General features: G+C 38.9%; 6 protein-coding genes and 4 long non-coding RNA genes across 21 annotated transcripts in view; 3 read left to right on the forward strand and 7 right to left on the reverse strand.

Moving 5' to 3' along the window:
• Positions 1 to 3,081: 3,081 nt before the first annotated feature.
• LOC137477925 (uncharacterized) lies at positions 3,082 to 223,409 on the reverse strand. Of its 6 annotated transcripts, none has more exons than XR_011001279.1 (5): positions 223,335 to 223,409; positions 151,948 to 152,036; positions 29,627 to 29,696; positions 4,323 to 4,420; positions 3,082 to 3,530 (listed from the first exon to the last, which is right to left on the reverse strand). It is a non-coding gene; the product is annotated as an uncharacterized lncRNA (long non-coding RNA). The 6 variants fall into 6 exon arrangements; XR_011001278.1 differs by lacking the exon at positions 223,335 to 223,409 and adding an exon at positions 223,170 to 223,322; XR_011001274.1 differs by lacking the exon at positions 29,627 to 29,696.
• RASGEF1A (RasGEF domain family member 1A) lies at positions 66,751 to 218,965 on the forward strand. 3 transcript variants are annotated; one of them, XM_068197318.1, is made up of 14 exons: positions 66,751 to 66,947; positions 166,818 to 166,932; positions 194,453 to 194,632; positions 200,891 to 201,019; positions 206,440 to 206,577; positions 209,880 to 210,101; positions 210,385 to 210,459; positions 210,701 to 210,793; positions 212,452 to 212,554; positions 212,844 to 212,923; positions 213,559 to 213,750; positions 214,855 to 214,978; positions 215,200 to 215,272; positions 216,291 to 218,965. In XM_068197318.1, exons 2-14 carry the CDS (start codon positions 166,891 to 166,893, stop codon positions 216,313 to 216,315), a joined length of 1,476 nt encoding a protein of 491 aa, XP_068053419.1. In that variant the 5' UTR covers positions 66,751 to 66,947; positions 166,818 to 166,890; the 3' UTR covers positions 216,316 to 218,965. The 3 variants fall into 3 exon arrangements, with proteins under 3 accessions (XP_068053419.1, XP_068053421.1, XP_068053420.1); XM_068197320.1 differs by lacking the exon at positions 166,818 to 166,932; XM_068197319.1 differs by lacking the exons at positions 66,751 to 66,947; positions 166,818 to 166,932 and adding an exon at positions 191,864 to 192,014.
• Positions 223,410 to 226,296: 2,887 nt separating the features above from the next.
• CSGALNACT2 (chondroitin sulfate N-acetylgalactosaminyltransferase 2) lies at positions 226,297 to 258,991 on the reverse strand. 2 transcript variants are annotated; one of them, XM_068197322.1, is made up of 8 exons: positions 258,869 to 258,991; positions 242,053 to 243,299; positions 234,706 to 234,922; positions 234,072 to 234,173; positions 232,329 to 232,507; positions 230,647 to 230,741; positions 229,489 to 229,570; positions 226,297 to 228,320 (listed from the first exon to the last, which is right to left on the reverse strand). In XM_068197322.1, the coding sequence occupies exons 2-8, from the start codon at positions 242,714 to 242,716 to the stop codon at positions 228,028 to 228,030; spliced, it is 1,632 nt and encodes a 543-aa protein (XP_068053423.1). In that variant the 5' UTR covers positions 242,717 to 243,299; positions 258,869 to 258,991; the 3' UTR covers positions 226,297 to 228,027. The 2 variants fall into 2 exon arrangements, with proteins under 2 accessions (XP_068053423.1, XP_068053424.1); XM_068197323.1 differs by lacking the exons at positions 226,297 to 228,320; positions 229,489 to 229,570; positions 230,647 to 230,741; positions 232,329 to 232,507 and adding an exon at positions 233,509 to 233,901.
• Positions 258,992 to 273,058: 14,067 nt separating this feature from the next.
• On the reverse strand, positions 273,059 to 347,694 carry RET (ret proto-oncogene). Of its 2 annotated transcripts, XM_068197324.1 has the most exons (20): positions 347,307 to 347,694; positions 306,593 to 306,844; positions 304,727 to 305,017; positions 304,006 to 304,247; positions 302,812 to 303,013; positions 302,154 to 302,353; positions 297,619 to 297,877; positions 296,341 to 296,466; positions 295,448 to 295,558; positions 292,805 to 292,924; positions 291,930 to 292,186; positions 290,654 to 290,801; positions 287,427 to 287,534; positions 285,753 to 285,967; positions 285,530 to 285,652; positions 283,775 to 283,845; positions 279,914 to 280,051; positions 277,936 to 278,035; positions 276,850 to 276,997; positions 273,059 to 274,965 (listed from the first exon to the last, which is right to left on the reverse strand). In XM_068197324.1, the coding sequence occupies exons 1-20, from the start codon at positions 347,350 to 347,352 to the stop codon at positions 274,808 to 274,810; spliced, it is 3,315 nt and encodes a 1,104-aa protein (XP_068053425.1). In that variant the 5' UTR covers positions 347,353 to 347,694; the 3' UTR covers positions 273,059 to 274,807. The 2 variants fall into 2 exon arrangements, with proteins under 2 accessions (XP_068053425.1, XP_068053426.1); XM_068197325.1 differs by lacking the exon at positions 273,059 to 274,965 and having other exon boundaries at positions 276,004 to 276,997; positions 347,307 to 347,691.
• Positions 347,507 to 348,453, forward strand: LOC137477928 (uncharacterized). Its single transcript, XR_011001280.1, has 3 exons — positions 347,507 to 347,609; positions 347,994 to 348,193; positions 348,310 to 348,453. It is a non-coding gene; the product is annotated as an uncharacterized lncRNA (long non-coding RNA).
• Positions 348,454 to 349,730: 1,277 nt separating this feature from the next.
• LOC137477929 (uncharacterized) lies at positions 349,731 to 401,215 on the reverse strand. 3 transcript variants are annotated; one of them, XR_011001281.1, is made up of 8 exons: positions 401,104 to 401,215; positions 399,462 to 399,536; positions 393,407 to 393,476; positions 391,314 to 391,391; positions 363,156 to 363,233; positions 361,812 to 361,998; positions 359,845 to 359,905; positions 349,737 to 349,858 (listed from the first exon to the last, which is right to left on the reverse strand). It is a non-coding gene; the product is annotated as an uncharacterized lncRNA (long non-coding RNA). The 3 variants fall into 3 exon arrangements; XR_011001282.1 differs by lacking the exon at positions 359,845 to 359,905 and having other exon boundaries at positions 349,731 to 349,858; XR_011001283.1 differs by lacking the exon at positions 393,407 to 393,476.
• Positions 401,216 to 532,817: 131,602 nt separating this feature from the next.
• BMS1 (BMS1 ribosome biogenesis factor) lies at positions 532,818 to 554,663 on the reverse strand. Its single transcript, XM_068197326.1, has 22 exons — positions 554,439 to 554,663; positions 553,862 to 554,052; positions 553,410 to 553,489; positions 551,782 to 551,970; positions 551,160 to 551,302; positions 550,018 to 550,139; positions 549,217 to 549,413; positions 548,371 to 548,507; positions 547,048 to 547,886; positions 546,084 to 546,185; positions 544,973 to 545,130; positions 544,362 to 544,443; positions 543,347 to 543,423; positions 542,103 to 542,288; positions 540,517 to 540,705; positions 539,719 to 539,899; positions 539,183 to 539,241; positions 536,972 to 537,094; positions 535,791 to 535,938; positions 534,735 to 534,910; positions 534,043 to 534,204; positions 532,818 to 533,345 (listed from the first exon to the last, which is right to left on the reverse strand). Exons 1-22 carry the CDS (start codon positions 554,612 to 554,614, stop codon positions 533,109 to 533,111), a joined length of 3,954 nt encoding a protein of 1,317 aa, XP_068053427.1. The 5' UTR covers positions 554,615 to 554,663; the 3' UTR covers positions 532,818 to 533,108.
• Positions 554,664 to 557,309: 2,646 nt separating this feature from the next.
• LOC137478525 (uncharacterized) lies at positions 557,310 to 559,627 on the reverse strand (the record flags this gene model as incomplete). Its single annotated transcript, XM_068198556.1, has 2 exons — positions 557,310 to 558,962; positions 559,052 to 559,627. Coding segments are annotated over 2 exons (1,515 nt in total), but the record flags the coding sequence as incomplete, so codon positions are not given.
• Positions 559,628 to 562,041: 2,414 nt separating this feature from the next.
• Positions 562,042 to 567,743, reverse strand: LOC137477931 (uncharacterized). The gene is made up of 2 exons (XR_011001284.1): positions 562,697 to 567,743; positions 562,042 to 562,216 (listed from the first exon to the last, which is right to left on the reverse strand). It is a non-coding gene; the product is annotated as an uncharacterized lncRNA (long non-coding RNA).
• A 4,050-nt stretch (positions 567,744 to 571,793) lies between these two features.
• The window catches only part of TMEM254 (transmembrane protein 254), a 6,620-nt gene continuing 1,697 nt past the window's right edge, over positions 571,794 to 576,716 (forward strand). The window contains exons 1-3 of the mRNA XM_068197328.1: positions 571,794 to 571,915; positions 573,463 to 573,566; positions 574,752 to 574,811. Coding sequence (XP_068053429.1) covers positions 571,820 to 571,915; positions 573,463 to 573,566; positions 574,752 to 574,811 — 260 coding nt within the window. The 5' untranslated portion in view covers positions 571,794 to 571,819. The remainder of the gene's footprint in view (positions 571,916 to 573,462; positions 573,567 to 574,751; positions 574,812 to 576,716) is intronic.

Below are 576,716 nucleotides of genomic sequence, written 5' to 3' on the forward strand. Positions count from 1 at the left end.
TGTACATGCTTCGTTCATGGTTTATTTGATTCTTCATTGATCTAAAATAATGTCTCCATCCTTTGTTCACTTCATTTATCTCTTGTTACGGATATCCCATTCGCCTTCCAGGAGCCAATTCTTTTATGCCTTGTCCATTTGTCCTTGGCAAGTTTGGAATTGAATTCTTTCATCCACAACTGGTTACAGTTCAGCACAAGTGATACCTATCTAGTCATACTTTGTCTTCCTTTTATGAGGCCTAACACCATCATAATTTGTAATATCTGCTTTTCTACTCCCCTCTCCCTTGCATTTCAGGGACACAGTCTGATATCAGAACAGGCCATTGAAAAGCTACTTTTTGATTCTACCTTAGCAGCCAGCCACTATTTCCAAAACAAGTAAAAATAGAGTTATAAATCTGCTACTACTTTTAAAAGCCTGCCTTTACATTTATGTACAGAAAAATTGCATTTCTTATTTTTTCAGAAAACACTGATATTTCAGAAGGTTACAAAGAAATAATCTGGTGTGTTTACCACAAAAAGCCTGAGTCCACCTCAAAACTCCAAACCAAATATTCGTAATCAAATTTTCACATTTCAGCAAATAATTATCAATCAGGCTATTAATGTAGAGGATCTAAAGCTACAAATTTGAGACAGATTATAATATGTGGCACTCAATGCATTATGAATAGACCCAAAGTCATGATAAAGGAAAAAGACACTATTGTACTTTAATAAAGGAAAAAAGGCCAAAAAATTGTAGATTTTTAAATTTGTAGATTCTGTAGATTTGTAAATTTGTAGATTCTGTAAACTATTTTATATTGGCATAATTTTTTTGTGCTTGCATAGGTTATAAGTTCTTAACTTTTCAGCTGTAAGACTTCATTCATATAAGTTTGCATTGCCTCATCCCTTTCAGAGAGAATGCAATGAGCATAACGAAGCTGGAACTGACAGAGGCATAATCTGCATTTGGTCTCTTCTGAATGACCCATAGTTCTGCTGTGGTTCAATTCCTCTTATCTCTTAGACCATATTAATTGGAAATAAAAATCTGAAATATTAAATTGATAACGGATGGCTTTTAATTTCCTTCAGACATTATCATCCTACATCAATGTGCACAGCTCTGAGGATCTAAGAATCTCTGTCTGAATTAATGATGCATCTCCATATCTGCATGATAAAGATGGACGGCTCTGACAACATTTACATCTGATACTATTAGAGCCTCTCCAATGATAATCATTAACAAGTCCATTAATGAGAACATATTTCCCTGAGGCCATCCGACATTGTAATCTAAATCTATACTCTCCAGAAACTCTATTAGAAAGCAATGAAGTAAGTCCCTGAACTATACAAAGGTTATCAGCCACATTATCTCATGAGCAAAAAAGATGAGGGAGACTTCCTTCAGTACTGGCAGTATAGAACATTAAAATGTACGATAGTATTTTCTCTTAACAAGTAACTATATTACAAATACATTGGCTGAAAGCCACATTGCAGTGGCTTCAGGAAACTCACACTCAAACTCTTAACTTTCATAAGATTGTATTCAACTGGAATAACACAGTCCAGAAACTCACCATACCGATAAATATAATAATCTAATAATAAAGTTAAACCCCCACTCCTGTTGGCTTGAAGTCTGTATCCCAACTTACACAGATTTGATTGAAATAAGAGCTACTGCAATATGCAATTCCTTGCTTGCCAGTACATAAAATTGTAATTCAAGAAACAGAAGAATTACTTTCATTTCAAAATGATTCTATTATAAAAATATACTCATCAATCTATTTTCTGTGAAACTGGTTTCACCTCAGGCCTAACAGTGATAATTATTCACCATGCAACAGGCATCTGAGGTGGCAGCTTCAGAACAGCAAATATCGCAGACAAAAATAGACAGTTGCTCCCAAGTTCTGATTCTTACGACAAGAATGAAATGAGAGGGCATCACTGCTCCAATCTCTTCCTGATCTAATCGAGAAGTAAGCACAATTTCAGACCCCTGGAACATGGACTTGGTATCCTTCATCTGTGTTAAATCAAAAGTTTGCTGGAATCAACAAAATATTAAGTCCTAATGCAAATGTGCTTTTGAGGAGGAATATTTTATTTCTCAAAGTGCCAAAAGCCCATAGTTAACTAATCATTATTATCATTTAAAGGCAAAAATTCCCAGAATGTCAGCAATATGTAGAGCAAAATAAATTATACCCAAAATAAAAAGGAGAAGTATGGATCAGTGTATTGAAGCAATGGGTAAACACTGATGAGAAACATCCCTATAGCCTTCAAGTTCATTACTAAACTGGCCTCATTTCACTACAAATCTGCCCTGGCCATGATGGATTTTGGTTTTGCAGAAAAGCATGCATTTGTCTTAAGGCATTACAGAAGCTGAAAGACAACTCTCTATAAATTACTTGATTATGTTGCAATGCAAATATAAACACCCCAAGAGTTATGACTGATCAATGTTTTTAACATTATGTCTTTTTCAGTCCCAGCAATAAAAATCTATTGATATTTAGAAGCTATTTATGTTGTTCACTTTATGCACCATGAGAAAATCTGACAGGGGACTGTTAGCAGAGGTATTGAATACTAATACCTCTTCATATTAATGTCGTATTCACAACAAAGTCTGTGTTTTCTTAGCTAATTGAGATTAGAAATGCAATAATGTAAGATTCTTTGATTTTTTTTCTATGTAGCCTCTGTTAGAAACAGAAGAGTGACTTAGGTGAACCTTCAGTTCAACACCATATAGGAATTTCTATCTCTATAAATAATATCTAATTTAGAAGATCTTTAAACCACTTCTGTTTCCTCTTAAGTGTCGTTTAGATGACCTGGGAGATTACACACAATACTTGTATCTCTACTTAGTTTCCTTAGCCATGTTAAAATTTCAAAATTTCTTAAAGGGGAAAATATACTTTAAAAATCCACTCATTAAATACTGCTCTAAGCTGAAAAAAAGCCCATTTTGTAAACAGTCATGTTAAGAGTATCTTAACTTGTGAGCTATTATTATTTTTTAGAATTTAACATTTAGGAACAGAACTTGAAATTTCACATAATATGTTATAATTTACTCAGCAATCATCAAGGTCACTCCTAAGCAACTGCTCAAGAAATATTATATACAGAAATATAAAGCAAGTTCTGTGTTCTAAAATACAATGAAGCATTTTAAAATCCAAATCCCTTCCCTCCCTCCAAAGGAACAAATTATTTTTTCCTGGAAACCAGCATGCTGCTAGATTCAGACCCTGTCTGCCAAATCTGAGTCTGAGTGAATGTTTCACAGTGAAGCCATAATACCTTGGAAAGAGAAAACACACATAACGAACCTGACAAGAACAGCAGTGCACACAGGGTTTAGCCATGGGAACAAGTGCTGTGCCAGAATTAATCACATCCAGAAAAGTACAGCTCCTTCATGTTCATCTTTAGTGCTTGCCAATGGTGCTGACAACTTCTAACATGAAGCAGTATATTAAGAGCTTTTCTGAAAACCTGCAAAAAGATTAAAGGATGGTGGTAAGTCTCCTCAGACTCAGCTCAAGCAATAAATGGCGATGAATTTTCAGAAACACACTGAAAACCCTGTATCAGCACACTAAGGTACCTGATCTATATTTGTGATAGTTCACATGAAAGCCTGAATTCCAGGTTCTCAGTGAAATGTATATTTCCTGGTATATTCAACCACCTGCAGAGTTCTAACAGTGCCAGCTCATCCTTTATTGCACTGGCTGAGCAAAACGTCAGGCAGAGCTCTGCACCAACATTTCTGCAAACCCAGCTGAATTCAAACTCTTAAGAAAAGCATTTTAAAAAACCCAGAAAAAAAAAAAAAAACAGAAAAAAGCCCAGTGTACTCCATTTTACTATGCATAGCATCCAATTTTTTCTCATAGACTGAGTGGTATTTGCTTCTTTTGGAAAATCAACTTTTTTTTTTTTAGTGACTTAGAGGAGCCTCTGGAAACTGCCTGAAGCACATTTTTCCTATGTATAGGCATCAGTTTAGGATCTTCAAATCGAAAGAGATGAATTGAATCATCATTGCAAGATCATTTCTCTAGTATTTTACATGCACAAAGGATCACTGCCTTCCAGTTCTATTTCAGGAAAGGCATTACCTAGTGTCTGTTTTCAGGATCCATTACATTCTGCTCAGCAGTCTACTAATGCATGACTTGTACAACTAAACCATCTCCTTGAGACTTGGCATCTTCTTAACAAGACAGTCCTTGGCAGGAACTTGGCTCTTATGGTAATAAAATAACAGAGGTTTTTAATTACCTCTAGACAGTTAACCTGCATTGATTGTTCCGTGACTCCATCACGTCAGTGTTTCTGGAAATCACTCATCACAAACAAGCTCTCCAAACAGCCTGACTCTGCAAGACAAGAAAGAAGCCCTTTTTAGTGACTTAGCAATAATAATGAGAATTATACAAAGTGATGAAATGAAAGAGAAGGGAAAACAACATATAATTATATAAAGATTTGAAAGAAGGAAAATAGGAGAGAACAGAGAAAGTTAAAGGGAAAGGTAAAACCAGGTAGAAAGCAGCAGAATGGGAAGAAAGCTCAGGGGCAAATGTAGGAATAACAGTTCCTCTTGCTTCTCCATAAGCAGAACAGTAGCCTGCCAAATGTCTAAAACCAGATATATACACAAGGAAGTTCTGTACACTATCCTGTTCTCTAGTCTTTGAGGTCACTTCAGCAGTCAGGATCAGGCTTTTCCAGACTGTAAACTGGAGAGTAAACTAGTTCCACAGACAATTGTTCCCTCAAGTATGTAGATTTTACCAGAAAAGAAAAAAACCCAAACCCAAAATACTTAGATGCAAGTCTCTAGATTGGTCTTTCTGGAGCTTCACACGCTTTGTGTAAATCACTTGGCAATCTGTTTTGGCTACAGGAGTTAGCTGGTTTTGGCAGCTCACAGTCTCAAAAAAGCTTTCAGTAACTTTTGTTAACTTCCTTGTATGTGGTTATAAATGAACCTTTTCTCCTCTTCTAAAGTCCCATCAGTATGGGGGGCACACAGAGCTTCAGACAGGATTATATTTATCAAGGCTGTTGCTACAAATACTACTTTTCCAGTCTCAAATGTCATCTTAAAATCTAAACACCTGCAAGTCTCTGATATGGTTACATCAATTGCAATTCGTTCAGACAATGATAAACTGTCAAATCTGTTTGGTTTGTGCTGTTTTCCCCTTATCTTTTGCTTTTTCAGAATCTGTGACAGCTTTATGGGAATGCATTATTCCTTGGGAAATGTAAGATCTGCACAGCCTTTTCAGTGAAAGACAGTATTCTCGAGTTCTATAAGCAGTAAAAAAAAGCTGTAAATGGACTGGGCAATTTTCTTCCTGGTTTCAATGTAAATAACAGGTAACAGGAGACGTGCAGAACTCGCTGCATATCCCCACATGGTTTTGCTTCTGGCACACGCTGCTTTGTGCTGGGGAAATGAAAGTTGCATCATCTTGAGTGCCTGATGAAATCACTGGGAAAGAATGATTTTCTCTTTCATGCTGGGTTTATTGTGATATCTTCCATCTCAGTGGTGGTCTGAAGCCACAGTTTCTGATAACCCCATGGCCACCAGAGTACATATAAAATTTTTAATCTCAGAGTTGCTGCTATATTTAAGCAAATATTCCAGTTAAAATATTTATCTTCACAATTCTTTTCACAGTAATTTTCCAGGGAATTTCAGACACTATGAGTGTGCACCTTTCCAAGTCTGACAAAGAGAGAAGTCAGACAGCAGAAACCCCTTGCAGATAGTGAGGTATGAAAACTTATAACAATCATTACTTCTGAACCAAGAACTAAGCTGAGGTTTACTTTTGTCCAAAATTCAAGCTTCATGAAACTCTAGGACTAAATGAAGTACAAAGCCTATGTCTCCGGAGATTGCCCTGCAATTCTGAAAACTGTAATGCAAGAGAGCTTCAGAGAGGGATTAGGGCACTAATCTGGACCTCAGAAATGCACTCCAAATACAAAGTAAATTATTTCCCTGCAGGCAGATGGCCAATTTTTCCATTTTCTTCCCATTTGTAATTATACAACTGATGCAAGAGCTGACTCTCAAACAGGACATAAGTGTAGTCCTATGGAAAAATTTATTTTCTAAAACCACTTCTACCTTTTTTGATGGAATTGGAATTTCAGAGGATTTCTAAGATGAGAACTACTTTTTAAAAATGAGGGTTTTTTTTTATTCAACATATGTCTAGAATTACTTGAAAATTAATCTTTACTCTAGCGACCAATTGCATCCCAAAAATACCTTCCTAGATAGGTAGCTTCTAATATTTCAAAAGAAACTACAATGTGGCATAATTGCAAGGGATAGTTTGATAGTATACAGAATATAATTACATGGTATTTTATATCTGAGTCATCCTAGGAATAGAAATGGAAGGAAGCAATAAAAATTACTCAATTACAAGCTTAAAATATTCTAGCCAATAAATTTAAACACCCAACAACACACTTAACATATATGTGGCACAGGCAGCTCCCAGTAAATTATGAAGCACCTGGCAAATACTGTTAATTCCCTTGAACCTAGTTAATTGCAGATTCCAGAAAGCAATCAGATATGATTAAATTACATTTTTGGAAACTACCACATGGTTCAGGCTGAAGGAAGACAGCTTAAAATAGACCTTTGAAAAGTAGCACTAATTAGGCAAAGTCTTAATTCTACTCCTCTCAGCTTCAAAATTGCAGGGACAAATTCTCCTTTCAGAACACTGTGTGAAAAGCAGCTGTAATCACCAGCTCTGTACAGGTATATGGAACACAGGATTTTAACCTCCCATGAAAAATGTCTTTTTACCTCATTTATTCTCCAGAAAGAAATAGTCCATAAACAAGAAATGAAGATTTTTTTTTCTTTTTTTTTATTTTTAAACTGGGTTTTCCCAGTGCCTCAGAGCACCGATCCTAATTAATTCAAAAGGCACTGACAAAGTTAGGGAATACTGGAATATTCTGAAAGAAAGAGGTCTAAGAAAACAGCTAAGCAAGCAGCATTACTTGAGATAACAAGAAGGGAGAGTAAGAAGATGGGAGGTCAGGAATCATTTGGGAAGCCGTGTTCTATAAATCAAAACGCATGATGCTCTATATAACTCATATCATAAATTACTTAATCTCTCTCTCTCTCTGACATCCCCTCTAACCCAGGCCCATTTTCCATTTTGATTGGATTAACCTGCTCCTCACTGACTTTCTTAACACCCATCTCATTCTTACTTAGTCGTGGAGGTGGCACACTTAGAATTTTCCATTGTACCAAAACATGCCTCCCTTGGTCACCTCAGACCTCCTTTCTATCTCCCATTTCCATTTCTAATCACGTCAGAGACTCCAGTAAGCTACTAAGCTCAGAAAAGGTCAGTTTTCACCACCCGAACCTAGCACACAGCAAAGCCTATCCTGAACTCGAAGGATCTCTTCCTTCTCCTGCCATAAACAACCTCAAGCTTCTGTACATACAGCACCAGGAAACTGACTGGAAAGGAATCATAAAACAGACAAAGTGGGTTTTATATCACTGAAAATCACAGAAGACAGCTTTGTAAACCCCAGGTACATGGCATAACCACACTGTAATTATCGCTATTAATAACAACAACCACATTTTCTCCTGACTGGTGCTGTAGGTCGCTGCACACTACCTAAAGACTAATGGCATGCCCCTGAGGCAGAGAGAAATCTCAGTTCACACTCAGAACCCATCTAATGCCATGGGGTCTTTCAGGCTTTTGCAATTGCCAAGAAAATAAAAAGTATATTTTAAGCCTTCAAAAAATTTACAAACCTATGTTATGATTAGCAGTACTGTGTACATGGTGAACATTGAAGAGTTCTAGAAAAAGCCAGGTGTGTTTGTATTTTTAATAATATGCTGGTAATACCTTTCCCATTTTTCTCCTTCAATGGAATAAAAGAGTTCATGTAGTTTAACATAAAGACCTGGGAAATGTTAAAAGAAAACTGAAAATATCTGGTTTTATGAGTTGTTCTAAGAGCTCAGGCACTTAGAAAGCAGCAGCAACCAACTCATTTACTTCCTATTATATTTTCCCTCTTGCAGCATATTGTTTGTTCATCAAACTTGTATTACTGAGCCCCAGTGTGGAATATTTCAGATGAAGACAGAAAGGACAAAGTGTGGGTGGATAGACACCGAGTGCTTGTACATGCCAGACTGCCTGATCAGTGAAAAGGAATTACTCATAAATGGGACTTCTGAGACAAATATTAGGCACAACTGTGCTTCCAAGTCCTGTAAAAAGAGAGACAGCTTCCACTCCATTCCAGGTAGAAGTATCCTAAGTAGCACATTAATTTTTTCTGATTTCCATGACTCATCTAGCACTAGTAGAGGGCCTGATCTTGCAAAATATATCTTTAGCAGCTGGGAACATCATCCTGACAGGTCACATGAAAAAGCACTGTTACCTCTACATTAAGCAAGATCAGTTACTTAATGTAATTGATATGCTGGAGGGGGATCTAGAGGAATTCCCACAGGTCCCTCATGAAAATTCATCCATCAGACATGGATGGTGTCCTTCACTTTGGGTGAATCAATTTCCTTTAGACACTCCTGAATCTTTTCAGTATGAAGAATTTGTAAGTCCCATGGGCAAAAAAGTATGTGTGAAGACCTTACTATTTGGGTTTTTTAATGGGCTGATGTCATCAAATGCCAGTATTTAGAAGCCAGTTGCCAGGAAAGAAAGATCTAGAATCCCACAGGAAAATATTTCACCCTATACCTGCCTTATCTGCTAGAGGTTTAAATTCTGATTAGACCAAATTTGGATACTAATGAAGAGCTTCCCTACTCGAGCATAAACATCTGCATTAGTATAAATATATATTGATAGTGTCAATATACATTGATATATATGCTAATTGCCCTTCTTTAAAGGATATATAAATACAGACACACAAGAAATGGTTACACACATGCAAAGATACAAATAAATAGAAGTAAATAGAGGGTCTCCTACAGTGACATCATCTCTCTCACTCTCTGAACCATTCTCACTTAACTCGTTGGCTAAACACTGGGGAAGTATTTTGAGCTTTGAAAGGTGTCCTGATTAGAGCAGCAACAGCAGTAGATGTGCAGTGGCATGAACACCACCACCAAAGAGAAATCAATCAAAGAGTCTGAGGAATAAAATTGATGAAGATATTTATTCAAATGACATCCTCTCTTTTTTCAAGTATCTTCTTTCTACCTTTGTAAGAAATACAGCATGCATCCATCTGCACATGCAGAAGGGTGGAAGGATAAAGCATTCACATTTTTTTCTTGTTTTGAAGCCAAAGTTCCCACATTTGTTTTAAAGAGCACTACATATCAAAGTATTACATAACTTGACTGTGATATCCTCCAGAAACAGCACTTGCTGTCAGTTTACACACACAAAACACTATGGAAACTCAAAGAGAAACAGAGAACACTGCAGCTGTCCCGTGAGCAGGCATGGGTGATGTGTGTGCCCTTTGTCTCAATGAACGACAGCCATGGGAACATTACCATAGAGAGAGGCAGAAATTATAGAAAGCAATGGTAATCTCCAAGAAAGTCTCCTGCTCTTTGAAGTGAAAGTGATGGTACAAGCACAAGATGCCTCTTGCTTTACCACAGTGGCTTTTGAACCATTCATTGATAGCTAAACTTTAAATTATGTGTCCAAGTCAGTGAATTCCCTTTAATGAACAAACCAGACCAAACCAGCATTGTCTCCAACAGACATGTGGTAAGACACATAACTGCAACAGCAGCTTTGCAGATTCTAGAGGTACAAAAGGAACAGATTTTTAAAAACACACATACATGTATATATAAATTATTCATCTTGTCATTCTATACCATGGACTTAGTGTTTGCTCTACTGCAACTTCCTACATATTCCATAATAACCTTATGTCACTCTGACTAATACTTCTCCAGAAAGTGTGCTTTTGAATGGGAAGTGCTTACTCTTCTTAAGCAAGAGTTTCTTCAAGGGACTAAAGAGACTGGAAAGTTTTACAGCTGAACCATCAGTACAAATTTAGATGACATTGACTAATGGAATTTGGTCACCAGGACATTAAGGAAGCTGTGAGTTGGATCAATCACACACACATGCACACATACCTGCAGACTGGAAGTATTTGTACCTGAAATCAGTGTGTTTGCATTGCCAGAAAGGCCAATAATGGGATAGCAGTGAGAAACAGCTATTCTCATACTTGAGTCTTTCCTTCTACTTGATTTACAAAGAACACAGGCACAACAAAGAGGAGAAACTTGAAAGGTTGGCTCCTAATTTAAACCAGGTTGTGCAACAAAGCCTGTAGAATTGCTATTCCAGTGACTTTCCTGAACACTGAATCGTTGCTTTGAAAGTTAAGATCAGTATCTATAGCTTGTTGCTTTTTTTTGCAATTTGTATTCAATAGAGCTACCAGAAACCACTCCCTTGAACAATACCTCGTCTTTAAAAAGAGGATAATCCATTTGACACTGGGCTATTCTTCAACAATATTTCAATCACAGGGTTAGTCCACCTTATTTATAGGACACTATACATGAATGATAAATTAGGTTATACTAATTAGAAAAAACCTATTTAAAACTAATGTCTAAAAAGAAAATGTAACAAAGTTGGACTTTAATCAAACATACATTGTCTAGTCAAATAAACCTCAGCTCAGCAATTATTTTATTTACATTGGCTTAATACCATTTATTATGGACAAAATAGCAAATATCACAAAACTGAAAGTAATTATTTGATTAAAATCATGGCAAAGAGAATTCTAAATGCTCCTTGCATGGTTTAATTTAGAAGCACGTTATCCCTATAACAAAGGGGAATATTATCAGTAGAGCTCTTTGTTTAGGTAAGTACCATTAGTTTCCTTGAAGGTCATTCAGGAACACCCCTGAATATGGTGCACAGGGTTACAGAAAGGCTTTTAAGTAAACACGAGTGTAGGAAAGGACTGACTGGTGTCCCATAGCAGAAAGGTGTTTTAACCCACAGAACACACCTACAGAGCACACTTCAGTTCCTTGATATGTGACACTGAAAAATGGCTTGTCTTAACAAAACCAAGTTTCTTACCTCTTAAAGAAAAAAAAATTAACAAAATTACTTCATCTCTACTCCACCAAGCTAAAAAATTAGACTGCTGGAGAGTTCTAGATTTTTTTTTAAATTCCCTTTAAAAAAACCCCACTCCAAGGCACCCCTTAGAAAACTGCCATCTGTGGCTGCTTTGTCAGAGTATGGCAAGAGACGAGTAAAAATATTAATCAGTATCAGACATTGATTTATTTATGTAGCATCATACAAAAAAGGAATGTATCCCCTAATATACCCAAGTACTGCTTTCTGAATTCACCCTTATTTGTACTACCAAAGAACAGATAAAACCAGCTGTTTGAATCTGTGCCATGGCATAGGGACCTAGGTTTAAATCTGTGTTTTCCCTCTAAAAGATAGGCATTTTTGTCCTAGAGTCCTTCTGTATGCTATCCAATTAATCAACAACAATATACCAGCCACCAGAAACTGATGCTGAGAAAAAGAACTTCACATTCAGAATAAGCCCTTGAGTTAAAACATTTGCTAGCTAGATAGTACAATGACATGACAACCCACACCAAAATTGTGTGCATTTTTAAACTCAAAAACTTAATTTAAGAGCAATGGAAACTTCTATGATGAAGGACATTACAAAAAGCAGAAAGTCCTGAATGGTTGGTTTAAATCCCAAAATACTTATCTTGCCTAGAATTAAAGCTAAACAAAAGATTTCTTGCCATATCCCACCATCCAGAATTTGCCTCCTCCACTCGACAGCCCCAAACTCAGGGCAAAAAATTCAACATAAATGTGGTTAGCAAATCACCTAGGAGGTGATTTGGGAGCCTGTGAAGCACACACACTGCCAGGTTTGACATCAGGAAGGTGAGAATCCATCCAGCCCCCAAGGCAGCAGCAGGCTCTGACCCAGACTCAAAGGTCTGGCAGTGCCGAGCGTGGCCAGGCCACGCAGGGCTGACACGAGCCCCAGGAAGGGCAGGCACCCTGGCACCTGATGGTGGCCTGGGCTTTTAACCTGGCCATCTGGCAGATTTCCCAGGTGAAAGCAGTCTGCTCTCTCCACCAGCTCAGCTGCTATCTATGAATATTTTAACTCTCATAAAAAATTCATTACCTTTACCCTGCACTTCTGACTTTGTGGGGCTGCCAGAGGAATGTGGACAAGCTACCTAATTTCTGTAAAGAATTGCAAGAAACGCTGACTTAGAACTTACCTGTTTGGGTCATTTAGTAAGTATTTTCTGCATGTACTTGGTTATCCACAGAACAATAATGATAAACTATGTCTTCCTGTAAATTTTGTGTGATGGCATCCCTTTCTGGTGCCTTGCCATCTTTTTCTTCTGGAGAAGGCATATCAAGACTAAGATTCTTCTTCAATTCCTGTTTCAGAACCAACCACCTCAGCCTTTCAAAATACTTAGGAAAAAGGAAACCAATTTAATCTCTGACCTCGGACAAAAGTTCTTTAAAGCATTTTTCATTCTCCACATCATCATCACTTTCATTCACTCCAATGCATCTCCTACATTATCACTGGTTCCCAAGGCTGGCTCCTGGATTTATCAAACCTTAAGGTTCTTTCCTTACCCACCTTGTATATTCACTTCCTGACACAGTATCTTTATTCCTGCCCCTTGGTTCAAAGGTTCTTGGGCTCTTTGCCTAGAAAACTTCTATATATAGAACTGTCATTTTTATGCAATCTATACATCCTGAACTATCAGAAAGGAAAAATTTGATGTACACTATAGTATATTAATGGCAGTTGCACTGTGTATTAAGTTACTTATAATGGGGTTCTTCAGAGATGAAAACTAAATGCATAAATTAACATAAGTAAAAATTTAGTAGTGAACAGTATCAAAAAGATATCTTATACTGCATTAAAAAGATGACACATACCCTCTAAATTTAATGTATTAATTTTAAAATGCTGTTGATTGTATAAGACTTATTGCACAGTTCAACAGTTGGAACATGCTGTTAACATGGGAAAATTCCAATAAGAAAGTAAATCAGAATCTTCAATAATAGATGTGTATGATACCACTTTTTTCTGTTCCTTCACTTTCACCTTAGCATCTACCCAATCGTTTCACCTCACAAGACAGATAGCAGGTCAGATATTGTACAAGTGACAGCAATCAAATTTCAAAAGTGTCTGCTATTCCCTTAAGATTTGTAATTTCACTTTTAGTCATCTGGGCAGATTATTAAAAACAACTTCATGCAAAAAATTGGCAGTCACCATGTACAACCAAAGATAAATCACCTTTTTTAGATCCTAACATGTTATAAAGCCACGACTAGTATGGAAATATACCAAAGCCATGGCGTAGAAACAATTGGCTGGCTGAAATCTACCCAGCTCTTCAGCTGATTTTTTTTATCCAAGAATACACTTTACATTATTAAGCCATCCTAGTCCTTTCTTTAGAGGTTCAATGCTTGTTCTTAAGCAGCCTCACATGGAATGAGTTCTTGACTTTTCATTAACTTTAGTTCACAACCCCTACTTTCTAGGACTGATAAATTCAATTTGTACTGCAGAGACTGTTTCAGTCCGACCTGTGTAATAGCTCTATTTTCCCCCCACAGCTAGTTTGTCTTTTTTTTTCTACTTCTGGAAGAGCACATGTTTTTCTAAAAATAACTTGTAAAAATCATCAAACCAGAAATCATTTTAATTTGACAATTTCTGCTTTGCAAGCCAAACAGTGAAAAGAACTAGCTGTTATAACTGGTTGTATCTAAAATATTTTAAAAATACAAAAGTGGGGAAATCCTAATAAAAACTGCAACTTGTCAAGTGGAAAAGGAATGTGCCAAAGAAACACTTGCTTGAGTTGACTTACTAATAACAGGAAAAGATTTTTGTCCTTCCCCTCCCCACACCCCTTCAAACACATTGCTGTCCTTCCCAGTTTTGTTCTCTCCTTAAATGATTTCCTCCTTCATTGTGACCTTCATTATGGACTGCTAGAGGAGAGTTGTTTCATTTCTTCACTGAGATCAGCAGGCTACAGAGGAAAATGAAGAGAACCCCTCTCTTGAAAATGGTGAGGAATAAGTTCTCTCTGGCAGCAAGTCAAGGAAACAAAGCAGGTAAATTTAGGATGTACTTCCAGCAAGGTCCCAGCTGCTAATATCAAACTGTAAAGGTAGGACCACTGAGGGAGCTGTGATCATCCCAAATTATGGAAGTGGAGAAGAAAGGGATAAGAATTTCACAGGCAATACAGAAAATGGCTTCCCAGGAAGAAGAAACAACATTCATAACATATTGACCTCTTCTCCTTCAGCCCAGAGAAGGTGTTTACCCAGTTAAATGCCAACAGCCCAGGACTCACTTGCTTCGTGATTCAGTGAAGCTCTGATGTCAATAGCTGGATTCCAAGTGTGAGAGAAATGTGTGTTCCTTAACAAGCCTGACTTTTTACAGCTGACCTGCTGCAAGGTCCCAGAGTGCTGTGCCCATTAGTCTGGAGACAACACGTTCAAAACACCTCTGCTGCCAGCAGAGCGCTCACAAATTTCCATCTAATTTCAAAAGCAAAACATTTACTCCTTGACGCCAGCTGACAACATCTAATGCTTTGACCTCCAGAAAGCATGCAGCAAAAATTACCCCAAAACCATGGTATAACAAGAAAGATGTAGCTAGAAAACTGATGTCTGGACTGTGGGGACAGAATGACCCCTGTCCCTCATGGAACTGCCTCTGCTGTCCCTCTGCCCTCAGATGGCAAAGTGACAACTACATGTCTGCTTGCTCAAAACTGCAGTTCCTGTGGCAACCATTGCTTCCTATTGTATCACAGAAAAATCATAAAAACTATGATAAGTAGAAAAGGCAAGCAGGTTAAAAAGGTTACAGTGTTTTCAACAAAACAGCTTCATACTGTAGCATAAATACATATACTAGAGTGTAAATAACACAATGAATAATGGAAGATGTACTGCAGAGCAGTAGCAAGGAAAAGGCTATTAGACACTTAGGAATGACTAACATACCTCATGGTTTATTCATGCTTTTTGCCCCGGTGTCAAATGGGCAGGCATCCACATCCCCAAATTTTTAACAACTGTTACTCAAATGCCTCCTCCTGGGCAGACTTAGGAATACAGCCAAAAAACAGATGAGCAGGAGGAAAAAACGCTACATTTCTACTGCCAGAGGGGATCCACAGAAGCACAAGGGTGATTTGGGTACTCGGGCGAGCCGAGCAGGTGCTGCTCTGCACACCAGCTGACAGTCACCCCCCTCCAGGCTCTCTGCCTGGCACCTCCACAAACACCAAAGTCTCTGCTCAGAAATAACAATCACTGGACCATGGGGCCTCTCCAGCATGCTGAAGCCCTTTTCCATGGTAGCCATTCCCAATAAGGGCAGCTAGGACTGCCTCAGGCTCCCAGCCTTGGTGATGGCAGCCCTGGATTCCCTGCCTGCTTCCTTCACATAAAGGTTTTTGAGAAATACTGATGAGTAATGCCAAGAGAAGTTTCATGGACATCTACCACATTAGCCTTTTGTTGTATACATTGAGTGCTGGAAAAAAGAGGAAATACAAAGTTCCAAAGACTTTTTTTATGCAAATCTAATTTTTTGTAACTTTAAATGAGTTTCAAATAAACTTGTTATCAACAAGAATATTATACATGAATAATGCAGAGCATTAGAATTAAATGCAAAATGTGTTTGAAAAGATTAAACAGGGCAGCACTATTGGATGTCACTTGTTTCTCTGAAATACTGCACTCCTTCTACAGTACCATCAAAGCTCATCTTCTCAATACCTTTTATTTGCTTTACTTCCCTATAATACATTTACATAAAGAATAAAATGTCATAACTTCACACATTGTGAATGGGCTCCGGATAATGAGGCAGGGAGAGTACCTTTGCACTTCATAAAGAAGAGCTCAAAAAAGATTTCTTTGAAGAGGGAAGTTTATTGTTGCATAAATTTATCAAATACAGTGAAAACAGTATCACATCTCACAGATGTGGGCAGTTCTGGAACGTTTGGTAGGCTCTGGGCTAGATTTTATCTTGGTCACTCTGATGAAATCCACAGCAAATCTATTTAACTAATTTTGTGTCACCATACCCACAATCAAAATTTTGTTTAGAAGTGCAAGTTCCCCATCAAAATATGTTGACTTCTTTCCTCTGGAATGTGACATACCAAAGATGACACTAGATACAGCTGTCAAGTCCAGTACAATGCTTAGGCATGTCACCAAACTAGCATCCAATTCAAATTCCTTCTCAAATGAAGATCCTCTCTCCTTCTTAAAAATTTACTGACCTACCAGAATGAGGTGCAATACACTAAGTACACAGAATTTTAGAACTTAATTATCAACAGTTTTAAATAACACCACAGAGCATCACTCATATCTTCATTTGTAATTTTACAAGACAGTGAAAATAACAGTGCCACCAGTATCAATTCAAGACTAGATTTGCAAAGTGAACTGGCCAATCCTCAGGTAGCAATCAGTATCTTGGTTTGACACTGCACATGAAATACAGTGGAACAAGTGGTCAGAACCTGGTTTATGGATCAGTAATTCAGTTATTCATTGAACAAAAAAAAAGTATATCCACCTGAATCATTCAACTTCCTTCCTGTAGGACAAGGATATGCATTCTGGAAGATGGGAAGCCAAATGCTTCTTTTACAGTCTCAGCCACAAGGAAATAAATAAACACTGATAAGTTTTATTTCACAACAGCATAAATCCTTAAAAACTCCACTGCCTCCAGCTGTAGAAAAGCAACTTGATAACAGAATCTTTTTTCAGCTTTTTACAGAGCATCAGTGACAGAGATCTTCAAAGATTAAAAGGGTTGAATTTTGTCACTACTTAGCTTGCACCATTTCTGTGCACAGCACTGCCCTCTGCATCAGAAGGGATCTTGAGAAAAGCCTCCTCTCTTTGAAGAGTTGTGTGTAGTAGATAAATTACACACTAATTAACATGATGACAGATGCGACACACGTGAGGTTTGTTTGGTTTTTTCCACTTGTTCCTAAAAGCCACAATTGGCCACATGTCAAAACAGACCAGTACTAGACTGTACAGTGCAATCGATGTGCAGATACCAGCTCTCACCTCTGTTTCTAGATTTGACACTTCAGGCACAGCTGCTTGGATTCCCTTTTTCCCTTTGGGGAGATCAAAGTAGTAAACCATTTTCAGTTTGGATTAGTAGCTATTGACTTACAAGATTATATCCATACTTTCTACATATGCTAGAAGATCATTTGCATTCATATACTTTGAGGACAAAATACTCTTTTTCTACCTGTGAAACTATTCATTTCCTGAGCTGAGCTGCAAACAGGAAAAATTTCCCAGAACCTGCAAATTTTTTTGCTTCTTCTTCCTTTGGATGGTCAAGCTGTGTTGACTGCCTTGTCAGACAATGAGCAATGGCTGTAGATCTGAAGAGAAGAATTATTTTGACCCAAGTTTACAGAAGTCAGCAGCCTAAGCTGACAATACAGAAAAATGAATACTCTCATAAATGTGGTGGGCTTCAAAACCTTCCCCATTCACAAGATACAGTGTGGGCTGGCAAATATACATACACCTACATCATATGTCAACTTTTGTGTTTTAATTGATTTGGGGCCACAACTCCATAGACTCATTTGGCAAAATAAATTAAAAACAAATGCTACTTTAGACAAAATTCCATTATGCAAGTACAATTTTGCTTCTGTCATAGCGTAGAGGTAATAAATGTCAGAAGACTAAAGGTTCTGCAAAACAACTGTCTTCAGGCCAATATACGTGTCTATGCTACCAAATTCAAGAGAAGATGAGCTTAGAATAGTTCTAACCTTGATTAGCCAAACTGCAGGAAAATGAGCTGGCATGACTGGTGTCTTAAGAACGTCATTAAAAGCATCTTCCTGAACAAACACATTTGTAATTTTCAAGGCCACATTCTCAGAAGCTTTGCTCATTTTCTTCTACTCTTGCTCCTTTAATTTCCATCTGGTTACAAAATAGACATTTTGTACCTACCACAATGCCAAGGTTCAATTCACTAATGAGAACTCAGCTTTAATGCATTACCCTTTGTGCTCCATTGATGGGATTTAAATCCCAGCTGCATGTCCATATTCATGATGAGATTGCAATTTCTGGATCTCTGCTGCCCTAACATGAGAACTTCACTTTTAGCAATAAGCAAAGAGTTTGAAAATTCTCTCTGTGAGCATCTGAGATAGTGAGGCTCCAAAAGAATCGTAATTGCTTGTCATCCCTATCATCAAGAACTCTGCATTCAATTCTAAAAGATGTATTTCAAGAACTTACACAGGATTTCTCAGGGCTTTTATAATTAATAGAAATATTCAGGTGAAGAACTTTTCTATATACGACTCACTGTATGAAATACTTTGTATGAGTATTGCTTTCCAGTGAAATTTCTACCAAAGATGCTCTCAAAGTCTTGGTAAATCCTACAGATTTAATCTTATAGATTTACCATTACATTTTCCATAAGGAGAGCTGATATGCTACAGTTACTCTGGCTGATGGCTTTTAAGTTACCAATGTATCAAAGATGAGTTGTGTTTTAATTTTCAGACCTCTCAAATAAAATTGTAACTTTAAATTATAATCGGTAAATATTGATATTTGGATGATTTATTAGACAGATTCTCAGGCTGAAAAACTGAGCTTAGAGTTCTGTGTCTAAATTATGTTAGTGCTATGCCCTTCCTGAAAAAGCTAAAGAAGCCTAAAGTTAATTATTATGTGAACAAACTTCTCAAATACCAAGTATTTGTAATCAACTTGCATAAACTGAAGTCTGTAAAGTATCTGCCTTAATTATGCATCCAGCAGTCACTGGTAAGTAGCTTTTAATCAGTGATCCGATTGCCATTTTTTTGGTACCTGATCCCTAATGAGTTACCCTATTATGTGTCATTGCCCTACCCAGTTAATACATCAAATTTACATTTTCATTTTGAGGATATAACACACTTTATACCAAGTATCTTTATGCCTCATTTTACAGAGAGAATCACAGACTGGATATGCTCCATGTGATGAAAAATCGTGACATTTATGTTTCATTATAATATCCTTGCCAGAAAAGCAGATCTGGGAGCAGAAGTAGCCCAGCTATAAAAACACAGAGTAAATTCAGAGAGGGCAGCAGCAATTACTATGCATAACACAAGAGCCAGTATCTTGTCAGAGCCATGGATGTAGGTGATAAATTACATTAGCAAAGGGTTGAAAAATTGCCTTTTTAAAATACAGTAGTAGCTAAAAAGGGAACTGATCCTAACTAGATTAGATTCAAACACAACATTCTTCCTCAAATTAATGATTATGGCACAACACAACATTACACTGCACATGTGGACCTTACTAGAAATTAAAATTTTCTGTCTTCTTGCTCTTTAAAATCAACAGCTACAAAAAATATTTGAAATATTTGATTTTCTCTGCCTAATATTTGTCTGGGTGACAGCCTCTTCAATATACTAGGGAGCTGAAAGGTTGTATCTGAGCTTGTTTCATCTTCCTCATCCAAAAACTTCAGTTACAGAACACCCCATTTTCTCCTTGTCTTGTACATACTTTAGATGCCACTGGAGCCTGCTGGGTTAGATAGGTTGGTTTTCCTTCTTGTTAGAGTAACACCTGCCCTTCTGTCCTGGCTTTTTGATGGGTTTTGTTTTTTGTTGGGTTTTTTGTTTTTTGGTTGGTTTTTTTTTTGCAGAACTGTGATTTGCACTTGAGCTGGTAACCAGGGTGATTCAGCAGAACATTTCTGCAGAATGTCCCTTGCAGAGCCCCTTACAGAGACAGACAGGTCCAAGCCAGAGTCCCAAAGTGCCTGGTGGAAAACACTGTAGAACTGCAGTGTGTGACCATTCCAAGCTCAAACATGATTTTAGCAAGTGCATAATTTTCTGACCAAGGAAATCTGCAACTGATTTCCAAAAAGCTGCTTGCAGCCTTTCAGGAATACTAGTTCAGTACCACTGTCACTCTATAAATAATAGGCAAAGGATAACATTGATTTCTTTAAAAATTATTTTTACCACTGCAGGCTTAGTGCAAAGCCTGAATTTTCTTGGCAAATACAGAGTATTAGCATTACAGGGAAACAGTACTGGTAAATTATCAAAGAGAAAAAATGTTTCCCAAATTCTGCTAAGCCATCAAATTCCATCCACTAGGTATCTAAACAAACTAAGGGTTAAAAAATAGCATGTTCACATATGTTCACATGGCTGCAGAGCCTCTTTTCCTCCTCTGCCATCCACAGGTAATATAAATCTGCCTGATGATGTGAAATTTCATTATCATTTCATTTGCTGAAAGCAAATCAAAGTAACAGCCAAACTATTTCCTTTATGATGTGGGTAGGGAGGTTCCTTTCGACACTGAACTACAAATTAGAATACACTTCTAAAATACTGTGTTTTTTTCCTGGTCTTTTGGAGTTCTATTTCTGTGTTCTGCACACTGACTCAACTTTCTACCCTCAAAACTTTAGCAAAGCAATTGAATAATATAGCATATTAAAGGGACATTCCCCAGCTTAAAATACTTACACAGTGCAAAATGTCCTGAAAATAGCAATGGTCATAACTTCTTTCCTTCTCAATTTTCATTAGGAAGGTCAGCTATTCCTAAAGAAAACTCTCCCATGTACTGCTGTCTGAAATGGGTGTAGAGCGTTGTGACCCTAATACAGTGAACAAAGTTCACAGAGACAGTTGTGATAAATTACATGGATTATAGCAGACATAGGGAGCAATGAATCATTCAGTATATTGGATCTTAGTTTCACTGTAGTCCTCTTTGCTACACACTTGTGAGATCCCAGTCCAGAAAATAATGTGGACAGTCCTAATGCTCCAATAAAACCTTTTTTCAGTAGCCATCACTTCCTCTTCCTGCTGCTCAGTCAATTATACTTAAAAACTGTATTAAAACAGAGAGCATTGACAATCTTGACAACATGTGGTTTAGCTACAGCATGGTTAGACCAGCAAAATCCAAACTATTTTAGTCACACTAAAGCATGCAAACTAGTTTTAAAGAGAACAATCTTAATTACCTACTAAACCAAACTAACATATCAGTGCTTAAATGGCACAGAGAGTAAACAAATCAGACTCCAGTGTAAGATGAAGCATATTCTAACAAAAAAAACATGGTATAAAAAATAAATAAGGTCACTCAAATAACTCTGACACCCCCTCCCTACCACAGGGAGTGAAGGAGACCCACAAAAGAGCTGCATTGGTTCTTTAAACTCGTGCCATCCTAAAAATATCAGGGAGCTGAGACAGAGTTTGGCAAAAGAAAGGGCATATTTGGGACTTGCAGACCCCCATGAGTGCAGAGCAATACAAGTGGTTCTGGGAAAAAAAACCAGCTACTTCCAAGTCCCAAGGTCCATGAGCTGATGACCCACTTGTGGCTGGGGTGCACCTTTTAGCTCAGCTTCATCCCAAAGAAATACTGGTTTGGGGTTTGTGACTTCTCTGTAGTATGACTTAAAGTATGGGGAGGGGAAATTCACCTTCAAATCCTCAATATTCATCTCAATTACTGATGCTGACACCCACAGTGGTATAAAGAGGAAAATCCTTTGCGGTTGTGATGGAATCAAACAACAGCAAGCTCTCCTGCTGTAGAGCTTCCTTCTCCCTTTACAGTTTGGCAATAAATGTGCCCAGATAAATTGTACCCAAAGATGTAGTTTTCCCAAAGGACGAGAGACACCTACCTGATTTTCTTTTACAGTGGACAGCTATTGAGAATTGGCTAACAAGTAAGTGCAAAGAATTAAAATATAACAACTATGTGAAAGAAAACCAATTACTCTTAATGCAAATTGAAACAATAACAAGGAGCTTACGCACAAATATTATAGATATTTTGGCTGTGAACAGATATATGCAAAGAGAGGAAAAAGAGAAATTTTCCAATGTAGATAACCTCAAATAACTTTGCATTTCCTTAATATTTTTGAGTTTGGGAGGGGGAGAGTAAACTCTGAATGCCTCCAATTTTGTCATGAATATTTCACACATTTTTAAGACTAACAACACTTACAGATATCAGAGGGGTGCTATGAAACTTAATGTTTGCAAATCACTGTGAGACACGGATGAAAGGTGCTACAAAACAGCAATATTTGGTTGGCAAAACTTTCAAGCACAAATCTTCAGCTGGTGTTAATTGTCTGTTCCACTATAAAGTCACTGAAGCTATCTAATTTAACCTGCTCCTAAAATCAAATGAGCTTTGTAAGAGAACAAATACCATCCTGATTAGAAAGATATCTGCAGAATAAAAGACCAGTTTATCAATATTAATGTAGTACTGACTCCGAATTCTACAATACACTTTACTTCTGAGAGGTGACTTTCTTAAACTGCAGTCAAGGTCTTCATGTTTGTTTTTTGGCAAGTGCCTGACAACCTTTAAAATGCAATACTGGAGTTACTGACAGGCTCTGTCTTGTTTTCCTATATACCAAGTACAGACATAGTGATCACCCCCTAGGACAGTGCAAGTGCAGTGAAGGAGGTGAACCCTTTGTCGGTGCACTGGCACCCTGCACAGGGACATGGACATGGGGAGCAGGTGCCCCTGGTCATGCCCACCCAGCAGCTGAGACAGAGAACAAAGCTCTTCTCTATTCTCTGTGGCTTTGCCAATGAAGAATTTCTGATGCTCAGAAGACTACCAAAAAATCACCCTCCGATTCCTCAGCTCATGACTCACTCCTGCAGGTGCAAGCGGTTTCCAGGGTGACACATTCACAGGCTCCAGGCTCAGAATCCTGTGTGATTTCTTACCACTTCTTGTGACAAGCTGCTGCACCAGAAGCCAGGATTCCTTCTGTGAGAGCTCAAGCAATTAACCCAGGAGACATGCACTGAGAGAGCTTGTAATGGGAGTAAAGTATCAAAACCATGTTGTTTCCCTGCCTGTGTGTTTAATACCATCTGTCAGGATTGGCTATTATGGCTGCTTTCGGAGGACAGAGTGCTTTCAAAAAGTTGCAATTTTCTGAACAACAGGGAGCACTTCTTGCTAAGCTAATATGAGGATTTTTGTAATGACCAGCTTTGCAGCACCTCACAAGTATTTACTGAAGACAGTTTTTATGTTTAGCCTCCCTCTCTCACCTGCCCCTCCACAAGCCAACAAAAACACAAGCTTTCTTTCAAGTAGTTACTTTTCAAGCTAAAAAATCAAATATAACCCAAAGTGCATCTGAGACTAAAATACCAATCCTTGCACATTAAAAGATCAAAGAACAAATGTAAGAAACCAGGTGAACAAAGCAGACCAGCTTGTCATATTCATTCTAAAGCTCTTTGAAGACCCTGTACATCTCTCCTTGGGGACTATATTTGAAATTCTGTCACAGATATTCTGTGATAGATATCATTACACCTGCAACCCTAAATTTTTCCCAATTTCCTTAGAACTGCAGATTCAAAACATCATTAATACTGCTATTTAGAAAAATTGTATCTGTAATTTTACTGTATCTAAATGCCTCTAAACTGACAGAATTTAGCAACACTCATGCACTTCAAAAGATTAAAATGATGGAAAAAAAAATCACATTTATACACACCCTTCCTTTAGGGATCCCCAAGCACTTAGGGAAAGTATGATTCAACCATTGTGCCTCTCTGCAGTCACATTATTCTTATTTTTTCAAAGGGGAAAATGTGTAAGAAGAATAAGGGCATTCCTAAAGTTGTTCAACTAGTCAGCTGCAGCACAGGGAGTTTAATTTATATCTGAATTCTAGTCAACAGTTCTGTTCCCCAAAATAACTAAACTCTCCAAGTTACACAGCACTATATGTTCCTACACCGCCTTGTACTTTTCGCTTTTGTGCCATTTGGGAAAATACCATATATACATTTTGACTCATTGCAGCACTGTTCTCAACTTCAAAGAATTTTGAGCATAATTAAGAGGTTTTCTTATAATGGAGGTGATTGCAATAAAATGCAATGCAGCTAAGAGCCACTGGACACAATTCTGATACCATTCAGTGGAGATTTTGCAGGTTAAGAGACACACACAAAATCATGATCATAAATGCAACTAATTGAAAGAGCAGTACATTTACATTTGTCTCACAAGACCATTATGGTAGAGGGACTGTCCTCTTGTGGAAGCCGTGTTATCACGTGATTCTTTTTCCCTTAAGACGCAAATTATAAAAACCCCACTCATTTCATAGATTAAAAGAGCACAAGATGTAAAATACATAATCAATAATCTCAATTATCACCAAAATAAATGCCTCCCCACTCTCTAATTTACTAGCAGGAAGCATGCTGTAAAAGACTAGGACAAAAAAAAAAAAAAGCCAAGATAAGATAGCTGCATTTTAATTTAGACTTTGACAAGCCTTAGCACAGATTGCTTGAATGATTCCTTCTGTTGAACAAGGACATATGCTGGCCAAGAGTCAGAGTGCCAAAATACAGCCCTAAGAGGAGCAGACTTAGACATTCTTGCTCTGCCTCATTCAAACCTGCAGTCTGTTTCTTTTCCTTGTAATCTTAAATTCCTGTTTGCAATCCTGGTTTCTTACAAGAAGTGAAAAATCAGTGCTGTTGTTGTGACACACTGGGCTGAGGAGAATGGGAAGGCTTCAGAGAATCCATTCTACTTTGCCATATGAACAGTTAGAAAGGTTTAGACACACCTAACACCACAAATAATGTCCCATTTGGAGAGGGGAAACTAATAAACCTTACCTAATGAATTCCAGATCAGCAAGGCTGCTTGAATTCACCTTTCAGCACAAAAAGATGGAAGTCAAGACAGTAAGATGGACATGGGAGCACCTTTAAGAAAATCAGGGCAGATTTCCTGAAAAGCTTTTTTTTTTTTGAAGCCTGGAACAAATCTCAGCCAAATTTTGAGCACCCTGGAGCCAACCTGCAGCCTAGGATTGAAAAAGCACAGTACTGTAGAATTAGGTAAACTACTACTAGGAAAGGTTTCTCTGAGGAAGTAAAAGCATCATCAGAATGCAATTTTTTTTCTGTACAGCTCCCATACACTTGATCCATATTATAAGAAGCCACAAGAACAAGGTCAGAGTTTAAGGCAAACAGATGTAAACTTTTGAATTATAAATTTCTTAGCATGTTCCAGTTTTGCTGTACTCCTGCAAGATAATCTTTCAGCCTACAATAAGGTTTAGACTTTCCTTTAAGCTTCATTACCCTCTTAAAAATAGTCTGCAGATCTGGAAGGAAACTGCACTTTAAGATCAAAAATGCCACTAAGGGAATTTAACGAACTCTTGTCTCCTGAGAAGGTAACAAAGCAACTCAAAGCAAAAACATGAAGAGAAGGATTTGGTCTTAGAATTGAAAAGAGGACTCAATTGGGGTACTTTGTAGTGTGGCTCAACAGGGCAGAGATTTCACCTTGTGCACACAAAATTTTGCAGAACACTAACCAGTAAGGAACTTCTAAATGGGTGCCAACCTCCTAAACAGGGCAACATTGATTACTCATGTACACAATATAACTGGCATATAAGACATAAGCCACCCCCCCCCAACAGAACAGAAGTTAAATCCCTAATAACAAATCAGTTCAGAACATCTCTAATATGGCCTTGATTTTGCAAATCACCTCGTTCACATACCTAACTTTAAATCCGGAAATTAAAAAATTAAATTAACATATCAAAACCAGTGAGATCTTGACTTGCTGAAGCCCTTTGGTAGACTTAGGGCTTTATTGTGATTTACACTGGCCTTTTCATTTTTGTTTTTCATAAATATATTTAGTATCACTGTTAGGGAAAAATACCCCAAAACCCAAATCCACAAACCAGAAGAAATTTGCAGAAGAAATCTAGTGAGATCTACCACATAGTTTGTAGATAAATGTTCTACCAGAATACATTCTGTATTTCTTGTCAAAATATGAAGTCAAGTTTTTCCACAGTAAATACTTTATCTATAAACAAATAGTTTGACATGTTTTGGAAAGAAACTCAATTTTTTAAAATTCTGCTTTTGTTAAAAAACAGATCACTGTTGGAGGTAAATCTTGCATAATTTCAACATCTGCTGTTACTGATAACTTTTGAAGGGCTTGTTTAACATCCTTGTTGCCAGTGTAGCATGACCTCCCTGTTTGTTCTGTGTTCAGATTGCTGTTTACTGGAACTAAAAGCTAAAAGTTAGAGCTAATATTCTAAATCTTCAAGGAAAGCTGGGCCTCCTCCACAAATTCTGGAGCTTTATTCCTTTTCAAATGAAAAGGGAATAAAGACTGTCCTTTTTAAACACCATGTCCACACACTACTCACTGACTTTACACAACTTGTTTTCTAAATCTATATGATGGCGGTAGTGTGCCACTCTTTAAAAATGAGAGAAAAAAAGACTTTTGTTACTCTGATCTTTCAGGTTACTCTTACATCTTTCAGGTTTGATTTTCCTTGTTGCCGTAGCAGCCATTTTAATTATTTTTACAAGTATAGAGACCAAAGCAGGGGCTTTCCAGGTATACCTTAAGCACTGTGGGGACAGCCCCCCTACACCAAGTTCTCCTGTTTATACACTACAACATTGCAGTTCATGGCTCTATCCACTCATACAGTCAAGTTCAATTTGATGTTCACCCTAAACTTCATCTTCCCCTCCATCAATTCTTTATTTCCATCTCCTAATCAGCACTCTCTGAGTTTATATTCATACATTTGATTAACTGCTCCCAAAGGGACCACTATGGCATTTACTCTTTTTCAGCCTCACTCTTCTGATTTGCCTACTACTCTCTACTTTTCTTTGTCCACCTCAAAATTAAATATGCTTCCCATTATTTGTGTCATCAGTATATTTCAGCAGATTCCCGTGGAAAACTGCATGACATTGGAATAAGACCCATCAAGCTGGAGTTAGAATTTTGCTTATCACAAACTTTCATATTTGAAGGTTTTTATTTAAGGTTTTCATTTTTGCTCTCAACCAAAGAGAATTCCTCTGTCAGAGGAAGCCAGACATAAAAATTTGGCTAACTTCTTTTATGTGCAAAAAGATTTGCATGGTCTCTTCCTTCTTCCCAAAGAAGAGGAAGCTCCTTTTTCCATTATGAAACCACAACTCATGAGAAATTATTCCCCATGAATAATACAGGACTATTAAAAACATCAAATGGCCACTTAAGAGGGCAGTATTTTTCCCAGAAGGATCCCTTTTCATAAGAGAAAACTGTTTACTTCCTTGTTACTGAAAGTACTTGTTTCTGTACACATTGTCCTAAATCTTCAACAATTCAGGATATACTGCAAATGTAAATAAGCTTATAGAGGGATCTTTGGTTTGTCAGTAATATTTACCCCAATTAGACATTGCTTTTTGTTTTTCAATAGCAAAGCTACCGGACTTTTCAATTAAAATTGATCCATCTCCTTCTGCCTATCTGCTGCTATTGCTTTTTTCCCTCCTGCCTACAGACAGGAAATGGATACAGTTACAGTTAATCATAATATCTTGCACCATTAGACAGATTACAGAGCATGCCAATTTAGTCAGTTTTACTACTCCCCTGTGAGTTACCCACCTCTATCATCCACAGCTAGCTGTACCTGAATTTTTCATGGCAGAAGTTTGAAATTCAGTAGCAAGCTGTATAGAACAGCATGTACTCTTCCCAGAATCAAGATTAAAGATGTTTTGATGCCTAAAATCTGCCTTGGAATGTTCTCAACATAAAGACACCAGCTAAGAGAATATGCAAACCATGTAAAACTCTACTGCTTGGCTCTGCCTGAGAAGGAAAGCAGAATTTTGTGATTATATGTCCATTTGACATATAATCTCTCAAAGAAGGAGCAATAGTAATCACAGAGGTGAAGCATATCCTACCATTTCCACCCAGTGCTCCCCCTTCCTACCTAAAGAGGACATGGGCTTCCTCATCAAACCTTAATGGCGCAGAAATTTCCCCAACTCCAGCAGTCCAGAGCACACTTTAATTTATTGCATTTAGGACTATAAACCCATGTTTTACTACTGAAATTAATTGCGCCTGACACTTCCATCACATTAACACACATTAGGCACCATGACCTTTGGATGATCAAGGAAGACCTAATTTAATAATTTAGAAACAGTGTGATGTCTGAGTAGGCCCCAAAGGGGAAAGAAAAGTGCTATGAAAAATGATCCTATTTCACTAGTGCGGATATTTGCTTACTAAACCCCCCCCGATGAACTTTGGCTGCTATTTTACCATTTTCTCTATGGGTCACACACAGCACTCCACATTTTCACAGTGCTGTATGTTCCTTCTGATGCTGGTCACGTAATCCTCCATCAAATATCCTCTGAATTCTTAGAGGAACAATGCACTTTTGCCTGCAAGACCATAAACTCAGAACAGAAGTTTTTTAAACAGCAGCTGGAATAGCAAACAGGCTAACAACTGCAATTAAACACAGGCAGCTATAATTCACTTCAGGCTTAAAATACAAATTTGGCATCTTTAAAGAAATAGTTTTGTACTAAACAGCTAAATCAAACGTGGTCATCAATTATAGATGATTGATTCTTATCAGTGTAACTCAATTTTCATGTGAAGGCAGATATAATTCAGTATGAATAGGCAAGCTGACAGAAAGCATGAGGGACTATGAGATGAGCAGAGAAGACAGACAATGTGTCCAATCCCATTCAATTTCAAAATCTTGAGGCCCCAAAAGGCATTATCCTACAGCAAATACTCATTTTCCACAGGGCACAGGGAGATAAAGGGTCAGAACATAAACTCATGGAGGTTTACACACAACATTTGAAGCAAAATGCTCTGCAGTATTAGAGTTTGAGCTATCTGCAAAAATAGATTGCCAGTGCCTTGCAACAGAAACTGGAAATCTACCTGCCTTCACTTCTACCTGCCACATTTATTTTTTAACAATTTCATTATTATTTCCTGATATACTGGCTTTTAAAACTTCTATATTCAAGCATTATTTAAAATGGAGTATGACAATTATAGTGTGGTAAACTCTTAATCGGTTTTTTACTGAAGATTTAACAAGCACCTAATAGAGTGCAGAATTTAATCTGAATGGCTAGCAAAAGAAAAAGAAAACAGCCACAAAATAATTTGCTGCAATAAAATTTAATACTTGAAAACATGTGTTAGATTAAATGGAAAATGAGGTCTTATTTATAAACCTGAGATCTGAGGCCACACAACTGTCATCAGATTGCATTGGCAAAATAGTTCTTCCTTGTTTCTTAATTCTGTTTAGCTTTTCTTTTTCATACCTGGACAATACTTTTTAAAAATCTCATCACAGCACAAATGTTAAGTGTCACTTGTACTCAACTAGTCAGCCCTTGGGGTCTGAGGAACTGCAGCTCTTACCTGTGGCCCAAGAGGGAAGAGCTCCTCTTGCCAAAAGAGCAGCTGGGTTGCATTGCTCCTGCCCTGCCTGCTGAGACCAGAATTTTAAACAGTGTAAATTGGTGCCTCAGCTCCTCCTACCACCAGCTCATTTTCACAGCTGTTAATTGCCAAGCAGACACCAAAAAGGAATCTTAGATCTGGAAGTGTGAGAGTAGTTTTCCTTTGTCTGAAATCAGTTCCTAACTCTTTTTTTCATGAGGATTTTAAATGCGAAATTAGTAAAGTCCTGAGCAAAATAATTTTCACAGTATATAACAAAGAGATCTTTTAGTGATTTATATGAAAACTAGTACAGGGGACCAACATTAAAAACAGTCTATTTTCTCCCTTTGCAGTGAAGGCAACACTTGTGGGCTGCAATAAGGAAAACAAGCTTCAAAAAAATCCATCTAAAAGGTAAGATTGCAGCTCCTCAGCTGGCATTGTCTGCTATTAATCCACTTCATCTGGGTTGGGACAAGAAGATGAAAATGCACAAACAGGTAAAACACAAGGTTAATTTAGCTTCTGACTACCTTAATGGAGTTAATGAACCACAAACATCTGGATAAATATATATAGCCTGCGAACAGTAACTTGCTGACACAAGATATAATTTACCATATAAAATGAGCAGCAACCACAGACAGATTAATTTTCTTTATTTTCGAAAGAATAAAGTTTCATTCTCAGGTACTAACAGCCATGTATTTGCTTTCTGCCACAGCTGCAACATCAAGGCTCCTCTAAAGCAATTAGCAAAGCGACAAGAAAGCACTCATATTCACTTTACAAGTAGTGGACAGCACTTGTGTCATTTTCACACCTTTGAGCAGAGTATCCCAGTTTTCCAATTTTCTTGTCTCTCCACACTATTTACAATTATGTCATGCTTCTCCCTCTTCAATGCAGCAATTTTGGTTTTGACACAGATTTACAGCCCTCGGCATTTAGAATACTTTCATGAGCAATTCCTGTGCTGGTTAGACTCAAATTCCATGCAATTTCCTTGTAAACAGGTCATCTTTGCACGTGGTGTTTACTGAAACAGAGTTGCTAAGAAATCTTTATCCCTAAGCAGTAGTGTGCAACACTATGAGGTGACCCAGGACACATTGCCTGTCATTCCGAGCCCACCACAGGCCTGGAGAGTGCACCATGCACCCACAGAGGGTTTATTTGTTACACATCATCGTGGACATGTCATGTCCATGCTCCGCCCATTTCCCTTCCCTCATTCTGCCTTTTCCTGACTGGGTAGGCACTATTGGACTATTTTTGCATACACTTATACTTTCTAGAAAGAAAACAAGTCTAAATTAAGATTTCTACTCTATGAAATTCTGTCTATTTTCTTTCATGCTATGTCCACGACCCCCCTGTTTTGAGACCCTCTAATATACAAAGGCTGCTGGGGAAGAAGCATGGATGTGCAGCATCCCTCCTTTGCACAGCATTTCCCATTTCTGTTCATATTAACTATTCCTGTTTTGACCCATCAGAGGGCAAGGGAAAGACTGCACTTAGTGACTTGCTTCTACAACTGCAGACACTGCAGCAGTTTATTTTTGTGCATCCACATCCTTGGCTTGCATGGTGAAACATGATACTGTGGAATGATATAAATACAGACAAAATAGCAATTTACTTCTGTTACAAAAGTTTAGTAAAGGATTTCATTTAAAAACCCATTCTTTTGTCCTTCTTTCCTGCTGTTCTGCTGGGAACATATCATCAATCAATATATATCAAAGTGAAGCATAAGGTTTCTCTGTGATACAAACTTCTGTTGTAGGCATCTTTTTTGGTGCCTCTGCTCAGTTTTTTCTAACTGATACCAAATAGGAAAGGTGACAAAAGCCTTATTCTCATCTTCGTTATTCATCCCACTAGAGGTGCTTCTATTAATTTTTGCATCTAGGAACTCATCTTTACTGATCAAAAATTCATAATTCAATCAGCTGTACTGAATTATGAGCTGTATCCCAACACACCTTGTGATGAGTTTCAGAAAGCACATTAACATGATAAAACCGAAGTCAAAGGGGATGCTCCACTTTCAGATGGTTAACTTGATTGTTTTCAATGTAACAATACAACAGTTAAATCCTTTCAAAAACGTAGCAAAATTCCAAAAGCACCTGATGTGGTTTAACAGGCAGCACTTGCTGTTATATCACTGGCGTTGATTAGTGAAAGCACAGCAGCTGTCCCAGTGTCTGCTCCACTGTCTGCTTCTCTTTTGGGTTTAGATCTTCCCAATGTGGGGCCTTTCCTTTGTCAGAGGGGAAATGATAAGACAGGGTGCACAGTTTGAATCTGTGCAAAGTGCCCTTTGCTGCACAAGCACTCCCTGCCCCTGGATACCAAGGGATTACAAAATGTGTTGCTAAAATTACGGGGCTTGCCAAGACCAAAACAAAATTTTCATATATTTCATTGAAAAGTCTTTTTGTCTTAGGCAGAAATTATCAATATATAGCCATTACTATTGGAGAGAAAAGAGGAAATAATTTATAACCTAAAATTTCAAGACCTGCCTCTGTCTCTTGAAGGGAAAATTTAATCTGTAATTTAGACAAGCCACTGAACAGAACAGAATCCTTCCTTGAAATTATTTTCATGTGCTCTAGTGCCTCACCTGCTTTTGATGTGGTAACTCAGCTGAAAAGTGCTGACTATCCATCTAGAGAGCAATAAAAGAAAGTTTGATTCTGCATATGTTATACATAACAATTTGAAGAGAAGAGCAAAACTGAGTGTGACATTTTGGACCATTTTGTATATTTGCAATAGCAGACAAAAATATCTCAAGGAAATTCTTATATATAAAATTGTGCAACATGAATTCTGGCTACATTCACCAAACACTGATTAACTGGGTTCTAAAAATGCTGGTATCAAGCACTTGGGGGAGGAATCAGGGAGAGGGAGAAAAGTGTAGGGGATCAGAAAGGAAGGGCAAGAAACTTTGGAAGCAAAACCGTTTCCATAAATTCATCATTTTGGATTATTCCTTAAGATTTAATACAGCTAAAAATAGACCAGAAAGCAATTCTGTCCTGCAGTACTACACAGCTCTTACAACACAAAGGCACCCTGTCTTGAAAAGATGCCAGCCAGCACAAAGCCCTGAAAAGCCACATAAAACCAAACATGAGCAGCGCTATGCCTTTCATCCATTCCTCTCATAAACACTTTTGTCTTCCAGGAGTACTGGCAAGACAGTTTCTGCAAGACAGTGAACCTTGACTACATCAAGTGTTTTCAGAAATTCCTTACCACTGGTATATACAGATTTAAATTTATTTCACATTGCAATCTTGTGATATGGGTAATAATGAAAATTCTACATAGAGCATTAAGATTAGACTCTGGAGATTTGGAAACAAAAAAAAAAGCTGTTTAATTTTCCAACCTCACTTCTTCAGAATTTTCATATGGCAAAAATTTATACACAGCTGTCTTGGAACAAAGAAATGTTGCAAATTTTCATGTCATCTATTGTAATAATATAGAAAAATAAAAAAAGTGGCATTCATGCAAATTTTTTCATTTTCCTCCCAACTCTGAAAAGCATCTCCAGAAGATAAAAGCATTATGCTTGTCCTTCTTGGGAAACAGGAATAAAGAAGGGTCAGTCATGAAACAAGTATAAGCCCTTATGGTTTCCTTGATTTCAGCATGCAGGATCAGGGCTGTTGGATGTCTGTAGACAGGAGGGATTCCTCCCATCTTGGGAAAAATTTCTTTATCAAATAAAACCTGAGGCTGAAGAAATTATCTTACCCATAAGAGAAATCCCATGGGATTTCCTGCTCTGGATTCCTTGGTGTCTTATCGACACACAACACCAGTTCTAATCAAATATGGAGTCACTAAATAGTGAGGTTTTTATTGAGTGAGGTGGAAAATCAGAAAGTTCAGCAGCTTGAGGCAGAGCCAAGGCTTGCCATGATTGGAAAAAGTTGCCTAAGAAACCATCATGACCAGTTTTTGGAGACACTTGTTTGAAACAGTTTTTCATTGGAGGCTCCTGGGCCTCCCAAACAACTTCATATCAGATATAGTCACACAGAAAACATCTGAATTTCACAGAAGAGATAATGCTTTGTCTAAATATAAAATCATATTGAAGACAAGAAAGCCCTTTTTCCAGAATGAAAGCAATGCAGGTGCATGAAATATGCTGTCAAGGAAATACAGTATGCCACAAACCACCAGAGCTGCACTGTGTATACTAGAAGTCAAAAAGAGTACATGACAAAATTTAGATTCCAGTGTGAAATTCTTGAATCTAAGTCAGATGTACACCTAGCTCCTCCCCCTTTCTTACTACCCTGTACAGATCCTCCCCTGTCCTGTCTCACTTTTTTCCTGTCTTTGATTTTTTAATGTATTTGATTCAATTTGCAAAAGAATTCCAAAGACTCGTTTTAAACAATTACACTTCCTCTTTCGATGCTACTAGTTTTTTGGTAGCTTTCCAAGATGTTATTTCCAAGTGTTCTAGTCATGTATCAGAGAGAAATGAAAGGAAAACAAAATAGAGGAAAGAGGTTTTCTTTTAACAGATGTTTGGAATGACAGACAAATGCTGGTGAAGATAAAGCAAGGCTGAACAGGGAGAGGAAAGATCAGGGAGAGGGAAGACTCTTCCTGGGAAATATCTGAGAGTGGTGGCAAGGGCCACCACCAAAGCCAGCCCAGCATGAACATGGACAGGTTTTCCCCACTTAAGTATTTTAAAGTAATGCTTTGCTGCAGAACTGCTCTTATACAAACATACTCATGTAATCCTGTTTATCTTGGGTACCCTCAGGAGCCTGAAGCTCACAATAATTTTCTGAAAGTTTCTGCAGTTTCTCAAGTGGCTTTTATCACCAACCACATGCCTGAACTATTGTCCCTTCAGAGACAAACTGGTTTTGAGCTGGATCTGCTGCACTTCAGTCACTGCATCCTGGACCAGCCCCAAGAAACCTCCCTGTGCAGAGCATGTGGAACACTTCAGGGCTCTCTGTCAACTCACACAGCTTTGCTCTCACAAGCTGCTTCACTGGACTAAGCCATGTGCTAGAACTGTAAATATTTCCACTGAAATAGATCTGTTAAAAAAGTCCTACAAATTAAAGGAAAGTTAAAGGAGTTCATATCAAATCAACTTCATTATCTTCCAAGTCCTTCAGCAACTGAAAGATAAGGAACCAGAGAGTGACATCTGCATACACCAGAAACATAAAAAATACACCAAAATAAGAACTAAGGACCTAAGAACTAATACACCAAAATAAGAACTTTACCTGTTGCCTTTTTTTTTTTTTTTGGGGGGGGGGTTGTTTGTTTGTTTTCTTTTTAAAATTTTAACAGAAATTGTCAGTTTGTTGAAATCTTGAACTTCTAATAAGGCATGAATTTGGAAGGGAAAAAAAGGCTTTCATCGGAGAAACTTCTCAGGACTCAGCTCCTGGGAGTTTGCACTGCAGTTTGCTGAACTGCTTTCATGTTCCAAGTATTTCTCAAGCTGGAACTCCTAGATTTCACTAAGAAACTTACAGGCTTTATTCTGGGAAAATTTGATACTCTGAAGACATCTGGAAATACAAAATCTTCTCTGACTCAGAAATGTTGGTCCATTTATGATTCCCAGAATATTTTGAGAAAATTTTTCTTCATGTTAGCTCTCATACCATTTGAACAGTTTCATTTCTGCCATGAAATTAAAGAATCTATTTGTTCAGTTAAACTAATTAAAAGCCTAAAATGAAAAATACTGAAGGCCTTAGCAGTCTTAAAATCCCTGACATGAATTTATGCTGAACCAAAGCATATAAGCTCTTCAAAATTTGGCTAGTTATTACTATTATGGAAGACTTGCAAAACAAATATGTAGGAACAATTCCTAAAAGTTTATTCCATGTTCCACACCACCAAGAAAACAAGAACACCACCAGAAAAACTACAACCTTGAAAAGCCTGAAGGCTGAAAAAGTTAATAAATATCCCATTTAGAAATAAATACCTACCAAGGAGCTCACATAATGACCATGTTTAAAAGGATGTGATTGACCTTGTTCAGTACTAAAAGTTTTGCAAAACCAGACCCCAAAGATGTTTCTGCTCTGAGGAAGGTCAGCAGTGTTTATGAAGTGTGCTATATTTTGGTATTGGCATAAAATGCATTATTGGACTTGAAGATGTTTTAAGGGAAATTCAGCTCATGGCACAGAGTCCAGGCTTAAAGTATTACTAATTGTCATGGGAAGGCCTTTTATGAGATAAACAGCCATTTGAATTTTTTTTTTTCTTGGCTGGAATACACACCCTCTGGTTTCCTTTGCTTTCCATTTCACATACGTGGCTTTGTTTGCTTTGGTGCTGCATATAATAAGAATTTCCCAGTTTGCTTCCTAGTGTAGTCAAGAGCATCAGCAGCCCAAGTGACAGAGAAGACAGCTCACACACACTACCACACTCTCAAAACTAAGCAAGAAAAAAAAAAAAAAAAAAAAACCACAACCATCAAGTTTTGTGGGACATTGTTTTTAGACACTCTGAACTGCTCCTGATACTTTAATGGAAAATTGTGGCAATCTGCTTTGACTAGAATCTGCTATTCAGATTTTGCCTGACAAAGTCTGAAACCCAGAGGTGCATGCAGTGTGCTCAGGAGAAGACCCTGCTCTTATCAGAGCCACAGCAGAGTGCAGGTCCCTGTGTGCCCTGTACAGATGTGTCAGCCCTGCCTGTGAGCAGCAAGCCTGTGCTTTCCTGTCAGGATCAAATTTACTTCTGGGCTCTTTGGCAAGCCCTGAGAAAGCCTTACCGTGTTTTACAGAACCGTATCTTTTCATGCTCCACATTAAGAAAAACGATTTAGAAAGTAGCTCTAACCACAGAGCCTTGAAAATGTTTAGAAGCTGCCAGTTCATTGCATGAATTCCCTGCCATCCAAGGAGCAGTGCACAGCTCTCTCCTGCTCAGTGCCTCAGCAGCTTGTCCCAAGCACAGTGAGAGAAGAGAGGCTGATCCACATGGGGCTGCAGGAGCAGCGTGGGCATGCACCAGACTGCACACAGGAGTTTGTGCCCACGAGGAAAACATGAGCAAAAGCACACATATCTGTGGCTTTTCAATCAGAAAATGATCAGTTTATTTGCTATGAAGAAACCTGAAGGAACAAAGAATATCAAGCTCAGTTTTGAAACAGGAAAAAGGAATGTCAAGACATAAATTAAAATCTGTATTACTGGCAATTACCCACCAAGAGAAAAATCCCTGAGGCTTCCCTTTGGTGTTAATGTAACTATTAAAATTATTCATTGTTCTTTTCATATACAGCATGTTTTCTTTTGTACTTTTCTTCAAGAGAGTCACTGAGATAATTACTTAATTACATAAGCATGAACTTTAAATTCATAAGGGCTCTATTCTTGTAATGCTAATGTGAGAGATAATCTCCATTCTTTTGTCATAATATGTCAGTATTTACTTACAAGTAGCTATTTTTTAATCAATTAATTAATTGTATTTTAATCTGTCACATCATTGGCTTGCACTGGTTAATAAAATTCCCCATCACAGATCAACTAGTAACAGAGCTCAAATGAGGAATCACAGCAACAAAACTTAATCCATCTGTATATTCAGCAAAGCTAGAAATGTTATTAATGTAATCATAAGCAGAAAGTAAAATCCTAGAAAGGACTGCATTATAGTCACTCACTTGAAGAAATTCCATTTATTCAAACAGACTCAAAAAAATCCGGTTGTTATCTTTGATGGGAAAAAATTTACATTTTCGCCAGTAAAGCAGTTTGCAAAATAAAATTAAATTTTAACATTGCTAAAATTTTGAACATTTACCAGATAAAGGACTTTTCCTAATACTTATTCATGTAAGACCAATCCAATTAAAATTTTAAATAAAACCCAATTGCTGCAATGTGATTGATTTGGACTATGAAGTTCTTCAAAAGATGCACAGCAGGACGGCAGAAAATGTGCACCATCTTTACTGCAACATTTTGCACAATAAAAACAAGTCTGCTTTCCCCTCCATATCTATCCCGAGTAATGGTTGTCTCAATCCAAACAGCACACCACAAACACCTCTGTGTCTCAGTGAGGTTCATCAGTATGCACCATCTTATTACCCTACAAATCCAGCAAGCACAGAATGCATCACCAAACTGCAGTACATTGCAAGCCTAGTAATTGAATGTCTACTTAGAGGAGATTTACTTTGTCCTAATATATCCTGGTAATGGGACAGAGAAGAGTCAAATAAGGGCAGGTTAGAACAGAATGATCTTTGAATTCAGTAATAAGGTCCCTGGTTTTTACATGCACACTCCAGAAGCTGTCTTTAGTTCACTGACAGACAATGTGGCTGGATGGCAAAGATGGTACAATTACCAGCTGCAAATCATCCAACCTCAAAAGAGGGTTCTTTTCAGTTTATTCAACTCTGCAGAATGATGGTGGCTACCAACACAACCAGGTCACACCCGATGGGCTCTTCCATCTCACGCCCCCTCTGACAAGTTGTTTTGAGAGTGAATATTACTTATTTATTGCAGTTTGATTGCTACAGCACCAAGCCAATCCAACCAGCACCAGGCTGCTCTTCCTGCTCTTGAAATACTAACTGATGAGATGCAGACATTTCACTAACTTCAGTAACTCTGTTAGATATCCTATATTTTATATCTCTTGCTTTATTAAAGTTGCACAACCGAGATAAAAGTAACTGCAAGGCAACATCAGCTTCATTTAAAAGTGGGAGTAGTGATAAGGAAAAGCATGTTCCAAGGAAAAACTAGAGAATGCCCAGAGCAAAGCTAACAGGTGCTAAGAAGGAATGACAAGAAAACCCTAAAGTTTCATAATTGTAGATTATTTTCAAGATGTCTGATGATATCTGTGTGAGAGATTTTTTGTCATACTCTCTGATAAAAAAAAAAAAAAAATTTAAGGCGGATCATCCCCTTTATCCTGAGGTAACGGAAACACTCGGAGAGGAGAGGGAAGGGGAAAAAAGCAAACCCTGAAGTGTTGCAACACTGGCAAATATTACACTAACAAAAATAATACACAATTTGTTGCCAGCGAAAGAGCACTATCTTCTCAAACTTCACTTCCTTTCTTTTTTTTTTCTTTTTTTTTCAGGGTGAGATATTTATGAGGCAATAAGAAAAATGTGCAAATCAGACAGGCATGGAATGACATATTAACATCTAGATACATGGAGTAGGTTGAGAAGAAGAGATTTAGTGGTGGAACTCACTGGCAGCAAAAGACGGCCAAAAAAATAGAAGCAAACCAATCAGGGGAAAATATTTAAATAGACCTTATTTGCAAAATCAGGCCTTGAGTCATGGATCCCAATCCAACACAGGCAGTACTGGAATGCTGTCTTGAAAAGAGGTTTTCTTCAAAATATGTTGTGCAAAAACAGCCCTTTTCATGTCTTCCACCCTTATTTCCAGAGGTGGCAGTGCACATAGCATTTCCCAGTGACACTACTGACCTGGCAGCAACGTCATGCTAGTAAATGCAAGGTCACCAAATTACTTCCCTGTACAGAGAAGAAGTGAAGAAAGATAAAATGTAGATTTGAACAGGCATAAAAAATTGGCGAGGATGAATGGATTAAGCAAGAACAGAATATGTTCTCTGCTCCATTAAAGCACACCAATCCATAGATGATTATTTTAAGCTGAAATATTCAAATAGCAGTTGGAAGCCATGGTAATATCAAGATTTTAGTATCAGCTACTGATTAAATTTCAGGAATATTGCACTATTTAGAAAGACTGGAAGATCTAACAATCAAAAGAGACAATGCTTCAATTCTTCTCACCCTAGCAGTCCAAGGGCAACTGATTTTATCATGGGAAGGAGGAATGTGACAATATGCCCTGAGGGAATGGTCCAAGATAGAACAGCATATTTATTTCAGAATCATATGAGCTAAAGAGGAACAGAAGATAGGATATTTTACCTTAAACAGATAACTACAAATTAGTGAACTGAATTTAATGTAGCTTAAAGTGCTGTTAGAGTTACAAAGATAAAGCCACCATAGAGTGATGTATTCTGTATTTCTGATCTCCCCAGGATAGAAGTCAGACACAAGCATACATATATGTTGATTTTTCGTATTCAAACACTGGCTCAGTATTGGAGCAGAATGCCAAAATGGATTATAATTTCTTTCAGTATCAATAGCAGCGTCTGAAAACCAAATTATTGTTCTAAGTTTTAACTCTCCAGAAAAGCTGCCCTTAGTGTGTACCTTGCTGTTGCAATGGTATATTCTGCTGGCAGCAAACTGCCACAGCATTACTAAGCATGTAATTTGAAGCCATTACAGTTCATCAAGCCTTGTATTGAAACATTATTAACACCTGAACAGGTAAATTGTTAATACCAAGGCCTCTCTAGTTCACCTAACTCAAGGTCTGTTTATGCAGGGCTGGCAGTCATACATTTCATTTTAATGACCATTAGGGTGGATAATAATAATAGACTGAGGGGACAAGCACACAAGCTGAATTCACAGGCATTCAGGAGGATTCTCCCCTTTCAAGATGAAAAAAGATGAAAAGATTCATCTTTTCTCTCACAATGCCTGTACCTAATGATAAGAAAAACATTCCATCTTTCATCAGGCCACAGAGCAAAATTTTTTTTTGAGTTCTTATGGCAAACCTTAAAAATGCAGTTCTCCTTTTAAGAGTAATGCTTCTGCTGTGTGGACTATTTTAAAACACTACATTCTTGAAAATAAGTTTGCTGCTTGTTACAATAGTCCAGATTTAGTGAACTACCAGACCTCATCCTTTTACACCATAACTGCTTGTAAGTGCTCAGAAGACATAAAGCAGTGAAAATCTGGTACATAAAATGTTCTATTTGTATCTGATGGGATGTTATTTAATTACTAGAAATATAAGAGAATTATGATTAAATTAGAAAATTCTTCAGGGTGGGACTATCATATCATAGGGGAGATCATGTTTTACATCACAGTAAATCAGGATGTATTCTGTCATTTTGAATTAAAATTGATAATCCTTTTATTAATTCCTATATTTCTCATACCTCCAAGAATTATTGCTGGTGTATCAATCTAGAAGTTTTATTAAGGGTGAAAGTGTGTGAATATTATAAATCTGAAATCTGTTTTTTATTTCCAAAACATAATTAACTCGTTCCCCTGCTAAAAAATTTATCAGAGAACTGCATGTAGGGAAAATAAATTATACTGATAAAAAACAGATTCTTCTTTCATATCATATCAGTGTACAAAGCAGTTTCATTTCAATACATTTCAGTCAGCAACAAACTCCTCTCTAAATTTTTATAAAGCTCCTTTAAAATTTGTTAGTATTTACAGGGTGGGGGGTGGGGGGTAGGGGAAGCCCTCCATAGATGAGGCATTACTTCTTCCTTACAAAATTGTGAAAGGCAAGGTAAACCACTATTGTTCCATGTCTGACTTCACTATTCCAATTCTTTTCTGTCTCCTAAGTGGTCACAGTCCTGGTCTACTGATCAGGAAGGGGTTTATTGCAGTTATTTGCTTTGGCCTGCATCCTTGGGCACAACGTCTCCATCATCACATTAATGTATGTGTAGATTTCATTGCAGAAGAGATAATGCAAAAAACATAGAGCAATCTAGATGGTTAATGACTTCTCCTTAATATGCAGGCTGTGCATCTCTAGTGACAAACACTGATAATTCACTTTGGAGAAATGTGACAAGGTGTAGGGTGATTTAAGTCCAGTACAACAACACAAATTGTCCTTGCTGTTAATCATCCAGCATCCTAATGCCTTACCCATTTTCACACCGGTATTCCAGTGAGATTGGCTGCAGGCAACCAACATTTGCAGTCAGCTCAAATATCCTTCCCACTGCTACAAATCTGTCTGAACACCCTCAACAAGAGATGTGCCTCCTCTTATTAAAATATTTCAGCATTTCATTGATCTGATGTTTTAGATCATGAGGAACAAAACCATGATGGACCAGAATATCACTAAAGCAAACTCCACAGCGAGTTTTTCTGCCTAGTGTTTCAAGGAAAATGTTCACAGCAAAACTAGCTTTCAACACCACTGACCATCTTTTGTTTTGAAGTGTTAACTGAACAGACTTTTTAAAAATTAACACAGATTATCACTAATCTCAAAAGACCCTCCACAGTAAAATTACAACAGCTAGAGGTGTAAAACCAGCCTGCCACTTTAAATTCAGACCAGACTCCCTCCCTTTTCACAGGAACTTCACTTAGTACAAAAAAATAACCAGACACATCTATTTTGAAAAACCAGTTTGAGTCTCTGCAAGGAGCAAAGAAAATGCAGCACTTTCTGAAAACTTAGTTTTTTAAAACATTCATTTCTATGACACGTGATATGAAAGCAATCATGTTCACTGAACACCTTTTTAATTCTTGCCCTAGAACCTACAAAGACTCAGTACCATGAAAATTCTTCTGCAGTCACAATCCAAACTAAAATCCTGGTAGTACAAGGGATGTTTACAGCCTGCAGGACCATCTGTGCTGAGATGATGAAGCTACTGCCTTGGTCAGTTTGCTCTGGTGGAGTCTGGTCCAATGCCTAGTGAAGGCCATGTCTGTTGGCAGGACTTTACTCAGCAATATACAGGGGACTTCCCAAGATGTGCACAGCATCCCACTGAAAACTGCAAAGCTTAGTCCTGCTGGATTCAGGTCTTCTATCTCAGAGCTCAGCAACATAAACAAGACCATGTAGGAGGGTCTTGTAATTGAATATTGTTCTTGAATAAATGCACATTATTTCATTTCCATTACCACAGACCTTATATTTTTTATGAGGTAGAACGTTTAAAAAAAGAGAAAAAAAGAGGCCTCTGCCCTGTCTGAGCAAAGAGGAATTACTCAAAGAGATTGGCATAGTATATTGATAAGATTATTTTCTTCTGAGACTTTTTAAATTCATCTGAACTACATCATAGTGTCTTCAAAGTTTCTCCACTTCTTTTTAGAACTTCATCCATTCTAAAGCATATTTGCCCTGTAACCTGATATGTGCCCTCAAGCTAAGGAGTCAGAAAGTATTTCATCTAAAATATTGTAATCAGTCATTTTTTCCTGCCAAATTGCAGAATGTCTGGCTTTAGCATGACTCACATGCCCAGCACTCTGCAGTCTGGGTTGTACTGCTGCTGCTAAGACAATTACAGAGCTGCAATATTTTGGATGGGACCATGCTAAAATCAGGAAAGCAAACTTCTCTAGTGTTACACTCTAAGACACTCTTTTCAATGGCCCAAAGATTCCTATACCAAAAAAAAAAAGCTCTTTTCTAACAAAGTAGATAAGAAATGAAAGTGTTTTTGTGTTACAGGATTGTTGTCTTCAGGATGAAGAGATATTGACTGCATAACCCTTACATCTCTCTCATGGAGATTATTTGATTTGGGGCATTTCCTGCTCCAAGCATCACCTCTCAATATTGCAAAACAATTTGCTACTTCTCAGACTCCACTACTGTATAGGAAATGAACAGATCTGGGAGGTTAGGACATTAAAAATCTGAATATAAAGATTCGTGTAATGTAAAATACTGATTTAAATGGCTTAATTTAAACAGCCTAGTCAAAAAGAGGCTAAAAGAGATCAATCACCAGCTGGATAGCAAAAACTTATTAATCAGCTCATGTTATTAAACTAATGGTGGATCACAAAAGGCTTTGTCACCTAGGGTTGTTTTTGTGTTCCTCCCCCATCCTATGGTGGGAAAACAACTTATCCCAGTAACATGACATTAATTCCCCTATTTCAATTTGGGCTTCACTACATCTGTCCAAACGCTGGTTCTGCAGCACTTTTAAAATGGTTTTCAAATTGCCCACTGGTTTAATAGAACTCATCATCAGAAACCACAGAAACTCTTCTTATAACAGCTGTGCTGAGAAAGATGGGACAAGTTTTGAACTTACAGAAAAATGGCAGAAGAGGAACTGAAGGTGACCATTGGTTTGGTCTTGTCACTTGTGGCCAATACATTTATGCAGCAATTAGCAGTAACCTGGCTGCATGAATGCTGGTTTTTGAGTTATGTGGAGAGTTCAAGGGTTTTTTTCCCAAAACATTCCCTCATGTCCCCATAAAGGATAATTTAATTCTATATTGAAGGACAAACAACCTGTTTAGTTTAAAACCCTCCCATTTCCCTCAACTACTACCATCCTATATATTTGCAAGCAATAAAGAAATGAATAGCTTCTTAATTTGAAGAATCTAGGATGGAAGAGATCTAATCTCTGCACATCGAAATTAGGGAGAGTGTTTGGACTTGTGTCATCTGAGGACCAAAACGTCTCTGGAAATTCTCAAGCTGAGTACTGCTACCCTCAGGTTCCACACACAAAACCAGGGAGCCACAACTGGCTTCCAAAAGATGATAAAGGCAATAACCATTAATAAATAAATGGCAATGTACAATGTAGCAATAAATCTACCAAATGTGAAAGCTTAAGACTTGCATGTTTTGTTTGAAAAGTAGGGATATCTAAAAAATACTTAAGAGCTAAATTGCAAAGTCATTATTTACATGAAAGGCAACAGATTCTCCTTTTCCACCCAATGCCTAAGCCAAGAAACCCCCGACACTCTAGGGCATATCCTCAGCTGCAGTAAGTTAAAATAGCTAGGGGGGCACAGACACAGATTTAACATCATGTTCCTTTTCCCCAATGATAATTCTGAATCCTTAAAACTCATCCCTCTGTACCCATTACTAAGAGGTTTCCCACCAGTGCTCTCTGGAGCACGCACAGCACAAAATACGCGTCTAACATTTGATTCCTGAAGTTCTTTCCTGTAGGTGACTTCTACAAAGGAAGCAGGAGCGTGCAGGCTTTTTTGAGTCTTGAGGTCTTTGAAAGAGCTTTCAGTCAACTGAGAAAGCAAAACTGGTCTAAGTTAATGACAAGAAGACCCTGATGGAACTGATACAGCATAAAGGATCCCTCCCTGACTGGGTAAGAAGAACATCTGCACAAAGAGTGTCTAAACCCATACAAACATGACTTTTTGAGAGACCAAAGCACTGAGATCTGCAGACAGCAAAGCGAGGCTCCTGAGGGTCACAGAGAGAGCAGAAATTAATGTACATGCAAGTCTCTTCTGCTCTGGACCAGACAAACATCAGAGATCCTCTCACCCCTCTCACAGCTTAGTGGAAAATGATACTGCTTCTAAATGAGCAACAATTCTTTCCTCTTTTTAATTGTTGACATTTGTTAGCATGGTTGTGAGAGTTATATTTGACCACAAGGTTTTAAATCACTACGATTTTTCATTTGAAAAATAGCACTGTAATGTTTCCCAAGAGCTGCAAAAAATAGAGCTCAAATTTTAAACCAAAGTCGACTTCATGGATTTCTTCAGTATTCCCCTCCCATAACAATTAAAGCAAAGCAGAAAGCTGCTTGCGTCTTTAAGCAAACTGCTGCGGGGGAGGAAGGGAAGAGGAAATCATGTAAACACTCTTTAAATGTTAATTCCAGAGTTTAATTGTAGCTCACTGCAAGCCTATTAAACCCTGACTAAGTGCACCTGACAGACTGACAACAGCATAATGCTAATGCATGCCAGTGAAGAGCAGTAATTAGCTTCTTTAAAAGGGTGAGGTTTGGGGGAAACTGCTCACAGAACAAAAGAAAATGGGGGGAGGGAGAAGGAAAGGAATGATAAGTTTTTTCCCTGTTATACCTTTCTACATCTTATGTAAATCTCTGCAGAACTCAGGCAACTCTCAGAACTGTGCTCTGAAAGCTTATGAAATGGCAAAAAAGATCTCAAGACTATTGGGCACAAGACAAGGGCTGCTTAGTTTTTATACCATGATTTTTTGCATGGACTGTGTGAAGAAACTAAGGTAACAGTGAAAGTGATGTTTAAAAAAGACACAGAAAGAGGATGACTGGCTAGTCTGATCCTTCTGCCAACTCCAGAACACTGGAAACTTACTTATAATCTTCTAGAGAGTAGTCTTTCTTTCTTGCCAGCTCTCCTGCATAAATATCAAGACATAACTCCTTCAGCAGAATGGGAGGGAAGCAGAACTGCTTCATGTCAATCAATTAATATCTCATAGCAGGTCATCTCCTTTCTCTGAGTAGTTACATTACATTTAATTGGACATTCAAATTAAAAGCCAGTAACTGTGCTTTACAGTACAAGCTGATTTGTTTCATTCTAACCAAAGATCAGATCCCTGCTCCAAGAAAAGGCTTCAGAGGATTAGAGTACCAAAAAATTTAGAGGGTTCAAGTGTAGCTTTTTAAAACTATACAGAAGTATCTCTTCTTACCTGTACCTTGCATCCAGCCTACTGTAACATTTAAAACATGGGAAATTCTAGGAGTCTGAACTAATATTGTAAAAATTTACATTTTATTAAAAATTTTCACTCTATGTTTTTATTTCAAAATGTGAATGGAGAATTTTACGTTATGTGTATGTTATTTCAGACTGGCCATTGCAGCCTCCTTCCTATTGGATACACTCTCAAGATGTTTAACAATAACTAAAAAATAATCCTATAAAAATTCACGCCACTCCCAAAATTCCAAATGCAAGAAGTATTCTTGGTCCTGAGACTGTTTAAGACTACAACATCTCTTTCTCAAATCAGTACATGAGTGTAACAAAGGCATCATCCTATTTTGACAAAAAGCTGTGACAGAAATCTGTGCAGTGAAGAAACTCCAAAAAGTTAACAAGCTGAGACCAATGAGAACATAACTTACCTGCCATTTACAGCAAACATTTCGTTAAGACCTGGGAGCACATTTTTGAAAGCAGTTCCAATATCTTAAACCACAGTAGATTGATTTCCCACTGCAGGAAATTTTTTGTGCATTTGCTTCCTTATTTAGCTACCTTAGTGGAATAAACTTAAACCACAGTTAAACTAAAGAAATTAGAGTTCAGGAACATTTTTACTTTTATTAATCTTGTTCTGAATTCTTGCACATATCAAAGCAAACTGTCAAGGATACTTTTGTATCTCAGGTTATTGCTCTTCTAGACCATTGTCTTTTCCCTGGCCCTGAGGTACAGAAGCAGAATGAAAGCAATTAGCTTGCATTTCCTTGGAAGAGTATTTTCTGCACCTGGTGGGAGACCTGTCTCTTAAATGGCTGCCCCAGGAAAGGAGGCAAGTCCAAGAATTAAAGTGCCTCAGTAGCAATAAATGCACAAGCTGTTCCATTGGCTCCTTGCTTGCTCTTTGTTAGATAGGACCTTGCAAAAGAACAGAAGGCAGCAGAACCCTAAGAGATTAAAAATAGTAAGGAAATAAAGACCTAGATTGTGTTCTACAAGAGGGGATACTGAAATCTCATGAACAGGGTTTTCTGGGTTTTTTCAATATCCCACTCTACCTGTTTCAATTTTTTCAATTCACCGTAGGACACAAATTCCACATTGGAACACCAGTTTCTTAATCTGAGAATTCTTATACCAGTGGATAATACATTTGTAGTTTTCTATGAGATATACTGCACACTGAAAGACACAGATTTTGTGGATCCATATGCCTCTCACTCTGGTTGGTGGTAAAGCACATCTGTAAGCAGGAATCAGAGGACTTAGCCTGCCTTCAGTTCTTGTGAGAAAATTTCCTCTAAAACTGATCCTTTTACTGCTGGACTCATTTTGTGTCTTTAATGACAAACTAAAAATTGGAAGATTTTGTTCACAGCTGCCTCTGTCTCTGAATCTGGATCTCTTCCACCATCTCAGATATCTTGCAGGGGGCTGCAGTAATTCATTTGATCATGCCAACTTCCTCACTGTGTTACCATGTGTCCATGGCAGAGCAGTCACTTTGCAGGCCTGGGGTTTCTCTCTCAGCTTTCTCAGTTATCACTTGAGCCACGTGGCAAACTGGCAGAAAGGTGAGACATTTAGCCTTAGGAGAATCTCTCAGTGTCAGCTGCTCTTTGGCATCGGTCACCTTGCTAACAAAAGTGTGTGCAGCTGCCCTCAAGGAACTGAGAAACTCCCTAGAAACAGGTAGAGAAATTTCAAGTGGGATGGCAAGGCTGCCCACTGCTCCTTTTGTCCCTTACTATTATTCCTAGGCATGATTGCCATAATCTTCTCCAGATAGCAGCATTCAGTGCCCCATCCAAAGAGCCAGGAACCAGCTTCTATTTGTCACAGCAAGAGGGTCTGATCAGCAGGGGCACCTAATACATCCAAATAGGATCTCTGCAGTAAATTACAGATCACCACAGTAGACACAACCATCCTGCCAGATCTGTGAACAGAACTCCTGATCAAGTCAGCTGACTTTCACCCACCATGTGCTGTACTCTCACTCAAAGCACCAAGCTGAGATGTCTCACAATCTCTCATTTTCCATTTTATTTACCCATGACACCTGGGAGGACAGCCAGGGAAATCTAGCCAAATTACCAGAACTGTACAGGAATAGCACTGAGGAGTACTGCAGTTTTCCAAAACATGTCTAAGGACAACATGTTACATTTTTCTGAGCATGAAGTACTTAGGAAGTTTTGTCTTTTCTCTTCCTCTTGAAGACTTCCCCCATTTACTTTTAAATAAGGTCACCCCTTTAAATAAGCTCTGACTTCTAGCCTTAGTCTTGTAATGAGACAAATCTCTTGCCAGGTTTTCCTATGTACACCACATATTTATTCAACTTTCTACTTTAGAGACCAAGGAAGAATACCATTAAGAAGAAAAAAAATGTACCAATCTGAAAATGAAGGCTATTGTCCTTTTAAAGCATGAGATTTGATTTCTGATATCACAAAGTATGATATCCTCTGGGGACAACAGACAAGGTGGTTGATGAGAACATAGCAAGTTTGGGGAAAAACGTCTTCTATAATTTTTTTAATGAGCTCTGCCTTTTTAAAAAATACCTTTATAATGCTCTGGTGCAATTTGCAGACAATACTAAATCAAAAAGAGTTGTGAATATCAGTCAGAGCTGAGAAATATTAGTGACAGAGCCAGAGGCACTAGTGGGCAGAATATGACAGCATGAGTTTCAATTTGGAAAAATGCACATAAAAAACACCTAGGGACATAAAAATCAACGTGTAGCTGGCTATTCACTGAATGGAAGAAATCTAGAAAATACAAAAGAGAAGTGTAGGTGACAGAAACTCCCATGTTGCAGAAATACCAAAAAACAATGCAGAATTAGTGCAGCTGCAGACTAAAATCCATGCAGACAATGTATTGCAGAAATTATAACTGCCTGACCTTTGGCCCAGTTTTGGCATGAACACACTACAAAGAATTAATTCGGTGCAGGAAATAATGTTAGCTGTAAGACTGACAAATTGCAGTGTGTTAAGAAAAGACCAGCAGAACAGATTAAAGCATGGAAGAAATGATTTATGACAGAAAATGTATATAATTAAGTATTTATCTACCTGGGTAGCTGAAAATGGAGACAGGATGGGAAGACATAACAGTATGAAAGGGTATTAACAAAGAAAAGAGAAGATGAATTACACACTCCCATGTCTGCAGTATGCTGGCATGCAGGACTGGGTTCTAGCATAAGTTTTAAATACTGAGCCCTAGGGCCGTTACTTAGGGAGGGAAAGAATCCCTCATTCCTTGAGCTCCCATCATTCTTTTCCCATCTCATTCTTCAAACATCATCTAACACATTGAGCCCTGTTATGACTCATTTTACTCTCCCTCAGCTCCTTTGCTCCCAAATTCCCACAGCTTGACACAATCTCTATGGTCTGAGATGGGACGGCCACTCAAATTTTCCCACTCAAACTTTGTTCTAACTGCAGAGCAAAACTCCTGTAAGGGCACTTCAGTCCTGTCCAGGTGGGATAAGTCTCTCCATAACCAAATGCAAGAAGGACATGAAGGTTTTCCTGTCTCCCAGAGATGGCCCATCAGAGCAGAGGGTCTGATTGGCCCACCTGTAGATGAGAGAAGGCAGCAGTGCCCAGTGTCATGGGAAGCCCCTGTCACAGGATGACTTACAGCAGATTATTCAGTGCTGTGCAAACACAGCACAACTACATACTTCTACCTCCTCTGTTAAACCTTTAACCAACTGATGGAAAAACTAGGAAAGTTAACCAAGCTAAACCTTCAGCAGACATGTCATTAAATGTATCAAGGCTGCTTGACTTGAATGTTTCTGACATTACACTCCAATATTTCAAATTTTCAATCATTCTCACACTTGGTACTTTTCTGTGTTAATTCAGATGTACATTCTCAACGTATGAGATATATGACACTAACTTTCTAGGCTTCAGCTGAGAATCCCCTGCATTTACATTGCATATCCTGGAGATGTCCTAAAAGAATTAGGTTTATTGAAGAATCTATCCAGGGCTGATAATATTTGCTCAAGATTTATAAAAATTTCTGGAAAAATTGTATTCTATATCTGAGAAAACTAATGAGTGATGAAGCTGTCTTCAGAAGTACAAGAGATTTCTTTTTCATATAAGAATTACAAAAACCCTTGCACTACTACTAGAATTCTCATTGTGTTCACAATTGCAAATAACAAGTCCTCTAATGATGTATAAAGTACTTCTGATTATCTTGCTCACCATATATGGGATAAATAATGTCCCAGATTGTCTTTCCCATTTTTAAGGCTCCCCACAGACATATTCCTTGGCCATCTGTTCTCTGGACCTGCTGTAAATGGATGTCTGCACCATGCCCAGCCTGCTGAGACAGCTACCCCTGGCTTCATGGCACTGTACTTGCCTCCCAAGGTGGGCGTTTTTCGAGGAATTAATGACTGGGGACTGTCACTGAAAGCCATACAATTATAAGACCAAGAAACCAAATGGGAAATAAATATTTCCTACTTCCCATCATACAAGCCATAGGCAAATCAGTGTTATTGTGAGACAGCTCTCTAAAACAAGCTAAAGAGTGTACAAAACAAGAACATTTTGAAGCTCCTTGTTCAGATAGCACTGAGACCCAAAATGCACATTGACCCAAAACAGAAGGAGAATAACTAATGGAAAACACATCCGACAACATCCATAAAAAATTATTCATGTGCAGCTTCTGATTTGAGATATCCCAAAAGTACTTCCCAGAAGCAAGAAAAAATATCCTAAAGACAGGTTTTATGTGTGTAATGTTTCTTACCTTCACAGGTTACTGTCACAAACAGGATGCTGAGCAAGGAGAACTTTCAATCAAACTCAGGATCCCAGCAATTACATTTCATTTGTTTTCAAAATTCTATACTTCAGAATGAAATACATAAACTTATCATTCCATAACCTCTCAAAAAAACCCTCCTCTATCCTAGGAGTTAAATTGCTTTACTGTATAGTTACGAAAGTACCAATCACTAAACAGAACCATTGTATTTAGCCTTTTTTTGAACAGTTTTACTGATAGTATTTGACTGATTTTGTCCCTTTTCAAGCATAACACCAAGGAGCTCTTAGTCAGACAGGCCACATGAATTACAATGTCCACACCTGAATTCACAGCTGAATCCAATTCAGAACTATATTACTATTTCCAGACCTTCTCTACCTCTTGTTGTTTTTTAGACTTTGAGTGTACCTTAGTCCTCTCTTGATGCACCAGTCCCCTCTTTTCTTTAGCATCTGAACCCTTTCCACATTTAAGAATTTGTCTTCTGTTTAAGTTGAATACCTTGAAATTACCCATTTCCAAGTTCAATCATATCCTCCCTTATGCTTTCAGCCTACTGTTCCTATGCTTTAAGGAAATTTAGCCACCAGACAAATCAGACGACTGAGGCTAAGAAGGGAAAAGAATATGAATTCACCAGAAAATATCATCCTATAAATCTAGTTGTCACTTGATAAAAATCATCTGGGTTAAAAAAGACTGAAAACACCTTACTTTTTCTGGCAATACAAAGATTAATCCAAAAGATAATACCTACTGAAAATTTACGAATTAGTATTATGTCAATCTACAGTCAGAAATTATTTTTGAAGAATACCATTTTTATTTATAATCTTTAAAAAATTACTATACATGTGCTAATTATTAATTACTGTGCATGACTAAATTATATTAAAATGACAACACAATCTCTAAAATGAAGGTCAAATTCAATTTCTTGCCTACTACTAAAATTATATTTTGCTTCACACATGGAGCTGTAAGAAAAAATTCTAAATTATGTGTTCCTATTAGCTGCAGATGCTGATAGATTAGCACTATCAAAACAAGAAATAAAGATGTCAGTGTTGCTAGACAACCACTTCTCTTTTTAACCCTACCAATGACGCAAGCTGTAAGAGCAGAGAGAAAAATTTGCTGTCATGCTTTAGGAACCTCTGCACTTATATTTATGATGAGACTATTTCCTCTAGTTTTTTAAAATATAAAAACAAATTTTCATGGTCAGCTTAAGTGATGTCTCAGATTTGGCACTTACTGATGAAAATGCTCTACAGAAGGTTTCTATGGTATAACAATTTAATTATGGTATTAAATTGATGCAATACCAATTAAAAAGTATGGGGCTTAAAAGTCAGTTAAAATCTATTTTTATTAAAACATATGTGTGGGACTTGAAAACATGTATTCTATATCTACCTGTATTATTTCTGATTATCTAGCTGACAGTAAACTACTGATTTTGCTAATAGCTTCTCTGAGTAGATAAGGAAGAGTGATGAATTCATAGGTAAACAGAAATCCTGATGCTCTCCTAGGTCATATCTATTTCTAGCTCCCCTAATAAAAACCCTGTTAATGGAGAAACCAAATATTCAAGAGCTCAGGAATGTTAAAATTCCATTATAATAATTATTTTAACTCATCCCTGCTTGGGCAAAATTGCTACTGGTACTATATACTATGTAATCATTTAAACAGTGATAAATATATTGAGTAAACAGAGGATCAGCTCTGGAGAAAATGATGTATGTGATATATTACCACAAAAGATTCAAGTGGAGGTATTTTTTTCTGTAGTATAGCTTTTTATTCATCACAAAAAATTGTCTAGACTTTTCCATTTTTGCTCCAGTCTCTATCAGAAGAGACATGTCCAAAAAAGGTGTCCTACATCACTAAACTTGTTTCCCTACCCCTCCTCCAGATTTACATTGATCAATAACTGTAGGTATTGGAAAAAAATGCACTAACACTCCTTCTCTCCCACACGGACACACAATAAAAATAATTATTTAGGTAACTCAAATGCTAATGTGGCCCAAACAAACTTTTAGAAGCAGATTAAGCAAAGCATTCAAAATCAAGTGATGCAGCAAATGTCTCACCAAGCTTGAAAAATTCTCTATTTCAGCCATTTATGATGGGAATAGAAAATGTTTGACACCCTTTAATAAACGTAAGGGCAGAAAATATTGCAAAAAATGGATTGAAAGTCAGACAACCTTTACAGCCTTTGCAATACATCTTTAAGTAATAATAGGAAAATACTATTCAAATCCCCAATTATTGTAGATTCTCTTGCTGGTTGGAGCAATCTAGTTAGAAGGAGGCCCCAAAGCAAACGGATGATGAGATCAGTTTCAGAGGAGGTTCTGATGTCTCAGATGAGCAGCTGAAGAGCCCAGCACCCAGCCATGCTCAGGTGAGTCCTACACAGTCAAGTTTGGCTTTTTCAGCTGCATTAGGTCTCTGTGCAGCTGAAGGGTGAGCAACACAGAGGGACTCAGAGCAGCACTAAAAAGGTGGAAGAAAAAAACTCCTAAAGGTTCTTACTTTCCTCCGCCCCAACATTTGGTGGCAGTACAATGCACATTCCAGAATAATGGGCAAAAGGGAAGATGAAAGACAGTGTTAAATGGAGCCTATGAAAAATTTTAGATTCTTGTTCTTGTGTTTTGTCTTGCATGTATTTTTATCCCAGTCTCATTTTTGCATTGAGATTTGATAAATTTGGTACAGGCCAAGTCACTCAAGCAAGATTTTATTCTCTTCCTGCTCATCTATCTCATGAAAATACTGAACATTTACCTCTCCTGCTGCAGTATGTGAAATGACCTCAATAAACACTTTAGAAAATGAGATGAAAGTACATTTTCATCTTGAAACTGGCCAAGCAAAATCAATTCTGCATAGATCATGTTTATTAGACAGAGGGAAACTGATAGCCTGTGGGTTTACTCTATGAAATTATACACACTCAAACATGCACTCTGATGGGAAAGCAACTCGGCCAGGGCTCACAAGGAGATTTGCAAGTGAAGATTTTAAAGATCTGTGTTAGTATCTTCTTTCATAATATCAATGAAAAAAAAAAGTTTTAGAATTATAATCCAAAAACCTGTCAGTTTTGTTGCAGTTTCCAGCCCATATTCCAAAGCTGTGGAAGCTTTTTCACAAGATCAGCTAGTTGGGTTGCAGCTTTCCTTTTGTGAAGAGCTACATGCTCGGTACTAATGAGCATATAAAGACTCAAAAATTTCATCCAGCTGAGACAGGCATACTAAAAAGAGAGGTAAGGAGAATTTTGTAATAAAATACTTCAGCTGTTGAACTTCCATGGTTATTTTTCCTTGTGGAAATAGAAGTGAAGTTTTTATTACTCAGATTGTAATTCTGAGATGTTTGTTCTACACCCATATTCTGGTTCTGTGAGGTCACCTGAAGCATTGCCAACACCTTTAATAAAAGTAGGTTGTCACCTTTCATGTTTAAACCGGTGCAATAGTGATAGGTAATAAGGGTCATTTATTCGACTGCATGACTGGAAAAATGAACATTGTAGCCTGTCGAAGGCTTAATCTCCTAAACATCAAATACAATTTTCTCACATATAAATTGCCCTTTCAGTTGGAAGAAAGGGTTTAGATGTTGATTACTTACCTCAATATTTTTCATACATCACAAAACAAAAATCATTACAAAAACAAATTCCCAAATAACAGGAAGATTTAATGCATTTTATATATATATATATGTATATATATATATATTAACATCATATGTGAAAAAAGCATATTTTCTTTAAGACTCTTTGACAGTTTTTAAAATCCATATTCAGATGTTTTATGCTGTTTTGCTGATGAAATGGGAGATATACATTGTTGTGAAACAACAAAAAAAAATGGTAGCTGACCCTTAGATCTTTCACAAAAATCTCTTTTATTCATAAAACAGACTTTCAAACAAAATGAAATTGATAAATAAGCAAACCAAAACTATTGTTATTTGCTGATATTATTCAAAATGAATTGGGCATTCAGGTATTTGAAAAGAAGCAGACACCAAAAAGAAATAGTGCGATGGGGATTCTTGAAACCTCTGATTCAAACAGAGAAAGAACATTGAAGCAGAAAAAAAATGACACAAACCTCCCAGCCAAACTTGCTAATCAGTTAATTGAGAAATACTCACAGAGGAAACAAATTATTCCTTCTAATCAAACATCATTTGCAGAAGAAATGAAATCACATTTAACTGAAAAACAGCACAAAACCAGGTGAACAAAAAGATAAATTTGAGATAATTGAAAAGATAACTGCAAAGTCAGGGAACTGAACATAGATTTGAGGTCTAATCAGTTTCTTGGACGCTTTGAAGCATGGAAGAGTTGGTTCAAAAAATTAACTTGCTGAGGTGAGGTACATGGAAACTAAGATTGGCAAATTTTATGTCAATGTATTTTAAAGTTTCACATATTTTAAATTCATACAGGTCTTATTTAAAAAAATAGCAATATTTCTTGCACTGGCAAATATGACCATATTCCCTCCTTTTCTTTACAAAGATTGTGTCTTTGAAGTCTCAAATGCTGATATTGTAAAATAAATATTAATGACATGTTTCATTTACAAAACAAATTTTCTTTTAAGTAAACAGATTAAAAGTTTCACTGTATGCTGGAGAAATCTTAGCCAGTTGGGAAATAAAAAAATACTAATGATTAAAAAACCCAAACCAAACAAACAAAATTACAAAAGAAAAATAAAGAACCCAATCAACACCTCAAACCCAGTTTGTTTGGGCTTTTTGAGAAAGCCCTGAATCAAAGAACCTCTCCTTATTTATACTTTCTAACTTCAAAGCCTCTCCTAATGTACACTTTCTGACCAGAAATTGTGAAATAATTTTTAATGCAGATGGACTGAATCTGGAATTCAATGAAACAAAGTATCAGTCAAAGAAAAGCAATGAAAGGGAAAAGCAATAAATTTTCCAAAAGCCTACACTGAAAGAGATTACCCATGCAAGATGTTTAATTAACTTCTTTTATTAAGTAAATTTACTTAATAAAGTAAACTGTTCGCAGCTACTGCGTGTCCTGTTCCCATGGGATATTCATTCCTGAGCACAGAGCAAGCACAAGCAGGACAGCCTGTCTGACTGTCTGTCCCTGGAGAGCAGCACAGCCAAAATTCATCAGGACTGCTACAGCCCAGTCCTACAAACTGGGACGTGTTCAGCAGCTCTAAGCACAGATATTTTTGGTGGCAAAGTTAAAAGCAGTGCTAATAAAGGCTTCTTAGCAGCCATGTGTTTTGTCTATGGCTAATAAAAGATGGTTTGGTTCTAGTGGTTCCCTGGGTGCAGCTCTTCCTATACCTCTGTTCTCCTGAGCATCTGCTGTCCCTTCCCTGCAAATAAAAGGCCTGCTGACAGCTGATCTTACGATCTTGGATAGAAAGATATCTTTTTAGCCATAAACCAGAGAAATTAATAACTATTATTACTGAGTTATGTGCAAAATCAAAAATATTACAAATGGACCTGTTGCAACGAGTCTAGAGGAGGCCACAGGGTTGATCAGAGGCTGGAGCACCTCCCCTATGAAGACAGGCTGAGAGAGCTGGGGGTTGTCAGCATGGAGAGAAGGAGGCTCCAAGGAGACCTTATTGCAGCCTTCCAGTACCTAACAGCAGCTTACAATAAAAGAGGGAGAGGAACTTTTTACAAGTGCAGATGGTGATAGGACAAGGGGAAATGGTTTAAAACTTAAAAGGCGAGGGATTTAGATTAGAAGGAAGAATTTCTATATTCATATGGTGGTGAGGCACTGATGAGGCCCCAACTCTAACTCTAAGAGGGTTCAAGACCAGGTTGGATATGACTCTGAGAGGAACCTGGCCTAGTGGAAGGTGTCCGTGCCCGTGGCTGAGGGGCTGGAAGTAGATTATAACTTTAAGGTCCCTTCCAACCCAAAACATTCTATGATTCTATTGTTCTATGGTCTGGAAGGAGCTCTGGGCTGGCCAGACAAAAGGACTCCTCATGTAGTTCCCAAAGCTGGATGGAAGTCCAAAGTTACTCAGTTTTAGTTATTGCTTCTTCCTGACCAGAATAATCAGAGGAAATGGGAAATATATGCCTCCACTGCAAGCCTTGGATGTAAGAATAGCTCCACTTAATATTATGATTATTTTTCCACTACTTGAACTATTTTGGAAAGAAATACAATGTTGTTGCAGAAATAGCAGACAGATGTTTGGGTTAAACTTCTAAGACATTGAGGCTTATATAAGTTACCAGCATTTAATTTTACAATTTATTTTTCTGTATTTGCATGGTCACCTCAGTGTATGAAGGACAAGGACAAGACAGAATTCTAGCTGCTGGATGCCACACCTGAGAAAAGTTAATAACTGCTTTGTTCAGTTTTAACTGTTATATCAATACCAATGAAAATATGCATTTTAAAAATTTTATCAACAACATCCTGAGCATGGATATTCAGATTCCAAGTTCTGCTGATATCAAAATTAGCACATGATCTGACAAAACTCTTCAGGTTTCTCCTTTTAGGAAAATTACCCAGATTATGTATTTTTAAACTTTAAAATCTTACCATACTTACTAAAACACTGATTGCAACTTCTGCATTAAAAAAAAATAGATGCAAACCTACTCAGCAGTCAGGGGAAAATATTTCTCTCTAGCACTCAAATATGCATGACAGGAATACAGTTGCACTTAAATATCTCTCACCTTTCAATTAGGTAACTAAAAGAAACAGCCATAGCTTGTCTAACATATATACAAGTCTGGTCTTGATGAGGTTGGAAAGACTCACACTACCACTTCTGGGTGAAATTTGTGAAAATTAAAAATGGCATCCAAATGTCATAATTGGGCAAGGCTAAGAAACAGCACACTCAGAACTGTCACCATTAATCCAGCTGTCATCCTCTTTCCACCTCTCTCCATTTCTGCCATTATATAGAATTATATTCCTGGTACTACAAACCATTTCTGACCATATATGTAACAGTAAAGCATGAAACCTTTCAAAAACATTTCCCAATTCATCGTAAAAATAGATGCATTGCACTTGGTTTACAGTTAATTGCATGAACTATTATCAATTTTTGCTGTTACTAATATTTTAGTATGAGACTACTACAGTACGTTTTAGAGGAAAAATATTAGAAAGACAGAATAAAGCTTTCCTCCAAATTCCCCATTATAAGACTCTTTTTTGACTCTACCAAATTCTAATCAACTTGACCATGATTTTCTAGGTTGAACTCTTTTCTGATACAGAATTAGATTTGTGTGTATTCATGTATGTTGATGTGCAAGGGGGGTAAAAGGGAAAACACAGTTTTCCCTTTTAAAAAGTTATAACTTTGACACAAACCTAGTCTAGCAGACCCATCATGTGCATTACAGAGTAGTGTTCTTACTTTGATTAATAACTCCATAAAAATTAACCTTCTCTGAACCTTACAGCTTTTCACTTAACACGGCTCAGTTTAGGTTTGCAAGTGAACTTCCCTGAAGAAGTTTTCTTCATATTTATTAGTTTCAGATAGGATTTACTACTATATAAATAAAATTTAGAAGAAAGCGAACTATTCTAGTTAGATAATTCATTAATCTGTTTAGATTGTTCTTGAAAGATATTTCAGAGGCATGTGCAAGTAAGTTTTCTCCTTACATACAAGTGTATTCAAGCTTAGAAATAAACTGGTGAATTTGCAATTAATAAAATATGAAATTATTTTGACATAAATATCAATATAGAAAAATAAACTATGTAAAATATAACAAATATAATTTGATTTACAAAAATATTAAGAAAGAGGCAGCATTTCTGCTCCTAAAACCACACTATGGATAAACCTGAGTCAATTTATATAATTGGCCCTTAGAGAATGACTGTATAGAGGTGCTTCTGGAGGAAAATTGAGACAGCTTTACATATCATCAGAACAGAATATAAGCACCTAGATATCTCTGTACTATAACTAGAGGCACAAAAAGAACCAAGATTTGTGTTCTAGAATAATAATTTTCCAGGTGGAAATGAAATGAAAGAGAGTAGAAGTGGAGGTAAAAATTTACAATGATAACCCAGATTTTTTTTTTTTTTTTTTTTTTTGAAACTGACAAACTTTACTTTTTTGTTAGAGTGGCTTTGGTAAAAGCAGTCTTAGGCTGGAAAATATTATTAGCTGGAGTAACAGCAAGTTGGTTTGGAAAAAAAGGAACAATAGTATACTTTGTCAAAAAAGTACAGACAAATACCATGTATTTTTAAAATTGCTATAGGAAAGATAATTGTTGAAAGTCAAGCTAGTAGAAGTCTGGAAATGATACTGAAACAAATATCAGTAGTCACACATTTGGAAGATGACCAGGAAAAGTTAAATAAATCCTTTGCCTTTTTCCATGCAAGACTGGTGAAACAGAAACTGAAGCATCTGTGTACTGAAATGGAACCATCCACATGGATGTGGAAGCAAAACTTAGAAAAGAAGCACAAGGGTAACAGTCCTGGATGACCCCTGGCCCAGATTGCAAAGGAACTAATATGTGAAATTATAAATGCACAAACAAGGTTTGCAAATAACATTAACTAACCTGCTCTGCAGGTCTCTAGCGGGACTAGAGAAGAGAAAAATCACATACTTAACAAAGAACATGTTAAGAAAATGAGATTACATAGTCTGGCTTCAATAATATGTAATCTTCAGGGGAAAGCAGATAGACTTAGGAGTAAATCTATAATTTAAAAGGGTGGATTATTTCAAAATAGTATTTTACCCTAAAACCAAAAAACCTCCTATCAGTGTGACTTCAATACATCTATTCAGCAAGCTTGAAAAAAACTCACTCCTTTAATGAATGCATTAAACAAATTCTAAGATATCCCACACTCCAAGCAGATCTTCCTCAGTCCTGTGTTTCCTGCTCAAAAATCACATTTTAAGCAAGTAAAGCCAGAATCATCTGGCACTAAAATTTTTCCCAGAAATTTTACTTGAATTGCAAAGAGCCTGATGCCATGGTGACTGAGCTATGCTGTCACTATGATGCCTAATGTATCCAAATCTTTAAAGGGCTGAGCTACTGGGAGGGATGGAGGAAGGGGCAGAGAGAGCCAACAGAAAATAAATGAAGGGCAGACAAGAAAACCAATGTGAACTTTGCTAGGATTTTAAAATAAAGTCACAGATAAGTTTCTTTATCATTACAAAGGGTGGGTTTACTCAGAAGTAACAGCAAGCTCTAAACCACTGCTAGTGTTGTAAAAATAGAATATCTCTTTCCGCTGGTTGCCCTATTTCTGGATTTTTTTTTTTTTAACCAAACCCAATTGTTCTGTATCGCTGTGACCTGAGAGGCCAAACTTCAGTCAAATCAGGCATCCCTGTGTGATCGCTCCAGCTCTCCTCAAGTCTCATGCAATTAAAAGCATCAATACTGACACACATTAATGACAAAAGTTAATGCAAGGGCTAATTGAGACCATCTCCCTCACAGGCCATTTCACAGCATTAATAGCATGGAAAGCAGCCATTAATATGTAATTAAATTTCCAGGATGCATGGGCTATCAAAACCAGGTAGCCGGAACCCTTCTTCACACCTTTTAACCTCTCATTACCTCTGAAGCCCAAAATAGCCACTGTGCTTGGCAATTCTGTGTTAATACCTTCCCCTACAAAAGCAAACTGGCTGGCACCAAGGGCCAATTCTGCAGCAGCAAAAGCCAGCTCAGTGAAGCAAGCACTTTTCTAAGCTTTACTTGTCAGGAAAAGACCAAACAACATATTACTAACTACCCTTTCAGGGGTAAAGGTATGTAAATGTTTTCCTAACAGCAGATACCAACCCCTCAGAATTTCTGGGCTCTAAGCAACTAATTCTAATATATAATTATATTCCTCTAACAGAAATTAACTGATTTCATTAACAGAACAAAACATTGACATTTTAATTCCTTCTGAATCTGATCCCACAATCAAAAATGATTCAAAGTGAAAATTGCTAGTGTGGGGTTGAGAGAGATGCTTCCACAGTGTTTTAGGGAGAACACTAAGATTTTGAGACAGGTCCTCATGTATATTACCGTTACATAAAAAGGAAATCAGAGGTGCATTTTCCCATTTTGGGCACACAATTTGAGCTACCTCAAGTTTCTGGAACAGTTAGCACTACCCAAATATCAGCCTGAGTACTCGGCAGTAGGAGTGCACTCGCCACAGGGCACTTCTGATGCTTTTGAACAAACAGCAGACAATCACCCATGCTAGCCTCTGATAAGAGCAAAGCCAAAGTGTACTGCTGAGAAAAGGCATCCAATTTATCCCTGAACCCACATAAATACTCCTTATTGAGATATCTGTTACCCTGACAGCAGACTCCTTGGGCTTTTGGGGTTATTTTAAACTTAAAATTGATTTGGGTTATATGGCAATCTATGAAAACTTCTAACATTCTGGAACAACAATTGACATGGCAGACTTCCCAACTCCTTTGAGTCAGGGATGCACCCTTGATCATTCAATTTAAGGTAGAAATTTAAAGTTTCCAGGAAGGATCTTAACTCCAAATACTGGCTGCATCTGAATCCATCATTTAGCTGAGGCAAATTTTCATTCATTTGGATGAACTATTTCAACCATTTCCAAACTGGACAAATTTCTGGTGAGAAAGGAGGAGGAAAGAAGTGCTAGCCTAGCATTTGAACGGACTGTCAATTATTCAGTGTTAAAAAATATTTGTTAAAGAATTTTCAGCCTTAGAGATTTGCATCTTTCTGAGTTCCAGGTAAATGTTGAGAGTTTTGGTTTTATAACCACATATTAATTAGTCTTCTAAAAGCACCAATGGCCAAAATATTTTTTTGTCCCAATTTAATAGAGAAAGAAAAAATAAAATTAAGGCTCAGGTCCTTAAAAATGACCAGACCAAAGGGATTTTTTTCAGGAAGGCTTCAGACACCAAAATACTGTTTCACAATGGAAACTGCAACCGAACTAAGCTACACTATTAAAAACACTTCATAAAATCTGTTTTCAAGGGCTCGGCATCCTTGTAAAATCAGGTAGTGTACATTATATGTCAAGGCTATTGCTTGAGAAACCTGAGATCATCTCCTTGATGTGCAGGGAGATTGAGTCACTGGTACAGCACTGAAGAATTAAGTTCACTTGAACACTCTGTAGGAAGAAGCATCCCTCTGTTTTCTAAAGTATCCTCTCATGTGAGACAGAGCGAGAGGCAAATGTTTTCGGAGATGGGTTGCCCACCTCTTAAACTTAGATGTGGGCAGACACAACAATTGCTTAAAAAGCTGCTGCAGGAACAGAAAAGAATTAATCAGCTCCCCTTATCCATGATGAGGACAAACAGAAGCAATCAATGTATTTTGTCAGGACTATTTTGATGAGGCAATGTGTTAGACATCAGGCAAAGAAAACAACAAACCCCAAACTTCCTAATAACAAAAATATTACACTACTCCAATAGGATGATGGCAGCAACTCAGAAATCCATAGCATTGGAGCATTCAGAGAGTGCAGTTAAAACCAAAAAAAACCCAGAGGTTGAGCTACATTGTGGAATATGAATTAAATCAATCCAGTTCAGTACCTTTTTTCTAGACTGTGATTTAAAATATCTTAATCTTTTCACAAAATGGAATTGGAAAAAAGTACCATTTTCAGCTTTTCCACCAGCTTCAGCAACCACGAAACATTCTCCCCAGTAAATATTACAGCTTATTTATCTACAGACAAAAAGCCCTTTTTCTTTTTCTTTAACATGATCTTGTGTTCTGTTTCCATATGGTACTTCACATTTCAAAAGTAAACAGAAACACAAATATCTACACACAGCTAAAGGCAGCTGTGTGCAGCCACCTCTTCAGCCAAAGTAATCATTCATACCATCTATTTAATTGGTTTTGAAAACATAATTTTTCATATTTACAGACATAGGGACATAATAATTCTCATTCAAAAAACCCCACTAGTGTAGTAAGTTCAGATTCTTGAATATAAATACATTTCTAACATCAAATGCAATATTTTAGGCTGCAAACTGAAGAAAGAAAAGATACAACTTTTGTTGGGGCTTTGCATTCTGGAATTGTTCTTTTTAAGCCAATGATTTCTGTACACAGCAGATCACTATTGCAGTGGGTTTGCCCTTACCAGTCAAGGTTAAAATTACTCTCAAGTCTACTTTACTTTCCATAACTCAAATTTCATTACTTTAACCTCAAAATAATGCTTGAGAGAGAAGATATAGCAGGTCTAACGCTTGGAATTTGTTACTGGAGTTTAAAATAATAAAATTTTTAGCACCTAAATTGAAGTGCAAAATTTTGAGTTAAGTGTGGAGGTTCAACAGTGGCTAAGCACAGAAGCATATGTCTGTAAAAGAAAAAGCCAAAACAATAATAAAAAACGCTTTGTTCTCTCTCTATTTGTAACAAAATACAAGGAGGTGTGAGAGGATGAAATTTAGCAGGATATGGGAGGATGAGAAATAAGTACATGGGTTACATTGCTTCAGAAGAGCTCGGGAAAATCACTAAATCACTGCTTTCCACAGACTTTGGTCATTTCTTGGAAGGCGCCCAGCCACTCAACAGATAAAACTGACCAGTCTAAAGTATGATTCTGCAATGATGTGATTTTCACAGAATCACACAATTAACTAGGTTGGAAAAGACCTTTGAGATCATCAAGTCCATTTTGTTGCATTTGATGATAAGTCAAGGAAAAGGACCAGCTCTGATCTCGTTCCATTTGTATATTCAGTGACTATTTAGCATGTGGGGAAAAAAGAAAACCACACTAACCATATTATAAGTAAAAATACTTTTTTTTTTTTTCCTGGATGCCCTCTTGTGTTGTGTTTGTCTGAGATTTCGAATACTGCATTGGTAGAGATGTCACAGCTTCCTCAGGCAGCCTGGGCTTTATGGCAGCTCCAGGCAAGTATAGTTGCACTACAAGTTTTTGTATGCAACACTGCCAACTTCTGACTTAAAATTCAATTTGATTCTTGACCTGCTCGCTATCTCTGCACCAAAGACTCCCAATTATTTTGGCAATAAGTAACCTAAGGACTACTCTGGCATATGCAACTCTTCACTATCTGATCTGAAGAAGGTTGTGAATCAACCGCTCCAGAAAATAACGCTCCTGTCATCAGCTAGAACTTCTAAATAAATAGACATCTGAGAGAGTTTTACTCATGCAGCTGCTGTAACATGTAGCTTTACAAGTTTAATTGGAATTGGAATTTACTCCATATTTACTCTGACAAAACAGTAATTGACAAAACAATAGCAGCAATCCTCCCAGCCAAACTTGGTCTATTCTTCCCTAACCTCTTGCATTGGGTCAAATTTCAATGGAGAATAGAATTTGCAAAGAATTAATAAAGCATCCCCTTAAGAATTTAAAGGACAAGGCTATAGAAAGAGAGAGTTCAAGGGAGTCCTTCCTATTTTTAAACTTTTTTCATGATCGCTTTGATAATAATGTTAATGTCTTATTGATATGATCATGAGTGGGTGATTTAGTGACATTTCTGTCAATGTGAAAGGTAGAAAGAACTGTTCTAAAGAGTGAGCTACCGGATCTGTGGTTCTGAATGTACAAGAATGTCAGCCACAGTCACTTTAGTTGCTCTACTCACTCCTATCCTGCTGTGGAGGACACCCAGCTTCAGCCACTGCCATCTGTCACCTCAGAGAAATGTGTTTTAAAATTTGGTTATATCCTCTGCCATTGATACCTGTCCCTGCCCTGTCTCCCTCCACTGAATATCCCCAGTGATGCAGGACCTTAAGGGACAATTCCAGTCCCACACAGAGTGGCTGAAGTACAGCCTTTGTTACAGCAAGTGTCCTCCATAGAGCAAAATCTTTTTTATTCTCCTACCCAACCATTTTCCACTTGAGGGCTGTTGCACCTTGAATACACTTAAAATTATGGTTGACTTCTAAGAGACCTGAATGAACCCTGTTTAGAAATCTTAAACACAGCTGATTATCCAGAATGATGCTCTTCTCCATGGCCACTACCCAGCAGTACCAAAGATTATTTCTCCTGATTAATTTAGGTCCACAGAGAGTTCAGATTAAATACTCTCATGGCTATACTGAATGCTGTTCACTCACAGGCTGAAGAAGCCTCCTTATACTTGACAGCAGCACATGGTTCACAAGTATTTATTATTCATGCTACCATGCATAGTTAGATATGGAAATTAATGGGGTTAAAAGAAGGTTGCCCCGTTGATTCAAATTTTCAGAGGAAAAAAAAACCCAAAGCATGATTTTGCCTGCAATCAGCCTAAGGAAACATTTCCTAAGCTCTTGGATATGGGCTGCAGTTCTGCTTCATTATGAATTAGAGTCCAGTAAATCCCTAGTACCTTTAGCACAGTCAAAATTATATATATAATTAAATCAAATGTAAAAAAAAAATAAATCTGAAGAACTCATATCTCACTCTCATAGGACCATCCTTATCCAATAAGACCAGAATAAAAAAAAAACCCCAATCATTTTGTACTCTGCAGAGGGAAACACAGGCAGAACACCTAATGGATATTTAACTGGTACAATCATTTGGACTATCCTATATTCAGTTTTCTAATCGAGAATGTATACCTATCTTAGCTCTTTCACCTTTTTCTGTAATTATTTTCCTAGTTTTCTTGAGGATTTTTGTGCCAACTAGTCAGGATTAAGATCTTCCACACACAGTCACATTGCAGGAATATAAAATATCAAACACCACAACCCTTTTCAGACACAGATAAATTTGACAAATATTCAGAGCATCTGAGCATAGCTTGACACAAAGGTAGTAGTACAAATAATTTCATAAAGGCCATTCAAAAGCCCACAAAATCCTTTCCTGATTTAGCAAACTAATTAGCCAACAGTGAGAATCTAAACATTTCTTCCACTTTTCTAGTGACACTAAAGTATTTACAGCCCTCAGCAACTTCTGTGAAGCTGTCCTCTGTTAACATCCTAAGAAAATATTTGTATAAACAAACTTATGCATACAAGGAGTGTGAGTGTAATGAAATTATTAAACCACACTTTGGAGATTTACAGTGATTAGAAACAAGCTGTGTTTGCCCAGAGAAATCTTTGCCATTTAGTGCAAGTAACCCATTCTAACAGCTTCATTTTTCCTCTTAAAAAATATTTTGGGAATGCCCAGGAGGGGTTCTGTCTCTAGCACCAATTTCTGATCTGCAGAAACATGTCCTGAGATGATAAACCAGAGACTCAGAAATTATCCCAACCTTGTTCTGTTAGGAGTAACCTAGAAATGTTTCTCTTTCTCACTTATCTTGTGTACAGTTTTGTGGCTCCAAACATCTTTTCCCATTTCTTTTCCCTGTGATGCCAGAATTACCGCCCTTGCCCTTGATTTCCCACTCCCAGATAGACAGCCTATAAAATTGCTGCAAGAAGCCAAGTGCTGCTTTTCACATAGCCACAGACAGACTTGACAGCATATTCTGCATAGAGCATCCGCGCCAGCCTCCAAAGGAGAGAGAGGATAATGTAATCGCCGAAATGCCGAGAAGTTCTTCCGAGCACGGACGAGAGAGGAGACGGGAGCAGGGAGGCTCTGTGATCGGAGAGTGCATCCCATATTAAGAAGTAACTTTCGGGCAGCGCGTTGCGGGGCTGGGCAGCAGGCAGGGAAGGGACCCGCAGGCACATGGTACATTCCTGCCTCCGCCGCTCTCCCCGCTCTCTGTCGGTCCTTCTCCCCGGCTCTGTCTCCCACCGCCCCTCGCCGGCGCTGCCTTCCCCTCTCCCCCTGCCGCAGGCTGCAGAATGGGACACGCTCGCTCCCCAGCCAGCCGGCAGCTGTCACACAGCGCAGGCAGCCAGCAGCCGGTGCGAGCAGTGAGCCCACTCTGCCATTTAGGATGACTCACTGGAATCTGGCATTAATTTCTCTTTTTCTGATAGTGGACGGAGAACAACCAAAAAGCTACACTGGACTAGACCAAGGTAAGAGATTTAAGTGTCTTTTTTACCCTACAGCCACCCAAGACTTCGAGGGTGCCAGGCTGTGTGGGAAAGCTGGCACCGACACTAACTAATTCGGTGGGTGTCTGAACACCTGACATTACATGCCATCAGTGTGTCTTTCTGGTGTTAACCCTGTGCGCACCACCCAGCTGCCCCCGGGGGGAGAGACGGCAGGTCAAAATACAACCTAGTGACTGCATTCTCTCCCCTTAATGCAACTTTTGCGGCTGCACCACCACCTGCTCCCATGGATACAAGAAGCTTCTCAATACTGCTAAATGATGAGGCTTTTGTGTTGTGCTGCTGGGAATGGAGCGTACCAGGCGTCTGTCATGGACTCCGTGTGGATTCATTCCCACAGCAGTTGTTTCATCACTTTAATGAGTTGAAATTCCACAGTCCACAGAAACGCTTCCCTGTTATTCCCCCTCTCTCCGAGGGCTTCTCATATAGATGTGATCCATTTTCGGGCTTTTCAAAAGTAGTGCTCACTGAAAGCAGAACAAGTCTGCTGAAGCACAGGCAGTGCCGCACTACATATTCTGTCTGCATTCCTCTCTGCTGTTTCTGCTGTGACTCAAAAATTCAGCCTTGCAGGAGGGTTTTTGCAAGGACAGTAAATGTCTCTGGTACAACAATTTAAAGTAAAGGGAGAAGCTGTTTCTCCCCATTCTGAAATCCTGGCAAAATATTCTTCTTCCATTTTCCAAGGAGGTACAGTATTTCTAGCAGAGTTATCTAAGCAGATTTCTGCTGGGGCTGATTGACAGTTTTTAGTTGCGATTTTAATGGAAATCTTTCACTGAATATCTACAGCTTCATTTATGTCAATCCAATGCTTTTTAGCAAATGGCTTTCTTTGGAGGGTGACACCTTTAAAATTAGCCCAGGAACATATTTTTCTAGACCTATAAACAATGTATCAGACCAGCTAGTGCACATTGCAGAACCCTAGAATCTCACCTTTGGATTTTAATGGTATAACTGCAGTGGAAGATATTTGAGTTGGTTTACAGGTTTAGTGTACTGTGTAAAGAGCCACAATTGCAACTGAATTTATCTGTGTTTCCAATATATTATTATGGTGTTTCTCTGCAAAATCCTACACATTCCATTTGTTCAGACCTTTTGTGTACTGGCAATAGGTTTATTAAGAGTTGACTTTCAAATCCTTTTTTAAAAACTGCCCTGACATTACTGCTGTGAAAAGGACTCTCTGCTCAAGGAAGACAACGCATCCCACACTGATCACACCCATGGAGGTGACCAAACAGGTATCAGCAATTAAAAAAAACCCCACCACTCACTCAGCTTCCCAGTAGCTACCAAGACCCACAATCCGTTGAACCAGCATGAATATTTTTGGAATGAACTCAAACGTGGCACCAATAAATACTCCCCTTAGCTACTACCCTCTCCATGCACTCTTTAAAATAGATTAGGGGAGAAAAGGTTCTTCTTTCAGAGAATATTCAGGAATTTAATACAGAGCTTTGGGAAGAGCTAGGACAACATCTTGATGTGTCAGCTTGGACCCTATGTCATTTTCCATCAGAATATGGCACAATTTTCTACTTGCAAAAGTGGAAAGCATTAACTGACATTATGTTTTAAGATTATTTCTAGTCATTTAGAAAAGTGCAGAGACTTTGAAACTTTTTTAAAATTTACTTCTTTTTCCTAGCATTTAGATATGGTAAGGGTATCAGATTGCAAGGGTATCAGATTATTTCCAGGGAAAGTGATTCTAAAGTACAATTCAGACAAGAGATCATTGTGATTCCATTAAAAGTTGATAATAGTAATGTAACTTATTTTTAAATTAGTACCAGTAATTTTTAAATTATTGTATACCAGCTCTTAGTCACTTGCTAGTGAAGTACATGTCATAGTCTCTGGGGTCTGAGCAGCTATTTTTGAGTCTGTCTGGCTAATGTCTAGAATACAAAATTATCCTTTCACAAGTTGGGCTTTTCTGTGTTATTTTCCTTTCTTCTGAGAAATCAGCATATTATCAACTCTCATCTGGGTGGCTCCTTTCAGGTGGAATCTTAGTCCATTTCACTGCAGACAATTTACTGTGATAACAGTTTATTGTAACTTAGCAACAAGAGCTAAAAAAATCAAGTTACAGCCATAACATATGCAAACCTTGTATTGTGCTGCCCTGTACTCAGCAAATTAAACCCTTGAGATAAATGACATTCTAGACCAGCCAGTTTAATATTATTAGCTGGGCTGGCCAGTTGCTCTAATTACAGAAGTCAAAGAGTGCAGGAAGCAGCTGCAAAGTCAGCACACGTGCAAGGAGCTGTTTGTAAAGCAGAAACACATGCTTTAACTTGAGTCTTTTTGTTGCAAGATGAATTATTAAGGAAACGTATGGCATGTAGTATCACTGAAAGAAAAATGGTCTGGCTGTGGTCCAGGTGGCAAGACTTGTATGAGTGGCATGGGGTTATCACTGGTCTTTCTGTGAAGCTTCATTTCTGGCATAATATTTTCACCAAAATAAACAAACAAACCCTTCCAATGCTATTTCTCTATGGTCAGACTCTTGGGTCATTCATTACTGGTGAGCTGGGAGGACAGTACAAGGAAAATCAGCATAATGCTACCTATTGTCCTACCTATTTTACTCGAAATAGAGAATCCACTATCAATGAAACACGTTCAGGGAGCAATAAGATGCAGAGCTGGTACCCTGGAACTGGGAAGAAACATCCCTTAGACACAGGCATGTTCAACACTTGGCTCTGCTTGAGCCCAGAAGACTAAACCAGCCACAAACGAGCTGAAAGTAGAGTCAGGCAGCTGCTCTGATGGGTGGCCAGGGATCCCCTCGGCTCTGAGTTTTACATCCCTCTTGGCATTTCACCTCCAGAAACGGAATTCAGGCGAGGCAGTAGTTTTGCTGCGGTTAGTTAAGATTCAGTATTATAACTGATTTCATTTAGAAAAGAAAAATGTTCAGCCAAGTTCTTCCCCTCAAAAAATCACCTTGAATAGAAGGTTCTTCAGTTCTCTGGTAGTTCTGTATAGCTCGTTTGAACATAAAAGCTCCACCCAAAATGAAGAGCTCTAAACAAATCAACAAGGTTTGACACATTAGGAATGAAAAAGTTCTTGATAACAACCTCTAGAAAGGCATCAAATCCATCCCAACTACTTGATAAAGCATATTCTGCACAGAGGTCTGCAAAAATGGATGGTGTTTCATCTCCTTTGAAACAACCATACTTAGCCACTTCCATAGCTCTCTATTAATGTCACTGTAGATCCAGCAGCTGTAGATCTATTCCCTGCACCGAGTTAAGGTTACCTCCTCCCCACTGCATAGTACTTTGTTGTAAGGTAAGCCAACTGCATCTACAAGTAACACTTTGAAAAGTTCTATTAATCAGAATTAAGATGGTATTTCAAGTTGAAATACCATAGCACAAGCCCTATGTTTAGGAGAGGGAACACTTTGAACGCTTGCTTTATTGCTTTCTACAATTTTCTTGTAGCACGCTCTCATCAATTAAGATCAAATCTAATCTCAGTCTGAGGACGTTTATCGGGGTTAAAGTAAGGCACATAAGTGATGCAAAACAGGCATCCAACCCTCATGTTTAGGCATTACCTTTTGAAGAGAGCCTTTTTCTTTAAGTACAGAAGTCTTAGAATTATAAGTTAATAGAATATTCTGAATTGGAAGGGATCCATCAGGATCATCAAGTCCAACTCCTGGCCCTGCACAGCACCATCCCCTAGAGTCACACCACATGTGCCTGAGAGTTATTCAAACACTTGTTGAACTCAGCCAGCCTTGGAGCTGTGCCCACTGCCCTGGGGAGGCTGTTCCAGTGCCCAACCATCCTCTGGGTGAAATATTCTTTGCTGGCATCTTTCAAACACTCTGTAAGCAAGTGATGAATGTACTTGGTGGATAAGAGCTATTGCTTTCTTTGCCTTCAATTCTTGCATTTTCCAACAAACTTTATCACAATCTTTTAGCATTTTCAGACCAATACAATCAAACCTTTGACCACCTACACTGGTGAAGAGTACATCCAACTGAAACATAAAGGAGTAATGTAAGAAATGTGTAGTGTATCTCAGCATATATGTATGGAAATAGTGTCAGAATCTAATATAAATACACGGTAATATGTCCAATTGTAATCACAACTGACTTTGAACAGATTTCTTCAAAATAAAATCAGGAATTTCAGGTTTCTCTTTAATTATTTTGTTAGGACTAAATATTTTTCCATTAAAATCTATATTATTTCTGTATTTATTTAATCCAGTGGTCTGCATTTTCTCTACAATTAAATACAGATGATGCAGAATCCAAGGCACCATTTTAGTTCTTTCTTCCTCAAACAAAATAAAAACAATATTGTGTTCATCACAAAGTAGCTTTTTACATACTCAAGCTTTGTCAAATAATCTGGATTTTTGAAAACTGAAGTCTTTAAAATCTGAACCAATAGGAAAATACCTTTTTTCTTCTCTTTCAGTTCATTAACATGTGGAAAGTCATTTCACTCAATATCAGCTTGCTTGTTTGTATCCCTTTGATTGTAATTCAAATCTCAAAAATTATAAGGAAGCTAAGTATGCTAGACATGTATTCTCTTTAGGTTTTGAGGCAATCTCATTACTGAGTTGTTGGCTAGTTTAGGAATGTTGTGTTAAAGACAATCTGTGTGAATAAACTAACTGTCCAATGGGAAACACTTCTGAGAGCAAGGAGTACACTCTCTAGAGCAGTTCTGCATGACACTTCCGAAATAGATGTTAGACAATCTGAATTTTCAGTTATACTCAACAAAGTCTGTATGGCTTTTCCTTCCCATTTCTTCTCATGTCTTTCCTAACCTTTTCGTGTTAATGGTGTATATTTCAGAAAAATGTTCTTATTCCTTGGGGTACCAGCAATGTTGGGTAACGTTTAGTGAAACATGCATCATGCAAGTGATCTGTAGGTTATGCAGAGGACAATAGCAGGATCCACACAGTGAAGCAAACAGAGTAAAAGCCAAATAAATGATTCATTTATAAGGAAGCTTGGAGCCCGGAACCACATGGTACTCAAAATCATGTAGCAAACTATTTTTTGTGTTGTAATGATACTGAAGGTTTATGGGACAAGATCAATGCATCAAGATGTACAAGAGGACAAAGTGTGTGGTGGTAACAGAAAATGAGATACATAACTCTCTGTTAAAGACTTCTTTCCAACTTTAGCAAGGAAAAAACTTGAGTATTTTCATAAGTTGCAAACATTACAGATTCTGTCATGAAACTCAAAACACTCAAAAATCCTATGAAACTGTGTGCTGTATACACATACCTGCATGTGTGACACCATATGGTTCCAGATCCTAAAGAAGCCAAAACCCACCGTCAAAACAGAAATACAACCACAGCTTTACTAATCACATTTGAGGCAAGGTTCTAAGAGAATAACAAATTTAAATAGGCATCCTCACATAAATAGAAAAGAACACAGAATCTTTGAGCTGAGTAGCCTTTCTTCAGTTCCTAAACACCTACAAACACTGCCTTCCTCACAACTTTACAGTCACTACTGTGTCATGTCTAACTAATAAATAAGAAATTATCCCATAAAACTCCAGGATACAGTTCAGGTCACAAAACACATAGGTCCCTGCCATGCCAGGACATGGTTCAGGCTTCCTTCCTGGGGATACCACCGGGGTGTGTGCAGCAGAAAATGCCCTACCCTGCCAGGAGCCACCTGGAACTGTGCATATCCCACTTACTGCTCTTGGAGAGCAAAACAGAACAGAACTGGGCCAGGACAGAACTAAAATAGACAACCTCCATGTTACCAGGAGCTTCAGAAAGCACCTACTATGTTACAGTTGTTAACTTTATAGCTGGTGACTGATTTGAGAGGAAAGGACCAATACAGAAAGCCCTGCACTTCTAAGAAAGCCAAATATTGCTACAGCTAGTTTCTTCAGGAGGGAAATGAAAGAAAGAGTTAATTAAGCCTACTGTCTGTGGTGTGAAATATTAACCTGACATTGGTGTTTATCCCATGTGAAACAATTTTAATGATTTTATTTACGCCTTTACATTTCTCTCATTGTTTTGCTTACTGTCCTCCGTTGCCACTAGTATTATTACACTTTCAGTAGTAGTAATAAAACAATTACTGAGCCTCTCTGCTGTTTAATGGTTTTGAAACCTCAGGAGCTGTAAATAATTAAATTGGATTTTTGTACTTGCAATGAAGTTTGATATTTGATAAAAAAAAAAATAAAAACTAAAACTAGCAGATAGATCCATGGATATTAAAGTCAAATGGGACCATTGAATAAGTGTGACTTCCAGCATACCACAGCAACCCAGTCATTTAATCTAATTTTATCTGTGTCAAACCTAGTATCTTATATATGTAAGTCCATTATTATAAAAATAGTTTCAGATCTCAAAAATGATAATACAAGCTGCAAGTGCAGGACCTTACAGCTGCTGATCACAACAGAGTGGGATCATTCCTGTCTCTTCACAGCAGCCAACCTAAAGCCCCCTGCCTTGCAGCACATTCATTCTGTCTTAACATGGCAATTTAATCTCAAAATTCATTTCTCACAGAAAGCTGAGAGAAACTTTAAAAATAAAGGGAAACTGGGTAGAAGACCTGAACTTGAATTCAAAAGAGATGACAGGTGCTTCTACCACTTGGTATTAAGAAAAACCCCAAAACTTATCATTTCAGAAGCCTCAGGAAAATTGCAGTCACATCACATTACTAATTTTGGCAGTTTGCTGCCTGAATAATGTTCTTTTTCCTCAGCATTGTTTCTTGGATAACTTAATGGGGAAAGAGGTATAACTGCTAGGTTTAACATAAATCACAAGATTATCAGTGCTGCACCTCAAAAGGTAAACGTAAATGTTAACTCTGTGCAATTTCTTGCAAAGAGAATGTATAAAGTTGTCTGTAGCCGAATGCATGCATAACATAAAGGATTTTAAAAATGGAAGGATGGCTTTTATAGTTGGAAAGAACAGGACAAAGAGAGACAACCCTGTTCAGCATTACAGTGGGATTTACAGAGGAAACTCCTCAGTTCCCTCAGCACTCACTACAGCTGCCTGAAAAATCTGTTTGCAGGATTGGTTCTGCTAATGAATAAAATGAACACAGCAGAGGCAAGAAAGGGAGCAGTAGAGCACATGTGAAAATGAAGGAAAGAAATAAGGGAAGGGAAAGGGAAATAGAAAAGAAACAGGTATTTTCCCCATCATTATTCTCAACACTTCTGACATTTATAGTGGATTTAGAGACTAATCAATAAAGAAATAAAGATTAAGATACAAATGAATACAAAAGAAAACAAATACAAATTATTGAATCATTAAGGCTGGAAAAGACCTGCAAGATCATCAGTTCAACCTTTGGCCAAACACTACCTTGTCAAATAAACCATGGCACTGAGTGCCACATTCGGTCATTTCTTGAACACTTCCAGGGATAGTGGCTCTACCACCCCCCTGGGCAGCCCATTCCAGTGCCTCACCACCCTTTCAGTGAGTGAAGAAATTCTTCCTGATGTCCAACTTGCCCTGGTGTAGCTTGGGAACATTCCCCCTCATCCTGTCACTGGTTGTCTGGTAGAAGAGACTGACCCCCTGGCTACACCCTCCTTTCAGGCAGTTGTACAGAGTGATGAGATCTCCCCCAAGGTTCCTTTTCTCCAGGCTAAACACCCCCAGCTCCCTCAGCTGCTCCTCACAGGACTCATGCTCCAGGACTCTTCACCATCTCCCTTCTCCTTCTCTGGAAGCACTCCAGCACATCAATGTCCTTCTTGTAGCGAGGGGCCCAGAACTGGACACAAATGGAATGAAGCAAAGTTCCAAATACAACATTTAGGTGATGTAACAGATGTCCCCTCCCCGAAATCCAGGGCTGTCTTATGGTCCATTACTGTGGGCAGGAACAGGAATGTCTTTAAATCCAAACCTTCTGCCAAAGCATCTGCCCGTTCAGCTCCCAGCCCTCGTGCAATGGGAGCAGGGATAATGGCTGCTGGAGCTGAACTGGGCTAGGGATGGAGGCTGATACTGTTGGAGTCCAGATACCACAGCAAAACATGCTTGTCACTCTGACATTAGTTTATGGCACACTACAAAATCAATTCAACACCTTTCATCGTCCTGCCAATCACATTCTGAAGCACTGCGGGACAAATGGATTTCCTCTGTGACAGTGGGATAGGGATCATGAATTCTGATCCTTCTGCTAGATAGTTCAGCACCCATAAATTGTCAGGACAGCAGAAGCCACATGGCATTTTAGTCTCCCACTGCCAGTGCGCAAGGGTGTCCATCCAGAAGGAACAGATTACAGCTTTGTACTGAAGTTGTACAGAACTGTAGTCTGCTGAAGAAAGAAATACTGAAGAGAAGAAATGTGGGTGCCAGTATATCACTAGTATAAAAGTGGAAAGCTGTAGAACTAAGTGGGGATTTGATTTTCACCTGTTGTGACTCAGTGCCATGCTAAATCAATTACAACCCCTTTTCACTGAACATCTTAGATTGCCAGAGCCAAGCTTTCTATGCCAGTTAACCTGCTGGGGATGAGAACTTCCATGATACTAGCTGAGCATTTCAAGAAAGGAAAACTAGAAGAAAAATCAACAGAAAAGCAACACAATACGTATTATTTAATCTATCATGAATGTACAGTCGCTAAATAACAGCACTGTTTTTATCTCCAGATCTGTACTGTTAATTCACAGTGACTAATATCCCATTAATATAATACTTCCTGATATGTTTTGACAGCCAGAAAATCACTCTTCTTCCTGAACTTAGGAAACAATTTATTTTCTGAGGTGAAAATATAAATACAAGGCACAGCAGAAATAGCCCAGTCATCCTTTGGTAAATATGAAAATTATTCTCACATACATATACCCCTCATTAGGAAACCTACAATCATGCATGTTTGTGAGTACTAAACTGCTTAGAAAGTAGAGCTTAATGTTCCTAAAATGTCACTACTGTTAAGACAGCACAAGTGGGACAGGCACAGAAGAGAAGAATAGACTAAACTTTTTCAAATCACAGATGGTATGGGAATTGTCCCAGAAATAGGGTAGAAGTAGTAATGAAATTAGGCTTAAGGTCCCCACTCTGGAATATAGACTGATGTCCTGTAAGTGGTATCTCAGCCGTCTGTATTGAGTCTTGTGTAATTCTGTGTTCGTAAATCCTGTGCTTCCATCACCCACCCCTCAGTGCCCAGGCTCTGACTCCAAACTGCCAGCTCTCACCTCTGTGAATATAAACAACCAAATGTCTCCAATAGGCCAGGCAGCAGCTGACTTCAGGGTTTTAAAGGTCAATAATTTCTTCTTAAAAATCAATATATTTGTAACAGGTGTAAAAGCCTCCAGCCTAAAAATGTGCTCAAATGGACAATCCAAGAGGGCTTTATTCCAAGCCACATGAATTTTAATAATGCTCACACTTGTCAGTTTTCAGATGGTCAGAAGGCCTTTTATAAGGAATGGGGATTTCTGAAGATTAATTCTGCTCCTTTCCACGAAACCACCACTTCATCATCCCCTATTCACTGTTTATCACAGACAATGGATACTATTCAACTGTGATGATGTAGGTACATTGAAACAGGAAAAGTGTGTAAGCAATAACCAAACAACGGCATTTTGCTGTGTCAAAGGGAAGCGGGCACGGTGTGCTTAGCTTCCCTGAAAGGAGCACTTTCTTTTAGCTCACTCTGTTCTCCAGCCATTCCTGTAAGAGTCATCACTGTTTCAAAAAGAGAAGGGATTGTCTGTAATCCAAAAGAAATGGTTCAATCTAATGCCCTCCTCCCACTTGTATAAATGCTTGTGCAATAAATAAGTACCTAAGTGAGTGGAATCACTTGCTCTTCTCCTAGAAACTATTTGTTTGGTAAGCTATGAGACATTTAATTTATTATTTATAGTCCTGAGCTTTCACATCATAATGAGCCATATCAAGTAGACTTGAATACTAGCATTTGAAATAAACTGAGAAATGTATCGAGTTGAAAAGAATTCAGATAATTTGATTTCCCTTTGTGCCCCATCTTTTACTGCACAAGAGCAGGAATAAATCAGAACTGCTAGCTAAAGAAAGCCTTAAAAGAAAGGTTATGGCAGGGTACAGCTCATGCAAGCAACAAGTGCCCACATGAAAATAGCTCTGAGTGTTGCCTTTGGTCAAGATTTTTAGACTCCAAGACAAGCCTCATGATTCCCTTGTAAGAGGGGCTCACAGAAAACAGGCTAGGGAGTAACACAGGACCCACCGGAGCTCAGTTTCCTAAAATTAGGTCAGCACTGGTCTAAAATTAGATTCAATGTTCTGCTGACCGAACTGAAAAGAGGAGGAGTAATTTTTAATCACAAATTCTTGAGGGTAATGATCTATCTTGCTGGAAGTCACCAAGTACAGGCCGTAAACTTGCACAGTGGTTAGCTCCTTCCTCTTCCCAACACTGCTAAAACTCACTGGAAGCCTGAACACAACCAAAACTTATAAATTAACAAGGAGGGACAAATTGCTTCAAGTCAAAACATGTGGCACTATTTAGACAAACGATTACACTCTACAGTTACACAGCATTCACTATGAGACTTATTTATCTGCTATAATTGATTCCTCAATTAAATTGTCTGATGAAATTTCTTTTGTTGGGGTGCATGGTGGGCTGTGAAACTAAAAACAGAAAAAAGAACAATACATGCAACCATAGCATACTTCAATTCAAATCACCCAAATGTTACAAATAAGTTGGTGGAGATTGTAATTACAAAAAAGCATGAAGTAGCAACCTTGGAACATACTGAACATTGATCTTGAACAATAACTTTCTAAAATCCATTCTAACCATCTATTGTCTTACAATGCAGCAGATCTGAGGTTTAGAAATTAAGCTCTGAGGAGAAACAAAAGCTGCATTCTAGTAATGAACAAACTGACCTTGTACTACAGAATCACCTGAGCAAAACATCTAGACTCAAGCAATTAGAAAGAAGGCAACAAAAAAACCACCAATGCCCACTTCTTACCAGTATTGCAGGACTATTTCAAAATATTTTATTATAAACTTGTTTGACCTACAACAATAGTCTGATCTGCAGCAAATTGCATTCCCACCCACTCCACTGTTCAGTCCCACTGAGGTCACATCCCCTGTGGATCCCTCTGCAGAGGTGCATGGATTGACTCAGGGGGATCCTGCTGAGTGCAGCCAGCAAATGCAGAAATCCAGAATGATTTCCAGAGCAGCACCTACTGCACTAAAGTCCAGAAAAGCCATTTTGTGCATTACCATAATGTGTGAGGATATTGGAAACTGCCAAGGTTGTAAAGCAAACCTTGGCAACTCTGGGACAGGATTTCCCTGTGTACCTGGGGAATAGGCTAACTAGTGAAATGCAGGATTTTGTTGGTTTGCAGACATAGTTACTACAGAAGCTCAGCATGAAATAATGTAACCTGAATGTATCAAAGACTTGGACGACAAGAATTGACCAATTCTTCCAGCACCACCGTATGGCAAAAGAAAGGCCCACTCAGTATAAAAGTCTAAATATTACCTTCTCTGAGTCATCTAACATTGATGCTAGTTCATGGTTAATAAATGACAGGTTAGGAAATAAGATCCTGGGCTACTGGCCTGGATCAGCCTGGAATGGAGATTCTTAATACTATTGTAAGAACTGTTTAGCTGGAACTGTAAATTGCAAGGAGTGTGACTCCTCATTCTGCAGAGCTCGTACAGCACATCAGAAGAAGGTTAATGAATGCCAGGGTGAGAAGCACTAATGAGATAGCAAACCGTGCTTTGAAGAGATCTGGCTTTTGGCAGCTAGAGAAACACATACCTTCTTTTCATATGATCACTGACTAGGAACTGAATTCCCAGCCAGGTCTCTACTGAGGTGCTGAGTTATGGGGGAACTCCTCTAGCCTGTGCTGCCATAGCTTTTGAGGCTTTACCACACAACTTCAGATCCAAATGAATAATCACATTATTTCCCTTAGCGTTCTCCAGGGTAAATATAATGGGTACTTGCAATGCTGATGCCTTTAAGCTTTCACAGCAAACCTCCCCGTGCAGGCTTATCCCCTGCTGTGTTCCAAATAGCTTATGTGAAACCAGGAACAAGCAACTGCTTAGGGAAGGGACAGTCAGTGACAATGGATGCCATACCAATCCTGCAATGAAGCAGCATGCCAGGAACAGCACTATGTGTATGTGCATTTATTGCAGGTGTGACAGCTTCAACGAGCAATGAAGTGCTAAAATGCATGCTGGTTTATCACAAACTGCTGGGGATCTGAAGTGCCAGTTGTGCTTATTTTCTAAAACTTCTTGGGTGAAGAGCTTGGCAATCTGCATGGGGTATTTTGTGGCTGATTAATTTTATAGACAGTGCTAGGTAAGAACTCTCTAACTCACTGAATCCAATAGCAATTTTAATCAAACTCTAGTTGCTTGCTGATTTGGAAACATAGGGTGCCACTTTATTGGCTTCTATAGACTGCTTGTTCTCCCTATATATAAGTAGTTTAGAGAAACCTTCTGGCATACCTGTTTCTTTCCAGAAGAATGGACCTACACAAGGGCTTGACTTCAAACCTCAAGGCTTCATACAAAAAGCAATTTAAGAACAGTGCAGCTAATAGATTTATATTTCCTTTTTTGGTAAGTTTCTAACATGATAACAACTACAAAAACAAACTTCAAATTTGAAAACAATTTGAAAACTGAAACACAAAATCCCAGAATGACAAAAATATTACTTGTCATGTAGTCTACTGACCAGGTTGTGGAACATTACAAACAATCCTATCCCATAAGCAGCCAGCTAATATTGCAAAATATGCATAAACCTGTGCCTATTCCTTCAAGAAAATGTGGAACTGAATGAGGATTTGTAGAAAATTCTGTTTCAGCATGATGATCAACAAATAATACTGTGTGGGCTCCTGGGTCTGCTCCCTTTCTATAATCTCATTTTGTAAATTAACAAAAGCACCTTCTGAGCCCCTGTTCACAGTATGACAACAGTAACTACAAGAATCCAATGAATCTCTGAGAGTCATTCTCCAGAGGGGAATTTCCTTTTGTCATCTGATGCAGCATCTTTGTGCCCAGACTCATTTGAAGGTATCTATGCTTCAAATCTTACAAAAAACTTCACAATTAATAAGTTTTCTTAATTCCAGGTTTAGATTCAGTATACTTTTCCCTATATGGTTTGCATAAGCCCATAGATTCTTTCAAAATCAGGGGTTTATCCTCTTGAGTTTGAAAGTTTTGGGCAGGTATCTTTGTGCTAATTTTTCCTACATGGCATATTATATGTCAGAGACAAAGAATTAGCTTTTCTGAAGATTTTTTTAAATTGGTTTTAAGTTACATTGTCCACTGAGGACACACACATTATGGAGGTGCTGAAGTAGGAAAAAAATGTTTGAAACCAGGATAATGGAGATTTTTGACAACACAACACATAAATGGGTACTCAAATAGCAGCCTTGAAATAAAACTTAAAAACTCAGAAAAACCTACAAACAGCTAAGGACTTACTTTGTTGATCAGCTCTATAGAAAGAAATGGGAAAAAACCTTGTGCTCACTAAAACGGATAGATATAGGTCAATAACTACACTATACGACCTCTAACAAAATTACAATTTTCTGAATTCCATGCCTTTCCCTAAACTAGAGTATATGATTCCATGGATATTGTACAGATCACGTCATTGCTTTAGACACATTGGCTGATCTTTCCTTACAACTCCCAGAGCAGAGGCAGCATGGAAATTCCCATGCAAACGCACAGGTTGTGCCAGCCTGCAACATCCATTACAGATGTTTTTAGTAATTTGTAGTACAGCTCTAGCAAAGGACTGCAGGCTCCAAGAGGCTCAAATCCAGCTCTCTCAAATGGACTCATACTGTCTTAGCTGTATTTTACTTTAAAAGCCCAGGTACAAAATCAAGTCATCAAGTTGAAGGTGTATTTGCTGGCATTATCTAAGCCCTGGTTACAGGTGCATTGCCTATGAAAAGCCCATTAGGCTCTTTTGAGACCTGATACCATCTGTTGGAACCACTGGCAGCCCAGCAGGCAGTAGAGTCAGTCCCTCCGTGGGTTTCCCATTTTACCACTCAGAACTCCCAATCATCCTCCCCAGCACCAGAATGAAAGAGACAAGAGAAAAGCTTTAGTCCTTTTCTACTGTGAAATGAGGAATAAGAGACAAAGCACGCATTTGTGTGTGTGTAAAGTCAGTTCTTGCATTTCCACACTCACCGCACTTCTGATTTTACCTTGAAGAGATGAAGGTTTTCTGTTGCCATGGCAACCATGTTAACAAATAGCAGCATGGCTTTTACACAAATGATGTGATTGTCAGGAGTTGGAGGTAGTCTAACAGGCTGTTTATTAGATCTCCCCAAAATACACACCTTTTAGCTAAAACAAATACTTTTTTTTCCATATTGTATATTTCTCATTTCACAACAGCAAAGGTTTCTCTTTATATAGGATATACCTTTACCAAGAGCTTCTAAATTTCATATACCTTATCTTTCATGCCTTAGGAAGGCATCACATGATTGCAGCATTCTTTAGGAGGCATAAACTGATTTGCATTAATGCTTCTCTCAGTGAGCTAACTGGGGGCTATAAATACAGCTCCTGTCTTCCGATTACTTGGCAATTTTGCTGCTCTGAAGGGGAAAAATAAAAGCAGAGGAAGGGATAATCTTCACCATCAGATGGAAAGGGGGAGAGATTGCTCTGTACATCATCCAAAAATTAATGATGAATCTGTTGCTCCTTTAAAAAGCAAAGATCTAGAAAAGCTAAATTCTGCAGTCTTCAACACTTGAACATTTCCATTGCATGAGTTTAGAATAAATTACTGATAGTCCACTACAACAATTATTAACTTTGGCAGATTTTACTTCAAGAGAGAGCATATTTTGGTTTTAGCTGAAGTATAATAGGAACAACACTTTGCACTTCTTCTTTGGTCCCTTCCATCTTCATACTTTCCTTCAAAGCCCTTCAAATATCAAGTATTAATTGGAAATATGGCCACATTTTAAGGATGGATAAATTAAGATTCCACTTCAAGGGGATGGGAAAAATCTGGAGCATAACAAACCATAGGCCATGGTAAACAAGAAGAAGTGATTAGCTATTCTGAACACCTAAGCACTTGCTCAGCCTTTTATAAGCTGAAGAAGACAGATAAAGTTCCCCAAACAATGTCATATTTAAAAATTTATGGATCTATTTAAACACAACCACAGTGTATGTGTACAGACACTTGCTTAAAAAACAGCCACAATATTTAGCTGGCTGAAGTATCTTTTTTGAATTCACATCTCATCTCCTCAGCCAAAGCAATGACTTAGCTCCTGCATTAAATTTACTTTCCACTTCACACAGCTATTATACTAGCTCTAAAAATGGCTTTCTTCCAAACTCTGAACTAACACCATGTCAAAAACTGTTCAATAAAATTGCTCTCTCCTGACACCTAGCAGGCAGCATTTTAGACTCTAGTTACACATTTCCACTTCACTGTCCATTCCTACCTGAGGGAGATACTACAGTCCCGAGATACAATTATACAGCAGATAGAGTAGGTAAATTAAATTAAATCCTGTTTTTACTTATTTTGTATTAAACAAATACAGAGGGGAAGGGTCTACTCTTCTTACATACAATTTCTTTTCACCCCTAAAATAAATCCTGTTTCTAATGGGCACCTTTCATCCATATCTGGTTGTTTTGGTAAAACAAACAAGCCAAAGATAAACTTCTGTTCAGCTGTTTAAGTTCATTCTCCTCTTTCTTACACACATACTACAAATCCAAGATGAAATAGGTGTTGCTAGGAAGACTAATTTCTGAGTTTTCTCATTCCCTCCCATATTAGCCTCCCAAGTCTCTGTAAAGGGTTACAAAGATCAGCTTCAATGCTTTGAAAATTTTAGCAGCAAATGTTCCTTGCCAACACATAGTAAAGGAGCCACCAGAGCAAATTTCCTTTTTTTACATCTTTGCAAGCTGTATCACCTTGCTCGGATAAGCAGATTCTTATTTCACTTGGCTTTAAAGCTGACTGAACTCTTTATATGTTTTATGTGTCTCTGGTAGGCAGCACCTTGGAGAGCCTGCACGAGCCAATCACACTCTGTGCTTATTTCCATTGGGATTTCTCTCCCAGTATATTCTAATTATGGCTAAAACATTTAAAGAACAACTTCCATTTTAAAAAAGAGCTCATTAGCCTAATATACCGTAGAGCAGATTCATTTCACCTACACCAGGCACACCAAGCAGTTTGACAGCTTTCAATTCTACCACTACGTGCATTTTGAGGATTTCTGTGAACAAAGGAAAAATATGCCCACCTAACACTTCAGAGAGAATTTAGATAGATATATATTAGGCTATAACTGTATAATATGGGGTGATATTTTGACTAGAAGAACTAAAAAATACCAAGGGTGTAAAAACTGTCAAATGGATGTTAAATGTCCATCAGCTTAAACAGTATTGATTTTACATCTTATCAACAGTAGCTTTCACAGAGTAGCATTTTTCACCAGTTTTGCTATAAGGTTTGGGGTTTTTTTATTTTCTTTGTTTAAAGAAATTGGAACTTCTCATTTATTTGAAAAAGGTTGAACTTTTTCCAGTCAAGAATGAACATTTTGATTTATAATGAAACATGTTCCACAATAATTAGTAGATCGGGGTACACAAGTGAGACAGGCAAGTCTCTGTTTCAAAACTCTAAAAAATATCTCTTGAAACCACATTGCCTGCTTTCAGGAAAGTTCCCTTCCTAATATGACAAGTGAGAGAGGTTTACTGCCAGTGCCCCTGAGCTGCATGGTTGGGGTTTAACTGTGGTATGCACTAGATGCAGCACTTTCCCTGGGTTTCCTAGGAGTTCCAGATGGTACACAGATTGGATTGGAGGAGAGCTGGGATAAGTTTGGAGAGATATGGCTCAAGGTTTTCACATCTATTTACTTTATGCATATATTGGAATGGCAAGGCAAGTGTCTGAAATAAAAGCTTACAAGGGCAGGGAAACCAGACCTATTCAACATATGCAATAAAAAGGTTTTTCTGCAGCTGCTTTTTCTTCCATACATGACTGGTCACAGGCAATCTCAAGCCAGAGTTGCAAGCAAGACCTAAATATTCAGATTTTCGAAGTTCAAGCAGAATATCATATATTGAGTAACTTAGAGACCTTGGCAGTGGAACATCAAAATTAACCACAGGAGGACTAGAAGTGTGGCTTGACAAAAAGTTATTCTTTAGATGTACCACGCTCTTTCTACATTTCCATTACCATATAGTGTAATGCTATGCAGAGACACCCAAACCTAACCTAAGCATCCCAGCTAATAAATTAGCTGAAGTGCCTTAATTACTTGCCCATCCAAGTTCATGAATTCTGAAATGATAGGTATAGGCATCTCTGCATGACACTAAATTATGTCCCAAAGATTTAGAGCAGTAGGAAGCTTTGGCAGATTTCAGATTTTAAGAATAATTAAGAAAAAAAATAAGCCCTTTGACTTTTGTAACTAACTGCCTGCCTACTGCATCAAATCACACACTGTATGAGAAGTCAGTATTGGATTTTTTATTTATTTGAGAAACACTGTTTTGGTAATTAAGTAAAAGTCCACATGTGGCATGTTCAAGGAATTTTTATTGTGCTTGAGAAAGAAGCCAGGCTAATACAGCCATGGAAATTGAACCACTCCATTAAAACAGAGACAAGCATAGCATGGATAGTAGAAGTGCAAGCTGCCTCCACAGCTCTGACAGCCAAATCACATCAATCATGGCCACGAGGGGGTGGATTTAAGCATAGCACTGCTGCACCTCTCTAGCCATACAAAACTTGGCCTTACTGAGTGCTCGTCAGGGAGTGCCAGCTGCATGGCGAGGGCAGCTGCCCACAAGCCATCAAGTAGACCCATCAGTTTACTGAACACAAAGAGCCAAGCAGATGACAGATAGTAACAAATTTTTATCATGATTACCAGAGGAAAAAAGATTCTCCATGCCATTACTAATCTTGTGAGCCCTTTTGTTTTGTTATTTTAGCAGACTCCCATAAGAGAGATGCTGGCCCCCAGTTTCATAGTTTGCTGATGATATGTGGAAAGCAGAACTTTATTCTACCATGTACAGTCCCAACCTTTGCTGCTTTAGTTTTCTGCTGAGAACCTTTAAAAGACATTACCCCAGTTCAATACTGCTACTGCCCTATTTTTGTTGTTATCATTTCTGTGCCAAGAAAAAGGAAATCACCATCAATGTTGCATATCTTCCTGCTATGTCCACATGCACAGAATGCAAGACCTTTTGCAGAGGGCAGCAATAATATGACAACAGAGAGAAATTAGAAATACTAGATTCTTTGCCATTCTAGCTCATTTTTCATACAACAGATATTCCTTAGTTTTGTAAACAGTGATATTAAGGCCCTTCCTGGAAGCCATGAAATTGCAGTCATTTTGCTGGATTCAGAAGTGGAAGTTGAAAGGAGAAGACACTACAACACCCCACTGGTCTCAACCTCTCTCACACAGGCAAAATTCTGCTGACAGTAGCACCCTAAAACACATTCTGATGCTCACCCGCAAGAAGCAGCCTGGATAGAGGGGCTGGAGGGGCTTGGTGGGGAAGGGTAGAGGAACAAGATGGAACAGCTGCAGTGTTGGCATCACTCTTGCAACACCTGGGTTCAGGTCCCACCCTCGTGACCTTGGGCAAAATATGGCTAAGCTGGGCCTGACATGCACTGAAATTCTGCTCTTTAAGCTAAAACCAGTCACTACTGTATAAGCATCAACATAGCCAGATTGAGCCACTGGTCAGAAAGGAAGACAGTGCAGATAGAAGGGCAGACTAGAAATTATTGCAAGACCTTTTTTCAGGCTGCAACATTTTGGGAGTTTTCTAGTGTGTACAAAGTGCCAGAAACTCCAGAATAGTTTATAAAGAGTAAGCATGAGGCAGGAAAGCTGATCGTTTTAATTTAAGACTCTTGCTTACTAAAAGTAACAAACAGTGGAGAAGTCATTGCTCAACACAGGAGACAGATGTAACAGCTGTAACCTTGGGGTAGATGAGAAAAGCCCTGGTTGCTGGATTTTGTTTTTTTTTTTTTTTTAATCTGGAGGAGAAAAAGACAGTATTAAGATAAAGAATAATCCTTTAGAAGGTTATCAAGAAGGTGAAGCCAGGCTCTTTACTGTGGTACTGGATGTGAGACAATGGATATAGTTTGGAAAAACATAAAAGAGCTTCAGACTGAGTATAAAGAACATTTTTTGTCAAGAAGGTGGCCAAGCAATGGAATATGCTGCCCAAAGAGGTTTTGTCATTGCCCTCCTTCCAAATTTTCAAAACCAGACCAAATTAAGTTCTGAACAACCTGGTTTGTTCTCACAGCTGACCCTGAGTTGAGCTGGAGTTTGAACTACAGACCTTGTGAGGTTCCTTCCAATGTGATTTATCCTATGATCCTAGGATCTGCCAGAAATAACCCAGAGATAATTATAGAATAGCAATCCATGCATAGGAAAGATCAATGAATTATTCAGTCAAAGGGGATAAAGCATGCATAAAACAGAGAGGAAAGCCTTACATGTAACTCTTTCAGATGCATATGGAGGCACATTAACTTTGCTTTTGCAATGTATAAAAGTTTCTATTTGGAGAAGAAATGCTACCACACTTGTTAAGAAAACAAAATTAAAGTACTTTCTCACCAAAACTGCCCCACTACAATAATCTCCTTACAGTAGAGTGTTAATGATTACTATTTTTTACCAAGATAATTTTTACTTCTTTCACAAGAAAGCAGCATTTATTTATTTTTTTCAGGGAAAATTTACTAAACCAAATGGACAGTAGAAGTCTTCACCCTATGTTGGCGAGGAGTAAAATCTAGGAAAACTCTTATTTTCATTCCTTAAAAATTCAGCAGCTATTCTCCTGTCCTTACAATATTCACCTGCTTTCTTTTTCTCCTTTTATCTCTCTCAGTCAGTGGGTAAAAGGCAAATTGAACATTGTTGTCCTGTGATTCATCCTGAATGCAAAACCACCCTTTCAGTATGACATGTGGTGTTAATCACCATTTTCCTGTCACTTGATGTCAGAGTTGGCAATTTTCTAGCATCTTCACTGGGTGGTCATGTGTACATCATTTCCCATTTCTTTGCTGCATCCAAGTTTGGGTAGCAAATGCAATTAAGTCCATCTATTTCAAGAGGGTTTTTTTTTCTATTTTACATATTCAGAACCGGCCTCATGTTTAGACAGTGTTAGATTAAACTACTCTCAATCCCAGTGGATGTAAATCAACACATCTTTTAATACATGGGGTTTTTTGTTTTACTTCATCCATGCCAGTGTACTCTCCTAAGATATTTATTTGGATGAGGGGAAGGCCAAGTACATTTTTCCACCCCTGCCAGTAAGCTGATTGCTCTTTGGCTCAAGCTGTTCAATATATTCCAGACTAGAGAAGGGAAGTTACTTGTCCTCAACAGCTTGGCAGTGTTCTGGTATGTTAAACAGATGCTTGTGTTTTACACCCAATTCATAACTACTTATCCCTGGTGGACTTAAAGATCTTATGCATTAGCTCTTCTTGACTCCCAGGGGTCAATATGTGCATTAAAACACCTCATTTGTTTCTCTTCTGTGTTTGTGCTTTGTGTTAATTCTATTGGAAAACTTTGTTTAGCTCAATTTGCAGCATTAGGATTTGCATGTGATTCTTGGAGCAGGTCCTTTTGAGTACCCAAGGTTTCTCAGACAATGTCACTGCCAAACTCCTTGTGACAGTTCTCACCAGGAAGCAAACTCAAGCAGAGCTGTGAAAACTGCAAACAAGTAACAGCAATATAAAATGAGTTTGTAAAGGAAATGCTCAGTCTCACAAAAGTGTTTAGTTCTTGGACAACTGTCTATGAAATTAACAGTTCAACATTCCCTTTTGTAATTCTACAGCTAACACATATCAGTCTCCCTGTAGCACCAAGGGGTAAATGGAAAATCTGTTTTTAGTTCATAAATACTTTTTTAAAATAAACCCTAACTTCTAGAAATGTGTGATGTTAGGAATTACCTTTTTGCCATCCATTCACTCATTCCCTCACAACACAACTTCTCAACCAACTCATTGAACCCCCCACACCTACACCATGCATTTTAATCAATTTACATACCATTCACTCAAAATGAATAATAAGTAAAATAGCTTAAAATACCACCCCATACTACAACATTTCAGCCTAGAAAGTGATACATTTACACAACACAGAACAATATGAACATGGAAAAGATTTGTATAAACACTAATGCACAGCTACTGTAGTAAAGTATCCAGCATAACACACAATAGAAAGGATGTTTCCATAATCAGGGTTTGGTCACAATCCCAATTGTTACAAAGTTACCTCATATACAGAAGCTAACATGGGAACTTTAGATTGTGGATATTGTTGATAATCAAGGAGCAGGACAAAAAGATAATACGGAGGAGACTGAGGAGAAAAAGGAAGGCACTAATAAAAGATGGTATAGCACAACCAGAAGAAACAGATCATAAGCATTATTTGAATAGCATAAAAAATGTATGCTTGGTAGCAAAAAATCACTAATTTCTAACAAAATAGCTCTAGTTAAAAAATAAATATGATTCTGTAGGAAAAAAAATTAAACTTAGTGATAATAATGTATAGTATTATCCCTAGTAATAAAAATTGTGATTTTAATAAGAACCAAAATGAAAGAGTAGTCTCAGATAAACGTGGATTTTTTTCCCATGCTGTTACACTAAACCTACTCTGCAAAATGAATCACAGAAGAACAATGTACAAAGGCATGAATAACTTAGGTCAAAAATTTTAATTATAATATCCAATGAAAATACATCATCACAAATAACAGAAAAATATTCACTGTTCTGGAAATATAATTGCATTCAATGGCACCCAGACAAAAGTTATAGTAGGAACCTAAATAATAATCAAGGGCATAAAGCACTGATGCATGAAACAAAATTTTAGCAGACAAGTAGCTTGTCACTTTAGAATTGAACAACGTAGGTTATGATGTAAAATGGTTGCCGGCAATATTCTTGGTTTGAAACTCAAGCATAGTTTGTGCACTGAGGTTGCTGCATCACAAGAATCTGCCCAGTTTCTGTGTGGATTGGTGTGTGAGATTGTTTCCATAGGCGACAAAGGAAAAATACATAACACGGATTATAAATTACATAACTCTGTGAAGGGCCGATTGCTCAGAAGGAGGCCAAGACAGCAGGGCAGAGAGCAGGAATTGATGTAGCCCTCAATCACCTGTTCTCTGCACCAACAAGCACCTCTGCTCTGAGTAGTTCTGCAAGCATTCAATTATTAAGGAAAAGAAAAAATTCTCTAAATGCATTCTGGAACCACCAGAAGGTAAAGAGTATTTTTCATTTGGACACCTAAGAAGACTAGGATTGCACCATCTGGTTTAGATATATATGGTATGGTCAAAGAATGATTTTACATGGGTCTATAAAAATTTAAGCAACACAAAGAAAGAGGTCACCAGTGCTATTCTCTATGTAAAAATAGGAGTAGAGTGTATCACTTGAAATTATTAGTTAGTGAGTTAAAAGAAAGAGAGGTTTTTCCTTCAGCCTGTCTAGACCCTAGAATTCAGTGACACAGGATGGGGCAATCAGGAGGAAAAATAATTTTAAACTGGCTGACCACACTTGGCACATTTTTTACCCCCTGCATCCTGACCTTAGTGAACAAGTAGAAAAACAATATTTGTGAAGAGAGATGCAAAAGCCCTGTTACTGCTACATGAACAATTTGGGTTTGAGGTCACAGCCACCATTTTTATTGTTCAGCTATGCACCACAAAACAGCCTATCATGTTCCTTTTGTGCTTGCACTCAATCCAGCAGCCTTAACACCCATGCACACAAGATATTCTAACACAAAATGTTCTAAGTGTTGATTTATTGAAGACATATTAGCCTTGTGACTAATACTGGGTTTTTAAAACATGTAATTCTGCTATCCATTAGGCCTTTTGAAAAGCCACTGCTAGCTTTTCATTACTGCTATTTTAATGTCTTTCCATAGATCTCCTGTTTTATAGCTGTCCAGTGAGTTGGGAAAATTAGTAAAAATCTTGTTCATACACATTGATCTCTACATTTCAGCGTAGGCAGTGTGTTCCAACAAGATACACTGGACAAGGTATATATTCATTATGGTTTTTGGGGGCTTCATTCATATGACACCTCTTTTAAAATGTATCTGCATACTGTTAATTGTACATTGAAGAAAAACATGTTGAACACATACATTTACAGAGAAGTAGCAAACCAAATATTAAATCCAAAACCAAAGGGCCTGCACAAGATTTTGTATGCCAATGGCTTCAAACCTTCATATTTGCTGTTCCAAAAGTATTATTTATGATGTCAGAAAAGATTGTGTGAATCCAACACTCTAAAACTTGCATTAGCACTTGAATTTAGTCACAATTAAATTCAGCAAAGTGAATAATGCAATTTGTGTAATTCCAAAAATCTAAACTTATTATATAGGATTTATACTTTTATTTAGCTCTCTAATTTACTTGCCTCTGCCTGCAACTAACCCATACCTCACTTTCACTTATCTCACTTTCAACATAGCCAGGGAAAATTGCCTCAGGATTAAGAAGCAGAAAACCAATTTCTACATTCAAGGAAATTGTAATTTGGAAAGATAATGAATCAGGGGTATCCTTGTTATCAAAATCCCTGAATAATTTCACAACTGTAGGTCACGAGTAGATCAGGCAGTGTCCTGGCTGGACTGCAGTTTAGCTACCTCTGGCTTTCCCCTTTGGCAGTTTTGTCTAAATTGGATACTTCCCCAGGTGAAGCCATACTTGTTTTTTAAGCTGTCCTTGGTGTCTCTCTGCTGCCAATTGCTTCCTGACCTATGTCATGCCCTGTAATTCCTCACCAATATTTAAATCACCTGGTACTCCACCAGAAACAGCAATATTGGGAATGCTGACCCGTGAAGAACACCATATGGCTGCAGATGTTCCTGAGTGCCATGATGTCTAACCCACCTTACAGTGAACCAGATGCCATGGTAATTAAAAGCTGGATACCATCCAGAGGCTACTGTATAGCATACTTCCAAAATTCTTCAATATGTAGAGATACAATAATTTTATCAATAATTAACTTCAGGCAAAAAGATTTAATGAGAGTTACAGCAACAGAAACAAATATAACCTGGGATGTGCATTTACAGAGAGAACTAGGCTCATCCCCCCACACGCGTTGTTGATTTCATTCATGTTTAAATATTCTCTAACCAACTATAGTGCAGTGAACAGTCATGAAGGTGCATTTATTTTCACCCATCTTTTACTCATTTAATTCTATCTTTTTTGCCAATAAGGAAGCTTAAAAATAATTTTCACCACTGGTATGAACATTTATCCTTCATTGCACAAACATTTGTGCTAAACAAACCTCAAAGTGGTATGTTCTTTACCAAAGAAATCTCATTAAAAATTTAAAATAATATTCAAAGGAGAACCTTCCCTAGTATCTCTCCCTTAGCTCGGGGAACAAAGAAGATACGTTATCCAGAACTTTCAGCAAATCTATAGAGTATATTTACATTAAACATCATTAGCTAACTGTGCCCATCCTTCGTCAAATACCAACATTAGAGCCAGGCTTTTTATACCATTCTAGGTTATGTATTTGGACACAGCCACAGCAAAAGAAACATGACCATGATCGTTGGACTAGTTTTGATTTCACTGCTTATTTCACCTCTATTCATTGCATAAACATTATAGCGAGAGGAACCTTCATATGAAATTATCACCTAATTATCTCAGTAAGTAATCAAACTTTGATCTCTTTTACTGATTTCTAGAGAAATATAAAGTGACTCTTGTAAACTAAAAGTTATTTGTTTAAGGAAACAAGAGGGAAAAGGGTAAGAAAGAAATGCATAGGACCTACAGGCAAGCCTGTCTTGCAAGTTTTGGGAGGCCCACTTGTTCTAAGTACCTACCATAACTGGGAACAGATGAAATGGCTGTTCATAAGCCTTTGTCTTAACCTGATTTAATCACTGTGCATTCCTCTGAGCTCACAGGCACTGTTTCATTCTTTGCAAAGTTTCTTTGTCTGGTCTGGGAATTTGGAGCCTGTCCAATCTGATTAGTTCATCTATAAAGGTATAGAGGACAAAAGTACTCTTCTACAAAGGAGTTTGCTTTTCATTCAGCAGCTTCATTTATGTTACTATCCTGGACACCTTCATGCAGATCTCCCTTAGGACCGATTTACTGTTTTTACTTCTGAGAGTATGAAAAAGAAATAAAATCAGGCATGCACCAGTAATATCAATTACAAATAAAAACAACAGGTCCCACAATGGCCATAGGCTACTCAGAAAAGATATGGGCAGGGATAACTGAGTGTTGTACTGTCAGTTTTCTAAAGAAGGAAACATCCCACTGGCCTTCTGGCCTTCTGGAGCCAACACCTGCCACTGCCATTTCTCCATGACTCAGGGCAAAGGCATAAGCACAGAGGAGATAAGTGCAGTTGTGATATGAACTGCTCAGATACTGCGGGAATAGAAACCAGGTAATTGTCCTAGGCAGAGACATTTGCCTGGACAGAAAATATCTTCCCTAATACGTAGTAGGATCTATTAAAGAGAATATTAACTAAATATAAAAATAATTAATATCCCTTTGGACTAAATGAAAGATTTAACAATTCAGTAAGGGGCATAAATCTGCTCAGAAAGAATAAAATGACAGAGCACCAACTTTCCAATGTTAACACTGAAATTTGGCTATGCACAATTCACACTACAATCAAAAACTGCAGTCATAAGAATAAAGAACGGCCTTTGAGCACTCTTTGGATCACAATTCACATGTGCAGATGAGGTCATGCCAGCCCTATGGTTCGTGGCAAGAGCATGACAGTAACCAAGACAACAGCACAAATGCTTCCTGCAAATTCCTCTTGTCAGAGTGTAGAGAACATGGTGACCAGTGTATTATTTGCTCCAGATAAAGCCCAGTCATCTGTCTTAACACAAGATCTCATTAAAACTGAAGCTTGTCTCAGCTAATCAACATTAATTCTTGCTTTATCATGCCCAGTTTTAGACAGCTGGTGCATAGTTAGGGGCTCAAATTGGGGAGTAAAGAATCCATAAGTTGTACCTCAAAACTCAACAGAAGCAAATCTTAAATTCCTTGTGGGAAATTGCACAGGGTAGACATATTTCCATGAGAATGGGTCCTACAAATATGTTGCCCTACCACTGATACTCTTCTGCTGCATTACACTGTATTAACAGAACACTTAAGCATATATCTTTATTCCTCTTTACTTCTCTTAGATCTAAATGCAGTTAAATCCTCCAAGTCTGTGGATTAGCATTGCATTTGAAATGTGATGCCTTCTTTAGGAAAGGATGAACAACTCCTTCATATTAACTATTCTTGAACTCTAGCAACTCCAGCACAACCTGAATACATTTCTGAACTTTGAAATAGTTCTCATTAAATTTAAGTGCACCTCTGCTCTTATTGCTTTCTAGGCAGTTGAATGCTTATTTGTACAAAACCTTCTGAGTTATGCTCATCATTACTTTCAGGTTCATGGCTGCTTTAGTTTCCCTGACAGCAACAGAATGAGTTCATTCTTCACATTCATTTGTTTTCCCACTAATAAATTTCTCAGGTCACATAAGTTCATTTCACAGAGGTGTCTTCTTTGCTAAGTGCCATAATGTGTCAGTCATCCAGACGTGTGATGGTCTTCAGTTTCCTAATTCTCCTTGGACTGTCTCAGAACACACTTTCCCTTGGCACTGGCCCAAGGCCCAATCCAAAGCTACTGATACCTTTTCTCTTTACAGCACCCTTTAGATGAGCTGTATTTTCTAACCTGCAGTTCTTGGTACAAAAAATTACATTCAAGAAAACATGTTTCTGTCTATTCTGGTAACCAGTCATTATCAAATGCAAACTAATTCCTCCCTTTTGAAGACAGAGGTACCATTTGGAGTCACTATGAAAATAATTGTAATATTTTTTTTTAATACTGTTGCTGTTATCTCTTGCTTAATAAACTCCAAAGTCGCAGTAACTTCTTTTAAGCAGAAGGGCTGCAAAATCCACCCACACCAAATTTGCCACAGGTATGTGCACTAAAAAGACACCATAAATTTAGGAGTCAGTTCTTACTAGGATTCCTATATTTTTTCAAGTCACTGAGATAGTGCAGATAGAGTGAACAAAATATCAAACTTCAATTTCTTCTATAAAATCAGTTCCCTTCATATTGATTAAATTTTTCTACCAACAGCTAATTATTTCATAGTACAAAATCTCACAACTGAACTTACAAACTTTTTTCTGAGAATTCACATTTTCTTGTGTGCTAGGCTACATCTAAGTTACTTCAGTATTTTTTGGCCCATGTTTTTGAGAACTTTTCAAACTTCCTCAAAAATGTCTATGTTCCCATGGTAGGTTTTGTGGAAGAAATCTTATTAACATTTTATAATATGGTGAAGAGAGAGAAATTTGAGGCTAAGAGACATAGGGCATCCTCTGGGGAATCTTATTGCTGCCATTAAAACTGCAGAACTGTACTTTTCTGCTTTTTTATTTAAAGATCAAATAAACTTTTAAATAAAAAGAAGTTATGGGTATGGAGCACTGCAAGCTTGCCAGCTATTAGATAATTGTATCTTGGCACTTTCCACCCTAATAGTGGATTTGGAGGGATGCTACTCAGTTATGGACAATCACAGAAGTTGATTGGATGTTAAAGCAGAAATAGAGTGGACTTGTTCCTATTTATCCAAGAAAGCTGTTGCTCATTTTAATGTTGCAGTTTTTGCTCATATTCTTCAGCTGCATTGTGATTAAATCAAAAGGCCCAACAGGCAGATAAAATGGGGGAAGTTATTGCACTGATATAACTTATTCTGGGAATTTAAAAAGACTAAGATTTTCTTAGCATGCTCCCAGCTTTTATAAGAAAATAATCTACAGTTCCATCTGAAATGACAATTAGCAAATCAAATACTCATTAGTGGTGGGAAAGTGTTTACAACAGGTCAAATCCATATCCTCTTTCACAACCAATAAAAAATAATCATAAAATACTTAGAATTCAAAAGCATTTTAACAAAGTATACTTTATTGCTACTTTTAACTATTTACCAAATTTATCAAAGAATCTTAGGTTTAAATGTGTGATTTTCAGCTTTTCCATAGATTTCATGCAGATTAAGAACCACACATCTATACATATTCAAGACTACAAAAATAATCAAATGTCAGAAAGGATTTGAAGAAATTTAAATTTTAGAAGTTAAATATATTGGGAATTTTCAAAGAAAATGAAATTTTCTAATAGGCATGGAACAACTTAGACAATCAACTGTTTCCTCCTCTCTCTTTTCAACACACATAATGTATTCAAATTGTACCATTTCTAACTTATATCAGCTTAATAATCTTATGCTGCACTGCATAAGTCTGTATGCAAATTCTTCTATTATGATCTTTTAAAAGTTCCAACATTGTCAACTGTTTAACTAAGCTAAATTAAATTAAAGAGCATAGATAAAACAGCCTGCCTCCACTAATGTTTTTAAGGATACTCAAGCTATTAACAAATTTGCAAAAATTTTAAACTAACAAGGGCATTAGTCATTAAAATTAGTCATTAATCTTTCTTTTCTTTCATTAAAGATTAAATCATTAGACACCTAACAGTCACACAATTTCCTTCTGTTTATTCCTTAAACGGGCTCTCTAGTTACTGCTGAAAGGCTCTGCTAATAATACTTAATACTGTCAGCCTTTAGATTTCATAATGGAAAGTTATAATGTTTAGACTCTGAAATGTAAAGATGCACCAAATATAAGATCTTTTCTATGCACAGGTTCAAAATGTGATTTATTAACACCTGTGTAAAAAGATGGAGTAGACGGACAATTATAAATAAAACTAACTCATATATTTTACATGCACCTAATCTTCACTTGGCAACTGGTGTACTAAGAAATGTGTGCATTAATATTTTACCTCCATAACACAGGACCTTGTGGCACTAGCTGGATGCAGGCTTTCTCCAGATCATGCATTGGCCATCACTGCCAGTAGTCAAAACTACAGTTAACACAAATGAGTTTCTTGTCACTAAAACTACTATAAATTCACTGTTTATCCTTTACCTGAGGCACTGAACAAATTACAGGGAGAGGGCAATAAGCAATCTCTGAAGGCAGCCAGCAGCCAGTGCAGCATGTCACCCACAACAGGAAATCATCATTGCTCATCACGTGTGTACACCCAGCCACAACTCCAGCTCTAAAGCACAGCTGGGACCTTTAAGAGTCCCACACTTTAATAGTACAACATTTGGTACAACCTTTAAGAGTCCCACACTTTAATAGTACAACATTTGGTACAACCTTTAAGAGTCCCACACTTTAATAGTACAACATTTGGTACAACCCTTAAGAGTCCCACACTTTAATGGTACAACATTTGGTACAACCCTTAAGAGTCCCACACTTTAATGGTACAACATTTGGTACAACCTTTAAGAGTCCCACACTTTAATGGTACAACATTTGGTACAACCTTTAAGAGTCCCACACTTTAATGGTACAACATTTGGTACAACCTTTAAGAGTCCCACACTTTAATGGTACAACATTTGGTACAACCTTTAAGAGTCCCACACTTTAATGGCTTTCTGAAGGGATCACTGGAGACAGCCTGAGCTAGATTTGTCAGAGTAATGTCACAGAATCTAAACGTGCCAGAGCCAAGCTCAGCACCCCTCATTCCTCCTGACAGTGGATTCTGTAGATTTATGCTGGTTCCTTTTATTCCTTCCTTTGCAGACCCCATGTTGTAGAGATGCCTGTGTGCAAAAAGCTCACAAGACTTTAAAGACCCTCCCACATGCTCCTTGCTATCCCCTACTTTTCAGCAAAACAGAGAAACAGACATTTCACTAAGTGATGAATTCCTTGCTAATGGAGTGGTAAAGGGGAGATAAAGATGGTTTCTAAATTATACCACTAGTGTGCAAAGACTGACTCAGAATATTCTCCGCTTCTGAAACAACACATTCAGCAATACATCTATCGGAATGGTTTCAAAACCTCTTTGCTTTAGTCTTATTTTCTCCCAGGTAGCACAGGCATGTCAGGTGTTTTGCAGTCTGGGACAACTGCAGTTCACTTCAGTGATCCCCTACCAGTACACCATTGCACAGGTTAATTGCTGTGACAGAGATTTTGGCAATAGCAAGTAGAACTTTCAACAAGAATTCTCCAGTAAAATAATCTCATTTTACAACTGTCATTAATTAACCCCAGCTAGCAGCCAAGCCCCACGGAGTGAGTGACTCACTCCCCCACCAGTGGGATCAGGGAGAGAATTGGAAGGCTAAAAGCCAGTGGATTGAGTTTAATAGAGAAAACAAAATCTGCACACACAAGCAAAGCAAAACAAGGAATTAATTCACCGCTCCCCATGGGTAGACAAGTGTTCAGCCATCTCCAGGAGGGCAGGGCCCAATCATACAAAACAGGTGCTTGGGAAGACAAATGCCAGCACTTCAAATGTTTCCTCCTTCCTCCTCCTTCCCCTCAGCTTTATCTACTGAACATGATGTCACATGGACTGGAATATTCCTTTGGTCACTTTGGGTCACCTGCCCTGGCTGTATTTCCTCACACCCTCCCAAGCACCCCCAGGTTCCTCACCAGTGTGTGAGTATGAAAAGCAGAAAAGGCCTTGGCTCTGTGCAAGCCCTGCTCAGCAACAACAAAAACATCTCTCTATTATCATCACTGTGTTCAGCACAAATCCAAAACACAGCCCCATACCAGCCACTGTGAAGTAAATTAACTCTACCCCAGCCAAAACCAGAAGAACATAGCTTGAAGTCCTCAAAAGTCTGTGAACCCATGATAATTATTTATTCAATAATTTAGCAACCATTTTGCAGTTCTATGTCATTTTCCCCATATAACAGTGTTCTGAATCAATATGCCATTAGAGCGTCAAAAATAGTTTAAGGATCAATGAGCTATAAAACTCACATTGCTGCAAAATCTTTATTTTGCAGTGAACTGTAAAAGCTGGTCCTTTGCTTCACTTGTTTTATTTCTTTTCCTGCTACCTTAGGCCTTCCTCTGATATGCCAGTCACTCATGGTTCACAACAGACAGGAGTCTCTATGACAGGTATAACAGATGAACTTGATAATCATTTGCTCTTCTCTGCTTGCCAGTTATTTACATCCCCACCCTGATTCTTCCCCCAGCTTTTTAAATACCGCCATTAGTTAATATTCAAAAAATCATCTTGCTTCCAAGCCCAGGCCTTACCAACAGCCTGTACCTCAAAAAAAGGGGGAAAAGGGTCTTTAACACCAAGTGCTTCTGTCATTTCAGATGGTTTTACCAGGGCTGACAGAGCTACCTGTTCATTGCCACAGGCTCTGCCTTTCTAAAGAACACTATGCACTGCTGCAAGAGATGAATAAGAGTTGTGGAGGAGAATATTGCCATGGAAATACTTACAAATGCCTTCATTTCTGAGTCACACTACCACAGGGAGTTTCTGGCTTGCTGGGAATGACTCAAGTGTTTACTGCCCAGTTGCAAATTATATCCCAATTATGTCTGGATTCTGAAAGTATCCCCTTTTCTCATAATTTTCTCCCAAGCTGAGCTCTACAGCTCCTTCTCATGAAGCTGCTGTGTTTATTAGTTTTGCTTTTCTGTTCTCTTCTCTAAATACATCCCATGGATGTCACAGGTCTGAATATAGACTGTTAGATTAAAACCCTTTGCCCAAGCATCTTTTGATGCTAAAAGGTATCTAAACAAAGATAATTTTTTTCAGAAATTTTCTGTGTTCTTCAGTTCCAACACAGACATTTATAATCAGACCTTCATGAGAAACTATCATCTACTTTCAATATATGTTCCATCTGCAGGGCAGCTCCACTTACTTCCATCATCCCCCCAGTGCAAATTCATCCTTTGTTAGGACATAAGTTACTAGGTGGTATTTGAGAGTTATTTGTGCTCCTGTGCAGAAAGATTCTCCAAAACTAATGCACACTTTTTGTATTTCCTCATCTAATATGCTGCCAATTTCTTGGTCTTTCTGAATGGTTCAAGCTCAGTGGGTATGAAGTATTAAATTTTAGTCTTATAATATGGATGTCTGTTTTCAAGTCTGTGAAATCTAGAACTTCTAATAGCTGTTGCATGCTCAAAATGTAATAGTTATCAAAAAAACTTTAACCCCACTTACTAAGTGCTTTCACTAGCAAATGCAACAGAGGTCAGTATCTTACTCTTAGCCTTTCCAAATATTTTGTCTTTATCTGCATAGTTTCATGATTTTTATTAAATTAGGTGCGGATTCTTTTCACTTTGTAAGATAGACAATTGGCAAATAACCTCTTATATAATGAAACAAGAATGACAATATAAAGGCAAATCATTTGCAGATAGTTGTCATACAAATTTGCAATTTAACTGTGCCTGTCAAGAGATAATCAGAACTACATCATGAGTTGCCAAGCAGAGCCTACTCAGTCTGTCCCTTGGTCAAGCTCTAATAACTTACATAACTTATAATAATTTCTCTAAGCAACAAAAATTGTCAAGTCAAAATACAGCCATCACCTTCCCAAGATTATTGTGGAAAGCCTGCATCTCAATTTATCTTTGCACACTTCACTTCAACTTAGATTCCCTGGATGCTGTCAAAGCAACTGTAATTGGAAGCACAATAGTTGTCATTAGGAAAGGCAGAACTGCATGTTATCGATCCACCCATGCCTTTGTCCTCTCCCCTCACTGCCAACCTGTCCCCTTCCCTCAGGATGCTGTTGGTGATAAAATACTTGTTCACTTAATTACTTTCATTAATGATGAACTTCAAGCTTCAAAACGTGCAACAAAGACAAGACACTAATTAGGTATTGAATTGCCTTTATCAGATTAAGTTCAGTTAAGCCATGATTGTTCCCATTTAATTATTTCATAGAGTACATATTTTCTTCTTAGAACTACCATCCACTGAAAACAGTAATCTTTTAGCCCCTGTATAGTCAGCCATTTTATGATGACATCTTTGGGATATGTATAGAAGATATAAAACTGAAATATTTTCAAGCCAATTCAGAAGGGCAACAAGAAATCTCAAGAAATCTCAAGAAATCTGAATCTCCTTCTGATAAAAGGGAAAAATAAAAGCTATAAAGAAAAATGCTATTTCTTTTAAAATTTAGTACTTTATTATCTGTCTTATAAAATTATTTGGCACCTACTGATTTATTTTCTAACCTCTGTAGCACCACATAAGCCTGTTGGTCTTAATCATACTGCACAACTGTGAAACCCTGATGTGCAGATCTCACTGCTATGAAGCTGCTGTCTCCCTTCTTTCCCTTTTTATTCAGAGCTGCAAAGTTATCTGTGGCCCATATCCTCCTCATAGCACTTTTAATACAACCAAAATGTTGATACTGTCAGAGCAAAGATACTCAGGTTCCAGAAAAACTAATCTTTCTGAATAGCAGCATAGCCTTGTAAGAATGGATAAAATGTCTGCCATGACATGAGTAAAAACATTCCCACTTAGTCCCTGAGCTCAGAAATATGTTTCCTCTAATAGTTACCTGCTCGCAGAATTCCCACTACTTCACAGATAATGCTCTCCCTTGAAGGGTAATTCACGGCACAAGTGCTCCCAGTGGGACGCACAGGCCAGACCAGGCCAGCTTATCCATTTTTCAAACCTATATTGTCCTCCAGATGCATCCTTTAAGCCTTGCACAGTTTAGAACAACCTTGTGTCCTGAGGCATAAAATGCATACCCCTAAAAACGGTGACAAAATCAGCACTCTGGCAAGCCCAGAGCTCTCTCATTTAAACACTTGGAGTTTAAATAAAATTGTGATGATGAAGTCAGAAGCACCACAGAGTACCCACTAGAAAGCTAGACTGAGGGCTTTAGATCAGTCTAAGGGAACCAGATCTAAGCAGTGTGTGGAGGAGCCTCCTGTACCTTCTGGCTACAAGATCACTCCTTGAAGGAGGGTCAGGGGTTTTGTTCCTACAACTGCTTGGTGCTCTCCTTCACTTGAGGTTTTTCATCTAATAGCAGCAGAGGAGTTATGACCTGACTATGAAGAAGGAATTAGATTAATGGTTCTTCACCATACAGAGATTTATGAATTAGCTGCAAGCCTGTCACCTGTTTTACCACTATTTCCCATCAAATACACAGCATCAGTTGCAAAACACCAGTTTTATAAGACTCTGCACAAGTGATATACAATTAATAATCTTGTCCTTACATTAAGGAATTGGAGTGGTTCATAATACTACATAAATATATTATGTGTAATCAAAATCTTAAAAGGAGAAATGTAATCCCCCTTTAAAACCAACAGATCTATGCTTCTGATATAATAGTCTCTACACCAGTAGGAAATAAGTCCCTTCATATAAGAATAGGGTCCTAAATTACAATGGAAAGAGTTAATAAGGAAAAAAACTTGTAATGTCTGACTACAAAAGAGCTTTCACAATTAAAGATGAAAACACAAGGAAGGTATCAATGAGGAAGACTAAAATTCTTGGAATGACAGAAGTGTTTGAAAATAACCATTATCTTTTTTCTCTGGTAAAAGAGCAGCCCAAGTAACTGAGAGCTCTGGCAGGAAGGAGTTACCCCCAGCCACAACACTTGTGAGCAGCAGTGCTCTCTGTGAGTGCTCTCAGTTCGACTACCACCACCCAGAGGAGATAAACCACTAGGAAAAACAAAGTTAGTTTCACTTTAATTTCTTAATTTTCCTTGGATTAACAACTAATACATGACCAACTATCAGTCATCAGCTCACTTCAGACCTTTATTTGCATGTCTGCACTTTATCCCACTGAATTACATAGATGAAAAGCCCCTCAATGTGATAGAGGCAAAAAGACTTCTGTAGAAGAAAGAAAAGGTTAATCAGTTGAAAATGCAGCATGGTTCCTATCATAGACTCATTTAAATGTGGTAAGTGCAGTGCAGTGAAATGAGGCAGATAGAACTTCAATTCCTTACATTGTAATTTTCTTCTTATTAAATGTTTTAGGTGCTCCGATCATGGAAATCATTCTCTTTTTAGAGGCTGCCCTACTTTAGGCATAATATACATATGTGGCTCTCTTGAAAACCAATACCACTTCCTGTACCTAAATTTGTCGCTATAAACCAACACATCATGCAGTGGCTGAAATTTTTTATGAGTTAGGAGTCTTTTGGGGTTTATTTGTACAATATCCTTTTGTACCTATCCTGTTTTATAGTCATATTGGCAATAATTAATGCATCCTTTTGGCCTGACAATAGTGATTCATTAGCATTCATAAAATGCAGCAAAAAATCACCTCTCATCCACAAACATTTTAGAAAGCTTAATGGATATTTTAATGGAAACAAAAAGATAAGGTTTGTCAGTAAATAACAGACATGTTAGAGGGTATGCCTTAAAAAGGCTGCCTACAACAGTCTGAGTAAAGCTCCAGAGAGTTAAAGAACCAAACAAAACCAGCTCCATACAAAAAAACAACCCTCTAAGAAATTGCTCATAATAAATAAAGGCAGCAAATCAAAAAATGAAAAAAGGATACAAATTAATTTTGTGTCTCACGACCAAAGCTGCAGGGAACAGTTTACCAGAAATTCAAAGTCTGGTGAATAAGCCCCTAAAGGCTCTCTTGGAAAAGCTTGAAAACTGACTGGCATTTTCCCATCAGGCATAGGATGAAAAGCAAACCTGAGAGCTGCCAATATTTATCTCTCTGCATTTGGAGACTGTGTATTTTATCTGTGGAGGAAACCAGCTGGGGAGGGGAGAGGCAGAAAGGCTTTATGAAACCAGAACAAACACTTTCCATTTTTTTCCCCTCACAGAGATTTCCCTGCTGACATTAATTAAAATTTCTTTAAGGTTATGCACTTGGAGAGTTTGGGAATTTTTTTTCTGAAATAGCTTATTAACCACATGACAGGTTTTGTTCTGCACAGTGCACTAAATGCTACAGGACCCAGCACCAGCTCCATCGCCTTCAGAGCTTGCTCCTACAAAGGAAAGGCTCTAAGACACCAGCTGCAGCACATCCTGCTGGAATCAGTTAAAACACCACTACCACAGATATTTTTCATGTGTCTTTGCCCCCTCGCACAGCAGCGTTACGAGAACAGTACTTGCATAAATAACCGTGTCCTTCATTCACACCAAGTCAGTCACTACTCACAGTCAGTTCTGCAGGCTGCTCTCCACTGCCCCTGCAGCACCATCAAGACTACTTTTCTAGATTCTGTGCACGAAATATTGCTGCTTATACAACAGAATTGATACTGATTTAAAAGATGCGCACTCTCACCATAGATGGCAAAGTTTGTTATCTGCCTACTGGCTGGGATTTCTGGTTAGACAAGCTGGATGACTTTGGGTGTGTGCAAAGGATCAAGAGTTTAGACTGGTAGCTGGAGCATCTTGAACAGATCATGAGCCCAGGGATGTTTGGAATAAATATTAAAAAAAATCCAACAAGAAACCAATGTGATGTTACTCCAAGTTTGCCAAGATTGCAGAACTTGGCAGCAAATCTTGTGAGAAAACATTAATGTTGCTACTGTATACATTAATTTTTGCTTAGTAAAAAGAGATCCATGAAATAAATTCTTGTTCTGCTGCAAATTGGAACCACACACAACTTTCTTAAAAGTGTCACCATTGCACACCACCACGTGTGATACAATAATTAAGGTTCTCTGTATTAATCATTAAAATATACTTTAATCAAACCAAGACAGGTGACAGACAAGTGTTACTCTGTCCTAATTTACAACATGTCAACTGAAAAGGCAATTTTCTGCTTATTGTTAATTGTGTCTGAACAGAGCTCACCAAAAACTGTCTCAAGACAGAGGCCTCTTTTGAAGGCAGAAGTTTCCATGGCTAATTAATTAAATATCAACACACACACCTTGGAAGGGGTGTGACTGAACCCTCCAGCAGCTGGCTGCTGAAAGGCATGATGAGGTTTTGACAGACCAAATCATAATCCATTGTAGCTCATGGAGTTAAATCTCAATTTCCCAGATATTTTGCTAAGCAAAACTCCATTATTCTTAATGTTTTTACAAATAATTCCCAGATTTCTCAAATAAAAGGTATCAGCTATAAACTCTGTAATTTTAATCACATTTAATCTGCAACTTTTCAGATATGCAAAAACTATCACTGAAAGACACTGAAAGAAAATACTTTTAAGTCCTAACTGAGAGTACAACCCCAAGATTTCGTAGGAAGACTTTAAGGCTGAATAATAGGTAAGGGGAATTTGGAGTTGAGAGAGGAGAAGGAAAAAACATCCACAATTTACTTGACTTCTAGTGATGTGTCAATGATCTGTGAATTAACTGCATAGCTTTACCTTGAGGATTTTTTATTTTGGTTAAGGAGCTAACAAAATAACAAACAAAAAAAAACCTTAAAAAACTATTGTTACCTAAGACAGTTACCAAATTATGTTACATTCTTTCTAAGTGGAAACCAACTTAGCCTGTAGAGATCAATTTTGGCTTTGAAAAATTTCACCATGTACTTTTGTACGTGACTTCCCCCTTCACAATCTAGTCACATTGACATGCCACAAAGTACTCAGGAATTAATTGCTGGGTATTAACATCTTCAGTGGGCAAAAAATTGTCAAAAAAGGGAAATTAATATATTTTTTGATGACATACATGCAACTTCAATAGCAACAACTTGCTTCTATCCAGCACAGAGCACTAAGCTTCTCACTGAGATGAGTTCATTATTGTAATCATAACACAAATTGGCTAAAAGTGGTAAATATTGGGAATAAAACTATTTTGCGATATCGGAATATATGGTAAAGAAGTATGGGTTTACTTGTTTCTAGGCATTTAGTGGAGAAACTGCTTCAGAATTTGATGCAGGAGGAATCCTTTCCAGAGAGAAGTCAACTAGTATACACTTATAAAAAGAACAGAAGAAGAAAAGATGAAAACAAATGAATTTTAAAAAGGGGCCTAAAAGAAGTTCTAATCTTTCAGTTTGTACAGATGAATACTGAGAAGATTAAATAAATATATATTTTTAAAAGCCCTAAATTCAGAAATGTTCCCAAAGCACTTGTCTTTGACCAGCTGTTCTCCACGTTTCACAATAGCATGGTTTATAATTCATGTTGAAAGGGCATTTAATTATGAGAAGTGTTCTGTGGGTTTGCTTCACAGTTGTCAGTGAAAAAAGCTGTTGAGTAAATTAAGCAATCTCCTGGTTGTAATCAATCATGAACATGGGTTACACAAGCTGTCAGGCACAGAAAGCAATTATTGAGACCCCACATGATTGAAGTTGATTAGACACAAATGTTTTCAGTACATTCAATGGAAGTTTTGAACACTCAGCAACTCAAAGGGTCAAGCCTCAGCTTTATGTAGAACTGGCTTTTCCATGTACATCACACCAACAGAAGAGCTGCACTGCAATTAGTGCAATCACTACAGACAAAAGGATATAACTAAGATTAAGCAACACACAGGTTTTGTATAATTTTTTTTTTTTTTTGTAATAATCTGCACCTGTTTGCTTTATTCTTATTCTTCAAGAACAGCTCTCAGTGGGAGTGGAAGAAAACATCTCTTTAGTGAAGGCCTCAATCAAATATAACTCCATGTGCAAGACCCTTAGTACTGCCTTCACTGGTTCTGAGGTTTGTCATGCTCCACTCCAGCAGTAAAAAGCCAAGTCTCATTAATGCAGAAAAAATAACGATATCATTGATCAAACTGAGATCTGTTTCCTCCTGATCTGTGAAACTGATATTCTCACTACTTTTATTTTCAATCTTAACCCCACACTTGCTTGAACCCTTGATAGCTGTTCTGTTCCCTTCTCTTGCCCTTATCCCAGACACCTTTTTGCACAGCATATACAAAAAAAAAATTAAGTGAGGTAGTGTTAGTTATTCATCAATATATCATACCCGTGGGTAATTAATTTCATGACTCTCTATAATGGCAGCAAATTGCACTACTGCTTTGTATTAAATGTCAGTTTTACTTTGGAAATGCTTTTATTTACAGGTTACTGTAAAATTAGTTTGTCGTTCCTTATGTTCCTACAGCACATTTGAAAGTTAATTATAAGAAGAAACTAAAGCTAGTGAAACAATAATTCAGTGCTGTTGAACAAGGACAGGCCATTTGAGAAAAGGCATTTTACAGCAAACTGTGATCCATTAACATAATAGGAGCCAAAAAGCCAAGGCAGCATTTGTCAACGCAGATAAATCATATATTTACATTGGGAGATAATTCAAGTATGATGAGGACAAACCACAGTGAGTTTCTCAGCTAGGTTTAGAAAAGGTGTGAGATTTGTGAAATAATACACATTCACCTAATATTAGCTTTTAACATAAATCACACAAACACCAGAGAACCATTTCCTCCAATATCCCACCTGCAGACCTACATCCTTATGTCCAGATTGTAATGATGCAAAATAGGCTGCTTCAGGATGAAAGTATAAAATATGAATATGCTAAATGAAATATTCTAGGGACCTGACAGTCTTGAGATCCTAAATATTTATCTGAGATTTAAAAGGCATCAACTAAATTCCAAGCTTTTCTCTCTTTTCCAATACCACCTGTAGGAAGAATATAAACCTATTTTCGGCTTAGATTATTGAATTTTTCTCTTGAGGGATTGTCTCTTCCTACAGTATTAAATCTCCCAAGTATAGAAGATAAAAACTGAAATCAAGACAACTCAAGATAGCAATGTAATTAATGTACATCCTCAGTCTATCGATCTTGGGGTATTTGCAGAGTATCTCACTGCTTAGACAAAAAAACTGGAAAAAAAACTTTTCTAGTCAGGAGAGGAGATAGATCTACCTCTAGGTGTTCAAGTGGCAAGCACCAGGAGAGTTTTTTCAGTTCTTTTTGCTCCTGCTTTACCTGCTTTAAAATGATATGGTGATGGTAATTCAAACGTACTCCCGCCTGGGGTACACGCTGCCACCTGAAGACAACAATGAGGAATCAGGTTGGTGGCAGCAGCCCAACGATTCCACATGAGTCTTTGCAGACCCTGAACTGCAAAGAGCTTGTCAAAGGCTGAGCAGATAAATCAGGCTCACTTCATCCTTATTTAACTAAAATTAAAAAATCATTTGCATTCATAAATATGCTTGCATGCATGCTTACTTATGAGGGCATAGTTTAGAAGTTTGATCCCCAAGGTCAGATTAACATGGTAGAATGTTATTGTGGAAGGACAGAACAAAACCATGTTGCACTGTATTCAAAAAACACATTCAATACTACTTCCACAACAAAAATCATGAATGTACATGAACAAATGTGAAATCTGGTGTGTTTTGAGAAATGAAACTTCCAAAGGAAATTTGCTGGTCTACTGTAAAATTTTAATCTTGATTCACACTTCAAAACTAGAAAAACTGTGGAGTGCGGTTCCTTTTTGGGTACCTCTTACCTCAAGACTGATGGCAAGAAGTGGGCCAAAAAAGCTACTACCAGCACTTCTTTGGCATGATGTGTACATAAAACATTGACAGTGTCTTCTTTGCAAGATTAATGTGTCAGGAAAGGGCAGAGGCACTTAATTTGCTAACCTCTTCATGCCTACAGTTCAAGAGACTCAGCAATCCAGGTCATTCACCCTGCATGCTTGGTTTTCAGCAAATGCTTGCTGGTTTTACACCGTTAAGGGATTAATATACTATAGCTGTGGCAATGACATGACACAAGCCACTTAGCTTTATTCTTATCAGCTGAATACAATGGTATATTCTTCACAGCTAGATGATTTCTCCCTTCTGACACTTTATAGGGATTTATTTCATAGGGTATAATTTGTTGTTGTGCATCTATCATGGGAAATGAGATCCACTAAAAATAAATCTTTCCAGAATTCTTTTTAATACTGCTGGAAGAGAAAAGAGGGGGGAAACAAACTCCAAGAATTGACAGCTCAGAACTTTTAGCAAAATTAATTTATGGCAAGAAGTTGCTGCCTACACCAAAAACCACTTTTTAAAATCACTGCATACTACAGTGGTGCACACCAATTATCTGTTTTCAAAGAGCAACACGTCTCAAACATCTTCTAGCCTTTATTCACTGCTCATTCTGACATGCAAGCACATGGTTTAGTAACAGGATTATATTTATATCAATCCTATTACATGATGGGATTACTCTTCTTGATCCCAGGAATGCTTTTCAGCCCTAACAGGAATTTTACATCATGTAGCTTTAAGGACCAGCAGTTTCTGTCAGTGAGCATCTTAGCTTAGAAATATTTGCAGGTACAAGTCGGTACTGAATAAGGCAGCAGAGATGCATAGAGCTTGCACCTAAGATAATTGTACTAATTTCATGAATTCTGCTAATGCAACTTGTTTCTTTTATATTGTTGTTCTGTTCTAATTAGTCAATTTAGGAAAATAAAAGCGACATTTGGTGGGCTATGTTTCAAGAATAACAGACATGGCACTTGAGAGACAAAGCCTACAGTATCTTTTCCAAGACCCTTCAATTTTGATAAAGAAAAAATTACCCCTTCTTCCTATATTTCAGTCTCCATCTTGCCAACTTGGAGTTTATGTTATGTTGAGGAGTTATCTTTTATCATGTCAAAATATGATCCTTTTATGGCATTTAAACAGATTTATTTCTCAGAGCTATTTGTCAGTTCATGGAGTGAAGAGTGTTAAGAAAGGCCTTCACTATTTTAGACTGTACTTGAACAGATAATAAACACTCACTTTCATTAAATTTTAAAACCTCAGTGCTATCAGGACGGTGTTGTCAAGATAGAACATGTATAACAACCTTAATGTCTTACTGCTGCTTGCTCTGGCCCATCTCAAAGGCGCCACTTTACTATAAGCATCCTATTAATCTTTCTGGAGAATTAATTTTTACAGTGCTACAGTAGCATTCAGTCATCTGTTTACCTTCCACTGACAAGGGTTAAGGGAGCAATTCAGCATGATTACCAGGGTGGCTTTTCTTTTACAAACTAGTATTTCATTGCATTTACAGTTAAGAGAATGTACTCTGATGGTAAGAACAGGAAAGGATGTAGGCTGGTGATAAATCTCAGTGTTAGCCCATTCTGAGTCAGTATCAAAAATAGCTCTGAATTGAGGACAAAGCTCTCGTTATGTGTCATGAAAAGACTCACAATTAATTACAAGCACTCATATTGACATCATGCCCATCCTTCCCTCCATGGCTCAGAGAGAAAGGTGCTACAAATCCTTTTCTCTTTAACTCCAAGTCAACTTAGGCATTGAAAAAGACCTAACATAATCTGCCAGACTCAGTCCTAACATAAAGAGGCATCAAGCACAATCTTCAGCCTCAAAACAACAGGACTCCCGTGGCAATCTGTAACATATTCAGTTGCACTTTGCAGGAATTTCTATCTCCAGTGAGAAAACAACCTGTAGTATTTCAAAGTGACATCCATCAAGCAAGCTGAAAGATTTATGGACAAGTATCTCTTTAAGAACCAGAATTTAAGTCTTGTGGAGCCTGTGATCAAATTTTGATGCATTTAGTCTTTGATTTGGAGTTTCATGAGATTCTTTACTTAGTAAGCTCAGAGAAAATTATAATACAAAAATAAGCATCATGCAACTGCCTTTCAGGTATGCATTATGAAAATATTTTTAATGCTAGTCACTTATATTCCTAGTTTTGCCCTAGTGTAGATGTGGAAAGGACACAAAAAGAAATTCAAAAAGCAGTGCATATTTTTCTTCATTTAGGTGGATTTTTGTTTGTGTATATTTTTTAAGAAATGAACAAGAGCTGGTTTTATTTCATACACAGAGATAAATGGTTCACACATCATAAGTGTGGAAGATCCTCACAAGAAGAGCTTGATTGAAAGTCTAGTGAAATACAAGGAAGATGAATCCAGGAAAGGATCACTTGCCTATGAATGCACCTAACCTCTCCAAGCCGAGAAAAAAAATGGGACCACATTTTCCCTGAAAACAGTGTTCTGGCACCCCAGTTCATTGAATTAATGTAGTCAACTTTTTCCTTAAATATTTAATCACAAAGATCAGAATCCAGACTCTTCCAAATTCAGAATCATTTGTTTAAAAATAATGACACTGCTGATTAGATGTGGACAAAATTTGCAGTCATTGACAAATTTGCACATCTGATACTTAAAACATCTTGCTTAGGGGAAAAAACCAACAAAAAGTTGGAGAGGGAAGAGATGTAATTGCCTGCCTAGCAGTCTCAGCTTGTGTCTGCATCCCAGAGTCACAAACTGAGAGTTGGATGTATGATGTACATTGCAAGGTAGCAACCATAACTTCAGAGTTTGACAGCAGAGAATTGGGTCAACACATTTTGGGGGTAAGAACTGCTTACAGTGCAGAGCAGTGAGCAGCCATGATGACTTGTCAGATGTGATCCCGCTTGCTGTAATACATTCCACATATCAGCACTTATTATTAATCAAACATTATAGGAAGCTGCCTGCAACAGCATTCTGCAACCATGATTAATTAACCAGTAGGTTTCAAAGGGGAAACAAGTCACTTCTTCAGAGCCAAGGATCTCTGGATTAAAAACTTGTAAGTACAAATGTTGGACTGCAGCATGTCAGCTTCTCAGCTGATTTTGTCCATCTTGAGTGGCAGAGGCGCATGTCAGGCAAATTAAATGTTGTCTCACTTCACTTCCAGAAGTATGGTAGGAAAGCAGCACTACATGGTGCTGAATTACCTCTGAAGAGTCAAACAATGATAGTGCCCGGCTTTCTGCAAAGCACCGGCTCTCTAGTGAGAAGAAGAACCCAAACATTAGCTAGTAGCAAATGTCTGTACTTCAGACCAAGCTTTTAACTAAATTGCTCATCAGAAAAAAAAATCTTAGGCTGACATAAATGACAATTCTCTCTCCCTGACACGTGCATGAAAAACCAACAAGCATTCCACCTCAATATATTGCTGAATAGCAACACCCTAATGGAAAAAAATGTTAACTTGGATTTAAGTAACACACATACATTCTAAAAGCCATTCTTATTGATGCAGAAAAAAATGTATGCCATGTACTTTTAACAATTAGCCATTCTAGTTCCACAAGCCAAACACATATCTAGCTTCACAAAAAATAATGGCATAGCTACAAAATGACAGGGTTTTTTCAGTGAATGTTATTGTTACATTCACAAATGGGAGGTCCTGGTTTCTAGATTGGCAGGTTCACCAAATGCAGGAGAAGACAACTCCTGGGGCTCTTTCATTCCACTGTAGCATGGGAATATTAAGGGTGACTTGCTCCCAAAGCAGGATTACCTTTGACACCTTTAGCAGCCACTGCCTAATCCCCAATGAGGCATTATCACATCTCCTTAGGCAGCATCTGAGAAGAACAAGAGCCACATTCAAGTTGTGGCTCATAAGCCACAGGTCTCCCCAATCCATTATTACAGTTAAGAGAACTGTGGGCACTGGACTGCTAAATTTGGTACACATGTAATTCCTATGTCTGTGAAATACTTTCCAAGATGTTTCTCAGTTTCCCTCCTACAAATGCCTTCTTTCCCATCTTCTAATTTTTCTTATCCTGTTTCATCCATCCCTGTAATACGTCATCCCTTAAAGATTTTAATATCCATACACCAACATTTGGCCAAGCCCGGGGTCCTAGATCATGCTTAGGGTTTCCAGGACTAGTTTGCCTGCACGTAATACTAGTGTATTTCTCCAGGAGAAGGGAAAAACACCCATCAATAATCATATACAGATACCTGTTTGTGAAAGTAACAAAAACATTCATTTGGGCAGCTATCCTCTACTGCAGAAAATGGAATCACTCTCACAGTGCACATGAATGCAAAGGCTGAATGTTAGCAGCCTTTCTACCCCTGGGCAATACCTAACACAGTAACCAACCTCACTGGCCTTGGTGGCAGTGTCACACTGATTGCTCAAGGCATTTGAAAAATCAAACCAATTAAGATTTGCAGCCAATAAGAACTCAGAATTTCCATTTTTTTTTTTTAAGAAATTCTGATAATTTAGGACTACTTTTTTGGTCACATGGAAGCACATCAAAAGTCTCAGAAACCTTTCCTTACCACGCAGTCAAAATACCTTTCCCTTCTTCTTTTTTTAAAAGAAAAATACTTTCAAATGTTATTGTGACTCTGTTACCTTGCACCATAGCAAGGTCTTGTGACATGTCAGGAAGGACATCAGTTGCCATGGTATGGACACTGAATATATTTCATCTTTCTTTCATTTTCTAATTAAAAACTAATGACATAGTACATATAGATTATATTTTCATTATTCAAGTGTTTTATTTTGCACATACATAAAAGAATTCAGCAATGAAAAACTGACAATAATATTGGTGCTGACTAGCCCTTGATTAGAAAGCTAGTTCTATTAATAGTACATTTTCCAGACAGGAAAAAAACCAAAACGCCAGCATAAGAGAAACACAGCAGGCTAGAAGTTTTCCTTTTTGTCTGTTAATTTTTCATGCTTGTGGTATTTTTGTACCCTCTCCAAAGTTCCCTTAGCTTCGTGTTACCATTAGTGTGTGCTTTACAGTCAAGATAGGTGTGTTTAGGACAGGACAAAGTTGCAGGAGCAGAGCTTTTGGGAGATGGTTTTTACAGAGACTGCTTAGCATGGGCTCTTCCAAGCTCTGCCCAAGCAGCCAAGAGAGTTAGTATAGCTCCTAATAAATAATTAAAATAGAGATGCTACAATACATGCAAACCTGAATACAGTAACACCTATTGTGACACTGCCTGACAAAAAACCCAAATCTATATACTGAAGTCCCACCTTCCATCCAATATGCCCCCAGCTGGTTTCCAGGCAACCAAAAAAATATCGCTGTGCCTGTGAATTAGGGTAAAGAAAACACAAACGTGCAAAAGAAATGGTTCCTAGGACTTAGGTGGCCCGAGCTCCACTTGCTCGGTGGTCCTGGGCAGGTGACAGCACTGGCATGCAGCAGCCTATGGGCCTGAGTCCCCACCAGTCCTGCTGCAAATCCTGCACAAGGAGCTCATTTAAAGACAACACAGATCAGGCTGCCCAGTTCAGCCGTGTGACCAAGCTACCAACCATGATTAAGGGGCTGTGCCAGTGCTTTCCAGAGGAAAAGAGCAACCACAGGAAGTCAGACACAATTTGGTTGCTTTCACTCCAGCAACCAGCACTTGTAATTTCTCTGCTCTGGAATGGATAAATCTATTGAAAATGAGTGTTGGTGAACTTGGAACACTAAGTCAGGATCTGTGTTACGCCCAGCAACTAATGTCACACGGGTACTACACACATACATGTGCATATCCCATATTTTCACCAAAGGAAATTCTCCACTGTGGAAAAAACTGCCTGCCAATCCTTTAAGTGATGACAGTTCAGAACTGAATTTCAGCATGCAGGTAGAAAGGATTCCACAGCAGCAGCAAGCTGAAAATGTGGCTCCTGACAGAGACATATAGGGGAGAAAATGGCAGTGAGAGCAGAATACCAGAATGTCATCACTGTCATGATGGGGGAGACACAGAGGCAGAAATAACTTCTTGTCTCTTCTGTAACAGGACAAGCTCTGCAGTCAAGTTATTCCAAGATGTCCATCACATAAATGTAACACCTTGGAATAGCAAGTTTTACCACAAAAAAATAAAAGCATTATTTGGAAGAGACTGCTGGTGGTCATCAAATCCAACCTCCTGGTCAATTTGGGGCTGTAGATTACATCAGCCACAGCTCTGAGGCTTGCATACTTGCAGGGATGAGAGTCCAGAGCCCCAGCAGGCAGCCAGCCTGTTTTCGTGCTGAACCATCCATTCAAGAAAGAAACATATCTCCTGTTAAAGCCTTGCAGGAAGGGGACTGCATGGCCCCATGCTGGGGTTGAACCAGACTTATAAAGACAGCCCTGGTATCCTATTGCTTGTCTCCAGAGACACTGATTTTCCTTTATTTGATACAATGCTGTTATTATATAATACTTTATAGCTGGTGATTAAAAAAGGTTGACTTACAAAAAAATCTCTCACTTGACAGCAATACTTCAGAAACTGACACTATTTGTTATGATTGAGGTATTTAAGAATATCACTGAAATTGGCTTAATTTCCAGTTAGACTGAAGAGAGTTTTATTTTCATCTCTTAGTCACCTTTTCCTACAAATATGTTGAGTCTGAAGATGAATTCTGATGATATAGAACTCAAACATGCATTTCTGTAAGATGAAAATGGATTTGCATTTTGAAACAAGCCAGGCAAAATCAGTTCTTTATAAATCATGTTTTTAGGCACACAAAAGTGAAAGCCTGTGGGTTTAATTTGTGAAATTCTGCACCCTTGGACGTGCACGTCACATAGTAAAATAACGCTGCAGAGCAGCAATTTTGATTTGAAAGCATTCATCCACTGTTCTTAGCACGTAGTTGAAAAAGGGAGAGAGAGGAATGATAAAGTTACCACTCAATGGTCAGTGCTTCAAGGACAGCACTTGTTTCATTCCTGAGCATGAGAGAAACAGAATAAAGAAATAAAGTACTACATAGATTTCCCTGCATTGATCTTCATTGATCTTCACCTTCAGACTTGCATTCTTTTTGTCTTTGTGTGACTCCATTAAGCGAGGCATCAGCTCAATATTTTCACAGATTTATTCCCTGAGAGCTACAAAATTATTACAGTCCCCTATAAATCATCCATAAGCAACACAGGGCTCCCACAGTCTGTGAGGAATTGCATTCCTATCTTTCAAACCCAAAACTAGCAGACCTCTACAGATGCCTTCAAATAAAAGTCAACTCCATGAAGATCTAACCAATCATCCATGTTATATCCTTGTCCACCAAAAAAAAAAAAAAGGAAAACTGTAGCAATTTAAAAAATAATAACAATATTTAGAGTCTCTACATGTTAAATACATGTGGATCCCAGAAAATCCGTGGGTTTGGGGCCTACTTTTGGGCTTTTTTGGGGCTGGGAGTTTTTTCCCCTTAAGAGGAATCATGGCACTATAGGAGAAAAAACTGCAGATTTTCCCAGGAGGTTAGAATCATGAGTACAGAAGATTATGTGGAAAGATAATTACTTCCCATAGACAAAAGCCCTTGCATGACTTCCCTAAAATGTGGTGTGGTAAACACTTAACACCTATTAGATGCACTTCAGTTCTACCAGAAACCTAATACCTACAACTGCTTTGCTTAACCACTAATTAGCCTGACAAAAGGCACTGTTGCCCCAGCCTTGCTACTCCATATTCCAGTGATTTGTCACACCAGATGCAAATATCCAACATCTACTTCCCATGTGAATGTCTCCACCCGACACCTGTAACAACTACATGGAAAATGTCCTCTTTCCCAGGTACATAGATTTCCTGACAGCATTAATTGCCAACTCCTCTCTTTTCACAGAATTTCCACTGGGGTTATTAAAAATATGTGGCATTACCACCAGGCTCAAATCCATTTCAAGGGATTGGTTTAACAAATCTGAACTGCGTCCAAAGAACAGCAATGAAGTGTAAAGGGTCTAGAGGACAAAACTTGTGAGGAGCAGCTAAAGAAAGTGCAAAGTTTAGTCTGGAGGAAAGGAGGCTCAGGAAGATCTTCTAGCTCTCTACAATTACCTGAAAGGAGGTGGTGGTGGTGAGGACAGGGGGTCATTGGTCTCTTCTCCCAAGTAACCAGCAACAGGACAGCAGTTGCACCAGAGGAGGTTTAGGTTGTATACCAGGAAAAACTTCTCCTTGGAAAGATTTATCAATAATTGGAACAGGCTGCCCAGGGAAGTGGTTGAGCCACCAAGTGTAGCTGTGACCCTCAGAGACAGGGTTTAGTGGTAGACTTGGCTGTGCTGGGTTAACAACTGGCCTCTGTGATCTCCAAGGTCTTTTCCAAGCTAAACACCACATTCATCCTCAAATCAGAAGACACATTCCAGCTGAGGACATTGCCACCCCAAGCCCGCCAGTCTTCAGTCTAGTCAGCTTCCAACACAGGCAGCAGCTTCTACTTCCAGACCTGAATAAATGACTAAAATAAAAGGGCCTGTGGCTGTTGTACACTCATGAGATATAAAGAGTACTTGTTAATTTCCTAAATATTTCCCAAATAATTTTCACTAAGAAATTCTTCCTCCCACAACTGCAACATCTCTCAGCATTCACCACCAGTAGCCTATTCTGGGTTTTGAACCTCTCCCCTGGAGCAAGCCTGCAGTCAGTTTTCACCCTTTTCCACAAGAATCCCCTCCTCAACTCTGTCATCAGTCTATTCTACTGCCAACAGCACCTTTAGTGTTTTCAAGGTAATCTACACAAGAGAAAAGTAAGTTTCCATGCACACTGACTGACATTTAGCTCTCACCACACAGGCAAGAAAATCATCAAGACAAAAACATGTCTGATGTAGAACAGATAAAATAAAGCACGTCAAGAGATGAATAAATTGTATGCCAAAATGCTGAGAGAGACAGACATGTTTTTTCTTTCTAAGACATCTGCAAAGGAAACCTGGTATCAACTGAATCAAACTGCCCAGATTAGGACATAATAAGGAAATGAACTTATATATAGCACAGTGCTCTCCATGTACCAGAATTGTCCATGTGCTAAACAAGCCTAGAAAGCCTCATTTGCTTTTTTTGCTACCACACAGAGATAGAAGTCTGAAAGGAATAATAGAAGAGAGCTTTCCTCCAGAGTCTGCTTTGCAGATTAATTTGCATTTAGTATTTATCTAATAAAATAGGTGTGCCAGTTAGTAACATGACCAAGGGTTTATGTATAAGAAATAACTTCCAGAATGGCATCGTCTCTTTCAGGACTGTGTTGTTTGCTCTGACAGGAAAGACCTTTCCTCAGAAGTACAGAGGCACGTTTCAATACATCTTGACAACTTTTGTTTGTGTTATTCCAGGAATTTGTTGGCAAATTAATAATTTTAAAAGTTACTATTTTACTTAGCAAGAAATAACAAACTATTTTCCCCACATAACACAAACAGCGCGGGGGAAATAGGACAAGAGTACCCTCTTCCAGAAGGAATTGCAAACCCCTATCAGTAGTGACTGCATCATACAAACAGATTGCCAAATGTGTTTGTGGATTCACCAATCTGCAATGAATCACTTGAGAGTTAGTGAGAGTAGGAGAAAGGGCCACTTCTGCTCGGCAAGTGTGAGACAGCCCCTCTTTCGAAGAGCAAGCAGTGGGTAGGGAAATAGCCTATCAGTCTAAGAAAACTATTATGTGCTATAAATCTTCTTAAAAATTAAAGCAAACATCTGTCTTCTTAAATAAGTCTACCTTGAAAAAAGTGAATTAAAACTAACCTAGAGTTCATAAGGCCTTTTAAAACCTACAGAGCAGTAACATTTTAAATCCTACTAATCTGGTATTTTTACCAGTATAAATAGCTTCCATATCCCTGTTCATGCACAGGCATGATTCATTTTACTTCTTGTACTCCCCTTCCTTTTTCCTCTCCCTGCAGGCATCTACTCTATTTCTAAGTGTAAGTGTAAAGAAATAAGAAAAAAGCCTGAGAAAATTTAGAACTAAAATACTAGTTATGCAACAGAAAATGCAAACAAAAGGTGGAAAAATCCCAGGATAAGAATAAAACTGTAGGCTTTGACCTAGGTTAGAATTCAATCCTTCAACAGTATTGCAAAGTCTGAGGACTATAAAACTGTAGTACTTTATTTGCAGGATTGGCAAGAGCTGCTTCCAATACACATGTTCTACTCAATTTCTTAAAGTATGAGTTCGGCAAAGCATCTGAACATGCAATTAACATTAAGTGTATGCTTAAGTCTCAATGATTTTAAAGCAGTTTAGACAGTGAGTATTTGCAGAATCAGAGGTGTCAGAGCCTGACTGCCAGCTGCCTGCACTGCTTCAAGTGAGGCACTACATACTTCAGATGGAGATCTGCATTTCAGAGAGAGAGAGAGAGAGAGAGAGAACAATTAACTGGATTTCTGCTAGTGTTACAACTGAAGGGATTTATTACAGGAGATAGAGAATAAGGGACAAATAATACCCTTGCAAATTTGGTTAGGAAATCACTCCAGTCACAAAACTTAGAGAAAGGGCGAAAAAGTACCAGAATACATGGGGTAAATATTTTTTCAAGTTTCTTACACCAGGACAAACTGAACCTGAAATAAACCTCTAAAAGTTGCCAATCTTGTCAAACATTTGTTCCCAGGCATCTCATTAGCTTTCAAGACACACTGTCAGTACCCTTGCTGAGAGCACTATCGGTGGAGGCTGCAATGCCAAGGCAAGGTTCTGGGTTAAGTGGCTGCTAAAGGGAAGTTATTAATAGAGCACTCATTCTGTATATTATCGCTGCCATATCAATTACATCACTTGGATGTCACAAAAAGCAGGGCAAGCCGACATATCCTAACCTGAACCAAGTCCAGAATCTGCCCCTACTTTTATCACTTCAGAGACATGATGCTGAATACTGAGCTTCCCCAGCTGTGCCACACATTTGAAACATCTTTGCAGAGAGGATCAATTTACATCCGAAAAGCAAAAATGTGCTGCCTTTAATACTTGGGGTTTCTGCATGGCATTACAGTTGTCAGCATTACTGCAGCACAAAAACCGAGGAAAGGCTTCCTTACTCCTGAAGAAATGCTGCACAGTTAATCCGTGATGAAGTGAAAACCCCCAGCCAGCCAGGGGAATTGCTGTGTCCTGGAAGAGCCCGAGGAGCAAGGACAATCTCCCCTTGCAAAGCCCAGGAAGAAGGGATGGTGATGCAGCAGGGAGGTGCTGCAGGGTTTGGACAGCTCTGCCTTCAGGCACTCAGGAGATGGCGATTTTCCAACAGAGGCCGCTGCAGCCTGTGGCACAGCCCGGAAAATCGGAGGTGGACGGGCAAAACCTGGGGATGTTTGCGTGGTGCTCACCATGGTGTGTTCCCAGGAACAGCAGCTGGGTTGTCTGAAGCAAGCATGCCTCACTAGTCAGGGACTCCAAGAGAAATTCAAAGTTTCTTAGTCTCTGCAGAGGACTGCCTCAATGCAGCTATTCCCTGCATGACAACCTTGCACTGTCCTCTGCCATCTACATATGGCAATACTGACTAAATATGTCCTGTGTGCTACATTTTTTCTTTTAGATATATTTGCCCTTAACTTTCCAGGCAATGTGGATTTTTACTGATGTGTAAAGCTCTTATATGTTCATCATCATCCAGAAAAGTAATTTTAAATCCTACTATATTAGTAGTCATTCCCAGGTGCGTAATCATGACTAAATGTGAGCATTCAGAAACATTCTTGATGACTGCTGCAAAAAGTAAATCAACTACAAATGCAGCTAATATGTTCACAGCCAAATACATGTCACTAATAGAAAAACAAGAGACAATTTTGTAAAATGCAGATCGGTGAACAGAATAGCCACATATATTCACTCTTTTCAGTCACATTGAAGCACATTTTGTCATAGCAACTGGCACATCTTTCTCATTTAGTCAAAGCTATAGCTGTGTTTTGTGATCCAATGCTTGTGTAGAGCAGAGTTCTGCTCTTTTCAGCATAACAGAAACTTCTGTGGGGTTGATACTGACTTCACTGAGGTTGTCCCCAATGGAAATGCAATAAAACTAGATTTTAACTGAAAATGCAGGAAAGGACTTCTACATAAGACCCTTCGTAATCAGTGAAGACATTCCCTAAACACAATGGGTGGAAATCCTTGCTTCCCTTGCTCCCCAGTATCTGAGCACAGATGTGGCTGCTCGGGAGGGCGAGCACAACCGAGGCCCCGTTTCCTCTCCACATGTTCCTTCCTCCAAAGGACAATGACAGGCATATCAGCAAGCCGGGTTATACTGGCAGAGCACGCAGAAAACCCATTCCCTCAAGCAGAGATGGGAAGAAAATCCCAAAGAGCCTCAGCCCAGCTGCAGCCAGGCTTCCACAGAGCTCGTCTGGGTGTGCGCCAGCACTGCCACAGGGGAGAAAAACACCTACATGGAGGTCTCTTCACATATTTTACAGCAAACAACACTGATTTGAGAGAAAGCCAGTAAGGATATGCTTTTTTCCACCATGCAAAGGAATTACTTTGGTGCAGAATACTGCAGGTTATCTTATTGCAGTGTTTTGGGGCTTGGGATGAGGGAGGAAGATCTTTTGATTAATATTAACTATCTCACTAAACACTCTAATTTCAAGCAACACGTGAAATGAGATTAAAGTGCACTCCACACAGAAATTTTCTCTAAGCTTTTTTTGACATTTTGTTCAACAATTTACACCAAATTAAAACTACTTTGAATTGTAATGGTGATACTAAACAACAGTGAGACTAAAATGAATCAAAACAACAGTCAGAATTCTAAAAGTGAACCTAATATGCCCTAACAATAAAACTTCAAAATACAGTCCAAGTGTATTAAAACATTGTAAAATCCATTTTTGCCCTTGCAAATATCACTTGCTAATAACACTTGGTAAATGAGACATGGACACCATATTTTGAATCTTATTCATCAGTCAGTACATGCAAAGTCTAAGATATGAACCTGGAATCATCAATGGTGATTGAACATTTTCCCTTAACCTGATTGCAGAGAATTCATAGGGAGAAATATCCATAACTTTGACACTCCCACTCTTGCGTTGTAGGACAAAGCTAGAAATTAAATTGGAGAAAGAATGGAATAAACTGGGAAATGAGCAAACCTATTTGTCAAGTCTTCGATACACACACAGAATGCGCAATAGAAACAGTTCTACACTTGCCTGTTTCATGAAAGCATGCATATTGAGATGTGTTTCTAAAACTTCATTGATGGATCATTAATAGTTTTATTAATGCTAAATCATGCCCAGAAGGATTTCATTTGCTTGCCTGATCATAGCCTTTTCTTCACCTACTCACAGAAGGGTATATTATACCAGGGCCCACAGTCTCAAAAGACTGGGGTTGGTCTATGTCAACTATTTCAGCTAAAAAAGACATTTTAGAGAACAACTGGAGTTGTTTCGAGTTCAATTGAGTAGCAATTTCTAATATAAGTGATGGGGTAGAATCTGAAGAATAGCATTGAGAGGCCAGGATCTGAAGGAGAATGTCTGAAGGCACACCAGATACCCCCTGGATTCTGTTCTTCTAATTTTTTGTTATTCTAATTATTTTGTTACTAAAGGACAAACTTTTAAATTCTAATTAAGAGAAACCCTATCTTTCAACAATTTATCAATATATATTGAAAGCTTAGACTGCACTGTTATCTGGGTAATTTTGTTAGAAATACTTGAAAACACCCATTTTTTTTCCCTGATTGAGGTTCAAAAGGCAAGTTTTTCAGGAAATGAAGTTACATGCTGACTGTTCTTGGCACCATAACTCTGTCAGTGTTTCCAAGGGGTTAAGTTTGAAAATGAGTGATTATGAAACTAAATGTATGTCTTGCACATGAAAACATTAATTATGATTTCTCAGATGGATACAGAAAAAGCCACACATCTTTTAAAGATCCATATGCTTCTGCTTTTAAAATGAAAACAAATTAAAATATCCACAGGAGCTTTTATAGTGATTAAAATCTGCCAACCAACAGAGCTAAGTAAGTTAATTAGTACCAAAGAAGCCTCAAGTGATCTGCAGTTTTAGTCGCAATTCCTTTGTCTTAAATTTAGATGACTAAGGTTACTTTGTACATGGAAAATACTTATGTAGCATGGTACAAAAGACAAAGAGCAAACTTGGAATGATTTTCAACTAATTTCTTTTCTACCAACTTTCCTATGCTTGTCTGGAGCACAGAGCTATCAGATAATAGCAGTGATTTTACAATCAGATAATAGATGATTTTACAATCATCACTTTACCCAATGCAAATGCCGATGATGTTACTATGTAATCAAAATCAAAAGGAAAGATCGGATAGAGTTAATTCCCAATCATAGACAAATTTTAAATTAACACAAAAAAGTGCCCTTTTTGGTACCTTTTGGGCCTCAAACTGTTTGAAGCTCTTCATACAGTTTAAAACTATCTTCTGAAATAGTTAGTATTGCAACTTTTCCCCCAAAAACTAGTAAGCTTTACTGAAAATAAACCTGACATTTGCTAGGTGCTCTCTTACAGTGACCAAGAGCATATGCACAACAGCCATTGCACCCAGTCATATCATCACAAACAGGGAAAATAATTTTTATTTTACTACTGCAAATAGCTCTGCAAAAATACTGAAAACAATTTCCTATGAATACTAGCAGAAATTTTAAATTAATCTCCATTGTATGTATGAGCATCTGTGTTTATTTTCCCTGAATAGTCTATTTACTGGCAGAATTTCTAAATGAATAAAGTTACTGGCAGCACAATTCACATAAACAGAATTCACTTCTTGCAAGCATTCAGACCAATCCAAATTGAGCAAGGAGCTCTTCCAGCAAAGTAACAAAAATAATAAATGCAAAGAAATAAACCGTATTGGAAGTTAGTGAAACACCTCCTATGTGAAAACAGGATCTAGGACCATGCATCTGGGACAGAACATTTAGCCAGTTTTCCTATCCCAAATATTCACAATTGTTTGTTAACGACCTCCTGAAATTATTTGATAAATTCTCTGTAAAATACATTTGGGAAAAATTTCATCCATCAGTGCTAGTTTGAAGTCATGAAAAAAAAAGAGAATAAATTAGTCAAATAATTACTACCACATTACAAATAGAGAATGAATTTAGACAAGTGCTTCAAATGACCAGTGGGCACAAATAAAGAACATTAATAACAGTGGTAGAAATGCAGTTTCTGTGCATTCTACAGGTGCAGAGAACCAAATGGTTTCTTTGCACACAGATCTTGATTTCTTCTTGTAATTCAGGAAAAATGTGTTTTCATGTACACCTTCCACCCACCAAAGAAACAGGGGTGAAAGTGCCACTGCAGCCCAGTGCCCTCAGAGCTGTCTCAGAGCTGAAGCAGGTGAGGATGAAACCACCAACCTGCCAGGCAAGGCAGGAGGTGCTCAAGGTGTCTTACTTAATACCAGGTTCTGCAGGCTGATATTCTCATCTCACACAAGAATCAAAATACTCTGGGAAACTGTCATGTAAAATTTCAACAATTTTTGTCATTTTTCCTGCCTCCAAAATTCATCAACAACCTCCTTCAACACCCTGACACAAACCCCCTTTTGCTTAACAAAATGGTATTTTACCAGCACACTCCAATTGGTAGAACAAGCTGTTTTTTCACTCACATTACTCTAACACCATGAGGGAAGAACATATTTCTAATTTTACCAGTATCATTAAACTCCTTTTGCAGGGTTGCTTTTGCATTTATACAAGATTACCCTCTACTTTATTGCAAGTCAAGTGTTACCTGAGCAGTGTAACATCTCATAGTTCAGATAAAACACCAGAGCAAGAGTCATGATTATAAACTCGGTCAGGAGAATTGCAGTCTCACAATTATGTCATTAAATCTGGGGGGAACGTGCCAAACTTATTGCTTGACTAACTCCTAGGCATTACTGATGGCCCATTTGCTTTCAGCAAGAAAGCCTCAACAGCCCTTTGTGAGAAAGGCTTCGTCTTCACTAACTGTGATCTAAAGCTGGGAAGCTCTAAAACTCTTCCACAATCCTTAGTGTGTTGCAAACTGGGTGAATCTTGCACTTTTCATGGGCTACTATGAATATTATTTACTGAAAAAATCTGAGGCATATAATTATGGAAGCACAGAGCATGGAAGAAAGGGTATAGCTAATGCAGAGTCTCCTTTTCCTAAACCAAGCCTGAGATGTTGGCTCTGAGAGAGGCACCTCCCTGTGAGAGTGTGCCAAGTCCTCTAACCCCTGAGAATTAAGGATTTTAGTGTGGTTATCCCCAAAAGGAAATGATAATGCATTTGGAAAACCTGACTGTAATGGGAGTTTCCTTCATTTCAGGGAGATTAGGGTAAAGTAAACAGTCTGCTACTGTACTAGAAGTCATTAGTGTGCTTACAACTGACAGAATTCAGGTTGGTGCAATAAGTAAAAATCTCTATTGATGAAAGGCTGTCTCATTTAAGTTTTCCTGCCCCAGTAGTTTGTGCAATGAAATTATTACTTTATTTTAAATTAGACCATCTGATATTTCTTGGGAAAACAGAAAAGTTTTGTGAAGCAGTAACTTTAAGTACCAGCTGCATTTAATTATACTTTTAGTTTCACTTGATTTTGTCAAACCACTGATTTGATAAAGAGTAGGGAGAAACACAGGGATATAGCATTTGCAACCTACTACATTTGATGCTTATTTGAACAGGGTACAGCAGGGCAGACAAAGCTTTCCCAAGCACAGCAAAACAGCAAAACCTTGTAAAGACAAAGCTTCCAGCTTATGCATTACTAGTAAATTTAAAAGAAAGTATTCATGAGCATTAATTTGCAGTACCATTCTATAAAATACTGCTGTACTTTCAGGTCTCAAAATAATGCTTTACAACCACCTGTGAATCACACACATCTAAACTATTTTCCTGTATTGCCTTCAGCCATCAACATGAGCTAACCAGCAACAATATTCCTATTAGATTCCAAATTAATAGACATTGATGGGATTTTTCTGCTAATAACTAAGACTTTTGCTGACATTGGATACAATAGATAAAAGAAAGGGGTCCTGATGCATCCTTTCCCAAAATGAGTGTTACATTTTTTTTTTTTAATTTTTCCTTCATAAATATGCCTCACTTTTCTAATTAAGTAAAAGTTCATACCTGTGTGCTGCAATATGTCTGTGCTGCAAAGGTTTAAATCTTAAGCAGGCACAATCCTGTGTACCAAACTCTAAATTTAATAGGAAATATAAAACAAGTTGCAGGTATATTTAGTTAACAGTTGGTGTAAGGTTCATCTGCAAGAACATGTAATAATGAGAGGATAGAAAACTAGAGTTGCTAACAAGAGGGTAACATCATTAAACTTTACTGAAATAAATAATGTTTTTCTGAACCGCCACTGTAAATTATCAAAGAAAACTGTTGTCTACAAGTTTCATTTTTGGATGCCACAAACTTTCACTATTTTATTCAGAAAATAGCAAAGTAATGTATTTGCACAATTCCCTCCTCTGTTCTGGTCCAAATTCAAGAACTGATACCCAATAAAGACCAATAGCTATATATATGCATATATATATATATATACACACATATGTAAATATAATTTTATGATACATTCCATCCATCCATTCCCAAAGCCAAGAAATTATTTTTTCTTTCTTTGGTGTTATTGGGCACTGCATACTCTTTTAGCAGATTTTTCAGTTGTAAATACTTTTTCAGTAGAAAAAGTGAGGAGTAATTAATCTTACTAACAGTTTGAGTTTCTTTAGTATTCACAAGACATTGGCAAGTAACTTGGTCCTTTACAATATTGACTTCCCAAGGACTTTTTGCTATAATTTAATTGCCAAAAAATAAAATCAACTGCTGCGTGTCAATTAGAAGAGCAGTCCAAAATGCAATGTCAGGTACCTTCTTTTGGACACATGGAAGAGAGCCATTCCTATCAGAATAAATAATGCAGTGAATTTCTTGTAAAGATCACAGAGATGTAGCGAGGCACAGCTGGAAGGGAAAGGTGAAGAGGGGATCTAAGTTAACTGTTGCTTTGAATTAGCATCCTTGCAGATATCCATCTAATCCATTTTTAAACACTTCCAAGGAAAGTTATTTTGCAGTCTCCTAAGGAGACAGCAATACAGTTTACTTCTTGATCTACAAAACTTGCATTCTTAATTTGTTGCTTAAATTTCCCTTGCTGCAATTAAGCAACTTAGCTTTTGTCCTGCCCTTGGTAAGAATACTTCTCTCCTTATGACACTACTTTTCAGATTTTTGAAACTCTGTTCTTGTCTCTAAATTCAACCAAACAGCTCCTTAAACCTGCATAAATCACATTTTCTAAACATTTCTATCATTCTCTTGCCATTCTTGGACTCTTTTCTCTTGTTCTGCATTCCTTCAGAGGCAGTGCCCATAGTCAGGCCAGCCTTGCCAGCTGCACACCCTGGCAGACCAGAGAGAGAAGATTGCTGTCCATGATTTACACACTGACCTTGCTAATTCCATACTCTTTTCTTCTGCATTGCTGTCTAGCCAGTTGCTCCCTTTTTTTTTTTTTTTTTTAATTGTGGTTTTTAGTCTTACTGGAGAACTTTGCTGTTGCCTTCCTTGGTGTTGTCTTGGCCTGAGGCCACCTCATCAGTTACCAAACTCTGGTCGCCACCCTGCCAGCTCCCCTCCCTCAGCTAGGTATCACCTGCAGGGTTTTTCTAGTCCCTCTTAAAATGTCTGAAATTTATGGGGAGTACAAATAGACCTGTAAACCTATTAATTCCTTCTGGGAAAACAGATAATATTTTCTTCCCTTTGATGAATTTTATTGGTAACTATTTTGAAGTACTTCACAACCATTTGTTAACTCCCTTCATGCCAAGTTTGCTGATCCTATTGCTCTTCAAACTACAGACCACTATCCTGAATAACATAATAAACCACTTTCTGCCCAGCCACAAGTAATTCCACTTAGTATATGAGATGAAGCTCAGAAAGAATCACAGTTAGGCAAGAGACAAGTAGAGCTCTGGTTTACTTTTTCTTCCTGTTCATATGCCCAAGTGCTGCATTTGCACTGTGGTTGGTTGGGGTGCCCTCCCCCATCTGCAACAGAAATGATCACCAACATTCAGCAATACTGTCATAGCTCTCTATTTGATCTGGAATTTACTAACTCAGAAGGCTTTCATTGCATAACACCACTGATTGTTTTATTTCTTGCTCTTTGTAATGGGCTACTTGCAGTGTGTTGTCTTCCCCACTACCCCCAGTACACGCAGTACCTGATCACTTTTTAGTAGAAAGAAGAAGCCATTAGACGTTTCAGCCTCAGAAAGTGCAATGAGACTGAGCGGAGCTTTCACAAAGACAGACGTGGAACAAGGATTTGTGAGATTTTTAACAACTCTTCAGACTTAAGTTGCTTGTACATATTAACCTTAACCATCTAGACCAAGTCTAAAATCTGTAAATCAAATTTAAAAGCAGGTTTTATCTTATTATTTTAATCTGGTTTTTGTTCTTACAACATACAATTCCAAATACTCATTATTGTAGTAGCCTACATTTTCCCCAAAAGATTCAATTTTATAGAGTAGACAATAACATCCATTCACAAGCACACCTCAAGCTGAGACTTTTAAAGTTTCCTACTATAGAAAGTCATATTTGTATTTAACATTTGTCAAAAAATTAATTTCTTCAGAGAGAGACCCCAAGGAAACCACACATACTGTTATGCTTTAATTTTAATCTGAAGTTATATCGGAATATAATATTGAACAATTTTGGCAGAGCTGTGTCATGGCTGAGTTATTTATTGCAAACAATCCAGCAAATACAGACCTATTTCCCTGTCTGCCCTCCATTCACACTGAAGATGTGGTTACATGATTATGGGAGCAGAGGAGGAACATGACCAACATGACAATAAGTTATTTAACTGCTATCTTTGTGGTGCTCTAAGCCTTCCCCAAATAATAAATAATGAACAAGAAAATGTTAGAACATATATAACAGTAACTCTAATATTTAGCTATTTTAAATGCTGGAATCAGAATTAGGGTTCAAGCAACAGCTTTTTCATAAATCCAGTAGAAGTGTTGCATTTTATTCAGATAATTTTATTTCAAATGTGCTTTTTACTAGATCAATCAGATTTTACTTTTGGTTCACAGAAGAGAGCATTGTGAGAGAGTTTGTGGTTTTTTTGCTGTGCTCCTGTTTTGCTTTAGGATTTTTTCTTACTCATTCCAAAAATTATGAAGGTACTGAGGATGGAAAGCAAGATACAAGCAGACAATATTATTTTAGAATGTGTCTTTGCACATGCAGTCACTGCTATAAGCACCAATTTGATAGGTATCATTAATGATAAGGAAAAGACACTTCTAGCAAACATTTTGTCCCAGATACCACCCTTTCCAAAAGATATAGTTTTGTGTAGGTACTTAGCCAGAAACTAATTGGATTGTACTTGTTGTGTTCAAAATAAATGCTATAAGCAAGGCAGTCCATGTCACCCCACTAACTGAGTTGACTGAAATGCAGTAAGGTGGAGGGCATTGGAGTTAATTTCTTTGCCCAGCCAGGCTGTAGATCATTGCAGTGGGTGGCAAATGATGGTGTCACTGTGGGGTACAACAGAAGGAGGCAGAAACCCGTGTGCTCTGCATACCTCATGGAAGAGATTTCTCCAAATCAGAAATTAGTTCTCTGCAATTCATCTGTTAAATTTGTAGCCAAGAAGAATTTTCCTTGTGGAAAACCAAAAGCAAAGAAAGCGGAAGCATAACTGTGATAGAATATTTGCTCCTGTAAGTATCTTCTTTTGGTAGATATTTCTGGAATTTAGTAACAGAATCAAAATTGCTTCTGGGCAAATGCAGAAGGCAAATTCTAATAAAGGAACTGAATCTACAGCTCTTCAATTTTACACAATCATAATCACTCACAAGGACAAATAAGGCCTATACCTCACCATTAACAGTCTATTGACTGATAGAAAGGTTCAGTTTTTGTTCAGTGGGTATAATCTCTGTTTAGAAGTGAGTGCTTTAGATAGGAAGTCAGAAATACAGCTTTGGAAATGGCATTTTGAGTGGCAGAGAAGAAAAAAAACCAGCAGAATCAATCATGAATAGTAGCAGGGAGATCTGCACTATCCAGCCTGAGGCTTTCCATCATTAGCTTCTCACACTGGAGGGTGGCACATTTCAAACACAGCATGCATACAGAATTAGAGAGACACCAGAGAAAGAGTAAGAAACTCTTGCATATGAGCCTTGGTATATACTTTAAAAGAAAACACACAAACACACAATAGATAACATAATTTGATAAAACTCAGCATGCTCCAAAATAATTGTTTTTTCAGTAATATATTTATGAAACAAAAATAACAGATTCTGGGAAAAGAATGGAGTGACAATATCAAGCTCTAAAAAGAATGGACTGAAAATGTAGATGGAGTGCACTAGAGTTGAGAATTAACTTCCTTACTTTTCCTCAGTAGCAAAGCACCTAATATGCTCCATTAACTGACACATCTAATGGTGTCACCATGTCACCAAAAACACATCCCAAAGTTTTCATCACTTTAGCAGATCTAAGAGCTCTAAACCAAGAACTTCAAAGTACTTCCCATGCTGCTTTGGATCTCACTATCATACAAAAACATTGAAGCATGTTTATATCTGGGAATTTGAGTTTGTCTGTCTTCCCACCAACGAGAACTTATTTGGAGAGATTCTGACCGTGACTCATTTCTCAAATGTACATGATGGGTCAGTTTGAGGTAAGAGCTGGGGCATCCTGTTCCTGATTACAAAAATAAAGGGGCCAATTTAAGTCCCTCCCCCCACTTTTTTTTTTTCTTTAAAGTCATTGCTGTACAAGTGAAAGATGTCAAAATGACGGGTCCATAAGATAAACTTCACCATTAATCACAGGGTGGAAACAGTTCAGCACAAAAGTCAGCAGAGCAGGCTACAGAAGCAGTTGTGGTAGTTCATTTGCTACTGTTCAGCCACTGCATCCGAGCCAGCAGTAATTCCCCAAGCAATTGCTTTCCTTGCTTTGTCTTCTCAGCTGATATTCCAGCACATGCAAACCGTGGTTGGGTTTGGTTGTGAGCTGTTTTGCTTTGTTTCCCAAAGGTGGAAAGACATTTCAGTAATGCAAATATATTGTAGCCCCAAAATGATAAACCATTTCATGTAGCTCAATCAGGTAACAACCCACGTTATTTGATTGATTTTGCAGTGAATCCTTATTGCACACCTATTTTCAGCTCTTGAACTGATTTCAAGGCAGTGTTTCTAGGGTAGTGTGCCAAACCAGCTTGCAATCAGTAAGAGATTCATAAACTAAACTTTAACAATGCTCATGTTATTAAAATGGGTTTGTGATGGAAAGAGGAGTTTGCTGAATTATTCACCTTTCATGGATTTCTCTGTAACAAATTAGTATTGCAATTTCAACCTACTTTTTAGCATCCCAACTGACAGAAGTTTGGAGACCTACTGAAGGACTCAGAGCTCAGAAAGAAGTCTTGTGATCTGATAACAGACAGGAAATCTACAACTAAATGGGATGCAAAACAGCAATAATTCCACTGAAGAAAATACATGAAGTAAAATGTTAAATCATAATCCATAGCAAATTTGTCTAAATGATGAGCAGTTCCAGACCAATAGCCTTAGGCTTCAAAATTCTTTCTGCTCAAAAACTTGAAAAGAGACAAAAATTGAAAGAAAGAAAACCTGCAAAAATTGAAAGAAACATACAATTAAAAGCATCTGAGTGTTAATGCCTTTTAATGCCTCCTAAAAACAGAATGTCTAGAAAACTAGATAGATGATATTAATGAAGAATAATGAAAGAGGAGCTGAAAAGCAATAGAATTTCTCTGTCTGGACCCAATAGTTACCCTAAACAAAAAATTTGCTTTCCCTGAATTGGAATGTGTTTGCAAATCTTTGGCCAGATTCGCAGGTAACAGCAAAAGTCTTAATTCCTTAATATTAGAAGAGAGAAACACAGAAACCTAAAGTAACTTGCCTGATACTGAAAGTACAAGATAATGGATGATGTTATTTAGATTTCAAGAAAGACAGCACCTTGGCTGTGTTTTAAACCCAAATCACAGGCAGGTGGGATACAGGAGCTGCTTATTTGTGATGTGGGAGTTGTCAAGGCCAGTGAGAGAGGCAGTCAGAGCTCACCAGAGAGGGCAGCTCCTATCAGTGCAGAGAGCTGGAACCTCGGGCACACAGGGTGAACACGGCTTGGAGAGAAGGGCATTCAGAATTGCAACACACCTGCAAAGCCTGCAGAAGGACCAGAGGTTTGTAACATTCCCCAAGAACACAGCAGCAATAACAATAATTTAGCTGAACTTCACTGGTCTGCTCAAATGGTGCCCTGACAATATTGTCTATTCATCTGCTTTCCCTCACCATCTAAAAGGCACCTTGCTCACCTGAACATAGAAAGGGGGAGTTTCAGCCAGACTTTCTCTCTGTTACAGATAAAGGGATCCCTGCCAGCATTAGCCCCAGCTCCTCTTTCATACTCTCCCATCCCTCTTGCAAATCATGCCATACTGTCTTGTCTACTCACTTTTCATTTTTACCAAATAACAGCTGCATTTCAAGGATGCTTCACAAATACATTCTTGGCCTGTAAAGCCCTTTGAACAAAATTCCCTGTATAGATGTACAATATGCCAAAATTATTGTCAAGGCAACACAGGTTCAGAGAAACACAGCAGTTGCTAGGAAACACCAGAGCAAAGAGAAATGGAGAGTTGTTTACTGACACATATTTGAAACATTAATTATTATTATTTGGGGTTTTGAATCTCAAACGATATCTGCTTCTAGTTAATAATTCTAATTTGAATTCTATTACTGAAAGGATCCACGTGTATCTCAGCATCGCTGAATTACATTCCCTAAGCTCTGAGCTTAAACCGTCTAAAAATCCTGGACATGTGTAGAATCTGTGGAACATTTTTTAGGAGACAGGACTCTACCATGCTTGTCACAGATCACCACCATCCCAGAAAATTGACTAAGCTGCAGGAATTTATTTCCATTTTTCATGGGCTCCAGCAGAATTTTTATCAAGCCATTAGAGACAGATGTTTAAAAACAACACAAAAAACTTTTAATTTACTTTCAGTCAGGGGAATTATTTGCATAGTTGTTTGAACAAAGCATGTAGAGGAAATCAACATTCCTGAAACTTTTGGAAGCAATAAGCAGCACAAAAAATAAGCCATACAGTATTAAGTAAGCTAGTCAGGTTAACAAAGAAATAATGTCAGAGAGAAAACTTTCATTCTCTGAATTTATTGTAAAATGGAAAGAATGTCCTCAACGTAACTGAGGCAAACAGTAAATGAGATTTTAGTGGTAACAACAGAAAAAAAGAAGAAAGAAATACAAATTTTTATATGTGCAGTCATTCAGTGATACATTATAGGCAACAACAGGAAAAAGCATGTTTGAAAAACTTTGCTAAGGTTGCCAAGTCAAACAGTTGGAAGGTGGAACATTATACAAAACAAAACAAAATCCGACAGCCTTTCCATCTAATTTTTTTAGCACACATATACCATGATAGTATCTGCATGGGATAAAGACTGAGGAAACCCATTTTTCCAAGAGAGCATTCAACAACTTAAGACCTTGCATTTCTTCATTAATTTCTTTCTTCTAAAAAGTAACAATCCAAAATTTCACAGTTATGCTTACAAAGAAGAACTATCCTGCACCTAAATGAATCAAAGTACCCAGAGAAAAAAGGGCTACAGTAACTAGAAAATATTAACAATATACATGTAAAAGAAACTGAAGTTGTAAAAGCTATTAAGCCATAAAAGTAACATTAAAATGGAAGGTCTCAATTTATCAACACTTGACACTGCAAATGTAATAATACGTATAATACAGCCTTCACACTTGGAACAAACAGAAAAAGCCCCAGAAATTTTAACATGTCACACCATATTGAAATCAGTGGCAGCAGCAGTGAACTAGTTTGTTAAAAATTTTGATAACTTACATTGTAAAATTCTATAGAAACAAATCAATTTCAACAACCTCACATTCAATACAAAATAATAATTAAAAAAAAGATAAAATCCACAGGAGGCATTTCAGCCAGAAGAAATTTCTTTCTCCAAAGTTCATTTTTAGACTCCAATTTATATTGAAGAAAGCAACCACCCAACTGTGAATAAACCTTTCGGGTTTTGATTAAGAACAGAGCATTTTGTCTGACACAGGCAGCTGTAGCTGCTGTCATTCTTTCTAGGGGATAAAAATATCATTTAGCTGGACTCAGATGGCCCCTAATAGGTTGGAATAGTGTAAGGCTCATTTGGAGTTTCACAAGCCCAACACACATTTATTTTCCCCATTCCAGAGCCTCAGGGTTTCCTGGGCTCACTGAGCACAGGGTGTGAAGCCCAGGCACCTGTACTTCCACCTGGAAAATCCTCCAGAAATAGAAAGTCAACCCTTTTCTAACCACAATATGGAGACCTGCTAAAAGTACACTGACACCACTCTAGGAAACAGCCACTTGAATGTATTATCACAAGAAAGATCCTGTATTTCTGCTGCTGAATTTCTTATCAGAAATAGCTGAAATTAAAACAAAACTATGTACAAATATATTCATAACAATCCTCAGAAGCTGAGAAATTGTCCATCAATAAGTATACAGAGAACCAATTTAAAAAACTCTTCTTGCCAAGTTTCGAGTTTTTGATGTCATCATGAGTAGAATTACATTAAAAGAATTGTCAAGAGCACAATTATTATTCCAATCCATGTGCATTTTCAACAGCAAATTAAAATGAAAAAAATCATCCATTTTTACAGGCTCGATTCTTCTCATTATTTTGTGATTATCTGTGTATAGAAATTGTACACTGAAAATGTTGCTTTTAGTATGACTGGTCACAAAAGTGGGTACAAATAATAGGATCCTGAATAGCAGTAGAATGATTCATTATATCTGTTGGGGACAGATAAGCATTCATGAACAGACTTGTGAAGTGCAGATGAGTTCCAAGGAGCATGATCTGTCAATCACCCTGGTGGTTTGGGAGACAAGTCTGCTGAATCATCCAAATAACTAATTTACAAAAGTAAGTGCTCTTAATCCAGCAGTGTTCTATTAGAGTTCATAGGGTAAAACCAGGATAATTTTAATGCCACACAAGGATCTATAAAGGAAAAATAAAAATAGAGATCTATAAGATTTACTTCTTCCTCTTATAGTCATTACCCAGACAAAAAACTGGCACATCAGTTAAAAACAAATGTGTCCTACTGTGAACCAGTTCAGATTTCCACACCAGAGCACAAGCCAAACTTGGGGAAATAAATGAGTGATTTTGGTCTGCTCTCAAATAGCAAAAGTGCCTGCTCAAGGCAGGAACATGGAGAGTCTTCCAGTCAAGAATGCAGCTGAAAGCCTAGTGTAAAGCTTAGGAAAGTACCTGCATTTTGGAACTCTTTCCCAAATAAATGTGCATACTTATTAAAAAATTTGAACACCTGAAAATTTTCATCATTACTTGCCTTTTTAGTAAAAGGATATAAATCAAGGAGATTTCAGAGTTTAAAATGTGCCAAGGAGGTAACCGTTTTTAGATAACAACTTTCTCCTTTTGCCTCAGAAGCGATTTGTAACTATTCTAGTAGTCTTGATTTGAATCTTAAACTCCATAAGAATATGGTATGTTTTCATCAGAGACTGAAAATAGGACATTGACGTAATTTATGAGAGTATGATGGGCAGTAGGTGGGAAATAAAACACACCAATAGAAAAGTAATAATTAAATACAGAAGGAACTGAACTCATGAGCTATGCATTAGAGGATGTTGTACTCCAAAAGTTAAGGTGACATGCTATTCAAAGACCACTTACTGATACCTAACAGTACTCAAGCAGAAATATTTTTCCCTTTTGTGTATTTATCTTTGTATCACCCAGCAAAAGCGAATATACCAAGATAGATGGTACAGCAGCTGTCAGTTTAGTGACATCTGCTTCAAAAATATGAATCTTTCAGTGTCCAATATTATCTCCCTAGCAACTTTGTTACAGCTATAATTTACTGACAGGAGCTATATGGAAGCAATATATTATCATGTCTCCATCAGTGGTGTAGCTTTAAAAATATTTCCTTCCTGAGATCATCAAGAGGATTTCAGCTTCCCCCAAACATTTCACAGCAGGCAGAGCTATAAAATGTGTACTATATATCACCTGCAATTTGATCATCTGATCATTTTTGTCAGCCAGCATCAACTCTGCTCCAGTTCTCACTCCTGCAATGCAGCTCCTGTCTGTGCTGCAGCTGCCTGAGGTGGCCAGGATTGATGGAGATCCCCCAGGAATTCATTGCATAATAACTGCCCTACAGGTCAGAGAGCTGATAAACAAGTCAATGAAACCCATGGCTGCTCACAGATCACCTGTGCGTTCCTTACAAGTTCAACATTCATTGCAACCTTACCAGAGCTCAGCATTTCTCAAGTCAGATAAAAATATCTTAACCAAATGTAGAAATGTCAATAGCAAGGCTAGATCAGAAATGCAAACTTCACAGACAGAAATATGTGCTTTGTATTTATGAATATTATGTTTGAGCTCTTAACTACTACAGTTCTTGAACTGCAATCATCATTGGAACTGTGATGGACCACTTGAGTCAGAATTCTGATTTTGCCAGAAACTGCAGTCATTGCCATGCAGGCTTACAGAAATTGTTTCCAACCACTCAGCTAATTGTTTGGTGCCAAATATGGTTTATATAGATGAATAATAGTGTGCATATTTAAAGAAATATTGCTTATCTTGGCTCTCACAGGGATTCATAGAGTTGCCCACCATTCCGATTATGCATTTGGTACTCTTATATTAGTGCTCTGTTGAAACAGAAAGGCAAGCACAGAAAATCTGAGCTGGCTACCTGAAACCAGACTAGAATTCTAGCAAAGCAAAAAAATAAAACAAGTGCACAGAAGGGAAGACTATTTGGTTATCTGAGGTTCTTTTTATCATGAGTATCCAATAATCATTCATTCCTTCTGCCCTCTGGCCCTCTGTACTTGTCCTGTGCACAACACCATTATAGGAAATCTAGCTGCTGATTTCTGAAAAAATCCAGATACTGAGCTCTACAGTCACATACTGTATTGGACTAATACTGAATTCAATCTCAAAATTAGAACAAAATTTGAGAGATTAGCTTCAATGGTTACACTTCCTACCCTTATATTTCATGGCAGTCACCTCTCCTGGAGTGGTTTTCTTCCATCTCACTGCAGCACTAACTTAGGCTACTTGAGGCTAAAGCTTGCTAACTCACAAAGGTAAAAAAACTCAACAAACAAATGGTATCTGCAGAGGGATTTGCTGAGCAGAAGATGCAGAAAAAGATGATTTATAATTTCTATTTTGTAAATGTGCTAATTCTGAGAGCAAGTGACATTGAAGCATCAACCTCTTCTAGGTCTGACAAGTCCACAACAAAGAGCATCTCCCACACTCTGTTCTGCTAGCAAGTGATTCTCACTCTTTTCCTCATTAAGGCTCTTCAAATAGAATAATCTCTGGCTTCTTAAACTCACAGTGGTCAGAATGAACATAATGTCTGTCACCAATCTTGGCTTTCAGGCTTTATTAGTCACACGTTTAATCTGCTGTCCAAGGCTTCAGCTAGTGACTTTGTTCTATCATTTTATGTGTCAGACATGATATGTACAGATATGATGTGTAGCTATGAAGAATGATTACTGTAGCTATTTTTCAGGAGGCTCTTTACTTAATATACAACTAAATTCTCAGTTCAACATCTAAACGAGGTGTATGTTTGCAGGATGAACTAACAGCTCAGGAAGGAGCATTATGCACTGCTACACAAATAAATTCATGCTCCAAGTCATCTGTTTATTTATTCAAATTATTGAGGCATTTCAGGTCAATGCAAGTATAACCATGCCCTAAAACATTTTGAGAAGACAAACATTTTGAGAAGAAAACTCATCTTGGCAAAATAACCAACTTAGAAAAATCCTAACAAAGATTAAATATAAAATCTTTCTTAAGTAGACCAAGCTAAAGCCCTAAGATGTGCAAACACCACATGCATTTGTAAAGTTCTGTTTCACTTACACAGTGAGCAATTCCTTGTACATTTAGTATCTTGAGCTGCTACTCAGGGGCAGGAAGGGCAGGAAGTGTTTGCAGAACAGCTGTGGGGGAACAATCAGAGGAAGAAGTGGCGTGCGGGTGTCAACCCTGCGGGACATCCCTATTGTGACACACCTTCCTTGGGGTCCAAAGGACATGGGAGGAGGCAAGGGAAGGACTCTGAATGCAAGGACAAGTTGTGCATTCCTTCAAAGATCATTATGCCTTACAGACTTGGGCAAATGAGCAGTGGGTCTCCACCCTGGCCTTTGCCTGAGCCCAATCTGAACCTGCATGGAAAAGGTTTCAGATGCGAAACCTTCAGTTTTGTCTCCTAGGGAGGGAGGAGGAAATACAGCAATTAGATTGAACCAGTTTGTTTGATGGCTTGTATTGGCCTAAGCCTTCTGTCAGCTCAGGGAAAAAGCTTTCTTCAGTGTGTACTGCTGTTGCCTCCAAGTCTATTGGAGACAATTTTCTATCATGCTCAGAAACAGGCCCTTTTCCATGCAGATGACCAGTACAGGTACATGGGACAGTGTGAGCAATGGAAGTTTTAGATGACAAGAAGCTTTGCTTGTCACAATAAGCAGAGAGGGATCAGAACCTGCACAACACTATCTTAACTACCAACAAGCAATAATATACAAACAGGTATTTTCATCTGTGGCCTTCAGAATGTTTTGTAATATTTTTAGTCATCATGATTCCTAGGTGACAGATGCTTAAACAATCTTAGAAAAGTTACCTGGCATTTTGCAGATAGCTGCCATGCCTTTAGCATTGCTTTCATATGCATTTTGGAGGTACCCATGAAAGAAAAATTGGGGTGAGATGAAGCTAAGTAAGCTGTTTGATGACATCCTCACACATTTTACTTTATGGTAGCAATATTCAAGCAAAAAGGCAGCTCTCCACTTATTTTAGCAGCTAATGACTTCTTAGATCCTAAAATTGTTCTTGATGGAAATAAATGATAGTGCAAAGACAGGAAATGTTTTAGACATAAGTGCAGACAGCCACCGAAATCACTGAAGAGTAAAAATTAATTCCATTTGCTAAGAAAAAGCAAACCCTTCGAAAATATTAGACTGGGTTATTCTATTAGAACTCTGATGAAGTTTCAAGCTCTGCAGTGGCATTCAGATTAGGCCTATGAAGAGCTCATTCTGACAGAAACATGCTGACTAAGAAAAATCCCCTTCTATATTTAAAAATTGTAGCAGATGGTGCTAGCAGTAGGATGCTGCATCAAGTCGCTATGACTGTGGGCACTGTCATCTATCAGTGAAAGTCTCAAAATGCCATCACTCTACTGCAGGTCTCAACCTGAACTCTGCAAAATGCTGCAAGCACTAACATGATTTATTTGGTACCAGTGCTCCTGGGTCAGGCTTCTCTGGAAAAGCTTCAAAACTTACATTTGTATGGCTTAGGAGAACTTGGGATGCTTTTAAAGTAGTCAGGATATTGGAGATCTGTACTCTGAATTCAAAATAAGGTATTCAAATACCTTAAGCAAGAATGTTGTCCCAGTTCCAGCATAAATCCCAGACCTTTTTAAAATCTTGTGTACTTGTACACAGCATAACACAGGGATATTCAGGCCCACTAGGATGGCAGAAGGGGGGTGAGCTGGAACCTGGCACAGAGGGGACAGCTCATGTCTGTGAAAGATGGTGACTGAGAGGTGACATCTTCCGCCTTCCTGGAAGCCACCAGGTGTGTGGGCTCGGGGACCCTTCTCTGAATAGGAGGCTGTCAAAAAACTCATCCTCAAGCTGAAAAATGTGCTGCACCCATCTCTCTTCCTCCTCCATGCAGAGGAGGCACAGGGGAGCAGCTGCCCTCTCCTCCCATGGCTCTCCCAGTGCTGGAGCAGCACTGATCCATCCCAGCTGCCTGCATGGCCAGGGGAGCAGCCTCTGCTCTCATGAGGGTCTCAACATGCTCAGACCCATGGCAAAGCCAAAAATCAACCATCACCAACTACCCCCTCACCAGAGGGAGTCACCAATGCCCCTTGGCAGCGCGTGCAATCAGCTGAACAGGACGAGGCAGAGAAGTGGAGAAATTCCCTTGCAGCCTTCTGAAAAATCCACAGTATTTTTTATGAGTTATTAAGCACACAGCCCTGCTGAGCGATGATTATGGAATTATAAAGGTATTCGCTACAGGAATTTTTTATTCTTTTTCTCTCTTGCCATGGCAACCAGGGTATGGAAGTACTTCAGAGGAAGACAGCGCCTCACAGTATACAATGTGTTTGCAGCACTTCTTTATAACGAGTTTTTAACATTTTTAAAGCTGTCTTGGAAAAATTGGTTGAATAAAACAAAAGCTACCCAGCACGATATTTTCCTGCCTGCTTTAATAAAAGGATGGGGATATAGTCTGCACTTCACAGAATTGGGAGTCCAGAATTCTAACAAATGGCAAGGGCTGCTAAAGGGGACCTAGTTTGTTTCTTTACAGTTAGAAGGCACATCTAAAAGAATGATAAAAATACCGGCGGCGGGGGGGGAAGCAAAAGCAATTTGTGTTTCAAAGACTGATCTGTAAGGATTTGTGGAAACGCATTAATCTAGATTTCTTTTTTTTTTCTTTGTCAGTTCTCAAAATTCAGGATCCTGCTTCTGCATATCTTATATGCATGTCAGTAGCTGATGTCTTTTGTCAGTTGTAAAAGACAGCAAAGATATAGAGGGGAAAATTAACATAACTAAAATAATACATGTTTATAGAGGGAAGGCATTGATAGCTGAAGAACTCCTTTATCCCAAGACAATAGCATTTATCCCAATCACAATGAGGCAATATATTTTCTCATTCCTAAAATACTTAGAATTATTACTGTGCCACTAGGAATTTGATATGCCTGTTGGGATCATGACACAATCAGTAGACATGCAATAGTAATGATGAACTTCAATTAAACAACAATTCTTTAAAAGAGTTGTCAGAAACCAGACTGACTTCCATGTAAAAACAGCACTTCATTAGCAAGAACTGTCTCGCCTTCCTCTTGTTATCCTTGTTGAGTCAACCAGAATTGTTTCCCTAATACTTATTCAAACACAGATAAATTACTTGCCTTAGGTAATATCCGATGACAGCAATTTCAGCCAGTTAGCTAGAGCAACACAATTATTTATGCATACTGGATTTTTTAGCCATTTATTCTCATACAGTAGAGCATAGAAAACAGGAAGAATCAAACATCTTTCCCCACTTTCTGAAGTCCAAAACTCACTGCAGTCAACAAACAAACTCCCAAGTGTCTTCAGCAAACAGGAGAATACCATTGAGTACATCTCCGTTCTCATCCTTCTTTCAGTATTCTTAACATGAAAAAAACCAGACAGTGAAACAAAGAAAACTCTTAAGAACTGTCTGAAAACAGCTTTTAGGCTTTCTAAGTAGTGTGACAGAAAATCAGGGAAAGAATTTTATTCTCAGATATTAGTAAATGGAATTCCCAAGAATAAAAAATAATGAATGCTTCCACTAATGAACACTTCCCAAACACTTGTATTGATTCTGGTAACCATTTACTGAAGAACAACAGCCATCTACTTTTACCCACATTAAAAATCAGAAGGAAGAAAACAAATATCTCAACTACACAAATTATTACAGAATTTTTAGCTACCATTAGTTACTTATTGTTTAGTTGGTGTGTAATATCCAAAAGTTATTATATTATCCTATTGGATAACATATACACAATTTTTTAACATACTTTATTAGTAGTCCATAATGCACAGTAGGAAGAAGGCTCATTTCTTCTGAAGAACAGTATTTCCATGGCAATACACATCACACACAGCAACCATCTCTTATCTTTTCCCAACACCTACGACTGCTGGAGCTTAGCTTAATGTTATATGATAAAACAGTACAAAGAACACAATCTCAGTGGAGACTTTAGTGCTTCCCTCATGTATCTTAGATATTCTTGGTTTTATAAGAGCCTTTAGGTCATAATGTTCCTTAAGCAACTAGGAGCTCTAATTAGAAGCAGGTGCATGCAATTTTGGCTCACATTTCCCAAGACAAACTCACCTGGGTAGACTCTTAATGAAGTAACAGAGTGGATGACAACAGCTACAAGACCAGATGTTCACTCTTGCTTCTTTTGCAAAAAATTCTGATGCAAAAATTTTACTGTTGCAAGACCATTAAAATTACTGGATTTGATTTTTTGCTCTGTTTGAGGCAGTGGGGGATTGTTTGATTTGATTTTGGGTGGGTCTTCTTAAAATTCACAGTGGTTGCAAAGTAAAGGCACATTGTGGGACATACAGTAGCACTATTTTCTGGTACCTTTGTAAGTGTTATTACATCAATACAGATAATGTCAACAAACCCATCTTCAATCTGACATACCAAGCAGACTTGCTGATCTGTCTCCAAAACATACTACTGTCCAAGTCAATTAAACCTATTGCATCTGAGCATCCAAAGTTAACACTGAAATAATAATTCTGGTCAAACTCCATAGATGTAGATGAGAAGAAGGTGTAGATGGTTCACATGTGAATGTTACTCTGAAAAAATGAAGATAAATACGAATGGAATTTACATCATGATTAGTCTCTCTTTTAGTGGGGTGTGCTTAAAATTTATACCAATGCAAACCTTTCAGCCTTAATACCAGCACAGCAGCCATAGCTGGCAATATTTGTTCTAATTCCATGGTCCACAAGGGAAAAAAAAACAATTGCTAGGGAGGGGTTGAATTTTGTTCATTGTGCCGTTGCTGTTAAACTCAAAGCCAGTTTCCACTGTACCAGAAAGACAGCATGACTGACATAAAAATGAAGATATTTTGACATGCAAACTGATTATTTTATTTCTAACCCTCACTGATAATTATCCAACTTTCAATCTGATCCAGCTAAGTGGGAACACAAAAGCCTATTATAAACTCAAGCATATGGCACTGATCAAAGGAATTCAACTTTCTTTTCCAGGCTAAAATTATTTTCTTTAGTAAAACCAAAAACCAACATTGATCTGCTGCTTTCTTCTTCATGTTTCACTTCAGCAACATAATAGGAACTCAACTGCATTGTCAACAATGGACATTATCTTCAAGAGGAGTGACTTCAGTCCTGCTACTCATTTAATAACAATACCATTCCTTTAGTAGGAAGAAGGCTGGATGATTGCTTATGTGCAAGCAACAATTAAATCTGAGAAAAAGACTGCTTTTGTAATAATAATCTGGAATGGCATTATATCATTCCCTGAAAAATGAGTAGTTAATGGATAGAGTGCCTCAAGAAAGGGCTGGCATCGACAAGACTAGAATTTAAATTGCGTAAAGTGAAACTAAAATTCCAATTCACTCTAAATAACATCTCCTACAAAAGAAACATCTGGTACAAAGGAAAATTCAGTGATCTGGCATTGCAGTACTGCATTAAATGTTGATATGGTGTTGAAATGACCATGCTGCCTAACGCAAGAACATCATGTGTTGGGATCATTCTAAATGGCACCACACTGAAAAGTGGCTCAGCCTTGCTGCTGAATTGTCATTTCAAGCTTTGCAGTGGCTTTCAGGAGCAGTCGTGGCTCCAAGTGAAGCCTTCCTGAGAAAATATGGTAACTGTTTAGTGAGTGAGGAATGGAAGGAGAGGATATAGATTCAGTCTAAATCAGGCAGCAATAACTACTTTATGCAATACCATTCTGCACATACTGATCAGCACTAGTGGAGAGATTTCTCAGCTTCTTTGCATAAATACATGACTATACATCAAATACTTCTTGCTGCTTCCACATCAGTGGTAACTGTAGCTTTTAATATATTCATAGATCTTCAAGTCTTTTGATCTGGAAAATATTCTGACTGCAACACTACGTAGTAAGAGCTAGAAACTTTTCTAATCCTTTTCTTCACTCTGGATTTTTCAAGAGCGTAACACACTATTTTCCTGTCCTTTCTTAAAAGAAGCTTCTTTGCAGTGATGTTTGTCAACAGCCCAACAGCAGTAGCCAGTGAAGAAAGGTTGCAAGTGCATTTTTGCACTTACCTCCTCTCATATGTTTGCTTGGTTCCACACAGAATGCAGAGCTAAGAGGAGAAATATATATTCATTGCAGCACATAGCAGCTCCAAAGAAAGACTCATCTATTATTTCTCCCCAGAAAAATTACCTTTCCAGAACATCATGCAGGCAAATGAGTCCCTTTACTCCTACACAACTGCATCTGAAATAATTTCCTGCTATTGGTCAATATGAACCTCCAATCCAGTTATCAGAAATTAAAGGAAATAGAAAGGCTAAGCTCACAATCTTACTTACAAATTACAATTCTTTAGCATAACATCAACCCAGTCTTCAAGCTGCTCAGAGAGCTGTTTCCATAGCAGATTTTGTGCAGCATTTGGTTTAGTGTTAGAAGTCTCTATGTTAAATTGCTGGAAGAGAAGCACTGCATCACTAAGTAGGGTTATCATGCATTTCTATTTTTTGTGGACAATGCCAAACAAAATAAACCATTAAACAAACAGCAGCACTGGGGAAGATGAAGACATCACACAGACTGATGGTGCATGCCAAAAACTCTCCTCCCCTGAAAAATGTGGGGAATTTGCATTGGTAGCTCCAAGAGTTTACATATGGTTCAGTGATATTTTTCATTCCATAGTGATCAAAAACTGTTGGGTGGAGGGGAAGAAGAGAGAAGGGAAAAGACAAATATCTAAATAGAAAAAAAAAAACCCTGAAATAATAAATATTAAAGAAGTCATTTTCTTTATAACTTATGCATGCAAACACTTTCATGAATCAAAGAAAAAAGAAAATATATACAAATAGTTTGAGTCTTCTATTCATGTAATGTGGGTCATGGTTCCCAGATTGGTTTTTTTTTTCTCATTTAATTAGACTGTGGAATCTGAACAAACTGCCACTCAGCAAAAACCCATCTCTTCCTGCGTGAAGAGGAGATAAAATATAAAATCATTATTAAATGAGTATGCTAAAGAGAGGGTTATTAAGGCTGCAAAAGGATTGTAGCAATAATTGCACATACAAGTAAAGCATTCCAAAGCTAGGGAAGGCCATGATTAGAGAGGTCTATATAATCTTAACTTCACCCTCTGTAGTGTTTTGATCCAGCCTTAAAGTGACATAAATCACACCATGCTCTCTACGTGTTCACAACAGGCAGTGCTCAGTAAACCAGAGAGCAACAAAAAATTTGGTTTAGTCTCTCTGTTCAGTGTAAACTACCATGGGCTGGCCAAAGGCATAATGACAAACCAGATACTAACCAAAAACTGCTTTAGGACAGGTCTGGCTGCCAAAACTTCCCCTCAATGCCAAGTGCTTCACTCAGAGTCTTTACTACACACCTTATGGAGGAGGAACCATTCTCTCCTCTCCTCAGCTCTCGAGTTTCTTACTCAGCATTGAACTTTGGAGTGCAACTTCGAAATCCAGTGTAGAAAATCTCTTAAGCCCATTTCTATTAGACCAGTAGCAACCACCTAAAACACCTTCAAAACAAAAAGTATGTTTCTAGTTGAAGCTGTCCTATTCCAAAGCCAGGCAGCTTCACCCCAAACTTTTTAAAGAGCCCTCGGAGAATCAGAGACATTGAAGCAAATCTGAACTTGCATGATGCAAAAAAAGCCTCTGATTCTCTCAAAATCTTCCTCAGTCGTTTTTTTCAAAGTTGGTTTTTCTTTTACTGGGCTGGAGTCAAAAGGTTTCTCTTAATTTCCCCATAGGTTTTGACCAGCTTTTATTCTCTCCTATTCTGAACGTTTTGGTGATATTCATCTATTTTTAACACTGCTTTTAATGCCGTGAGAATCAAGGGGAAAAGAGAAGACATTGGGCCATTCAGTAAGCTTCTGAAGGTACTATTTAAAATTCCTTATTTTGCCAAATATTTCAATTAAATGGTTTTGACTTACTTTTCTAATATAAATAACTTCGCCCTGTGACCAAATGGGAAAAAAATATTTTACAAGCATTCCTAGATTAAAGAAACTGAATTTGAACTGCATAAGATGAATATCATAGCCATTTTACAAAACTAAGCTGTGTGGCCCCAAACATTGAACTAACTGCTGAGAGATTAAGCAGAATGCAACAGCTCACTCAGAAGTTAGGGTCAGTTATAGGGAAGATACAGGGATTCTTACTCAGCACACCTTTTTTCAGTGTTTTGTTACACAAACTTTTGAATTATTTTTATAAAATGAAAAAGAACAAGGAATATCTTTATGAAAAAGTGAAAGGTAGCATCCTTAAGAAACACAAAACTCCCTCTTTATGACATCTATCCTTGCTTTTCAAAGACAAAAAATGTGCCTTAGCTTCTCTAAGAGATTAAAAGAACTGCAAAAAATAACTTGTCTATGTAGTCATGTATTTTTAAAGGAAAAATGTCATATTTCCAAGTGAATAGTACAAAAAATAATTTTAAACAGGTTTAAAACAGATTTTTATCCAAATCTGTATTTCTCAGTGAGAAAATATTTGGGCAGGACTCTTCTAGAAACTTAGTCTGATGCTTTTTCAATGATGAGGTAGGGCTGCCATATTTTTAACCAGATGACGAGTTCAAATAATTATGTTTTAGTACTGCATAGTAACCAGGCCATTTAGCTGACATGGCTACCTGAATTAAGTAGCATTGGCTTCTCTTTGTTAAGTTCACATTATAGCAGCTTAATTTTGATGTATCTGTCTTGAACTCAAGACAACAACAGCAGCAGGCCGTTTTCCTAAACTAGGTTTTCTCAGCTCTTGGAGGAGCTCCTGCAAAGGTAGACTTCTCTCTTGGGGATGATTGGACACATGAAGAGGCATATTTCTCTGGCATGCACTGACTAAAGAGAGAATAAAACCAGACCAGCTAGCTAGCACAGCAAAAATAACTGTAATGTAAGGGGGAAAACCAAGCATCTAAAATAAGTAGTTAAGACACAAACTCAGAGTCTGAGCCCTCAGACTGGAAGGATTCTTTGGAGGTCTCAGTCCAGGCCTACAATGCTTCTATTGCTTTTGAAGGCAGCACTTTTTACATCTTTCCTTGTTACAATCGCACAACTTCTTTAGAAATATTTAGATATTGGAAGCTAAGGGAAGATATGCTTACATAGCTGAAGTTGTGGAAGGATAGGGATTTCTCTGGTGTAAAATGATCTGAGATGTTATTCCTTAGGCATTAGGAAATACCATTAATCTAAGACAAATCATGGTTCACTAATGGAGACAGACACTGAAGAGGACAAACCAAAAGAGTATAACACAAAAGTCACTGAGGCTGATATAATTGACCATGTAACTTTTGGACAACATGGTATTTCAAGGAAAAGAAAGCAATAAGATTACACCCATTTTAGGACCAGTTTTCAAAGTGATTTAAGCAGCAAATTTAATCAAGTGGTTGGCTGCTAATGAACACATTCACCTCAGCAATAGCCTATAAACCTCCAAAATTTTTGAAAACCTATTAGCCCTTTTTTCCCTGCAATTCCAATGAAGCAGAAGTTGTGTACATTAGAAATTAAGAAATGAAAGAGAAAATAAAGAAGGACATTGCTTGTACTTTTGCTACTAATAAATCAATTTCCTAAAGAAAGCAAAAGGTCAGACATACTTGAGCAGCAACTGAGATACATACGAGGTACTTTGTTAAACAAACATGGCTGAGCTTAAATGGATCAACTTTGTAAAGGATGACAGAACTCAGTTTCAAGGTCAATATAATCCTTGCCTCTTCCACCTAATCCCATGATAAGGATGCGGGTTTTGGCAACCTGTGGAACTCCTGGTCTTTCAAACTGAGTTGAAGCAACCATGGACATACTTTACAACACTAAGACTTTGTTTTTATGCTTGGCCTACAGGCAAGTGCTGTGCACATGGAAAAACGTCATTCCTCAGCCATAACTGGTTCTTCACAGCAACCTGGCTGACCTCATATTCACTTGTATCTTTGCCTTGAACACCAACAGAGACAGCTGCATTTGTTTTACCACACAGCTGAAAATTGACCACTTGAGGGTTAGTTCTTAAAAGTGGTTTCCGATGGAAGACTAGCATGTACCACTAGATGCATCTTTAATGTCTGGATTTTGCCAAGGATAACTGGAATGTGGACAGCACCACAAAAGTAAAGCCACTGGATTAAAGGAGAGAACACTGGGGTTTTTTTATCATGGAGGAGGAGAACTTGTCAGCCTACACTGCAGCACTGCTGAAAACTACCAGAGTGCTGATATGAATCATAGTTGAGTCAATTATGTAACACTGCAGAAAAAATAAAAGCGATCCTGGTGGGTAATGACAGGAATACTACATGCAAGATTGGAGAGGCAATCAACCCTTTCCTGTCAATGCATTCAAAGGGGATCCTGGGCTCAAGCTGTAGTTCTGCACAGCAGAAAGGACACAGACCACACACAGTGCCCAGGAGAGAAGCAGAAATTAAAACCCTTTTTTGGGGGGGAAGTGTACATAGATGACTTAATTTAAAGAGCACCAAATTTTATTTTCCAATAAGGAAAATTTTTCTAAAAAAGGACAACATGAGTTGTTCTGAATGGCCATGTGTATGTTGAGGGTTAGGAAGGGAGGGGAAAAGGAGGCTGCAAAGAAAATATCTCTTTTGCAGCAAGAGTTGATATTATTATATTGTTAAAGTGTTGACCTGTTCTTGAATTGATGTAGTCTTGGTCTGACAAAACAATGCTAACTTTGCAAAATACAGAAGTGGACTCACCAGTGGACATTAAAAAGCAGAAAAAGGCTATGGAAGGGGAAGAGGCTCCTTACAGAAAATACACACTAGTTACATGACAATGGTAGACAAATTTCTTAGAAAAAGTCTTTCTTGATATTCGTTAAAAAAACCAAAAAACCAAAACAACAACAACAGCACCAGAAAACATTGCAGGCAAATTTGATGTTCCTCGGTATAGGGTGCTAATCTAATTAATATGTTGAAAAGAAAGAAGCCTTCCTTCTTATTCTTCTATTATTAGATACAGTGACAAAAAATAATTTTTGAGAGTAAATTATAGGATCTACAGCACAGCTTTAACTGAGATTATTAGGAAGAGAGGAATGAGGCTCAATTTCTAATGAAACTTGCTATAAGACAGACACTTTAAGTTGGTTTGTTTTCTTCTGAAACATAATTTAAATGTATTTCAGTGATAACACATTAAAGCTGCAACTACAGTCAATATATGTGCCTTTTCATATGACCTAAGCTTTACTCCTTACCTTGAACAAAAATGATCAGCTAAAGATTTTAAACCAAAAGGAAGAAAATTTATTAGCTCAGTCTGGGCTTGAAGGAAAATTTAGGGTGCTTCCAAATTCCCAATAATTTCTTAGTACAGAAATATTGAAAGATGTCAAAGAGATGTCAATTAAGTTGTTTTCCAGTAGGTGTGTTTCCTAAGGACTGTCTTACGCTGTGCAGCATTTCTTAGCCACTGCAATCAAATCCCATTATAATTGTTACAGTAATGCATTGCCTGTAAGCCATGACCATATCACCTTACCAAAGTGCTGGACAGTATTTCAGTGGTCCTTGATGTCTTCCTGTCTAACATCTTTAAGAGCTTGGACAACTGGAGAAGCAGAGCACTTGCTTGTGGTAATGCATGTTGCGTATTTCGCTTTCTAAATGAACTGGTTACGCCTCTGATACTTCACAATGTCTCTACGGTGTGAATCTGGAAGTGGTGCCACCCTTCATTTCCTGTGCAGGAACCCTAGGTGGTAAATTAGCTATCACTGTCTCTCATATCTTCCTGAGATGGTTCTTTATCATTCCAATGAATGAATGGGTGGCATCCCTTCTATTTATTTTTCTGAAAAACACTTTTGCAATGATTTGATGAAGCTCTGAGAGGAATAAGTGTGCCAGGAATAATGCTACTATTTGATTTACCTGAGAGTACTTATTATGTGCAGTCTTGTGCAACTTTCAGCAACTCATCACTGATGAGTTGCTCAACATTCTTCTGTGGGTGTTTGAAATAGTTTTCTAATACACTCTGACACTAAAAGCTATAACAACTGCACGTAACACTGTCAGTTCTCTCACCATATCTTTTAGAACATGAAGTTTCAAACACTGTGTGTTATTGTACATATTATACTCTGCAGCAGCTATTTTTAAACAGATCACAGCAGAAAGTTTCTGTCTTTCAAGCTTTAATATAGTTACTTGGAGAAAGAGTATTAGATTTGACACCTTTTACACCTTTCAGTTTTGGTTTTCTTTTCAAAAGAACAAACTACATGAGAGACAACAAGAGAAGCCTGAAAGACAGGCACAGGGGTTTTTATGTATATATTTAGCTGCTGTTTATGCTTTTGAGACTTATGATTTCCACACTATCTCTGATTTCCAATTACAGCTGTGTGTGCAACTTGCACAGTCCTTGTTATGCTTTATCACTGCCACATGGTTCAGAGTTCAATGAGTTAATCTATAAGGTTCCCAGTCAAAGCACTGGTGTTGGGAATAACAGGGAAGATTCAGTTATAGATTTTTAAGAAGCTCCCACATCGCATTAATTCACATAACCTTTATTTACCACAGAGTGCCCTGCATGTAGATGGGAAATGCTTTGTGGGGAAAAAGCATTTACTAGTCCACAGCAAATTCGTGTCATTAGAGAGGCATTTATAAGGGGATTTGACTTAATGGAGATGGAGGCCTACAGACACTGTGTTAATGCTTTACAGCAGTAAGCTTGTAGCAAGCTTTTAGCACAACATAATGATTCACCAGGCTAAAATTATACACTGAGCAGTGCTTGGTTGAACCAGCACATTATGTTTTCAGTACATACTCGCACAACTTGGCAAAACACAGCTCCTTCAAATTGCAAACATGATTTATAATAATTGGCACTATCTCCCAATTGTGCTCACACTAAAAGTTCTGGAAGAGAAAAGGGTTAAACTTTCCACACATCATCACTGGGCAACTAGTTTTATGGCTCCCTTCACAGAGCTTAATATTAAAACCCGTGATACTGTTGTTTATGGGAAATTCATAATGAATAAAAGCAAATTATAATGTTGTTTTCAGCAAGAGATTTTACAGAATAGGTTCTTATCAGCCATGTATGAAATCCTTTTATATGACCTTGTGGAATGCCTATGCAGAGTACTGAACACCAAAAATTATCATAAGATTTTTGGCAGAATCTACTCTGCATTAGCTAGAAATTTTCATTAAATGCAGTACATAAAATTATCCAAAGGGTACTATGATGAATTAGATGTTCTTGCATTTTTCTTTTTCACCTCTGGGTTTTTCCAGAGCTAAAAAGAACAGCTCTTTATTTATATTTCAAGGTGAATTTTAATATGTATGAGGAGCAAGAAAGTGATGGCTACTGTGAAAAAAGCCATGTGTTTATCCAAATGATAGACATGTCACAGGCATTCTGAGGACAAGCTTCCCCTAACAAATGCTGCCCTCCTGATCTGAACCTTTGAAAGAGTATCCTACTCCACATAGAATTACTCCTTGACCTCTCTGCTAAGACTATGAGCAAAAGTCTTCTCCTTCTACTGCAATGGGGACAGCTCTCCACCTGCAGATGACTGAATCCAGTACTCTTTAACCCTGGCTGCTCAGACAGAAAAGGTGGATAGAAACGTGTGAGATGACAAACAGTCTGTTCAACACAGGATGTAAAACCACATCTCTGTGAATTGTAACTGGGAGTAGCTAGGAAAACTAGCTACTAAATGGAACATTAGGAAAGAATTAGAAAAATACCAATATTCATTAACCACATTTCCATACTATGGTCTTACTGCACCAAAAGTTACATCTAGATGAGCACATACAGGGATGGTACTGAAGGCAAGTTAGAGATTGGAATATATCATTAAATCCCAGCACTATTTTAATCACAGGCAGTGACAGATGACCAAAAACATAAAATCTGTGAGAGACCCTCAAATATGTTTGGTTATCAGACACATATAAAACTGAAAATTTGATACAAAACCTTTCATCAGGCTTTGCAATATTAACTTTGTCAAAAAGCATTTTTATGCAAGATGCTTCATTGCTAGCATATTCATTAATAAAACTTCTAGAATACTTGTTTGCTAGCTGAAGACAAAAAAAATCTCATCTAGAAACAAAAGAAAACTGGAAGAGATTGCTTCTAGATGTCTGGACATTTGTAAATAGGAGCAAAACCAGCAATAAAACCACAGCAGCTCTCTTGCAGCCTGCAGATGGGCTTCTGGCCACATTCACTGTCCAGATTTTCAGTACAACTTAATTGAGTATCCTGGGCCAAAACAAGCAGTGAATTTAAGTGACAACCAACCTCTGAATCTAAGTGACAAGAACAAAAGGTGATTTTTCCATTTTAGAAACCAAACCTCAGAAATTAATACCTGGGGCAACTGCTGAGGCTGCAGTTTCACAGCAAACCAACCCTGTCTGATTGCCATCCCCTCCAGACCAGCTTCTGCACCCACTCACTCCTGGCCACATATTTCAAGCTTCCTTTCACATCGATTCCCACCACTGATCACACTTTTCACAAAGCTATTTTAACATACAAAGTCAGTGGGAAACTCATCAAACTACCAAAAGCAAACATCTCTGACAACGTTCTGTGATGGCAACAAATGCTGAGTAGATGGCAATAATGCCTGAAATTTTCCTGGGGTTTCCCCCCTGACCACCCCACAGCAGCAGCAACCAGAGGAAAGAGGCAGAAATTGTACTTACTGTTGGGAGCAGATCTAACTGGAGGCTTCTGAGGACTGAAGGCAAGTTCAGAGTGAAGGTTTGTCCTTTGGTGTTGTCCAGAATATGAACTGTAAGAAAAAGCCAAATTGTTTTTTAGCAATTTTATCTCTTGAATCAGCAACCTAGAGCAAGTCAATGGACATTTAGCAACATCTACATTTGTTTTTTGCCACAAAATATTAAAATACACACTGTAGCAATACATTTTCAAGAACCAAAGCACTCTCACACCAGAAAGAAGTTTTTCTTTTCATGTTACAAGAAAAAAGCACGTTTCTTAGCTTTACTACAGAAATACAGGGACTAACAAATCAAATTGACTGAGTTTCTTCTCTATATGCCTAATGCAAGGAGTATCAGTTTTGCTTTGGACGACAGGGAAAGAACACGCAAGGACAACCACCATTCCAGAAACAAACCCCATATTTTTGGAAGAGGAGTTTATCAAGTCAGCCAGGAACAGTTAAAGAAAAAAATTAGCCCTTCTTTATTACTGTAGCTAAAACTGTAGATGCAGATTTTTTCCCCTATACCATTTGAAGAATTCAATAATTCTTTCTGTTGCTATATGTGGCAGAGAATATTTCCTGTGTTCAGTTTCATGTCTATATGGCAGAAATCTTACAGAGACTGCTAACAGCACAACAGTATGGCAGTACTCAAAAGACAAGATCAGCTTCAAAGGCACTTATCTTTCCTAGCTCTGTAAATTTTATACTCCCTGGCCTGCACAAGGCTGCACTTCTTCCCACAGATCATCTGTGACCAAATGATAGGGCTGCAGACTGTCCTCCCTAACACCAAAGGGGGAAAAGCAAGTCCACAAAAAAGTGGTGTTTATTTCAGTGCTCAACAGAATATAAGATTGGCTTACTGCTAAATATTTCTACAACTGTTATGATGTTTGTCTCAAGTTATATTTCTGAGTGACTATGGGACTAACAACTTATTTTTGGTAGCTATTGCTTCTCACTCTTTTCTTTACCTATTATTGTGATCATCATTAGTATTTCACAAGTAAACCCACTCATGAACAACCAATTAATCCAAGTAGGTTTACAGCAATCACCATGCCGTTTTTCAAATTATGCAATAATGTGTGCCTGTTTATATATACACAAACAAAAAAAAAAAAAAAATCAATAACCCTGGAGTCTTAACAAAGCAGTTAAACTTTTTACACCAGCCCATAGCACACAATGTATTGAACCTATCCGATGGCCTGGTGAGCCTCTGGATAAAGAGTAAAGCTGGGATGAAGACATTCCTTTTGTTTTCTTCTGCAGGTTATGAACAATGAGAAAGTAAAATTGCTGAGTGACCAAAGAAAATCCTACTCTGCACATGTTAAAAACAAAACCAAAATAAACAAAAATTAAACAAACAATAAAAACCAAAAGAACACAAAATCCAAACCCAGCCCAAGGAACTCAAAGCCGTCTTGATGAGCTAATTAATTTTACCTTTAAAGATCATCATTACTACAGCACTGAGAAAGGTTTACAGCTGATTTAAAAACTGAGAACTTAATTTTCAAATAAAATTTTCTGAAACAGAATATAAAGGCAATTGCCAGCAAGAATAACATTTAAATGAATGGAGGCAAAAGAGATGGCAAATCTGTCCAAATGAAGAATGCTTCTTTTAAAGATGATATAAAAATTAAAAAAAAAAAAAAAAGAGAAGATACATTTAACTACATAGTTACAGAAAACTATTACACAATGAAATACATATAGGACTGAAGGTATGAAAAAGTATGTTCAGAATTGATTAGGTGTGAGTTAAAGCAATGCTCCAAAAGGTCACAGAATATGAATTTGCACTCTAAAAGACAAAGCTTGTTTTTAATAGCAAGCAGATAATTCCTCTCTTTACACACAATATTTTAATTAGTAGCTCTGCAAGTTCAGCAAGTTTCTGTAGGCTGCCCTACCTTGAGCATTTCTCAAAGGACCTTCACAGAACTGAGAATAGCACACAGTGATATTTTTACTATTATATTTTTATTCATGCTGCTCTGGAAATAATTTTTTCTCTTAACACTGCAAAATAAATTCATAGCCTAGTAAGCTTCCCTGTGATTCTCTGCTTTCCAGAAATTGGCGTAACGTTATAAAATCTCTGCTCACAAGTCATCACAGATGTTATTACTGGTTCTGTTCATTAGCCTTGCTGATCAACAGAAGTTGTCTGTGATTAAAGCACAGGAGCAGCCCCATTTATTCTAGACTGAGAACACTTAGATGATCTTTAGCCCATGACATCTCCCAAAAGATCTGACTGATTTTCCCCTGATATCAACAGAAATCCCCCTTCCAACTTTGAAAGGAGATCAAATCCAGGAAAACCAAATCCAAACCCAAGAGACAAAAGCTCAGAATAACTCCCTAACACTTCTGAGTTATATGCTTCACTTTTATGATTTGTAGTATGCAGCTCTGGAAACAAGAGGCTTGGGGTCCTTGGCTGACAGAGAATCCCTAAAGATGCAAGTTCTGTATTATAACTTTTACTTCTCTTGATCTGGGTCAAGCTCTTTCCATAGCAGGCTTATGAGATATCAGGAAGAAAGCTGATAGCAACTGTCTAAAAAATCAATTCTAAAACAGAGTTGACATTAAATGACACAAATTAATTCTTTCTACTAATGTAACCCAAACAATTGGTTTCTAAAGAATATCTTGATGTTTTGAGTAGCACTAATACAGTCAGAGGGTCAGTTATCCTAATCTGTAGTCCTTAAGAAAATCAACACTGCCATTTTTGAGGGTTAAAAAGTGCAGGTGAGAATTACAAGAGGGAACACGAGGACCCACCAGTTCATGAAACAGGATATCATGGATGAGTGTAAAAGGACTCATAGGATTTTACTCTTTTAAATGCTGTCAGTTGAATCTGTGATAACAGTCACAAGAGATGTAGCAGATTTCCTGGAAGCACATTCCTGCAACTCCTTGTATGTTTATTGCTCAGCTTGGGAATAATCTCTCCAATGTGAATGAAACAACAACAAATGTTAAGTGGTTATATGCATTCTTTAGAAATAATGACGGGAGATAGGAGACAGAACACAGAAATGTGTGCTTTGATGCAAATGGTGCAAATATGGAAAAGGACTAAACCCCTGGATTATGACATTTTAAGTTACAGCCCTATTTGACTCTACTTTTCACGGATATTTAGGCCTCAGAAACACAAATTGATTAGCATCAGTTTTTGTTGTTAGACACCTTTGCCAAAGGCACTTGGACTTTTTGAGCAATGGCTGTTCAGGCAAGCAATTGCAGACATGCTTCTTCCAGGAGCTCGTGAACAGGCTGAAGGGTGTACGTGGAACAGGGCAGCTCAGCATGGGAGTGAGTCAGTATGTAGGGGCAAACCTAGCACAAGCTGTCCTGGAAACCAGCTGTTGCATGCCCAGGATTTGTTCTTGTTGGAGTTTCTGTGCAAAAGTCACAGCAAATTTAGCATAATAGTATTGTCCATGGTGTAAATCTGAAATTTAGTTAGCTGTAAACATTTGATGTGTGTTCAGCTAATTAATCCTCTAATAGCTGCAGCATTCAGATGAGAAGCTCATGAGAATAGATATGTAATTAGTTTTCCAATACTGCATTTGTGCTGATTCCATAAGACTGATCTGCAACCAGCAAAAAGCATAGAAGGGGAGATCCTAGATGGCTGGAAAAAGATGAGCAGAGCATTTTCCTTAGTAGAAGCAGGAAGGGTTCACTGCATTACATCCAGGGATGGCAACTGCAATGCTCAGGAGGACACAGGAAGAAAAACTATTTATTTATAAACTCTTAGAGCAAAATGAAGCGATAAGAAAGAGCCAATACAAGCTTGCTGAGGGCAGACCATATCACAGCAGTCTAAGTGGCCTCACATTGAGGATACAGCAGCAGAAGGATACATCTTAAGTGTCCTCAAGCCATTTGCTTTGTCACATTCTCAAATGGACTCTGGGACAGCGTCCCCTGCAGGGAAACTGCCTAAGCAGGACCACAATCAGCCAAAGAATCATAATGAGCCAGTTATCAATGACCTGCTCCTGTGTCAGCCAGCTGTCTCCAGTGGGGTTATAAGGTGGCTACACTGCATTCTGCCCAGTCTATTCAGTAGTTTAACATCATCAAAAACTGCATAAATTACACATGAGAATTTTAAAAGTATTACTAAAGCGGGAGGAGATGTATTTAGGAAGACAGCATTTAAATTCAAACTGGCAGTTCCTGGAAAACTAGAATTTAAAAACAACAGGACAAAGTTCAAGGTAGACACATGCAAGGTGAGCCCAGAGAACTGCTAACAAATCCACTCGCACAGAGAGGAACTCAGTAAGCAGGAGGTGCAGCAGATCACAGTACGAGCCAACAATGTAACTCAGTGTGATTGCTAAAACAAGATTTTAAGAGATGAAAGGAATTCTGTATGCAAGCAGTAGTGCTAACTAATCCACTCTTTTTAATGCTAGTGCCTCTCAGCTGGAATACAGTACCCAAATTTGAGCTTCAAACTATAAAAACCCATGCAGCATCCAGAGAACAGCAAGAGAGGTGAAAAATATCAGGAAATATCCCACAAAGAGACTGTATTGGTTTGCAACACACACACAAAAAAAAAATCTTTTATTGAAACTTTTCAAGGGCCACTTCAAATCCATGTTCCATGAATACTGTGTACCTTATCTTGGGTGGATTTCAAGTGGTACCTCAGGTCACTTCCTGGCCCCCATTTCTATTATGCTTTTTCTGAAATATTTCCAACAAGGCAAACCAAATTCCAGCACTGCTTTCATTGTATAAAATAGATGCAAAAGAAGAAAGGCTTAGACTTGGAAAACTGGATTACATAACCTCTGTAATTCAAAAGTAAAAAAAATTAAAAACCTACTTACTCTATAACTAATCTAAAATTAAAGTTTGTTACAATCTTGTCAAGAGGAGCATGCCAAGTCAAAGAACTTAAGAAAGCAACCACTCCTAGTATCCATACATGCTACAGGAATCAGAGAAATTAAAGATGATGGTGAAGGAATGCTACTTTTAATTCAGATTTAACAACCAGTAATTAGGGAAAAACTCCTTTTACACTCGCAGAAAAACATGAAATTAATAATAATACCTGCCTTCCAAATGAACCAAGATGCACAGTATCACATAATTATAATGAAGGACTTAAGATTCAGAAAAAAAATTCAAAATATTTTGAAACTTTGGCACTAACCTCAGCAGAAGGAATTGCACTAGGCTTATTAAATGCCAGCTAAATCAGGCTTTCCACAGGAGACCATGTGCTTACACTAACTATCTGTAAGAAATTGAAACTTACTTTCATAGTGCTATGATTAACTAGGAATAAACTACAATGCAATTTTAAATGAAATCTCTTTTCAGTTCAGTGAAAGCGAGGAGATGCTTGAAGTGACTTTGCTTGTACAAACAATATATTATCTCTACTGTAAAACTGCATGAAAAAGAGTTTTCCTCCATGTATCTACAAAAGAGCGATGAAAGGTCAAAGACACAATATTGCTATGGGTTTCTTTGGCGGTTTTGTACCAATAAATGAGCTGAGTGGGTCACAGCCCCGGATGCTGTGAGGGCTGGATGGTTTGCCTGGCTTTGCCATTAACTCAGAACAGCATCAGACAAAAAAATCACTGAACAGTGTGATCACAAGAACAACCCTTTCTTTGAAAAACAAAGTTAGTGGCATTTCTTATGTTTTCTGAATCCTTCTTTATCTATGAAGGAAAAGTACTATTTTTAAGTAACTTATTTTAAGCAATTCAACATCCCCTAGCCAACAAACTTAGTTGCTCAAAAATAATCAAATGAAGTCCAGTTCTCCCAGGAAAGATGAATTTATTACTGTTTGGAGCATGCTTTAGAGTCCTGAGACAAAAGATGCCTCACAAATGGCAAGCATTGATTTCAGGAGCAAAACATTAACACAAAGCCTTTGCTTCAGCACATCAGAGCAAAAGGGAACCCCTGCAAATGAAAGGATGGGTAAAGCCCCTGGTGATATGATTGAAGGGTGGGGTAAAAGTAGCCTCAATCTGTGTGAGCAGGGCCAAGGGTCTCTCAGCCAGTTGGGTGTTGGCAGCTGCCACCTGCAATGTGCAAAGCAGAGGCGTTAGAGTGAGATGGCACCTGGCCTGCACCATCTGTCCCTCTGTGGCCTCAGCAGCACAGCGGAGCTCTTCCAGTGCTCTCAGACTGGACCTGCATCATCTTGTATGGCACTGAGCTTCATCCTCAGCCAGTGTGGGGATTTTAACAGAATTAAGGATTGTTTTGGCTGAGAATCTCGTATATTGTCACTATCTTGAACACCAAAGTAAAAATAAAACGTGACTAATGATGACTCTGCGGTTTATTATTGAAAGTTGGCATTTAGATATGCTTTAGGCCTGATACACTCCAGGAACCACTGCAGTAGCCAGAACTACATTATACACTTGGTACACCAGCTCATGCATTAATAAATCAGTTGGACAATGCATTTTTGGTGGCCAGGTCATTGTGACCATCAAAATCAGCTGATCAGGTTTAATTTCAGCAAAACTGGTTTTTTGAAGCAGTGTGAGCAAATCCGACTCCAAATATTCTGTGATTCTGTAAAGAACACACATACTTCTGTCATAAACCAACACATGGACTGACAAAAATAAACACCTAAAATAATCTAATGGGAGAGAAATGGTTTTTCTAACCTTTACTGCTGATCAGTTCAGCATGTATTTGCCCATGCCACACTTATGTACTCCTGAAGCACAGATGAGTGCATGACAGAGTGGATATTACGCTCTGCTAAGCAAGCTCAATGACACCTATCAGGGTGCCTGGTCACCTCTGAACTTCACCATGTCTGTCAGATTGAGGCTGATTCTCTTGACATCAACTATAAAACAGAAGGATGGAAGAGCAGGAAAGGCATAGCTGCATGGAGGCACCACACAGGGCTGCAGAGAGCACATCAGCTCCTGACCATGCCCTGGCAAGCCTTTTCCTTGTGTTGCTGTTCTTGGAAAAACCATTCCTGGGTACCCATGTGCTCATCATGCTTCACCTGCACCTCCCATGTAATGTGGGCAAGAGGGAAAAAATGCCCAAAAAGAAAAAAAAAAGGGCAAAAAATCCACCCCAAAAACAAATTAAAAAACAGCCCAATCTTGCAACCAAAAAAACCCAAGAAGATTTCACCTGGCATAGTGAGAAAAGCTAAATGCAAAGAACTACTAGTAGGTGCTGGTGACAGATGCATAAAGTAATTGCTAAAACAGAGGAGAAACTTGGAAATATAGGTCTTCATCATGTTCAGCATGCAGTAGTGATTTTCTTTTATTTTTTTCCTGTGTCTCTTTGTGATGATCACTGTCTCATTTCTGGAATTACCAAAGGTGTCTTCCTTAGTCATGTTTTTCTCATCACAGCAAGGGTGTAGTGCTAATGAGTTTTTCTAAGAAACATAAATATACACTGGTAGCTTTTCAAACTGTAAACTGGAATGAAGCATTTCTTTTGTGAGGAAATCTCAGCACCAAATCAATCTCTCCTGTCTCACTGGTTATGAGAAAATGAGTTTAGAGAGATGCAGAGTTACTTGAAGGAAAGGTTATTGTTGGTTTTTTTTAGTTTTTCTTTAGATAACTTTTCTAAATTATTTCATTCAATTTGTCAAAAAAGTCCCTGAGATGGTTATAGTAGTTTGTGACAGTATCCATTACACTGTAGACAAGACAGAAAAAAAAAACATTCATGAAACTAATTTAGAAGCAAGCCATTAATTAAAACAAAAGAAAGATTATTAATTGGTAACTTTTCAAAACCTTGAATCTGCAACACATTATCAATGAGTCCACGGCATGTGACACAGTTCTCATAAGCTGCAGGCTATGATCAGCACAGCATTAGTTTCCAGTACTTATCCCACTCTTTTATCCAGCCTGATCTGGGGTGTAAAATGGTGGAACACAGAATTTCTAATTCTCTCTAGTTTTTTGCTTTGTGTGATATTTTGCTACCAAAATGATAGAGCACAGCCTAATATACTCATGGTTTGAAACAAATAAATAGGTAAAAGCACTGCAATGCAGTGTGGGAGACTAAAACAACCCAAAGAAGGAGACAGCAAAGAAAACTTCATCCAGAAAGAAACTGTAAGAAGCAGGGAATGCTTCTTCCTGAATTTCACGACAAAGAAATGCCAAAGTATACACATATACAATATGCTCAAACAAATTCTCAATAAGGGAAGGATATCCCAAAAAAATCAACTCTTTAGTATTTTGGTGCTACACACCTTGCTTTTTCTCATGCCACCTTATCCTGATGGATGAGACTTGTGCTCTCTCCTGTACATGGCACATAGCCACAAGGTAAGAATCCACTGCCTGAGCTGAGGTTTTCTTTAGAGTGTGTAGAATGGCAATCAACTTGTGGCACCTTTTTTTCCCCCCAGACTCATTTGTCACAACAACCTTTATTTTTTTCTTCCAATTCAATCTTCCACAGAGTAGCCCTTTGTATTTACAGGAAAACAATGTGTCACTGAGACAACAACATCGTGATTCAGGCTAGAAGCAGAGTTCACTGTCTGCTGGCCCTCAGCCCAGATCCTGAAGAGCCTACTCTTATTTTGTAGCCTATGTTACCATAACACCAATATTTTATTAGCAGAGGATTTCAAACTCCTAATGTATGTCCTGCTTTTTATGGCTTCATAATGTGTGCAAAATTCAAGTTTTTCTTCACTTCCTTTTCACTTAAACCAATGAAACACATCCTGGCTGCAACAACAGCACCTCTTCTTCCCAGAAGTATTCTGGCACCCTCTTTGATATTGTTTTTTTTCTTGGAATAAGGCCTGCTTCTCAAACCTGTTCAGATTCTTCCACACTATCACTTTCAAACACCTTTAATAACAATTTTCATATAGTGACTGTATAAACCATTTTGAGATCAAAGAGTTTTGAGTTGTCTGTAAACAACAAAAATGCTGAAGTTTTATGTGGGAAATTTCTGGTGCTTTCCAACCTGGATTTTTTTCTTTAGTTGCTGGGTATTTCCTTTCAGAATTAGGGACAGTTGCTTTTTCCACAGCTTCTGCTTTGGTCAAATGAGGTGGCAGCCTGAGGCATCACGCTCTTAGGAAGATCCTCATTCTATTCTGGGACACCAGAAAAGACAAGGCTGTGGCCACAGAGAACAGCTGAAAGCACCAGCTCATACACTGAGCTTTCACTGAATAGTGAAGCTATAGAGAGTCACCTGAATATAAATAAAGCAAAACACAGCCCACAAAACATGATAAAACTACTGACTCTTCTCTATGATTTGCAACTTTTCAGATTGTATTAAGAGACAAATAATTGTTCATCATTAATGCAAATACCGAGTGAATCGCCACATGACAATTTTTTTAATAAGAAATTAATGTTCCTTTGTGATGTGACCCCACATATTTGTGTTTAAAAAAAAAGATTAAAAGTGGATAAAGGACCCAGGAATGAAGATAGGACAAGGAAAACAGCTTAAGACTTGCAAACACTGAGCCCATACTCATGGTAACCAAGGAAAACCCCAGTAAATAGCCTGCTTCCTGAAAAGTGTACAACAGTTATACAGTCAGAAGTTCCCCTTCTGACTTGCAAATTGAAACACTTTTTAACAAAAAACAAAAACAAAAAGAAAAGGAGCAGACTTAGTGCAAGTAATTTGAGTTTGTTATTCAGCATCACCAAGAGTTCTACATAGTGACACAGTAAGGCATTGGATAGCCCTGACAAATAGTTGTCATTTTACAGTTTTTAATACTGAAATAAGAATGCTCACGGTTGGAGGTGATTGGTCATGAATGGAAATGATTAAGAAATAGACAAATATATTTTCCATCTTCCACTTCCATGCTGCAGAAAAATAAGAAGAATCAAAGCCAGTACCAGCTATTTATCGAATTAGGAACAAGGCAGATAAAATACATCTCAGAAAGGAATCTGCAGCAGAACCAGCAAATGGACTTGGTCCCAGATTGTGTCTTCAGACACTCCCAAGAGTAACAGATTTTAATCAGATTTATAGTAATGTAACACAGCTAAACTGTCAAGAGTTCACACATGCCATACTGTTCCATAATTACTATGGGTAGGCAAAACATTGCATTTCTTAGTAAAGGACCAACTTTGTGCCGTGATCTGTTACACCTGAAGAACATGGGATTGTAGTCTTTGCAGCGCTGCCAACATGGGCAAAAATCAGGTGACCAAAACCTTTACTGCCACTCTGCCAGGTTTCCACAAATGGCCATGCTTGGCTCTTGCCTGATGAGTCCTGGCAGAGGTAGGATCATGTGGTCTGAGGTCTGCATCTTTATTTTACATGTAGTACTTCTGAGAAGCATTAAAAAGTATAATGTAATGGAGACAATATTTAATACAATCTAGTTCAGTATGTCAAGAACAAATTGCAGAAAAAACTATGGAAATCACTTAATCCACAGTGCCTGCTTAACAATAAAAGAGGTCACAGGGAAACCACTGTAGAGGAAAACATTTTATTTCTTTCTGTGTCTCTTCATGCTTTTAAAAATTTGAGTACATAATTGCACAGGTGCCACAGGGAGGAGCAAGTGTTTGAAGTCCAAGAGCAGCTTTTTGCATGAAACAAGCTATAGATAAAGCCTGAGGTTAAAACACAGCATCCCAGGGTTGCTTTCCAAAGCACCATCCAAAAAAACACCATCCAAAACAGCACCATCCATCTTTCATGTGCCCATAAATTAACCACGGAAGTGAGTTTTGCCCAGTATGTTTCGTCCATTTTTAAAGGGTCTAAATGCTGCAATCAGCTCTAAACCCAAGTCCCACTCTGTGGTGTAAAGCCCTGGGCTAATGCTCTGCACCACTTCCATAACTCAGCGAGTGCCTCTGACAGTGTCGACCTGCACCGCACACGGGCAGGACTCAGAGCAGCACAGCCAGGGGCACCTGCAGCACAGGGAAGGTGTGCTCTTACACGCTCGTGAGCAATTACCAAAGTTCACTTCCTCTGCTCGACATTAACCTGTGGTCATAGTACCAGGGATAGCCAAAGGGAAATTTATCTCCATTTTAAAGGAAAAAAATAAGTTTGTATCAGTCATAATCTGCATGTTTCTCTGACACATTTCCACATTTGTCATATTTTCAAAATTTAACTGACAAACAATCAAATCTGTTTTCAATTCTAATGTCATTGTCAAAAAAAAAGCCTATTTTTTTAAATAGGAAGGATGATTTCAAGCAGTTTCTCTTTCTCACCAGCACTCTCTTAAACAAGTTGCATTGAGCAATCAAAGATAATCTTCTGAAAGCCACAAATCAGACAGCACGAAATTATATTCTGGGTTATTTTCTAGAGTGTTTCCTCTTTCCTACTTAAAATAAAACTGAAAGGGAAGAAGAGAGTTTTATTCACCCAAGAACTATTTCCTCAAAATTTTCACTACTTGCTAAAAGATTTTAAATAAAAAAATTAAAAATTCCCTTGTATTCAAAAACCATTCACTTTTGTTTTAACTATTCCAAGTGCATATTAAAAATAAAAGTTTCAACAAGAAATAATGCTTAATTCCCACAACCCTTGCAAATCCCCTTCTAGAGTAATAGTATTACTAACCACCTTTCCAAGGCCAGATTACTGCCCATCTTGTATCAGACCATGCCACTTGGTACTTATTTTCTCGCGACAAGCACCTGCTCCCTTTTGGTAAAAAATAATTAAAATCCTGTAAGAGTTCCCTGTTCTAGGTCAGAATCAATGGCACTGACAAGTGATAGTAACAAACCAATGCCAAGCAAGAGGAGACACCAAGATAACTTTTAGCACTACAATGAAGTGCAAGTCAAAATACAGCCACTATTCAGATAAAAAAAAAATTAAATCCATATTCATGTGTTGCAGCAGCCTTGCCAAAGCTTCGAGATAATGCACAGCAAAACTGAACTGCAGTAGTGACATTGAGAAATTGAATCCATTGCTAACATTTGGAGCCAACCTTTCCTTTTCAAAATGGAGGTAAAACAAGTGACTCCTTCCAAAGTCAGTGACTTCCAATGGCAAAAGAAGCCCACGTGTGTTTTTACAAAATTAGAAGTATGAATTACAATCTAACCACATGAGACCCATCTTTTGTTCTTACTGCTTTTGAGGGAAGTGTAGTGCTTCTAATTCAAAGCCTGCAGCATAGAAGGGTTTTTTCATTAGGAAGAAACAAAACCACTCGAGCTCACCAATAAACAGCTCTCAAACAGTGAAAAAATAAATTTGGAGCATCATTAGTATTATCATAATAACAAGGAATATGCAGAAGAAACCTAAGTGTTATATCCCCTAATACCAAGATTTGCAAAAATGTCCTCAAATTCTGTGGTTTCTATGGGATTTTATTAGCTTTTTTCTCTTCCCTTCCACATCATTGTATACAAGTAACTGGGTGAATGATGAAAAGACCCCATGAGAAGTTTTTTACTCCCACAGTAGTTTCCCACTTTGCCAAAAATAAACATACCATTATGTTTTTACATTTGCTGTAGATTCCACTACGCAACATTGTGAGAGGGGTGGGGGTTTCCACTCTGCAGACTTTCTGCAGTATCAGTGCTTGCAGGAAGCTGCTCTCTTTACAAAAAAGGGGAAGCTGCCAGTGTGCAGTGTTTTGAAGTCACAGCCTACTTTAACCCTATATGGGCACATCCACCGCCCTCCAAAGTCAAGTGTGATATAGCAAGAAGCTGAACGAGGACAGAGAGTAAGCATTGATTGCAACCATACCTGCGCCTAACGCAACTGAAAGCACATCCTGCTAGTGTTGGAAGGCAAGACAAACTTTGCCTTAGAATGCTTTTGGCATTTAAAGCACATGCACTACTTCACTAGAAAAAAAAACAGTCTTGATGTAGAAGCTACATAAATGTAGTGGCCTCCTGGTAACCATGTTTATTAAAAGCCACAACTAATCACAACTCCTGCTGCTTTAGGTTCTGATGGCATCTGCAGCAGAGCTTGGAAGGCCTGACAGAAGGTTTCCTAGTATTTATAGAGAAGCCATGTTCATCCTCATAACTGTTGGAGAGGCTTTCCTGAATCTGGAACACATGTACGGTTTAAAAAGAACCACAAACAAACACAAAACCAGAAAAACCCCAACATTTTCACTTCAGTTCCCATAGGAAGGGGAGCGGAATTTCTTCAATGATATTATCAAAACGTAAAAATCTTGCAGTACGTGAAAGTAACAGAAAAATGTACATCCAACTCAAAAATGCCCTCTTGATACTTCTTGCTTACTTCCTATCTTTTCTTCTGTTTTGATGACGAAAATCTAATAGATTTTTCAAAGTAAAATAAAAGTTTGCTTTGAAAATTTTTATTTTGAATTAAAATTAACTTAGAGTTTAACTTATTTTGAATTAAAATTAACTTAAAGTTCAACTAAGACCACAAGGATCCTAAAATTCATTTAAAAGTTGGTTTAAGCTAAGAGTTTGATCAAGTACTAATTGAAAACAAATTTCATTGACAATATTGAAACACTCGATAATTCAGGCTTGAAAGTACAAGTATATGAAGATTATTCCTTAATTCCTTATGGCCATAAATCCATAATCATGCTCATAAATGACACCTACCCTACTTGGTGTAAATATTTATACATTCAGCCACATGCTATGCTTTTGGGCAAGTAAGTGTCATATCTTAGTCTAATTTTCAAGGGAAGTGAGTTTTGTGTGCTTATTCTGCTTGTCTGTCAAATTCCCTCTATATTTAATTCCAGCAAGTAATTCAGATTTGTAAAAGGTATAGGTCTCAGTGATAAACAAGTATCTGCTCAGAGAGCAGCTCAGGTTAGTGCCACGGCTGAAGTCAAAGAGCTTCATCTGTAACAGCCCCATGTGGCTGGTGCCAGCCAGGATGCTCACAGCTCCAGTTTAATTTCATATTCAGAAAAAAAGAAAACAGAAGCTTTGAAATGTCAAACTGCACCCAAACCAACAGTATTAATCACAACATAAAGTTCAGCTTAGTAATGCAGCAACAGTGAATTTCCTGCAGAAAGAAAAAGAAAAAAAAGGAAAAAAATGCAGATCCTATTAAAAATCTACAAGATGGTTTTCAAGTTGCTCTGTGGTGAATAATCTCTGTGTTTACAATAACTACTGTGTGTCTTTGAACAGCTCAAACCTGGATTCTCTTCAATCCATTCTACCTTAGGTGTCAATGGAGTAGCTGCCAGTTTCTCCATATTCTTTATTTTTATGTCACATTTAAACATATATAGTTAAGGATGTATCCATCATCCTGATGAGATATGATTGTGCTGTCATTTTTCTTTATGCTGTGATAGTACTTTTCAAGAAGGAAAAAAGATTTAATCTTCTTCTATGATCATAACTGCACTAAGGAATAAAATTCTAAATTCCAAGTTTTTTGTGAAACAGTTTAATGACTAGTCGATTTAGCAACATAAATATTGGTATTTTGCTAGAAATAACTTCTTAATAACAATTTAAAAATTTCTGTCACTATTAAAAAATGTGACTTAAAAATTGCTGGTGGATTTTAGTTGGGATGGTTTAACCCCTCCAACTCTTCCTATATTGCCTTTCTATTGGCACCTAGTATTTAAAATTCTGCCTTTTTCCCTTTTTTGTATACCTTAATTTGTCCTATTTCCTTCTTGTGATACTCCTCTCTCTGAAAATATGTATGTCAAATTTTATTCTGATGCTACAATGCATTTTCAGTGCAAATTAGCAGTGTGTTCTAATAGTAATCCATTGCACCCCTCATTTTAAGGGGAAGGAGGCAAGACACATGACAAAAATCATAGAGTGAAATAGCTGGAAGTCCACCCACTGGGAAAGGCTGGATGGCAGAACCACTGTGCAAAGCTGCTGTAAAGAAATGCAAAGTAAGTATTATTTTACTTTATATGAGTGTTACATAAAAGATATTTTTTTAAAAATTTGAAAGCACCAGTGTAGGATAATTTATAGTTAGAGAATTATATTGCTCAGAAATCACATTGGGCAGTCTTTAGACTTGAATAAAATTTAGTTCAGACATTAGAGAGCAGAAGAATGTCTCTTGGAACTATCTGAAGCCAAACTGTGCACTAGGAAATGCGGGCAAACACACTGCACTGACAGTTCATTGTAAAATTCCATATTGTTGATATTTGCTGTCAAAACACACGCCCCTGTCCTCCCATCCTTCCTTTCTGTAGCTTCAGACAAATCTCTGATTATGGGACTCATTCTGTGCTCCTCAGCCATCCACTCCTCAGATCTCATCTAAACACACGCCTCACTTGATAAAGTCAAACCATTCTTAGCCATCGCTAGTGTCCGTTGCAGAAACCTCATCCTCAGCAAGCCTAAATAAGTGTATTCTACTAAACTCTTCCAAAATATCTTACAAGCGTATAATCACATCCCTTTCTTCTTACCGTCCCATTCTAAACCATTCCTTCACATTTCCCATATAGAAATGTCAGTTCCATTTCCATAAAGTTATGTCATTGTCTTTTGCCATCACCTCTGCTTTCTTCTCATTCTTTACCAACTGTTCTGTTTCCCCAGTCTACTTATTCCTACATCTTTATTAGAATTTCTCTACCTCTACACAGAACAAAACCCACCTCACCACTAACATGAAGTAAGTACAAAATAAATTACCTACAGAATATTACTTTCACTATTTACTGATTTGCCTCTGTTTGGAAGAGGCAAATCAGTAAATAGTGAAATATCTACACTCTAGACATAAATGGAATGGAGAGAATCTCTCATTTCTTATTATGACTGATTCAGGTCTCCAAACAGCATACATCTACAATTCTTCCTGTACGATTTAAGTGAGCTTCTGAAGAATTTCTAGTATGCATTGGACATTACTATGCAGAAATCAAGTACAAAAAATGGTCAACCAAAAATTGATTTCAAAAAAAATAAAGCCAACAAGTTTAATTCTAGAGTGTTAGTTTCCAGCTGTCAGATTTCCATTAGAATACATTGCAAACAGTTTCTAGGTAGCTTTGTAGGAATTTTATAATAAAAAGAAAATCAAAGCAAAACTGCTAAAAAACCTGAACCAACAGAAACCCCCAGAAAACAATAAATTAACTCATACTACACCACAACAAGATTTTTTTAGCAATATTAATAGCAATGATACAAGAAATCAGCCAGTTAGTAATGCCCAAAATCGTCTTCCTTTCGTTCACAACATCTGCACACTGCTCTGAACCAGCATGCCAATTCCTGTAAGCCCAAAGGCAGAGCAAGCCGCGGAGCAGCCCTGGCTGCACTGCGGCTCAAGGAGGGCACGGATGGAAGTTCCCAGTCAGTGCCCAGCACATGACACCTACGTAATGGAGGGCTGAGACTCAGAATTTCCTCTCGTGCAGCACCTTCCGCTGCACTTTGGTTTTCTCTGGCTATAATGGTGACGGGGAGCAGGGAGCCCTCAGTCCGCGCACGCTTTGCCGGAGCGCGGCCGGGGGAGCGGCACGGCGGCTCCCGGCTCCTGCGGGAGCAGCGGCGCCGAGCGGGAACGGGCTCCGGGCTGGGAGAGGACATGCTCCTGGAGAGCCAGGTAAGTCTGCACAGCGCCATGGGCCCCCCTCTCTGCTCCTCATTCTGCTGGAGCCACGTACAGCTCCAGGAAAACTGCAGTGACAGTAACTCTGTGCTGGGTATGGCAGAGCTCAGCCACCCACAGGCGCACAGCCGCGCGTGAAAAAGTGACTGAATGTTATGCTACAGTTTAAAATTGTGATGCAGGTTATAAATTCACTGATATTCTGTGCATTAGGTCGCGATTAGATCACTTGTAAGGAACTGCTACCACCCAGAAGGAAGATTACGTGGTGGTAGCTTTATGCAATGCTGGTGCTGAGAAATGGAAAAAGAGGTTAATCTTTCATGTTACTGTGGTACGCAAACTTTCTTGTTCTTTGAAGGGGAGTAAGGGAAGAGGCAGAAACATAGACTTGAATGAATAGTCAACATCTCACCAAGTGAGAAGGTTTCAGTATTGTTTAGGCAGGTTTAAAGTGATGCAGCACACCGCATCATAAGTACAGAATCAAAGTTCCCTTGCAGGGATGTTTGAATTTGTCTTTTGGAGTCAACCCATCCCAAACTCAAGTGATGCCTTCCAGAACATCAGTAATCAAGTTTCACATTTGCAGCAAAGAATGGGTACTTTTTCCCCAAAGATTTCTCTTGGTTCCTCTTTTTCCAAGTTAAGCCGCAACGATAAAATTTCAAGAGTAACAGGACATTTGCATTGTAACATGGACCTTCTGTTACCTTATGCAACAGAATAAAAAATATTTTCCCTAAGATGAAAAAAATAGGTTTTATTTTCAAAAAATTGCAAAGGGATGTTTTCATTTTAACTTCTGCTACATCAAAAATACTCTCATGGTACTTTACAGGGAAGTAAAGGTTTCTGCTGCAACAAATAAGATTCAGTTCTGGGCTAAGTTTCTCTGGTGCATTTAAGCTTTAAGTGGATTGATAGGGACCTGATGTACATAAGTCATGCAATCCCTTGAGAAACGATTCTCAAATTAACTAATAAGATATTGCACTGCATACAGCTTATTAGAAAGAAACATTGAGCAGCAACAGCACACAGCTGCTGTGCCTGGGATTTAAAAGCTGGATTTAGCTGTCATGTCCATAATTCTTGGTGCATTGGTTATGTAAAGGAGTAGGTGAGAGGAGGGTTTAGTTTCATATTAAGGAGAGTAAAAAGGCTCTACAGAATGTAATTGCAGGATTAGTAAAAAGTATAAGGCAGCTTTGCCCCACTATTTACATATTAAGGCAGTTTATGGAAATCCTCATATAGGAAACTTTAATAATTGAAAATGAGATTGAGAAACACTTGGTCTTATATTAAAGGATAAAACATATGTTTTCATATTAAAAAAATCATATGTATAGGGAATAATTTGGTGAATTTTCACAGGAAACTTTAAAGGTTAGCTCCCCAATGAGACGAAATAATATTCAAGAACTTTTGTCCAACACCGATAGTTACTTTGGTAATATCTCTGCAGCTTTCCAGATATTCAAGAGATTTACATGTCATAGGATTTCTATGCATGAGAACATTTTGACAATAATTGCCATTCATCTTGAGGGGGAAAGTTAAAGGTAAAGAGACAAAGAAAGTATGCCTTGAGAATAACTTTTTAGAAAGCATCACAGTATTGGGCCAACACTTAAGAACAGAGAAACTATAAAGGCAACAGATGAGGCAAGTAGTTGAACCGAGCTGGGCAGAGAAAGAGGAATTGTAAGAATTAAGGGTGCAAACTTGTCAGTTTTGGTAATAGGTACAATCCTGATCACAGAAAATGAAGTTATCACAAAAGCAATTTTTAGCGAAGCTGCTGTTCCAAAACTAGGACGACACTAAAATTTGAGGTTGCACACCAGAATGCATCAGTGAAGTCCACCAAGGCAGCACAGCACTTACGGTAAAGAATTGCTAAGGGAGGAAATCCCAGGAAAAAAGTAATCATTGACTTCAGCCTCATGCAAAAGTCACACACAGGGGGACAAATGATCTTATAGTATGTGACTGCAAAAAGGGGCAGTTAACTATAAAATAAACATTACAGAGAACTGCAGTGAAAGTGCTTTGCTTGGAATACATATACAGACAGTGAGCACTGCTTTCTAATTTGTGAAACCAGCTTCAGAACATTCCCATTGAAACAGAACAAGTTACTGTTTTGTAACGCAAATGACACATTAGAGGAACTGAAAATATAATGAATGCCTGAATGGTTCATTTGAAAATGAAGGTGATTAAAATAGCTATTTAATGCTTTAACTTGTAAGGACCTCTAGTTTCAACTTTTAGCTGCAATTTTCATGGACTTAGATTACCCTTTGTCACGCAGCCATCCTTGTACTAGCCCTTGCACAACTTCTGTCCTGTCCTAAGGAGACACAGATCAGCCTTGCTGTCACATCCCATTAGGAGCAAAGCTGATAAAACCTACTGGGATTCCAAGGTGACATCGTTTCTTTCATTACGTTTGTCACAATATTGATTAGATTAGGTCTGAAGCCCATCTTTGGCCTGCTGCTGACCCATCACATCTCCTGGGAAATTCTGCAGAGTAGGAAACAAAATTGAAAACGACTGGAACAATAGAGATGTTCAAGATGGTTGTAGCTCCTGGGACTCGCCCAGATGTGACAAGTGCCAATTTTTACTAACTATGCATCCTAATACATTAATCCCAAACTTGACAACTACATATTACATTATCTCCTTCACAGTAGTCAGCCTTCAGGAGCTTAATGGCATAAAAATAACCCACCAAATATTTTCATTTATTTCACTGGAGTAAATAACAACATGGTCAAAGTGCTGCCTAGCTAATTTTCTCTATCAAAATTTTAAAGAGTAAATAAAGAGTAGGTTGGCTTGCTGTCTGTGCAGCAAACCTTGTATCAGTTGTCTCCCATGCCATGTTTAGTTGTAGATGTTTCACTCATGCGGGACAGCTGAAGATTCAGTTCAGAGAACAGCACAGCTGAGCCATATGGCACCCATGTAATCGTAGCAGTTAATAGCTAAAGACCCCTACACCTGTTCTTATGTTTTCAACAGGCTTTACTTACTGACATTAAATGCTTCTAATATAATACATGCTCTGTGTTGATATAGGTTTTGTATGTGACAGATTTGATAGTTCCAAAGGAAAAAAGGACTACTCTGAACTGCCAAATGTATTTTTAGATTTAGACAGAATGAAAGATGGAGATTTCTACCTTTTTTTTCCCTAACCTTTTTTCAGTACTAGGTCAGTTTTTCCTCTTTCACATGTGGGCTGCTTTACAAATACCATCAGTAGGCACAGCTGAACTACAAGGAGCCTGAGCAATAAGTTCAGTAAATGTCACTCCTTGTACCTACACCTTTACCTCCCACATATAACACCCACTCCCTCTGACAGCACCAAACCTATGGTTTGAATTTGCCTTTCTTCTAAATGTTCCCCCTCCTTCTCCATATCTTCACACAGCTTTTCAAAACAGAACAGCTCAGCAATTGGTATCCCATAAGTAAAATAAACATTCCTATTTGCAGTAGGGAAGCTGGAGCACATCTGTCTCACTCAGTAACACCCATGGCAGAAAATGGCACACTGTGGTAACCTGTAAACCTCAGGAACTCACAAAAGAGCTTCCAAATTTGATTGTTGTATGCTTTGAAGGATAAAGCAAAATGAAGTAGAACAAGAACTGTGTACTTCATTCCAGTTTAGCATGCCAGGACACTGCATCTAGATGTTTATTTCCCTGGGAGTAGAAGAAACATATCAAGAGGAAAAAAAAATCTAAGACTTTCTTCTATATAAAATGTTATTTCTTAAACATACATATGAAAATACATATTCCAGGCTGCTGTTTTGATCCTATTCACAACTGCTAAGATTCCTTTAGGTCCTAGAAATCTTCTCACTCGGTCCTTAAACTAGTCATTCTTTTTTTCGCTCAGAAAAAAAAAGGAGCAGAGTTTCTCTTAATACAATCCCAGGTATTTTTATAATAGATTTTTTTTGTATATTAGTGAAAGATTTGACAAGCAATTAATATTCCATTGAAAAATACTTTAAGAATGCGCAGAGAAAGAACAATACTTGATTATGGATTTATTTTAAATAAACTTGCTTTAAGTACACTCTAGGATATTTAAATTGAATGAGATTTGTCTATCTATACCCATAAATATTACTCCAAGCCCCAATAAATTCACACAATATATCTTCATGCTCTGCAAAATCTTACCTGTAGGTTATTGCTGTGCAGACTTTGATTAAGATGTAATAACAGCTTTTACATCGAAAAACTATGGTTTGCACCTTGAGGATGTAAAAAAAGCAATATTCTGAGAATTTTCCAGAAACAGTGGATCAATTTTTTAATGCTTTAAGGGCTGAAAACTGTGGGAGGAGGTTTCAGCCAGGACTAGAAGGTTTTTCCTTTGGAAGGGTACAGTTCATCGCCCAAATAAAAATGTTCAGAAGATCCCTTGCTGCATTATCAAACAATATCCTTGAATTATGTTACACTTATGCCCTTGCTTAAACCATTAACCAAGTGGTACAACAGCTGTACTCTTCACACGTTATAAAATAATGAAACTCTGAGCACAAACCAAAAGGAAAAAGTAAGCATTCCTCAACACCATGATACAGAATTTAAATAAAAATAAATTAAACAGATATTTTTTTGAACACACATATTTTTGTTTACAAAACCGCACAGCCATTTATTTTTGCTGACACTATATATGACACAAATCTAAGAAGACATTTGCATTGAAACCTTTCATTCATATTAACATGGGAAGAACCTTTTCTTCCTCAAAGAAAGTAATGTGCAGTACACGTGTGTGGGGAAAACAACTTTTCAGGAGTTTTAAATAGCTTTAGTGTCAAATGGACCTTGTCCCACTTCTGTGTTCCTACTTCTTCACCCTCTTTTCTGCATTCCCTCCTTACATGCACTACTTTCCTGGCACATCCGCCCCTCCTGCTGTTGCCCCAGCAGGTACATGTGCCCTGCCTTGATCCCTTCTCCATCTTAATCCAATATGTGCCCCAGCTGCCTTTGGCAGCAGTAATTACATTCCTCTCCTGTCCTATCAATTGCTGGCCTCTTATTACCACTGCTGGCTTTGATTAGCAGGAAGAGAACTTTATTTCCATTGTCCAGTTCTCTTCCCTCCAAATCATCTTCTGGTCTAACCACGAGATGCGCTGGAGTCCTGCACACAAGCCTAGGCCAGTTTCCAGCTCTGCCACCTGGTACTTTGCAACACAGAAAGAAGAAACTTTAGCTGAAGGCTGAGAGTTCTTGCTCTGTGTAGATCACAGACTGACAGAAATGGACTTGACACTGCTGGTTTTGTTTGATGGTTTCTAATGTGTCTTCCCACTGGAGGAACAGAAAACCAAGACATCCTAAAGCTGGCTCACAGCTGTATGAGTTTGATACTTGGCAAACTTCAGAAGGAAGAGGGTGAAGATGCAAAATTTTTGTCAGTCATTTGGACTGTGCACAGCTGTCTTGTGTCAAGGTGCTTTCCTCTCCCTGGTGATTGTTTTATCCAGAGTCTAAGGTATAAATGTGTCTCCTACCCATACGGCCTCTCATCTGCAGAGAAAGAGCTCCCAAGCCAAGTTTGAAAAGTATTACAGAGCATGTCAGAAGAAGTGTACAGGAACTCACTTCTTTGAAACAGCTGACATTTTGGAGGATGAAAGAAACTTCAATTCTCCAGGGCTCCAGCTTTACAGGCATTGAGAAAAAATAAATCGCTTAAAAATAAAAGAAACAGAAGGAGAGAAACTGCTTATCTCTGTACTTATAAGTTAATATATTTAAATCTCTTGAGGAAGGAAATAGTTTGGGAAACTGACAGTGAAAACTAGAAAACTGAAAATAAGTCTGATTTTTCTGATATGTTTTAATTTTATTTGTTAACAAGAAGCCAGTTTTAAAATAAATATAATCTGCAAAAGCAATACAATTTATCCACCAAAAGGCAAGAAGTTAGGAAAATACCATCTAGAAATAGTCTGGCCAAAATTTAATTTGTTTTCAGGGACTGTACATGTTTGTCATCAGCAATAGGCATCCCATTACTGCTTTTGCCACCAACCAATAACAGAAATGCATGTTGCTTTTTTTTTTTTTATTATTATTCAAGTAATAGCCTTCCTTACAAGGCAGAGTAACTGAATCCTAGAACCGGTACTGTAAATCTCAGTAATCCATGCAACCATTTCAGTCAAACTGGATGTTTGAAAATAAACTAGAATAGTCCTACCACACTGAGGGTAGCTTTATTTCACCTGCTGGTGTCTGCAAACACAAAGCTGGACAACATCTATCACTGGCTTTGATGCACACTTCAAATGAGAAGAATAATGCTGCATTATCCTTCTTGGAGTAGACAGGCAAGCTAAGACAGCAAAGCTGCAGGAAACACACTTAGCTGGGGTGAGGTATTACCAGACCCAAGTTACCTCTGCAGTGTGCCCAGGTCTATGGACAGGGACTGGGGACAAATTAAAGCAATTGCCAGGTTTCTCTGCCTTGTGCCATGAGGCAGCCATACATATTTTAGGACTAAAACCAGGCAGCAGTACTAAATGCTTTCAAATTATAACCAGAATCTAGTTTAGACACATAATTTTTTATTATCTTCTGACCTTGCTTTTGCCACAGGAAAAAAAACTCTGAAAACCACATTTGCATAGTTAAATGAGAAAAGAAACTGCTATCCCCTTGTATTTTTCATTTCTGAAGGTCTTAAGGGAGGAGCGAGAACACACAGTAAATAAATAGCATAAGAGACTGTAAACAACTGAAGCTTCACCTCTTGCAAAACTGTGATTAATGTCCCAGAAATTATATTAAAGTGCAATAACTTTCCCTGTAGACTGGTGATACCCAGGAGAAAACATTCTCTGCCTGGAATAACACCATGAAATTTGCTTTGTGTATTCTAAAGAAAGAAATAACAACCGGTTAATTTAGATAGATTTCTTAAAAAAGCAGCATCTTCCTGTTTTGATCACAAATTAAACAATAAAAATGAAGTCAGGCTGCCTGACTGCATGAACGAAAGGGAGAATCTGCATTAAATAGTCCTCTCTTGTAATTAATAACAAAAAATTGACAGGCATTACATCTACTCTGCACCTTCCAGTATCGTGACTCCAAAGTGTACTGTAAAAGCTGTATACGCTGCTCCTTTCTTTAAGGGTTGTTTGTGCTAATGAAAACTTATGAACTGAGTAAAGAAGAATTTAGGGCATCAGTCACCACTGGATTAAGATAATAGCTCAGAAACTTCAGGGGTTGTGGAGTTTGCCCTTACTCTCTGGTACTTTCTCACCACTCAGACCAATAATCAGGTATGTGATGACTGACATTAATTTTTAGGGAACAGACTCCAGCAGACTTGTTAAAGGATAGAGGAAAATCCATAATTTGAGCTTATATGCAGCATGCCCACACGCACAGATGTAATCAGCGCTTCAGGCAGAGGTGCCCTTACCCAGCTCTCCCCCTGGCAGGGTGAGGCTGACTCTTCCCAAATGCTGCCTTCCCCACTCTGTTCCCATGAGAGCAAGCTCAAATTTCACCACAAGTTTAGCAACTCTGTTCTGCACCATAGTCACTGATTAATGCCATGACCCTTGACTCGTTAACCTCAGCAGTAACAAAACAGAAGGCTTACAGCCCTAAATTTTAAATTGGTTTAAGGATGGTCCTTCCTGTGGGGCAAGAGAGGGACTTGCAGAGATGTTTTGTATGAATAAACAAAGATAATTTTTACCCCACCTAGCCTTTTTGGAAATTTAGTAGCAATAGAAAAGTAAACAGGTAACTGTTCTGGCACAGCCTTAAATAATTCAAAGGATCACACTCTTTGCCTACCTGAAAAAATCAGAGCAGGCCCTGTAACAGTAAAGAAATTTTTAATCAATTCTAAAATCATAAGAATACAGAAGATAGATGACACTAAAACTTAATTTATTTTCTATTTGGCAGAATTTAATAGAGCCTGAATGCTCCTCTCAGAAAACTGAAATAGGAACACAGGTTTTAAATAAACTTCTTCTGGGCACATCTGCAGGCAACAGTCACATCAAGCAGTCCTTGAAATTTCTCATGCCATTTGCTGTTACTGCAATGCACACATTTTAATCACTGCAAGGAGCTTCAGCTGTGCCTAGGAGTTTTGTTCTTCCTAGTGATCCTAACTGGAAAAATCCTGAAAAAAGCAAGTCATTGCACCACGGGGAATCAAACAATCCCTGTGCTTCCAGAGGGGTGAGGCCAAGCAATGGTGCAAAGTGGAAGTCAAATGTTCAGATGGCCCTTGGCAAGGAAGAAACTAGAGAAAGGTGCGGGCCAGCCAGGCTGTCCTTACAGCCCACAATTCACCAAGTGCACGATCCAGGACAGCTGCTTCCACCTCTGCCTTCCCCAGGCTCCCCACAGGCAGCACCGAGAGCTCAGGGGCTGCAGCCAGGACCCCCCTCTCTGGCTTTGGCACAGTGGGGCTCCAAGGCACTCCTGAAGCACAGGGACACACACCAATCCCTCGGGACAGATCTGCTGGGAGAGCCAACCCAGAGCCTCAGTGGCCTCTTTGAAGTACAAGGGAATACCGGCCACATTTCAAAGCAGTACTAGCACCAAGCAATGACAGAGGAGAAGTCTTATACTTTAAAACTTTGATTTCTTAATTTTGCAAAGGGCAGAGAGTAGCAGGTAGGACTGTGAGGTGGCAGAGCCATCTGGGCAGCACTGGACCGTGGGGCTGGGCAGGGAGGCTGAGCTGCCCAGGCAGGTGAGGGAGGCCAGAGGCCACCCTGGGGCTGGGTCACAGGGGCACTCGGAGGCCACAGCCCGAGCATGGCACTTGCCAGCAGGCAGCAGCACTCTTCTCTGCCTTGAGATGATGGCAAGGAGAGAAAAGCCTGCTGGTGTAAAAGCAAGCCTGGAGAGCAGAAGCAAACTCTACCCTTCCACTATGCAGGCTGCTCAGGATCCTGCAGCAGGCACTGCCACCCAGCAGCTGGAAGAGCAGGAACAGGCAGGAGCACAGCCACGGAGCCTTAGGGACATTCACCGCTGGCACCAGGAACAACTGCTGGCTGCTCGCGTGCCAGCGGCTGAGTCACAGCAAGCTGACACTGTTTGCCACGTCTCACAGCCACTTGCTGCAGTGATGGCCTTTGGATGCATCAGCAGCTTAACTCTGCTACAGCACTGCTGCTGCCCTTGACACTGTTCTAACCCAATTATTGTCAATTTTCTATTAAGTTACTTAAGGCATGGAAAAAAACCCCAATAACCAAGTGGAAGGGGAGCAGAGAGAAACATAGTTGTTTTGTCCATAATCTTAGAGCTACATCTCTAATTCTAATCAAAAATTATTCTTTTATATGATTTTCAGGCAGAGAAAGCTACTGCCAGCATTTCATACCCTGGTTCCAAGCACTCACAATATCTGTTTAAATTAGCAAGCAATCAGCACCCACAGAAATTAACATCCCATAGACAGCATTCCAGTTGTACATTCTCTCCTCGTTCTTTTCTGCCATGGAAATCTTTATCACACAGGGCTTGTTTTGACAAGATAGCTCTTTTTTATTCAAGAATTCTGTGTACTTTTCGCTCAGATTTTTGGACTCAGTCTGTCACTATATTCTCAAGCTGTGTGTGGCATCAACATAAAATAACAAACAGAATTCAACAATCAAAACTATTTTCTCTGTCTTAGTAGAAAAAGTCATACTGCATGGTTCCACCAAGGAGATTAACAGAAAAAATGTTCACTATCAGTTATGCATTAATAGAAAGTTAAAATTCTTGAAGTGGAAAGGATCTAAAGACCCAAAAAAGTATGAATCTGGCTATTCAGTCTGAAGTTTGAGCATAACTCTTTCCAAATAAGAATGAGAACTGAAACTTACCTCATGTCAAAGGCACTATCAAAACCTAAACCAATGCTCAGCAACACTGCATCTATAAAACACCCATTCCTAGATAAAATATATCCTCCCCCACATCTGTAACAAGAAAAGTAATTTATATTTACCTATGTGATCATAGCAGGGGTGCTACCAACACATTTTTCTCCAGACCAAAGTATTAAGACCATTCACAGAATAGCAACTGGATACATGCTCTGTGCCTCTCCCAGAAACCATGTATAAAGGATTTATTCCCTCATTGACAGTAACTATAACTTTCACATTATGAACAGCATAGATACAGACACAGCAAAAAAAAAAAAAAAAAAAAAAAAAGACAAAGAATGCCTCTCTATTTCTGAAAACATGTGAAATGAAATTACATCATTCCTGATGTGGTACATATTCATATTTGTGGTATAGAATTAGTTTTAAAATGAGCCAATAAATAAGCTAATAAAATGTTCCCAAACCAAACAGGTACCATGGTAGGTTTATGAGGTTTTCACCAAACCTGAGGTAATTTTCAGGAGGTAAGGATGATTTTAGCATCTTAGGTGGTAATGTAGTTTGGACCAAAAGAAAGGACAGTAGCTGTTTGAGCTGAGCTCTGCATTTGAATTTCCAGGGTTTGTTGTAACCCCTATAAACTCAAGACAAAACTCAGCTGGTGTGAACTGAAACAAGATGTTTGAGTGAAAAAACTGCCAGTGGAAACCACAGAGCCTGAGAATCAAAACCAGGGTTTGGACCTGCACTGCACAGATGTCTGGCAAGCCTGATGCAAATGTTGTGTTTTCTTGCACATAATTCTAAACCCGACTGTTTTTTTTTTTTTTTTTTTCATTGAAACCAAGGGTTTAGGATCCAGGGAAAGAAATTAATGTGAAATGGCATCTCGTAATGAGCAAAGAAAGATCACGGACCCAGCAAGAGCAGGGAAATTACCTTTGCATATTTAGCTTTCAAGAGATGGAGAAGAGAATGAGAGAAATGCAACTGTGGTCACAGTGGGGAAGTTTACGCGAAATGCAAGTTGTGTGGCTCAGGCAGCTCGAGGGAGTGCTGGAAGATTTCAGAAGGTGAACAGATTCCTTTCTCATTAATGAAGGGGCCCTGACTCCAGATCCGCTGAAGTCGCTCTGAGTGCAAGGCTATTCAGCTCTGCCCTTTGATTGAAAGCATGAGTCTGTTACTTATGAGCTCTCAGAAGCTTTCCTTTTAATAGGAAGTGGGGGAAGGGGCAAGAAGATGGCTGGAGGAGGGGAAGGAAAAGATGGGTAGCAGAAAACGCTGGTAGCTGAACATGAGACTTCAAGGGATTTGCAGGACAGGCCTTTGGGGAAAGGTTAAAAGCTTACAAGGTGAGTGATGCCTTTCCTGGGCTGATTTTTCTCTCATTATTCACCAACATGTTAACAAGTAAACTGCATCTTCAATCCACCCTTACCCTCTTATTTTCTAATAATCTTACCAAATTATTTATTCTGCTAGCATGGAACTAAAAAAAAAATGATGGTTTTCAATTTTTTTTTCAGGTAGATATCAACTGTATTTTAATAATACTAAAAAAAAACCCTAAATAAACCTAATCCTGACCATCTTCCCTGCTGCAACAGGGAACATGCAGCCTGCTGTTCCAAATTGTAGACAGTCACGAGCTCTTGTCAGACTTTGTGTGGGCTTGAAATGTTCTTTTAGTCCTTTGCAGCTGAAAACTGAGCACAAATTATCACTAAAAGGATATGAAAACTTATGCTGGGACATTTGCCATAGTGGTACAAGAATGCTCCTCAAAGCGATCAGAAAAGTGAGCAGATTAATTAGCTCAGGTTTGAGGACTGTATTGACAGCTAGCTGTTTCTAAAAAATGTTGCTTTTTCATGTGGAGAAAAAGACAAAAAACTCACTGATCAAACTGTATTTTGCTAGTTTATATATGTTGCCAATGAAGAGATATCAACCACTCTGGTCTGTAAAAACTTTGCTTATCTTCTAAACTGTACAGAGATCTTGGCAGGAAACTGAACGGGCAACTTGAAGATAAATCTAAGTACTTCCTATGTGTATCAACCTGTAACTTCAGTGCTGTAACATTTGGAGTGCTGTGCTTGATTCAGTGGAGCTCCTAGTTGTGTAGATTATTAGTAGTCACTTTTACAGAGATAGCATATCCAGAGTTTAAAACAAAAAAAAAATAGCAAAATCTTTACATTTTTGCTCCTGGTGAGGTAATTTTTATCTGCATCTAAAACACAAAATATATGCAAAATCAGACTTTCAACCAAGTTTGTCAACACAACATAGAGGAAGGAAAATAAGGAAAAATAGTAATAATAAAAAGATCATTTTGCTCAGTAATGAAAATAGGGACTTGTGATCACAAGCAGTGCCAAAGGGAAAGGAGGGATTAAGTAACACTAAACATCAACCTTTACTTGGGGTCACTTAGATGAGTTCTGTTGCCTCTAATAAGTTCTGTGCTAATACTCAGATCTGTTGCATTGGACATGGTAACCTATCGCACCCCTTCCATAAGATTATGAATGTATTATAATTTATTTTTGAAAGCAGAAAGTGTAATATCCCAATATCATTAACCAAACAATATTTCCTCACTCTTTAAAGCACACACATACATAAACCACCAGAACAATGCTAACTCCTGAATTGATGCTCTTTGATGTGTGAACATATGAGACAATTGGAGACATTCCAATTATCTCCAGTTCAAAGTTAGGCCAAAATTAGAAGCAGTTATGAATAATGGATTAGGCTTTAGTAGAGATGGCAATGCTGCACAGAATAAAGAAAAGAGTTTAGCTTAGCTGTGAATATGTGAACCAGGTAAGCCACACTGCTTCCTTAAACAGACACATTGGAATTGCACATCCTCAGGAGTTCAATTAACAAAACACATGTCAAAGCAGAGTTTTGTGACAGATTATAAACTGTTTTCAGATTTAATTCTGATACTTTCAGAATAAAATTAGAAGCCAAAGTTCCTTATGAAATTTTTTTGGGAGGGTTTTTTAAGAACTAACCATGCCAAAATCTTGTTATTTACCCTAGCACCCTAGAAGTCAATACCCAGGCAAAACACATATCTTGAAAGCATCATCAGCCAACACAGAGATAAACACCAGCTCAGATCAAAGGGTGCCTAAGCAGGCTATTTCCATTCATTGGGAAATTTTCCTGACAATCTAGCATTTTAATTAAAGAATAATAATCTGCCACGTAGTACTGCTTCTGCAGTTGGATAAGCTATTTTTGCTTGGATGTCTACGCTACATTACAGAAAAAGATATGGGGTGAGCATTCCACTGTTGCCTTATATTGCTGTAATTCTACTTTATTTTGTGTTTTCTGTGAAGATTGGAGCTCAGATGATCATCATGATTGTGCAGATTGTAGGAATGGGGAGATATATGTGGCCACTTCTTTGGCTTTTGCACTCTTATCAGAGACCTGTTTTCCTTGACTGACTTTGCTGTCTCCAGAGTCGTGTGTTAAGTGTGGGCAGTGCCAAGTTAGGCAGTGGTTGGCACTCGGGCTCAGTGCCTTGTTATTCACAGTTTTGACAAGGGTAGCAGACAACAGGCCAGAGATGATCTTTTATGGTTTGTGCTCTGGTTTCTGTATGGTAATTTACAGATGCCCTTGTTGAAATCCTGTGTTGCCTTCCTTCACCAAACTCAGTTTAAGTCTGCCAGTATTTTACAAACCATAAAAATGAAGTGATTACATACAACAACGTTCTCTAGATTTTTAGTAGCAGTAAACAAGATTTAGCAACAAAAACACAAAAATTATTTCGCTTAATAGACTCACTGGGAACTGCAAAACAAAGCAGCCATTTCACCAAATTCATAGAATATTCATTACAAAAGTTAATTAATTTAATAGCTAATATGAATTATCATGTATCATGCAATGCTAGGGCCATTCAAGACTTTCATTTACTTTAGAAAATAACTACCAATAAAAAGCACTACCATATTCAATGTTTTTCATCTTTTGCTTTAAAATTAAAATTCCATTTCTAGAAGCAACTGCTTCACTTGAACAAACCCTTCTTTACTTCAATAGACGTAGGTGTGAGTGGGGGTAGGTGTTTTAACTTCACCTAGCAAGGACATGCAGCAAAACCGTGCTCAACTTGCAACACAGGTGTTTAAAATGCCAACACTTGAGTGCCTCTCCAGTCTCAAATTTCTCCAGCATCACTGAATTTTTATACCAAAGAAGCAGCAGATCCAATAAGGAACATGGTAGTAGTTACAATGTGATACATGCCCTTTTCTGGACTGCACACAGTATAATATGACAAGAAATTGCTCAGTCTTCTTATCAAAGGGATTTGATGCAGGCTGGTGGGTAATCATGGGAGAATTTTGTATATGATATTTTATATTATGGTCCTAATTATTCTTAGAACAACATAAAATGATAGAATATAATATCTCAGGAAGAAAACGTTGTGATATGTAAATCTGTAAAACATTTATGCTGTAAACAGACAGTAGAGCATTTTAGATCTCCCTAATTGAAATTGGGCTAGATTTTATTAGAGAATTTGCAAAGATAACTGTTTAAATAACTTAATGCATTTGCAACACTTCATGTGAAACAAGCTGTATTTTTACTTTGGTATTATTAGGTCTGAACGAACTCCCAGTGGGATGTCTTGTAAGTTGAGGATTTCTAGCTTGTCTTTGCCATGCATATATTCTGTGGGAGCCACAAGTGAGAAAAGAGGAAATTATAAAATACTCATAGGGAACTAGTCTCCTACACAAGAAAAGCAATGTGATTTTCAGTGAACATTCCCAAATTAACAATCAGTACTGCAACACTGTTAAGCCATTATGCTTAAGCAGCTTCATTTGGGGGCAAGGTACTTTGAAGCTTTTTTCACTTGTACAGATTTTAAAGAAGTGTAAGAGTACTACCTGGTCAAAAATCTCATATAATTAGGAAAGTTAAAGGCATTATGAATAGGCTAGCCAGGAAATCTGCCAAGACATGGAAAGCTTTTACTTTTAAACCTCCAGCTCAAATATCAGTCAAACAGTAGGTAACTATCAGGATACACAGAAGCTCCAGGGAGGGACAGGATAGCAGGGAAATTAAATAAATGTTTTAAATTGTTTTCATTCTTACTATACAAAATAATTGAAATATTTTACATATTTTAGTTTTTAGGCAATGTGTGCATATATGAGCTTTACATAACATTTTACTGTTTGTATGTAGAGTGCTGTTTGTTTCAAGACTTTACAGAGAGAAAACTAAATAACAGAGTTGACTATATTTTCCTGGGCAAGTGGAGACCACACTCCTGAACACCACTTAGTGCTTTATTACATTTACTGCAGCCATGTCTTAGGGACAGCTATTCATTCCACAAACCCAGCATACATCTCTGCAGCTTCTCTCCTCAGCTATATTGACAATCTGCATCTGTTTCTACCTTGTCTAGCTCCGGAGATAAAAGGTAGTTAGGAAAGTAGGAAATGCAGGGAAAATAGCATCAACCACTACAGCACTTTGCAGTTTCTACAGAGATCACAGACTTCCGAGATCTAGTCTAAAAAAATCTTTTACTAACGTGACCTTGGATTTTAGGGAGCTTTGGTATCCCTGCACAAATGAAAATAGGAAGTCAAACAAACAAACAAACCCCTAAAACAAACAACTTGAAACAGAGAAATCCACCCACAGACAACCTTACCACAAGTCTCTAAACCTGAACTAAACCAGGCTGTGCCCATGGTATGCACAGCTTTTGCAGACCTGAGAACAGAGCCTAATGGGGAACACAAGTGAGCAACAGAAGGAACAAGCTTCCCCAGGGGAAATAGGATCAGTTTTAAGTTTCCCACATGCTCATGCCTAGGGAATCCCCTTTGAAGTTGCTGGCTGACACAACATCTGTTTCATGCCACAGCAGCAGCTGTAGGGTTGAAATCCAGACTCATCAAAACGTACGTGGCTCTTGAAATCACTCTATTTGTTTTATACCAGCTGATTCTTCCTCCCGTAAGAAGGCAGAAGAATATCAATTGTAAAATTTAAGTAAAATAATAAAACTACCTCCCTAAATGATTTTTAATTCTGGCACAATGAACTTGAAAAAGGCAGAGAAAAGGGTGAAAAATCCAATATCCTCATGATAAAAATATAAGTGCTCCCCCTGCCCCTAAAAAATATACAACTAGAAGTTATTGAAACTTGTTATCCCATGACCTAGCCAACTTTCAGGTGTGTGTCAGCCCTAAATGACAAAGCAAACAGTTTCAATGAGCACACTGTTTTTTCATCATCAGCTATTTGAATTGTGGCTTGACCGGTACAGACCACAGGGAAAATAAAAGCTCCAGGAAGACAGTAAATCTTGTATTTGTAGTACACTTACATTTATGTCCTAATAAAGGTACTATCATAAAGATTTGGGCAGAGTACCTTAGTCATGTGAATTCTTTGACTGATTCATGTCAAGATGCTTTAGCAAAACAGAAGATTAAGTGATTGTTCACTTAATATCACCAGCACACAGATAATTGAATATTTTTATTTTTTTTACTTTCAACATTTACATATCTACAGCAGGGAGTTTGTTCACCTGCAGAACAGTCCTCAGCTTAACCCAGTGCAAATTTGACCACATAGAGCCATTCTGCTTTAGAGCTTCACATTCATCAGTTTGCGCTTGAATAGCCTGAGACTGTGTCCTAGGATATGTAAAAAAAGGATAAACATACATATATATGAAACAATAACCTCTGTTCTGTACTACCCAGCAGCAATTCAATACACAGGTTGTGATGTGATAGTGTCAGTCCTTCCCAAACTATGCTGAAAGTCACTGTAGGTGATAGAAAAATGCTTATAGATTAAACTAAGGAAGCTTGGGAGCTCATCCATTTGTTCACTGGCTCTTGTTAGTCATCAAAATGCTGCCTTAGAAATTAATTTTGAATGCTTAATTTGATGGAGTCTCATGCTAAAATTATGCCTGCCATATTTAACTATTTTCACAATACTTCTCCAGATATATTCCTCAAGATATTGTCACTACTACCACACCTTGATTCTATTCCAAACAAAGGCATTAGAATTAGACCAACAGCAGTTAAAAGTCCTGCAAAATGAGTAGACTTCAGACTACTATAAAACTCCCCCAAAAACTTCTGATGAACTTCTTGTAAGTGTCAGCAATAGGAGTCAAAGCAATAGATGTTCATGGGAACTGAATTACTTGCAGTAATTCAGGTAAGACAAGACACATCACATGTTTAATAGAATGCTTTTAAACTAGAAAAGCTGCGGGTGAGTTACTGCAAATGAGCTCATCAACCCAGAACTTCTCTCTATCAGCTCAAAAAATAAAATCTGTTGAAGCAAAAGAGAATGAAAACTGGGGGGGTGGGGAGGAGAAATGGATCCCATAACTGATTGTAATGAATCATCCAAAATACCTATGGGAATGCTAACAATGTCACTGTCATAGTTTCTGCTAAAGCAAACAGAAGGTTGACTAATCAAACTGGCAATTTTGATCTGTTAATTGTGATGCCCTGAAGCTTATAACACTAAAAATAAACTTATTTTTTGTTGAGCTAGTTAAAATGAAATAGCAACCCACGTGCACTTACAAAAATACCATATCAGGAAGATTGACATCAGCAGACATGCAGATTTTTCTTCCCCTGGGCACCAAATTGCTGAAGAATGTACATGCTTCCTCCTTGGCATAATTGATTTTCCCTTTCTGCTCAGTGGCACAGCCTTGGAATTGCTGGTGTCACAGCAAGCATGAATATGCAAGTAAAGGACATGCTAGCTAGGATAAGTCCAGAACTCCTTCATCTTGAACCCAAACTTGAGCCCAATTTAAAATAGAATATCAGTAGTTTTTAAATAGTCAATTTAAAAAGGTCTGAGATAAAATTAATATAAAGAGTGTATATTACATTAACATGCCTCTGTTATTCCTTGCTGGAGTCAAAATCAGACTGAATCACAAACATAAAAAGCATTTAAATAGGGTTTTTTGTGCCTTTTCTGCCCTTTCTTAAAAAAAAGTGAGAAGGCTCCCTCAGCTCCTGAAAACACACAAATTGCCATTTATGTATGACAAGTTCTAGCAGCTCCTTTAAGCAGAGCAGGCCCACATCTTTCTCTGAGATATTTTCCTTTAGTTCACTCTCTGACTAAATCTCCTCTGCCTTTAAATGAGCTGAGGTCCTCAGACTCCTGTAAGGGATCTCTTGTTACAACCTTGATGCAAAGCAGAAGTATCAACCCTTTATATTTCTATTTTATTTAATCAAAGCTGATTGATCCAGTTGTTTCCCAGCTGAATGTACCTTAAATCTTAATCAGCAGGCAAGATAATTCCTAAAAACTACAGATTTCTGTGACTAGAGTATCTATGAAGACCAGGAATCAGACTACTAGTGAAATTCTTTTGGCAGCAGTGCCAAAATAGCCATTAAAATCTCAGTCATTAATTAACAGCCACACACCAGTATCACAGGCAACTCATGTCAGGTTATGTTAAATGCATTATTTTGGCAGAGACACAAAAATACCTGGGGATTGGCACCATGTCTGCTCTAAATCCTGCGGAAGACCTTTCCTTTCAAATCCAAGGGGGAGCTACAGAACCGAGCATCAGCAAAAAATGTTTCACACTGGCCAGCAAACAATTATTCTCAGTGGTGTCACAGAGCTGCCCTTATGCCAGTGAAAAGGCAGTTTGCAGCACAGATACAGAACAGAATTTTCACAAGCAGTTTCCCCTTTCAGATAGAACTAAAAACAGACATAGCAACAAACCACATCTTATGTTGCTCCTATATTTTCATCTTGGTTTTCTCTTAAAATTGCTGCATACCTAAGGGATAGAGCTGGTCAGGACCTCTTCAGCAAAATATTTCCAAACTGGAAAATGCCATTTTTAAACTACAATACCCATGGGCTCAGACAAAACAATTATGTGGAAAGATTCCTCATGCCCCAGGTCAGAGAGAGGGAGACAAAGGCATGGTCAGTAATAACCACAGACTGCTGGCTAGCATGCTGCACCTTGCTTCAAGCTTATAAAGCTTTGCTCAGTTCAGAACCACAATTTGAAACTCTTTCCTCCCACTCCCATCTGCTGCCAAGTTATTAATGTGCCATCAAGTTATTCTGCAGCATGAATCTCTGAAATGTAGAAGTCTTCAAATTCATCTAAAAGTGGTTTGAGAACAGCTTCTAAATCTTAAAATTTGTGTACAACAAGGAAACCTTGAACACTTGTGCAGCTCTGTGAACCAGACCAGAACCCAAATGTTCCTTGAAGACAGCCTCCTGAGGCTTTGAAGCTCTAACTACATTCTTCTCCTTAAATTATTAAGTCTTACGAATGATCCATACAAACACGTGTCCATGTAAAAGCCCTAAGGCCATTGCTGTGGAGTTTAATAGCATTTCCTGGACAAATTCTTTATCTCAAGTCCAGATAAAAGGGTTCAGCCTGCAACCAAGGCCATCAATCCATAAAACCCATGAATTTAATACATATTTTTAACACAGCATTTTTTTAAAATTCCAAATGACAGTATCTGGCTGTATATGCCTTAAAGCCTTCCACAAAGGCAAGAAGCAGAACACTGCTGTAACCTGTAAAGGTGGGGGGCATGCATACAGCAGGGTTTCTGTACTGCTCTGTGGGTATAATGCACCAGTGGAAGAGGATGTAACATGCACACACAGTCACCCTCCATACCCTGGCCACTTGCAGGAGCTCTGGGGAGCTCTGGGGAACAGTTCAGACTGCTCCTCCAAGTAAGAAACAAGGCTAAGCATAAACCCAGCAGTGCTTCAAAGACCTAAGCAATGTGCTGTATTCATGCTACAGTGTGTGCATAAAAGGGTGGGAATGGACAGGTGAAGACTCGACCCTGTGCTGATATTTAATCAACACTATGAACAATGCCATACGCAATTAGGTTCATTTTCAATGCCAATTTCTGTGGCTTTGTCCCTCTATGTTTCCTTCAATGAAGGTGCTGGGGCTTTAAAGCATGTTGACATACTCTGTTAAACGAAACCAAATGTTTATAATTAACAGACTTGTGTGGAAGGTGACCAAGTGAGTGACTCGAGTAGCTTGACAAAGCTCCAAGGACAGCATTTCTAGGAGAGTCGTTTTATAATCAACTTTATAGCCTCAGATCAGCATTAATGGCATTTGTAATTACTGACTTTTCTTAAGTACAATTACATTTTAAAGATACACACAGTCACATTTTAATAAGTTATTTCCAAAATGTTATTATCTAAGATGAGTAGAAAAAATTCAAATTTCTTCTTCCCTGACTCTCTTTATTGATCTTTCCTTCATTTTCATCCATTTTTCTCTGCTAAAATTCCTTGTTTTTACCAAGCTATTGACCAGTAATTTTCCACTGAAGCCGAGATGTAACAGTAGTGGGAAACTGTATTCCAACACAATAAAGCAAAAGCTTACTGCCCAAATATAAAAACGTACAAAGCAAGTGCAACAGCGTGAAAATACCTTGTCAGCATCTCACAGATTAAATACTGAGGGCACAGTGGGATTAAAAAAACACTTGTCAGTCAAGTGTCCACAGCAAAAGCAGGAATAGAACCCAAATACTGCAAGTGTCAATCCAGGTAGTTAATCACAAGGTAATGGAACATGTTAGGGTGATGTTAGCCAGTGTGAGAGAGGCTGAAGCAACCTTGAAGGCTGAGGCAGTCACGGTGTGGCTGCTGCTGACTCACTCTGCAGCAAGACGCTGCTCTGACCAGCTCAAGTAACCACAGCGGTGTGGCCTCAGAAGCAAGCTACAGAACGAGTACGGCTCTGCTGATTAAACTTGCTCTGGGGCCCACCCACCAGCAACGTGAGGCAATGCCTGATGGAAACATCTTCAAAATGCAAGCAATTTGCTGAGGAACAGAACTTACATAACTACGAAAACAATTAGACCTCAGAGTTTCTGTATCAACAGATTTCAACACTCAGAATATAGATAGCTAAAGGTCATCATCCACACTTTACAGAAGGGGAAATGAAATAAAATGATAACATGATTCATCTGCTGCATGCTGTACAAGCTGAATTTAGGCCTTCAGCTCCTCTGATTTGTAAAAACTACCTTTCCAACAAGACTACACAACACAGTGTCCCCAAAACCAAGCCTCAAGTATCATAGGAAAGGAAAAGATATTTTACTGAACTTCTATCCTAATACACCCCCCAACATTTGTATACACACACCTAGGTATGTATATGAACAAGAAATATACATACATACTCTCCTTAACATATACATACAAAAAAGTCTAAACAGACTCTGCTGGACTACTGAATGGAGAAATATGGAAAAACACCACAGAACAGATAGATATCTCAGAGAAGAGAGAGCATGCCTAGCTAGCATAGTTTTCCTTCATTCTATTGGAATGTTTCTTAATTCCTACATTTCTTAGTTCCAGTGACAAGACAGATCTAATTTCTGATGTCACTGAAACCAACAAAACCCCAAACAAACAAAAAGATCAAGGGTTGTTTTTACAACAGATTGAATCTGTGACTAGAGCTCAATTAACTAGGTATGTTTTGCTAAGATTAATGGACATATTCTTCTGAAAGTCTCAGCAAATGTTTGAGTAAGGCTGGAAAACAGATTAGCACAGAAACAGAGTGAAATCCAATACCTGTTTTTCATGCATACTTATTTGCAGGCTTGCTGGTGTTGTTCTTAGCTGTAAATACTAGGTGAGGTATTGAAAGGCAGTCATAGCATTCAGAAAGAAATACCATGTTATACAGTGATAGCCTAAAAATTCTTACCTTCTGCTTTCAATAACTTTTTATAAAGAACTTCAGGATGTTTGAACAAGACCTAACAAAACTTGTCCCTCACCTTCCTGTGTGTTGCCATTACATTTACCTGACCATTACACAGTAAGGTCCTAACGTGGCGGGGCAGCAGGTCAGACACCACTCACTGGATTCCAGCTTGGGACTGCTGCCTGGAGCTTGCTCCATGTCCAAGGCAGGCAGGGGGCTGTAACTGAGAAAAGCCTCAGCATAAACAGGCATCAGATCTGCTACAGCACCTGCACACTCTAAAGGTTGTGGAGTACAGCTAAGAGACAGGATTGAGACCAACAGCAAAGCAAACTTGGCACGAGGGGGAAAAAATGTTACTTTTCTAGTAGTTGTTTAAAAGAAAAACCTCATTTTAAATAAGGAAAGTAATCTCTATAGCAGAACTCTTAGAATTTGGAAACCGAAAAGGAATTTAGTAAGCAAGCAGTAAAGATGGTGAGTAGCTACATATCCTTCTAAAATTAATGTGTGTTTAGGATGGATGACTGTGCTTGTCCTCAAATTGTCATCAATCATGAATCTATTCCCCGCCCTCCTGAGTATGTGCATGTGCCCAAATTCATTTGCCATGCCCACCTACCTAGAGTGACGTACCTACTTCCAAAAAGGCATTTCCTACATTAATCACCATGGAAACTAGAGAAGCCTTCTGCTACATATTTAAACACTGAAAATAAATAAATAATTTTAATAACAAAAATAAATGTAATTAAAGACTGGAGACAACGTAGCAAGCACTAAACCATCCCAATTCAGGTAAAACAAAGAACAGGACGAGGAAGATTTGCTTGTGTGGGAAAAGGCTGAAAAGGTGGGAGCCCTCAACTGCTCCTGGGTACAGGTGAGGGACTCTGTAGGGCGGCTAGATGCACCTCGGAGCCCTTCCATGGGAGATCAGATTCTAGACAGGACCCGTGCCCTTGTGTGATACAACAGGGGCTGGTCCCGCGTCAGCCCTACGGCTTGGATCAAGCCCAGGGCTATCAGATGACTGGCTCGGGCAACTAGAAGAGAGAAACAACTCCAACCAAGAGAGGAATAAAAGCAATTATCAGCGGGGAGGGCTGGGCGGCCGCGATTCCGGAGCAGCGCGCCCCGCGGCCCTGCCGCCCCGGGAGCTCCCCGCGCACCCGCACCCGCGGGGGCAGCGCGGAAAGACGGGCGGGCTGGTGGCCAGAGAACGTGTATCGGGGAAAAAAAACACAGAAAGGGGAAAAACCAACCAACTAAACCAAAAAACAGCAGCGGGGAGAGGGAACCGAGCCTCCCACCCAAAACCACGCAGAAAGATCAAACGTTCAGAGAAGGAAGGAAGGAAGGAAGGGTGCCCCGGCTCCCCCCGGGAGCCCCGGCCGGGCGCGCCCGCCCCGCGCGGCCCCGTTTGAACGGGCCCCGCGGCCGCTCAGCCAACGGGGCGCCGCGGCGGCCGTGACGTCAGGCGCGGCGGGAGCGGCGGCGCGGGCGGCCGGAGCTGTCAGAGCCGCGGGGCCCGGTGCCCGCGCCGCCGGGGGAGCGCGGCGCCAGGAAGATGAGGGTAAGCGCCGCGCCGGGGCCGCAGCCGCCCCGCCCGCCACCTGCGGGCTCCGGGGGGACAGAGCGCCGGGGTGCCGCCGAGCGGGAACCCCTCTAAGCGCGGAAGGCACGGGTGGGTTCGGCGCGGAGGTGCCCCTGCGGCGGAGCCGGCGGTCCCGCCGCGCGGAGGACGCCAGCGAGCGGCTTCCGGGGCGGGCGGCAGGTGCTGCCGGGGCCGTGCCGCAGCGCTCCCCGCCCGAGGAGCGCGGCTGGGAGCGCGGGCAGCGCGGCGAGCGCCCCAGGATCGCGGGGTGGCGGCGGCGGAGCGCGCCCGGCCCCGGAGCGCCCGGCCCCGGAGCGCCCGGCCCCGGAGCGCCCGGCCCCGGAGCGCCCGGCCCCGGAGCGCCCGGCCCCGGAGCGCCCGGCCCCGGAGCGCGCCCGGCCCCGGAGCGCCCGGCCCCGGAGCGCCCGGCCCCGGAGCGGCGTGCCGCCGCAGATGCGGCAGCTAGCCCCGGCAGGACAGCCAGGGCGGCGGGGAGCGGTACAGGCTGCGCCCCAGAGGGGTCTTTAAAAACCAAACTGAAGCAATAGTGAACGCCTTAAAGGAGTTTAAAGGCTTGATGGCATAAGCGGGCTACGTTTCCCGCTGAAGCACCGTTTCGGTGGGGATTGGTTTGATGGTTAGCTTCGCTTAAAAGCCCTGTGCAACTTCAAGTTGTTAGCAAGAAGTGCTCATCATAGCCAGACCATCCTGAGAAGTAGCTTGGGGCTGTATTGCTATGGACCTTAAAAGGCAAAAAAGCAAATTACTGGCGAGTTACATAGTACAGACAGCAAAGCCGTTAGCTTCAGCCGTTCCTCGGTGTTATGTACTGCAGAGCTCGGGCCTAACAGATAAATCTGTAATATGCCGAGTAACCTCAATGCACTTTTGTGCAGAACTGTCATTTTTCATTTCTTTCGATATGACATGAGATCCTGCATTTTCTGTTTTATTGGACTCTGTGTCCTGAACTTCTGAAACTGAACTCCATTCCTCATTGTGGTCTCCCTGGTTGCTGTTAAACAGCTACTGTATTTATCTTGCAGGGAATTACACTTCCCTTATGTCTCTTATCACGTATGTACGCAATGGTCTTTTGGTAAAAGCCACGAAACAGTTCTACTTATCAGCTTCACACAAGTAAATCTGTCACTTTGATAAACAAGTTCTGTTACTACTGGTATTTTTTCCTCACAATGCACCTAGCATTTATCAGTGCCTAAGAGGAGAAAAATGTTCTGTATTCCAGTTGTAAACATGAATGATTGACTTTGGAGAGTTTGAGAGGAAAAATATACCTTGCATTAAAAAATTGCTCAGGAGAAGACGTAAGTGCAAGAGTTGAGCGCAGTTAGAAACAGCTGTCAGGTTAAAGGTGCCGATAATGGCCTAATCCTTTTCATCTACATAAGTGCTTTTCATCTATGTCAATATCTTGTCTCTTTCAGAGACAGTGAGACAGCAGCTCAAGAGTTAATGCTGCCTTCTTTGCACTTGATCTCCTAAACAGTCTTGACTATTTCAGCAGCCAGGGGGAACTGTTTTGATGCTGAATAGCATTTTCAACCTTTACATAGAGTAGCAGGATGTTTTGTTTAGCCTTCTGCATAGATTTAAGCTGTAGCCAATTTAAAACAAACAAGAAACCCCCTACAGTTTACTCAAAGCCTGCAGTACAGTGATACAACAGTGGCCAAGGGAAGGAAGGTGCAAACCCTAAACCTTCATGTGGTTTTTGTGTTGCGACAACAGGTTTGTATCCTAAGCAAAGATCTCCAAAGAGACTGTTGAAATTAGACTTGTATACGACAGTATATGTCACAGTTCCACCTAGTTCCTGGTTTCACATACATGTTAAAAAAAAACCCGGCAAGTTTGACCAGACAGGATATCCCCTGCTGTTTCCAGTGATATCTACATGCAGAAGATGCACTTGTGCTGAGACCTAGATTACATCTAGCTAGAAGTGGTGAAGGATTTATCATCGCAAGTGAAGTATTTTGGCCAAAGATCTGACTTCAAAATGAGTAGAAATGGGAACATTAAGGCTTAGTATTTGTTTGTTTGTTCAGTAAGGCACCACTTCAGTATCTTGGAAATTCAGAAAGCATTCTGTATTTTCATCTCTATCTAGTTTATGCATAAAAGACTGGGGAGAAGGAAGAAATCGAGTGCAGTGAGGAAAATTCTTGCAGCTTGTGCATCTACAGCCTTAGGGACACAGTTCAAAGTGCATTTCAAATGCCAAAGCCAGCTTGCAGATGTGTGACTGCTTGGATTCGGGACTCAGCTTGAACGCTGAGGCTGCCTTCAGTCAAATATGTAATTGTATTTAATGTATGCCTCTGTAAAACCCACACATAAGACATCCTGGAAAAAAGCTTAACCCTCTCTCCCTTTCTTTGCCGCTTCTGCAGGAAACTATGCCCCAGACGCCAATATTTTCCAGCATGCTTGGTTCCAGTTGTAGTGGGCAAGTGCAGCCAGACATGGGAGAGAGATGTGTGGACCCTGTTTATCAGGATGGGAACCTTGTTTCTGGATCACTGGAGGCCTTGATAGAGCGCCTGGTGCCCACCATGGACTATTACCCAGATGTAAGTAGCCACTGAAAGTATTTTTTTTTTTAACTCCCATACTGCATTAGTATCTGGATTGGTGCTCTCTCATGAAATTCTACCTCTGTCTGATTCAAGACTGAGATGTAAGCTAAAGATGCATTTATTTTACTGGCAATATTCATTCACTAAAGATGTTGCTCAATAGGGATATTCTCTGTTTCTAGATGAGAGCACTTGTTAGAAAGATAAAGCCATCTTGAACTCAAATGGGTGCCTTAAGAACCAATTAAAAGCAGCATTAGCCACAGAATCTTCATACTTCTAAGCTGCTTTAGCTCTAATGCAGCCAAGATTAGCTACTAACCAGGTCCTACCTAGGGAAGCAGACCTGAAAACACCTCTAGTATTTTTTCCCCTTAATTTTCTATGCATATTCTAGTTAGGCCATCAGAAAAGAAAATCACAACCCAAAATAGATTTTAATTAAAATACTCTCTTTCTAAAGACATTTTAATGGGCCAGTGCTGTAATAATGTATGTTCTTGAGCCTGAAAATGATTTTGCAACTGGCTGAACATCCTCAGTGCTGTCCTCAAAGTGAATACTACCTATATATAACTCTAGGGTATGCAGTAAGAATTTGAACCTAGACTATTAAGATACCACTTTATCACTTAAAATTATTCTTTGTGCCCATTAATGAAAGATACTAATGAAACAAGTGGCCAAAGGTCAGAGAGTCTATATAACTTATATTCTATTTGAGCTCTGAAAAAGCAGCAGCTATTACAGAAGTATCCCAGCACTTTGAAAAAGTGAGCAGGAGCAGGAAGGGAGCAGGAAACTGCAGTCACTATTAACTTGTATATCAAACTTAATGTTTATTGTATTGGGTCATGCTATATCTTGTATGTTTCTCAGTCTAATTTGTGTAGAACCTTTTATTGTGGTCTCATTTAAATCACAAAGTCCCTCCAAGGTCCCACAAATAACACCACACATCTTCACAATCATCATCCACAAAAAGGGACTCTCCATGTGAGAGTTCAGTGGAAATGTGCAGAATTGCCATCGATCATCAGTACAGGATTAAAAAAGCAAAACAATCATGGTTTACTATTCCAGTTCAAAAGTAATCCTAAACCTTATATTTAAATATGGCTAACATACAATTGTGCTGCCAGTACCAAATCCTTTCTAAGACTCAGAGGGATAACCATTGTTAGACATTAAATCTCCATTCCACACCCCCAAATACATATTGTAGAACAGATGCACAGAAGAAACTAGTGGGTAGAGCTGGTGTGGTACAACAGTGGAATGAATAGCTTTAGGCTAATCCAAGGAGTCATTCCTTGTCTTTCCTGTGGTACAGGAATCTTGTTACTTGGATTTTGGGAATGTAGCGAAGTTTTTTTTAGTAGCTGCTAATGTAAATCTCTTATTGTAACTTGCAACATAAAATGTTGCAAATGTTACACAGCTACTCTGAAAATGGCTCCATAAAGTGAGTATTACTTAAGGGGTCTACAACTTACTCTGGAATGCTGCTAGTTTCCATGGTGCTATCCCTTCATATCTCATGCAGGAGTGCATTACCAACCGGGCAGCCATGGACCCCATCCTGCAAGCTGCAGTTTAAATAGACAGCAAGCTCACAGCTGAACATCCCACAGAAGCTGTCAAGGGTAACTCAGGGAAAGAGAGATGGACAACAGCATTAAACCAAATTCATCTCCTCTACAGCACAACACATACCTTTAGTTAAACCAGATCACCCAATTTAGCTTAAAGGGTTAATTAAAAAATAAGTAGATAAATAAGCTCTGAACAACATAAAGAAGAAGCTGTATATGAGTTATCTTCAAACCCAAGTTTTCTATTTCCCTTCAGTTGCATGTTTATATTTCATTTCATGCTCATTTGTGGTTTTAGGGGAGTTGCCACAGAGGGTTAGTGGTAGTCATTTAAGCTGATATCCTGTCAGAAGAGTAGCCAGTCCTGTACGTTCGAGAGAGAAGTATCAAAACCTTAGTCTTAACTCTCTGGTTACTCATCCAAAGAAAGGCAGCAAGGTATCACCAAGAGAAGCTAGTGGCAATATTAGAGCAGAGGTTACCTTAGTTGCAGAGTGACACAATTGTAAGATGCAGTACTCATCCAAGTTTTCTGATCACTACATTTGAGCACAATGCTCAGAAGGCATTGCTGCCTGTGTGCACATTGATCACAGTAACCTTCTGGACAGAGAAAAAGGGAGTGGGGGAGAGAGCAAACACACAGTATCTTTCTGTGCTGGTTACAGAGGCAGAACAAAACTGTGTTTGCCATGTTGGCAGAGCACGAGGCAGGCAAGGGAGGACAGGAAAGATAAGTGCCTGCATTAGTGTGCTGCTCTTTTGAGTCTTGTTTGTGTGTGGGGACTTGCTCTGCACATAGGGAAATGTATGCTCATGAGACAGAGGAGTTCAGGAGGTTAGGAATGGAATGTACCAGTCTGCAACCCTTGTGCCCAGGCAAGAAAATATTTGAAGAAAATATTTCACAAACACAAAGTTCCAGAATGAGCAGTGAGTGCACACAGAGAAATTTTATTTTTTTTCCCCTCCTCAAGAAGTCATCAGTGCATTCTTGGGTCAGAGAGTAACAATTCCTTCTTTAGTCTTGTGCACTCACACTCTTCTTTTTTTTAATATAATTCAGCTCATCTCCTAGCAACAACTTTAGGCACTAAAGGAATCTGGCTTCTTATTCTCTTGCAAAGCACAAGCCCCTTTTGTGTCTACTTGCATTCTCCCAACTGCAGAAGGGATTTTTTTTTTTTGCCTCTCCTCCAACATACCTGTCACTTTTAGGATAAATGGAGCTTAACTTTCACTCTTGTAGCTTATGGAAGCATTTTTTAATCATTCTTTATCAAACTAGCTAGCTTCAGAGCTAAATTTCCTTCTCTAAACCATCCTCTTCAGGGCTAGAGGACTGCCTGAGAAGCTGTAGGTTTTTACACTGTTATAACATTTAGACTGTGTACAGTAGTGCAGATGCAGCAAATCACATAAATCCTTGATCTAGGTAAGGCATATGACATTAGTATGAAATCTTTACTATCCAAAACAACTTTGTTCTAGCCCCTGAGACCTACCACTAAGCTGAAATGCATGGCTTAGTGTTCAGTCTGAAATTTCTTTATTGGATAAGGAGTGGCTACTAGCAGAGAGGCAAGGAAATGGGGGTCTCAGTACTGCTGTCATTTTTAATTTGTGTCTTAATTGTAGTCCTTGTCTGTGTCAGTAACAAAAGTATCAAAAAAAACCCCTCAATTTGATACCAGTATGGTGTAAACCAGCATATCTTGATTGACCACAATGTAACAATTTTATTTTTCCAAAGTAATGAACCTAGTTCCAGTTAAATGACTTTAAAAATGGAGTAAAAATAGAGCAGATGGATTCCAGAAGGAATGATAACTTGTTTCTAAAACCTAAAGTTGTCTGAAAAAGCATTGCATGGGTCCAGTACAGCTATTACTGACTACAGAGACACATCAGCAAGCCTAAAATGGAAAGTACACACTGTCATGGCCTGCATCTTCCTGCATTTTGCCAGTTCAGAGCTTTATGAACATCCTATAAAACATTATCAAAGAAACCAAATAAAAGCACAAGTCATGTGACACTTTTCTTGCTGTGTGACAGCAGGGAAATGATGCTGTGAGTGGCCCTTTCTCAGAGTCACTCTGGATAAACACAGTGCCACATCACACACGTTTCCACCAAGGAAACCAACTCTAGAATTACTGTGAGAAGCAAAATTACATCTTTGCTCAAAAGAATGTGTTCCAGCTTATCAGAGCAAAGGTCACTGGCAGGGCAGTGTGGCTGAAGTTGTGGTTCCCTGCTCCTGACACGCACAGACATCTTTCAGTCAGACCCTCTCAACTCCCTGAGCAAGAATGTGGGGAAAGGATCAAAATGTCACGTCCTTTTTTTGATTCCTCTCCACCCATCTCCTCTCTCAAATGGAAGATACAGTAAAAAGTGAGGGCTGCTTCAGGTCTTCAGTGCAAAAAAAATTTCACACAACCCAGTGACAGCTGACTCACCCAACAGCTAAATTCCTGTTTCACAGTTTTAAGTTCAGGGACAACAGTGATAGCAATGAACACATAAGATAGGTAGAAAGTGTAACAGAGGATAACTAGGCATAGTTAGACACAAACACACACCCCAAATCTCACAACCCCAACACAGCTCTTTCTGTTGCTTTCATTCCAAGTAGGGAACATGTCAGTTTAGGAATCATTCTCGCACACACAGGAATAGAAGATCTGATATGTTGTCCCATAACACAACCAAGTGAACCAGGTTAGCTTTTCAGCCTAATTTTAGTGCCCATTACATATCACATGCACTACCACAAGTTTTTATAAAATTGATCTTCAAGTTTTTGTCACCATAAATGTAAAAATAAACTCTGACATTCTGGAGAGACATGAAATATCAAACCAAAGCCTAATTTCTTAGATTTTCAGACATACACTTTGGGGGATGTTTGCAACCGTGCCATTAAGGAGGGAGGCCTTGCTGTCAGTGTCCTGTCACTGCCCTGCCCACCCGCTCAGGGTCACCAAGAGCTCGATTGTGAGATGGCCCCACGGGCATCTTCTGTAGGCATCAGTGGAAGCACTCAGGAACCTGACCCAAACTGTCCATCCAGCTAGCCCTTCACCTCCTCTGTTCCTCCATCCATAAACAACAGACAAGGCATAGGCTATAACTGAACTCTGGTTTTAATTGTACAGGATTAATGCTGTTCCTAATGGAATACATGAACCCCAGAACTAATAAGATCTTCAAATCAGAATGAGCATTTTAAATGCCTCTGCTGTATCACACTCCATTCTGTACTTTCATTCAGGACAGAGTTGTATGTTTAGATACATCTTTATCTATAATACTTCTCACTCACTCCCAGAACACAGTGACTTTTGATTAGTGTTATTTATTTTGTTTCAAAAAAAACCCATTTTCCCTGATATCTGGGGATTAGTGCTAAATTTGTATTATAGGGCACGCTGAGTACTAGATAAGTGAAAATATTTTTCATTAATAGCACATTTTACTCTGATTAAAGAGAGAAACCACATAACTTCTTTGACATCATAAAGACCATTTGTGTTTAATTATAAGCTTGTTTCAGCAACTGCAAGCAGCAGAATTTGGTAGCACATAGTAGAGATACCATATTTTAGACAGCTGGTCGTAAGATTTTAACTGTCTTAATTTACTTGCCCAGCCCAAGGTGATACAAGCTCACATTGACTATTTAAATGCACTTGGCTGTGTCCTGCAAAGTCACATTACTAAAACATGGTAAAAGTGCACATTTCAAACATAACAAAGGTTAATTGAAATACAATGTCAAGGAGATCCCCTATAATTTCCCAACTCCAAATTTTACCAGAAAGCCTAAGGGAAAAATGGAAGTACTTATGAGATGCTACTGTCATTAGTCAGGCAATTACAGTCCAATGCAGAAGCCCAGCTTCAAAGACTGAACCAAGATTAGGACAAAAAAAATCACCCTCACTTCAATTAAACGATCCAGAATATGGTACAATGGATGTATGTCCAGAGTACCATACAGTGCATCACAGCTTTCAAATTACAAATGGAGAGGCTGTTTCTAATGAGACATCATCATTGTTGGTATTTATTAGCAGTGCTCATATTCAAAAGACTCTGAAATAAGCCTCAAATAAATAAGTCAAGCTTATAACTAAATTATTGTCCTGTGCCCCCCAAACTAAGTGAAAACTTTTGTCAGTGATTGTAGGGAGAAAGGAGTGAAAATCCCCATACATGAAGAAATTACAGCTGTGGTTTGGAATATACATGAAGCAGTTTTCTGCAGCTCAGTGAGAAACCATCACTCTTAAAGAAATAAAGCAGCATTAAATAGTGGTGCTTAAGAGTCATAACACCCTTCATTAGATGTATTTCGTTTGTGGCTTTGGTAAGCAATGACTAATTAGGCACACTGAGTCTGGCATTTTTAAAGGAAATAATTTGATAATTGGAAAAGCCCACAGTTAACAGCCTTGAAGCCTATAGCATTTCCTTTCAACAGAGCTAGAAAGGACCTGCATTCTCTGGAGACAGGAAAAATGATAGAAATTTTAAATGAAGGAAAATTACATTCATAGTTTACAGATTCGTTTTTCCAAGGAAGACACATTAGTTTTGCTAAAGCTTTTCAACTTGTTGTTTTTCTTTCTTTTTTCTCCTTCCACAGAGAACTTACATCTTCACTTTCCTACTGAGCTCACGAGTCTTCATTCACCCACACGAGCTCCTGGCTAAAGTGGGGCAGATCTGCATTAAACAGAAGCAGCAGCTGGAAGTGGGGACTGAGGCAGAAAAGGTAAATGGACCATTATGTCCCTCAGTTACTTGTGGTGCTGTCATTTATTTTCCCCTCTCTCCTTCTCACTGTAAAGCTAAATAGACTGATAAAGAATAATATGAAATTGTAATAGGCATTTGTTGCTGGATGCACTCGTATTCGGGTCTTTTTCTTTCAAGTATCTTTACTTCATTTGCTGGCCACATTTGCTGGAGGTTATGTCCTGCCTTACCAGTCAGCTGCAGGTCAGTGGAGCAGTGACTAGAACAGTGTGTGCGTGCCATGAAAGCTGCCCAGCAGCTGGTTTGCACTTTTGAGCTTTCACCAAGTAAGGAAAATCAGATTCAAGAAAATCCCTTCCTCCACTCAGGCTCACCATCCTTTTAGAGTCAACAATAACCTCTGCTGCAGGTTATTGTAGGGGTGTTTTAACTCAGTATAACAGTAAATTAGAGTTACCTCTCACAAGAATTAAGAGATGCATTTATTTTAAATGGTAGCCTGTACTAACATGTTTTATTACAATCACTTAAACCAAACTTACATCCATTTAAGTGTCACCATTTGTAAAGTGTGTATTGAAAGACTTGTTCAGTTATTTGAAATTGAAGTTCCAGAAAAGTCCAAGCTGGACAACAAATAAGAGTGACAGAAACAGGATGGTACCAACAAGTAAAGACCTAAATTTTTCAAATCCCGGGCATGTTTTGGTACCTTTCTTCTCTGATGGGACATTACATGCTCACATTCCTAATCTTCAGCATGTTAGTAGTCCCGTTTTGTTTTCTCCTTGGTGTATCAGCACTCTGAGCGAGGAGCACAGAAGGTAACTCTGGTTTGTCAATGAAGAGTTTTTAACAGCAATACTGATCTAAGGGCTTTTTCTCCCATACTGTTCCTGATGTGCATCCTCTTATTAGTATCACAAATTTGCTGCACAGGACAAACTAACTATGGTGCAAAATTACTTTCATCCAGGTCAGTCCCCTGATCTACTCTCCAAATATCTGCATAGCTCATCCTGTAGGTGCTGGGGAAACCAAGGGTCAGGGATGTCAGGTGCCAGAACCACTGCATCCCATTTTGTACTCAGAGGTGATAATTGTCCCTAGCACCACTGCCAAACTTAATTTGTGACTGAGCAAACCCTGCTCTGTAAATTGTAATGGTTCCTCAGCAGTATGTAACTCAGCAACAGAGATGAGAACCTCTAAAAGGTGCCAGGACCATCTGAAATATGGAATGAGTCAATCTGAGCTGTAGACTTATGTAAGGAAAGACTGCTGTGAGTAGAAGGTGTCCAAATACATCTGTGAAATACTTGGATTTAAAATGAATGGGATGTAAGATGCAACATTTGTGAATAACAATGCACTTCAGAGATTTTCAAATGAAAGCCATCTCTGGGGACTAAATCAGCTGGCTGTTTAGAGATAGAATGCTAATTGTAAAGTACTATTAGTGTGGCTTCTCAGCAGACCTCCTGATAGAAATGAAATAGCATTTAATCCTAATGTCAAACAGAGCAGCTCATATTGCAAACACCCCCACGCTTACACCTTCTGCTGGCACCTTGGACATGGGCCTACAGGAAAACCAGCAAAGAGCAGGGTGACAATAAATCACTTCTGGGAGGTGGCTTTAGTTTACATGCTTTTCTGGTTGCTCATTCTGTTATGCCCTTGATCCCTTCCTACCTCATTAATATAAACTGCAAATTTCTCCTGCATTCTAAACACAAACTTCTTGGCAAACACTACATGAACTTCTGACATTCCTCTCAAATGACTGCTTTATTGCCCTCTACTGCAAGCACCTGTATGTTTTACAAAATAGTTTGGCCACAAGCACTTGCAAACACTTGGTTTTCTACATGGCAACAAATAAAACCTCATTTCACATACAGCATACAAACGCTTCACTCAAGATACTCTCAAGTATTCACAGTCATAATCCATTAAGGTATCATCAGCTACCAGCACCTTCTAATTAAGTGGCTGCAAAGCAGGAAATAGCTGACAAAAGCAGTTAAAGCATCTCATCGAGTTTGCTTATGCAAATCTCTTAAGATAAGCTGGGCAGCTTGGTGCCTGGATAGCATGTGAGCTGAAAAAGTGGCAGGAAACCAGGTTTTGAGGTTACACACCACAATATTTATCATTCTGTTAGTTTTGACATTACCGACTAGCCAAAGACTTCTACAGAAATACAACCCAGAAAAAGTGGACTGCAAAGAAAAACACTCTGGGATGTCTTGGAGTCTGCTTAGAGTCCTTTTAACTACTCATAAAAGCAAGAATTTCACAGTTTAAGACATCAATTATAACATACAAGTCAGTAGTCAATGATAACATACAAGTCAGTAGTTAAGATTGACCATAAAGGAAAAAAATTAACTCTCTCTAAGTGCATTAGCAATTGGAAAGCCTCAAACAAGATTATCAGGGGAAAATCACTTGTATAGTATTATTAAATAAAAAAAAAACCCTTTTCTTATACCTGTGTTGCATTTTTTCTGCAGCTTGAGCTTTTATATATCTCAAATTAAAAAAATAAGAAATAAAAAAAGAGAACATAGGAGTTATTTTCTACTAAGTTCATTTTGCCTGTCTTGGAATATATAAGTCCTTTAAAAATTACTATTTCCTCTGGGGTTTTTTTGCCAGCAAGTCCTCATTTTTAAAATCAAAAAATGAAAAAACATCATAACCAGGTCATTGCCATTAAATCTTTCCTATTGCCCTCCTTTCTAATTGGGAGTTGTTTTTCAGTCCTGTCTTGTCTCGTGCAGAACAGGGTCAATCCAGAGAACACTTAAATTAATAGAGTTATTTCTCTTCTCAAAGAAATATTTGTGGGAGAAGTATTCCCATGGACTCCAGAGAACTCTGTCAGGCCTCACAAGGGGAGGCTCATGTCTGGAGCAGGACTGGAGAAAAAGTGGGTTGGTAGGTTTACTGCACCCATGACAGAAAGGAAACTGCTGCTACCCACAGACGTGTGAGGCTCCATCTGCACCAAGCCTGTCACGCTGCTTTGGGCTCCATCAGAGTGCACATGAAACAGAAATCCCCTGTTCTGCTGCACTGAGGTCTTTTAGCAGTGTTCTCAGAAAGTGTACACCATATTTTCATGAGTGTTAAAAAGCATCTGAAGCAAACATTAAGCTTTTTTAAACCTGAAGACAGTTTGCATTTTGTCTTGCAACGTGCCTGGCTTGCCATATGAAGAAGGCAAACCATAACAACTCAAAAATAGATACAAGAGATGTGAAGTCAGTGTTCATAAATCACTGTGTTTTAAGCTGTACATGGAGTATAATTTGGGGTAATTTGGCTGAGTACTACAAGCACAAAACTTCATTTTTCTCCTTCAAACCTTTTCCTTCTATATCAGTGCCTAAAAATACTGATGAAATACAGCCTGGTGTTGTGCTGCACCTACTTCAAATCATGACAGCTAATGCTACCTCTTCAGTGTGCTCCTGGTCTTTAAGGAGCAATCTTGCACACACCAGCATTAAAAACGCATCAGCTATGACTGATTTAGTCTCTTCAGCTGCTGGGGTCAGTCTAGACAACCCATAAATTCTTTATGAACTGAGCGTTCATATGGAGATGCTTGCTGTGGCCTAAGGTGAGATTTTTAAACCTTTCTGCCTTCACCACTCCTTTTTCAGTTCCAAAAATTAAAAAGAAAGGATAGTCGAGATGATTAATACTAAAAAACAGTTTTGTAGCAGCTTTTGGTAAACCAAAGTGGAGTTGGCACATTCACTTTAATTGGATGGAAGTGCACTCCCTGCCTAATTAATTGTCCTTCACCACCTACAGATTATTCTTTTAATAATGTCAGGCTCCATGCATTTCCTGGCAAATAAGTATAAATTGTCTTTTCCCCAAGGCAGAGGACAGTGGGAGTTTGGAGGACAGGCAGCTATAATCTGGAACTCTGTCCCACACTCTTGAGCAATAGCTTGAAGCTCCACACAAGGGGCACTGACAGACACTGCTTTGCAGGAATGTCCACTGCTGGCAAAAAGAATGGGGGTGTTTTGGTTTTGCCCTCCCTCTGCAGCTATTCTGTGTTTATCTCATTAGCAGCATCAATTAAATGCTGTCAATAAAAACAGGTAGGAAATGCATGCTAGCAGATAGCAGTTTGCAGGTCTTTAAAAAACCAAAACAACCCAAGAAACTTCCCTCTAGACTTACAAGGAGGCACTGGCTAATTGTCAGATTGAGGATTCAAGGGTGCATGGTTTAACTTCAAAGTTCTTATCAATGATTATTAATATAATTGACTATACAATGGTGAGATATTAAAAAAATCAAAACAAAACCAGCTTAATTTTGTTGACCTTTGGTTTTGATGAGATAAACTGGGACATACCCTGATGAGATGCTGTTTTAGCAGGAGCTGCTACCAGCATTTGGAGACACTCTCTCTTTGACTTACACCAGTTTCCTGTGGTGACACTGCCATGCTGAGTGCCCTCCTGCCCCTGAAGGGCTGTGCTGTGCCTGGGGAGAGGCAGCTGCTGCCTTCAGGGACCTCTGCACTTACACAGCTGGGGAGGGAACACAAACAAAGCTTCCTCTTTTTCCCCAGTGCATCACAAGTGGGGTAGGAGGATAAATAGAACCTGAATTAAGGTTTGATTCTTCTTGTTCATTACAAGTGTTCTTAGCACTCACACTCCCAATTTTACAAGACTGCTCCCTTGGATGTACTGATGCTGCTGTCCATTGATGCAATGGAGAGGGGAATAGTTGGCACCCAATTCAGGTCTAACTGATGAAAAACCTTAGAAGATTCACAGGTAACAAAAAAAAATACTCTCTGCCCTTTCTGTGGTTGATAGCTTTTTGAACAAAAGCCAATAACTTTTATTGTCAAAGTCTGTTTTGATTTAGACATCATGGAGAGAACACACACATCTTTCCTGTCATTCATTTATTTAATATACAGCTCAGTCTGGATGGTCTGATAAATTCTGTAGAACAGAAATGGCTTTGTGACTGTTTCTCATGGAACATGGTTGGCAGAGTACTGCGGTTTGTACACATTTGAATTCAAACACTGCAGTACTGCTGCCTCAGATGGCATGAGTCAGCTTAAACCCCATGGACTTCAGTTAAATAAGTCACTTGAACTGTTCTGTCATCTTCCTGGTTTTATACAACTCACCTTGAAAATGTCTTCACAGTGTTTGGGTAAGAGACATCACCAAGCTATCATGAAAGGAGGCTAAATGATACTATTTAGGAATCTAGTGCACAGTTAAATATGTTCTTTTTTTTTTTTTGTCCCTATCACCTACTATTAATGCAAAGTATTTTCAAGCATGTCTCTAGATTTCTGTGAACCTTTATCAGCCAATTAATCTGCAGTCAAACAGGTCTACAGTCGGTAATCAACTCATTGTTTCTTTCTAGGCAAAATTAAAATCCTTTGCTGCCAAAATCATTCAGCTCCTGAAGGAATGGACTGAAACTTTCCCCTATGATTTCCAAGATGAAAAATCCATGAAAGAGCTGAAGGAGATTGCTCACAGGATCACACAATGTGATGAGGTAGGGCTGGGAAGGAAAAGAAAGTGCTAAAGCAGTATTTGTCAACTGTTACATGAACTGTGCCATGTTCTGTACAATCCTGCAGGCAGTACTTCCTAAATGAACTACAGCAGCAGTTGCTAAGTTGTCAGGGTAACCACAGGACACAGGCTGCCTGATGGACTTAATGGTCCATTAGCAGGAACTGTCTACATCTAATCACCACATGTAAGAAGAAAAGAGAAAATAGTCATGGCAATATGAAAAATGACTGTGGTGCAGAAGGAGAAAGAACAGTAACTAGAATGGCTCAAGAGGATTTAATAATGAATTGCATACCATCCTTTGTACATTGTCACTACTCTGTATGTCTAAGCTCTGCAATACACACCAGCTATTTGTATCACATGTACTCTTGGCCAAGGTGAAGGTGTTTATTATTTAGCAGCTCATTCCCAGCTTCTAACAATAAAAAGCAGCTGGTTTATTGCAATGTTTCAGGTGACAGGCACAGTATTTCCACAAAGCAAGTTATCTTTGAGCTCTGCTAGCTAGTCCATCACCAGTCTTAACAGCTCTGAGTTTCTAGAGTGTGAAGAAAACTAGGCCTTGAAAAAACCTTCTAAAGCAAACAGATAAAGTGAATTGGAATAAAACAAGGGGTGTTAATTTTTTGGAGGGGAGCAAGGGGGGCAGGTGGGGGTTGAGGTTTTTTTTTTGTTGGTTCTGGCTCTTTCCCAACATTCACAAAGCCTACACTTTTTCTTCCTTGAGTCACTGTTAACAGCAATTGACAGAAGGAAGACTGAAATCAAGAACTGCAAGATAATTAGTTGCAAAGTGTTTGTACAAATGTGAAGTCTTACTTGTGTACAAGCAGAAGCTTCTTATTTTTTTAAAACCCACAACTTCAAGATATTTTTGAGAACAATTAGGAGGAACCAGGAAGACAGTTGTATTACGTGCTTTTGTTGATTCAAGTAGAGAGAATGAAGAACAACAGGCTTGACAGCACAGCATGAATCAGGGATAGCACAGCAGAGTGAGGTGAAGGAAGCACTCGGTTTTGTTGCATCAGCAAAGATGTTTACGTGGGTGCCAGATGAGAATGTCAGTGCCTCAGGAGGAGGGGAAGAAGAAATAGGACTATAACCTTCTCTTCTCTTTGCAGACAAGGGCCAAGGGGTGGATGCTGGCAGAGATAGCACTGTGAAAGGGATCTTGGCAGAGGTTATTTAGCATCTCTATCTTAGTATTTAATTTGTCCTGTTACTTTGTACTAGAAAAAAAGTTGTGCCCTTTCTTTCTCCCTCTTTCTTCCCACTCTTATATATGAATAATGGTCATTTGAGAAAAAAACATCTTCATGGAATGGCTCCGTGCTGTGGTGTCTGAGGCATCTGATGGCATCCATTAATTACAGCACCACCTCATTTACCCCTTCACAAGGCCACCAATCAGGGTACATCAATGGAGAGCTATGCTTCATCTGACCCTTAGGAAATAATAATTTGACACTGACAAAAAGCAGCTCTCATTCCAAGTTTTTGTTAGCACATCAAATTATGCTTCAGCATGGAATTATGGTAAAGGTTGGGGGTTTACTTTGTATTTCAAAGCTTTTCCAATCCCCTCAGGATGCTATTCTTCCTACATAAAGGTAGAAAGTCAACTAAGAACTCGCACAAAGCAGTCAGGTGTTGTCCTGGTGATAGCAGCATGCCAAACAGGTAAAGCTACAGCCAGGATTGCACCCCAAAGTTAGTAAAAATGAACTCAAACAAGTACAAATCATTGTACAGTCATTGACTTATCTTCCAAAGTTGTAGGGAAAATTAGGATAAAACTAGTAATGAAAGGAAACTGCTAAAACTCTTAAGGACATTTGTCTAAGCATTGGAATGCTAATAAATTCATAATAGCTTAAGTAAGCCATAGCTTTTCACGTCTCTGTTTCTTTCCTCACTTTTACATAATATTTGCAATACTCTCAAGTGTCATTTTCTGCAATCCTATCAGCAAGTCTGCTTCCTCCCAGACACGTGGGCAAGTCAGGCACAGTGGCTGATGGCAAACCATTCACAGTGGAAAGCTCAGCATAAGAGAGGAGAATTCTGCTTTGTTTTAGTCCCCTCCACCAGGCTCCCTTGGCATTTCTGAACACTTGTAGCACAGTATCAGAAATGACTCCAGACAGCTGCTGTTCAGCAGTAATCCAGCCTCAAGATGAGCTACACTGCCTTCAGCTTTTCATTTGATTTCACTTGGGAGTCAGATTATTGCCTTGTAAAGCACCAATCTGACACCATTATTGCTTAATTATAACATGCAGTATACAAGTATTTGGTAGTCATCTCTCACATCTGCTGCATAATTTCAGTCATCACTGCACAGTAGTGGCTCCTTTGAATGGTCACAGATTCATTGCAGTTCTGTCTAGTGTGGACTGGCAGAAGTGAACCTTGTGGTTAACTTCAAGAAAAGTAATTTGCATGAAAGCAAGAGAATGATTCTATGAGGAAAAGGACTGTCTGGTTGAATTAATTTTCCTAGCAGCAGAAAAACCTGGGTCACTTAAAGCAGTAGCAGATAGGATGGAGGAGTAGGAAAGCAATCAAGTTAGCTCTTTGGGGGTGATCTCAGAAATGTCTATAGGACACAATGGCAGAAAAATAATCATCTCAGTTGTCAAAACACTGAGCAGATGGATTGTGTTCCTGTGGCTTCACCTTTCAATGAATCCTCACAAATCTTACATTTGAAATCTGCACATGATAAACAGGAAAGGCATTTTAGTTATCCAAGAACATGATGTATATTGTGCTCTTATATAAATATTTGGATGCCGTAGCTGTTCAAAGCTAAGTTAGGATATTTTAAGGGTATATTCCTGGACATTATGTGAATTCCCTGGATTATGCTTGGGCTAGACAGACTGGATTCATCGGTGGGTCTGATTAGAATGAGAACTTTTAGCACTTGGTGCACAGAGGTTCCAGGAAGCCTTGTGCAAGCAACTCCAGCACCTTTCACATGCCCACTCCAGCTGCTGACACAGATGCCTTTGAAATAGGGCACTACCCAAAGGAGCAGACCAGCCAGCCAAGCAAAGCAGAGCTGGGAAGACAGGCAGGCAGAACAGTGTCATTACAGAGTTGTGTGGGTATTTAGGACAAGGTCATTTGTCACAGAATGATCAGCTCAGAAAAGATGAAAGAAAATGGATAATAGGCATTTATTTTTCCCAGGCAGAAATTCTCTGGTGATCCGTGTCTGCAAGAGCTAAAGGTTTTCAGCAGTTGTTGTTTCTCCCTTCTGCTTAGGAAAATGGAACAGTGAAAAAGATCATTAGCCAGATGACACAGAATCTCCTGATGGCCCTCTCTGCACGGAGCCAATACCAGGAAATCAGAGAGAAATTTCGTCAGCCTGTCACTGACAAGGGCACCATCCTCAAAACCAAGCCTCAGTCAACTCAAAAGGACATCCTGAGTGTGTGCTGTGACCCTCTGATCCTGGCACAGCAGCTGACCTACATCGAACTGGTGAGACTGATTGGGGTGGAGCCTTCTGTTTTCTATTTACTAAATATTAATATATTCATCAAGATGAATTTGGCTATAGCTTCACTGAGAGCCTCCAGTGTTTTAATAAAAAAATACCAAGTCAAGTAATGAACAAGACCAGTTAGGTACACTGATAAAAAGCACCTTGCACACCTACGCTCTAGGAAGATGAAGTTACCAAAATGTTCTCCTAACTTTGATTTTTTTTACAGAACACTCTGTTTGTCTGTACAATGACAATCTCTCCTCTCTCCAAACACAGGAAAGGGTGAGCAACATTTATCCAGAGGATCTGATGCAGATTGTCAGCCACATGGACTCCCTGGATAATCACAAGGTACAAAAAGGTGTACAGAGGGAAAAAGAAACATACATGAACCAGAGTAAAGAATAATACTCCATAATTTGAGTATACCCTGTGCAAGAAAGACTGACATTTCCTAAGCTGCTTTAAGTTCATGCCTTAAAACATGTGCAAAAAGATTTTGTCAAGATATGAAAAGGAAGGTTATCCTTTGGTAAACTTTGACTTCGTTATGATACAGGAGAAGTTTAACACATGACCTGTTCTCTTACAGTGCCGAAGTGACGTGACCAAAACCTATAATTTGGAGGCCTATGACAATTGGTTCAATTGTCTCAGCATGCTGGTGGCTACAGAGATTTGTCGGGTAGGTATGCATAGAAAACAAGATAGCAAAGGGATCCTGGCCCTAAGGACAAGAGGCAAGCAGTGGTCTGAATGAGATTTAAGCATTAGCAGTGCAATTAAAGATAATAGCATTATTCAAGCATTAAATTATTTGCATGCTCATATGATTAAGAGTTCAAGGCTAAGTTTGACTTGGCATATATTCCTTAATTTTGTGCAGCTGCATTAGTCATGCAGTGAAATGGAACTTGTGTGCACTGAGTTGGGAGCTCTTTCAGATTTATCTTTTTTTAAAATACAGCAAAAGATTCTTATAAATACTCCTCTTTAAATGCAGATTTACCAATAAACAGCTGTCCTTCCACTGCATTTAGATAACATTAGCATTGTGATATATTAATTTTTTAATTTATATTCATTCATTTTATTCATACAATATTCATTGTAGAAAAATCAAGAACAAGCTTTCTTTAAAGTCTGGAAAGAAAGTGGACTACTGGAAAGTTAAAAAAAAAAAGTAAAAGAGGAGGAATAACTAGAGGTTAATGTAACTTCTGTCATGTAATAGACAAAGAAATTGAAAGTGTACTGCCCCAGAAACCTTTTTTTTTTTTTTTTGGTATGTGTGTTCTCTCTTTAGCTTATTATTCTTTTTAGATTTCTATTAATTCCAGCTCCAGCAAATTGGAATTTTTCCCCCCTATTCCTGCTTGGTCAGTAGCCCTTCCATGGAAATCCTAATGCCTGCTGCATTTTCATGAAGTACAATGTACTGATCCTCATCTCTTAAGATTTCCTGCTCTCAGAAATGTATTGCAGAGGCACACCAAGACACTTCCAGAGCTGGCTGGTAGGGCTCATACATTTAGGAAACCATCAAAGAAAGGTTTTAGCACACTGAGGGCTAAGCCAGGCCTTTGACTACTGAACCATTTTCTTTTGATATGACAGAAACTAAAGTACTTAGGTCAGAGAGCCTGCAGTCACTGCTTAGGGGTCATTTCTATGTAAGCCAGAGAGAACTTTTAGGTTTAAACAGGGAAAATATTTTCATGAATGAATGCATCCAGGCAATAATTATTTTTGCTTTGCAGTTTATAAAAGAATTTGCAGATGAGATGGTCAGCATCAGTTGCTTGATCCTGTGCACATTTTTGTGGGTGGGAGTTTGTATTTGCTCATCATCACTGCCTGCTCTCAACAGGTCATTTAGGAGTACATGAAGAAGAACCAGACAAGCAGGATGTGGCAGTTGCTTTCTCTCACATTTAGGTTCCATGCCCCTGATCTTAAGTCTGTCCAAAGCTTTTCCCCCTTCTTGAGAGTTTTAAACGTTTTGCATATATTCTGATAGCAGCGTCGTGTTATCTTCCTTTTCCCGTAACAGGAAATTGCTGAAAGTGTCCAGCTTATTTTTGCAGAATTGCCCAAGAGGTGGACTTTTTTGTATAAACAAAGATGTGCACTCCCCCAGAACTACACAAGCAATTGGTAGTCATCCCAAATATTTCTGCTGTTTTATTAAAAATTAATCTTAACAAAAAATCCTGAGGCCTATATTAAGATTTAGCTGGACAAAGTCTTGAAATGTCTATTCACTGATCCTGCTTCCATGCCTTTGGCTAGACATCCTATCCAACATTCAGACTAACCCTTCCTTCTTGGGTTTTTCTCCAGGTTGTAAAGAAAAAGCAGCGTACAAGAATGGTGGAATTTTTCATTGATGTGGCAAGAGAATGCTTCAACATTGGAAACTTCAACTCAATGATGGCCATTATCTGTGAGTATCCTTAACACAGATGGCAAAAGGCACTCCATTTTAAACCCGACTGGCAGGACTAGGCTCACACTTGCCCTGAACTGGCTGACCACATTGGCATGCACACTTCCCCAGGGACAGTGTCTTCCAGTGACAGATTCATGTGTGGGTGGGCGAGCTTTAGCTGCAGCTTCTGCTTGTCAGGCTGAGACGCCTTGCAGAATGAGTGGTGTTGATACATGAGCCCAGTTCTATTAGCCCTGTATTTTTTCAACTCAGTTGTTTGTTTGTCTCCTCTCCCCGCATTCAGCTGGCATGAACTTGAGCCCTGTGGCACGGTTAAAGAAAACCTGGTCCAAGGTCAAAACAGCCAAATTTGATGTTTTAGAGGTATGTATAATGTTTTGACTTTATATAGAAACCCACCAAATAGTGTCATCCAAACCTCTGCTAATTACTGTGTCGGAGAGCAGGCACCTGTGTCAGTGGACACCAGCACATAAACATTATGAGAGTGTTTCCTCCATTTCAAACTCTCTACTTGTCTGCAATGAAAAGTGGATGCCAGCTCTCTTTAGATTATTTCTTTCTAGCATTATTTTTGCCGATTTAACATCAAGATAGTTTCCACTCCAGTGAATGCTGTCCTTAAAACTAATTAGAGGACTCCACCTAGTGGAGATACTGCATGGAAACAAAGTTTAGTTGAAACCGTCACCAGAAACAGAGGTGACAGTGAAGGAGAATTTTGTTTTTTTCCCCCCAGAGAGTAATTTTTGGTTTCCTTTCAGTCTGCTTTGTTCATGGAATAGAGGGAAAGCCAGTACAGAGCCCTCTTTTCAAGCAAGGTAGAAGTTAGAAAAACCTGCATCCAGACCTGATCAGTATAAAGATACCCTACCTTGGTAATTTAAAAAGGGACAATATGAAGTTACAAAGAATAAACTCTGATGGTTAGATCAAAGCTTTTAATTTTTAGAAACATGTATTACTTGTCTGCCTTTTCCCCCACTCTATAAAAACAGCACCACATGGACCCATCCAGCAACTTCTGCAATTACCGCACAGCCCTGCAAGGAGCGGCGCAGCGCTCGCAGACCGCCAACAGCAACCGCGAGAAGATCGTCATCCCGGTGTTCAACCTCTTCATCAAAGACATCTACTTCCTGCACAAGATCCACACCAACCGCCTGCCCAACGGGCAGATCAACTTCAAGGTAGGCCTCTGCTGCTGCCACTGAAACCCGCTGCACTGCAAGCGTTTGGCTTCTAGCTCAGTACATTACCCGTTCCCTCAGTGCCCACGTGATCCAGAGCAAGAGGTGTCGTATCCAGAGGAGTTGATTTGAATCAAATTCTGGGAAAGCCAGCAGTTGCTTTTCTGTGGCAGCAAGCCATCATATCTGATCAAATTTAATAGGTCACTTCAGCCTGAGTCATCAGCCTTAGCTGATTTCACCTCACCAGTTTTGCTGGCTGTAATGGTATTTATCAAGTCTGCAAGGGAGGTTCTGCAGCTTCTGAGTTCTCTGTCCCCAGTTAATAAACATGCATGTCCAAGCAACCACAGTCTGTAAAAAGTACTTCTTGACAAAAAATTTTTGTCATCATTAAGGCTGTGTAAGTGAAGAACACAGAAGATAGAGAGCAAACCCTAAGTAATGACAGATTTCTTACTATCATAGGAAGGAAAGGATATCTAAATGTTTCTATGTGTTACTGTGATTTCCCAAATTTAACAAGTGCTTTATGAAAAGATCAGATATGTCATATTTCATTTAAATTGAAGTTTGGAAATGTAAAAAGTAAAGCAAATAAAATATTTACTGTCCAGTTCCAGTCACAGGAATTTAGACACTCAACACAGAAAATAGGCAGAATATAGGAAGGAAGGGTTGATGATGAAAAAAATTGAAGGCAAAAGATCAGATGGTGGGCTGAGATACACTGTTCTGGACTTGAGGCTGGCAGCATATGAGGAACTGGCAGCAAGAGGGGGAAATGAAAGGAGCCATAAGAAGAAAGGATAACAAGGAACCACAGAATATGCACAACTGGAAGGGACCCACAAGGATCACCAAGCCCAACTCCCAGCCCTGCACAGCACCACCCCAAGAGTCACACCAGATGCCTGAGAGCATTGTCCAAATGCTTCTTGAATTCTGTCAGGCTGGTGCTGTGACCAACTCCATCTAAGTCTGAGTAAGGGACAATAAGAAAAGCAGCATAAAGAATAAGACTGAGAGGCTCTGAAATAGAAATTAATATTTCAAAGAAAACAAATACTACTTTAATAATACTCTTTTATTTACTTCATGCAGAAGTTCTGGGAAATTTCAAGACAGATTCATGATTTCCTGACATGGAAGCAGGTTGAGTGTCCTTTTGAAAAAGACAAGAAAATCCAGACTTATCTACTCACAGCACCTATTTATAGTGAAGAAGGTAAAATCCTTTGCTGAACATTATAGTGAGTCTTTCTAAAATACGCAGATGAAAAATACAGACATGCAAAACCATATTTTATTAGTAATTTTCTAAGTGTTATCACTTTCCTATTGGATTATGATGAAAATAAATTTCAACAACAAGGACTGCCAAGTTACATCTGCTATACTGTAACCCTTAGTTTTGTTTTTTGTTTTTTTTTTTTTTTTTTTTACCAGCTCTGTTCATTGCATCCTTTGAAAGTGAAGGTCCAGAAAACCACATGGAAAAAGACAGCTGGAAAACACTCAGGTATGAAGCTTCCCCAAAACATGAGTCTTTCTGCAGATATGCAGGGGCTTCATCAGCTTCCTCTGTCCTATTTGCATACCCAGCTTAAAACCATACAGTTCTTTTTCCTTCAAAATTTAAATCTGAAAAAATTTCAGTGGGGCTTGGATTTTGATACAGCTTTTTGAGCCAGATCTGTTGAGGCTGCAAGATCACTGCTGGGGCTGTGAAAGAGAATATCCTTTGTTTAGGTTGTCAAATACTGTAAAATAGTCTGCATTTGTAGTAGTGTTCAGACATGATTTTCTCAGGGGGAGAAACCTATAGAGATACTAAGAAAGTGCTCTCATCACAGCTGTACTCTTACAAGTCATATAAAAGGATGAAATTTTCTAGGAATACAGTAATACTGTCAGCCTACCCTAAGGGATAAAGTCTCAAAGACTCCTCCTCCTTCTGAGAATGGGAAGCACCACTCCTGTGTACATGATGAGACTAATTAATTAGAATTTTTTTCAATACTGAGGCCAAGGCAGAGAGATTTGTCAATCATGGTAAACATGAAGATCTAACACATCTGTACCACCAGGGGATGAACACAGCCTGCATGCCCTGAGCTCTGACGAGGCACATTAGGACTACATTGTCCTAGACAAGACCCAGTTTCCCACTGATCCCAGTGTTTCCTAGGATGTCCATGTGAGCTTTTCACTTACAGCCCCCATGCAATGCACCTTGCATTAAATCCAGCACTGCTCAGCCTGCAGTAGTTTAGGATGACAGACATAGAACATACGTTACATGCCTGAACTGATCCTAAGGGCCTGAGGTAATGTTATGCAAGTTAAATTTTCATCTCATTTAACATCAGCATCTTTATTGAAATGCACAGATTTATTCCAGTTTCTAGCAGTTGAAAATCTATCCCTTGAAGAGAGGCTGTCAGCTAATGATGCCAGATTGATCTATTGCCAAAAATGAAAAGCTTTTTGTTATGATAGAAAAGATAATTTTATTTTTTCACTGCTATGTCTTTCAGGACAACTCTGCTTAATAGAGCCTGAGAAAGTTGGATCAGATTTGCAGACTTCGAAGCACATCTAATGGACATGTTTTTACAACCTGAATGAAAGACTTGGACTGAGCTAAGAAAGACCTCACTGGATGAGGTCTGTTTTGTACATACAGTAACTTTTATGAAATAAAATGTGGTAAATATTTCACATGTCAACCTTAAGGCACTTACTGAAGGGTTTTGGTTTTTTATTTTAAATATAAGGGCAGGGCCCTGTTCTCAGAGATGAAATGTATCATGGGAGATGGTATCTTATTCTATCAGCGTCCAAATTTTTATTTTTTATTACTTCCACCAAAACAAATACAAATTAAGACACACATCCTAACTGAAGACAGTGTTCAGGTTAAGTACCCCAATGGACCAGTATCCTACAGAGCACTCAGTATGTCTCCCTAGCTTTGAAATGAAGGGTCTCCTTCAAATCAGCAGAATTGTTCACAGAATTATTCACAAGTGTTTGTTCCTCTTCTCCATCAGAAAATAGTGCCTTACAAGGTACTGAGCTTGTGTAGTTGTACCTTCTGACTGGGCTGGAAGTAAGGGAAATAAAAATATGGATGTCTCGAAACCAGCTAAAATGTACTTTTTACATAAAGTGGAGAATTATGGCACATGAAGTAGAGTATACCTGCCTGTGACACTGATGGTGCAGCAAACCTATTTTTGTTACGTGATTTCAAGAGATGAGAGGGGGTAACTGCTGGGGTCTGTGCGTTTGTGTGCGAGTCTGTGTGTGTGCACATGTGGTGATGCACACATGTCTAAGTTTTAATACTTCTGGGAACTATCCTTTACATTCTGGCTGTCAGAATAGTTTGTCTTTTCCTTTTGAAAATCAGGGAATTTTTTTTTTTTTTTTGTTATGTTTGAAGAGAAGAATGTCTAACCTAGATTATAATCTCTGCAAAACAGGCCTAATATGCTTTTCTAAAAAGAATCTTTGGAAAACAAAAAATCAGCTTGGGCCAGGGAAAGGGAAGTAAACTCATATGCCCAATTTGAAGTTAAGGCTAAAGTTTCCAAAAAACTTAAGAGGAGTTCATCGCTGTGAATTGGTTGTTTAACTCCATTGGTTCTTTGGAAAAGTCCAGTCTGCACTTACAGACAATTAAAACAAAGATCCACTTTGAATGTAAGTTTTTCTAGTCTTTTGCAAGCCATGATTAACTGTCTGGGACAGCACCCACTGAAATCTAAGGGCAAACACTCTTAAGTAATTAGTCAAACCTTTGAACAGGTCAGTACCAAAATTAGCGATGATCTGCCAACCCACTGATGCTTGCCATTTCTAATTTCTCCTTTTAGTCTTGAGTTTACACCTAATTTGACTATCTGAGTACCTGAAGAGCTTCTGTTAAGTTCAAGGTATTCATTTCCAAGGAGAAAAAAAATATATAGTTACGACTTTTGTCAACTGAGCTCTGAGTTAAGAAAGAAAAACAAACAGGCTCAGATTAAAAACAATTTTGTCTAATGAACAAATTATTACCCACAAATACCTACTTTTCTTTTCCAGTAATTTTTTCTCTGAAGGCTTGAGGGCTGAATATAAGATAAGATCATAACTTGAGCCAGATAATTCGACTGGATTGTTTTTTCTTTTTTGTTTATTAAAAAAAAACAAAACAAAAAACCAACAAAAACAGTCCCTCTAAAGCTGACAGTGGTTACAGCTTCCCTGACAGAGCCTTGCAGAGGACCTCTGCAAGGGCTTCTTTAAAAATGACCAGCTCTAGGTAGATGGTGTTTATCCTGCCTTCTGTTGAAGAAGGGGCAAGACTTGCTGGACTGAGGGTGTGGTTTATTCCAGTCTAGCAGACTCTCCTTGCCTGAGTGCCTACAGCCAAGGGCAGTGCCACTGTTTGATGCAGCATCTGCAAGCACTTAGAAGAAATTTGCTTTATTGGCCCTGGAGCATGGTGAAAAATTAAAATGCTTTCCCTCTTCCACTTCCCCCTTGACAAATACTTAAAACTTGAGGAGTAAGTTGATGTAAGGAAGGGAGACAAATCAACATTTTGCTATTCCTATAGCACTGGCATCAAAGAGAAACAAAAGCAAGTTACACCATGAGGAAGGAAGAAGTAGAGTACTAACTGTTAACAAGAACAGCCCGGGAAAGGGGAAGGGATAATTCTTATGACCTGCTGCTATTTTTCCTGTGCTGAAGTACTGGCCTTCAGCCCTGGATTCCAGTAAGAGTATTTATACTGTATTATTACAGTGTTTTGCACTTTCAGAGATGTTCTAGCTAGTAACATTGTCAGACACTATATGAGGGATTGTATATCAGCTTTGTTTATGTAATTGAAGTTTAAAAGGGATGCTTAAAATTTAAGAAAAAAAATATATATTTGAAATTCAATTTTAGAACACTTTCTGTAAATGTATGAAAGAGCTTTCACATGAATGTGCACTTCGCCGGTCAATCAGTCCAAGCATATACTTGAAATCCATGCAGTATCTACATTGGTTCCCTTTTATTTTTCCTCCCTACGTTTGATACATTCCTTAAATACCGTGTTTTGCTATTCTGAGCTGAAATGCTAAATATAAAGCTGTACCATAAAGCAGGATATTCTGTGTTTGACTGGATGTGCTTGCATTAATAAAAAAAGAAATTGCTTCAACCATGATTTACTTTTTCCATAGTTATTTTTCACTTGCAAATGTTTCAAACCACAACCCAGAAGCTGAATGAGGTGTGGAAGGCAGTATGGTCACAATGAACCAACTGGTTACCATCTGACTTGAAAAGCTATAGTATGAAATATTTAAATTTCTTTCAACAAAGGCAAAAACAACACTAAGCCAAAATTATGCTGCCACCTCTAGCGTCCTTTCTGTAGCAGTATTTTATGGATTTGATAGGGTCTGTGCTACAGAATATTTTTGTTCTCTCAATGGAAATCTTTAACAGTTCCACTGTGTAAAAACCTATTGTGTCATAAGAGCTGAATTTCATTTTCCCCCTATATTTTTCGTTTGAACAGCAGAGCACAGCAACATTTGCTGGCTGCAGCAGGCTGCAGGGTTTCCTGTGGCAAGGTTCTGTTGGCATTTCAACACCCCAGCACCTCTGCTTGCAACCACCGCCCTTTCTCGTGCCCTACTGTACAGAAGCAAAGCCACCTCTGCAAGGTCACGCAGAGAACAGACAAGCACAGAGCTGTGAGCAAAATCCAGCTTTTCTGCCCCAGTGCCACTCCTCTCTCAGGGATATAAGCCTTGGAATAAGAAAACCAAATTACATCTTGGAAATGCAGGAGCTCTGGAAGTCCCCATAAGCATTTCTGATCTGTTGCAAACTCTCTAGGGAAATGGTTTTGGTGACCAGACACCCACACCACACTTGCAGAGCTGAACAGTGCTGTGCTCAGTCATCGCAGCTCATTAGAAAAGATAATGATGTTTATTAGCATTTAGAGGATCGAGCAGATAAGAGTCTTCCTGATGGCCAGTTCACACTCATAATTAATATGAATATTGCATCCTTGAAAACTCACTTCCAATTAGGTCCCATCCAGTCATTAGGATAAATTAGCTATTTACACAGGCAGAAGAGTAAACAATAAAATTGCTTTCCAGGCCCTTCACTGCCATTAGAGCACAACACAGTGTGACAGCAGTAGCTCAATGCCAGTAAGGTATCCTTAGTTATGTTAGCAGTAATTTGATTTATCAAGTTAATAATTCCTAAGAAACAACTTTATTTTAGCAAATGGCTCACAGGGCAAAATTCAGCTGAGCAGTTAGCTGCCAACTGATACTAGTACATCTTTTGGGGAGAAATCAGTAATTCTTCTGAAGATGTGCTGACAGATCTTCTCTCTTCAGCCTTCAATGTATGTAATTTTATCAGGACAGCCCCAGTTTCCCAGCTAACCAGAACAGCCTACAAGCAGTGTGTAGAAGCACAGTTTTGACCTTGTTCTCTGCAGCAATTGAATAGGGCTGTGTGGACAGCAAGATACTTAGATAATTTTAAAAAATCAAATTGCAGAAAGAATTCATCTGCAGCTGATAATGCATGTTATCAAGGAAGTTTCCAGACCAGTAAGCATGCAAATAAATATTAGCAATAGCTTCTTTCATGCTTGTCCCTGGCAAGGCAGGGATAACTGGGAATGTTTTGAGGTTCCAGCACATTCCTATGGGCTCTGGCAGAGGTTTGCTGTCCTTCAGTGCTTCCCAAGGTGGACCTTGGGATTTGGGAGAGAGAGAAACCACATTTGGGGGTGTAGTTCTGCAGTAACATGGAGGTACAACAAAAATTATAACCATCTCTCTAACATGGTAACAATAAATAACTGAAGCATTTCTAGTATTTCCAATGTTATAAGCAATTTTTGTCATCAGTGTTTTTATGGCTTCCTAACAGCACCTTGTGCACAAAAAACGGATGCAGTTGATTGCTGTAAGGTAACTTTGTAAGCTAACTTAGGGATATTGGTTTACTTCTGTAAAGAAATATCAGAAGCAATCAAGTTCTATGTCAAGCAGGGAGTGCTGGACATTCTGAGGCATATTCTGCCCTCTCCTTCAGACATGCGATGCAAAAGATATTCAAACCACCAGGAAATGCAACAGCCAATAAATACAGTTTCTGATCTATTAGGAAGCATAGTTCACAGTACTGGTTACTCAGGCTCCTGACAACCACTAATAAAAAGCACTGAAATAGAGAAGTCCTGTCAGAAACAGTGTTTGGCAAAAAAAGTGCACAGTTACTTGAAACTATCAGTAGCACCTACCAGGAAAGCAAACCTCCCAAACAAACCAAAACTAAATACACACACAAACAGAAAAGCCAAAACCCAGTTCTGTGGCCACACAGAGGAGTCCTGTTTGCAAACCTACTTCAGCACTAGGCCTGGAGACCATTTTACAGGATTGAAAGGAAGCTGAACGTGAACACAAACCAAAGCACTGGCTTCAAACATCCTCACCTAATCCAGGACAGAAAAGAAGAAACTTGAAATATAGTGGAAATTTGCTTCTAATATGCCTAATCTTATCTAGCTGCTTCAGATTAAGCAGCAATCTTAAAAGTAATGTAATTCTGTTTGGGGGCAGAAGTCAAATGAGTTCCAACAGAATCTCATTACAGAGAAAACTACTTAACATCTTTTTAATCCCTGTCACATGAGCACACTCTGGCCTCATCTGATTCTGTGCCATACTAAATTAAATATAGCATCCTTCTATCCATCAGTGTCAACACTGTAAGTTTCCTTTAAAATATATAGACAACATTGTTTACATTCAGCTCAAAGAAGATACTGCTAACAACACTCCACCTCCACAAATATCTATTAAATCAAACTACAACATATCCTCAGTAATAGCAACAGAGCACTGAGGAAATCAGCAAACACAGCTGTAAGTGATGGACTTGACTGAAGTCTTGGATATTTATGACAATACCAGAACTTAATGAAACAGTGAATTATTCTTGTCTGGGGACATAATAGCTCACCATTGATGACCTGATCTCAGTTTGGAAAAAAAAAAAACACTTCTAAAACATTTCAAAAACATAAAATACAAGCAAGTAATGAATAATTTGACAGATGCAAGCAAATCCATTTTATTTTTCTATACACCTCTTACTTCACTTTATGACTTAGAAATTTTGAGTATCCAAGTATTCCAAAAAGAATTTCACAATAATGCAGCAGCCAAGAAAACCACTTTGACAAGATTTTCAAAAGCACACAAACACAACCCCCAACATCTGTTCCATGGATGCGTCTACAGGTCAAAACACCATCCCAGCTGCTCCCCAGGAAAAGCTGTGACTCGCAACCTGAGAGCAGCCAAAGCTCTCTCAGAGCTGCTCTCCAGAGCCTTCCTGATCACCAAGCAATCTCAAAGGGTTTTATTTTTGCTTCAGACTATCCCTTTAACACAATCATTTTCCCCATGGATTGTAATGAAGTCAGCAAGAAGCCACTTAAGCTTGCATAAGGCTGCAGGAAATCTGCAAAGAGCTGAGGCTCTCACAGGGCCAAAGCCATGCTGTGCCTGTTAGCTCATGTTTCTACAGCTCTGTTCAGCTTCACCTCCTGTCTCCTCCACATCCGTCACACTGGGAGAATCTCAATTTTCCCCCTTTTCCTCACAGGAGAGGCTTCCCTGTTGTTTCACAGCTATGACTTTGCTGCTGGGGCAGACTGGCCACTGCCTTCAGCAGGACCCAGGTCAGACAGCACAGCCATGAAGGCTGTTCCATAGCCTCTGCCTTAAATTCCACTTCACTCCACAGATACAGACTTTTTTAAAAACAGCACTTCTGCTCAAAGTCTGAGAACTCACTGGTGCTGGCAAAGAGCACATGTTACCACCGTGGACATGCAAATGGCAGAACAGTCGACAAAGAAACCCCAAAACAACCTCCCTCCATAAATGAAAGAGCAATGAGTTAATGTTCTCTTTCACCTGCAAGTCAAGTACAAATGCAAAGTGTTCTACCTAAGAAAGAAAATTCTAAAGCCCTTTGCTAAGTTAGCTTGCACCAGCAAAGAGTTTTTACACCATTTATAGAGAAAGCTGAGAGGCCATAGGTTAAAACACTTTAGGGATATGCTACATACAAGCCCTGTAGCTACAAGGCAACCTTGAAGATGTAAGAAGTGAAAATGCTCCAGAAAAACTCACCACATAACAAACACATTTAGAGCAGCTCAAATAAACCAGTTAAATGACCACAAACTTCAAGTTCAGGGGAACTTCTTTACCTTACCCTGGAAGAGACTAAGCTAACCAAGACAAAGCTGTCTTAAAACTTTATGCAAACACTTAGGCTTAAATATAAAAGGGATTTATTTAACATTCTACCTGCAGGTCAGAAGTACTTTTGCTGCACAGCACTTCCATGGAGATGCCAGCTACCACCCCTACTCTTTAGGCCAACCTCTACAGAAGCAAATAAGGTCTCCTAACAAAAATATAAAAGCTACTCGCTTTCTAGTGCAAACTCAAAAACAACAATAGAACACTCACCTTACTCAAACCCAGGAGAGAGACGCATTTCTTGGAAAAGAAGGAGAAGAACCTTTCTCTGCCAGCTTCAGGTCCCAAGTGAGGGGAGGCAGTCCTTGCCCAGGGCTAATTAACCCCAAAGCCACGGTTATTGCCAGCACCTGGGGCAGGGGCAGCCCCTCAGGGGCCCAGCAGGTCTCTGCTGCTGGCTCAGGGGCACTGCTCTGCCACCTCCCAAAGTAGGGCTGGCCCATCCCCAGCTGGTACCAGCTCCCCAGGCAGTCATGATGCTGAAACTCCCATCAGCTGGAGCCTGGGCCATGGGAAGCCCAGGGCACTGGGGCTCTGTGGGTGCTTGCATGGTTCCCAGGTGTGTCTCTACACAGCCCAAATGCACTGCTCAGCGCCAGGCTTTCAGAAAATTGTGCTGTACCACAAAGGCAGGGCTCTGCAGAGCCACTGCAATCACAGAAATGTAAAAACCCTATTTTGTCAAAGTTTCCTTTCCTGTGAAGCTTTTCCAGTCAGAACAGGTGGAGTCCTTTAGTTTGCAATCAGGCCTAACAAGGAAAAGGTGAGCATCATTGGGGCATGAACTAAACACTGCTTAAGCTCATTATCCTCATTTTCCTTCACAGCTGAGTAAAATTTGAATGATTTATCTCCTTAAGATGTATTTGGAAGTCGCACTCAGCAAGAACGCCTCAGGCAAATGAAAGCTACACTCACCTTTGACACACAGAAAGCTTTTATCATTACACTGATGCATCAATAAGTTACTAATTTATGCTGAAACACCATTTTAAAGGATATTTGAAGATTTATTACTTTCATTCATGGATCTGACAAGGCAAAAATTTTGTCCTATATTGTTTATATTTTGGCAGGAACTAAAACCATTTAAATGTCTGCATTCAGATACAAGTGGTTAGGACTCACCTACCATTTATCTTTCCCTCCTGATGCCATTCTCTTCTTGAACAGAGTTTACAAATAAGTTTTGATTTTCATAGCTGTGTGCATCTCAGAGTCCAAAGGCTTTGATGGAACTAAAAAAAACCAGTATTTTCTTCTGTATGCAGGAGACCCAGAACTATCCCTAAGTTTTTTTTTTTTTCCAGCTTTCCATCTGTATTTGCTGATTCTCTTATTGAATAACATATTTTTAAACAATTTCAAAAGCACAACTCACATTTGTTCCTGCAAGGGTCTACAGTAAAAGTCCACCCTGAGCTCATCTCATCTTGACTTCCTTTAATGAAGAACACTTCTCTCTAGGGAAGACTACAGCTTGCAAATTCCTTGGAAAAGGTTACAATTTATGTGAATAGCATGCAACAGAATCAAAAGTTACTTCACAATTCAGTGGAGCATGTTCCTATTTAAATAAGTGTTACTATATATACTACTCTACCACTAAAACACAGTGACTCCTCCAGGAAATCACTTGGACCACAGCTCAAAAAAAGTGTGTTATGTAAACAGCATCTGTCAGAACAGGAGGACGAGGCCCAGCACTCGGCCATGTAACCCAAGCACTGACCCTAGGCACACAGATTGTGACTGAAGCCTGAGTCACTCTTCTTTGCAGTGCCCCAGCAGCACCCCAAGCTAAATAAACCCCCCCCAGTGTGGGGCTTATTCTTCCTCTGCAGACAGAGCACACCTTGGGAAAGCCAAGAGCAAGGTCTTGCTCCCAAGCAAGTGATTTTTGTATTTGAAGCAACTAACTTGCTCCCTTTCTTGAATGAAGTTAGGAAACACATCCAAGGAAGAGTTACCCATCTTCCTGGGAAAGAGCATCCCCGCCCTGGGTCACAGCTCACAGCAGCAACCAGGACAGAGCGACACTGCTGCTCACAAACACGTGCTGGTAGCCCAGTGTGGCTGTGCCCAAAGGCAGTCAGAAGGTGAACACACTCAGGTAACTGACATCACTTTGTTTTTAATAAAGGCATATCCCACTATTTCTGTTCTGGTTCCACTACAGAGTAAAAGCAATGGTGTGCATTCAAACACTGGCTGCACAGAGCTGCTGAGCTGGTGTGTGCCACAGCAACATCTCACACAGGTGGGTATTGCAGGGAGCTGAGCTAAGACAAGGGAAACCCCGGGTCTGCAAGGGCTCCTTTAAGTTCAGAAATCCTCAAATCATCAACCATTTGGAATACTTGTGTATATTGCCCAACACACATATTAAATATTTCCAAGTGTTCTGACTTCCTTTTAACTCCAACGCATTTGCTTCCCTTTTTGGGACACTGAATGGAAAAAAGTTTCCTAAGTGTTTCCTGGTGACTACATTCATCTCCAGACCTCCCCCATCACCTTCCAGCATCGACACCATGCCTCGGTTTTCATCACCCAGATGGGGACAGCTGACACCAATCTCCCTCCTGCTGCTGATAAGCACAACCACGCACTGGAAAACAGCAGAACCTGAGACACCTGGATATCAGCACTCTGCCGTGTTTCCAAAACATGAGAACTGGGACAACTGGATCCTCCTGAGGCAGTGTCTGAGTGCCGAGAGCTGAGGTGCAGCGATGCTGGGCCTATGCCCTACCTCTGTGTCCATTCCAGGGCGTGTCAAGCAGTGGTGGTGTCAGCGAGAGGCATTTTTGGATGCTTATTCTTGTGCAACCAAGACAGCAGCAGCTGTCCTGAAGTTTTAAAGGCTGGAGTCTCAGGAGAGTGCCCCACTTGTATCTTCACCCCAAGTCATAATACCAATGTATTTCATCTTGTCCTCACCAGTACCTTACAATTTTTGTTAGCAACAACCAAGATATCCAGGTGAGGTAAATCTGGTGTAAATTTAAGTTGTTCGAGGAACAAACTCTCATATCTGGTCTGGGTAGATACCTGAGATGCAAAATTGAGCTGGCTGAATTTCTCACTGCAAATATTATTTGAATCCAGTGTGTTATGCTCTGTACAATATTATTGTAAAAACATATTTCAGAGAAACAGCTTAAAACAATTTCTAAAATGCAGAAATTCCATTTATTATATTGAGAATATCAATTGCAAGAAGTCCTGCAATGCATTCTCTTCACTCTAAGTACAATACAGTACACTGTTCTCCACAATAAGTTACATAAAGGCGAATTTTATATACATATAAAAAAAGGATCAGTGCCCAGAAGTATTTGCACAGCATATCTGCTATTCAGAAATCAATTATTTAAATCTTTAGTTGCCTTCAGAATTCTTGAGCAAAATAAATCCATAAACAGATCTTAATTACCTGGTTTGAGAAAGGTTTTGAACTAATATCTAAATTCAGCAGAAACCATGCAAATGGTTTAACCACTGAATTAGCATTCTCTGCATTCATTCTATAAACAAATGTATTAAAAAACGAGGCATGCCACTTGGTATCATATAAGACAACATGGAGAAAAATGACCTGCCTGCATTTGAACTGTTTATGCATCCCAAAACACTCAAAAGGTAAGTACCAAAGTAGTAGTGCCATTGTACAAGGCACTCATGAGACCACAGCATAATTCTACTTAAACATGCTCAAAAATACCAATAAGCAAAAAAAAAAAAAACAAAACCAAAAAAAACAAACCACAAAGGAAAAACCCAGAGGAAAAAGAACCAAAACCCTAAAACATCTGCAAACTAAAAAAGTGAAGAAATAAGGCTGCTAGGATGATCAGTGTAATGTAGACCATTGTATAAAGAAAGACTGTAATAGCACTTGCTTTTTCAGTCACTGAATCAACTATGAGTATATGACATTACAAACACATGTCAGGAAAATGCCAAAAGAAAAAGAATGCACAAGGAAAATACTGGCACAATAGCAAACAGGCCTCTAATAAATTTGTATGGGAATGAAAATGTGGTTCCTCAACTTAAAGGATGAGATACATAGGCAGGGCCTTGGAATAAGAAGGAGTGGGGCCAAAAATATTTAAGCAAACAAGTTTAATAGCACAGCTCAGTTTCTAGAAGGGATATGGCATCTGCTGTGGGAAAAGAGCAGGCACAGAAACACCCAGCTGCCATGTTCCCAACTTGTCTGATCTATCACTGAAATAAGAAGGTGGGCATTTCCTTTGCAGTGTGAACTTCCATTATATGCTCTAAAATTCCACTTAAAAGGATTTTCATTCCCACCTCCCCAAATTATTCTCTATTCAACCATGTCAATGTCTGTTAATACAGCAAATGTGGCACCAAGCCCTTGCTGTGCAATCAGCACCCTCCACAGCTGCTGAACTGGTCAGCATGTCCATATACCTTTCATGGCGGGATTATTTTCCCACACCTTTCTCTTGTTTCTACAATGGAGTCTAAGTATAAAGTCACAGTGCAGTGAGCCATACAGACTGAAAATACTCAAGACACAAAAGATTATTTCATTTAATTCTCAAAAGAATGCCAATATAAGAACAGAAATGTACCACATGGAAAAGAGTTGAACTGTACATTCCACAGATTTTTCCAGTTGATACTGAGGACACTTTCCTTGAACTACATATGCCGTCCAAATTAGCTGAGGTGCTTGAACTCACAAGATATGTAGGTAGGAGCCTATCAGTCAAAGGATTACTCGGAAAACAAACACAAAAACCAAAAACCCTCTAAACTCTTCTTCACTGAAAAAGAGAGGCACTGCATTTGTAAGCTGAATTAAGGCTGTAAAATGATGCTGGTTCACTGTGAATTGAAGTCACCAAGCGGCCCGGGGAGCCCCTCACCCCACGGCCTCGCTGTTAGTCCTGTAGGCCTGCTTCCGGAGGTGCGCCTCGATCTCGTCGCGGAACACCAGCATGCCCAGGTGCGAGTGCGACGCCTCGTTCATGGCTTTGGACTGGATGCACATGCGGTACTGCTCCGGGGTCAGCTCGTCCGCGCAGTGCTTCTCGTGCCACAGGTGGAACAGCCCAGGCACTGGCGTCCTGATCACCATCAGGTCACCGTGCAAGTACTTCCTGTAGAGGTGAACGTCCTCGCCGCCCCAGCCTTTCACTTCCAAGTCAAAACCCCCTACAAAAACAGCGTCACAAATCGTCAGCTGGGCACACAGGCAAGAAGAGCAGCACTTTATACCTAATGTGTTACCAGATCTGGCGTGACATTCCAGAAATTCTGTAGCAATTAACTAAGTTTCCCATGCCATGGCATGCCAATTTGAGGGACAGGAGCTTCAAGGATACCACATCATTTGTGGTGGAAACTGCCCAGGACACAGATCTGCTGACTTCAGAAAGTGTCTTAGAGCAGTGTCTCCAAATTGCATTATGCATGACATCTCAAGTGACAGCTGCAGAAATCTGTAGGCAAACCTCACTTGCTATGCTTTTAGAGTATTTTTAGGAAGCATAATGGATTTTAGCAGCTGGGAAATGAAGCACCCTATGAGAAATCCTCTCTAACAATGCCAGCAATTACTCCACAGGTCACAATTCAAAAGGCTGTATTAAAGAAAGGAACATGGTTCACCATTTTCCGTTATTTTGTTTTTCTAGGAAGGACCACAGTGAAGAGCAACCCAGGCTCTTGTACAATTTCAAAACTCCAGAATTACGAAGTCCTCATTTAGCACTGCCATACAGATGGCAATATGACTGCTATTAGCAATCAGCCTGCATTCAAGCCACCAGACAGCAAGCAGGGCTGTGTCATTACATCTTCTGGCAGATTTACATTTTCTGACAGACAATGCTCACCACCATCTTCCACATTTAAGCACACCAAGCTGCTCTCAGTTTTAAGAACATGCCACAAGGGGGGGCAAAGCACATTGCTAAAGACTCCAACAACTGTATTCAACTTCTCTTGGTTATTTAAAATACAGGATTTGAATGCTTCTTGTCTATGTGAATGGCTTATTTGAGCGACATGTTTCTTAATCTTGATTCATTTGCTTCAGATAGACACAAAGTACCAAAAAAAAAAAAAAAGGCAGTATTTTAAAAAATTCTAGAATGAAATGTTTCTACTAAAACTACAGTGTCTTTTAATACACTCAACAGATGGGACATCAAAATCCAGAAAAGCTAATTTATCTCATTGGTCAAACTTGTCAAGCAAGTCTGACTGCTGGGCTTGGGGAAATAATACAAGAAATAAATGTATTACTTTCCTGTAATTAGCTAAAGACCAGAGAATCACTTTTTAAACACACAATTTTTTTTCTTTAGTCTCATCTTACCAACAGTCAGAAAGTCTGTCCGATATTGACAAGTCATCCCAAAGCCAAAATCCCTCCAGAAACCAGAATCCTTCTTGTGTACCTGCAATTTTAAACCAGTATAATTTTGAAATGTACAGTACAACCAAGGAGGTACATTGCACTTGGTTTTGCAGAAAGCCAAGCTCTTCCAATCATTTGTTCAGTGCAGGATAGAGCATAATAACACTTCTAGTATTTCTGTGTCATGCACTCATGTGGGGCTTCCCAGTGACCTGCTGCTCAATTCATCCTCTGCCTTCCTATTCCACTCACCCTCACTGCAGTTTCCACAGCAGTTTCTGCTGCACCACCTTTATTTTCCAGGTATCTGCCCGGACTAAGCAGTAAATTAGTTCATGGCTAAATCATCTGTTCCCAACACTCCATTTCCTACCCATCTTCTAAGGCCACATTTGTCTCTTGATCTGATATGACATGAAAAGTAAGCTTTGTGATTGAAGTTAAAAACCATAATACTGTTACGTTTAAAACAGTGAACAGAACAGCTGTCAAGCAGGGGCTCACTCCTCTCTCAGCTGTGATTATCCAAGACTGTATGCAAAACCTTCCCTCTGGCTTTCAGTAGGATCCTTGCAAACAACGTAGGGAATGAGGGCTATTATGTTCTTCTTTTAATACAGCTCTTCTTCGTACTCCTCTCTTCTTTTCCTCCTCTAAACCTGTCCATCCCAGAAGTCTCAGCTGCAAAACCCAACTTCACCCATGCAGTCCCTCAAAAGAGAGTCAGACTGGACATATCATTCAGAGGTTTTTGCCTTTCACCAATGCTTTGTTTGCTGGAACATAAGATGAAAGTTGCTGCCATGCAATTCCACCATCCTCCTAAAATACTGGCTTGTTAAGCCAGAATAAGCAGCAGATCAGAACTACCAACTTCATTTGGTTAACTGCAATTACTTCTTTTAAACGAGGTGGAACTCCTAAGTTTATCTAAGAATGAGTTTTGTAATGTTTGACAAGGTTTTTTCCACGTCCTTTGCCCATAATGGAGAAAACTGTTTACATATGCAGTGCCAAAAGGTCATAAGATATCCCAAACAGACTATTAAGTTACACTTAATTTTGTTTTAATACAAAGCTCACCTAATTCTATCTAGAATAAATCAGGCTGCTTACCAATTGCTGCTCCACAGGAGGTGGTATATCTTGATTGGCATAGACAATAGCAGGATTGTAAAGGCTGAATACCACAGGATAGAAAACTTTCTTCCCTGGAAGTCAAAAGATAATTGTTACTCACTGTGGGCATGCTTTCTGAAGGCAAAAAGAAACCAGAAACACTATTTTTATGTAAAATATTACCTATTAGGCATCAAGTGGAAACAAATAAAAACAAGTTCTAGCAGCTAAGATTTCCCACCTAGGAAGCCCGTAACATCAAGCAGGGCAGAGCCCTTAGGATTAAAGAAATACACATGTATGCCTATTATACATATTACACTTGATTTACAATTATATATAGTTATACATACTTATATAAAATGTTAGATATCTCAGTATCCTTCTAGGTGACTGAAAAATTCCTGCAATAATGATACGCAGTAAAACTAAAAAATAATCAAATCCAAGTAACACCTTGCATTGTTGAGTTTTATGAATTTATCTCTGTCCACAAACACATAAAAGCAGGTACCTTCCAGGATATCCTGCAAGGGCATCAAGCATCATGAGAATCCTGACTATGCTGAAAACACCAGTTCTGTGTCTCTTATAGAAGCCAGGTAAATATTTTTCCACTATGTCTTGCATCGCCAATGCTGCAAAGGTACCGACAACAGTCCGCAAGAATATTCACTATCCTGACTTGGGCATGAACTCTGAAGGAGTGAGCAGCGTTTTCAGATCTCATTTGAAACAAAGATGACAAACTGCAAGTATGAATTTCAAGCAGTCTCTTGATTTCTCTTTCTTGTTACAGCTCACAAAATACTCCTCTCCAAAATTTTGCCAATTATTTGTACAACTTGTTCCATGAAGTACAGAGACAGACAGAAATGAAAGAAAAAGCAAGAAACAGAACCCAATTATCTGGCTTCTGAAGAATTTTCTTGCCTGCTTGTTAGGTGAAGAAAAAACATCTGTTGATTCCAAACTGATATTTGGAGAAAATGGTTTCTGACTGCAACAAATTTGAAACAAGAGTAAGCATTAAAAAAAGAACCCAAACAGTTTGACAGGAGGAGGTCTTCAGCAGCATGCTTGTTAACTCAAGAAAGCTTTACCCTTCTTGGCAAAAGCTTGTAAAACAAGCAAGTGTCGTACAAACTTCAGAAAAACAATATTTCAGAGCTTGGGATAGAACAGTGGAACATGAGCTCAGTCTCCATAAGGAGCATGCTGTAGCTCTACTGAAAACCATACCTTTGTGACATGTCTTGGCCATACACATGTGAGAAGAGATAAAACAAACTTGTTAGAGATTTCAGCATAACAAAAATCATCTTCCACTGTGGAGCGTTACACTGAGTTTTGTTATATAGATTTATATGAAGTCTAATTGTTAAAGCAATTAAATTGTCCAGCTTTCTTGCAGATAACTAAATCTGGAAAAAACATGAAAACTGTACGTTGTACAAAAAAGACAATGTGTTCTTAAAACAAGCTACACTAAGGCAGAGAAATCTCAGTCTAAATATTATCGCCTCTTGTGCAGTGTGACTTGTTTTCCAGGGTGTGTGATACTGAGTAAGCTCCACCATGCTTGTTGAGTTCTCCTTGTTTTCTATATGCTCAGCACAGGTCAGCTGAAGTCAAGCAGGGTGACAAGGCTCTGTTCCAGCAACAGTAAGGGAACATACCAGGCTCAGCGTTTAAGCGACAGCTGTTGAGGAATTCGGCTGTGAAATAAACATCAACATCACAGAAGAACATCAGGACCTCGCCTTTTTCCCAGGCTCTGGCACCCATGTCAAGTCCTCGGCCTCGGTTGAATTCCTCATTCAGAGAGACAAGCGTGTAATTGTGGAAGTCAGTTTCTCTACAAGAAAAAGAGAGCCAAACCCAAAAAAAATCTGTGGGGAGGGGTATTTATATTTTTTTAGCATTGTACAGGAATTTCATTCCAGAGATTTAAAAATAAAAACAGTTATATGATCAGAATGAAAAAAAAGATGTTACACTTAGTTGTCTATTTTAAACCTTGTATAATAATAGAAATCAGTCTTACTTTATAAGTTCACTTCATGCTTAATCATTCAGACAGATTAAAATGCCTTTTGTTAACTGACATGAATTAAAATGCTCTCCTGAATTAAAACGGCATCTAAAATTTGTCCCCACAAACCAAGAAGTCCTGACCAACAGAAATATCTGTCTTTACCAGTTCAGAGAAGAGGGCAAACAGGAAGCCAGAGTCCTGGCATCACCAGAATCATGGGGCAAAGGCCATCTGTGTGGCGGTGCCACCAATAACCCAGGCACCTTCTCCTCGCTGTTTACCACTAGCACACATGCCTGTACTCACAGCAGAAGAGGGAAGGAGCAGCCAAAAGTGACTGGAAACAGAGAACATCTTCAAGCATAGTTAAGTGTCTACTCCAGAGACAATTCAGAGGACAATGCTTGAAGAGAACAGAGTGAAGATATTCAACACTAGCACCACTAAAAAGATAAAGAAGCAGGTAAATGCCCAGTGAGCCTGCAGCACTGACTCAGTGCTCTGAGGGACACCTCGCAGGGAGCAGGGCAGGCAGCAGAGGCCTCAAAAATGGAGGGGTACAGCACACAGCAGGTGCTAGGGAAACTGCAGCAAAAAATGCAAATTCTATCCTCCCTTCCTACAAGGTACCCTTACATGTCAGGCCAGCTCTCCATCAGATGCTTCAAGCTGGTGACAAAGTAGCCTGTGTGTAGCCTATATCATGGAGAGGAGCTTGGCCAGCACAGCGAGATAGGGGTCATAGGAGAGCTCAAGGAAAACAGGCTCCCAGCTCAGGGATGAGTGCCAGAGCTCAGGTGGTGAAGGAGCCCCTTGGCTATAGGGTAAAGGATGCTGACACTTGTCCCATCTCTCTGGAACAAAAACCATAAATGACACATTCATGAATTTTACATCCATACTGATGTAATGCTGAGACAGCCATGATGAACTGTGCTTAAAGTTATTGTACAGCTGAGAGTAAGTACAGGCCTACTTTGACTACTGCATTTCTCTTCCTTATCATTAAATAAAATTGTTTCTCCAGTGAGGTAACTATTAAAATGTACATCCCTGTTCCAAAGAACTTAAACTCTAATCAATCTGTTAGCATGACTGAATATCCACTGCAAAACCCACCCTGTTGTTTTCTGGACTGTCAGATGGAAACCTCAAAGTCTTTTCTGGCTATAACTTGATTTTTAGTAGTCTTCAAGAAACTTTTGCAACCTAAGCTGTAAAATGGCAACCATAAATAGCATACAGCAAATAAATAATAAATTTCCTAGTAACCTGTAATGGAGTAAAAACTTTATTTGGTTTATTTCTTCATTCTTTTTAAAAAGCTGTTTAAAATGCCAATCAATATTGGTTTTACTGACTGATGTTGGATTGATATACTTACCTAGCTACAGATTCTAGGATGCTTTTTACTTCTGACAGACCATCTTGTCCAAAGTACACCACTGTGAGGTGAACACGCTTATCCTGATGAATACACACATCCCTATAAGCAGAAAGATAAGCTGATATTAGTAATTACTTGCAACACAACAAAAAACTTCAGGTACTTAAAAGCTACCGCATTAAAAAGAATTAGCAGATTGAAGTATTCTGGTTAGTCATCAAATGGCTTCAAAGAAAACAACAAAAGATGCTTTCCCCTCTTTTTTCCCCATCTTGCCCATTTACATCAGAAGGTTCCAATACTGTGTGTCACATTCCAATACCTTATTTTATAAACAGGCACTCTACAACTGATGTAAATACAAAAATTACATTCAAGATCATCTGTGTCCAGGTTCACAATGACCCTGACATTTGGTCATTTTGCTGCAATTCAAGAATCCCTTAAGCCCTTTTAGAAGGAATGTTTTCTCCATACAGTAGGTTCAATTACAAACATCCCAAGGCAGTCGCACACAATGTTGGAATCATTAGCTCTGTTGCAACTCAACCAGAACAGGAATTCATTTTGAAAAGAAAACAAAACACTGAAAATAAGGAACATAGCTCACTATATAATCTCATGCACCTACCTAAAGTTTTGTATAAATTGTGCAAATGCCTCAGTTCTTCCAGCAAGAGGAACAATAACGTTAATGATCGATCTAGAAATATCGACTGTTTCACTCTTCACTTTCATGAGGGGTCCAAAAGGTCGGAACAAGGTGACATGCCTGTACTCCATGCCATCCATCTTCTTATAAAAGAGCTCATACTGTGTCCCCTTATCTCTTTCTGTACGATAGTAACCTGAAGAATAAGTCACACAAGTAATATGTAAAGTCAAAGATCCCAGCAGTTTTATTTCAGACACACTGGTTTTCCTTAGAACTAAAGAAGTGAGGGCAAAGCTTCTGGGTTTCTTCTAAAACTATATGAAACTTCCACAAGCTGTTATTGATCACAGTCACCATTCTACCATTTTAGGTCAGACCTGAGAAACAATCCCAAATGAACTCCAGTTTCCCTTGCTTCTTAGAGACAACAGATCTCACGGTCCTATGCCAATTTCTCAATTGGAGTTGGGTCTTCCCAACAAAAAGGGAATTCAGCTATTTGCTAAGGGAAAGAATGGCTGAAATCTAATATTGCCTGCTCCTAAGGCCTTCAGTGCGAATCTAGCCCTGAGCTAGCCCACAGTAAAATCTGAGATCATCTGGCCAGTAATCACCACAAGAAAAGCACAATTTGTTCTGTGAGCAGAACAAATGACAGTAACTTGCTTGACAAAGTCTGCAAAATCTGACATGTGGCATCTAACCAACACAACTGCATGATAATGCTGGAATGCTTTTAAATCGTTTTCACGATGACCAGTAGTTAATGCTTTCTATCTGATAAATAAGTGGAATTTTACTACACCCATAGTCTTGTAAGGATGTAGGCAGAAGTTTTCTATGTGGCTTTTGTCCCACTTTAGGACAAAAGTCCTAGTCACTCCAGAAACAGGACTATCTGTTGAGAGATATTTTACTCCTAATGGGTAGAAAAAAATCTGCCCCTTTCAGAACATGGTCCTTTAACTTAAGGACCATCAAAGAAGGAAGTTAAACCAACAGACTCTAATTTTACACCACATAGGAAAGGACTGAGGCTCATCTGTGGTTTGACGCTATTAAGCTCTGTGTTGCTAATTCCATATCTATGCTAACCTGAGAGTAAGAAATGATGACAGAAAAAATCCTCCAACAAAAATGCCTTATGTTCATCCCATCTCTGCTTTCCTCTTACCAGCAAGGAAAAGATGTATTATCCAGAAGAACCAAAAGCTATACCATGAACTGGCATTATATTCCAGTTAAGTGGCCACCCAGACCACAGAGAAAGTTACAAAGAGCTGCATATTCCCAAATGTGATGCATACCCCTGCCCTAACACAATGCCCTTCCTTTCACCTGGCTGCCCTGAACTGCCCCTTCTCCAAGCCAGTCTCCTCAGCAGCTGAAATCCCTCCCAGACCTCCCACCCAGAGAGCAGCTGGTTGCAAGCCACAGAGCAGACAAGCCATACTGGTGACACAAAAGGTCCTCTTTTGTACCCAGCATTGATATTGTCCTTTTGGTTGTCTTTTTTTTGCAACTGAAATCAGCACCAGACAAAGTATGCAAAGGAAGCAGCTCTCAGCCCTAGAGCAACTCGGGTTTGACTGTCACAGGAACCAGAAAGAAGGGATGATAGAACTTTGTGTCTCGCCCTATGCCCAGGCAAGTATTCTCCATGTTCCCTTCCCTTTCAATACAAGAAGCAAAGGAATGTGCACACCACCTTGACCTAACTTCTTTCTCTATATCCTGGATTCCATTTACACAGAAAGAATCTTTTCCCTAAATCTGCCTCTGTGTTCCTCTGCTCCAGCCTCCATCCCCCAGTTTCATTCACTGATGTTCCCTCCTTCTGCCCAGCAGTCTGTCTTTTACAGCAAGCTCCTTACGCCCTTCCCATGCTCAGCTCTGTAATCCATCCTGTCTTGTGGACAAGCACATGCACTGGCACACCCAATGGGAGATGTGGATAACCACCACAGAGGGGCTGTGGGACACATGGTGTAGAAGAACAAGCTGGTTCATCACACTGGAACTCAGTGATGACTGAACCTCTCAACTGAGAGGCTTTTACCCTCTGAACAAAGTTCTGCAATGCTCTCCTTGAAAAGACTGAAATTCACATTTATGCTTTTGTCAGCACAGAGGTACATAAGTATGCACCACATCTTAATGCTTATTTTCAAATCATTATTTATTACAAGCACTGAAAATGGTGTTTCAAACAATGAAAGCCCACAATGCTGACTGCCAGAAGCAGCACAAGATTTTAAATCCCTCTCAACCCTTTTTGCTGCACAGTCCAGCACTGTAGCTTGAAAACAGCATCTTGGTTAATGAAGTAGCTGATGCACCACGGTGCTAGTACAATAGACAGCAAATACTTTGTACCAGGACTCCTGGGGAAATTAACATTCAGTATTATGTATTTTATTATTTTGTCTGCTATCCAATAGTTGTTTACAGATTTAAAAAAAAAAAAAACATTTACAACATAGTTGAAGTTTTTAAAAACCATACCAGCTGCCAATAGCTTATCTTAAGTCAAACGAGAAGCTTAGATGTCAATCTACAACAGAATGCTGAGGTACAGAGTAAAAATTTCTAGACTATTTTAAAAAAATTAAACTAAAGTAAAAACCACTGCAGCAACTTCATAAAGACCTTAATATGAAAATTCAAATCCAAATAGTGCCTAGCCAACATTCAATTGCTGAAATACAAGATTCCAAACTTTTGAATCTCATCATGTTACTAGCGGCACATTTCTTTTAAATAGTATGTACTCCTAGAGTTATTCTCCTTGCTATGAGCTAGCTTCTGTGGCTAATCTACTAATTTGAATACTTTTATGGGACTAAAGTTTCTATGCACAGAAGCCAGATTTGAGAACAGCCAGAAAAAGAACCCATATCTGGTTTGCTTTTTAGCATATTCAAGTTTTTAACACTTTGAACTGACTCATTTAATAAAACCTGTTATCTCACCTTCCAACTAGCATACACTGTCTGACATCCAAAAGAGAACTCCACAAGCAAAGAGGTAAAAAGCAGCAAAAATAATTTAACAGCTGCTATTCCTGGTCCATGAAGCTTTACTCCCTTTGCAGAAGTTCTGCTTCTCACCAAACAAATGAAACATATGAATCCTGGGGATCAGTTATTATCAAAGCCAAAAAGCTGTTCTTCTATTGCCTTGAATATTACTTGCTTTACAACTACCAGGAAGTGTTTTGTCTGTGGATTGAAGATGTAGGGTCTGGTTTTTTGTGTGCATTAGAGTTCTCCACTGAAGTTCCAAGGACAGTGGCCAGTTGCTGGCCTTAAGCAGCACACACAGCAGGGACTGTTGGCATGACAAACGGCCCTCACTGTTCTATGGATGGCAAGCACTTGGAAGCCTGCAGCATGGGAATAAAGGATTTTTACATTCCAAGGATGGGTGGGGAGTCTTCCTTTTTCGATGACTTTCTAGACTTTGCCCAGTTCCAATTGGAAGCGCAGAAGCAAGAGAAATGGACCCAAACAGCACTGCTAGACATTCAATAACAAGACCTTTATTAGCGATCAGCTAATTGCTAATTAGCTTCTGAAAACATGCTAGTGCTTCTATTTTCCAACCGGTTATTTTATATGTTTGTGCAATGGAAGAGCTTGTATTGTAATCTCTTGAATAAAAAAGCCAATTACACGGATAAATAAACTCAAATAAGCCAGTTACACTGATGGTGAAGTGTGTCTATGAAGGCTCCTCAAGGCTTCTCTATCACCATTCAAGACTCAATGTCACACACTTCTGGAGAAAGGGAACAGACAGAGGTAATACTATTCTCTCCTCTGACTCTCCATTTCTCAGTATTATCAAATACTGATCTCAAAGAAATCTATTTTTAATGGAGGACTATCTTAAAACATGCAGTTCAGCAATTAGGTCCATTGCTCATAATCCTAAATCCATTCACTTGTCAAAAATATGTAAAATTGCATCTTTTATCCTCTCTAGAGATATTCTTCATCCATGGGGAATAAGATACTGATATGTTTCTCATACACTTAGATCTAATGTAAACACTAAGAAAAAAAAAAACTTCAAAGGGTTTCTCAAACAGTAACTGCACAATAAGACTTTTTTCAGGTCAGATTTTTGTTCTGTTAATATTAGAATTCTGGAAATTTCATTATGTGTTGCTACAAAGGAAAACAGGTACAGCCAACAGAGCTGAGAAATTTGCTGGTTTTCTCTTCATCAGCAGAACAAGTCAACTGAGCTTTGTGAAAAGTAATTTGAAGTTTTCAGGAAGTATCTTTATAGTTGTAATATACACTTAGAAATCTATTTTTTTTTTTTTTTTTTTTTTTACTTAGTGTTATTGCTCAAAGCCTGCACATAACCATGACGTGGCTGTGACAGATCTGCCTTATCAGAATTCCAAAGCAGGTCTGGATCATCACTTTGTCTTGCAACACTAAAAAAATAGCATGAGTTCAGGAAACACTTGTCCAGAGTGCTCCCTGTTGTGGGTACAGCTTCCTTGCACCACTGGTAGAAGACAGAACATCTTCATGCAGAGCCCACAGAGGCTGAGCATGCAGCAAGGCAGCTGCATGAACAGTTAAACTGAGGATAGAGAGCAAAAATGTAGAGTGGTAACAAGAAAGTTGGCATCTATCAGCATGCATTTGGAACTTTTTGGGCCTGCCCAGAATTAAGAGTAATAAAAATCAGTAGATTCAGACTACCATGAGTATTATCGGCTAATTAAGTACACTTTTTCAGAAAAGTTTATTTAGGAAATTCCTGTTTTTGAAATAGAAAGCAGACCAATTTTAAATTCAAATTATTAGTATTAGTTGTCTCAAATTGCTCCAATATAGATAAATCCTAAAATATAGTAAGAAAAAAAAATCTTGATTTATTTTCAAACGAAGACGATACTTAACTGACTGAGTATCAGAGGCAACATAAATGCTGGGAAAGAACTTCAGACATATTCAGCAGACATTAAAAGACACCATTAAGTTAAACTGTCTATAAGAAATTATATTCTAAATTTACTTAAGCAGTCATCAAATTCTCTAAGGAGAGAGTACCTGAAAGTACGTATCACAGAAAATTACATGGCTCAAAGTTTAGTCTACTATTTCACAAGTCTAGGAAAAGAGCAGATTTAATTCCCAGAACCAAATACTGACCTATATTAAAATAGTCTGTTGAGCAAACAGGCTAGAAGACTTCAGAATAAAAATTTCTTGTAGCACAGTTTTGTGGGTAAGATTTTGTATATAGATATGCAGTAGTTTTGAGAAAAAAAATCCTGCAAGTCAGAAGATAAAATCAGCTTATCTATACTGAGCATAAAACGTGATAGTTATTTATTAACTAATGCAGTACCATGTTTTCTCTTTTGTCCCAGAAGTGAAAAAAAAAATAATACACATACCAAGTTTCTCGGCCTCCAGTTTCAAATTGCACAATACTCTAGTTTTAGTCACAAACCACTTATTACAAAATAATTACCAACTGAAGAGGATGTAGAACTCAAATTACTTGCTTCAACTGAAGTCAGCTTAAAAAAATTCTGTTTCTCTAAATGAGCAACACTAGTCCACCAATTTTGACGTTCTCTTAGGACAGTCACAGGACCTGTTCTGACTTCAGCTGATACACCAAATCTGCTATGCAATTTGATCCTACAAGTTTAGGACAGCTTAAGGGAGTAGTATTTTATAAATAGAATGGCATCAGCTTTCCAACTGACTTCCATCAAAAGGAGGTACACAGGCAGTGGAGGCAGAGTGCTAAAGCCTGCTTACAGGGCTGCAGGGCAAGGGACCTGTGTATACCAACACTGGCTGGGTCTGCTACCTCTCACTTCTGAAAAAACAGGGGTGGGGAAAGCTATGCTAACATTCAGAAGATGCCTTTTTTACTGGCTGAATTAGCCAGTAGTATTTGCGCATAAAAAACCCACAGAATACCCACACAACCCACAACTTCTGTCTGAAGATACTAATAGATGTAGATAATGCTACAGCTGGTCGCTAACACACCCATATGCAGCATAAAGACTTGCCTTTCCCTATAGTTCCTGTAACCCTGTGTTTGAAATTACTGTCTTTACAGCAAAAGGATATTAGTTTTATTTCCAAAAACAAATACTGGTGTGAACAGAGGCAGAGGTATGAAGAGGTATGAATTTTAATGTCCTAAACTACTTGTTCTCTTGAACGTCTGTCATTAAAGGCAGTATAGTAAAAAGTTAAAAGCTATTTATGTCATGGTAAAATAAAAATCCATGTGAGTACAAGCAATATCTAAAACAGCAATGGAAAAGCAGCTGAATACTTAATGTAGAAATAAAGCCCAAGAATGATAACCCCTGGAAAAAATAATAGGGTTTTAAGTGAGAACTGCACTAAGAGCCTAACACAGGCTGTGTTGCATTGACCCAGTTAAGTGGATTCCATGGCCTGTACCACCTTCTGGAATGAAGAAGAGTACTTGCATCAAACTTTAAACATAGTAGCTGTCAAAAGCAGAGACTTTTTGCACTTCAGACCAATTACAACATCTGAGACTGAAAGAACCCATTATTTCAAGGCCAATGGTACCTTTCTCCAGCATGTTTGCTTAATAATACAGACATCAGTACTTACTTCAGAATCCCTTCTACAGTAATGGTCTTATAACACGGTCCACCTTTTGGTCTTTAATGGCAGCATGAACTGTATTTATAACTGTTAGTATGAAAAAAAGGTACTAGGGCAGTTTTTGATAATGACCATGAAAGGTCTATTCAGGACACCAAGTTCTTCAGCTGACAGGCTCAGAACATAGCCTACCTCTCCCTCCAGTATGACTGTACCAACTCTAAGAGAGTCAAATGCCTGACTATTAACTAAAAGTGGCATAGAGATGAGTGAAGAAAAACCATGTATCTTCATACTGGATTGCTTAAAAAGTTGGAACAAGAGAGATGAATCAATTTCTCCCTCCCATTGTCATCAGTTTCACTGAAAGTCTTTCAATTATTTAGTACCAAAAGCAGCTGTGTCACACTGACTTTGGCTACAATCAATTATGAACGCATCCATATTTTAAGCAGATACAGCTTCCCCCATACACCTCTTGTGGTGAGTCCTTTTGACATGCATTTGTTACTCCACAAAAAACACAAGATAATGAAGCAGTACTATCCTCATCATCAGAAACAAAGGCTCCTATTGTGCAATTACTCTTCAAGACTCTATTCAAGTAGATAAAACACCTAAAAGTAAAAACCCCATTAAATGACTGTTATGACATTCTACTAAGGGGCTGGGAAGCATGTAAACGTACCTTCTATAAAATCATTTTCACTATACAGCTGCCTGTCGCCTACTCCATCATCTTCATCTTGCCCATCTTCTTCATCTGGATTATTGATAACTTCTAGGCCAGCCTCAATAACTTCCACCAGTTCATCTCGCTTATCCTTTCTAACGGGTTTCTCTTCTGGATGCCGAGTGAGCCCCATCTCCAACTGGAACACTTTCATGGATGTAAAACTTTCAAAAGGAATGACTCCATATTCACTAGGCAGTTTGGCCCCCACGCTCACCTCAGCTTTGTCAATCTGGGAATGAAGAAACTCTAGGAGATCATTGGATGTTTGTTCTTTGGTGCCCTGGTAGTTCATACCATTGACCTTTGGGGTTTTTTTTTCCTGCAGGGACTTCAATTTGTCACTCATTTCCTGAAGCTCTTGCTTTAGCTGGGCAATCTGACGTTTCAGACTGGTAGCTCGGTTCTGATAATGCTCTTCTTGCTCCTGCAAGAGAGCTTGATAGTATTCTTTACCCATGCTTTCACCTACGACACCAGGCAGAGATCCATTGCCATCTGTTTGTGGAGCACACTCCAGCAAATACATGAGCAAAACTAAACTGAATAGTAAAGCAAGGCCCACCAATAGCCAACGAGTCCTGGCTTGAATTACTAAGCCTCTTCTGGGCATTCTCATATTATTTCTGTTTCCAATCCTAAAAGATGACTTATATGCTTTTGCTTTCCAGGGGACATCACCCCAGATTTCAAATCTTAGAGAGAAAACACAACTGTAATAGCTACTACAAGTTCTGGTAACATAGCAGATGAGCAGTTTTCAAGCTTTGCTTTAATCAGGTGTCATTGCAGAGATGTAAATCTGAAGTTCCTGTGTCATCCATAACCATCAACTGTAAGTCTGGCTGACGCCATACAATTTGTTCAGGATTTCCTACCCCAAACAAAAAAAACCTGCAAAGGCAGAGGAAGATGGAAGACACCAGCAAGGAATCATATTTCCATTTCCTAATTCAGCCCTAGTTGAAGGGGCCTAGCTTATTTGAAGTTTTGTGAAGGAAATCTGCAAAAGTAATTTTGTAAGCTTTGAACAGACAGCAATTTTTCCCCCCCACTATGTGTGAGAGCAATCTACAGTTTAGTAATAGTAATTTTCATTGGCTAGTCTTGCTTTTCTTTTCCTCTGGCACTTGAGTATTTTATTCCACTTCCCCTCCTTCCCTTGGAATCTGTGGTTTGAGTCAGCAAACTGAAGACAGAACCTAAAATGAAAAGAAAGGTGCATATTAGAACTACAAAGCAGACAGTCATTTGAGAAACACATGAGCAAAGTTTAACACATGCATGCAAAAGACTGCTGGTGGAAGGAGTGATAAATGGAGAAAGAAAAAGCATTTCTTTCTTTTGCACTACCCATCAGCAACTCCCTCTGACACAGCACCTGGAAAACAGTAATATGGACAGTCCAATAAAATGGATTTGTCACACAGCTAGCCAAAGCAGTAACGTTTCTTCTAGTCTCACCATGTTTTATTTCCCAATTGTTTTAACTCCCCCATTCCTTCTTGGGTTTTTTGTTTTGTTTTACTCTGTGGGAGGGGAAAAAGATATCAACAAACCCCATGCCTTTCCTACTCCTCTAAACTAAAAAAAAATTATTAAAAAAATCCATGAACTATGTTGAGGCAGCAAAAGCTTGCAATTTTATTTGCTTTAAGTAAATACCTTTCAGGGCATAACTGTTCACTCATGAATAAAGTATTATGGATTTAAATATCAAAGTTTACAGAAACTGCATTTCAGATCAAGTCTGATTCAAAAGAAATTAAAATTCAGACGTCAATCCCTGATTGATGAAAGGGATCCTGAGATTAGGCATCTGCTAATATTTCCATCTTCTGGTGTGGTTAGGCTAGCATGAAGAGGCAGTGACCATTTGCATGGGTCACACTCTTACTTGACTGACCAAACCAGCTAGAGGGAAAGACCAGAGAAACAGCCACAGTTATGCAAGAGGGGGATACCAGAAGTCCTACTTAGCACTGAGAGTCAGCTAATGTTTTATGGGACTCTTCAGTGACAGCATAAAATACTAAGAAGTAAGCTCAATGCATGTTAGTCTACTTTCAACATTAATAAAATACTTTCATTTAAAATTTGCTTGTATAAAATAAGTGAAGCTCATTAAAATTTATCCAGGGACCTATTAGCTCTACATCCACTTTGACTGCGTTATGCAATTATGGTTTTGGAGGAAGTTCTGAGACTCCCAGTTTAGTTCCACTATCCTTAGGAGACTAAAAAAAAAGGCTCACTCCCATACTGCTTCTACATGGGTTAGACAGATACTGCCAGCTGCCACCCAGCCCATCTTGGGCTGACCCTGCGAGTCAGTCAGGGTGCCACGATGCTCCCCATGTGTTTACACCAAACACCTGGCACTGTGTCTCCCCAGTTGTGTCTTCGTGACACTCCTCCCTTCCCACTCAGCTTCCAGCAGCAGGACACTGCTCCAGTGTGAATCAGGTACCCCTGAACAGTGGTGGTATCATATTCAGCATCTTCACTTGCAAGAAAGCTCCAACTGCAAGGCCTGAAAGACTAAGTGACTTATTCATACCACCAGCAGCAATGCCTGCCACAGCCACACAAAGTTGGCAGGTGTATCATCCACACCAAGTCTGGCAAGAGCTGCACACCTTAGAGTTGTCCAGCTGAAGTCTATAGGAGTGCTCAAAGCAGTTTTTAGAATTTGTAGTGGTAAAGTCCCTGTGAATAAATAATTTACACAGATTATGTAGAAATTCTTAATTCAGCAGATTAAAGGCAATTACTCATCTGAAACTGAAGCTTCTGGAACTCATGGAAAGCTACTGGAGACTTTGGTACAAAATAAGTAACAGTTTTATCAACTGAATACTAGATAATATCCTTTCAAGTTCAGACAAGCCAGAATTTAGTCACTCCTTACTGCACAAACACAATATTATATAAATGCAAGTTGAATGCCTATAAAGAGTGATCAACTCCAGATGTATCCTCAGACTACTGACCAGTGTCCAGATGTGATGAATCAAGGGAGACAGAAGAAAAATTCTACATGATAAAACCAGCTCACAGAAATGATACAATATCATCCCAAGCTTTCTTCAGTACAAAGATGACCATATGACGGTTTTTTACATTTCTTACTGAATTCTTGTTCTGTTAGACTGCAAGAGGTGAAGCCACAATTAATAGCATAAAGAACCATAAGTTTCTTTAAACCTCAGTAAAGCTACTCCATGCAGAAGCTGACACATCTTCAATCAGTAAAGGCATGTTGAAAAATGATCAAACTACCTAACTTGCATAAAATATCAGTAAATCAAGCCCCAACTATTCCAATTGCTGTTAACTGACAAATCGATACCCCCGAAGATGGAGCATTAGTTCTAGTAGGCTTTTGTAGTCAATTCTTGCTGCACCAATAAACTGCCCTGTGCTCAACTTTGATGAGTCACTAAGTTTCTTCAGGTCTCATTCATGTCTTAGAAGCAAGGGAGAACAGATCTCCTGATGTGGTGTCAAGAGGACACAATGTACCAGGAGATTAAGATCCCCTCCGAGAATAGTGGGGGGCAGTGGGAGAACTCTTGCTCTGCCTACCTTTCCTCACTGTGGCCAAACAGACATCATTATGGTAAACATGGATCAGGGAAGTCACCACACCCCACGGGGACTCGCTGCTGGACGTCTGCAGATTCCTGGCCCTTCCCACCAGCCCTTCACCTATTCACAGCACAGAGCTATCTGGGGAGCACTGTCTTGAGGGGTGCTTTGGGAAGAGATACAATAACCCACTCCTGAAGCAATGAGAACTACACTCATAGTTACACACAAGCTCACTCGTACTTTTCCTTCTAGGCTCTAATTATTCCTTCATTAGCTGAAACCCTTTAATCTCATTAACAAGACAGCCCTTTACAGAGACAGGCATTGCCTATTTATGTTTGACCATTTTTTCACCATAAAGAACAGGCGTTTTTCCCACTAGAGCTTCACTGCGGCCTTTAAAGGCCGGGAATGTTTGTGCACCCACTTATGTCGAACATTAAAATTTTAAATTGCACATGGAGAGCTGAATGGGTAAGTTAGTTTGCTAAAGCAGTGGGAACTGAGCCAATTGACATCTTTTTTTTTTCTTCTTTCAGTACTACTTCTGCTGAGGGAAGTTATCGTAAAAGAGTAAGACACATTTCATCTTCAAACTTCACAGTGAGTGAAAGCAGTAAGAATCTCCCTATTTTTCCCATTGGAAAAGGAGGACTTATGAACGCTCTATTTCACTATTCTCTCTTTTCAGAGAACTGGGAAAAAAAAAGCACCCTGATTTTGCATATTTACAACCCAAATTTGATATGAATTTGGTCTGGCACAGCCATACTTTAGGAATTCCAGTAACTAGGCTGTAGAACATGATGACAAGAGAAAACAGGCTGTGAAACCCAAGAACAAGCAAAAGCACATGGGATCCCAAAAATCACAATAGGGAAACTAATTGGGTTACATGGAACCTTCTGAGGTTTATAAAAATGGACAATAAGATTATCTAATAATTAGTAATCACACAGAAATTCATGGAATTTCAGTGCTTAAAGATTAAGTTCCAAAACTTTAAATTGCACCTGATATTGCATACTGGTATTTAACTGCCTATCAGTTCTTCAGAACTAGTCTATTTGCAGTAGTCTGTAGGATCTCCAAAGAATGATACATCTGAGGCTTATACAAGTCTTAGAAAGATCTGCAGGTTTTCCAGAGGCTCTTGGTTGTTAATTCCTTCTGCATTTTCAGGGCCTTCTGTATATTCAACAATGGAAATGTTTCTGTTCCTTACAAAAAAGTTCATTGATTCTCTAAGCACAAGGGAATAGACCAGCATGCTAATTGAAAATGCTTTACATTTTTTAAAATTATATTAGCATTCTCTTTTTGTTTCTTATTGCAAAGGATGAGTGCATCTTTCTGAAGTGGGGAAACATTCACACTTAAGGCAGTGACCTAATTCAGTATGCACCTGGCTTCATGCCAGACTGTGGGGACTTTCCTTGTGTGAGCATGTTTTACTTTAGACATGCCCTTTTCAATCAGCATGCCCTAGACAGACACTGTTTAGCTGCTCATGAAATTCCAGCTGAGAGTTATTCTATTGTTCATAATTTCACCCAGATGCCACAGATATTCACCATCTTAAGCCTCCTCCACACACGTATTTCTCTTCTTGGCAAGTTATACAATGAAAACATAAGGTCCAATCTCATCCCTTGCATATTCTCTTCCTATTCTGAAGAACAGTGCCACAGGGAACAGAATAGCTTGGAATGTTAGAGAAACACTGGGCACACCTTTATCTTCTCACTTGCTGCAACCAAACACAAAGCAAGCTGGGAATCTGCTGTTGCAGACAATCTTTGCATGAACCCCAGAGTGAAAAACCTCAAACCATACCTTAAGTACACATCACTTCATCTCTGCTTAGACAGTCTGAGGTATAGCCCCAGAACAGACAAAAGAATTTGTCCAGGGTTTTCTTACACAGTTCTAGTTGAGCCAGTACCTAAGTCAGACTTGTCAGCTATTAGGAAGAAAGGAAGAGGGAAAAAAAAAATCACAAGAATTAACTGCTGAAATTCTCGTTTTCCATGGAAAACTATTCAAGAATCTCACCCTCTTTACTGACCAAAAACACCCCATCTTTTTATTATAATTCTGCCATCTGATATGCTTTCAGCTATGGCTCTGCCTCCCAAGCACACACACATATGCACTGCTGGATGGGAGGGAAATTAAAAGGCACCATCAATTTATGGAGAGAAAACCCGCATTCAATAAAACCAATAGGAAAGAGAAAATAATCACAAAGTATTTTAGACCTTACCAGTTTCACACTGAATTCTGAAAAACCTGAAAGTTTTGCTTGTACACATTGCAACCACTGCCCAGGGTAAATCAATCACATTGAGAACACACAGCAGCTTATTTTCAACTTTTTTAAAGTTTAGAGTATGACACACTGTTCCAATTCGTCCCAACGCCCCCCTTTAGTTGGTCAGCACTGAACTTCAGCTTTGCTGCTCACCTTACCCGGTTGACACCAAAAGGAATTTTTCAAGCTACCTCTTGATTTTCATCAGTTCCCTTTCCTCTGCCAAAGCCAGCGTCCCATGGGGGAAACAGGAACAATGATGACTGTACACTGATCACTGAGCATCTCACTTCATTTTTAATGAAAGACATGGGAAAAAAATGAACAATGGTGAACTGTCCACATTATGAACAGCCTGTAATGAATTTTAACGTGCCCAAGCATATCTGCAATAGGTAATGTGAGATATTTCTTTCATTACTAAATGGGGAAAAAAAATCATGCCTTTGGCATGAGGACCATTCTAGAACTCACAGTACACCAGGAATAAGTAGTTGAGGCATGGGAACCTAGGAAAAAGTTACTTCAGTGAAGGGTGCAACTATCACAGGATTTATTACTCAAAAATAATATTCTCCATGCAAATGGTTTCTCTTACAAAAAGCAAAATAGTTGTTTTGCCAGCAGAAATTCTGTGCTCCAAAATAAAATTAAGACCAAACCTCCACAAATTTCCACTGCCACATTAGAGGCTGCAGTATACAGGGAAGATATATCAGGTTTCTTATCTCCCTTGTTTCATGTGATAGATCAATTCACTCTCAACACCAGGGAGAGATAAAATCAACAAAAAACCCTGCCTTTTCCAAGGACCAGATCCTGCTTATTAATTACATCTTTTCAGGATATGCAACTGAAGCAACACACTTTGTACTAACTTTTAAAACACAGAAATACAGAAAAGAGTAGGGTTTCATTTTAATAGCGGTGTTCAATCATAGAAATCAAGAACAATCAAGCAGGTCAAGCTCTCTACAGCTTGCCCAATCTCTCTCCTGCAATTTCTGTCTCAGTTTCAAGTTCCCAGGAATGTGTTTTTACAACAGCAACACAGGCCTTGGGGCCTGCAGGAAGGACCCATCCTGCTCATGCAGCACACACCCCTTCACTGCCCCATGTACATGGCCAAAAAATAAATCAGCTTGCCAAGATGACAGAATAGGAAATACTGTGGGGTTTATTGCCTCTGTTCTCAGAAAAAGAAAGCAGAAGGTGATATCCAACAACCTAGAAATTGTGGTACTTTTGCTATGACAATGCCTGGAAAAAGCAGTCATGCTGTCATGCTTGAAGGAAATATTAACCGGACTATAGCGGTTTAAATGCAATTCTTTCATAATTAATGTGAAATAACAAGGAAAAAGAGCAACCTTTTGTTGAAGCAGTTTTATCTCCTATAAGTGAGAGAAATGAGCAAGTTATCTCTTGTCCTGGCACTGGTTGTTCCTAAACAAAACTAAGTCCATTACATAGTTAAGTGTACAAATGAAAGAACAGTATTATTCGAATTATTTACTTTATAACTAATCCAAAGTAAGCAATGAGCTTATGAATAGAAGACCTGCTTTGGCTCCAGTGATTCCAAAGCAAGTCCAGTTGTCTGGAAAATGCTGAATTAAAATTGAAACCCAACCAGCTACACCTTAACCACACTGGTCAGTATTATTCCATTTCAGGAAACAAAAGTCAACTCTCAGTCACTTTATTATTTTTACGAAGAGAGACATCTGCTTAGCAAGAAACACTAGGTAAAATGTCCTAGGTAGGACCAGCTGAAGGATTTTCATTTGCTTGACTGCTTGTTTTAAAACTATTATTGAACAGTTATCATGAAAGGCTCTTCAACCTTCAGCTTTCACAAGACAGTAGCTTTTCTGTATGACACAGCTTTTCCTATCGCTTACACTATTTAGTTTGTGGGTTTCTGCACTGCTGTTGGTGCTATTCCTCTTTTTAAATTTGGCAAGAAAACCACAAACTCCGAGTTTGGTAAAGCATGTCTTCTTCCTCTTATTGTCAGGGAATTAAAGGAACAGCAGTTTTATATGACTACACTTATTGCAACTATTTTGCTGGTTGCTAGAGCTCAACCTAGAAACAAGAACAGAAGCACAAGACCTATCTTAGCACAGTTATCAGGGAAGATCTTTCTCCTGGTACTCCCAACATCTTTAAAGTAATGCTGTTTTTCACATTAGCATTAGGCAAGAATTTAGCCTACTTTTACAAGAGGCTTTGTTAAACCCTTATTAAGGGCACAGTCCCCATAAGGGGCTGCATAAATTATAGCACAGCAGCATTTGGGTTCCTGGGCACAACACCTGAGAAGCCATACCCAGCAGTCTGTCCACTGAAAGGTGGCAGAGCCTCCCAACAGCCTGTGTAACACTGCACACCCCATCAAGGGAAAAAAATCTGTGGAGGACAGCTTAAGCAAACTAAATCCCACTTCTTACAGCAACTGCAGCTTATCTTCAAGGATGCACAGTAGTCTCTGTTGGGCCACGTGCTGGGAGATGTTTATACTTCTTTCTGTAGGACAGAGCGACAGCTGCAGCAAGAGGCAGAAATTAAACTTAAGATGCCCAGAGGTCTTCAAAAATGTAATGCTGTAAGTAGGGTTTTTTTGCACAGAAAACAGCCTGCTTCAGAAGGACAGAAAACCAGTTACACTTAGAAACACAGCATCACCTTGAACCAAAGTGAATGAGGAAAGGTGAAATATTCTTTAGGCACCTTAAGTGCCTAAACAACTTAAAAGGCCCCAGCTAAATATTTCCCCCACGCAAGATGAGCCTGCTCCCTCAAATGCAACAGTGCAGTAAAAGGTAACTGGTGATCCCAGCTCACATGCATAGCATTTGCACAGCATATCTACATTTTCACTGATGCCATGTTCTATTTATTAAAACCAACCACTGAGAATGACTTCAGTCTTCCACTGTGGAATGGTAGCTGGCAAAACCCAAAGAGTTGGGAATAACATGTTTTTCCTGCAATTGCTTCACCCGAGTTCCACATCTAACTACATTCCCAGAATCAAGTTGTCTTCTGTTTTCTCAGATCTGTCATCTACTTCCCTATATATGGAGATCAAGATAACATAGCTACTGTAACCTATGCATAGTGAAAATATAAATGCCAACCTATGTAAACTCTTGAGCTGTTTTTAAAGGGTAATTGTCATTCAAGTTCATACCTGGAGCCATTGAAGACTTCTCACTGTGGGAGGTAAGAACAAAGGTCATGCATGCATGCATTTCCTTGTACTGTGAAGCAAATCTGAAAATGCTGTAGAGCAAAACAGATCCTTTGAGGCACTCACAGGTGGTTCTCACATGGAGATTTCTTTCTCTTATGAAATGAAGGGATGGAAAATGACAGTCCATAACCAGAGTGGTCTTTCTAACAGTTGCACAGTAAATTGGCCAGCGTTTAACAAAAAAGTTAGAGACTTAATAATGTGGAGGAGTTAAATTTTGTCCTTTTTTTGAATTTTTTCTATAAGAGTGACACTGTTTTCAAGGATGTAATATTCCAGACTATGATGCAGCTGTAGCAGTTGAAGTGGAAAGAAAGAAAGAAGTTAAATTCTCAAGTGTATCCAACTTTCTTAAAAATACTTTCAAACTTCTATTAATATCCATCTTAAAACCAGAAATGTTTACAGGAAATTGATTTAAATTTAATAAAAAAGTTTTGTGGGACAACTATGCACCACAGGAATATTCTCACCCAAGTTGTGATTTATTGACAAATTTTTTGAGGGCTACCTGGACCAGGGAATATTTGTACATAAGTCTCCTCAGTGCATGTTTGAAGACTCCTGAAGTGACCACTGGAAGACATTTCTGTGCATTTTGTCCAAGTGGTAGTTTGGCCTGAGAGTTTTAAAATAAGGAAAACCAGCTTAAAATACTACTTGATCCAGAAATCCTGAGAAAATGCTGCTTTGAAAATCAAACACCCTCAAATTTTTCTTAAATAAAACTGAATCAGCTAGCTTAAATTCACATGTGGTTTTCAAAACTGTGCTCACTTTGCTATTCTTCAGTCCTCACTCAAAGATGGAAGGAGGAACACAAACTACAAATGTTTTTGGAAAGGCTAAAATTCAGTGTAATAGCTCAGGTTCTGCTTTCAGCACAACAATCAGCCACAAATATGTCACCAGCCATGAAAGCTGGATGACAAACAATGGAGAAACATCTGGTGCATTCCAGAAGCACGGCTAATGTCATCTGTAATTTTTCAGTTTGACATTATAACTAAGCATTAACTTACTCTTAAAGGACTAGCAATACCAAACTTCACCAAAAGCAGAAAAGCCAGCAGCTTGTAACTATCTATCTTGATATTTTCCTTGTATTGAAAAAGTTGCCAGTACGAACAACTAGAAACATCAAACATTGAACACTTTGCATTATGCTGCTTCACCTCTCTTGCTTTGTTTTTCAAGTCCCTGAAGTCAGTCTTTGGACCACTTGAACTGCCTTTCCTCCCCTTTTCTTCAGGAAGAGATCATTGTGGTTTGAAGAGGAGAGAAGCCAAGAGTTTTTGCAGGTTCCTTGCACTCTTCTTTTGTTGTGTTCCTAATTCACTACTTTTTTTTTTCTAACTTTTTTTGCTTATTTTGCTTCACAGCAGGGACACCACAAGTTGTTACCACAGACACTTGTCACAAGTGCCATATTTAACACACAGTTCTACTGGCAACAACTTCTACAACACTGTTTGAACACTGGTTTAGAGTTGGTTTTTTTCCTTCCCTTCTTGTCCCCTCACACAGTTGATTTAAATCTCTATCATTCCCACCTGTCCATCTAATAAAAGCTTAGGATCTTCAACTAAGGAGGAATTCTGAAGAGTTAAATTCAAAAGAATTCAAAAACACTGGATTCTGTCCAAAATCTAATTTTAAAAATCCAACAGAAAGAAACACGCATAGCAGCATTTCATAGCAGAATCTAATACAGTATTTTGTACGTTAACACCCAGTCCTTTGCCAAACACTGGGGGAACTGGGGCAAAGTTTGCCCTGCAGAGACATCTTACTGTAGCAATGTTTGACTGTACTGGGAAGAAACCTGCCAGCCTCTGTCCAGCCAGCACTGACTGGAAACAATACTCATCCTCCTACTTCACAAATTGTATGTCTCTTCTTCAGAAGACTTCTACGTGTGTCAGGAACTCACAGAACACATGAAAGATGGACTATACTACCATCACTCAGCAGTCTTAATTTTCACTCTACCAGAGCACAAGACAGGCAAGGCATGTTCTGCCCCTGGGGCAGTGAGCAACATCAACAGTGCTGTCAAGTGCCATCCTTTTTGACACCACTGCTTGGGGAAACATTTAAGAGACAGCAGAAGTGCTACCACAAGTCATCTGAAAGCTGTCACCCAAAACACTCTTACAGGACAGATTTTATTTCACAGAAACTTACGACTTAGCCTCAGAATTGTGGGTTTACTCTGAACAGTGCTCAAGACTAGCACTTGGTGTTTTCACAGTGTGCTTCAAAACACAAGCTCATTTACATCATTTCCTCTGCTTTAATTCAGCAGTGCTCCCAACAAGCTTCAACTGCTTCCTGTGCATCGCTGCTCAACACCTGCCCCTGCAGCAGCAACACAAACTCCACCCAGAACTCTTTAAGTATTATTTCTGCCGTTTCTGCGGAGAAGATGCAAACACCACACACCAGCACTGAGGGAGCAGAAAATCTGCCTGGCTACCGATCTGGCTGCAACTATCACACACAACACACTACAAGGAAACCACCTACGCAGAATTAGCTCAGAACCTCTGTACAGCAGCACCTCTGCCATCAGCTTTAAATTTTCATGTCTTCCTGCAATTACACACCTGAAAGCCAGAAACTGTCCTTCCATGTCTCTGGCAACTGGCATCGGAAAAACTATTAGGGTCCTTTTCTTTACACAATTAACTGGGACTAGTTAATACAAAACTGCTGTAGGTTCATATACAACTTTTTGGAAAACTCAGGTGTCCTATAATTTTGGTCTTCTATGAAAACATTCATCTATTGTCCTGACAAAATCACAATTAACAGTGCAGACATACTAACCTCATTTTGTGGTTGATGTTAATTTGTCAGAGTTAAATATAAGAAGCACATGTCTATATAAAAGAACCTGATCTGTTTAGCAATTTTACTTGGAAATACAATAACTGCAAGTACTGTATTTCTAAGCTACTTTTAATCCCTACCTGTTCTGCATTGTATTATTTTAACTCTGAACACGTGAGAACCGGCCTGGAGCTACACTCAGCAAAAGGAGATGATTGCTGCCGGTGACAGCCATTAAAAGTACATAGGTAGGACCCATCTCCAGAGGATATGTTAGCCATGAGAGAATTTTACTTCTGCTCTACAGCTGGCACATTGATTTCCTTGAACAGAAATTCCCTCCAGTATGCCAGAGAACAGTAAAATTACTTTCCCTAGTTTTTGGGAGAACAAGTACCAAAAGTATCTGCCCACCAAACCGTCCCCCAGCATCAGCCCAGCCATGCCTATGCTGCTGAGACAGCTACAGCACTTCCATTCTGCACTTTTTCTGTAGTTGCCAAGTGTGTACTTGTACTCAGACTCCCACAGGTAAACATTCTTACCCCTCCACCTATTGAAGCAATGCACTGATGGACATTTTAGGTTATTTCTGGCCATGGTAGAGGAACTGCTGGGAAGCCTCACTTTTGACAGCAGGATGCATATGGTGGCTGTTGGGTGCCAATCTGTGCTTTCCAGACAGCTGCCCTAAGTAACATCCCTACTACAGAGCCCAGTACCAAAAGAGAAGGATCCTCTGCCAGGAGCCGCTTCACCAGTGAAACACTACCATTTAGTACAGGGAGGAGGACAGGTAAGAACAAAAGCCAGACAGACCTGCCCTTCACCACCCACTCACTCTACCAGTGAAAGAATTAAAGGGGGGAAAAGGCTGAAGTAAAACAGAGGCAGCTCTGCCCCTGCTGTCACCCACCAACACAGCTGCTAACACTCTCCTCAAATGCACCTCCCTAAGGTGACATGGGCACCCTCCACTGCAGGCTGAGCAGGGAGATGGGCTCCAGACCAAAACCTTTCCAGGAGCACAGGAAGGGCTACAGGAAGCAATCAGACCCAAGAGCACCGTGCTGGAAAGCACCTACACTGCAGGCAGCCACAAATCAGTAAACAGGCCAATCCCCACAGTCACTTTTTATTACAGCTGGAGATGGTTGTCAGGAAATAATTTAAAAAGTACATACAAGATTTCTTTACAAGATAGTTTCCTCACATCATCTGATTTGGATTCTCTGAACTTCACTCTTGAACATCAACTGTGTTGATGCTCTTTCCAGAGCTCACGTTTACACTTTTACACTTACAGCTTGAAATAACTTGCCAGTTTTATCAACTGACTTTTAGAGGATTTGGTGTGTGAATGGAAAGAGCCTTTAAAACAAGTAAGATAAAGCAGAGATTGTTTCAAGATATTATTCCACCACACCCCATTCAGAAATAATTGTGAAGCAAGTGGCCCCTGCCAGCCTTACCATAACCCAGAGCTGCAGCATAGACAGCCCCGAGCCAGCAGAGAGAGTGCGAGCCTCTCACAAGTATTTTAGTGTGCCATGTTTCCACAGGCAGCACCTTCAACGATTAGGGAAAAAAAGCCATCTTCCTTTTTCCTTGAATGTCCCATCTTTAGTGACTACATATAGTCACTGCAATGATTATTTTGTTACTCTCTTTAAAACAAAATTTCTCAGCTAGCAGTGACCATCAAAATCACCAATCTTGACTATACACACCGCAACATATTACTTACCTAAGAAATTTTAAGTTGAATAACTTGCCTGTCTACATTTTTAAGTACGCACAAAATACCTGCAGCCTTACAATAAAATTTTTTAAAAGGCCTGGATAAAAGCAGAAGCTAGCTGCACCCAAAATGGGCCTCTAAACCAGGGTCTAAAACAGTACCCTATTCAACTACTTTTGCACTGAAAGGCACTCATGACTGGAGGGCTGTAACTTGCAGAATTTTTCCTGCCCTCAAAACCAGAATTTTAAAGAGCTTAATAAAAAAGAAATTAAAGATATTAAAGTAATTGCACACTTTCAATTTTTTTTTTCATGAGCTATAACATTAATGGATGTGCTGGGCTTTTCTAATCATCATTCAGAATGAAGCTGTTCTGACAGACAGTAAAAAGTGCCCTTCCACAAAAATTTCTTCTTACAAGCTGTGGTTCCAACTCAGAAATAAAACTATATTCCCATTCCCTTCAAAAGGCATTATATTTCTTTTATAAACACCTTGTGAGTTCTGGTCTCATTTCCCCATTTCCAGCACTAAGCATAAAAGAACATAATTAGATACATAGATAAAGCACAGTTATTTGTGGTTTGGTCTTTTTTTCTAAAAACAATATGCTCCTGAAAATATTTTCTTCCCAATGTGTCCTTCGAGAATGATTTTTTTTGAAGTCTTGTACTCTTGAAACCCCTGCCTATTTTCTACATTATTTTTTCCAGAAGCAAAATTACTATGGCCTTTTTCCACACATTTATTCTGAATGGCTGATCCCTTAGAGGGCAGATGAGCTAACAAAAAGTCAAGGACATTATCAGTTCCAGCACTTATCCAAAGCCTGACTTTCATCCCACCTCTGTGATCCTGTTTCCGCATTGTTTAAGGAGAAAATACTGCAAGTCATGAAGCTTGCTTCATAATGACAGGCTGATTCAGAGACAAGAAAAATATTGTGCAATTTGTTTTTTGCAGAGAAAAAAAACTGACCTCATATTTCTCATACCCGCCCTCCTGGGAGTTTAGTTCTATCTCTTTGAAAAGTTCAGGTGATTCTGATGGATTCTTTTTATAAAGAGGTCCACAGAACACTTCTGGCAAGCAAGAAGTAGCAGATTGTGATGCAGGGGTTGAAATTCTTGTGCCAAATATGCTTGTGGGTTTTCTTGGTAAGAGACCACAGCTACTTACTATTTAACCATGCCCTCAGATGATGTTTCTCACTGACTTGGGAAGACCCATATCCTGGGGTTGGAACATAAAAGCAAAGAAGTTACATTCAAGAGTAATTTGGTGCAACTTCTACCACAATATATCAGCTGTACCAACAGGTTTGGGGGTTTCTTTCTCTCCTTTATTCCTTCTTTCCTTAAGCCTGAGAAAGACGCTGAAACAAAGTCATGGGATCAAGATGGAAAAGAACTATTCAAGATCAACTAATCTTAATCACACTGAAGTTCTCACATGTTTTCTCCAGCAACACACAAGCTAAAGAATGTCTATTTGGACCATACATGTACTTCAACAACCACTGCTCCTCCTCCCACGTTCAGCTGCTGATGGTTTAGGACGCTGGTTTTGTAGCAATGCTCAGTGCAGGTCTCCTGATATTTTTGATAAGGACGCACTGGTAGAGTCTTCCACGAAAGCCTCAGGGTGTAATTGAGGCTCATAGCTAACACCTCTCTGCAAAACACATTACCTCCACTGACAGCTACTGGGAATATTTCCATTCTGCTGTCTTTGGTGGTCCTTGGGGACCCTCTATCTAGCTAATAAATAAAGGGAAGCCAGAAGTTTCCTTCAAACACACTAAAGCAATATAGGAACTTGCAGCTAGTGCATGCTGGAACAGAAGAAACTGTCCTACAAGGCCTAGTGTTACAGCCTCTAAGGAAAATAAAAAGGGAAAAAAAAAAGGTATTTCTACTGTATGACCTTAAACTGAGAAATTCTAACTCAGTGTTGAAACGACCTCTCTTTTCTGCAGTTCTTCTGAGTTACAAGTGAGAAGACAATGAAGTTAGTCCTTATCCATCATCTACAAGTTTAGCAGAAGAGATCAGCGTCTCAATTTCCACCTGACAGGGGGACTTGAAGAGAAAAAAGCACAAACAAACAACAAAAGCACATAATAAAGTAAACACTGATTACATTTCACTGAAAACATGGACTACCAAGTTTAAATTTCTACCTACTTAGGTTTAAAAAAGGCCTTGCAAATTGCAACATCCTCCGTTTCTGCTTTAGCATTGCTGAATTAACTGACCAGTGACAATTACACAATTTATTTTTATGCTAAATACCAAACTCTCACAGTTTGTCAGAGCACAGAATTCACCGAGCAAGAACACACGTCTGACAAAAACGGAGATGTACAGCATAGTTTAAACAATGCTCAACATTCCACTGAGGATAATTAAGCACCCTCATCATCATTTCACTTATTTTGGGGGGTGGTGGTGGAAGGAATGGGGGTTTCTCGCGGCCCCAGCAAGCCCAAAGGCCCCTCCGCAGCCCGGCACAGTCCGGCCGGGCGCTGCCACCATGCCCGCTCCAGCGTTGCGCTGTCGCGGGGGGGCCGCCTGCTGCATCCCGCTGCCTGCGGCGGCACGAACGCGCTCCCAGCCCGCCTACGGCCAGCTAACACAATGGAAACGCAGCCGTGAGGGACAGATTCATTTTATTGTCGAGACTGCGCTAGGGTACAACCGAGTGGCCCGGTGTGCCGGCCGCCGCTCCAGGGCGGTCGGGGCAGCCCCCGGCGGTCCCGGCTGCGAGGACCCACGGCCGCCCGGGGCGCTCGGTGCGGGCCGGCCGCTCCGGGCCGGGACATGGGGCCAGGACATGGGGCCGAGCCCGCCGCGGTGCCGCTGCCCGCGGCCGGGAGGGCTCCGGGGCGCTGCGCGGCACCTCCTGCCGGCAGCGGCGAGGGGCGGCGGGCCGGCCGGGGGCGGCGGGCCGGTGAGGGGCGCGGGGCCGGGGAGGCGCGGGGCAGCGGGAGGGCGGAGGGGCGCGGTGCCGCCGTACTCACCGCGCGGGCCGGCGCGGAGCCCGCCTGCACTTCCTGCGTGCTCGGAAATGAGCGGGCGGGACCCTCCGCCGCGCCGCTTAAAGGGGACGGGCCGGCCGCCCCCGGGGCGGGACCGCGTCCCCGCGCAGTCCCGCGGGGGACGCGAAGCCGCCGCCGCACGGCAGCAGGGAGGGGCCGCGGGAGCTCCCTCCTTCCCTCCCTCCGCCCTGCGGCGCCTTCGCTCCCCTGAGGCGGGGCCGCACCGCGCTCCGATGCGTCCCGGGAGCGGCGAGAAGCTCTCGTCTGCGGGTGAGGGCTGCGAGCGTATCACTGCACCCTCCGCGGGCCGGGCGGGCCCCTCAGCGCCGCGGCCACACCGAGCGCGCCGTGTACCGGAGGCGCCCGGCCCCGCGGCTCCCGCGGCCCCTGCGCTGCCCGCTCGCACCGCTGCCCACCCGGACAGTGACCCTGCCCCGCCCTGGGAACGGCCGCGGCACCGCCCGGCCACCGCTGCTCTGCCAGCCCTGGAGCTCCGCGGCTCGCAGAGGTCCAGCAGCGGCACAGTGATGTTGATTTCTCACGTTAGCAAAACCCTGAAACTGTCATGTAGCCTTTATGGTGGAAACAACAAGAAGAATTTACCAATAATAATGTTTTACTTATCAAGTATTTATGTACAGTTCTGTATTTCCAGAAGAACATTTCATACATTTCATTACACTATATATTTTTTTTTACTTATTAGTTTTCTGCAGGGCTTGACCTGAAAAGAAGCCAAGCTTGGGAACTCATGCCGCTTCCAGGCACGTGCATGAATGGTGGCTTGTAGCAGTTTAAAAGGGTAAAGTTCCAGAAGCAGGTAAGGTAGGAATGGACTTCCACAACTATGTACCAAACGTTTTTGGTCCTGCTCATCAAAAACAAGAGTCAGAGAAAGCAGTAAAGGCTTATTAGATACAGACCTGCACCGCCTAACTTGACATCACTCTGCTGGGTTGCCTGGGACTGCTCACCTGCCTCAAAGGCAGGCACTGAGGCTTTCCAGCACAGAGCCCAAAGGTCTGAGCAGCAGAAGCTGCATCCTTTGTCACGTTACTGCTCTGTTGAGAGCTGTACCCCATTTAGCACAGAGGAGCCCTTTGTCTTCAGGCAGGCATAAACCCATTTGTTCATAAATAGCTACACTACAAAGCATGGGAAGGGACTGGGTGTCCAAGGACCAGACCTGTTCAGTCTAGATTTCAAGCCCCCAGACAGCAAAGGTCTTTCCAGGGAATACCTGAAATGAACAGGGAAAAGACACTTGGCTGGTGTTACCATCCATCAATCCAGACACTTTCCTATCCATTAAAACTTGTCACAATGCTAGATCATCATTTTAGGTGTCCCAGTATATAAATTTACTATTTTAAACCTGACCTCATGCAAAATTTCAGTATTGCATGTTACGGATGACTGTTGAGCATCCTGCTTGTCATCTTTGTTGTGGATAATGAGTAGGAGTTTAGTAGACACTGACACACTGGAGACTGCAGTGTTCTGTAGACATAATATTTGTGAGTACAAGAAGATAACAGAATGGAGATAACTGAATTTACTGATTTTGTTAACTAACCCTTCATTCTGACAATGCTGCAAACTGGTTAGCCTACAGAGAGCAACCAGACGGAATATTGTACTTCAGGTTTTTCAGGTACCACCTTTCTGCACATGAGCTTGTTGCTGCTATGTGGGGAGAGCTATACAGGGCCTTCCAGGGGATTATACACAGAATACTTTTTCTTCTTTTCTAAGTGCCAGTTTCTGCTGCTTACCAGAATTTCTTCTCTACTAGAAAGGATTTTTTTCCAGATTGAGAGAAGGAAAAAATAGATTTCTTAACCTCTTGGAGGAGCAACATGGGTATTCATAGTCATCTCTGTATGAAAGGTCTACCATGTCAGGAAAAATGATGGGTTTGCAGTGATGTTGCATATAGTTTCCTGATTCTTCTATCAGAACAAGCTGTTCTAAGATTAGATATTCCTTCATAACTCAGACCTATATTTATGCAGACTGATATTATAGTTCCTATTTGGTGTTAATCTTACAGGCGTACAGAGGAATTCCCATGTTGTTTGTGAATAAAGCAGGCAATAAAACATTTAGGAAGTGTCTGTGTTTTAAGATACAATTCATTTCAGCCTCAGGATTTTTCTTAGACAGGTAGTTGCAGACCACCTAGCATCTGAGAGCAATAGTATATATATTTATATATTTATAACTTACGTGGCTCAGCTTTGAATTTTCCTAAAATATTACGATAGGATGGTTATTTAGGAGACAGACTTTAAAAATGTTTCCCTAAACTTTACTAAACCATGTTCTTAAATTGGTACAGTTGGGGGAAAGGAAGTGGCTGGCTGGCAATAGCTTATTCAAAAAAGAAGCGTTTTCCAGAACAGCATTAGCTCCAGCCTCTAGTGGTTTTGGTTTTCTTTCTCGTGCCTTTTTTTTTTTTTTTTTTTAAAGCATATGTGTGGGCTGGAGGGGAAGAAACAAAAGAAAAAGAGAGAGAAGAGCTGATCTGAGAACACGATACCAAAGTGAAGGAGTAATGTAAATGAGGCCAAAGGAGAAAAGAAAAAAAGCAATCCTTCAACAAAGGATATTTTTGTTCTGTTAACCTCTTGAGCCAAAGTGAAACATGCATGTAGAATAAGAAAAATGGTCCATTATTTTGCCTGAAAATTCTGAGCTTTAATTGTCAAACAATAGTCATTAGTTTGCCTTGACACAAGACTTTTTGTCAAATACCACAGCTCAGCTTTACTGATGGCACAATTCCAACATGGTCCCATGTGAAACCACTTTCTTTTTCCTTAAGTATTGCAAATTATTTATTACAGATACTGAACAAAGCAAGCAAAATGAAGAAATTTTAATAGCCCAAAATCAACCCTCCTACAATATTTTATTCATTGTGATTTATATCCCTCAAAATCCTCAATCTGAGCTTCTCACTAAGTTACACTCTGTAACCCTTTGTCACTGCTCCTGTCCAAACGCATCCTGTTGCTCCGGGCAGTGAAACGGGGTCTTGGGAGAGGCCGTGGCTTCAGCAGAATTAACTCACGCCTGCCTGGGGCAATGCCAAGCTCCACCTCAGGCTCTGCTGGCAGTGCTGCAGTGTCAGCACCAGCTGGGACACTGAAAGCCCAGTCCAGGGCTTGCTCTGGAGCTCTGAAAGGACACAGTCTTATTGTCATCGTGGGGCATCAACGACATGAGTTACAGGCGCTTGGAATGCCAGGATATTTCACCTCGCTGCTTTCAGACGCTGGAATAATCCCTTGATTTACCATAGCTTTATGAGAGACAGTGCATCTGTACCAACATACCACACAAAAATCTTCCTGTATTTATTGTTACTGCGCCCTTTATTTTGCACTGAGCAACATTTCCTTTTTCTCACTGCTTAGGGTTTTGGTCTCTACGTCTTTGAGTGCTGAAGGACTACATTTTTTCATGTAGTGTGTGTTTTGGGATCAAATAAATAGTAATTCTTTGATATTATAATGTACTGAATTTTGGACTCAGAAGCATGTAATTTATATAATGTTTGGTAAATGAACTGCTATGGGTTCCTCATTTCCTCTTGTTTTGGGATCACAGTTGCTAAATTACTTCCTTTCAAAAATTCTCATTAGAAAACAGTATCAACTGACTTAAAATTTATATAGAGTCCTTTCATACATTAAAGCAGACTCAATAATTATGTTACTAATTCATGAAAGTAGAAGACATTCCTTATCATAAAAACAAAATCAATACAATCACAGCTGTAAGTGAATGTAAATAAGATTTAGTTTTATCTACTATCTGAAAATGCTTTCTTCTGATAATAGAAGTGCTTACTGTAGTCCACTTGCTTTTTTCTTTGAATAGTGATAGTTTAGCATCTGGAAAAGTGTATGGAAGGATAAATCTGAATTTTTTGGATACAATCTCTTCAAATAACTTTTTCTCTTTGAAACCAACATATAGTTGCTGTTAGCAACACATGTTTGCCAAGCTCTGTGACAGCAGCAAATGGATTGTGGAAACATTCCTGTACCACCAGTACAGTGTCGCTCTGGCTGGTGCCATGGGGGAAAAGGCATACAGAAGGGGACCAGCAGGGATCTGCATGAAACGCCTGGGCTCTGCTGCTGCTACAGCTGAGAGTAGCAGGGAATATTCTGCAGTGGTGGCTGAGCATTTTTCCTGGCCACATGGCCTTATTTTTCCTGGCCGGAACAATGGGTTGTGTGCCCACGGTTCCACTGCTCACTCGCTGCTGCACCAGGGTATCACATCAGAGGCAGCAGTAACAACATATATGGAAAGTCATCCATGTAGGTAGTGCTGGAATTCTATACTGGTTTATTTCTGACTATTCCAAAACATCTTTACTATATAGCTTCTGTCTAATAGCACCGAGAAGTGCTGTAGGCATTTTTCTAAAAGGAGAAGAAAATTTTGTCACGAATACATTGACTGCAAAGCAGTTGTGAAACAAAGCCAAGCAACCATATTCTGTGCCCAGAATGGAAAACAAATAGGAGGGTTTTGACTGGAAGATTTGGTGTTATGCAAAACATACTAAAAAATTACACATTCCTTTTTTTTTTTCATCCTTCAGTACTGCAGAACAGTAACTTATGAATACCATAAAGTAAGGGATTTAAAATCAATTCTATTAAATTACTTTTTAAATTGTAGACTTGACTACCCAGGATGCAGCAAAAGAAGTAAGTTAGAACATTCTATATATGAGATTTAAGCCAGAAAATCTTTCATGGACACTCCTTGTCTGATAACAATATAAATTATCAAGGTCTTTTGGTTGGTTTTCTGGCTGGGTTTTTTTTCTGTGCTTGAATGCCACATGCACCAAAGCTCATGTTATTCAGATAAATATCGACAGTAAACGTAATCTCTTTAGCAATAAATATTTGGGCATTCTTAATCGGACGTGCTTCATGTTTTACACAAAATACTCAGTATTTAACATGCATTACTGCATGATCAGGTGTACCCACTGAGCCTGCCCAACAGTCAATAAAACCACCACCACCTTCCACACAAAAACAAAACTGTAGAAAGGCACAGTACAGAGATGATCATCCATGCTGATAGTTTAGTAAACAGCTAGTACAAAGCCAGTGTTCATTTCTTTGTTCACTAAACAGGACTAGATACTAAGTAACTTATACTGTTCATTGTCTGTACTGTGCTACTCCATTGTTTGCAATATTTATCTACTCCAGCTCAGGGTTTGGGTTTTTTTGCTAGTGTTAAGACTTGTCTGTCACTGCCCAACAAAGATCTCCCTCCATTTGAGTAAAAACTCCAGCCAGTTCATAAAACAAATGATTTGTTTCTCTTGTTTCTGGTATCATTCATTGTTGCATATACGTCATTAAAATGTTTTTAAGAGCAACATTTTTCATGTTTTTAAACTCTTCCCTTCCATAAAATGGCATGACAGTAATAATAAAATCACCTAACTACTTTGATTTTATTAGCAGTACTTTACCAATGACTGAAAAACTGCCACAGGGCTGTAACAGTGTTAAGACAGGGCAAAAGGAAGGTTCCCTTGTCAAGAGAGAACCCTCCTGGGTACCACAGAGTATCAACAGACAACCAGAAAAAAATACCATACCTCAGTTGAGCAGTTGCAAATACTTGTTTAGATTTTCATGGAAATTGTCATCCGTTCCTGTGGTGCATAAAGGCAGTGGTTGATTTTGGAAAAGTGTTAAAGTATGCTGTTGAGACTTCACTATCATTATCATTATAAAACTAATGGGTAAGGATGAACTGATTTGCAAAGTCAGGATCAAATGTCACTGCATTCCTAGCGGCCTCACAAGCTTCTCTTTAATTGCTGACTTGTTTTATCTTTGTTAGGAAAAAGTTTTGCTAATGAGCATCTTACAATGACTCACATCTGTTGGTAAAATGAAACTCCAAATCAAATTAATTCAAAGCAAGATTTTACATTAGAAATGCAACTACAGGAGAGCTGAACATTTTGAAAATCACTTGAATTTCTTCCCCCTCCTTCTCAAGAGCAAGGAAAATGTGTTCATTTCTTTTCCTGTCCCTATTTTTAGAACTAGAATGAGAAAGACCTGATCTGGCAGCCTGCACCCCATTTAAATTATGGAATATCAAGTTCAGAAGTATTTACTAGATGGAATTGAATAGTTATAAATGACATTTCTATTTCAGTTCCATTCTCTTTTTAATTTAAAGAATGTCAGTTATCAGTTCTGGCACTATGCTAGAGAAGCAAGGATTTGCACTATTTTAAAAAACAAATCATATTTATGACAGGATAAGCACAGAGATAAAAGTTTTTTTCAAACTGACTTTTTCTGCAACTTAAGCATCTTAGAAGCTGTCTGCAAGCTGTGTTTAAATTACTGATGTACACTCACAACATGAAGAGGTTCATTACAAGTGCAGGCAAATGCAAACCATAAAATTTGGCCATGTGTAGGAGGTGAAAAAACATAGCTTAACTTGTGAATGCTAAAATGCTGCTGATAATTTTATGTATGTTTTCTGCTCCCCTTGAGCTATGCTTAAATCTTGTATGACAAGGTCTTTAGTGTAGACTTGATGCTATTCATAGCAATAAAGTTACTATGTGCTACTCATATCACTGTGTTTCAAGGTTTAATACCCTTGAATAGAGTTCTGCTATGTATTGCCTAGGAAATATAATTCTCATTGGAAATCATAACAATTAGAAGCAATCTCTAGTTTAAGGTCTAGCATTTCTAAGCTTGCATTTCACATTTTCCAACACGAGGAAACCATAATGGAGACTCAGTAAGCAAATAGAATTGATTCCATAAACATTACTTCTCTTTGGTTACAAAGTTGTCTCTGAGGGCAACTTGTTGTAACCTAAACTGATTTCTTACTTTTCTTTGTGCATGTAAAAATGGGGATCAATATTTTGCAGTATAAATTAAAGTATTCTTTGTAGTATTTCTACAAAAACTCACATCATCTGTTTTTCCTTGGTATTTCACAAACTGTCACCGTTCATTTTAACAAATGATCCTGGAAGAACAACACTGGGTTAGACCTCCAACAGCAATGTTTTAAAATAAAAATCCCTACAGGCAGCATAAACTTTATGCCTTTCTGTTTACTGGCTAGACCAGGCCACTGTTCAGAAAGCCTCTGCACAGGAAGAACAGTGAAGTATGCAGTTAAATGATTTCCTGACTCGATGCTAAAATCTCCCTCAGTTATTTATACCCTGTACCAGAAAGAATAATTCTTGTCTTCTGCTGACACTCTTGACCACACAAAAACTATCTTAGAGAACAGTTAACCCTGTTTATTTCTTACTGGCTGGTTCTCAAAGCTCTGTAGACATTTAAAAAAAATATACTATGGCTCTGGTATTGATCTCCTGGATCTTTTCATACACTTTTCCCATATTTCAGTCTTGACAATGCTCTTCCAAGATTTTTAATCATTTGACAATTAATCCTTACTAGCTTTCTCAAGGAATGAGATCAACCCTCTCAGCCTCCTCAACTGTCCCATCAGCCACCCTGTATTGGGGTTCCACCCTTTTGACATGTGCTTTTCCAACAGACAAGAATTTATTCAGAATCTCTTCCTTTTTTTGTGAAATACTTTTCAATAAAGGGATACTATTCTTGTTATTGGCAGCAGTTTGGCAAAAAAAGTAGGATGAGTGTATCCTATTGGTTTATTGATTTCACTGGGCTGTAGCTTACACCACATTACATTCTCTGAAAGACTAAGTGAAGTTTTCAGGGGTTCTTTCCCCCAAAATAACTTTCAAATATACCTAGATACGGGCAAGCAAGATTCTTTGCAAACCAAATACTTAAAATACATATTAATTGGATTTAGTTTTATTAAAAATTTTAAAATACTTCCATCGTTAAGCACAGTAAATTCAGAAAGGAAATTGCATTGGCAGGAAGCTATGAAAATGGCACATGTTCCAAACAAAAATCAGGGTTCACTTCAAACTCTTTTAATCATGATCATGTCAGGAAGGAATGCCCTGAACAGCTGAAAAATTATATAAGGGCTTAAACAATAATTTATGTGACATGCTGAGAGAAGAAAAATCAGACTAGGAACTGCAATGCTCTTAAACTGTTCTCACTATTTAGATTACTCTGTAATGAAAATGAAATCATATGAAAATGATTTCCATATGAAAATGCTTTCAGTTGAGATAAAGTTGCATTTTTATGAATTGTACCTTTTTGACCCAAATAAGGAGCTAATTATTTCTGATGAGCTTAAGGGAAGGTGTACTCATCTATCCTCAAACAGGCAAAATGCTTTTACTTAACTTCAGAACATCATCTTTGATAATGGCTCAAAGAAAGAGGTTTCAGCAAGACATTTGTTGGTTTATGATACATATAACCCTTTAAAAGACCAGGTAAAGCCAAAAAAACACTATAAAAAGAGATAAACTTTTAATTTTCTCAGAATGCATTAGGAGTAGTTAACTATTGTAACTGGAAGACACAGGTTGCTGTCCCAAAGTTTAGAAATGAGAAATACAATCCAGAGCTTAAACTGACGACTCAACTTTACTGGAGAACTTGATAAATACAAAAAAAATATTTCATTTATTGTCTCTTCTAGGTATGAATTAGAAATTTATTTGTGCTTACCTGTCCTCTAGTGTCTAGTACCTAATTCTACAGACTCCTTCCCAACAGGCAAGTTAAAATGTTGTACCAAGGATGGGTACACCAAGGCTATTGATACTTGGTCCACATTTTGATAATGCCCTTTGTACTTCTGCTAGTTGAATCTTGGGATATTGGACTTTAGACCAGCATATGTCTGTGAATAATGTATTTATGAATGATCCCACTAACTTCAGAGGGACTACTTAAATTTTATGAAGTTAGATGGAGAGGACGTGAACAGCTAAGGTTTTCTTATTAAGATTTTAAGTACTTGCATAATTTTTTAGGGAATGATTAGCTTCTTTTTCAGGAAGTTTGCTTGGGCTGAAAAGATCAGATCATTCATCACATTATGGCCCATCTGCACTCTGTTCATGAGGAATATTGCTGGTGCTTTTGAATATTATCACCAGTATCTTGTAAATTTACCACTGTAGCCACAGTGAGAAACAACACTTTCAGGTAAGCTGAGTTTTGAAACAAAATACTTCAAAATTATAAGCAATTTTTTGGACTTTCAAAAAATATAGAGTAGAAATATTCTTTTTATATGTATTTTGAAGCTTGTATTATTCATATCAGACTAATGCTAAATCAATAAGGAATATAAGCTTGCTCTTACTGTATGTTTTTGAGAATTGCTAAGGTCCAGTTGAGGGTACCAGAGAGATTCATGCATATTTTGCATGATGAGTTGTAGATAAAATCCCCATGATTTAAATATGTACCTCATATCCATGGGATAATATTTTTAAGAACTACTACTATATGAAAAAGGCTAATGTAAGAAAATTAAAATTTGCAAGTTAACAGTAGATCTTCTGAGTACCCTACCTGTGGAAGTTCGTGGAAACCAATATTGCAACGATTTCCTTGTGCTGCTCCAAGGACTGTACTGACATGTGAGAGTCATGCTCTCCCCCATCTGTCACAACTCAAAGCACAGATCAGGTAAACCATGTAATTTCTGCAGATATTTAGAAAAGGTTGGCAGAAATTTTTAGAAAGTTATTCCCTCCACCCTGTATATTTAGGTGATTCATTTGTTCCCTCTGAATTCACTTTCCTCAGGGCAGCCAAGTGCATAAGTATTTCTGGCACTGATGGAAATAATCATCTGCTGTATCAATTTTTTCCCATGTGGGAAGTACATTTACTCTCCAAAGAGGAACTGAAACAAAATTGTCACCATTTTGAATAGTAGCAACACAGAACAAACAGGAAACACTTCAAGGGAAATATTTACAAAAATAGCATACACAGAAGACATAAGAAGCCTTATGAATGAATACTTAAAAGCAATAATCTATTTCTTGCCAGCATTCATGAGCAGGAAAGGAGTCAAAATTAATTGGATTAGGAAACACATAATTTTTCATTAAACTGCACTTAATGCAGGTAATGGAGCATGGAAACTGTAATTATGGGCCATGTATGTATTTTATATGCAGGACCTATGTCCAGTAGGATAGGTAGCAATACCTATTAGTGAAATTTTCACACAAATTAATGGTTGAAACAACACTGACTTATGCTGAAAGTCAAAAGTACACAGTACTCCCTGCCTCCACTGGTTATTTCAGCATCACTTACTGTCCCACTCACCTACCGTACAGCAACGTTGTCACAGGGCTGTTGGATTAGAAACTGGGTGTTTCACATCTCTCAGTTGCATACCCTTGCTGAACATACTGGATAAAGTTACATTTTTCATTTAAGGAAGAAAAAACCCCAAACAAAACCAAGAATCTTGATACCTTAGTTGCTCATGGCAACTGAAGAATTCCCATTTACAGACATAAACTATAGAAATAAAACTAGACAAAGCATAAAGTTACCACAAGTGTAATTTTTGTCTCCTTTTTTGTAGAGCTCTCAATAGAAAAAACAGCCCATATCAAGAGTTTAATTTTCAGTGCTCTTTGTTTTCCAAGTATGCGCTCTGACAGTCGTGTCATGCCAATGAAGATCACCGTGGTGTCACAGCAGAGCCCCTCCTGCATTCAGAGCTGTGTGTCTGCTATGCCATAAGCATTACTCAACATGGCAAATTCTGTGCAAAGGAAAAGCTGCTGTGCCTACTGCTTGTTCGAAACCAGGACAGGATCGATCCAACAGGGAAGCTCTTTCAATTCCAACACACATCTTCATATCCCACTTTTTGCAAAATGAAAATCTGTGTTCAGGTTTTGGCAGTCTGACTCAAGACCATGCTTCTGAAATCACAGACTTTAATGGAAACATAAAGTTGATACACAAAACAACATCTGAAAACAGATCTGAAACATCTAAATTGGACTGTGACAGGAGCAAGCTTTGGTAGAATTGGATTATTTAGAATAACCATCACAACGCTAACAACGAGTCACTCGGGATTTACATCCCAACATTTGTAGCAAATGAAAGGTTACCCTTGACCATGGTAGATTACAAATAAAGACAAAAGTAGTGGTGATCATTTACTCTTCCACACAGAACATGACTTACGGTCTGATTGTTCTCCCAAGTATCAAGTAACTTTTGTAAGGACTTTTTTATATTCCACCTTAACAAATTCCAGTGACATTTGCCTTGGGTAGTTTCAACAGCAGAGTTTTAAACCAATTTTGCCATGCAAATGTTTTTTTATTTGTTACTTTCAAGGTAATAGGTTTATTTGGAATTATGTTATGGTAGTGTCCTGTGCATGGCAGTATATGCAATTTGGAGCTGAGAGGAGGTCTCCAACCCACTTAACAAGACTGCAAACAAAATCTCTGTACTTGAGTATCTGCAAAAGATGTGCTGAGGCAGAGGACATCCTGTGGCAGAGCTGCAGGAGGGGTGAGAAGGCTACATAACTTCAGGCTGTGAAGGAGTTTGCCAAAGAGGCAAAAACTCCCCCACCATGCAGACACAGAAGGGAGGAGGGGTGTCAGTAAGGCAGAAGAACAGACACTTGAAATGACATGGACCTGCTGGAGAAAGAGACTTCCCTAAAGCCTGGGGTGACCCTGCAGACCCACTCCAGCACTCTGTAGGCTGGAGAGGGAGGACCCATCACATCAGGAGTGAGGCTGGAGCCGAGTCAGGCAGCCCCATCTGCTCCCTGTGTAACAACCAGCACAACTAGCAAAGGTGACAGGTGAGAATAGCAGGGGACTCTCCTCTGAGCGGCACGGAGAGACGCACTCATCAACCTGACTGATTGCCAGAGAGCTGCAGCTGGGATGTCACCCAGAGCCTCCTACAGTATCCTGACCATTATCTGCTGCTGTTGTTTCACATGCACACCAGGGATACAGCCAGGAGTGCTCTGAGGAGGACCAAGGACATTACAGATCCCTGGGAGTGGCACTGAGGGACTCAAGTGCTGGCAGCTTTTTCATCAGTCCTCCCTGTCAAAGGGAAAGGCCAGGTGAATCTGGCAAATCAGCAAATGGTTAGGGGTCTAGTGCCACAGCCAGGGGTCTGGCTGCTCCTGGAGACTCATGTTGAAGCCTCCTGGGCTGGTGGAGTCTGATGGGGGCCCACCTGCCAGGAATGGCCAGAGCAGCTCTGGTCACAGGCTTGCCAAGCTGATGAAGAAGCCTTACATTGAAGCTGCTGAGAGAGGGAATCCTCAATCCATTCCACTCCCACTCGTTTGATGCCAGCATCAGCAAGGGATGTCCAGAGCCTGGAGAGGGATTGCAAATCAGCAAGAGAGAAGCTGAAGTGCTGTGCAAGGGAACTCTAGCCATTCCTGCCAGTAAGTCTGCTCCATCAGAGGCCCAACTTAAATGCCTTTATGCAAATGCACGTAGCATGGGGGGGATAAACAAGAGCAGCAGGAGACTGTGCACACCTGCAGGGCTGTGAACTTACTGGCATCAGGTATGTGGTAGGATGGCTCCTATGACTGGAGTGTTGGAGTGGAAGGATACAGGCCCTTTAGGAAGGACAGGCAGGGAACAGGAGAGAGGGGTGTTGCTCCCTATGTCCATGACCACATGGGGTGTTTGGAGCTGTACTGGGGTTGGATGAGGAGTTTATGGGTGCGGATTAAAGAGAGGGCAAGGACAAGCGACATTATAGTGGGAGTCTAAGGCCACCCAAGCAGGAGATGACAGCCAAGCAGATGAGACCCTCTACAGATAGAGGCACTGCCTCATATTCACAAGCCCTGGTCCTCATGAGGGACTTCAACTACCCCAATATCCATTGGAGGGACAGCACAGCCGGGCATGAGATCCTTGGAACACATGGATAACTTACTTCTCCAAGTGACAGAGGAGTAAATGAGGAGAGTTGCTATGCTGGACCTTGTTCTTTCCAATAAGGAGAGGCTGGTGGGGAATGTGAATCTCAAGGGCAGCCTTGGCTGCAGTGACCATGAAATGGTGGACTTCAATATCCTCAGGCCAGCAAGGTGGCACACTGCAAGCTCACTAACCTGGACATCAGGAAGGCACACCTTGGCCTCTTCAGGAATCTTCTGGGTAGAGTACCATGGGATAAAGCCATGAAAGGAAGAGTGACCCAAGAAAGCTGGTTAATATTCAAGGATCACCTCTTGCAAGGGTAGGACCGATGCAACAAAGAGGAAGTCAGGCAAGAATGTCAGGAGACCTGCATGGATGAACAAACACAAGCACAAAAAGGAAGCCTATGCTTCCCCCACTGAAAAAGGGTGAAAGCAAGGGCAGATAGTCCGAGAGGAATACAGAGCAATTGTCCAAGCAGACAGGGATCAGGTTAGGAAGTTAAAGCCCTGACAGAGTTCTATCTGGCCAGGGACATCAAAGGCAACAAAAAAAGGCTTCTACAGGTACATCAGTGAAAATGTGAGCGCTCCCCAGAATGAAAAGTGCGACTTGGTTACCTGGGACACGGAGAAGGCTGAGGTACTCAATGTCATTGAGTACATTTTTGCCTTGGTCTTCACCAGCCAGTTGCTCAGCCACTGAGGCCCAAGTGCCAGTGCCCAAGGCACAAGCCCCTTTGCTGAGGTGGCAAAGGCAGGGACTGTGAGAATAAAGAACCACCCACCATAGGGGAAGATCAGGTTCTGAACCAGCTAAGGAACCTGAGGGTCCACAAGTCCATGGAACCTGATGACAGAATATGAAAAATAAGGTGATTGGTGACAGCCCACATGGCATCACTAAGGGCAAACCCTACAAACATCCTTCTGTGACAGAATTACAGTGCTGGTGGGTAAGAGAAGAGTGATTGATGCCATCTACCTGGACTTGTGCAGATCATTCAACACTGTCTTACATATCTTACATCCTTTTCTTGAAACTGGAGAGGCATGGATTTGATGAATGGACCATGTGGTGGATAAGGAATTGGCTGGATGGACACACTCAAGAGTTGCTGTCAACAGTTCAATGTCCAAGTGGAGACCAGTGATTGAGTGCTGTTCCACGGGGATCAGTATTGGGACTGGCACTGTTTGACACCTTAGCCAGCGACATCGACAGCAGATCGAGGGCACCCTCACCCTCAGCAAGTTTTTCAATGACACCAAGCTGTGTGGTGCAGTTGACACAATGAGAGAAGGGATGCCATCCACAGGGACCTTGAAAGGCTTGAGAGTGGGCCCGCACAAACCTCAGCAAGTTCAAGAAGGCAAGACAAGGTCCTGCACCTGGGTCATGGCAATCCCAAGCACAAAGACAGGATGGCTGGAGAATGGATTGAGAGCAGCCCTGGGGAAAACGACTTGGGGGTGTTGATTGATGAGATGCTCAATATGACCAGGGAATATATTTTTACAGCCCAACAAGCCAACTGTATCCCAGGCTACATCAAAAGCAGTGTGGGGAGCAGGTCAAGGAGGGCTTTCTCCTCCTCTCCTCTATTCTTGTGAGACTCAACCTGGAGTGCTGCATCAGCTCTGGCATCCCCAGCATAAAGGACTTCATGGACCTGTTGGAGCGGGTACAGACAAGGGTCACAAAGACTGTCAGAGGGCTGAGCACCTCTCTGATAAAGACAGGCTGAGAGAGTTTTGGCTGTTCAGCCTGGAGAAAAGAAGGCTCTGGGGAGACCTTAAAGCAGCCTTTCAGTACCTAAAGGGAGCTACAGGAAAGCTGGTCAGGGAGTTTTTTATCGGGGCATGTAACATTAGGATAGGGAAATGGCTTTAAACTGCAGAAGGCAGGTTTAGGTTAGATATTAAAAAGAAGTTCTTTACTGTGAAGGTGGTGAGGTACTGGAACAGGCTCCCCAGAGAAGCTGTGGATGCCACATCCCTGGCAGTGTTAAAGTCCAGGTTGGATGGGAATTTGAGCAACCTGGTTTAGTGGAAGGTGTCCCTCCCCACAGCTGAGGAGTGGGCAGAGGAGCAGGGAGCTGGAACTAGATGACCTCCAAGTTCCTTTCCAACACAAACCATTCTATGATGTTACTATTCTATTCTATGAATTCAGTCTAAAAATCCTGTATAGCCTATTTTTAACTCATAAAAGAAACTATGATTGTATAAGACTGTATGTTTTAACATTACTAATATGGAAAGTAATGGAAAGTAAATGTGTCAGATGAACATTCTTGATTGCCATCAGTCTATACAGCTTATCTTGTATCAAATTTGTCTCCATTGTGCTAAAGGTAAGAGAAGTTAAGACTAATAAAACAAATTCTCTTCTCATTAAGACAAGACAATACATTTTACAAGACTTCAAATGTTGAATCTCAAGTCCTCTATTGAGTTACTAAATGTTTGCTTCCAAACCAAGATATTGGCTTTGTTAGTACCAACATCATTCTAACACTTGTCATCTGACAGCAAGTTCAGTCATCTGGGAGCCTGTTGCCCTCCTCCCTTCTATATATTTTTTGTGCTTCCTGCTTAGATTGAGTGGTTGTATGCTAACAGCCACTATAAAAGTAGCAGTTCAAGTACGTTTTACCATCCCAGAATGCTGTAACACAGGATGGTTAGTCTAGAAACCACTGAGGATGAAGTGCAAGGCCATTTGCACTAAGAAGTTGCCAAATGGAACCAATATGCAAACTGGCAACTTAGAAAAAAGTACCAGAACTACAACTCTTATCCAGCTTGATATGTTTTCTGAAAGGGGAGAGTACCAATTATTGTCTTCAGCATAAATAACACACTTGAAAAACTACCAATAAAGGGATTTGCCAATTTGAAAGTTGTTGACTGTACAAAGAACATGTCAATGGACTTCCCACTCTTTGCCTCCTTGCTTTCCTCAGGAGTCCATTACCTTTCACAAAGAAAATTTTAGCTATCAAACTTGTCCATAAATTTTGCCGCTGAGTGTGAAACCATCCAGTTAGCATATACACTATCATTTGCATATCTTGAAAACACAGAGTTAGTGCCATCGAATCTTGTGAGTGGAACGGGGCTCTCCTCAGGCCAGTTCGGGTATGACATGCCTAAAAATGAAAACAGATAATTTTTTCTGCACTGAAGAACCATAACTTCATGTGCAGACAGTAAGGCCCTTGGCAAAACTCCCTTCAATACTTTAAGCCAGTCCACTGGATTTTGTCCCAAATCAATTCATATAAACAATGTTTTGAAATCCCTGAAGCAGAAATTCAGATGCAGGCAAAAAACCTGGATAAATTAAAGTGCTTACTCAATAAAAAATTGTGTGCATGCATGCACATGTGCATAATAAAAAGCTAAGAATTATTCTTCTCATAAGCCTCCAACTTTCCATAATTTTGTATTTTAACAATCATGTAGCACTATATTGCTTTGCAAGAGAAAGTTCTTGCTGTACAGGAAATGCTCTGAGAATTAATAAACCTATTTGGGACAGGATCCAAAGTCCATTTCAATGACAGAATATTTCCATATACTTAATGGATGCTTTTTCTTTGGCTTCGGTGAGGTTCTGGGGACATTTTCACACCCCCACCAGGGATCCCCTGCTTAATTTCAGGAAATCCCAGGAGCGCAACTGAGTAAAGTCCAACAAAGTGCTGAGCACGCCTGTCTTGATTCAGCATTTAAAGTTGTATTTCAGGCCTGTAATTATTTGCATTGAGTGCAGTAACTGTTTCTGTGTTTAGGCACAAGTGGACAACCAAAATGGATGCAGAGTGCTTAGCACCATGTTGATTCAGCTGTGCAAGCACAGAACCATAGCAGGGTTGAGATATTCAAAAACAGAAATCTGATTCTGTTGCTTATTAAGCATTCAGCATCTGCCATCAACCTTGTGGCAACTTTTTTCTGCTACTTCACTAAGTGCCCCAGAATCAACATGAGTTGAGAAAACCTAATGAAGAAAATAATAGCTAAGGTACAGATCAAAAATAGACCCAAAGCCATGTATTAATGGCAACTTTTAAACTAAAAGATCCAACTTTTCAAAAGTCATACTGCTTGAAGAATGAAAAAAGTATCTGTGATGTTAGAAAGTATCTAAAACCATGTAGAATATTTAATCAGAAGACAAAATATAGGAGTTTTGGCAAGAACCATTTTTACTGTCCATCTCACCATCACAATATGAAAGCGTATGTTCTTTTTAAAAACACTTGCTACATCATTGAGTCAAGGTTTAGTACTAACATGTTCATAACAAATCAAAGGACGTGAAAACAGCTGATATTTTCAAAATGCCCATTGTTAATTAAGTTTTCAAAGGATTTTACATGTCAGTTTAGTCTGTATATAATATTTATATACAGTACTTCTACTTTCTGTATATAATAATCTGTTTTCATACTATGATACATTAAATACATTTCAGCTTATAGATCCAAAATGTACTAATAGCAGCTGAAATTTAGACAGCCTTCTGAATAAATGAAAAATGTTGCAGATGAGTCTTATCACTGAGTTACGGCAAAAAACAGTATAAAAAAAAGTCTATTGCTTAAATTAGAGGTGCAGAATCTAACATATTTGAAATGTTGTAGCCTCCCCCAACAGGATAGTTGAATTAGATACTCATTAGTATTTTATATTTCCCCTGAGAATACTTCCCTGATCTTTTTTTTTGCTTTTACTGTATGATATCTAGTCATTTTACTTATTTTCACATCCTTTTAAAATGTTTATTTTAGACACAGCTGCAAAATGACTAAAGGATGATCCTGATGCAAACTTTGACATTTACCAAAAGAAAAAACAAACAAACAAACAAACAAAAAACCCCAAAAAAAGCTTCCAAGCAAATTTTGATTGGCTTCATTCAGACAAGGAACACTGTAATGGGGTTACAGAGTCTGAGAACAGTGCAGAAGAAAAATCAACTTTTTTTGTGTGTTGCTAGAATCTAGTAAATGCATGTGAAATTCTACCATAGAGTTTGTTTTCAATCCATGTGGAAGGGAGGGTTCGAGGGAGGGGAGCATTATTACAGTCCACGAGAGGTGTCTCCTCTTCTGAGAGCCCATCATCGTACAGTAAGGAATCGGAGGGTGTGGAAGCTGCAAGGTCTAAGTAGTCCTGAGAAATGAATACACAAAAAGCTGCATTAATGCACATGACAGTGTTGCTGTTTGGGTAAAAACCATAAATGTGCACCTGCTTTCTTTACAGCAAGGAACTACACACAAACTGCATTAACCTTTCTCTAGAACCTCTGGCACCTGAGGAGGCTCTGCTTTCCAGCAGCCACAACAGCTCTGGAAGCATCTGATTTGCCTGAACACTGCCCCTGCTAGAGACATATGAATACTTTCCCTACTTAATTCTGCACATCAGCAAAACACTCAACAAACTGAAAAGCTGTCCTAACTGCTTTGTTTGACCTTCAGTTGCTGCTACACCTGATCCATATGTATGCCTGAAATATATATATGGAGATACATATGCATGCCTAAAGGACAAGGTACTCAGATCTCATAATCATTTTACAAAAGCTATTGCATAACAATGCATAAAATAACTATGTAAATATTGCCAAATAAAGCTTTCATTGCTGTTATAAAACTAAATATTTAGGTCACCAATAAGAATTCATTGGTTTTTATTTGTGTTGCTGCATTGCTTTGATGCAAGGAAAAAAAAAGAATGTGAAGCATTTTCAACTAATTTAAAATTCATGAAATACCACTGGCTCTCTAACGTTATTTATTCAGGAGTGAAATTTAGGAATAACTTTTCATAATAGTTTTTAAATTATTACTGTTATTTAAAGAAAATAGACAAGTTAAGAATATTTCATCCACATTTTGAGAGTTGAAGTCACCAAAGTTATTAGTAGAGGTAATACTGCTTTCCAAAAGCTGCATGCACATAGAAGGAACTAGATATGTAAATGCTTCAAGATTTGATGAAGAATAAGTTACTTTGCTTTAAAACAAAATTAGAAGTAATTATTTCTGTACATTCAAACTCAGAAGACCACAAAAACTTTCAAATTCCATGCTTTTCATACTTACCCTACTCTTCACCATCATTTTCTCTAGTTCCTTGCTGATCTCAGTAAATGTTGGTCTTTTATCAGCTTCTTGCTTCCAACAGCGCAACATGAGGCTGTACCTGGGACCCATCACAGGGTGAAAAAACCCAAACTGTTAGAAATGGGTCATGCTTCTGCTCTAATGATTTACAGCACTGAAATGAACTGTGGCATGAAGGCCATCCAGAAGTACATCAGTCTCTGTGGTGAGTACTGTTAAATGTTCCCTGGAATTAACAACTGACACTCACAACAATGGGCTTTTATTTTCAAGAGTCTCCATGAGTTTAAATGATGATGCACTTGGCTGTCCTTGAAGGACTTGTAGTCTCAGGTTTCACTTTCTCAAAGGACCACCTCAAATGTAGGGCAGCATGCTAGGTTGCTAGTTCACTTTGTGTATGACACTGAAGAAATTTGTGTATCAAATTGAAAAACTCTGCTGTTATAGCAATAAGCAGAATTTTGGTTTTCATTTGTTCGAATTCTTAAGTTTCTGTAAACTTTTCTTCAAAGCGAAGCCTAGCCTAAGACTATTTGTAGAAACTAATGTTCTTTAGATTGCTTCTATTATTGTTCTTTTGATTAAACCTGTATTTGTTCTCTCTTTAACTGCCTTCTATAGCATAGCATGAGGAAAGGAAACAGAACAGAATTAAAGTTTTTTAGTTGAGTGACTATCAGATGGACACTGGAAAGTCCTGGAACCTGTGCCATTCATGTCATTTTTCTAGCTCAGCCGTTCTCAGGACTGAGTGATCTGTCCACATAAGTGCTCTAATGGTGGAAACAGTGGGTTATGAGAACTATAGGAAGCTACTGAAAAGCACTGCCTTTTATGCCTTCATCCACGATCCCTCTCATACTTGATTGCGCATAGGAGAGAATGCAATTTGAGAAAAATGGTCCTTAAAGTGGGCTTTCACAAGCTGTCAGAAAAATTTCTGAGTAAAACAGAAGTAAATCTGAAAAAAGTCAGAAAACCATGATTTAGCTTCAATTAAAAAAATCTCAGAAACTCAGATGTGGTCAGCTTGCCTAAACTAGTAATTATCAATGACATAACATGTCTGTGGAATGAATATTCCTCACTGAGCTGAAACAAATAAAGAATTAGTATTATACATTTCTTAGACTATATTTGCCAATCATTCTTGTAAGCTTCTACACTGCCTTACATTGGGAAATACTTAATGTTTTTCTCTGTATGTTTAAAAAAAAACATTATTTATTTTAATTTTTTTTTTCTCAGCCCAGATGTGGTCAAAGCAGCCTTCCAACTGAAACTCAGTCAAGAGTAGTCACAATGATTAAAGCTTGGAAACTTTCAAAAAACCACAACCACAATCAAATCTGCAGGCTGAACATAAAATCATGCCTCATTTCCAAATGCCATGGAAGATCACAGAAAAAAAGGTATTTCACATTGAACGTGTTTTAATAAATCAGCCAACAAATTATGAACTGTCTCCAAAGCCATGGGCTTATCAAGTCACAGAATATTTTTATCTTCAAGGGTGTAGATTTCTGGGCCAAGGTATCGTTTTTCCTCTGGAATGCCATGACAACTAATGGACAATGACTGTGGATGGAATATCTGTTTCATTTGCAGAAAGTACTATGACATTTTCTTGACTATTTCAGCTACCACTGGGTTTTATGGAAGTTTCCTCCTTCCCCCACCCTCAGAAGTTTTGAATGTACAAACTCTTTTAATTGTTTGGCAAGCATGTTATTCAATACCCTACAAATGGTTTGGATGTAGCTGTAGGCATTCTGTGGGCAATCTTTCCCCCTCACTTTACTGTTCACTAATTTCAAACAATCTTTAAAGCTCGACATATTTTGACTATATCTCTAAGAAATACAGAATAGTATTTATGAGGTATTTATTTAATTTTTTTTTCAAGTATATTTATTAATGTTTTCTGAATCTAATCAGATCAAGAGTTACTTACATTTCTTCACTGCAGTTTTCTGGTCTCTCCATTCTATAGCCTGTTTTGAGGAGGTTAAAGAGTCTTTCAGGAGCAATACCTGGGTAAGGATTGCCTCCTAAAGTAACAATCTCCCATAGCAGAACTCCAAATGACCATCTGAAAAAGACAAAATGAGCTTTTATACAGAGTGGTAGGTTACACAAGCTTAGTGTGCCAATTACACATCAAAACCTCTTCCTAGTATTTTCAGAAATCAACAAAATTCAAGGCACCTCACGCCAGAGCAGTTGTTCAGATGCAAGCAGGGCCATCCTTGTTCCCAAATACTGTTCATTGAAAATGTTAGCAACCAAGACAGTAGAGAGAACAGATACCCTTATTTTACCCATTGACAAAAGCTAATTATACCCTGGGAAGATCCATCTTCTCTAGAAAGCAGAAAGAGGAAGTCCTTCCTCTGCTGGCCCAGCCCAAAGACTTGTTCCTCTGCTGCACAGGGCTCCTGCATCAGTCTAACCTCCCTAATTAGCTCCTGTATTCAGAAGAACTCTAAATTAAATTTACAGAGTTACCACAGGGCTGGTTTGCTGTCTTGACTATGAGACAACACAAGGTGTTTATTTCAATCATAAGTAACACCTTTGACTTCAGCTGGTCTGTTGGGCCATTACAGTAATTCAGGACTTAATTTTCTTCTTGGAGTTGATGAAAGAAGAGGAAAGAATTTCCTCTGGAAATACCAAATGCCTAAAATGAAATCTGACACAGAGCAGAAGAAACCATTTTCTGAAATGAACAGAAGAAATAGTGAATGTCTGTTGAGCGCAAACAAAAAGACCTCGCACAATGGGTGAGAAATATTTAGATAATTTAGTCCATTTCTGGAGAGCAAACCAGGAGAAATGAGGCAAAATCTTTTCTTAGTGAAAGGCTTTTTGAGACATAAAGAAGCTACAAATGACTCAATCTGCTCAACTGACAACTGACAAAATCTGGATGTTCAAATGGAATGAAACCAGCCAACACTGGGGCTGCTCAGTGGGATGCATCTGGAAGCAAAATTGCATACAATTTATGAAAATGCTAGCTTTGGGCAATTTCTCTGTAAACTGCACTTTAAAGAAAATTTTAGGAAGTGTCAGACACCTACTGCCAAACCAAACAGCCATGTCTAATTCCCTATGAAAATTCCATCTCAAAATGTTAGCCAAATACCTCACCTCCTGTCTGACTCTCTTCCACCTGCGCTTCTCACGTTTTAAAGAACAAAAGTAACCCCAAAGGTACAGCAATAAAACTTCCCAAATTGTCAGAGAAGTCAAAGTGACTCTCACATAGTCCCAAGTGCTATGCTGCCATTCCTCAGCCTAATGCCATTCACTGAATTAATTTTTAATCACTCTGCACATTCTTGAAAGCTTATGAATATTTATAGCATTTTCATATACTTTATTAATATTTCTCCTCATACCCTTTTTGAAGCCAATCACGCTCTGCCATCAGGTTACAATTCTGTCCATGATTAATTCAAATAAACTTTGGAGCATGGAAGTTTTATTTCTAAAATCCACTTCTGCTTAGGAGGAATTTTACAGAATATGGAAGGAGGGATCAGATGAACAATTTCTTAACTGAAGTTGTTCAGTAAGTGAACATATTAGAATAGAATGCATTAGAATGCTGCAGTACTTTCAGACTGTTATACAAATTAAGTAGTATGGGAGAAGAAATGAAAGATGAAGAATTTCCCACTGTGTTATGTTTATTGTTGAATAAAAATATGATCACAAAAAGCCAGGAAAGAAAAGTATGTGAAGAAGAAGACAGTAAGTTAGCTTTCCACTGATGTCATCAACCTCTGAAGCAAAAATGGGGTTTTTGTAAATGCTGGCAAGTGGTACTGTTATTAAGCTCTGCTGACCACTAACTATACAGAACATCTTGAGAAGGAAGACGGTGGAAAACAGAAACAGAATATCAGAAAAAGGGCATATTGGAATGGTTGTAGAGTAATATATTCACCTAAAATATAACTGCATCACCACAAACAACAAAGAATACCCATAAAATAATACTTTCAGTGAGTGCTATTATCTATAACATCAATCTGCAGGAACCTGGCTAAATTAGGAGCTGCTATACAGCACTCCTGGATTATTTCATGTACAATGACACAGCAAAGGTGAGCCAGCAGTGAGACAAAGGCACACCTGGACCCTTTCTGGCACTGCATGGGAGCAGACGTGCACGGCACAATGCCGTGCTCCTGAGGCACCTCCAGGAGAGCTGGGCAACCAGCACAGCTCTGCATGGAGAGCCTAAGCCAGCCCTGTGAAGCACAGAAGCCACACAGCACATTGTGCTGCCCAGGGCTCTGAGCTGGCTTGCTTGATGCCAGCTGGGCAATCGCTGCATGGTGCTTGATCCCACTGACAGGAAACACACTCCTGGGCTTACTTAATAGCATCCCATCAGGAAAACAGAATGGGAGGAATGCTACTGGATCCAGATGATCAATCAGCAATCAAAGAAGAGGCAGTTATATGACAACACAATCTGTTCTGGCCCCAAACCATAGTGACAATACTGAAGAAATTAAAAATATGTTTAGAAGTTTTTAAAGGAATTTTAACGATTCTTTGGGAAAAATAATTTTAGAGAAGCAAGTCAGCACAACGGGTGCTCTGAGGAGGATAAAAAGAGACCCAGAAAAACTTGCACACTGACCTAAGTAAAAGTGACATTCTCTCAAGAATTATCCCTATTTTTTCCTTTTCTTACTCCAACGGATAAAAGTAAACGAAAATACTTTGGAAATTCATTTTGTAAGGAATTTCCAAGGCGTGCAAAATGTTTTATTTCACTAAAACTGCTCTGATTGGCAGAGAGAATAGTAAAAAGTAAACGGTAATAATTTCAGAAGTACAAATCTAAAGGTGCATATTTTGACATCCTGCTATGATCAAAGTGTTTTTCCCCTCCAAGCGCAATGCCACCCAAATTGGCATTTTACTCCATTTGAGTGTAACAAAAAACATTACTTTAGTCAGATGCTCTCTTTCAAGGCAAACTTAGAAGGTATCAAGATGCTACCTAGCATAAAATCAGGCCTATGTACTGCTGCTTTTACAGTCCTTTAGAGGTTTTTCTCCTAAATAAATAATTGTTAGCTTTAGAGTCTGCCTGGTGACTAGTTACAAGCATCGTTCACCCCAGAGAGAAAGAAATGAAAAGCATCTGATCCTGAATTAAAAATGTCTACGAACACTTTTCTGCCTGGCCCCATGCTTATAAGACATGGGGATAATTTAGCTGTGGTTGCTTTGCCTCCTCTTCATCACAGGTGGAGATTCCAGCATATCCATCTTCAGGGCCTCTGTTTCCCTAATCATGAAAATAAGGTTTTACCTTGGCACTGAAACTTGACTGAGCTGACTGGAGTTCTGTCATTGATTTCAACAGGAGAGAGGTCAGGCATTAAATTCCCTGTCCTTTCTTCCACTCCATCCCTCACCAGCCACTCAGTGTTGCAGACAGATGATGAACAGAACAGAGAAGTTCAGGTATGACCATTATCTGTAGCAAACTCTACTAACCCGTGTCTACATATTCAAAGTCAACCATGTCACATGAACAGATCCAACCCTTGCTGATTTCAACAAGAATTATGTACATAAATACCTCTGATAATCTTTTATTCAGATTTAATTCAACAGCAAAAATCTTGGGCATCGTTGCCAGTTGATGGTGCCGTCCAAACTTCCTTCACATTTCTTTGCAAGAGTAATGGCTTTGGCTCCTGCACACCTTGCTGTGTTTCCTCCCCCAGCTCCGTAAACTAGCACAAAAACCAGAAAGTATTCAAGAATTTACACTTACACATCACTTTGTGTTGTGTAGATATGGTCAAATAGTGACTCTATGGCCATCCATTTCACAGGGATTCGACCCTAGGGGGTAAAAAAGCAGTAATGGTCAGAAAAACAAGTTTCCAAAAGTAAAAACAAGATATTTATCTTCAAAATAGTAAAACAGTCTCTCCATACTACAGCATTTGCCAATGCACATATGATTTGGCATTTCATAAGAAAAACAGTGAGGAGAATAATTTTAAGAGTTTTTTTAAAAAACTAGGTCATGTCTTCTCACACACTTCAGCAATCTAATTATGTGCAATAAGCTGGTGGGGCTTTTTGCACGTGGTCACCAGTTTAATTCAGATAAACTCAACTCTTAACAAAGAGCTTTGAAAATGTGCAGATGCAAAAATGATGAGGAATGATGATTAAAGAGGAAGAACTATCTAATTTATACTAGGGATGATGCATAAATAGAAGCACCTGGATGTTACAGATACCTTTGGTTTCAGAACTGAACCTGGACAATCATATTTGGTTACTAGTTTCTAAGTAGAATCTACAAATTGCTATTTTTCACTGGCAGAAATTCACTGAGAAAATCTGAGTAATCCACCCCAAATATTCATGAAAGTATAGGTATGCAAAATTTCCAAGATGTTTCATAATCTTCACAGTATGATTAGCATTCATATGCCTTACTTCTCATTCTCATGAAATCCATATATAGCGATGCAAAAAGTATTTCAGTAGCATTTCAAACTTCCTCTTCCTTCTCAAATTCTTCTTTTCCCTGTCTCCCCATCCAAGCAGACAGATGCTTATTAGGCTCTGAATAATACTACAGTGATGAGTGTCTCAGAAGTAAAGAGCAAATATCCACTCAATACATCATGCCCCACCAAACGAAACTAAACTGCCAAACTGCCTTTATGTAAATGCATTACTCTTAAAATAGAGAGCAACTGTTATAAATCAATGTAAAGACACATCCATCAGAAGTTAACTAAATGAACATGGCAATGCCCTTTTACTAAGATCATGTCTTCTAGAAGTTTTTTCTTCACAACTCGTTTTGATTTATGCAACATTCACACAAACTGGCCCTTAAAAACAGAGAAAGCTAAACTAAAAATTCACAGTATTTATGGAAATCTTCTCATAAAATCTTAACATTTTCACACGCAAGAAAATTCTGCTGGCAGCTCCTTCATATTAAGCCACAGAAGGAACTGAACCACCACTGCTCATTTGACACAGTCAGTGGGACGCTGTGCTCACGAACATCACAGTCTAGCCCAGGACTGACTTGTGGAAGTTGTGTGGAACTTGATCTAAATTGTCTATATATTTTTCAGCTCTTTGGTATTTTTAGTTGATATTTTGAATTATAAATAGGAAGAGAGAAAGAAAAAAAGATGGGTTTTTTTGTTTGTGTTCTCATGTAGTTTGATGAGGAACTGGATAAATAAGGAGTGGAATGAGAGGACTGGATAAATGAGGAGTGGAAGAGGTAATAGTTACTTAAAGATGATACATATTATACATATTTATTTATTTATATATATATATATCTATATATATATATATATATATTTCTATCCCACTGGTTAAGCACATGCTTTTGCTTCATTGTCATTTTTATTTCCTTAAAATAATTATCTTAAGTTAATAAAAATAGCCACTCTCCTTTTCATCCATGCTCAAGTCCCACAGTATAAATTAATTTCCTTGATCAGGCAATAATTTCCACTACTGCTTTTAACACACACTGTACCTTGCTCCTCTTAACATACGAATCTTCTTCATATACATCACGTGAGAGGCCAAAATCAGAAATCTTCATTTTGCGCCCTTCTGCCACCAACACGTTCCTGGCTGCTAAATCCCGATGCACAAGCTTTTGGAAGGAAACAACAGGAGTGTTTATGCTTCTTGTGGAGGAACCAGCTGCTTGCTCCACGTCTATCACACACTGAGATCACCCCTGCCTGCCCTACCTTCATTTCTGCCAGGTACTGCATCCCTCGGGATATCTGCCATGCAAACGAGATCAGGTCTCCCATCGTTAAGGCCCTCTCATCAGGGTTATCCAAATAACTGGAATTTCTGTTGCCATCACTGCCCACGTAGCTCGGGCCTACTTTTCGACTTTCCCTGAGGAAACTGCGCAAGGAGCCGTACTTGGCGTATTCCACAATTAAATACAGTGGGCCTGAAATAAACAAACACACAGCTCAGTAAACAATTCAAAGATAACCATTTTAGGGGTCTTTTTCAAACAAGTCTCTTCTAATCAGCATATTGTTTTGAACAGTCAGAGGCTCCAGACACCTCTGCCCTTCATGTAAAAAGCACTGAACTAAGAGTATTTTTAGCTTAGATCCTCTATGCAAAGAGAATGAGTTTCAGGCTAAATCAAAGCAGAATGCTGGCTCGTGCCTATAATCCCTCATCTAGATAATCTGAGACCAAAAAACCAGACAACCTTCATACAAATTGGATCTGTGAAGCAGCCTAACTTAGAGAAACTTTAAAATTAAAATAATCATCTTGATTGAGCTTGTGATACTGAGCTCAAATCATCTGCTAATTCCAGCACTGTGTTTAAGGTGCCTTTTGATAGCACTTAGAAACATTCTGGCATTACAACCCATTAATTTCTCCTCCTCATTACCAACATGAATAATATCTACTCAATAATACCTACCTAATGATAAATACATTTGTGAGCTGTATTAAAGCCCTCCTACCTCATACACTAATGAATTAACTTGATATTTATTAAAAGCCTGTGACTCAGAAACATTTCACTTCCTTTGGGATGAAAAATACATTGTACTGAGAAGAAAAAAAAAATGAACCCACCCCACTGGCTCATTACCTTACTAAGACTCAGAGATGACTCACTCCTGAATTACATTCTCTGTCTACAACTAAAAAGTGACATTTGCAACAGAACTGGGTGGGCAAAGAAGGCAGGCTTGTGCCCGAGTTTGCAGAATCCATGCTGTGATTTTAGGCTGCAGATGCAAAAGGAAGAAAAGTGCCATGCCACTTCATTTAAAATGAGCAACTCCTATGCAGAACAAAATTTGTTTCATTGGCAATTTATAATACACGTGTCTGCAGATTTTTCTCCTTGAAACATGCTTGTTGATGACTGTGGCTTTTAGAAACCATTTCATAACCAGAGGGAGACAATAGTTTTATGACAGTGGAGGCAAACTGAATATCACCCTAACTATCCAGCTATATTTGTCTATATATGGCTGTAGTTGTCTATTTACATTGTTTTAGTATAAATTATAACAACAATAATGAAAACTTAATTAAACTTGAAATATAACTCATATTTGAAAACACTGATTATTAACATAATATACAAATATATATTGATTGGAAGAGAATTTGTAGGAGGCTTGTAATTTAAAATAGCTTCAGAATCAAAATGTGCATTGAGGAAATCCACAGGAAGAATGCTTAGTTAAACTGAATTAGTATTTCCCTGTCCTTTCAAGTACTGTTTTTTTAATATATTCCTCTTTTTTCAGTCAACAGCAAATTTAAAGGATGCTCAGCAATCACTAAGCAGTTGTTGAAATCCATCAACAAACTGCCTTATATTTCCTTTCTGGATGGTTTCATCTTAGTAACAAGCTTTTAGTATTTACCATCTTGACTGCAGGCTCCATAAAGTTTGATGACATGAGGATGGTTGACTTGTTTCAGAAGGTTGAACTCTGACAGGAGATCTCGCAGCTCACTCTGGGAGGCATTTTCTGCAGAAAGTGAACAAACACACAGTTTTGATTAGGAAAGCATCACTCAAGAGTTCTCTATTGTAAAGTGTGAAACATGAGATCTACCATCTCTCCCAGAGTTAGCAAGAGGTCCGTACTTCCCCACAGGAGAGAAATTTTCCCATCTCCGGTGTCCTGCAGCCATTCACATCAGAAGCAAGTGAATGTGACTGCTGTTGCTCTGGCTTGCTAGCAGCCTGCTCTAAGCACTGCTCTGCCCTGATACTAATGACTGCAGAACAAGGAGGTCAGGCAAGAATCAGGAGCAGAGTTTGTAATGTATTAAAGATGCCATGAAATTATTACAGACCTTTTCTGGTGTTCTAAAGCAACTTCTTAGGGTGAATCAGTGCAATAAAAGCTTCAGAAGCATATGAAAGCCAAGCTTTCACACTGATCAAACAAAAATAGACTCACTCATTCCTTCTCCTTAATACATTTTCCAACCGAGTAAAAATCCACTAATCTACTGGCTTACTCTTGCAGCATACATCCAGATTTAGAGTTCAGAAGTTAAATGTACAGTTCAAAGTGATTTTACCAGGGGGCATGTATGCAGACTTCACTGATGTCAGTGAGAATCATGTGGCAACATATGGCCCCAAAAGGCTTAGCCTTTCAAGTGTTTTGCCTTTCTGCAGAATTCTTCAGACTGACAAGCCTCCTCTTTAAGTGCACTGGGGCTTGAAGGAGATCCCTAGTCATAAAAACACCATAGGTCAGAGATAACCCTTCTTCTTCCTCATCCTTAATCTCTCTGACACGCAGAACCAGCCTGGACAGTTCCTCCAGTGTCCTTAGTGGGCATTGACAAGGATGTGTTCATCCTGATTTATGGATAATAAAAACAAGTTTGGCTTCAGCTCTTTGGTACTGTACAATGTGTTTTTTCATAAAGGCTGTTAGCACCAAAGGATTTATTTGCCCATTCATGTGTGACCAGTTTGCCCTTCTTATAAAAATAGTTATTCTGTACTACTGTTATGTTTGTATCAGAACTGCATGTTTGTATCTGCTTTATATTATCTTGTAGTCTGAATCTGCACTCACAGTAGAGAATCTTCCACCACAGGGAGGACAGTATCAGCTGGTCTCTCACTACTGATAAAGACTACACAAAGCACTTATTTATGCAAAACAAAAATCAAAAATGTCAACTTGTAGGAAAAGTCCTATTTTTGTAGATCTGGAGCTGTGTGATGTGAACAAACAGAACAGACCAAAGTTAACCGTGTATCATGCTTGTTTGTCTGCCGAAAAAAACAAACTTTAAATGGAGACATTCAGCTTTAAAGCTTTAGGCCACTCATTTTAACAAACTGTGAATAATTTGTATTTATGTATTGGTTGGTGTTCTCCCCTTTAATTTTATTGTAGTGAGAGCATTCATATCAAGCAGGAGGTCAAATTTAATTCATATGAGAACAGTGGTAATAATGGGCCGAGAAAGAATTATCCACCTGTTCCTTTAAGCCTCCATCCATAGCTTCAAGACTATTTTGGTTCAACTCATTGCTCCCTCTTCCCTCCAGAGTACCTAACACCAAGTTGTCACAGTAGGGAGAGTCCCGCCCTGGTCTGTTCTTACCCAGATTGTGCCCATCTACCCAGCTCAGGCAGAAGATCTCTTTCATGCAATAAGAGGCAATAACGTACTGGTGTGCCTATCACTGCCCTTTAAAGATCACTCAGTGTATAACAGTCCTGAACACGTGGACAAATGACCTGCTCTGCATCTGGTGCAGGGAAAGAATGGGTGGTCCTGGCCCGATCCAAAATAACTGCCCTTTGTGCTTCCTGGCAGCATTGCAAAGGCCACTGAAGCTAATGCACTGGACCTTATGCTTCAATTGTCGTGTGTGAACAGTAAAGTTAAACCAATAATAGCACATAAATATTTGCAGAATGACAAATGCTTCCCACAGTCAAGCTGGAAAATGGAATTTCAGGTGACTATCTGCAATTTAATTTACATTACAGAGGGATTCATTAGAGCCTGAAGCATTACTGTAAATGTCAGATCAATTTATTAAAATAAGGTGCTTAAAATAAAGGTTTACTCCTTTGCATTGTCAATTTGGTCAATTCTTTCCTCCATAATAGATAGGAAAAACTGAATGTCAAACCATCTGCAAGTAAAAGCAACATTTATACCACTATATCTTAGAATATGAACTCAGTCACATGTTGATGAAAATCTGCTAGAAAAAGCAATGTCACTAAGTGCACAAATAAACATGAGACGAAATAGTGACAACGTAATACAACACAGGTCATTACTTGAGTATTACAAGTAATAGTTAATTAAAATCTTAGTTGCTAGACTTCCTCCATGTGACCTGAACCTCCTGCAATGAAGACATGCACTGCATAATGCATTGACTTCTTAGGTAAAAGGGTGGGATATGCAGCATCTTTCCTCTCAAGGAGTAGCAAATGTGCTTTGAACAGAACAGAAATGGTAAAAAGAAGTATAACATTTTCCTGTAATGACATGCTTTTACTCGTGAGCAGCAGTGAATGGTTCAGTGCAAGCTCTCATATTATCTTAACATTATCTAGGCATACTTTGTTCCCCACAGGTTTAAAGTCCTAGGGTAAACTGAAGACAGCGGGAGACAGCACTGTGTTATTCAAGCCATTCTGGTAGAGCTCCTAGTGATTGAAAAGCAGATCAGAAAGTATAAAACTAGACAGAATTCTCAATCAGGAGAGTAAGTTAACAGGTCTGTTCTGTCTCTTCATATGATTATCACATGATTTATTTAAAAAGCTTTGTCCAAGAAAACTGGATCAGAATCAGAAAGCTTTAGCAAACCCTTGCAATATTTCCATCAATGCTAAACAGAATTGAATACATTTGCTTTGTTAAGACAGGCGCTTCTTGTGCATCGTGATTTAGAATTACTTACTTGGATCAATGTGATGCTAACTGCTAAAGTCACAGATCTGCAGATTGTGACTGTCAGAATGCATCAGAATGCTGGAAGGCTGTGACACTGCTGGGTTTTTAGCTGACCTTTTGCTTTCACACAAGCCCCTCTTAAAATCTATTCAGAGGTTACCACAAATAGTTTGCAAATCATTTCAAAAGGTACCTTTCAACATTTTCACTGCCACAGTGGTATAGCCAGCCCTTCCCTTAAGTCGGAATGCTGTTGCCTTGACGACCTTTCCAAATTCTCCTTCTCCAAGAGTCTTGCCCAGAACTAAGTTCTTCCGAGGGAATTCCCACTTTGGATCTTCCTGCAGGAGAGAAAAGAAACCCTGTGAGATAAAGCAAGGAAAGGAGTGGCTATTCCTAGGAATAGGTGCACTTCAGTGTGCAGTGTTTGGTTGCTCTTTTTATCAGTATCAGTGAGTTCTTATAAAAGCTTCTGGGTATTGAGGTATTTTGCAAATGTATTTTCCCTTACCTGAAAACAACTCCTTCAAAACAGGCTGTACAGGTAGTCTATGGACAATGGACTATATTTACAGGTCTGGGAAACTGGGTACAAATGAAAAATGAAGTGATACAGGATAAATACTTGCTTTCAGAATAACTATGAACATGTGACTTTCATGGACAAGTTTTACTCACAGAATAAGGTTTTCCCTTAAGAACTGATGAGAGACAACAATCATCCTCTTATAAAATTAGTGCTAATAAGCCTTAAGGTTGCAAAATGATAACAGATATACAAACTAGACAAGAAACTAAAGCAAACGGAGCACAAGGTCTGTGAAGACCTCTCTGCCTAACATTCAAATAGATCTGTTGTTGCCATATAAAGCGGCAGTGTTTCTCTACCACGTTGGTTCATGAAAACGTTCCATCTGGCAGGAATCCTGGGTAGTGTGTGATTCAAAGCAGGAAGAAGTAAAGGTATGACAGCATGACTGGGCGAAAGTCCTTAAATGTGGGTAAAACTCCCACACCAACTGATACCTACAATGTATATATCAGAAATCAGGAACAGATCTCAGGAGGGATTTTTTTGTCATGTTTGAAACTTATGCTTGTTGTAGTACTTTGGCACATCATAGAGAGTACAAACCTGCTGATCATTAGCGCTTAACTGGACAATGTTAAAAGTAAAACCACAGTACTGTCAGATGCAATTACATCAGTAAAAATCACTGGCTTAAATTAACCAAAAATGGTACAATGTATTAAAGCATAATAAAAAAGGAAAAAGATACTGGCCTTATAGAGCAAATTAAAATGTTTATGCAATTACTCATGAAGTATCTTCAGTGCACATGATTTCCAGTGCTGCTATTTGAAGGTAATGGTTGTTTCCATGAATGGACTGCACTCCTGTAACATCGTCTGCATGCATAAACAAGGCTGACATCAAAACAGAGCATGCAAAATGGTATCAGGCTTACTGGTATTTTGAAGGTGTCCACAGACACCTGGTTCTCCATGGAATCCAGGGAAGGCCGGCGGACGTTGCTGGAAGAGTAGCTGATGGGGTAGGACTGCACCGGGCGCCGGAACGTCATTTCCGCGGAGGCGATGGGCGGCTTCGGGGAGTTCTTGTGGTAACGGTGGATGCAGTAGAAAGAAACCAGCACGGAGATGACGAAACACAGCACCACTGCCCCTGTGATCACAGTCTTGCACAAGTCATCACACAGTTGCTCTGTGGACCAAGAAGAGTTTCTTACAACTTTCCTTGTGGGCTCTTACTTCTGAATAATAATTCAGTTTTAAAGATGCAAACTATTTCAAGCTATTTTTATTATTAACCAAAATAAAAACAATTTAAAATATCCATTACCTGTTTCAAACAACTGCACAAAGCTTTTCTGTTTAAACAAAGGTCAAGGAAAAAAGTAATGCACTCCTCTGCCTAACCCCATGAGTGACGGTTATCTCTGACATTTTGAAGCTGAGATTTTTCAGAAATTATCAGAAAGCTGGAATTACTTGAAAGTAATAGAAATCATTATTCTAATTCTCCTAGCTGCCTCTGCAAATATCAAATAAGTCTCAATGAAATGTAAATGCTGCTGGAAATCAAAGGATGACCAACTTGTTTATCAAGTAGTAATAAGTAAAAAATAATCTTTAGCCAAGGCTATAAATAACCCATTCTGGAAATTTTCAGGCTCCCTAGTGGATGTCAAGGTAGTTCTGTATTAGCAGTCTCTGACCAAAGACATGGCTTATTAACATGGCCACAAGTGTAGACAGTTCTATATGTACACATGATGCATACAGAGAAAAAGATTACTTTGAGAACAGCATATAGACTTACCTTTGATATCATCTTTCTCACAATAACAGTTCTGTCTTGGGAAGCAGTAACAAATCCCATGTCCTGACTTAATTCCAAGATTTCCAATGCCCTTGCCATGGCCACCAATAATGTTTCCACCTAATCAAATACAGACAACAGGCTAAGATTCTTACATGTAGGTAAAGGGAAAAGAAAAGGCTCAGTTTTCCATGGGTTTACCCCAGTATGAATCTGAAATGTAACCAAGGAGCACAGTACAGGGATAATGACAGGAACTCCTGAGGGAGACGAAAGACTCTAAATTCTGAAATTTCTGAGATCCTGAAATGTGGGGACCTTGGACTGTTTAAACATTAGTCCTCATTAGTCCTCTATGTTACTGAGTTCTGTTCCTGCTTCTGATGCCAATTTCCCCTTACCTTGGAAAAGTCAGCCTACTGTTCTAGGTTATCATTGGTTCCACTATCAAATGGAGATCACACTTAACCACCTCTGCAAAATGCCACAGAACAGTCTAGTCAAAGCACTAAGCGAAAATGCCAAGGGCCAAGTGATAAAAAATCACACTATCTAAAAATGCATTATTTAATATTAGTAAAAGAATTGCAGAAACTCGTACTTTTGACTTCAAGTAGTTCTTCATGCAGAGTAACAGCAACTGCATTTCCAAGTAAATATTTTTTTTCTGCATATGTTATAAAATTACCATTAGTAGTGACATTTTTATCTCTAAACTGCTTTAATCACAAACAGCCTTTTACAAGAGCTCAGGTGGTTACTTTTGGAAGGGACTCTGCTGAGTCACCACCCTCTGAGCTGACACTAAAAAGCACTGGTGTTCCAAACAATTCCTCATTATCCTCCCTGCCTCTCCCCAGCCAACCTTCTCTATCATGAAGAGATGATGAAATAAAGTTTCCATTTACCACAGAAAATCATATGCATTTATCTATATCTGCCTATGTTTGAAAACCTGGAAGAAGGAGGAAGCAGGGAATGAGCCAGTCCTACCTAACCCATTCTTGAGCAGTTGCTTACTACATCAGTCTCTTGCTAAGAATGCAATTAGGTTGCCTCTATTTGACAGGCATAGCCACAGCACCAGCTGCTTCAGCCGAGTGCCCTTGAATGTAATATTCATAGCATTACTGTGAGAAAGCAATTTTGGGACTCAAGGACATAGCCATCATAATGACAAATAAATTACAGAAATAAGTATTTTCACAACTTTTTGTACCTAAAGAGTATCCTTGATCTTAACACATCTTGGCGTACTTATTGTTTGCCATTTCCAAAGGAATGCACCCTGCCAGTTAAAACTGATAAAATGGTACTCTTGCAGCTTGAGCTCCCAGAAGACACTAATTTTTTTGTCTGCAAGTATACTGTTTTTGGGCACCAGCCCAGGTCCTCAATTGTGTCAAGTCATGTACATAATTATTCAACTTAAGCGTTAAAAGGGCTTGCATAACATCCTGAAAACTTGTCTTACTTGCCTGCTTATTATCCAGAAAGACAATATTTCTTTTGAGCAAAACATTTGATGTTGCATATGCTGTACACATTTTAGCACTGCAGCCCCTGGCACAAATATTTCCACTTTCAAAATGACAAATTATTGCAATAATTACCAAGAAAGAATTCTTTTCTGATGATTAGAGAAGTTACTTGCATTTCCTTCAAGCATTTGTGCCACTTAAGGGATTGTTTTTATGCACTCTGATGAAATAATTATCTTTCTGTATAACACTAATTAACAATACACAATCCATTCTTGCATGTAAGAAATACTAAGAAGCCTCTTTAGTAATTAATTTTATAGAACATTAAGTCCCAGCCTTTAAGAAAATGTTAGTTCCTCTAAGACTCCATTTTAAAATCTAAACTTGAAGTATATGCTGTCAGAGTCAGAAGAAGCATTCAAGAAACAAGTGCCTTTATTCCTGAATTAGACTGTCAGATATAAAGATCCACTTAAAAATTATCATCTCTCAGAAAATGGAAATTGCTCAAGAGAATTACAATGCTTTTTCTAGCCTGTATATCTACAGAGTGAGTTGCAAACTTGCAGGTATTCACAGGTATATGAGTGGAGTGTAGAAATAGATGCTCAAGCAAAAAGATCCAACGCAAATGCATTTCAATTCTTCCTTCATAAATTCTGCTCATATGAGCCTCTGCCTGGATCTTCAAACAGGTAAGGCATTGGATCATTCTGATGGCCACCTGTCAAAAAAGGGCAGGTACATTTCCCCAGATGATATTTTGTAAACATATTTATTTTAACTGGAAATTTGTTTCTTCTCACTTCTTTACCCAGGAGCTCAAATAGGCCTGGCTCATGCTGTACCTGGGCTAGGAAGTGGGGCATTAACGTGCCTAGAACCTATACCTCTTCAGCAAGTACCTGGGAATGAACAGGGAGCAGAATGGGAATCGCTGACAACACCTTATCCCTCCATCAGTCAGCCAATGGGTTTCATCTGCCTGGCTCAAAAAAGGTCAAGATTAATCCCCATAACCTTAACTCGACTGAATGATTCAAATGCAAGTGTGACAATGCAGAGATGTTGAGCTTGTAAAAGTATCTGCACTTGGGAAGTGACATTTGAGAAGCAATCAGAGGTGTAACAGAAAAGCCCGTTCTAAAACATTCCCTACTTGTGCAGTCTTGGGGACACACAGCTGGGTCTTTGCCCTCCACCACATCACAGATGCCATCCGGACAAGTCTTGATGCTCGGGGTGCACGTGGAGTAGTTTGTGGTGATCCCTGTTAACAAAGAAACAGCTGCACTAATACCACGAGGAAGGAAAGTTCATTGCATCTTCTCAGGGCACACTAACACTCCAAAGCACAGGCTATGGTGCCTTTTAATATGAACATCTATGACTACAAACATCTGCTAAAGTAACAGGCAAGACAACAAATAAAGGCAAATGGAAGAAATTTTTTCCTATCTTTTCTGCTTTTGACAGCCCTCTGGTCATGTCACTTGCAGTTACTGTGAATACTGCTTGAAAAGGAGCTGGCTGATCACTTTGAGACTGAAGAGCCGCTTTCACATCTGAGGATTTCTCTACACAATTTCACCCACTTGAATACAAGGGCTACAAGTGGTTGTAGAGACGCAGTTGGAAGGGATCAAGCACCGACACAGAATCGTTGTTCTAGAAGAGGCAAGTGCTGTCACCCGTCAGATCTGTGCTCCAGACCACAGAAAGAGACACTGCTTTGTGCTGTCTGCTGGGTGCACCTGCTCAGCACCTGCTCCAGTCACACTGCTGCAAGCTCAGTTCACTTCCTGCTGGTTTATATATCACGTTCAGCATCACCAGGGACAAGATGAAGAATGGCCCTTCCAACTTCACCTCATTTTCCTTTATAGTGCATATTTCATATGGGTATTATGATTATATTTTTTAGCCTCAGCTGCTGTGTAGTTTATTTACTATACCATTTTTTCCAGTCAGAAAAAATCAGTTTGTATCTATGGAACTCAAATGCACAAATACAACTAAACAGAAGTTTGACTTTACACAACAAATATGTACCTTTCCCACTCCCCTGTCTCCACTGGCATCTTCCTGTTAGCACTCCCAGGCCACCACACTCTTCACATTCAGCACGGTGCTTACTTATAGCACACGAGTCAGGGCAGTCCTCTTCTTTTTTTAAAACTGTTGGGAAAAATTCAGGACAAGGGAAATGAACACAAAAGCAGGTCAGCTCAAAACAGGAAAACTTTTTAGGGACAGATAGGAAGGAAAGAAAGATGAAGAAAGCAGTGAAAGACTGAAAACTGACTGACCCAATTACCAGTAAACTTAGGGAACAATTAAAGGTGTTCCTTCTCTGTGAAATAAAAGATGAACATCAAGATCATGAAGGCATGGTTATGTCTGCTTGACAGCACACTGTCACTGCCTAGAACTATAGATATGTGCAAACATACTGATAACAGAAGAATGGAGAGCACAAATACTTACACATTCATAGAGAATGTTTAATTAGGGGAAAATACTTAGTTCTTGGGCTAATTCAGTAGTAATCCAAAGAGCACCAGCTAGAAATGTGTGTTTTCAGACAATATGATGCTTGTACAAAAAGAAAAGTCCACTGCATGTTTTTTTTTATATTTTTCTTCAACCCATTTGCTCTTGGTATAGGAGTTCTGATCTGATAAAATGCAACAGAGGTGTTTACCAGGTACAGTTGTACAGTTTTGCATAAAATGCAATATAGTTTGCAGAGAAATGAGTATGTTTCCAGTGAAATCCTTCTCTGTGGGTGTTACAGGATATTTCTAACTTCCTTCCCCATAAGGGTAGGTCGTCACACCTTAAGAACTTGAATTCAGTGTGATTGTTACATGAATACTAAGAAAACTATTAAAAATTGTAGAGACAAGGGAGGAGAAAAATCAGTGAACAAACATACTTAGGCCATATAGTTCTTTCTTCAAATAGACAGATATACACACACACACACCCTATAGACACTTTTTCTTCTTCCATAGGAATATGTGAAATACAAAATAAAGGTCACACATAGACAGACACACACTAAAGATTCTTCTAAATCAAAGGTCATCATGAACATTATGAATTGCATATAATATCCCACCTTTCTGTGCATTGGTTCTTCAAACAAATAGCTACTACAGGAAGGCACAAATCAAAATTCAAAATCCAAACTCTGTGATCCATTATCTGTCAGCTCAGACTAATTTTCATGGTTAATGCTATCATTTTACAGATCACCCTGCTACTGGATCACCTCATACCAGTAACACTTGCTAATAAATAAAGAGTTCTGACTGGGGTACTTACGAGTCCCTTCCAGGACAACAGTGAGGAGGGTTTTGGTGTGTTTCCTGCTCTGCTTGTCTGTAGCTTGAACAGTGTATTGTATTTCCTTGCATTCAGGTCTGCGCAGCACAGAGGAATCGTTCACATAGAGGCTCCCAAATTTGTCCTCTCGGCCTTGCAGAATGCTGACAGGATAGCAGCTCGAGTTGGGGGACAACAACCTGTAGGTGATGTTTACACCACGGAATTTCATGCAGTTTTCAATGCAGATCTTTCCTACCTAGGCTCAAACACCAACAAAGAAATCACAGACAGGAACAAAACTCTAGACAAAAAATATTTAGTGCTTCTCAAAAATACCTGAAATAAAGTAGAGCATACTACACCTTGCCAAATTCAAGTGTTTATTTGGGGTTTACAGATTTGTTATTTTCCTACAAATGCAGTGTGTAAATGCTTTAAATGTGATTTATTCTCCGTAAAAATGAGATGTAAAGCATCAACTGTTTTCTTCATACTAGCACTGAAAATGCAAAAAGCCTTGACACAGACTCAGTGGTATTTGGTGCCTACTGCTGATGGGCATCACTGTTCAGTGAGAACAAGACCCTGAGATTTGAGAAATTGTGAGTTCAATCTCTGCTCTGGCCCAGGCCGACCATTGAAAAAAACTTTTGTCAGTCTTGAGAAATCAAAGAGCTCAGCAGGAACAAAGCTGAGACACTCTTCAAATAACATAGAAATTGCTATTACATAATTTTTATAATATTACAGTCAAAAACTTTCTGGCCAGAAGAGCTCTCTGAATGCCTTAAAAGGAATAAGAACCTCGTTGTTTCCCATTTGCAATTTTAAAACATTTTAATCTAAAAATGAAAATATGTTGGTTTGCCGTATTTGAACTTCTGTGTGCCAGAGTATCTAAGCTAGAACACTCCTCAGTCTAAAACACATCATCTAAGAAGCACAGGAATGTAAAGCCCCATCTCCTGCAGGAACTGATCCAAAGCTCACTTTGGTTTTTGCATTTACAAGAGTGGGATTTCGATCAGGCCCAGAGGCATTGGCTTTCTTCGCAGGGAAAACCACAATGTAAAGGGTGGGGTGTTATTGAAAGGAAATTGGTAATGGATTATTTTCAAATGCTGCAGTTAAGAAATGTTTTCAAGAAACACCACTGCTGGTATAAGCATATCTGTACATCTTGGTTTCAGCATTCTTACTAAAGAATGTTATAAAACAAAGAAGTTTTTGTGTACTAAGACCTCCTCCCATGAACCTGGACTATTTAAAGTCAGAGAAGAAGCCTTTGCCGTTCTAGAAGCATACTTTGTTATAGGATAATCCCACTTCATCTAACTTATTCCCATTCACATCACTGATGGGTCATTTGGCACCATTCCTGTTGGGATTTTAGGTGGCAGAATAACTTAGAAAGACTATTAAAACCATCAAAAGCAAGGACATTTCTTTCTGGCCGTCTCCTCTGCAAACATGCTGGGACTGGCAGGAAGAAGAAGACAAGATTTCCACTCTGTTCATAAACTCTGTCTAGACACAAGGTCTAGACATGTCCCTTCCAGAAGCACGTCAGCGCAGCTTTGGTGCCACACTGCAACTGGCAGTGCGCTGCTACTGCTCAGATGGTGCTGCTTCGAGGAGGAGAACACAGTGATGATCCATGGCATTAACCTTTACACAGGCCACATTAAACTGCCCTTTCTGCCTACTCTGTCATAATTGCTCTTTCCAGGCACCTTTTTGATCACAGCAATTTCCTTCAGTGGGGTTGAAGAAGACCTCATACATTCAGATGACCCCATAAAATCTGAAGAGCAGATCAGCCAGTTTATTCCTTATAATAGCACATTGGCCAATTTTGCTTTCTCCATATAATTAGAGAAGAAGCTATGAAGGCCTCCCTCAAGAAATTTCTATGAGAAAGATAGACTTTCTCTTTTTGCCTGATTCCGCTGAGGAAAGCCCAACCTCGTAACTTTGCTCTGCTCCACAAGTTCTGGAGCCAGCTCAGCTCTCAGATGTAGCAGAGCACAACTCCAGAGGAGAAAGGTAAAAGCAGCTACTTCCTCCTTCTCATGAGGGTGAAAAAACAAATAATTAGGGTAAAGGGTAGTCAGGTATAACATCAGCTTACAGGGGAGGAACCTACAAATTTGCAAGACTCTCAACAGTTAACACAGAAATACCATTATTTGAAATAAGAACAGAAAAATCCACCTTTCAAGTTCCAATGTTTAATAAAGTCTGGATAATGATACTGTTCCTCTTCACTGAATTCCAGGAACATTTGGACATAAAACCTCTCTAAAAATCTCAGCCAATGTTATTCATCATTTGTCTCAGTAAATGTCAATAGAGCTTTAAGTCCTTTGATAAGTTAAATGCCACTGGGCAAGCCTGCACTGTCAGGCTGTGCTTCTGTTATTCAATTCATTTAGCTGCTCAAATAGACAAATGGCATCAGCCCAGCAGTTAATAATTTCTTCATGCTGCTGTGTTTTCCTTAGGGTAAGAGACAGTTCAGCCTTCATAATGATTTGGCCCAGTACTTTCCCTGACTACTCTGGCACATCAAGGCTAATTATGCAGCCAACTTTAATAATGTGAAGTGCTGGGGACTAAGCTGCTTACACTGACTTGTGCTCCAAGCTGAGCACACTGTAAATTCAAACCCAGTTTCAGAAGTAAGTGGATGACACTTTAACTAACTGAGAACACCATATCCAGAGCCAGGATGAGTTTTGCACTTCGCTGCTCAAGAATCAGAACAAAATCTCTTTGTGAATTTGTGTTTAGGCAGCACAAAGAAAAAGATCTCCTCCCAGAGACTTGGAGCTCTTGCCAGGAACAGTTTCCCCTGCTACTACTGCCACCCAGTGAAACTGCACAATTAGAGGGAAATGCCACTGTTTTCGAAGATCCTAAAATTCCTTTTCAGATGTTTGACTCTCAAGACAATATTCCACATCAGTAGCTTTAAATTCAACTGGCTTTTTTTTAGTTTTGCACACTAAAACTTTAAAAAAACACATACTCCCTGATTTTAAAACGGAAGTGTTCAAGCAATCCAGGTTATGCATAGATAACCATGATTGTCCAAATTTAATTGGGAACTCATTCATTCGTAACAATATTGTATGCATACACCTATATATAAAAACACGCACACAGAAAACAACTCAACCAATTCATTAATCTAAATTCATACATACCTGACAGATAAGTGTCCACATTTGTTTCAATTACAGTCATCTTGTGACACAGATACAAGACTTCTGGATGCAAGGGTTAGACTATGAGTATCTTACATACCTGTGCTATTATTTCTTTTTGGGGGAAAACCCAGATTTCACCCTATCCCCAGGCAACAGGCAAGGGTAAAGCTTTTACAGTCTGGTGCTACAAAAGCCTCAAAGCTAACATCAAAAATAATTTGATCTGCACATAAAGAACAGAATATCCTCTGAAGTTTCTAACAGACTGCAAACTGAAAAATTTTAGGCACAAGGAATCATGAAATGTCATAAAGGAGTAGCTTTTGTAGTGAGGCTGCTACATGAGCACACTTCGTACCTTCTTCTTATTTAGGATATTCAGTGCAGACTATGGACAAAATGTCCCTTGTCAGAGCAGTAGAATTTTTACTGGTCACATATAGCCTGTTCTGTACTCTAAAGAGCTATCAAGCTGCAACACATTTCATCAGATTATGAATGCAAACCATTTCATCAGATTAGATATAATAACCTGCAATATATCTAACTTACCATTTTCTTTCTTTTTAAAATTAGCCAGAGGCTTAGAGATTAATAAAACTTAATTCTTCCTTACAATTCTTCTAATGAATTGGTTTTCTCTGCAATTGGGATGTCTATATTTTAATCTCACTCCTCCTCTCTGCTACAATACTTACAAGGCATGCTTTCCAGCAGCTCTCCCAAAAGGGTTCATCACTGATGTTTTTAATAATCACTTTCATAATATTAATTGCATTGAACTAGTTCCTTATTAATGTACATGTTTCATAGGAATTACATGGTAATTTTCACCTGACTAATGTCAATCTGTTAGAAAGTGTCTCTGGAAAGCTTTATTAATGGCAATGGGGGTGATTAAGCTAAAACAAGGATTAAATTAGGAAACACACGAATTACTAACTAGCCATTACCTAAAGAAAAGCCATTAATATACTGAGAATCCAATAGCTGGACAAATTCCTTTTTTTTGCCCTTGTCATTGTTGCAGTTATTCATGCCTAAACCACTCATGGTTGCAAGTCCCCCTGTCCACAACACGTTGTTTCTCTCCATCAATACTTCCATGTGTGGCCCCTCCTCTGTTATTATGTGGTGGGAGAGGTAGTGCCCAGCCTACCTGCTACCTCCTACATCCAGCAACAATCACAAGGGCAACACATTTTTCAGTGATTCTGCTTAAAACTGTTAAAACCATTGAGCACTGTAAGGCATCTGGCCCCAGTGATCCAGCTCTTAAGCTCCATCAGAAAGGGGAAATACAATTAACATGGTTCTTACTTGTGCAAAACGTTCAGCATTTCTGTTCACTGTGAACTGGTAAGTTATGTTTGAAAATTGAATGCTGACAGGGAGGATGGAGACATTGAAATGAAGCATCACCGATCTTTCTGGGCCATGAAATTCTGTGTCATTCACCAAAACATCCAGCTGGAAGGAACGATGCTCTGTGACTGAAATGCTTTTATTCAGTACCAGTTCTGTGAAGGAAAAGATTCATCTATTAGCCACCCACATTATCTGCAAATGCATCTTTTAATACTGCAAGCCCAACAAAAATAGATGTACCAAATTTAATTATACGCATCCAAGTTTCCTAATAGGGAATAGAAGGCAAGTTAAATATGAAGTATGTTCTTATGCTCTCTGTCATTCAGGATGTTTAGGAGGCCTTCTTCCCTTCTACCTACCAAGCCGATAATCCTACAATCAAAACCTCTTGCTTATCAGTTTATACATCATCATCCCATACACTCCCTATTGCAGAGATGCACAAGCTCCATTTTTCAGTACACATTTAAAACTCAGTCTTTTATTTTACATGAAATTTCTCAGCTTTCTTTGGCTCAGTACTTACAAAATGCTCAAAAAAATTCAAGAGCTTATTGGTCAACTACTAAAAGGCAATTTCTCCTTTATTTGAAGAAAGAGTCCTTACTGTACTCGTGCCGAGTTCCCCTCACTTGGCTGCCATTTGGGCTGAAGTGGACTTCATCAAAGATGTGCTCTACACGAAATGTTTCACTTATCCAGGGATCGTCAGTAATGATGGTTCCTGTGTATTTCTTTCTGCTGCTTTCAAGGGGATAAATGGGTGTGGTGTCTGCATCGTACACAGTCAGCGTGGAAAGAACAGTGCCCTGGCAGGAAACAATAAATGGCACTGCTGAAGGACCTGAAGCTTTCTTCTTCTGATAACTGTTTTGGAGATTGAAATACTGGTCAAACAAAACCTTACAACTTTCACTGAAACCCAGGCAAAGGTATTCATAAGTGTCTTGTCAAGACTTGATCTAGTCAGGAGATGGCAGCAAACTCCTAAAATCAGTCTTTTCCCTTCCAGACACATATAGAATCAAAATGTCTTGGAAGGGAAAATACTTTGAAGGGAAAATTGACTACCAAGAGATCTTGTTGTTAGGAAACGGAAGTTCTCTCATGAAATACACATCATTAATGCCCCCCCCCCCCAAAGTCTTCTCTATACCATTGACTTAAAAAGGGTCATTGCTCCTCAGAAGAGCTGAAGAGCCCACATGTGTACTTCTCCACTGAAGCAAGGGCTGTGTGTGTGCAGGGGCACCAAAGACACCCAGGGATTCAGGCCATTAACAGCCTGGAAACTTCACAGGTGCAGTGGTTTGTAGAAGTCAACCACTACTTCTACAGCATCCTAATATGTTCTGGACATAGTCCTGATATGTTACACAGATTTGCATGTATGGGACAGGCATGCACATATACTAGCTCTAACAACACAATTTTAATCCCCTGGGGGAAAGTAACCCCATAACAAACAGAGCAGAGCTCAGTATGGAGAGACCCAGAGTGATCCTGACCACAGACTCAGCAAATGTCCATCCCGACCTTGGAAACTGCTCAAATTTCTTCACACTCTTTAATCACTAACCCAAACTCCTCTTTCTTTGGGATCTGAGTAAGACATAACTTGGGGCAGAGGAATCCTAAAAACAGCATTTCACAATTGCAGATCCGCAGAGCATGGTATGGTGATGGGCTTGTTGCCAAGATCCATTATCCAGGCAGAACATGATGCTTCCCAGGAGTCCTGCCTCCCACTGCTGTGCTCATACTTCAGGGACTAGGTAAAGAGGAACATTACCAATATTACCTCTTTCCTGTTGAACTCCACGACAGCATCTGCAGTATCAGTGCCATTGGGAAGGAAGGGAGGAGAGTCATCTTCATCTAACACGTTCACCAGGAAAGGCACCTCAACCTGCATTTCCCTGAGTCCCTCTCTGACAGTGCACTTGGCAATGAGCTCATATCTCTCCCTCTCCTCCCGATCCAGGCGTTGTGTCACCCGCACACTGGTGGTGTTCTCGTTGTACCGAAAGGGAACTCCTTCAGCTGCAAAACAGCCACAACATACACAGCCACAATCACTTCCCAGTAGAGGGCTCTGATGGCTTTAATACTTTTCTGCAGTTCAGTAAATCCATTTGGACATCATGACTCCACAATAAAAGACAGATTCAGAAGTGAAACAGAAGGAACTTGTGTGGTTATATTAGAGTAGGGAGAAAGCACAGAATGTATGGGAAGATTCTACAGTTTAGAAGCAGCACAATTTAAAGCTCAGGATATTCTCAGTCTACTTTTAGCAGATATAGAATTCTAAAACTGATCTTTTCTTTAGGGAAGGATATTGTTCTCCTTCCCATTTTCTCTATATATCTCAAAGGCAAAATTTTCAGGCTTAGTTTAGGTTTGTAAAGGAGCTTCCTCTACAGAATCAAATCTAGAGGATCCACGACAAAAGAGATCTTTTAACAGTGCAGCTGTTTGAATCTATTGCTAGTACGTGAGCGGCTCAGATCGAGTTTTACCTGCAAGCAATTTGTAGGAAATGCTGAGATTCTGACACAGATGATGAACTGAGGGTAACTGGAGCTGATGAAATGTACCAGGTGGTTTATTCTCCTTGATGTGAAAGGAGAGATCCATTTCTGTGAAGCAAAGCTGCCTTGCTGTCAGGGAACTGCAAGCTGGTGCAGTGGCATTGATCAAAGAGAGGAAAACCGTGGTGCGTGTAGCGGAGTCACAATCCTTCTCTTGGAAAGGGTGGGATACACATACATACAGCATCACCTTGGATAATGGCATCCAATTTCCTACAGCTTCAGGAGGAAGAAATCACCATAAGAAATATTTTACAGAAGACAAGCCAACATTTCCTTATATTCTACCCTAGTCCATTATTCCACAAGTGATTGTTTAATCATATTATGTAGCAAAGCAACTCTTCAATATGCCAGATGCTCATGGGAAGACCTTAAACCTTAACAATCCAAATAAGCCTAAAACTATATGGCTTAGCACCAATTTTACATCATAGAATCTCAAAACCAGTATTGGTATTCTGTGTCTGTAAGACACTGAAATAAAAACAAGTCACTGGCAGTAACCAGCTCTTTGATAGGACTGCTTTTTGAAGAGACTAGAGCAGGGTGGAAAACAAGAAAAATAATGCATGAGATGGCAACAGATACTCAGGACAAATCCATACCAGGACTAACATTTCAGTCACAGCATTCCTACAGTATGGACCAAATAGTCTGGGTTCAGAGAACAGATTGCATCATCATTTTGAAATATGAAGAGGTGGACAAAAGATAAAACCGAAGTTAAAATCAACCTGTGGCATCTACTAATACACCTTCAAGCCTTGTTTTGATTCGCTTGGCTTGACTACAGACAGCACAGTACTATCTCTGTAATAGATCTAACTTACTTGAAAAAAAGTTCTAGGTCACTTTGATCTGTATGAAAAAAACAAGGCTCTCTGGTGTTAAGTAGCTATTCCTCCTCTGTTGAGCACAAATATTTGATATACATGAATGCCGAGTACCAAAAATGGATGAAATATCAAACACGCAGCACTTCAAAAATAAAGCATTAAGTGTCTGAAGTTGAAAATTTCAACATCAAGGCACCTAAGTCTGAAGGCAGTGTTGATAAATGGATCTTACAAACTGAAGACAGTTACTACAGACTCCCTTCAACAGTAAAATTTCTGCAACTGATCACAGTGGTATGCCATTAACTCCTCATCCATCTCCTCCTCCACTATCTAATGATAACTAATTTCCTCATAGATCACAATCACCAAAACCAATTTACTGCTAAAATATAAAAGAAGAGAAAAAAACCCTGAGATAATGAATTTCTGTAGTTCAACAGTAAGCTTCTCTAACAAAACCAAATCTCTAGAGAGGTACAATTAACCATTTCTTCTAAGAGCTCTTTGGTGTTACATGCAAATGTAATTTGTGAATCCATGTCACCAGAATTCAAGGATGTAGGAATTTGAACCACTATCATAGCATTTGTCTGGGAATCCCTAACATAATAGAACTGGTCTAACTTTCATCAGCAGATGAAAAAACTGCAAATTTCGGTGTAAAGTTGTGACCTATACAGCTATAAAATGCAGAAAAAATATTTCCAGTAATGCAACTGTCTCACCCTACTGGAGTTCCCAGTGTGAGCAACAGGATCTGTCCCAGGTCAGCATCTGCTTTGGCATACTGCTGTGGATTTCACTGGGTTTCACACTGCCCTCATTTTAAGAGGGCAGATGTGTTTTTTTTCAAATTTGATGCTCATCTTCCAATGGAGAAATCTCATTGTCTGAACATATTTTTTTTAAGAACCGATACCTCAAGAAGAAAAGCTGGTCTTCTCATACTTACACAGCATATTAAAGTCCTCTCTATCCAGACTTTTGCTGAGGTAGAGAAGTCCTGTTTTTTCTCTGATTTGGAACCAATTATTTTCTTGTGGTCTTGCTCGAGGAACTATGAGATTCTGGCACAGATGGAAGTGGGCCACTTCCTCATGTGAATCCCTCAAGGCATGGATGCGCAGGAGCGGCATTCCCGCTGGCTCGTCAATGTAGACGTTCTCCAAGTACTCCTTCCTGGGGAAGTAGAGGCCCAAGGCCACTGCAAAGGAAGGCACACGAGAGAAGAGGTAGGCCCAGTTAAATGATTTTTGCACTGGTGTTTTCTTAATAGATGTGTTTCCAAAGAAACAAAGGTTTCATTCTCTAAGAAGTAAAGAAGCATTAAAAAAAATATATGGAAAAAGGCAGATCCTCATGTGGTGTAAATAAATACAGTTTTACTTCACTGAGGCCAAGGACATGGCCACCAAAAATATGCCCTATTGTTTATGTTCAGTTACAATATTAACTGCTTTTTGAAAGTAAAACTGCTTTGCTGTAGGCAAGGCCCCCTGATTTAAGATGAACACTTAAGGAAGCTCTGCTTGCCAAATTTTACTTAAGTTCCTATCTGGTGCTCTCAGTTGTAATTCCATCACCACACAGATGATATTCAAAGAAGGAAAAAAAAAAACCTTAGATGAAATCAGACACTTTAAAAGCCTTTAAATATGCTCTCTGTTGAAAGAAAACACAAAAATTCATCAATGGCTTGCATACTTTTCCTCAGGTTACATAACACCTCTCTTGTAGAGCCTTTTTGGGTCCCCCCTTTCTAAACAGGCCAGCATGGTACTTTTGTACAGAAAATGGTAGATGTTTAAAAAATACTTGAAGCGTTTTAAGTATTTTAAATATGACAGATGGGAAAGCTGAGAAGTGAGCGAGAAGGGGAACGTACATTTCTTTTTTAGTACAATGACTGTGACTGACCCGATCATTTGCCACCCTGGCAATGAAGGCATTTACATTTAGTAGGGCTCAACTGCCCCTTGGTGCTGGTCTCTTCAGCTGATCCAACCTCCCCAGGTCACTGTGCAATGGCCTCTCTACCTGTTTGCAGCGCTTCCCTTCCAATTTCACTTCTTGCAAATGTGAATACAAGGGAATGCTGGATTTGCAAGGAGGGGACAAAACTAGGCTCACACAGACTGAAATATTGGAACTGTCACTCCTGGACTTTACATGCACTGACAATCACTACTTGTTCTCATCCAACCTGAATACTGCAGAATTATGCATAATTTAATCCAACTGATAAGAAGTCGGGCACATAAAAAGGTTACACATCTACTGAACAAATGTAAAAAATAACAACATCCATATGTTACTAATACAAAGCTCTGTCAACTTAAATCAAACCAGATACACCTGGAAATTATGGCAATGCAGAAGTAAAATTAGGGATATAAAAACATCTTCAAAAAAGCATCAGGCTATAGCATATATTTATTCTGCATTAGTATTGGATCCATACACTGTTCTACTGAATGGAGTGCACCACAAACAAACTGTAAACAAGAGACCTCTAATTTCATTTAGAAATACCACAGAAACCATTGTACCTTGCAATGATTCAGACATCATCTGTATCCCTGGATGCAATTACATCCATCAGGTTTTCAGAGGCCCATTTTTTTTTTCTACATATATTTTGCAATATATGAATAAAGTGGTAAAGTAATATGTTAGGTGAATTTGTTCCAAAGGAATTAATTCAAAGAGAACCCAACCAGAGTCTTTTTGAGAGTTTTAGAAAAGCATGAATTCTTGACATTCTCTGTCCAGAAAAAAGTTATTACTTTTGATTCTGGGGCTATCACCCTCTCCTCTTGGTAAGTAAGATTCCTGAATATTTGTATTAAATTACAAATTTTTTTTTCATACCCTCTGTCTTTTTTGAAGTGCAAGAAAACCTGGAGCATATGTGCTGCTAGAATTCCTAACAAATGGGTTCAGTAACAAGAGGAATAAAGTGATATCCAAATACAAAGCGCAGTCCCAAGTAAAGTAAATAAGTAAATAAGATTCAAGTAAATAAGACTCCCTTGAGGTATTTGTGTAAAGACTTGATTTTAAAACAATGAAAATTTCTTCACAAAAAATTCAACACTGAAAATTCACTACTCAAGACTAAAAAATTACTTTCAACTCATAAATGCATACAAATGAGGCTTACACAACAGTAGCTGTTATTTACTTATTTCCAAGAGTGGGGTGAACAGTCCTGTGTGCTCACGTCATACAGTACAGGAACCAGCACCACTGCAGAGATAGGAAATCACCTCCAGCAGAAGGAGCATATACGGAGTACACATAAACAATATCAATGAGTAACATGGGAAGTGGGAAGGGAGAAAAATGGAGTATTTTGAGTTGCAATTATTTGCTTCCTTATCTTAAACAAGTGAGCTAATCTTTATATGCTTTGCTCTACAAATGAGGGCTCACACTGCACACAGGTACAGTTGTGTTCAACCAAGCACATAAATAATTATGACAGACATGGCCACTTAAATGCCTGAAACCTGGCACACAACTACATCTCAGCAGAGTCAGCATCACCGCTGCTCTGCATTTGAAAGAAAAGGCTAATATTGATGCTGCAGACTCTGAAGTTCTTTGGCATCAATTCACAGGAGGAGTCTTCTCCACTGTCAGAAAGAAAGGGTAAACATCCTGCAATATTAAACATCTGATTTCTCTGTAAATAACAGAAATGCAAAACAATGCTTTGTATTTTGATGAGAGGGGGATTCCTTAACAAAATAATTTAGCATTTACACACTAATTAGCAGGAAATGTATTTCACAAGTTTCAAAGTCACTTCAAGAAATTAGAAAAAGCTGCTGTACGAGATTTAAATACACAAGTGCTCCTTTTCTACTCAATTCAAACCTAAAACTGATTAAAACTAAATTCTGTCCATTGAAAGTATTCGTTTTTAGTACAGAGCAGACTTCCATATTGAGAACAATATCCAAGGATAGTTTTAAGTGACACCAGTGAATGTGTCAAATTTCCACATTTTACTTAGAAAACAAGTATTTGAAGTGAAGAGACTTTACAACACTGCAAAATAAATAATTATATATATATAAAAATTTGATTAAGCCATGTAGCAAGATTTACCCAGTGTTGTGAAATTACTGGGATTTTGTAAAGTGGTTTGTGTCACTCTGACTCAGCACTGACAGAGATGAGAGATATGCAACAGACTGCCCAGGTCATAACCACTCTGTGCATATAAATCTTAGGGGGGTAATTTCAAAGGAGAGCTTTGAAGCAGAAATGCAGCACCCACTTCTCAGAGGTGTGGTCATTCCTTTAAGCCCTAGTGAGTTAAAACCAGATTCAATAAACTTGCCATCTGGCAAGTATGCTGCAGGAGGAAGAGGTTCTAATCCTGGCCACAGTTCCTTGTGTCCTGAAAAAAAAAAATTCATTTCCAACAACTTATGCAAGCTTCCTATGGAAGCCAGATGGAGTTTTTAATGAATCTGCCATTTAAATAAAGAGGAATTGAGATGATTACATTCAAAACTGATGGTTAAAGTGCTTTTGCTTAGAAATTGAAAGCAGAGAAAAATTTTGCTTTACAAGCTTCAAATGCATCACAAGAAGGTTGTGCTCTCTAACACCACGGAACCATTAAAATATTCTGGCATCTCTGAACATTTTTTTAGAGGACACTTCAGCTCTCCATACTACAATCAGCACAGGAAACATGGCAAGCTCTGATGGATGAGCAATATTATGGGATAATAATAGCATATCAGTAACACACAGAAGAGAAAAGCGATCACGTTTAAGCGGATGTAATGCTACTAACTAATAGCTCCTACAGGAAATAGATACAGTTATGACAGCAGTTTTCCAGTTCAGGGAGAGAAAGCAGGTAAAATGAGAGTAGAGAAATGAGATTATATGTACTTTGAAGCCTTCATGATTGCCTTTTGAAATAAGGCAATTTTTCATGTGGCTTTTTTCCAGTCATGAATGATTAGGTAAATAATGCCTTTTTTGATACAAATTGATTTTTTCTGAACACAATTTGCTCTACAAAACTTTAGATGTTTTGTGCTTGCCACTATCATCTTGAAAATACAACTTAACATTTTAGTCACAAAATGAAGGAGCAGGAAATTTTTATTAGATTTAGAAGAAGACTTGACTGTAAGGCATTCTCCCAGACAATGTCTGTAACCATCTTTCAAGGTACAACTATAGACTTCAAACAAATAGTTTTGAACTAGCAGATTTCTTATGGAGTTCATAGTCAAACTTCAAAGTTTGAATGACCACTGCTTGGTTTAGGTTACACTATACATTTGAACAAAAAGTTTAATCTTGATTTTAAAAATTCAAATGGCTGAAATATAACATTACTCACTAAAGTTATTTTGGGTTTCATTACGGATGCAACTGAAAACTGTCTCTCGAGCCTGAGTGTCTGTTAACTTCAAACTTCTTGTAACTAGTTCATGTTAGTACACTTTTGTCCAGTAAACTAAAATCTTCACAGATCTCAAGGTGCCTGCTGGATGAATATGCATTTAAAAACAATAGGACCAGTTTGCTTTTTTAAAAAAGAAAAAAGGAAAAAAATATCAGTAAAATGGAAATGATAGTTGTTTTTCGTTCAGCAAGTAGTATACACCTATATAACCCACATCTGACAAAACTTACTCAGAGCTGCTCAGCATTTTGGAAGACAGCAAAACAAGTTATTTAGAACAGAACAGCCCCAGGCAATCAAAATCTTTAATCCAGAATTGACATGCATCTCCAAGAAGAGGGAGATGCTTTTAATGCAATGACAGCCCAGCCAATGTAACATACAGGATTTAATGATATAACAGATGAATACGGGAGTATGTTGTTAATAATCCTCCATTTGTTGCATAGCATCAGATTTCAACAGGCAATTATCTGTCAAGGTTAGTTTTGTGTTCCTGAAATAATTATCTTTACTTCTGACAAGTAGCCATTATGTTCCATTACTAGTATTAATATACCTAATGTTCGATTCATCAGAGAACAAGGCCAGTAATACACTTTCTTATTTTAAATTAAAGGACTTGCCCACTTAATTCCCTTCTAGTCTGTACACAATTAGGAAATAAACTTGTCCTCATAAACCAAAAAGTCTGTAATTTAGGAAAAACACTTGACAGAAGGGTAGTATGGACCAGCAGAGCTAGAAACACCACTGTGGATTCAATCGCCAGCGGAGCAGGTGGTCAGGCAGAGCCAGCCCGCGCCCGCTGGGGACACGGCAGCGGTGGCACAGGGACCCTGAGCTGCCTTCAGTGCCCACCCGGGCTGGCACCAGGGTGAGCCAGGCTCCCAGGCACCACGCAGGGCATGCTGCCTCTTGCACAAGCAGAAGTCACAGAACTTCTCCTAGTCTTATACAAAAATTTCCGTCAAATTCCGCCACCAGCTTGTTGAGGCTGCAGAGTTGCTGCCTGGCTGTAACTCCTGATGGGTCTGAGAGTCACTGCCACAGTGACAAAGAGAACAAGTGGCATTCTCCTAATTGACTAGCAAGCCATTTACACAGCTCAGCAGTGTGACGTTATTTACTTTTAGATGTGTCATTTTTAACCTGATCACTACAGAAATTGTAACAGATGCGGTATGAACCCAAGAAAATAAGAAACTCTATTAAAGTAAAAATTAATTTTTTTCCTTTTTTTCACAAAGCTTCCCCTCTGGAGCCTAGGTTAGAGTGGACTGGGGAAAGATCACTCACTGTAGGGATTCATACCAGAATTTTCTTACAGAGGTTGTAGTCAAACTTATGGAGCTGGATAATTGCTAAATGTCACCTGTTGTGTACATTTACACGTAGCACAGTTGTTGGAGAACAACAGAATAAATTTCAGTACCAGCAGCCTCAGTGAAATACGTGTGCATTACAGAACACAGTACCTCCAGGGAAAACAGGTCTGTACGAAGTGATGGTAAGCAGAAACACTCCTTAACTGGAATATACTCCAGACCTGTTGAACTGCTCTGCTTTAACTTAATTGCCTCTCTTGTGATTTTCCTCCACAGATTCCCACACTCATATTGAAAATAACCCTGAATTTTAGACTGAAAATTTAGAAATTAATTAGAAATAAGTATTATATCAGATATTCTATTAAATATAGTATTATATAACATATAATTATATAAGATACAAATATATAATTAGATATTGTAGTAAATATTCTGCTAGTCAGCAAAACGAGAAAGATTTTCTAGTATAGGAAAATAATACAGACATGTTGAAGCAGAAAGATGGATCTGACAAAAACAAAGTTTGTTTCCTATTTCAGGCATATTGAACATAAATATAAAAAATGTGCAGATCAAAGACAGACCCTAAATTTATCAAAAAGAAATAAATTTTGATTTGTGAGAGCTGCCAAGGTTTTCATTTGCGTCTCAATTCAAGACTGGGAAATCTGTGCAGCTCAGGATCTACCAGAGAACATGACAGCAACTCCACTGAAGCTTCACTTGTGAGTTCAGATAGAGGTCAAACCTATGCCTACAGTTTCCTTCCAGAGCCTGTACCTCTACATAAGTTTCAGAAAATTCCTCTTTAAGTGCCACAGTGGCTAGAATCTTCCTTCCTCTTGCATTCTTACAATTTGTTGTTTGTTTTGGGGTTTTTTATTACTTTATCAAAAAGACAAAATTTTGATGCTCCACTGTTCTAAATACCAGTGTTAGCAGAACTTAAACTATCCATTGTAGAAATTAATATGCATGGAAACCTTCTAGTGAGAGATTGCAGGGGTTTCTGAAAATTCTTCAGATCCTGATTCTGCCACTTCTCCTTACTTGTGTGACTGAATACTTCTTTAAAATGTGGCCTAATTGTTAGAGAATACCTGGCTGTAATTTTGCTCTGTAGGAGTATATAGCTGAAATGTAAGACAAGGAAATAATTGTATTGCAGCACAAATTATATTAATGAATACTTAATAGAATTTATTTACTCTGTGTATGATCTTATGTGCCTTCTCGAATATGTTTATGCATTATGTGTATGTAAACATTGCTATAATGAGAAGCTAGAGAAGACCAGTGACATGTGTCTCACTGTTCTGTGCTAAAACTGACACACTACTTGTATCAAAATCATAAAATCCTCAATTAATAATGTAGTGACATACAAGTGCTCTAAATCCTTGTTACACTTTAATTAGCTTTCACGTGTATTTACTCTAACAGTGCTGAGCTAACACAGAAGGTAAACATTATAGTAGTAATTTGGAGAACAAAGTACTGACAACCAAATATATTTGTTTCATAAAAACATAAAAATAAATCACAGGACACTTATCTGCAGAAATTGTTCAGCATACTTAATAAGATGAAAAGATCCTTAAAGGCAATGACAAATAAGTTTAAATTAATTATCTTAGTTAAAAGGATATCAGCCTCACAAAACATTTCCTACATTAAGATACACATCAAGATCACTGTGCTGATTCCTTAATAAATGTAGAGTATGAGATTTTCACAATCCCAAGTCATGAAAATGAATGAAAACCGATTAACTGCTGATTTATGACAAAGATTTATATATGCACAAACTCCTGCATTCCATTACTACTTAAGCTCAAATTTCCCCATTTCTCTTCCTCCAGCTGTGCTTGATTCTGCATCACCAAAATGAACACAAGTCTTCCTGTCAATTATAAATAGATGAGGTCAGACATAAGGGATCACTTTCTGACACCACAGTGCAGATTCACACAGTTCACAAACACCTCCATCCATTTCCTCTGCCTAAGCCACCTTCAGAGAGAAAACACGCTCAGGTGAAGTAAGTACCAATATTTCTTACAAATAGCTTCTTTCCCCTCAGCATCCTTGGACTGCAACAATGAACAGAACCTTGGCCAAATGTAGCAGGACCAATTTGGGGCAACTGCACAATGTTTAATTGTTCTTGATCAACACCAGTGAACCTGTACCTGGGGTGGTGGCGAGAGGAGTCTGATTTTCAGAGAAAAGTTGCAGGCAATACCTTTTCATTTTCTAGGCATTGGATGACTTTACAGCATCTGGATTGAATTTTTACTTTGGATTCTCCACCGTTGCACTGGAAAACCTATTTTCTATATTTAGTGCAGATGTGTAAAAATTAGCCTGCTTGACCCCATGCAGTAAAATAGGAAATAGCTCAGCCTGAATTACGTTTTATCCATAGCTAATATCTCTAGCTTCCCTTATTTTCTCCAATTCCTGCAGCTCATGAAAGAGAGACAGAGCAGTATAATTACTGCCTTACAGCACGAGGCAATCAATGAAAACTTTTGCTGCTGGTGGTTGAAAAGTTGCCAGAAAAATGGTAACGACATGAACCCCTCACAGCAAAGTGCTCTGTTACTAAGAGCTGCTATTCTCTTTCCAAACACTCAAGGGAGCTATGAGCCCACAGTTCAAATTTTCAGTCCAGGAAGTGAAATCTCACTGCAACTGCAAGTTTATTTGTTTATTGATTTATTTAAAGTTTTGTCTTGAATTAACAGAGCATTTTGGCTTAATCACTGTATTTTAGGTTAAGATTACTATATTTTAGGTGATCTATGAAATCAAATGTAGAACAGAAGCTCTTATGCTATTGGGTTTTTTTTAATACTTTATTATCTCATTCTAATGTATATACACATAAGAACTAAAATACTGTTAAGACACACCTTCACTTGAATCTCTAATTCCTTAAGACATTCTGCAAATACATTTTCTTAAGTGCTCTTACAAGGCAGACTGCTTCTAAGTTTCATAAAAAATCTATATTACACTTGCCATCATATATTACACTTGCCATAATAAAAAACAAAACAAACAAACAAAAAAAAACAAAAAAACAAAACAAAAAAAAAAAACACCCACCAAAAAAACCTGATAAGAACTTCCACTACCCCAACTGTGAACATCCCTGTTTAATAAAACAGAACTTTTCCTTTGGGGACTTTCAGTCATTACTGCACAGTAGCTACTCATTATGCTGTTGTCTTAAAGCATAAATGTTGTCAGCAGAAGGGCAGAATTGTATTGACAAGGCTTGGAAAGGGGCCGACAGACCACTAATGATATGAGCTGGGCACTGCTGCCTGTTCTAGACAGCTCTTCTCTGCTGGCTTCGAGACAGTCACGAACTACATCGCAGCATTGACAAGGGCAGGAATGAACTAGGGAAGTCTAAAAGAAACAATAGTAAAAGCAGCAATAAAATCTGGAACAGCAGGGACCTTTACAAAATTTTACAAGAGCTTTATTTTCCTATAAGTGAACTTCTGGGCTCCAGCCCAGTCCCTTGCTAGAGGGCATGCCAAACCCCATGGACTGTCAAGCGAGTGCATGCACAGAACAATCCTCATCTGATTATTGAAGACTGAATTTGCTTAATATATTTTGTAACTATTTCAATGCCTTTTTTACTTTACAAACATTTTTACTGTAACAGCTAAAACTTTGCCCCATGCCTCTACTGCCAACAGAAAGAAACCAATTCTTTATATCTGTGATACATACAGTCACTTTTGGCAATGATTTTGCTAATGCTGCTAGGCTGCAGTTTCTCTGTTGGGTAACTTCTTATTGTCTTTAATTATTAGCTACTTCTTCTACATCAAGGTCTGCACCAAGTCCTGGCTTGCACTGATGCATACAGATAGTCCTTGATGCTGACATTTATTCTGAACTCAGACTACCAGAGCAGTCATTCTGATTACACGTTTTTGATGTACAAACAAATTGTAAGTGACAGACCCAGAGTCAAAGGAAGGGCTATCATCCTTCAGCGATTAGCTCCTGGGCAGCCCGACCCAAAAAGAATATTGAAACACAAAGTTTATACATTTACACTTTTCTCAGATGGTGAAACTGATGCTTCCTGCTCTCTCCATGAGCTGAAAACACCTCCAGTGGCTTCTCCTGTCACTAACAAGTAATCAGGTTTCGTTACAGCACAGTATCTCCATGCACACTTTATCAAGGCATTTTGATTTTTCAACTCCTCTGCAAAGGTGCTTGTTGCGCTATTTCATCAAGAGCTTACGTTTTAAATTTAAGTGTCAGTAAAAACACTCATTTCCTCTGCTTCCCCTCTATCCTGATCCAGGCAGCAATATTCACAGGTAGTAGACTGTAACATATAATGAAAATACAAGTTCAGATTTCAACTGAATACCACAGAAATGCAAATTAAAAACTTGGGTGAGTCCCTTAAAAAGTGCCTTTCTGTACCTCTGCCTTAAACAAGCCCCACACAACCAGAAACACTGTTATCAACAAACCAAGTTGGGTTTTAAAGTCATGGTACGTGACTCAAATGCACTGACTTTTCTGTGAATGCTTCTCATGAAACAGTTTCCCTGCATGAGGAATAAAAAGCTGCCTGGCTTGATGCTTTTTATTATAAAAACTTAACAAAGCTTAAGTTTACAGAATACACTTATCTATTCCCATTTTATCATTAGTGACACCTGTTATGTTTCTTGCCAAAAGGAGATGACAATATAAAAATCTTTACAACTTCCAGATTTCTTTCTATGCCACAGTTACTATGAATATGCTCACGGAAAAGTGGACCCTTCCTTTCATAAATCTCCTTTGCCAACAGGTTCAGGATTCAAGGCTGAAGCTAAACGTTCCTAGAATTTGTCAAGTCAGTATGACAAAAAGACAAGAAATGGAAAAAAAACCCCAAAACAACCTGCTGGACTAAACTGGGATTCTCAAACTGCATGGGATTAAAAAGAGCTGTCTTAGGAAATTTCAGATCGAAGTTCCAACTTGCTGGTGCAATTAGAAAAACTGAGATCTATAATATAATTAAATGTCCATAACAAAACATTACCTGTGTAAATCTTTGTATTCAAAAACTCAGTTTCAGTTTTAACATGGATCCACATTGATTCTAGACTCTACCACTACATATATGATGCAAAATGCACACCACAGCCAAGCCAGATACCTAGGAAATTTTGGGAATATTTTCAGGCTACAGAGTAAAAGGTCCTCAGGGCATAAATCAACCTTCAGGTCACAGAGGGCCCTGATGAGCATTAAGCCACTTCCCAGAGCATTACCCAACCACAGGTGTATGTTTTTATATTTGTGGGGCACATTTCTTTTGCTGATGTGCTAATATTTTTCTGAGGACAGTAAAATCCACTGGGTAACTGGCCACTTTGGTAACCAGACTTCAGTGTGAGAAAAGTGGGGACAGAGTTGCTTAAAAGTATTTTGTGGCTTTCCACCGGCTCTGCTCTGAAATGAACATGGACAAGTTCTGCTGTCCCTCCCCGGGAGTTCCCATATACCGGCTGGCAGAGATGAAAGCAATCAGAAGGAAAATAAATGTCATTCCTTTCCATATTTCTCTAATTTAAGGAAATTATCAATTTAATAAACACTGGTTTCAAGGAAAGAGAAGATTCTGGCTTTTGGCTTGCATGAATCATTTTGAAGGCAATGCTATTCCTAGTGACTAGTTTTTGATTGTTATTAGAAAGGGCTTGACCTCCCATATTTTTCCATGCACTGGAGAAGACTTTTCTCAGCTAGCTAACCCAATTGCTTGTGCATTTGGAGCACAATGTAGAATTTAAAACCAAAAAATCCAAAAAAACAAAACAAACAAACAAAAACAAAACTACTCCAACTGTGTATCTGGTACCAAAGGACTTCTAGTGAAGCCTGGCCCCCACATGCAACTTTGAACATTCCTTGGGAGGTTCTTTGCATAGATCTGCCTCCAAGTACCTCAACATATCAGTTAGAAACAGACATACTATTTTCCAGCACTTCTGACCAACTTTCAAGCTCATCCACTGACTGGTCCTTCTGAAACAGAAGAATCTTAAAAACCATGACTGACAACTATGTCTCACTTAAAAATACACGGAGGACTCAAAAGTTTCCTTAAATGGTTCAAAGTTTTATGGACCAGGTGTTTTTCATCAGCAGTCTTGTCTCTTAGATTGAAAACATGTTGGGAAGACCTGGGCTGGAGATACAGGTAAAATGGCTGGAAGTTTCACCTCAACATGAGGAAGAGATTCTTTCCATTGAGCACTGGAGCAGGCAGCCCGGGGGCATCACAGAGTCTCCCTCTCTGGAGACATTCCAAACCCACCTGGACATGTCCCTGTGTCACCTGCTCCAGGTGACCCTGCCTTGGCAGGAGGGTGGGACTGGATGATGGCCAGAGGTCCCTTTCAGCCCTACCAGCTCTGTGATACCACAGCTGGCACCACTGAGCCAAGCCTGTCCACACTCACAGAGGAGCACCTGGACGTGCAGCACTCCAACTCTCCCCAGAGAGCACATGTTCAGAGCACATGAACCACATGCTTTAATGTGGTTCATGGTCCTGAACAGTATCTCATGCTACTGCCTAAGTAGTGCTGAGCCTGCACCAGGCTACAGGCTCAGAACAGCGGACAGCTGCAAGCACATCTCACAAAAATGCCTATTTTTAATACAATCACTGCCTCACCCAAACTTGCTGAGGTCAAGAACCCTCTAAGACTTTACCAGCTTTGAGACTACAGGCAACGTTTTGCAAATACTTGCTGACAGGATAAGAAGACAAATTTTATCATACCCACAGTGACATAAATACATGAGAGTATGGGTTACACCTAAGGAGAGAAAGATGCATGCTAGGGGACTAGTGCATAAAAATGTTTAGTCAAAAATAATGAGAAAGTGCTACATTTTAAGAATTTAGGCTAAGAAAACACATTTAAAAGTCTATGCTACAATTCCCTGGGTAATGGTGTATGTTGTTTTAAACTTCTTTGTCCAGAATTTAGGTTCAAAATTGTATTTGGACAATTAGCACTATTCTAAGAGTTTAATGTGGTTTTCTGTAGCTTTAATTCAGCAATATTTTGTTTTTAAGGTTAGACAGTATTTCCTTTCAAACCAAAATTAATGTAGCACAGCAACTGTAATTTTTCAATGATTCCCATCCATTTGAATGAATGCTACTTTACCAAAAAGCCCAGTGGAGTCAGTCAGTCTATATATCATTAAGCCCACTATTTTTTATTGGAGGCCATAAGGACTTTGTGGACCTACTCAAAGCTTTTTGGCTGACCCAATTTTTGCTGGAATACGACTTTTTACGAAGATCACATTGCTCTGACTCTGCAAATGGGAATGCCTAGCTGAAGATACATTATTTTGTCTTTGCACATTTGATTGACAAACCTCAGAAAGGATCTCACATGTTGCTGCAGTGAAGATCAACAATGTAATTTTAAAATTAGATTTATTCATTATGGGTTTAATCCACTTTTCTCTGAAAAAAGGCAGAGCAAATCAACTTATACAGCTGTATGAGCAAAATATAACTCTCTTCTGGAGCAGGAGATAGAGAGTAGAGTTATACATCAGGCCTCTATGTTTGTAAGGCTGAAGTCCAGAATAGACTGGGCAACCTCATGGCGGTATGTCTTGGCTCCATTGTAAATTGGATTCACCTGCTCACCTGCAGACAGCATTTCCATTTTCTCAGCACTACCCTAATTATGGGAGGTTAGTTTATTTTCGAGACACCATGGCCATCTCTCAAGCATATACAGTTACCAGTACCTTTTCCACTTCTAAAGGAAATTTGAGAAGGCACAAACAGATAGTATTTGATTAGAAACAGTGGTCTTGTGCTATAGATTTCTTAAAAACAAGATATCATAGAATTGCAGAATGTTTGAGGTTGGCAGGGACCTCTTGTGATCATCTGGTCCAACGCTCCTACTCAAGCAACACCACCTAAAGCCACTTGTCCTACTACTCAAGATAACCTCTTTTATGCCAAGCCCAGAAGTATGCCAGGCAAAAGACATTTTGACCACAAGACATTAACAGTCCCAACAGTACTTCATACACTTCACCTTTAATTCAAGAAAATTAAGCTGTACGCAAGTGAAAGATGACCTTCCTGGAAATGTTTCCTTTTACAGAATAAGAGCCATCTGCCAAGGATTTAGCACAATGATAAAAGATTAAAAGCAGCTGCATTAAAAAGTTGCTATGGATTTGATATTTATAAAAGCAAACAAAATCAATATACATATTATCCACACTTAATAAATATGTATGCTAATATAAAGTGCACTGCCTAGATCTTAATTATAATAATGAAAAAAAAATCATGTTTTTTTCTGGTGCAATTTGGATTAAATCTGTCTCTTCTTAAGTATGGAGAAAACCCTGTTTTCTAGAACAATTAATTTACCCTAGGAAGCTCATAAATGAAGCTGTTAGCTAACATTCAGCATATCCTCATTACACAGTCCAATATTACAAATACAGAAACAAAGCAAGAACAAAATTAATACTGCTCATATTTCTCTTCTGATTTAAACAAATTAAGTATCAACACTTAAATTTCATATTGGTGATGTACAAACGACACCGTGTACTAATATGTGCTCATTCATAAGCAGAAATACACATCTGTGAAAATCTAATGAAAGTAGTAATACAGATACACACACACACACGTGTTGAATCTAATCTTTTAACATAATCCTTATGTTCAGCATAAATGTTCATACGATCTTCTAGACAGGCTATTGTGTACGAATTTTATATCTCAATACATTACTACTTCCAGTAGACCTTACAGAATTGTAATGAGTTTTTTCAGTGTTAAATTACAGAAGCCTGTTTGTTCTTATAGTTTCATACCCCTCCTAACCTCCTCCACAGCTCTATTTCCCAAGTTCTCCTTCAATCATCACATGACTGGCACCCACAGCCCTCCAGAGCTCCAGCAAACTGAAAGCCTTCTATTATCAGCTTCTAGGTATAGACATAGAGAAGTGACTGAAATTGGATTGTTTCCTAAAATAGTGCATGACAATGAAGTTTCCAGTCCTGGAAATTTAGTTCCTGTGGCTGTATAAGCACACAAGTGGCTCCTCTGAAGCAAAGGTACCCATGCAGTCAGTGTTGAGCTTGTGCCTGTGCCTCAAGGCTCTGGGACCTTCGTGCCACAACCTTTGCTGTTATTGGCAAGGCCAGCAGAAGCTGTTCTCACCCACATTTTGTCTCCTCCTTTCCAACGCTATTCCCTCAGATGTGTCTCCCAGCGTGGAACTGTGTGTGACTAAAGGAACAAACTGGGCTTAAACCAACTTTGCCCAGAAGGAAGGATGCACAGACAACCCAGTGCATGGGGCCTTGCTCGTCCAAGGGCTCTCGGGAGCAAAGGAGAAGAGTGGTTCCCTTTCCTCCTCTCTTCCCCTCTGACAGAGTTGTCAGCCAAAGCAAGCAAGACTTAACTGCTCTTTAAAAGCTGCTGTTTACAATCCAGTCAATTACAATTATTCAAAATATCTTCACTTGAAGATGATAATGCTTCAGAGGGATTTTCCAGCATTTTTTCACTTGCCCTCAAGGTGCCACACGTTCCCTGGGGGAGGAAGGGCTGGCAGCCAGGGGACACAGGGACAACACTAAGAAGCATTGTCAACTGAGAGTTAAAGCTTTAGGTTTCACTAGATCAAACTCTGTGGGTAGTACCTCACCGAGACTGCAACCATTTCACTGGCATGACCGACAGGATTTGTGAGATAGTGGCACTGAATTATTTGTTTGGGAGACACGTGTGACTTGTCCATCTGCATGAAAAACGTATGCTAAGGTCTTTTAATGAGGACTACATGCAATGTCTGATAAGAGAACAGATTGCTGCATTACTTCTTCCACCATAATCCAGACAGATTGTCAAGCAGACTGGGTCAATCACCATGTGTTTTTATTTATTCTTTTTTTTTTTGCAATTCCTCGGAAAACTGACAAAAGAAACACAGCAAAACCCCAATGAAAGAGTTGACGGCTTTTGTATTTTGGCATTACTTTACTCTGCCTTTGGGATGATGAACTTTCTCACACATTTGATTGATGTAACTAGCTTCACTGATTAATCACTTTGCCTCCTAGCAGTTCCTTCCTGCTTATATCCAAGGAAACAGTCAATTAGGAGTATAATTAATTCTTCCTTTCATGATGGGGTAAATTTGGAAGGTTGTGACCACATGAATACAGGCAGTGCAGCTGGTTAATCTGCAACCCTGAACCTCATGCTCCTAATGAACAAACTACAGCTCTTATACTTCAAACCACAGACAAAACACCCAAGTCCTCTACAGTGCATTTGGATACCTACAAAATCGCGCATGGAGGAAATACATTTAACCAGGCTGTTGCACTGGAAAAAATCTATGAATGTGCTTTTATGTCAAACACATAAAGAAAACCATCCAAAACTACAAGACAAAACAAAATATTAAAAACTAGTAAACCAAGGTTAAGCACATTCAACAACTGGGTGGGCACAATTAGTAAAACAGATTTTTAGCAGAAACAATGGAAAACATCATCTGGATATAATGGATAAAGACTTCTCCATTATGTTTTAACAACTGAAGTAGTTGCTCTTTGAAAATGAACTCCACCATGACAAGAGACCTTGAGAGGCAGAAATTGAATCAGTGAAAGTGCATCTACAGGCTGTTGAAATGTCAGTCTACACAGCTACCTCACACCTTTGTCACCTTAAGGAAGCAGTTTTCAGCAAACATCTAAGGATGAATTTGGACTATTTTAGTAGCTGACTGCACTTCTACAAGTTTCATCCCTTTATAGGCATTATATTTTAGTAACATTGACTCCAGAAAATACAGAGATCTCCTTCTCAAAGGTAGCATGAGTTTGGAGATTGTTAGATTATTTTTATGAAGTACTTTTGGAAAACATGTTTTAAGTATCTAAAAAAACATTCTGGCTGGTCAGACCATGTGAATTCTATAACAATTTAAATGATTTAATGTATCTTTATATTGAGCATAATTGGCTACATAAATCTGGTAAAAGCAAGATACAGAGGCAGATGAGCAAACTAGTGGAAATAAGCTTCTGAAATTACAAGTGAGCCAAAAAAGATGCCTTAAATTTTTTTTGAATGAGTGAAGAGGTGATATCGAGTTCCACGTTCATAAATTTGCTCTCAGAGTTACAGATCCGGATTAGACTTCAGTCTGACAAGTTTGGTTTCCTGCCCAGATTAGCTGCAGAGTAATTTCATGAAATTATCACAATTCAATAGAGAGACATGAAAAAAAAAATTTAACTTCTGTTTTGCTTCAGCCTTGAAAACTGCTGAATTCACATACAGTTTAATTTGGATTTGTACTTTGCTCTTTTGAGCATTCCAAATGGAAATACCATTATTAACTTGATCTAAATCAGCATTACCTTCAGACTCAGTTCAAAAGGAAAAATTGCTAATGAACATGCTAAGTAATGTAGCAGTTTCCTACTGGTCATCATTATTTAGATGGAAACAGAAAATGGGTACTTAATAATAGTTGGTAATTTGACCACAGATTCCAGATGATTTCCAATCTTTAAGACATTAAACACAATAAAGTTTATTATTACATTTTCTCTACTTATTCTTCCATGAATGGAATAAAACTGTGTCAGAAAAGAGCAGCTAAATAAGACAATGACTTTTATTTCTCTGCATGTATATAAACATGTACACCCAGAAAAGCACTGGGTATACCTTTAAATAAAATCCAAAATATTTATTTTCAACCACATAATATTTGAAATAACCACTCTGAAAAAGTCAAGCTAACATCATGCCAATTTTTTTTTTAATAACCAAACAGATGTCCCAATGAAATTTGCCATTATTCTTTCCAGGAGGAGAGCCTCCATGACTTTTCCAGTAACTTTAACAGAATTCACTCCAATTCTGTTTTCCTGGACAGCATATCAGGAAAAAATGGGAAACTGGTGTTCTGAACTCTTCTTATGAGGAAAATACCATTAAATCAATCTTCATTGATACCAAAACACCAGTTTGAGCAGGAAAATGCTACATTCTCCACACTATTCTACTCAACTGGGTTTTATTTTTCTTAAAACTTGTGGGTAATTGCAAAGAGTACAGTGTATAATCCAAAAGATACTGATGTATAGTTAGGTGGCCACATACAAAAAATCATCAATGACTGTCTTAGCAGTATACACTACTTGGGTATAATTTGTCCCTGATTCTTCTGTCTGTATCATTCTATACATTCTTAAAACATGGGAAGCATACTGCTGAACTCCTCCCTTTTATTAGAGGTTGCCCTCTGAACTATTTGTAATGACTACAAATTTGCCTGTTTTCCATGTAAAGACAGCTACTGCAAATGTTCAAAGAACTAGAGGGGAAAACTTCAAAACAAGAGCAACCAACCAACCATGAAACTGAAGTATTAAGACAATTTGTTGGTATTGGCTTGGTATTACTCATGAATAAAAAAAGAGGGACAAAGTAAATGAGTAGCTCATTAGATCTGTTGTCAGTTCAAATATGTGAGGTGCACTGGGGATGTCTAGTATCAATCTACACACCTTAGAAAACAAAGGTATTCTGCTAATACACAGCTGACACGGATGTAGACTGGGAGCCGCGTAACTGAGTTCTGATTTTATCAACTCTTAGAAATAAAAGAAGTCTACCTCCTGTCAGGAAACCATGCAAAATGAGAAACCTGCTGCACTGATCACTGTTCCAAGTCACTGATTTGACAGAGAAGGCTTCAATGGCTCAGGAAGCAAAGCCTAGATTGGGAGATCTAACAAGTGGTTGAAAAAGAAGCCATTTAGAGTGGCCTCCTGGATCACACATCACACCACTGTCAGCTACATCAGTTCTGTGTACACTGTCAAGGGGTTGGAAAAAAGGCAAACCTGATCTTCAGTGTCATTCCATCCCCTGTAAGTACCCAGTGTTTTAGCTCTGTTCTCAAAGTAACATCCATTGAAAGATGATTAAGGTTACTGGAAAAGTAAGGCTGTTGAGAAGTGTCTAAAAGGGACTGCCGCTTTGAGGAGCAAAATATCCACAAAGAATCTCAAAGTCCAAAGTCTCCCAGTCCACATCTCCTCCTGCCCAAACCAAAACAGCACAAATCATGGAATGCTTTTTGTACTGAGTGGGTAAGTATTCATTTGGTTTAAAATCACATCAACAGGGAGAAAAAAAGAAGTCATGTTTGTTTACCTACTCCTGGTTGTTTGCTGGTAGAAACAAAGTTTTTGAATCACCAGCATATTTCTTTCATCACTTCAACAGACCTTATACTCTTTTCACGGTACCTGACTTAGGACAAGAAAATGAAGTTCCAGCACTAGGGTGAGAAATATTTACTGGCCCAAACAGAAAAGCACAGGACATCTTGAATGTGCAGGTCTACAACAGCTCTAAGCTATTCTAAGATGCAAAAGATTCCCTCTTTGCAGCAGGTTTTCACAGAATAATGGACACAAATCTGCAGTATAGTTTCTGTGTGGATAAGCATTGTCAAGCCCTTAAAAACATAAATGTAAAATCTTATCTCCTCATTAGAGAATTCTTCCCCATCACTGTAGTACTAAGTGGTCTCACAATGTTTAATGTATTTCCACTTCTCTTAGTTACCAAGAATCTTATCCCTGTTTTACACCTGGGGAACTGGGTCACAGAAGGGTTAAGGATATATCTAAATGGCAAAACTATGTCCATCAGGTAAAGTCTCTAACACAGGTATGTCTTCAGTACAGACCTAATTCACCTATAATCTGCTTTTAAGGACACAATTTCCTTTGCAAAGAGAAACTGGAACTACTAAGGTGGTTATGTCCAAATAGAAAGTTCCTCTCTAAGAGTGCTTTGCACTGACAGTTCTGATACCAAGGGACCCAGGGGACTTAACCAAAACCATGCACCCTGCTTTGTCACAGGCACCTCATTTAATTGAGGTCTAATAAATAATAGATTAAAGCCCTGGCCATGATATAATCTCTTTTCTTACTGTGATTCTTGCAAAATTGTACCAAAAGGACTTTCAAAAACAACTTTAGAAGAGCCAGAAAGTCTCTTTAGGAAGAAGAGACAGCTACGGAGATTTTAAAATGACAACAAGAAATCAAAGTGTTAGCGTAGGACTCTGCTCAGATGGTATCTGCTGATGGCCAAGGCACGCTCCGCATCCAGTGCTGCAGGCATGTCCTGAGCAGCTGGAGATGTGAGCACCCGACACCCACGCAGTGCATGGAGCTAAGCCAGGTCTGCAGGGTGCTGTGGGACTCCAGAGGCTCCTCTGGGCTGAGTGGCATGAGACCAGGGCTGCAGCAGGGGATACTCAAGGACAAGGACTGCAGCGAATACTGCCACAAACTCCCTGAGAGAACATCATTCAACGTCGGCTTCAATTTACCGGATTAAGGCAATGCAACAATGGTGTTACTGAAGGGGCTTTGATTTTGGCTCTTAGGTATCCTTGAGTTCCAAGATTTTAACTAATTATTTTGAGGCTTATCCACCAAAATAAGAAGGGCCTGATAGGAAATGATCACAAACATCAGCAGCTGCTATGCATAGATGCTACTGATACAGAGACAGCTGGGTACACATTTCTGCGGTCATTTCCTTGATGAATAGAGTGCACTGTTGCACATAAAAATGGCATTGTCAGCCTCTCTCAAAACACTATAGGTTCAGTCCTGATCTGAATGACTAAGACTTGTCTTTAAGCGACAGGAAGACTCCAAAATCTGTCAGTCCATGTCCTCCATGCCATGAAGACAATAGCTTTCACCAACAACCCTCAAACCTGCAAGGCAAGCATCTGATTCTGCAAAAGATTACAACAGACATGTCCCTTAAGTGCACAGAGAACAGAGGTTTTAAAAAGGATACTCATTCAGCCAGCTAGGTTCATGCTCCAGCAGGAAAACATGTCACAAGGCCTCTGGGGAAACACAACTCAATGCTCCAGGCGGGCAACCCAGGACAGTTGGCAAAACAATGTACAAGAGAAAGAGGAAATTGCCTCTTCAAAGGCTAACAGGGGAAGGGGCAAAACATGGGCATGTTGAAGCCTGCTCTTAAATGTCATTATTCAAGGGGAAGTTAATGACTCTTCCCCTCATACACAGGATGTGCTCTTCCCCCACAAGCTATCATTCAAAGAATCAACTAGTACTAACTAAGCACGCTATTAGCTGTTGATATTTAATAATACAAGAACAGAAGCCACAGCTCTGGCCTTGCCAGGCCTCTTGATTAAGGGCAGCATCGTAACTAACAGTGCCTTTGGCATTTTGACACGTTCAGGAGGTTAGTGCAAATTTTTGACAGGATTCACACATCAGTGCTTTACTGAATCGCTCACTGACCAACCTTTCTGGACAAAAAAAAAAAAAAAAAAAGAAGAAAAAAAACCACCTTGTGGCCTTAGGAAAAAAAAAACAGGAAAATTATGACATTTTCTCACAGGGTATAGTTTCAGATGCGGTAAAAGGAAGAGCAGCATCTGCAAATCTCAGACTGAATTTCTCCATTGTATCAGCAAAACAATTACTCAGTAACTGATATACTGGTGCCCCAGTAAACAAAACTGCCCAAGAGTTACTGATATGCCAGTACCTCAGGGCATGAAGAAGGAAATTTTCAGTAATACAGAGAGTTGATGAAGAAAACCTCTGAGGTGCTTCTATATTAAACCAAGTTAGGTCAGTAAATAGAAGAATCTCAGAGCAGGGACACAGCACTTTATTTCTGTAGAATCCACATTTGCACCCTGAACACTTGAATCAGTCATGGATGTCTTGACCCCCAGAGAATAACTCAAAACACAAAAAACCCAAACAACCAACCAAAAAAATTTCACGAAAATCCCCCCAAAAACCCAAATACAAACAAACAAAGAAACAAATAAACAAACAATAAAAGATAAAATAAAAATAAAAATAAAAACTAAACGTACAAAAAAAAAACCCATGCTATTAAACCATTTCCTCACAAGTAACAATCCAAGCTAAACACATTTTGGAAGAAGATATTATCTGCATTAACTGACTACAAAGCTTTAAAAGGCTATAAAAATACAAGAGCCAATATACAAGGAAACATATAAGCAAATGCAAAAACAAGACCAAAACCTTGGAAAATCATTTTCCAAGCTTCCTTCTCCTGAGATGAATTAGGCCATGGAACAGTCTCCCTTGCTCAGGCTGAAGTTGGACAGAACACTGGAAATGCATACTGCAGGGAAACTTGGAAACCAGACACTTCCAAAAGTCCTTTCCACCTTTAGCCTCTCTTATTCTACAACTAACAGGTCTAAACTTTTACAGAGTTCTCAGGTTTTTGCTAAAACAAGGATGAGACATCTGTCATTGCAAAGCAGCCTCTTACAGGCAAGCCAGAGTGGCTCAAAGGAGGGAGATGAAACAGAGAGATGTCAGAGCTCTCCCGCTGAGTGCTTTAGTCCAAGAGCTCAGTTTAGCAACATGAAGATGTTTATGCTGCCTGCAAGAGGACTTCAAATGGCTTGTCTACAGAAATTACTTTAGAGGAATATTTTACATGACATCATCCAACTACATTAAGTCAGTCCAATTACTGGTAATCAACTTAGAATATATCTGTGTAGTTATTTTTAGAGGTTTTACTGAGGTTTATTAGGAGAACATATTCTAGCACTCCCTTTATCAAGAAGCCGTAACGCTCAGCTATTTTGGAAAAGGACAATTTTATTTTTGTGCCTTTTGTGTAACATTTAACGTTCTGAACAGTTTTATTCTTTCTTACATTCCCATGAGCTAGTTACTTCTGAGGACAAACGTCCATTGATTAACAATGAAAACACACAGGTTCCAGAGAATTTAATTAAGGGACAGACTGCAGAGCGCTGGGTCTAACTATCCAGGAATTTGCTTCTCCCTTCTCAGTGAAGCTCAAGGAAAACACTCCAAGTCTGACAGCCTCCAAAGAAGTTATGTTTCTTGTTTTCAGAGTTCAAAATAACACAGAGCAAGAAAAGGACAGTAGAGTTCCCAATAAACACACTGGGATAGCCAGTTTCACACTTTTGATGCTGGATGCTGCAGGGATGCACTAATTCAGTGGCAGGGGGCTCTGCAGCCCTGCCCTTGCTGCAGGGGCAACGCTACAATTTCCTGCATCATAAAAAAGAGTTTCAGAAGCACATAGGGCAGGCTCTTCTGTGGTACCACCACTACACAGAGAAACTTCTCACTCTTCTGGAAGCTGGGAAAGGGAGTAAATATGTTTTTAAATCTTCTTCTGATTACCTACTTCACATTAATGTTGCCTTACCCCTCATGCCATAATAGATCAGGATGGAATCCATAAAAAGACATTAAGCTAACTTGAGTGGGATGAGGATGATTTAAAGACAATGCAAATTGAAAAAAGAAAAAAAGTCTCCCTCCCACTCTGTACTTTCACCCTTTCTTTAGACTGGCTTTTATTACTTGACCAACATTTTTAAGGGGTCTGTTTTGCTTTCTATACACATGTAACTCCCATTACTGTCAATGGAAATTATGTATGCACATCAGTAGCAAACCAGATTGCAGGATATTTAGCTCTCTAAGGTATCCATGTCCCTGTTACAGTCATGATTCAGGAGAAAAGCCAACAAATATATTTGGAATCCTGCCTTTAAACAAACACTCTATTACACCAGGCAAAAGTACTGCCTGATTCTTCCAAATGGAGTCAATACACACCAGAGAATCCTACTTAAACCAACAAAAGACTGGATTAACAGCATTTCTTTTTCCACCATTCCATCAATGTTGCAGTATCTCACATGATAAAATTGATCAGAAATATCTCTTTAAAGAAACAAAGATAGGATTTTTCGCTAACCTTTATAATTATACAGTTAAAAAATTACAGCAATACTTGAGAATAGCAAATAAGATGACTGTAATATTTAGTTACTAGAACTAAGAGTACTTTTCCATTCACAGACCACAAAGAGCTTTTACAATACTGGATCTCCGCTGCCATAAATTGGAGAAGGAAATAACGGGTAAAGTAGAAGAAATTTGGCCAAGAACTGAAATGAAAAGGAAACCATTTTTCCTAACTCCTCATCTGACATTTTGTCCTCTGCAGCCTGTCAAGCTCTTCTTGACAAGCCAGTGTGTTGCCCTCTCAGAAGCCAAAATCCCATGAGATTATGGAGGTTATTCTTTTCCACATAAAGAATCCTCAAATGCAGAAGCTCTGACAATAACCTGTTCACTCAACTTATCATTATTCTCTCAAGTATGAACAAACCTCCCTTCAGATACCTACACCAGTTTAGTTCCTCAGGCTTTTATATTCATGCCTCTTCAGTGTTCCTCAGCTTCTAAGGCTAAGAGTGAAAAACACACATTAGCAGCAGCATATCCATCACTGTGTGCTTTAAAATCAGAGGAAGGCACTTGAATTCCAGTAAAAGCATGTCTTTTCCTTCCACCACTAATCATCTCACTGCAACGTTTTCCCTAAACCACACTTAATGTTTTTAGTTAGAAATTAAATCTAATCATCAATGCAAGAATATGAACTACAGTGTCTCTGGGCACCGACACTTGTCCTGCCAGGCTACACAACATGAGGCTGTAAAAGCAATCATGCTTTTTAAAACTCTTTATTTCTTCAATGAACTCACTGCTCTCTCTGTGCCAAATGCAATTCTGACAGGGTCTCAAAACCAACACAAAAGGTGAAATGAAACTTAATGAGAGTTTTGCAGCTGAAATCCACAAAGCTTGATCCTACCCAAAGTTATTTCACTTCTGTCACAGGAGGAAAACTCATAATAGACCTTAAGCTCCCTCTGAACACCTCTGTTTGAAAAAACAGACCCATATTAGCAGTGCATTAGCAGTCACAAATGCTAGTCTAGACATTACAGCTACAGCCTCCTTCTTTAATCCTCTCTGGCTCATATATATCTGCATGCACTAGGTTGTGCTCATCCACATGGTTTTCTTGGCAATTTGGATCTCTCAAGGAACCTGGCCTGAATATTTTTCTAGAAATACCCAGCACAGTTTTACTTATAAAAGTGATTAATTGAAGACTCTAAGCTGTTACTACCTTGAATAGGAAATAAAATGTCACTCAACAAGCCATAAATCATGAAAGCTGCCAATAAAAGCACCTGAACCGTACAAGTCAGAATCACGCAAGCCTACTATCTGAGAAAAAAGTGCATCCTTGCAACAAAATAATACCAATTACTTGTTTTATTAAACAGCTATAAACTTTTCAGACAATAGCTGGCTTTGTGCAAAATATCCTTCCCTGATTTATCATGGATAATAAGCTTGTGAACATTTAGATATTTCAAATTTTATTCTCTTTTTCTTAAGGGTGTGAGTCATAAGGACTGATCCAAGCCTCTGAAGGCAGCAGTGCTTGTCAATGTTTGGACAAAATTTCAACTCTTTTTAGTGGATACCTATCTTATCTCTTACTATGTATTTATTTACTTCACCCCCCTTAAGAATTTAAGACACTGACAGCAAAGAACTGCTTAATTCTCCAGTAACATATTGACTTTTTAAGGAGTAAATGAAACAAATTAATTCATTTAGTAAAACTTACTTATAATGACAATACATCTATCATAACAAGATTATTTTATCAAGCACACTGTCTATTAGCTTGTAAAGAAATACGGTAAAATAAAAGCAGTCTTGCTGGCACATTGTATTGTCTTCCATAAGGTGTTTGCTAAACAGTGTATCTATATTGTGATAGTGGATTTCACTGTAAATCTGTTTCTCTCATCAGTGTTGTTTCCCCTATTTTCCATAAATCTCTTTTGCATGTGGCAGCGTAGGAAGAAACAGCACTTCAGTAAGGCAACTCCTACTATCCTTTACCATGACTGTGGAGGGATAGCACTGAATATGTGTTTTATGTCTGACAGACCATATATAGAAATACATAATGTATGTAGCATGTTAAAATGTGCATCAATTTAACACATGCAAGCTACCATGCTTCCACTTTTTCACAGCAGGAATGGTACACAACAATCACTAGCAGATCCTGCACTACATGGATCTTGCAGTTTTCTAATAAATCAAATGGCCCGGTGAAGAAAGATATCTTAAGTTACATTGTTCTCAGGAAATTAAAAATGCTTCACAGTACATGACACCTATCAAGAGCTGTGAATAAGTATAATCATAGTCTAACAAAACCAATCTACTTCTTAATTTTTTACAGTGCTTTTGACTGCCATACCTAAATGCTGCCTAAGTAAATTATTTCTACACTCAAGAGTGGCTGTAACAGAAGAATCTGGTCTTTTTCCTCCATCTCCAGAGCTCCCCAGAGCACAGTCTTAAAAACTGTCTTGGACACAGAGTTTCCTAAGGTTTTTTAGAACATTTAAAAAGTGGGTTGCTCCTGTTTCCACCCAGTCTTTTCACTGTCCATGTTCCCTCATGAGCAAACAGTCTGATCCAGAATTTTCATGTGTTTTGCTCAAGGTCTTACAAGATGCCTTGCTCCAGAAGAACATAGTAAATGAAAAGGTAATGTTCTTGACTTAGCAGGAAACTTGATCCCACTCCTCCAGCTGCAGAAAACACTATCATTTCTTTGAAGCAGCTAATGACAGGAGCAACAATCTGGCTGCCAACTACAACAGCAGGATTTTACTTAGCAGAAGCAACCCCAGGTAACGAACAGGAAGCATGGATGGAACTGCCATGTGAAGAGAGCCAGAGAGATACAGTTTGTTTCTGAAAAAAGTAACTACCTGAAATATCCTTCCATGGCTTGTTATTACATTAGATTTTTCTTGCTCCCTTGCTGCAGCTGTCTTTAACAAGAAAAATTTAAAAAAGCAAACACAGGTGTTTACCCAAGGATCAATTCACCTGCTGTTCCTCTGCTCCACCTGGCCCTGTCGCTCACTACCTGGCCCAGCCGTACATCTGGGATGACTCATCTCTACACAAGAACATTTTTAATGATCTATTTTCAGGGCTTTGGTGCTGCAAAAGGAGAAGCAAGGATAAAGACCTTTCTTTAATACCACATCATTTATCTACTTTGCATCACGCTTTTACCTCTTTTGAAACAGCACAAGCATAGTGGCTAAAACCTCCAGGCTTCTGAATGCCAGGCTAATGTGCAATTCACCCCCTTGTAATGAAAGGCATCATAATTCACAGACATCTGCACCATCCTCCCCCAAATAACAATTTACTGAAGCAATGAAAAGGAAAGAGATTTCCAAGTTTGTTGCAAAATTTCAGATCTCTGTTTGAATGGAGTTGATGGATTTCCAGAAGCAGAGTGGAGTGCTCTGCTTTGAATTAGCCATTATCTTTTACATCCCTCCATGTTTCCTGTCATCACAAAAGAAGATGAGTTACCCTTTAACTTACTGCAGAATAATCTCTGACTACCAGCAAAAGGGTAGTTAATGCTACTGGCAAGGATGATTTAGGAGCCAATTTCAAAGTTCAGCTAACTATAAAAACAGAAGTCATACTAAAACAGCCTCATTCATTCTGCATACCGAGTGTGACGGAAGCAGGGCTTAATACCACAAGTGCTGGGAGATGTGACAGTGTGATGCAAAACGGCAGTTTCTCACTTTCTCCCTTGACAAATGCATCCAGCTCTGCTGACAGGAATTGGTGTTCATCATCCACTGCTAAAATATAATGTATTACGTATGACATCAGTGCCCAGACCAGATCTGACAGGACTAAGTGTAAAAAGAGGAAATCCTTACCTTACAGATCCAGCAGAATAATCCTGACTTCACAACTTCCATATTTAAACATAGTAAGTAACCTAACAGCTGCAGACAGGATATATTCTGACAAAGGTTTGATTCTAAACTTATTTTTGAATGTATTTTTAAGCCCCCTGTAATGAAAATATCCACTGTTTCAGAAAGTTATAAGTCCTTTCGGGTGCTTAAAGAATGCAAATGTCCCCAAGCTACTGGACAGTCAGAAGCTTTTTTGCTTTTATGTTTTTCTTCAACTTGTTATTTTTAAACATGCACATATACATATAAATATATAATTGAGTATTTTCTACAAAAAATTAAAATCATCTCAAAAAAAAAAAAAGGAAGGAGCAGTTACATTTTCAAAATCATTTAACAAAAATTTTGCTATGAAATATTGTCACAAAAGGGATTCCCAGCATTTTGTATTACTGTGTGTCTCTCAATCCTCATCCCCTTCTTATGACCAAGTAAATGTTTATCATCGAGGCTTTAATTGCAAGCAATACTGAAACAGTTGTTTAATAAGGCATCTCAGATCTTTACCATGGCTGACAGTCCATCAGAAACCTACAGTTCAAAAACCAGTGATCAAAAGGTAACACATTTTCCCATGGATATTCAGCTGCCAAAGGCACAATACAGAAACACTGACACAGAGACAAAGACCACCACCATATGTCAACCACATATTGAAGGAAACCAAAGTTTGAGAAGTACCACTCCAGAAAGAGTAAACCCAAATAAACTTGTGCATATTTATCTGGGTACTTGACAGTAAGTAGGCTCTTAATTTCATAATGAGAAACACAGATTCCAGAAAATGCAAAGTGCCTTAAATGTACCTGATTCTCCACCAGCATTTGCAAAATAACAGGAACATTATTTAGGGAGATAAAAATCAGCAAAACAGTCCATGTGGCTTATTTAATATCCAGGGTACTCATTTTATATCACTCTGCAACTTCACACTTCATTTATCACCACATCAACATCTTGTTATAAAAAAATACCCATGGATACTTAAAACAGGGAGCCCATGCAAAATTTCTGTGTGATACTCCATTGGTAGGATTGCTAGGTGATTTCTGATTAGGGCTTGAAGACCTTGTTAAATATTGACCTAACTCTGGCAGAGATCACTATGCCTATCACTGGCCATTTGTTCCCACAACAATCCAAAATCGTTTACCCAGACAGCTCTACAAAAACATCAGCAGTGAGAAAGCTGCCAATGACCACACTTAAATAACTTTAAGATTTCAGTGTTAATGTCTCATTGAGATAAATGGAACAATCCCTTACTCCTAGAGTTTTTCTTCCAAAGTGATTTGCAAACTCTGGAAGTTGTCACCTAATGTGTTTTTCATGACTTGATGCTGGGAAAAGTCACCATGGCAAAACGAATAGAAACTAAGTCCCACTGACTGTGCTCTCCATAAGCATGTATGGCATCTTTAAATGAAAAAAAAAAACACTATTAATAATAGTGACAATTGCATTCTTGTTTTAATTATTTTACAGTCTTCAAGTTATCTCAAATCTAGGTGAGAAATCCACTAAGTAATGCTAGAAAAAACTATGGCTGCATTAAACACAGAAGCGAACCATTATCTGAAAATCTTGCCCATTCTGCTTTTGACGGTACTTTTGTGTTAACAGTTTCCTGGTTTTTCCTAAGCTTCAGTCTGTTTTCCCTCATCCAGTAAAACTGGCACAGGAACAGAAAAGAAACAAGCATTTTAACACTCACTCTGCTGAAATTTCCCCAGGCAAATAAAACAGGTACAGAAGCTGGAATGTAGCAGCTGAATTAATTTCATTGTGGTTTTTCATTATTTTAATTTATTATCTCATTGACAATTTTTTAAAGCTCATTCTTTCTAAATAGGGCTATATTTTGGATCTCTGGTCAATCCTAAATCCATGAGGACATTTAACAAAAAAAGGTACAGGCAGGCCTTTACACAAAAGGCTCCAGTGTTGTTACCATTTTGGCAATACACTCCCTAATCCAGGGGTATATCTACACCCAATATCTGTCAGTATCTAAGAGCAGTCATAATTAAAGCTGTTAGAAAGGGGTGTCTGGTGTGGACAGGCAAAAATGAGGTTCTGCAGTTTCTCTGAATCACCTCTGCCATGATAATGCTCCTATCTTCTTAATGAATGCAGAAAGAGCTGAGGCTTAATGTTTTCATTCTATTGCGAGACAGATTGGACTCACAAGCTATTCAAAAGTTAAATGTGGAAAAAAATCCAAATAAAACATTCCTCCCAGACAAAATCACATGCCTAAACAAACACAGATGCTGTGACAGTGTCTACACTCTCTATCAGGACATTTGGAAAGGTAATCACGCACCCAGTGGAATTTCATTTTCAATGGCAGTTCCACACATTCGTAGCTTTCTGTCCAAAAGCCAGAAAAAGTGGCAAGGTAACAATTCTGCTTCAAATCAAGACTAGCTAGGATTGAGTTTAGTTCTTGGGAAGGAGGAACAACAGTCTTTTTCTTCTTCATAGCAATTTCCTCTTTCTCCTCTTTATCGCGTGGGATAATGTCACGCTGGCATGTATAGCGCAAACAAAAATCTTCTAAGAATGGGAAATATGATGACATTATAGGATTGCACCACATTCCCCTGGAGTTTTGTAAAACACCTTATCATCAGCTCCTTCCATGAGACCAGTGCTGCCAACCAACAGAAGTTAAGTAGCTCATGTCCCAAACCCCATATTAAATTGAGCATATTTAAACACAAACAGGTGAAACTATAATGAAAGCAGGGGAAGATGCTAACTGTGAAACAGAAGCAACAGCAGAAAAACATAAGCTGCAGTTTTTCAAAGATCAAAATCTAACAAAGCATTACATTGATAAAAGAGTGAGTTGGTAGCAGCTGATGTCAAAGACAGATAAATGGTCCTGGCAATGGCAATTTAGGCTTCAGGGTGGAAAATATTGACAGTAAAGTTATATTCCCAGTGCTAATTTTTTTCATGGTCTCTCTGCTATCATTAAATTCTCATTCAACAAGAACTGCCTACAAAATCATAAATCCTGTTTAACTCTTGAGAAAATGGATCCTCAAATCCTGTGGCTACTTCAACAAACATCATCACTTCAATGCATTTCATTTTTTATCTGAAGAAAACAGCACTCTTTACTCTTCTCAGTGACAAGGTTAGGCCATATGTATACAGACTTTTCCAAGACCTTAATTGGAAATGTTCAGTGGCAGTGAGAGGTCCCCAACTCACTGGTGGGATTTGAGAATGCTGAGCATGCAATTAGAAATTGATTTTTGAGAAGACAAAGACGACCACATATCAAATATATCCCTGGGGATATTCTGAAAACCAGAAACTCCAGAAGTTCGTCTTGACATCAAAGGTATCTAACTCCTGTCTATTCAGCTGTTGATGATTAACAATATAAGTATTTTGATATTAACTCTCAAGTTACATTAACTGCAGACTAAGTTATCATGATCTCATAAGGAGCCCTCATTGACCAAACACCAGACATTAGCTTCAGCAGACAAACAAAGGCTGCATTTGTCCTGTTTTTAACACCCCGAGCACGAAACCATAAGAAGATGAAGTCAAAAGTTTCCAAGAGAGGTCATCTAACTCATCTAAGGTAGGATTGATTATATATAACCAACATGAATACATTGCTGTCCCACCTGTTCTTAAGATATTCCCAATTAAAAGAAACCCCACAATGCAGACAACAATCCTCACAGTTCTCTGATACCAAAATGTTTCCTTTGTATCACTTGCTATCTCCCAAGTGTTTGTTTCCACCATTACTCAATTTCCACCAGTACATCCACCTTTGTAATACTTCAGCTTAAACTGAAAATTCTTTCAGTGCTTTCTCAGTTGTCTTTGTAAATAAATGTTGCCACTCATTTATATTTTTCTTCAAAAACAGCATTTTCTAAATTTCTTGTTGTTATCCTTTGCATTTCAAGAACTATGAAGCCCAAAATGCACCATTCAAAACTGGATATTGCCAGGCATCATCCAGAAATAAACTATTGTGTCAGGTATTACTCTATGTAGTAATTCTTACATTATCTAAATACCATTACCAAGGTTTTCCAGGGAAAGGAGAAAAAATCTTTTATCATAAGGACTCTTTAACAACAGAACATTTTATAAAATAAGTAAAAGTCCTTGCCACCATTCTTATTACACTGACAAATATAACTACTGCAATCAATCTAAACTGAGTTTCTGATGACCAATCTAAATATTTAAATAATGTACATTTCCTTTATTGTCTCCTGGAAGTTGTGTTGTGGACAAACATATTCCAAAAGGCCAAAGTAGAGACTTGCTGAGATTCATCCCCTTTGCTTTCTAATTGCCAGGTATTAAGGATGGCTCTGCCATGATACCAAAATTGCCTGTGCAAAGACAGAGGACAAATTTTTTCCGATAAACTAAAAAATTGACACACAACTTCATGATGCCAAGAAAAGGAGGATTCAAGAAATTATTGGAAGTATAAAAACACAAATAAAAATAGTCTATGGTGGCAAGATTGAAAAAAAAGAGGTGGAGGGGCAACATCAAAAAGATAAGTAAAACCTTAGGCTATTATTGCTTTTTTTTAAAACATTTACTGCCCTGAAACTTTTGGTCCAACTTTCATTTCAAATTTTATTAGACTAGAATCTAAGAAGATAGTTAAAAAAGACCCTTTTCCCAACAACAGGCTCACTTCAATGCCTCGCTAAGAAAAAACAACGTTATAAATGCTTCTGGTTTTCACTGAGCTTTTAAGGGTTATGATGATCCTGTTTGTTGTTAAATCTACAGGTTTGGTGTTTGTCTCCTTTTTTAAATTAAGAAATCTGGAAAATACATGTTATGAACTCTCTCACTAGCCAGAAAGTCCTCAGCAAAGCAATTTAAGACAACTTTTCTAATCTTCACAAAGGCAAAAGTTTACCAAAGCAATAAAATTGTTTAAAATGCCTTCTCATCTAGAGCATGTCAGCAATGCTGAATTGAAATGTGCAATAAAATTTATAGTACAGTCATATTGTTTCCCCTTCATTACTTTAAAACGTGTATGTTCAAACCCAAAATCTAAACACTCTCATCGCTTTCTTTGTTTTATAATAGCAATTGGGATGAGCCATTTTACAGAAATCATCTTCTTCAGTCCTCTTTACTTCATTGGCATCCAAGAGCTCAGCTAGAGAAAGCTCTATCCAGAATTGCTGAAAAACAGTAACAATCATCATTGTTTTTAAATATTTGTTTCTGTATTTTTCTGCAAACACACTGTGACTACCAAAATACAAATGAGGCACCCAATACATAACTCACAGTTCAAAGGTAGCAGAAGCAAGCCAAGGTAGCCCCAGAAATTATTGCCAAAAATCTACAGCCCAGGTAAACAACAGCCCTACAGAAAGGCTTAAGGGCATCTCCCCTGGTCTAAGGAAAGTTAGACTATTAAGGCTACTCATTAAAACTATCCAAAGAGTCACTCTTGCTATAATATACACAGACACACAGAACTTGGTTCATGCTGTCAGTGAAAAGACTCTCAGATGTGTATCTTAGCCTAGCCATACTGACCAAGTGATGAGGAACACTGTACCTAAACCTCAGGCGACAAGGGAGGACAAAGGCATCCAAACCAGCTCTAAATAAACTAGCCCTGATATTGTAAACCAAGGCAAAACAGAGTTCTGTGCAAGCCAACCTCACCCGCATGCCTGAACAATAACACATGCAGCAGTCTCCAAACTAGAAGAATCTTTCTATTCTCCATGCAGCAAAAGAATTGGAGATGTTATTTTGACTGTTGGGGCGTTGGTCCCACAACAGGAAATCCTGCACCTCAGAGCCATTTCAATGGTTAGACAGCACACACCATGAAAGGGGAACCTGACATCAAATGGGAGCAAAGAGAAATCAGCTGGCCCCTGAACGTACTGCCAGAGAGTTCTAACTTTGGGAACCGTGCAGTTCTTTACAGGGCTTTGATGCAGCAGTCCCACTCTAAAATGCTTTGCTGATGCAGGATAAAACTAAGCATATGCCTAAGCACTTCAGAGATGTGAGAAGGCTCCACTCAAGTGTTCTACAAAATTATGACTTCTCACTGCAGGGGCCAAAGCAGCAGTCTGTTTTGTTAAAAATCAGCATTGGATATTTTCTCCAAAGGTCCTGTCAGAACTTCCCAGTCATCACAGTGCAAATTTTACATGGCAACCAATGCCCTCTACCCAAATCCACTCTCTTCCACAACTCCCAATTTCAATTTTTGTGGGTTTTTTCCCTGTGGAAAATAAAATTTTCCTATTAAAATAAAAACTTTAGGCCTTTTCTTGATGAGAATTCTTTGGATTCTTTCCTTTTCCCTCACCGTTATTCAGATTTCATGAACAGTACACTTTTGACTTACAGTCTTGCACACCACAATCTGGCAATATAAATGTGTTCATATAATTTTCTAGTATCTGCTTTTATGCTGTGTAAAAGAAAGCCTGATTGTTGCCCTAGAGTACATATGCGTTTCAAACCCCCTGGTCTTCTGAGATGACTGACTGCCATAAGCATATGTATTAATCATGCTATATTGGCTATTCCCATCCAAATAGACATAATTAATCTAATTTTTTTTAATCAGCTTTTTAAAGTCATAGATTGTTATGGGCTAAATTTCAGTAAACAATAGCTTTTCCTTGATGTTATGTTACAATTTATTTGTGTTAATGCAAATTATTACTCCCCTTCTTGACCAAACAGCCGGGACACTGGCGGTCAGAACCTTCCTTCCAAACGGACAGCAGCAACACAGAGAGGTACTTTTAACACAAGGGACAAGTTTTAAGCATCACAGTGGCAGGGGTGGAAAGAGAATAAAATCCATTCTCAACGTCTTGTGAACCACTGATATTTTTTACATCCTTACTTCTCTTTGCAAATAAATACTATTCAGTGTCTAACAGGGTATGGAAGGGCACCTCATCAACAAAGACAAAAAATCTCCAGAAGCCAACCAGTGTAGAAGTATCACCTCTCAAGGGAGTCAAAGGAAGCTGCTCTGTATTGTCTTTGTTAGGGGCCAAAATGAAAGTATCTGCTCTTCATGCAGGAATGGTAAAGAACTACCCACAGTAATGCTTCCACTCCTCCCAAATCCAGAGAAACCATTACTTTTGTCTTTAAGCCACTGGGAGATTTAAGTCTCATCTCCAAGACACCCTCAGAATAGCACTGACAGGACCACAGGATGCCTGCTCTTATTCAGTGGCAAAACTAGCCTTTAAGGGGCTTTGGAGATACATGAAATTCTGGTCTACTCACGTCAAAATTAGTCTTTCCATTTCACAAGTGAAAAGAACAGATAATGGAATTGTCCATATCAGAAAACTTGGTGCCTCTGAATTAGGAGAAAAAGCTAGATTTAATTTTATTATCTGAGATTGAAATTTGTCTCACTTAGAAAAAAGCCATAATGGACATTTAAAAAAAAAAAAAAAACCAAAACCCAACCACCCATTACAGCAACACAAGCAACTTTGTTATATCAGTTAAATATATTGTTTAATTAGTTTTCTAAATGCATAGACTGAAAAGCCATTAGACAGCCATTAGGAGTAATACATCCATTTTCTTTTTACAATCACCTGATTTACAATCAGCCAAATTTCTAAACTAATTCAGTCAAACAACATTTCTGGCACTATTACCCCAGCAAAGTTTCCAATTCCCTTTTTTGACTGCGATCAGTGTAATTTTCCCTTAGGCTCTAAAGCACTGATGATCATCTTCGTTTCAGCAGATTTACAGAGCATCTCTTAGGTTAAAATGTTCCGAGTATGTTTATGGTCTCATTTCAAGATCCAGAAATCTGAAACTATTTAGCCATTTTTATGAAGTAATCTTTAAGAAAACCAGCTTTGTGTTCTCCTTACATGGGGAAAAAAGAGACGGCTTTAGACAAATTTTTAAAAAATCTTGAGCTCCCAAAGGATCAAAATCCATCTGGTTATTTACAACTCAGCTGACTTACTATTTTGTTAACAAAAACTTTCTTAATATCTTTATTAATTAGCAATATATCTACATGAAAACTTTTTAAAAGGCTCATAATGACTTTGCCTAAATATTGAGAAATATCTCAGTATATTTCACTGATAAAAAAACCACATTGTAAAAATAAAGCTTTTGAACAGATTTTATTCTATAGCTTCTCCAATGCTGTTTTTCATTGATGCATTATCACTCTAGAGATTCTGTAAGGTTTCCCACTTTGCATAGGCTCCAGTATCACCCAGTTTGGAACTGCATTAGTCAATCAACAATGCACACGATATTCTAAGGATAAAGTAACTGGTGGTGGTACTTTACAGAAAACTGAGAGAGAATGTGAGACAACTGAGCAAATGTGTAGCACAGCTGTCAATTGAATGTGAACCCTGATCTAACCAAACTAATATGCAAACCTCAAATCTGTCCTTCTCCTGCAGTAATTGCTGTATTTATCCTTGCAATGCTTCAGTTGCTTGCTTTCCAAAATATAAGACCGCTACAAAAAAAAAAAAATCATCTGGAGAATAAACAATTCCAAAGTTTCTTTAGAATATTTTGGTGAATTTTTAAGCTTTGCTTCTGCCAAACCAAACAAAAGTAAGAGCTAAGAACAGACCGCAGCATGAACATGCCTCAATCCTGGAAGATGGTCTTAACATCCACCCTGCTCCCATAGGGAACCGCCACCTGTGTTCAGGTAAGTTTTTCAACGTTCCTGAAACAAACACCCATGCTCAATAAGCACTGTCCGGCAATTTTTAAATTTCAAAACCAAGAGATAATTGCAGTCCATCACCAGCTGGCACCACTTCCAGCTCTGCCGGAAAGCTGAAGGATGCCAATGTCTGAACAGAGCAAATGCTCTCCCCACCGCAGACAGGCTCTACATGACCTTTGCACAACAAGGCTCTCCCGAAAACACCAAGCTTCTATAGTATGGATTTCTTCCAACCCATGGCATATCTGTGTTTGCTAGGTTGCTTTATGGAAGAGAAAGCAGCCTGGAGGAGTGGGACCAACCGTGCCAAGCCAAACATGAAAGCACACCAACAAGTGAACAAATCGTCTCCCTCCTGCCAGGGGCCAACCTGGGGAAAATGGAAGAAATGAAAATTAACAAAATACATGTGTTTTCACCAGCCATGTCTGTAATTTCAGTAAAAAAACCAAAAATGTAAGAGACTATGACATGACATAACAGATGAAAAACTGATGGTGGGCATGCTACTGAATGTGCATCTTGCATTCAGGTGCTGAACCCACACTGTCATTCGGACTGACTGCTGATGTTAATGCTATGAGAAATCTCGTCTGTTAATCAAAGACTAACAAATGAGCTTTAAGCATTAAAATGCTGGCTTTTTGTTATCGTCATATTCATTTCCTTTATACTGTCTCTATGATAGTAACAAAACCCTTGAATGAAGCCAAAGACCAAGAATGCAACTAACTGACTAGCAGAAATAATCAAGCCAATAGCACATATTGCCCTGACACCTTGAGAAGGCAGCACATAACAATGAGAAGGGAACTAAATGTAACACAAATATGGATCCAATTAGCATGAATTTTAAAACAAACCAACACTGTAAATTACTTTCTATTAAAGGGAAAACGCTGCAGGAGGTGAACTCCGCTGCAAAATTTCATTTGGGAAGAAACTAGAAGGTGAAGGACCTGACACTGGGAGTAAAATGAGGGGAGACTGAGGCCTAGAGGGCCATAGCCCATGCTCCTTCCGTGGTAGGAGCTCTGGGATGAACCCTGGTGAGTGCTGTGTGAGTGAAGCAACACTTTCCCAGACCAATGCAGGCAGCAGCAGGTGACCAGACAGAGGACAGGTGCTACCTGGGGAAGAGCCAGAAAGCAAGATGATGAACCTCTGAGCAGAGAAAAACAACAAAGTAGGAAGGAACCAAAGCATCATGATTAATACTCCTTTTCCTATCAAAAAAAGCAGCAAGGTTTGAAATTCCCACATAATGCTTTGCTATTTCCTGATTAAGACAGAAGATCTAATGAAGTGCCCCTCGTGGTCCTCCACAGATTCCCTTTGCCCACAGTCAGGGTTATAATAAAACAGAAGAATTTTTAGTTTACAATGTAAAATACTGATCACATTGTTGAAGTAGGAACCCTATTATTTCCATGAGGAAATTTCCCTTCGAATTTTTAAAAATTTGCATAGTGTAATGCTTACAAACTGTGTTTTATTCACTGAAAAGAAATTATCTCATCAAAAGTACTCCCTTTAATTACAAAAATTATTTCCCAGACAAGACAATCCTACCAAGTCTTTCCCACTGGCACTCTTTTCTAAATTTAACGGAACAAGGTCCCCCATCTGATTCCAATGAGCTTTCAGAATCAAAACTCCAGCACCAAACAGCCAGGCAGCATGAGAGGCAAGTAAACACCCTGAAGTCCTACAACTGACAAGATGCAAAACTTTTGAAAAAGACATGTGGACGCTCCATAATAAAACCCTGCATATTTCTTTTAATTGGTAAAAGAGACAGAAGCCTTAATTTGGGAAGAAACATTCCTTTTATTTTTGCTATTTCTAGGCTACTGCGCGTTAAGGACAGTGCCTGCAGGAGACTCACACGTTGCCTGTGGTGCAGAAGCGCCATGGCTGTGCCTTTCTGCTTCAGAACAAATGGGCCATTGTGCTTTTTGAAGCCTGCCAATACAAAATAACCAAATCTAATCCTTTCCACTAACAGCACGCTCACCAGATTGACTACGCCAGCTCACTCAGTAAAATGCCTTTGGGTTTGTTGTGAGCACACGTTTTATGAACTACAGCAGTTTTAAGCTTTCCAAAACCTTTCTATAAACCAAAGATGTACCAATAGCAATTGAGTGCAAGGGTGTCCCTGCAGGTTAACTTGGGGCAGCAATCCTCTATGACGAGGTCTTGCCCAGCTGAAAGAGATTCCTTCACAACACCTGGCAAGAGCATGTCAGTTACCGCTGAAGAATCCCTGGCTTTCCCCCAGGATGGAGCCCACTGAAGTTTCACTGTGCTCCCCACGATGAGAATGCATCATTCACTCCTAAGACAGCTGTGTTCCTAAACTGGAACTCTATGCATGCAGGGGTTTTGCTAGTACCTCCAAGACATAATGCTGTAAACTCAGCTCTTACTGCAGAAAAGCTAATTAGTGTCACACACCTAAACAATGTGAAGAAATGTTTCTCTATCAACAGACACTCATAGAACACCGCTAATATGCTGGACTTCCTGAAATAACTATGAATACAATGACCCTAAAGTCTGGGCATAAATGTACACAACTTTCCTTCCCCACAGTTTTAGTAGAAACTAAGGGGAATAAAGTATTAAGCCTTAGTAGTCAAAGCTGAGAGCATAAGCAAACATTTGCAAGTTTAAGTATAAGCAAGCAGTATACAAAAAAAATCTACTTGGCAGCCTACTCTACTCAAATAAATTAGCTCCTGTAATATTGCTCCAAATATATTTCTGGCAGATCCAAAAGTTAACAATTTATGGCTACATTTAATAATAAAAAGTCTTTGAAACTATTTCCAACTGCTGAGGTCTGATATTTAGGAAGGTTTAGATAACTGTCTTCAGTAGAGAGAACCCCTTTCCCATCTGAGAGCTCCAGAATGAAATTCATATAAAGTTGTACAACTAAAAGTCAAATCAAATGGTGGTCCCACTGAAAGGGAAATGCTGCAAGGAAGAAAAAAAAAAAAGCCATTTGAGAAAGCAGCTCCGGAGTTCCTAACACCAGCTAGATCAGGATGTGCAATAATCTGGGGTATCACAGCATGAGTTGAAGAAAGCTCATCTGTCCAGCTTAAACAGAAATCACTGAAAATCATCTTCAAGCAAATGCATGTGAATCATTTTGGCTAATGAAAAGATACCCCTCAAGCTGAGGAACTTACGTAAATTACATTTCTCCTAATTCTGCCAAAAACATTAAAGAAAATGGATTTGCCAAAGATAAAAGCAAAGTAGGCATGATAGATCATCCATTAGCAATACAAGTACAGCTAATTCTTCCTGACAGTGAAATGTCTTGGGATGCAACCCACTTTATTTTTTTTTCAATAAATGTGTGTGTTTAGATGTCGTATATCCTACACATTTTATCCCCTTATATCCTAGACTTCACTACTAGTGAGATTTTACAAAAATCAGGCCTTAACAACAACATATTAAGAAGAGAAAACATAGGGGCAACTTAAAGTATTTTAGCATAGCAAAAAAAAATTTTAAAATTAATTAGGAGCTTTATAATATCTGCATGTACTGAGAGTAGTTTAAAATGGTGCAAATTAATACAGTTAATCTGAATTAATAACAAGAAGGAAAGAGTCACACGCTTATGGGGAATCACAAGGGCAGAATTAGTATTGCACTCACTGTTAGAACAACTAGTGAACTAGTTTGGGCTTTACTTTTTTTCATAAATGCATTTTTGATGTGCAAGGTTGTACTGCGTTCTCTAGCATACAACTTTGGTTTATTCATGTAAACGTCAGAAATCCATCAGCAAACAAAGCCATATGGAAGAAAGAGATATAATGGATTTTCTGTTTGTTTTAGAAACTTGACATCTGCGGAGAGCATCATCTAAGTTACAATCCAATCACTATTTATATTCTGGTCATTTTCATTTACCAATCCAAAACGCATTTTATCTAATGATTCAAAAAGCTCTGGGAGTGGGATAGCAGAGAAGAAATCATGTTTCAAAAAGTTAAAATAGGAATATAATATTTTCCCTTTCACATCATAAATTCAGAGAAAAGCAAACACACATCTGTTCTAACTTAGCTTTTAAAAAACGAAGAAAACGCATCAGGATTATTTATATCTTGTCTGAGCTTGTGGCAAGATTTTCGGTGCCGGACCGAGCCGCTGGTGCCACCTGAGCCCCGCAAAGTTCCCGGGGGGCCGGGCTCGGCGGTACTTACCCCCGCAGAGCAGGAGGAACCCGGCTGTCCGCGCCGCCGAGCGCATCTTCCCCGCGCTGCTGCGGCCCCGCCTCGGCGCTCGGGGCAGCACCGGCCGGGCTGCCGGACGGTCCGCGGGCTCTCAGTCGGGCCGGCCCATGGCCCGGGCCGGCGGCTGCGGGCCGCGATGGGACGCACGGAGCCGGGCAGGGACGGGACAGCCCGCGCCGGGATGCTTCTCCGCCGGTCCTTCCCTCGGTCCTCCTGGGTCCGGTACCGCCCCGCCGCCACCGGCCGGGAAGAAAGCGCCTCGTTCCCTCAGCGGTGCCGGCGCCTCTCGGGCTCTGCGGGGAGAAGCGAAGTCAGGAGCGAAGCCCCCGCTCCGCCGCCGAGCCCCCCGCGCTGCCCGGGCGGCGGCACCGCCCGGCTCCGGCCAGCCCCCGGCCCCTCCTCCGCGGCCGCCGGGCCCCTGTGCCCGGGCCGCCCCGCCCGGCCGGCAGCCCCCGCCCCGCCCCGCCCCGCCCGCGGAGCCTCCGCCGAGGGGCGCAGCGGCGGCCCCGCCCCGCGCATCCCCGCGGCCGAGGTGCGGGGCCGGGCGGCGGCACCGCGGCGTCCCGGGGCACCGGCCCGCGTCCGCCGGCCTTGCGGGCAGCAGCGGGGCGCGGGCGGGAGGAGCGGGAGGCGGCGGCTTGCGGGGGAAGAAGACAGGCGAGCCGCGCAAACACACCAGGTGCGAGACAAAGCGGGGACAGGCGCTGCGGCACCAGGATGTACCCGAGTGGCCGTCTTCCCCGTCAGCCGAAACACATTAAACGTGTTGAATAATTAATCCTTAGAAGAGGAGACAATTTTTGCTTGATGGTAGGAGGATGCTGTAGAAGATGTGCGCTACCTGGCAGGCAACCAAAGTAACCCGGAACGCACGCGTCCCGCTGAGCGGCGAAACGCCACTTTTAAACCGCAAGCGGGAGGGGCTGGGGGGTGGGAAACCTAACCGAGCCAAAGCTGAAATACGCTTTAACAGGTCGGGCTCGCCGAGAAAAGCACTCCGAAAAAGCCGCCGCTCACAAACACCGCCCAGAGCCCCCGCTGCGCCGCTGCCGGCGCTGCCTCCGCCCGGCGGCCCCGCTGCAGCGGCCGGCCCGCCCGCGCCCTGCCCCGGCTGCCGCAGCCGCACCGGACCCGCGGGAAGCCCCGCGATGGGGCGGGCACAGCCTCCCGACACCCGCGGGCACCGCGCCCGCGCAGGCTCTGGAGGGGCCACAGCGACTGCCAGCTGATACAAACCTACCCCTCTCCCAGCACCTCGCCTGTCAGGGCATCTTCAGCCGGCCGAGGAGATATTTATTTTCTGTTCCTCTCCCGAAAGCTGCTGCTGCTTCCACACAGCCGCGCTGCTCCAGAGATCTGGTCGTCAGGATTCAGAAACAGATCAGCAGCTACAGCATTCGGCTTCCCCAGCCTTCACACTTTGAAACGCCCAAGCAAGGTCAAGTAGACACACAGGGTAGATTGATCCTCCGTGCCGTTGCACCTAGCAAGAAATGCTATAGATTATTTAAATAGAAGTCAAATAGGAATTCTCTCTCTAGGTTAGTAAGGACACTGCTTACAATACCTAGCACTTTAAGAGGCAAAATACGAGAAATTACCCTATAGGAATAGTAAGAGAACTTACCTATTTTAACTTTTCTGCTAGATCTTCATCAAGTTAAATCTTCCATGGCCTTCTTAAGGCTTGGAAAAACAATAAGCCAAGTCGAAGCAACTAGAAGGGTAATAATGAATTTGAGAGGAGCAATAATGACCACCATTAATTAATTGCTTTTGAAGCTGCCTGTCACATAGTATAAATTAAACTTTTGAGTACTTACTCACATGTCAAGTGTTTGTGAGGCTTTTGCAAGTGCCTGAAAGAGGAAACTGAGAAGGTTACTTGGGAAGTCTCTGTGAACCAAAGGAAAGCCTATAGCAAAGAAAGCAAAACATAAAACATTAACATTAAATCAATGCTTTGTGAAGAAATGTCTTACGTTAAGCTAAGCTTTATCTTAAATCATATTTAAAAGCTCGTGCAGTATACAAATCAATATTGATGCCATCTAAAATACACCACTATCATCTACACTGATAAATGCCAGTTTTCATCCAGGACAAAGTGACTTCTTGGAAGAATTTCAAGGACTTACAATCTCTTCTGGCATCTCAGCAACTGAAGCCAAAGCTGTACTCTTCTGCCAGCTTCAGGCTCTGCTCCAGCACACTAAAACTGGTTTTAGATGCCATCATGTTCATCATGCAAGGAACAGAAGTAAGGTCACCAGAATAATTTTTTCATTTGATTTCCAGGCTTTTAAGCTAAGCAGTTTTATGTGTTTTCAGAGGACTGTAGCTTACATACAACACACCTGGAAAAGACTGGCCAACTTGGATGAAATATGGGTGGTCTTCTGTGTTCCAGCTACTGTGATCTTGTCTCTCATGTTAATGTAGTCACCATTTCTCCTGAAGCTGTTGTCCTTTATGTCAGCAATGGTATATTGAGGAAACACAGTTCATCCAGGAAACATAGCCTGCCATTCAGAAGACAAAAATGACATAACTGCAGCATCTTTCAAACCCTGCAAAAGACTATCAAAATGGAGGCATTTTAAATTTTCCACTTGAAATTCAAACTTCAGGAGAAAAATCTTAAACCCTTCCTGCCCAGCCTGATTTCCACATCCCTGAAGAGGCCCAACACAGGCTGTGAACCATCTGCCCTTGAGTTTACATGAGCCATACAAGCCTATAGCAACTATCTCTTTCCAACAACTAACTTCTGCTGCACTGTGCATAAAATACACTTTCACGTCATTCACTTAGTTTCTTTGTCTGAAGGCCTTTTGAAAACTGAATGAAAATCTGTGCTTGTAAATAGGGAATAAAAAAGCAAGGTGTCCTTAATTTCCCAGAAAAGCTCAAGCTTTGCAGTGACATCTCCCATCATTCTCCTAGCAGAAATACTTTGGAAGTAAATCAACACTTTCCTACAGGCTAGTGCAATTGTGAAACTATGGCTCATACTCCTTCTCTTCCCCCCCCACCCCCCTGCTTTGACTCATTTATTTGGCACAGCAGGCTGAGCTATTAAATTATTGTAGATTTTTCTTTTATAAAGGCACCATGAGATGTCTCGATACAATAATGCTTCCTGAAACTGATGCTGATTGATAACTGTTTCTTGGTTTCATCACAAGTCTTAGATCATGTTCATTTAGCATCAGGGCAGGACACTTCAGGACTGTTCCACCTTTCCATGTTTTCCAAACACTCATGCATGAACACTGAAATATTTTCAGGTAAAACCCTTCCTAGAATATTGTATTTAAAATCCAATTCTTGATCAGTTAAGGGCTTAAATACTATTTTCCCCCATGCTATGAAGTTGGTTACTGTAGAAACTCAGTCTGAGGTGCTTCTGTTGATCATGTAGGAAAAAACTATTTTAAACCTACAAAAACGGGTTATTAACATTCAACACTCTTTTGTGATCAAACTGTCAAGTCTTTCATACAGTTACAACTACGGTTGCACTGAACAGATATTCTTCCTGAGGTAGATCTAATAGTAAAAGGACAGATTAAACTTTGATCCTGACAGTGACAAAGAATTTATCTGCATGTCATAATTAATTAAACTTCTTATATACATGTTTTTCCACAATCCCTGGGCTTTATTTTCCTATCCTTCTGTCAATTTCTTTATTTTCTATTTGTTAGATATTGCTAAAATATAAACTGCACAGCATCCACATTATCTATTTAATTTTTGTCCACTTGAGAGCATTGAAAAAGCTAAAAGCAGTGTGTTTTCCCAAAATACTCATCCAAAAGTGCTGACTACCATGAAGAAGCAGCAAACCTGTGCTAGGAGATGTCTCCATCCTGGCACCCAGAGAAAGGAACCAAGAAGCTATTTCTTTCAAGTGAGGAGGAAAGAAGTCATACTTGTGGAGAAAGTGCTACAGACTGTCCTGATAACAAGAAGTTTAAGCAAGAGCTTAGGATTGTCCAATACATAGATTTCAAGGCAAAACCCGGATTCTTGTGAAAACAGTTACAAGAGACTGGCATAAGTGAAGATGCGGCATGAGGGAAAGCAGAACAGACCATGAGTCTGGGCCAAGACCATGACCAGGAAGTACCAGTTTCCTTTGATGACCTGACAAAGCTGTCCCTCCTGGGAGCTGGCTGCACCAGCACTGCCCTCATCTGACCTGACCTCACTGCTGCTTCTTGGCAATAAAATTCTTAAGTTCCTCCAACAACAGTAGTTTGTGTCACTGTAAATATAATATAAAGCCTTTTTGAAAACACATTGATCTTCAAAAATTGCCTGATTTCTGGCCATCAGATTGTTTCACTGAAAACATAAACTTAAACCATCATGAAATCATAAATCACAATGTCTGGTGCCATCAGAAGTCAGTACCAAAATAGGTCTCTAACCATTTATCTGAAATTTTCAAATGCTTGCCTTTATTGCTGCAGGTTTCCATGAAGCAGAGGATGACTATGCTGGAGCAGTTCCATGCAGAGAGGAAATAAATTCTCCCAATATTTGCAAACAACAGGTGCTTTTTTGTTTGAATTCTGTTCAGAATCTCATGTCATATTGCATCTATCTTCTTACAAAACCCCTCTAATACTGACAGGAAATAAAAGCTCAGTTTTCATGTCATTGTTCTAAGGATTGTCCTGGAAGTGCCATGGATGCACCTATTATGTCAGAAAAAGGCATTTGGAGTGAAGGTCACTGTGATACACACTGGCGCTCGACTGCTGTACTTTTGGTAATGTAAACTCCAAACTCAGTGAAATCCAAAGTTCTGATTTCTGTACTGTCGGGGAGCAGCAGGATTACGGGAGTGTGAGTGCATGAGGATGTAAACCTCTTGCTGTGATGACGAGCACTGCCTCGTCTGAGAGAGCCTGCAAGCCTGGTGTGCCTGTAGCGGGGCATCCAGCAGAGCTGTGCCAGCAGCTGTCGTTCCACTGCCGCAGGAGTATCCCCAGCTAGCATCAGGGACAGCAGCAGGGCTGATGACTCATGGCTATCTCATTTGCAGAGACAATCCTTTTTGCCTGAAACCATACTATAACATAAACCCAACAGTTGTAACCCACAGGCACCTTGGCATTGAGGCTCAACATTTATCCCATTACTCAAGAGGCATTAATTTCCCCGAGATATTAACAGATATTGGCATGATAAATCTCTTTGCATCAGTATGAGCAGTAAAGTTCTTCTGAACTTTGAAGGCTGGATTTTTGTAGCTTTTAAACAAACATTTGGGATCTGCCTGGAAATGTTATGAACACGCACAAGGATATTCACACATCCCTCATCAGAATCTGAATGGTAGGGGGTAGATACTTTTCCAACAACTAGTTAGAGAAATACATTGAAACTGGCAGCTGATAAATTAAAACCAGCTAACAAAATAGAAAACATCCTTTGTTGACTCTTCTCCGGGTCCATTTCCAGCGGATAGTACACTACTATGATCATAACAATAAAATATTCTTTTCATCCTAGTTTCTTAAAATTTGGTGTCAATATAACAGCCCACATGAGAGATGTGTAACCTCAATTCCATATTTGTTCATAAAGTTCATGAAGAATTTCCAGCCTGGGTTATGACCAAGGCAAGCTTCCTGCTCCCTGCCAGCTGCAGTACCCCTAGAGTGACCTGGGGGAGGTGAATGTGTTGGAGAGTGATTCTGTCCAGGGTACAGTCAGATTTACCCACTACAACTATTTCTGAAGTTTCTAGGTGATCTTAAAAGAGACTCCATTACCGACTTAATTAAAAATTGTAATAGCCAGATAAAGCTGCAATACATCCTAAATGACCAGTAAGTATTTGTGAAGCTGAGCTTTCACTTGATTTTTTTCATTCCTTATTACTCTTGGCTGCAGAGAACTTGAAAACATAACCACACTATACCCTAGAGGTTTCAAACCTGAAAAGCAAATGTAGTTTGCAAATCTAGAAAAGACATTTCAAATATCATAATTTTAGAAATAACTAATAAGGTAGAGAAACTAACTGAAAATATATAAATATTTGGGTTTCAGTATGAAAAGCAGTTAAATTGGACTGAAGATGTATATCTTTCTTGAGCAGTATCACATCTCCTGTGCTTTAAGTTCAACAACTAAGCTCCAAAGTCTTGTCAGGTCTAATATTGTCTCAGTGTTCCTTAGAAGAGGCACAGCCAGCTTTGCATGAGGGAGCCAGGAGACACTTCCCAGCAGTGCTACTCTTCCTGCCACCCACAGCAAGGTTCAGTACATGCCATAGGGACAACGAGAGAGCCTCGCATTTTTCAAACTTTCATAGGTTCAAAATAGAGGCACTATAACTAATGTTACTGGTGGGTTAGCCCCAGTGCCATCAGGGGAAATGGTGACCTGAGAGTCTTCAGTCTCCAAAATTATCAGGTCAAATTCTGCCAGAGAAGAACTGATAAAATCATGACCATTATTCAGTTATGAATATAAGCATGAAGACACACCAAAGTTAATGAAGAGAAGATCACATTCAATGGAATAACAATTAATTTTGTCATTATAGGAATTAGTATAAAAATATCAAAATCAGGACTTATAAGGGACTTCACCTCTAAGTTAACCTGTATTGGGTTAAATGATCTACGTAATCTGATTTACTTTCAGCACCATATGTTACTAAATCGTAATCACTAGAAACCAGGAAATATGATCCTAGGGCAATTCCAGAGATCTGGATTCCCACTGTACTGTAACTTTAAATATATGGTACCATGGCCATAAAAGAGAGCACTCAGATAGTCAGGTCACACATCTTCATTTACGCCATGGTTTATAGAGGCACGTTTGCCCCTGTATTCTATCGATCTAACAGGATGTGTTTTTCTATTACACATGCACACGGTCTCTACATTTAAAAAGCATTACATTAAAAATGAAATCAAGAGCTTGCCTGTGAGGAAATGTTAGGACTGAGATTGCCCCATGCATTTTTTATTTGCTCACTGACATGCCTTAGAAGTCTCATTCAGGTACAGCTAGGAATGTGTCAGAACTAGTGCTTGAACTTGTAAATTCCTAGGATTCAACCCAAAGATATAACCTTAAAATAACATACCTGAGACTCATGAGGAATTCTTGTTTTTCCTGTGCATTGAGTAAGCCCAGAGTCCAGTAAATGCAAGAATGTACAATTACATGTACAAACACTCTGAACAAAGGGGGTGAATTCAGATTGAAAAGGTAAACCTTGTTCATGTTTTGAGTGCCTAATACTATGACACTGTTCTTTAATGTAGGCTTTTCCAGTATGTTATTTCCTAAAACTTTTTAAAATTAAAATTTCAGAATTGTACCACATGGAGCCACACTGAGTGCTGCATAAGTTACAACAAGATTTTAAATGGCAAAAACAACTATTTAAAAGGAAAAGAGTCTTTTGTGCTCATTACAATAGGTAACTATGACCAAGATGCCAAGCATATTAGTACAACCTGGTTTTCCTAAAAAAGCAAAAAACAAATGACAAGCCTCAAAACAAGAATAAAGTACAGCAACAAAATGCCATAACTCATATCTGTTCTTTGGAATTTGATCAAAATTTGAACTTTAAAAGGATTAGAGATTTCTCAAAATCATCATGGCAAACAAAAAGCAAAATGAGCGTTGCTAACTCTTGGCCAGCCCAGTAGGGTTTCACCCTGTAGCACGAGGTCCCTGACCCTCTAACATCCTGCATGGCCCTGAGGCTCTGTACAGTGGAGAACACTTTGGTCAAACAGGCCACTCTGGAGATTTAGCAGAAAGTCTTCAGAAAGTGCTGAGGGTGCAAGTTCTTTTAGTTAGAGGCTTAATGCACAGGCAGATCTGGATTGATTTTTCTAAGGAATGGGAACAAACCTCTCTTCCCTGAGGCCCCTGTTCAAAATGACAGCCCATGACAGCTTTCCATAGTGTACACTGACACCATTTCTTTTCTACAAGATACACTTACCTATATGAAAGTGAAAAATCTTACATAAGGTTTATTTAAGGAGAAGAGACAGGGTCTCTGCCCAGTTACCCATTACATAGCACAAGGCTCTGACTTGCACTTTCCCTAGTAAAAACAGCAACAACAGTATGAGACAACAGTAAAACTCTTACCACTGTAAAACATGTATTTAAAATGTTATAAAAGTAATTTTTTTTAGTGTTGCAATCAAATCACTGAGTACACTTTATTTTTCTCATTTTCAGATAGAAGGAATGATAGATTTCTGTTTTAATGAAATTATGCCTACCTTTACACACATGCATAGAAATAATATAAACCCTTAGAAGTTCATTCTATTATTCCTTTGTGCCTTGACTTCCATGAACTTAAAAAGCAGGAATCAGAGCCCAGGGGAGAAAGACAAGAGAAACTTTAAGTACCTAAAGCAGCTAATGAAAAGTAGGTTACCATCATATTTTTAATTTATGCGTATTACGAGATGAGCTGACAGTCATATATGTCTCCTATTATCAACAGCTAGGCAATTTCTTTTTGAAGTCATCATGGTCAGTTCAGCTACTGGGAGTCTGTTTCTATTTGTTTGGGCTGTGGAGCATCCTGCATTCTAGCTCAGAGATATTTGTCTTTCTTGGAGTTTCATATATGATGGAAACAGTTATTGTTTCTAACCACTGCAACTCTGAGCAATTTAACACAGCTGTTTCAGTTTTGTTAGCACATGCAGCAACATTTAACTAAACTAAGAGCTCAGTGAGTACAAGCAGGGCTGCACAAAGTGGTGTTTGATGCAGGGCAATAGTTGTGGAGGAGGCTCACAGTAATTGGAAGAGAAAACTTGGAAATATTTGCCTTTGTCCCTTAGATTCTGACAAACAAAATTCATGAAATGACAACTTGAAATGGTCTTTTTTTTCCATTACACTTTTTACACTGAAACACTGGTCAGTTGACACCTGGGAGAAACTGGTTTGACTGATCCAGGTAAACAGAAATCAGGTAAATCAGTGCTCTATCAACCTGCAGTCATCAATTTTACAGCTCCAATATTTCTAAGTTAAACCAGACCTTTTCAGGCCTCCTATATCACAGTTCATGTAAACTAGGCACAGCTGGTCTCTCCACCAATAAATCAACCATTGAAGGAGTAACAAAATATATACAACTAAGGCACAGACAGGACAAAAGATTGTGATTGAAAGAGAAACTGTGCAGTCAACCTAAGAAGTCAATTTAGAGAGTCTTGACATATTTCATCAACATGTACTGAGGAAGTGCTCCCATGGGGAAGATGGTTTTGTCTTGAGTTTTTTATACTGCTTCTGCAGCAAATGCTTTGCATAAGGCATCTCTGAATGAAAGGGATGTCTGGTATATTAAAAAGCAGCAATGTCTCTAACTAACAATAATGGAGACTGTAAGAAGTAAGGTCCTAGAGCAGAGTTTTAAGGGTGTGGACATAAAAGGTGTTGGCATGTGCAGCCAGTGTAGTCCCCAGCCACACTGGCAGGCTGAATCTCCTGAAGGTGCCCTGACAACTTGTGGGGGTATCACAGAAACAGCCTAAAGTGATAATGTATAATACAGTTTGTCCCCTCTATGTAATAGTAACTACTTACACATTATTTTGTAGGGAATTTGTCTTTACTCTGCTGACCACAATCCCAGCTCTATTAGGATCTGTTGTAGAGGTGTTGTGTGCACATTTTTCAGAGGCTGCTGTATATCTACATGGAAAAGATGCTTAATGTCAAATCAAATTAAACAAAAAAATTGCCTGTTTGAAACAAAGCATACATAGCTTTCTATGCCACTGGCCAGGAAACAAGAGAAAAGTAAAAAATTACAGCCAGTCTCAGGTTTTAAGTCTCAGGTTAACAGTACCCGAGACTGGCTCAATAGAGTCTTCCAAGAAGCTAAGCGGGTACTGCCTTCGGTGAATCTACTTTATTTTGCACGCCTAACACAATAATTCTTAACAAGATTCCACAGATTAGAGGATGAAATTAAGCAGTCTACATTGAAGTACAATGTCAGACATTAAGCTGACAGTCCTCAATACCCACTGCCTAAGATGCTAGTGGGAAACTGTCAGAATAGCAAGACATTCACAAGAAAGGGCCATGGATTAAGTCCTTTGAACCTTGTTAACTATATTAAGGAAGCACTGGTTGTCACCTGCTGACATCTTGTTCTGTATAAGACTGGAAACAAGAATGCCTGTTCTGTCAGAACTGATTTTCAAGTCACTGGGAACTTAAAGTTTAAATAGACAGAGAATGACAGGAAGCTCTAGCACAAACCAACTGGAACCACATTATCAGAGCGTGAAGTTAAGAGTAATAGCTTCTTCTAAGCTATTAAACAAAAAATCTCAAATCACAACCCAGAAGTAATCTTAAAGCACCTACTGCCTTCAACATCTTCCATTTTGGATGTCAAAGATTTACTCAAGTGTCCCACAGATCCCAAATTTGTGGCTGTTAGTGTAGGAGTCTTGCTCTACAGTATTAATCAAACTATTTTTGCTGGATGTTTTCAGACAAAGTTAATTTGCTCTGTGCACTCATTGTGAATCTAATCCTGCCTTTTTTAATGCATCCTGAAATGCCATTGTACCTGTGTCAGCAATTCACCTATCCTCTTCAAACTTCCTGTCATTACCCATGAGAGAGAACTCCTGAAAATAGTTTTCCCTCCAGAAAATGCTTGAAATAAGACTGTAAAGAAGTTTTTATTGATTATTTCCATAAGAAACCTGCAGTGACTTCATAAAGATGACTCAGAACTTGACTTAAGCAGGGTGACTTAATGTCACTACACAATCCTACATGAGTCGGAATTCAAAATATTTCCACTGAGATCACACTAAAGATCTGTCCTCTGAAGTTTTTTTTGTTTGTACTTCCAACTTCCTCCTTGAACTTTGAGGTTCATGTTCTTCTTGTCTACATCTTGTTGTACTTCTCTGTGTAATTTCTGTCTGCTAATGAGCCTTTTGCAACCAAGTGTTCCAGTGCTTCCCTGAAGACTGTGTAATACAGACGTAAAAACACAAGGGCTTGCATGAGGCACAGTGAAGGGACCTGAACTAAGGACATGCATCACTGCATGGGAGCAGTGAATGCTCTTCAGGAGGATACCCTCAGGGCAGGACAAGCTCAGTCCTTGTCAGTGTCCTGTCCAACAGCCACCTTTCCACCACAAATGTTCAGTGAAATTGGATTGACTTAAGATGTCTTACCTGTATAGGGCTGATCTGCTTCCTGAAGAAATTAGGGTTCCAGGCCCACATTATTTCTAGACTTTGGTACTGGCTGCTACAGACTGGCTACAAGTCACAGAGCAGAGTGGCAGACAGAGTGGCCCAGAGCTGCTGTTGATAGAGCCACAGGAGTGGCCTTATTGCTCCAAGCTGGGCAATGAACCTGGGAAAGTTGCTTTGCTGCCATGCATGACCCAGTACAAATCAGCAAGCAGCTCACTCATGGCTCAACCTGCAATCTCCTTAGTCAGCAACTAAAGCCAGTCCCAGGTGTCAGAGCTTGCAACATTTGGGACAGGACTCTTGACCGAGTTTAAAGGCAAAGGCAACAGAGTAAATTTTTTTTCCCCAAATAGAATGTGCCTCCTCTTCAACGTTTTTCCCCTCTACATAGTATAAAAATGCTGACTCCACAACTAGTAGTAGAGTGTTTCATCAGCTGCTCCAGTGAATAAAGCCAGTGATTTTGTCACCAGCCAGTTTAGCTCAGAGCCTGGCTGAGGCAGCTGCTCAGTGTCTCCAGGGTGTGAGTGGACATGCTCTGAAACACAGGATCTGGCAGTGACAGTTTTCCCTTTTGCACATCACCTGCTTCACTGCTTTTGCATAAGGGTGATCTAAAGCTTAGCAAAGACTCGTAGCTGGAAATATTGCATGAGTATCAGAATTACCGTAATGCTCTCCCTTTGCAGAAAGCAATTCATTAGCTACTGGCTCAAGAACCTTTGGCTAACAAGAGGCATTTAAACCATCAGGTACCAAAAAGCAGAGGTATGATATCTTAGCAGGCATGGAGTATTTCTTATTTGCATAGTTGCTGCAGCAAAAGTGCTTCAACTACTTTCTATCTAGTTGCCAGAAAAAAAGTTCACTGCAAGTACTAGAAGAACATAGTTTGCTTTTGTTGCTCCAGTGCAAAATAAGCTTGTGATTTATCTTTCTGTAGTAGAAATACAGAGTTGTGAATGGATATGACTCATGTCTGTTTCTCTTAGTGTTACATGAACATTAACCACATGCTCTCCATTATTATTATTATTGTTATTCATCTCAAAAGGGAGTCACTGAAAAACACATTTGCAATTAGAGACCCCAAAGGTGGTCTGTGATACAAAGTGAGTTGTTCAGAGTCACCAGTTGGGAACAGAGTTCAGAGTCAGTACATACAGACCAGGACCACCAGAGTCAGTACATACAAACAGGACCACATTTGACAGGCAGGAGGAGACAAAGGAAAGTTTTACCTGTCTGCTGGAAGTTGTCATGGAGCCCCAGGTAAGCTTAGCTATGTACATTCCTCATTCCCTGCAGTGTACAGTCATCACTAAACACCCACTGCATGACCTGGTTGAAAATCAGTTACCAGGCTGCTACATCTTAAGTCAGTTTGATGGTTTCTCATTAAATCTCCATTCTCTGAAAACCATAAATGTGTAATTCACTCTGATCCTGCAGGTGTTAGTCAGACTTCTAGGCCTGCGGATGTACCCACAATAGTCATTGGAGAACTTCAGTCACATTACAGTCTTGGTGCTGTGGGTCACTAGTCTAATAAAATTTTTTCCTCAAGACAGAAACAAGCAAGCAGGATCATTTTCTCAATCAAGAGAAACAGCCAACATGGTCAATGACAGACACTGGACCATAAAGTTATTCAATGCTAGAACAGTATAAAGCCACTGAGATGAAGAGAAATAAAACTAGATCCTGGTCCATATGCCAGGAGAAATTGTTTTGCCTGGACTCTTATTCAAGGCTCACACTTTCCAGCTTAGCATTCCAAAGTCCTACAACCCAACATGTACTATACAACTCAGTCCATTTTTCCTGGAAGTCTTGGTCAACTTCCTCAAGATGCTCTTCCGGTGTTTCCAGACAGTCTACAAAATTATTCCTGTGACACATACAGTGTATTTACCACTCCAGAGACACTATCACGAGCTATAATGAGGTACATGTGTGGATTAGGATTTTGTGAGCCAAGTCAATGCCACCACTTGTTTACTGTGATGGGGTCTGCTAACCACAGCAAAGCTTGCCTCAGGCTCATGATGAGCAAATTCATATGTACATAACTACCCACGATAACAGTTTGCTTTTTCAAGAGTTCAAGGAGCATTTGGTTGATGCTCTCAGGCACATGGTGTGACTCGTAGGGATGGTCCTGTGTAGGGCTAAGAGTGGGTTCCTTCCAATTAAGAATAGTCTCTTACTCTATGATGTATGTGTGTGTGTGTGTATATATATATATATATATATATATATATATATATATATATATATATATATATAAAACTGTGTTGGAGTTGAGGTGTTAAGAAAAATGTAAACAAGCATTAGATTTATTGTTTAGTAAATATAAGAGTATTTACAGATTATGCAATCAACATTATCACAAAGCATAGGAGAAGTGTTAAAATATTTATAATATTAAACCAAATCCCTTTCATCATTGAAAAAGGTTGATTTTTTGCAAGTAGCAGTAGACTTCAAAAAATGTGGGGACCCTCACAACTATTTCACAGAGCCTTCAAATATTTTTTATCAGACTAACACTGATCAGCAGTACCTTTAATATCTTTTTTCCAGACAGATGTCAGTATTCCTTCCCCTCTGCACACTTTTACTCCTCCACTCCCTAAGAAGTGATAAAAACATTCTGCACTTTGATAATAAAGTATTTATTTCAAATGAAAAATCACCTCGTAATAAAGCAAGTGTAAGCCAGATCAGAAAAAAAAAATCAATTTATCAGGGAGGGGTTTTATTAGTCAATTATGTAACTAATTAAAGCCATTAATTGATAAACATAACACAGCAACAAAGTTACCTTACTCCTAACCCAGCAAATTGGTCTGCCTGCTGCACATGCAGATAGTATGGGATGACCTGCTTACAGATAAGTCTGCAACTGCTGACCAATCTATTTTTACTTAGTGGTAGTATTTCCCCAGCTCAGCAGTTCTGACAGATCACAGCTTTGAGTCTGAGACATTTGTGAACCATCTCTTTGTTAGTGACAAATAGCAAAGTGCACATCGATAAATCACACCCTTTGTCTCTTTCTTTTCCCTCCCCCCACACAGTTGATGCTTTTTCTTGTGAAACCAGCCCAGGCTGAACACTATTAACCTGGAAGAAATTCTAAAGAACAGATCCTATATAATAGAAAATGACCTCAAATAATTAACATTTTTGAAGTGGTTTTTACCTGAATTTTGTCCAAGGTACATAAATCATCATTCAACTTTCCTCTTCCTGGCAGTGCACTTAGACATAGCCAGCCTTAAAATTATGACATCACCATCCCATGATCCTTCATTATAAGTAATTAAAGCAGTAATGTGGCTTCTCTCATCAAGCAGACTCACTCATATGAAATCTCAGGCATAGTGCACCTGAGGTGAAACAAAAGAGCACAGGACTCAATGTTTTTGGTGAACTGCTGGTACCTTTGTGTGAATTTATTGCTGCTGAGAGAGTAGTGCATGTTAACATGCAGGGAGATTAAATTCTGCTATTAATCCATAAGACAGGCACTGCAGAGGTAATAACAGGTTTCCTACTCACATACAGTATCAAGGCCATAACAAGGAAGGAAGGAAGGAAGGACTTAGTTTAGTCTGTGCCTCTTCAGATTTTGGCCTCTCTCATAAACACACTGGCAAAGCTATTAACATTAATGTCTGGATAATATGTTCAATGACAGGGACAGTACCCAACAGGAACTCTGTTAGACACTCAAACACCTTTCTGCAAAGACTAATGATGATGAAAACTTTCTTATGCTTTGGTCCAAAATCAGCTACCCAACAGCAGTTTACCCATCTAACCATGTAGGCATTAGAGGGTTTTAAGCTGTTGTTGCATGAATTCCAGACTGTTATTTTAACTCAGTATAAAGTTTCAAAATATGTCTTGCTATTTTCTACATGGCAAAAAATAAAGCATTTGTCTTCCATGGGAAATTACAACACACCGTAGCACATTATATGTAAATTCACATCCCACTCTTCTATGTCTTTTTCCTTAATAGATTATTGCAAACTATGATCCTGTTTAGGGGACTACTTGCAAAGCCCCATTCCAGACTTAGTTGCTTCCATGTAAAAAGCAGTTGACAATCTCCATTACGGCTGTTCTGTGTATCTCCTTTTTCTGTCCCATTCTGGACAGAAAAAAGACACTGTCCTGGCATAATCAACACTATTTATGCTGCTGAGCTTAGTCAGACGACTATCATGCAAAGAACAAAACTTTTTTGCAAGTATACCAACCTACAATGATCATGCAATAAGCATGATAGATATGCAACAAAAAAAAGGCATTTAGGAAAGGAGAAGAGCGCTTACAAAGAATTCTTCTTAATCTATAATTTTGCTTGTGACAAATTCTGGATTACAATTATGTATTTTTATTACTTCTACAGTTTAACCAGATTGAATGATGCTCACTATTCAAGAAATAGTGGAGGGCTGGCTATTCAGAACCTGATAATCTAGAATAACACTGTCATTTCTTTGGCTGTGGTGATTCAAACTACCTGCACACTCACCCAACACCTGCTTTTGACTTTCAAGCCAGTTTTCTGCCTCCACCCATCCTGAATCCACACGATGGCACTACACCACACCTGTGTCAAAAAAACACCAAAAAAAACCCAGAGCTTAGAGCTGAGCATATAAAAGAGGAGAAGCCTTGCCAAAACAAGATGTCTGTTAGAATTAACCTCGCATTACTAAGTATAAATCTTCTTTCGAACATTATCTCCAGATGAACAATGCAAATAGAGGCAAATCTGAGAGCACAGGGAGGATCCAGAGGATGTGGTCATGGTTCTGCAGGCATGATCAACTTTGACAACATCCATAGAATGATAGAATCTAGGAAACCCTGTTCCATTTCATTTGGAAACAATAAAAGAAAGAAAAAAAAAAAGGCAGAAACCATTTCATACAGTGAAAAATGATGAAGTGCATACTGACTTTCTCATCAGTCTTTTTAGATAGGTGATGCATGATTCCTTCCACACTCATTCTTCTACAAAGGTTACACAGTCGATCTCCAGTTCCAGAGAAAGATCAGACATGACTGTCATTCCTAAAATTTGTCTTACCAGTTCTTGAAAAAAAAAAAAAAAATTACAAGGTCTGGCTAGGCTTTCTGTTCCAATGCTTCACCTCCTCCATATTAAAGAGTAGATGTCTTTTTCCTTATACTAAATGTAAATTTTCCTCACTACAATTTAATCCATCTTGTTTTATTAACTGTATTTCCACCTATCTGCAGTGTACAAAATGTATAGCTTTCCTGTCTTCCAATCTACTTTTCAGTGATTAGGAGATATGTCATTATATTAACCTTATTTTACAGGAAAGCAAGCCCAAAGAAAATTTATTACAGCATTTTAAAAATAATGAGAGAAGTGTTGTAAGAAGAGCAAGCAAACAAACTGGCTTGTCAGCTTCGTTTTCATATGATTTCAAAAATAACGTTCATAAAAGACCAACACACATAAACCTCCTCCAGCCCCTTCTAGAATAGTCTCGTGGGAATTATACTAACTGGAAAGATAATTAGTTATATCTAGTATAGAATTCAGGATACAATAGTGGGATCTTTTAAGACCAGTCACCATTTAGTCTCATCATCCAGTACTCAGAAAAATATATTTCCATGGATAACTGTATTTCACCACTACCTGCAAGAAAAGGTTGGTTAAAGAGCATTTTATATTTCTGACCAAAAGTGTAAATGATTGGATTTTTGCTTTATACAAAACATTATCATCCTCTCTCTCCTGTCATTACCATCTCTCAATTAATCCTATACCAAGCATTACTTAATTAGTTAATTCTTCTATTTATTTAATCTGTTTACGAAGAAAAAATTTTCATTAAAAAAGGAGTACTGCAGGCCTAAAACATGATCATCTCTTTAAGATTAATATGTAATGTATATTCAGTTGTGTTATGAAATTTATAGACAATATTTCTAAAATAAACATTTTCTAAGTAGAGTTCTAATCCATTTTCTCTCTGTGCGAAGGACATTAATAAAAAAAGGGTTTCTATTTCTTTGTTTGAATGAACACTCGGTTACAATTCTGGTTTATTTGTTCAGACTGCTGACATTTTCATGGTCTTTTATTAAAGACCTGATTAACCTGCAGAAAGAGCACGGTGTTTGTACAGAGCTTATGTTCTCTAAGCCCACTTCACACCCACATATTGCCTTCTGTTAGGGGAGCACTGGTAATGTCAGCATCCCCTATCGTGTGACAGCACCTTCAGGGGACTCAACCCTCTGTCAATGCAATGGGATTTATAAAGCCAGCAACCAGAATATGGGTGACATCAGAGTGTTCACCTGAGCCTTTGCCCAGCAGCAGTGCTGCTCCTGCACCCTGGGAATGGAGAAAATACCTGGCCAATGCTGCTCTGCTAACACCTTTATCCACATTGCTGTCCACTGGTGTCGACTTCCCATAATTATCAACTTCCTCACAGTAGGTTTACTACTTGTAGACAAAACTATGGGCTTAAAATAACTGAGGCCTTCTGCATGTGACTCCCTCAGATATGCTGAGGATATTATTCTCCACAAGATGATCATTCCTTCCCTGGTTTAAGAGGAAAGGTAAAGCACTGACTGCATGGATATGGGGAAAATGAATATGACTAAGAAAAATTACCTATGTGCAGTTTAAATTAGGTCATCTGAAGGTCTTGCATCAAATAAAAAAATCCATGTGATATCTTAGATATTTAATGAAACTAAATTCTTTATAGCCTCAGTATGTTCCCCTGTTACATGTTACTTGGGTTCTGACCTTCATAAACAACCAACAGATCAGAAATGCCACTTTTATGTATCAAACAGGTGGAGATTCTAAATTTGAAGGGAATTTATTAACATTACACAGTATCATGCGGTCCACACTAGAGATGTAAAATAGGAAACAGGTTATAAAATGCAAGATATGACCCTAGCAAAGTCATTATCAACTAATTTAAGATACGACGTTGTGACACTAAGGGATATAAAATAATTATCAGAGAATGTGACAGGTAGAAAGGATCCAGAGTTATGTAATTACTGAGTCAAAGATAATTGCAAACCTGAACTGATCAAGCTTTTGCTGCACAACGGCTTTTCAATTTATTGATCTGTTTTGCACAGGCTGAACCACTACAAATATCTTACAAATTTAAAAAGGTCTCACAGTCTGGAGTTTCATTTTTCTGGACTGGCTGCATACTGTCTGCTTTTCCTTAGTTTATGATGCTTATATTATTTTCCAACTTCCTGTATTTTCTATAAAAATAAAGCAGACTACTGTCTCAATACCAAAGAAAAAATTGCAGATGCAAAAGATACACACCTAGGTTTATGTGTCTCTGCATCTTCTCTCAGTGCTTATATGTACACACATGATTTAATATTCAGTAACTCAGCTAGGTATACAATGAAGCCATGGACTTGCATACCTTGTGCAAGACTTTCCTGTGTTAGGAATCTCTGCTGAATGCAATAAAATCTCTATGAAAGTCTCTCTTATGCAATGGGAATTTAAACAAGCAATTCTTGTATATCCATGCTTATCCTTTCAGGTACACTGCAAATTCACGCTCCACTAAACTGGCTCTTTGACTCAGACAAATTGACATTGTGCCTCTCCTCTTGCCAGAGACCTCTAGGTTCCACTAAACGGCCTGCCAAATCTGTGCAGAAAAGGCTCCACATGACACAAGTATATGACTTGGAGGGTAATATTTTCATGCATTTTCTGTCTCTCCATTTCCTCTTTCATCTCCTTGCCTTGTATTTCCTCTGTGTCTGTGAGTGCTTCAGCTCAGCTTGCTTCCTGAGCATTAGCAGTCCCAGGAGCCTGGAGACAGCATTTTCCAACCAGCAAGGTACATATTGACAATCTGAACCTCCAGAGTGTTCCGAGTGTGAAGCTCATACACACAGAAAATACCAGGGTATAAGGAGAAGGTTTGTCTTTCAGGATCAGCAGAATAGCAAGCTGTGATACCCTGCAACTGTTTACAGGCTAGTGAATGTTGGGGTTGTTTGGTGTTGTAAGAGTTTTCAACTTACAGTCACAACATAGACCCAACTACCTCTCAAAAGCTGGTGCCCAACTCTTCAAGAGTACACAGCACAAAAAAAGTTACTGAAAATTACATACCATTTTTTTTTAAAGCTTTAACCTAGAAAATGCTAAATGTAAGATAAATCAGATATTAAACCAGAGCTAAATTCGATCTTAGCCAAAAGGGCATTTGCTTGTGTTCAGTTTTGAGTAACATCTATATCAGATTGGCACTCGTAGCCCAAACAATGACCTTTTTAAAATTCATTTTTAACATTTGGTTTTATATAAGCAGGAGAAAACTTTGTCCCAGATGCTGCCTTTAAAGGAGTGCATCTGTACTACTGAAGGGAGGAAGATGGGAGGAAGCACCTCACAAGACTGTAGTAGTTATTCCAAAGAAAACAGAGCATCTATGTTATTCAAAAGGTATAAAAGTCTCTCTAGGATATCAAAAGCTAGTTCTGTTCACAGAGAATTAACCTCAGAGAAACAGCTGGATGAAAACTAGGGCATCATGGTATGTTGCCTAAATGTGGAATTTGGGATAAAAATGTAGTTTCTAATAGAGTTATTTACTGAAATGTTTCTAATTTTATTACAGAAAGAACATGTGTTCCTAGTCCTGGCTGGCAACTGAAAAGTATAGAAATAGCAGAGTATCTATCACTGATGTCTAGAAAAGGGCAGAATATTTTGTGGCTTGTTGAAAATGCTTTACTTGCCCAGCTGGTTTTAAATGATACCAGCTACAAAGTCCTCTGGACTTTAATCATTCCAGCAAAGGAGAGAGGGTTGGAAGAGCTTAATACCTAACTCTTAATCTGGTTGCTCTCTGTTCTAAGGATGCAGGGAAATGTCTGTTTCAATCTAATAACTTTTTCATTTCAGAATTCTGCCTCTCAGAGGAACAGAACAACAGCATTGTTCGGTCAGTCACACAGTGAAACTTTAAGAAATGCAATAACAGATCTTGGAGGGTGAATATTAAAGCTACCATCTTCTCTGTTCAGCCAGAGCTGCAGTAAATACATGAGTTCTGCTGACAGCGCCTTCATGCTGGCTCTAAGTGACAGCAAGCAAAGTAACAGAAAAAATATCTGTAGGCTTGTCATGTACTAATATCCTTTTGATAATGCAGACTGTTAATCCTAACCCAGGTAAAGAGAAGAAAAGAAATTGGGTTCTTATCTTAAAGAGTCCACATTGGCCAGATGAACACTTCAAGGTCATTCAGTATCGCTATAAACAAAACAAATGTATCGGCTCTATTATGTTGCTAAAATCCCATCTGACTGACAACGTTTTCACCAAACATAACCAATTTATTTCTGTTTAAAGCTTTAATTAAGTATCATAGATTGGAGTGAAGTAATTAATAACTTTAAAATACACTGACCCACAGAGAGCAAATACCTCAATCAGGTGAAGCCTGGGGAAAGGAAATGCATGAACTAATATAAAACAATTCTGTCCCTTCAGTATCTCCTAGTAAATCAAAGAAAGGAATTTTTATATTAATTGGCAATGAGTCTATGTCTAGTCTGACTGCTGACACAGTTAGTCATAATAATAAAAAACATGTCTGTGGGATGTGAAAATGCAGTTTGAATGTTAATAATGTCTTCATTTTCTATTCTGATTGATTAGTTTGAATAAAATTTAAGCAGCAATGTTCCTGCCCCAATTTCTTATCTTGGGAAAAATAACAAAAATCATGTAACATGAGTTAGTAATGCATATAAATGACTGCCTGTATAGAGAGTTCCATTTCAGAGACAGTTCTGAAAAAAACATAATAATGATTAGGTGGGAAATCAGTGCAGAACAAGTTTCAAATTCTGAATATTTTTCCATCCCTCACTGCTTACATTTACCACAGGTAGAATTTGCTTAGCAAACGCAGTATGGAAAACACTACTGAGAACAATGTGGATGATAAAATTAAAATTATTTGCCCTATGTCCTACAAAATTTAAGTACTCAGACCACATTTAAAAAGAATATTGTTACTCTTTTCCCAAAACCAACCCTCAAAATCTCAAGAGAATAAGCATAAATTTAAATGTCTCCAAAATCTGACTCGGCTTACTGATAGATAAAAAAAGCCAGTGCTGGTGAACCAAGCCTATGCATTAGGTTTGCATTTCATCATAATACATTGGCATCACATCTTTTAAATATGTTTAGCGTATTTACATGTCCATTTTCCAAACTGCTGAGGAGATATTGTGTTATCAGAAGCATTATTTTTAATCTTCTGCCATTGGAACCCTCAATTTCAATGTTTTTGTCATATGTTAATTGTGAATGACTGCTCCTCATGAAGTTCAGGGAACTAAACTTATGCTTATACATTTGTTAAAGGTCTCATTGGTCATTTTATTTTTTATTAATACAAAGAGCTTAACATCATTCATAACTCATTAATAATTCCAGTTACATTACCTGAGTCATTGTTTTCAGATAACAAATATCTTCAAACACTGAAGCTGAAGAGGCAAAATAAATCATTGGCTATTTGCCTGTTTATTCTCCTCTGTATGAAGAAGTAGTTCTTCAAAATAAAACTGCATCTGAGATAGATGTACCCAGTAGGTTTGGAAAGAGGAACTGAACGTGTAAACTTTGGAAATTTCATTTCCTAGTGAAAAGGGAAGTAGATGCCCCAAAATGACAATATTCATAACTTAAAACTATGAAAATCAAGCACATTACTCTTTCATGGGATTAAATAATACTGCATATGCAAACCTAATAGATGAAAAATCTGGAAGAAAAAATCTTTAGAAGTGGAAACATGAAAGGATGGCATGCAGCAATATGCAGAAAAAGCCCTATTTCCCATACAGGAAAAGAGGAATAAAGAGGGAAGCAGTCCTTGTTGTGAAAGATATAAAAGCTCACAGTTTATTTACTTTTTCCTTTGCTGAAGCCAGTCCTGGAAATCAGATTCACATATTTTGCCCACCCCCTCTCTTGGAGCTGAGCATCAACAGCACGCTGCTGTGTACTCAGAATGTTGAATTATAACCTACTGCAGGAACAGCACATTTGGCATCACAGCTTCATAAACTGCAAATTGATATCCATGAAGTAGAACTTTTCCAAATGTGCCCAGAGATTTTGAAGTAAGCAGAAATGATGATCAGAAATGATCCCTGATTTCCCTTGGAAATATACACCCTATTTTCTGAGTGGTTCATGTTAGTAAGCACTTAAGATGCATCAGAGAACAGTCTTTTCACTTATTTGGATGATGAACAGGGCCTCATTCACACAGCAGTTACTTCTCAGTAAGACAGACTGTTTTGGGAACAAGCTTACAGTCCTCACTGCTGAGCAGCTCCTGCACAATTCCTTTACTTCAGCAGCTGAGTAATGATTTAGTTCCAATGTCCTCTCTGAGATAAATGGAAGACTGGCCTCTCTGCCAGTTCTTCAAATCAACATCACATAACATTACTCTCAGAAGGACAGAAAAGAAACAAATCACTGTAGTCACAGAGGGCAGAGATGTGACAAATAAAAAATCCCCATCAGACAGAGTGGAGCATGTTGAAAGTCACATTTAGATTTACACCTCCCACTAGAGGAGAGAAAAGTGCAGGAAACAATCAAAGTGCACAGTAGCAATATCTTGGTTCATTGTCATTGAAAAGACTTGAAAAATGCATGGAAGTGGATTTTTGAGCAGCACAGCATTGCTGCAGTTGGGCAAATAGAGTTGTGTGGCTTTCCCACTGGGTAAGAAATTTTCCTTGGAGCTGAGTGCTTCACCTTTAGGGAAAAAGTATACAGTCATCTTTAACCTGTGCCATTAACAAAGATGAGTGAGGCAAATATAAGTACCAAGATTCAGGTAGCTAGCTGGAAAAACTATTCTGAGGCAAGAGAAGTTAGACATTTTCCATGCTAACAGGGACAGCATGAGCTAAAATATTCATACAACTTTACTAGAAGCAGAAATACTAAAATATTTTTAAATTCTCTTAAATTATGTAATTCAGATCCCCAAAAGAAAGTGATCTAAAGGGTTCCAAACATGTTGCAAAAAGCTTCTTGCCTGTTTTAGTGTGTATTTCAACCATACCAGCTCTTTCAGCTCTTGGTAAGTCCATGATTTTAAAAACACTTACAATAAAACAAATATAACAGTAAAAATTTCAGTGTATTAAAGTTTGGATAGACTTTTAAGTATCCAGCAAAGACAGAAGGGCAACAAGAACAGTTTGATTCTTCCTGACTGTCATGTAGGATTAATGTGTTTGACTCAGCGGTATCACAGCATTGGAAAGACAGAGCTGAAATTGTAGCTGGCCATTTTGTAATACCATCATCCTAGTTTAAAGATCTTATAATAAACTGTTCTGAACAATAAATTTAAAAAAAAACCAAAACCAAACAGAAAGAACAAACCACCTCAACAAATAAACAAATCTAACCAAAAACCTCCAGCATTCTGAGTTGGGGTTTGCATAATAAAAGTGCTCTGGACACAGAAAAACTTTTGAGTGACATTTGGGAGACATCAGGCCAGAAAAACTGACCTGAGGTCATGGTGCAATAATTGACCTGCAAGGATTGAAAAAGATACCAAGGTGTGTTCCTGGATCTGATCTCAGGCATCTTATATCACCATAGCCTTTTTTTTTTCCTTTGTATACTGAAGGCTGCTTGATAAACGTTTTTTTCTTTCTGGGTCAAGATCAATGTATGACATCATGCAATCTATTGAAAGTTACAGTTATCTAAAAATGAGATATTAAAACTGTTCTGAACATTTAAATGAGAGTAGCTGAAATTGCTTATGTTGCAATGAAGTGTCAATTTTCATTATATTTTTAATTAAAATTACATTCGGTTCCACTTTTTCCCACTACTGAGATATTCATAGTTATAAAATGTAGAAATAGGGAAAGAGCAAAAATATTTAGCAGTTGCATTTTCATAAAAGTGAACATATTTACTTTTTTCACTTATAATTCATCTAGTTAACAGTCAGAAGGTTCTGCTGGGATGTACTTCTCTAGGAATCAAAAGATGCATACTCTTGAGATCACTGCTTCCCATACTTATATTGTTTGGGTTTTTACCCTAATTATATTATTTTTCCTTAGATTTTCTAGCTATGCATTTTAAATTTAAATGTTGACATTACCAGAACAACCAGGATTTCCTTCAATGAAAATTAATTATTGGTATTATAATCAGAGGTTGATTTCTCATCTGATTTTGCCAGTGGACTTGAGGAGTAAGAAAGCAAGGTCAGGGAAAAACAATTGTCCACCCAATTGCCACCCAACAACATACATGCATTCCAAGTTACAGAGAAGGCAGCAGCAGCTATGAGGACTCTAAAAGCTTTCTAAAGCCAGTTTCTAGCTACTAGTTCAGGAACCAGTGATTATTTTAACAATTTGTTTGTCCGACCCAAACCAGCCAGACTCCAGCACTGTATTAATCCTCTATATACATACTAAAAGACAGGAAAAACTCTGTAAGAAAAACTGTGAGGTGCTCCCCAGAAATAAAAAACCAGGAGTTTGGCAGAGCATTAGTTATACCTTCCAGACACAGGTGTGAGGACAAAGTTGAAGTTCTCCAAAGGGTTGCCCAAGAACTTCCTAGAAGCCAGCGTTCCCAGCAAACCCAGATATTTGACAGAAGTATTTGTCTTTTACATCTGGAATTACTATTTCAGCCCCACTCAGTGTTCGGAAAGTCTGAAGGCTATATCCTTGTCACTACTGCATTTTAGAAAGCTGAATGAATAGCCAGGTATGCAATGGATTATTTTTTGAGGCATAAAGAGTAGGTACTTAAAACTCTTAGACTCACCACATCCTTTCTTTAGTGTAACCAATAACTTAAACATGCCTTCACCACTCATAAGTGTAATGCAGTTATCCAGGACACATGCCAATATAATCCTTGTAGCATACACTTAAGAAGCTATGATTCACAAAATACTTCTAATCTTTTATACTGAAATATTTACAACATGTGAAATACTTGTGTACAGACATTTCAATTCTGCACAATTAAAAAAAAACTCCAGAAAACTATTATCTGAATGAATACACCTTGTGGAAATGAAGCCTTTCTAAACATATCAGTTTTGTAGTGGTGGAAGGCTGCATTTCACACAAATAGGCCACATCAGTTCCATGCCTTTTTTCTGAAGCAGTTATTGCTAAGAATTGGTTTGCAAAGTATTTGAACACAGTAAATTACTCAAGCAGGCTCTTGTCAACATGCATTAACACCATTTACAGCTCTGTTTATAAGAAGCATTTCTCCACTCTCCCTCCACAGCATTTGTATTGAAGTTCATTGTTCTACAAGTTGTATTGATGTTGCTGTGCAAAGTTCAGACTTAGCAAAGCTGCTTATCTGCATACTGCAATACTCTAAGTAGCTGCCTATTGATTTTTCCTTCTCCTGTAAAACCATCATGCCTTCTTCCAATATTTTACTTGAATACCAAGTGTGAAGGACTGGAAAATAGTACATGGATATTTCAAAGAAACTCATAAAGTCTAAAGAATAGTTAATTCTCAATCAAGAGAAATACATTTCCTTGTGTTTTAGGAAAAGTATAAAATAAATGTCTTAGATTAAATGCCCTTTATTCATTAAAGGAATAAAAATTCAGAAGGACACTGTGAATGAATATATCATGCTATAATCAATATCACATTAAAATAGTTGATTTTTTTTTTCACATGTAAGAAACTTCTAGAACTATAGTAGCCTTACTACAATTTCTGGGCATAAGCATTTTAAAAGGCACATATTAGAGCCATTCAATTATGAAGACAGACAGCAGTATTTTTAGCAAGACCTTTCTAGGAAGTCATTTAAGATATATTACACATAGGTGCCCAGAGTCCTGTCATATATCTTGAGCATGGACAATATGTCTGCAAGAATGCTGCAGTTTCATGACAATTTCTCAAATTCTATTCATGGTTTTAATAATCTCCCCATTTTTAAATGATATCAGCTATTTTGGCCTTCAGAGTCCTGTCATTTTCCTAAAAAGTTAATTTTAAAAAATGGCAGCATAGCTCTTAACAGAGAGAAGTCTTTAGAATTATTATTTCTTTAATGCTCCTCTCAATACCGATCAAAAAGCCATGAACGTTTGGACAGAGGAGTTCCAGCCTTTATGGCTTCTGCTAATTCTATATGAGGCAGTCCTCCAACACATGACATTAGCCTGCTATCTTCTTTAGGTTCACAGACAGCTGCCCCTGGTTTGATAGCTTATGGTGCATTTACTACCTTCTCGTGGACTTTTTTACAGTATAAGATCGGTGCTGTGTTTGGTTAACTTTCTGAAAGTTTTTAGTCTAGCTGCCAAAATCCTAATCTTGAGCACCACTAAATGACTTGTTTTGTCCAAAGAAGAAGACCAGTGGTGAATATTACTAGCATTTTGTTCCATTATCAGTAGAAAAATATTCATGTCCTTCTTCTGGTGACAGCATGACTCAGTTGTGATTGGTCTTTTGGCCGGTTGCTCATGCATGCTTTTGTAAAAAGAACTGTTCAAATTGTTTGTAATGAAATCCAAACCTGCTGACAGCTTAATTATGAAACCTCCATTTGGGCCCTTTAAAATTTTCTCCATGATCCTAGACTGAGTGACTGTGAGCAGATTTATGATTTCAGGTTGAAATTATGCCGAACGCAGAGGTTTTGTATCATTTAATGTGAAACCAAGCAAATCTTAGCAATTTGGGATGAATTTTATTATGTACTCTTCCAAAGGTTCAAATATTAAAGTCAAAGAAAAGCCAGTAAAAAGAGACAAGATCACATCTCTGGAGACATAGTGGTGGTATTTTTGACAAACAAGTAGAAATATTCACAAAACTGTAATATTCAAGAGTTGCCAACACTGTGTGGTTCACAATTTTAACAGCATTTACTCTTGATTATGGTTAAAGGGTTTTTTTGCCCATGATCTGTTCATCTGCTTCAAATAACCAAAATACTCACTGCATTCTTCTTATTATTGATGTGATGCCTGGAGTCCTTTTGCCAAAGTGCTGCATGCTTACAGCCTAGGCAAGCACACAGAAGGATTTTACTATTTCACATGGCTACAGACCACTAAAGGTGTACTTTTCTCAGGAAGGATGATGGCCCCTTCACCACTGATATATAACCAGCTAGGGAATTAAAAATCCTGACACAGGAGATGAGATTTTTGAAGGCAGAAAGAAAATGTGATCACACAGTGCAAAGGGAAACACTGAAGAGAAAGGATATAGGGCATAAAATACAGAGGAGTCAGAAGACAGCCATAAAGAGTATGAGAGTCAGGAAAATTCTAGGAGTGGAAAAAGGAGTCTACCTGGGTGGTGAGGACACTCAAAAATGGTGTCTGTAAAGAGATAAGTGCTGCTAGAAAAGGCACATTAGAGAACTCAAATAGTGGTCTTAGCTTCTCTTCAGAGGAGTCTGCACATGTTGTGTCATTTACTTCATCTTGGAAGGTATTACTCTGACCAAGGTCTTAATCTGCTGCCTAATGAGATGCTAACCCTCATGGATGAGCAATGATTTAAAATATTTTCTGCTTCTCACTAATTATTTTTCTCACTGATATTCACTGCACTGATTCTTGAAATTTTTCTTAGCTATGATCTAGCTTCTGCTGGGATAACAGAAGACTAACTCAGCAGACTAATATTATTTTTTGAAGTGGGAGCAATTTATTATTTCTTTCCAATCAAACAGCAAGTAATGAACACAATAAAGAAATCTTTGAATAAGTTTTTTTTCTCTATAAGCTTCTCCTGTGGTTTAGTGTAAAAAATTGAATCTGTAAACGTGTCTAACAGACAACATTTTGATTTGTTCACAAAATGTCTCAACATTATTTTGTCTCATGTAAGTAAAGATAAATAAAACTTTGCTACTTCTCTCTTCTGCTGGTTAGGGCCAATATTATATTTCCTACCATTGCTTCATTAACCAGATCATGTCCAGTTTGATGAAGACATCTCAGTTGACTACTACTGGGAAAAGAACATTAATAATAAAGTAATAACAATATAATGCTTGTTACTGACCAAGGGATAGCATTGAGACTATTTTTAAATGCGGATTCGTTAGACTTGTGATGGATTAACTTGTTGTCTGTGAACTGCTTGATCTCCCAGGTTCAGACATGTTTCTCTAATTAAAAAGTGGATATGAAAGTCAAACACTCTTCATTTGACAAAAGGGGATGATTTTTTGTTAGCTTCTTATTAATGTTGAGAGAAACCATATGGAGATCAGACTTCTGGTTGAGAAGCATTTCATTTTCACTTCCTAGACAAACCACAGCTCAGTCTGGAAGTGGTGATAGTTTTCAAGTTGAACATTAACAGGAAGAAGAAAAGGAATAAGTAAAACTGACAAAAAATTTAAACACAGCCCTGAAGGAATCTGCCAAACATGATATGTTCATAAGAATCAACACCTCATTCAAAAATAGTAGAGAAAATTTCTGGCTAAACATAGTATTTTCTACTATATTTCACCATAACTACCAACTCACACGTTACTGCTCCAGATGTGGAAGCACTTTGCAGAGATTTCTTTTACAAGGACAAAGCCTTGATTTTACATGTACTCAGCTAGGGCAGCCTAAATAATCCCCTCAGTGAGAGGAACCAGGACATGGGTCCATGACAAGCAATATCTCCTGTAGAAATCACAGAAAGTAAAGAGTGCAATGGAGGAAGGCAGCAGCATCCATGCCAAGCCGTTTGTATTGATTGGAGAACCAAAAGGTGAATTGCTCAATAAAAACAGCAGTTAATCTGTGCAGTAGTGACAGAGAACCAGCTCTGATTTTACACATAGGTCTGTTGCAACATGAGAATTACACTGTTGGTAGGGGAAGGGGGAAGAAGAATTTTATTAACTCAGATAAACTATACTGATGGAGAAAACAAATCTGATTTGACTGTGACACAAACACCCACTTTTAGCTGTAGACACAAGGTAAAAAATAATTAGAAATGGATATTATTACAAAAATATATTTTCAGTGTAATTTATTTGTAGCTCATGATTCTGCACTACTGAACATGCTGTGCTCTTTCCTGCCTCTCATCTCTACTTTTTGATTAATAAACTTCCAAAAAGTCTAAGTGAGTCATTATCTCAATGGCATTCTCAGGTTGTAATTACCCTGATCATCTCTGAAATTAAGATATAGTTCCTACATTGTTTGGACTCTTTTTTCAAACTGCCACATGATGAATACTTTTATGCTTATCTAACACAAGAAACAACAGGGTTGTTCCTCAATTTTATTTGCTGCATGTTGCTTTAAGTCATAGGGTCACAATCCTAATTCTAGCATTGTGGAAACAAGCCTAGTTTCTGTAACAATCCTGTTCCCTTTGTACTGATTTTATCCAATATTTTGAAATTAGAACAGCCAAGAGAACTTCGAAGCTTTTTAGATGAAGCACATTCTTTTTAACTGAGCTTTTGTTTTACAGTTTTGCGACGAGCGAAAAACCATTTTATTTCTGCGGTGTCCTTCCATAGAAATAATCTATGTTCTTAGTAAGTATTCATTTATAGGAAATTAAACCAGCAAAATACAGTTTAAAAGGTTGAATATTTCTCAGGACTATGAAAAACAAAGCAAGACAAATAAAAATGATACACATCTCTAGCTTCATAAAGCATCTTCAAAAAAGATGCCCAGACCATTCTCTGTACACATTGTAATAAATATCCAGTCCCTTTTTGATCATCTTCACTCTCTTCCACCAAAAATAATTTATTTTTTTCCTTATATTTCCTATGAGAATAATTGAATTCTTATAGCTCATAACTGCAGCATGATCAATACTACAAAATAAGTGTTACAAATGTAGATATTTTGCATTGACTCAGTTAAACCATTCTTGGTATTTTTCTGGGTTTTACTCAGCACAGCATAGCTCTTGCCGTCATTCAAAAAGAGCACTGGAGAAATATTAAGACAAAAAAAATTGAAACTGTGACTTCCTCTGGTTTCTCAGAGTTGCGTCCACCCAGCCAAGAAGTGTAATTAAACAAGAAGTGTAATTAAACCTGTTTCTCACTCCCATGCACACACACACAGAGATATAAATGTATACCAGAGAATATTTAATTAGGAATACTTCTGTTCTATTATCTCACCTATGTGATATGAAGTTTTTCAGCACAGAGATCATGACTTCAGACATCATGGCTTCCTGAGTCTGCATACAGCTGTTGCCAAAGCCTGTGCCCTGATTTCCCCATATCTGCATTAGATAATAGCATTTTATAAGCCTACTAAGAATATTGAAGCCATCATGGGGAAAAGTCCCTTATTTTTGCAACCAGCATGTCACCAAATCACAACTGTGGATTTATAATGCTACAGATTTTCTGTTAGCACCTATAGATTTCATTGTTGTACAGAAACAAAGTAAAAGAGTGCAGTCTATGACATTTCAAGAATATATCCAAGAAGGGTATTAAAGAAACATATCTTAAAATTGTTATCACTCCAAGGATCCACCTGGCCCCAGGTGCCTCTGTTCTTCTACTTGAAAGATTGTGCATATTCAGGAGTCACTAGGGATATACCAGAGTGATATTTATTGGTGGAGAGACTATATGGATGTTTTAACTCTAACATCACAGCACAAGATTCAAGTTGCCATCTCTGCTCCATGGCAGCACCGTTAGTGAAGCAGCTTTAGGTCCAACCAGCTATTTTGAACTCTCCTTTGCCGGCAGCTTGAAAAGCACAAGGAAGGACACAGTGAGGCAGAGGGTATTCAAAATAAATCTTGGCTGGTGTGGCGGCTGAGGAAAGAGTTACACCACTTTATCACATACCCTTTGTACAATGTTAAATCTAAATTAATTAAATAAATCAGTTGATGAAATCACCCTATAAATGTGACGGCACATCATAATTCAATGCAGCTGCAAGATCAGGGAGCAGATGGAAGACGTTAGATTTTTCTTTGAGCTGAAGTGGCATATAGCTGGTCCCATTCTATTTCTTTTAACATTACTACAAGTGCATGTGTACAAAGGGCCTGATTCTGCAGCTGCTTCTCGTATAATACTTCACTGTCAGGAAACTTTCCACAGAAACAAAGCAGCTGCAGAACTATACCTTTCATATTTTCTTCAGTCATAGGAGGAGAATCCTGGCCTGTGTTACACTGGTGAAAATAAGGACAAAAGTTTGCTTTAAGTTTAATTGTAGTCCATTAAGTAGTGAAATGATCCTCCCTGTTGTCCTCTCATTACACACTGTACATTAAACAGAGTTCTTTTAAGAAGGGTAATTGTTTCTTCTGAAGTTCAAGCTTCAGTACTAACAAGCAGTCTGGATTTCTCTCATGACAAGCAGAAAACAACATGCAATTTCCTCAAACAGAAAACAACATGCAATTTTTGCTGGCTAGAGCTTTATATATTCTTAATTCACATTTACACCTTTCAAAGGGATAAAGGAGGAAGGGAAAATACGAAATAAAAATATTTTCAAATAGTCAATATGTCCTAAATGAAAACAAAAGTGACTTAGAAATTGCTTTTGGAACAATTTACAGCTGTGTGTAAGGTGGAGCTCCCAGAGCAGGCTGACCACTTCAGCCATGGGCCCACGCAAGTGGATTTAGTTCCTGGGGATCTGCCTGCTGCAAACTGCCAGACTTTGCTCTGCACTTTATTCTCTGTGTCACAAGACAGTGACATGGGAGAACAGGAGGGTGCTATGCAGCTCATGGTCTTCATTTTCATCTTCAGGTTCTCAGGTTAAAAAGAGACAGTGCGAAGCAATGGACTTGCCTCATCAAAGGAGATAAGCATGAGTGTCATTCCCTGCCCTGGCAGGGGACAGCAAGGCTCAAGAATCAAATAGGATTCCCCTGCAGTGACTTACAGTCTCACCCAAAGGCATACCAAACACAGTGCAAATCTTTCCATATTGCTGGATTTGATTGTCTCTTAAAATTGTATGAAGGTTTCATGAATAGCATAGGTAATCTTGAAAACATGAATTAGATGGGAGAGGAAGACAAGGGAATCTGAAAAATGCCTATGTACTGTGCTCCAAACAATGGGAAGGATTCCTGTGGAGTACAGGCTAAAACCACTACAAGATTGGGATTAATCTCCTCACTCAAAACTGGCTTTAGAAATGAGGATTACCAGTGGTTAATATATTAAACATGCTCATGAGCATCTGCCCAAACAGTGACTACTAAAGGCAGAGAAAACTCCCTGTTTTACTGAGAGCACTGCTTGCTGGTGCTGATGAGCATGGGTGCAGTTTAAGCTGCAGGGGGAAGAGATGGGTGTATCTTTCCCCACTGAGGTGCCTGGGCACAGGGACTACATAGTGCTTCCCAGTTTCCCAGCCTACAATCACAATGTTCATGTAGACAGAAGCCTGCAAAGAGAGGTAATGCATCTATCCTGAGGTGAACACTTATGATCAGAATCAGGCTGAAAATTTAAGGGTTTCCAGAAGACAGTCTAATGGAACAGGGCCGGTACAGACCTGAACAAGCTACATCATGTTACTCTACCTTCACATGTCCTCTTCTATCATACTCTTAAAGTTTATGCTGAAAGTTTTATGGCTCTGTAGACCATTATGCCATTTGTATTACCATTCTGTCTTCCTACTCAGTTATTAAGCATATTTGAAAGCTTGAACTTAGAAAACCAACCCTTAAACAGTTAAAGATCAAGAATGACTTTTAATGAACACTATCATTACAACTCCAGAACTATAAACCACAGATCCAGAACATTTTCTTTAGTATAAACTTTCAGATCTCAGACTTACTAGGTAATTACTGCTTCCATTAGAAGCTAAACAGTTATTTTGTTTGTCTTAATTGTGGTAATTAACAGCCTGTTTGACAAGAAGATAGTACATTGAAGAGAAAATGAAACTGCTTAACAAGAGCACCTTTTTCATGGCCTAGATAAAATGTCTTGATGGTTGCTTCTATAAGAGAATTCTAAACTTTTTGAGTACCAGAAAAAAAACAATAAAAATTTTCCTTCCTAGATTTTTTTCTTTTCTTTTCTATAGAGGGTTGAGACTAATGCTAGTTTTTGTTTGCAGCAATAACCTGAAAACAAGAATGGGTTGGGACTGAAATAGTTAATTCTGACCTGTGAAAAGGATGACCTTTCACTTTTGATAATGGCTACAAAGGTTTCGAAATCCAACCTTAGGCTGAGGTACAACAGAGAGAAAGAGTGGAAATGCTGTAATCAGAGAATGAACAGAAGCAATTGCTTCCAACAGCTCGTTTCAGGCACAAACTCCAAATGAGAAGAAGCACAAGAATGAAATACAGAGGTGGCTAATTAAATGAAGATGAAAAATTAGGGGCTTTGAAACTGTCGAGTTGATAATCGGTGGTTTTTTTGGGTAGTGAGGGGCTTGTTGATTTGTAGGTGCTTTTCTTGGTTTGTTTGCTTGCTTGCTTGTTTGTTGGAGATTTGCTTGCCTTTTTGTGTGTGTGTTGGCTGTCTGTCAGCTGATCTATTTATGTGCCAAAACATTCCATATTAGGGTCAGAAGTATAGATAATAAGCAAAAAACCAAAATGAACCATAAATAATACTACATAGAATCAAAAAAGTCATCCTATTCAAGAGGAAAAAATAGCCAAAAGGGATCTGTTTCCACTAGAAAATAATCCAAGCAGCCTAATTTAGGTTTAAGTTCAAAACCAGTCCTCAATAAGCACCAGTGAAAGAACAGGGAGATTCATATTTGATTTGATTATATTATCTGAAGTGCTTAATGCTAACAACAACTGTCATGCAGCACGTGAGAGCAAGTTTTACACAGAAAAAGCAAGTCTTTCCCATGTGGATTAATCCCTGAAAAGAAGAAAAGTTGATAGCCAGTTGTGATTGTCGGATCATGGGGGAGAGGCTACTCATTTTTAACTTTCTGTCCCTCTCTATACTATAACATAGTAATTCAACCATTGATGATAGGAGATTTCAGAAATTAATAAACTACCTTGAGAACTGAGGGATAAATTCCCTTTCTCACATTTCAATGATGATTTTATCAAAGGGGATATGACATCTTTCTCTTTAAACCTTTCATATGCTTGTGTTGCCATTCTGACACATGGTAATCATAGAGCTCTCTGTCTTTCTTTTACAAAAGTACTGAAAAAATAACTGAAGGGAACTGATAAATCCTGTGCATGATTTTAGTTCCAGAGCTGTCCTCCTACTCTGGTGTAGAAAGCTTTATAGTAGGCTTCCTTCATGATTCAAAATATTGATTTTAGGTTTTTAAATATCTAATCCACGAGTTTCAAATTAAGCAAAGAACACTCCACCTGATTTGTGAACTATCTTAATATGATGAATAGCTAGAAATCTCTCTCTTGGCCCATACATAGAAACGCCAAGCTTTACACAATACAGTTTGAACTCTTTCTCCCCTATCACTGCTAGAAAGGCTATCTTATTAACATTACATACATCTACTCATCATTGTGACAGAAAAACAACATGATCATATTTACAGCAAGAGTCACAGCTGTGGGTGTCCCTTACAAAATGAAATTAGTTTTGATTTTGTGTCATGCCAATGTTCATTAATGACATGGACTCTAGGAGGGCAAGATCAGACAGAATGATGAATCATTGTAACAACAATAAATTAATATCTTAGCCAAGGTCCACATACCTCTCTCTTCTATCTGACATATATTAGATGGTCTTCCTGTAAGTCTGTTGGGATTTGACTCTCTGTCCTTCAAAGAGGAAACTCATGGATTATAAAGATGAAGCAATAAATATATATATATATAAAAGCATCAAAAAAGGCTCAACAGGCCCTGCCGACCACCTGAATGGAAGTGCTATGCCAATGGATAATATGATGACAACAAGCAAACCCAAAAAAACTGCATATGGCCCTGTGCATCGCCATTTTGGTTTGAACTCATGTTAGAAATAACCTTACTATCAGAACTCAACTAGCTCTGAGAAAGTCTTTAGCTAAATTTATGAAACAAATGTTTTATTTTGGAAAAATTACTTCAATATTTTCTGAGAAGCTTAAAACTGAAAATAATGGAGCCTAAGTTATAAAGTATTTGAGGCAAGGAGCAGTTTTGCTCTGCATCTGCAAAATGTCTGATATGTTATTGGAAAAGGGATAAATAATAGAAATTAGTATTACCGCTTAACTTCTCAGGCAAAACTGAACATTTTAAAATCCAAGCAAATCTGCTTATTTATATGAGGCTAATAATAAAAATTATGTAATTTATGAAGAACATAATTTGCCACATGAACCAGCAATACTGGAGACACTGAGATAGTATTAAAGTTAATATTTATAGAAGCAATGAAGACTGTGGGGTAGAGATGTGCACAAACAAGCTTCAGCTTGGCTGCATATATAAAAAAAGCTAGAATATAAAGTTTAAATAAAATTACAAGGAACTCCATTGGTGCCTTGTTGATTTTCTATTTAGATTATAATTGCAGTAAATATCTTTATGTTTGGAAGCACAGCTTTTCTCCCTCCATGGGCTAAGGAGTATGAGTACTGCTGGTACACAATGAAGGAAATGTCAAAATTTTCTCACCAAAGGTTCTTTCTCCTACTATTTATCCTTGATTTAATATCTATTAGAAGTTCACTATTTGAATGAATAAGTGTATTTAGAGGCTATCTCATTGACATTTTTCTTCTCTTATTTTAATAAATTTACTAACTTTAATTAAACAGTAATATTTGCTCTTCAGAGCAAACTTTAGACACAAATTGGATCGGTCTAATTCTTGTGAAACTGGTTTTAATGTGCTTTGGATAAGCAATAAAGTGGGACATTAGGTCATAAATTTCTATATTTTTCTACTTAATTAGAACACAGAATATTTACAGGACTACCAGTTAAAAAACATTTGCCATCAGCGACCAAAAGTAGGGAAACTCATAAGAGATGGTAGGAAAAACTCTATACACTCGTGATCTGATTCACTTTTTAATTCTTACCAAAATAGCAGCACAGATCATTAGTTTCATTTTACATTGGCCAACTCTTTAAACTACCAGGTGACTTAGAACTCTAGTTTGTTTCTCCTCTCAGAGACAAATGGAAGGTCTTTAATTGTACTTTGTTCTCAAATCTGTGTAAAAGGTAACGGGCCCTACAGGAATGATCTGCTTACTCTTTTGTGAGGGTCATGGAAAATCCTTCATTTTAAAAATCCTGTGCAATTGCCATTACTGACACTAAACATGTAATAAAGGTGATGGGGTTTTTTCCTTAAGAGAGAGAGATATAGTTTGTGAAACATTGCTTCACATTTATTTCATACCTATCATAAAGAAACACTTCTCAAATTGTGTATAGCTTTAAAAAGAAAATTATAGGTAGAGGTCATCATCTGAGTTTTAAGCTGAGAAAGAATAAAATTGCTAAATTTTGTATGCTGAAGGGCTTTGGCAGAAGACTGGCACACAGCACAAAAGAATCTCTCAAACTTGAAGAGGCTTGCAAACATTAAAATGAAGTCAATGCCCAAACAGCATTCACTTCTCTTCCTCCACAGGTAGAGATGGCAATATTCCATTTTCTGAATAGCTAATGTTCTCATCATACCTAGTAAGACAAAAAGGTTCATGAAAGAGGTGATTGCTACTGCTCAGTAGGAGTGGATGGGCTAATCAAGGGAGTAGCTGTGCTGAAAGGTGCAGTCCCAGCTGAGCCACCTTATTTCATGTCTTCCTTTGGCAAATGAGACAGAAAAATCCATTCACAGAATGAGAAACTACTTCAAGCAGGCATGCTGCTGATTCCAACTTTTCACAGCCACTAGGAAAACTCTTTTAGGAATTACTGAACTGGTGCAGTAATAATCCTTCAAAAAGAGGGAAAACTGACAGAAGAGGAAGATATGATAACCTCTAGGATGGTTTCACATACATGCTAATCAGAAATAATTCCACTGAAGCCAAGAGATACTTGCAAGCATAGGTAAGAAAGTAAGTCAGAAGATATTAGACTTCTCCTAAGGGTGCAGTTACACATTTATTTATCTTGGTGACATTGCAAGTTAAATAGGTCTCAGCAGTCTTTCTTGTCCTGCCAATGACAAGGTCTTTGTTTCTACCATCCCAAAGTATAATGCAAAATGCTTCTTAGTGCTGGCCTCTGAAAACCACTTATGTAAACAACTATGTATGTATATGTTCTCACACGAAGCTATGTGATATGAAAGAGAAGCTGGTCTACTTAAATGATTTTGAAAGGAAATCATACAATCATTACCTATAGAAAATAATTCTAAAAACCAAAACAACCAACAAAAACCCCCACCAAACAAACAATCCCTCCAAACAACAACAACCAACCAAAACTCCCCTCAAAACAGTCTTTAGAAAAAAGAAACAAAGAAACAAACTCAATTCTACCAAGAAATGGTTAAGGGTACTGTTTTTTTAAGATAATCTAAAAATATATGGCTTGCTTCTTCTGACAGGCTACATTTCCAATTTCACACATTATATGGGCTTGTGGATCAATGGCTCAGAAATTTCCTTGTTCACTGCAGTCAATTGTGCCCCGTGGCCTTGTTATGCTATGGCTGGGCAGGCACCCAATTCCCAGCTTGCCATCTCCCTGACAGATGTTATTTCCAGGGATGTTGATAGCTTCTAAAGAAAATGTCAAATTAAAAGCACTCAGTAGTGGTCATCTTGCCCAAGAGAAATTTGAAGGAGACAGAAACTGAAGTGATCTAGCAGTGACCCCACAACCAAGAAAGCCCATGAGAGCAGGGAGAAGCTTTCCTGGCAGCCAGGGTGGGTGAGAGACATCCTAGAGAGCCCTTATCCTACAGGGTGCTCCTCACTGCTCTTGGGAGCCATGGATCACTCCCCAGTCCAAGGACTATTTTAAAGGGAGAGGACCTCCAGGCAAAATTAGAGCTTCCTTCTTGCTCCAGACAGCTGTGACAAGGCAGGAAGCCTCCTTCAGCCTGGGGCCCTCAAAGCACATGAGGCTCTCAGGTAAAAGATGAGTACTTATGACATGTATGACAGAATCTTGGAAGGTTGAGCCATTCAGGGGAACTTCAGAACCTTTTACCACTGTGCTTGTAAATCAATGATGAATGGAGGCAATAAGGATACGATTTTCTGAAGAAAAAAATAACTAATTCATATAAAGAACAAAACACAACTTAATCATAAACAGTAACTTAAACTGTACCCATGGGCCAAACAGGTTTAGGATTTTTATTCCTTATTGTTAAATTCACCAAGAATTAGGCTTTGACTTTAAAGTAACCAAGACTGTTATAGCAAATGATCGGCATTCAGCTGATTTTTCAAAATTGATACATCGATTAGTTGGGTGCCCTTTCACTAAATTACCTGAAAAGCATTGTCATCTACCTCATAAATCATCTCAAGTTCAGGAGGAAAAGCTTCTTAAAAGTATGTCTTCTCTCTGACACCAGTGAAGGAAGGAAAGTCAATTTTTCAACAAGGAGGTAGTGCAGAATCTCTAGCATGGCAGTGAAAGCATGCAGTCATAGTGGATCACGTACTGAGGAGGAGCCACATGCTGTAATTTTAAATCCAAGATCAGAAGCCCACACTCTGAGACACTTTCTGATACTACTGTAAACCTCACTGCATTAATCAAACTATTGCTGGCAAGTCACTTCAAACACAGTACAAAAATGCAGCAAAGACCTGAATGGTGGCAGCAGAGACAATACAACAGCTGGTTTTGGAGACACAGCCAGAGTTACAGGCTCTTCAAAACTTCTTTCAGGTCCTGTCCAGCTCTTTATAAAGGCATACCATGTGTGCCAGTTGGGTCTTTTTTTTTTTTTTTTTTTCCTGCAGAGGTGACTCCTACATTTGCCAGCTTGCAAAGATGCAGTGAAATTGATTTTAGTTTCATGCTTAATGGCTGTGATGCAAGTGGCACCTGCACGCTGAGGAGCAGAGCTCCCCCAGCACTGACCTTTGGCCGCAGCACTCACGGATCTTGGCAACCTACTATTTTGTGGAACAGATTATTACGTGATTACTATGGAAATACAGGACACCAGCAGAATATTAGCAAAATAAAATATAAGCCAATAAATACAGCAGTTGCTTGTTGAAATATAATTTCCAGTCAGGGAAATATATGGCAGTGCAAACAAAACAAAACCTAGGCAGTTTCTATTCCCTTTTAAATATTTAGACTTTGAATCTTCTGGAAAATTACATTAGTGCTTTTGGATTTAGGCTTTTTGGTACTTTTTTTCCCCTAGAATATTGCCAGCTCCTTTCTCCCCCTGCACCACTCCAAGCTCAAAGCTCTTATTTCTCCCTGACAGACTACTAGCTGAAATCAAACAATCAGTGTTGATTAAGTTTATAAAAATGGAGTTCCTCATCTTTTAATCAATATTTTTGTTGAATTGCAACACTATAAATTTTCTTGGCCATTTACTTTAGCCCCCTTCCCATAAGTAGTAACCCTTCCCAACTAGTAGTTAGGGATGTAACCTATTCATACATTAAAATGATCTATTACCCAAGTCCCCAGGGTGCTGTTTTCTGTAATAGATGTTTAAGTACCATACCTTATATGCACACACACACGTGTGTATGGATAGATAAATCACTGGTATCTTTTTGAGGTTCATTCCATGGAAACTGCACGTACCCCTTAATCCCTCCCAAAATATTGACCTTTAATTAACCCAAGCCACAAATAAACATGCAAATCTGTATTTAAATTGCTTCTGAAATAAAGATGCACCTAAAATCACCTCAGCATCTGAAAGCCTGGAAGGAAAAAAATGCAGAAGCAAAGGAATGGGAAAATTGTCAACCTTTCTCTGATTAACATTCATTTTTATCTCTACTTTTTTGTAGTATTTTATTTTGTTTACAATGCAGAATGAAATTTTATAAAACTTCACCTTGCCATGATTTTATTCAGCTGTGATATGAATGGGAATGCTGCACAAGTCACTGTGTGGCTATTTTCCCAGAAAGATGCATCACATGAAATGCTAAAATGTTAATTACTCTTTCTACTCCTCCCTTCACCATGTAAATGAACTCCAGTCCATATTCCTTATCATCAACCTTCCTTACAAATGCAGGATTTCAGTTGCTCTCACAGGAGCATGTCTGTGCACTGTGAAGTGCAAGACAGCAAATGACATGTCTAGTCTTGAATACTGTGACAAGTACATCAACAGGCCACCAGTTTTACCACATGGTTCACTGGACAAAGATTGATTCACCACACGCCTTTTGTCCTATGCCAAACCTATACTTCAAAGGTCCTTATATTGCTGTCTTCATTGTCACATCTGCCCAGTGCCATGACCTCTTTGTAAGTTCATCAGTCAGAAAAAGTTATATTAACTCTTCTTCTGAATGTGCTTTAAGATCCATATACCAAAAATTATTTTTTTAAAAAATCAAGTATTTATCTTGCACAGCTACAATACTCACGAAAAAAAGTTTTACTCAGTGAGCAAATACTGTTTTTTGTGTTGACTCCATTTGATTCAGTCACTCAGACAACATGTACTAAGGAACCCCCTAATGGAGAGCCAAGAGTCAGAGGGATCAGCTATTGCAGAAACCACCACCGGCCACCAGTGGCAAAACACTTTTTTTGAGCTACAAGTGAAGTGCTACTCTCCTAGGCTATCACTACAGAGAAGACTCTGGTTTTACACTTATCAGAAGCCTCATAGGTTCCCTCTGTCACATAAGTCACCTCACATATCCCATCAGCAGAGTAAAGGGAGAAATAAGAGGGAAGGAGCCCACGTCTATGCAACAACTGAAATCAGGACTAAAAGGCTACACTTGGAACACTCTGGCACTCATTTTATCTTTAACTATTCAGACTATAGACTATACTCTCTCCATCCTCACAGAGCCCTCCTCCCTCCCCCCCTCCCCAATATTTTGGAAGGATTTTGATGTCTTGTGATCAGTTTTGGTGTGTATACAATATAACAACAACAGCTCAGTTAAATATACTGGACAGTGTAAGGAATATGTTTGGAATATGCAAAATAGGTGTTTAAACAGGTTAGACAAAATCATTAATCAAATTTTACAGGGAAAGTGTTTCACTTAGCACTCTTGATTGTCCTGGTTTTAGAGTATTGAATGTTAAGATTAATTCACACACAAGTAAGTATAATTTTCTAAATTACAGAGCACAATCAGACGAGAAAGTGCCATATTTCATGTCTATGGATGAAGAAAGTACTCTAAAATACATACAACACTAAAATTCTTATCACAGGACTCAATCCTTAACAAACACCTGTAACAACTGTCATAGCAGAGTAACTGTAGGCACTGGAGAAGTTATTATTGCAAGGAAAGTTTTATACCACTTAGGAAAGCATTCTTAAGAACTTTATAAATCCTTTAAAACATTCCACAAAAGGAGGTGGTGGGAGGCACAGGTACAGGTGCTTTCAAATATATTTCCATACATTTTCCTTCTTGAGATCTGCCTAATTTAGCCTGTATGTTAGACTGTACACTAACCTAAGAAGAAAGAGAATGGAGAAACTTTGTGAAAAAGGAACTGACTGTGCCTTGAAGCTCCTTTGCACTCCACACACATATACTGACCACACATATGACTGACATAGAAGTAAGCATAATAACATTGTGATATAGTTACTTGCACTTCTGTTCCCATTAGGGTAATGGTCACTTTGGGTTTATGTTTTTAAGTTCCCTTATGATAGAGCATTACTGAAAACTGCATCTGCCTTCAGAATATGCATTTGAGAAAATATGAAACTCAAAACTGACAAAATAGCCTGTCAAAGTGAAAAAAAACAGAAACTGCATATTTAAGAAATGGCATACACAAGTGTCATCAGGAGATCAGAGCCAAGGAGTTAGATTGTTCTGAATTTGTACATTTGCTACTAAGAGGGATGTTTGGATGACCAGCTACAATACCTAAGTAAAAGAGTCAAGGATTATAATTATATTTAAATACAAAGCATGGCCTTAGAACCACATCAATTAAACTACAACAGAATTATTTGGAAAGATGTAGTACTGAGTGTACCCTTGTGGACCTCACTGTTCAGGTTGACTTCCATACACTGGCAATAGGATTAGGCTTCTCCCAGTCATCTCTCCATTGGCCACTAAAGAAAGGCTTCTGATTTTTATATACAAACACTCACATGCATAAACAAGAGTGCAAACACCCATCCACACACATGTGTTTATGAAAAACAAAATGAAGGTAAGACTTCCCTTGCTGCTGTAATTAGCACAGACACCCAGACATTGAATACTTCCAAGGCATGAATGCTTGAACTAGAACCACATTATCATCCTGGAAAGTACATCTTGTGGAAACTGATAATGCATGATTAACTAGTGTCTAAATCCCTGCAGGGAAGCAAAACAATTATTCTCAAACATAGCACAGTTACTGTATTTGTAATAATGGAAGGGAAGAATAGGACAATCCACAGAGCCTTCTAATGGGCAGCCACAATAAAAAAATACCCCAAAAAATTAATTAAGTGCATTTTTGTTGCTCTCTCAAAAGCTGTAAAATTCCTGCTCTGGACATTGCAAGACACGAAAGCAAGACTAACTCCAAATTTGCTTTTAGCACTGCATTCACAAAGCAGCAATACCAAACTGAGGGAAATCAGGGCACTGAGGCACACACAGCTGGGTAGCTGAAGGAGCAGAGCAGATATTTGCAGGATGAAAAGAAACTACCAAGGAATGATATTTGTACTGTTTGTATCCATGTCCATAAATGGTTAGTTTACAAGCCAAAAGGAGCCAGTGAAAACCATGGCCCAGAGCACTGGTCCTCAGTCTCTCTGGGTTGTGACTGGAAAATTCAATGGCAGTTTCAGAGCTATATAAAGCATATAGTCCATACAAATAAAAGACAAATAACATTTCAGCATAGCAGGTGGTCCACTATCAACTCTGATGTATAGCTGTTTCAACACAGCTGCTTATTGCTTATGTGTAAGGAAATACCTTATTAATAAAGAGAGAATGAAAATAATGGATAAAGATATGCATATAAATTTAGCCTACATGAAGTTAGGTAGCTACAATTTAAAACCACATTTGATGTAATTTAATTAGAAATATTGATTGAAATGAAACCAGCTCACTGGAAGGATGATGATAATAGGCTAATAATAACAATTGATTTGGTTTGATAAATGAACCAAAAAGCTAACTGAATGTACTTAGATTTTGACCTATTTAAGGCCCACATTCCCTTTTCTTCTTTGCTTTACTGAATTTCTGAGATTTGTTCAAGATATTATTTAGAATAATACATCTGAAAAACACAAAATTCACAGAAAGATTTGACAACTGGTGCTTCTGATGGCCCATTTTGAAATGCAGAGTTGTTGGGTCCCCCCCTCACTCCTCTCCAGCTTTACTGAATTACATGTGGTGTGTGAGCAGCAGCAATAGTAATTAAAAATAATGAGGCCTGCTAGGTCTCCTAATTCTATTATCTTTATAGCATCAGGCTTCAAGCAACTCACCAGCAAAACAGCCCAGATGAGAAATCTCTTCTGAAGGTTCAGTGGTTGTTTACAATGCAACAGGAGAAGCTTTTCAGCCTGGAAATAAATAAATAAAATCAGAAGTCTAAAGCAGACATTAGTACACATTATTCAAGAAAAAGTAAGGGTTAACTAATTGATAATTGGAATAAAAGTATTGGTTTTTTTCCACACAAGAAGATCTGAGGTAACTGAGTAAAGTGCTGTATTTTATTTATTTATTTTCTTATTTCCTTGCAGAAAATCTTATTTCTTCATGGAATAAAATGAAGACTGCAATGTTGCAGATGCTGGCTTTCTGTGCGCCCTATTAATTCCATGTAAAAGCCAAAAAAGCTACCTTCAGCTTCAGTGGAACTGACAACATTATTCTAACTCACAGGGTGCTAAAAAGTGGAACTTCAACATAGGTCTAAACTAGGACTGTAACACAGTAGGTCCTTTGTCTCTCCAAAACTATTAAGCACAGAATTCAATTTTATTGCTGTTACACTCTCATACTGTCTCTGAGCAGTAGATGTTTTTGCAGCTCACTAGCACTTCATTCCTTACACGACAAATGAAGCAGCAGAATTTTGGTTCCTAGGTTTAACATTTGCAAAACAACTTTCAGAACATGATTAAATATTGTGCAATCTTCCTGTTTCTGAAGGCAAACAAAATCAGAAGCCTCCTGGAAAACTGGGAATAGGTACCCTCCAACTTGAGAGCCTCATTCAACAGCTTGTTTGTGTTCACTCCATCACCAGCTCTCAAGTCACATCTTTCTCCTCTGAGACTGGGGGCACATTTACAGAATTAGAGGTGAAATACTCACTTGAGTGTGCACACAGGGGCCTGGGGTGAAGAGCTTAAAGTATCAATATTTTCTGTATCCTCTAGCTCTTGACCTCACTACAAGCATCCTCAAATCTCCTTCGAATCACAAAGGTGACCGATGTCACTAAGACACTAAAAAAGGAGCTATTTAAGTTGATGATCACAGTGAGTCACAGTTTAAGCCCATGGAAACCACTCATTATTTCCCTAAATGTTTCCCAAAAACTTGATTCTGTTGCAGCAGAGTTTAGAAGGTAATCCAAACTGGCAGGCACTGTTGTAGCAGATATTACTTGCAGACTTAGCGCAAATAATAAGATTTAAATTAAAAACACTGAAGAAACAGAACCTGTATTTTGCGTAAAAATCTAAGTCTAAATTTTTTTTTAACTTTTTTCAAATGGAATTGAGAATAGAAATACAAAAAGTTCATTTCTCTCATGTATATATTCATGTTTTGGATCATTATATAAAATTATGCCATTGATACTAGATACCATTTATTTTTGGAATTTAAATGGCAAAATCAAAACCCCAAAATGTACTCCAAAATAGGTGGGTTTTTTTTCTAATTTTTTGACAACCCTCTTATTTATTTGGAATATTTCAACCAGCTTCAGGTCTTTCCACAACTTCCTCTAAAAATATTTTAGGATTTGGGTTTTTTAAAAGATTTATTAACAAGAAGGTGTTTGTAGGTTTACTCTTTTTATTGCATTTTTTTCTTCTAGGGATTTTTTACAATAATAGCAGAGCATACCTAACAATTCTGAAAATCATGCTCTTACTTCAACAGCCAAAAATACAGAGAACTTGTTTTTCAGGAGCACATTTGTATTCCTGGATGAAGAAGATATGCAGCTAAATTGAGTATGAGGTTGCTTAATTAAGGGATTAGTAACAACTAAATGACTGCAACACTCTCCATTTCAATACAATAAAAAGGGAAAAAGAAACCAAAATAAGATCAAAATGTAAAGCTTTGCATGAGAAATAAAAAGAAAAAAAAAAAAGAAAAGCACACACTTTATGGTTCAATATACTTCTCCCACATTTTTCATTTTTTTTTCTGTATTTCCCACAGCAACAGAAATATCCAAATAATAATACAAATCATATTTATTTCAATAAACAGTGTTCTTTTCATTACTTATTTTCTCCATAATTTACTACTATTCTGTCAATATGTATACCTTATAATTCCAGTATTTCTATGAAATCAGCAAATTCTATACCCCATCTGTTTGGTACACAGTATATGCACAATCTCTTCAGAAAATATGCCTATTTACCTCTGTTGTGTTGCCTTCCACCAGTCTGCTCCTCATGAGAAGGTAACAGCAAGAGCAAAGGTCAGAGACCAACAAAAGAAATTGATAAATCTTTCTTACGTATTTCTATTAAATAGATAAGCAAAACTGTAAAATTCAGCACAAATGGAAGCAAGAAGGAGTATTGACTATCTGAGATTGATAATTAATCCTCGGGGATCTGCCCATCCCTTGCTAGAAACAGCTGGAGCTGAGGGGGACCTGCAGGAAATGCTCCCAAATAACTTTGGCATCCAGCAAACGCAGTATCATGAGACAGCCAACTACCCAGAGTCTTGACCCCCTTCTTAAGAAGTGCATAACTATGTTTTCCTGGGGCCTTGGCAAAAATCCATCACCCCTTGTATCTTATATCCCCAGTTATCAAATGTGGATGTTATTTAGGACATACTCACACATAACCTTCCTATGGTTCTCCACACATCTTTATATAAACGTGGACCTTGTTTCCATCTGTTGGGGAAAAACCCAGGCTGGCCCTGGTTGTCACATGCAGAAGAGCAAAGGCAACTCAGAACTATGTGTTTCAAATATCTTAGCAGAGTGGGCCAAGTTCAAACACAGACTTAATAACTAAAAAATAAAGATCAAAGCATTGGACATGCAAGCAGAATCTTCAATGATTTTAATGGCAGTTTTGAAGAGAGTCTAAGTTGAGATTTGGTATGCATTTGGCTTAGTAGTGGTTGTTGTTTACCATCTCAATTTTATCCTCAATACCCTCTTCCAGCTGTCTCATATATCACACTCATAATTGCTGTGGATTGGAGAACACCTTTCTGTGGTCTGAGTGGAAATGGAAAGCTTAGGAGGAAAGTCACAGATAATTACACTGGTTAGCATTAGTCAGAGTCCAGGGTAGTGCTGGCAGAGAAATACAAGGAAATATGAAATTGTTTTTCATCTGAATGCTGGAGAGCTCTGTATGGAATCACAGGGAAGGCACTCAGGGAAAAACATATTAAAAAACAATCAGTATGTTCCGAATAGAGGCAGCCCATCCCTGCTTCCTTTCTGGGATTCACAACAGAGCACTGGAACTCATAAAGGAAAAATTCAGTAACTTCAGATATAACCACTGAATAAACACATAAACAACCTCAGTGGAATTAAAAAAAAAAAAAAAGCAGGGGGAAGCAATAGACCCATCTGAATATGTGGATTTAAGCATCAGAAGGAATCAAATCTCACTAATGCAAGAAAAGAGCATGAAGGAAATGTATGACTCCAGTGAAACAATCATATATCCACTCTTATTGGGAACTTTCATAGCAATCACCTGCATAATTTTTACTTTTAATTAAATGCACGTTAACACAAAGATAATAAAAGGTTTTTATGAGACAGAAGCAAAATGACAAGAGTACTCAACATGGTTAGTATTTAAGGAAAGTGTAAAAGTAATCATTAGGAAGTTGATTATGAAGTTATCTTAATCAAACACCACTATAAGCTGCCATGCAGAATGTGGCCTTACCATCTGTTCCCAGTTCTTTGCTCCTGCCTTGGGCTGACACTGATGACCACACCACCATAACATGGCTGGATCAGGAGCCTGATTCAACCACAAATGGCCCAGGTAAGAAGGGTTAGTTCTCAGGCTGGATGAGGTCCCCTGTTCTATGTTCAGGCCATGATCACCCAGACACTTACCCAGAGCACAGGAGGAACAGGGTGAGCAGCTGGCAGTGACAGACTGTGCATGGAGTTTGGGACTACAGAGCTACACCAGATGGAGCTGGCTGTGCAAGCTCAGCCTGGGCACCTGGTCTTCCCCAAGGTGCAGCCGGACAAACAGCACTCTGGGACAGGTCCTGACAAACAGAACATGCTGCAACATACATGCATCAACTGTACATCCTAAAGCACTTCTCAAACCCACAGGGACAACTATGTCTGTCTCTATTAGTACAAAAGGCAAAACCAGTCTTTTCAAATTTGTGATAGAATTATAGACAGAGGAAATGGCTAGGCATTTCTCAATTATGCCTTGATAGAAGTTCATTCCCTCCACACACTATCTACTAACTTTCCAGATGGAAATAGATTAAATTAATTGGGTTAAGCATGTGTTGCTAATGGTGCTACAAAAAGGGTATCCAAAGACCTACAGTGAGCAGGTACAACAGCAATGCAAGTGAACCACCTTGGCAAAGAACTACAGGAAGGCGCATTTTTATAGATACTGATTACTTACAGCTCTTCATGTAAAGAACAGAAAGGGAATATTTTTCTAAATGGCAACAGCTTCTCATAATCTCCTGTCACACTATAGCCAGACTTTTTCCACTATTATCAGCCTTACAAAGTCACAATTTGCCTCTTTGATATGGAGAGTTTCAGCTTTGTAAAAAGACTGCAATAATACTTGTTTTCTGGCTCTTATTAGTGGAAATTTTAATTTGCCGAGATTACATATACCAGAAATGGTCATTCTTGTAAAAGTAATTATATAGATATTGCCCAAATCCTATACTAATAGACAGGTCAGAAATATATGCAGTTATGGGAGTCATTCTGAAGATAAAAATAGAAAAGCCAAATTCCAGTTTAGTCTCCAGCATTGCCCGAATACTTAGCAAGGATCCTTTCAAGTGAGCTATGAGGAGGCATTCATAAAGTGGAAAATAAATTCAAAATGTCATTGACAAGTGTTTCCTATTGGCTCTAAGACTAGGAGAGGGATTTCTCTGAACATGTGCTTAAAATCTTTTCTTTTGATGCTGAGGAGATTGGAATTGTCTTCTTTGCATCTGATGGGTGTATCTGCATGACTTGGAGTTTGAGGTCTGTTTAACAGAATTAAAGCTTATTTGTTTAATATAAATGACTGTCATGTTGAAATAGCACTGTCACTGAGAAAAGCAGATGCTGAAGCTGACCTTTCTAAACTCAAGGCAAAGTTTGCCATGAAATGTAATAATGACTATTTTGTCTTGACTTTGTATCCTGGTGTCCTAAATCTATACTATTTGCAAAAAAAATTAGTATCACAAATGTATTTGCTATACTACTTGATAAAAATTACCTGCTGTATCTCAAACTGAAGAGTTTAATTTGTCTTCAGCATAAACATGGAAGTCATAAAAAACTCTACTCGTGTCCTTTGCCTTAGCACACTTTTCAGATCTTACAGAATCTTACAAGATTCCAAATCTGAACAAGCAGACGGAACACTGCCATTAATGTATAGTGCACTACTGGAAGACGGGAGATGAAAGCGCTGCCGAAGGTCACCTGCGCAAATGACAGCAAAATTCCACTGACCACCCCGGTGAGTCTGCGCTGCTGAGGGCACCATTCTGGCCCTGGCTTGGTGTGACTGGGTCCTGACTATGCCAGTCATTTCCTCCTCCCTCCTACTTTTCCCATTTGCTGCCACTGGCACACACACATAACCTTGCCAAGAATTTGATTCAGCTGAAAATATTGCTGTGCTGTGGAGGAAGGGAAGCAGGGACAATGCGGGTCAACAGGAGCTGCCTGCAATTAGATTGGCTTAAACTAATCTTGAAACAACACCCTTAGAACCCAAAGAGGCTATTCCTCTTTGTATCTATCAAGATGTGCAGAGAGTCAGCTACCTCATTTAATTGCATAGGCGTAGCTAAAAGCTATGAATGAGAAAGGAAGGAGATAGCCTCGTCTGAAACTTTATAATGCAACCTGGTGCACTGTAGACATAATAAAATTATTTGCTAAGCCAGTCCACACATTAGAAGACCAGCTGCCTAGTGTCTAACTATGAAATTATTCTGCAAATGAAAAGCAGGAATAAAGAGTAGCCAAATGGAAAAATACTTCCTGACCCAGCCAAAGAAAATAATTTACAAGAGTTTCTCAGCACAGAGAAAGTAAAAAGGGTATATGCAGAGCACTAGGATGTAGAAACCGAACTTCAGGGTAGTCAGCAAATATTGAGATATTTAAATGGGTGTTTCAAAGACCCACCCAAAGTTATCTGGGGGAAATAGAGCTAGACCTGTTACATAGTTTAAAGACAAAGGATATTCAGTTTCTAAAGTCTGACATGTGAGAACAAGAGAACAAGCAATTGACATGATATCAATATTTATATCAAAGTAAAATCATCTGCCTCTCTATATAACTTTTCATTCAGTGATCCTCAAGTTCTTCACATATTATGTATAATGGTTGCAAACCAAGACGATTTCTCCAAAACTGGTAAAAGGACTGTTCCATAATGTTAGTCCGCTCCTAACAGAACTTAGAGCACTTTATAGTCATGGAAATAGCCACAAATCTGCCCCATTTCCGATCAAAGACAGACCCCAAGGTTTCATTCCTTCCCCAGTGAAATGAATCACACAAAAACATGTTTGCCTTCCCTCATGTTTTTCACCATAGGAGTTACATTCTCAGCAAGTTTAAATTACCTTAACTTCAATTAACTTAATGGATCTATATCAATTTATTCCCACAAATAATGTGTCGTGAGTATTCTCATATACCATTTAGCTGTAACTAAGGGAATCAAATTCTAAGTATTACACTCCTTTTTTCCCCCCCCAAAAAACCCAGCTTTACACATTTGCCCAAAAAAGCTGTGGGACTATGGTAAGTAAAAAGAAGTGCCTGCCTTCTTAATCTTGTCATCACACAGCTAATTAAAAACATATATCCTTTTTGGAGGCCCAGGCCCTGGAAAAACACAAGTTTTGGCAGCCTTGTCCTGGTTGCTAGTATATGTCTTTTTCATGTTATGCAGTTTTGGATCGAAAGTGTTCTGCACACAAGAGCACCAAGAGACATGTTTTCTTCAGATACACAGAGAGAGCTGAGAGCATAATTTGCACTGTACTGCTTGCACTGTGCTTCTAATAAGAAAAATGCTGTTAATATAAAAATGTTATACCCAGCTACTGTTGGGTCTTCCGTGTTTTTTCCAAAATTCTAAGAATTTAATGGAAGCTTCCTTCTTTCAGATGCACCCTAAATATATATAGATTGACATAAACAGATTAGGGACCACAGATGTCTGGTGACCCACTGGCTCCCTTGGATACTGCACCTGAAATAAGCATTACTGAGCATTGTCCCAGAGTCACTGCGGGAAATCAAGAAAAACTCCAATATTTTAAGATCTCAGCAGAATTCAGAATGGAAGACAATTCCCCCAAACTTCTATTCTATGCCTCAAACTTTGGAGAGAGCTGTGCATTTTTCAGAAGAGAGGTGGAGTTTCAAAGGAACTGCTACATTGGAATTGGTGATGGCTGCTTCAGTTACTCGATTTGTCGGGCTTTTTCATCACTTAAGTATCACCAGATATGTAAAAGCTCAAGCCTTGGCTTCTAATATGAACACTGAAAACCTTATACCTTAAGAGCAAGGTGATTTCAGTCACTTGGTAGGTGGTAATCTTTCATCTGGTACAATTCATGAAGAATTTCATTCACAGGAATAAAAATAGAAGCATTTCCTACATTTTAAATGTGATAAAGAAAAATGCAAGCATGCTAAAGTATTAAACTCATTCTTACTTGTGCTTTTTTTGTTGGAATTACAGCATTAAGCCCTCTTATCTACACAAATTATAGGATTGTAGAATTTGCTTGTGACAGTTACGTGCCACCTATCATTTTGCAACATAAACCAATTCAGCAGGTTATTTGGATTTTCCATGTAACAAAAAATTTATGTCAGAGCACTCTCAGTAATGAAATAGTTGGTATTATCAAAGACTAGGACAGTACATAAGAAGGCACAGCAGACAGAACAGAATACTGAGAAGCAATAAAAGAGCTATTTAGAAGGCAGTGATAAAAATTGCTTTATATTTGCTAATACAAGCAGGTGATATCCATTTCCTATGGCATATAGTGTTGTTTTCCCTCTTCCAATTACAAGCCAGAGAAAACACAGACCAAAAAAAAAGCCATATTACAAAAAATGCACCTGTACACAGGAAAAAATACATTCTTACACATGTATATGTACAAATAGAGAAATTCACCTTTTGACTACTTGAGACACCATCCTGAACATTTGGTAACTACATCTACTGTGAAGCAGGAAACAGAGGGAAAATCTTTTCCTACAAAGTGAAATGGAATGAAAATGAGCTCTCTAAGCTTAGTTGCAGGTTGCATAATCCAAAACTGATTCAATTTACTTCTACATTTAACAAATTTAATTAACACCCTGTCACCAACTGACTTTTTAAAAGGACTTCTGAGATTTAATGAGCTCAACTTGAAGATGTCATTGGACAATATGGATATGGGAATTAGTCAAGACTTCTGCAAAACAAAAAATTGCAGAAAATGGTGTTTGGTAAAAAATGAACTCAAATTTATCTTAGAATATGATTCTGTTTGAATAGAAAGCAATAAAGAAAGCATTAAAATTTGCCAGTACTACTGAAAATTCACCAAGTACAGATATTAATGTAAATAATTTATAAGTTTTAAAAGAAATGAAATCTATATGAATTTATTCCTTAATGTCTATTTATATTCTCTAAAATTCTAGAGAACACAAACTTGCAGACAAAAAAGGACATTTTATCCCACAAGATTAGAGAATAGGTGGAGGGAATTTCACAAACAAATTTATAACTGTCTCCTTAGGAACATATTTTAATACACCAGAAATGTTCTTCTTCACTTGTTAAAGAACTCAAAAATTAAACTTTTCTGAAATGCTTCCAACTACATCAGATTTTTTTGCAATGTTGATTCAAGATAATAAAGAACTCTTGCTATTTTTATTCAGAGAAAAGACAATATCACATTTGAGAAGATTCTATTCTTAACAAACTAAAAAAATTAAAAGTGTAACAAGAGGATATTCCACCAATAATTTTTTTACTGGGATAGAAATTATTATGGACCTTCAACAGGAAGAGAATTAATCTTATAAATTCTAGAGAAATTTAAAGAAAAGAACCTGCAAAACTAAAGCATATTGAAATAAGGATGACTGGTACAGAATATAATATCCAATTTCCAAGTTAAAAAATAAGAAATATGACCATATTAAGAGATGCCTGTTTGAGTTACCACAGAATGTGGGAATCCAATCATGAAACCAGCCCTGCTATAAACTGAGGAACCTCTAAGCAGGGAGTCACCCAGCCAGTGTGTTTAGTGTCAGCAGAAGAGGATGGAAACAGGAGAACCAATATAGAGCTTTAAGGTGTTTCAGTACTCTCAGGCTTTATAGAAGAGATGATTACAGTGATGTTTGGTTGTTCTGTGAATATTATTGAATGAAATGTTGCGGTACTCAGCTAATTTTTACTCATCTGAGCTGCCAACTGCCTGTATGGCAGTCATTCAGTATTAATGCAGTTTTGGCCCAGGGCTTTCATTTCTGAATTTCTGTTTGGATAGTCTCAGATGTGGTGAGAATGTCAGTATGCTAAAGCTTCTGTTGAAAGGCTTTTTATACACATATATGGGAGTTTGAGTGTTTGTGACTTCAAGCTGAGTATAATTCAGTGCCACACTGACATAGATAAAATGCATAACTTGAAAAGTTCAGAATTTTTTTTTTTTCCTTCTTATCTGTTAGCAATGCAAAACATTAATAAGAGAATTCATATTTCTGGCAAAACTTACATTAAAGCCTACCAGGCAGAACTACAGCATCACTCACATGTGTCCAGCATGCAGTGTCCTGGCTCTTGTCACTCCCACCATGCATGTTTGTCACTCTGACACATGGAGCACGTGCACCAGTTTGTCACTCTGTACTGGGCTCCTCCACATCACCAGGTAGTAGGAGCCTTTTGGCACTCTGTGAAACTTTAGAGGAATCAATACAGCTGTTAGGCACTGTTTAATAGGCTTTTTAGTACAAGTGTGCTGAATGACAGTTTTCAGCCTGCTTTCACCTCCTCTCCCCTGCTTTCCTCATCTCCTAGAAAAAAGAACCAGAAGAAAAAGAGGAAAACAGTAAGGTTCAGCACATGGTAGCTGATATTCCACCACTGACAGTAAACTGGGACTTCAAAATAGCACCTCTGTTTTTTACCTACAAGGTCCCTACAAAACCCCCAAGGCATGAAATTAATGCCAACCTGAAAAGCAACATTTTCCCCCTCCTTCTCTAAATCTAAACAACTACTAAACCAAGCTGTGTGTGGAATTATTCGATCAAAAGTGTGCAAATTGTATTTGTGTGTTAAGGAGTTTGCACTGTCAGAATATGGGCATGAAAATACAAGATTTGGGCAAACACCTGAAAGTCTCCTATAATAACCAAAGGCTTTTTATCCAGCTATGTATCATCCCCACACATACACCTACAAGACCAGATTTTGTTTAGAAAGGTTCTTTTTTAACACAAATGATCACTTTCTTGAATGCATTCTAAGCTTTGCAATATCTTTGAGAGATTAATTATAGATGAATTATCCTGACCCCTTTAAAGCACACATTCCCAAATACTGCCAACAAACATTACAAAAATTTGACTCAGGAGGACAAAACCTGTATATGCCAAAACGGATCCTTCCAAGAAAATGAAAGGAAGAGGCAGCTTTGCTTTAAACAGTAGGAAACTCTCCTGCAGGCTCTTTTCTGCAGACATTAGGTAACAGATTTTCCATTTCCATACAGCTTATGATAATTTTTGTTTCATTGACATTGTAAAGGGAAAATCACCACAAAATCAAATCCCCAGAAATGGACAGCAAGAAGAGACTGTTTTAATCCTCTCTAGGTTTGTTTTTCCATTGCTCTACAGTTTCCATGCACCCTCCATGTAACACTGAAGGAAAACATGCAATTTCTAGTGAGGGCATTAACTGTTTTCCATCTTCAAGGTGAACACATTGGTTGAGAACAATTGGGAGGAATTAAAGACTTGCTCTAAACTGCAGAACAGGTGAAGGGCTAGTGGCCAGAAGCTGATACAAACTCAGCAAGCTGGGCAGGAGCAGGCTCAGCTCAGAAATCTGGGAAGTAACTTAAATTACAGGGACATGGCTCCTGCTTCTGAGTCTTTAGAAGACTTGTGCTTTTCCAGGGAGGTTGTTCACAATACCCCAAACACAGGGTAAGTTTTCCAAGTGCATCTTTTCAAATACTGTGTGTTTGCAATGTAAATGACTGATGTTTCTTCCTTGCATCAATAAAGAGACCATGCATTGTTTTCACAAAAATAGTAATCAGACACAAAAAGACCACAGTGAGAACAAAAATGTGAACAAATATGTACTATGTACAGGCTCGACGTTCATGATGACTCAAAGACTTCAGATGACTGAGGTTTTAACAGAGGAATTAATACCTTCCTAAAACTCTAATAAGAGACCTTGTCAATGTATCTGGTACAGATGGAATGGAAAACAGAGCCAGTCACAATGCCTAGCAAGCAAGTCGAAAACCAGTCAGAAATAAAATAAGTACACGGTGAAATTACTTTAGGAGAAAGCTTAATAGATTTATTATTTAGTCACGCAACATGAGGCTTAGCACTGTCCAAGAGAAACAAGGCAGAGGCATAAACTGCTGCTTCAATTTAAGTGGAAATTCTAACCACCCCTCTGCCTAATGCTTTACACATATGTTGATGTCAATAACAAATTTCAAAACAAATCATCTATTGGGTTACAAAAATGCTGTGAAGACAGTAGACAATCAGCTGTTCTTCCTACTGGGGCACCAAATCAGTAACAGTGACTGAACTAATCTAAAATCTCTGTCAACACTATAGTGCTCATATATATAACCAAATACATTTGGATTTTTTTTTAATCAACTGTGACTAAACAAGGTAATATTAAAAGATATTGGAACAGGGAATCCTTTCTCAAAAATGGAGCCACAAAATAATTTGAAATCACATTAGTATTAGTTTGTAAAATGTAATTAAATTAATTTAAAATTCAGTGTTATGCAATTAAAACTTTAAGCCAATTGGCCAAATCATTGGCAAGGAGTAAGTTAAATCAAAACAAGTGTTGCAGAAACAGTTCAGAATGGTAAAGATACGTGAATAATTAAAATATTTACCATGAAAAGTAACACAGTTAAAGAGGAAGCTACTTGAATAAACAAACAAGATTAGGAACAAAAAGCTGAAATATACATTTCTTTAAAAAGTGAAACAGCAACACTGCAGGCTTTTATACTCTGAAGGAAGGAAAACAGTTTTTCTATTCACAGGTTTTAGGATAAGTTATTTTGCTTTCTCAAATGAAAGAGATGGGCAAAACAAAAGACTTAGCACTTTGGAGCTAATTCATCTCCTTGTTAGAGCTATACTGAAAGTTCTGAAATGTTTTCATTCAAATCAAAGTAAAAACCACCCTTCTACTGGAATTCAAAGTATGAACTATTCAGAGTGTGGACAAACACCTCTGCATAACTTACAACTGCATTGCCCGAAAAAGTGCTACTGCACGAGTGCAATGTTTAATAAAAGCAGTAGAAGAAACAGATTTCTCAATAAATTATTTTAACATTCTCAGAAATCTATGGCATATCTGTGTCCTAATGATGTCAAAATGTGCAGCTTAGGGACTCTCATCAGACTCTGTTTTTCCAAATGGAGCAGACACGCATAAATCAATCATGTCCACCCCAAAACAGGAGCATTCTTCCTTGTGTCCTCTACTAAAATCAGTACTGTACTACTAATGGCTACGAACAATGCTTAGAAGCATCTGCAGTAGGGTGTAAAGGTGTAAAGTCAGTTTTAAATGTCTGTCTCTGGTCCTTTATCAGTAAGTTGCAGAAGGCAAATGGTGCATAATGTCTCATCTCCCAATAACAGCTCAGCCTGAGCAGTATCAGAGCCACTGCTAAACTGTTTATCATTAAACCATTGTGCTCCAGTCTCAGCTTACAAAATAGAAATGTTCTTCCATAGAGGGAGCAGGAAAACAGAAAAATACTGACAACAATGGCAGGTCCTTCAACACATCAATGAGAGAAAACACTCATTTAAAATAAATTCTAAAGACTTAATCCACATGGCTGAAGATATAACACCAAAAAAGAAACAGATTGTAGTGAGTAGACACACTGCCACTAGAGCAAGCTCTGGATAACCTTGCTTTAATGCTGATTTCTCCAAATAATCTTAAACTAAGCTTTGTCTTGCTGGTTAGTGTAAATGCTAAAGCACTGGGAAGTAGCATGAAGCCTTAAATAAGTAAGTGATATTTAACCAATAAGACTTGTCACACAAATAATTTCTGGACCATTAATGAATGTCTCAGGTGTATTGTAAAGCATGGGGCCAAAGGTCTGGATTATCTTATCTTTCTCATAAAACAGGAATCATGAAAAATGTGGGAGGAGGACATCAGGGAAGAGTCAGACTCTTGTGTTTCCAGATGGATGCCATGGTCAAAATATCTCTCACAGCCAAGATGAGAGCTGCATTTTTGGTCAAAGACTAATTAATTTCTACAATAGGAAAGGTGACTGTATTTTGGTTTAAATGTAAAGATTTACCTTTCACCAATCGCTAAATTAATTTATAACTTTTACACTCTGGCACAGGAATTTGAAAGCTTTGCACTCTCAAATTTACCAACAAATCAGGAAGCCTAAACTATTTAGAGAGACATCTATGGGAATTAGGAGTTGACAATCTTTTAAAAGCTGTGCCAAGTTTCTTGGGATAAAAAAGGAGCAGGAATAGGCTCCTTGTTATCCCAAGATAGTTCCCCAATAGCAGAACTTTCTGGAGCCCCATGAAGCATTTTGAGTAACTATACAGTCACTATCTGCATCTTTTTTTCAATAGTCATCTGTCACTAGGTTTTGTGAGCTGCTCTTTTTTTGTTCTTGTATTTTTCAGAAGTGTGTCCCCTCTGCATGCTCACTACGGGCAGGGACAACATTCACAGCTCCCCCTTGGAGTTAAAGCACAAAGGCAGGGTGTTTGCATCACATCATTACAGCAGTTTGAAGCTTCAACATTACAATCAAAAGCTAAAAGAGACCTTAAAGCTATCCTCCAGTTTCCAAAACCTCAGTCAGATTGACTCATTTCAGTGGTGCAAATTAAAAGTTCAGGGAGAAAAAAAATTGTCCCTTTATTTGAGCAACATAATAGTTTCCCCATTTCAATGTCAATATTACAAAGTAACTATGTTACACAATTTTTATTTACCATTCTACTATGGATAATGATTAGATATAGCACACAATCAGAATTATCAATTTCCCTTTAAAAAAAAGAGTAATTACAGCTTATACTAATTTTTTTCACTAAAAAAGTAGCAACCTTTACATATAATTCAGCCCTCAGAGCATTCACATTCCTGAGATGCTCTCTTAGTCAGAGCACTACCATGTACATTTTATATAGAAGGTAATTTAGTTTGACAGCAATAATGTTTAATTTCTGCTAAGTGACTTGTTTCTCCTAACTGTGTAGCAGCAAAAAGCTGTGAGAAAACCCTTAAAGTAAAAAATATTCTTATGTGTTTTTCTTTAGCTTCAGGTAAAACAAACTACCCAAAGGATTTTATCAGGCACTTTAATCTCAATATTGATTAGGGGATGAAGGAATTTGTTGAACTTGTTGTTTTTAATTGATTTTCTACAACATGGACATTATGACTTCCCATTTGCTGGCTGTCACTGATACTGATCAACAAAGGAATACTTAGATGTAAAGAACCAACCAACCTCCACAGGCACAGGGAAAAATCCACAAAGCTAGCCTCAGTCCTCAGACAATTCTCAGGATAACTTGTAAGCATTATTAAATAGCTGACTGAAAGAAGAGGTGAACAATCCTTATGCTGATCTTTTTGGAGGTAGCAAGCCTTGTATTATCAAAACATACACATTCCAGAAGAGTAGAAAACAAAAATGCTACATCCAGTGAAGAACTGTGTTCTTGCAGTTCCAAGTTTCCTTCAACTTCCCATTGAAGCAGTAGTTTGCTACTAACCAGTAACTCAGATTCACATAAAATACTGCTGGAGTATCTTGGGGAGTATCACACTGGTAAAGCAGCCTGGAAAAATGTTACATTCATCAGAGGTTTCTTCATCTAATAAATCAATATTTCATATTTCTAAACATTTGCTAGTTTTTAAAGCAACAAAATAGTTAAAAGTGCAGTGTTGAAACGAAGCTGGACTGAAAAGTTTCCCAGCAAATGACCCAGCAGTGGTGTGCAGGGATTTGTAGCACACCATGATGTCACACCCAGCAGCTGTACAGAAGGGAGCTCTGCTGAAAGGCCACTGACAACACACGAGACACACTGGGGAGAAGGTTCTTTCTGACTTGCTAATCCTCCTCCTCACAGCTGACAGCCCTGACACCTCAGACAAGGCTGAAAATTAACTGTCCTTCTAAAAAGAATGAACAAGAGTCTCGTAAAGTTGAACAGGCTTTGAGCTTATGAATTCTGCTGGCTGGCAACTCATCTTTGAGTAAGGGTCTCAAGAACTCTTAAAACAGCTTTTCTAAGAGTTTGTGTCCTTTTCCTGAATTTTTCAACAGAGGTCACAGGTCTTTTGTTTCCCATTCTCAGGAAACAAGTCATCTGCTAAACAGCTTTGCTCTTAAAATGCCTGAAAGCAGAATGAACACACACATTTTTCTTCTAAAAGTTCCAACTCATTTTATGATTATTTTAATTAAGGTTGAATTTTCCTGTTTTGACAAAGAAAAAAATATTTCCAACCAGTGTTCACAGACTGAAAGTAACTGCATCATTGCCAGAGCCTTTTAAAATAATTTTTAAAAAGCAGAAACAGCAGAACTCTGGGTAGACAAGTGACCTCATAAGAAGGGTTGCTGGTGAGTATTCTGCCACAGAACAAAAGCTACACATGTTTTTTAAGGAATGGTTTTTACAAATTGTCCTGGATGTACCAGAGGGCAAAGGAAAGAGGTTGCTGGCTAATGAACCATGGAATTACAAAAGGTGAAAATGAAAGAGGCATATCAGGTTAATAATGAACTGTGCAATACCTGTATAGACTTACCATTTTTCTCACTGTTTTAAATGTCTGACCCTAGTGGGTTCCTATGTCTTCCCTTCCCCACTGTCTAATAAAACTTCTGTCAGGAAATTTTTCATGATGTTCAGCCTAAATTTCTCTTTCCTCAACAACAATACATTATTCCATGTTATAAGCTCTTCTTCTGCAAAAAGATAAATTATTCTTAATTTTAATGTTTATCCTTCACAAAAAGCTATTAACCATTATTTTCTTGACTCTCTGTCAGTCGACCAAGCTTTAAACATACAGATCCCATTAATCAGCAATAATGCTAGATTGTTTTCTCTGCAGTCCCTGAAATTACATTACATTATTTAATGCTGAGATTCCCATACTAAGGGGAAGGTAAGCAGGTGGCTTGTAGACTACTTTTACCCCAAATAATATTATTTATTCCTTAAGCAAAAATTGGTATTTGGCCAGAAAAAAAATCCACAGCTGCTCTGTCAGGATTCTGGTTTCTCAATTCTGCTTTAAACCTAAGAAATACTCAACTTTCTCCTAGCTTATAGCAATAATTAAATAACAATGGCCCTTCCACTGGATGACATAAATAGCACTTTCCAGGGGTTGCTGGCATAACTGGAATACAAATACCTGTAGCATGTTGCACGTGTGCACACTGCATAAACACTGAAAACAACTCTTATTACTGTATTAAGTATATATACAAATCTTGGCAGGGGCTAAAAATCCAGCACACAAACACAGGCTTAATGGAAAATCTTTCAGAACTGATCCACCACTGCCAGTGAACTTTTCACAGGACTAGATTTCTGTATTTTTGTATGTTCTTCCCCAATATTCATACAAATTACATTCGATCACAATATTTAAGCACCTAGTTCCTGACATAATTTGGGCCCAGGTTAAGATAGATCATTTTGAAGCAGCAAATAAAAATATGTTTAATTTGAAAAGCAAATTTTCTTCACAGTTTCATTAATACCTTTAAAAGTGACCAACAGATACCTTGCTTTTTTATGATTTTCTTCTCATATATCTGGTGAGAGTCAAGATAAAGTATGAGGGAGGAAAAAACACTAGCAAAAACTGTATGCATTTATTATTGCTCAGTAATAGCCACACAGAAGACCAATGGACATAAATTTGGAATGAGTTTGACCCAGCTGCAAAGGGACAGGATCTTTGCTCTACAGGCCAGGTACATCACAGGCTGGCTGTGGGATTTTTTTTTTTTTTTTTTATGCTGCAAACAGGATTCTTGACCATCAGTATTTTTCAGTATAGCTCTTTCTATGACTGTTTTCCAAATCTTTACCTTATTTCCCAGTAGACTTCCAGTATTACATAGCAATTTCATATTGTATCCAGGACTGGGAAGTAATGAAAGCAAAAGCATCACTGTGATTATCTAAAAAAGGGTTATGAATAGGAGCAACAATGAGAAATGTAATAGCTTCCTTCACCTGCCATGAAAACTAACTTGACTCTACCTAAAACACCTTCAGGGTTAAAAGGCTCTGCAGTTCTAGTCAGTTCTCACAATGAGGAAGAAAAAAAAATCACATTGCTTGCATTAAGTCAAAACAACAATGAATTTGCAGTTGAAATCTGAAACAATGACAGAAGAAGACATTAGGAAATACTTAGTTTGGTCACTTTTACAAGTGAAATCTGTATACAGACTTCAAATGAAGATTATTCAATGGAAAATGGAAGATTATTTAAGGAAGATTAAATAAGGTCCCTTGTTTAAAATGGAAGATTATTTAAGGTCCCTTTCTGACAACACCATTGCCTCAATATCTACTTTCCTTTTTCTTCACTCTTCTATCTCATAGAGATTTCACTACTTTATTGGGACACAAACACATTCTAATTTACATTTAGCTAATATTAACTATCTTTCTAGTTGGAAGCATTTATGCAGTAGAGAGGAAACAGAAAGCATATGTAAGCATCTGAACAGTTTCCAGTTCTTTTACCTTCTGTACTTCATGAACACATATTTAAATATCAACTTACCTTCTGCACTTCCTGCACTCTCTGCACACACATTTATCAACTTTTTACAATTAATAAGCTGTGGTTTAAAGCTGTCATGTCATTACAAATGCCAAATTATTACAGCGGTAGCTAGAGCCAATTTGGATCAGGTTTAGGTGAATTTAGAATAGACTAGTTTTAATGATAGGTGAAAATGCCTCAGAGTCTGAATACATATTATCTAGTGATGTCCATATGTGTGATGGAGAAATGCATACAATAATATAAATATATTTTAAATTTTAAGTTCAATCTTTAACTGAATGTGGGAGAAAATGTGCCACTATTGTTATATTTCATGGATAGGATTGTTTGCTTACCAGATTAGATGTGCATGATGAAATTGTGAAAATCACCAGTGGAATACCAAGGCCATACTTACCATATTTGTTCAACAGGTCTGTAGAGACCCATTTCTTGCCCTGTCTCTGGAAGAGCTCAGCCCAAGGCTGAATGCTGGCCATCCTATAGCTGCACCCTCAGAAGCAAGGCAAGCTGGCAGCCAGCAAGAGCTCATAAACTTGCAGGACATACACAGGCCAAATTTCTCCCTCTCAGGATAAGTAAGCTCATTGCTGTTGTTGGTTTTTAGTGTACTAGTGACTACCACTCCCCCTTTTAAATAAGACATTCACAATAATTATCTCAGACAAATGTCTGAAGAGCAAAGCAGGGGCAAGAAAAATAATTCTAACCACACTTAACCCTAAATCAAATAGTAATTAAGACCTAACTCTGGGGTTTCTTCCTTTTTTTTGACACAGTCTATTGACCAATATTCATCTTCATGGCTCACTGAAAGAGCTCAGAAGGCTGCTGAGTAAAGCTGGAAGACCATTCTTTGCTCCCAGTCTTGCAGTACTGAAAGTGTCATTGTACACAGCTAAAAGTTATACACTGTTATTTTTTGCTTTGGAGAACACAATGCAGAATACCAAGGCCTGCTCCAAGAACCATTGTACTTTCTGGATTTGTATTCATTGGACATTATGCTACTTTGTAATCAGGCTTTACCTTTGTAAATACCAGAAAGCACTGCTGAAGAAGTAATGCATGTCAAGTGGCCGGCAATCCTTGAACAAAGCAGACCTTGCTCTCCCCATCATCATTATTCACCAGACATGGCAGAATGAAAGGCTGAAAGGATCAAAGAGCAGAGCACCAGCAGTATCTACTAATAACTGACAGTGTAAGCAACACCACCAATCAAGGCCAAAACACAGGACATCATAAAGGACAGACATTCAGGTTCTCTGGCTTAGCTGACATCATTCAAACTGGGACCAGTTGAGTAAAATGAAAAAAGGTACTTTAAATATAAGGAAAGTTTTAAGTAAAATAAGCACAAGCACAGTTGCACCTGATAAAATTAAAAATAAAACTAAACATGAATTGATTACAGCTAACATCAGTCTCTACTGAAATTTTCTGATCCTTCTTACATAGCAGATAACTGTTATACATACATAGAAATATGTAGTTTGAGAAAATTAATAAATTAATACTGCCTTTCGAGTTTTAGATTTTACATTTTAGACTTTTGCATTCCTTTATGTTTCCTTTAGGTATGATGTGACAAAGTAGCAGCCCCAAAAAGCTAGGAAGAAAATGAAAGAAATCCACTGATACTGCTGTAAATTGTCAAAAGAAAATCGTTGAGAGAAAAAGCTCTGGTGGCTCTCCCAACCAGTACTGACTTTCATATCCTCTTTTTCTAGAACCTGTGTGTTTGTCAGTACAACCATTTCTACAGAAGCAAAATCTCACTACATTTTACCTTCTAATTACTTTATACTCTAAGACAAAAATTCATTTACTTTCATTGTAGTCAACATTCATTGCCTGTAATGTTAAACAAAGAAAATAGCTGAGTGACCACAACTGTCTGGTAATAAATAGTAAAAGTTAGGCAACTATGAAAAATTGTGTTCTCTTTTTCCAAGAAACAAGCAAGTCATTTAGATATCCTAACATTCTATGAACTTGACCCAGAAAGTTTAACTCTAGTGCAGAAGTAATTTAGTTTCACCAGCTCATTCAAGCACTGACTTCTCCGCCTGAAGTGCCAAGGTTTCCCAGAAATGGGCGCTAGGCGGGCTGGTTACACAGTTAGAACCTTGTGCTTCTTGCCTACCAGCTAATACATAGATGTTAGCAAAAACCTGTATACTGAGTAAAGCCTTTAACCATCATCAAAATACCCACTTTTTGTAGTAAACCTTCTGAATAATACAGTCCATTTTCCATGACTACAGCCAGTGTCCCCAAAGTCAGTTCTCACAACTGCAAAGAACTTGCAGATACAATTTAAATATTTTTATTAAATCAAGTACAGTGGGTTAGTTTGCTGTTTTGAACAGCACCTCAAAGGAATTTCAGCTGAATGAACTAAAAAAAATATTCCACAGTCTCAGTTTCAACAATATTCGAGTATTTAACTATTTTGAACAAATAAAATATAACTGAAGTTGCAAATATCGGAAGTCTTTAGACTACTATTTTTCATAGCCAGGGACAAAGGGCAGAGAATAATCTGTCATTTTCATGGCTGAGTTGAAGACTTGGTAGGAAGCCATGTTTAGAGTCTCAAACTTAGTTGAGACCAATAATTCTTTATAATTATTCTATGCAAGATTGTGGAAGATACTCCGATACAAAAAAAAAATCAGTGTAAAACAGAATACAATGAAAAATGTGTAGATAAAAGTCAAATTGCCTGTTTCAAATGAACCTGGCAGAAATGCTTTGACCTGTAGCAATAGGAAGTATAAACCCTCAAGGACTGTCTTACAATTAAATATTTAGAATGATAAATGAATTATCATAATAAACACTTAGCATTCAGGTAGAAAATGACTAAGAAAACCATTTTTGCCCATTTGTGGTTTTTTAAAAGAAGGTCAGCTTCTCTTTCAATGTAAGGCAAAACTCATTCTTTGTATAATTCATTATCCATTGACAACGACATTGATTGCATCAGGAATAAAGGTGACCCATTTCCTTCAGAATCCCTTCAACTCCATTGCTTTTTTATTCAGAATACAACAAAATAGCTTTCCAAACAGAAAAATGGAAGCAGTAGCGTTGCAATTTTACTAATTAGGGATCTATGTCAAAGGAAAGGATTGTCACAAAAGTACACATTTCTCTGACGAAACATCACAGCATTAATAAGACAAATATTTTTGTGTTTCTACTTCTTCAATTGGATCTGTGAAATCAAAGACAATTTAAACCCTTTCCTTACAATTCTAAGGCTATCCAAGTCATTGACGCATAATCAGTGCTAATTGTAGCAGTTAACATTATATCCTCTAATTACTTTCCTGACAGGACTTAGCCAAGTGAATCCCTAGTGCTCTGTTTTCTCTGCCAGACTGTAGTTTAAAATAAAATACTACACTTTATTATATCTAAAGTTTTTAACGTGATTTAGGGAAAACTATATTCTACATGACAGCAGCTTTGGTTCAAATGAAACAGAAGGAAGTCTACCTCCTCTATGCAGTTTTGTGGTCCTTGTACTATTTCTTTTGCAAAATATGCAAATATGAGAAGTTAATACTTTCATATTCTATTGCTGTTTCTTTGTGATAGTGTGCCTGGCACATGTGGTAAATGACCTAAGAAGTTTAGCTATAACAACAGGTTCTTTTTTAAAAATTGGAGGCAAGATAAATCACATCTTGTAATGCTCACAGTCAGATAATCCGTTCTACAACCAGCTGTCCTTCATGCAAGGCAGTGGTTGATACTGTCACCTGCAACCTGCTGCTTCTGCACAATTCACGTATTTTCCATCATCCCTTCCCATCCTGGGTAACTTCTGTACAAATCAAACTAAATTAATTTCACAAGTTCCAGTCCTTAACCTATTTTGTTACATCATGACATTGATATTTCAGCAGGAAAGAATTAAATAGAATAAGCAGCTTTGTTTGCCATTCATGTTACTACTTAATAGTAATACATTACTATTTCGTGCAATACCCAGCCTGATGATAAAAGAATCAGAAAAAATCCTTTGTTTTGTTATGTTTGATCTTCCACTCCAACTGAATTTAATTTAAAAGTATAATAAGCCAACAGAAAATATTTTTCCCTAATTGAGATGTACCATCTGCTCTAGTAATCAGCAAAACACATCTCATTTGGATGTTGGATGCACTGCTTTTGTACAACTGAAAACAGGAAATATGAACATGATTAGAATACAAAGTAATGTTTTGTCCTAGCAATACTTGTTTTACACATGCACTCAGTGGACCTACTTCTGTGAAAACTAGTTGGTCCTCCTATTCTTCTACCCTAAATCATTTTTTTAAGTATTTCATTCTCACAGAGTCTAAAATAGTGATTTTATTTGCTAGACACTGACAAAAAATGAATTTAAACACATTTTATACTGGGTAATATCTGAAAACAGTTATTTTTTACACATACTTGGCACACAGATTATCTCTGCTGATGACTCACAGAAAACTGCATTCTCTACTACCCCTCTGTAGTTTAAAACTTCTTCCAATTTTTATAAACTCAAATCCTATGATTCAATAAAATATTTAAAATTTGGAAGTGAATTTGATAATTTGATATGGGATTCATGACATGTACTAAACCAAATGTGTGTGAGTTTGAAGTCCATGCTATTTTAGCTTATATTATCCTGTCAATATTGAGAGTATTTGGGTCCATGTGGAGCACAGGACTTGTTCCAGAAAGATGTCTGCACCCTGGTAAGTGTGTTAATTCTAAGAGGACTAAGTCTACAGAACAAGCTGCATTTAGGATAGACAGGAGCTTCTCTACCAGAGAAACATTTTTAAACTTAAGGCAAACCAACTGAAAGAATAACATTAAAGAAGCAACTGAATCCAAATAAATCTTCCTTTGTAGGAGGATTAACCTGCAGTGAATCAATGACATTTTTCTTAATCCCCTTGTGTACCTCTTGCAAGAAAAGGATTCTGTCTTGTAGGACAAGGATAAGACAGAGATACTCTAATGTCATACAAAGAGGGTTTTCCATTTGATGTTGCATGAGCTACACGTGGAACTTCCTCTTAATTCAATGGACCACCATCCATCATGACAATCAATAGGGATTTTCTGGTTTATAAGACAATTATAAAGTTTAAGGCTACTTTCTCTGGGAAATACACATTTTAGCTCAATTGAGTCAATTATTTGAACTAGTTTGAGTGTAAATTTCTTATTCTGAATGTAGTTTCACTTCATGTGAGATTGTTCCATATTTATGTTGACAAAGGTTTTGGTTTTGTACGGTTAGTTTTCATGTTCTTGACATGAAAGAGGGACCAAAGGCTGATGTTGTTTCTAAGGTCAAAAAGTGAATGAAAAATTGTTTTTGAAGCGCCACAAAAGCTATATAATGACAAAATTTATGTTTTAATTCTTCTATAAAAAGATAATCAAGAGAAAGTTAAAAAGTTATGCATACATTTCCTTTTTCTCATGTTTTAGAATCTGTGCAAATGAAATATGACTTCAGAGCTCTGGTCCCTTAAGTTTTCACTTCCTTTCTCTGCCAACACCCTGTGGTTTTTTTTATTTAAATTATCATAATGATAATAAGTGTGGGGGGTTGTTTTATTTAAGAGATACATGTAGAAAAAATGAAGTCTTCAAGAGGAAGAAAGATGGTGTGAGGAGGTTTGAAGAGGTGCAGAAAGGCTAATCTATTCTTTTAATATCTTAGCATCATTCAGTAATAATAATTCTCACTACTGTGCTTTTTAATCTCAGCTCAGATCTGATGGAAAGATTCCATCTATTTTAGATGCAACAAAAGTACTAAAAGCCAAGCAGTTTAGGAGCAGGGCTCAAAAGACAGTCAAGTGATTCTATTATGCCACTGAGTAGTCCACCAAATTATTCCAATTAACATTAATCAAGTGTAGTTAATTGTTAAGACAACAACTGGTATGAGTCAAACACTTTTCAGCTCAAGTGATAGATTTCAGAGGTTTTGTATTTTAACTGACAATACTACTGTAAAGTTCAACATTCACCAAGACACTTTGTTTCAGTTCCATTTTAGTTTTGTTTGTAGTAACACATTTCATGTTTTCAATCTTGCAGTGAGGATGTACTAAAATTTCAGATTTCTGAAAATTGTCTCCTTTGCTTGGTATTATTTAGCTGTGAACATTTTTATTGATTTTTGGAGAATGATAACATTTTTTATTGAACCAAATTCTTAACTTCAGAAATACAATGACTAAAAAAAAAGCAATCAAATGATGTTTGCTATATTTCAGTATTTTTAATTTGTTTGAAAAAAAAATTCATCCCATATTTTGCAAGTTTTTTCAGAAGCTCCTAGTTCCTATACAAACAAAAGCATGCCAATAAACCTGCATCAGAAAGAAATATTTTGTTTCTCAATTTTCTACTCTACCTGAAAGAAAGCAAAGATGCTTCCTACTAATAAGATATTTATATGGAAATCAACAACAACAACAAATTAATTAGAAAACAAATATCTGATATTTGCCCCTCTTCTGTCTTTCCATCAATGAAACTATTAGTGTGCTGGTTCTGTATAAATGCTTTCACATTGTCATCACATGAAATATTTGATTTTCCTTAAAAAAAGGCTATTAATTTTCTCCCACCATTGAGGTAGTTCTTTTAGAAAGAATAAGACAGCCTAATCTCCTTCCTAGTTATGCAGTTCAAAATGCCCATAGATTATTAATATATTTACCTCACACTTTTCCACGTGCTGTTCTCAGTCTGGATTCTTTCAACTTTTATCTATGGGAAGAAAGACTTAAATGAATATTTTGTTTCAGCTTATATGTGGTCTTATGCAGTACAAGACTCTCATATGAAAGAGCACATTTTCTCAGTCAGTAAGGCTGGGCAAAGGAAGAGTCAGAAGAGAAACAGAGAGGCACAATTACGATGTCTCATGCATGAGCTGCAGCTTTAAATTTTTTTGTGCAAGCGTGGAAGCCTAACCATACAACAAACAATAATCCCAGTTCTACACTTATGTAGGTTATATGAGTCTAAATAATGAATGTGAGTTAAACCATACAAAAACATCACATCTTCCATAATTTTCCTATTAATCTTTACATATAAGTAACTAAGAAGCAGGCTACAAATCTGCTGTACTCGCAATATGTTGAGTTCTCAGCTGTCTCCCCTGACAATGTGTGAATACAGGCTATGCAAAAGTCATTGTCACCCACAGGGAGGTGACTGCTAGCCTTCTTTTCAGCATTTCAGGATCCTACCTTGGGGCCTATTAGCAAGAAGGCAGACTGCTTTATTATTTGAAAAGCTGTTCACTATGATTTATAGCCTTGTATTAGCCTCCTCATCTTGAGATATTAGACAATCATACTTTGTCATGGACAATCTGAGGTGAAGAAAACACATTCATCTTCTCTTGCCATCCAGGACACTTCTTTTCATCTATTGTTTTTTCCTCTGGCATATCATTTCCTTGTAATCAATTTAAATTGAAAACTTTAATGACCTTCCCTGAGTGTTACACAGTCTTTTCACCCACTCTGAGGGTTTTTCTGCAAAGAAATTAAAACCCCAAAGCCTTTTAAAGTTTACAGTATTTTCCCTACCAAAAAAGCATACAAGTCTCATTTGTGAATATGAAAGGACTTTAGAAAAGTACTAATTAAGCAGACCTAAAATACCCAGTATAAATATTTCTACATTTTAACTTTGTAGTTTAACCCCAGTTGGCAAATAAGCACCATGTAGCCGCTCACTCAGCCAGAGGAAGAGGGAGTAGAATTGGAAAAAGGTAAAACACTTGAGCTAAGAATTGTTGAAAAATTGAAATGAAGTAAAATGCAATAACAATAATTGTAATTAATAGGAGAGACGGAGAGAAATAAAAACCAAGAAAGACAAGTTATGTACAAGACAACTGGTCATCACCAGCTGACCAATGCCCAATCATTCCTCAGGTACCGATTGGCACCTCCAGGCCAACTCCCCCAGTTTGCATACTGGGCATGACACTCTGTGGTGTGGAATATCCCTTTGAACTGCTCAGGACAGCTGGTCTGGCTTTCCTCCCTCCCACCTTCCTGTGCACCTCCTCACTGGCAGAGCAGGGGAAACTGAAAGTCCCTGACATAAACACTGCTAAGACACTACTAAAACAATGTATTATCAATATTATTCTCATAATTAATTCAAAACAGCACTGTACCAGCTACAAGGAAGAAAACTAATCCTATCCCAGCCAAAACCAGGACAGTATCCACCCCTTGTTCCATATCATTTATGCAATGCCTAGGTCCCACATTTTGCAACGCATCCCAGTTAGCCACCATCATTCTTCTTGGTCCTTTGCTATACACACACACATGAACATATATATAGGTATCATTCCCTGAGGCTATGCACCATTCCTGTGAGAGTCTATTGAATTCATTTATTCCATGACTTTGGGCTCTTCCTGTCATAACATTTGTTCAGGGCAGAAAAACTGGTGTCATTTTGGGTTGCTGCATCACGAAGCCAGCTCTGGTCCCATCACTGCTGGGCTTTTCCCATTCATTTTTCATTAACGTGGGTGATTTTTGCTATAGCATCCTTGACATTGCCTATAGTCACCATAGAAGTGATTATATACAGTGTTACATAGCAATTAACACCATATAATTTATTTCATTAGCTGGCCTCACCTAAAATACAATCCCCTTGAGGTACTCGTCAGTCTTCCCCATCTTCACCTAAGCCAACAAATTACTACATGCAAAATACGTGCAGAATGAAAACAGATACTGACATTTGGAACCACTGTGCCACAAAGCAACTGTACGCCTTAGGCAGAGTCTGCTGCAGGTCCTTTGAAATGATAAACCAAAAGGTCACAGAGGATATAATAACTGATCTTTACCACTGCCTTTCTGAAGGATGTATCACCTGAGGACACACACAAAATTGTTCAACAGCATTAGTGGAGTCACAGCAATGCAAACTCAATGAAAAACTGACGTTGGAATATAAAAGTATAAAGACATTATAGGTGTTTTTACAAAACCTTGGAAACAAGAGAGTTTGGCTTTCCTCTGTAAGGGGTAGATGGACATGGCTTAATCTTTTGTCTTTTTACCCTTAAAGTACAACAGGCCTTTCACTGGGAGACCCAATGTATTCTTTCATATTAGGAGGAGAATAGGAGGGAAAAAAGCTGGTATTTATAGATTAATAAATAAACAAAAAATAACACCCTAACTCACTACCATAAAAGGCCAAGGACTTTTTTTTCTGCCCTCCCATTCACAAACAAGAAAAACAAAACAGAAGAAAAACAATCTGTTAGAGAGACAGACCCAAAATCAAGTGTTTTGTGATGAAAATCTTCCCCCACAACAGTGGGAAAGCTGTGCTGGGCTGCTTGCCTTGAGGAAGAGCATCTGATTAAACCGTGAACTCCCATTGCCATGTGTGTCCTAATACTAGGCCACCAACAATTCCAAAGTGCCCTCATTTCTTTTCATCAACAGTTTCTCTGTTGATAGCTCAGAAGCCTCTCCAACAGTATCTGAAGGAAAGTATCCATTTTTCCAAAAAGTTTACATTTCAAGCACTCAACCACACTAACTGTGCACGGGATCAGGTCTCAGATTCCCGCATCTAAAATGCCTGAGCTGAATTCAGAGCAGAGGGAAATAATACCAAGCATTCAAGTGTCCTACAAGTTCAAGTACCACTGACTCAGAAAACGTGGGCACTGAGAACCTAAAGTTTAGGTGAAATATCAGTAGTATTTAAGTCTCAAAGTACCACTGATACTTTTGAAATGATCCTTCTGCTTTTTTACCCTTGCTTTTGCCAATTATACCAAACTGCATAGAATCATGTAGCATATCTTCAAGGTGTGTTAAGCAGCATCATATCAAGCTGTCAAATTTAGTCCAAAGACCAAATATGCTACACCAAAAGAGAGTGAAAATTTAACTGGCTGATTGATAAGGCTTCTATTTGCATCATTATTTTGGGTTCTGACATAAATGTAATGCTTTGGTGAAATGATTCAACCAGAAAAAATTGTCAACAATTCCATGAGTACGTTATTTTTGGAAAGAAGGCTAAAACTCCTAATCTCTGTAGTCATTTTCTCACTGCCATTTCTCATCAGCCAAACGGTGCCATGTAAATTGTGCCATTATAGATATCCTTACATCATCATAAATTTTTGTGCAGGCAGAGACAGATAAAAAGATGACTTTGGAGATAAGTTCTTCTGTTCACAGTAAATCATTCCCACTGAAGTCTCAGATACAGAAATAGCCTCTATCTTGCCCTATCTGTTAACCCTTTGTTTAAAATATCTTTATATCAAAAAGCCTTGAGATGGCTGTATTGCTGAAATCACATAGTTAGAACTGGGCAGTTTGAGAGGAGGAAGTGTGGATAATGTGTTTACACGAAACAGTCCCAGGCTGACAAACATGGTAGTGAATCCAAGTTAACAAAAAAAAATGTAGAAGTCTGTATTTTTTAGTTGAAAAACCTTTAAAAACCCCAACCTGTAAAACTTAAATAAACTTCAAACATTTCGATGATTCATTTTGCTTCAGTGAACTCGAAAAACTGAAGTTGCTGGGTACCTTTGTAGTTTAAAAATAAAGTACTTATGTCCTGGCTCTAGTGAAATAGTTCCTCAATCAAAGACTGAACAAAACAAAAATAGGAAAAAAAAACTATTCACTTTGGTTTTATGTCAGTGACATATCTGAACTATTCAGCTGCCAGTTGGAAGAACATCAGGCAGCCACCCTGCCTGGGGAACAGCAATGGTCAGGAGGAATGATGTGCTGGACTGGAACCCAGTGGTTACCAATTAGAAAAAACACAACACACATTATCAGAAAAGTACAGTTGAAGAGGTCCATCTGGGCACTTTATAATCCCTTCACATGCACATCAATATTTAAAACATTGTCTTCTTTCATGCGAATCAGCAGGAAAATCTGTTTTAGCCAGGATACAGACAGTCTGAGAAAGCAGCAATTAAAATCTGTTATCCACATCCTATCACTTTCACTTCAGGGATTTCTCTTCCTCCCACTCTCCACAAAACTAACAGCAACGCAAGGTTTTGCCTTTATGATTGAACACTGCAGGGAGCAAAGAGCAGACTGTCAGTTGTCAGTATTATCAGAGAATCACAGAATGGTTGGGTTGGAAAAAACCTCTGGAGGTCATCTGGTCCAAGGCCTCTCTAAAGAAGGATCAGCTAGAGCAGGTTGCACAGGATCACATCCAAGCAGATTTTTAATATCTTCAGAGAAGGACACTTAGGAACCTCTCTGCGCAGCCTGTTCCAGTCACTCCCAAAGAAGGTTTTCCTTACATTCAGATAAAATTTCCTGTGTTTCAATTTGTGCCCATTGCACTTTGTCAAGCTGCTGGTCTCCACTGACAAGTGTCTGTCCCCATCCTCCTCCTGATGATCACTCTTAAGATAGTAAGATATAATGGCAGCAGTTGGGTCAGGGTTATACGTATGGATTGAGGGTATAGTTAAAAATTCTGTGTTAGGACAGTTTCAAGGTCACATATACACAGGCACTCCACACTCAAAGTTGTGGAGATTAACAGAAGCATACAGAAACTCAATCCTCTCTCATGGTCTTGGCCCCTGAGTCTGCCAAAGAAATTAAGGATACATAGTATTGACAATTCACTCAGTAATGTGCATAGAGGCTCTAATGACACAACTCAGAGGATGAACAGCAAGAGGAGGAGCCCAGAGCCCAGTGCAGTGAGCCAGTGGCAGTGCAAACCATCAGAAAGCACATGGAGACAATGCTGAGAACAACACAGTTAACCTTGAATTTTCAGTTGAAGCCAAAGGACAACTGGTTTAAATACTTTCTGTATGTGGGTACAGCATCCAGGCTAAGATCCCATTGCCCCAGCCTGGAGAGCTGTTGACACAGTGCTGTACCTAAAGTAATATATAAGTGTGCTCCTGAGAGACCACAGTTACTTTAGCAAAGAGCTGCTCCGGTATAAAGTGGGAATGAGTTTGTGCCCTATCAGGGAGTCAAGAGATGAATACATGCCCCCGATAAAATATTACCCTGCTTAATGTCCCTTCACTCTGCAGAGCTGGCTGATAACTCCTCAGAAATATTCTGTTTAAAAAACTCCAAAACACTGCTGATCTGGTTTAATGTCTCCAATTTGACAAACTTTTAGAAAATCAATAACAAATTTCTGAAGAATTTTAGTTAATATTTGCAAGCTTCTTTAGCTGAATACTTTCCTACTAATACAATAAGCACAGTTCTGAAGAAAAAAAATATAGGTTATTGATCCAAGTGCTTTGAGACATAACTGCTTATTAACAGGAGGCAGTAAGAAATATTACCCTTTGGTCCAGTGCAGAGTAATTAAGGATATTAATCAAATCCAGGTTTTCTTGTGCAGATACTTGCTTTTGCTATGAATAGTGGCCTGGGATTCAAAAGGGTAATGAATACCATAGCTAGCATAGGAAAAACTACATTGTATATGTAAAAATACAGCCATCAATTATCAAATACTGGTAGGGTCAGTCATTTCATTTTCTTAAAAAAAAACCTATTTATCTTTTGAAGGTAAAATGTCAGCATTGGAAATGACAATGGTAAAAAGCAAAGGATGTTGGTAGGTAACAGCATGTCTACAGATAAACACGAATTGCTAGCAAGTTTTTGACACATTTGACATCTAAACAGCAAACCACTGTCACACAGGAATCAGAGACAAAAGGACACTTCCTATCTCAAAATATTGTCTCCTTAGAAAAAGAAGCAAATGCTGGAAACCAGATGGCACTTCTCAGAGGAAAAGAAAGAAAATAGAAAGGGAAAAAAAAATCACAGGGGGTCATAGGGAATAAAAGAAGCTCACAGACCCTGGAAGAAGATCCCCAGCAAAGCAAAAAGGATAAAGCTACATCTTTTTTTGGCCCAACTTTGTTCCTGTGTTCCCAAAATTTCACAGAAAGTGCATCATGGAGAAAGGCTTTCTTAGCAACTCTCCTCAAATGCCTGGAAATTACTCAAACCTCAATACATCCTGGTGCTTATTACTTCCCTACCTGCAAATAAAATACACACCACTTGATAAATCTTTATTGCATAAGAGCTACCATAATTTTCAAACTAGCTTCCTAGACTTTAGAGTGCATACAGGGTTACATGTACAAATCTAAGGATTAATCACAGGCTTCATACCCTTAAGTGTTGGGCTTCATCCAGCCTGCATTGTCCACTTTGAAAGTATTCCCATCAGTACATTACTGCCATTTATTCCTAACACATTCTTACACTTTTGTTGTGCAAGCATAAAGGGGACAAAGACGGATGAGGATGATCTTTCAGAGCATTCTGCTTTAAAGTTCTTCCCCAGACTGAAGAATCTATGTGCATAAGGCACACAGTACTAATGCTAAGGTTATCTGATTAGTCAAGAAATATTACTTATCACAAATAAACCAGACATCCCCTACTCTTTTATTTGCAGATTTTCCTTCAAGTATTCATGCATTTTCTTATGCAGAAAATCCCCTACAGATTTTACCTGGAACATAAAATGAGGTTTCTGTGTGAAAAGACATACCAGAGTTTTGGGACAAAATAAATTAAAATGCCATCATCATTTGCACATAATTTTGTTGTTCCTGTACAGATACCAGATACTTCAGACACAATTGATAAGTTGAAATATGTGCAAGCAGCTCCAGTTTCTCTGCATGTGCTCTGTGAAAAGCTGACATCTGATCTCCATCATCCATTTCCCAGGACCTCTCAAGCAGTGTCCTGCCAGCCAGGAGAGCAGGTGACATGCTGGCAGCACCAGTTGGATTCCTGTTGCATATGGCCCTTGTGCAAATCTCTGCAGCAGAGGAACCAAGGTAGATGGATGACATGCAGCCAGCTGTAGTCTCAAATATGTGTAGGTTTTATCTTATCTTGCTCAAAGATAATTGGAGAAATGCTCCTTTAGCCACATGACCTCAGTATAGTCTAATTTTGAATGGAACAGAACAACAACAAAAAAACAAGAGAGGGAAAGACACGCCCCCCTTCTAAGGTCAGAACACCCTTAGAATTATTTCCCTGCAGATCATTGTGAGATGACAGCTTAAATTCCCTACTCTCATCCAATAAAGAAGAGGGAAGAAACTTCTTCAGAAAATGCCTCCAGTTCAACAAAGATCTTTTCTCCATACTTTCTCTGTTGCTAGCTAAATTGAGAAAAATTTTCACATTTCCACTTGGCTAAGTTTTGGACTCCCTGTTTGTCTACTGATAAATAAGAAACATTTAATTTAGTCATGTGCTGATATTCTGTAGTACAGCAGATGACTTTCTTGTACAAGATGAAGTTGGATTCTTCTGCGGACTTCTTTTAACTGGAACTATGCAGGAACGACAGTTATAATCAAGAGTATAGAGCTCATACATTACAGATGTATCTGGATGTAACACACAGTGTATTCTGAAAAGCTGTAAAATACCTTCTCCTAGGCCTGTCCTTTACATATACAGTGAAAACAGAATCATTCTAGATATTTGTTTCTTCCCCTAAAGAAGAAAGCACGTGAGCATTGAAAACAACACTATCAACAAGCATGGCTCAAGGCACTGATTGTGTAATATACATAATCTTCAAAATAAGGAAATGAGTAATCCAGATAAGTCACAGCATAAGATGACTAACTCCCATTACGTTATGAAATTTCTGTTACAATGAGTTGGGGTGTCATAACTTTAGCATTTATTTTGGGAACTTGATAGGCAACAGTGTCCCTGTTGGGAAAATGCTCAGAAGGAAAGGACTAAAACTGAAACATGTTTTTTCTGGTTTATCAAGCTTCTGTTTAACCAAATTCAGGAACCTGGGAAGAATATAAGGGTCTCATGCCATACCAGCGCCATAACATTTAATACAATGTTTGGCATGCTTACCTCATTTATGTACTTTCTTTTTCATTAGCAGGGTTTCACTAGTTCTCCTTAATACAATTCATTTTCAGAAGTCTGACTTTCCTTTAAGCCAATATTTGAACAGTGGCTCTTTGGCACTTAACTGGTAGAATAATGCTTCTCTAGCTAACATACTACCATTCACCAGGGATTCAGAATGTCATTGTGCCAAAGTATTCTAAATGACTAATTTCACCCTGATTTTCCCCAGTGGCAGCTAATGCCTGCGTGTCAGGTACTGGCCAGCTGGCAGCTTACTTTTCTAGGACACACTAATAGTACAGATGACCATAGAAACAGAATTAGTGGGGAAATGGAGCCCGTCAATCTGTAGGGCGTGAACCTCTACTTAGCCAAGTGTCATAAAGAAACTCTACAAGAGAGGAAATTAGTATTCCAAGTCTACCGAGGCCATTCATCCCAACTGGCTATTGCACCAGTGAATTCCAATCATGGAAGTCCTGAATCCCATGAAAAATGTGCAACATCCTTAATTTCCCAAGGCAAACCTAATTCAGTTGGTGTTCTAAATGACATTAACAGCATGAGAATATTAGAAGCAAGCACCTGAACTGTGCTGGGAATTCATAATCATGCCAGACAACAAGTTGATTTTAAGAGCATCTAGTTATACAACTTTTCAAATTGATGTCTGATGACAATCCTGGCCAAAAGTATGCTCTCAGCTACAACTTACTACAACCTACTCATTTGTGCGTAATTGCTACAAGGCCATTTGCCTCCTGTTTATGGCAGAAGCTCTGTGGTTTACATTTTACCCTAGTTATGTTCTTTAATTTCCTTTTCATAAAAGCTGCTTTGTATTGTCTGAACTACAGAAACTGAGGAAAACAGCAAACAAAAGAAATTATTCAGTAGATACATGAATCACTATCATTAGCAATACTATATATATAGGTTTTCCAAAACAGTTTCAATGCCTAAAGCCTTTGCCATGGGACAGCAGAAATAATAGACAATAACTGTTGTTTTTGAAAGTCTCCAGATCTGATTTTTGGCACTAAAATATCACCATATTTTACTAAACTGAATTAGTGAGCTATTCCTGCTGGAAGCAGCAAAGTGCTAATAGTTTGTTGTTTCAACATTCACCACACTAAATGCCTGGGCTTTCACAGACTTATAATGCTGCTGGTAAATCCTGCCCACTGTCCACTGAAGCATATGGCAATTGACAAAGGAAAAGTGCTGATTATGAATTTGCCTAAAAGTATACTTAGCAAAATGCCAGGGTTTTAATAAAATCTACTCGTGTGATTAAACTTTTCCATTCCTTTAAAATATTGGCATTGGAGGCCCTCTAGTAAGTAGCAATATCTCAGCCACAATGTAAAGAAAAGGAGTTTTAAGTTACTGTGAAATCAAAAACCAAAGCCACAGTTTACTGAAATGCAAAGGGATGCATTCTCTTGGCAAGCCTGCATACTAGATCAAAACCCCACAGTTCTGTATTCTAGAATGATAAAATTCCTGTGCCCAAAGAAACCTTACAACAAAGTTGATTTGACTTAAAGGAACAGATGCAAAATCACAATCCTGATAGACAAGGAAAAATATTGCCTAGACCTACATGTTTAATCTATGTTTTCACTGTACCAGCTGAGTAATCTTGGATTTCTCAGTAAAACTTACTTTCCCCTCATGGCAGGCCTCACCAAAGCATGAAGAAAAATTTAAATGAACACTTAACATAATATGTAATTTTTCCAGCTTCAGGAGACACCATCATAAATCTTTCCTAAATCCTTTTGAATGGAAACCCACATTTTGCTTGGTTTTAGCTTCACCATTATAGATCAATATACAGAGTTAAACTTGATTGCGCTGAACCATCCCCACAGCATAAAGCAGTCTAAGAACTAACTGGAGAGAGACAGGAACATGTTTTATACTAAAAATTATCTTTGAGATGTTAGTTTTACATCTTTACATCATATTTAAAACTAAGATAATTTGAATTTTTAGAAAAGAATGTGAGACTGACTCCAGGCCCCCCAAGTAAAGGTCAAGGCAATTACATAAAATGAACTTGACAAAGTCAATATTAATCCAGCAAAAATAGTCTGTTGAATACTCCCAGCAAATTTAATTCACATCTCTTTGGAACAGCATAAGATTTAAATAGGACAAGTATTATAAAACTTTTATTCATTCCTGCACCAACATTGCTCTTTACCATTTCAGCTCATTTCTACTCATATTCCACTTACTGATGAACAGCATCATTTGTAAGACATGATGAAGCAACTCAGTTATATTGAATCCCACTCTCCTTTCCAAAACTTCAAGTTGAGTAAAAGGAACATGAACCAAAAATAATTTAAAGCAGTTAAGATAAAATAAAAATTATTTTAAAATAAAATCCCACATACTGCTCTGGGTGCCTTACTATTTGCCTTTGTTAAAAACTGTCAGTAGTTATTCACTTGTTCTTATTTGAAATGTTTACAGCAAACAAAACTATAGCTGTTTGATGGCTAACAACTAGTTTTGTTGCTTCTTTGTGTTTACTTTTACAGGTAGTAGTACAGCTACCATTGTTCTTAGCTCAGCTTGTAGAAAAATGTCTCATTTATAGCTATATATATTGGCATAAATCGTTGCATCCCTGGAGTAAGATGAAAGAACAAAGAATAAGGAAGGGAAACTTACAGGAAGAGAACATTATGCAGGGCTTATGGTTTCATCTGGCACTGCCAGCCAGGGTTCCAGACAGAGCATGGAGGTGGTGAGGAATACAGTGCTTCAGAAGAAGCACTAACAGAAACATGATAAAAGGTTTTCTACCTCCCTCTTATCACCTGAAAAAAAATGGAAAGACAAACAAAAAAAAAAAAAAAAACAGCTTGGAAAGCACATCACTGAAGCAAGTGAATACACAGTAATGCACTGTGTATAAAGAACTCATTTGGGGCTTCCTACATGGAATTGACTTTACAATTCTTGCAGCTGCACAGAGTGGGTCAGCCTGCCTCCCGTTCTTTTTCTCACAGATGTTGTGATGGATATGGCAAGCAAATATGATCCAGCTCACAAACCTTATGCCACTCTTAAGTCTGGTCCTGATGGACATCCAGTTCCTCCTCATTCAACCAAAAAGCACATTCCCCTGCCATGCCACAGTCACTGAGGAGATAAGTATTTCCTGGCAAGCAGTCAGGTCACCTGTAAATGCCTTTGAGTCAAAGCAACTCAGGCAGATAGGAATGCCAGGCAGAAACGATGGCATGGAGCTTCACAGGCTCTGTGCCAAATGTAAATAGGCCTGTAGAATAGCCTTGGCCAGCCTGGAAATGTTCAAATCACTGGCAGTTCAAACCTCCACAGACCACCCTACATTAAAGGCAGAGGTACAGCAGCCTGATCTGTGCCTGGAAGCACTACAGCACAGAAACAATTGATCTTGCTAAAGAGCTGCTTCCAGCCTGCAGACAGACAGGGAACATGATGGTGACACAACCTCTGTAGTACCAGCACAGCAAGGGAAGCCTCTGTGCATGCTGCCCTCATGCCCTCATGTCTGTTCATAGCTCTGATGAAGGAGGCTCCAGGCATTTCTGTGGGTCTCTTCCAACCCCTCCTTATTTACCTCTTTGCCATCCTGAATACAGCACACAGATGCAGTATTCTCACATCTACAGAAAGGCCCGGTGTCACAAGTCACTCTCAAGTTCCAGGACCTCCTACAGAAGCTGGGAAGACGACCAAGCAGCTACTAAGGATATGACCACCAGCAAAATCTGTCAGGCTGGTGCTATGGGCAGCTGCAGGATGAACTCGGTGATGAAGTGCTCATTACACAGGACAATCTCAGCACTTGTACATGAAACATATCTGTCACCAGTGCAATATTAATTACAGGTGAGGATGCATGTAGTCACCCCAGGACAGATGGGGTTTTACAAAGAGTACCAGACCTGGATCTTCCCTTCTATCTCACCTTACTCCCCAGGGACTTTGGAGGCAAACATAACCATAGATTCCCTCAGAAGCTTGCATCTAGCAATTCATATAGAAATTAAGCAGGAAAACAAACCTAAGGCATTCTGAAATATCAGGAAATATACCTTAAAGGTATGTTGGCATCTAGCTAAGCCAGTTGAAAAAAAATAGAGCTGATCACATAACACCTTGCATTGGATAAAAACTGATCCAGCAGATAATACAGAATATAGATACATGTAGATTCTGCATAACTGCTCAGGAAACTAGAGCCAGAAAACTGTTAGCACCTTCCTTTGAAATTACCAGTTAAAGGGCACTACAAAGCCCAAGAGAATGTCCTCCTAACTTGGTGGTATAACATCCTATGGAAATTGCCCTAGAATTTACTAGCTAAAATTCAGGCAGTTCAATGAGCTTGAGTGGTTTGCCACACAAGATGCTTAGCTATTCACCCACATTAACTTATATGACTGCCATAAGCATCTCCAATTTCATCAGCTAGGAGTAAAGACAGAAGCTTTCAATATATATGCTACAGGGCATATGCTGATCATGGGCTGGTATCAAGAAAGAACATACCCTCCTTACACACTATTATACAATTACAGGTAAATGTATTATGGGGATTTATATCTTCATTTGAAGCGTCTGGTATAAATCAACATTGCAAGGAGGATACAAGATTAGAAGGGTCATTGGGTCTTTCCTGATACAGCAAATAATTTGCTCTGTATCAAGCAAAGCATTTTTTTTCCCTTCCCTAATTCCAGTAACTCCATTCAACAGCTTCAATTTCCCTTGAATTGCATTCTTGCAGCCTCCTCAGTGTGTCAATCACAAAGAAGAAGCTAATAATCCAAAAATGTCTTTTCCACTTCCCCAAATGTCTACTAGATAGGATTCAGGTACAGAGATTAAAAAGCTAAACTCAGCAACTTGTTCTGACTCTCCTCATTGCATTCCAGTCACCAAGGGGGTAATTATTTTTCTTCAAATATAAAAAAACATTCATAATGGAGTTTATTTAGACCTTCTTGCTTTAAGTAAGCAAGTTTTTAATCTATCACATACATTCCTGTAATGTAAGTTTGATGTTAATGGGTTGTAAAGTGGGTAATAATTTTCTAACTGACCTCTTCAATCAGATTAGATCATATTATTGACCATGCTGTTTGTTTTATAACCACAATCATATTGTGGAAGAACATCTCTTGCAAGTAGCACATTTGTAAGTGCCCATTAAGGCAAAAGATGACAGGCCTGCATGTTTGGCACTTTTTAAATATTTCTTTTTTACCTAGTTGGCAGTATTCCCATCAGGATCCTAAAGCTATCCATTTGTATGTTTCTGGGTTCCTGCCTGGGGGTTTTGCTTTGTTTCGAAAGATGCTGTAAAAGAGACAAAATAAAAAAATATGTAAGCACTAACTTTTAGAAAAGAATATCTTAATCCAGCAGCCATTCCTTTTTTTTTTTTTTTTTTGCACAGTTATCTTGGTCACTGCAATATTCCTTCTTAAGAGTAAACTCGGGAAGTTTTTTCAGAGTGACCCAACAGGAATTTTTCAAACATTTGTAAGAAAATTACCATTAATGAGCTCTTTTCAACACTCACTTATGCATTCAAAAGCTGCATTTAGCAAAGGTTTTTGAACTCCTTATCCCTCCTAAACTCATAGCTCATGGTCAAGCACTGGACTGGGACTGGGACTGACACAGTAAGTCCTCAAGCCCTCAGGGCCAATGTCAGCCCAAAAATGTTTCAAACCAAGTTTCTCAGACAATGGTTTTACTTTCTTTTATCACAGTTCGATGCGCCTTCTGAGGGACTACTGCAACTTACTATGATGGCTTGTAAGCAAATAGTCTGAGTAAAAAGTACAAATCTGAAAAAGAGCAATGGAGAAAAGCAAGCAAACAAAACACTCTGGGAGCTGCCTTTGCTACTAGAGGAAACAGAGCATTAATTTTTTTGTCATCGAGCCCTGCAGCGTGGCTTTGGCAAAAACACTTTTCTCCTAATGTGCCAATTGTTCCTCCTCAAAATGAAGATAATATTTTCCCTCATTACACTCACTTGTTAATTTGTTCATCCAGTTTTAAGGTTTTCCAAGGCAAGATTTATATTCACATGTTGTTCAACATAATGGGATCCCAATATTAATGTTGGATATTAAAAATCTTCCCATAAAGATTTCAGTTTCATGATATGAGGATTCCAAGTAAAACAGCTGAAGTATTTATGACAGGCAAGTGAGGGAAAAAAAATCCTGTCTTCCATTTTCATTTTATTGCACTTGACTGAGTCTCCAAATTGTGTTTCAGAGTTGCAATTGAAATGATAAGCACAGAAAAGTAAAGGCAAACGCCAGAAGGAACATGACTGCTGTCAGCTACACATTATTCTTTTCTAGTTGCTATTTCTAGTAGTGAACTAAGCTGTTTTCCTCCAGTTCAATGAATATAAATATCTAGATAGTCTCTCTCTCTCTCTCCAAAATTTAGAAATTTTCGACATAGGTTTGCTATGAAGCAGCACTAACTGATGCTGAGTGGTTAGCTTTTTATTACATTTTCTCTCCATATGATATAAAGATTTCTCCCAGTGCAGTTGAAGTAACTTCACCAAAATTGCCAACACAAAATGATATCATAACTGTTGTTAAATCTCCTGCTAAATCCCTACTGAACTTAAATGCAGAGTAATTTGGGTAATCTTTTACCCTGCAGTAACTTGTTCATTAGGCTAAATTTTTATGCACCTAAATTACCCAATATAATTTGAATTTGTGGAAAGTATTTATGTACACAGATATTATTCAGTCTTTAGTCAGGAAAACATCAATTAAGTGTTAAACTGAAGAACTGGAATTCAGCCCAACTGCTCATTGTTGTCAGCTTGTTTAAATTATACAGCAGCAAAGTTTTTGGGAAATGCAAACACGGTAAAAAAATCCATACAGAAGTAAATTCTAAAAATGTGAATTTGTGGCCCATCTCAGCAGACATGGCTGAGTAAGCTGTCAGCCATATCCACAGAATCATGGAATGATTTAGGCTTGAAAAGAGCCTTTTTGCTACAATGAGTGTGTTGAAACATTGGTACAGGTTGCCCAGAGAGGCATGTTTCTTCATCTTTGGAAACATTCCAAGTCAGGTTGGGTAGGACACTGAACAACCTGATCTAGTCAGAGATATACCTGCTTACTGCAGGAGGGTTGGGCAAATTATTCTATGATCATTGAGTCCAAGCACAAACCTAACAGTGCCAAGTCCAAGGCTAAACCACTGTGCCTACATGTCTTTTAAATTTCTCTAGGGATGGTGACTCAACCAGTCTCCCTGGGCAGCCTGTTCCGATGCTTGACAAACCTTTCAGTGAAGAAATTTTGACTATTAGGCAATCTAAACCTCTTATGGAGCAATTTGGGGCCACTTCCTCTTGTGCTATCACTTACTCCCTAGAAGAAGAGACCAACACACAGTTGCCATGAGCTAACTTTGGAGGAGCAGTACATAGCACCATGCTGCACTCACGTGACCCATTGCTCTCGGGTGACAAAACTGTGCTGCTTTATGCGGGGCCTTTTATGGGTTACCCAGAGTCCACATAACGATACATCTCCATTCACTGTTCCCCTAATGCCCCTCAGGTATTAGCTTAATGCTAGATTAAAAGAAACCAAATCCAAAGAATGCTATTTTTCCCCACCAAAACTTGCTGAAGCTCTTCTTGAGAGCACCTCATACCCACTCAGTGCTAGACTACAGGTGGCTAGAAAATTACTTATGTCTGTACTGCAGAGCTGCTTTTAAAAGGCTCTAAAGCTCAGTTTAAAAAAACCCACAATGCTATATTAACTATAAATGTAGGAAAAAGGAAGAAAATTCCACTTGAATTTAACATACAATGATGGGAAGATGAAGGAACATAAATCTCTACATTCAACTACCACACCAATGTTGAAACCTTTCTATGTTACATTCTGTAAAGCTGCTTCAATTTGTTCAGACAGAAACAAAGATTTTTGTCAAAATATATTTGACTTTACCTAAACTAACTTTTTATTTGAATTTTTAATTTAAAAAAAAGATGTATTTTAAAATTTTATTTTCAAAACTACTGATTTTAAAAACTTTGTTAAACATTCTGATTCCCAGTCTTTTCCTTCTTTTCCCTTGCGTTTGAATGCAGTAGAGTTGTGTGACCATTAGAGTCTCTTTCCTCTCTCTTTTTTCTGAAATCTTCTAATGAAAGAATAGCCAGATCAGATATTTCAAAATTTACAAACTAGCTGAGACTGTTCCCTTTTACCAGTCTAAATCCACTTGTGAAAGTAGCAGGATTAACCTACAGATGTATGTGGTTTTCCAAGATTAAAATATATATGTAATTACACTGTATATTATTACAATGGTGGTTCATAATCAGAATAAATTGATTTGCAAGTCAGTACAGCAAGAAGCAATTATTGTACTTGGCATCTGACATACTCATTTAACAGACAGCTCTATACCAGGAACCATAGCTATATGTTGCTGAGACTTTGGTGATGGTAACTTGATCTTAAAAGCCTCTCTTTAGCTCTCACATGTCAATACCCTCTTTTGAAAAGATCAGCAAAACTGGGTAAGCCTTGCTCAAACATAAAGGCAGTTTTCATAGACAACACACCAAGACTATAAAAGTAAAGAATGAACTCCAGCTAAATAAAGTAATGGTCCTCCAGTGGAAAGACAAAACACAATTAGAATTCACATACTTATTTCAAGATCAATATTCTTCTACTGATTTGCTGAGGAGGCTTTTATGAAATTTAAGCATAGTTCACTTTTAAATACTCTTACCGCCAACGGCTATGGGGGGCTGTATTAATTCCTTTCCTTTTATAAATCAATAATTAGATTGCCAATTTGCTTAAAGTGCTTTTGAAAAAAAGGAAGGAATATGGAAGCTATATTTTACCATTCTACATCACATGTTGAAAGGCTCAGTAACTCATACTATCACACTTAATGAATATTATGACACTCAGAAACAACATGGAATAGAATCAAAACCAAGTATGAAACTTTTTCTACACAAAGTTTTGAAAAATACCTAAATAAATAAATAAATGTTCACTATGACAGACAACATGCAGATGCAAATGCAATTCTTGAGCTAAGTCCATCTTCCCAGAGCAACTTGTGTACTGTAAGGGTGGGGATGCAAGCCTAGAGACTGAAGCAAAAAGATATTCAAAATATATTTTGTTGAGGACAGCTGCTTGAGTTTTGAAGTGATCCCCGTACAATTTTCATTAGCTAGAGGTAAGGAAGGAACCAGGAGAGGAGAGAAGAAACTACCCAGCCACCACAGAGATTAAAAGTTATGTTTGTACAGTAAAGTACTCAGTAATCCTGCCCTATTCACCAGGCAGGACTCCAAAATGAGGTATGCTACAGGATCAGCAGGAGTGAATTTCCTTACAGAGAAGGGTTGTGCCTTGGAGAAGGAGCACAAACAGCGGAAGCTGTCCGTACTTGTGGATGGAAAATCAGGACACACTCAGGCTCATATGAATAGATGCAAGTTGTGTAGAGAAGACTAAAATCCTCCAGAACACTTGGAGGAGGCCTGTAGAATATTTGCTAGGATTAAGCTTCCTGGAGCAGGCTGACTCCTTAGGAAACCCCTAAAGAAAATTAGATAGTTTATCTTATAACTATCCTTAAAGACAAAAAATTAGGAATCATCACATCCACTTCTACTTTTGATATGTTGTGATATTTTTATAGTACCTTACTCTGCAAAATAGCTAAAGAAAACCTTTTTCTGCTCTTTTACTGCAACATTACAGACTTTGTCAGAACTTATTAATCATCTTCCTTTCTATGAAGGTGTATTCAAGACTTGGCTTGATTATAACATGCATTCTGACTTACTTGAACTTAAAATAGACACATTTTTACTTTTTAAAGTAAACCAGGAAAAGGCCATTCCTTTAACCTCAGAGAAGGTCCTGAGCATTTAAAAAAACTCAAGCAAACGCAAAGCTGTTTCCCTGATCTTCCATTTTTCCCTAGATGCATGGCTTTGTCTTCAATACATACAGGATACTGAATAAGATGGCCCTTTGGGTGTGCTACACTCATGGAATAAAACTGAAAATAAAAATATCAACTTTTATGCAAAAAAAAAACCCTCAAAGGAACATTGCAAGTCAGTGTTTTGTGTCAAAGCTAAGGCTGTCAACTGATGGAAAAGTTCTAAAATAAGGAGAGTCTCTTAACAAATACAGTGAAGATGAACACTGAAGATTTTCAGTGAATTACAAAGTTTGCACTCCACATTCATTCTAAAAAAAACCACTGGAATGATAAAAGAATCATTGGTTGAAGGATGACAGGAGGAAGGCTGAAAAACCTGTATTTTGTTAATAGTTATACCATTAACACATATGATATCTGAATTCCATGTTAACTAATAAATATTTAATATAAAAATAATAGTGCTTTTGCAATAATTCAACATAATAATAGAAGTTAATGTCTAGGCAGTCAAACCAATGATATTTTTTGCCCTTTCATTAGTGATCAAAAAACGTAATTATAATTCAGCAGAGACTTCTCACTTAGTGTGCCTGGTAGGTCCCCATACAATCTACTGTATCCCACATGGGGAAACATCTATTTCTTCTGAAACATCATGGCACAGCAGACACTGCCCTGAAGCAAGAGCCTTTTGTCCTAGTTCAGTGGGCCCCATTCCATTCTTAAAACTCTGAATTGGCTCAAAGTAGCACAAGTCAATCATAGATGGCCAGGGAAATGTCTTTTATGATACACCACCGTGTGCACTGGCCCCTGTCCTCCACTCCACTATTCCCAAATAAGTTTGAAACCATTAAGAAAATGTTATTACTTTGCTTCAACTTGTGCTCATGGAGATTTAGCCTTCTAGGAAGGTATAAGTGCCACCAAACCACCTTAATTGTTGGGCTGCAGCAAAGCCTGGTACTGAAGTGTCTCTAACATTACACAAGAATGTATGAATGGCAGGTCCTGGGCTCTGGGTCCCTGCAGCTTCCTTACATTCTAGCAGCAATATGTCAAACCTTTGCTGTCAGAGAGCAGCAGAAACATAAACCCAGCTAGTAATAAGCAACATTCTGAAAGGAGATATAACAATAATCAGGGAAATTGATAATTTTGCAGGTTTTGTCCAGGAAGGAGGCACCATCCACAGTTTAGTTTTAATCTGCTTTAGAGAAAAAAGTTTATTGCTTTTGGCATCAGATAAATACAAAAGAGAGACTGAGGAGATTAATTAGTCTTAGTTTACTGAGTGCCCTTCACTATTATTGTTGAAAAAAATGCACTTAGGCAGCTAATAAGGAAAGTATTTTAACTCTAATGGACATAAACATTGTATTAGGTTTTGGCATTAGAAAATGGAAACAGAGTTGTCTTAAGGCTGGCTGACATATTAAATACTATCTTCTTTTCTTCCACATTAGAAATGTTAATTGAACAACAAGAAGACATCAATATACCAGTGAAGTTCTCCTCAAGTATTAGCAACTTTCCCTGGTGACCTGACAATACTGGATAGGTGAACAGCTGTTCAGGAGTGCAACCATTATGAATTCTATTCCATTTAATAGCAGATGCAGGAAATGGAAGGTTATATTACAGATCAATACACAGGCTAAAGGAACCTGACAACCCTTGGTTAGAATCAGAAGAATAAATGGCATTAATTAATTCACAGAGTTGTTGAAAAAAATACTATTTTTCTGTAACTGAGAAAGAAGAGAAATGGTCTGCTGTGAAATATAGTATTGATTAATGTGAAAAGCAGCCTCAGTTATAAGTATCCTGCCACCACAGAACTTGTACATTCTGTTTAGGTTGCCACATGAAGAAATCTAACCTATTTTTTTGATCGTCAAATATTTAGCTGACAGGATAGTACCTCGCTGTACTGAATATACTTTCTAGTTTAACAATAATGACACTTAATTTTAAAAAATATACTTCCTAGAGTATTCTCATATATTTATAGCCCCCTAACTCTGAAACTCTGATCTTGAATGTCAACAGCATGTGAGAAACTACAGCTACAAACTCCATTTATAACTGGAGGGATTTTAAGTTTATCACATAAGAAGAATTGTATAACAGAAGTGTGACATGCTAAAATATCCCTCAGAGAGCTTTAGCCTCTGGATGCATTCAAAGGATATATGTAAAAGGTTATTTCTATAATAGAGGTTAATACACATCAACTCCAGGGTGCTGCAGAAAGGATGCTGAAAACAGGCTCACATTCATAGCAGTTTATTAGAGGGTCCATCACTAATGGCATATATTGAGTCTAAAAGTGGAAGTTACTTTTAGGGGAAAAGAGGGAGGGAGGGAAATTTTGGAGCACTTTTTATGAGGAGCAACTGCCACATGGCTGATTGTCAGTAAACTCTGTACATGTAAATTAATTGATCCCCTACTGCAAAACAAAAGTTACAATCAAAGGGTAGAAAAAGGGGTACAAAGGGGTGACTTGTACATCAGTGTGAGAGTCTGGCACAACAGCAGTATCTGTGTTTACAGCTACAAGGGTTTGGGAGCAACAACACAGGAACTGCAAGGGGAAAATACTGTCCTTTTGCCAGATATGGGATTTTGATTGATTTAATCAGTGCTTTTATTTGGGAAAACAAAAAGGGAAAAGCTGAAGTATTTAAAACATACAATCTAAGATAAAATAATCTCACAAGACTATCACCTTGGTTGACAGAACAACTTGTATCTCCATTTCTCAATACATATCTTAATAAAACCTAGGCTTCTATTTTAACTGAGCATTTCCAGCAATTTTTCATGGAGCACTGTTCAGTCTTTGCCCCCAGACCTTCCCACAGTACAACAGAATCTCCTACATAATCAGATTTTAGCTTTCAGGAATCACCTGCTAACAGAGGTGACCAAGGAAGACTGTTTTGCATCTCTGCACAGCATTTGATACCTTTCTATCAAACCCATAACCCAAAAAGACATGAGCTAGGGAGAACAAGAAAATTAAAGGATTCGCTTAACCAAGTTAGTTCTTGGTAAAATTTGCCCTGGTGTTAACTACTGACCCGTCTTTTTGAAGCAAATGAGAACCAACCCTCTTTTCTGTGTCTTCAGAGGACAGAGATAGTATCAGTTATTCCTGGGGATAGGTGGCCTCTCTACCTGTATCTAAACAGTCCCAGACTGGGGCAGTCAGCCTAAATGCTCATAAAAGACAAATCAAGCAAAGGAAATATCCTGACCTGAACTCTGCAAATTGCTTGGGGAATTTTCTGTGTGCATTATCGAACACAGATCTTGACTATGAACACCATTAACACCTCTCTGTTCCCATTGGTGCAATGCCATTCTGGGAAAACCTGCCTAAGTTCTGTGCATACACCTGCTAAGAGAAGGGACATGAAATCACTGGCAGTTTACTTCATACCCCGTACACTTAGCTCACTGGCTCTTGGATTTTCACTTTCTTGCAGCAGTGACTAAAGCTAGTTGTCATAAACTGCCAACCACATAGTCAAAAAGGGCTCCATGAATGCATGGGAAAAAACTGCATGGCTTTGTTTCCTACACCTCACTCCTTCACGCATGAACACCTAAGGCTGTTGAGTGCCTTCTCCTGAGCAGACCAAAGTAAAAAGCTTCCCATTCCAGACACAGTGGGGCAGGATGGGAAAGGAACAATTTCACAATGTCTTCTCGTCCAAGACAACAGCCACACAGAACTACTTACAATTTGCCAACAAAGCCTTATGGAACTTGTTTTACATCACCTTCTCACTGGGCCTGTAATTTTAACCTGTTAGAGAGCTTTTTTCCTGTTGCTGTCTTCAGTTCACATATTCTTTGCAGCTCCTCCCCTACAACTCTAACTAGACAAACTATTTACTACTATTTGATCCACTGCTGGATTCCTTCCCTTCCAAGTTCCTTTCTTCTGCATTTTCCTTCTTCCTGCCCAAATTCCCATGGTGTCATGGATATGTCTTTTGTGCATACACAAAGGGAACATCGCATTCACACTAATGGTGGAGAAGGTAGCTGATGAAGTGGAAGACTGACTCAAGAACCAGGCTTAGGAGAATGCCCTTTGAATCCTCCTGGTGGAGTAAAATCATTTGTGGCTGAATATCACCTGGGATCTCTCACCATCTTGAGCATCAGAACCCTCATATGCACTTAGAAAATAATACAAATGTAGAAACAAAACATAAAAAGAGTGACAGTCTACATGTGAGTTCTGGCTGACCTTATTTTGAACTCCAGATGGGATTCTGCTATACTGATCTTCCATCTTCTCTGTATGAACATTTTAGGAAAAAATTGTTCCAGCATATCCTCTTGGAGATCTACAGGAGGGTGACCATCCAGTTAAAATTCATGGCTAGTATTCCCAAAAGCCTGGAACATTAATGTCCTGTAACTGTTAAGCAGCAGATACTGTGCCTGGAAGAAGTCATTCAACAGTCCTTCCATAACCATAAGTTTTCTGTAATTTTTTCCAGGTTATCCAGACTTGCCTTTGATTTTATCAGGAGTCATCTGGTAATTGTATTTTCAAGCTGCATATTTAGTTAGATAACTGGGATTTAATGTTATTATTACTGCCTGTAGCCCAAGATGCAGTAAAAGAATTCTTGTAGAAGCTACTGCAGACTTCAAACACCTCCATACAATTTTAGTAATTATTAGAAATTAGTGCCATTTATCTTTTTGAACTACAAATTCTACTACTTTGGGTCAATAGCTCATTTTCTAAAAACCTTTCTGAACAACTTTTAGTAAAGAAATTCTCTTGTAGACATGTAACATAATGGATATAGATTTGTTCTTCAAACAGCAACAGCTACAAATTCAAATGGACTGCCAGGAAAAATTTGTTCATCCAAAACAATCATCAGTGGCACCTAAATACTTCTGCCCTGTCCTCAACAACCTGCAAGTTATCACCCTTTCTGGGGTGCATTAGGAAGAGGAGCACCAGGAGGTCAAGAGAGCTGATCCTGCCCCTCTCCTCAGCCACGTGGGGCCTCACCTGGAGTGCTGTGTCCAGTTCTGGGCTTCTCAGTACAAGACAGACATGGAGCTGCTCAAGTGGGTCCCATGGAGGACAATGAGGATGAGGAAAGGATTGAAACATCTCTCCTGAAATGAAAGGCTGAGGGAGCTGGGTCTGTTCAGCCTCGAGAAGAGATAACCAAGAGAGGACCTTAACAGTGCCTAAGAGCATCTAAAGGGAGGTTGCCAAGAGTGTGAACAAGACTCTGCTCACTGGTGCCAAGCCAAGAGGCAGCAGGAAAAACTGATACACAGGAAGTTCCACCTGAACACATGGAAGAGCTCTGCGGTGTGGGTGACTGAGCACTGGAACAGGCTGTCCAGGAGATGTTGTGGAGTCTCTCTCATTGGACATCTAAGGAAGCTGCCCAGGCACAATCCTGACTACTGTGTCCTTGGGGACTCTGAGGTTGTACTAGATGACCTCCAGGTGTCCCAAGTTTAGCATTCTGTGATCATTTCTATTCACCCTTCACATGGTTAATTTTCCAGGAGGTCAGAAATGAACTTCCTGAGCACAATAAACTCTCCTAACCATGTGACTGTGCAACTACTCCCTGGAGCTGGCAAATCAAGAATGCACCTGTTTGAAGCATCCACCTTCTTGAGTAGTATTACAGTCTTCAGCACAGATTTCTGTTACAGAAATCTCCTGCAAAGTGACAGGCACATACAATTCAGCAAAGTTATCTTCCCCATATTAGAGCTATGGAAACATTTTGGTTTGGGTTTTCATGAGACCTGGAATCAGTCTGCTTATGCGCAGTTTGTGACTATACTAGTAGGTATCTTTTGTAATTAAGAAAATTACTATGACTGACTGATTGAATCACTTAAAGTGAATCCATAAAGCAAGTACACAGATTAAATACAATTCTCACAGCTTGTGTTTCTATGATGGCACACATCACAGTGATAACCATGTGATATGGTGAAAGCTATAAAATTAACGTATTCTCCTATTTTCCATTTTCTTTTGTTTACTCTGCCTGCTTTCTACCCTTTAAAGTATTGCCCATAGGACTCTTAACTATTTTATATCCTTAAGCAGCTTTAGACAGCTGCCCACTTTAAAAAATAATCTTAGTCCTAAAACTGTATTTCTTCAATCTACTCTGAAAAGTGGTTTCCTTGCAAATACTCCCTAAGACCTCAAATGCATGAATTTCAGTCATGCAGGAGTGGCATTGTTTTGTCACCCTACAGGTTAGTTGGCATCTTAAGATACAAAATCATAAGCTTTGCACTTTCTTGGAGAGAAAAGTCAATTTCTCAGACTTTTGCTTTTAACCAGAAAAATCCCCAGAATGAAAAGATCAATAAACCATGACATTTTTGGTATTTATAAACTATAATTTGTTCTTACATGGTTCTCTGCAAGCTTTGAATTAGGATAATGAACAAATTACATATATGCCAGTTTCAGCTAGTAATTTCTTCAAATGTTTCTTCCCCCTGAAATACACATAGTACAGTGCACTGTAGCATTCTGCTGAACAGTTTGACATGATATTGACACCTATAACTCGTTTGTTGTAACTCATTTGTGCCCAGAGAGACCCCAGAGAAATGCAATATGTGTAAAATCTTCAGGGGCCATGTCCCTGCCATTAAAATTAAGTAATCTATTCATCTATTTTTAATATTACTGAAGAGAAAATGTTAAAACTATGAATAGTATGAATGTGATGATATATAAGCTACTAAAATATTGGTTTCATTATTAGGAGAATAAAAGACTGTGGAAAAAGACAGTTCTAGGCTGCAGGGATTTTTGTGGGAATCAATATTCAAAGTTTGAATATTCAAAGTCTGATGAGTTTCTTGTGCAAATGTAGATTAAGTCTTGCAGGAAAGAAGATTAAAAAGGAGACAGCCTCTCTCCCTCTCATTTGGGCTGCTGAGGCACACAGAGCTGGCCTTAAACAAGTTGTTCTAGGAAATACCATTTCCTTCTCCTCAAGACTGTCTGTCTATTTCTCCCTTAAAAATGAAAAAAATGCAACAAATAAAATAACACTAAATAAACTTTCAAGTTAGAGCTTCCAGAGGTCTCCAAATGGTTCCGATCACTGGTGCTCCCCAACACCTTCAGACAGAAACTCAGCTTCTTTCTTTCGGAAAATCATTAAATCAAACCATGCTATTACTTCTTACACACCAGGGAATGGGATTTTTCTAAATGCAGCATTCTACACTCAAAGGGAAAAAAGTACCACACTGATGATTTAATCCACTCTTTTACCAAGGTGAAGAAAAGACAACTGTGGGTGAACCAAAGCTGCCAAATTCTAGTGTTCTGCTTTGCTTTGCCAAAACAAATATATTGCAGAGCCACTATTCATGAAGTGCACAGCACAGAAAACTTTATACAGGAATAGATGCCTAAATTTTCTTTAACTCAGCTTTAACTCAGTTTAACGGGAAATGAGAGGGTTTCTAGAGGCCAAACTGCACTTTACTTACACAGATTTTTATGTGGCTACTACCTAACTCTGGTTTTATAGGCACTGTCACACACATATGTACTATTTAAAATGTAATATTAAGGTATGTAATTGCAACTAAATGCCCTTGACACCTGAGTGAATTTCATATCAGGCATTTTCACTGCATACAGTTTCAGAGTGGTCTTCACATGCTGAGTAGGACTGCTCAGCAATGGCTATCACAACCTTGTTTGTAAGTAATGAGAATTATATTTCTAACTGTTCAAAACTAATATGTTTCAGATCTATTGCTATTATTTCACTATAAGTGGTAAATAACATTCGTTGTAACAATTAGGGTATATAAGCAGACAATTTCATTTCAATAGGTATGTTGCAATTTTCAATAACCAAAGATAAACCCCTACTTTTAGTACACAGATGATGCACAGTTCTATTGATTTCAACTGAAATTGTTCTTGTAGTTCTACTAGCTGCATTCTAATTTTTTGCACTTTTCTTTCCCAATTCTAATTTTTCAGAGTTTCCTTCCTTTCAAAACCAACCTGTGATCTTGAATGAACAAATTATTTATATATAGATATATATATATATACACACACACACATTGTGTCTCTTTTTCAAAACTATTTAACATTTTCATTTAGAAGCCCATTTGCCAATTCTGTCTCAGATTGACCTTCTCTATCTAATTCACAAGGGACATTTGTTACATGCACAAGAAACATAAGAATAAATATTTGCACCAATTGTTAACCTTATACCCTAACATTTATGTAAGTGTGGTCTTTTTATATTGCAATTAGCAAGTATTTTTCAAGCAGCTGGGGACTTCTATTAACAAATGTCAGTCTGGAAAGAAAGAAGATATTTACTTGTATAAAATAACATATCAGAGGAGGCTTTTGCTAGTAGAAAAGTGACTACAAATGCATATTGTGAAGTAGAGACATATAAAGCAGATGGCATGTACTTCCCCAGTGAGGTAAAACAGAGAGAGCAGCACATGTAGGAGGAGGGACTGAACACCCCAGCCAGTGCCAGGAGCCCGGTTACACTGGCAGAGCAGCCAGGCTCAGCCATCCTTCTTTAGAGGTTTCTGACAACTCTGGGCTGCAGGCCTGAGGAATCCAGCACAAGGAGTTTCTCCTACACCTCAGTTATGTCAGCACAGCTTCCTGTAGGGCCACACTCTGAACTCACCACAAATAACTGCAGCTGAGAGACGGCCAGACACACCTCACACCACCATCCATTGTCCAGCTGCAGTGCAGCTTCCCTGGGCTCTGTGGGGGAGCAGACGTGCCTGCCCTGGTCCTGGTGCTTTTACAACCTCTGTTGACCAGCACAGCTGTCTGCCCAGCAAGTTTACAGCAAAATTCTGTAAAGTTTACAAGTTTATTTACAAAATGCAAGTTTACAGCAAAATTCTTACTTCTGTAAGAATAAGTTCAGCCTCCTCCCACGTCCTATCCATCCATGGCTGCCTTTCATCTGCTTCTGTAATTGCATGTGCACCTGACATTTGCCTTTTAGTCCCTTCCCACCTCTTTCTGTTCCATGCTTATATAGATAATGAGGCATTTTGGAACTGACTCATCTCGAGAGATTACTTCTTATGATATGGGATTTTTTCCTTGCATTCCCTTCTTCTTAATTTAGGGAGATCACCTTCTCCCTTTCCTATTTTCCACTTCCTTTTCCACTCTCTTAACAGGTGTTCTGGTAGGACATGGAAAAGTGGAAACTACATTCCAAAATTTATATTTTGAGAGTGCTGTTTTTATTTTCCATGTTCCTACTGGGGTTTTGTTAGTCTAGATTGCTTTAGTTTCCTAACTGTTAACATAAATGAGTTTTCCTTGGAAGTGTTTTCCATATACATAAATAGGGAAGGTAGGAAAACAAAGAGGGGAAAAAACCCACGATGGTGCAGAATTTATTAAAATCTCCACAGTGAGAAGGTCATCTCATCGTTTTCTGATGAAGTGGCCTTTCACAAGTAAAACAAGTTAGACTTTTTTGGTCTGACAGCCATCTACCATGAAGTTCAATAATTTCAAGTGCTTTCAGAGTTCTAGACTTAGGGCCCAAACTTAAATATTTTAGTAAAGCCATTTGTACAATCACTGTTTTAGTTTCTTCTCTTTTAAAATGTTTACCAAGCTGCAAAAACTCATGTCAATAACGTCATATGCAGCTTGTCAATACTTAGGTAAACAGTGGTTGCAGCACTAGACAGCTTTAAGTAAAACTACTGAATTAATCCATTTTTTTGCGAAGTCTAGTCTTGTCTCATGGAAAACAGAGGCACAGTTTGAGATAGGAAAGCAATTTAATTTTTAACAGCTCAGGCTCTAAATTTTCCAGATATGTTTGATTGAAGAATTCAGTAATTCTAGAATAAAATTTCTTTCCAGAAATATTTTTAAAAACAAACCCAAAAAACATTTCTCATTTGTTTCAGTCTGTGTGATGCTATAAAGTCATAAATTGCATAAATTTTCAAATTAATTTGCCCAATTACATGTACTAATGAAGGAATGAAGAAAAAGCAAACAAGCTATGCAATTAAGTTCTGTGACAGTTCAGGCACCTCTCTTGTCCTGCACCTAAGTACTCCTTATTCTGCCACTTCCCTGTTCTCCCAGTCTTGGCCTTCAGAGCACACTGCACACATACAGAAAAGACAGGAAAAGTAAACAACATGCTGCAGGAGAAAGGCCTCAAGTAACTAAATCCTTTGTTCTGATTTGTGATTGCACAAGCTTAAATCTATGCTTCTGAGGTGTGCATTTTGCACTGTCATATTGTATGGTGACATTCTATTTAATTTTATCTTTAAGAGCCTAAATATTAGACATGGATCAGGTCAGGAGGAAAGTACACAAAGAACACCCTTTCTTTCTTCTCGGTAAGAATAGTAATTTCCTTCAACTCTAGTTTGACTATTTTCCAATAGAGAAATAACATATTAGATGTTCTGAGTTTTTTTTGTTTTTTCACTGCGGGAAAACAGGGCAAATTAGAAAGTACAGAGTCTGAACATTATGTTAAAAAAACCTCATCAAACTCCATATGGTCAGCAGTGATAAACTTGAGGTCAAGGGTATCTATTAAGCTCTATTCAGAACTCCTATGGCTATTTCAGAAAAATTGTCCCTTTTAGCATAAGGTCCATGTTCATTAAGAACCTTAAGGTCCAGCAAGTGAAGGAGGAAAAAATGAGGTTTTGTGGTTTTTGTCTAAAAATGTAATTGAGGATTATTTATAATGTATAATCTAATTCTTAACTCTTTACTGATTCAATATAGATTGGTGATAAGATTCCATCAAACACATTATTCTAAATCCCAGTAGAATAGCCATTGCCATTTCAAGATTATATCACAAATGATTATACATACAGTGCTGCATTAATGAACTTAAATATGACATCATGAGGTTTTAGAGTCCAAACTGGAAGGCTTAGAAGCATGAAACTGTACCAAAAAATAAAATGTGAAACATAAAGTATGGGAGAGACTTTTTGGATATATTTTAGTAATTTTACATTTTAATCTTTCAGCATCATGATACACCAGCAATTTAAAAAAGCTTTAGACCCTCCACTTGCTGTCTATATGCACCCAGTTACAATCATGTCCATTAGTTGCCTTAGCAACAGAGGCAGAGGTTAAGTCATTTTCTAGAAGAGGCCCAGTGCAAATTATGGCATTATACCAACTTATTGCCAATCGTTTTAATTAAAACATTTCGCTTTCAACTCAGCTAACAGCAGAGATCAGTAAACAGGGCAGATCAAATTACTGATATTTAAACTCTCCTGCCTTTGGAAAGGCCCACTGCAGCTTAATTACAGTTGGGTAGGACTGATGGAGAGATAGCAAAGAACCAAGATAATTCCAGAGAGGCTCAACATATGAAAAATACAATAACACAATTCTAAACATGTGCAACACCAAATAGAACAAAGAATTTCTAGGCACTTACCACTGTGCTGTGGACACATCCATGATACAAGCAACAAGAATATCTTTTTCCATAATGTTCCTCTGCCACTTTTCCACTTCCTTTGAGTTGAAGATGCAGTAGATGCTTGCCCCATTTTGCCTTTGTGATGGTGAAAATTAATTTTTAATTTCCACAAAATGTGCTAGAGCTCAGAAGAACCAGTATATCCAGGCTCATGCACCTGGGAACTAGGGGAATGCCTTGAAGCCACAGAAGACAAGAGAGGAACTTGCACAGGTAACAAATTTTAAAGGGAACACAGTGCATGCAGTATAAGTCAAGAAACAGGGACACAGGCCAGGAGAATCTGGGAGTGAGTCTCAGCACAGGTAGAAAGCAGAAAAGGAACAGGTCCAGCATGCAGTCATTACTGTGGGATAGCCAAAGTATCACAACACTTGACAGCCAATACAGAAGGAATCACAACCCACTGCGTTCAATGCAGCCCAGAGAGTGCTCAGCTGAAGTGTTCATGGTGAGTTTCTCATCCACCAACAGCCCCAAGTCCTTCTCCTCAGGGCTGCTCTTAATATTTTTGGTTTAAAATCATGTGAAGGCAGTAATGGAAACAGACAAAAATTTCTGCATTTTGAGTCAGCATCTTGGCTCTTGTACAATATTACTTTTAAACATTTGTACTCTTGTTTTGTTGATATAAATTCTGTTGCAGTACTATACTAGATTCTATCTGTCCCTTCTCCAATGGAAAGCTAGCCCAAACCTATTTACATATTATTAAAATATAGAAAAGAGCATTCTTCTTGTGGAAGCAAGTGAATTGCAAAAGAAATTATGCAGCCAATTCACATTCTCCTTGCTCCTCAGTAGACCAATCATTCTTTCCAACCAAATATCTTAGGGGGTCTGTATTTTTACCATTAAAATACGTTTATAAATTCTATTGATAATTTATTGAAAACTAAAACAGGTTGATTTTTTTTTTTGCTTTGAGTGAATAAAATTCTGAATATATAATAATAATAGTAACTCATTCATGTGCTGATAATTCCCAAAATGCACTAGAATATACCTTAAGCTGCTTTTTTATTTTACATCCCACTGTGATTAAGAAGTACATTTGAAAGAAGAGGGTTAAATTGAAGTAAGAAAATATCCATTAAGAAAAAGCCATTATTCTTCAGCTAATTGCAGGAGCTAATCAGAATAATTAACCTAAGAGGAATCATAAAAAGACACCTATTCTCTAAAACATACAAATGTATGTAAAAAATATAGAGGTCTTTCTATAGATGACCTTCTAAATTACTACGATAACTAGTGTAGCACCTTCATGCAAACAGAATACTGGTAATTTGTAAAGAGAAAATAGGCAGAGAGAACATGAAAGCTTCATAAGTCTAAGTTTTCAAGGTGCTGCAAGCCATGAAACATTTTAATACTTTCTTTGCTCTTCCTCTGCTAATCACCTATTTAGTTCCATACACAGCAAGATCAGTTTGTATGATTACTTTGAAACCCTGAGAAGTTTGCCATACGTTTTTGAGAAATTGAAATATGGTAGATATGTAGAGTTTTGTCACCGATTTCACAGATTACGAGCTGAGCAGAGCCCAATGATAACAACATAAAAACAAGACTTGATCTTTAAAGAAGCTAGCATTTGATATGATAAATCAGAAATCTTTTTTTACCCCCAAAAAAAATTTATAATACAGTTCCCTTGGAAGCTTCCACCTAGCACTGCAAGTGCTTTAAAGTCTAAGGTTCTGAAGTCATGTTAAAAGAACTCTTGTAAGAATAAGACCTTTTTCTCAAAAAAGCTATTTTTAATCTTCCTGTCTCTCCAGAAAACTGTAAATGTAGCTCAAATCCTTTAACTCAAAAGCCTAATGTAAAAACAACACCTCTATTTTGGGTTTTATTTTTATTCTTATTATTTCCAGATTGATAAATTGATAATAGAATTTACGAAGGCTGATATAACAAAACCACAGGACTGACACATACTTTTATTTGCTGAATTCATTAGTAATATTTAGTTTAAGGAGAAATTTTGACTTGCACCAAATATTGATATGATGAAACTATTTGACTCTGCCACTTGCTCATAATAGTAACAAATATAACAGTGAAATGTTGAGGTGTGTGCTTTATAATTATTTTGGGGTTTTTTTGGGGGGGAGCAGGGGAACATTGGGGTGTTGATGTTTCTTCATTCCCTTATAATGGAGAAACTTTCTATTAGAATAAAGTATCTAACCTTTCCTCAGCTCTGGAACAGGCTAGCAAATCAAACTTTCCTGATACCATACCCACTTGAATTCAAGGCAAGTTTTTAATCAGTTTGCTAATTAGGGGCCTTACATACAACAATATAATTTTTTCCAACCAATGAATACTTCAGAAAAAGTAGGATTTCATACTCATCCATTCCAAAGTTTCTAAATGGTTCCTCTACTCTTCCAAATATGTGATAATATTTTGATGAGTCAAATACTACTTTGTTGAGTCTTTTAAGCCACTGATTTGATTGATTGCAAGGTTTGAAGAAATTACAGGAAAACTATTATGTGTAAAGCCTGATAAGGAACAGTTCAAATTGAATTTCATCACAATAAAGATGCTCTTAAGCCTACTGCATGTTGCTCCAAACTACATTTGATATTTGAATTCACTCTGAACAAATCTGTATTACCAAAGAATTCTAGTTTTAACTGACTCATAATTAAAGCTTATCTTCTTTTTAGAAATAAATGCAAACATTTGTGAATTCTATCACTTTAAGCACTCCAGAAAAATACACAGGAATAAAAAAAATATTGATAAAGTTTCTATTCTTTCAAACCAACATTTTAATGTGTCTCTAAATTTTACTTATATTTTAGTAGCTAGGAAAAAAAAAATCACAGTTTCTTGGATAAGCTTCTTTTACTAATGATTTAAATTATTTACAAAAGTCAAATGGATTGATGCTTAATCTCTTGAAACAAGGTAAAGCCTTTAATAGGGAAAAATTGCAAAAACCACCCCCAATCAACCTCTACCCACCCTCCACCCTTTAACGCAACAAGAGGCATCCTGCAAATTAATCTTCCCCCAGCTTCCTCACCACTAGGCATTCTGACATATGCAGGGACTTTTTACACTGATAACATATACACACATAGACACACCCACACTCTACTATTGCTTCTTTACATCAGGAATTTGATTGTAACACTTAAGAAACCTTGGCTTTGGGCCAGCTTTCCACTGGAGGAGGAGCAGCAGATAGGATCTAGTATAGTAGTGCAAGATAATTTACAAGAACAAAACAAGAGTATAAATGCTTAAAAGTAATATTGTAATACGAGCCAAGATGCTGACTCAAGATGCAGAAATTTTTATGTATTTCCATTACTGCTTTCACATGATTTTAAACCAAAAATATGAAGAGTAACCCTGAGGAGAAGGACTTGGGGCTGTTGGTGGATGAGAAACTCACCATGAACACTTCAGCTGAGCACTTGCATCCTAGGCTGCATCCAAAGCAGCGTGGCCCACTGGGCCAGGGAGGGGATTCTGCCTCTCTGCTCCACCCTGGTAGGACTCACCTGGAGCACTGCAGCCAGCTCTGGGGCTCTCAACACAGGGACATGGACCTGTCAGAGGAGGCCACCAAGATGATCAAAAGACCTCTCTTATGAAGACAGACTGGGAAAGGTTATCCAGCCTGGAGAACAGAAGGCTCGGGGAGACCTTAGAGAGCCTTTCAGTACCTAATGGGGCTACGAGAAAGATGGAGAGGGAGTTTTACAAGGACATGTAGTGACAGGACAAGGGGAAATGGATTCAAACGGAAAGAGGGCAGGCTTGGATTAGATATTAGAAAGGAATTCTGTGCTGTGGGGGTGGTGAGGAATTTGAACAGTTTTCCCAGAGAAGCTGTGGATGCTCCATCCTTGGAAGTGTTTAAGGCCAGGCTGGATGGGACTTAGAGCAACCTGATCTAGTGGAAAGGTCCTTGCCCATGGCAGGGGAATGGAAACTGGATGATCATTAATGTCCATTCCAACCCAGACTGTTCCAGATTCTATGATTTAATGTCTTCACAGAAAATAGAAGCTTTAAAAACTGATTCTTGCAGATTTTCTTCAGTTCCAAAACACTTAGTTACCATAAATTATGCCGGATTTCCACTTCAGCCACCAAAACATCTATCACCTTTCTCTGAAATCTATCATCTGTTCTCTGAAATCTGTCATGTGTACTCTGAAATCTATGTTTAATATCACCTTTCTTTCAGCAATGTGATATGTGGAAAGGTTGGAGGTCTTCTTTTCATCACAGCTGTGCCTTGGCCAAAATACATAACCTACAAACAACCCCCTTGATGCGATGATTTTGGACTTTTATATGCTGATATTTTACAGTTTTCATTTAGATTGGGAAATTTGTGCATTTAATTTGTACTGGGATTGTTTTGGTTTGCATTTGCTTATGACTTTTCCTCATGTAAAGCCACTAACCCAATGTAACACAGGCTGACAACACACGACATCTCATTCAAATGAAATATTTGGGGTATAATATTTTATATAGACTAAGAACATCAAACCACACATTACATTGCTCAGGAGTGGTGCACTCCGACCAAGGAAGTTCTGAAAATCCTAAAATCCTGAATCAACTTATTATAGAAATCAAAACCAAAACCAACCAAATAAACAAATACATAAAAATTCTCAAACGCTATTAAGTGCTCAAACTATTAAGGCAATTCAGTCTCCTAAGACAGTATTATAATGTGCATAAAACAAAGGGCAAGAAAGAAACTCTGGTAGTGTAGACATATATGTTACTATGTGCAATCACATTTTTGAGGTAAAAGTTTTTACATTGAGACAATTTTTTCAGTTACATAGACAACAGGCACCTCATGCTGGCCTCAAAAAACTGCAGGATTATATTTTTCACTTATTTAGAAGACTGAAAAAGAATCCATTAACACAACTTCTAGGTGGATTAAGAATTTTCTCATGTTTTGAAAGTTTTCAGTGGGATAGGGAAGAAATACAAAAACAAATGAGTCTCCTACTCTTGGGGAAGGACTTACTAGAGAAGTGCACTATTCCACCTCTCTCCCTCTCCCTGACTCATTATGTCCATGTGGATATAAATGAGAATAACCTCAAGCCTAAGACATGCAGCATGCAACACCATCCAAACATTACATGGGCAAGCAACCCGAGATGTAAATTCACCCTGCTACCCTTAGAAAGCCAGAGAATGGATCTGAGCTCCTGTTCCAGTAACTATGGATCAACCAAGATTGACTGGGCTTTACTGCATTTTATTTCTACCCACAAGAAAATAAAGACATCTGCTGCTAATACCAATGGACCACCTGTCAACAAGAAACCTTAGTGAATTATACAACAAATGATACAAGAAACCATCCTAAGACCACTCAGACTCAAAGGGTAAGTCCTTTCACACCTCAATCAGGTGCAAGGATTGCAAGAATGAGCCATTCTCTCATTTGCAGTTTCTGCCCTGAATACCTGCACACTTCTGTTGCTTACTTCTCCTTACTGCCCCTTTGGGAGCAATGCCCGTTAATTGAAATGGCCCCCCTTCTTAACAGTCAGCAGCAGGTTTGATTACAGTATTCCAATAAATAATATGGCTGTATTAATTCAGACAGAGCAATTAACACACAGGCCAGACATTTTTACTGTGCCACTTTTACTGTATACTACCAATTAGGTGTTTCTATCTGAAATACTATCCCCTATAGAGAGCCAAATAAATTCAGCTGCAGATTGATGTTTCCAACAATTGTGTCCCCCATTAAGCAGCATCTGACAGCACCTTTCAAACCATACACATTGATCCTCCCTGCCCTGAACTTGCATCTGGACTCGCACACAATCCTTTCTATCTGCCTTTTATTTTTAAGGAGCAAATATTCATGCTGATATTCTGAATCAGATATTTTAAAAGCTGCATTGGAAAATTAGATCCATGTTCCACTTTCTGTATTTAGATTCGACACTAGTATCATTCATATAAAAAGAAAATAAAATTTACTCTCTAGAAAAAAAAATATTCTATCAAATCAATGCTAAAACTTTATCTGATTTGAAAGTGTAGGGAAGAAAAGGAGGTATTTGTAAAGCGCCACAGTATTTGCATAAAAACATCTCCTCTTCCATCAAGAATGTTTCATGACTTCTCAGAAATTTAGTTTTCAAGGTGCACAAAGAAAGCAGTACTTTGATACATTGATACGCTGATGGTGAAGGGATCACAAGATAGCTTTTATTCACCTCAAGAAGTTTTCTGAATCAGACCTAAGTTTAAAAAAATATGTATCATTCTTACGGATAAATGGCAGAAGTATATTATTTTTAATTGTTGTACATTATGTGAGCTTTGTTATTACAGTATTTTGGTACATGTTTAAGAAGCTAAAAAATTTCTTTGTATAAAAAGGCTTTACAGCTCCTTGCTTGGACAATTTCTGGTCTTTTTCAAAAAAAGCCAGTGCTATTAAACTAATTTAGATATCAAGGTGTCACAAGAGCATATGGAACACAGAAACTGAAACCAAATTTGCATTTAAGGACACTTCATGCTTACCAATTTCACATTCTCTTTAAGTTACAACTCAGAAACGGAAATAAGAGTTATCATTCTCTGTTTTGCCATCTCATCATTTTCATTTGAATCCTGGTCTAAATGTCTTCAGGAACAATTATTTTTCTAACTGTTTATAATTAAAAGAAAAATCAACTCCATTAGGAATATTCTGACTGTAGACTAAAAGGAACATAAAGGAAATGTTTGAGAATGAATCCTTGATTGAGTGGAACATGTTACATATTTTCTTATCTGTTAGTCTGGAAAAAAACTTTAAAATACAGTCTTTTGGTTTAGCTTATAAAATAAACACTGACGTTTGTTATTAAAGCTATTAAATAGAACAAGAAGGAAATAATAGTGGTTTTATATTTTAGAAACTTGAACAGATTGATCTTCCCTCACCTGATGACATGACTATGAAGAGGTTTAAACATTACACAGCATAAAAGCAATGCAGAAACCAGGCACCATTTTGTTGCATGATTTCTCCAGAAATAGGTTTCATTTGAATAAAATCCAATTTGTAAAAAACAATGGATAGAAAGCATGAAACACTAATTATGGTTTAAGATATTTGTTCCTGACTGCTCTCTACATGGTATGATTGTGCACTACAAGCCCTCCTGTTGATACAAAACATCTGACTTCTAGTTCATTACAGTTCTAGAGAGTGGTAACCACTTAACAGAATGGAAAACACAACTGTGAAGTTACTGGGTGCACTGCCTTATCCTCTGAACTTCTCTAATTCCTTTAAGCTTTCTTCAACTCCTCACTGCATGGGCAGGTATGAGCTTTCTCTCCCCAGAGCCTCTGAGCTGCTCTCCCACAGATGCAGCTGTGAAATGAAGCAAAGCCAGTAGCTTTACATGTTTTCTTAAGGAGCCCATAGGTACTAAGTGCCATATGTAATATGGAAGGAATCACTTCAGCAGCATAAAATCTGCTTCTTGGAAGATTCACAGCAGCCAGCAAAGGCAGTCACAAAGAAATATGTATAAATCCACTGCTATCTTTCATTTGGGATCTCCTGTAAACTCCTCAATCGGGCATAAGTTAACGTAGGTGTGCATTGCAATTCCTTGAGAAATTAGTATAACCTGCTTGCACCAGTCAATTGGTCTTTATCTTCTTCCTGCCACCTGACTTGTTAATTAGTTTAGATATAAACCCCCCATTGTTCATATGCAAACTAATACTGATTTGAGACATAAGAATGTGTAGTAAGCTTGATGTTGTTTTAAAATCAGATGGAGCTGCTGACAGAGTGAATGTTGACACCTCCAAGCACAAAGCTTAGGAGCAGGAGTTCCTGAGCTGAAGCTGGCAGGAGCCTATCACATTCCTACCAAGGAACACAATTCATTGGGAAGTAAGTTAGAGGACAACTCTCAAGTGGTTTAGGAAGATTCTGGGGTTTTCAAAACCTGTCACTGAACTACATAAAGCTACCTTCACTTACAGCCTGGATACAAGGAAATCGGGACAAAAAGGGAGGGATGGAAATCTCCAAAAACATTTTCTACCCTTCAAGTAGTCCCCTGATAACAGTCTATCAAGTGGTGTCCACTGTACAGTATAGTCAGCTTGGCATGTGAAGAAATGGAAACATGGTAGCTCTCCAACACTCACATAAAATATATGCTAGTATTAAAAACATGGATGATTGCAGACTTCAATAATACCAGAAGAATCTGATGAGCAGCATGAAGTATTATAGTAAGGTTCATTTCACATTGCATAGTCATCATTACCTTCAACTCCTCTGTAAAATAGACAACAGAAATAGATAACTAAAGAACATAGAGTTCTGAATAGAAGTACTACTGTAGCTAAAAGGTGAATAAATCCCAGTGAACAAGCAGCAGTCACTACTACTGTTGAAGAAGTAGTCTCCCTTCCATGAAAAGGTAATGACTCATAACTGCATGACTCAGTTCAATGATACACAAAACACAGGGAAGTCATCTCAAAGTTCTTGGGTTTACTCAGCAAATAATAAAAAGACTTTTCAGCTACATTTGACAAATTAAACTTTTATTCTGACTCAGCTGCACTTCTGTAGGTAGTACTAGAGCAGGTCATTATTTGGAAAAGCTGTGAAGTTTCTCTTGCCATGCCCTCTGTCTCTCCTATTATTTCTCTAATCTGTTTGGAGAACATCCATAATGACAGAACCAGTGCTCCATCACTATAAGCTTTCCTTATTTTCTGTCTCTCCAAATATAGATAAAAAGTATTACTTGTAGCCTTTCTACACCTCTGAGGGTTGCTCTTGTGTTCCTTATGAACTTCAAATTCCATCTTTCTCAATAGATTTCTTACTTACAGCACTGCTTTTCTCTGAGCTTCCTGTCAGGCCATCTTTCCATGAAACTGCGGGCCATATGAAGATACAACCCGATTGATGCCTCACCAGTGCCAAGCAGGGCAATGCTATTTTATGTCATGCAGATTCTCTGTCTGTTTATAAACCCCTGTTCAGTATTCACAACAGCATGAAATTGCTGACTCAAATTCAATTTCTGATTGACTAAAACCCTAAATCCTTTTATGCAGAAACTGTTGGTTAGCTTCTTTACATCTGTTCTTTAAAAATTATTCAACATGGCTGTTAGCAATCTTTTTTGTCAGAGCAATTCTGACAGAGTAAATATGCTTACTGCAAGCATATTAACCAGAATAATCTGAATTTCATAACTTACATGGTCTACAACTTAATACAGAGGTACTGGTAGCTCAGACTAGACCATGATATTGTATGGCCTAACTCCTTTTGCATTTCCAAGAACAGTGTCTCTGTTTCATAAACAGTAGCACAAAAAATACAGCCTTTTGTCATGTGGAAGAGAGCATAGGGGACCTGTACAGTATGTACAGTACCTTCTTAATATGATGGAGCCTTTAGCATGAAATATGTCAATCAAAGGCAGCTGAGCCCTATGTCTAGAACTGCTACAGCTCACCAAATGCATATGATGGGGTTTCTCTCTGTTGGCGGTGAGATTTTTATTTACCTGCAGCTCAGTATTAAAACATCTTTCAAATCTGTGAAAGTTTTGCAATGTGGTAGCAGACCTCTAACATAGGATACTAAAAAATTTACTATGGCTGATTTATGCATTGACTCAAATTTTCAGGACCAAACTTTAATCTCTGTTAGTTTAGTTCTACTGCATTAGTTTATAATGTGTAACTTCATTCCATTTAGTAAGATTCAAACCTATTCAGAATATCAAAAAGGAAAACCTTTGTATTCTGTTAAATTGAACCTGGCAGCTCTACCCATTCCTGAGTTAAAAATTTACAGAGCAAGATAGTACACAGCACAGAGAGAGGAAGATACCAGAATAAAAAAAAGGTGGAATCAAAAAGCCCCCAAAACCGAAAGTGCTAGTGACTGCTTTTTTACTTAGTGATGATCCAGAAAAAGGAACATTGAATCACATGAGATTTTAACGGACGTTTCTTCCATAAAACACCTGGCATCCTCAAACTAAAGCTTCTATTACCCTTGTTAGTATAGCAATGTCATGGTATAAAGCACTTCACAATCAGCCTTCTTATTCTTTGCATTACCAACACAAGAAACTCACACCATAAAATACTGTTTAAAATATGCAGTAAATTGCACCCAAGAGCCGTTTCTGATACGTAATACGTCTTGACAAGCTTTGGGCTGACTTTGCTGGCCTATTGACCCTGCCCATAGGCAAAGCATGTCTCTTTGCCACAGCAAATCTTTTCTAGACACCCCTGTCACAGTGCAGCTCCATTTGAAACTGCTGAAAAGGTCAACAACTGTCTCTCCACTTTCAGACTGAATTCAAGTCAATTCATATCTAGGCATCCAAAGTGCTGTGATTCGCTACAGGATCTCTGCACAGGCACTTTGCTCTTTTTGCCATTCCTTTCCCCCTTGGCTTCATCTATCACTTTCTTAAAGCATCTTTGGCTTATTCATACAGTCACAAAATTTTTAATTAAAGGTCTAATTCCTGCATTTTATAAAGCTATGCACATCTTGCAGATAGCAACCAAGTACAAATTCAGAGATTAGGCTCTTTCAATTCATCTTTTACCCAGACACAAATTATAGAACCATGTACAACCTCTGGACTCGTATTTTCTCAGTCTGGACTGTTATGGCCCTTGCAGTCAGTGGAGTAATTTCCAGACATTAGAGCAGTAGCTTGGCACCTGCTGAAGTGAAAGTGATAGGAGATCCACTGTTCAAAGAAACTCTCCTTCAAATAAGTCTACTGACTGTCCCTCACAGCTGAGATAATATCTCTCAGATGTTCTTGCTGGGTTCCTAAAAGCCAGAGCAGTCACCAATTATTTACTGCTGCTTCCAATTGCTTGACACTAAGAAGAGTAGAGCAAAACCCAACTTTTTTTACTCATTATGTATTTACAAATACATAATGAGTAAAAAAAAAAGAGCTGAAAGATAAAAATTGTCAAATGCCCAATTTGCCCAAAAATTGTCATGAATGCCCAATTTAGAACCAACTGGAGGAGCAAGATGAAGAGCAATGGAAATTGTGAAAACAGCATATATTTGCCAAGGTATCTAACAGACTATTTTAATTAATCTTATTTCCATGTCAAGTCTTACAGGTTGGTGAGCTTTCAAATCAGATCGCCATTAAAGGACCTGCTTTGCAATGGAAGCAGCAGCAAAATTACCTTTGATTTAAAAGCAGGCATAAACCATTGAAGGATAAATGAACCTTTGATCAATATAACACATAGTATGGGAAAGAGGTGATTTTTTTTTTTCTCTTCGTGACCAATCATTGCTTTCTCATTTTTTTCCTCTACCATGAAAATTATAGATTCCAAGATATGTCTTTTTTCAAAAACTGAGAAAAAAATTACTTTAGAGATCTTTACTTGTACATACTGATTTTCCATAAAATAAAGAATTTTGAGGCAACCAAATGAAAAGAGGTGATAATCTCCAAGTCAAATTTGACTCGAGTAGAACAGATGTTACTTTCTAGTGTGTAAGCCAGTAAAATACACTTTAAATTCCTATTCCTTAAAAGATAATAGTAGTACTTCCAAAGTCACAAAGTGACTTAGACTGTCAAGTAAAGTATTTTAATGGTCTGAGAGCCCTGAGAAGATAGCAGGTGCAAGGACTATAAAGTTGGCCTCAGAAAAGTTTAAGTATATCTGACTTCTAATTCTGTTACTTTTCCTCCCCAAGCTCAATCCCTAAAACTGAATCTCCCTCTTGTACTTAGCTTTGACCCAAAGCTCACATATGTCAATGGAAAAGCACTTGGCTTGTTCATTTTTCATAGATAATTTTCCCTCTTTCATCAAAGTCAGGTATGAACTGCAACATCAACAGAGAAGTAACTTTCTGATGAACACAGTGCTCTCTTCCCCAAAATGCATTGAAATAAATTTCATTTGGGGAAGAAAAATGTATGCATTCCCTGAGATTATTATTCAATCAGCACAGTTTGCACTGGAAAAGTCTCCAAGAAGATGGCTCCTGTTGCAGAGAATTTCAAGGCCACCATCTCCCAAGTACATGCCAATAACTCGATGCAAGCAAGCCACACAACTGCCTGGTGTCATCAGTGGAAGCAAGGTATAATATCTTGCTTGTAAGCAGTGATAGCAGAAGCAATCAATATTATCCATGAACATAAATAAGCCAAAGGTAGAATTCCCCTTTCAAACCTGTGAGGTAGATTTTACTTTAAAAAAATATTTAGCTTGCCCCTGAAAAGGCAACACACAAAGGAAGGTGAGGAAGAAATATGTATGTAAGAGTGAAGATTTTTTCTCTGTGCAGATTCTGTTTCTGGAATCTGAGAGGAATAAAGTACTCAATCTCTTACATACACTTCACTTGTTTTCTCTTTTCATATTCCCTAAAAATTATTTCTAAATAATTTCTGGGTTTTCCCTCTCCCAAGTTCTTGAAAGAACAGTCAGATAAGTAGATTTTAACATGCACAAAATGGGCCTGGGCCCCAGGGCTGCTCCCAGTGCTATTGCTATACAACAAAAAATGACACCTACAAATAGAAGTTACTGCTATCTTGCAATTTCCTGCTGCCACAAAATAATGAAGCTACTCTTAAAATGAGGGTTCTGCTCTAGTGGACAAATTCCTTTCAATCTGCAGCACACACAATGAATAATAAGGTATAAGAATACATATACACATGACACTAAACCTTTGGCCAACATGAAGAATTTGAACTGGCAACCTCCAAACTTACACATCTGTCCTGTTTCAGTCTGAGTTTAGAGCCAAGCAGCTGAAACTTAGCATATTCTCTGTTGATATACACAAAGTAGTCTTAGCAACCATTCACTGGGATCAGACAAAAATTACCTTTTACTACAAAAAATGTGTTTATTTGATCTAGAGCCTTGTTTCCTACTGGAAAATAAATTAAAACACAGATGTGTTGTTTTATCACGGATGCGATAGGCTTACAGTCAGCTCCAGGGCAGGTCCAAAGTCTAGAGAACAGGCTTTCTATTACATGTTTCTTTCAGATGGCTCTTATCTTTCAAAGATTTTACATTTCTGATGTGTCCTCTGGGATTTTTGGAAATCTAAAGTCCTGGGTTTGGCTGGGATAGAGTTAATTTTCTTCCTATTAGCTGGGTACAGAGCAGTGGTTAGTTTTGCATTGATGTTGATAGCGCACTGATGTTTGGCTGCTGCTGAGCAGTGCTGACCCTAAGCCAAGGACTTTGCAGTTTCCCATGCTCTGCCACTGAGCAGGTGCACAACTATTAAACTGCTCTTATCTCGACCCAGGAGTTTGCTCACTTTTTTACCCTTCTGATTCTCTCCCCCACCCTACCAAGGGGGAGTGAGTGAGCAGATGGATGGTGTTAATTTGCTGGCTGGGGTTAAAACACACCAGGAAGAAAAGAAGACTTGGGTTAATATTTTGCTGTAAACTTATATTCTATAAGAAAATCTGTCATTACTAGAAATTCCCACAATGTAAAGGGAAAACAAATATTATTGTGTATTATCAACTGTAAGCACTATACAGTTATTTTATATATCATAATTAAATAGATAAAAAGAAACACAACACATACACAAAAAAACCAACCAAACCAAAAAAAACAACAAAAAACACACAAAACACACCAAAAAACTAAAACACCACTTAAACCCACATTAATTATTTGCAGTTGTCTGTAATGGTGTAGGTGAGGTTCCAGACATGTGTTGGCTGACAGTGGGTTTCCAAAGAGTTAACATATTGCAGCCAGAGCCCTCTCTGCCAGTGACTGCTTTTCTGTTTAGTTCTATAAATGAAATTTATTAAAACCATTACATGCACAGTGATGCCACAATATCCAGAGCAAAGTTACTAAATCTAAAAGAGCTTTTATTTAATCAGGAGATAGCTAACAGATGTAATGACTGGGAGATGAGGCAGAACCTGGTTTTACATTCAGCCCCTGACAACATGGTTTTATCGCTTTCAATAATGTAGATGTCTTATTTCTCTAAAGCTATTACTTTAAATAAAACATTATCATTTCTAAAAATGTCCCATTTATTACACTCAAACCTTTCTGCTCATGTGTCCAATTGGAACCAAATATTTTCTTGTCTTCCAAAAACCTACTCTGGTCATTTTTTTTAAACAAGCAGCTCTATCTCCCCATCCATCTTGTCTGCACAAAGAAGGGATAACCTGCAGCTGAATTACAGAAAGCCTATTCTCCCACTGGGATCTGAGATAAGATAGACTGCATTAACCCTAAGATTCATTTCCCAGCCAGGAATTCTCCCTAACTCTTTTAAGAAGATCACAGGAAACAGGCTGGATAATGGTAAGAGGTCTATTGAGTGCACTTTCATCACCAGCTTTCATGAAGAGAGAAATGGTAATAAGGTCACAGAAACCTAAAATGCTGTGGGTGGCTAGAAGACATTTCTCTAAGTACACCAGCATTTCACTCTTGATATACAATGCGCTATGGGCCATGGCTATCCAGACATCCAGGATGCTTTCTACACGTAAGATGAGTTTCAGATGAAAATTCTAACAGGTTCATCCAGTTTGCTGATCCTCCCTATACAGTTCACTCCCTAAAAGGACTCATCAAAAAGTTATTACCTACGTAACATCCTTTTTTAACTAATTGCCATTTTAAATAAAGTTATTTGAAAATTGTTCAACTTTTTATACAAACATGGACATTCTTACCTGTCATCTGGTACAGAGAAATCCTCCAAGTTACAAAAACCAACCAAGTATTTTGCACCATACTGTTGGCATCCAAAATGCTTTCCACACATTAAAAAAACCCACACAAGTCTTAACTTGGGAGAAAGGGATTTTAAAAACTACTTTACCTCAATACATTCTACCGAAGTACAGAGAATGATCAGTACACAGCAGTTTAATACAAAAATCAACAGCTTAGAAAGTTGTCCTGCCCTCTCCTTTTGCTCCCTACACCCATATACCCCACAGGAGATCACAAGCCAGAAAAAATTATTCCACTACAGCCCATAAGCCAAGCATATATGTATATTCAATTGATTGACTCAGCCCAGCACAATACACTCTCTCCACATTTCACACTGCAAGAAGAACATCAAGCTGCAAAGCCATCAAATATTTTATTTCTGCTTCCCTGATCCAGCAGCTCGGTGAAGTCTCAGACCAGATGGAAAGCATTGCTTTGAAAAAAGTCTCCATTTTGAAAGTGAATAGAAGGTGAAGTAATTTCCTCATTATTGTCTGTTTTGTAGTCATAATTAGCCACCATCTTCTGAAAGTGAAGACAGTTCTTTGACACACATTTGAGAAAATCCAGTGTATTGAACTGGCTCATTTATTTCCCTAAGTCTAGATGCTAAGATACACAGGGAAGTAGGGCTTCCAACAAAGAATATTATGAGAGGGTTTTCATCTTGAATTATTCAAAATATAAGTAGCTGTTGAAAATATAGTTTATATTAAAAAACATAAAAAACCCATTTTGATACCACACAGATTTCAGAAAAGGAATTATAAACCTACTGTATTGATACTGCTTGCACCTAGCTTTTATAACCAGTTACATGACAGGGCTGAGACTTTGGGTTATGGTTATTCTGAGCCATTCCTTCTCTCAGCATCTCCAGATGGATCGGACAGAATGATGAGCCAAAAAATTTACCAAGCTAACTCAACCAATTGCACACTATATTCATGTGTTCATCTTCCTGCTCAGGTCTTTCAAGAGCAACATAAACCAGATATTTAAGTTGTGCACTCATTAGGTAATTCGCTAGGCTTGCTCATCTGTTTGAGTATACGACATAGTAGTTTAAATTATCTCAAGCTTGAAGCTAATGATTTTGATTACCACAGTCCTTACATCTGCTCTGCAGCTGTCTTTTCTACAAAATCGATAGCACAACTGATTTAGTGCCCTCTAGGACAGCTTCAGAAAATTCTTCTACAGTTAATGTAGATGCAATTTTTCTTTGCTCTGCTCCTGGCTGAGAACACAAGCAAGGTGTAATGTCAGGACAAATGCTCTGATTCTCAGTCAGGTTGACCTCCATAAAGCCAAGAGGAATCAGAGCAGCCACTCTGCGCTGTGATGTGCAGCAGGCTGTGCACAGGGAGCCCAGCTCTGTCGCAGTGCATGTGCAGCACAGCGCTCTCCTCGTCTGCAGAGGAAGAGACCGGCAGCAGGTCTGCAGCAAAGCTGGGGCAAACACTGCTCCCCCACCACTGGCAAGCATTTACTGGGCATGACCTTTGTGCACATTTTACAGCAGCACTGTGCTAATAATTATGAAGAGTCCTTGTCTCCAAAATTCTTCTCCAATCTTCTGTTCCCTCTTAAGCCGCCATATAAGGGACATTTTTTACCTTAATAAATGCAGGAAAACAAGCGCATCAAAATGTGTGCTCAAGTTTTGTTCCTATCTTGATAAAGAAAAAAATAATTTTCCAGGAATTAGCTGTGCTACAATTTGCATATGTCCTTAAGTTCAGATGACTCTCCTCTTATTTACTTCCCTGTCCACTTCAATAAGGGGAACATATAATCTTTCACAACTTAAAACAAATAGCAATCAGCTTTACATCATCCCAGTAAGACTCATTCATTTGGTGAAAATAAGGTTATAAAATTCCAACTTTGTCTATGGTTAATACTATCAAAGAATTATAATATAACTAATGTTGTATTCCTATATTAATGGTTTTATTTTAAGACTATTTTAAATAAATATGCAACAGAAGAAGTCACCAATGAGGGAGATTAGAGCATCATACTCTCTCCCCTCTCTCAGGAATTGTAGTTTGAACGCAGTTCAAAATATTATGTGGACTAGCTTTGGCAGGCAGATCCTGATAAAACATATCATGTTCTTGCCATGCAATCGGACGCACGGTACTTGGCAATGTCTGCCTGGCAATGGACAAGAAATAAATCAGCACAGAGGCTGAATGACCCCAATCTCACTCAAGAAATTTAGTTCCTTCATATGTGGGTTGAGGTTATTGGCAGAAATATTAGCACTCAAAATCTGCATTCAACCAACTACATATATTGTTTGTGTGTGCTCTAGATATTACAGAAGAAAACATCCTCTCCCATTAAAATCAGTTACCAGTTCCTAATTCTGCATTTAGAACAAGATACTTTAACAACCCATTCTTTAATAACACTTAAAAAAAAAAAAAAAAAAACTCATCCCACCTCAAAAAACCCAACCAAACAGAATGAAACTCCCAATTTGTCTCCTGTTTATTGTGTAAAATGCCTTTCCACAGCACGCAATTGTTATTCCTCCATTTTCAACGTTACCACACCATAAATCCTCACTTCCGAGCTGGTTAGTTCAAGATTACAGGTATGCTAATATCCTCTTTTGTTTATTTTTTCAGCTAAACAAATAACATTTAAAAAATGCATAATTTTTGCACTCCATCTTGCATCATCATTTCCAGTCTCTGTGTTAAACCAATTTCCAATCTCTGTGTTAAGCACCAAACAAGTCAGGCAGCTGGCTGGGCTATGGACTAGCAGTGTCCTGAACATGGAGTTCAGAAAGGACAGTATGGCTTTGTAGGCCTGATCTGCAGGTGCTTGGTAGGTCCAATGTCTTTTGAAGACAGGATTACAGATAGGCACTGAGTATTCCAGTGCTGCAGTAGATTTTACATACCCTAATTTTGCTGGACTACTGCTCACAGAGTTGCGAACATTGGCAAAGATGCTTTTACAATCGTTTTGCCATTAGCACCCATGTATCAATGTTTGCCAGGCTTCATTTAAAGGATTAAAAAAAACTCCAGACACAAACTGTTGACATTTAGCTAGTTATTGACAAGTCTGACACCTGCTCTCACAGCTAATTCCACATGGTCACCTTTGCATAGGAGATTCTTTAAAAGTAGCATCAGGAGGGGGGAAGGGGAAGGAAGCTTATCTTCTCTGCTACAGGCAGTCCTTTTGTTGTGAAGATTTTGACACAGATAACGACTTCACTAGCTCTACTGGGAATTAAACCAATTGACTCTAATAGGCTTTAATGTATAATGATTAGCTCATTTATAAAAGATTCTACCCAATCCTCAATTATTCAGATATGGGTCAAGATCAAGGGAGTACATCAAAACAAATCCTGCACCTGAAGAAGAATTCAGATGTTAGTTAAATGAGAAACAGATCGATCTAACCTCATACGAAGATGTAGGGAAAAGTGTGTTAGAATTCAGGGCAGCTGGGACATCACCACTCCATGTAATGCTATTTAAAGCAGTATCAACTACAAAAAGTGCATGCTGCTTTTCCTTTGCCAGGCTGCACGAAATAGGATCATGATCCATGGTTCACAATTTGTCACAGGTGGGTGCCATTTTACTCTCAAGAAAACATTAATATAAGCAGTTGAGCTATAGATTGATAAATGCATCTTGAACAGAAAAAGCTGAAAGAAAATTAACCATATCATATGCATCACATGACATGCCATTAGGTTGAAATTCACCAGCTAGATTAAGCTACAGATTAAGCCTGCAAGAAAAACTGACTTTGTTGAACTGTACTGGCTTCGTATTAGTCTTTCACTCATGGTTGATGGAGGTAATTTATTTTAAATGAAGACTATAAATCTTGAATATAAGAAATTGAAACGGAAAGGATATAAATTTATAATACTGAAGACCTGATCTTGTTTGGTTCCTTGATAACTAAAAACATTAACCCCGGGATACAACTTCACCATCCAGACAGTCTGCACTTCCTTCCCTTCAGCTATTTGTTTTCATATAGAAAGGATCAAATTAAGGACTCATTTTTCTCATAAGAGATGCACAATCTAAAATCTGAATTTTCTTTCTGTTACAAAAATAGGAAAAAAAAATTCCATTGATTCTGGTGTTGTTGCCTAATACTCTTAAAATATCTTAACAGAATGTGAAATAAGCTGTTAGAATGTGTATATAAAGTTATATGTATATTAGTTATGACTCTTTTGCAAGTCACAAGTCATTCTCTGGGCATCTGACTTGCTTATGGATGCACAAACACTGGAAAACACTGAGCTTCAATGGAAGTACCAGTGTGTTTGCTAAATATTAAAAATTGACATAATTATTAATCTCAAAGGGCATTGTTACATTTTTTACCATCTCTATAGCAAGGCTGGGGCAGGAAAGTGATAAAAATATTGAACAGTGAGCATCAGAAGCAGTTATACAGTTTAAGTTGCCCATATAGTTTTTGGAGCATCTGGAGATTGATAAACATGTATTGATGTGATAGAAGCATGGCTCCTGGCTCAGGTGGGTGACTAAAATCTGCCATCCCACACATGCTCACTCTCTAAAGTCAGCTGACATTCACCAAGCATATACTCCTTGTGGGATTTCTGAAAAGCACAGAGGTGTGAAGCCAAATGGAATTTCAGGAAATTGTGCTTTTCCCCCCCCAAGTCCTGTTTCATAGCAATGAGCAGCTTTTCAAGCAGTATTTTCCACACTCAGTTTCTCAGTTGAGTAAATGTTTACTCAGATGTTATTTTCAGCAGGGATGCTACTTTAACTGTGATACATCTCAGATCTAGTACTTCAGTGGTGACAGGACCAGCCGTGTGCATCCTGGAGTGAAACAGAATGCTATATGCATCTCTGAAAATGCAATTAAGACTTAGTGAGGCACTAGGCTTTGCTAAATCATGTTTTTCTCCTTCATGTTTTACAAAAGAAGATCATTGTTCCTATCGAGAGCAGACTTGCATCTCTATCGACCCAACAGGCCTGCACAAGAAACCTAAATTGCCTCATAACCAGCTCATGACCTCAGTGCCTTTTAATTACGTGGGTTTCTCTGTGGCCTTTAGTTAACTTAGACATGTGGGGCAGGAAAGGGGGAGTTTACACCCCACAGAGAAGAAATACAGACTGTGTATTCAAATGTACAGATCTTGTGGCTTACTTCTGAAATGTGTACCCTACATAAATTCAATAGAGCTTATTTTCAAACTGCAGTGCTCTGGTTGCCAACCAAGAACAGCCTAATTGCACCACCCCTGCTGTGGCTGCAGTATCCTGCACACACACCTAAGCACACTTGAGCCTAGGTAGATCACACAGCTGCAGCAGGGAAAGGAACACCTGGAAGGAAAATGTGGGCAGCCAGTTCAACCAGCTCATGCTGAGCACTTTGGTGCAGCTTTGCAGCATAGCCAGGATGAATGGTCAAATCCCACCCTAAGTCTTCAGGAGGTCATTTACATTCTCTCCAACTACTTTACTTGCTAACAGAAGGTGTTGGTACTTCTTTTCATCCTTATGTTCAGACTGAACTAGTTTATACATGCGAGCGAATGAGTGGATAGATAAGCCCAAACAAAGTACTGTATTCAAATGAGAATACTCACTAGCCACAGGTTTTCTGCTGAATTAGGGTTGTTTATGGCAAGTTTCGCCTCTCTTCTTTCATTATTGAGGCATCTTATCAGGTATTTATTTTTGCTGTTTAAAAATCTTTTTTTTTTTCCTCCCTCTGTATATCCAAAGTAACATAGAGGCACACATTAAATTAACATTTTCACTTTCACAGCATTCCTCAAACAAGATTTCTGTTTACTGACCATTCCAGCCCAGAATCATTGGTATATCTTTCATCCTCTTGGAATCTTGAAGCAGAAACTTAATAATCTAGGGGGTTTTGCTTTTAAATTGGCTTTATCCGCATAATTCAAGAATAGGCTTGAAGAATTAAATAAGTACCAATGTCTACAAGTAACTGCTTTAAAATTGAATTAACATCAGAATTTCTCCTGTACAGCTCCTGTTTACCTTCTTACAACTGCTGAAATGTTACTCTGACACTTTCTGTTAGTTTGCTGGCTGTCCTGTGCATCTGTATTTAAAAGATTTTTGGGGGGAAAATATTAGTAAATATCTTTAGAGATCTAAGAGGTCAAATATTGCCTCCCCTCCCATTAGGTTCTAAAGAAGAGTGTCTGTTATATCCAGTACAATCACTGAAACACTTGGAACTCATGTTTTTCTTGCTTCCTTGCCCTGTGTACCACACTACTTTTGAGAGTGAGTTTGGTTCCCCTGCTGTGTTTCCTGACTGGAGGATGTTCTGTCAACCACGGACAGATAGCCCCCTCTGCCAGCAAGTGGTAGAAACTCTCCCTGCATCTGAAAAAAAAAATATATTGCAAAATCCACACCTACTTTCCAGAATTATTTTTTAAATAAACATCAGTTCTCTCAGTCTTTTGTGGACGCCTTTCATTCCCAGAAAGTTCTAAAACATATTGATTGCCTCCATTTCCCAAGCCGTGGCAACAACTCTTCTGAAAACACACTTAGAGAACTTCAGGTGTTTGTGCAAGGCAAGGTGGCTGTCACAGAGCACCCAGTGGTGAAAGGATTCTTATTACTTTCCCTGGTCCCAAATGCAGGCATAATACTCGAAAAAAGCTGCAGACACACCAATAATGAAAATCTGGTGAACCACTTACTCTTGACTCATAGGACTGTTGAATACAGAATATCCATTAGTTTTCTGACAATGTGGATTATTTATAGGCAAGTCTGATAGCACTACCTATTATTAAGGTTGCTCAATACTTCCTATTCTGTGACCCCTGGTTTCAGTCTTTTTATGCCTTTGCCACCTGGGATGAATTTTGCATACTGATGCCTGTCTTCAACAATCCTTGTTGAAAGTTCAACCCTTTCAGGAGCAAGATTATTAAGAAACACAATGTTTTTGTTCATGTTTTACAGGAATCTGGGAACCTCACTAAAGTTTTTTGTTATCTCTTATTCTGCAAGAACTTGAATTTTGGCAGAACAGAGCATATTTTTTGTTTGCATGTGAGAAAATCTCCCAAATATAGCAAATGTATGAGCACGTGAAGGTGGGAAAAAAAGGCACCAAAACAACACGTTTTTCATATGAACTGAAAAAAGAACACCAAAATAAACCAAACCACTGAAGACCCATTACCAGTGAACTGTTGCTATTTTTATATGAACCATTCCTTCCTAATAATACATGCTCTAGCCCAAGGCTATGGAGAAGGGGGGAAGTCTTGGTTTCCCTCCTGGAATGGCTGTTCTTTGGTGTCCAAAAGAAACAAGTATATAGTACTAGACTTGAGCACATTGCCTGAGACTGAGAGCTGAGTGGCACTACTAATGCTGTGCCACTGTTTTCAGTGGTGATGTCAATTTATCTACTGACAGAGAAAAGCCTCTCTGTTATCTGCTGCTTGTACCCCAAGCACTTCTGGGCTTTGGGTCAATTAACACATTCTTCCAGGCTGAAACAATTATACAATTGTTGGTGTCAACTACAATAAGAAATCCAAGTGCCAACAGCAACCTGAGACATTTTTCTGACCCTACACTGAAAAGGGCTATACTAAAAATGTTCCAGATTTGATATATAAAACATGTACATGTTTAGAATCTACTGATGACAAGCAGGTCTCAGCCGAGGTTGCTTCCCAGGGGTATGTAGAAACCTAATAATTCTTGGCATAAACACAGTAGGGTACAAAACAACTAAAACATCCAAAACTCATCCGGGCATTCAAAAGGGAATGAGCTGTGATTCCCTACACAGTGTTTTGATAATGTCAATCAAAGTTCCAGTGCAATTGCAGCTCAGCTGCCTTTGACACTTGGGAGGAAGAAGTGATCTGTACATGTGCATTCTCCATAGGAAATGCTAAGGGTCAAACATCACAGCTCTCTAACTTCACATTGCAAAAGCTATCTCCAAGGAAAACTCCAGAAAAGAAAAACAGTTAAACAGTTTTCTTTTTAGTTGCTATCTGTTGCTGTGTTTCCATGAGTCAGGCAAATAGACCTGACCAGAGGAATTATATGGAAAACTACAACAGCCCCAAACACACCAAATGTCTGGGTAGCTTAATCAGTACATGTCTTTACAGGCATGAGGAGCATGGAATAAAACTAGGGATGCAAAGGCATGTCAAGTGGTTTCTATATCACATCAAGTTGACAGAATTCTACAGAGTAAAGACCAATCTGCTGTCCCTATTCAGACGACTAATCAGGACACTTTTGCAATGCCCTTACTGGCCTGCTGCCTATGCTGGAGTCATCCAGCTGCCAGAGCATCATGCTGCTCCTGCTACGGGCTTTCATGACTGCCAACTCCTGAATTACTGGAAAATTACTTGGCAAAATGACATGGGGATAAAAGAGAGAATCCCAGAACCTTCCCCATCACAGATTAAAAGAATATTCCATTGCTATCTGTGTTCTCTGCTAAAGAAATTAAATTAACTGACATTACCTCATTTGCGTATCAGTTTTTAATAGCTGTTATGCTAGATGAAAAAAGGAAATTGCTGAAGACTGCCACAAGTGAGCTAAAGAAACTTGGAGTTTGCACTAAATGCATGTACTGCTATGCTACACTTTATTGCTTGTGCTGTTTTCCTACATCTAGTTTCATTCCAAGTGGAAACTCAGTTTTCAAAATTTCCCAAGGATTTGGGAAAGCAGCAGAGGTTAAAGTAGGGAATGGAACACATGCCTCAGGCAATCCAGCCTGAGCTTAGCTGTTGTAAAAAAATCTCCACAGCCAAGTTAGGTTATTGAACTCAAAAGGCCCAAAGAGAGATTTGTTGAGTTAGTTTGGTTGTGCACCAATATTGAACTTCAGAGGAAAATGAACAATTAAATGGTGCTTCTCTTAAGAATGCACAACTGTAAGAAGATTCTACCAAGCCTAGGATTTCAGCCAAATCGTCCCCTTTCTAGAAGGTACTCCCAGCTTCTTTCATCAGTGGTGTTGTTTTTAAAGCATTTCTACTTTATTATTTATCATTATTTCCACTGCATTGCTGTGGAACATTTAAAAATGTTTTAGCATCTGTTATGGCTTTTTATGCCATCTTTAATACTTTCTTGTGCAGTAAAAACAAACACAGGAGCCCTGATAATAAGTTTAACCTTCTAAATGGGTCCACAGGAAGAAGTCACACATATGTAAGCTTTGGTTCCTTAACTAATCTCTTACCAGATGCTGAACAGCAACAAAAGGAACGCACTCATTTTACTATGCTTCAGAAAGATTTATATTTTTAAGTTTCACCCAGAAAGCCCTCTGAAGTTGCTGTCCTTTTGTGATGTGCTAGACATATGAGATGAGACACAGGGTCTGCCAGAAAACTTACAATCAAAACCCCAGGAATGACACAGAGGAGCAGGAGTGGAAGAGAAGCAAGGCAGTATGAAAAATAAAGCCATTAAAGTCAGATGAAAGGATCCTTGGTCAATGATTTTTCGCATGGGCCATTTTTGGGGAAAATATTAAATGCTGTATTTCAATAAAAGTATCTCTAGTCTCTTAACTAAATATGTATCACAAATACATTCATAATTATACCAGCACTACACAGCTGGTGTGAAGCAGTATTCCAGGAAGAGAAATAGGATATGGTAAAAAATTTATGCTGATCTGAGGAATTCTGATTTCCTCCTTTATGCACATGTTTTATTGCATCTTTACCTTCCATACATACATGGAGTCATTGTAACTTCAAAGTATTTTATCAAGCTGGCAACACACACAAAAAGTTTAACAAAAAAACAAACAAACCAAGCCAAACAGGGAAAACAATCAAACAAACAAACACCAGCCAGAATATCTGGATAGTCTTATTACAGATCATATTCATCTAGTACAGAAAACACAAAGTTCATTCCTCAGACAAAAGTATATAAAGATAATGGTCATGACAAAAATCAATGAAGTCATAAGCGGACTTTTCTTCCAAGTACTGACAGCCCAGAGAAGTTTTTCACAAGCTCTCTGTGACACTTCTAAGCCTATTTTCATGAATATGCCTAGGCCTAGGGTAGGAATTCAGCCAGGATCTCTGGAGTGCATGGAAAAATAGAAGGTAGCTGTGAAAGCCTGCAGAGAGTGTGAAGAATCCAATAGAAGGAGAGCTTCAGAATTAGCATACCTTGAAAAGTAACTTCTGTCAGATACAATATGCCTTTTTATCTTTTATATACATAGGAAGTTTACATATTAATGTTTGCATGATGGTAAATCGGAGGACTGCTTCATTAGATTTGAAGGAGCACTTCTCCTCAGGCCAGGCCTCTGGTTTGACTCAGATTAAATTACAAAGCTAAACAGAACAGGAAGGATCTGTGCTCCTAATTCTGCTTGATAGATCACTTTGTCATTTTCAGATGCCAGATTGAAGATAGCTGCCTCTCCCTTGGCAGAGAACAGTGCTTTTAAGCTCCAGGCTATCAGAGAGAGCAAGCGCCTACAGTACGTGCACAGACTGACAGTTGCATTAAGATGTTTCCTGCTGCTTCTTTAAAAACTTATGGCAACCTGCTCATTATTAGCCTTCTGTACTTGCAGAGAGTTAAATTGGGTGAGATGAAGTGGAAGTCACAGCTGAAGGTGCTCTGGGCTGTAACACAGCAGCGTAACCACACACCTCTGCAGATGTGCTGACTGGGGAATCATCTATAAGAATAGGAACCAGGTTTAGCAGAGATTATGCAGAATGAATGGGAAACATCTTCAGGAAATTAGTTTTTTCCCATTCTTTCTGAATCGGAGGGGATCCAAAGGCACTTCATTATCATAACTGTTTCATGTTTAGCTACAGTTGTTGAAAGCACTTCTCTTAATTTGCTGTACAACTCTCAAATTGCTGATTAGGGAAAAAATAAACAAAATATGAAGGCAGATCTGAGAACATGTGGAGCCCATTAATGCAACAAATTCATGGCTTGTTTTCACTTATCCCTATTTAGCATTTGTAGGGGGCTTTTGCTTTCTGAAATTTATCAGGTGCAAGCTGAAAAGACATAAACCAGACTGTAGTCAATGTACACAATATTTGTGTCTACACACAAACCTATCAGCCGAAGTAATGCAATACCATCCCAATATGGAATTACTACACCTCAGACATACAGCTAAAAGCCTGCAAATTCTCCCCGTGCATCCTGTTTTCTAATATACTAAGCCACCAAAAAAAAAAAAAAAAAAAAGAATTAAAATAAGAAAGGCAGAAGTTTTCAGGAGTTTTCAGGCAGCTGGTAACAGGCTGCTATTCTGCTGTAACTGCTTGAGCAATAAGCAGTGCACAGGCCCCTGGGGCTCACTGGCAATGAAGCCTCAAATATTTCTGATACACTGCTACAATAACATGTTGCTCTTTCACAGGACTTTTCACGTAAGATGGACACACAAGAGGAAATAGTAAACTGCACAGGCCCTCTAGAGGTAAGGTCAGTATTTGACAAGTTTTATATAACCTAAAAATATTGAAATAATCCTACCTAATCCTCACTGAGGAATTTTCAAGCATCTCAAAACACTTCAGAGATGAAGTCTGGCATTTCTGTAGAGAGACAGAAGCAGTTTTCCCAGGCTAAAGTTGAGAATCTAGTCATGACCACCTCCCATCCTTGTTCAATTTTCTAGTATCTATCCTTGATAAATCTTATTGTAAGTAAATTTATTTACTATGTCTTCATAAAATCTTAATTTTTCAAAATCTATTTTTAATTCCTTAAGATAATTATCATGCAACGCTGATAACCTAGGAAAATAAGACTCATAAGAAATAAACTGCTCATATGCAGGAGGCTACATGTACAAGAACTAGCACTAAAACACATGCAGCTGCTGAAGAAAGCGCCTTCCCTTGTTCCAGTCAAACTGTTAACTAGGAATCAGATCAGGAATCTGCAACTGGGGAGCAGAAGACAGAATGAAAATCTTGCTGATTTGAAATATATCATCTCCTGAAATTTCACAGGAAAAGCTGGAACATGCAACTGGCTCCAGTTTAAAACTGGAGAGGAGATTCTACCCCTAGCAGTAGATAGACATGAGTGGATAAACATGAAGCAGGGTGCATGAACTAGGCAAAAAGAAATAAATCAAATCTACTTTCTTCTACTCCCGCTTTTTCTGAATCTCACCATTGTAATAGGAGCTCAGACAGCTGCTCATGACCCTGGTGGAGCCACAAGAGGCTCAGCTGACAGAGCTCACACGATGGTCAGGCTTTGAGAAATAACCATGGAAGCACAGGAGAGCAACACCGGCTGGGTGACCCCCAAGGGAAGAAAAAGATGGCCTTGTACTCTGCAGAATAATTTTACTTCATGATTTCTTAATCCTTTCTTAGACTTTGGACCATTTGAGGAGGAGGTTGTTGAGGGATTTCATGGTGAAGTGCAAAGGAGAATATTGATGAAAATTCAACCTTTCCCTACTTTAAATCATTCAGTCATTTCAAATGAGGTTTTTTGTATGAGCTAGAAAAACTGATTGAGATGAACAAATGTGTCCTTCCCTAATCCATCTGTGGTGATTTCAACTCTTTTGAAATACAAAATTTAATCTTAAATTAAAAAAAAATCACAATGAGGAGGTCAGTCAGCATCCTCCACAGGATCCTGAACTTGTGGTAAAGCATCTGAGATAAAAATCATCAAAATGAAGTCCTAGGTTTCAGCCTTACACTTAGCCAGACCTCTTTAAACCACACAGTGCATATAAGTTGTTGTTGTGGTTTTTTGGGTTTTTTGGTTTTGTTTTTTTTAGCTTATCTGGATGGGTTTTGTAATACAGATGAACATGTGGCCACACACAGATGTTGTTTCTAGCCCAAAGGAGGGAATATCTAGCCAGATGCAGGGGAATAGATACAGGCAAAGAATTACTAGTTCTCAGAAAAGCAAGAAGAAAATATGTTTACATATTCCAGAGATTTGTTTTGACTCAAAATGCATATGGGAAAATTTTAGACATGTATTTTACTGAGAGACTCTGGCAATTCACAGAAACAGTAAGCAAAAGGCAGTATCATTTCACAGATCAAGGCTAGTCTGAGCATCTGATAGACAAGTATATGACAGTGGTCCCTAGGGAAGACCAGTAAGGACTCTAAGCAGCTGACACAACATGGTAAAAGGCAGCAATTGTGTTTATTTTTCTAGTCTCCACATTTATTCAGATCACATTATCCAAAAGAAAGAGGAATCCTACATCTGCCATTAGACATGCTATTCAATTATATTTAACTAAAATATAACCATTTTAAACAACAGAGCTACATCAAAAAATTAACAGAGCAAGTTAACAATAGTGCAGTTGATGGAGGGCCAAGGAATTGAGCAACCACAAGTCCTTCAGTAATCACTTAATCTATCATGACAAAGTAGGAATTCTTGGGCTATAATATTCTCAATAATTTCCTCAGCTGTTCTGCAAAGAGATGCTCTAGGTACTTTAGTGGAAAAGTACACATCTTTATTATAAGTTTTCTGTAATATGCTAGTGCATTGGGACTTGGCATGCCTGCTTTTCTCATCTAATAAAAAAGACGAGATGATTCATTGATAATGGAAATTATTCCTAAAGTAAATTGCAGCCTCTGCTGTGCTTTGGTATTTGTAAGTAGCAACTGGAAACTGTTGTATTTTTGCCATGAAAGAAGATAATACTGATGTTTCGTCTCAAATATGTGCACAGCACATCAGAGTTCGTGAGAGCCTCCATGACACATGCCCTGGCAAACACTGCACTCACAGGTCATTGCTGTTCTGCTGAAGCTGGTCACAGCACTGTGCTACACCAAAAAGGCAAGGCAGTGCCATGTCCCACAAGAAGAAAGTTACCACTGGTAAAGGAAGAAAGCTTGAATGGTCACAAAGCTTGTCTTCACCTTTATTTGTCTCCGTTTTGGTTTCCAGATCAATCCTTGGAACAAATTCTAGGGTTTGTCTATTGTTTACAGTACTAGTGTTAAAGACTTCAAGAGAGAAATTAGAAAATCAGTTCACTGTATTAAATGGAAGATATTAATTTGAGTAAGTGTAAGTTAAACAGCACTTGGCAGCAGGAGGAAGACAACTCTTGCACTGTCAGATGCCACAAGAGAATCCTCTGCCAAAACCCTCCGAAAAGATATTATGTTAAAAGCACTACATCACCAAAAGCTCTTGCTGGCAAACCATCACTCCCCCTTGAACCATCTCTGTCCCAAGGACACCTTCTGCCCATGAAAGCTGCAGCTCTGTGTGTGTTAACTCCTTCACAGATAGCGTACATTAAGCAGGAAACACAGATTGTTCAGAATGGGACATGCCCTTAACTTCTAGATTGTGCTTTTACTGAATGAGCTTCATTTAAAGACACACAAACTACAGGTTTACATTCAGTGCAACCCCAAATTATACACAGCTTACTCGTTTATTTGTGATGAGGTTGGACCAATATAAACACACCAAACTTGTTGAGATAAAACTTGATCCAACATCTAAGTTTTATGAGTGATATTTTTTTATTTCTTAAATAGAAGAATCATAATGAATCATAATTCTTGACCAGTCCACATCTGGATTTGAATTTCACACATCTTTTAGAGTTCCAAAACAAAGCTAATATATGCTGCTGTGACTCATATTAGCAATCACATCACATTAAAAAAATTCCATTCAAGATGGAGTGCTTGAGCTAGAGGGCAGACTGCATCCCCTGGAAATTCAATTCCTTCTTCTCTTGATGAATGTCATCACTTTCTTTATTTCAGTTTTATATCATTATATCAACCTGATCCTGAAGCTCATTTTAAACCAGATCAAAACTGCAATCCATTCTTCTCATAAAATGGTGCGAACAAGCATTATGAATGAAAGTCAGACAGCATCACTTTAAATATCACCCAAACACACCAATTCTGTTGTTCTCATTGACTCTTTCTCCTTTTCTTTCCAAGCAGTAGGTTCATGAAACATAATTTATCACAAACCAGAAGCTTGGCATACCCAAAGTTGCCCCAAATAAGCAAATGCAGCAAATTTTATCCTGAATATAATGTATTTTTACATTAGCAGGCATGAACACCAGCTTCTGAACAGTGTGAGAGACACACAAGGCTTACCCAAAAAAAAAAAAAAGGCTAATGGTCCTGTTTAGCCTGAGTACCTGGGATTCTTTTGTCTTGTCTTTAGCATTCATTTAGTGAAAATAAGGTTCCAATTTAAATACCTGTTGTAAAAAAATATATATATCTTTGTATAAAAATGTACAGCTTTTTCTGTTTTGCTTGAAATTATTTGTGATGCCCACAAAATGCAAGCAATGAGATACAACAGGTTTCCTGTATGACCATGCTAGCACCATGAGGAGAGAAAAAGAAAAACGGATGTCATGGAAGTTGGAAGTCAGCCCTTTGAAATCACAGAATCAATAGGTTGGAAGAGGCTTTTAAGATCATTGAGTCCAACCCATGCCCTAACACCTCAACTAAGCCATGGCACCGAGTGCCACACCCAATCTTTTTTTAAACATATCCAGGAATGGTGACTCCACCACTTCCCTGGGCAGACTTTATCATGCTTCCAGTAAAAAACCTTTTCCTAATATCCAACCTTTTCCTAATATCCTATTAGGAAAAACCTTTTCCTAATATCCTTCATTTCCCTTGACACTGCTTAAGACTGTGTCCTCTTGTTCTGTCAGTTGCTGCCTGAAGAACAAGAGGACAGTCTTAAGCCTAAATGCAGGGTCAGAGAATAATTTCCTGTCTGATGGAGTTCTGAGTGTCTCTGTGGATGAAGGCTGCACCACCTCTCTGGATTCTGGCTTGTTTCCTGGCTACTGTTTTTTCCTTGGTATCTCATAGGATTTTCCCTCATTGCCATTATGTCTGTTGTCCCTCACCTAGCTCCATCTGCACTGCATCCTCCCACTGGGTAGATCCAGCCCCGTCAGTGAGCTGGGATAATGCCACACAGCCAGGCTGTCCACACCACCTGCATGGTTTAATGCATCCTACAGCAATACAGCTATGAAGCATCTCACGAGTCAGACACTCTTCTGCCTCTTTACATTTTCTTTTATAAACTGTCCTCACTGTCAGCACCCAACCTGGTTATAGATATTTGAATATATTAACCTTGCAGGAATAAGAAGAATTTATCTGGCACATGCCAGAAGTTCAAGCATATATCAGATTCTGAGTCTGAACAACTTGGCTGTATTGACACTTTGAATAAGATTTAAACTATAAAATTGGACTTCCTCCTAAGTAACCCATAAGCAATTTTTTTCTAATATCAACTCTAGAACAAAGAGGCTATGATATAAATTGGCAGAAGTATGCTAAAAATCAGACCAAATATTTTCAAACCTTTGAGAAAGCATTTTATTAAAAAAACTCAGTTTCAAAATTTATTTAATAAAAACTGTATTTATTTATCATTCTTTTTCAGGTTAGAGGGTCAGCTCTGGCATTGTCTCTGAACTGCCTTTCCTATTTCTACCTCAAATTTCATTATATCACAAGAGGCTAGATTCAGACCAGGTGTTACCAGGCAAAAAAAATCAGCTGACTCCTTCAGTGAAGAAGTTACGCCTGTTTCCTGGAGGACTGAATTCAGCTTCACAGGCTCTCACTGGCAAAAAAAACTGATGGTGCCATCTGCCCATTGCAGCCAGACAGAACCATCCTACTGAGGAGACACTGAGAGACATCACATTTCCCACAGTGGGAGCAATCTCCCCTGAACCTCCACATGGCTGGCAGCGTGCCATTAAAGCCACTTAGGATAACAAGCCCTGTATAAACAGATTATCCAACCGACAAGTTTTGTCAATATTGTTTCATCTTCTACAGTGCAACATTCGAATGCTGGTATAGCATGGCAGAAAGAAAACTGAAGTCTAGAAAATGTAAAATCTTTGAATAAATAATGTTTATTATGGAAAATAATATTCCAATAATTAATTCAGCTTTTTTGCATCTGTGACAGTATTCCATAGGTCTGGTATTTGACAGTGAACGAAGTACTAAATACATGAAAACATTGGCATAACCTATGTGAGGATTTTGTAAAACAGGAATTCCTATAATTTTTTTATAATTTATTTATATAAATTATATATAATTTATATATAAGAAAGAAGGAAGCTGCAGCTTTCCATATGCTCCCGTTGAACTGAGCTAACCCTTACAACATGGCTTGCTGAAAACAAACTCAATTGCTCAACATCTGTACTGCAGCTTTCATTAACACAATTATGACGTGGGTCATACTCAAGTATTGATCAGCATCTGCACAACACCTCGCTGGGAAACACGAGGCTGTCTGCATTTCCTGCAGCTTTAAGCTGCTTTGCCGGAGGCAGTGAAGGAGAGCCTCTCTCCTGGCAGGCTGTGGAGCTCCCCTTGGCCCCACCACTGCTCCCACACCGGCTCCAATGCCCTCCATGGGGCTTCCCAGCACACTGGTTCTGGCTGCAAAGGGCTGCAAAGCTAACAAAATGAACCTCCGCAAAAGCAAACTACTAAGGCAGCAAACTGCTGACTGTTGGCAGAAAAATTGGCTCAGAAACAGAAGGGTTGGATTTTTCCTTTTGCACTTGGAAAAAATGTAGGCGAATCACTGCCTTCATGCTCTCTAAGTCAATCATGCCCAGCTCAACAAAAATGGTTAAAGCACACTCATATTAATGACACCTCTGAGAAGAAATGCATATGTAACCAGTAAAAAGCTCTCAAACTGTGGTACCCTGTGTTCAAAGAGCAACATACCTGAAATAAAGCCTTAAAATTCTGAAAGCCATAAAAATAAAAAAAATTAAAAAGCTAAAAACATAACCCCAGAATTAAAATTATGAACTACATTTAATTATATTTAGAATTATGATCTCCTTAAATAGATCACTTCAAATGCTAATGCCTTTATTATAGATTGTAATCTTCATTGTAGGCTGTAAAGCAATATCATTGAAAGTTTTTTTGAAGAAATTCAGATACTCAAACAAATGCAGAGTAATTTTTCACCAGAAGAAAAAAAAACAATTTTGACTGGCATCTTTCAAATTTGCATCTACTCTGGCAAATATTTTTATTCAAAAATGAGAGAAAAAGGAGATGTCATCAAAATTTTGCTGCAATATTTTCAAAGTAAAAAACCTAACACGTTGTTTCAAGGAAAAAATTTACTTCAGTTTTAACATCTGAAAATTAATGTAAAATATTCTGCTTTTGATTAATTATTTGAAATAAATATCCAATTGATTTCATTGCATTTTAAATCCTTTCATGTCAATGTAACAGAGCATTTCACTGGCAAGGAGGGAAGTTCCCAAATTACTATTTTCTAAAATATAAGGAGGGTTTATTTGCTGCCTATTTTACCAGCCATTTTTCTTTATCCTTCCTCCTTCTCCCACCAGTCAACTTTCTTGTACTTAGATGGTTTCTCACCAAATGTATAGAGCACACTTAATTTTAGGTGTTTATCCAAGTAGAATCTGGGTAGCAAAGCATAAGCAAACTGACTAACAGAGCCAGAGGATGCATAAAGCACTCTCACATGCACTCAGTAATTTCACTGCTCTGCAGAATGACAGCAGGGCCCAGGTCTATCAGCTCTCATCCAGATGATGTTCTCAAATCAAAGGCAATTTTTTTTCTTTAATTTCAACAGGAACGAGCCTAGAGCTGAACAAAATTAGAAATTATGGACTTCATGTAGATAAAATTATCTAGCAGCTGTTATGTGGAAAACTGGAAGATTATCGCAGTGGTACCTACTGGCCTTAAAACACTTGCATTTATTAAAACATTATCAAGAGATAAGAATAGCAGTAAAACTCTTGGAAATTAAATTTAGGCACAGCAAACATATAATTCTTAGATGGCCTTAATGGCCAAAGCTTCACAGACGCTGAAGAAACCACACTCATACACACCCAGCATATACACTTTTCCTATGGCAATGCTATATGAAAGATATAATTGTATAATGCATACATATAAGTGTATTTTATACATATCATGCTGTATAATGCTTTTTGAATGTCTTCCATTTGAATAAAAAGGCACAGTACAAGGTACTGTGTTCTGTAAGATATCTTTAATGAACCAAGTTTAGCCCTGCTTTGTCAGTATAAAGATTTTTTTTTTATAAAATAATATTAAAAATTTACATTTTTAAAGGAAATTAGAGCAGAGTTCCTTCATGTCCAACAAACAAAAATACGGGACAAAGAGACCTTTACTCTCATTTCTCTAAAAAGCTAATAATGAGTCCTCAGACAAATTATTTGTGTGTTCCACTGCTCAAAGTAGGAAATCCTATTTTGCCATCCAGAATGGGGGGTGCCACTCTGGGGGATGCACTCATGTGGCAGACATTTTCAACCACTGCTGCTGAACTCATTAAACCTGACGGTCCTGTGTTCACAGTATGGAAATCATAGAAGAAAATGTCTTTCTTTTGACTGTCTCCATGAATTATAAATGCTTTTTAGGATTTCTTTCAGGTCTCTCTCTATGACAAAATCTGTTCACGTAATAGGGTAAGGCCTGCAGGACCATCCAGGGCTTCTGGGCACCAAACTGCAACTACTAAGACAAGGTGTGGTTACATTAATCTTCCTCATTTCAAATAATAAATGCAGGTTACTGTCAGACTGACGGGACACAGGTGTTGCATGGGTGTTGCAAGAGCTGAACGCAGCTCTTTGACAAAAAATTTTAGGAGATAAAGCCAAGCATGTGCAAAGTCAATGTAGCAACTAACATCTAATCACAACTTTACCAGAAATACTACAGAGAAAAGTATTCAAAACCTGTTAAATTCAAACAATCTTTCCTAGGACTAGTCCAGGCCCTTACTATCTTACATAATTTCACTGTTACCTGCCTTTATTCTGTTCCTTTCTGTCCCCAAGGGCAGAAGCCATGTGGCACCATCGTCATTGCCACATCATTATCTGTTGCAGCAGAAATACAGCAATAAGCAAACAAACAAACAAACTTTTTTTTTTTTTTTCCTGACATCACCACTACAGGGGAAAGCAAAAAAAGAAAAAGCCAGAAGAACCCCAGAGCAATTTAGTGCATGAATATGACTGCTATCAGTTACCACTGTGGAAACATTGTGGGAGTTTTCCTGGCCTGTTTGTAGATGTGCGTGCTTGTTTTTACAAGGTTCTCCACCAAGAACAAAACACCAGCAAGCCTTGTGTCTCCTGTAGAGTTGATTATATTAGATCATTTTATCTTATTGACAGAGGGGAGAGACAGGCTGGGCGTGATGAATGGCTATTGTTATACCCTACCTGACCACCCTGGCGCCCACCCAGGCACGCAGCCTGATGGCAATCAGGTAGCCTGACTCATGTGATATTTGACAAAGGATAGGTCAAGATCCTCCCCATCTGTTATCAGGAAAAGCCTTCTGTCTACTTGCAGCAATACTGCAGTCTCACTTTTACTACTGAAAAAATATGTGGAAGTAAGAAGTGCATTTTTTAGGTTTCCCTGCTATTGTATTTACACTATTAAAAAGGAAAATGAAGCACTTGGATTGGAATAAATGGCATCTCTCTTCTGTCAGCACAGCCTAGCAAACACATATGCTTAAAACAGACCATGTTCTTGAGCATCCCAACACAGTGAAATGTGAGCATCTACAGTTAGCCACCCTTATCCCTGCTCAGCTGACTAAATTACGAGCCTGCTATAAAACTTGCTTAGAACTGACTCGCAGGGAACATTTTAGAAGACACCACAGACATTAATACAAATACAAGTGTTTGCATGTCTGAGGTATGTAGCTGAAGCTTGAAAAACTCAGAAATGGGAGCTCTTCTGTTGTGAGAGAAGAAATTCCAATAACTGCAATATGGAACTGCACATAGGGAATTACTAATACATTAAAGTAAAAACCTTCTATCTCTAATGACATGAAATAAAATACAGAATGATGAGCAGTAAGTGCATCTGTAAGACCAAGCAACATTGCAATTTTGGACCATCTAACCTGAATATCCACAGACATCTAAGATTTTCTACTGTAACTATAACCCTGCACCTTTGTGGAAGAAGTATTGTAGTACTGGATTAGATGATGCATTTCCATTCAGTCACATAACCTGTGATGTAAACTAATTATAAAAAGAACACCTTCCACATTTAGGGGTAGAGTCACATCTAGCTCATGTGTCTTATTGCAATACATGCATCCTACTCAGTATGGGAACTGAATGCTTCTAGGCAACTTTTCTTGCCTTCACCATAAAATTGGATAATCTTTTTGCTACTCTTTCTGTATAGGGTTCAGCATCTGTCAGTTTGGCAATATCAATAGCAAGCAACTTGCTACAATAATTAATATCCCTTAATTTATTACTAAGGATTGTAATTATTTCTTTTTTCTGTAGAGAGTTACTCTTGAAAGATTAGGCAGGCACATACTTTCCTACTCTTAGAGCTGGCCTTGTTGCTAGGCAGCAAACAAGAACATCACACACTTTAGAAGATCTCACCAAATAAATTATCATCTCTTTTTCTTTGTTTTGACCTGAGCCTAATAGTGATATTTTTCTATTCCACAGTTTGGTGGGTGCTTTGGAATTTGCTCATTTATAACTTGAGGCTCTCATTTTTTTTTCATTAAAGAAAGTCATATGCAACTACTTCCTGTCTCTGCAGGCTGAGGTCAAAGCTGATCAGCTGTGGAGAATTATTGCTAGTTGGCTCAGTCAAAAAACAATGCCTGTTCACCAACATACACAAACACAATGTCACTGGACAACTTTTAGCAAAGCTAAAATCACCATGACATATGGTAGCCTGCCGGCTGACGGGCACAGGACCTGAGCACAAAGCTTGTTTCTTATAGAATCCTTGGATAGCCAAGACTCTTATTTTCAACCCTTGCATGTCAAACTGATGTATTTGTAAAAGTTGGGGAGGAAGACTGGAGCTTATTTCAATCTATAATTGCACAGAAGCTTTGAGAAGTTACATATTGTAATTATACCACCCTATATGATGTAGGTGCTTCTGGATGTTTTAGCAGCAACCTGGGTACTATATCATAGCAGCAGTCCAGGGTGACAAGTGGAGTAAATCATCTCTAGCCTGGAACTATAACTCATTACAGGCACAGAGTTCTTCAACATGGCTTTATTGCCCTTCATAAATTATTAGACTGTTAAGAGACAAATACTTCTGGCAAAATCCTTAGTGATAGGCAGTATGGCAATGAATTTTCTTGTCATTTGCTATTGATTTTCATGCAGTTTGGCTCTGTGAGAGTAGCAGATTTAAATGAAGACTTCCAATAAATGCAGTGCCTTGAAATGGGGCTTTCTTTATTCCATTTCTGTAGTTGAAGCTGAAGCAACTCCCTGTCCTACACCAACAGAAACAGCAACTACTATTGAATTTGCCCTTTTCCATGGAATGTAACATGTAGCTTGGTGTCACCACTGAATACTGGCCCTGTTCAAACATAGGTTTTGAACACTGGTGCAACAGTTTGCATTTACGCTGAGTGGACTACAGGCCCTTCAACTCAAAGCAGAACTGCTCTACACTCACTTTGCAGTTTGTAGGTGAATGCAAACTCAAAGAGCCTAAGGCAATGGAGCAGTGCAAACTCATATAGCTGGTAAACATCCAAGATCTAAGAAATTTAGAGAGGCATGATGATGAACTCCATGAAAATGGGTAAAACAACTTTTGTCAATCCAAATTACTTAATATAAAAAAGATTTTTTGCCAAGCAATTAAAATTCACACATGATCCATAAAATCTGTTTTTAATGACCACAATCCTATGAAAAGGCAATAAAGACTCATTACACAAACCCTTCTAATATTTTCTACTACAAAGAAAACCTAAGGCCCATGTCACATATTTTAGAAATCATATATCTCACTTTACTGGCATCCTCACAATGCAGTAAAACTGCATTCAGTACAGCAATTTCTGCAGTTAAGGACAGAAAAACACCATTTTTCTAATTATGAACTGAGGTAACAAGATTTTCCTCATGATTATGTAGAAAATAGGTAATTACAACAAACCAGTGAACCAAACATTAGTCCCCTAATGCATAGATTTTTATTATCAAAATCTGTATCAGTCTAGAACATCACTTTTTTTTTTCTTCCTGGAAAATTACTGTTGATGGCTTATTGCTACAATTGAGCTGCATTCACATAAAAGTAAAGTGGAAAAATGAAGCATTCCTATTTACTTCTGTTCAAAATCATGTCTCTTGCAATGTCAGTCTTAATCCAGAATTCAGAAAATGCTTCAGAAAATGCTGAAGTCAAATACAGAGCTGCACAAGTGGGTTTACATTTCAAGTTTAAGATGATTTCTTGGAACATTTTCCACCAGATAAAAAGGTTTCTAATCATATTCTCAACTAAGACTCCCACATCCTCTGCTTCTGGAGTGCTTTTGGCTTTGCATTTATAGTCTGGGTCCCAAGGGAGAATCACAGCTAGAGATTCCATCAATTCCATCACACACAACCAAAAGCTTCACAAACATTGCATCATGATGCAGCCAAACAGGGTTGTCAAGTAGCTCAAGTGACACACAGATGGACATAGCCATAGCCAATGACAGCACAGGCAAATGTACAACCCCTTTTGCTTAACTAAAAAATGTATGCTCAAATATATCACTCATTGCAGATAAATATTTATATTCAGCTTTTGAGGTGGCATGTGATAATCTTGCTACAAAATACTAATTTATATATATTGTATCCATATTGAGCAGATCAAAACTTGTGTCTTGTCACTACAAATGCATATTTACAATAAGCTTTGAAAATATTTTCATCTAAATTATCTCACCTCTAAAATCCTTCATTTAAAAAAAATCATTTCAAAATCCACAGGTGAAAAATGATCATTTATTTATGGTCCTGTCTTGCACCAAAAAGTTTTAAGCTTGTGACATTCACAGGCTCAAAAATCTTGTTTCAATAAGATTGAAGAACTGTCCAAATTCCTAAGATGACCTTTATGTGTTAATAAAAAAAAAGTAAAATAAATTAGAAATGAAAAAGTAAATCCATCACCGACAGGAAACTAGTGAACATGCAAATGCTTAGATTTTTAAAAATTAGTCTGTATGCCATTTCCATAACACAGTGGATAAGCAAGGGCTTTGTCCCTTTGGCTGACATGACTCTTACTAATGCTTAAACTGCATGCTTCCAACTTCATCTAGAAAATGTAATTTGTGAGGCATTCGATAACACAGGGTGCAGGAAAACAAAAATATACTATTTGTGTCTTCTTTTCTAGATATATTGCACTTAGTGAAAAAAGTATTACAAGCCTAATATCCACACAGTAATCAAATACTCCCTGTGAGGAATTTACAGGAAGAGGTATGCTTTTGAAACAATCATATAGTTAGCAGACATAATGGTATAATATTTTGCTTCATCATTTTCCATCTATTTGTTTAAGAACCGAAATTTCTATCGGGAAAAGACAAAACTAAAAAAAAAGCCCTGCACTTAAAATTATACATTTTGATTCAATTTAACTAAAAGGCAAAGGAAAAAAACAGGAAAAAATTACAAAGATAAAAAGACTTCTGTAGGACAAGATTGTTTGATTCAGCCAGTCCACACTACATAGCATCTGATGACAGGCTCTTTAACAGAGCTATAAAACATGCTAACAGTGCTATTAAGATTTCTTCTACCATCTCCCAGCACAGGCATAAATGCTCTTGGCACAGTCACACTTTGTACCCGCCTATGCCAAATTTCAAAGAAGCTGCAGATAAGACATGAGAAGTAGAGAAATAGACATTCATTTGCAGCCCAGAAAAATCCAGGTGGACCCTCTTCCATTAAGGAAAAACATCAGCAAGTAAGGTCATAAGGCACAAAGAAACATGTCAGGCCCTAAAAGAAGCAGCGCCCCTCCAAGAATGTGAGGTGGGTACCCAAATAATGGGTAGAGTTAGAGGACAATTCCTCTAAAAGCATTCCAAAGATAACTGGGGATCTACAGGATAAGTGGTAGTGTACAGTTACCAGTGGCTGAAAAACAAGGAGGAAATACATGGCTAAATCCCATCCAAGCAGCAGTGGTTGATTTTTGACTGTGAACCCCAAAAGCAAGCAGGGGACACTTTAAATCAGAGAAGCCTCGAGGAGGGAGCTCAGATGGACTAACAAGAGCCTCCCAGGAAAAGAGCAGGCAAAATGTACCATTGGCATATGCCCAGCTGCCAGATCTGAGAGGACACCAGCTCTTTTCCAATTCCAGGTACCCTGCTGGTTTCTACTTTAACTTCCAGAAGTGACATAACACAGACTGATAGCTCAGCAAAAACCTTTCTTCTGTATCCAGACATAATCAAGAAGTGAGGTTAGCAATACTACAAATAAGAAAATAAGATTAGAATATCAAGTTTGGGAGAATGGAAAATTATTATTATTATGGTCTCCTAATGCTAAGTCTTCATGCTGCTTCAACAGATTTCTGGCATGCCTTAGTCAAAGTAACAGCAAATATTCATCTATGCATTTCATAGCATTTGTTCAGAAACAAAAAACTCAACAAAACTGAAAGTATAACAAGAAATATTTATCTGAAAATGCCAAACAAATTCAGAGACTCCGCCAATAAAAAAACATCAGCTGCCAAAAAATTGAAAGGAATTGAAAGGAAAGTTGAAGTTCAAGATCTTCTAGAATTTATTTTGGTATTTATTTATAGAGGAGTGTCTATTTAACGATTTTAGTATTTTAGTATTTATTTATAGAGGAGTGTCTATTTAACAATATACTCCTTACCAAAGACTTAACAAATACAAGTTTTCAGTTTACCTCATGCCTCAGACATAAGGAAGTTCTAGAGCATAATTGTTGTTTCTCAATGGAAATTGGTTTTTCAATCACTTAAAATTCACTCCAATTAACAATATAAGCTTTTTAGGTGTCAGTAAACCAAGATATCTGAAAATTCTACTGGTTCGAAAGAAACCAAACCAAACCAACATAATCAAAACAAAACAAATAAACAAAAAAATCAACAAAAAAACCCCAAAACAAAAAACTCAAAGGAATATTAAACTCACAACATTTATCTCATTTTTCACAATCCTTCTTTTGCACAGTCTGTATAGAATTTAAAGGGATTAAAATGCATTCCCTAATCTTCTCCTTTGAATAATTTCTATTGCCAAAATTTTAGATGTTCCATTCCTATGTGTCCCTAATCCTTTGTGGTTCTATTTTGTCCCAGCAGAGTGCAGATGTTTTACTGAGATCTACTGCAAACAGATCTCACAAAATAGGACTATATACCATAATAAATAACTCAATATAACAAGAAAATGCAGAAAGCACATTACAAGACCTATGGCAGATAATATCTAAGTCCAACTTTAACCTTTTAAATGAAGATTATACAGCTACTGTGTACTTTAATGGGAAGTACACTGTAACCTTGAAATAAGTATCTTAAAGTTGTCCATCTGCTCTCTTTGACTCATTCTCTGCAAACAGCAATTCCTGATAAAAATGAAAACATGCTTTTGCTACATGACTTCCAGGAGAATCTCTAGATCAATTAGCATTTGTATTATCATTTCAGGAAGTGATATATAACCCTGGCCACTTTTTGAGCTATCTCTTGGAGAGCCTCTTATCCCTCTGTCAACTCACATTTGTCTGCTCATGAAGTTACTGGAAAGAATGACTCAACATTAATTTCAATTACAGCAGAGTGAAAGTCCATTCATAAATATTGCCCCTGACAGACTTCATTTGGCTTCTTGAAGCTGACCTTGATTAACCAGTACACACTCCATATGCCAAAGAAACAGAATCAAGAACTCGCAACATTGCTTTAACTCAAATACAGAGTATTTCAGGGGGAAAGAAAAAAAAAAAGTTCACATTTAAAAAATTAAAACAAGTTTTCAGTATATTAAAGCAATTTCCAGCAATTGTACCATCTTAGTAATATCCTTTACTGTAATCACCTAAGGAGTACTGAAGATGCACTAACGGCAACATTTCATTCGTTCTGAGGCATGTCTAATTGAATCCTAAAGTACCAGTATCAGGGGCTTTTTCCTTTGTGAATGCCTGCAGAAATGTATTAGACCAGGTTTCAAGTATTTATAAGTTATTCATAAAATAAACATAGTTTGATGGAAGGCTAGTTATTCTACCAGTTTGAAGGTATACAGTGCACCAATCCCCAAAATATAAAAGAATTCTGAGAAGCACATATGCATACAGCACATGCTATGCAGACAGAAGATTCCCAGAAAATGAACAAATAGTCTTTCTGTGCGAGATACAGGACAGCAGATGGTGAGGTTAGTTTTTCTGTAGCATTAGCATCTCTTCCCTGATTGTCATAGTGCCTCAGGGTCCTTTGAGCATTTTACAACCCAGTAAGATAAGGTGAGGAACAAACACAGCGAGAGACTAAAGTCCAAACCTGAAAGTATCTAGGAGCATAAGGATTATTGATTACTGAAGTCATGGGGGTTCAGGCTTTTTGTTCTTTTGAGATCCAGGCCTAAATGATTATCCAAAGTGGCAAGGAAAGTTTGAGGGAATGAACTTCCACCTCTATCTTCTGTGCCAGCCTGCACAATCACCCCTTAGATTCTTGTTTTGTCTTCATGTTGTGAAGTGTTGCAGCTGCCAGAAGATGAGGCCAACAAAAAAAAAAAAATTGTGAAGACAGCTTTGGTGGAACTGTCAACTACAAAATTCACTTGACTCTATCCTAATGTACAGGGCGGGATAAATACTGTTCAGGTGACCTACAAAAGGCAGCTAAAAATAAAAAGCCACCAACTTTGAAGAGGCTTCCACTTTTTAAACACAAATATGACCTCAGGTGCCATGCTGTCTTCATAGTTTGGCTTTTCAAGTTTATGCATGTAGCAGTTAGTTATCTGAATTGGATTGTGTATTGTAAACCCATCTGGTGTAGCCAGATTATAAGAAAAGGCTTTTAATGCCAACCATGAGGCAATCTCCTCTGCAGTCATAGTAATACTGTATCATGCTTACTTTCTGCCCAAAATGTTCACAGATACCTTGCAGCTGTTGAATCCATTTCAAAATAATATACTGATTAATTTAATTTAAACTCCAATACAAGATGTTCTCAGGAGACTATATGAAATCACAAAAAATAGGATAGAAGGACAATATGCTGCTGAGCTAATTGCAAATATATCTAAAAAGCCCTTTATCCTAATTTAGTGATAAAATCCATTTCCAAAGCTTCTTTCAGTCAGGTGATATTTTCTGCTGAGATCTCCTCAGTGTAAAGCCAATATTCACTAAAAGCAATTACTGGCGCTGCCAGAACAAGTATTGAGGAGCAGTGGGAGAGGCTGCCCAGTCTGGTTCAGGATCTCTTTCTGTCTTGGCACTGGGTGTTTGCTCTGGAGGAGGTTACACCCCACTGCTGCCAATGGGATAAAACCCAGTGCACATTTTGCCTCCAGTAGCAGAGAGCAGCTCTCTATCATAAACATTTAAGAAAATTGCTGATTACAATACTAAATGGCAAATTAAGCCTTAAGGTTGAATACAATCCTCCTCAAAGCAGTGGATTTGGCAGCATGGGCCCCGCATCCCTCCTGCAGTAGTTCCCATGGCTCCACTGGTGCGTTGCTCCTCAGAGAGCTCCCACACCTGCCCTCATGGCATGGCTGTGCTGACACATCCATCCTTCTCAGCCACCCTTCTTGGCACACCCTGGTGTGCCACGAGCACCAGCAGTTCCCCGCAACCAGAAGCCCAACCCTGAGCCTGCCATGACAGGGCCCTCACCATGCTCTACCTTGTCACCTCTCTGCCAGTGCTTCCACACCAATCTCCCAACACCGGGCACCGTGGCTCGGGTGTAGAAGTGTGGGCAGAGGCCCAGAGCCCTGCCCAGAGTGGATCCGGGAGCAGCCTCCCCTCACGGGAGCTGTGGCAGGAAACACTCGAGGAGGCCATTGCTGCCATGGGCCGTGGCGTTTGCCGCTGTTTGCAGCTTCCGTGACTGCTTCGTTTGGCTGGGTCATGGACGAGCACACGGGAGGTGCCCTACTGCAAGAAGCCAGTGAGTTTTCCTGCCTACCTATCCACCATTCTCCATCACACAGTCTCCTCCACAACGTTCTCCAGGTCTGAAAATTGGCATGGCTACTCTGCAAATAAACTCACTTTCTTACAGCCTAGAACATAGCCAACTGAACCGCATTTTCCATTTCTAAACAGTATCTTAATGGCCTTGTGGAAAGCACCTTTCACTTAAGGCAGTTTGTGATCAGCTGTCACAGGATGCCATTTGTTTTCCAGCATTCCTCATGCTCCTAAGATGCCTACTTTATCAAGGCAGCCCCCACCTCCCTTAAGGCATTTTAGTTCATCTGTCCTTATAACATTCATGGGCAATAAGGTTTGACTTATCTTTCTGTAAATACTGATTCTATTCTTTTTACACTCCTAACAATTTCTTGCTGATTTCCCACACTTCCACCATGATGTTATCCTGCATCTATTTTAGATCCATTATGTATTCTGCTTTTTGTAGGAAGCAGAATACATACAACTACCAACATCCTTAACAAACCTCTTTTTCCAATTTTCATGCTCTTTGACTCTAATTGGCTTTCTACCAGCCAGCAGCTGTACCACAAGAACAGACTTTTTACCATGAAGTATCTCAATTGACTTTAGGTAATTCAACCAGACAATATAAATGCCTCTTTGAACAATTCAGCAACTACCATGTAAATATCTTAATTAGTGAATCAATGGAGGATTTTCCTTCACTTTAAGGGCTGCATTGGAAGGTGAATGTCTTTGGCAATGTTTTAAAAACACTGGTTACTGAGTCACAATGTTGTCTTCCCAAGCAAAATGCAGTGATGCAAGTGATACAATTGTTTGGCCATACCCTTGATGAAAAAAACATGAAACAACTGAACATTTTAATTTTCCTCTCCTCTTTCCCTAGAGTATTGCATGTCACCTCTAGAAAAATCCAGATCCCATCCCACACTGGCCTCAAGATAAGCACACCAATTCAGACTTTGACTTAACTTTCCAACTGGTAAAAACCAGAAAATGTATTAGCACTTTTCAGTCTTGCTGAAGCTTACCAGCATTCAGTATTAGTGAGGAATTTATCCAAAAGAAAAACTCCCAGCATCTAACAGAAGAGACATTTCACAGATGTTAGTCAATTGATTAACTATGCAGTTGCAACGTAATAACCCCATACATGTGACTGGGGAATTGTAACTTGCAGCTCTTCAGCTGTTTGACACCATTTATTGATTAGCAAAACAGATTGCCATTCTCAGAATTGTAACATAATATTTTAATTACTGCCATATATAACATCTGACTTTCAGCCTATTAGGATAAAATTATCCACATAGTGACTAAATCCTCCTCTCACCCACAGTTCCCAAAAGCTGATTTATCAGTGATGCCCATTCAAGCATGATTCTGCAGCCTTTTCCCCTACCAAATAAGTTTAATCTCTTTTTATCTCATTTTGCCATGGGAAGATTCAATCAAAGATGTTTATTAGAAGGAAAGTAGTTGGATGCTTTTTATTTCACAGTCCTTGTAGAAAGTTACAGGAAATGGAATAACAGACCTATAACGCAAATACTCCAGAGGCATCCCCTCAGGCATCTGTAACCCCTACATCACTAGATTGTCCCTTTTTTATGTTATTTACAAGAATCTGGCAATGGTGTTCATCCTACAGTATCTGATCCCCTTTGCTGCAGAAAGTAGATATTATTAATCTTCCAGTAGAGTTCAACAGTTACTAGCAATTCCATGCACAAAAGACTCTGCAAGAGACAGGGTTTAGAGTTTGCTTTATCAACATTTTATTGACTTTTTTTCCTCCTCCTCCCCTAGGATTGTTTAATGATCTGTGTGGGGAGAACTGATAAGTGAAATTTTAACACTGAGAACAATAGACCTAATACCTCTCTAAGGAAGCTCTCCATGTCTTAAAGTGACACTTGTGCAGAATCCAATAACCCGGAACAATCCCAACAAGAGTGTTAGTCATTAGATTGTGTTATAAAGGCAACATTATAAACACCCTTACACAATACCCATATCTTTCTACAGAAAATACACCCACAAAGGAAATAGGTATTATTTCGACATTAAACTCATATCGTGCATTTAAGTTTCTTTTCTGTGTCTAGTCCTTCTGTCTGGCAATCAAGCAGTCAAAAGTCCAGATATATAAAGACAGCTTCTTTTTCTGCATTGGGATGGCACATAGCAAGTTGAGCTATCAGAAACTAAGGTTTTCTAGCAACAAATATCTAAAGAACTTAGCTAATTCCTATCATTCAAAGACTAAGGGAAAAAAGTAAGAAGGCATCAGTGTGAGACAGTGGTTTCTAGGAATAATCTACTTTCAGCATGTGTGTAGCACCCTGTGAAAAACAGAAGCGTGTACTCCAGTTGTGCAATTCACATCACAGAGGACCCTTAAAATAACGAGGTCTTAAGAGAGAACTTTGTCCATTGTTGTGTTGTACAATTAGTCAAGCAGAAACCTATATCAAATTTAACCTCTAAAACATAGGGTGAACTATCACCATTTAATTCTTCAAAGGAGATGCTGGCAATATGGACAACCTGTGTGAGAGGTTGCAATGCAGCACAGGTGTACAAGTGTTGCAATTCCATATGCTGTGTGTAAGACATTTGAACAGTAAAGCTTATTTAAGCACGAGAATTGGAAGAAAATCTCAATTATTTTACATGTGCTAATTCCAAAAGTCATTCTCACTTTAAGTGTATTATGGAAGTCCATTCTCCTATTGGAAAAGTATTGTTTACACTGATACTGCTCTGAAAATAATCTCGTGTGGCACATTTCTCTGAATGTGCTCTGTCACCCATCTACCCATTTTTCCTTCAGATAATCCAACACACCGATTGCCCCCAGCTCTGGTGGTTATTCTTTGCTTGTTGACTGAGCAGCCAGTGGGTGTTATCTTAAGGCAGCATAAAGGAGACTGAAGCTTGTGGTTTTGACCAGTAATGTTCTTCTGTACACTTGTACTCCCCCATTCTCATCTCACTACTTGTAATCCCACCGACAGCCATAATCACAAAAGATCAGAATCTGGAAACTGAAGATAAGTCAAAGAAACCAAGAAATACACACAGTTTGTATCAGTTTGCACTCTTGATAGCAAGAGAGATGAGCAAAGAGATTTTAGAACCAGATATCAGAATTTGCAAAATCTCCTTTCTCTCTTCACAGTAAAATAAAAACACCAAATTTAACAGAAACATATTAAAACATTTTTACTAACCTTAGTTTCCCAATTCATTTCTGCATCAAAAAGTTAAAACTTTCCAGGATTTTATAAGACGTAAAATTGCCTCCCTGATCACTCCTACCATGCAGAAAGAATGCCCTCAAAACCAGATTTATCATTAGTGGTACTCCTCATCAAAAAAGGATGGGGGGAGTTATTTTGTTTTCCTGAAGAGTATAGTGAATTTTACTGGTAAAGGATTCTCTGTTACAAGCTCTTGGATTCAAGTGTATATGTCCCACTGGTGTATAGAAATCAGAAAGTGGGCAATGCTCAAGGACCATGGGATGAGAACAGAGTTTAAGAAGCATACAAAGGCTGTTATATAACCTATTAATTCGATGGCTTCACTGTATTTTCTGCTCTGTTGGGTACAAATGAAAGGAAAAATTACCTATTCCAAGCCTATAAGGCTCACAATCCCTAAAAAGGGCTGGCAGATTCTATTCCAGGAGATAGTGTTCATGTAACCAAGGGGGACAGTTACTTCTCTGCTGAAAATTCCAGCTGGAATTGAAATGGAGAAATAATTCTGTTCTTTCTGGAACTAAACTCTGCTCTACAGTGGTGAATTTTCAGCCACTGTCCATGTAATTTCTGCTCATTAGCAATGAAACTCACCACCAAAAAACTCTGCTTTTGTCACTGAGATTGATTTCAGGCTGGACTCTGCTTTAGCAAAGATGGAACCTTACAAGTCTTTGGTCTTACGGTCTGTCTTCATAAAAGGCAGATGAGAAGTAACATCAGGGACAGTTTTATTCCACAGAAAGAGAAGGAGCTTAGAAATTACTAAATTAATACAAAGAAGAACCAAACTAAATGTTCTGACCTACAGTACTGTGCTTGGTTGATCACCAAATCTTTTTTTCTCACTAGTATAAGGAAAACTACAATTACAGACAAACCAAAAGTTGATCTGTTTTTTGGCTGGGATAGTTTTAATTTTCTTCCCAGTAGCTGGTACAGTGTTTTATATGCCCTTTTAACACAGACAACAATCCAGGCCCCAGCAAGTGTGCCAAAAGTCTTCCTTTTTTTCTTTTTTTAAATCAGACAAAAGCAAAAATGCCTTGTTTATTCAAATGTTTATCCCTGTAACACTTTTTCTATAAGGGCAAGGCGATACCTGCACTATACAAGTTTCACCGTGACTTAAATAAAACCTTTACAGTTCACAGTAGCATAGAAGCAAGTCTGCCACATTTTACAGGCTTACATATATTTGCACCTGCTAGCTAAGGTAATAAAATGCTTCCTATGTCTCAAACAGGAGTTCACAAATCACATCATGTGAACGAGCAGACAGCTCCCCTGGGTGACTGAGCATACCAGGTATGACAGGAACCATTCCTGCAACAAGCTCCCCAGCAGCTCTCAAACAAAGCATTGGCAGGAGCCATTGCCTGAAGTTACCCTGCAGCCTTCTCAACACTCAAAGATTATACACACACACATGCACACATTCAGTTTAAACATTCTCAAGACCAAGAAAGAAAATTACTAACCAGAAGAAATAAAATCAAAACCTAAACAAAATCCACAACTCAGGCCCCAAAATGTTCATGTTTACATGTGTTTCTCGGTACCTGACAACTTGATTCCTACAATCAGTACATGAAAAAAGAGAGAACAGTGTCTGGAAATTCATAGCAATGTGCCTTACAAAGGCTTTCTACATTACATTTGTGTTACTACTTTGAAAACTTAATTCAGCCATGCCATTAACAATATAAGATAATTTTAGTTGCTTTTACATCAACTTTCACAATTAGTCTGATCAGGTAGCATGAGGGCATACTTGTTATAGAAGCACACTCCTTCATTTCAAGAAGTAATTGCCAACACATTCCCCTACTCCATAAATAAAACTTTTCTTTTTTTCCAAGCTGAATCCCTGCAGTGAAATGGCACACAGATGACAGCACTCAATTAAGTTCAGAATTAATGTAGCATGAAAGCACAGTCTTACCAAGAAGGCCAAGTGAAATTGAACTGGAGGATTGCAGGTATTTTCACTATATTTTACTGCAAATGAGCACTCATTTTTCCTGCCATGGAACAGGTTAGTAGGGCAATAGTCAATAAAGGGGACCTTTGGAAAGCAAGGGGTTGCATTGAACTCTTAAACGTATTAATTCAGACCTAATTCTTAAAATCCACCAATAACCAAGTTGACCTACACACCTGTGTTGTTGTCAAAAAATGTACTTCTGAGAGGAAATCTGACTTTTCAACCTCCTCTCTGGGTTACTGGATAACACTCCAAACTATTTGTGAATAGTTTCCACAAATTAAGTTATTAAAATTAAACTCTTTAATTGCATGATGAGCTCTCTGGTAATTTATGTACATGTGTACATATGTATAAGTATATTTACAATATATGCATATTTATGATATCTTTTTAGTGGATCAGCTAACTGACATGACTTCAGACACTGACCTCGTGAAAGAACTAAATTATAAATTGTGTTGGCTGAAAGTTATTATTCCTGTCTCAAGAAAACTGATGGGGATGGGAAAGGGAGCAAATGTGCTTATGGTCAAAACAGTAGAGTTAAATTTTGAGAAATTGAAAATAAAAATGTAAAAAGGACTTAAAATTGCTCTAGATAATTTTGACTCAATCTATTTAAACGTATCTATCTACCTTATGTTTTTTAAATAATTCAGTATGGACCACTGAATATACGAATAATGAATATGAAACTAGATACATTTAAAATTAAATTAATACAGGAATAACATTTCAGCTATGAGAAGTGTTTTGAAAAATTATGATGTTCAAAACAATCCTTTTTTCTGTGAAGTTTCAGGTCTAACTATTCCCATTCCTCCTCCAAAAAGGCTTCCTTCTTTTATTTTCAGTCAGCAAGAGTATCTAGCAATCATGTGTCAAATCTGCAATCAGACCAGACTTGACAGTCATTACTCCTCTACATACAGGTAGGTAGTAAATAGAATAACTAGAATTTCAATACAAATTGCACACAATTCTCCTTGGTTTGGATGTACCTAGGAAAATCAACACAGAATGCCTTGATTAGAATGTTTGTGTCTCCAAAACCCATGAAAAAAATTTCTCTCACCCCACACTGTGTTCTGCACAATCAGTGCACTAACCATGATTTAAAAGCACAGATCTTCCTCAGATTTCTCAACTTCTCAAGAAAAAGGCCAAAACCTTTGAGGGATGTTTTTAAAGTTCAGTGTTCTCCACCTTGTTTTCCTTAGCATCCACCCTTTTTTCAACCGCAGGGCTGTTTGGTATCTGATATCAGCTCTGTCATCTTCCTGAAGGCATTTATAGGACCTTTGAATTTCAAGTGGTACCGGGAATCTCTCTTGCTGAAATCATGGCACCATCACTTGTTTTTGTCCCCGGGGTAAAAGGAAAATCAGTGATCCCAAAAGGGAATACAATATTTAGGCACACTATTGAAATTTTTCAGGCAGGAGCTTGTTTATCTTCACTAAAATTTCAGAGGCGAGATAATTTGAAGCACAGCATGGTGAATCAGAGACTGACAGGTTAAAATAATTGAAAGGAGCTCGAGATTTTTGCTCATTACCTGCTGCAGGACAAGTCCTGTGCTATGCCATGCATCGAATGGGCAAGCAGAGACCCAATATTTACTATCAATCAACATTACAAGCATTTAATGAAAAGTTTCATAATGGAAAGGTTGAGTGAGCTGAGACAGATAATTTCCATTAACCAACTCCTCTCTACAACTTACAACTCCATTATGAAGCAGCAGTCTCCAATTATTTTAAAGCTCAGTTTCCACATATTAAAAATAGTTTCTGCAGCACATTAAAAACTGACAAAAAGTTAATTTTCTTGCATTTTCGGTAAGGTAGAAGAAATGAATTTGGACAAAAGGAGTTCCTTTGGGTTATTTTTTGTAGTAATGTGTATGTTTTAACAGGGGTTAAAACCCCCTGGAAAAGAGCTAAGAAAGGTACAAGGAAAAGAATGGCATAAAGCACTTGAACCTGTCAAGCCAGATGTGGTTGACAATATTTTTTTTAATTAATCCAAGTAAAACTCCTGAACACAGGACCTATATTTCTATAAAAACCATTTCCCTGGCAGAAGAATTTACCTCTGGATTGTGTACCTGGCAAAGGCAGTAATAACAGATCCCAAATCATTATATACCTTCTTGCATTCTGAGATAAGAATATGTGAAGTTTTCAAATGGAAAATGAATGTGAATCATGCAATTGAATTTACCCCTTACTAGAAGCCCTTTAAACTTAACTGAGGACATGCAGGGAAATGGAAAGACTTCAAAGCAATCTAATGTACAACACATTGTATCAAGCACCTACTAGCTTCAGCTTTCAAAGCAGACTGCTGGTGTCAGGGTCTGAGTCTGCCTTCAGCTAAATGTGTCTGGAAGTCATCCATACCCACATGTTATAGACAACCTACTCTCACAGATTGTACATCCACATTCACGGCACACATCTCTTCTCCAGAAACTCACATTCTCTTACTCATATCCTCCATTTTTTCATTGATATATTAAATAAGAAAAGGGTTCTTGAGTATAAAGTGAAGACTGCTCGAAGGTGAGAACATAATCCAGAGTACAGAAGGGGAAGGAAGTGTGTAGGTACCTAGAGAAAGCCAAAACTCAAGCAGCAGCTCATGTCCACAAACAACATTAACTGTGTATCAGCTATCCTGTCTGCACTACAAATTAAATGTTTGCCTAAGCTATTTAGACCACAGAAGTTTTTGAATTATTGTCATCATATATTTTCTCCACTCTTTTTGGCAAGAGAAAAGAAACATTTGAAGGACTCACACAGACATTAGTCAAAAGATTAATACTGTCTGTTCTTGGCTAGAGTTTATGCAATGACATTAGAAAGAATTTTTAGAAACATGTCTGGCATTAAGGTGAATAATCAAGCAGTTAAATATTTTATTTAATATTTACTATTAAAATTTTGAATTAAATTAATAATTAATAATTAAAAGTTTTATTAAAACATGTATTTGAAACAAAACTAATACAGGTCCATAGAGAATATATTAGCAAAAATTCCATTACCTAACTGTCATGTAGGGACATCACTGTCATCCCTGAAATTATGTCAATGAAGTGAGTGAGCTATGAAAAGATGAATTGGGGTCAGTCTTTGCCAGATATTTATTTTCCTTCATTTATTACAGAAGAAAACTCACATAGTTCAGTCTTGTTTATGGTTGTTTTAGAAGGAAGTAAACCAGGAGAATAATTTTTCAAAATACAAATGCTTAGGCTATATCGTAATTTTCATTAAGTGTGTCATTAAGGGGAATGAAAAGCAAAATAGATGTACTAGTCCAGGAGAATCAAAGTGAAGGAACAGGACAATTCTACTCACTAGTCCAGCAAGTCTAGAGGAAGAGCAAATTAGTGAATTAATATTTCAGGGTTTTTTAAATGTTATTAGTAATGCAGAAGAACCGCTAAAAACAATTTTATAACATTTACTGCTATATTTATCACAAAAAACATTGGATATTTGTCTAAAATATCCCCAAACCCACAAAGAATCATTTGAAATTATTTATTTTGGTAGTACCATCAAATATCTAATAAAAGTTAATGTTCTGAAAGAGTGGAGGGTTGCAGGGAGAAGACAAGCAAATATACCATACACCTGCAAGTGCCTGGATTCTTGCAACTCTTCAACAATCAAATTTGTTTCTATCACAGCCATCCTGTGGGGATCCTGGGCATGCTGGTGGGGTACACCAATAAACTTCAGCCCTTTGTTTTACTTGTCAAGAATATTATTCTGGTTAAAATATTATTTCACACACAGTCTACAAAACCAACTTAACCATCTAAAGCTTGACCTAATGTAGCAAAATCTTTTCAACCAGAAAAATTATGTCTCTATCTCAAAGACAGTAAGAATAGTACAAAACCCAAACACTGGGTTTTACTTCATTGCTCCTTTCCATCCTTTGAGATCAGGACAACCAACCAGAATGTCTGACATTGCCCTTCTAGGTGATGGCTTCCCCTCTAATAGCCTCTACAGTGCATTTTCTACTGCACTTTCAGAGTGCAGGAAATGAACTTGGTCTTAGGACAGTTACCCACATTTTCTGTAACAAGGGTATTTCCAAAACTAACAGCCAGCAGGCAGCTGCAAGGACAAAGCTGGTCTGTCTGAAGCTCCTTCCAGCTCTCTAGTGGCAAATGTGAAATACTATAATTCCTCCCTGTATATTTCTGGCTATTATTTTTATTGGACTAGTTATAGTTATGTCCCAAGAAAAACAGAGCTCATCAGGCAACAGAAACCAGGCAAAGGAAATAATAATTTCTAGGAACCCTGAACATTAATCTTACTCAAGGTTTTTTACACTGTGCTGCTACTTCTGCTTTAAGAAAAGCATAGCATCATGAATACAAATATACTCACACAGAAGCGGTGACTTTCCAAAGCAGACAATTCATATTGGAAGATGAAGGGGAGTGGCAGGTGCAAACTAATTGAAAACAAGAATTCCAAAATGGTGGTACCTTTAAAATGCTTTTGTTTAAAATCCTTACATGTGCATGGGAATGGTGGGAGTGGTTTTATGATGATTCTGCCTTAACTGGTACTGGGTTCTGTGTTAAGTGCAGACAGTTACAGTAACTCTTAGAAACAAAAGAAAATCAAAGGTTTCTACAATTTTCTCAACTTTGCTTTGTAACAGAGCACATCTACTTCAGGTCAGGCATCAGTCACTGTGTTCCCAAGTGCTACATGTCCTTAGCTTTTAAATGTGGTACTTTGTTATGGCTTTAATCAAAAAAGGTTTTTGGCAGCCATGAATCCCTAAAGATTGTTTTTAAAAAAAGTATATTTTTCTACACTAGGCAAGGAGGTTTCACAATTTATCCATCTTTATCACCATATGGTCAACTTTTTCAATGCATTCTAATTAGGACTACATCCTAATTAGATCTATATCTTTAGCAGTGACTATTGTGCTGTGGGTCTGCTCACCAAGACAGCCTTCCTAGTTTGTTTTCAGAGGAAGCTCTAAATGTATTTCATCAGCTGAAAAATTTTCAGCATTTTTCTGGTCAATTGCCTGAAAAGAAACCAGATGCAAATCAGGGTAAGTTGATACTTCTCTTTCTGAGATCTTAACACATTGTAGGCTGTGATTAGAAGTAGTGCAGTAGAATAAAGTTGTTGTTTCTAGAGATTTCTTTTCTAAAAGCACTGTCCTCCTTTCCTGCACGCACAGAGATAATGAGTTTTCAAAGAAAACTCTCAGATACTACGTTTTCCAGACCTCTCTCTAAGGCACTATCCCTTCCTGCTGGCTCATTGCATCAAGTTTTGGATTAATCCATTTGGTTGGTGGATAGAAAGAAAAAAAATCAGGAGTAAAGAGAAAAAGCAAGGAAGAACAGACATGTAGGAAAATTACAATACTTAATTCTATTCTTCACCCATGCCTAGCTGCATCTAGAACATTTGTGAGACTGAAGCTAATAAATCTAAGCAGAAAGACAAGCTGTGTCACTGCTAAACAAGAAAATACAGATGATAGTTGCTTGGCAAAGTGTTCAGACCAGGTTTCTAGGATGAATTCAGTGCTCCTACAACAACCCAGCAATTTCAATCTAGTTCTGGAGCATCAACAATACTTGACAAAGCTCACCAACAAAACCTAAGTACAGGTGGTATATCCCTCAGCTTCTCACAGAGAGCTTCTAATTCTGTAGTAAGCCCACAGCTGCCTTGATCTAGCATTCACTTCTGATCATGAGCACAAGTCAGCAGTAATGGAAATAAAGCAATTAGATGTGGAGAGGGGCTCATGCTGCCTTTACAGAGCAGATTTCATGAGTGATATTAGCCTGCCACTTCCCTTGCCAGTGCCTGGTTTTCTTACAAGAAACATGTGTATAATAAGTAAAAACATACATGTATTTTTTTTAGTACAGTATTTGTAAACCTACTAAACTTATTAGCATTACAGTTGGATTTTATGTGCAAACACACTCAAAATTGTGTTATAAATGATGGGAGCTTGAATATTTGGTTGAATTGTTTTGTTGGCTTGTCATGGCTGGGTTTTTTTTTCCAAATTTAGGATGTTTCTTTTGTTTTCTACCCCCACATCTTTGTTTAAAGTTCTTACGTGCCATAAAAAGTATTTACATGCCTTTAAACGAACTATACATTTCACACTGCAAAATTTAATCTTCCATGATATTGAGAAAATGCACTCTGTTCTTTGAAGGTAGCAGTACCTCTCACATGTTATTACTAGAAAAGGTCATGAAAAGATCAATACATGCCTTGTGCTTACATATCTTCCTAGAGAAAATTGTCCTTTACAAGCAATATTAAAAAACCTCCCCTAGAAAGAAGCAGAATCATAAGGAATAAAAGTGGTAATTAACAGAAGGCAGATGGAATGCCTTGAACTTTCAAGGTTTGATCCTGTGCAGCCTAAGAGGAGATAACAGCCAGAATAGATGCTTAACACCAAGCACAGATGTAAGCAGAGCTGACTAAGAGCAGTGGGGGGAGGGGGATGATCTGCATGGTTACTTACTGAGAAGAGGATGAGAATATAAGCAGTAAATTAAGCAAAATCTATTCTTTCCAAGACCCCACCCATGCATTTTTTTCTAATTATGGCATAATTCCCTGCTCCTTCTAAGCACTAACTGCATCTCAGAGCCAGTGAAGATTTTACTCATTCACAAAGGAACCAGATAACAAATATAAGTTAAAGTTGTGGTGCAAGTCACCAGTTGGCCCAAAACATTTTTTAGTGATTTGTTACTACTGTTGTTTTTCTCTAACTTCATTTTTGGTTTGGGGTAGGTGAGCATAACAGAATCAACATTTCCCTGTTGTACCCAAGGCCTTGCAAAGACTAGCCATTCTAGATAACATTTAAAATCATTTTCTTTCCATCATTTAAAATTTTTCAGCAAAAATGTTCATGCTTATCACAGCTTCCTTCTTGCATGGCTTTGACCACTGTGAAATCTGCATCGTTCCTGTCATCTTCATGTACAGAAAAGCAAGGTGCAAAACAAACCAAGTCTGAGATCCAAGAGGGATTTTTGTTTTGAAAGTTGGAGTTACTGCAATGTAGGAATCTAAGCCAAAATTTTAATCATAGGCTGATGATTATGATAATCATAGGCTTCACTTACTGCCTAAACTCCTCCAATAAGATGGTTTTCAACATCCCAAATTGTCCATCTGCCTAGGGCTTGGCTTCTGCACATGCACATCAGGTAGGAGAGGAAGACCAAAGGATCCAGAACTTTGCATTTCTATCTTGTTAAAACACATAAGGCAAAGTACTTCTAGATTTTTTAACTGAGGGGCTGGCCTAGCAGACATTCCCACAGTACTTTGAATAAGTTTAACTCCATACTATAAGTAAGGTTTATCATCAACTTCAACCCCTGTAACATTGCCCCATTCATCCATTCTTAGGATATCGTACTAATGAGAACACTCATCTAAAAAAAGATAAAAACTCTTATTCTGAATATATTCAGAAGTGACTTTTTAAGACTCGTCACTACAAGAATTGATTTCCTCCTACAATTTATGAAATGCCTCCCATTCCTTTTCCATTCACTCTATTTGAATCCTGAGAGTCCCTTTTGAATCGTCAGAGAACAGACCAACTTCAGCAGGAGAGACTGATATCTCCACAAAGAACAGCCTCCAGTCACACACAGCACTGCTCCAGTGAGGATGGGGGCAGAGCCTTTGCCAGACAGAGGCAAGGAGGACAACATTAGCAACCTGCTTATTGTGCACATCACTAGTCAAAACATCTTGTTTCACAAAAGAAAACTGTTAAATAACTTATTATTTTCCTATAGTGCTGTGGGGTTTTGTTAGGGTTGGTTGGATGTGTTTTGGGAGGTGGTTGTTAGGGTTTTTTTGGGGGTTTTTTTGTTCCTTTTTCATTAATATGATTTAAATCACAGCAAGATTCCCAGTTAAAAAAAAATCCACATTTTGGCCAGCTTCTGGGATAGAAATAAGTTTTAGTGTGTAGGTGTGCAGCTCATTTGGCTTATTAACTCCCTTTGTAGAGTAGCTCAGTAGGCAGCCATCTCCATCTGTTGAATTTTGTGTCTTGCTGAGAAACCAAGGTCTCTCCTGGAATTTTGCATGGAAAGTTTTGACTCTCAATTTTCCTGGTAGGAAAAGGGCCAAAGCAATGTGTTGTTTAATCCTTGTCTTACTTGTACATCTTTCTCACAAAGACACTGGGACTGTGACCTGCATGCCCACATCCAAGACAGCTTTCAAAACTGGATATTCAAGCTTGTATACTGATTTTCAGGCATTTCCTCAGACTGCTGTTGTTGCGCTCCTTCCCTGGTAGGTTCTCATACATTTTGTCCCAGGTGAGTGTATCCACCTTATTGCATGCCAAGCAAGAGTCTGAGGATCAGTTCACCATTCCCAGCTGCCACAGTTTTCCTTCAGCTCCTCATCCAGATACTGCAGCAAAGAAATGGTGTTAAAACAGCTGCCTCCACCTGGAAGCAGTTTCTGTGTCTGGTTGCAGATCTGCAAAATTGCAGAAGGTAGAGCCCAAACAAAGGCTTGTGAAGGTGGCTAACACCCCTGATCCCAGCTCTGTACATTTTAGGAATAAAAAGAATTTTTATCTCTAATTGTTTTCAAAGGAAGGTCACTTCCAATGAATTGTCTACAATAGATTGTTCTGCCTTTTCCTTTTTATAGCTCACAACACCTAGCTAACTAACAACAGGGCATTTTCCACAGGGGGTCATTCATATCCTATTACCACCAAGTGACCAATTGTCAGTACGTAGCCCTGTTTACTTAAACCGTTGCCTAGAAACTACTGTGCTTTTCCATTTGAAGCTCAACTTTATTGCAACACAGACAAACAAGGAGATATAACCATGTGGGCAAATAGCAGCAGCCTGCTTTCAGTAGTTTACACCTATTGTTTCACTTCCCATAAGTGATGATTTTGGTTAGTGAAATGATTTTGGCCCAAGACATCCTGTAGTGTAACTAAAAATCAATCTATTTTTTCAGGACTCTCTTGGAAAACAATATACAACTTCTTTCTTCTTTTCTCTTGGAATCCAGAGTCCTTAACTGTTTTATTATTACAGGCTTGAGGTTTTCTTGTTCAAGTTTAAACATAGAGACACTTGAGCCAAGACTGTGTTTAAGATTATGTACCTTAAAAAAAAAATAAAATAAAGCCTATGGTATCACTAAATAGATGTATTGTAACTACAAACTTCACCTCATGATTATCAAAAGCAAACAGCCAGTACAGACTGATGGGAAAAGTTAAAGTGAGCAACCACTTCTGATGGGAGAACAGTCCCTTCATTCACATCAGTGATTTGGAGGAAGCTGAGGGAATATAAATGAAGCAAAATATTGATTTTTACCTTCCATTATTTCTTAATCTTGGTAGCAACTCAGTGTACCCGAGACACAGATTTTCTTAGGCACTGAACAGGCACAAACAATTGCCCTTTTTGTGTTCCTCACCTCAGCACATCAGACACTGAAAGCAATAGGGAATCAATAACAACTGTACATAAACACATGCCTGGGCTGGAGGTTTCCTTCTGATCCAAGTGTCAGGCTGAGACCCTCACCTATGCAGAGATCTGTAATTCCCCAACACTTTGAAATGCAATCTTCCTATCAGAGACTAAGATAGAGCTTGCAATGACTATGCCCCAGGCTTGGTTTTCTGAGACTAGTCTAGGTAGACTCCATTTTATTATGTATAGATATGGACATATGAAACTGGGCAAAATACTTTTCTCCTAAACCTGATTAAATAGATTTTATTAAGTTTCCTTCATCTTTTCTGGGTTATAAACGTCAGTCTGGACTTTTATATAATTTCAGGCTACTAGGAAAGACAATTCAGCAGATTCAGTTGGAGGTGAACTTGCCTTGCATCTGCATTAGACCTCTCCAGTCACTCAGTAACTTTTCCATTTGCTTCAGTTATGTAACCACTCTTGAAATAACATATGGATTTACTACAGAAATTCAGTTGCTCACACTGTGTTTGAAAGTGAGCACAATCACTGATCTTGAAATATCTCAGCAATAATTCTAGCTGATTCTCTAAGAGGTGAAATAAGTATTTTACCAAGACATGGTCATTATAACAGCCCACATCCCTAAGTCTATGTCTTGGTTTAGGACTACATTTCCTGACAAACCTGTTTAGGGTGTACATGGAATACTGGTGCCTGTATGAGTCCATATACCTTAGCACACTCTAGTTCCTTAAAATATGTGAGAGTGAGTCTCAGTGTGCAAATTAGATTGCCTTGTTCTGGTTTAAGTCTATGCTGTTAAACAAGCACATCCAGTCAATATTTAATTTAGAGCAGACAATACAGGGCAGACTGATAATTTGCACTATGGTTGTAGGCAAATTATGTACAAAATGGCACAGCATGAAGACAGTGAAAAAAATTACAAATATCATCTCTTAAAAACAGATACTTTCATCTCTTGCTTGTCTGACTGAAAAACTAAACAAAAAAAAAATGTATGCAAAGAAAAATTACCAAAAATGTGAACAAGCACTATCTCCAGTGCTTGCTAAAAATGTCTGCAGCCATGCTAAGCTTACATTACATACAACTTCAAGTGTGAGGATCTCAAAGTAAATATTATCTGTGAAAATATCATCTGAGTTTTTTTAGTCAAGGTGTGCAAAAGCTATAACATATTTTTTGAGCTTGTTTGGCTTTTTTGTTCTCAAAAATAAGCTCCATTTCTCTATGCACCTTAAAAAAATTGAGCAATTCACACTGAATATTCCCAGTATTCCATATGGATTAGTAAGCAAGGCTGAGAATAAGCCCAAGAGTAACATGAATGAGGCACTTTGTGGGAAAGTGCAACAAATACATTAGCAAATATTTCTGTAGTTATTTCACTAATGGTCATGAAAGCATGGTAAAATGGCTTTTGAAATATTCTACTGATATTCCTTGAAAACACAGTCCTCACAAAAGAAGTCTTGTTTTTCAAAGGTTTACCCATGGACATTTCTTCCCGTCATTTATCCCCCTTCTTGTCTACCCATCACTTTTCCCCCAGAAGAGTCCCCTTGATATCTATTCATGTACTTTCTTTCCCAGACACACTCTCACACACTCTCTCTCCCACCATTTGTTCTGAGACACAAAGAATAGCTTGCATATTGCCCAAACTTATCAGTTATAGCTAATAAGTTTTGACTGGTATGAAAGACTTCAAGTTCTATGCAGGCTATTTCAAGGTTAACATATTTAAAATTGGCCCACCAAAGAGATACAGAATAGCAAAAATCCAGATATTTCAACTTCTAAGACATCTTCATTCTCCCATTGTCTTGCATTACACATTTTGCAGCCCAAAATTTGTCAGGTTTAACATGCTCCCTCCACCCCCAGCTCAAGACAACTTTACTTAAGAATCCAATTTGTCTGCCATTCATCAATGCCCTCCACGTGAACCTCATGGCATCACAGAAACATTTCTATCCCCTGCATCCACAGTGCTGGAGTCTCTTGAGCCAACAAACTGTCAAATTAATGCCAACTCATGACAGCTTTATGATATGTAATCTTGTTCACCAGCAAATGGTCTGAGACCCCCTGCTTGCTACTGCTGTCATACAAGAAAAGCTTTTTTTGTGCATCTCTGATATATTTATATTTTGAAAGCAGATCCCAGCTGGGAAAGTAGTGGTTTTGCCTCACAAAAATCTTTCATACGCATACTTAACTGCTCTCTCCATGTGTTACTTAAAAAACAGCTTTTGCTTGAAAGGTTATGTTAGGGAATAAGAAATTAATTAAAAATTAATTTAAAATGTACTTTGTCCTGCTGATTCCATATACTTATGTAGCAAGTAAAAAATCCTTACTCCTTCAACATTCAGTCACAATTGACACACTGAAAAAAATATCTTGCCAGGGCTATGTGGGCTGTAAAGTCCATGTATCAAAAACTGAGGTGCAGATAAGTCAACTTTATACAGATATATTCACAAAGAGGAAAGTTTACAGGGAAACATTTCTGACGGTTTCAAGATGATAAACAGTGGACAACAGACCAAGGTGGAGAAGTTAGGAAAGTAGCACACACCCTTCTTACACAGAGTTCTTGGAGACAGGAAATTAGTCTCTCCTATACATAACTTTATTATAACCTTATTATTGTCATTACAATATAAAACAACACCAGTACACTAACTGACTTTTTAAATGTATCCTGAAGTAGTTAGCTTTTACATCCCTCTTTGTACAAGTGACAGTAGCTGCCTGCATTTATTTCTTAATTGGTAGCAGAATTAACCACAAGATGTAGCCAAAAGGAAAAAGTAGTGTGTGAGAAATGCTTAAAAGCAAGAATGCTATTTTCAATTTGCTTCATTTATAATTCAAAAGATATAAAGGGTGCAATTCCACAAAGTTCCCATACAAAGCACCATAGTGAAGTCAGTAGAAACACAAAGACTTATGGGAATAAGCCCTATAAACAGGGTAAAAACAAAAATAACAAAACCAAAAACACCTAAACAAAAAAAAAAAGGGGACACACACAAATGGGAAATACCAGTGGTGACTTTCACTTGAAAATATTAGTTCTAGAGTCTTACACCTTCAAAAAGCTTCAAGTGTAACAGGACTGTGCTAGAAAAGAGTTATTTTCCTTTATTGCCTGTTCCTCTGGTCTAGAGAACAGCAGAAAATATTAGTGGTCTTGCTTAAGAACAGCTATTCTTAGGGGCAGTGTGCATTTCTAGGCTTGAGCTGACCATTGCTAACTAACAAAAGACTCAGACATACTTTCTGAGTTCATACCTTGCCAGACATACTGGCAAGGTTCTAGTTGGAAGGACAGAACCTCAGAGGGTGTTTATGATACTTTAGTCCTTTAGGTATTTTCTGTCTTCAGATAAGAATTTATAGATCATGAAGAAAAGAATATTATATTGCCTGTGTGGTTGTCCATAGTAATATGACTTAAAACCATTTGAATTAATTCAGTTAAGTAAAATCTCAAATCCACGTGGGCTCATCTAGCCAGGGACATCAATGCAATAGGAGTTTGCCACGTTGTAGGAATCACAAGCACTGTGCCCTAAACCAAGGCAATGCAGTCAGTGGCTCTGCATGTACATCTGCCTGCCTATGAGCAGCCAAGAAATGCTACTTGGTCTTTCCTGTCACACACCAAAAATCCATCTTTCCCATTTACCTGCCATCAGAAACACAGAAGTGATCTTTCCACTTGCAAGTTAACGAGTTAGAATTGCTGCTCACTTCACAGAAGGACGGCCAGAAACTTGAGCAAATACGTGATCTACAAATGCATTTCAATGATGCCAGGCATAAAGTCAAGCAGAAAGATGGATATATTAGTATTTCTTTTTTTTCAGAGAAGTCTTATGCTGTAAACGACATAAATCTCTGTCTCTCCTTCCTCAGTATTAGCACACAGAAAGGCACCTTTCCTCCTTAGTGCCTGCTTCCATTCTAAACAGAGGAAGGGAGGTGGCCAGGCTTCTTGACACAATAAAAAATGAAAGCCAGTCTCTGGTGTTCCTGCTGAGATATATCCTTTCACCAATCACTGTGTGTCCAAAGCAGAATAAAGGGCTAGCGGTATTGCAGTGTATTCAATATATAGTACAGCTTGTATTTATAAATAATGAATATACTCAAGTACATCTGTAAAATATGCTTATTCATTGTGGTCTATGATCCTTCCATGAATGCTGCTGCTACAAACTTAAATAAAGGGTCACCTGAGGACAGGCTGTAGCAATGAATATCTCTATTGTATAGCTGAGATTGGACCTTTCTGTGGAGGATCTCAAGCTGATGAAGTTTCATGATTAGAAGTCGGTAAAATTGTAGTCAAGGGAAAACTGCACAGACCTCAGTATGAAATGTACTCAAACTTTAATGTTCACAACAGTTATAAACAGTCACATTCACAACTGTCACTGTTAACTGACAAATAAATTCTAAGGAATGGATCATTATTGCAGATTTTGAAGAAAAATACTCTAGAAAGCCTTCAAACCTCGGTCTGCTACAGACACGCAGTAATAACAATATGGTGTGCTCGTGCTTTGGAGCCACCTGAGAATGACTTCTGAGAACAATCTGTGTTTATCAAAATTGCCAAACTCAATTATACTTTGAGTGTAAATACTTTGGGTCCTGAAAACAGGTATATCGCTTCCACGGAGAAATTAGTTCTGCAGGGAAATCGGATCAATAAATCTCTCCAAAAGTACACTGTTTCTTGCTAATTTTCCATTGCTGACTACTCAGTAGAGCAGCATCAGCCAGCCTGCCTTTCCGCGATCAAGCATGTCATTCACTACCCCCAAAAGAAGAGATCTGCTGTGCCGTACCAGACACGCTGTCCCCTAGGGGATCAGAAAGAGCCGGCATTCCAGGCATCGCTTCACCACTTAGGATTGCATTTGCATTCAGGCTTCTCATAAAGCAAGAAATGAAAATATTACTTCTAAATAAAGAAGAGCAGGACTCTAATTCATACTTAGTTTCATGGTAGGGCATTAAAATTGATTCTCACCACCGTGCTAAAGCTTCACATTTGTTTTCAAAAAGTACTGTTCAGTATTAATAACAGATGCTCTAGCCAACTAATCCTTCACATATCCTGTCATTTGTTTTGGCTTTCAAGCTTGTTGTTCTTAATGGGCTCTTTTTCCAAATAATGCACGTCGTCGTAGATGCTGTATCATTGCAACAGACGGATGTGTCTCTCTTCCTCCCTCCTACACACACATTTTCTGATGTGCCTTTCCAATCTACTACCAGAGTGCTAAAAACCATATCCACACACAAGAATCATCTTATTTGAACTGCAATGTACTGTACCCATAGGTGAACTGTGAGTTAAAAGTGAACATAATTTCATAGATAAGATATTAGAACAAGACACACTGCATTTGATTGCAGGCTCACCCAGGAGTCCCTACAGCCTTAGGTAATGTCCATAATCCTTAAGATAGACCTTTCTGATCTGTAAAATGAGAATAGTTACATTGTCCATATTTTTTCTGAGCAATTTTGAGGCTTTCTGTTCTGTACCTGCTGATGTTCAATATTTAACATCTCAGAACACTGATAGGGATCTCTGAACATTTCAAGAAAGAATAGGAAGAAAAGCAGAAAATAATCCTCATAAGTCAGGCTGTTTCTTTTTTCATGCATATATATTTATAGAAAAACTAACAGTTTTCATTCTTTCTTTGCCAGAAACAGGATACAAACTCTTTGACACAATTAGATGGGCATAATCAAAGCCCATCTCACAGTTCCCTTCATGAAAAGATTAGAGCCATGGCTGGAGGCAGGATCATCTCTCTCCTTTCCACTGGCAAAATCTGTGATAAATTACTATATAAACCTCATTCTCTCTCTCTAAGCAATTATGTAGGTGTTGTTTGATTTTATATAGCTATATATATACCTATAGGTATCTATATAGGTATATAAAAATCAGACTCCTGGAACATGGCACCAACACTTGGCAGACTACATGAAGATGACTTTTGTAAAATCAAAATACCATTCTGCTTTTTAAGACACATTGTAAAGAAAAAGTAGTGAAGCAGTATTGAACTAATATAGAAATGACAACATATATATATAAGCTCTGATTATATATATACACACACACATACTCCCACACAGAGAATGTATAGACATATAGAGAGAAAAATGTCTGTTTCAAAGTCCAGAGCAGCATTTCCCATTTACTATTTTATTATATGTGACTTGTTTTCAGTATTAAAATTAAAGCTTTGGAGAAGGCTACAGAATATAAAATCAAAGTCCCAAGAGTCAAGATGAATATATCTAACACTGATTTCCATTGAAAGTTTTGTCATATGTAATTGAGTACACGAATACAATTTTTTCTATATTTGCCTAACTAATATGTTACCCTGGAAAAAGATTTATTTTCAAGCTTTAAAAATACTGTTTTAAAAACATAGGTAGAACTATTTTGTGAATAACAATGTATGCTGAAAAAACTTCAACTCTCTCCAGAATTATTTCTTGAGGAATTGGAAGCATGGAAGTAAATTAATATAATGAAACTCTAAATAGTTCTAAACTAGTGTATAATCTGAAGAGAGATATAAGGGTAATCTAGCTTGTTACCAAATGGCATCATTGTGTTCTGAGCACCCTTATTGTAGTGAGATATGTTTGGTCTCTTCTGAGAGTACTTACACCTCCCTTTCTTAGCCATTAGGACTAAATTTAGTATTTAAGAGTTGGAACAACATGGCATTTGAAAAGGTTAGTCCTCATATGGCACTAATTTAAGTAGATCAAGAGTAATTATCTACCTAAAAATATACATTCAGCCACATATGATATGCTCAATGAAGAAAACACAGGATGAAGTTCTGCATCAGGGACCATAATGGTCCATGCTATCATCAAAATCTACTCCTCAAAAATTAAAAATAAACAACAAAAAGACCCCCAACAAAACCACCACCTCAGAAAAACAAGATACACACAAATAAAAATATCATCAAAACTACACACACTCCCCACACCTGACTCATTCTCCCATTCTGTAGTTCCGTGGAAGAGTTTAGTTGCCTTAGAAGAGAGTCTGAACATCATCTTTGTTATAATAAAATGAGTTTTCATCTCGGAGAACTTCTAAAGCATATTATCTACAGCATTCAGACATGAAAACTGTCTAGCACACATGCCCTGACTGTATTAGATGTGCTTTCCAAGCTTAGATAGAAGAGTTTAGTCCCCTCCTTGTTTCTCAGGTCAGAGAGGGCTAACAGTACTTCAAAAGACATCGCATACTCTCAGCTAGATAAGTTTTTCACTTTGGGGGGAATTACAGTCCCAAAGGAAGCTCCTTTCTTCTATTAAAAGGAGAAATTTTGGCTGCTGAGGGAGGCAGAGCTGTGGGAGAAGGTTTTTAATGAACTCAAGTAGAAATTGTGTGGATTAACAGCTGCATCACTGGATCAGGAGTCAGGAGATATGTGCTCTATTCCTGGCTTTGTGACCTCAGGCAGATCAGTTTTACTTAATAATTACTGCACTACAAGTAATTGGCTGCCAAAAAAAAAAAATCATGTAATGCAATACCCATACAGTACTGTTAGCCATTTTATGTTGCTTTCAGTTTTGTAGCAAATGAGACAGGAGGTGTTCCAGCCCTTCTGAAGAGATAACGTCCAAATGCAGGACCCGGTTTGCTGAGTGCCATAAACTTGTACAGTGGGGAGCAAAGACTGAATGGGTAGACAACAAGTGAGAAAGACATCCAAGAAGTATGATTGCCCTAGACCTACTGGCCAAGCAAGGAGTAACATCCAGGCACAATCACCATCCCCTCTCCGACTTGGTCTTTTCCAAAAATCATCAGTACAACAGAAAAAATGGAAGAGTTACATATTAAAAAAAAAAAATAAAACAACAAAAAAAAAAAAAACAACAAAAAACAACCTAGAAATCATCAAGCATTTTAGCACACAAGCCTGATAAAGTTACAGGATTGTCTAAGACTTTACTGGTCACAGTGTCAAGCATATTTAAGGAAACCAGTGAAATGGAACAAATTATACAACAGGTCACATCTCAGCTTCTGAAAGCAACATGGATGGCTTAAAGCTTGGAAGGGTGGGAGGATTATTAATCCTCTAAACACTCTTTTATTACAGGACTATAAATCACTTAGGTATGTATTATAAAACAAGGACTATATCCCAAAGCCTAATACAATTTAGAAAGGCATTATGCATCCTTTTCCCTTCTGGTTTTGCAGAGTCTTTCCCCATTTGATATTAACCCAGACAACCTGTCTCTTCACATTAGCTTCAAACAGCCTTTAAACTTTCAGTGCACCCTGGGTATGAGATTTCTGTTCTCAATCTGCACCTTAACCAGTAAAATTTCTAGTTATGCTGTCAATGTTTTCCCTGGGTCAGGTCAATATTTGATCTCTCAGCTTTTTTCATAAATGAAATTAATACTGCAGCAAGAAAAAAAGCCTTCTGAGTTTTATCAGTTTTGAAACATAAGCTCAAAAAGGAAACCTCAGGTGTCTTTTGAAAATGGAAGGGAAATATCCCAGCTATGAACTTTAGACAATGACTGTAGTTTTTTATTATCAACCTGTACTTACAAATAAAAAAAAATATTGTATCTATTATTCTTCAGAAAGCCCCCCTAAATATTAGGATACATTAATCTAATCTGCTGTAAATTAAAAAAAAATTTTGTGCTACATGTTTGTGCTTTCCTTCCCCTTTTCCCCGTTCTACATAAATTTTTGTGTCTGTAGAGTTCAATAATACAGAAGTTTGTTACAGCATAAATTCTTCATCAGAAGAACTACCCCAAGGCAGCATCCCCTGGTGTAGCTGATCTCCAGCTGCATTAACAGGTGTTTACTGCAGTGCTCATGTGTCCAGTTTGCCATAGTGAAAATAAAAATGTACAACAAAAAGCGCACACAGCATTTTTCACCTCTCTTTACTATGCAGAAAAAGGTGAAATGTCCTGCTGTGGGGCAAGAGAGCCATGCAGTTCATCCTCAGAGAACAGGAATGGCCTCAGACATGATGGGCTATGACTTGGCAAGCACAACCTAAAGCTGGGTGTCTCAGCACACTGTCACTGCAACGGGCCCTGGCCAGGTAATAATCAGCATTGACTCCAAGATTCACAGAAGGCATCAATCTCTATCTTTATTAAGAAACCCATTGCTCTTATAGACAGTTAAGATACAGGTTGACCTAATTGGTCCTTTAATTGAAACACCATCACCGTTGGCAAATTAAGAAACCACCCTATGGTAAACAAATCTCCATAACACATTCCACATGTTCACAGTACCAGGTGCAGCAAGAATTTTTTCTCACTCTTTTCTCTGATCTTCTCACAGCCTTTCCCCAGCATGATGCCTGGGAAAGCTGTCTGTTGCTCTCTGTGGCCAGAGAGCTGCTGCCACAGCACACAAACTCAGAACAGCTTGGCTCTGTGCATCCCAGGATCAAAGGCAGAAGCCTCACAGACCAAAGCCCTCTTCTCTAGAAACACGTTATCAGCTTCAACACCTACAAAATATTACCTTAAATCCAGCAACACGAGGAGAATACCTTTGTAAAAGGCTTTTCAGCTCCAGTCCAGTAAAATCAGATTGCTCAGCTAAATTAAAAGCTGGATTTTTTTATACCATTCAGGAACAATTACACTTGTATTATACTCAAACTATGATTTTGAAATCTCATATTTGGTTGCTAGTGTAAGCACATCTTTTTTCCATTCCTTTTGTAGTATTTATCACCAACACACAACCATATGCCATACAAAATTATTAAAAAATCGTGAGAACCAAGACTATATTTAGAAGAGATATATTTTATTTCTGAATCAAGTAGCATTATAATGGAGTTTATAAAGACTGAAATATTTCAATTATTATTTGGTGCGAATGAATGTAAAGTGTTTTGTACTTTTCCTGTATTTCCTGCCTGTATTTGCATGGACTTTGTTGAAAGAAACCAGTCTAGTCTTTTCTACCAAGCTAGAAAGGTTAAACTCCTATCCCAATATGAAAATAAACACATTAAGAAAATGCTAAAACTGACAGATCACGTGTTTCTACTACCTAGAGCATAACACCAGCAGGTTTTAGAAAACTGAAATTCTCCAATCCCATATTACTCCAGTAACATTTTCAAGAATTATGTAAACCTCTACCACTTCTCCAGTAACACAGTAAAATGAACCATAACCAGTAAAACACAGCAGCCTGGTACAGTGACCCAAGGCAGTGAGAGCAAACATCACCAGGTGGATGCCAGGCCAAGCCAGGAGAGCCCCACACCAAAGGGTTTGCCTGTGGCATAAGCCAGGCTCAGCTGCCTCTGACCATTCTTCACATGCACCATGTCATTTCATACCATGAGATTCCTCCCAGAGCACAGAATAAAAACATTACCCCTGTTGGCCCCTTTTGCACTTAAATCCTGCAGATCAGGGACACCCTTTGGCAGGAAGATATTCTGAGCTTATTATTGCTGCTCTTTTGTTTTGTGTACTTGTGAAATATGAAACCAATGTTCAGTTATACACCATGAAATAAAAACACCTGGCTTAAGTGCCTGCTCAAATATTAGTCAAAATACAAATTACTAGTATAGAACCTCTGCAAAGAGTACTTCTAGGTCTACTTCCCAGTGCCCAGCAACAAGACACTTTCCACAGAAGGAAGCCAGCCTAACTTCTCTTGTTCCTTTGAGGAAGTCTGGATCACAGGACAAGGAAACAGCAGCCACAGAAAGACCCATAACAGTCTGTCTGTTGCAGGCAAGAACTGCAGTCTTGCTGAGGACTGAGCAGCAGATGCCAACCTCTCTAGGCAGCACCCCACGTACGGCAGCAGCCAAGGAGCCTCTGGGCATCCTGGGCTGCCAACAGCTCCAGCTGCAGGATGGGCAGCAAGTGGACAGTGCCTCCTTGGGCACCAGAGAAGGAAAGTTCCCATAGCCGCAGGATCTTGGGCAAGAAATAGTCTGCTTAAGTGTGTGCAAACCCAATTTCCTTCCTAATGTCCTGTCCTTTCCTCCCTTCAATAAGGCACCACATTATTATGTTACTTGGCAAAAAGCAATTTGCTCAACACAAGGGCAATTAGTTTAAATTTTCTGTGCAGGAGCTTAAACCAGTATTTGTGACCTCTAAAGGGTCCTTGTTGCTGTCAACAGCACCTGACAGCAAGTTAGAGGTTCAGTGCAGTAATAAGCAAACCAATGCTGCTTGCTTACTCACTGTATACATGTCTATACATGTAACAAGATAGTAACTGCTCCTAATTGCAGGGAAGCAGGGGAAAAACTTGGTTCTTCAGCTGCCAATTCAAGAAAAAAAATTGAGAAGTATCAACAAAATTTCTTCCCATTCTTAACACAGAAGGGAGAAAAGGGACACTTCTCTTGTCATAGCATTCCTCTCAATCTTCACATCAAGAAAGCATTCTGGGATTATAGTGAGACTGAAAAATACAGGCCTTTTGCCTCTAGGGGCCCTGTTCTTGCACTTCCAGCAGAAGACTTCCTACAAGAGAAGCTCTGACATTTTAATTTCTTTCCATTAATGACATACTGTTAAGGCTAAACACCTTTTAACAGAAATTATCTGTTATCACCAGCATGACTGAGTATCATAAAAAGAAGCCTAATACTGCATTCTGTAACAAGCCATGGTTTTTAGCTCTATCACATGTATTTGTGCTAACTTGTAGTGGAGATAACTTTGGAAGACAGAGGCTTTAAAACAATTTGCACAAAAAGCTAGCAAAGTGACAATCCGTAATAACAGTTATAATCCAGCTCTCAAGATTTTTCAAGGCAATGTGTAAAACCAGTTGTGGCTTTCAGTCTATTACACAGAAAAGGACTCTCGAGGCAAGTCCAGATGCTTAACCAGATCTTTGCTCAAAAGCCAGAGAACAGAACAGGACATCACTGAAGATGGGAACACATGGAAGCAAACTGCTTCCATGCAGCTGCATGGGAAAAAAAAGACACAACAGAGACAATGAAGGGTGTTGAGCTAAAAAAATATGGTTTATAACAGTCATCCGTTTAAACAAATATTTTAGCAAACCTTTACTGCCCTATCTAAATACAAATAATTCTTTAAACAGAGACAGCACATAGCATGATGGGGCTCAGCAACATGAACCTACTCAGCCAAAACCAATCACTGAAGTCAGAGCTATTTCTCCAAGTATTTGACAAAACCACCTCTCTTCTGCTCACCGGGGCAGCTGGCTCACTCTGGAGTCCCTGACTTGGCTCTGCTGTCACACTTCTTAACCCATTCAGGGGTTGAATCTCCAGGCCAGCCATCGCTCTGCGAACGCCATTTCCCAAGAGGCAACAAATGAGCGTACGCTGGCCTGTTTCCACCTCAGATTTACTGCGCCCTAGAGAGCATAAATCTTAATATCTAACGAAAAACAATCAATGTAAATTTATTACAAACGCACAGTTTATTAACTTATTTTTAAAAGTTAGTCAAAGTATCATTGTTTTTTCTTAAGTTTCCCTTCCTTTTCTTTACCCCCCATTACTTGACTAACAGGAAGTCAGAGAAGACAGTTAAAGTTAGTTTTAAAAGTACCTCCTTCTTCCTGTCTTAAAAGCATACTATCCCTTGGATATTGAAAAAGAAATTAACAGTATTATTTTATACCAAGACAAAAGAATTCTATTTGCTTGCTATTTATTAGTAACAACGTTCACTCCAAATATTCATGGACTTGGACACACAGCTGAAATTGCAATATGGATACTGATTGAAGAACAAAAATAAGCCATGGTTTTTCCTTTATTCTTTACATACCACATCAGGCATCATTCCTGTCTCAACACTCAGGCAACAAGCAACAGCCACCCCATGCTGCTGCTCAGGCATCACCAGAATTTTAGAGGGGGAAAAGGGACCACAACCAAATAAAGAAGGGAGCAGAAAGCCCCAGATATTTGAGGTCTGTCTGCCCTCACATGTCCAGGGCTGCCAAGTCACCTCGTTACATTTCACATCTCTGAGAACAGTTACTGCTTCAGGCCCCATTATTCTAAATTTTCCTCCTAACAAGCATCCCTTTGCCATCCATTTAAGTCAATGCAGCAAATTTTGCACCAGAAGTTGCTTCAGAGCTGCATCATATACTGTAAATGTCAAGGATGAGTATTTATTTTTTGTCCGTTTTACAAATATCTTACACTGTATTATACCAAACCAAGAGGCTCGAAGAGGTGGGGATGTGTATCCTTCTGTTTGTACAATTTATTTTATTCAGTGCACAGCATTTTCTACAGCTGCAGCACCATATTATGCAGGAAGAAATGTAATAAAAGTATTCTTAACCTCCAAGGAAGCTGAGATTAAAGGGCCCTCTACTGAAAGTTGTGTTTTCTTACAAGTTTGCTACATTCACAACCTCTTTTTCTCCTCCATATAGCTCAGAACAGTTGCATTGATCACTCAAGCAATAACAGCATAACCTCCCTCAACAGCCAATACTTTTAAACAGCTGAATTCTGGAGACATTCACCATGTTTATTAAAAATGCTTTCTCATTCCACTGATAGCAACAGTGCTCACTAAGCCTGAACTTTTAATTGCCCAATATAACCAGAGAACAGTCTTCAAGGCCTACATTTACATAACTAAACTAAAGCTTATAAATTTGCATGTACCCAGGTGTTCTGCAGGCAATGAAGAAGTTGTTCTTCATTGAAACTGAAGAATATGCAGTTCTTCCTCTCAAAAGTGTACAGCATAACTTTTTAATCACTTTATTTGGGGGGGGAAGCTATGGAGTAAATAGAAGAGTGTTGATGGTATTCAAGTTTTACAGAATATCAATTAAATTCCTTTTCAGTACAAAACAATGTAAAAAGAGAAAAATATGAGAGGCTGTAAATAAATTACAGCAAACTTTCAACTGATGGCAACTGGAGGACAAAACACACAGTTATCTGACACAGAGAAGGTTAAGAGGACAAAAGAATGAATTTGGTGGACATGAAAAATTGAAGGAAAGACAAATTCGGAACTGATGTCAGGCCACACATTTTAATTGCGGAACTGAATGCCAGACATTAACACAGAGCTGGGGTCATCCAGAGAGCGATCAAAGGGCACTTGGGGGACATTGGGCACTGGGGTGCAGCAACTTTCTACAGAAAATCTTAATGGTCTTTACTTACTTGTGCTGTAGCTGTAATACATGAAATAGCTAACATGAACTGGGGCGCTGCTTCAAGACAAAAAAAAAAAAAAAAAAAAAAAACAGAAAAAAATAGTCATAGCACTGAGGTTGTCAATCATAAGCAAAAGAAAACTACAGCCATTCAAAATAAACTGCCCCTTTGGAGCTGAGGTCACCTTGTCAATATCAATCTTCTCATTTTGATGCACATTAAGAGCTATTGGAGTGTCCCCTTTCATCCTATGACTGTGAATTGACCTTACTGACACTACTGAATACAATATGGTCATTTAGAGATGTGGTAATTATTGGTAACTGCACTAACAAAGTTAGTAGCACACAGGGCATCATTGCTGGCTTGTATTGCCACCTGGCCTTTATTTTAAGAGATTTATTCTCATTTCATATGCCTTGACATAAACTGCATACACATCAGTCCCCTAGTTACAGTTATTTTCCATGGGATTCCCATGACAGTTTCTACTAAAAAAATAATATTTTCACCTGAAAAAAAGCCAAGACAAAGCTGTTGCTTAAAAAGTCTGAATTACGCCTATAAAAAGTCATACCACACAAACAGTCCTACGATCTTGTCATAGTACCATCCTGTATTCCCTATCTTCTGTCAAAATACAACACAGCTGGGTTAAGAGTGAGACGCCCTGCCAGGAGTTGGAGCCTGTCACTACAGAGGTGACACAACACACACCACCACCACGTCTGATACACACCAGCCCATTAGAAGCAAACCCCACCAAATTGCACCTCCCTCTTGCCAGGATTATACTCCACTTCCCAAATGAATCAAAAGGTAAAAGAGTCTCCAAGACTCGAGATGGGAAGAACAGGTGCCTAAGACCTGTATCCATACTCCTTTTTGCATGACTCCTGAGCAGCTGCAGCCTTGTGAGCCCGAGAGGTGGCCGTGCCGGGGCAGCAGTGGCCAGCCCTGGCACACACACCAGCTGCTGCCCTGCTGCCAGAGATAAGCCACAGTGCTTTCTCAGGCAGCAGCTTCCTTCAGTCTGAAATTGCCTTTACTGATTTACTGACGAAGATATATAATGTGATCACCGCAGAGATGACTTTTTGTTAAAAGGAAAGAGAAATAATCAATAGTAGCTTGGGCTGGAAAGGGACCTTGGAATTGATTTGGAGATGACATGCTGGGCTTAGGCCCAAAGCAGAGATCCTGGCCAAGCAGAGTCTAATGCTTTTAGAGTTCATTTAAAGATGACCCAAAATTAAATTTCCAATTGTAGGGGTCTAATTCACTCCAGATTGTTTAGAAACTCTGCTAAGAAAAAAGAAAAATCCCAACACAAATACCCTTCAGAGGTTTTTGAGTTCAACTTCATAAATTTTTAAGAAGACCTTGTATTTAATCCTGTATTTGTTCACTTTTGTTGCTACAGGTTGTCACATTCTGCTAACCCGGAAGACCAATCAGAGGCAAGTTTCAGCAGACAGCTTGCAAACACTACTGTTTTCTTCACACTGTTTCAATTCAGTGCTACTTCTGCCATAGGCAGACCCACATTTTTAAAGCTATTTATTTTCCCCTGAAATGGATACAAAATACAGTAGCAAGAAGGCACAATACTCCACCTACTTAAACTAAGGACTCGAAAATATTTCACCTCATTTTGTCACATCACAAGCAAGACTTGAGAAGTTACCTGGCTTTAGAAATTACCACACATTCATCCCTCCAGACTGCAGCATTCCCATCACATCAGATTCATCTGCAGTGCAGTCTTACCTGCCAACTGTGCTAGCAGCATTTGCTTCACAACTGAAAGAAAAGCGAGAATAAACCCCATGGTGCTGACCCGGCAAAAGGTCACTGAATCTCACACTGCCATGAAAAGCCACTGAAAACATCCAGAAAAAGATCCAGAGTACCAGAAGTGCAGCAGTGGCAGAAATCTGTTACTCAGAGTATTTCAGTAGCTCCAGCAGCCTGAGCAGTACCTTTGCAGAGTTTATGCCAAAGCCCCAGTGTTTTCCCCTAAAGAAAGCATCACTCTGCAAAGACAAGGGAGATGGGGGTGAATGTGGTGGAAAGAAGAGGGGAATTAGAGGTGAAAAGCACTTCTTTCAAGTGAGTCATACTCACTTCGACTGTTTCTTCAGCTGTGTCTTGACAAACAATTAATGGTAGATTTTCACACTACCACTCATTTGGCAGAAGATATTTAAGTCAATACAAAACACAGATCGGATTTCAAATTAGCAAGATCACCAATGAATTATATGACGAGAATGATAGCAAGCCTGTGCTGGCACCAGGCTTCAGCTTGCCACCTGGTATTCCAGATTGCACTGATCCCAGCCTGCGCTGGTCCCCACCACCTGGTGCATTGTAAAATGCCTCTTCTGCAGTACTGCAAGGCTTTCTGAGCAGTCCTCTTGGAAGGAGAGCCCTTCTGTTTCCAAGGTCACCCACACTTCCAAGAAACAGCCTTGCAGAAAGGCTGCTCAGCTCCATCAGACCTTTATGTGCATCTCAGCACCATAAAAATCATACACCACTTCAGCCTGCTGACTGACCAGTGATCCTATCACTGCACTCCTCCTCATGACCAGGACTACTTTCTCATGCCCATTTTGCTCATTGAAAGCAGCTGTACTCCTCCTTGGCATGATCCACAGTGAACACCCCCACTCCAAAAGTGTGTGTGTGCTTCCGCCCAAATCAGCTTCTCCTTGCTGCCAGGACTTTACAGACCAGCTCTTTTTCTCTCCCATTGAGCCAGTTTGATAACAGCTCATGCCCATCTTCTGGTCACAGCTGGGGCCAGACCATGAAGTAAAGCGTGCCCAGAGCATCCCTCAGAAAGCCCTGCTGTTTCTGGGTCAGGGGCATCTTGTGCTGTATTATCTGACCAAGAAGAACTTCCTAGATGTAAGCAGACAAATTCCCTATTCCATAAACTATACGGAGAAAGACCTGTTACTATATTTAGCAACAGATAATTGTCTAAGTCCAAACAATAGTGAAATAATCAACTGTAGTGCAGGAGAGGTCACATGCCTAATCTACATTGATGAGCAGAGAGAAGTCATGCCAGGGTCCAGACCAGATTCCCCACCGAAACCTCACTTCTGGCAGGAGTAAGTCACCACTGCCGCTGCACACAGGCAGCTCTGCATTGCTATTTATCTTCTTTAAAACTAACAGCAAAAAACCCCAGGGGCAATGCCTGAAGAAAAATTGTCAGAGACTGCCAAGGCCTCTCTAGGAGTGCTCACAAGGACACAGCATGCAGCACCTGGTGCTCTAGCCATTGCCACTCCCAGGACACAGCAGCTGGAGCCCATGCCAGAACACAAGGTTCAGAAAGCAGCAGAATCTAAAATATCAGTCCAGCCCATCAGAATCTAAAAAATATCTCTTTCCCCCTTGCACTACCTGTAGCAAGTAACAGGACTGATAGAAAATTCATAAAAACAACAAGATGCTTGGCTTAGAAAGACATTTTCTTATATTAGTCAGGGGCTTCTGAGGAGATTTCCAGCAATGCCAAGGAATCAGTAGTGCAGCAGATCCTTCTTACCTGGTTCCACCATGCTCTTCCAAGTGCAGCAGCCTTCAAAACTGTGTTGAATCTTTACATGGACCAGCTTCAGCCACCTGGCACTGGAGATTTGATGCCAAAACACCTGCAAAGGCAGGTGTAGCAGATCCATTATCAGTCACCTTAATCAGAAAAGCCTGTGTCTTATCTGCCACATCACAGAACCCTAGCAAATTTTCTGGGATCTAGCTAGCAGAGCAGTGGGGAGGGGAGCCAAGGGATTGCTGGGGACATGCGGAGCCTGCCTGGGGGAGGTGCAATGCTGGGGCTACAGCTGAGCTCCCAGGGCAAGTACAGTACAGGAGAGCTAGGGAGTGACTTCACAGAATATTGTGAGTTGGAAGGGACCCTCAAGGATCACCAAGTCCAACTCTCCTAAACTCCTAAATAAACGGCCCACACAGGGATTGAACCCATGACCTCGGCACTGTTAGCATCATGTTCTGACTGTTGAGCCAGTAAAAAATTGGTGGAAGATCTGGTTGCATACTGGGGGGAAAGATACACGACCTGGAATAAAATCTACCAAACTGAAGTTAAATAATTATTATTTTTTAAAAATATCCCACATTTTCACTTCCAGGATAAAGACATATGAAACTACTGCTTTGTGACTCAGAGCTACAATGTTCTAAATCCAGCACCAGAAACACTAAAGGACATCTGCCATGCCATTGCTCTGTTTCCCACCTTGGCAAAAGCAGATAATTTATTATCTCTCTGCTATCACAGTAGCTTAGAGGCTTCTTACACTTACATGAGTAAAAACCACTGAGACTATTAGAGTGGATGTAGAATAAAAATGTAAAACGTATCTACTACACAACTCTCCATATTAGCTATAGCTGGAAGGAAAATAGGCTAAGCAGATTAATTGCTTTACTCATTATGGCAAATTATCCATTCCAAAAGGCAACTAGTGGCATGAAAATAATATGTATATGTTAGAGGACATTAGCAGAGGGGCAAGATTTCCCTACCATTAACAGTGCTAGTTTCTGTTTTTATCTTTACAGCAAATTAGCCATACATTACAAAAGCTTCTCAACAGCTCTCTCAATAGAAATTAAACCTTAAGCTCACAAATATTGACATCTGTCTTTTCATGATAACATACCTTAAATGAGATAAATTAATATTTTTGTGTAATGATTAGGAAAGAAAACACTGATTCAAACCGTGCAAGAGTAGCCTCAAAGGCAAAAGTCCACTTATCCTTTCCTCCCCTAATATATGCTAATTTGTTCCAGTGAGGACATTAACATTTAAGAGCAGGCAGGTCTGCTTCACCTGCTCCGGTGTAGCAGAGAGGCTGCTTTGGAGTGACAGCTGAAAGCCCAAGGGGACACACTGCGTGCACACCTCAGCCCCCAGCAAGGGTGCAGGGTGCAGGCCCAGGGCCCCACTCCTGTCAGCAAGGTGAGAGAGCAAGGGAGGACCTCAGAGAATGTCTTACAGGTTGGAATGCAGTAAGGCACTGATACTGTGGAAGTCAAAGAGAAATCTCTTCCAGGCTGGGAGAACAAGAGGCTGGGGTGGGTTCTGCTTTACACAATTAGTCACAGTTGAAAGGAATGGTTCCCTACTGAGCCCTCTTACCCCAACAACAACAGGATAAATTATGTCCAATATACAGTCATTCTTCATTTCTTTAGAAGATGAAAGTGGCATCTTTTAGTTTTCCAGAAGTGAAAGGCTGGATCCTTATCTTTCTCTCTTGCAAGCCTTGGGGACTAACAGGCATCACTCCATCTGGGAGACAAAAATTTGCCCTTCCAGCTGAGACCACAGCCCAAGAGTATTGATCAAACATCGACCTCCCTTCCACATAATAGAATTACCCAGTGAGCTAATTGTTTTTTTCCTCTTTCATCTCCATCAACGAGGTCAATGGCAAGGGCAAAGAAGAGAGAATTAGCTCTAAGTGTTCTTGGCTTCAAAGCAAGAAGACAGAGCTTCCAGATTTTGGAGAGTGCTCTACAGGATTTATAAAGTACCATGGGACCTTCCAAATATCTGAATTTAGAATTGCTTCAGCTTAGGACAAGGCTTGCCTGCACTGACCAAAGATTCATATTCCTCTACACATGCTGTCAGAGTTTGGCAATGCCACTTGTAGGTCACTGATGGCCTTCATGCTGTCCCTCCAACAGCATGGAGTGACCAGCTCCCATCTACAGCTCCTAAAGCATTTTACAAAAATGCCTAAAGCTTCCCAACAGATGTGAGAGCAGGCCCGTAGTGCATCTCCGTGCCTTGTCCTCATTCCCTTCTGCCTGCAGTGGCAGAGCTGAGCAGCACCTCCTGCCCTGCAGCCCGGTGTTGGGAGTGCAAGTGAGGCAAAGCAGAGTCGTGAAAATGCAGGTTTACACACACACACACATCATGCTTACAGAAAGGAATACTCAACCACCCGCAAGGGGCCAATGACAGAAATAAAACCTGATTCCTGAGAGAAATGTAGGTACTTGGGCTTTCTCTTCCAAAACAGCAATGATTCTCTGAGGTCTGGCCATCAGCCCTCCTCTCTTTTTCTCCCCCCAGGACATGGGCATTCCCTTATGCAGTATAAAAGACCTACAGGACTCATTAATATCTCAGGCAGAATTAATAACAAGAATTAGGAATGATGGTCAGGGACAGGCAGCTGCAGACTTCTGCTTCTATGAGTAGGAAGCAATTAATTTGCTGCTGAAGTCTTCACAAAGTTTTCCCATATTCTGGGGACAGTTAGAATTGAAAAGTTACACTGATAGTATAAACAGTAAGTTCTCCACCAGAAAGATTAAAAAAAAATCAAATTCAACCCACCTCCACAAGTCTATCCTGTACTTTTTCAGCACTATCCCAGTCCCAGCACTACCAGACTAATGGGCTGAATGCTGATTATGTGTGGTGAAGCTTCTGGCACACTCAGGGCTATTGCAGCATCTGCTTTACAACCCTCAGGCTACCACTGAGTCAAAACTGTCCAAGGGCAAGACAAGAGGGCACAGCCAGAGCAGGGATGAGGCTGTGCAGGGTGACAGCTACGGCCTCACCAGACCTTGCTTCTCACAGTCACCCCATTTGCAGCACAGGTGGTGATGCCAAGTTTTAGCTTTCGTATTTTCCAGATTCTGTACTGCATTAGTATGTAACTCTGAACTTCATATGAAGTGTTAGCAAGTTCTCTTCACACTTTCCTTAGACAAAACAATCCTTTTCCATCCTGAGAACCAAGGACACCGTTGCAGCTTCAGGCCCAAAAAGTATAAACAACAGGGAATTGAGGATAGCAATCTGTGAGGATGGGACTTCATAACCTGAAGCTGTAATTGGACAATCAACCCCAAGATGTAAATGGATAAAACTTACAAAAGGGTGAAATCTCGTGACTCAGGGTCCATCTTGGGTGAAACCACAGCCAGGCTCTTGTACTGCCCAGGGTGTATCCTTTGAAGGCCTTTTAATAAATCCCTACTTTATTCCTTTAACACTGTCTAGCTTCTCATGCTGCCTCTGTTCCAGGCAGCCTCTCCAGGCATCAGCAGGAGGAGGGCTCCCATCTGCTGGGCAGACAAAGAGCTCCTAGACAGGTGGAAACAGTTTTATGCTCTCCCAATTAAGGCAAGACACACCTCAGTGGTAAAATTCCCAGGTGTTTGCTGTTCCCTTGTTAACACTGGTGCTGAAACTGTAGAAAACAGTTTTGCATTCTGGAAAGATGCCTTTAAACCAAGCTCTGAGTTTTGTGGGGTTTGCAGAGACCACCTCTCAAGAGGCAGAATAAACCTAGCAGTTGTTACTGGTCTCAAAGCAGACGAGGTACCTTGTCCTGAGGGACCAGTTCTTATTAACCAAACGCTGCAACACAAGTATGGTCAATAGTAACACCATGTCCAACATTTGTAAATAGAATTCTGCAAAGCAAAATTTTTATTGGAACATTCCTGACACATTTACATATGCTTTCACCACACTTTTGCCAGAAAGGACACCTTTTAGAATAGAAAACCTGCCAAAAACATATGCAGCTCAACTCTGGGAATAATTTTTGAAAGCCTGTTCCTTCCTGGATGTGAGCAAAGGTTATTATGTGTCTAGAATAGATCCAGTCCAGACAGATGGAGCATCATGGGGGGAGGAGGACTGAAGTCATGATCTGTTTGTTTCCTGAAGAGCCTTTTGTAACGAACTTTGTAAAAATACTTTCTGTAAATCCAAGTGAACTAAATTGCTTTATACAGCACTGGAATAAACAACTTATTGCCAATTAGATTTGTTTTAATTGCTTAAGCAATGAATCTTGGAAAGAGAAGAACAAGGAGGAAAAACTGGATAAAATAATTTTAAAATGCACACCTGTCAGTAGGCTGGAAATTAAACCTCTTTCAAAAAAAGAGTTTCTCATTTAAATCATACGAGCAATCCCATCAAAAGTCAAGAGTTTATTATTTTCAGGAATAAAGATCTATATCTTTCTTTTCAAGCTCTCAGACCAGACCAGTCTCAGATCAGAATCATCTATCAAGACCTGCAATAATCCATCTTGCTCCCTGTGTTGTTACTGTCTGTAATAAACAATGTGCCCTAGAAACTATCACATGATCTGAGGACCTCTGAATCTTTAACAGGATGCAGTCTTGTAAGATTTGCAGCCTTTGCAGCCTCTCCTGATAATTTCTGAAAAGGCATAAAACACTGCAAACACACATTGAAAATTTGAGCAAAAAAGAGAATTCTTATAACACAGTGGTGCTTTTCTTTAGCATCAGATACATATTATTCAAAAAAAAAAACAAGAAACATAAAGCAGAACCAAAACAAGGAACTTATGATTTTAAGGCAAAACTGAGAAAGAGACCTGAGACAATTGTAGCAGGCCTCATGAGACTGAAATTATTTTCAGCTACAGCTAATGCTATTTTAACCTATCTTTGCTTGTATCATTTAACCCTGTTGTGGTCCAAAACTCTTGCTCTTACTCAGATACTGAAATGCTAGGTTTGTTGCCAATCCCAGAGGGAAAAGATGAGCACATTTCAGTTCAGTCCCAACTATGACACATCCCCTTCCCAGCTTCGTCTCCAGTACAGTGCTTTTACTCTTTTCCCCATTCCTACAGAAGGAGCAGTGCAGTGTAAAGGGTTCCTGATCATTCTTAATCTCTTTACCACAACATGGTGGTGGGGATTTCTGCGTCCCGGTCCTACTGACTGCTCCTCTCATGGGAAAACAAGACAAATATTTGTCAGGCAATTCAAAGTAAAAATCTACTGCAAATATACAATTTGTGTTTGAGTGAACTTTTGAGTAAGCCAGTCCTTACCTAGCTTTGCTTATGTCCAGGCTACAGTCTTCTACTACTTTAAAAAAACCTTGAGAATGCCTTCACAGATATTATCCACAGATAATTTAAAATGAGGCTTAAATGGCAACCTGTTTATACCACAAAAGGTGAAATTAGTAAATGGATGATGCTGTAAAAATTCAACTAGCTTTTAATATTGAATTTCTATGGATCATAGGTTTGTTTCATAGTTCTATGAAACCTGCCCTTAAGAGTAAAAGGAAAATAATAACAATAGCATTTTTCAAACATGTTTCAATCGTGACTACTAGTGCAAGAGTGGCTACAGCAGAAAAGGTAGGAAAAGCAAAAACTGGCTCAAGACTTTTCCGCCTCTTCTGCCTACCCGTGAGTTTTTGCCAAAGCAGATGACACACCAAACTGTGCCACATGGCAAACTGGAGCAGAGAATTCATCTGAGTCAAAAGTACTTCCCCTGTTTTCTTTCTTTAGACACCATTGATAAAGGAAATTGGCAACATTCACTTAGGATCAGTATCCAAATGCCCACATCCTTAGGCCATATCTGAAACCCTGATTTTTCACTAAGGAAAGCTGGCATTTAGCATCAGAAATTCAAAGCCAGAGAGCCAGTTGCTCCAGACTGCATCATCACAGATGACCCATCTTGGGTTCACTGCTAAGTTATTTTGGTGCCAAATAACTTTTCAACACAACAGTTTTACAGCATAGGAATTTAAGAACCTTCAAAAGAGGGAAATATAAGGCAGAAGGAAAATTAAAAATTATTTTAAAAAAATGAAAACAAAACAAATTCAACTATACCCAGCAACATCTTGGGGAAAAGAAATGAATGAAGGAAAAAGTTGTGGATAGCTCTTTATCTGATTTTACACAGTCAGCATAGAAATGCTTTATCATCACCTACAATATAAGCAACCCAACATTTTTAGTACTGTATAGAAGCACATATATTTTTTGTACTAAAGAGAGTTAATTTTCATCTATTTCCTCTACTTCCTCCATTCAGGCAACTACTTAATACATTGATCTTTGTTGCATTTCCATTTTCTCCACCAATACACTTCTTATAATTGGAATGAGCTGCTCTATTAAGCTTCTTAATAGATTCTATGTTCTCAAAACCCAATAACTTCAGGACAATACATTAAAATAGACAACAAATTAGGCTTGCTGTTTGCAAATGTGAGAGACCCCATCAACAGTGACCTTTAAAGTTACTGCAAGGACACTGTTTAGAATTGGTTGCAGAGAAACCAGTATTTGATATGTGTAATTGCATTAGTTTGTGCCAATGCTAAACACCCTGAGACTCTTCTGATGGCCAGGAACAAATTACAGTTCTGATGTGAAGCAGCAATGCACACACGTGCAGATGTCATTGAATTCACTTAGAGCTGTAGGTGCACAGTGGTTGTGGAATAAACAGGACCTCTGCATCACCCAGCACAGACATAGCCTGGTTTGAGTGATGGAGTCGGGGCTTAGGTTTGAATATGCAAGCAATGTTGAGCATTACACACAGCACAGAAGTATTTTGACAGTCTAACATATTTATTTTAATTATATCAATTTGATCCAATAGCTATGCCATAATATCACATTAACTTAGCTTGAAATACCATGTGAACAGAGTTTTTATTTGCAAACCATTACAAAGATGTAATTCCATTTAAAAATAGCAAGCAGTATAAAATAATCTCTCAAAGCTGGTTAGCCCTGGTGTGATTTCTACCTCTGCCAATAGCTAATAGCTACCTTCACATGCATTTTAGATCACTTCTTAAGTCAGTCAGAGGGGTTTTCTGCCAGAGCTGAAGAACAAGGTGACGTGACAATGTGGAGGGTGAACACCTGAAACACGCTGAGCAACTGGAGCAGGGGGGGCATGCCTGACAGACACACTGCAAACTGCTGGAGTGGGTATTGCCCCGTGCCACAACCCAGCCCCGAGGACAGGGCAGGAGATCACATTGCTCCAGCGGGTATATCACCAATTCCAGCCTGATATCAGACTGAAACAACACTAAGAGCTAGGAGGAATGAGGCCTGGTAAAGTGAATCTGGGTAGATAGCCCAAAATGGAAGACTGTCTTCATCTAGCTTTATGCTTCCTGGGAAATGTTTTCTTTACAAGTGAGCTCCCAGCTGCCTTTCACCTGGCATTGGCCTTTGCTAACCACTTCCACAAATAGCTCCATGGGTAACATCAGCAACACAACTGCCCTCCTGGCTGCCAATTCACCTCTATTTATGTTTGATTCCAATGACCGTTTCCTTGCAATTTCAGTTTTTTCAAGTCACGCATTTCCGCAGCCTCACAGGGTGACCTGGTGCTGTTGAAATCCCCCTGCTCACAGGCAATTAGTCAGTGTACGCTTCCATGAGAAATACTTTGGCATACAGTTCATTTTGTATTACCCTGCCTGGATGACCTGTATGGCACCTTCTACCAGCACGTAACTTTTTTTAGCACGGAAATCGTTGTACAAACGACTTTGCTTTTGTTACAGTTTTTCATATTTGCCTCAGGCTTAATCACGAGCAGAGCTGCTAATTATTTGCACCTCCCACAGGGCTTATCCACGATAAGAACAGTTCAGCCCCTCCTTCCACCACCTGCCAGCGCAGGCCTGCTGCCAGCGATTCCCTGATAACCCCGGCTCTTCCAGCAGCTGAGCAGGAGCAGTAAATATTGCTCGTTTTCCTAGGGCAGTTTTACTTGGAGGCTGCGGCGAGGGATGTGCGGCTGGGCGGGGGCACAGCTGAGACAATCCATGCTGAAAACAGGCCAAAATCACTGTGAGAGATTGCTGTTACCACTAAAACCAAGATTTATTTCGTGTTTGGGGACGAAACCCGAGAGCTTTGTTAGCTGGCGTGTGGTGGTTCTCCTCAAAGGCAGTATTAGCACGTCTCCCAGCCACGGGGGCCGCAGCTATTTTCAGGCGGACGGAAACGCCAGGCTGCTCAGCGGGCAGGGCTCTGGGAGCCTTCCCGCGGGGCTGCGGATGCGGGAGCGGCCGGCACAGGAGCGCCCTGACCCCGCTCCCGGGCCACCGCCTTCCTCCCGGCAGGGCTCGCCGCACACTCCAGCTCCCGCCCGCTGCCCGCTGCACTTGGCTTCCTTTAAAACAAGTCTGGTCACTTTACAACATTTCCTCTCCCATTGAAGAAGGCTACCTAAAGGAAACAAAAAGTATAATCCAAAACCAGTATCTTGTACTGTCTTCCCAGGTGTAACATCTTCACACTCAGTTGGCTCTCCAAGTGCTTCTCTCCGCAATGCAGACTGAAGCCCACCACTTTTGTCTCTGGCAGAGCTATTATGGATAAACCAGATCTAAGTTATTTTTCATTACATGCAAATAGCAAATGTGAAAACCTAAAGTCAAATGCTGCCGTGCTAACTTCCCAGGCTCGTCACATGTGAATGCATGGAAGATGCAAACAACAACACCAAAGATGGAAGTTGGCTCACAGCATAAAACCAGGGTTAATAGGAAACGCTTCCTTGCTGGCTTAATTAGACCTAGCCTAGCACAGCTGGACAGAAGCAGAAAGAGCCCTGCAGAAACAAAGTCATGGCCAACCATCCTGTACTACTCTGCAGGGCAAAATGCCAACAATTTCCTTGTAAATCTCTGAAGGCAGCAGTTATCTATTCAGCAGAGACTCTTCAATTATTCAAACATAAACCATGTTTTCATATTCACGTGACCTCATCTGAATCTCACAAGGGAAAAAAAGATTTACTGACAAATTAATTTGAGTCAGGTGTCAGCCTAGTATCATACAGACAAAGATGGATGCATAAGAATTTCTATAGCAGTAAACAGAACATTATGAGATTAATTAAGAAAATCCCAAAATACTAAGTATTTTTTTTAAAAATCTACAGACCCATTCAGCCAAAGGCTTTTGTGTGAGGCAGCCTGATCCCACATGGGATCTCACATCTGAGATAGCAAATATTACTACAGTGTAATAATAATGAATTCCAGTTTGATGACAAAGAGTAAACCTTTTCAGGAAGGAGACCAAGAAATTACTGATATTATCTGCCCCACTGCCTGCTTGAGGATGAAGTATTAAAAATCAGTATACCATAGTAACTACTTGATGTCATATATGGCATAAAAAATAAATTCTGCTGCTCTTCCAACAAAATGATTGTTCAAAGTCTTCTGTCATACAGAGAAAGACTTCAACTGTCAGTTAATTTAACAGGATTGAAACCATCTACCACCTCTTCTCTCCATTCATCTTAAACCTAACAATGTACCATGAAACCAAGCTGGCTGGACACAGGAAGATGTTCCCAAAGGAAGCAAGTTATCCTTGTCAGTGCTTACCCCACAGAAAATCACAGAGTAGCTACACACATTTGGGAAAGGTCTGATAGCAATTGCCCAGAAAGCTGCAGTCGGTGAGGGATCTACTGACAGCCTCATGGTGCCAAAACTGACCAAGTGACACAAGATCTAGATGCAACACTATTTTGAAGATCTGCTTAATAACCTAGTGAGAAGTGGAAAAAACTGAGATGCTTTCATGCAGGGGGAAATGATCTCAGCACAGGAGTGACCTACCCTGATCAAAGATAAAGAATTTCCCAAACTCCTACCCAGTAACAGTTGATCTTCACACCTTTTAATAAAAGATTTGCAAAGGGAAAAGTTTAGGTAATAGCTCAAAATAAGGGACATATTTGGAGATATTAATGAGAGCTTTCTTCCAAAGAAGTCCACTAAGACAAAACACAAAGAAACAATATTCTGTAATTGTTTAAAATATTTTATTGGCTAGACAGAATATGAAGTATGCATAGAAATATACTGAAATACAAAGTCCTCCAGAATATTCCTGTATAAAAACCACAATTCATACTGCTACATCTTATTTATATACAATACCAAATGTACTCAAGAGTGTGAGTAAGGTCATGTTTGCATTTCTTTCTTCTCTTGAAAACACATCTGGTGTAGTCCAAGGCCGTTTTGTTTCTTCAAGAGAAAATTGCACAGCTACCCTATTTCCTCATTTGGCCTGAAATCTGATGGAATTTTACATACTCTTCTCTCCCTTACTAGATCCTTTCAAGCTTGACTTCTGCCTCTTTTTCTCCCTTTGTCCCAGTATGCGATAGACTTTCTTCTTAGCCTCCTTTTGCCTCTTGAATTTCTGTTCATCCTCCTTCTGCTTAACTTTGAGATATTCTTTAAGCTGTTCCCGATGCTTTGCTTTGGCTTTCTTTATCTTGTAATTATTCACTGTACTCAAAGCACTGAGTAGAGCTGATATCTAGAACAGAAAATAGACAATCAATAGATATGCAGTTCAGTTTTGGTGAGCAAGAAACAGTGTAACCTCAGCAGACACACATAATGAATCAGAGATTCAAGGCAAGTTCCTAATTATCTCTGCACCTGTTACCCAATTTCTAAAATGCTTTAATTATTTATCCTGTTAGGAACTTAATCAAAGCTTTAATTTTTGTGAACTCTGATTTTGGTTAGATAGCTTTTAAAAGGCTATGCCTAATTGCTACTGTAGAACACTTAAACTGCAGTTTGGATCTTCTTGCCTCTGCAAGCACTCTAATTCTCAATTTTGCAAGCAGAGTATTTGCTTCAAATCCTGTGTTAATAATTAGTGGCACTGACAAGTCAAATAAAAAACTGCAGCTGCCAATTTAAGTAACCCATAATATGAGAGCACTAAATCCAAGTGAAATACCTTTCAAGTGCTGTGACAAGGACAAAAGTCATATTTAGGCTTCAGGTGACCTACTAGTCTAAAAAATAGATACCATCCACTCAGTGACAGTTCCATATACATACTGTGTGCCAAACAGGAACAAAACAAATTGCAAGTGATCATTTTTCACTAGGAACATATATATCTTTAGCATTAGATTCAAATGCCAAAACAATAGTTAGAAAAGCTAACAGCACATTTACCCTTCAGGAGTCCTTGTTTCAGAGTAAGTGATAATTACCTTCTTTTCATGAGGCTCCCTGATAACAGCTGGTCTCCACTGGTCTTTTGGCGTCTTGCCTTTCTTCTCAAGATTCTTAGGCTTGTTCTTAAAAGGCAGTGCCTTCTGCAGGGCTTTAGGAATGTGGAGCTTATTGAAGTGCCTCTTCTCCCTCACAATAGGCTAAAAGAATGAATAGAGAACACATATATATATATATATATATATATATATATATATATATAAACATTCATGATCTTAAAAATATTTTATTTAATTTTTCATCTTTCAGTGTGGAAAATACCCCACGAAACACCACAAACCAAAACAGAAAGACACACCCCTCAAAAAAACCCCAAACCAAACGAACCACAAAAAACACAAACCAAAAGTAAAAAAACAACATCCTCTGACATCCTTGGACTGAACTGTCAATGATATGTTCACCCCAATTACTACAACAGAAGTCTTAGTAAGCTTCTGGAGTAGACTTCTACCCTGCATATTACTTTATAAACTTTAACTGACCCATAACAGTCTACTCTCAACTGTTTTATTTCCATCTCATGCCAGGACTGTGCCTTGTAGATAAAAATTTGAAATCACACATGCATATGTATGAACATGTATTTATACTGCTCTCAGTTTGCACAGGTCTGAGACACACTACAAATTTGGCTGGTTTTAAAAAACAAAACAAAATAGATATATACCTTATAGAGAGAATCCTTGTTTTGTTTCAGTTTGATGCCTCGCTCATACCTCAACTGGCCTGTTGTCTTCATTCCACTCCAACTATCTTTCTCACCTGCTGGTTTCAGCAGGGATGTTACGGGGTTATAAAACGTTGGGATAGAAACAGGATACCAAGTCCTCACAAAAACAATATCTGAAAGAAAAGGGAACGTTACTTGGCTCTAAAAACATGAAATGTAAAGAGTTCATCACGTCCTCACTCTAAGCAAAGACTGCCTGAACAGAACAGATACTACACCACATGCTAGCATTGTGTTTGGTATATAGACCAAATGTCTTTAACTTGTGGTAAAAGCAATGCAGAACCCCATAAAGGCATGAACAGTACACATTCCTGAAGAGTAGGCAGCTGAATACCATCCTGTTCATCATTCATATTCAAGAACAAGCAACAGAATTCATATATGTAGATGTGCCTGTATAATTACTGACAGAACCAATTTTCTCTGCCTATTTTTATAAAAGAACTAACTTGCTTTTATTTTGCACTATCTGTGATTTTGGTGTGTTTAGGAAAACAGGTCATATAAACCCAAGTAAGTATAAACTCATACTCTCAATATCACAGTGACACTCAGCAAACACAGAAGATCCTCTGCACAATTTCTCCAAAAGGTTACAGAAAAAAGTTAACTGGAGTTACAATGCCAATCCTTGAACTTCTCAGAAAAGTGTCCTTCTAGCACTTGTACCACTAAATTAAATTCACCATGTTCAAGGAGAAAGGCTGAGTAAAACACTAAAACCATGCTGTGTAAAGGATTAAAACACTTGAAGATGCATGTCTTCAACTCAAGCCTTTTTATCTGCATACTATATGACATCTGAGTATAAGTGAAAGAAATCCAACATAAAATATACTTCTTTTGAATTTCACTCTGCATCTCACAAGGTATTTCTTACTCTATGAATTCACATCTCAATTATCAGTCCCAGAATTCTGAGACACGGCTTTACAATCTGTGAAGAAGGATGAAAGTTGTGTGATAACTTACATGCAACGTGCAACTTACCACTCATCAGCAACTTGTCTTCAAATGTTGCTCTGAAGGCACCCACGGGAGCTCGGAGGGCCTTTTTGATCTGTCCTCGGATGCCACTCACACTACGGATCGCTGCACCTTCAAATTTAGCCACTTCCAACTGAGAGTTAAACATTCCCTGAAAATGTGAATTACCCTCCATCATTCAAGATGCCAAGTCTCTCTCTGTGACCTATGTAGGCCACAAAAACAGGATTCCCACAAGCATATCTTATAAAGAAACAGGAGGAGTCTTTAGACTAAGAGTGCTGATTATACCAAAAACCCACTGAGCTGACTTTAGGTAAGCTACTGAAAGCAATCTACTTAGTCATTTATCACAGGCAAAGTTGCTAAGCATTAAATATATATATTTAAAATTTCAAAACAGAACATATCTACAGAAGCTTTACAGTTCTCCTTTAAAGTAATTTGCTGGAACACAGGATACCTTAAAAGCAAGCAAGCAATCAAGCTGCCTTAAGTTGCTAGTTCTGAGATTCTAATACAATACAGTTCTTGAAGGTTTGTGCTTCTTTCATATATCACAAGAAAAGCAAGAAAAAAATCTGTCTATGCCTAGTGCAAACACTTAAGTGCTTCATTGCTGGGATCACTGCTTAGCTGCTTGCTGCCTCACCTGCGGAACAACCTAAGCTCTCCCTGAGCCTGAAAGCCCAGCTAAGCACAGTGGGAAGGTCAGTGAACATTCACTTCTGCAGCACTTCCTACCCCAAACATTTTTTAACTGTAACTGAGAAGTCTTAAGCACTGCTAGAAGTCTGCTTTGACTCTAGAGCTGAAATTTAGTGGGATCAGACTGATACCTACCAGGCACAGGTTTACATCCTCCAAAGGTGTCTGCCACTACTAATCAGTGGGGTTTAGGAAGGAAGCAGGAGGTGGGAAGGAAAAAAATCACATTGAATGTGAATCAAGAGACCGTTCCAGAATTTTTGGAACTGGTTAACAATTATTCACATTCCTTGTAGTAACCAGTACCTTTAGAGATCCCATAGAAGGGAGCTCAAAAAACCGAAGGCAGCTCCTGAGATCCAGAAAAGCATTCAACAATAACTAAGAACTTATGCCTCAGAAAAAACAATTCCAGGTTTCATTCCTTCCTAACATTAGTACATCTGGTTTTACAGTATACATACCTATGAACTTACCTTAATAAAACAAGTGTTCTTAAAAATTTTGAATGGAAAACCAGTTAGCTTTAATTTCTTTACAATAGTTATGGATTTATCTAAATCGAGCACAACTCCTGTGGCAGCAATCCGGAAGTCAGGCTGAAACATCAGACATGAAAGACACTGCTGAATGTGTATTTCTCAAACAGTGAAAACACCATTTAGAATCACAGAACAGTTTGATTGGAAGGTCATCTAGATGACGTCTAAAGGTCATCTAGTCTCACCCCCCTGAAGTGAGCAGGGACATCTTCCAATAGATCAGGTTTCTCAGAGCCCCATCCAGTCTGACTCTGAATATTTCCAGGGACGGGGCATCCACAACCTCTCTTGTCAACCTGGTAGTGTTTTACCACCCTTGTAAAAAACTTCCTCCTCATATCTAGTCTAAATCAACTCTTTTAATTTAAAATCATTCCCCCTTATCCTACCACAGCAGGCCCTGCTAAGTTCATCCCCATACTTCTTTTAAGCCCCCCTTATGTACTGAAAGGCTGTAATGAGGTCTCCCCAGAGCTTTCTCTTCTCCATGATGAACCTCAACTCTCTCACAGCCTTTCCTCCTGGGAGAGGTGCTCCATCCCTCCAATCATCTTTGTGACTGTCCTCTGGACCTGCTCCAACAAGTCCCTGTCTTTCCTGTGATGAGGGCCCCAAGGCTGGCCGTGGTACTCCAGCTGGGGTCTCACCAGAGCAGAGCAGAGGGGCAGAATCCCCCCCCTTGCTCTGCTGCTGGCACTGCTCTTGCTGCAGTCCGGGATGGGATCTGCTCTCTGTGCAGCAAGTTCCCATGACCACAGCAAGTCCAGCCTCTCATCCACCAGAATCCCCAAGTCCTTCTCGGCAGGGGCTGCTCTCAATCCCTTCATTGCACAGTCTGCACGGGGGGTTGCCCCAGGTCTCGTGCAGGACCTTTCACTTGGCCTCGTAGAACCTCATGAGCTTCCCCCAGGATGACTTCTCAAGGTTCCCCTGGACATATTTCATTCCTCAGGCATGTCAACCACACCATTCAGCTTGGTGGTGCCTGCAAACTGCCTGTGTCACTGATGGTCAGTGCTGATCAAACAGTGTTGGCCCCAGTACAGACTGCTGAGGGACATCATTTGTCACCCCTGCACATCAGGACACTGCGCTGTTGACCACTATCCTCTAGATGTGGCCATTCAACCAACTCCTCCTCCACTAAACAGTCCACCCATTGAATGAATATCTTTCCAACTTAGAGAGAAGTGTGTTGTGAGGCACCTGTACTCCACATTTCACTTTTAAGATTCAGAATTTCTAACCTTTAAAGAAGTAATGCAGCATGAAAAATGCAGATTGACTAGTACAGACTAGTTGAGGTGCTGCTGACATAACATTCCTACCATTCACTAATGAGATTTCCAGAACTGCCATTCTAATTACCTTGGAAACAATCTAAAAGTCCTTGTGATCTACCTCACTGTGTTCTCTTTATGAAACAGAATCTTACTCAGACAGAAAGTCTCAAAGGACAAGTGCTTTGTGCACTGCTCTAAGACACTGTATTATGCGAGGGACACATGATGAAAATAGCCTTTCCAAACATGCAAAAAGACAACTGTGCAATAGTACTTGAAGGCATATTTAGGAAGGAGATAATAATCACCGCTCTGATTACTGACAAGCTCATTACAATGCCATGCAAAGCTTTTGTTACCAATTGTCTGTAAACATGAACTTACCTTTGATTAATATATATCTAATGAAGATTATATCTGATAAATACTGCTTAACACTATTTAAATTGGAATTATGGAATCATTTGGTTTTGAAGGGACCTCAAAGATCATCACATTCCAACACCTCTGCCATGGGCACCTTCCACTAGACCAGGCTGCTCATGGCCCCATGCAACCTGGCCTTGAATCCACAGCTTCTCTGGGCAACCTGTGCCAGAGCCTCATCAACCTCACAGTAAATAATTTCTTCCTGAAATTTGTTTAAAAAAACCAACCAACCAAACAAACAAACAGAAAAATCCTCTCCATACAGTTTCCCACCTCAACATAATACACATTTCAAAAGCTTGAGTCTAGCTACTTTCTTAGTTCCTACAACTACACTGCTTTATCATAATGTAAACTGTCTTCCCAAAATACATATATTTTGCCCAAATATCCATAGAAAGCATTACTCAACATTCTGTGGTAACAAACCTACCGTCGTGCCACTGACGGACTGCACTGCCAAAAATCCTGTCCCCTGAGGAGTGATGGGCCCTAAAAGAAAATAAATTTTTAAATTTCTGAGAAGTTTTACTACACAATACCTAGTCCCTATTTAAATTCCAAAAGTTAAAAAATACATGACAAATATACTCAATGAAGAAAACCAAAGTTTAAAGAACTCAAACTATTGCTCACATTTAAAGCCCCATAAAGGAATGGTTAACAAGAAGTTACTCATGCAAGGCAGGGCCCATAATGTGTGCAAAGTCTATCTGCACACAAATCAGGTTCCTCTTCGATATGCTACAACTTAGCAGAACGCTCAGAATTTGTTTAAAATGCCAAGCAATTCACAAATAATTTAAATAGCCCACAAATATTAGACAACTGCCTATTTTCCCATACTACTTGGTGTTATTTTTTGTTCCACGGGGAAGTTCCAAAAGCTGCATTTCCTGGTACGTCGCGCAAAGCCTGAGAGCCGCGCGCTGCGGAAGCGAGCCGGCACCCAGCTGCAGCAGGGCTCACCCCAGAAGGCCGCCCCGCAGTGCATGTGCTGTGGGGTGTACTTCAGCAGCCGGTGCCGCCCGTTGTGGTCCTCCATGTAGAACATGGGGATGGTCTGGAAGCGCCTCCAGCCTAGTGACAGGATCAAGGGATCGCGCGTCTTCAGGATCTTCTTGTACCACCGGTGCTTCTTCAAGCGCAGCTGATTAGAAGAGAGGTGAACCATGTACTACAGGATGGCAACAGTGATTCTGAAATTCAAGCCTTAATTTTTCAGGAATGATTGAAAGCAACTTCTATCTACGCTAGAATTTTTAATACGCTAAGTTATATCTTTGTTTATCTTCAAACATTCTCACTAACATTAGGTTGACTGAAAAGAGCAATCAGTATTTCACTCACTCTGAAGCCATGTGTGTATGCATACAAGCAAGTATTATATTAAAAATACATTTATATATGTGCTAGTAGCTTTTCCATATATGTGCTAGTCACTTGTATATAGATCATGAAGGTCAGAGTACAGTTAATGTTTGCAATTTAGCAATCACAGTATCAGATCTTAGTCCCCAGACACCTCTGTAGCTGAACATTAAATAACAGTAACCTTTTCCAGTTATCCAATTAAGCCTGTAAAAATCCAGAATCTGCTACTGTAGAATTACACTTTGTGTCAAAAGCAAATTCCCTATTCAGGAGACAAGGATGGAAGTTTCTCTCTGTGTTTACTGTATTTTAAGCACACAGAAAGCAGTAACTCCAGACACCCTGAAGCACACCTGACCGAGATAAAATGCACTCAGCCCTTTGGCTACGTACCTGTACATAGCCGACATTTCCCTCGCTGTTGCCGAGACCACCCAGGATGATAGGATAATGAGGATCAAAGTTCAGGACAAATTCACAAGGCACATTCTCAATCTCTATTCGAACATACATCCCAGGCCTGAATCCCTCATACTGCACTCTGGTCTCATCATCTTGATCTTCAAATTCTGCTCGATTAAGCTATGTGACAAAGAACATAATTCACAAAATTCAAATATTAGGAACTTGTTCTTGAAGGGCTGGTTCTACTTAAAACATGCTAACATTTATATAAATCTTTTTGGGAAAGATCTAATAGGTTTTGTGACTTCCTATTCAAAGGAAGATCTCTACCACCACAAAGCCCTTTCAATTCAAGATCCCAAGTGGGCCTGTTAGTCTACTTGAAAGACAGTACTAAGGGAAGCACGTGGCTGAGTGACTTCTGATACACCTTTCACTATGGTGACTTTGGATTTTAAAGATACAACTGTCTGAAGTACATATTTTGATTTAGGAAACCAAGTACCTTTTAAAGTTAATGTCTTGATCTTTAACGTGTCACTTCATGAGACAGCTGCACTCCTGTCTTACTCAGCGGCTTAAAAATATTTTTGGGCATCCTCACACTGTACATCATCAAAAGCTCTTTTGTACCATGGGATAAGGAAGTAGATACTGTGCAAATATTTAAGGAGATAGTCTCATGAATAACAGGAGCCTAACCCTCCTGTTCTAGCTCCTGATGTTTAGCCACCCATAAGACATTGATTCTTTTACTGGAATGTCCTTCTTTACCCTTTAAGTGCTCTCAGTGCATCAGCATAGCAGAGCTCACATTATCCTTTGTGACAGAGGCTAATACAAACAGGTAAGGATTAATTTAACACTATTTAGGGCAAAATTTTGTCAGAAGACAAGACAGTGAAGTTATTAACAATGTAAGGCAGTGTTCTCCCAAGTCAGTGAAAGAAGAAAGCTGCTTTTAAGCTTACAAGTTCTTATGTAAAAAAACAAAGGTCTGGAACAAAACCAACACCTCACATTCTGGATACAGTTACGCTGAAGACTTCTACCACATGTACAGAGCAATAGTCATTAATTATTTTTTCCTCAAAATAACTTCACAGTTGGATGAAAAAGACTGTCACAGAGAATTTACTTCTCCATTAATAACACTGCAAAAAATCACACTAAAAATAATACTAGGAAAATATATGGCAGAAATTAATATGAGGAGAATTTTCACCTTCCTACACATAAAAGGATGCCTTTTTTATTTAAAAACTTTTTAAGTAGTTGAAGTTTAGATGATACATCCTGGCTTATTCAATGATTTAAAGTATGGTTAAATACTGCACTCAGTTTAAATTAAGCTTTCATTTGTTTGGCTTGTTTGCTTGTTTTTCTTTCCAGATAACAGAATCAAAAGTTCAAGCATAAAAAAAACCCACAAGCATGTATTTCTTTATGTGTACTTTCTGAAATATCTCCTGAGCACCAACTGTGTCTCGAAGAAAAAATCTTTGGGGGACAAACCCTGTGGAGCATTTTTGAAAACATATAGCCAGATAAATTGTCAAATTAGCAGACTGTACCTGTGCTTGTTTATGCATTTCTTCTTTAAGATCATCAAAGTATGTGGCATCCCCTTCATCATATTCTGCATCAAACATTTCTTTAAGTTTTCTTTTCTTGTCCATGCGCTCCTTTTTCTTTTCCTCCTCCTCAGGTTCTGGTTTGGACATTTTTTCATCTTCCTCCTCCTCTTCTTCACTTCCAGACTAATCAACAGTAAGTTGTCAAACATGTAAAATGGTTCACTGAAAACAACCCATTCTGATCAACATTTTGATAGATATTATTAAACAGTACTTTTATAGATATGATTAAGCAATAATTTCTTATAGTATCAATTATTAAACACTTGAAAAACATTTCAATTTTAGACAGAAATTAGTAAGCTATTCATACAAGAAGACAGCTCCAGCAAGGACCAAAAAATCTCATGATCTAATCATATTCCTTTTCACTGACAAAACTTTTTTGACTAAAAATCATTGTAATGTAAGGGAACAGACCCTAGAACTGACCCTAGAATAGCTCTCAGTTATTTCTAGAGCTAATATAAGCATATATAATACAGGAGGAAAAAAAAGTAATTGTTGATTGCATGGACCAATACTGTGCTGGAAGGCTGGAAGCACTCTTGAGACCAGGGAGAAGGAAGTTTGTTCACAGACCATTTGAAAACTGCCAAAATTATGCCATTACCCTCAATTTTATAATGAATGCAAAGCCATCAAGTTGCTCAGTCCAAAAAGAAATTGATTTTTCAGTTTGTACTGTCACAGACAACTACAGTTCTGTTATTGGAAGATATCCAATCCACAGCATAAAATTGCTTCCACCAACCTCCTTTCTGCAGATAAGAGGAATGAACTAGGAAACTGTGTCAAGTTTCCACTATTTGTTGTGTTTAAACAGAGTGCTATAATCTTCTGAATCAGATGAGATGACATAGTACAAAGAATCATGATTACATTTGGTTTTAAAATACTTCTGTCCTGCCTCCAGATCCTCCAGCTCTTGATTAAGCCTGACACCTACTGTTAAATAAGTGAGGTGACTTCTACATAATTAACTATAAACAAAAATTCAGGCTCAGGCTAAAACATAGCACTCTAGATAAAGTCAGTAATAAACATAAATTTTCTTTCATGCTCCCACTGATTTCCTTCCTACTGATTCTATGAACACCAAATTTATTACATAGGATGCCTATCACTTGATAAGAAACACACACTTATGTTGCTAAAGAACACAAAAATGCAGATCAGACCTGCTCTCTTCCAGCAGCAGCCTTTCCTTTGTGTACAACCCCAGTTTCCAGATCTTCAAAATCTCCATACAGCTCTTCTGCAACAGTGAGCACCCAAGACAGTGAGCATTAATTAACCATTCTGCTGTATTGCTCTACACCATCACTCATGTGCTCAGTACTATGCATTTCTCAGTGCTGCTGTGGAGATTAAATTCAGTCCAAATATTTTTAATTCCCATCAAGTTTTACACGTTTATTCTGTTCTCTCTACAGCTTCAGCTGAAAATTCCCAGCTAAACTCAACGTGGCTCCTCCTTTACCCTTTCAACACCCTTATGATTTAAAAAATGTAAATGAAGTTTAGATCACCCAAAGGACTCCCAATATATTCATTTGCACTCTAATGACACAAGACATCAGCAGAGCAATTGAGCTCCTATGTTTAATTTCAAAAAAAAAAATTAAATATAGCTGACAGTCTTTAGGTTAAAAACATATGCTTACAGAAGCCTGTTAAAGCACAATCATGCATGTAAGATACAGCCACATTATTAAATTATTTATTAATTAAAAAAAAAAAAAAAACCACCACCTCCAAAACATCGGAAGATAGATCTCACTTTTCAGCCAAACGTGAAAGACAAGTTTGTCTTCCCAATAAAGAATAGTTTCTGTTTATTTCTACCATGACTATCCAAAAGAGTAAACCATGTATGATGAATAGATGAACTCAGATATATAATTCAAACCTGACGTGTCCAAGTGTTGAGAATAAGGACTCAATTTTGTAATTTAAATTACATACTCTGTTTTTTGGAAAGTAAATTTCCAGAATGTGGTATGTGCCTACTGTTTCTACAGAGACTGACAGCAATGTGTAATTATGTTTCTACATAACAATTTATATAATAGTTTGAAAAAAAACCCTGCAAGTATAGCACTAAGGCACAATATTCTACATACATAACTAAAAAGTCATACTTTTCTTAAAAATCCTGTATACAGGAATCATTTTTAGAAGTGTTACACATACCATCTTCCTCCAACAGCTTGGCTGCATCTTTATCATCCTCCCACTTTCCAGTAACAAAGCAGTCTCGAATACTGCTCATAACCTGCAAAATAAGTGTCATTGCCTTGCACAGCTGCAGCTTATCATCAACAGAAATGCTCCCCAAGACATTCCCCACTTCCCCATTAGAGACATCACTTCAGAGACAATTCTCACATGCAGCTCCACATCAATTCACCACTACCAAAATTACACAATGCCTCCCCAAAAGCAGGATTGTGAACCCAGTTTAATTCTTGCTCAAAGGTCTTTGCACTACCAAAATCTCCACCCTACGTTGTATTTTCACTTGGGTCTCCCCTGCTTTTTACGTTTTGGTAAATAAAGAACAAACTGTTATCCACCAAATATTCAAGTGAGATAAGCATTAAATTGATTTACTGTAACTTGCCACTCTTCTAAGAACAAACCTTGGAATCTGTTACTTACAGTGCCAGCAAGTGGCAGAATCTAAGACACTGTGGCCATAGCTCCCACAGGTCTGTTTCAATGACAATTCAGTCACACTTTATGAGACACAGCCAGGACAGAACCAGGCAGGATGTGCATAAGCAATTATCCAATGGCATTACCTCTTCCAAATCCCAATCTTGCAGCTTTTCTACCAGAAATTTGGAACAGTCAAGAGCATTAGCCTTCTGTTTGGATGCTTTGTCTGGACGGCTGACACGAAACAAACCTCCAAGTTCATCATCTGCATCCTCACTCTGCTGGTCCTCATCCTCCACAGCTAAACCAAACACAGAGGTTGCGATGATTTCCCCCACAGTACACGCATGAAATTCATTAACCACCTCTCTCCTTATGTTTCCCAACAGCTGCAGCAGTTTGAGGAAATTAAAGAACCAAACTGGAACCATTTTAAATGTAAAAGCCTGAATAAAAAGGTACACTGATCCAGGTGTTTTCATAACTGGAATTATATTAAAAAAACATAAGCAAACAGAGGATGCTTGTTCAATATCACAAATTGGAACAATACCAAAATGATCTGTGAACGGGAAGGACATTAAGCTTGCCTGTAAACCAAGAATACAAGATTGGACAATCTGTCAGAAAGTCCTTCCACACCTGCACTGTGGAAGGTTTACAAAGGCCAAATTCTCATCATGTTCTACAAAGGTTCTGCACAATGAGATGGACAACCACTGTTGTTAAAGTTGTGAATTAAACCAAAGTTGTGAATTAAAACAGGACAAGTTACATAAATAGCAATTTTCTCTTCCTTTTAAGCCAGCTATTTTCTCCTTGACAAACACCTGATACTAAGTAATGTATAAGAGACTCTTTCATTCAGTCACTTTACTGTGAGACAGAAATTCCTGAATCCAGCCAACAGACAACATCCCTTTACAAAACACAATTACCACAATGGATTTGCATAATATCTATCAGATCATTACCCAAACGACCAAACCTTAAACATTTGGAAGAAATAACTGTATCAGAAAACATGAGTAACAACTGAGTAGTCTGGCAAATGAACTCAAAATGCTTTTTATGGGAAAACTAAAAACTGTCTTCTTATTACAATTATTAGTGAAAATGAGCATCAGCAATTAAAAAGTAATTAACTCTCCTCAAGCCTCCTACCAAAAGACTGTGCTCAAATATTCAGACTTGAAAACGTGGTAACAGCTAAAAGCCAGCACATATTGAGAGAAGTTTCCAAAAGATCTGTACCTGTTCCATATACAAGTTTACGAAGATTGGGGGTTGATCGCTGCTGTCTTAGAAAGGCCTCAGCTGCCTTCTGTGTGAGGTCCTCTTTCCATTTAAGTGCACCTGAAAAGGGAAAAAATTGCAAAAAAGAACAAGAATCAGCAACTACAAAAACAATTTAAATAAGGACATGACAAGAGGCTTAAAAAGTGTAGACAGAACCCACAGTTTCTTTTTCTCATACTCCATATATACACAAAAACATAAACTGATGATAAAAAATTATGCCACTGATTTTTTTTTTTAGGATAGAATTTTAAAAATTTATTAAGAACAGTAACAGATTTGATCATGTTCACGATGATACATATCTTCTTCACAGACTCACAGAATGGTTGAGGTTGGGAGGGACTTCTGGAGGTCTCTGTGTCCAGCCCCAATGCTCAAGCAGCCACACCTAAGTCAGGTTGCTCAGCACCATGTCAGGATGGCTTTTGAACATCTCCAAAGATGGAGATACCTGTTCCAGGGCTCAGTGAATACTTAATGCATTTTAATAACATTCCCCCAAACACGTTTTTTAGTCTTTCTAGATGTAATAGAGCATCACAATTTGTTTTACACACATAGCTATGAAGAGAACTATATGCAAAATAATGGAAGTTTTGTTTATAAAATGAATCACCTCTATTCTAGAGGAGGGAAATCTGACACTGCATACTACAAATGTAAATGAAAGGCTTAATAGCAAGTATTTCAAGCTTTCCTAACTTGAAGTTTTGCTACTTAAGAATCATATATAAATACACACACACACACGTGTGTATGTGTATATGTATATGTATATACACACACATATATATATGACAGGCAAAATGATGGAGTATTTACTAATGATATCCTTTAACAATTAATATAATTAAAAGTGGACAGTATTAAAAATTAAATTAAAGTAGACAGTAAAAATTAAACAGTTATAGTCTACCTGTTGTGTCAGCAGAAAGATCTATTTTTTCTTCATACTCCTCTTCCTCTCTTAGCAGGTTCTCCACATCATCATCCTCAGTATCTACAGTTTTAACTTTAGTCTGTCTAACACTATCAGCTTTCTTTGCTTGACTGTGCTGAAATCCATTCCTATTTGACTCTTCAGCTTCTAATTCCTCATGTGATTCCTCCTCCTCTAATTCCTCACCCTCTTCAAGGGAAGAGTTCTCATCCTCAGATTCTGATGCTTCTTCCGCAGTGCAATTTCCTGAATCTGTAGTGAGCACTGCTTTTCTTTTGGGACTGTGCTCTGAGATTTGTGATTTCACTTCTGTACGTTCACTATCCATATCATACTGCTTTGATTCAGCTCTTTTATTTGCAGCCTCAGATTCACTACCTGAGCTTTCACCTTCACAAGTCCTTTGTATGTCCCCCTCCTCTTCCTCCACCTCATCTTCCTCCATCTCACTGTCTTCTGGGGCAGTTTCTCCTTCCTCTTCAGAGCTCATCTCCAGATCATCATCGCTGTCAGCAAATGCTGGGAGCTCATTCACAGCTTCTTCCTGAGCCACCTCTGTTTTCAGACGCTTGGCTCTCCTAACAGCCATCCCTTCCCGTAAGAGCACTCTCTCACTTTCTTCCTCAGCATCATTTTCATCATCACCATCACTTCCATCTTCAGACACTGCTTCTTCTTCATCTCCTTCTTCTTGGTCATCTTCCTCATCACTTGCTACATCATCATTTTCCTTCTCGTCGTCTTCAAATACGGCCTTCCGACGAACTCTTCCAGTCTTCAAATCCACCTGCCTCTCTTCTTTTGGCATCACAAACCTGTTTTCCCAAAGACCACATTTGGGGTAAGATGGTAAAGTACAAGAAAATTTTAATAAAAGAATTAAGCTTCATGTTAATATTATTAAACATCTCTACAAACTTTATTTCAAACAAAATGAAGTTATGTAGACCATTAGAAAGGCACTGGCATCCTTTAATGTCTCTTTATTCTAGAATATTGAATGTTACAGCCAAAAATAATTCCAAGAAATTTTTTCCTTTTCCATGGAATGTATTAAAACAGAAATGTTACTTGTACCAGCAAGAAATTCCTGGAAGGCAGGACTACACTGCTTGCAAAACTTTCTAGTACCAATTACTTATATCCCAAAATAGTGTGGCATATGAGTAATCTCAGGAGAGGAAGAATCAGACAGTACATCATTTTACTAGCTGTGCTCTATTGAGAATTTTTCCTAAATTAGAGCCTGAAATTAGAGATTCATTCATGCTCAAACACCGCTCAGCATTTAAAACTTACTCTTGTCCTACATCTTCTGAACCCAAGGGTGTAGAGTCCATGAAGAGAGAGACCTTGCTTGATGCCATCTTAACATCAATGGCTGAGTGTGTGGAGATGAGGCTCTGAACAAGTTCCTGATTTGGCCTCACTTCCTCCTGGAAAGAAAAGATTTTTTACTTTTCAATTAAGTGAATAAACAAATGTCTAATGACAGTTATCAGTCTAAACCATCAGAAATATGCATATGCAAGAAAAAATTGCAGAGCATTTTAAAGAAACATTTTCTCAGAATGGAATAGCAAGGTCTCTCCTCCCCTCTTCACATTTCAAGAATATCTATAATATCAAGCCAAGAAAAATTGAAGAGGGACTCCTTCACAATATGCAGCCACAACACTAAATACCAGCAAACACGTTACCACAGACCCAAAGGTATTTAACGTTTATAGCACAATACAGGACAATAAAACTGAATTTATTTTGTTTGTAGGTAAATATTTTTTTTTCTCCCTTTGACCAGTTAAATCCTTTAAGTTTTCTCCCAACAATCACCATGTCCTGCAAAATAAGAGTGGTAATAGTCCAGCACCAGGAGATTTCATAAATCTTAGGTCAATATTTGGAAAGTTATTACACAAACTGAAGGTATTTAATATCAACTGATCTTCCAATGTTTTGTACAATAACAGATAATAGAAATATCGCTTGTCTGAAATCCCTGAAGGAGAAAAGAATTAATTACCCACTATGGATAGATAAGGACTGATTATTTTAAAGAAGCTTATTTTAGAACACTTATTTTGGCTTTAAGGATAAAAACTATATTTTCCAAGAGAATTCAAACCACCAGCAGCATTCTTTTACCTCTTCTTTTTCATGAGCATGGCTTCCACCAAGGTCAATGTAAACAGCATCTTTATCATACACAATACCCCCGACTCCTGAAAGAGGGGCATAGACAAGCTTCTCTTTCTCATTTAAGGAACGTTTCTTCTGCTGCTCAGGGAGAGCACAGGGGTCTGGCAGGAAACTCACATCACTTACAGTGAAATCTCCAACACCTGAGGGGACACACAATGATTCATCAACAGGAAGCTCTGTACCAAGCATCCAATTCCTCTGCCTGACCACTGAACTCAGAGAAGTATACATAAATTCACCAAAATCTTGCAAAGCTTTGTTTGTTTCTTTGCTTGTTTTCAAATGACAAAAACAGCAACACACTTTTCTGAATAGGTCTGTAAATTCATTATCACGGTATTTCTTAATTTAAACTTTTTAATCATTCACTTAAAATATTATTAAATTCTGGCCATATTAAATATATTATATAAATTACTAATTCACGTCATTCAAATTTAGTTTCATCATCAGGGCTGGTATGTTTTATATTTTAAGGACCTTTTAAAGTGATATATCTTTGTAAAATGTTAAATACTGTGAATAATGTATTTATCAGTGCAACAAAATTGCACAATTAAAAGCAAAACTATTTAAAATATTTATTTTCACAAAAACATGCATTATGAAAAAAATTTCAAAAACATAACAGGTATTTAGAAAGGCGAAAAATCTGTTGTATAACATGCTTTAAGATACAAATAATTTCAGCTATGTTGGTTTTCACAGATCAGTACAGAAAGAGTCCTAAGACTGACAAATTACCTGGCATATGAATTTGACTTTTGTTTTTTAGGTGTGCTCCTCTCAGGTATCCATACAGTGATATCTTCCTGTCACATTTGGGATTGATTCGAACATCCTCTGGGTTTGTCAGCTCTTCCATTCTACTCAACATTTAAAATAACAGTTAAATATCCAGAGTCTCAGCGGTAACTTCTGAGAGAAGGTAATTTAAGAGAACATCACTGCTGCCACTGATCTGCAGACTCTAATAGTCAAAACTAAATTGTCATAAGAAAGAAAAAAACCATGGAAAAAACGATCTCCTAAAAACATTTTAGAATTGTATTTTAAAAGCTGTATAATTATGTTCAACAAATTTCCAGGAGGTTTACTGACACTTCACTGAACAGGTGCTTTCTTAGCACATTTTAACTACTCTCTATGGCTTTGCACACACAACCCTCCTCTAACCAATATCACCATTAGAGGGCAAAGAGCTGCCTGCCACATTCCCTGCAGCCACACAACACCTTCTTTTCCCTCAGAATGGTGGTGAGCAACACAAAAGTTACCACGGAAAAGAGCAGCTGCATGCAGGCAGAGGAGGGGGAAACTCCTTTCTACACTGCACACGGGAGGCAGCACAGAGAGCCAAGGAGAATGGGGCACACAACCCTCTGCAGGTCAGCTCAGAGCTGACCCAACAATCCTGGAACTGCAACAGTTACAGCAACCTAAAACAATGTTACTGAAAAACTACACAATGTGGGGTTTGCATTTGCCCTCTCTTTGCTTTATGCATTTTGCAGGACTTTGCACAATGCTTATCTACTTCTCTGACAATTTTTCCTGAAGAATTAGAGCTAAAGAAGAGGCTCATTCAAGGCACCTTGTATTATTGTGGGAATTTAGTCATAACTGTAAGCATTCTGGCAATAAAATATGAAAGGTGAGGTAATTTCTCAAGCAGGCACAGCTGCCATCAAGATTACCTTCATGTTGCAAAGACACAAATAAAAACTGAACCGCACAAGCCTGCAGAGGCGCCTTCCCTCCCCAAAGCCGCTCAGGGAACACCAAACACCCATTCACACACAGAGCTGAGGGCTAGCAGCACAGCTTTTTCAAACAACAGGGTGCTAGCTACATTGAGAATAAAGGACAGAGAGAAAAACACACACCTGTCTGCAAGAACATACGGGTGAGACGTCTGCCAGGTGAGAGGCCGGAATTTCATAACCGAGATAAAACGCCCCAAATTGTGAATTTCCTGCTTTTGATATTCCCCATGAACCATCCCAGACAAATAAAACAACTTGGCACCCTAAACACATTAAAAAGACATAAAACCATAAAAAATTCTATTTAATACCCATGAAGCTAACAAGAAGAATATACAGTTAATGCAATTCTAATTTGTAAATCTTAATTGAAAATTACATTACAACTGGGTCTGAAAGATCAAACTAACCAGGTTACTTCAATATGAAAATTGTCCCCTAAATCTCATTGGAAAACTATTCACATCTTCAAGACCTCAATCAGACCTACAAGCAGATAGTCCTCGCACAGCACCTGCATAACACACCTAGTAGCAAGTTTAGTGGCTTATCACACTGGGATAGAGACTAATCACATAAGTATTTTAGCAAACAGAAAGATGAAACAATCTGATACAGTATCAACATTGCTCACTTACCTATTTACAAGTTGTAAGAACATAATAAACACAAGTATTGACCCACTTTTAATTTATCTTCAAAAAAGAAAAATACATTAAAAAATTAATGTTAAAAGTCATACCGGATACACTTCAGTCCAGAATCTGTGCTTTAACTTCTTTTTAGTCTTCTTTAATTGTTTGTTGTTCTTGAATGTGTCCAAGTGGGTTAGAACTCCCATAATTTTGGGAAAGCCATGTACCTGGCAAATGTTCAGGAATTCAAATGTCTCCATCTCAAATCCAAAGCTGGCATCAATAAGCATGAGAACCTGTAGACACAATATTGACATTTCACTAAAGCAATACCACAGTGCCCACATGAGATTATTTCAAAGACCACACCTTTAAACTCTTAAGCTTCTCAGGAACCAAAATTGTGCAAAAGGTTCTGTACTTTATTTTCATATACCCTGAAAACCAACTTTGGCTTTTTATCTGAAGTATGGAACTTGCCTGCTAAAGACGTTCTAGATGCTCTAGGTATGCAGTAACATTCAGTATTATAATAAGATCTGAACAAGCGTTTCCCTGGTGAATTTAAAACATGCAAAACTGACTATCTTCCAAGATTTTCAGGAACATCTTAGAAAATTAACAAAACTCTTATATCTGTGTCTTGGATACACTAATGCTGCTAAGGCCAAGTCTTTTGGTAAACGAAACCAACTTTTTTCCCTTGCTGCAACTGCTGTTACACACCACTAAAATGCACTGGCACAGGGAAACAGCAGCCAACAGTCACATGAAAATGCAAGCAAAGTCAGTTTAGGATCTTAACGATAATAAAGAACCTAAAGCATACAGGAACTGATGACAGATCTTCAAGCACTGATGTAATCTCACGCCCCTAACAAGAAATCCAAACAGATTCTCAGCACCACCATGTGTACACAGAATCTGAAACATCCACCAAATATACCAGCAGAAGTGTTTGTACTGTTTGGTACATCTCCGTACTCAGTAGACGACGTACAAGTAGAAGAATATCTAGATCAGTGTACACAAGTATTTAGATATTTACACAGTTAATACTTAGACAAGGATCCCAATACCTAATCAGCTGTGAATAATATACTCCAAGTCCACATGTAAAGTAAAATTCTAAACAAATGGATCATGCACTGAATCCCCAGGATCAGTAGATGTAACCTCTTGATCCAAAAGATGCAAGTAAATTACAACAGTGACCACACTCCACTGAAATCAGCTGTATTACTACAAGACAGATGGAGACAGATGGAGACCTCAGAGTGCATAAAAATCCTCAACTAGTACACTAATACATACTTCCACTTTGAACATTAGTTGAAAACTTCTTGACTAAAAATAATTTTCAGATTTTATATGGTTTAACCAAATCCCTTAATGAGAAGTCACTGTGTCACCTTGGCTTGTTATAACATCTTCCACTACAAGTTTACCAGTTGCATTAGCAATGAAGCTCAGCAGCATTTCCCTTCTTTCACATCCTCCCCACCACCACACACACACACTTTACTTTCCCCCACCCTCAGAATGAGGAAAGTCCTGGCGTTGTTCCAGAACATGAGATCTGTCAGAGTTCAGCTCTTGTTCTCGTTCAAACCAAAGACGGTTTTGCCTTTGACAGCAAAAAATGTGTAGAGAAACCAGACACTGGTGCAGTCCAATCAAAAGTAGTATTTTCAATATAAATTATAGTAGAAGTCACATTCCATTGTTAACTTACCAAATCAGCAACTTTAGCCAGGTCAATCATTGTGTTAATGTCACATCCACATTCAATAATGGTCAGCCGCCGTTTTTTACCTGAAAACAGAATTAAGCATCAAAAAATGAAACAGAGGGAGCAAACCAATTCATAGTGTTTTTTTCAGGTCACATTCCTGAAGTTCCTCCAGGGTATCTGAGACCCAGATTCTGGTCTAGCATGTAAATCATCCAACATGCATCACTGCAGAAGAATCTGTTTTTACCTGTTTATAATTCTGATAAAATAGATTTTTTTTTAATTCAAAATTATCTGATCTTCTTTTACTGTCCCTACACCAGATCACACAACCAAATGATTTCTTCAAAATTACCAAAAATCATGAGAACATGAACACATCCCAGCTCTCAAAGCAAGACAAGTAAGGAGCACAAAAGAAGCATTTCCATTTCTCCTATCTTTGTTCTCACCTGAAACAATTGTAACAGGACCCCGGATTTCAACGAGCTTTTGCCTTGTGAAGTTCTTAATGAGACACTTTATTACAGTGCTCTTCCCAACTTTGGGAGGGCCAACCACAACCACCACCACGGGAGGCGGCTCCAAAGGAGTCCGGTCAACCACGGGAATGTGATGCTTTTTAGTCTTCAGATCCTGAGTTCTGAGGAGAAATTTGTAATAAATACATACAAGAACATCATGGATAGTGGCATTTACTATTTGAAAGTCTTCAGTATTTGCAAAAGCTTGAACACAAAATGCAGCACAAGCAGAGATCCCAGGAACTCGCACTGAGTCTAAGGAGCTATACTGCTTTTCTATCGATTAACACAGTGCAGAGTGTGACAGAGATGCACAAAGCACCCCACTTCTGACACACACACACACACACACAAACCACAGCGTGACTGGGGGAATGATGAACGCTAGGCAGACACACCTGTGAAAATCACATCTGTGTACGTCTACACAAAGCAACAAAGAAAGCCCAGGCAACCCCCCCGCTCCAGCCGCCTCTGCACTCTAGAGCCAGCTCGCACTCCTCACCGATGGAAAGTCCTGGCCATCCGCACCGCGGACTGCACTGTAAAGGCTTTGGGGTTTCTCTTCCGTGCATTCTCCTCATCGCCTATTCCCAGGTCATTGAGATAACGTTTCCTTTTCTTCTCTGCCTTTGGCCCGCTGTGCTTTGCACGATGCTTCTTCTTCTCTTTCTCCTCCATCTTGCTCGTCCAACAGTTGTTCACAACCAGCAGGATTCCGAGTTCCTCCGTGTGACAGCGGGCGCAGCTGGCACAGGAACAGAGCCCAGTTAGCCCAGGGCACGTGTACACAGCACAGCGGCTGGAGAACACCGTGCAGCACCACCAGACCCAACTCACGGGGCCCATTCACGCCCTGCCCGGCGCACGGCAGCCCCCGGGGCCCGCACTCCCGGCCCAGGGCCGCGGGCACCGGCCAGGCCGGCAGCGCCCCGGCGGTGCGGCCGAGCGGCGGGGCGCTGCCGGGCACACCGCGGGCCCTCACGTCACGAAGGGGTCCTGCGGCGGGGCCGCTCCCCACGAGCGGCCACCACTCACCTGCGCCGTGCGTGCCGTGGGCCCGGTCCCGTTCGGTCCGACGCTGTCCCCCGGCCCCGCGCTGTCCCCCCGGGTCGGGTGCCGTCCCCCCGGCTCGGGTGCTGTTCCCGGCCCCGCGCTGTCCCCGCGGGTCGGGTGCGGTCCCCCCCGGCCCGGCCCGGTCCGGCCCGGCCCGGTCCGGTCCGGTCCAGCCGCCCGGCCCACGTGCGCCCGCACCGGCCGCTCCGCTGCGGAGCCACCCTCCCGGAAACAGCGGCTGCGCGCGGAGTTCCGGCCGCGGCGGAGCGCTATCGGCGGCGCACACGGTGTCCCGCAGCGGGAGGGTGGCGGCGGTGCCCGGCCAGGGAACCGGGACGGGAGCCGGGAGTCGGCCCCTTTGCGCGTGTTTAGGAATAAATGACTCTCCTGCAAGCTCTGTGAAAGCCCGCGGTAGCTGCCCGGTGGGGCCGGCCCCACAGCACCCGGAGCGGAGGAGGCGCGGGGACCTTCTGCTGCCCGCGGGTTCGGGGAGCCCCCGTACGAACCGGCAGGTGCGGCCCCAGCAATTACTGTGAGAAAGAAATAAAATCAGTCCTTGCCAAGGACTACGGGAGGACGAGCAAGTCAGAGGGCAAAAGCCGATGAAGACCTCTCCAGTGCAGCGAGTTCGGACGGACTCAAACAGAAACCAGGGGGATTTCAGCTCTGCCCCCGCGGGCACGGAGTCCTCCCCGCGCCCGGGCGCCGCCGTGCCAGCCCCTCTTGGCACCGCGTGCCGCGTTCCCTTAACCCTCCGGGACGGTGACTCCACCGCCTCCCCGGGCAGCCCATTCCAGTGTCTAAGCACCTTTTCTGTGAAGAAATCCTTCCTGATTTCCACCCTAAGCCTCCCCTGGTGCAGATTAACACTATGTCCTCTCCTCCTGTCGCTAATACAACTTAGCGGGGGCGTTTTGCACCCACGGGGACATGACCAGGCGTGCAGAGGGCAAGGCACCCAGGTGAGAAGTGAGCCATTGCTTTGTGCCAGGTCTGTGCCCCTGCTCAAAGAAGAGCCCTCTTCTCTGGGGTGATTCTCCTTATGGCCTGAGCCAGCGAGGGGCAGAGCTGCTAACGAGGTGTCCGGCCGTGGACGGATCCCTCTGTGCTGCTGCCTGGCCCCATCCTTCCTCCCGGGCAGGTGGCTTCCAGCTGGACTTGCAGGGACCGTGCTGTCACACTAGTCCTGCTGCTGGAGGAGGTGGCTGTGAAGAAAGGAACGTGATTTCAGGTTCCCACATGACGAGGACACCCTGCAGTGAATTAGCCCAGGCTGACTAAAAGTGACATTGGTGAATTTAGGTCCTCACTATCTCTTTGACAAGTTATGTGGAAGAAAATACGTTTTTCAATATTTAGCATGCAAAATGCTCCCTTCTTCTATAAACAGGAGCATTTTACAGGCAGTAGAAGAGTAGTTCAGCTACTGAACACTGGTTCAGTTCCTGCCCCAGCTCTTCCTCAGCATCACCTGATGATATGACAGCAGAGATGCTGTTGGCAGCAAGTCCAGCGGAGGCTACTATACCATCGCTGTGGAAGTACCTCCTATGTGTTGAATAAGCATTCTCATTAAGAAGGTATTATGAGGGAGAGGGTATATGTAAATAAATAAATAAATCTTAGTGCATTTTTTTTCCAAAAATTTACTAAAAAAGTTATATATACAATCACAAATACAATCATCTCTTTGTCTTTCACTCTCAAATACAACTTGTGTTCAAAGTGCCTTGCAGCTATTATCTGAAGCCATACAGCTCTTCTGAAATACACGAGCTTGTTCCAATCCTTTTAGGTTAAGGCAGAAAAGTTACAGCCACAGATAAAAATTACTGACAAAAGTCAGGACTAATTTTCTGGACTTCTTGTGTACAACACACCTCCATAGACAGTTTGTTATGGGATATAAATTTTATTAATAAAATAATGGTCTGTGGTTAAGTTTTATTCTCATTTTTCCTCTTGTTCTATAAACAAAATAATTGAGTTAATAACAAATGTATTACAATCTAAGCATACTTTAAAATATTCCAGAGCCACATTTTAAACACAAAAATAGATCTGCATGTAAAGTTTTTAGCATCCTAGGCCTAATACTGCTTTAACACACACCCATGGCAGTTCTCCAGAGGTACACATGAAGGACATTTCCATGATTACTGTGGTCTTCTGGATAACCATGGATCTTGAGAATTCTAAAAATAGGCTTGATGTGCAAATGCAAAGATGAAATACATTTTTCTGTCCTCTGAGTGCAATTCTACAAATTCATGAAGGTAAAAAAACCTTAATTTGGCAACTAGACAATCACAATAAAAAAAAAAAAAAGACAATTTGCAAAAAAATTACACAAAAGAAAATCACAAAATATTGCCTTTTAAAAGACCATAGTCATTTTTAAATGAAAACACTATATATTAAGTACCCAGGAAAAGACCATTAGTGTTCTTTATGAGGAACACACCTAAAATGCAAACACACCCAGTGAGATGTCCCCTGCCACCACCAAGGCTGCTTTTGCCATGCTTGTACCCCTCTTGTGTTAATGTTTTCTCAACTAAAAGCTATAAATACGTCTGTTATCTAAGATTCCTTAAGTTAAAATAAGTGAATTATGACCAGAATAGAAACCAAACTCAGTAGAGTAAGGCCACAAAAACACCACCATAGTGCTAAGCCTCCTGGCAGAATTAACCAGCACAGCCTGAACACAGAGAACTCCTCAGTACTGACATATTTGTGAAGATCAGTCTATGCATGCAGGTTAATGTTAGGCTGCCCATAACCAAACATGTGCAGGAATACTGCAAGCAGCTGGTGAAAGATGGCTTGGGGTGGGGAGGCAGCTCAGATGCAACAGATAGTCCTTGCTAACATGGCTTGTCTTTCTCTCCCTTCCATACAGGGCCCAAAATTCAGAGCAAGCACTCTGCACTTAGATCTGCAAAACCTCTAGCCACTTCAGACAACACTGACAACTGAGAAAAAAACATCACATTCATTTTCCATCAGGCAAATGGACCCACTGCCAGTTTCATGTCTGACCCAAATGACAGACTGAATTCTGGCCACCAAAAGCAGAAAGGTAACTTTTTGTCTGACCTTGCTCTGCATTTTGCTCATTCTCAAACAGCAAATCTAACCCTATTCCCAAAATGTCATTTCTCATGCCCAGCCAATGAGAGTCATAGTCATATTCTGTCTCCAGCAGCTGCTGCTCATACAATGGGGCTGGAGTGGCAATTGTCCTTTGATACCCCCCTTCATGCTTTGGAAGTACCAAGGGAGGACTAGCATTACTAGAGGCAAGCAGAGGTGAACTGTGCCTCATCTGCTCGGGCTCAAGCTTAGGTTCCCCCCCATCAAAACTGAAAGTGGAACCCTTCCCAAAGGGAGAAGTGCTTGACTTGGTATACAAACAGCTCTCGACACCCAGGTCCTGGTTAGCACTGAAGTAGTTTAAGACAGGCTTCCTGTACGTGTTCTCTTTGGCTGCTGGGTACTCATGATCTGTACAAGGCTGGAAAACATCTGCGTCTGAGTAGAAGCTTTCAGGGAAGGATTTCTTCAGGTGCGGATACTCCTGTGCCTGCTGCACAGGGAGCGAGAACGGAGGGGCACTCCCCACACTTCCCGCACCTAGTGGGAACCCTCTTCCCGAACAGTCCAAACCGAAGTCAGCTGGGGTCTGACCCAGCGCTCCAAAAGTGTTGTCCAAGCTCCTGAAATGCATGTCGAGCCTTGAGTACAGCTGCCCCGAGTAGAACGGCGGCTGACCACCGAAGCTCTGGCTCCCTCCTGGCAGGCCTGGCTGCGGGCATTGACGGCTCCGCTCTGTCCCCGAGCCCTGCTGTGCCCGGGCCCGCTCCTGGCCAGCGCACCGGGGCGGCTTCGGCTTGCCCGGCCTGGCGTAAGCGGCGGCTTCGCTCTTCTTGTGGTTTAGCTGCCGGGCCCTCCGGTTCTGGAACCACACCTGCGGGACCGGCAGAGACTGAGCACGGGGGCTGCCGGGGAAGCCGCTCCGCCACCCGCCCGTCCTCCCTCCCGGACCGCCCCTCTCACCTGGATCCGGGACTCGGGGATGTCGGTGAGGCTGGAGAGCTGCTCCCGCAGGGTGATGCCGGGGTACGGCTCCTTCTCGAAGGCGCGGACCAGCAGCTCCAGCTGCGCCTTGCTGAAGGTGGTTCGCTTGCGCCGGCCGCCCTCCCGCCCCGAGCTGGGGCCGGCGGGGCGCGCCCGGGGCTCGTCTGCGGAGAGAGAACGGGGAGCGGCGGTCAGCGGGGCCGGGCAGCGTCCTCCTGCCCCAACGCCGCCAACATCGCCACCAACATCTCCACCAACATCGCCACCAATAGAGCCACCACCAACACCGCCACCCAGACCCCCGCCGCCTGCCCGCCCGGCGCGGCTCACCGGCGGGTGCGGGGCTGGGGGCCAGGCTGGCGGCGGGGAGGCTGGCGGGGGGCAGACTGGCGAGCTCCATGCGGGCCGAGGTCTGCGGGCGGTGTAACGGCACTGGCAGCTCCGTGCCTTAAGAGCCTCCACCCCGGCCTTTAGCGACCCCCACCCAAGCGGCCCGGCCCCTCTGGGGCTCCGAGGTGACTCAGAGCCGTCTCCCACACCTCCATTGTCATCCCATCACCAAAATACACATAATGAGGGCTCGCCCCGTCCAAGGAGCCAAAGTGTCTCCCAGCGAAGTCCCCGATGCTGCCACCAACCCGTCTACCTTTCTTTAATTCAAATGGAGAGCAAATAATTTAATGAAGAAATCTTCCACCTTTGGTTCAGCCCTCTGAGGGAGCTCCCCTTCTCTCTGCACTGCAGGCCTGGAGCTCTGCTGAAAACCTGATGTTCCCCCAATGCAAGGAGGCCTCCATACCACCCTTTTCCTAAAGGCGAGCCATCCCAGCTTTTACTGCGCCCAGGTGACAAGTCCTTGTCTTCCCCATTTGGTTATCCTGCTCCTATTCCCATCCATGGGACATTTCTCATCGGCTTTACTGCAGGAAATAAGATGCTGGTGGCTTTACTAGACATTGCATGTTCACAGCAATGAGCCCAATGTTCCCCCGCACACTCAGGCCACCCAGGTCAGACAGAGCAGTCTCCCTCCAGAGTGCATGCTGAAGAGCTTACGGACAGCTCTGCTCATCCAAGTCAGGTACAGAACAAGCAAGGTCTGTGCTACCAGCCCAAGGTGAAATCATGAACAACATATTAATTCCAAAGAGTGGCCAGAAATATCATTTAAGAGAGCCAAGAGTGACGTAAGAGACTTACAGGGAGCAACAGTTGCAACACTGAAAAGGATTAGATGTTAGAAGAGAAGCAAATCAATTTGTCAGTGTAATAGTTTGTCAAATGAGGCCACTAATGGCTATCACTGAAGGTGTTCAAGAACAGCAGCATCATTACATCATGTGTTTTTCATCTCAACTTGTCCCCATTCATTTTTCAAACTTGGGACCTACTCCAGCTTGCTGTGAATCTGAAGGGTACAGGGACAAAGTGTGTGTGAGCTGGTACACACTGTTTGCATTCTGTAGGGACCAGTGTACCCATCATCCATGCTGCCACCTCTGGGTTGAGCTGCACAAGGGTTTTAACATTACCCACACCATCACAATGCTTCACAACAAAAAATTAATGTCCTTCCACACAGGGATGGCAGTCATCTCCTGTGAGTCTAGTACTCCAGAGACTGGATTCCTTTAGCAGTTCGGTCCATAAGGCAAGGTAAATGCCCATAGAAACCACTACGCCTAAATAATATTTTCAAGCAGAAGTGCATATGTATCTGAGTGCTCAGATACAATAAGCAGACTTATAAATCTTGGGGACATAGTTTTATTTACAGTGTTCACTCCAGCAAATTCAGCTTCAGCTATTAATTCTTGTTCTAAGCATGCAGGGTTCACCTCTAGCTGCCATGAAGTCCTCACAGGGCTTTGCACACGGTCGTGTACAAGCCATCTCCAGTGCACTCTGGGCTAGCAAAGCTCATGCAGCTGCTCCTTCAAAAAAAAAGCTGATCACTTTTTTTTTTAGTTTTCGCCAGTTTAGTTTTTGGCGAACTTTATACAAAAAACAGCATGGGACAGGCATGCACAGGGGCAAAGGGTAAGAGAGAATCAGGGAACCTCAATTTGAACTGGCACAATAAAGTATGGAATTGCATATGACCTTTCCATCTCTCTGCAATTCCAATACAACTGTCCATGGGGTACATGCTACACTGGATCAAGGATACCAAGGATGTCTGCAGGTTACAAGGAGAGATTACTCATTCAGTGTGGACCGAGGGAATGCTGGAACAAATGCTCAAAATTTTATTTCTGGATTTCCAGAAAAAATCATCTCATGGCACTAACTACAACACAAAGCTGTCCCTGTAGGCAGCCTGCAATATTGAGCTCAAAAGAACAGGGAAACCATCTCCTCCAACACACACACACCTTATAGACACAGCCAGTGCAGAAGAGATAAGAAGGAGCCAGCAGAGGCTTGCACAGACTTGCACTGCTTGCTGACAGTGACTGTCCATCACTACTAGCTCGGCTCAAATAGAACATGCTTTTGTTAACATCCCCTAGCATAGAGAGAGCAGTTCACACTTCCCGGAGTTATTGTTTGAGGAACTCTGCCAGGCAGCCTCTTTACACCCTTCATTTTCAGAGATTTTCTTTGCAATGCTAATTGGTAGAGATTGTGAGTTTTGTTTTTAAGTCAGATTCCAGGAAAGACTATGACAATCGTTGCCTCCCCCTCCTTTTCCGCTGAGGCATATGGACTTGCCTAACATAAGAGCTAATTTCTGCCACAGCTGCAGCTTGACCATATGCTAATCAAGAACAGTGACCAGCCCTTGCTGCCCATGTTCCCTTGGCATCCTCATGCTGTTGCATGTCAATAATAATCAAAACAACTGTTTGTGAGCTCCTGCATCTCCTCACTGAATTCCATCAGGAAAATAGTATTCTGACCCCTACTTTTGATTCATTTCACAAAGAGAGAAATGGGAAGATTGTGGGAAAAAAAGCAGGAATACCCAAAATCAGCATCTCTTTGGTTCATAGACTGTCTTCAGACTTCCACAAAATCCACGGAATTTTGCTATAGATTTAAGTAGAGTTCAAATTTGGAAAGCCACTCTGCCAAGGTCCCTTTATGCCCTTTGTGATACAAGTGCATCTACAGAGGAATCCAAATCACAGGTGGGATATGCTGAGAATAGAACAGAAATGAAGGATAGGTAAGTAAAGTGCATTTAGGAGCAACAACTTAATTATTAGACAAGGACTAGCCTCAGTGCTCTTTAAAATGGCTCTCGAAAAAGGTTTGCACTGGAAGCAGCTCTGTTCTCTCCGTCCAGAGCAGCCCATGTCAGGAGCTGCAAGATGGCCCTAAAGTCCTGCTAGCATGAATGGTATGCTGAATCACCCAGTGCAGCAGGGCTCTGTCACCAGGCGCCTGCCTGGGGAGTCTTAGGACAAACGCCCTGCAGAAATCCCTACATCAAACATTTTCTAGGGCAGTACAATGCTATTGATGTTTGAGCAGAACTTTCAGCCTGAAGGAGGCAAGATCAATTTCACTAGTTGGTCTTCAGACATTAACACCTCATAAAAAGGGTGCTCATGCCCTGCTTATCTGGAATGCGTCTTTAATTATCTTTTGGTACACCTTTTGCAGCCCATTACTTACCAGTCAACACTGCTTTAATTATGGGCTTGGCAGTAACAGGCAGCTCTCATGTCGTTGAAATAAAAATGCCAGAAAGCAACCCAGGAGAATAGCAAAGAGATTTCATGTTCAAATGGAAAACGGTGGAATTCAGCAAAGAGACATGGATTCTCATTCACAAAGATTTCATACCATGAGCAGTACTCTCATGGCCAGGGGCACCCAGGAACCCTCCAGAGAACATGAGCAGACAAGTGATGGATGTGCTCTCCCCTGTTCCTCAGGGAAAGGAGCACATCCAGCAGCCCCACTTGCTCTGAAAAGTAGTTAGTTCAGTGTCCAGACATGTCCAGTTCCATGGAGTGTCAGCAGGATAAGCAGGATGGAGGCACATTTTGCACCTTAAACAAAAAGAAGGCAAAATTTATGACAATCCTTGCTTTTCAAGAGTATTCATCCCCCAGTCCAGAACTGGCTCTTGAGAGAGCTGTCACCTACACTGAGCTTTCCCTAACAGTAAATACCTTTGTTATGCCAAAGCATTGCTCTAGACTTTTCTCCTACCAGAAATAAATGTTGCTTGACCGTGGAGGCAAAAAATATTGCTGAAAACACCATGCACTTTTGGGACGTACCAGTCTTGCTCTAGTTCACACTGAAATCTATAGATTTCATCCATAGGTGAAAAAGGCATTAGGCCCATTTCAGATAACTTGGAATAATATTACATTTCAGTATTTCTTATGTTTAAATAAATATAATAAATAATTTAAATAGTTTATGTGACTGATTGTAATGCTCTGAAATCCAGGGTAATAGTGAAAAAAGCTCCTACCTACATGTCTGTCTCACCTGATATTTAACTCTTCGCCAATGATGAAAACTGGATACCTGCCATGAGAAGGTAGGAATCCATAACCAGCTCAGTAAATGACACACTGGTACTTTTACTTGGAAATTATGATGAAGACCTCAGTCATTTTCAGCCCAGAGTTTCTATTTTGTGAATTTATTCAGTCTTTCTCTGAATATATGTAAAATTTTAGCTTCCAGAACATCCTCTCACTAGAACGTGTTACGTGAACCAACACTTAGTTTTCTGTGTTCTGAACGTGTAACCTGGTAAAATCATTTGGTGCTTGCTGCCACCCACCCAAGAATGTGGAGTGACCTTCACTGATTCCAGCAGTTCATACTGACCATTTTTTCATAAAACCCCTTCACTCTCTGCCTTCAGCCACCTCATTTCCAGACTGAAAAATCCCATCTTATTCATGCTAGCTGCTCCATGCCTTCCTCATTCACCTTGTCTTTTCCAGAGCTTTTTCTCATTATGCTGTATCTTTTGTGAAAAAAGAAGATAGAGTGACTCTCAGAATTTAAGATGTAGAGGAATAATGGTGTTTAAACTATTATGAAGGTAATGTGCAGGGTTTTTTCCCAGTGCCTTCTGAACAGCTAACATTTGCTTTGTCTTTTTGACCCTCACTGAGCTTGTATTCTCATAGAATTATCTATCAAACTCCAAAATCTCATTTCTGCGTTGTAATGGTAATCTGCTGTGAATCCTGAAAACAGGTCCTTACTTGTACTGTCACTATGCTGCTTACTGGTGAGTTTTTGAATCCTGTGGCAATCTTGAAAGAAATTGTCATCCCTGTCAAAGAGAAGGCTGCCTTAAATTTTAAAGGAAATAAGACCCTAGATAATACCAAAGCTAAAGTATTTGCAAAAATGGTGTATTTTATGAAGTGGTAGCCCAGCAGTACCCAACACTGTTCATTTTTTTCTGGGCAGTAGAAAAAAAGTCTTAGAAGATGGATGTAGGATAGCTAGGAAAGTGGTGATCAGTGCCCCCAGTCTCATGCAATACAATGTCTCCTGCTCTGGTGGAGGAAAAATCTGTGCTCTGTGGGACAGACCTGCCTCCCACAGCCACACATAACACTGATCTGCAGTTTGGACAGGCTGAGCCTGAGTCTGTAAAGGGTTAGGATGACCACAGGGAAGGACAAATCAGCAGAGCAGGGTCTGCACCAGTGCAGGAATGGGCTGGAGTAAGTTTTCCCTGTTCAATAAGCCTAATGAATAGATAATCAGTATTCTAGACCCCGTTGAACATGCAGTAGAAAAGCCACACAGCCATGCAGTAGGAAACTGGTGGTCACTAAAATCCTGCCTCAGGAAACATAAAAAAATTGTGGCTAAAATATCCTCCAGAAATCCAGCCTGGCCTCCAGAGGGTTACTGAGCACAATTCAGTCTGGCAAGACCTCGCTTGCTGCAGCACTACTGAGATAAATATGATTTCCTTTAAATGTAGTGTTATTTCATGCCCAGTACAGTCTGGCTCACAGGCTACCTTATTTTATGGTAATCATTTTCCCTGCACTCTGTGCCATCTCCTTCCCCGTCTCATCTCCTTTGTGAGAAAGCGTCTGTCATCGTCCTCACCTGTGCTGTTTATTTTTTAACTGCAGATATATCCTGTGACTGATCAGCTCCAGAAGCACTACTGGACTCTTAGACCTGAGAGGATAGGACCTCTGAACTGCAGATGTTTTAGATGTTATAGGAAAAGGACTATCTTTTTCTTGTGCTGACAGAATACAAGCACACCACATACTATAGATCTCAACATTGTAGTCTGCTGAACTTGATTATGATAACTAGTCACCTAAAGACGAGTGAATTTGGCCTTAAGGCTAGTCTGCTGAGACTGGAGACAAGTTGTCTGGAGTCTTCTCCTCCCAGTTTAAAGAACTATTGCTCTAACCTCCTTTGTCAATCCTATTCCTCATCTCCCAAATAACATCCCCACCCATGTGGCTGTAGTGAAACATGCTTCCCACCTATCTCACCCATCTGCTAGTGAGTGACCCCATTTCTTTGCTAGATCTGTGCTGGCTTTTTTCTACTGCATTTAGTTTTTCCATCACAATATTCCTATTCCAGACACATAGGAAAAATATTCAGGACTATAAAACTGTGTCAAGTGACATGACTTGTTCATTAACTGAGAAGCACAAAAAAGATCCATTAGTTGGTCCCAATGGACCCTCAAGAACAGTAAACTAAATTGAAGCCTTTCCTTTTTCTCAGCATTGCACTCTCTGTTTACTGCCATACCACTTGGCAACATAAGGCAGTGTCTTTCCCAATAGGAAGCAGTAATAAAGAGTTAGGAATTCCTTCAGAGAGAAAGAAGAAACAGTGTCAGATTCCAAACACTACGTACTAAAATACACGTGCACTGTCATGAAGTGGTTAAAGGCCAGAACAAGGCATCAAAATGCTGAAGGTTTGCTGGAGATTTACTCCTTCATCCTATTATAACCATGGTATGTGCTGTAGAACACTGGTGTACAGAGTCTTGGCACTGGACCTCTATGAAATATGCTTTTGGATAGTCCAAGCTGCTCAAGTTTTTCCAACATGACCAATATGAATAAGGCTGTCTGTCACAATTTGTTGTTGCAAAGGATCTTCAGTTTTAATAAATACTCTCCCTAAATAACATAAAATCTTTTTTTGCTCCCATACCTTCAAAAAAATCTTGTAAAATATTTGTAGTTCATATCGATTTTTTAAAATTCCACCAGATCCATGTAGCATAAATCCAACATTTATAAACTGAGATTTCTAATGAATGTTACTTGTTAATACTTCATTTTTTAAAGCTACCTCACATAATAAAAAAAGACATTAGAGATGTCCACAAAATATTTTTAGTAGGACTCAAGTTACTGACTTCCAGCAGATATGGGTAAAAACAAGTAGAGAACTGTAAACTTCACAGCTGTGGTCAAAACTGAAGCTCTCTATGCAACCTGGACTTCAAACTGGCGAGCCCTGGCTGTCTCTTTACAAAGGCTTATTAAGGCAATGTTGGTTGAAGCACATCATGATAATGGTGGCTGTTTCACCTTCATCTTCCTTTTTAATAAGAGAAAAAAACCCACCGCGATATTGTTAGGATGAGCGTATGGAACTCTGACATAAATTCACCTCTCAAATGCACAAACTGAATTTGTAGTAAAATCAATGATAATTTAATATGTTTATAACTTATAGGTGTTACCTAGTTCTTAATCTTTGCAAAGAAAAAAGTATTTGGCTGGGACCTTTATAGCTGACAATCTCCAAGACTTGAGTTATGCTCATAATTGTGTTTAAAATATGATAGAAGAGAAGCAGTTTTATCAAACATCCAAGGAATCCAATGAGAAACGAGAAGGATACAGCAGACATATGCAAAGGTGAACTGACTTCAAGTTGCAAAGGCTATTCACCACAGCAACAAACAGGATTAGTATAGCACATTGTTTCATCTTATACACATCTCATTAGACTCAACATTTCCTGTAAGTATGGGAATCTGCTGAAAATCTTGTCCATTAGCCTCAAAAATTTAATGCTTGTCAAATTGCAACACAAAGTATTTTAAAAGACTATACCTTTTCCTTAGCTTCTCTAGTCTTAGAACTAAAACATTAAGGCAATACAATTCTGAGTCCCCATTAAAAATGACAGGTTAACTAGCTACTTTAGGAATCAGACATTGCTTGCAGTGGTTTCATTATAGCACTGTGCCATTTAGCTCTGATTTACAAAAAAGTCCTGTTGATAATTCTATTTCCTTAGGTAACTTTCCCTGAACAGATCCCATCTCTTTTATGCCAGCTTCAAATCCAGTTTAAAATAGTCTCCAGTTTATTTCCAAGTAAGTTCCTAAGAAAAGCCCAATCCCTAAATCCTTACTTATAAAGAAAGTTGCTGTTTAAACAAGTCACCTCACTGACTCTAGCATGATGACTCATGCCATAAAATTTGTTCTGAATTTGACTAATCCTCCCTCTCCCTCCTCTTTTTTTTTTTTTTTTTTTTTAAGGAATTTTAAAAGACGAAGAGCTAAGGTGTCTCTATCTGTTCTCTGGCATCCACTGAGAACACCAAACAAAAGAGGCCGACTACCTGGCAAATACCCTTTGTACTTCCCGATGGAAGTAAGATAGCCAATATCTCTAAGTTAGAGATAGCAAATGTTTCTAAACTGAAGAGGCAACAATTTTCTCCACTAGTAGGTGCAACAGGAACTTTAGTATTTGAAAATTGAAGAGAGTGATCTATTGATGTAAACAGCATATGAAATGAGACAGCTCTGTCTCAGGGATTAAGCAGAAAGAATGTACAGGTCCATATGGTTGTTTCAGTAGAATTAACCCATCTCAGTGTACACACCCAGCCACTGTGGAGACTTTGGGACCCCCTGGACACAGCTTCAGTGAAAAAAAAATTAAAAATTAATGTAGCTGTCTTTGAAACCTCAAAGAGGATCTTATGTCCCATCCTCACGGTACCATGTGGTTACTTTAGCTATTGATTTCATAAAGAACATCTCTTTCAGTTTTAGATTCTTAATAAATACTTGAGTGTTTAATACCAACCTCATTTGAAAACTAAACGAAGTAATAGAAATGCAAGAAAAAGAAAGTTTGTGTGCAAATATGAGGGAATAGACTTTTTTATGTTTTTTCTCCTTCCCAACTTTTTTTTAAGATTATGCTTTCCCTCTTTTCTATGGCCTCGACTACTATAAAAACAGACTCAGTTTAGCAATCTCTGCAGGCTGCAGCAGGGTGAAGCTGGGGTAGCTCATCTTCTCCAGGGCTTACCTGTCATGGGGCTGGCTGTTGTGTTGATTGCTCCCTACCAATATCTGCATGTTCTCCAGCACAGGAAAGTCCTGAGAAAGGACAGGAGCTGTGGCAATCCTGTCACAACTGACACATGTGTTCCAAACTACAGCTCTGCATCTGGCTTTGGTTAGCATGGCCAGAGCTGCCTGCTGTCTGCACTCAGCTTTGGTGGTGTTCTGGGGTGTGGCATGCTGCTGAGAGCTGCCAGCTCATAACAGCATGCCATTCACTCACTTTTTGGTACTGATCAGGATAAAAGGAAAGGAAATCAAAGTAGAAATCTCAGAAGTTATGGTAAAATAGTTTTATTTTCTGTAAACTTGGCAAAATGAATTTGTTCTGCATTTTTTCAATAATTCACATAACAGTCTTTGGGATTTGCTGTTTCCAGTTTAGATTATACCTGTCAATAAATGCAATTCACTGACAAATTACATTTCCAATGCTGAAGCCACAAAGATAACTAATCTGTCAAAAATATGAGGGCAGAATTGCAAACCTTTGCAAAATATGATAGAGCAAGCTTTTCAGCTACTCTGGGAAATTAGTCCCTCAAAATTAGTCATCAGCTGTATCTAACAACACCTAAGAAACACAAGAAAGATTAATCACTGAAAGCTGTGGACTTTCTGTTTTATGACACCTTCAAAGTAAGACAAAATGCCCCTTGAAATGTATCCTGTAAGTGCAAGTCACTGACCTCTATTCAGAGAAACAAGGTAAAATTTAATGACATATGCTGGCCAGACTAGATGATGTACAGGTCTTCTGGCTTTAAATTATTAAAACTGGAACTATATTCAGCTTCTTAGATATTCTAAAGATTCCTCTCTTTGTCAAGAGAAATAGCCTGTTTTAAAAAGTCAGGTCAAAGATACTGTCCTGGATTAGAAATGGAATCTCTGAACGTCCAGCCCCCAAAAAAGGTCTGAGCAGGGAGTTGTCTTGAAGATCTATTTCACATTCAGGTTCAAGGCTGTTGAGATGCCCAGGGCTGGTAGAGCTACCCATGACAGTCAACAGGACTGGCAGCGAGTGGGGGCTGCTGCCCCACGTGAAGCTGGAAGAATATCACTTAATCAAAGGATGTATCAATTATTTTTGGCAACAGAGAAACAAAAGTAAGCCAGCTCCCTGTCCTCTGCCCACGGTGCGGGCGGTCCTCTCTGGAGTGTGGCAGTACGGGAGACACGACACCTGACCCCTTCTGGCCACTCCTCGCCACCAAGGCCCGTGTAACAAGGCAAAGGCAGCAGCAGCGGCTGGCGCTGACAGCCCGTGCCTTTGCTGTGCACCCACTGCCCTCTGCAGCCCCGCCGCGCAGCAGCCCCGCCGCGCATCCCTTCGGCCCGGAGCCGCGGTGACGGCGCTGGGCCGGGACGAGCTGGGCTCTCCTCGTGCGGGCCGGTCCCAGGCTCTCCTACCGCAGAGCTCGGCCCGTCTCAGCATCTCAGCACCACCTTTGGGCACGGCACTACAGGCACGCAGAAACAATTGTGTAGAAAGTTCTAAAGAGGAAGAAATTAACTAATGGGCTATTAAAAACTCAAACGAAAGCAAGGTAAACCAAACAAACCCGGGAGAAAAAACCACAAAAAGTTTCATTTCAGAAATTTCTCCCAGATGCTAAGACGTAAGTGGGGCCACATACTCTTCTCTCCTGCATCAGCAAAGCAACACAGGGAAATTTATTAAACAGGCGTAAGTACACATAGCCAGCCTCACTGGGTTTTATAGATGGGATTCTTAGCAACAGTTTTACCACAGCAGGATTTTTTAACAAACTCTCTTGTAATCTCCAAAGAACACCCCAGAAAAAAAAAGAAAAGGGCAGCAGGGGGGGAAGCATAGGCATGTCATTAACACATCAGAGCAGCTTATTCAGCATTCAAGCAAGGAGAAACGAGCACAGGCAACATTTTACAGTGTGTCTACACTATCAGTCATGCCAAGCAAAGAGTTAGCAAAGCTCAAAGGAAAGCATAAACCCGCTCAACCCACCCCCCAACATTTCTACCCCTGAGCACCTTTCCAAAGGCCCTGGTGACTCATCACCGAGACCACATTCCCCAAAGGGCACAGAATGGAAAATGCTGGGCTTCATACGCTTTGAATCGCCAGTTTTCAGAAGGGAAGGTACTCTGTACTGTTCTAGATAAGGACGGAACTGCTCAGTGGTGGGAAGGTCAATAGCTGTTTATTTTACCCCAGGAGCGAGCGCCACTGCAGTCTGCGAGCCGGGGTGCGCTGCGGCAGGGACGGCGCGCGTGTCCCAGGGACAGTCCCGCGCCCCCGGGCGGCACCGGGGACAGTCCGGGAGCCGCCTCCGCCCCGCCGCCCCCTCGGTGCCGCGAGAGGGCGCTCCGGTCCCTGCGGCGCGGGCTGCGGCCGGAGCCGGAGCTGCCCCGGAGCCGGAGCTGCATGGCGGGCCGCATCTGCTGCGATTGTCCCTTTCCCTGCATTTTCTCCACCCCTGCTGCAGTAAAGTAGCGAGGAGTCGAGTTGAAAAGCTCACTTTAACTTCTGTGCTGTTCCACGCTGCGTTCGGTACAGAATCGCAATCTGTGACCGAGCACTACCTTGTCAAATACACCATGGCACTGAGTGCCACGTTCAGCCTTTTCTTAAATACCTCCAGGGACGGTGACAACACCACCTTCCTGGGCAGCCCATTTCGGTGTCTAATCACCCCAAAGTTCCCCTAGTGTGGTTCTGGACTATGGCCTCTTGTCCTGCCACTGTCTGCCTGGGACAAGGGACCAATTCCCACCTGGCTACACCCTCCTTTCAGGCAGCTGTACAGAGTGATAAGGTTTCCCCCGAGGATCCCTTTCCCCAGGCTAAACAACCCCAGGTCCCTCAGCTGCTCCTCGAAGTGCTTGTGTTATAGACCCCTCACCAGCCTTGCTGCCCTTCTCTGGACACATTCCAGCAGCTCAAAATCCTTCCCAAACCGAGGGCCCTGAACTGGACACGGCACTCGAGGTGTGGCCTCACCGGTGCCAAGTACAGGGGGATGATCCTCCTGGTCCTGCTGGCCACACTACTGCTGGTCCAGGCCAGGATGCCATTGGCCCTCCCGGCCAAGTGGGCACCCTGCCGGCTCATGTTCAGCCAGCGTCGACCAGCACCCCCGGTCCTTCTCCGCTGGGCCACTTCCCAGCCACTCTGCCCCCAGCCCCGGGCTTGTAGAGGCCCAGGGCAGGAGCCGACACTCGGTGACGGCGCGGCTCCGTCCAGCCCCGGCAGGCGGTGCCGGGCCGCTCCCCGCCCCGGGCCCGAGGGCAGTGCCCGCCCGGGGCTGGGCGAGGCCGCCCCCTCCGCCCGCCCGGGCCCGCCCCGGCCCCGCCCCGCTCGGCCCGGCCTTAGCGGCGGCGGCGCGGCCTCGGCTCACAGCGCGGCCTCGGCTCACAGCGCGGCCTCGGCTCACAGCGCGGCCGGCGGGATGGCGGCGGAGCGCGGCCGCGATGGCAGCTGCCACTTCCAGCGCTCCCGGCTCATCTGGATGGTCGCCATCATCTGCGGCATGATCCTCCTCGGTGTAAGGAGCGGCGCGGGGAGGGACGGAGGAAGGGAGGGAGATGGTTCAGAAATCGCGGGTGCGTGGAACAGGTTCCTTGCACCGTCCCCGTGTCCGCGGAAATGCCGCTCCCTAAAATGAACGAGGGGAAAAAGGAAACTAGAGGCCCTGCTTTGGCCAGGCAGGGGAGAGGCTGGACAGAGCCATGCAGGAAGGGCAGAGTGAGGGAGAGCCCAGCTGGTCCGCGAAGCGAAGCGAGGCCGTGGCGCTGGAGGCGCGTCCCGGGCCCGGTCCGAGCATCCCGGGGCGCGGAGCGCGGGCTTGCGGGGCAGGTGCCCTGGGAGAGGGGCTGCAGCATTCCCAGAACTGGGAGTTGAGGCACTGAGCACCAGCACAGCTCGCTCCGGGACAGCTGTGGGGCATGTCAGTCCGTAAGGTGCATTTACAGGTGAGGGCTTGAGCACAGGCTGGACAAACTGGTTGTGTTGGAAAACACGCGAGTTCAGTCACCACGTCTTAATTTCAAAAACCAGACTTCAGCTAAGTTAGGTTGGATTACTGGAGCAGGGATATTAAGGGCTTTTTGATGTATCTGATGAAGTTATGAAAGTCATCCCTTGACTTTCACATGTTGCAATTTTCTTTCTGTTTGCACAGATTTTCTAAACTTAAGAACCACCACTGTAAAAATGATGGTCAAGGCACATCAAGCCACTCACAAAACAGTTTTTGGGCTGTTTCAAGAAACAGAATAAGCTTTAAGCATATTCCCTGTTTAAACTCACCACCTCACCACATCTTTGGCATAGCTAAATTTACAGATAGTGAGAATCTGCAGTGTTGATACCAGAAGCAAGATAAGGCAGGGTGAACTTTGGCCCAGCATTTACCTTACATCCCCAGTGGACTGTGAAGTGCACAGCTCATCACTCACTGCCTGCTTCTCCTCCCGGCTTGTGAAAATCAGGGTGCACAGTGCTAAACACTGCGGGCAGCTGTGACAGGAAACTCTGCAGAAACTCCAGAAAGAAATTCTGCACCTCTGGTCTTGGGATTCATGCTCAGTTTTCTTCTGTACCCTGTTTAAAATAAACACAGTTATGATATTTTCTTTTTTAGGGGACAAAAGAAGAAAGACCAGTCCCTTAGTTTTAGATAGTTATTCCTCCTAAACAGTGTATTCATTTGGCCTCCTCAGGTCACTTGCCTCAGATTATCTTCTTCAGGACAATGACAATGTTGGTTTTGCAGCTTCCATGTCTAATAGATAATGAGCTTACAACTTAAATACTACTTAATGTGCAGATGCACTCTTGGTACCCAGACAGCAACCTTCAACTTATCCCCTTTGCATCTGGTATGTCAGGGAATAGAATTTTCCTAGTTGGAGTCTTTCAAAGGCTACTGGAAGAATATGGTCCTTGGACAAGGTTAATGGAATGAAAGAATTTTAGTATTATGAACAAATGAGCTCTGAACTCATGGGGCTCAAAAATAAATCTGTTTTGAAGGTTAAATTGATAGTACTTCTACCTTGAAGTAAGATAACTATTTTTTTTTTTTTTTAGTGGGTAACACTTTGGCCTTCAACTATACCTTATAGTTACTTGGGATTATTTGGTACCTTCCTTAATTATTTAGTGGAACACCACCACAAATGGGTATGCTATGGGTAAGTTATATTTGACTGTGTAATTATTTTGCCTCTGACTCTTGTACTTAGTCTGTGTTAACAGGCTTTCCTGTAACCCAGTTGTTAATTAGATTTAAAGATCTCTCCTTTCTAGCTCATTACAATTAAGGGTGTGGGGTAATAAGTATGTAGAGGACTAGACAGGCTAAGACTAGCTTGATAGTTTAAGAATTCAGCTTTGAATTTGGCATCACTGATGGTTTAACAAGAAAGGGAAGAATGTTAAGATACTACTTTTGATGACAGTTATTAGTCCAAAGTTATACTTGTACCATCTACTGCAAGTCTTTTTCTTTTCTAGTTGTTACTCGAGCAGTCCAGTTCTTTGTTTAGGAATCTTTTTTTGTCCACCTTCAGTTAGAGAACATTTTCTGCCCTGGTACTCACTTGTCCTGATATACATGAAAAATAACCTGCTGAACAAACTGCATAGTGTTAAGTTTTGCTGGGTTACAAAACTTAGTTTTGCTACTTTAATTAACAAAAGAGCCAGAAAATATTTCCTTGAGCTCACTGACTTCCTGTAAAGACAGAAATCAGTAGGGCTTTCTTGTTTATTTTACCATGCCTCATGGAGAATCTTCATATCTTCTCAGAGCATCTTTTGCTTTGGCAAGGTATTGAACTGATCCTAACTGAATATCCTTTTTTTTTTTTCTACAAAAGCTTCTATATAAAAATTTGTAGGCCAAGTGTGGCTTATCAAGTCACATTATATATTCTGAATCTATTCACACAGTTGTTTCCGTAGAACTAAATCTGTAAAAGCTTAAGTAGCTCCTTAGGACCACTAAAAATACTTGAGTAAGTAAAAGGATAGATTTTGTATGCTTAACTAAGATTAGCTTGTACTGCTTTCACTAAGTATTTGGCTTTTTGGCTTAATCTAAGTGCTGAAAATTTTGGAAGCCTAGTGGCTGCTTCAAATAGCAGGTCAAAGCTTATTGCACAAGTTACAGTTGCTCTGATTTTCTGTGGGCTTCAGTTTCTTTTAAGTGTACACTTGTGGAGTTTTTGCAAGATGAAAAACACCCCTTCCTTTCTAGGTTAAAATAAATTGTCGCTTCAGTGCTTCCAGATTTATATTCTCTGCATAATGCATCTTAGATACAACAGTCTTCTCCCTAATTTTCAGCAAAATAAACCATGTTTTCTTTCCACCAGGTTCTGGATATCCTGGTTGATTCACATAGTGGAAGCCCTCTACGGTATTAAATTATGCCAGTAAGTTGTTCCCTCCTCTCACTCCATCAGAGGTTCTCTGCAAAGGATTTCTGAATCAAGTAACATAAGCTACAGACTGATTGTGGTGGCTCTCAGCAGCAGTGAATTCAGAGGATGCTGGTAGAATTCCTGCTGCAGTGATAGATTGCTATCCTGCACAGTTGGTTGCTGCCAGTTCTCCCAGTGGTTACTCCTGTGCAGGGCAGCAAAACCAAGGGCTGGCAACTTGCAGAAGTGGCAGCAGCAAGGTTTGCCAGAGCTTGTCTGGCAGCCTCTGAACTCCCTGTTCACTGGGTAACACTGCTGCTCAGGAGGCAGGGGGAACAATAGATAGTGTAGAAATAGTCTGATAACTTCAGGTGTTCCAATTTTATCAGATCTTACCTCATCAGGATTGCGATGAACACGCTTAGACAATTGCACTTGTATTGTGAGAATACAATCGGGCACTTTCATCTGGGGACTCTTTCAGATCTGCTTGCATCTGCAGGTCCATGGGATAAAATACTTGAACTAGTCAGACCATGCAAGCAAGGCCATCTAAGTCTTAGGTTAGGATAACACCTTACCTGGAAGGGAGTGCTGTCCAAGCACATCATCCTTCTGTTCCTTTGACTTGTGGTTGCAGTAATTCAGAAGAATGTAGATACTCATTAGGTTCTCATGCTCTGCAGAGTCAGGCCACTCTGGCCACAGTCAGGCCAGTCTGTTTGCTATGATGGGTTTCCACTTCATTTGGGTGCTGTCTGTCCCAGGCTTCTCAGGTGACAGCTCTTGGAAGCAACAGGATCTTCTTTCATTGAACGCTGCATGAGTTTATTTTTTTTTTTTAAGATAGTAGAATATGGATGAATAATTTCTCCCTTCAGAATGAGAGTTAGTAAAAATTTAGTGTTTATCAGACTCTAATTTTAAGTCTGAGTGTGCAAATAAATGGGTATCTGGGCCTAAGTTAATTCTTTTAAGTATGAGGAAACTTGACTACCAGTGAACATACCAAATAAGTGTATTGTAATTAATTTTACTAATGAAGTTTCAGAGAGTAGTGTTAAAACCCACAAAAAAGCCCATTATTATCTCATCAGGAGTGCTGCTTTACATTACCTAACAGTTGTACTTCTGTGACCACCAAACACCATTTATTTTTACTTATGTAAAAGTTATGTCTACTTGGCAACATCACAAAGGAGGCACAAGGAAAAGCTGTGAGGACTCATACAAATTTGTTAATCAGCAGTAGTGTTGTCATTGGCTCTTAGCCTGTATTGCTGCACATGGTTTATTTATTAAGCTTGCTTTGTAGCAACAGGTAAATTTCTTAAGCCCTTGTTCTCCAGGTTCTGCACTAATTCGAGAACACTGCAGCTGGGATTATAAACAAAAAAGGTACAACTATGCCTGATGAAATTGTTTACTGGAAATGTGAAACCCCTTGGGGTTTTGTGTTTATACTTGTTCTTTTCAGTAGGAGTACTTCTCAAGAACAATGGAAGAGAAAATGACTTTTTCTGTAACATACAGAAAAAGTCATATGTTACATTGAAACTAACTAACATAGGAAGGTCTCTTTTCATAAATTAAGTGAAGTGCCTAAAGCCCTGTTACCCTCATCACACAGTCATTGTCAGGTCTCTGCCCTGCCAGCATTGTCTCCCTTGACTAACACAGTCAGCAAGAAATTATATTCAGACTTGTGTATTAAGATCAGTATTAAGCTACTCCAGTTTCTCGGTCCTTTGCATACAAACTTATGGGCTAAGTAATTTCAAGTAGGACAGATGGAGATTGCAATTTATATATTGTTGAGGAAATTGTATGCATAGAATGTCCGAAGGAACTTTTGTTCAATAAATAGCTTAAAATCCTAAAACCACAAGAACTGGTATGTTTAGTTAGCACAAGAAA

This window comes from Anomalospiza imberbis, chromosome 8 (genome assembly GCF_031753505.1).
Source record: "Anomalospiza imberbis isolate Cuckoo-Finch-1a 21T00152 chromosome 8, ASM3175350v1, whole genome shotgun sequence".
Taxonomy (NCBI): domain Eukaryota; kingdom Metazoa; phylum Chordata; class Aves; order Passeriformes; family Viduidae; genus Anomalospiza; species Anomalospiza imberbis.

Coding starts and splice junctions, on each gene's coding strand:
- RET (XM_068197324.1), bottom strand. CDS start 347,352: ATGCGCTCGGCGGCGCGGACAGCCGGGTTCCTCCTGCTCTGCGGGG. Junction 292,187..292,804: donor TGAGAAAGATGATATCAAAG/GTAAGTCTATAT, acceptor CTTGGTCCACAG/AGCAACTGTGTGATGACTTG. Junction 276,998..277,935: donor AAATGATGGTGAAGAGTAGG/GTAAGTATGAAA, acceptor TTCATTTCTCAG/GACTACTTAGACCTTGCAGC.
- BMS1 (XM_068197326.1), bottom strand. CDS start 554,614: ATGGAGGAGAAAGAGAAGAAGAAGCATCGTGCAAAGCACAGCGGGCCA. Junction 545,131..546,083: donor TAAACTTGTATATGGAACAG/GTACAGATCTTT, acceptor TGTTTGGTTTAG/CTGTGGAGGATGAGGACCAG. Junction 540,706..542,102: donor AAATGCATAAACAAGCACAG/GTACAGTCTGCT, acceptor TTTGTCACATAG/CTTAATCGAGCAGAATTTGA.
- RASGEF1A (XM_068197318.1), top strand. CDS start 166,891: ATGGCAGAACCACTGTGCAAAGCTGCTGTAAAGAAATGCAAA. Junction 210,460..210,700: donor ACTCCCTGGATAATCACAAG/GTACAAAAAGGT, acceptor GTTCTCTTACAG/TGCCGAAGTGACGTGACCAA. Junction 213,751..214,854: donor ACGGGCAGATCAACTTCAAG/GTAGGCCTCTGC, acceptor TACTTCATGCAG/AAGTTCTGGGAAATTTCAAG.
- CSGALNACT2 (XM_068197322.1), bottom strand. CDS start 242,716: ATGAGAATGCCCAGAAGAGGCTTAGTAATTCAAGCCAGGACTCGTTGG. Junction 234,174..234,705: donor CAATTTATACAAAACTTTAG/GTAGGTGCATGA, acceptor TTCTGCTTATAG/GGATGTGTGTATTCATCAGG. Junction 230,742..232,328: donor TCGCTTAAACGCTGAGCCTG/GTATGTTCCCTT, acceptor TTTGACTTCCAG/GGAAGAAAGTTTTCTATCCT.